We start from the raw sequence: 490,540 nt of genomic DNA on the forward strand, positions 1-490,540 counted from the left end.
TGGAGCAAAGAGTGAACACAGCAGATAAAGCCAGTTCTTACCCTGGGAAAATGGCATTTCTTGTTCTGCAGGATGTTTGGAAAATGGGATGAAAACCAAACAGGACCAAGTTCTGGAGGTAGCATGGAGAATATACATGCATTTCCTTCTATTTTGTACCTCCTGGTGGTGGAAGAAGGGAGAGATGCCTGTGGGATACCTGTGCAATGAGGACAGGGTGAATCTGTCAGGGGGCAAGTGAACGCAGCTTCTAAACCCCCTGGCCTTTTTGAGGTATATGGAAGAAGACAAGAAGGGATCAAACACCTGCAGTTTTCCACCCTTTTCTTTGTGAATCCCCAATATGCTACAATAAAAAGGCAAACCCAGAAAGCCCTCCCTATTGACCCTGCCTTTCTTGGGCATCTTGACCAAGATCCATAGAAAACCACAGGTCCCTGGGAATCTGCAGGTTGGAAACCTCTGGAGGACAGAGAAAGGGGGATGAAGGGAATCTTGTGGGGCAGATTGTGGAAGGAGAAGACTAGGTGTAAAAACAGGAGCAGCTGCAGCGCGTGTTAAGCTTTAGCAAAGCCTTTTTCCTTAATGGCTGATAGGAACTTAAATAAATCACCTGGAATGCTGGAAAGAAGCGGAACTAAGCTCTGCCTTGCTCAGAGCAGGAGAGATTCATGATGCACGGGCAGGTGAATGCTATTTACATGGTGGGTTAAGTGCTCTCCATCCCCTGACGCTGAGGAGATGCAGCTGGCAAATGGGAAGAGAATGGGGATTATGGCGAAGGTCCTTCGGTGTCAGCATCAGCAAGGAGGTAGAGGAGGAGGTTAGTGAGGGAGATCCTCAGCCCCTGCAAATGTGGGATAAGGAGTCACCATTCCAGCTTGCAGCATCCCTTGGTGTTTTCTATGTGCATGGGAGGGTTGTGCTCTTGAGTCAGGACCTCTTATAGCTGGAATCATGACCTGCTTATGTACAAGTGCCCAGCCTGGAGGGTTAGAGAAAGGTGATGAGGCACCATGCAGGGTTTCCTCTTACCATGCATTAAGCCATAGCAAAGCCCCTTTCCCAGTCGGGTGGCAGAATGGTCTTACTAAGCCATCCCTCTCACTCTGTCACAACCCCAGCTTTAGACTGCATGTAGGTCCTACCTTCACTGCCAGCACTCCTAAAGCTAGATTTAAGTGTGGCAAGGATGGTTATCTCCCTTAGGAAGTTGGGGAAGGTCAGGTGCCACCTTTGCCTGCTTCAGTCACCTCATCACCTGGACTTTACACTTCTTTTCCAGACGCTCAGACACCAATTCCTTCTTTGCTCCAGGTGGAAAGGCCAGAAAGCAAATCACACCCTTCATGCTGGCCCATTGCCATTCGTATTTTGCAGCAGCAGCTGTTGTCCAGCTTTACTGCACAAAGCTTTGCTTGCTTTCCTCTTCTCATTCACAAGACCCCCTCTCTGCTCCCCCTGCCCTTCCTCCTTCTCCTCCTCCTCTGGCCATTTGCCAGTACCAAGCCAGAAGCCTGACAGCCAAAGTGACATCCTTATTTTCTCCTTGGCAAGGGAACTGCAGGGGTCTGGGTTATGTGAGGACATGCACAGCAAGAAAGGGGAAGGAAGGATGGGATCTGCTTTGTAAAGCTGAGTTTTGTTTGCTGGGGAATGTGCTGGTTTGCTGTTCTCTCTGGGCTGGAAGGCAGCAGGTTTGGTGATGGATGCTCATCTCTGGGGGATCAGTATTGCCCCTGGATTTGCCATGTCCTCTGTTGGGATGCTGCAGCTGTGTTGCAGCCCCATGTGTGATCTCCATGGGCAGGTGGTTTGTGGGGTCTTGAGGGCCCTGCATGGGTGCTTTTACAGTGTGGGGATAAGAAACTGTCCTCTTGTCTGCAGCAGTGCAAAAGGGGATGCAGTGATTCACGCACTCTCCCTTTACCAGGCAGCCACTTGTTTGGGGCTGGAACCAGGGCTGTGGTGGCTCCTGGGGTGGTGTGAACCTCCTGTGCCCCATCACTCCCAGCCCATCTAGACAAAATCATCACAACCCTCCTCGGTGGGCTACCTTCTTCTCCATTTCCTGTGCATGATACTCACTCTCTGTTAATGTCCACCTTCAATAGCTCCCAGGGTGGCTCTACAATTCCAGTAACAGTGGAATCTCTATGTGTGAACAGGGGAAGACGGAGCAAATGTGTAATTGGGCTTAATCTTTCCACACTCAAGGAAGCAACAAAACATCTCTCTTGGTCTATTTAGTCCAAACACGGCAGCATCATTGCTCTGCTGCTCAAGAACAATAAAGATGCAAATAAAGTCAACATCTCCCAGGCTTTTGCCAGGACGGTTACTGGGGAGAATATTATTGTGTTGTGATTACTGTGTATGAAATCCGTTATCAGTGCTTGTGTGTGGCTTTGCTTCTTGAGGATGCTGAACTGAACCGGAATGAAAATGAGAGCCAGAAGCTCTGCTGCTTGGCCCCCATGCTCTGACTGGTGTTTTAGCTCTGGAGGCAGAGCTGGGTCTTTAGCAGTGCTGGAGGTAAAGAGGAGTGCAATGTCTGGTTTGTGTTCTGTGGCTTTTGCATGTGTGTTTGGGGGTAGAAGGGTGACGCATGTGATGGTGAATGGATGTATGATGTAGGCTGGAGGGAAAGCAGTTAATACTCAGTCTCCTTGGCTGCACTGTGATGAAGTTTAACATGTACTGTTCATAGGGTGACCTGGGATTGTTGCTTCATGCAGTCATAGAACCAACTAGGTTGGAAAAGACCTTCAAGACCATTGAGTCCAACTGTTACCCCAGTACTGCCAAGTTCACCACTTCATCCCCTTCCACTCAATTTCCTAGGGATGGGGAGTCTTTGAGATTAAAAGTAGATGGATCCTCTTCACCTCCTTACCATGACCTGGGGACATACCTAAGGCAGGTCTATGACATGGGTAAGGATAAGGTTTGTTCATTCCTGCATGCTGGAGGAGCTTAGCTGCAGCAGGAGGGAGAGAGGATGGGACCTTAGCCTGAAAAACAAGTAATGGAGCAAGCTATCAGCATTCCTGAGCTGCATCCAGGTTTTCCTTTCACTGGTGGGGTGGGAATTTCTGGGACCTAATTCTCCTTTTGGCAGTCCTTGAAACATGGTGCTTTGGGGATTGGTTTGGGAACAGTGGTCACTCTTCCGTGTGTAAGGCAGTTAAGCTTCCCTAGTGAGGTTTAGTGTGAGGTGATCCTGCCCATGGCAGGGGGGTTGGAACTAGATGATCTTAAGGTCCTTTCCAACCCTAACTATTCTATGATTCTTTGTATCTGTCCTATATATATATACATCTATGAAGAGATGCATATTTATACCTGTCCAATACAGAACTAGAGTGATGGGATAAACAACTTAGGCAGGGGAAGATGGGTTGTGTTGGATGGGGATGCATGAGGTGTCTGGGGTGGGAGGTCAGCAGGATGGAGCTGGAAGGTCAAAGGACCTTTAAACAAGAAAACCCAGAGCTTTTATAGACTCAGTGCTGAGTGAAGGAGTTTGGGGAAGGCAAAACACCACCGTGAGGGTGGTCTTAGTAAACCAAGTTGCATTGCCAGCTCCAGCATCAGTGTCTCCTACTGAAGCAAATGAGTTGTTGCATTCCAGGGAACAGTGTGTCGGTGGGTCTCAATGGCATCTTTGTCCTGGGAGGACCCAGGAGCTGGTGGTGTTTATATCAGCACAGTGACTGTCAGCTCCCTCCCCAAAAGCATTTGCTACCCATCAACAACAGCCATGAACTGCTCATCCCCTGTGATGCTGCGAGCTGCCTCGTATGACTTTAATTACTTCTGATAGGAGACAGTGACAGATATTTATCCCAAAAAAGAATCCATTGCTCCCGAATGAAATATTTAGCTGAGAAGTGACTGGCATCTCTGATAGGGGAGCTGAAAAATATCAAGAACAGAGGTAAAATGATGCATGGTAACCAGCTATCTGGTACATGCGTGAGGTTCATATTCTGATACCAGTGTGGGAGGTTTCCTCAGTGTTAGTGTGCTCCTCCAGCTGTGCACAAGGAATCATTTCCCAGTAGCACGGGCTCATTGATAAACTGGGGTCTCCAAACATTTTCTCCTCAGAGTAACAGATACAAAAGTAAAATTAAACTTTCAAAGGAAAACCTTGATGTTTTGCCAAAAAAAATGTAGAAACAAAACAAGACGCGCTCTTTGGTTGGGTTTGAGTTGGATTCTTCTGATCTTAATTGTTGCAAAGGGTTTTTGAGGGGAAAGTGAAAGGCAGAAGACTCGTATTTGAAATGCAAAAGAGTTTCCCTGGGTATTTCATTAATTCCCAGCACAAGAATAAGAAAAGATAAGATAGAAGATCTCTCCCCAGAAAACAAAGTTACAGCGAGACGTTCATTTCCAAACACTAATGCATTTGGATCTGAAACACTTTTTGGCTCCAACAGACAGATCCTGTGTCTGCTCCTTCCCCCACCTTGCTTCAGTTCATGTTTCTCTCTTCCCCTTTAGGGGCAGGAGCTGCATGATAAATGTTTTACTCGGTTATATCCCAAACCAATGAGCTCCAAAGGGACTGTTTGGTTTGATCGGGTTGTTTCCCTTCTGCACTGCAGGAGCTAAAGGTTGTGCTGTGGCTTGTGTTTGCACTGAAAGCCAGTGAAAAAGGTCTTTAAAATCTGAAGGAAAAAAACAATGTAATTGCCTACATCTCCTTTGAAAAGAGATTTTGGCTTCTTAGGTCATTTCTGTGTCTTGAACCCGCAGCCTTTTGCTGCCTACCTGTTATAAATCATGACGGCCCCATTGGTGCAGCCTGTCTCAGATGGTTTCTACCTCTGGCATTGCTTTCTTGCCTATTCCCTTACCAGTTCATGCTCCAGACTTTGTTTTCCTTCCTTTCCCTCACTCCCCAGCCCTTTACTTCAACCATTTATCTCTCAGATGAAACCTTTGAGATGCTCTTTGAGAGGAATCACAGTCTGAGAGAGTCATTTGCTTCCAATACCGCAGTAGAGATGTCTTCAAAGATGCTTGACAAATCACCTAAGTGAGACCTCTCTTTCCTGAGCTTGCACTGCTGTCTTTATTCAGGGCAGAGTTTGACCTGCCTTTTCCATTGTCCTCATGGCTTTCAATGCTGTTTAACTCACTGAATGCTATGGAGAAGTGTGAACTGAGAAGCGAAGGAGGTGGGTTATTGATTTCATTCTAAGCCTGATGTCCATCTCTGTAAGGAGCACAGAGACGGTTTGACAGTTTCCCACTGGCTCCAGGGTTACAAAACTCTCCAAGGACCAGGAGCCTATCTACCCTCTTCCCCATTCCTTACCTCCCTGTCACCCCCTGAGCCCCACAACACCTCTTCAGCCATTGATGCCTGACACTTCTTTCACTGACCTGAAGGAGGAACAGTCCACCACCCCTGGAGGTATTTAAAACACATACAGATGTAGCACTCAGGGACATGGTCTAGTGGTGGACTTGGCAGTGCTGAGCTAAGGTTGGACTCAATGATCTCAAAGGTCTTTTCCAACCTAAGTTGATCAATGATTCTAAAGTCTGCAGTGGGTACTCAGACCCTTGTATAACTACATGGAGGCATCTAAAGATGGGCATTGAGACTGGTGAATGAAATCCCACCTGCAGTGAGTGGGATGTGGTCTGTACTTGACCATCCACACTCCCATCCTGAGCTGTAACTTGGCAATGCTTTTGCTAGGCAGGAATTGAAGAAACACCCTCCCCATCATCTCCACCTTCCATTGCAGGCCATGATGACTAATGGAGCTGGGAGCTTTCCAGAAAGCTTGAACACATCAAGCTCTTGCAACATACTTGAAAACAATTGAGCAATTGTGATTTAATGGGGTACCACCCAGTAGGAACTGATCTCGCACACGTTAATGTGCTGGTTTCAGCTGCTGGGAGCAGTTGTGGTTTGCTGGCACTGAGTCATGATGGCCAGGCCTCTGTAACTATGAAAAACACCCTGGATTGTCTCAAGAGCCATTGGGGTGGAGAACTGGTTCCTTCAATCTCTGTGGAGCTTCCCAGCACAAAGCACTTTCGTTATTTAGGGAGTCACTTGAGTCCAGAGGGAAGGTGGATAGCTAAGCCTACATCGTCTCATATCATTCCAGGCAACGGGGGTCACTCTTGTAGATACCAAGGCAGGTTTAGGGATACCCAGCATCAGCTCCAAGTGACGAAGCAGGTGCCTGATGTTACTGGGTCTTAAATACATACTTCAGCTTATTCAGCGTGAGGGATGCTTCATAAGGGCCTGTAGGGACAGGCCAAGGGGAATGGCTTGAACCTGCCCAAGGGGAGACTGAGCTGAGCTCTTAGGCAGAAGCTCTTCCCTGTGAGGGTGCTGAGGCGCTGGCACAGGGTGCCCAGAGAAGCTGTGGCTGCCCCATCCCTGGCAGTGCTCAAGGCCAGGTTGGACACAGGGGCTTGGAGCAAGCTGCTCCAGTGGAAGGGGTCCCTGCCCGTGGCAGGGGTTGGAGCTGGAGGAGCTTTAAGCTCCCTTCAACACAAACCATTCCATGATTCCTAAATCCCTTACCACCCACAATTCCCTTTGTGCCTCTCCCTATCCATTGCTCCATCTCCCCTACCCTCGCACAGTCCCAGCAGGAATGCCCACACTGGCAATGGCTATTTGTCCTCCAGCAATACTTGAGCAAAACATCTTGAAATGGATGTTCTTATCTGGCGCCGGTTGTGTGCAGAAGGGAGCGGGTTCCTTGCCGCTAATTGCCAATGCTCTCTGCAATTTGTTGCACATTATTTCTTCTCCCTCCTCTAATTAACAATCGCTTTGTGTTCTCTCTGCTTGTTTTGCGCCTCTCACTCTCTTTCCCCAGCTCAGTCTCTTTGATGGGTTATTCCTCTGGTGCTTCTTCCTCCCCCTTCATCTTCCCCAGCATCATCTGTTTGCTCTCTTGGGGGCCTCTTTCCAGTTAAACTGCTGCTGTTCCCAGCACACCAAGTTTCTCTTTTCACATCTACTTCACTTTTGTTGTTGTTGTTGTCCTCTTGGTTGTTTTTTCCCCAACTGTTTCTTTAGCATTCCTTGTATTTCTGCTTCCAGAGTGCACAGAAATTGTCCAATCCACTCCACTTTGGACATTTCTAGAAATTGCCCTCAGTTTTCTGGGTTGTTTTATTCTTATAGAGGCTTCCAGCTGTGTTTCGGGTCATGGATGAGGTTGGCAAGTCCTAAGAGACCTTGGACATGTAATAGGAGTATCCAGAAGGTTGAATGTGCCATCCCTCTTCAAAGCTGTTGATATGACAACTTGAATATGGAGCCCTTGATTCAAAGAGCACATTGACCATTTGGAAAGCATTCAGAAAAGTGCCATGAGAAAGATCCAAGTTGTGGCAAATTTGCTGTCCAGGCAAAACCATGGGTTATGTGTCAGTGTGGATTTCACTCTGCTCGTTGTTGGACAACTGCAAGACAGCTCCGAGGCAGAAATCAAGTGGGTTTGGCAAGCACAATGGGTTTCTCAGGTTATTAAAGCTCAGCAGTGCTCAAGCTAAGCTGTGATTTGGGTCAGACCTTGCTTGGGCAGCTGTGCTGAGTATGGACACAGTGGGCTCAGCTATGCCTCAAGGGAAAAACCCTTCAGATCTGCCTATGGTGGCAGAGAGCCCTGGGCAGAGGACTCCCACCTCATCACCAAGCTGCCTTCCCCAGGCTGTGGGAGATGTGCTTCGATCCTCAGGAACAGCAGCCCTTCCACCCTATGGTTCTAGGATTCTATGTAGCTGGCCAACCAGCCATCTCTGACACATTCTGGTGTGGATGGGGAGGAGAGATACCCCATGGGTGACACTTTAACCTCTTATCATAGAGTCATAGAGTCATAGAATCATAGAATCATAGCATCATAGAATCATAATCATAGACTCATAGAATGGTTTGGGTTGGGAGGGACCTTAAAGCTTAAAGCATGGACATTGTGTCAGATCATGGCTGCTGACATCAAGGCAGTGATGTGATGGTTAAGGAGATCTACGCTTTCTGGGGGCTTTCTCTCTGCACAATGTCACCCCAGTTTCCCAGGGCACTACAGAAAAGGCTGTTTCTGCTGCTATACTATAACAGAAGTATGGTTTTGAACATTATTTTTCCCTTTTTCTTATGTCCAGAGTACCCCAGGAGAGATTCAGCTCCAGATTCACACCTCGTACTTGCAGGTGTCTCCTAGGAACAAGGCATGGGAGCTCATGCTGTGATTTGGTGGCAACAGTGAGTATAGTCCAAGGAGCTTGGAGAGCAGTTCTGCTCCCTCTGGAGCAGACAGAGGCTCAGCTGAATTTCTCTTCATGCTCAAATGTGTATTTATTAGGGGATTTGACTCAGTTTCTTAAAGACAGATTCTAATGCTATTTGGGATGTTCAGTGTTGTTTGAGATGTAGGGGTCTGCACAGAGTGTGTCCAGGGATGGTTGCATGAGGATTGTAGACCATGGAAGACTTCACAGAATGGTTTGGGTTGAAGGGACCTTAAAGCTCACTCAGCCCCAACCCTGCCACGGCCAGGGACCCCTTCCACTGGAGCAGCTTGCTCCAAGCCCCTGTGTCCAACCTGGCCTTGAACACTGCCAGGGATGGGGCAACCACAGCTTCTAAATCTCCCCTCTTCCAGTTTATCCTCTCACCTTCACAGCCTCACTACAAACCTGACTTTCTGTGGGGAGAAGCAAAGCTGTTTATTACCTGACCACCAACACGGTCTTTGAGCTGTGGCTTCTGCTCTGCACGCATTGATGGGGACCATTATGTACCCTGCCATGCTGTGGCAGTAATGAACTGCAGCAACCTAAACACTTCCCTGGGTTTATGTTTAGCATTCCCATCTGCTCCTTTAAAATAATGCAATTTACCCTAATTCTTGGTGTCAAGGCGCTTGGGTAGGGAAATCACATTCTGTCACCAGGGTGTCAACCTTGTCTGGCTTTTAATGAAGCGATGACACCATTTGCAAGACAATAAATTAGGAGTTCCCATGTTCAAGCCCTGCCTCAAACCAGTGATGTTTCCTGCAGTCCCAGAGTAAACACTAGGTGACAGTCCTGCAGGAGCAGAGCAAATTCCTTGTGACTAAGAGTCACTGCACATGGCTGGGAACAGTGGGATGCGAATAGCTCCGGTGTTGGCAGCAGGTCCCACTTGGATGGGTTTCTGGGAGTAAGTGGCTGGGATACTCGGGGAGGATTTATTCTTAACCCATGCAAGGGAAGAGGAAAAGAATAATTTAGGGATGTCTGAGCTAGGAGTGAATTCCCAAATCTTCAATGGGAGAAGACCTGGAAATGGCTAAAATCTTGGTTTCTAATGGCCATAGATAGAATGAAATGCCTTGGGAAGCCTAAGTGGAGTATTTAAGTAAGAACTCTTCTTTGGGCTTTAACATTCAGGTTCAAAATAAGTGGCTGGAATTCAGTCCCTGTCTTGTTGTAAGGACATCCTGAACCTGTGAAGTTGGAGCACATGGGCTTTCCATCCCTGGCCTTGGGAAGGAGAGCTCCTGCAAAGCCCCTGCTCAAATGGGGGAAGAATCATACTGTTTTTGTGAAGAGGGAAGGAATTTACTGCATCAACACTGCAGTGGAAATCACTGGCTCATATTTTGGCTGGCAACACAGTCCCAAACCTGGAGGAGAAAGCAAGCCCTGTCTGCAAAATATGGAGCTATATTGAGCCCAGGGGCTTAACCAGTCTTGTCCCCTCCATCACAGGACCAGACCCATTACTGAGCATGCTGCTCACATCCATCTGCTGCTCTCAATGATGCTTTTAATGCAGCTCCTTTTTCACAGAAAACAAACTGTGTCAAGAAGGAACATATGTTAAATAAAACCCTATCGCCCAAATGGAGATTTAATGCATGTTTGGATACAGGGCCAGCTCCCTGCTGGCCGTGAATTGGCATTGTCCCAATGGTTTTCTGCTGCTTTACACCAGAGGAGGATCTCACCCTTAATTACTCTTTGTTTTGGAGCTAATGGGCTTTGTATTGCAGAGTGGATGGACAGCACTTCCTATCAGGAACCCCCAGCCAACACTGAACTGATCCTTGGGATAGGGTTGGCTCCATGGCTGGGTGGTGAAGCAGGTTGATTGTGCTGGAGAGGGCTTTTTGGGTCCCCCCCATTTCAGGTTTGAGCCCTGAGCTTGCGTTGCACCCTTTCTATAGCCAAGGCTGCCTGCATTGCACTTGAACTCCTAAACCTTACCCACGACTACCAGTTTCATGGAAAAACCTGGAATTTCCACCCCAGAAAGTCCATTTCCTGCTGTTTGCTGTTGAGAAAGGATCCCATTTCCACCTCTCCTCCTCCCAGCTCTGTTTGAACCCTTCTTACCTCCAACCTATCACTCATATCACTGTTCAGCCTGGAGAAGAGAAGGCTGCGTGGAGACCTCAGAGCAGCTTCCAGTATCTGAAGGGGGCCTATAGGGGTGCTGGGGAGGGACTCTTCATTAGGGACTGTAGTGACAGGACAAGGGGTAATGGGTTCAAACTGAAACAGGGGAAGTTTAGATTGAATATAAGGAGTAAATTCTTTACTGTAAGGATGGTGAGGCACTGGAATGAGTTGTCCAGGGAGGCTGTGAATGCTCCATCCCTGGCAGTGTTCAAGGCCAGGTTGGACAGAGCCTTGGGTGCCATGGTTTAGTGTGAGGTGTCCCTGCCCATGACAGGGGGGTTGGAACTGGGTGATCTTAAGGTCCTTTCCAACCCTAACTATTCTATGGCTCTATGACTGTATAGCGGTATCAGTGCCCCCAGGGATCGTGAGAATTCAGAGAAAAACACAATGGAAAAGATTTCAGATGTCTCCAAGAAATAGCCCTGCAAATCACAGCAAGTATCTTCCTGCTTCTTTGGGTCTTTTCTTTTCCTTATGACTATCCTAATATGGAGCCCTTGAGGAAAAATGGAATAAAACATATGTACGTTACAGGGGCCTGGTGCATCGCCAGTGTTTAGCTTGCTCAATTAACTGGAAAATTCAGCATTCACATGCAATTTCACCATTGAGGGGGAAGAACCATCCCTGTCAAGAGAGTAATACTGGTTAATATGAGTGCTAAAATAAGGCTGGTAAACAAATAGGCAGCGCATCTGCAAGGGGCAGGGGGGCACTTCCTAGAGAGGGGAAATCTTCCATTACAAATGGCTCAGTTTCCAAAAGGAAAGGCATCCAGATGCAGAAGGGTTTCAGCTGGATGTGCATACATAAAAATCTCAACATTCAGATGAGATCTTTATTGCTGTTTTGTAACTGACCCCTGGTTTTCAGAATCCGAAATCCAGCTATCTTGAATATTTGCTCTGCTGAGCTGAGCCCACCTCTTTACTGCTTCTGAATTGAAAATGCAAACCTAATTCACAACGTGAAGGCTTTGGTTTGCAGCCACCGGGCTTCAGAGGCTGCTGTAAAGTCCTGTGTTAGATGCTTAGCTTTTATGCCACCCCTAGCTCCAAGAGTGAACACTGAATTTATCCCATCCCCAGCTCCAGAGTGGACAGTGCGAGGTCCCACAAACCTGTCAATCACTGGTGTCCTCCAAGCCACTGTATTCCAGATCTACCCTTCTGGGGGGGCTTTCTGCACAATGTACCCCAGGGCACTACAGAAAAGGCTGTTTCTGTTGCTGTCACAAAAGAAGTATGTTTCTAAGCATTATCTTTTCCTTGTTCTTATGCCAAAAGCCCTCCAGGAGAGATTCAGCTCCAGATTCCCACCCTGGCTTTAGCTCTGTACTTGCAGATGTCTCCTAGGAGCAAGGCATGGGAGCTCAGGCTGTGATTTGGTGGCAACAGTGAGTATAGTCCAAGGAGCTTGGAGAGCAGTTCTGCTCCCTCTGGAGCAGACAGAGGCTCAGCTGAATTTCTCTTCATGCTCAAATGTATATTTATTAGGGGCTTTGACTCGGTTTCTTAAAGACAGATTCTAATGCTATTTTGGATGTTTGGTGTTGTCTGAGATGTAGGGGTCTGCACAGAGTGTGTCCAGGGATGGTTGCATGAGGATTGTAGACCATGGAAGACTTCACAGAATGGTTTGGGTTGAAGGGACCTTAAAGCTCCTCCAGCTCCAACCCCTGTCACCGGCAGGGACCCCTTCCACTGGAGCAGCTTGCTCCAAGCCCCTGTGTCCAACCTGGCCTTGAACACTGCCAGGGATGGGGCAGCCACAGCTTCTCTGGGCACCCTGTGCCAGCGCCTCAGCACCCTCACAGGGAAGAGCTTCTGCCTAAGAGCTCAGCTCAGTCTCCCCTTGGGCAGGTTCAAGCCATTCCCCTTGGCCTGGCCCTACAGGCCCTTGTAAAACATATTCCATCTTTGTAGCATGGTGACCCTCTGGATAATCTACAGCATCCTTCATGCCATGTTCTATTCTATGATTCTATATGTTACATTCAGGCAGCTGAATCAAGCACCCAGATCATGCAGAGATGCACATAATTAGGTGCCTGAATCTGTGTATGCAGTCACCCCCTCCAACACGTTGTGGTGTATTTGCATGCACAGAGGTGCTGAGACCGTGGAACGATGAGAGAACTCTGCAGGGAATTCTCGCTGCTCTCTGGCATTTCCACCCGGTGCTTTTATTCAGATGAATGGGGGAAGACACCGAAGGACTGCAGGGCTCTGATGTGTAACAACCATAAGGGACCTTTTTGCATCACGGAGCAGCTGTGTGCAGCAGCTGTGTGGTGACAAAAGGCCATTTGAGTTCATAACTGTTCCCATCTAAATGCAAATGCTGTCATGTTCATGGGCTGGAGACGGGAGGGTGCCTCCCCTGGCTCAGTGCTTGGGGCATCCTGGATCACTGGTCCTTCCACACAGGTACATCCAGAATGAGTAAGTGGACCATGGGATATTAACACAGTTGTTACACAGCTATTCCCAACATCATATCGTCCATCATTTTTCTTCTCATTTGACCTCCTGCTTTGGGAAGATTTCCCTAACTTCAGTGCCAAGAGACTGGAAAATGCCAAGGGGGAAGTTGGCACTTAGACACACACCAAACCATAGGTGATTTGAGCCTTTAACTCTGGCCTCATCAGCATCCCATGTTACTGCTTGGATAGGCCAGCTTGGATGGGGCTTGGAGCAAGCTGCTCTAGTAGAAGGTGTCCCTGCCAGTGACAGGGGGGTGGAAGCAGATGATCTTAGGGTCCTTTCCAACCTGAATCATTCTATGACACACAGAGCACAGCCCGTTCAAGCATAGCAACATCAGTGACAGAATTGAGGTTGAGCAGAATACAGCCTGAAAAGCTTTCAACGTCCTTTGGAAAGACAAGAAAAGGAGCTGAATAGCTTTAACATTGATTTAGGGCCTTATGAAAAAACCCTCTGTAAAATATCCTTTCAGTTACTCACCCACAACATCCATTAAACAATTCCACTATGGTGAGCGCAGAGCAAGGCATTGCTCAGCAAAAAAGGTCTTTCCAATGGAAAGTGTTTGAATTCCCCTTGACTTGCTCATCCATGGAGGTGGAGCAGGGGATGCTCAGTCCTGGGCATTTCAAGCCTGTGTGGGAGCAGTCACTCAGCAACCGTGGGCTTTACCCTGTTGTTTTCCATGACTCTGCATGGATATCATACACTGCCAAATTAATCTTTAGCTCCTTCCCTACCCATCCTTGTGCTCCTGGTTGCTCTGGTTCTATCCACTCGTGGCTGCTTGTCTGTGGTCCAACAATTTCATTGTCCTTGAAGAACTGGAGCAGAAGAATGTAGTTGTATAAGCCTGCTGTTCTCAGGATAAAATGGTACTTGCTTTGGTCCCAAAGGCTCACCTACATGAGTCTTGCTCTGTGGATCCTTGATTCCCTTAGCGGTGTTATGGGACTACCAAGACCCTTGGCACCGGAGTTCATCACCCTTCTGGTGTTATGCTTCCTCACCAGTATGACATCTCTGACCTACATGTTCAAGGTTCCCTTGGTAAGGAGAAGAGCCAAAGGTGACAACTGATCTTTGGGGGAGCTGCTTTGTCTATCTTTGCTCTTGATTTATTTAAGGGGTGTCTTGTGTTTGAGCAGAGATGCCATTCTTTACACAACCCCTTTTCCCAGTTTGTCAAACCAGCTCAGCCTTTTAATCATTCCTCTATCCACATCCAGACCTTGGTGAGGAAGCTTTGAGTTATTTTCTTGCAACCAAGGAGACAAAGATAAGGCAGTCGTATATTTGGCTTGGTAAACACATGTTACCTCAGCAGGAAAATCAGCCCTGCAGACAGGACACAGGACTGCTCTAATAACCCATCGCTAATTCATCAGCATGGTTTCGCCTCCATAGGAATAATCAGCACACTCTGGAAAGGAGTTTATTAGTCAATCAGTCCCAGTGATTATATTTCTCTTTGGAGCACATGCACAGAGTTGCTTTTTAATAGGACCCTTTCGGCCCCTGCTGATAATGGATGAAAAAGAGGAAAGATTCTGTTGGCACAAAGATGCGACCAAGTTTAATGGGGTGGGATCAGGTCGATGGGGAGATGTTTTTGTATTAGTCTACTTGGGTCCATCATTCTCTTGATAACAACCTGATCCTCCACTAACCTTTGTGTTGGTTTATTATGGACCACCAGGATGAAGCATGGATGCTACCAAAAGAGCCCTTTCCTGGTGGATTCCTGCAGCTGAGCATCCTCTCTGCATGATTATGGAGCCTCAGCATTGATCCTTGGGCATCTTGGATGCTAGGTTTGCTTCAGCTGAGCCATTTAATGGGACTAAAAGGCTTTTCCTAATCATCTTGTGATCCAGTCATCAACTCCCAACTGTGTTGCTCAGTTAACCAAATGGTCCAGCATTGGCCTTGTAGGGCAGGGTATCTGTGGCCACAAAATGTGTGCGGGAAGGGATCTGGAATAAACCATCTAATAAAACAAAAGCTCTAAATGAGGAGTATCTCAGAGGAAAAGAATAGGTTGACAGTCTCAGATGATATCAGAAGTGTAACTATGCATGTTCCAAGAGTAACATCTACTGATAGAGCTGACGGTCTCTACTTGTCAGTATTGGTGTCATTATTGCTTGCTTTTAATTGCCTCTGACATTCAAGGTCCTTTTGAGGTGGCTGGCGTGGACCACTGGGAGAACAGGAGAATGTGATGCCTGTTCTGATGGGAAATGTCAGGCATAAAAGTTAACTTTTAAACACATGACGTGTTCTAATAGAACTGCAAGGGCTGGGACAGCATTGCATGTGGGCTTGCTGGGGCCAGGGTGGTTGGGAAAAGCTCAGAGATGAGCTTAGTTGAGTCCCATTCTGAGGAAGTGGAAGGAGGGGATGAGACAGTGCCATCAGGGAAGAAGATGTGTGTGGAAAACCCCCCTTTGGTAACTGGCACAATCTTTTAGCTCTCTGGGGCAGCTCATTTTCATAGTCCAGAATGCTTTTAAGATCCCTTTATAATCCGAAGCACATTCAGCCATATGTAGGTAGTGATGGGTGCTCTGTGCTAGGGGGAGAGAAGAGAAAGATCTCCCTGTCTTGCCCTCTTTTTTATGCCTTCTTCCTCAGCATTGTGTTGACCTGTGGTCAATGCACCAGGTGATGCTAGGTGGACCTTTATGGTGGCTAAGACCTTCTGTATGGTGGGCCTGGGCTCATCAGGCTTGTTTCCAGCTCAGAGCATGGAAGGATTAGGTTTATCTCTGTGTGTACCCAGACTTGTAGGCATACCCATAACTGGAGAGGGATTTAGCTGGGCTACTGGCCCCTCTGCTACTACTTCAGGCCACTGTGGAACTGATGGGGCTTGAAGATATCACAGCTCGAAAAATGGCAGCCCCTGGTCCCTATTATTGTCACCATTCCCATCAGTCACGGTTTTTACAAGTGACTGTACAGTCAAAGGACTTCCCATCCAAGTCAAGTGCAGGTATGATCATTTTGGATGGGATTCTTGCCTCCCCTAACCCTTTGCTTACCTAAAAGACTTCATGGGTTTACTCTGCCCTGACACCAGCTCAGAGTCCCATCCTTGCCCAAGCATACAGATAGCCTTGCTCTAAATTTAACTCATTCATAGAATCACAGAATGGTTTGGGTTGGAAGGGACCTTAAAGACCATCTATCATCATTGATAACTTTTAACCCTGAAAGCCTCATGGATCCTCTTTACAGCAGAAAAATATTAAATAAATAAAGAGCAACATCGAAAAGAACCCTCAAGAAAACAGAACAGAATATAACTATGCAAATAAATACCCTTTGCAATCTGGACGCTTTATGGTTTGGGAAATGTTCTGGATATATAATCCAAGCAGTTATATTGCCAAGGAAATGTCACATAAAACCAGAAGAATCATAGTTTAGATCAGGGAGATAAAAAAGGACAAGACAATCTAATCAGATGTGACAGATGCAGCCCAATTCAGCATAACAACCAGAGCCAATGGGGGTTTGCTTGCAGAATACACCCCTTGCTCCCTCCCAACCTTCTCCTTTTGTTCCAGTATTCAGACCAGTGTTCATTTGAAGGGAAAATAAGTTGCATTTAGAAAGCTTTTTGGAGGTGTCCTTACAAGAAGGTAAATCACTGTGATCTTGGGGGCTGGGGCTGGTCATCTAAAAATGAGCACTTGGAATTTGCTTTTTATTGGCCCAAAACCCAAGCAGGATTGGAGGAATCCCTGCTTGGGATTGCCCCTGGGGTCATGGCAAGCAGATAGGACCTGACTAATCACAGCTCTGTCAAAATTCATCATTACCATGTCCACTGTGAGGACCACCAGCACCTGCATGTGTAACTGGGGACAGGCTGTGAGTTGAGCAGTGGCTCTCACCATCTGTAGGTTGTTGTAAAAGCCGTTTCCAAGCCTTGGGGTTCAATTTATCTTGCCTAATCTTAATAGTCTACACGTGGATTTGAAGTAGGATTTCCCTCTAGGTTGCAGAATTGGACCGTAGAGAGTGACTGGCACCTCTGGTAAGTGATTTACCTGTTCTTAGACAAGTCCTGGCTTATTTCTTAGACAAACTCAGTGAAAACCATTCTGGATGGGAACTCTACCCACTGCAACCAGTTCCTTTATCCACTGCAGATGGTTTACTGGAGGCTTCTAGTTCTTCATTACTTTAGAAGTTGTGTCAGCACCTTTTTTCCTGGTAGTTCTGGTCTTCACCAGCAAGAAAGGAATAGAATCATAGGATGGGGTGGGACCCCACCAGCCTGAAGAGGTAGAAGGCATCTGAACAGCATCATTTTGCTAGATGCGTTGGAATGGAGCTAAACTTGGGTCAAGGAGCAATGCAAAAAAGATGGGTGGGCAAAGTCAGACACTGTCCTTTGTCCATGTCATAAGCCGGGTACCGATCTGGCTAAGCTGGGGAAGATAAAAACAGCAACACAGTCAGAAGAGCAATGGGAAAAAGGCTTTAATGCTTCAGTGGATCAATTATGTGAAGGCAAACAGGGCCGGTCCCCTGTGGCAGTGTTACTCAATGCCCTTGCAGAGAGCAAAGACCAGCCCTGGCCTCACCGACTTACTCCTGACCCAAGTAATTCACATCGGCAGCTCCTGAAACCCTCTCCAGGGTCTCTTCTTCATTGCATTCCCTGCAGAAAGAAACTAATATTTGGACCCAGCACTGGATCAGTTCATTTTGGGTTCATCCCTTTTCTCCCCACACTCTCGGAGGTAAAGGTGTTATTATCCCCAGTGGTACAGAGCAACAGGACTGGGAGCTTGTTTCAAGCCCAGACGTTTGATTTTTACCTTTATTTCCCCTCAGTTTGTTCCAATTAACTGTGTGAACCTCCTCTGAAAATGATCACCACCTATTTAATGGCTCATTGATTTTAGGGGCTGCTGTATTTTCTTTCCCTTTCTTTATATTTAACTGTACATGTTCATCACTGTTGTTACTCCAGTATCTAATCATAGACACAGGAGGATATGCTCTTCAGTGGGAAAGCACCTGGCAGCACAGGACGGGGACTTGGTGATTCCTCAGCATCTGCTCCTTGCAGACCCTGCTTCCCTTTGCTATGCTGAGGTCTATGGATTTTCTCTCTTTGCTCCACTTGTTAGAGAGAGAAGAAGCTGTTGGTGAGCTCTTCATCCTTGGAAAAGCACAACGGGATTCAGGAAAAGCCCTGAAAGGACAGAGAAGGAGACCCCCTGATGTTTCTCATAGGAATTGCAAGGTGAGAAGTGTTGCTTCCCTTCCCCTCTCTGGATTCCCAAGGTGGCATTGCTCACTGCTGAATTTGCCAATGCCCATGGGGACCGGGCAAGGGTTCCGAGCTCTTCTGCAGAACTGAGAAAGGATAAACTTGTGCACAGCAACCCAGCAGCTTGAGACAGGGTGCTCAGTGCATCTCCAGCCTGCAAAACAAGTGAAGGGACATTGGAAGTGTTCAAGGCCAGGCTCAATGGGGTTTGGAGCAAGCTGCTCTAGTGGAAGGTGTCCATGGCAGGGGTTGGAACTGGATGAGCTTTAAGGTCCCTTCCAATACAAACCACTCTGTGAGTCTACGATTCTATGACCCCGGGGAGCTGTTGCAATTTCATGCCTTTATGGTACTTCTGCAGCTCCCTCCATCCCTTTTTTGGGTTTAGTGGGTGCCCACATGCAGATTGTGGAGGTTTGTGTTAGGTGAGGAAGGCATCGTCTCCCATCCCACTTAATGGGATAAGAGTGGATTTAGGGGAAAGAACAAAACCCACCCAGGACAGGCTGTAAAGTCCTTCCCAGCACTGAGCAGTCCAGCATGGCTGATCCACTTCTATTTACCCTGCCCAGCAAAAGAGCAACCAGATGTAATTTCATGTTTGGTTGTTGTCCTGTTTCAACATGCAGCCTCAGGATCTTGTTATCTCTTTGTCTGACAGACAGACAAGTGATGCCAGACTTCTGCACTTAATGAGGGGCCTCACAGAGTGTGCTCCAGCCACCCCTTGGCCTTCTTCTTTCATAACAGAACAACTTGAATTGCCAGCTTGTCTCTGGTTAACTCAGACTTTCCACTTATTCAGCTCTTTCTGCTCTTGCTTTCAATGTAAATACCAGAACAAGATGCAGCGTCCCAGTTCCCCTACTGTTATATACAGATGTCATACTTTGCTCTCTCCTTGCAAAATCCCTGGTTTATGCACCCAAACCCCACACCATCTTCATCACCACACCATGAAGATGACGGGTGCTGAGGCACTAGAACAGGTTGCCCAAAGAAGTGGTGAATGCTCCATCCCTGGCAGTGTTGATGGCCCTGTTGGACAGAGCCTTGGGTGACATGGTCAAGTGGAAGGTGTCCATGGCAGGTGGGTTGGAACTGGATAATCTTAATGTCCTTTCCAACCCAAACCATTCTATGGTTCTATGAGCCTCTATACTGGTTATATTTTGGACAGTATTACCATGCTCATGTCCTTCTCATCTAGGCTGCCTTCTATCAGCAGTATATTCTGCCAGTTTTGTTTCATCTGTAGACTTCCTTGTCCTTAGGGCTTCTTTGTGGGTCACTGCTAGGTAGGATGAGGGTGCACTGATCCCTTGGGATCTTCCTTGAGAATGTTTCCCATCTGTTGGCACAAGATGAGGTCAGTCAAGGGCTTTGAGTCTCTTTAATACGTGCCATGTTCATTTTAGATCATCCTGCCTGTCCATCAAAGGGCTGTGGGGTAGAAAATCTGGTCTCTTGCAGGAGTATGTTAAATAAGCAGCATTGCTTTTAATAGCCACAGTGCTAATGGAGGCTTCCCTTTGAGTCTTACACAGAGAGCTGCCAAAAGAGATGTGTCTCCATCAATTGGGTTTAGTTTGTCTGCAGACTGCCTGAACACCCAGGCTGCTGCATGAAATCACCCAAACAGAGCATAATCTGGAGCAAAGCCTTTCTCAAACAGGTCTGTCGCTCCAATCCCTCCTCTCTCCTCCTTCTTCTTCTCCTTCATGTATCAGCCCAGCTGTGAGCTCTGCCAGCCTACCATAAAGTCTTTGACATCTCCTGCCATGAGCGTGCACAGCTTTTCCTGCCTTGGTTTGCTCCCTCTTGCTATCCAAAGGTTGATAACATCTTCAATAAGCAACCTGCAGCACCTCGCATCCCCTGCTGCACAACAGAACGTGTGTGTGTCAGGGTGGAGATGTGATGGGAAGGTATCTGATCTGATGCTATGAACCATGGCATGGCTGCGGCACCTGGTTTCTGCCAGGAGGATGATGGTAAAGTCCCCAGCTCCAGGATGCTCAGGGTGGTACAAAGCATCAGCTTTGATGGAAATTCCGGGGTGCCTGTGTTTTTCTGCAGCCCCATGTCCATCCATCCCTGGGATGAGCAGCCCATTTGGACTTCTGGACACCAGAATATTCACAATTTGATTTAGAACTATAATTAAACTGATATAAAATACAATTACATGAGTGAAACATGGTCTTCTGAGAGAAAGCATTGCATGAGCATTTCCCATTCGGGCAGGTACTAACCAAAGGTATGGGTGCCATAATGCACATGAAAAAGGTGAAGGCACTCTGGTAACGTACTGAAGTTGCATGTTTTAACTGAGACGATAAGTTTTTCATACTCAAGGACTTGTGACAAACCTATTTGCACATGGTCATGAGGCAGAGACCACCCACAGAAAAATGGGTGATCCAAAAGTTGTGCTGGACAGAAGTTTGTATTTGGACATAAGTTCTTTATGTCCAAAGTTTTACAACAGTCCCTCCATTGGCAACAATGCTTATCACAAATATTTCAGCAGTGGATGCACTTTTAAAGTCCCAGTTCCAGGAATTACATGATTAGGCTGTATTTTTTTTATTCCCTCTCTAAAACTAATCTGTAAAAACTCTTGTAATCACGAAGGAAAGCTGAAAAGTAGGACTTCAACACCATAAACAGGAGCAGGCTGATATGAAGGACATAATCTGGGTGGGTAACACAGAGCTTAACCTGATGCTGGTGATTTGGGAGAGGAAGTTGGGTCATGCTTGTTCTAGACTTAGAATCATAGAATTATGGAGTGGTTTGTGTTGGAAGGGACCTTAAATCCCATCCAGCTCCAACCCCTGCCACAGGCAGGGACCCCTTCCACTGGAGCAGCTTGCTCCAAGCCCCTGTGTCCAACCTGGCCTTGAGCACTGCCAGGGATGGGGCAGCCACAGCTTCTCTGGGCACCCTGTGCCAGCGCCTCAGCACCCTCACAGGGAAGAGCTTCCTCCTTGTATCTAACCTGAACTCCCCCTGTTTCAGTTTGAACCCACCCTACAGTCCCTGATGAAGAGTTCTTCTCCAGTATCCTTGAAGCCCTCTTCAGATACTGGAAGCTGCTCTGAGGTCACCTTATTCTTCTTTTGCTGCTGATGGCTCTCTCTTCCCCAGCACACAATCTGCTTGGGTCGTTTTTATTAAAAACCTCCTTTTTAGGACCTGAGTGCAGCTCTGCTTCCATTTATATAAATCAATTTAGAAACAGGGGGCTTGAAGCAGTATCCCATCTTGGTTATGCAGTTTGAAGAGGACATAAGCGATAATAGCTTGTTTCTGCAATTAGAGAAACACCTTAATAACAGCAGAAAGCAGTTACCATAAAACCCTGAAGAGCAATAATCCCTATGTCCTGTACAGCACCCACCATCAGTGATTTTAAGGAGCAATTCACAGTAAAAAGGAAAATGAAGCTGGAAAAGTTTTCTGAGCACTCTGTGATGCAAAAAGCCAGATGTTGCCCCTTGCTACCGTAATAGCATAGTGAGCACTAAGCTTTTAAGTACCCTTTCCAGAGCCCACTGTGCCCTCCCACAAAGCTTTTTGAAGCCCAGTGTGAAGACAGTTTAGGCCTTTATATAAGACCTGCCCACCAACGCAATTAAATCTGTGCTGGTCACTTTTCCGTTTCCATGGGCAGGAAAATGCCTGGAAATGTCACAGCAAAAAAGCATCAATTGGGTTTTTTTTTGGTCTTTTTTAGAGGGTAGTGGGAATAATGTGGTGTTTTTCCTGCCTGTTTGGCCAGGAACAACAGAGGTGAGAAGCCACAAGGTGTGAGAGGAGCTTTGCGATCCGGTTTGCTGTCGTTGTGGGAAAGGTGCATGGTGCAGAAGTCAATGGGATGGGGGAAAAACTTTCCCCTCCTGTGTTTAGTGTCCCCAGTCAATTGGGGTTGGTGCTGATGCCTCTCCTGCACATTTACCCATTGCTATGCAACAGAGGGGACCCCATACCCTGGGCTCTGGACTGGGACACCCCATGGCTGAGTGCCATACACACATTGAAAGGGTGGCCCACCTTCATCTCACATGGGTACAGGTGGGGCAGGATGCATGGGCTCTCCATTCAATGGCCTAGTGTGATGCTTGATGAATGCCTATAGGAGTTACAGGCCAGAATCAGTAAGATCAAACTGGTCTAGGTTTTCTCAGCTGTCACTGGCACATCTGATCTCTTACCAGCCAGGAGATAAATACAGCCATGACCATGTAGAGCAGTGGTCTCCAGGTGGACTCTGGAGCTTAGAAGAGCCCTTGAGTCTTTTGAGAACCATCCTCAGGCTATAGGATCCTAAAATCACAGCATGGGCTGGAAAGGCCCTTGAAGCTCATCCAGTTCCAACCCCTTGTCATAGGCAAGGACCCCTTCCACTGGAGCAGCTTGCTCCAAGCCTCTGTGTCCAACCTGGCCTTGAACACTGCAGGGATGGAGTATTTACCACTCCTTTGGGCAATCTGTACCAGGGCCTCACCCCCCCACAATAAAGAACTTCTTCCTTATATCTAACTTAAAGCTCCCCTTGTCATGAAGATTTAGTTTGGCTGAAATTACTCTATAAATGGGATGTTTTTGTACCCTACCTCCTGTAGCCTGTGGACATCAGACAGGACTCTCCTCTGGTGCTGCTTCCTGTCTATAATATCAATAGTGACAGCCCCACAAGATACCTAAACCCCCAAACTTAAACAGCTCCTACAGAACAGCACTCTCTGCTGGATGCATGCACTTACTCTGAGACACAAAGGGGAGACGGGTGAATTGCACCTGACAGAAGTTGTCACTTAGGGTGGGAATCATTTGTCCACATTTAGATGAATATGACCTACTTTCAGATGTCTACCTGCAGGAAGATGAATTGCAGCCCAGAAAGAGAGCTGAGACAAAGGGATATGTGTGTTGTAAATATCTGAAGTTATCAGAGCTGCGAGGCAGAAATGGAGGTGATAGAAGAACATGGACAGATCAGTGTTTCCTATCATATACGTGGAGAGGTTCGTTTGCACATCGGGAGCCATCCTATTTCCGTGTTTTCTTTGTGTCTCTATGGCCCCATGGATGTACCTGCATCCACCACCCTGCAACATAGATTTAGCTTTCTTCCAAGCCTTCCCTGACCCTGTTAATGCAATTTTTAGTGCCAAACTGGGTCCAGAAGACTCCTGGAGAGTTTTCCTGGCTTTCCACAACAAGCTTTACACTGGATCCGGAGCCTGGATGCTGCCTGCATTAGCAGATGCACCAGGGTGATGTGAGCGTGGTGATGTCTCACTTTCAGCCTCTTATCCTGCCACAAAAGCAAGACACTGGAGGACTATGGAGATAAAGGGCCCTCAGTCTGTGCTTTGTAAATGCTTCCAACACAGTAAAACTCCCCAGGAGCTGCAGCTTAGTCCTTTCAGCAGGTCTTGGGCTGCAGCTCAGAGCTGCTAACTCATGATGACAACAATTGTCAGCTCCTATTAAGATCAGGATAAAGGCTTTATCAGGCAAATCGGTGTGGATGCTGCTGTCCTAATGTTATTTTAAGTCACTCCATCTCCATTACAAGGAGATTTGTGAAAGACAAGGGGCTATCGGTCCAAAGCTGAGCTGCTGGGATTGGGACTCTGGCTGCTAATCCTCTTCTCACCAAGAAACCTCCCCTCTGTAGGAATCATGTCCTGATTCTCAACAGTCTGCATGATTACTCCAATTCCTTTCAGTGGAAAACATGTTTCAACACTTATTAAATTGCTGTTGCTCTCAGCAGGGGCTGGGAGCTTGTTCTATTGCATCCCAAGAAGCACAAATCTCCCCCTGCGTTGGTGATAGCTGGTATCTGATCAATAGCAATGCAATCTTCTCTGCTGTGTTGTAAAGGTGTTCAGTTGGGCTAAAAATCAGTCAAAGTCATTTGATTCCCTTGGAGGGATGCCCTCTTACACCACCTGAGGATCTGGTCTCCATATTCTCCTTCGTTTATACAATTCAGGCCTTTCAGACATTCATTTAATAGCAGCGAGAGCGCAGGAGTCTGAAATGGCTGGGTTGGGATGTCTTTTGTTATTGCTGGTTTTGCAAGTGCTCCATAGGAAAAAGCACCACTGAACCAGCTGTAATGTGTGATACTGTCTCGAATCCTGATTTAGAATCCTACCAACTACATCAATTTGTCACGAATGCTGATTTAGGATCCTGCTGACTGTACAGATTTGTTTCGGATGAGTGGTTTAGATCGCTTAGAGAATCACCGTCAGAGGTATTAGCAAAAGGCGTTTTAATATGATGTTGTAAAAGTGCTGAACAAAAGTTCCATGGTGAGATTCACTCTATTATTTACTACGTGGAGGAAAAGTACAGAAGAAAATCGAGTTAGAATTGAGACAGAATGATCTTTCCCTCTCTGATGCACTCTAGAGAGACCCCCCCTGCAGTCCTGTGTCCAGCTTTGGGGCAACATCACAAGAGGGGCTTGGGACAACGGCCTGAAGGGCCAGGCCAAGGGGAATGGCTTGAACCTGCCCGAGGGGAGACTGAGCTGAGCTCTTAGGCAGAAGCTCTTCCCTGTGAGGGTGCTGAGGCGCTGGCACAGGGTGCCCAGAGAAGCTGTGGCTGCCCCATCCCTGGCAGTGCTCAAGGCCAGGTTGGACACAGGGGCTTGGAGCAAGCTGCTCCAGTGGAAGGTGTCCCTGCCCGTGGCAGGGTTTGGAAGTGGATGGGCTTTAAGGTCCCTTCCAACCCAAACCAGGGTGGGATTCACACAGAGACCAAAGTCACAAAGGTGTAAGGGAGACCCTCTCATTGAGACAAGAGATTCTGAGCAGACTCACTTGTTTCCCAAACTCCTGAAGGAGCTTACGTTTGTCTAGATGCAATTTTAGTGTCAGACTTGGACAAATCTGTAATGGAATTGTCTATACAAAATTTGGAATAATTAACACTGAGTATTAATTTCATCAGTGTTAATTCAGCACTTCCTTATATTTAATCTAAACTTCCCCTGTTTCAGTTTGAACCCATTACCCCTTGTCCTATCACTACAGTCCCTAATGAAGAGTCCCTCCCCAGCATCCCTATAGGCCCCCTTCTGATACTGGAAGGCTGCTCTGAGGTCTCCACGCAGCCTTCTCTTCTCCAGGCTGAACAGCCCCAACTTTCTCAGCCTATCTCCATACAGGAGGTGCTCCAGTCCCTGATCATCCTCGTGGCCTCCTCTGGACTTGTTCCAACAGTTCCATGTCCTTTTTATGTTGAGGACACCAGAACTGCACACAATGCTCCAGGTGAGGTCTCACGAGAGCAGAATAAAGGGGCAGGATCACCTCCTTCGACCTGCTGGTCACGCTCCTTTGGATGCAGCCCAGGATACGGTTGCTTTCTGGGCTGCAAGCGCACACTGAAGCCAGCTCATGTTCATTTTCTCATTGCCCAGCACCCCCAAGTCCTTCTCCTTGGGCTGCTCTGAATCTCTTCTCTGCCCAGCCTGTAGCTGTGTCTGGGATTGCTCCAACCTAGGTGTAGGACCTTGCACTTGGCATGGTTAAACTTCATGAGGTTGGCATCAGCCCACCTCACAAGTGTGCCAAGGTTCTTAGTCCCAGATAAGGACTCTCAAGCCTTGAGAGGTGTCCTTGCCCGAGGGAGAGTCTCCTGGCATGCAGTTCAGGACTGATCCAAAGATCTGTCATTGGTAAAAGATCTCTATATCTAAAGGAGCAACCTTGAGAGGTGTTTTGGCTCAAGGGGAGATTGCTGCCATCAGGGAGAACTCAAAGGAGGCTCAATTAGGCTGTCACATTTATGGGATAAAGAGGTTGGCTTGTGGTCAAATTGCATACAATGGGAAAGGTATGCATTGAGACTCCTTGTACCCGGCAACTTTCTTTGTTCCTTGATAAATGAGTCTTGGAAAAGCCACCCCCTATTCATATGACTGGTGTGCCAAGCATCAGCGTTCACTGGGTCACTGTGTTCCTTTGTGGGTTTCCTGGAAGAGGCTGTAGCTCAATCCTTTACCTCCTTTGGAGCCTGTACCAAACTACTGCTGGTTTGGTTAAGGGGTCAAGTGCATCCATCACAGATGACAGGGAAAGAAAGCCTTATTCTAAATGGCATCCAACCATGTACCCAGGCCTGTAGAGCTGCACTTTAACAATGGTTCCTCTGCCAGTGGGTTGGTTGGGTGTTTCTGGTGCAAGAGAAGCTCAGTGCTGGCCTGTCTGGTGAGAACAAGTGTCCTGGCTTGTCCATAGCTTGTCTATCCACTGGATGAGCAAGATGGGTGCTCTGAAATGGCTTGCAGGACAGGGCCAGCATGAAGTGGTATTCCCCCAAAGGCTGTCCCAGCCTCCAGCAATTTGGAGGTTAGGGAATTAGCTGAGCTTGGTGATGTTCAAAGTGAAGACAGGCCAGATACTGTGAGAAATAAAAGTGGGCAATGCTTGCTAGAGATGGCTTTGACTTGTTCTGCCTCTGTCATCTGGGTGGCTCTCTGGGAGCTTGTCACTCCAGCAAAGAAGAAGGGATGGCAGATGCTGACATGTCTGCAACATCCTTCTTAAAGCTGTTTCAGCAGCTTGTGGGGATTTCATGCTCACATAGAGGACACAAACAAATGGGACTTTTCAGTGGCTGTGTAAGGAGCTGGGTAAACAGTGACTCAGACCCACGGATCCATCTCCCCTTGTCCACCACAAAGATTTGCCAGCTCCAAGCTGGTGTGGTGGGCACCTCCAGGGAGGGATAGAGTGTGATAAACTCCTTTTGGGAAGCAGAATGCACAACGGATCTGGGGTTTGAGGCCCATTAGGGACACAGGGTGGGTAGCCTGTGGATTCTTCTGGACCAAACATCTTCCCCTGCAGTCAACATGGCTTCACCAAGGGGAAGTCGTGCTTGACCAATCTTGTAGCCTTTTATGAGGAAATAACGCGGTGGATGGATGATGGTAGAGCGGTGGATGTGGTCTACCTCGACTTCAGCAAAGCGTTTGACGTCTCCCACAGCATCCTTGCGGCTAAATTGAGGAAGTGTGGTCTGGATGATCGGGTAGTGAGGTGGACTGTGAACTGGCTGAAGGAGAGAAGCCAGAGAGTTGTAGTCTATGGGGCGGAGTCTAGTTGGAGGCCTGTATCTATGGAGTGCCTCAAGGGTCGGTACTGGGACCAGTATTATTTAATATATTCATCAACGATTTAGATGAGGGAATTAGTGTACTATCAGCAAGTTTGCTGATGACACTAAGCTGGGAGGGGTGGCCGACACGCCAGAAGGCTGTGCTGCCATCCAGAGGGACCTGGACAGGCTGGAGAGCTGGGCGGGGAATAACTTGATGAAATATAACAAGGGAAAGTGTAGAGTCCTGCATCTGGGCAGGAACAACCCCAGGTTCCAGTATAGGCTGGGGAACGACCTGTTAGAGAGCAGTGTAGGGGAGAGGGACCTGGGGGTCCTGGTGGACGACAGGGTGACCATGAGCCGACACTGTGCCCTTGTGGCCAAGAAGGCCAATGGCATCCTGGGGTGTATTAGAAGGGGGGTGGTTAGTAGGTCGAGAGAGGTCCTCCTTCCCCTCTACTCTGCCCTGGTGAGACCTCATCTGGAATATTGTGTCCAGTTCTGGGCCCCTCAGTTTAAAAAGGACAGGGACCTGCTGGAGAGAGTCCAGCGCAGGGCAACTAAGATGATTAAGGGAGTGGAGCATCTCCCTTATGAGGAAAGACTGAGGGAGCTGGGTCTCTATAGTTTGGAGAAGAGGAGATTAGGGTGACCTTATTAGTGTATATAAATATATAAAGGGGGAGTGTCACGAGGATGGAGCCAGGCTCTTCTCAGTGGCAAACAATGAAAGACAACGGGTAATGGGTACAAATTGGAGCACAAGAGGTTCCACTTAAACCTGAGAAGAAACTTCTTCTCAGTGAGGGTGACGGAACACTGGAACAGGCTGCCCAGGGAGGTTGTGGAATCTCCTTCTTTGGAGACATTCAAGACCCGCCTGGACACGTTCCTGTGTAACCTTATCTAGGTGTTCCTGCTCCGGCAGGGGGATTGGACTAGATGATCTTTTGAGGTCCCTTCCAATCTCTAACCTACTGTGATACTGTGATACTGTGATTCCAGGTATTCACAGCTGAAAATCCATCATCTCATGCATCACTAACACTTCCTTTCCCCCGTATGCTGGTGTAGCAGTGGCATGGCACCTTTTCCTGCCTCTAATCCAGAGAGAGCCAGTTGCTCCAGAGCTACAATGGGTTAACCTGCATCTCCTTACACTGGGCTGTTCCTGCTGTCCTTTGCTGAGAGCTTTATCACTGCTGAGTTATATAGAGAACTACTAGTGGCAAGGCATCACCGATAACTTCATTCTAGGTGCCTACCTTCATTCTGCTGTTGAAGCTCTTACTATGCTGAAGATGGGAAGGGCAGCTGGATTGGTTCTGACAGGAGCAGTTTTTCCTCTCTGTTCCCATTACAAATACCCTATTTCTTGGCATTTGATCATCTCAAAGAGTGAGTCTGGCTTTCAGCCTCTGTGTGCTGAGTATTGGGCTGCCCGTGGTAGGGAGAGCTGGGCTGCTGAATAAGGCAGAGCTGGAAATCCTCATGCAGATGGATTAGAGGATGTTTCCATTAAAATCCGACCTGCCTCTCCACTCTGCAACATCAATAACACTGGTTTGAGTGGCAGGATACTGAGGGCTTAGGAGAAATGTTCAGTAGACCTTGGCAGAACTCCTACCCCTATTTATCAGAATGGGCAGCTGACGCACAAACCTGAAGTGGTGCATAAAGTTAGAATGGGTCAAAGAGGAGGGATTAGGGGCAGAAAACAAGCATCAGGCTTTCAAATCCATGCTTTTATATGCACAGAGCATGGAAGACCCCAAAGGAAGCTGGTGTTTAGGACCTGGCAGAAAAGGAAGGCAAAACACCATTAAAACAGCACTATGACAGTTTGACACGGGGACTGGAGGTGGGATAGAGCTGGTGCTGGCAGGCTCCTTGGGCAGAGAGGGGCAAGCAGTGATGCCAGCATGGACATCCACATCCTTCTTGGCTCAGGTTGATAATGCATATCCTGGCTTGCCATGAAAACCCATCCTGTGCTGCTGCCCAGCATGTGGTTGATACTTGGCTCCATGCACTGGGTAACTTTCTGACCCCAGCATGCTGCAAAGGAGCTAAAGCCAACAAGCAGTTTTAGACCTGATGAAACACAGTTTAACTCCTTTCGAGGTTGGAATTAGAGCAGTACCTGTAGACCGTGACAAAGGGTGGCTTGTAAGCATTACACAGGACTCCTTGTTTTCCCCTTCAACGCCTCTCCCAACAAAAATAAGGCCTGACATAACCACCAGCTATGGAAATAATGTTAAAATGTAAAGCATAAGGCAAAGAAATGCTGCCTGCAGGGCTGGCTGTGCAATCTGCCTCCCCCCTCCATTGTACACGGGATGCAAACCCTAATCTGGTCACACACTGCTTTTTCCATTTACTCCCTGTTGCAGAGTACCGTGGCAAGAGAATTTCCAGAACAAAAGCCTTACCACAAACTAATGAATACAGGAAAGCAGTAGATATTCCCTTAACCTTATACTGGGAAATAACTGAATGATTGCTGTAGATGAGGTGAATCTGGGGTAAAGCATCCTGTGTAGAAAATGTTAGACTAGCTGGATTCAGTTTTGCAGAGTTATAAGTTACTGCGAATAACCTCTTGTAATAGAAAGTGATAGGTGGCCTGAGCTAGAGGTTTATACACTTCTTCTGTGTATAAAATCCATGTTTATATGGCACAGATCAACTTCTGGAGCTCTCAACAGTTAATTATCAAAGCAGCTCTTCACTAGTGAAATCACAATCCATACTCAGGCTCTTGAAATGGTGGGTTTTGATTGCCTTCCATCAACTCCAAGCCTAGTTAAGTGAAGCCTTACAAGGCAGTTGTTTGCTTCCTGAGACAGGTCCTTTTCTCTTCCCATCCCGTTCGGTGAGAGAAACAGCCTTGAAGAGGGACTCTTCATCAGGGACTGTAGGCACAGGACAAGGGGTGATGGGTTCAAAGTGAAACAGGGCAAGTTCAGGGTAGAGATAAGGCAGGAGCTCTTCCCTGTGAGAGTGCTGAGGTGCTGGCACAGGGTGCCCAGAGAAGCTGTGGCTGCCCCATCCCTGGCAGTGTTCAAGGCCAGGTTGGACACAGGGGCTTGGAGCAAGCTGCTCCAGTGGAAGGGGTCCCTGCTCATGGCAGGGATTGGAGCTGGAGGAGCTTTAAGGTCCTTTCTAACCCCAATCCTTCTACGATTCTCTGACATGCTGTGGGATACCCTCTTGGTGGCCAAGGGGTGGTTTAGCATGCTCTGGATTCACCTAGCCCATGAGAGGCTTGCAACAGGCAAGACCAGTTCTTCACACTGCATTTCCTAATGCAGCAGGTCCTTCACTTTACATTCAGCGTGGTGTATGATAAAAGTTAACAGTGAAGGGAAGCTTGAGACATTGCTTGCGAAGGGATCCACTGAGAGTTGTTAAATTCATGGAAACTCTGCCTGGTTTGGGAAGCTGGCCACTGGGATTGCGCGCAGCAGAGGTTTTGTCATGGTACAGCCAAGTTCCTGCAGCAAGGAAAGATAAGACGCTGTGAGGAATGTTTCCTGCTCAGAGCAAAATCCTTTTGCCATCTCTATGAGGACTGTAACAGAGAAGAAGAAAATCACTCTGTCTCTCCAGCTAAACACCTTATCTGCCTGCCCTTCCTCCACTGAAATGCTACCATGGATGTTAGTGAGTTTGGCCTCAAAACACCTCGGTGACCTGAGGGAGCATTCTCCTTCTGGATGAAGAAAGAGAAGCCTGGATTTCCACCAGCCCTTTTGAAGGTCTGGCTCTTCATGTCACAGTGGGAGATGCCAGATGCCTGTGGTCAGGAACAAATCTGGCTCTTGCTCTGGAGGGGTTTCTAACAGGAGTTGAGCTCTTTGAAACCTCTGGCCTGAGCTCACTTGTTCAATAATCACATGGACAGCCTGAGGCAGAGCAGGATTGGAACCTCTGTCCCAAATCCAGTGACTGAAGGAGAGGAAAAGGAGGCTCCTTGGGAATACTGCTTTCCAAAGGCCAGACAGCCTCACCTGCAATAGGTGGGGAAATGGGTCCTGTCCGAGCAGTGGCTTGGGAAGTGGAACATGTAAGAGATTTCATCTGCTGGTGAAGGCACCTTATACCCAACCAGCAGGAAGAGCTTTAAAGGAGGCAGGCAGGATGCTTCCCAGACCCAACCTCATCTCATCCAGCCTGACCCATCTCTCCTGAAGGTGCTGATCTCCCTCCAATGACTAGAGGGAGTTTACACTGGTTTAAGCTGTATTCCTAACCTTTAGGTGGCAAAAGAAATTATCAGGTGAGCCCTCATTTTGGAGCTGATTTTCCTTTAAGTCTTGAAGCTGCTTGAAGGCAAGAGACCAATATTTTAAGGTGGTAAATAGATGGATTCTGGTAATGAGTACCATGGGTTAGTGGTGGCCTTGGCAGTCCTGGTAATGGTTTGACTTGGTGATCTTAAAGGTCTGTTCCAACCTGGTTGATTCCATGATTCTATGATGTGTCTGCTGGCTTGCCATTGATTCTGGACTGAGAAATAAGGAAAGAAGGATTGATACATGGATATACTCCACAACTTGTTAAAGTTGTAAAGTAGGTATGCTTTATTCGGTGCTGAGGCACATGGGGGTTAGCTCCTCCAAAGGCATGCGTGCCTCAGCGTTGTTTCCCCTTTGCATTTATCCTCTAAAGTTATACATATGCATGAGGTCACACAACACACCTATACATATTCATGTCCTATCCCTGCTCCATAGTAGAAACGAGCTAAAAGATCCTTGCCTCCTGGTGGTCGTGGGTGAGGGTCTCAAGATGAAGTAAACGAGTCTTCCTCGAGCCTCAACTTTTCACCCCTAGTCATTACACATGCTCCCTGGGGGCTTGGTCATCGTCCAGACCGCAGAGCCAACTTCAGCTGGCCTGGCCATCCAAAGGAGAGGAACCAAGTCACGGTCCCTACCTCTTAACAATAGCCATGTCCTTATACCGTGTTCTAGCACACACGGTGAGTACTGTAAGCATGAACGAGTAGTAACATTGTCAGGCAAGCGGCTTAACCCTAACCCCCCTGTACATCGGTTAACCTTTGCATCAGGATCACCAATTGGAAACTTGGGAGCTACCTCTGGATGTTACTATGTGCAAACACAGGCTGAGTGCTCTTTCTGCTCTCTGTTGGGTTTGAGTACATATTTTATGACCCATAGCCTGAAATCCAGACTTTTTACCAAACTAGTTCAGATAGCAAGTGATATTCCTGCATAGAAAAATCACTGCTCTCCTCTATCTACACCCATAGGGAATCTGAGAGCCACACTCCTGATGGCCTTTTGAAATATGAAGATAGCAAATGTGTACTGAGGATTTGAAACACTTGAACCCTTAGGGAATAACAAGATCTCTGGCACTGTTGCAGAAGAGGGTCTCATCTGGTGTGTGACAGCTGAATGGGAGCACTGTCACTGCCTGGTGATCCTGGCTTGGCAAGGAAGTGCAGCTTTGCAAGAGGTTTAACTCACTGCCTGCAGCGGTGCCAAGGACTGGGGTGGTGGGGCTGAGGGTGAAATAGGGAATAGGATCAATTGTGGCCAGTTCAGCTTGCTGGATAAGTGGAATTAGATGGTGGCTACTCTTATTCTGGCTTCTATATGGACTTCTATGAGGACATGCTTCTGTGTGGGACTCAGTGTACAAGTCTGCACAACACTGGCTTGAGCATCAGGACTGTGGTTTTCACTGCTGGTCTAGTATTCACAGAGTAAATCTGAATGTAGGACTCGTTTAGAAACACAGGAGCGCAGGACATCTTAAAACACTTCTGGGTCTGGGGAACCAGCTAAATGGCTCATCAGACATAGCCCATACAACACAGAGGGACCAGGCTCAGCAGAGCCACTCAATGCAAACTGACACACTGGGTGTTAGATGTACTGGGCATCTGGACAGGGTGCGAGCTCCAGCTCCTGGGATCTGTCCATACCTATGGGATGCAAAAGTGTTTTCCAAGAAGGAGAAGTTGCAAAAGACCTAATAAGTGAACAAGAGTTCTCTGCCTGGGGCTAAACAGGCTTGAGCCATCCTTGGCCTTACAGACAATAGGCGCTTTAGAAATTAAAAGGAGGCTGTATCACCTCTGCTTTTGGCAGAACTGCAGATGCTATAGGCTTCATCCAGACTGGGATCAAGGGTTGACTAGAGAGGGTTCAGGGAAGAGCCAGGAAAATGCTTAAAGGATTGGGAACCTGCTTACTGTGAGAAGCTCCTGGATATCACTGCGTTCAGCTTTACAACGAGAGGATTAAGGAGTGACTTTATGCCAGTCCATGAATGAAGAACAGAAATCAATGAGAGCTCCCTGCTAGTCCTGCACACAAAAGTGTAACAAGAATGAGTGGCTGCAAGTCCGAACTAGACAAATTAGACCAGAAGAAGATGCTGTTTTATTAGTGATGAGGGTAATTGATCACAGGAGCAGCAGACAAAAACCTGTGCTGCGTTTGCCATCACTGATGATAGCTGTACTGAGGCGGGCTGTGCTTCAAAAGGAGGGATTCTCATCTGATCACAGTTATTGGACCTGAGGTGGGAATTAGTGCACAAAGCTCATGGGCTGATCAGAGAAAATGATCCCAGTGGATATTTTCATGCTTTTCTAAATAATCTATGAAGTCCTAAATGCAGCTGAATTTGGTTTTTTTGAGGGGGGAAGGTAATAGGGAATTGAATCAGTTCTAAGCTGTTACAGATACTGCAGCAGAGCAGAATAAATCACCATAATCAAAACAGAGCTGCCTTACGACACTGAAAGCTGAACAATGAGCCTTCACATAAATCCACTCCACTTATTAGGCAGCAAAGCCCAGATAGTCAATATTCACATTAAACGCCCATCAAAAAAGCGCTTCACAGATTGCATTCCCATTTGGGAATTTCTCTATTCCATTGTCAGTTGAAGCCGTACAGCTGGTGATTGCTATGGGATAACACTACCTTCATGGGATGTAAAATCACCTGGGGAAGGGATGCTCGGATAGACGGGGGCATCTCTACTGATACACAGCAATTAGGAGGCTCAATTTGTGACCAAAGGTGTTACTGATCTGTAGGACTCCTGTTATGGCAGATGGTCCATACAAACAGGCAGACATGAGGAGGTTTCACTGCTGTATTTGTGGCATTTATCAGGAGGTGGCAGTCAGGCAGTAACACCTCTCCATGAAGTCTGCAAGGAGGAGAATTTTGGCTTCCAGGAACCAGGCTGCTGAGGAAACACATCAGGACCAACTGTGAGGAACAGTGGGAAGATCTGGAGATGATGGAGCTGATTGTCTTTTGTTGCTTAAGACCAATGGTCTATGAGGGGTGGTTGCCCCAGGCTACCCCGGTCTGGCATACATCCACCATGCTGGTCACTGTGCATGGAGTCAGGCTTCTCCTCTTCCCTTCTTTCTGCTGCATCAGGGAATACCTTCAGATACCAGTGATTTTAGATGACCAGTGGAGGTGTTTGACCCAGGGGTAAGGCAAGTTTTAATGTGAACAGTGAAGCACCTTATCACGAGTGAGAGCTGAGCATGTCACCCACAGATCACAGCTATGACCAGTGGTGGATAAGGATCAGCCAGGGCCTGCCATATCCCATGTGGCATAACATGGACCTCCAACATGAGAAGGACGTGGAGCTGTTGGGCTGAGTCCAGAGGAGGCCATGGAGATGCTGCGAGGGCTGGAGCAGCTCTGCTCTGGAGCCAGGCTGAGAGAGCTGGGCTGGGGCAGCCTGGAGAAGAGAAGGCTCCTGAAGGGGAGACCTTAGAGCAGCTCCAGTGCCTAAAGGGGCTGCAGGAAAGCTGGAGAGGGGCTTGGGACAAGGGCCTGTAGGGCCAGGCCAAGGGGAATGGCTTGAACCTGCCCGAGGGGAGACTGAGCTGAGCTCTTAGGCAGAAGCTCTTCCCTGTGAGGGTGCTGAGGCGCTGGCACAGGGTGCCCAGAGAAGCTGTGGCTGCCCCATCCCTGGCAGTGCTCAAGGCCAGGTTGGACACAGGGGCTTGGAGCAAGCTGCTCCAGTGGAAGGGGTCCCTGCCTGTGGCAGGGGTTGGAGCTGGAGGAGCTTTAAGGTCCCATCAACCCAAACCCTTTTATGATTTTATGATATGTTTCTATGTTTTAACACAAGCCCAAAGGCCACTAGTGCCATAAGGATGCAGGATGCAGGATGCAGGATGATATTTTTCTAAAAGACCTAATGCAGGCAAAGAGGTGAATGCAAAAAGGAGTCAGAAAGATAAATAGGAGAGTGGAGAAATGGGAAATACAATAATTGGTACCACAAAGAGGGGAAGTAGGCACTGCCTCCATTGTGCATCGCTTAGCACTATGATGGAGCAATAAGCATTCCTGGAAACTTCTGTTTTTAAGCTGCCTGAACCTCAATTCTCCATTTGTAACTAGGGATAATGTACTCAAAGGAAGCCAAGATTAGTTAATTAATGGGTTGTGACATACTCTGATGCTGTGATAATGAACTCTGCTAGGAAATCTGTGGTTAAGGTGCTGGTTCAGTGTATTTTATTTACATAGCTCACCTGGGGGATGGAATCAGGCCCTGAGGCCATCTGAGCTTCTATGTATGACAGAGGAATCCTGGTTCTATGTCCTGCACAAGGAGAGATCACAGAATCATTAGGGCTCAAAGGGACCTTTGGAGATCATTGAATTGGCTTAGGGAGCACCTTGGAAGCTTGATTACTCCAGGTGATGCACAGCTCTTGGGAAGGGATGGAAATGTCACATCATCCTATACGGGCGCTGTCTGTATCATGGCATACACAGCTGTACACATACAGGCAAAAGACATGCTGAACCCATGAAACCAGGCTGCAGGGCTGAGCCCTGGGGCTGAGAAAGACAAGGACAGCATACAAGGAGCCATAGCTCAACCACCAGTGGTACAGCAGAGGGTTGGGTGACTCTGAGCAAGGATCAGTTGTATCTAGCACTTTGCTTTGGGCAGCTGTTGAGTGAAATGAGATGAGACACATGAGAAATAGCAACAGGATGGTCCAAAGCATCCAGAAATCCTGAGTCTGATAGGAAAGAACCAGCAACCAAAGTCACAGCTCAATGCATGGACTGGGGTGGCGTGAGGGATGAAGGCTGAAGGCAGCATCCTTCCCAAGGGGCAGAGCAGGGCAGGAAGCCAGCATGCCCAAAGGCCCCCATGCGTCACCAGTGCCCTCAGAGAAGTCTCATGGGGAAAATGCCTCCTTGAAGCCTTTTGTGAGTCAGGCCTGCCACTGAGCTGATAATTGGGATGCTTTGAAGCAATGGAAGATGAAGGGAAGGGGAACAAATGTCCTTTCTGCATCCTCTTCACTGGCGGCCTCTTTCACAAGCTCCTTGCCCTGGAAATCATTCCAAGCTCCTCTTGTTATGTGAAATGACCTAGAACTTTCTCAGTTACCTCCTTTCTCTTCTATTCCTACCATGAGGGCATGTAGCACCCATGAATGGGGCTCTTCCCACCTTGCAGGGGATGCTTGAGCTGGGGTAGCTGAGCTCTTAGGGGCTTTGGTTCTTGTCTTGTCCTTTTAGGCTGCAGAAATATAGAGTGTTAAGGGGATGCCTCACCCCATAATCTTGCCCAGGGTTGGAGCAGGAGTCTGGGGCAGAGCCTCACTTCTGCACATAAAACTCCTCACCTCTGCTTCCTGTTCCCATTAACAGACCTCCCTTGGGTAATTCCTCCTTTGCACTGGGGTTGGTGGATCTTCCAGTCCTCACTTTACCGAAGCTTTTCTTTCATTGACCTTTTAAAGTCAAGTCACAATGGCTTGAAAGAAGATGAGTCAACCCTTAGAAGTCCAAGCAGCTCTTATCTCCTCTTTGGCACCAGCTGGGAGGTGGGAAAGAGGGAAGGGGAATAAGAACAAAGAAATAAATACATCTTTGATCTGGTTTTCCACAGCTCACCTGTTCTCTGTGCTCTCTTTACACTGCCTCTCAGCTGGGGAAGATAAGGTAATTTACTTGGTGGCAATACTTGTGCCCTTTTAGTCTATAAATGCTTGAATTCATTAGCAGAGGTGCAAACCAGTAGGATGGGAGTAGCTGGTTTTTGAGCATTTTAGGGTATAAGGAAGGAATCTTCCCCCCACTTTTTATGTATATTTTGCATATTTGTATTTGTATATTTTTCTGCAATAGATACAAATACACACCGTACAATCCAGTGTGAGGCTGGTCTACAAAATCATGATGCTCATGGGTAAGAGGGACCATTCAGAGTCTTCTCCAGGGTGAAAAATAGGATGCAACAAGTGATGGCATCCAAACAGACAGAGCAGCAGGTAATTGAGCTGATGACCCTTTTCTGCAGGATGTTGTGGGTGCCAAGAGGTTACTTGGGAGTAACTGAGGAAAAAAGTCATGGAGGAAAAGATGACAGATGTGGTAAATGAAATGAAGGCATCACTGTATGGAAAAGCTGAGATGTGAAGAGCAGGAAGAGTAATCTGGAAACTATCACTGTGTGCTGGCTGGTTTTCATGCTCTGCCTTTGGCAGCTGCTGCTGGCCACTGGGCCCAAGGTCTGGCTTGATTTTGCTGCTGTTGTACATCTTCCCTCATCCCCAGTGAAACCATGTTTTATCCTTTCCTGTTGTGTGGGACCTGGTGCTGTCACTACCCCAGTGCAGTCCTTGTCAGAGGGACACGAGTCATAGAATCACAGCCTGGTTTGGGCTGGAAAGGACCTTAAGATCATCCAGTTCCAACCCCCCTGCCATGGGCAGGAACACCTCACCCTAGACCAAAACTGTAGCTGTCAACTGCTTCCAGGTGGCTGGAAGGATGCTACCAGCTGCTTTACACCATCCATAGGGTGGAGCTGGCCTTAACTACAATGCAACCATCCTCAACAGGGAATGACAGGCTTAGATAAATGGACCAGAGCCCTGCTACCAAGCTTGGTTTGAACCTTACAAAGCTATGCTGTGGATGGTGCAACAAGAGGGACTTTGCAGGAATGCCCTCATCAGCCGCGCAATGATGCATGGTACAAGGATGTGGCAAGAAGCAGGGGAGGTGAAGGATGTGGAGGTGAAGTTTCAAGGCCAGCAGATGCTTGCAGGAGCACAAAGCGAAAAGGATGAAGGTATTGCTCGCCTGTATCTCAGAACATATTAGCCAATGCTATCATCCTTGGAAATGTTCAGGGCCAAGTTATATGGGGCTTAGAGTAACCTGCTCTAGTGGAAGGTGTCCCTGCAAATGGCAGGGGTTGGAACTGGATGTGCTTTAAGGTCCCTTCCAACCAAAGTTCATTAGGGGAAGCCCTGTCACAGAAGAGATGAAGTTTCTAGGTCTCATATACTGGCCCATCATGTTTTAATGTGCTGCAAGTAAGAAAGACATCAAATGCTTGATCAAGAGCATTGCTTGCTCCTGCCCTGCAACACGTTCTTCTGTGCCACCCTCACCAAGACAAAGCTCCTGGCACTCTATTGAACTGGTCTGCAAAGGCAGTGATTTTAGGGACTAGTGAAGAGGGGCTGTGCTTCAGGAGCTTGGGATCCAGCAGGCCTGGTGCATGGTCTGCTGATGGGCAGAGGACACTGGATGAGGAGTCTGTGTTAGCGAATCTGCAGGACCAAGGAGATGAAGGGAAGCTGATGGAGAGCAGGGGTGTGAAATGAAGTAAGTCCTGAGTCAGTAACCTGCTTTTTCCAGATGGTTTAGGTAAAGTCGGGGTTAGAGTTAAGTGTCATTTTGGAAAACCATGGGGCAAAACAACAAAGAAAAGTAAATAAGTGCAAATAATGCTCCCCACTGATCAGCCTTAACTACAGAAGCACCAGAATTGGCCTTTTAAAGGTCAATTGAAGTGAAAACCTTTGTAGAAAAAAATCACTTAAAGGCTTCAATCCCTCAATCGCTTTGCCTCAGGCCAGTGGTTTTGGGAACTGACCTTCCCTTCTGCCTGTGGAGAACACATCCCACTGATGCTCTGCAGGTGTCTACACCCATCCAACACAGCCCTTCATCCCCCTGGAGCAATCTTCCTCTAGAATGGTAGAGAATTATGTAGAGGGAGAGTGATGGTAGAGGCCCACATTTGGTACATTTTGGACCCATTTCCAGCTCCACCATAGACTTGCCTTTGGCCAGGAGGTAGGTTTCCAAAAGGATTTCCTTCTGGCTGCAATCTGCCCATGAAGGGAAAAATCAGTTTCTTCCACCCTCTGAACCATCTCAGAGCTGGATGACAGCCTGGGAGGATTGTGGCTCTTATTACATAGAGCATTCCTATAGAACCTCTCTGCCTTCCTGCCATCCTTGCTAGAAATTGCTGCTCCCTTCGAGTAAGACTTGGAGTGGGGTTTCACTGATTTATTTACAATAATGATGATGATAATACGATGATTGGGAAGGTGGATCTGCTGAAGGAAATGGGATGTTCAGGTTGGATATAATGCAGAAGCTCTTCCCTGTGAGGGTGCTGAGGAGCTGGCACAGGGTGCCCAGAGAAGCTGTGGCTGCCCCATCCCTGGCAGTGCTCAAGGCCAGGTTGGACACAGGGGCTTGGAGCAAGCTGCTCCAGTGGAAGGGGTCCCTGCCCGTGGCAGGGGTTGGAGCTGGATGAGCTTTAAGGTCAGTTCCAACACAAACCATTCTATGAAACATAAGCTGCTTTCCATTGTCTCTTGCTATATATCTTCGCTCGCGAAGCCAAGCCATCATCATCATCACCATATATATATATATATATATATATACTCTTTTACATATATATGTATAAATAAATGCTTTTATAGCATTTGGAGTTGGTGAGTTGTAGTGACATACCCCAGTGCTCCTCTGGCACAAATGCCCCAGCTGAAGATCAATGCTGGGTGCTCACACACGCTGTTCAAGTAGATACTGAAGCCTGTTGTGCATTTGTTTTGCTGGATAAAAAGACCTTGTTCACAGAAGCTGGAAACCAGAAGAGCTTCACCCTTCCCGAGCTCCAGCTGGGAGAGGCGAGCATCCTGGAGATGGCTGGAAAGCTGCATGGAGAGAAGCCAAGCATTCTATCAGAGGGTGGGATGTGCCCATGGGAATCACCATCCCTCTGTTTGCTGGCTGGGGATAGGTGTACAGTGACTCTGCAGATATTTATATGCAGGGAAATGTTTGCCCAATGAGCTGGAAGAGATGTGCTGATCCTGCAGGAGAAGGGGCTGGATGGTGCCTTTCCTGAGGAAGGCAGCAGGTCTTATTCCTGGGCACACAATGACCTCATGCCAACCTCTGTCACTGCTAAACTGCTGGGTCTTACCCTCTGAAGATGAACTGGACTCAGAACAGTGTGGAGCCAAGAAGTGATACCTCCATGTCTTCGTCATTAGGAATAGGACCTTATCCCTGAAGCCCATAGCCCATCCATAGGGATCCAAAGTAGGTGAGGAGTCCATGTCTGTGGCTGCAAGTCAGACTTGAGAAAACACCTCCTTTGCTTTTTTTCCATCAGAAACCATCCATGCATCCTGATGGTGACAGGAGGTACTTGGACACACAGAGGTGAAGAACTGGTGTGCTGGGAGCCAGGAGCTGCAAGGGCTGCACCCAGACTTCAGGTCAGCCCCATGGGATGCTGCTGCCTTTCCCCACTGACCAGGCATGGAATGTCTGGAAGATGACAGATGTTGTGGCCATGTCTTTAGTTGGCAGAGCCCAAATGGATTAACCCTTGGCAAACCCCTCCTTGCTTTCAGTCCATTGGCTTTAAGTTAATCCCAGCATCAATAAATCTGTTTGCTGGAAGGGTTTTGTGAATGCAGACATTTAATATGGGCTGACCAATACTTCATCTTACAGCCTTTGAGATGGACCAGGCTTCCTAACAGCTCCAGGAGAAATGGTGACATGTGTAGAGGTGCAAGACAAGCAGATAGTATTTGTCCTGGTGCTTTGGGAGTGAGAACAGACATAGTGACACTTGTCAATCACAGCCATCAGTGACCTGTCATTAGCAGTGGTTAAGAAGCAGTGGAAATGCTTTGGAGTGGCATCACATTTCCCTCCCCTCTCACTTTGGAGATGATCAGAGGAGGCGAAATGGAGAGGCCAGTCTGTTGCAGAGATTCCCCTTTCCCTGCCTCTCATTTCTCCCTCTTCTCCCAAGGGATTTATAAGGGCTGTGGTTTGAAATGGAAAGTAGCGTGTCTTAAATAAGCAGCGTTTGCTTCTAGCTGGGCTGCAGCTTAGCACACAAAAGGGAAAAAGGCAATTTGGGTGGCACATACTGTGTTGAAATGCTGGATTCTGGCTAGCAGGAGTCTGCAGGTGCTTGTGTAGGGAAAGCTGCCTCTGGCTTTGCCTCGTGGGCTGTGAAAAGAGCACAGTGCCTGGAGCACTGTTTGCTTTAGCTGTAATAGTGGATAGAGACTGGTCCAGGTTGGCATTGCAACCCCAGCTTGTGCTCCAACTTCCTTCCCAGCTAGGCAGGAATATGGCACATCCAAACCAGTCAGGGATTAGATAACTTCATGGACAGCAAGTCCATAAACAGAGTTATAAGAGGGGCAGGGATGTCCCCTTAACATCCCCAATACAACTAATGGAGATGCTGGAGGAGAAGTGGAGAAGAACTGACCAAAAGCATCCTGGTTCACACCGCTTCACTGAACTGTGTCTCTTACTGGTGCCATGGGAGGCAGCGCACTGAGCTAGATGAACTGCTGCTCTGACTCTCTAGAGTACAGACTGCTTTAAGCAGTGAAAGCTCCAATTGGCCAGGACTAGTTACTATTTGGGCTGTAATTCATGTGTTTAGGGCTCATTTCTGGTTCTCCTAGGGCCATCCAGCTTACAGCTTTGGCAAAGTCCTTTAATAGTACTGTATTTCTGGTTTGCATCTCTGTAAATGCAGAAGTATAATAAGGTCTTGCTCTCAGAAGGCATTCCTTTTTCAGGGGGTCTCAAAGGGCTTTAGAATGGAGGCTGCAATCTTTCCCTCCATGCAAAGGAACATCGGTGGCAGTTTCAGCCATGCCAAGGCATTGGCCAGGAGGGGGTTTGCTCAAACCAGCCAACACCATACCAGGAGCTGATCAGCCTGGAAGATGTTCTCATGGCTTCATCCTGGATAGAATAGAAGTCCATCAATGACTCGTATAGGCATAGCTGCAAGGGACAGGGTGGAACTGGAGGATGAAAGCTGAATAGAGTTTGGCACATTAATGCCAGTACTTTAAGAGCCTTGAGGTCAGATGAGCTTCAAGACCCCTTCCAACCCAAACCATTCTATGATCCTATGATACTTCATTTGTCAGCTTTACAGTGAGGAGCATGAGGCCTGGTGTGCACATCAGAGCAGCCTTTGGAGGACTCCAGCAAAGGCACCCAATAAAGGACTGAGGCATCCTGCCTCCTCTCCTCCCTTGGTTTCTGAAGGACACTGCTTGCAGGGTATCAGCTCTTAGGAGTGGCAGCTACACTGATGGCAGTGCAAACAGCATTGCTGCTATTCCCAAGGGAGCCTGGGGTGATCCGAAGTCCTTGCAGGCTATTTCAGGCTGTTTCAGTTGAAGGTGAAATGATGATTCTCTTCTGTCAACCGAAAGCCAGAGCTCTTTGCAATCATGGTGGAGAAAGGGACCCTTGGTGCTTTGAGGCCAAGCAGCTTCCAAAACATGCTCCTTAAGGAGCAGGCTGAGCCCTCCCTATGTCCTTGAGGGTTCGCACAGGAGGAGCTGGCCCAGCCTGCCAGATTGGATCAGCCATGGAGACCAACCCTGGCCCCCTTCTCCAGCACCACACAGGGAAGGAAACGTGCCTCTCACCTCAGCTGTCTGCAGCACATCACATCCCTGTGCTCCTCTCTCACCTAGGACTGATGTCTCCAGGCTGGGGACATACAGGACCACTTCCATTGCACTGGTTTCCAGTGAGAGCATTGGAGCTGCCTGGGAAAGCCTGAGCAGGGTCTAAGAGAAAGGAGAGGATGCTGTGGGCCTGCCTGTGCGTGTGCAGAGGTGGCACTCTTAAAGTCTAAAATAGCCATAATAGTTGTATGCCACAGGCTTGTCAGGTGGAAAATGCCCTGTTTGCATTAGATGCTTTGGCAAGGGCTGTGTTTATTGAGATTGGGTCTCACAACATAATAAGACTTGCAAATGAAGATGTGACTCATGCAGATTCTGGGCTGTTATTTCTTGTTGTCATCTCTGGGGTCAGCCCCAACATGAGAGCAAGCAGGCTTTAGAGCTGCTGAGCTGATGGAGCTCCTGGGAAGAACTCGGGGCTGGAGCAAAGGGAGGCTGCTGTGGCTCTGCACCATGCAGGGCAGAGCTTCCTCCTCCAGGTGCTGCTTGTCCCTGCTATAGACAGCCATGCATGGATAGGAAACCAGGATCTTGGGGAAGGAGCTGGAAGCAAAACAAGCAAGAGTGTGGTCTGGAGCCAAAAAACCACAGGCATGGTCCCCTTTGCACCCTGGGCTTTGAAGCGAGGATGCTGTGACAGTCTGGAGCCCAGCTCAGATCTTGGATCCAGGTCCTTTACAGGTGTGGGAGAAGCAGAAGGAGGTACCAGTGAGGCAGTTTGGCTGTGAGGACAGAGGGAAGCAGCAGACGGATGCCTAGAGGCCAGTTCCAACAGCTGTCTCTGGAAATGGATGCAATACCCATGGCCAGTCTCATGAATATGAAGGCCGAGAGGTCTGCCCAGGCCTCTGCAGAAAAGGCTTGCTGAAGTCCATGAAGATTTGCAGATGGTGTTTAACAGTGCTAAAGCAGTGCCCTCATGGAGGCATCTCCTGCTGTGCAGAGCTTTCAGGCCGAAAAGGCCACTTCACTGTCCATTGGGGCAGAGAAGCAGAAGCATCCCCAGCTGAATCGCCATCATAGAATCATAGAATAGTTAGGGTTGGAAAGGACCTTAAGATCATCCGATTCCAACCCCCCTGCCATGGGCAGGGACACCTCACACTAAACCATGGCACCCAAGGCTCTGTCCAACCTGGCCTTGAACACCACCAGGGATGGAGCATTCACAACCTCCCTGGGCAACCCATTCCAGTGCCTCACCACCCTCACAGTAAAGAACTTCTTCCTTATATCATCGAAGTTATGGAATGGAAGGATTTTGGGATGCTGAGGGTATGGGGACATGTTTGGGCTGTTTTGATGTGCTGAGGTACATGTTCCTGGGCCAATAGGAACTCAAGCAGAGCCAGCTTGATTCAGGGTGTCTTCACAGCTTGTTTTCCATAGGAAACAAGTGTTGGTGATTATCTTCTGTGTATGAGCATCCATCTCCCCCCACCCACATCTGCTTCTGAGCCAGTGAGGCAAAGCACTGGAGTAACAGACTTCATTTGCTGCTGTGTGGTGGGGTCCCACCTTGCTCTCCTTGCCCTATCAGCCCAGCTCTTTGCACATCTGTCCACAGCAGTGGCTAAAAGGAAGAACTTATCCTGCTTTAGGGAACTGGAAGCCATGCTGTATGTTCCTCTCCTTCCCATCACAGAATCAACCGGGTTGGAAAAGCCCTTTAAGCTCATCCAGTCCAACCCTTCCCACCACTGCCAAGGCCACCACTAACCCATGGCACTGAGGCCTCGTCTCCACGCTGTGTGAACACTTGCAGGGCCGGTGCCTGCAGCCCTGCCCTGGGCAGCCTGTTCCAATGCCTGAGCACCCTCTGGGGCAGGAATTGTTCCTCAGCTCCATCTAAACCTGCCCCGATGCAGCTTGAGGCCGGTTCCTCTTGTCCTGTCATCTCTCCCTGCTCCTGACACATTGCAGGAGCCCAAGCTCCCGCATGAACCGGGGATGTATGTATGTTTTCCCTGGTTCATGCACCCCTCACCTGATAGCCTTTGGAATGCCACTGGTTTGACAGGGTGCATTAGCCTTGCTTAGGTCTGCCATGGCTTCAAGTTTATCACTTCATCACATGGGTGAACCTGGTCTGTTCCATCACAGGCTGCTGCCATCAGTGACAGAGACAAGTGATGATGAAGAATAAGCTGGTGTTTAATCAATCTGTGTGAGTCTCTGCAGGTTCCTTGCAGAGACTGGCATGGGAACGGGGCAAGGCAGGATGACATAAGGGATTCATTGATCTTCACTTTACACTGCATTCCCTGCTTTGGTTTGCCCAAGAGCAGGCAGTGGTTGGAGCAAATGAAGGCTTTATAAAGAGCAGGAAGGGGTCCCATGCAGTGGAGGACAGCCAGCCTCTCCCAGGCACCAGCAACCAGTGTGCCAGGTCGCTGTGTGGTCAGCCTGGATCCATATGATGGCTTCATCCCTGTACTTCAATGATTCTGTGGGCCCTAAGAAATGAAATAGCCTTACAGAGTCAGTGTCTCTGACCAGCAGATGAATAAGGAGGAAGGTGAAAACAACCAGAGAATGATCTTTAGGATTGCTGCATGAAACATGGGGCATATTCAGAGACACCTCAGCTCCTGGTTGGGAAAGCACTACCCAGGACTGTCATAGCATCCTCATCCTCCTGTGTCAGGTAGTTCTGCAGCCCAGCTGGGTAACAAGTAAAGACTTTTCACCCTTGGTTGGTTTTGTACCTACTGGGGGATTTCTTCTCTGTCTCAGGAGGGAGATGCTTTGGATTCACAATGAGTTTGTGGAGCAGATGATCCTTGAGGTCCTTTCCAACCTGATATTCAATGATTCTATGGAGCCCAGGATACCACTGACTGGCCTTCTTGGCCCTAAGGGCACATTACTGGTCATTGTCCACCAGGACCCACAGGTATCTCTCCATAGAACTATTTTACAGCAGGTCAGCCCTCAGCCTATACTGGTGCATGGGGTTATTCCCTTGTAGGTGCAGGACTCTGCACTTGAAGATCTCTCTCTTTGGATGTGGGCTCTTCACATCCCTTTCCAGTGGTTTTGCTCAACAAAAATCCCCAGCACTTCACTGTAGCCATTTTGTTCCTTCAGCACCATTTGCAGTTTGGGGTCAGAGGAGAGAAGGCACCTCCTTGGATGTCACAAGTCAGGCAGGGACAAGGTAGCACATGGGAAGGCACATGGGGCGAGTCCTCGGCTTTGTCTGTTTTAGGGGCAAAGGATGCTTTGTTGCTAAGGAGGCCATCACAGTGGGCATCCTTGGAGTCCTAGATACACTCTTCAAAGGGAGGCTTTCCTGCCTTCCAGGCTCCCCACGGATGCAGTTCCTTTTGATTCCTGTTCCTCTCTGACCCACCTCAGGCGGTGGTGTCCCCATTCCCCTCTGTGACAGCGTGCTGCAGTTCAGTGGTGGTGACCAGGGCTTCCTGCAGCTCACTGTGCTCTGTGCAGAGCGGATGCTGTGGGTTTAGAACTGACCTGGTCAAGCACAAGTTGCTGCAAAGCAGGGTGAGGAGTGTGAAGGGTGAACCAAGCCATTCTCACCCACTAGGTCCTGTCATCTACAGGCTGGAGGTCCCGTGCAAGCTTCTGCAAGGAGCAAACTTAATGAAAAGAGAAGAAAACCCTGTTATTGCTCCCTTACAAACCTGAGCTAGTATGTATGTTTGCAGTCATGAGATGAGTTTTGGCTTGCTGACCTCTAAGTTCTTGTACTACGAGGGTGTGGGGCTGCTTCCAGTTGGCTATGGCAGTCTGCCCCTCATCTGTCTGTCCTTTGGGTCTTGCTGATTTATCCCTCAGGAACTCCAGGACTTTGGTGATGTTTAAATTCAAATGGATTTAAGCTGAAAGAGCGCAGATTTAGTTTCAATATACAGACAAAATTCTTCACTGAGGGTGCCGAGGCGCTGGCACAGGGTGCCCAGAGAAGCTGTGGCTGCCCCATCCCTCCAGTGCTCAAGGCCAGGTTGGACACAGGGGCTTTGGAGCAAGCTGCTCCAGTGGAAGGGGTCCCTGGAGCTGGATTGGAGCTGGAGGAGCTTTAAGGTCCCTTTCAACCCTAATCCTTCTGTGATTCCATGATTGCGTGATTTCTTCCTGTGCTGGGAATCCAGGCATAACCAATCAAAGGGAAACCTGAGTGTCTGCTGCGGGTGGGTTTTACAAGGAGGCGCAGGTAGGACTAAAGCTCGGGCTGTCACAGCATGCTATGGGTTCATCTCCGTTTCACGTATGGCAGAATGAGGTCTAAATGTGAGGATGTGGACCCCTGGGAGGGTTTCAAGCTTGCTGTCCACAGTCCATCCTCTACAAAGGTTATGCTAAGATACAGCGTTGGTCTCCCAGCCACTGGACTTGTGATGCCCCACTCACCAGACGTCCAGGCCTATGACTGAAGTGGGGAGACACCAGGTCTGATGGACACTTCTAACCCTAGGGAGTGATGAAAGGTGGATTCCTTCTTTCCAAACAGCCACTTTGACATGTTCCTGTCAGAGCATCAATGGAAATAGCAACAGCCATTGCAAAGAGCAAGCCTGGCGCCTGTGTGCCCTAGTGAAAGACAAACGCTAACTTCACTTGACAACTCCCCCTAAGAAAGACACAGGGAAATCTGTAATGCTGGCCAGAAAGGAAAAGGAACATGATGGAGCATTTCCTGGTACTTGACAGAGGTTTTAACCTTCTGATTTATTTTTCCCCTCCCTCTAATAAAAGTCAAGCAATTATAAATATTATTAACCAGATAAAGCCTGCTGGCTCAGACACAGCTTTCCCACACTCTGATTTCTAGATCCTTGTCACTTCAGCTTGCTCCAGCTGCCACAGAAACAGAGGAGCTGACTGATTCAGGATTAGAAACCCTTTGCCACCTTCTCTTTGCTGGAAGTGGTGAAAGCTTCTTTAGGAGATGTTAAAATAAAGGTGATCTTTTCCTTTTAAATCCCAATGTAGTGCAGGTTACAAAATTAGGAGGTCACCTTGAAGTCCTGCAGCACTGGGTAGCTTGTTCTAGAGCAGGGGTGGGTTTAGAAGCAGAGTAAGTGTGGCAGCAAATATCCTCAGCCATTAGGGGGATTAGATTAGAAGGCAGAAGCTTTTCCCTGTGAGGGTGCTGAGGCGCTGGCACAGGGTGCCCTGAGAAGCTGTGGCTGCCCCATCCCTGGCAGTGTTCAAGGCCAGGTTGGACACAGGGGCTTGGAGCAAGCTGCTCCAGTGGAAGGGGTCCCTGCCCGTGGCAGGGGTTGGAGCTGGAGGAGCCCCTTGGAAGGTCCCTTCCAACCCAAACCAGGCTGGGATTCTAAGTTCACACTTTGCTTTAGCTGCATTCTGAGCCTTTCCTCCTCTTCCAACACACCCCACAGATCTGCTCTGGGGCCAGACCCATGCATTTGGTGTGAGAAGAGCAGTGCAATAACAGCAAACCATTCACATACAGGAATGTTGTGAGCCAGCTCCCGAGCTGAACTTAGATCTGGCTGCAGAGCCCTTCCTGGCAGGCTGTTCTGACACCTACAGCGTCAAGCCGCTTCGACACCGAGTTCATGGGATGTGAGTGGTGGCATGTTTCCCTGCTAGCACCCTCCAAACAAGCAGCACCAGTAAGAGCTCTGGGAAGGGAATGAGCTGTGCAGGGGACAGGAGAAGGCTCTGGCTGAGTGGAGGCATTGCATTTGGAGGAGGACATGTAATAATGCACCATACGTGCTCTCTGAGAGGCCCATGAGGGGCAAATGTGTTTGCGATGGGGCCAGTGTTTGCAATGTGGGTTTGCAGATGGTGTGTTTGCAGCGGTATCTACAGTGTTTCTAGCCTGATTTTTAGGTATGGATCTGCAGAGATGCTCCCTTTAGCTCAGCTTGAAGGGCCTGGGCTGTACTATGGAGACGAATTTAGTATGTTCATAAAGCTTTACTGTCTTTCATGATCAGAGATCCTGGCTACGCTCTGCTGCTTCTCAGCCAGTTCAAAGACAGGCTGAAGGATGCCAAGGGCAGTGAAGCTTATGAAGTGGGTGTAGACCACTCCTGTTTTTCCCCTGCATCAGAAAAACACCTTCCTACCATCCCTGGGAGCTTTTACACATCTTTGCTTAGCACAAAGGTAGCACTGAGGTTTTGCTGAGGACCAGAGAATGCTGAACAGACTAGTTACTTTTGGGGGTGAAAAATCTTTGCGATCCATTTGGTTCCATTGCTCTGATGATGCGGTGACAGGACAAGGGGTGATGGGTTTAAACTTCAACTGGGGAAGTTCAGGTTAGATATAAGGAACAGTTCTTCCCTGTGAGGGTGCTGAGGCGCTGGCACAGGGTGCCCAGAGAAGCTGTGGCTGCCCCATCCCTGGCAGTGTTCAAGGCCAGGTTGGACACAGGGCCTTGGAGCAAGCTGATCCAGTGGAAGGGGTCCCTGCCCGTGGCAGGGATTGGAATGGGATGGTCTTCAGTTCCTTTCCAACCCAAACCATTCTGATTCTGTAAGAGGATGGGTGAGAATGGCTTGGGAAAAGTCTGGTGTTATTTGGGCTGTATTCCAGGTCTGTGTTCATAGAGGTTTTGCCTGGCTGCACTCTCCAAGCTAAGCAACACCCAACCACTTGCCCCTTGTCTGCTGTTCCATGGCTTTTTGCTTCACTGTGTGCTGCTCCTCACCCGCTGCCTTTGCCTCGAGCCCTGTGCTGCAGAAGCATTTCCTTGGTAGCAGATATTTCTTAAGTAATGACAGATTTCCAAACAGCAATTCCACTGATTTATTAAGGAGAAAGCTGTGCTCATTATGCTAACAGGCCATGCCAGGATAATTCCTGCTGCTGTTATTCCCCCCATAGCCAGTCACATCCCACTTCAGCCAACATCTCCAGCATGGCTGTGTTATCACAGGATGCAGCATTCCCCCCAAGTGAGCTGCAGCAGGGAACTAACAATGGATTGCACAAACCCAGCTTTTTCTGTCTTAGCATCCCTCCAAACTCTTATCTGTTGTCTGTGGATGGGCCCAGCTCAGTATGGGCACGGTGAGTCCCAGGGTCACAGTCACATGCGTCTGCTCCACTCCTTGGACTTGATGATCTTAAAGGACTTTTCCTTGTTGGTTCCATAATTCTATGTAAAAGAAAAAGTTTCTTTGCTTGTGTTTAGCCCAGATACTTGAGGATGTTGGGAAGAATCCCGTGCTCTCTGGCCCAGACAAGAAGATTAAGAGATGGATAGTCCATGTTGTTGGGGGACTGGTCTTGCTTCTGGACTGGGATGGAAGGATAGCACAGCAAACCTCCAGCTCTAATCTCTCACTGCTCTATGGCTGGGCCAGAGAGGCTGTGTTGGTAACATGGGCCCAGGTGCCCTGGATGGAAAGGACAGGAGGTCAGCACCCACCTGTGAGCTGTTGTTTGTCTCCCCAGGGTGATGAAGGGGAGAGCAGACATGGATGCACAGCTCTAGGCACATCCAGGGATACTCTTATGTCTTTTGCCCATTTGGCTCAGTCCTCTTCCACGGGGAATGAACATCTCATAGGGGAAAAAGCCATGGTAAACAAGACCAGGTAATACTGTGCCTTGGCTTGCAGACTAAGAACTCATGTTTCATCCTAACAAAGACAACTAGCACTGAGCACTTGTCACCTTGATATCCAAAAGGTGATAATGAAGCCAGCGTAGCATGAATGCCTGTGGACACATCATGGGTGAATTCAACCCTTCTGTGATTCTCTGCTTACAGCAAACAGGCTGGGACAACAGTACATCCTCATTGGCAATGTTCCCCTTAGAGCACAGTGCACATCTTTGGAGTTCCCTGAAGTATTTCTATGGGACAGGACAACAGTAGGGACTGTTGTGTCACCAACCATCTGCCACTACAGGAGAAACTCTGAACCTCACAGTCTGGGGTTTTCAGGCTTGGTCACAAATCCAAGGGCATTTCAGCTCCTTGGAATATTTGGGTGGTGGATGTTGGCTGTCCTGTAGGCTAAGGAATGGCAAACCATGCTCTGCAGGCATCTCCTTTAGCCTTAACAGGCCTTTACCTCTTCTGGAGATCAAGGCCATGTAAAAGCAAAGGCCTTGGGCAGACAATTCCCCACTGGGATTCCAGGCTTATGACCAAGTTTTCTTCTCCAGATGAGTGTTGGGGTTGGGGTAACGGGCAGTGCAGTTCAACCCAGGAGCCATGAGAGCTTTTATCACTGACAGATTAGATTATGAGCTGATTCGAGCTTTCTGGGAAACCAGCACACCTGCACATTACTGCTTGATGCCTTCTTTCAAGTCCCTGATAAAATAACCTCCCTCATCCTCCCTACTCCTCCAAAGACCTGGCCTCGCAGCTGTACAAGCAAATGACATCCCCTCCATTTATAACCATCAAAGGAAAAAGCAAAAAGGAGAGGAAAAAAACCCCAACCCTCGATGCTAAGAGCATGCATTAAAATGTTATTAAGTCTCTTGAATTTCATTTGCACAGCTGGAGCTGTCTTGGTCTCTTTGGAGAACCAGCGACAGGAAGAAAGGACACCCTTTCACCACTTGCTGTTTTCCAAGGCTATCAGGGCAGCATCTCAGCAGGATGCACGTGTCCCTGTGTGATACACGGCAGATTTCTTCTCCCCTCTTCAGACAGATGTATACATAAACTGAATGGATAATCGTGGTGTACCTGGGGAGTCGGTGATCCACCCGCAGCATCTCCCACAAAGAGCTGTGAGTGGAAAGCAAGGTGCATCGCTTACTCCGGGGGATAATGTCTCAGCTTCAGTGCCAAATTGAGATGGAGTTTACACCTCAAAACCCATCCACCCCACAGCTAAAGCAGCCTGGGAAGGCAGGAAAAGATGTCCAGCTTTCCCTAAACACATAGACAAAGGGGGACATTTTTGATCCCTGGAAACTTGGGGTGGCCCCTATGAAGTGTTACCCTGATTTCAATGTGTCATTGCAAGCCAAGAGGGGAAAGCCAGGAGCTGGAGGAAGTGCTGATGAACTTGTGGAAGAGATGTCTTGCAGTCACTCGGTCTTTTAAGCTTGCTCAGATCTCAGGATTTTCCTCATTCCTAGCTCACAGCCCACATGCAGTGGTGGCATTGCTATGGTGGCATTCACCATAGAAAGGGTCAGACCTTTGTTCCCTCTGCAAGGTTTGCTGTGATGGAGAAAGACGTGGTCCTGCCATCATGGGCATAGCTTCAGTCTTACTGCTGGCTTGTACAAACATTCACATGCACCTTTTCATCACAGACCCCACCTTCTCTTACCCTGCTTTTTCCTGTTCTGTGCTATTTATTCCTCTGGACATCAATGCTCATTGCTGGCTGCCATGGGGCTCTGCTCTCCCTGTGGATGCCTTCAGCCTCCCCTGCTGCTCTCTGCCCTCTCTGGTTTTGGCTGGTGTTTCCCACACAACCTGCTTTCCTGCCTGGATGGACCCTGAGAAGGAGGCTGATGGTCACTGTGAGATGAGGAAAAGCAATTCTGCTCCCTCACTGGAACACCCATTGCAGGTTCTTGGAGCGTAATAGGTCAGAAATGAGCACAGGTTGACATGAAGTTTGTGCTAGGAAACAGTATTTGATGACACTGCACAAGGGTAAAGGGATCAGCAGGAACTCTTCACCCTAAACCAAATAGCCCATGCATCAGACCCAAAAGCTGGGCTGGGCATGGGAAGGTGGAGGCAGCTCCAAACCCAAAAGCCCAATTTAGTAGCCCAGGTCTGCCAATGTAACCTCCCTGGGCATCCCAGTTCTTAAGATAGGAAGATGGATGGTGGCTTTGTGGAGTGCAATCACTGATTCATGCTGAGCAATGATGGGTTCCTAGAGAAATCAGTGCTATGCCTCAAGTGCCAATGTTCCAAAGCTCAGTCTCTGGGAAAAGATTGAAGATGTGCCATGATAACACTAAGTGATGTGAATTGTGGTGCCATCATACAAGTCCAAGGTAGATTTTGGAGCACAAATTCCCCCTCTGGAAGGTTTTGTCTCCATGGCTGTGCTGGGGATTTTCCACCGGGTAAGAGGTGACGGTGTCTGCAAGGAATAGCAGAGGGCACAAGGCAATGCCAGTCCTCCGGGTGCAGGATGCTTTGTGGATGGGCAGGTTTGTGGACACTAACATTGTAAAGGTCCAGTTGCTGTATCAGATCTCCAGGGATGTGGTGCCACCCCACCAAGCTGCAGGACCAGATGGTGAGAGCCACTCATGCCTCCATGCCCTGTGTACTGGATCCCCTGCAGCAAAACAGGGCTCACTCATCTGCCATTTCCTTGCAGCAGTGGCTGATGTGCAGGGAATAAAACCACCCTGTGTGGGCATCACCCCTGGGGAAATCCTGAGGACCGACCTGGCAGCATCAGCCTTCCCTACACGCCACCTCTTTGATTAAAGGGAATAGGAGTGGGAAAGGATGGAGGGGAAGCCCGCGGAGGAAACCAAATCGAAATTCATGACAGCTCTGCCTTTTATTTGATGATTTCAGGGCCCTTCATAAATTTACATATTTAATTAAATGCCACAAGCAAATGATTTTTCCATTAGGCTCCGTGTTCCTTATTACACTTCACAAGGCGCAAGCTCTCCTTCCTTGCGTGCAAGGCCAGATAACGTTCCCCTGGCATGCAGGGAAGCAGCAGGAGCACGTTTCCAGGGTTAACACTGTGTGGGTTTTGTCTCTTCCCCATCACTGCTTCTTTTCTGAACAGGCTTGAATATATATATAAAGAAGAGGGTCGTTTCCATGGGGTTATCCCCCCTCTCCCCCTCTTCTTCACCAAGGATGTCTTTGAGAGGATGACCTAGCAAAGAAGGAAGAAAGAGGGGACTCAAGCACTATGAGAAAGGAAAGGGAAGGAATACAAAAGACAAGTGAACTGTATCCTTCCAGGATGTTTTAAGAGCTCAGTGTTTACTACTTGAAGCTCCCTCCTGGCAAAGGACCTCCCAGGAAGAATCCCCTTTCCCTGTACATCACTTGTCCCCTTTCAAGGAAAATTAGCTGGGAAGCTGCAGGTGTGGGGCTGCATGGTGGAAATAAAGGTCACTGGGATGGAAAGTGCTCTTGCGCCCGTCTCTTGCTTTTACTGCTGCTCCCATTATTTCTCAGGACTGACTTTGTGGCTTGTTGTGAACTGAATTTGCTGCATTGAAGTGTTTTGGGACCACTGTGTTTGACTCCAGGTCATCCATCCTCTCCCTAAGAGCCTAGAAAGGAAAAACCTTCCCTTCCATCCTGTATTCACCCAGAGCCCTTTGCAACAACCCCTGCACATCCATAGCCAGGGGTTACATCAAAGATGTTTTGACATAGCAGTTTCCAGTGCCTAAAGGACTCAGCACTTATGCTTCTTATGGTCTCAAGACATCCAGGGGAGGATAATGCAGAAGAGCAATGAAAAACAACACAATGAATAAAGTCTGGTTCAGAAAGTCCTAAAACAGAAAGATTTTATGCCACAAAGGTATCATTCCACACCCACCCTCTTCTTGAAGCTCTCCCCTAAGCATCAGGGGATGCTAAGGACCTTCAGGGACAGACTTACCACTGGTTTGCTTCCCTCAACTCCCTTGGGAAGCACCAACATGGGGATGTGGAGTGGAGCCATGAGCTCTGTAAGAGGGCAGAGCACCCTCCTTTGCATGATGCTGTATTCAAGCTCATTAACCATGTCCTCTGTGGGGTTGTTACCTTGTGTGCAGTGCTTAAACATCATGGATCTGGCTGTCATGGTGACGTCTGGTGCTGCTGCCACCAGTAAAGACACTGAAGTGTCTGATAGTGAGTACAAAGGCTGCCACTGTCATTGCAGCCCATCATCCCCAACTGCAGGGTGACCAGAAATGGAATGGAATCAAATAGAACAACATAGAATGGTTTGGGTTGGAAAGGACCTTAAAGCTCATCCAGTTCCCATCCCCAGCCATGGCAGGGACCCCTTCCACTAGAGCAGCTTGCTCCAAGCCCCTGTGTCCAACCTGGCCTTGGACACTGCCAGGGATGGGGCAGCCATAGCTTCTCTGGGAAGCTTGTTCCAGTGTTTGGCCAAGCACAGTGCCTAGGTCAAGTCTCACTGTTATTCTTCCTGGTGACATTAAATCCTGTCTCTCAAGGAACAGATGCTGTGCCATTCATATTTAAAGGAAAAAACCCACAAAACATCCCCATAACAATAACAATGAAAAATATTCTGGGAGAAAGGCATGGTAAGGTTCCCTCCAGGCAACCATTCCCTTGCAGGAGCAATTGGCTCTCCCCCTTTAAGCCAAAGACTCTTTGCTTCTGCTGATGGAAGTCACTTGAGAAAGGTAAAATAAAAGCCTCATGTAATCCTTGCTGTAGCCAGCATGCTCAGGAGACTGTAGCCTCTTTTGTCACAAGGAAAATGAGCTATTCAGCCTTTATTCCTAAGAAAGGACCACAAAACCCGACTTATCTCCTCAGTGATGCTTGGATGCTTTGGCCCTTCTGTAAGGATTGGTTCCCTGAGTGCTAGTAAGCAAATGTTTACAGAAAAAACAACAATTGTGGCTGTGGAAGGATATTTAGAAGTTTTGTTCTTAATGTTGTTAGAGGGAGAGGGAGATACATAGCAAATTGGTTCTTAGGATGCATATGACACTACAGGGAGCTGGGTATAAGGCGGCAGTGTGATCATAAAACCTCTCGTCTCATCCTCATAAAGGAATTTGACCCTCTCTGGAATTTGTCTTCTGGGATGATGGATGATTTTTGTCATGTTTTTAATGGCTGCAGCCAGTGGTGGTCTTTCAGCTGCAGCCCGGGCTGAGTGATGCTCGTTTGGAGCTGCTCTCAGCCCAGCTCAGCAGGGGGGGAGATGAGGGTACAGAACATTTTGCCTTTGCTCACCTTCCTCTTCCTGCAAATAGTCTTACTTCCCTGCCAGGCAGGTAGGAAAGGAGCCAAAGGACTTTCCAAGGCTCTGCAGCATCTTCAGGAGGTGAGAAATAAGACCTCTATTATAGCAAAAGGGAAATAGAGGCATCTGGTTCCCACCACTTGCCAGGGTCAGACAGCAGGGGCCTGGCTGGACACTTACAATAATGCTTTACTACACTGTCACCTTCTCAGCTGCAGCACATCCATCCGTGGTTGAGATGAGGTCAGCTGCTGGATCTCAGCTGGTCCTGCCTCAAGGGTCACAACTTATTAAAATGTAATTGCCTTGTCAATGGAATGCATTGAACTATTGTCTGATCCCCATCCAAGTCTGCGACTGGGATGGTAGAGAATGTTAATGATCTGGTCTACAGACCCCAGGAACCAGAGGAAACTTTATCTGCAGCTATGTCCTGTTTTGCTGTTGGCTTGGTTCTAAAAGCAAGATCCTTACTCCTCCCTCAGCTGACATGTGGAGGTACCAACTCCACATGCTGTAAGCAGTGTAAAGGGTGTGTGTGTGTGTAAGAGATGCTGCAGTCTTCTGCAGTATATGAGTGAAGAAGAGCAAGTGTAATGAGAGGAAAATGAGAGGAAAACAAGCAAAACCAGGCTTGTCTTTCCCCGTTGTAGAGTGCAGAGCTATGGCGGTTGCTGGCACAGAGACTCAAACCAGGAGCACAGAAATGCTCCCAAATTAGTGATGCAACTAATATGCAGGATGGAGTTGGTCCAAGCACAACCCAAGCACCAAGATGATCCAGACAACACAGCACAGGCAGGCAAGGACCAGAGACTAGCAAGTAAGGAAAGTTAGGTTAAAAGGTGAAAATAAAAGCACATTGAGAAGACCACAACTTGTTGTGTCCGGTGATGGGGTTTAAACACTTCCCCACCTCCTACGTGAGCCCTCAAGTTCCTCCTCTATGGGGCTGGCCAGGAGAAAAGGCACTGGTGCTGGTGACCTGCTGCAGAGCAACATCAGGAGCTGCTCGGCTGTGGGTCCTTCATGGGGTTCAAGTGATGGAGATACTGACCCAGAGTATCCATCATTGCTCCTTCTCCCCCTTCAGCTCCAACTCCTCTCCCAGCAACATCCCCAGTCTCTCCGAAGCAAGGGAGAGCAGATGAGTGATTTCACTCCAGAGCTGTTTGCTGGAATTGAGTCCGTGCCATCTGCTGTGGCATATGCTGTTCACACGACATGCCGACTGCATTGATGAGCAGACAAAATTGGATCCGCGGGTAGACGAGCCCCATTAATGAAACGTCACCAGGATCTTTTGGATCCTGTGGAGCTGTGAACATGTCTGGCTCTAGGGAGGCTTCAGAGGGGTGCCAAAAAGCCATTTTGGGAGGGTTATGCAGACCGTGGCTCAGATTGTGTCAAAGGAGGGGGATGTTTAAGCGAGCAGACCTGAAACGCAGCGCATCACATGCAGAGGTAATAGAAAGATGGTGTTGAGCTTAGAGTCTCACTTTGATAATGACAGCAATTAGAATAGAGCTCCCATTAAAAGAAACACAATTCTGTTGTGTACACAGGCAGAGAAGAGTAAATACCCATTACTTTATCCATTTTATCTTCCTGAGTGTGGGCAATCAAAGGCTTCTGCTTGTTGGCAAATGAGCTCATTTACTGCATCGCAACCCCCCCACCTGCTCTGGGTGGGTGGATGGAGGTGAAATCTGCTCATACTACTTGAAGAGAAGCCCTATCCCTGCTTTGCAGCTGTGTCCCACCATCCCTGCCTCTGGGCTGCATCTCATCTCCTATCCGCTGGTCCATCAAGCATTCACTGCGCTCTCTGGTCCTTTTACAGGACAAATCCCTGTAGCCTCAGTTGTTCCATCCTTTCCTTGCAGGAAGGAGTGGATTGCATGGAAGGTCTCGGATGCTGCAGTGTAGTGGGTCATGGATGGGGCTAGCTGCGAGGTGAAGTGACCAAAGCACCAACCCTCTCTGCCTTGTGAGAGCATAAGCACACACAATGTGAGCTCAGAAAGATTTCCTGGAACCATGGGAGGCAAAGGCAAGCTCAGGGATGGTGGGGGGAATAAAACACACCGAAATCCATTGTCCCTGCAGGGTTCCTGGTTAACACGGAGAAACGTCTCCCATCCCATATGATAGTGCGAAATGAGCAGCAAATTGACCAATTCACAGCACATCCAGCTGGGCACGCTCTTTCTTAAAGCCTTTATATTGATACGTAGCAGATAGGACACGTCAGCATATGGGATGATGTTTGGTCAAATAGTTTATTATGCTGGGAAACATAGACTTGGCTTGAGCGAAGCTCTCGGTCCTTGTTTTCCGGTCATTTGATCGAAAGCCACTTATAGGATTTTTTGGGGGTTTGTTTTTAAGATGATTCTGCTGCAGAACAGTCACAACAGCCCCATTTAAATAATTCTGTCACATGAAATGTTTTGATTTTGCATTTGCCACTGCTGCCCTGTTGCAAAATGCAGCAAAATGCAGTGGTTCCTCTACAAGTAAAATAAGGGGAGGGAGCAACAAACTGAAACCTTTCCTTTGAGATAGGAAAAATATAATATCCCATCGCTGTGCATCCAGAAATGATTTTTTTCCCCCTCTGATTTGAAAGGGAGAGGAAGGGGTAATGCTGCATTCTTAATTTTACTCGATTCTTTGGGTTTTATTCCGGGTGGACCCAAAATGCATTTAAATACGTTATTGCTGCCATTGTCCCAATTAAAATGGAACAACTTATTTCCCACAGCATAGAAAAGGCTGCAAATGGAATCATGAGGAATTAGGAGAAGCGAGAGCTTTTCTTATGAAAACGTATTGGTTTCCAGGCTGATAACTGACTGCTGGTTTGCTCTGGGTACATTTGTTGGTTTGTTTGGTTTTTTTTTGTCTTTTCTTTCATCTTTAACTGATGCAGTGATGTTTCACCATGCAGAGAGAGGGCAACAGGCTGAGAGAGCTGGGCTGGGTCAGCCTGGAAAAGAGAAGGCTCCTGAAGGGGAGACCTTAGAGCAGCTCCAGTGCCTAAAGGGGCTGCAGGAAAGCTGGAGAGGGGCTTGGGACAAGGGCCTGTAGGGACAGGCCAAGGGGAATGGCTTGAACCTGCCCGAGGGGAGACGGAGATAGGACACAAAAAAGTTCTTCCCCATGAGGGTGCTGCGACATTGGAAGGTGTTGAATGGAGAAGCTGTGGCTGCCCCATCCCTGGCAGTGTTCAAGGGCAGGTTGGACACAGGGGCTTGGAGCAAGCTGCTCCAGTGGAAGGGGTCCCTTCCCCTGGCAGGGGTTGGGGCTGGAGGAGTTTTAAGCTCCCTTCCAACCCTGTGATTCTATGTATCTATGATTCTAATTCCCTTGCTGTGCAGGGGACAGCAAGCTGAGCATCACTTGAGCTTTACTGGGGAAAACTCCCAAATCTCTGTGTCAGACCGCAAAAACACTGCTGGCATCCTCCAGCCCTGGAAATGGGAAGAATGTTGGGCCACGTCTGTCCTAGCAGAATAAGTAGGAGAAGTAGAATGGAGCTGCTGCCCATGTGGATGAAGGCAACTAAGGAAGCAATGGGAGGCTGCCACCGTGGGAGGTGCCTGTCGCTTTTCATTTGAAACTCTTCTCTGCAGGGGTTGCTTTCACACCATGCACAAGAGCACCAGGGAGCATATTCCTCTTCTGTTCTGGAGAGAAACTTAGATCATCAATACTATTTGTTAAGTGTCTGTCCAGAGATAGGGAAGAGCTTTGAAATGCTGGGCTGAGATCCTGTGGGGAAGCAAAGGGGGGAAATTGTTCTGCTGAGTTCAAAAGGGAAATAAGAAGAAATCCAGATTAAAATGGAAGATAAAGAAGAGGTTCAGACTCAGGTATTAGTCTGAAGGACAGAATATAGAGAAAACCTCTTACTCTGATTTTCTGTATAGTCCAAAGCATCAGAGATGTCTTTGTCCCTTCCCTGTCATAGCAAAACAGCACAGATCCCATGAGGCCAACCCTGCAGCTTCTGCTTGGGTTCACGCAGGTCTCATGGCACCTTGAGGACAATGTAGGCTCATTACAGCATTAGTTTGGTGATGACAAGGAGGTGAGGGACACCTCTTTGCAGGGAATGGAAGTGAAGCCAGCTAAGTCCTTTCATATCGGTCACTCTGCAAGATCCCTGCATATCCACTCTTGATGGATCCAGATTCAGCCATACCCTGAATGATGTGACCCTTGCAATGCCCCAGAAAAGAGGGCATGGCACCAGACCCACCGTGGAAAAGGAGAATTGGGTCTATTTTTGGTGGAAACACTGTGCTTTTTAAAACTATAATGTAGGACCATGAATAGCGACTCAGGTTCAAGTCCCTCATAAGGGAAATAGAGTTTCCCCTTGTCCCCTTGATTGGCAAGGCACCTTGTCCCGAACTTCAGGTTGGCTGGGGTGGCTGCCCACAGGGAAGCTCAGGAAGGGGCTTTGAGATGTCCAAAGGAAGAACAAGAGGTGCAAAGCCTTGGAGTAAAAGGTCCTGTGTGCTCATACTGGGGTACTCATGATGGGGTAAGATAGGGAGCAGTGCGTATTCATGGTGGTAGGAGAGTGGAGAGGTAACCCCAAATCAAAGTGCAGGGCTCCATTGCAGGAGAAACCATGTCTGGACTGGAATGAGGTACCTATTCCAGCCTGGAGCCAGGAAGCAGGAGAGAAGTGTCTTGGGTGCATGCACGCTTAGATGACCTCTCCACAAGACCTGCTCCCACATATCTCCATGGCATGGATGAACAAACAGCCTACAATGCCTAACATAGTCTATAGGTCATGCTCTGGAATAGAAGCTACAAGACCTTGATCTATGTGTAAGACTCTGACCCATGCTAATACAGTAAACCTGTGACAAAACAGGGGTTTAAACACAAATATTCCCAAATCCAGATAAGAAGAACATCCCCCTTTGCCCTCATCCCCTATATGAGGCTGTTTCCAAGCTAAGTTTTCTCTTTTCCCATCCAGTTACTCTTTGGCAATGAAAACCCCTTACTGCAGGCATTCATGCAGTGTTAATTTTGACTGATAGCTGCTTTCCAGCCTCAGGAAAAACAGCTGCTGAATGTGTGAGGTTGGTACCATCCTTCTGTTGCTCCAGGGCTGGGGATGTGTTGGCTCTTCTGTTCAAAGCAGGGAGGATGCTCGGGGGAAGCTGTGCTTGTTTCCCTCTCAAACACTTCCAAGAAGTGAGGAATCATCCCTGTGTGACCCCTGCTTTGGGCAGGCTTCAAGTGCAATAGGAAAGATGGATCATCCCTTTGGTCTTGCTTTTCCCACTGTGGTCCCTATTGACATTGATGTCCCCTGGGGCAGGGCCACCAAACTGGCAAAGGGGCAGAGGATGGGTAGGAATTTTTCTAGGCAGAAAATGGGGAATCTCCAGCCCTGTGAGATGAGAGGACCACCCTCTCCATTCCACAAACAGGTAAGTATGATGCTGAGGGTTACAGACCGGATGATTGTCAAGAGGAACTGAATCGCCCAGCACTAAGGGCAGCCTTCACCTGCCTTGGACAAGGTCACCTAAGATCCTGTTAGGGTGGCGAGGCACTGGAATGGGTTGCCCAGGGAGGTAGTGAATGCTTCATCCCTGGCAGTGTTCAAGGCCAGGATGGACGAGGCCTTGGGTAATATGGTTTAGAGTGAGGTGTCCCTGCCCATGGCAGGGGGGTTGGAACTTGATGACCTTAAGGTCCTTTCCAACCATAACCATTCTGTGATTCTATGATTCTATGATAGCTATAGGGTGGCTGAGACACAAACACCCATCTCCTGAATCCTTAAGCAGATGCCCTGATCATCATTCCTGGTATGGAATACTCTTTCTAGCAGTGCTTTAAGGGCTGGCCACCACCTCCTCACTACAGTTGTAATTAGTTGTGACAATTGCTTTACCTGCAAGAATAAAACAAAGACATGTGAGTAGCTCTGTGACCACAGCAGCACAGCTCTCTGCTGTCAAGGCCTGGAAAAGCGTGATGCCTTCAGGCTCTGATGACAGTGACAGAATAGCCTGCTTTCCTTAATTCTAATTTTATTAGGATAGGTTTTTTGGGCAGGAGATAGCCCATTCAACTGCTGCTCTTCACTGTCCAAGGGTAGGTGAAATGGTGTTTTCACAGTGAGAGTTGCACAAGAAGGCAATGAACTTGTGGTTTAAGATGAAGAATTGCACAGAGGGCTTGAGGCTGGGTTTCAAAGAGTCATAGAACACCAGGTTGGAAGGGACCTCTTTATTTCCAAAGCAAAAGCCTGAAGATTCCCAGTTCCAGGCAGGAGGTGGTGAAATCACAAGCAAGATCTCCAAAGACAATGGAAGTCTATAATTCTGCTTTATTTTTTATATTATCATCAAAGAATTTCTAATTCTGCTGTTTTATATTCTCCTTATAAAGGGTCAAAGCTAGTGTGCAGACGGAGGGTATGTATGTGTGGGGAAAGAGAGGACAGCCACCTTCGTCCTCCACCCCAGCTCTCATCCTTCCCTTGCTAAACAACCCCACATCCCCACTTCTTGCTCTCCTTTCCTCATCCTCCTTCTTTGCCCCTCTTTTAACACGAGTTGTGTGATTTAGCTCATTGTCCAGTCTAAAAAGTGACAGCTGCAGCCATCAAAGCTGCTTAAAACACATCCCCTCTGCTCCTCCCTCGACACTGGGCTCTATTGTCCATAAAGCAAGCAAATTGTTGGGTGTTGCTCCTTTGCAGCTTGTTTCTGCAGCCCACAATAAGCTCTGTAATCCTCCCTTTGTGGATGGCAAAATGCTAATCTAACCAAATTGCATGGCCCTGCTCTGTCACCACTGCAGGCTAAAAATCAAAGCTGGTTTGACATAAATGGCATCAACCGGCACCATTATAACCTCCACACTACAGAGACCAGCTGTAAAGCCTGTGTGAGAAGGAATATCTCTCCACGTATTATCAGCTGATTTAAATACTAATGAGCCAATAACCACATTTGAGCAGAATAATGGGCATGATTATAGAAGCCATAAAATACAGAGGTACCTGCTATGTTCTCAGGCTCCTTTTCACCCAGGTATTAACCCTGTTAGTAGTTCTTGCAGGAAGAAGGAGGGAAAAGGATGTCCAACAGTGCTCAGATGCAGCTGTAGAAAGGACTTTAAGGGCACTGCAGCTGGAAGGAACTATGGACAGGTTTATTCTGCATTGTGGGCAGACATAAGAAGTCACCTGGGTCTGGGTCTCACTCCATTTGTGGGTGATGGCAAACATTTAGAGCAAGTCCAAAGGAGGCCACGAGGATGGTCAGGGGCTGGAGCACCTCCTGTATGGAGACAGACTGGGAAAATTGGGGCTGTTCAGCCTGGAGAAGAGAAGGCTGCGTGGAGACCTCAGAGCAGCTTCCAGTGTCTGAAGGGAGCCTATAGGGATGTTGGGGAAGGACTCTTCATCAGGGACTGTAGTGACAGGACAAGGGGTGATGGGTTCAAACTGAAACAGGAGAAGTTCAGGTTAGATATGGGGAAGAAGCTCTTCCTTGTGAGGGTGCTGAGGCGCTGGCACAGGGTGCCCAAAGAAATGGTAAATGCTCCATCCCTGGTGGTGTTCAAGGCCAGGTTGGACAGAGCCTTGGGTGCCATGGTTTAGTGTGAGGTGTCCCTGCCCATGGCAGGGGGGTTGGAACTGGATGATCTTAAGGTTCTTTCCAACCCTAACTATTCTATGATTCTTTCATTTCCATGCTGGAGGTTTGTGCCCTGACTTGTAGGGGACACTTGGTTTCTAAATGTCAGTGTAGATGTTTAGAAGGTGTTTAGAAGGAAGATGATGTATTGGAGAAGGACTGAGTGGCTGGAAGTCACCAGATCCTCTCCACTGCATGGGGCTCTATGGTAAGCCCTTGGTTTTCATTTCTTGAAGCAGACACTTGGACATTGGCCCAAATCTATCCCATCAGGTCTTGGAGGGTTTGACTATGCAATAGAGCTCAAGTGCCTAAAATCTGGAGGCTTTAATAGACTCCTCCAGAATCCAATGGAACTTGCTCATGTTTATGAACCTTTGGATCTGTCCATGGCACAGCATCATCTCTCAGTGATACCTAGTGTTGATGAACACTTATCTGTCTTCAGATGGCGACTTTTTAATCTTTAACCACTGTTATTATTATTACTATTATTATTGCCATTATTACTATTATTGCTATTATCACTATTTTAATTTTCCTTCTCAGACTTATGAAACCTGGCTGCAAGCAAGGGATTGGAAATGAGAAAATCCACTCCTGGGTTACATCAGAGAGCCAGAACAGCAAGAGAATAGGAAATGAAGAGCAGCAATAAAATGAGTTATTAAATAAACCCCCATTCCTATCCCCGACTTCGTTGGTCAATTAGTAAGACTGTAAGTTATTACAAAGGAAGAAGTGAATTAAAAAGTGAAACCAAGTGAGGAATAGGAATTAATTAGAGGGGAATATAAGCAACAGTAAATAAGTGAGAAAAGAGGAAAAGATGATCAGGAGGTGGGAAGAGAGATGTTTGCTTCTCTAGCCTTGCCAAGGTGTCAAAGGGACATGTGATATTCAGGGACATTCAAGAGGGTAAAAGGGACTGTGTAAAGGAGAAGCCAGTTTTGAGCTATGGGTAGCCCGTTGGAATATCTGCCCCATCACTAAGTAAATCTCTGATGATTCGTTCCTCAGAATCCTGCTGTATTATCAGAGCTTCCGAGGAGCCTTGGACTCACCAATTACCTACAGACCAGCCCCAAAACCTCAACCAAGCCTTGTCTGTGACAGAGTAGGTGCTGAGGAAAGAAAAGGACTGATTTCCCCAAGGTTTCCCAGCAAAGGAATGACAAAGGGAGCTTGGAATAGGTCCTAGGATTAGATCTGCTGCATTTATTTCTGGCTCTGAAGTACAGGCGCTGTTCAGGCTTTTAATTCATCTGAGAAAAACTGGATCGTGGTTATGCCAAGCCTGTGATGTGGAGGAAGAGACACATATTGTCCTTGCTGAGCAGGCACCGATGGTGCTACAAGGACTTAGGATCAGGGCAGGGGATTTGGTTTAATACCATAGCTGTCAGATCTATCCAGGTTCTGCTCCATGGTGATCCAGCATCCTCCAGCTGATGGAGCATCTAAAGCCTCGTGGACCTGTATCTACAGCAAGATCAAGAACTAAATGCTTCCAAAGAGTGAGCATTTAGAGTCCTTTGGCCCCAGAGATGCTCCCTGACAGCAGGAGATGAAGCACACTGCAAGCATGGGAAGGTGCCAGGGAAGGGCTCCAGCTTTCTGTCAGTCACTCTCACACCATATTTTGGTGACAAAAGCTTTAAGAACAAATGATTCATTTGACAGGAGCTGTGACATTCACCCTGCGGTGAAGGTCAGTTCAGAACTTGTGGTGCAGCATCATGCATGGCTGGGTAATGTAGGACCACGAGCAGCGTGTAGGAGTGAAGGGTGATAAGATGTGTGATGTGGAAGAAGCCCAGTGATGCCTCCAACAGCTTGTGTGTGTTATGGACTGAGTGTAGACCAGGTGATGTCCAACCAAACCAGTGAAGAGAGGAATTCTCCCCTTGCTGCATCCACAGAAATCTGGACAGACTGGCTACCAGCACGATGGAAATCTGCATCCCTTAAACAGAATTAGCCAGTGACACTGCATGAGAGTCTTTGTGCAGACAACTTGTCATCTTGTGAGTGTTGGTGAGATGGTTTCAGAGAGGAACACCCCTGCCAGGGTGGGTTTCCTACACTCCCAGCCAGCCTCATCCAAGGGTTGGAAGAAGGATGTGCAAGATGCGCTTGCGCTGAATTCAAACTGGTGTGTTGTTGGGTTGTTGTGTTTGGTGGTTTTGGTTTGGGGGGGGGTGTGGGGTGGTTTGTTGTTTTTGTGGGTTTTCACCAGACTGGCAAAAGGCCCCACTTACTCACCACCAGGCATGCTGCCGCTCTGGTACTCTGCTTTTAAGGTTTAACCTGCAGCAGAAAGCATCTCTGTGCCCAGGTAAGGTTTTCAGCTGCACAAACCTTGCAATTGGAAGATCTCAGACTGACACCCAACCCAGCTTGCAGTGGTCCTGAAACTGCACAGGGGACAATGAGTCAGTTCTTATGTCTCTGTGAAGAAGCACTTCCTGACATGGATAGGGGCTTCATGATGGCTTAATACACCTAAAGGCACAAAAGTTCTCCTGTGTGAAAAGTCTGATGTATGGGAAGAGAACATAACTGATTGAGCCATGGGGTCTGGGCCTGGTTGTGTCCTAGAGGGTTTCCAGCAATACAATAAGGAAAAGAGGGCATAATTCCATCACCCTTCCAACCACCACGTACACATGGTCCGTCTAGCACCAATGGTGTCAGAAGTGGTTTTGCCAACCTCCACTCTCCTGTGAGGGTGCTGGTGGATGCAGCTTTAGCAGTGGAGAGAGGCAGAAAAGGCTGTTCTCCCTTCGTGGAGCAATGGGTGAGCACCCTGTTCTGAACTGGGTGCAAGTAATGGTCTTGCTTACATCAATGATGTGCTCTGGGGGCTTTTCTAGGGCTTGGAAACCTGTTCTGTCATTTCTGGCTGGCACTGGGGTGCCCTGGGGACAGGAGTGGCAAGGAAGGGTAGGAGCCAGGCAGCAGGGTCTGGGCAGCAGATAAGGGTCTGCCTGAAGCTAGCTGTTTCCATCACACTGAGTAGCAAAGCATAGGCCACATGTTTTCAAAGCATTGCCCCCTTTGTACTGGTGCAAACCAGCTTCCTTCTTCCCAGGAAAAATGCGCTGGGAATCCCTATCCACATGGGAAGGATCACTGTTGCTATCAATTTATTGAATTTTTAACAACGTGAATATTCTCGAATCAGAGGTATCTGCCCTATTATCAGTGAAAGCTTCCCAAGACCACACAGGTCAGGCTGGATGCTCACTATGACAAAAATCTCAGGTTGAACTGTTCCAGTTTGGCAATGAATGCAGCCACTGGAAACAGGAGCATGGAAGAATGACTTCCAGGAAAGGTTTACTGCTGTCAGCAGCTGGACTGACCCACACTTGGTCTGTGGGACAGCAGAGATGACCCATACATGACACAGGTTGATGCTGAACCTGGAGTGGGGTACACACATACAAACCAGAGCATCATCAGGGCTGAGATACCTCTGCCTGAGAGCAGCAATGAACTAGCTGTATTTTATTTCACCAAACCTAGAAAACATGCCCAGGGAATCTTATTTGCCCCTGCAGTTGCTTCTGTGCCCAGTGCCTGGATGGAGGAGAAGGTGCATTATGATTACAGCAGATAACTTCATGCCTCACCAAAGAGACGAGCTGTTATCAGTGATTTCTGGAGCAGAGAGTGTCTTGGGCCCCATGGATTGTGCTTATCACAGAATAACATGTTGTTAAACTGTAATTCACCATGGGAAGTTTCTCTTTAAGCTGGTTTAAGTAAAGAACTGATAAGTTGATAGAAGGAACCCAGCTCGCTTATGGTGACCTTTAAAAGGAATATGACAGGGTTTCAGTGTCAAAGTTGTTTTGGCTGGACATGAGCCACAGGCATGCAGTTGCTATTGATTTCAAATCTGATTGCTGAGGTCCTGGGGAGAGCTGATGGGGAAACAAAGCTTTAGCACATTTCCCCTCTTGTCCACTTGGCACCCATCGAGCTGAGCTTGGACAGGAAAGTCCCAGCCCTCCAGTCTGCACCATTATCTTGTGGGGTTTTTTGCCTTTCAGGCTTTGCAGCCTGTGGTGTCTTGCCTGCAGGGATGGCAGGGCTACTCCAAGGTGGAAAAGGAGCAGGGCTGCTGGAGGCAGCAGGTTGTGTCCATCTGGGTGTGCAGAATTACTGCCACACAGTGTGGAGCAGCCATCAACAGCCACAGGAGCCATAGCCCGATCTGGGACCTTCCTGCAAGCCCAGTCTCAGCAGTGACCATACTTCCACGTGTATTGACCTCCCCTGCTCTAGGATGAATGTCAGCAGGGGAGTTACACCAGAAACCAACTCATGGAGCACCCAAAGGTTGCCATGGGAATGAGATGTGTTGGTTGCTTTTGCTGGGCAGCTACACAAGAGATTGACCTGGGGCTTCCCAGAGCTTTGTGGTCTTCATGGGCTGTTCTCATCCATGGTAGCCGGTGCCTTTCAGTGCAGAAGATCTCTGGGAGCCATGGTTAGTGCAGATCTCAGATGTTCCCTGAGGACCCCAGCAAGCTGCACGTAGCTCTCTTGTTCACTGGTGGAAGTTGGATGCCCTGTTCTGGATGCTTTGCTTTCCATTTGGATGCAGGGCTCATGGAAGCCCATGCACCATAGGAACAGCTTAGGTGGGGAGCTCCGCAGGTCAGAGATGTTGAAGAGGCACCTCCCAGTGAGCATCTATTTACCTGCAAAACCAGCTGGGCTGCAGGAGAGTGTCTGGGCAGGGACATGGCCCATGGGATTGAGAGCCCATGGATGGAAAGTGATCTGCAGCCTCCCACTGGGAAAGTGTTTTGCCAGTACTGGAAAAGTGCAGAGGGAGCAAAGGCTGGAGGCAGAGGAGCAACCCTATCTAACAGGCCTCCATCCCTGCCCATCTAGTGCTGCCAGGCCATCAAGGGGTGATGGAAACACATCCCCAAAGCCGATCACCTCTGCAAAGCTGAGCCCAAGGGTGTGCTTTCTCTCAGTTCCTGCATGTTGACTACAGATGAGAGACTTTTATACCAATGCCAGACTCCAAGTTGCTGTTTTCCACATCAGAACTTGAATATTTCTGCTTGCTAATGGAGATATACACATAAAAAACCAGACAAGCTCCCCTGGAGACCCCTATCATTTTAAACCTAGGCTGGGCAAGCCTAACTAGAAAACACAGTGGGGGACAAACCTTTGCTAGCAGTGAGGTAGATGAGCTGCGCTAATAAGATCTTTTCCCATCTCTAATTTCTATGAATCTAACTGCTCATGCAGAAAGCAGGCACTGAGAGATTTGGAAAGGTATTTGTGTGGGTAATTGACATTATTTCCTCTGCTAGGCACGATGCCCAACTTCCAGTGTTAATATAAACATTTTTTCAAATGATAGCTTGTGCGTTTTGTGGGCATAAAGCAGCATTTGTATTTACAGCCAAAAAGCATCGTACAAACACGCATACATCTGATAGAATATTTTAGCTCCCTGGAAAAGAAAAAAACCTATCTATTTAAGCTGACCAGAAATGCTGGCTCATTCTGGCTGGACTTAGCAAAACATTGCGGTTAAAATCACAAAACAAAGAATTTGGGATTTATTTTGATGTTCTGGAGGATGTTGGGTTTTGATGGCCAAATACAGCACAAAAATGCTTCCTTCTCGGAGGTTTGAAGTGATGCTTCAAAACTGACCTCTCTTAGCCTTTAGCTTTAGAAAAAGCAGAAACAAGGAAGCAAAGGGTTTATTCCAGATTTGGTTCAGCCCACAATTGAATGTCTTTTTTGGGGTTTTGCGTATTTTGTTTGTGGTTCAACTGTTTTTAAAAGCTTGAGCTAAACCACACTGCTTTCCTCCCGTCTCTTTCATAGGGAACTACAGTTGGAATCTGATTGTGGGGAAGGAAACGGCTTGAGGTTTGTCTTCCCCACTTCTCCACTGCCCACCCTTCCTTGCTCTATGCCTACACCCCAGATGCATTGGCAGAACATTTAGGGCCCTGTGCTCTACACCAGATGTATAAGATGATTTTCCATGTATATACAAATCAGTATTGAAAAAAGAAAAGGTAAGATTAGGTTGTTTCAACCACGTTCTGTCACTTTGCAGTATAACCTGGTCCTGTGCAGTGGGTTAATGGCAGTGCCCCTTTGCCCAAATCACACTAATACCACTTACCCTGTCTGCACCTTCCTCAGGTGGTTGTTGAGGACTGCTACTGCTGAACCCAGGACAGTGGTCCATGGAGGGATGATGGATTAGGGATCCCTGCCTTCCCTTTCCTGCTCTTTCCTTACACATGCCCTCCCTCTCCTGCTCTTGTCCTTATCGGTCTCCAAGGCAATGTGCTGAGCCAGATCTTTACTTGGACAGTTCAGCATGAGGCCCCCTGCAAAATACATTTGTAGGGTGGTGCAGAGCAGGATGGAGTAGCTAGGGCAGCAAAGCAAAGAAGTAGGCCAGCTCTGCTGTTAACAAATAGGCATGTGGAACCCTTCCTGATGTCCTGATGCTGCCAAACACATGTCTACCTCAAGATCTGGCTGTATTAGAACACTGGATGATGTGAACTCATAAATCCTTTTTGTGAAACGCCTCAGACCTTGTGTCTGTGGGGTGAGAAATCACCAGGGTGAGGGCCCTGGGCTCCCCTCCCTCCTGAGAGGGATGGAGCAAACACAACAGAAAAGGAAAGCCAGGTGGAAGTAGTATGGAAGTGACTGAAATATAATCTTCACCCTCTGGCTTGGACTTCCAACCTCACTAGTCGAAGGGGAAGAACAACCTCTGGAAAGCAGGAGGGAGCTCACATAGTGCACAACGGAGCTGAGATACATCAGCTCTGTAGTTAACATTTGCAATCCCCTCCTCTGAGTTCAAATTCCCACCCTGGTGCAGGGCAATATCCTGTTGATGGATTCATGTGACTTCACCTTCAAGATACCACAATTAATGACTGATTGCCACCTGGTCAATCTCAAACCAAAGAGCTGTGACCAAGGCAGAGTAAGCAATAGCTCATTGCAGGCAGGATCAGTGCCCTTCTCCTAGCAGGTAGGGAACTGGCACCCTAAAAGACATTTCAGCATGCAGCTGCTCTGTGTTTTTGGAAGAGGACAGCTCAGTTGCTGCCTTGGAAGGGGAAGAGTAGGGCCTTTGAGTAGAGAAAACCAGGTAGAACTGATTGAAATGGGACTGGAGAGCATTCCCACACTGTGACAGTAGCCAGATGTGAGTATGGGAAGAGGCAGCCCTGTCAGATCAGTGATGGGAGCCAAGATGAGTTGCCCAGTCAGAAATGGAGCACAACCAGCATCAGGAGGACCTCTCATCAACTAACACAAACCCAGCTTCATGCCATTTGCTATGGCTAGGATGCCACATAGTTCCTGTGGCCCTTTCATGCTGTAAAATCTTCATGGCTGAAATAATCCTTCCTGGGTTGGCCAAAAGAGAGGTTGAAGGTTGGCATGAAAGCATCCTTTTCTCTACAGTAAGAGTGAAACATTTAGAGCTGCTCAATAAATCTCTCTGTTTCATAGCTGAATACCATGAACTGGAAGGAGGGAGCTGGGCACCAGCAGCCTGTGTCACCTCCAGTGGCAGCTTGCATTAAAAAGGTTGATTTTGCCAGGGCAGGGATAGAAGCATTCATACATTTCCATCCCGGCACCTGCAGTGCAGGGACTACCATGTACCTTTACAGAAGGCAAAGTATAGATCAGCTTCCTCATTTAGAAAACGTCTGGGTTTTGGAAGTAAAAACCCTCAACCTTTGAACACCAAACCAGAGGACTTATTTTTAAAGTAGGAAACTCCTCAAGGTTAATTTCTTAGCCACTGATGGAGTCGAGCCTCTGAACCCTGGGAAAAAGGCTCTGTTGCTGAAAGAGTGCTCTAATGCTTCTCTTTTCCAGTTCTGCATCTAACCAATGTATGGCAGCAAAAGATGGGGAGATTGAGCCAAGACCATAGCACATACATCCGGACAGGCTTCTGTAGCCTTTCTGATAGGTGCAGTTTGGCTGTGGAAGACACTGGAGTTGGTTTTAAGAGGCATCAATGGGAGGTACAAAATGCACTGAGTCAAGTCCCTAGTCCCAGAATGGGAACAGGAATGACACACAGTCATGAACATCCACCCTCGCTGGCAAAGCACGAGTGAAGGGTGATGAACAAGCAGAAATCCAGTTGGCAAGGGAAAAAGGGAAGGGAAAAAAGCACCGTCACAAGGTGAAACTCAGACTCCCCCAGTGAAATGCAGTGGTGAATATATGAAGTGTAGAAAATCTTATTGTGCTTGCAGAGGGACCTCTGTGGTTGATGGCCCCATTCGGGGACCATCAGGTATGTATGAAATCACTGTTTTTGTCTGGGAAGGTTGCAGGTGAAGTCTGGATTTCATTATCTTCCTGCCCTCTAGCCTCAGAAACAAAGTCATGAGATAGTCTTTGGAGACAATATAGATTGGACACATGCATCAAGTCTCCAAGCAGCTGAATGCAGAAGGTAACTCTTGTCAAGCTGTCTGCTCACCTAAATAACCCTCCAAAGAGGGTGTGAGAGTCAAGTCCAACTGCTCATTAAGACTTTGTAACTGTAGACCTCTATGGGGAAGAGAAGTCAGTCCTCATGTGGGCAATGCTAGCCAAGCTATCTGCACAGGGGATACCTCCCTCTTCAGTCATGGCTTGATACTTACTTTGGAGTATCATTTGGGAAGTGCTGCCTGCTATGGGGTCTGTAACTCCTGCATCACTGGGCAGGAATCCAAGAAGCTGACATGTCTGATTAATACTATTAATTTTAATTCTTACTCTTGCTACTACTATTGAACTATGTTGGTGTTTTCCTTAGAAATTCAAACCCAAGCCAACCCAACCACAAAACCTCATCTGTGCTGGGATTCCCATTGGCCAAGCTTTGGTTCAAACCACAGAGACCACAAGCTCTTTTGGGGATTTTCCATGGTAGTAGGAAGGAAGAGACTGATCACTAATGGGGTGGTGCCCAGAGAGGGAACTTGTGATCATTTGTGAAATAAGGCAAGAGCTGAGATTTGTACAAAGACCTTTTAAATCAGCTTGTGATTATGAAAGCACCTTTTACTTATTATGTGATGGGTGTAGCTGTCCTAAGGTGTCCATCCAGGTACTGAAACTACCAAACTCCTTGGAGAAGAAAGGGATTTTCAGCATCACATCAGATCATTGTTCGTGCTACAGTTCTCTTCCATTAAAATAGAAATAAGACAGCAATGAAACAACACCATGAAACATTCCTTCCTTGCTTATTCCTCCCACCAAACATTTCCTATCAGCATTCAACAGGCTAATCTTCTCCTTTTGTCACTGAAACAAAAACACTTGCTCATTTTGTGTCATCTCCAAATACTGCAATAATAGAAGAATGCAGCCATTAATTATGGAAATTACAGTTACAAGAGAAAATTATAGTCATTAAACCCGAGGTGAAACTCATTTGTACTTTCCTCAACTTCTCCCTTTTAGATGTTTGTGGAGTCACCAACTTAATGGCTCCGGTAAAGACCCTGGAATGAAGCAAACAAAAAAGTCTGAGAGATGTGAGTGGCATATTGTCACTTCCAAGAGCACTTCTGCTTTACTGGTGCAGACGCTCGTTTTCTTTCTTTGAGCTGTGCTGTAATATGGGATCACATGGGAAAAGTGGCTTGGTCTTCCTTGTAACCCTATTTGCACAACCATGCCCCCACTTGACATGATGGAAGATGTGTCTTGAATGGTCTTCATCCAAGCAGCATCACCTCTGGTGATGCCTTCGCATGGTTGATGCCCCCACAGAGGGAGAGTCAGTGGTGACAAGCAGTCACTTGATGATGTTCTGATTGCTTTGGAAACTGTTGGGCTTTCTGTTTGCTTCCACTCCCCTTTCTGCTCTCTGGTGCTCTACTGCACCTACCCTGATGCTCCTGCCCCTGTGTCCTCCTGATTCAGCCAGCCAGACTGGACTTTGTCGTGTTGTCTCATTTGAAGATCCAGTCACTGTGAGACAGCACGATAGAAGTGGAAAAGAAATACAACACCCTGTAGGGCATTGGAAAAGTATCTGTTAAATCTCCCTGCTAGGAGGTAAGATTTGAATTTAGAATCATAGAATCATAGAACAGCTAGGGTTGGAAAGGACCTTAAGATCATCAAGTTCCAACCCCCCTGCCATGGGCAGGGACACCTCGCTCTAAACCATGGCACACAAGGCCTCACCCAAATTTAGGTCAAAGCCTAGATGAATTGGGAACATTATTTCTGCTGTGAGTTCCAACAGCCTGAAATTATACAAAGGGGTCATAGATCTGCAAGGTCAGTGGTTGTGGAGCAACTGAGGGTTAGAAAATGCAGCACAATGTATTTACATTTCCTGAGAGTTTCTTGACAACATGAGTTGACACTACTATTCAGAGAAGGGCTCGTGGAAGAGTGAAGACCCGTTGCCAGGTTTTCCTCCCTCCCATCCATCAGAACCGCTCGTGTTACCCTCCACCTCCTCAATGTGATGTTGCTGCAGCTCCGGAAAGGTCAGGATTGAAGTCTTTTGTACTGTCTGTCCATGAAAATGTGGGACGTGACCATGAAGCAGGGAAACACAGCACTGCTAGAAATACCATGGAGAAATATCAAAGCCTATTGGAATGAACACAAAAGCTGCTGCAGATGTAATTCAGCTCTGCAGCAGATCTGATGTGCATAAACTCCCATGCTGACACCATCTAGGAGTTTTGGGAAGGGCAAATGTTTTCCAGCCACTGGAGCGATGGAGGTGCTTTAGTGGCAGTCTCTGTGCCTGTCTTCCAGAAGTGTCAGTGGTTGGGCAAGATGGTCAAGGAGGAATTTGAGAGAAGACAAAATAGACATTACAGGATCTATTGACCCTTAGTGTGGTCTTTTTGTCCTTTCTCCCTGAACAAGGTACCTCCAAGGACAGCTGTATCCAACCTCAGAACTCTTTGTTCCATGAGAGCTGTAATGACACTAATCCAAATGGGAAGCTGAACATGCACAATCAACAGCACTGGGGAACACATGCTGATGTGCTAAATTTGGTTCCCATCATCTGACTTTGTTGATATCAGTGATGGTTAGTGGGAGTTAAGAGGAATCTGATTCATTGGTCTTATGCTGGATGCTTTATACACATAGATATAAACTGTATTGTCATTTTCCACAGACTTCAGCTATAGGCAGTGCTTGAGAAAAAGAAGAGCATGGCTGGTTCATGCTATCAAGATAAAGGTTAAACACCCAATTATTACGTTTGGTAACAAGGTTATGGGCCAGCACAATAAATGACTTTGTTAATATCTGCATGGAAACTCAATTCCACTCCAAGCCACAGACTTGGCCTTTCCCTGTACACTGTTGCTCAGCAGTAACATTCAAGGTGTGCTTCAGCAGGCATTTATTCAAAGCACCTTCCTTAGACTTAGGTTTAACTCTGAATTTTCATTCTTATTTCGTCACAGCAATCACTGAGTGCAGATAAAAAAGCAAGATTTTATGATTTCCTGCAAGGCTTTATGGCCAGTGACAAGCACCTCCTTAATCTCTGAATTTAGGTGACTTCTTTATGCCATTGCCTTGCTGTCAGCTATTTCACATCTGTGAGATGCCTTTTGATGAGTAAAGATGCACCTGAAATTCCAGGGCTTGCAGCTATTTTGTTTCTGGATGAAGCTGTATGAATGAAGGACAACCAACACATCACACAACCTGGTGTCTTGAAGTGGTTTGGCTTGTTTGGACCTTCCCCCTTAGAGCGATTAGCGAATGCTCTCATAATTGGGGAAATTCAGATTCAGACTGAAAGTCAGTTTGTCCAATTCTTTCCTCCCTTCTTTTCCTCTCTTATCATCCCTTCCTCTTTCTCTGCTTTCTTCCATCTGCCTGTCATCAAATACTGCTCTAAAAGACGTGCCCAAGGTTTTTCTTTTGGTTGGAGTATTTTGTCACCACCACTGGCATGAGCATGTGGTTGTCTAGTTCACAGGCTCCTTTTCAAACAGATGGCTAATTACTTGTGAGCAGCCACAAAAGTTAACTCTAAATACGTAAATTGGGAAAGAATAAAATACTCCTTAACCATTAGGCATTTACTATGGAAATTAAGTGTCATTAGATGCATGAAAGACTTGCCCAGCGTTCGTTCTTGTGGCGTTTCTCTTTAAGCCTTCATTAGCGGAGTGATCCTAATAAACAAAGAAATGGGCCACGGCGTCTAAATGAAACCAGAGCCATCCTGAAAATATGCCCAGAACTCAAACCCAAACATTTTTTACTTGTTTTGAGCTTTGGAGCTCTTCCATTGCTTTCATTTCCTTCCCCAGTTTGTGTTTGCTCTTTGCTTCTTCATTCAATCCAACAAAAGGAGTAAAAGCTCCAACATAACACCATCAGAAAAGCTATTCACATCAAGTTTTTGACTGAATTGGAGCCAGATATTACAGAATCTTGAAGCATTCTTGGCAAAGTGTTTAGAAAAAACACTGATTTATGGCTCTAGAGTAGGCAAAGTAGAGGGCTGGACCAAAATTCTTAGAGAGATTCTCTGGGAGCTGGAGATCAGATCAGACAAATATTTTTCCAAAGTGATATAGTTATGGATTATCCTCATTTTCCATGAGTCTGTGAAACCATCGTCATCATAAAGAAAGCCAAAGGGATGCTGGGTTACATCAATAAAGGCATCCCCAGGAGAGATAAAGATGTCGTTGTCCCACTCTGCTCAGTGCTGGTCAGGCCACCACTGGAATACTGTGTTCAGGTTTGGTCCCTGCTATACAAAAAAGCTGTGAATGGGCTGGAGAGGGTCCAGAGAAGGGCCACAAAGATGACCCAAAGGACTGGGAAACGTGAGAAGAAATGCTGAGAGAGCTGGGACTGTTCAGCCTGGAGAAAAGAAGGCTCAGGGAGACCTTGTCACCATGGTCCAGTAGTTAAAGGGTGGCTACAAAGAAGATGGAGACTTCCTTTGTACAGGGAGTCCCATGGAAAAGGCAAGGGGCGATTGGCACAAGTTACTGCTCGGGAAATCCCAGTTGAACACATTTATTCACAATGGAAACAATGAGCCACTGGAATAATCTCTCCAGGGAAGTGGTGACTCCCCGGTGCTGGGGAAGGTCTGGCAAACTGTTAAGGTTTGGCTGGACAGGGTGCTGGGTCATTTAGTCTAGGTCGTGCTTTGCCTAGAAAGGTTGGACCAGATGATCCTTGAAGTTCTTTCCAGTCTGGGAGTCCAGGGTTCCTTGGCTGATGTCTTTCTAGTCCAGCCTCCCATCACGCTCACTCAGCATCTTCTCTGTCAGCCCACTCCATCTACAATAGGCCATGACTGCAAATGGAGATTAACTCCTTTCCTCCACAGCCTTCCTTTACCTTAGAGGTAGTGTGACATGGAAACCCATATGTGGAAGCTCCCAGAGGCCTGGAACCATTTTCCGAAGGACTTGTTTAGAGATACACCAATGCGGTCCTCTTAGATCTGGCAGAGTCAATCTGCTCACCAGGTCACGAGTGCAGAAGAGTTATTGATAGCAAGAAGTTAATTGGAACTCATCTTCAGATAAGAAGATAATAACAAAAGGCTTGTGTGAATGATGGTGGGGCTTTGTAGATGTGAGCTCTCCATTGCTAAGGTCTAGGGGACTTGCTGCAGTGAGTGGACTGAGAAGGTGACACTTTTATCCCTCCACCCTCCATGCAAACCAGTCAATCATAGTCCATGTCAACTCCACCACTGCAATTCTACTTGCAGCCAAAAAATCATATGGAAAAGTGGAAATATTTTTTTCCCTGTAAATTTTCCATAAGCCAGGATTGATTTGTCAAAATGAAAGAAAAATAGACCAAGGAAAATCAGAAACTTGGGAAAACTGTGGTGAAAGCACATCAATTTCCGTCCTTACTCTTTTTGTAGCACCCACCTACACACAGTCAGCCTATTGACAACAGAAAACCTATGATAGAAAAACACCTCAAATATTGTCACAGAACTTTCTAGATTGCCCACTTTAAGGGATTTTGAGACACTTTATGAGCCAAAATCTGTCGATTAAAGGCTGTGGATACAAATACTGCACCACGCAGTGTCCATCTAAGTATTTTCAGTAGAAGTATATTCAGTTCAATGCATCTTTATCCCAAGTTCTTACTCTGTGTTTTCTAACTATTTGCTAGTAATTCCATGCTGGTTTGGAGAACAGCTGCCCCATTTTACAACAACTTGCATATCAGAGGAGAGCTTCCTTCTCTCCAAGGAACTGAAAGTCATAGTAAAAGCATCATGAAAGGTCCTGAACCTTCTGTTGTCCTCTTCACCACTTAGGTGAGAGGGCTGCAAGTTGCTCCTCCAGCCAAGACCTTCTCATGCAGTGATTTTAGCTCTCAGTTGCCTGTCTAAGAAAGATGTAAAGAAAATTGTTTGACTTGTCTAAACCAGTATTAGGCTGGTGGGTGTTTGGCTCTAAACTGGCCTATTCCTCAAGATGGGCTTGGAGAGGCTGTGTTTTGCTGGCTATTCACTGGGCTGGAAATCAGGATCTGCTCTGAGATGTGTTTTAACCTGTGTGACATGGGATAAACCACCAAGATGCTCTTTATCTCATGCCCACAACCATGAGAAAAACTCACAGAAATGCAATTTAAGTAATGCATCATGAAAAGATGCTCCATCATAATAGATGATATTTTCATTCTCTATGAAGAGAGATTTACCCCTTCCTGCTGCTGAAGGAAATCCAGCATGGCATGTGAGTACAGCTTAAAGGATAAAAGACTGGCAGTAAATGGGCTTTCTAGTTGCCTTTTGAAGTAACTTCTGGTGCCCTCAGAGAGTCTGGATGCCACAGGCAGCAAGCTATGACACAACATGAGTTGTAGGTAAAACATAACACCAGGATTGAAACCAGAAGCAACTGTCACTAGTGACAGTGAAGCCCTGTTGTTTGTAGGGTGCTTGCACTTTGAGGATATGCTTGCCCATCGCACCTGAGGTAAATGCCAAACTCTTATCACTCCAAACTCCATCACTCCAGACTCCATCAGCCATGGGGACCAGTGTTCTTTAGACCTTTGTCCATGAATCAACACAGCCAAGTAATTATAAACTGTTTGCCTTCCAGTCAAAGCTTTTCTACCCCTGAAGGTGTGATGGCTTTTGCATCAACCACAAGACAGCATTGTCATCTCCACTTTGTACCAGTGCTTGTGGGTTATAGAGGAACTTCTATGCCTCCTGCATCTCCCCAGAACTTCACATCTTGCAGCTCACTGGACCACGGCTTGAAACATGAACAGTGTATGACTGCATGCAGATGGCTGAAGACTTGGATCTGTTTTATTTATGCTTCTTGGAAAGATGTCATTCAACATGCTGATAGAGGTTTAAATGTTTGTTCTGAGCAATTCCCAGGCGAAATGTAACTAGCAGTCAATGGAAGAGCTTAATAAGGAGTGGGATGGAGGAAAGTCTTCTTCTGTGTCTGTAGACCATAAATCACAGATGTTGCAAGGGCCACAAGTCTTGGCTTTTCATGCCGTTTAATCTCAGTTCCCTGGCTGCTGATGAAGGTGATTTAAATTTAAATGAAGGAGGCTTTATGCTCCTAGGAGACATAGGTGTGTTGATTTGCTCATTCTTTAAAAAGCTGAAGGGCTGGTCAAGGCTTCTACAGGCACAACATTGTGTCCTAGAAAGTGGAAAGGTAGTTTCCACCAAACATGCTGAATAACACATGTGATTTTGGGCTGAACACCTGCAAACCAGAGAAAGCTCCCTTGGTCAGATCTGCCCTTGGTCTGACTTAACCAAATGAAACACATCTTGTTCTATGAATGTTAAGATAGTGCTAAGCTATTTTTGTAAATAACCAAGTATTTAGGTAAAAATATGTGCTTTAATCCTTGCTAAATCATGCCGAGGATCCACTCCCAATCATTGGGTTGCTCAAATGTCTGAAAGCAGAGCTGTCCTCTGGAAAGCTCCTTATCCAGAGTCCCCCAATAAAACAAGTTTGTGTTCCCTTTCCTAACTCCTGGGCACTTTCCAGAGCTTTTTTCCACCTCCTTGACCCTGGAAGCAAAAGGAGGGTTTAAAACTTTTTGCTTTCCTTTTGGGAGATGGTTGCAAACGCAGCCAATGCTTGAGGGCAGAAGAAAAGCTGCATTGGCCCCTGTCAGGCCTAAAAAACAAGTGACCTGGATAAACCAATGCGCAGTCCTGGAAGTCTGAAGTGTCTCTGCAGATTGGAAAAGCTCTGTTAACTTGTCAAGCCAGGGCACATAAACTGGAGCCCTGGTCCAGCTCTAGTGTCAGCCTTATTGATGTCAAAGACTTTCCTTGGTACCCACTGCACCTGAGATGCTGTGCTACCTCCTTCATCTAAAGCTGCATTCGATCCTTTGGAGAAGAGTGTTGTAACGATGCTGTGAGCACGGAGGAAAAGACCAGATGTCTTTGGCAAGCCTGAAGCATAAGCAACAATCCTTGCCAACAATAAATGCTGCTTTAAGGAAAACCCAGCCCTAGTGCTGTTTTTTTGCAGCCAGACTGAACTTCTCTTGTTTTACTTGCTTCTGTCTTGGATTTATCTGGAATAGCAGCTACAGCTCAGAGCTCTTTACTTTTACAGCCATGAAGGGTCCATGCAGGCATCAGGTCCTACAGTTACCTCCCCATCCCAGCATAGGAGGAGGTTGGAAACCGCTGCTTGGATGCACAAGGAAGGAAAGGTCCTCATCCCATGTGTCCTCCTCCATGGGACACCCCTGCCCTCATTTTGCAGCCACCCAAAGGGCCCAGGCACAGGAGGTGCAATATTTTCTAGCTGGTTTCTGCCAGGAGGCTTTGCTTCCATGTGTGTGTTGGTGGCATAAAGCATGGGCTTGTCATAGAGGGAGCTGAAATACCTGTTCAAACCCAGCTTTTCCCGGAGGCTTTTGTCATATGAGTACAGGGCTCAGAATTAACCAACACATAAATAAATGACCTCTAAACATCAAGGCTGGATGGTTTTTAAACCCAAGAAACCTCCAGGCAGGTGCTTAGGAAGTGATTTCATTTCCCAGGGGAAGAGTGATTTGTTTTCACACATGACATGAGGCTTTATTAAAGGACAGAGGCAGTTTGGTGCTGGTGTTTCCCTCTGGCTCAGTTTGGTTCCCTTCCCTTCCACACCAGCCATGGGACAGGAGGGTGAGAGAAGAGGCTTTTAAACCCTCTTGGTCTATGAAGCTGGCCAGATGTAAAAGGGTTGTGTGTTGTGACATGCATGTCCCAGGCTGGAAGGTTCCCCATTAATGGGGTTTTCTTGCCCTTCTGGCCCCAAACCCCTAGTTCCTTAGCTAAAACACCTGAACCCCTTCAGAAACGTGACCTTAAAACCATTTAGGTTTCCAGAGACAGTGGAGATGTGTGGACTGGCAAATAACACCATTCAATGACCCTTTGAGTGAGCTGGTGGTGCTTAGCAAAGCACCATCAGTAACACCATATAATAAACTTTCCTTATCCCACTCAGATTCAGGCAACTTTTCACCTGTCAGCCAACACATACCATTGGTTCCAGGAGAGGTCACTTCCCAGTATTGCCCTATGAAAAGCAAAGAGGCAGCTTTGGCAAAGGCAAATGTGATTGAGACCCTAGCAAAGGTGTTTCCTTTGCATGGAAGTGAGCACTGGTGATGAGCAAGGGTATGTCCTACTTCTGAGGCATGCCTAGCTTAGGAAAAACACTGTTGTCCTACAGTTAGCAAGACTAGGTGCACCTGCTTGAAGGGCAGTGAAGAAAAAAAGAGCATTTGAGCTTCTGCCAGGCAGATCAGCAACTTCCTCATGGGGAGCTTGGAGGGCTCCTTAGCAACTGAACATTTCCATTAGCAAATGATCAGGGCCCCAAGGTACAGGGGAAAAAGGCATCCACAGCCTGCAAGGTCCAAAACCATCTGCTCCCCAACTTCCTGCAGGTGAATCCAGCAGAACCAGAGGCTGAAAGAGCTGAAGTCCATCAGATGACAGGTCCTCATCTTTTATAAGCAACACTGTCCTTTCAGAGCACAATGTGAATGTGGAAGGAGGAGGCACCAATAGGTTAGACGGGGAAGAGGGGCATGCCTTAACCTCTCCCACTCCTCCTTCAGGATTTGGTTGGGCACTTTCAGTTAGCTGATGCCTTCTGCAGGGTGAAGAAGGATGCCTTCTGCACCCATTAAGCCCACAGTGCAATTACTTGCTGCATTGGCAGAGTAAGGGGTTACATGCCAACCAGCTTCTTGTATAGAAAGTTTCCTGTACAGGTCTCAGAGCAGGGCTTGTGTACATCTAGTAACTGTCCTGCACCTTACTGATGGTTGAGTGTTGCTCCTTTTGCTTAGAAGCCCTGCTGAAAAGTATCCCACCAAAATCCATCAACACAAATTAATGACCACCAGTCAGCAGAGACATCATCGGTGGATGCTCTTGTCCTAATGTAAACTGCATCCCAGTTTATTAGCTGTAACTCAATGATTAATGATAATGTCCACCTGTGTTTGTTCTCCTCACTGGTGCTCCATTCCCCATCTCTGCACCAAAGGAATTCAGGGGGTTCTCCATCAAACCAATGCACTGCATCAGTGCAAGAAGGATCAGTGCCTGGTGTCTCTGAGAAGTGGGAATGCTGAAAAGAGCTCTGATTGAAGAGAGTTGGAGCGAAGTGGTAAGTGAAGCAATAGCTCCCTTTCCATGATGCTGCCCTGTGTTTTGTAACCTGCCTCATGGTCACCAGATGATTAGGACCTTTCCTGAATGCATCATTTCCCTTACCCGGAATGTTTATGATGGCTGGATTCAATTATTTCTTTCCTTCACACTCTGTATTTCAACCTGCCTCTGATGAGCAATTCATCTCCTCTATCAAATGGCTTACCAAGATAGATTTCACGTACAAGGCAAATGCATTTTGCCTCCCTTCATAATTTCACCACACTGCTTTTTATAATTCTGCTTCCCTTGCCTTATTTCCAGCCAGCCTTTGCCCAGAGCAGAGGTTTTTATAGGTATAAAATGCCATCGGATAAGAAAAGCAACATGCACGCTATTTTGTCTTAACTCTTGTGCCACAGCATTTCCCATGTTACCTGACTTGATATATAGAACTGGGCCAGAAGAATGCTGGGGCCCTTGTGTAGGGCTGCAACAGCATCCAGCCATGAGCTTCACATTGATGTGTATGTTCAGAGTAATTGGTGTCAATGTAAAGTTGCATGTAGTTGTGTTTTACCTATGCATGTGCACTCACACATGACCATCAAGCACCAGCGATGCCACAAGGCTTGTGAAAAAGCTCCTTTCCCCACATATTTATCCTCTGTGATTAATTGATATCAATTTAATTAAGAATTATGAGAGAATTAAGGGAATTGGTGCATTTTTATGCATATGCATGTGGTTGCTCAGTCTTTATTTTCTTCTGCATTTAGCTAGCACGGATGGGACCCACAGAGGGTGGATGAATGAGTGATGATGGCTCGGAGGGTGATTCCTTAGGCATGGCATTGTGTGAGAGCCAAGGCTGGCGCAGACATTGCTATGGTTGAGATCTGTGTCAGCAAAAAGCACAACGAATATCCAGGCGAGGCTGAACGAGCACTCAGCAAAATTCATCTGCAGTTCATTGAGGCAACACATGGGGAGAGTTCATGGGGAGTTTATCATGGGAGCTGTTGAGGGTTAATGGCCAGCAGAGCAGGCTGAGCGGTGGGATTACCGAATAATGAACTTTTCTCTCCAATAAATTTGGCCCTGACTTATAAAAAATCAATAACAAGCTGCACTTCAGACAATTCCTTTTTCTTTTGGGGTGGGGAGGGGACGTGGGCTCAGAGCAATTTTTAACCTGCTCTTTCATATATATATATATATATATATTTTACCCTGACCATTTATACAAAAGCTCTGATGTGCCACATTTATTGCAACTTCATCACCTGGATAGATTTTTATGTGGGTGCCTGGCTATTGTTTTGTTTAATCATTCCTTCCTCTTCCCTCCCCAGCCCCTTCTCTCCTTCCCTTTCTCTGCTTTTTATGACTCTATCACCAGCGTATATCTACAGGAGGGTTTTCGTGTGATAAAGGATGTCAGAGAGGTCAGGTCAGCTGGGACAGAGCCAAAAATATTAGCATTTTCTAACCACTGAAGAGAGAAATTACAATAATCGTTGGCACTTACAAACTGGCAGATTTTCAACTGCAAGAAGAGCGAGGGCTTTTCCTTCCCTTTGGTTTTATTTTCTTTCTAAGGGGAGAGAAGATGGTTTCAGTTCCTGACTGTAGAACAGGCTTTCACTATAGTGTGGACTTGTGCTTGGGTTATGCTTGGGTTAGAAGTGGGCATTGGACTGCTCTTGGACCTTCATGCTTCCTGGGTTCTCCCCAGTCCTGCTTCCCTTTAGCTTTGTATGAAGGTAAGTCCCTCAAATGACCACGTACAGTGGGCTCCCTCACAACAGACATCCCCATCAATGCAGCTAAGTAATTGCTAGAACTAAATTTAAATTCTAGAGATGTATTCCCTGGATTTAATCCCTCTTATGTTGGGTAACTTTTAAATCCTGTCTGTTCTTCAAGGGGGCAAGGTACAGGACTGGGAATTGGACCCCAGGTAAAAGGTCCTGTTAAGCATTTGAACACCATGACCTTCAGCAAAGCTACTCAACTGCTTTGTGACATTTTTCTCTCTCACATAAAATGATAGGAAAAATCAAATCCAGATGCTTTGTGGTGCACAGAGGAGTCGTTTCATCACAAAGCGAAGGGCTTTGCCTCTTTGACAGATGTCATGAATAGGTATGGATGCAAGGTTGCTTAGTGTGTCTCTGTGTGTGCTCTGTTGCCCTACAATGGGGAAAGTTAGAATTACTTTGCTGTGTGCAAGTGTCTTCAAATCGTGTATGGTATCAGAGAAGTTTTCTCAATGGAAGGAGGAGGGATTTTACAATAAGGACAACTTGAGTGTCTACAGTTTTGTCGTTGTGTGCATACAGCATAGCAGAGGTGCACACAAATAGTTAAGATACCGAAATGTTCTTGACCATTGCCCCAGACTCTGAGAACCTGGAATCCACTGGGGATGGGCTGTGGGTGTATGTGAGATGGTAGCTACTGCTGGGGAATAGAAAGAGGATTCTTGCAGTAGCATCACTGCTGTCCTCACTCTTTTTCCTGGAAGCAGTGACAACCAGCTCTGATTTTCAGGGATCTCCTGGTCTCTTTGTTCTAACCATGAACTGTCAAACCTTGGTCAAATGATAACTCTTTCTCTTTCAGGAAAAGAAGCAGCCATAATCGATGCTGCTCTCAAGATGTGCTCAAGAAAGCCAGGACTGAGATACAAAAGATAGGATGCAAGGAACACTGCAAGAAGAGCATGGAGATGTGTTCCATCCCTATGTACCATATGCATCAGCAGGTCCACATGGCTCTGCCTCTATTCTGATGCCACAAGGCATCATGAGGATCTTCATGAAGGATGTCTTCCCAACAGGCCCACTGCAACCAGCCCTGGGCCAGCATTGCCTATAGACAAATAACACTTTGTCCCTGCCACTGTCTTAGATGACCAAGCATACTAAGAGCATGAAACCATTGTTCATGCTTCAACACTGGAAAACTGCTCTCAGCAATGCGATGGGAAGTAGCTAGGATGATGAACTCCATCATGAGAATGTCAAAAGCCAAGAGGATTTAGGCTTTGTAATTGAAGGTTGTTGGGTGGTTGGGAGTCAGTGGTGACCTTCAAGTTACTTACAACATAACATTCCCAAAGGACAAGCGGTTGGGCTGCTTATTTAAACCAAGGAGACCACTGGCTTGGCCTTCAACCCACTGTTGACTCTTCCGAAGGTCTTCTCTTATCTGTCTGCTCACAGGCAGGCTTCAGCAAGAAGGTTTCCAGTCCCGTGTCTGTGTGATTATGGAAGTCCTACAGAGCACAGGGAAAATCAAATCAATTAGACATTAAAATCAGTGTCTGTGGCTCCCTCTTTACCCTTTCCTTAGCACTGTGCCTATTTATGGTGACTTACAGACCTCCATAAATTCTCCAGAAGTTTACCCACACTTTTCTGACAGCCATTGGAGCTCAGCCGTCTCCTCTTGCTCCTAATTGAGGTTATTAACTTCTGGAGGGAGGAAGATTTATAGACATTATGAAATGGCCTAAATATGATTCTTTTCCTTCCAGTGTCATGTTGTCCTCGCTTATTTGGAAATCGTGATAAAAAGCAAACAGTTGGTGCTCATTAAAATGCCATCATGCAGGAATGCAGTGACATTTAGTGGAGGATGTTTTGGAGTAGTCTTTGACCTTTGCTCGGTGACAGAATTCAGGAGGTGCTTCCATGCCACAGCAACACTTCATTGAGCTAAGGAGCTTCCAGCATGATAGGGATTGACACTGCATAACAGCAAGGTTTGCTCTCAGTGTCTCTGTCCTCTATGTACCCTCCTGTCAGGTATTTATATGCATTACTAAGATCATTCTAAGCCTTCTCTTCTCCAGGCTGAACAGTCCCAGCTCTCTCAGCCCCTCCTCATAGCAGAGATGCTCCAGTCCCTTCATCATCTTCATGGCCCTTTGCTGGGTTCTCTCTCTCTGTCCACATTTCTCTTGTAATGCGGAGCCCAGCACAGGACCCAGTGTTCCAGGTGTGGTCTCCAGTTCTGAGTACAGATAAAGGATCCCCTCCCTCAAGTTACTGGCAATGCAACCCAGGATACCATTAGCCTTCTTTGTAGCGAGGAACTCGATGTCCACCAAGACTCCAAAGCCTTTTTTACCAAGCTATTTTCCAGCTGGGTGACCTCCATCATATATACTGGTGCATGGGATTGTTCCTTCCCCAGTGTAGGACTTTGTACTTCTCCTTGTTGAACTTCAGGAGGCTCCTTTTTGCCCATTTCTCCAGCCTTGTGAGGTCCTTCAGTACCTGGGACTGTGGGACCAGGGCACCATGACCCTCTTGCTTGTTTTACTTCCCCATTAAGGAAGAACTTAGTGAACCCTTATCACCTGAACCATCAAGTTAAAGCATTGTGGTTTGGAAAACATTAACAACAGAAGCCACCCACTGTCACCAAAGCCCGGAGTGCTTTGCAGGACCTGCCATAAAAGAACCAGCTCTCATCTGGTCTCTGGTGCTTCACTCTAACTCAGGCAAGGCCATTACACAGTGGGGGAAGAAGCCAACCTGAGAGAACCCGCAGCCATAGAGTAATAACTGCTAATTGACCAAGAGCTGCAGCTGCGGTGCCAACAAGAGAACAAGCAGCTGGTTTTGCCATCTGCGCCTCTTTAAATGCAGCTCAAAGAAACCCCTCTCCAGAGCTCCCAGCTGTGAGGAAAGGCAACAAATCCATGATAACATGGGGCTGCACGTTGGGTTTGTGGCTTTTATGCACTCAGACATGTCAAGCCATTCACACAAGATGTGCTACGCTTCCCAGCCTTGGCTTTGTAGGAGAGGGTGGTGATGGGCTCTGATGGACACAGTCCCTCACTCAGATGTGCAGATTGGACTTATTTCTAGCCCTGGTTGCAGTCCACAGTGAATAAAAGTCCAGGTGTTCAGAAATCACTCGGTGCATGAAGTACTTGCAGAGCTTTGCTGCCTCTTTCCATCTGGCTGGGCATAACGAGGACAGCTCTGCAATAGAATCATAGGATCATAGAATGGTTAGGGTTGAAAAGGACCAATGCTTCACCTAAGAGTTCTGGGATGGAAAAGGCCACCTATGAAATCTGTCTCCTATGGTCCCATAGGGCTCACAAATGTCCAGACAATAACCCCAAACCTGCCAAACAAATTAAAAGCATAGGAAGTTCTTTTCTTTTTTCCAAGGATTTTCACATGGTATGAGAGGAGACAGAGGGAATCCCCAGTGTGCTGGGATCCTGCTATGATGAGGAAAGCTGAAAGTCAGTTTCCAAATTGGGTATTTTGAAAGTCAGTATTCAAAATTCCATCAACTCCAAAGGGATCTCAGACACCAGGTTAGACTGGATGGTGGTCTCTCATCTGGTCGATTTTACCTGGGGTGCTTTGGGACATCTTGAGTTGTTCCTTCCCTCTCTCTAGACCATTTGTTATGTGTTTGGTGTCTTGTGTCTACACAAACTCAATTCCTTGTGGGTTTTGCCTGCCTGAGACCTGAGACAAGGCAGCAGGACCCACCTTTCTTTCTAGTATCTGGGGGAAGTGGTATAGAGTGAGATGTCCCTGCCCATGTCAGGGGGGCTGGAACTAGATGATCTTAAGGTCCTTTCCAGCCCTAACTATTCTATGATTCTATGATTCTATGAAGTGGTACTTGTTCTACCTTTTTCTGTGCTCACCTGGAACAATTCTGTGTTTGTTCCCTTTTGGCCATTGCTGTTTCCCTGATAAAGAACACACAGTCTTGACAGAGATGAGAAACTTTGAACTCATGATCTGGTGACTGTTCCAGGGAAGGAATTGCATTGCTGTTTTGTTTTATTCACACCGTCTGTGCCTCTTCCCATCTGGAAGTCCCTTGCAGCTCAGACGTCAGAGATGTGGCCTCACCAGTACCCAGTACAGGGAGACAATCCCTGCCCTGGCCCTGCTGCTGCACTGGTACTGATACAGACCACGATGCTGTTGACTTCTTGGCTGCCTGGGCACAAGCTGCTCATGCTGCACAAGCTCCATCAATCAGCACCCCCAAACATTTCCATGAACGGTTTCCAGCCAGCTTTCCCCAAGCCTGGAGCACTGCATGGGGTTGTTTGTGAGCCAAATGCAGGACCCAGCACTTTGCCTTGTTGAACCTTATACAACTGGCCTCAGGCCATTGATCCAGCCTGCCCAGATCCTTCTGCAGAGCCTTCCTACCACAAGCACATCAATACTCCCACCCATCTTGGTGTCATCTGCACGCTCACTGAGGGTGCACTTGATCCCCTCACCCAGATTGTTGATAAAGACATTGAACAGAACTGACTTCAACACTGAGCCCTGGGAAACACCAGTTGTGTCACCAGCTGGATACAACTTGCATCCAGTTTGCTTTATTCTGCCTGCAGCTGGTAGCACCCAGCATTGCAGGGGCATGTAGTCTTGGTGAGGGGAGCCCAGGCCTCCAAACAACAGTCCCAGAGAGCTGCTCAGGTCATCTTTGTAACATCTGGAAACCGCTGGGCTATGTGGCACTCATTCCTGGTCTCACATTGGCTGTTTCTGTGCAGGGGCTATCCACTTAACAGTGATCTGTGTTGAATAACTGAGAAGCAGATGCCTGGGAACAGCCAACTAGAGCATAGATACACAATAAAGCATCCTGTGAGGGATTAAGAAAAGCACTGCTTGCTGGGGATTATCCAAAATCAAGACAGTTTTATCTATTACTTTTTTACCTCACTGTGTCTCTGGAAGTTCACAAATCAAGTCTGTTTCTAGGTTCAATGTACTCTATGACAGACAACAGGCATAATTTGTAGGGGATGCAAGGTCTTAAGAAGGTGAAAAGGAAGCACTAATCTTTACTCTGCACTACATTTGCAGGACAGATTCCCACGAGCAATGGCTTTGGTAGTCTGATTCATAAGGAGATGACCATCTGGAGGCATCAGCCCTGAGAAAGGAGGGAAACAAAAGTAATTATGAGTTTGACTAATGCATCATGTCACAGTGTGCAGGAAGCTTGCTGCTCCTAGAGCTTCTGGTCCCATATAGCTCTCTTTCTATAATGTTAATTAGGGTCAGACTTAAGGCTGTCAAAGAAAGTCCTCCTCTTGGTTTTCCGTCTCATCCTGCAACTCCCCAGTTCTTGCAATGGTCTCATCTCTACTCCCTATGCATATCTCCAGACATTCTTTTTCCTACCATGAGGTTGAAAGTATGCTTGCATGCAGGTCTCAAACAGAGGCAGCTCACAACCCTAATTCCTCACTTCAACAACTCTCCTTCTGGTCTGGAGGTGAGGCTTCATATCCAACTCCTGCAAGGCATGGAGAAGGAGGCTGGAAAACACCTTGATATCACACACATGAAAGAAGATAACACAATGCAGTGGTGGGACATCTCACATGACTTTGATGTAAGTGGTAACAAAATTGACTACAGACATCACTGTAGTTACAGCTAAGCTGGCGCATGAGCATGACAAGAGAGGAACAAAGTGCTCTGTCTAGCAGGCATGCCCTGAAAGGACCGAAGCTCCCTGACATAATTAAATGGAAGTGTTTTTATTAGGAAGGGTTTTCCCAGAGACATTCTTCCTTTGGCATCTCTGGAGCTGCTCAGTTGTTTTTGCACTCTGTTGGATGTAGATGGGTAGAAATACAGACATGTAGTGCATGCTCTGCCCTAAGGCTTAGCCATTATTCTTTCTCATTTCTTTGATTCCCTATTTACAGTAAAGGTCACGCTACCTGAAAGCCCTGGGTGGCATTTGGGAGTTTCTTTTCCATGAGGCCAGAAAGAAAATAACTAAGGTTACACTGGATACAGTAAGCATTTCTCAGTATTTACTCTGCATTCACAGACCCGTGTTGAGGAAGGAAAGCACCCTTCAAGAGATGGAAGAAAAGCTGATAGCAGTAGCTTTCTTTGTATAATTCAGTCACCAACTATCTGTCACCAGAGCAAGGTAATTATCACAGTAAGATTTCCTGAACAAGAAAATATCATGGATTTTATAAGCCTTATTAACATGCGGTATGAATGCAAAACAACAAAAGGAGTCTTAAACCAAAATGTTGCGTTAAAATCAATATTGATTGCCAGTGATAAGTGTTATACGAGGCAGTAAAACTCCATAAAATTCCTCCCCCAAACGAGGCTGTACACAAAGCAAAGGAGAGTGAAGAGCTCTAAAGCAGCCTAATCGCTTTGCAGATTGGGGAAGGAGCATCCTGACACTGATGTGTTCCAACATCCTTCTTCCTCCTTTCATTCTTGTTCTCCTGCCCCCGTGCAACAAGCCCAGATAATAGCCCATTACTGAATGCACCATAATGGTGCCTTCAGGGATGGGATTAGAGTAAGTATCAATTTGGAAATTAGCAGCCTGGCTCAACGAGCAGCACACCAGCCCTGCAGCACCGGGGCGACATTTGAAATCCACACATGTGCTGCTGCTTTCATCATCCTCTTCCCTTCTCCTCCCTGCAAACTCCTACAGCCTCTTCAGGCAGACAGGCTCGCTCACACCGGCTCATTGGCAGCATCCCTCAGCACCGTGCTAAGGCAGAGACATTTGCCATAGTATCCTTGTGTGGTCCTAGAGTCATAGAATCATGGAATAATAGAATGGTTTTGATTGGAAGGGACTCCAAAACTCACCCAGTTCCAACCCTTGCCATGGGCAGGGACAACTTCCACTAGAGCATCTTGCTCCAAGCCCCTGTGTCCAACCTGGCCTTGAACACTGCCGGGGATGGGGCAGCCACAGCTTCTCTGGGCACCCTGTGCCAGTGCCTCAGCACCCTCACAGGGAAGAGCTTCCTCCTTATATCTAACCTAAATCTCTTTGAACCCATCACCCCTTGTCCTATCACCACAATCCCTGATGAGTTGTCCCTCTCAGGCATCTTCCAGCTGTTGGCTTCCCCTCCATCTATCACAAAACTGTATGTCCACAAGGCCCAGAGTAAGTGAACCCCTGCACTTGGGTGATGCTGTAGCAAGCTGAGGAACATGGTGGTGCTGAGCATCATTGTGTGCTGAGCTCCTGTCCTTGCAGCACCAGGCTGTTGGTCTTCAGCCTTGAGCTATCTATAGAGGTACATCCTGTCTCATGGTGTTTTGCAAACACCTCCAGACCTTGCTTTGGGGATCTAAGATTGCCAAAATGCCCCCATACACAACTCAACTGAGATTTGAGCCACAGAGCCCTGTCCAAGGACTGCAGCTTGTCTGCATCGTGCACTGAGTGGAGGGAAGGGAAGCTGTACTGTTCACTGCCAGCAACATTTCACTCTTGGGAACCTCAGCAGCAAAATGAACCTGGAATGACAGCCATGCACGGACACAGATCCTGGTCCTCCCACTATGATGGTTGTCATGCTTTGGAATGCAGAATTCTGGGAGCTGCTCTGCCAACCTTTTGCCTTGGTCTCATCCACTAAGTTCAGACAAGCACACATCTCTCTGCCGCTTTCAGTTCCTGGGCATCTCAGAAACATCTGGTGATGCCAGAAAGGACTTGCAGAACCTCCACAGATGCGCTCAGGATTGACTGATGGTTGTGTCAGTGCTCTCTGCAGTAGCTAAGGCCAAATGAATGCTTGGAGATAGAAGATATTTTATAGGGCAGCAGAGAGAGATGGGGCAAAGCTGCTACTCCACTCTGGAGAAGGCTGGTGCAATAGGAACAGGTTTAGAGTCCAGAACATGGATGGATGGGAAGGGGAGAAGGAAATGAGTGGCTTCTGAGGTCACCTGGGCCAGCCAGGAACTGGGCTTGGTGAGCTGAGGGTGCCCTGTTTGCACTGGGCTGTTATGAATAATCAGCCACATCTGCGGTCAGGGAGCTGGAAGTTCCTCAATGGAATAAAAAAGGACATAAGAATTTGTGGCTTGGTCTGAATTAACAAATAAGTGTGGTGAATGAGAGAGCTGCCAGCAATTCATTTCAGCGTGTAGATGCCCTGGAGGAAGAAAGATCATTGATACTCCAACAAGTGCTCAGAGACAAAGGTAAGCCAACACACCTCATTTACTCCCCAAAGGGTATTTCCTGTACCCTGTCTTCTACCTTCTTTCTCTGCCTATAATATCCCCTTTAGGAAAGGACACAAAATGACTCAAACTCTTAGTAACTTCTGATGTTTCAGATGTTTCAGACTGATGCTGTGCTGTCAGCCAGGGCTGGCAGCATTCTGGTGCCAGACAGGACATCTGGAAAGGAAATGAAGTCAAACCCACTCATTCTTGTTTATAAAGTAATTTTAGCTTGCAAAACCCCCCTTGTTTGCCTGGGATGGAATCAAAGGATGCCCTGGAATTGATCTGACCTGAACCTGAAAACCTACGGTTAAAGGTACATACAAGTAAAATACACCTGGCATCAGAGCAAAACCCATGTTCCCTGCTCTCCTTCACGCAGACACACACACACACGGGTCAGTCTGGGCCACTGACTGATTGCATTATAGGTAACATGAACTTAACCACAGGTAGACCTAAAAAAATGGGCTCTGGCTGAGAAACCCAGTCCTGGAACCATGATGGGCATACAAAAGAGGTGACATTTGTGGCACTTCCAATGAGCACAAAGCTTCAATTCTGACATGTCAGCTCTTTTTGTGTCCCTGGAGAGGCTGAAGTGAAACATCCTGTTATTTCTAGGAATAAAGAGAAGTAATCAAGAGTTCTGTCTCTTTTCTTAAAAATTATTAATTTTGTTAATACTTCAGGTTTGCATCTTGACTCAAACAGGGGCAAACAGGAAACACCAGAACTTCCTCCAGGACAGAAATTCCACTTTTTCCCACTGCTTTATTGTATCCTACCCTCTTCCACAAGACGTTCCACTCCATGATAGATGAACCTTCAAGGGAGTTTTTCCAGCTAGGCCCTTAATAACTACATCATCCTTAGGACGATTAGATCATCTTCCTCATCCTCACTCATTTGAGCCAACACATTGTTTAAATGCCTTAACCACCAGCTCTCATGCCTCTTTTCACCCCAGTAAATGCAATGATGCTCTTCAGACACTGTAGACCTCAGCACTGGCTTTGTTTGATTTAGGGCTACTTTGGCCCATCCTTGCTGGTTGGTAATGGTGTGAGGCTGTAAATATCATTACAGCTTCCTCATCTATGTTAATATGAAGAATTAATGCATGTTAAGTGTATACCAGATGTGTACAAGAACCAAAGGTTCTTGCTGGGGTTTTAGTTTTGTCCTTTTCTCATTGAAATTATGGTTTGTCTCTGACCAGCAGTGATATCCTAATGTGTAATTAGGGTCTCCTTCTGTAAATTGTTGTATTCTTTAACTTAAAATCACAATGCCTTTCTCTTTCCAGAATCAAGCAGATTTTATCTCCTTGAACAGGGAAAACACCAATGTGTGATAGAATTAGTACCCATTCCTTAGGATAAGCTAGGTATCACCCAACAGACTCTCTTATGCACATTGACCAGCCATGGGTGCTGTGAATTGTTCACCTCTGAGGAAGGCTGAAGGTAAAAGTAGGTGGTGGGCAAAGAGTGAACATTGCATTGGGTGTTGGAACAAGAGGTCCTGACTCTGTTGGAGGTGCTGCAGCCCTTTGGTACCCTGATGGCCCTGCTTGGCCATGGGTGTAACTACTGCTGAAACCAAATGAAGTAACAGCTCTCTGGAGTTTTAGTCCTACTCCAGGCACTAGGAATGGAGGTGGCGCTTGCAGAGCTGGTTGCTCTCCAGCCAGAGGAATTCCCACCTCTCACTGTGGATGCAATCACATGGATCAAGAAAGGATTGCCACAAAGACTAAAGAGAAAAGGAAAAGGGGGTCAGTGCTCATCTCAATCCTATTGTAATCCCTTTGAAACTCCCAGCAAAGCAGATCAAGGCTGTAAGCTTGACCAGGCACGGGGTGTTATCACTGTGTTTTGGCAAGTCAAATAACAACTGAACCCTGATCCTGACCTCAATGCCTCACAGGGGTACATTAAAATTACTAAAAAAGTAATGTTAGTGATAATATTAATGATGAGTTTTGCACTGCTAAATGGGAAGTTTTTATTAGCAGCAACATTATTCCCCTCTGTGACTGGCAGCTCATTTGTTTCAATGGATGCCTTCTGCAATGAATGCTGCAGTGATGCTGGGAATAGATGGATATTTCTCCAACCAAGCACTCTGGGTCAAATGCAGAATGATCTCATGCACTGTGTCAAATAGGTGGCCTGAAATGTCAAGTCCTGCACTGGGACAGAGGGGAGAGCAGGCCAGGTCACATCTGGTATTAAAAGGATGGTTTGTGCCATGCTCTGTCCAGTGCCTTGGATTGCGAGGGCCCAAACAATCCTTCCCTTCATTCTCCAACAGAGTGGTATTTTCAGGGAGACAGAGAGCAGTAACTTCCTCACATCTAATGATATTTTTTCTCTTTTAGTTTTGACACACACACTACTTGTGCAGTTGAAGGGAGGGATTCAAGTCTAGACTGATAACTGCATCAGAGACAACAGAATCCGTAGGTCATCTCTTTCTTCCCCACTGTCCTTCTAGCAAAGAGGATAGACACCTTGAGGTTTGCATTCACTAGTCCTGGGGTGCTGGGGACCTGCCAAGAGGAACAGACACACAGCAGAGATTTATCCATGTCACACATATCTCTTCTTCATCAGGACATCAATAAAGGAGCTGTACCCCATAAGGAAACCCCTACACAGAGTAAATGCTCTGGAGTGATCCAGATCCATGTACTGCTCATGTGCTCAACACTGTAATGACTGTAAGGAGCACCTCATGTCACCTGCTCCACAGCATTGCCAGACCTCTCTGTGCAAGGGAGGGAGGTGGTTAGAGCATGGAAGATCACCTGCCTTCAATGCCAGAAGTTATTTATATCCATAGGAAATAAGGAGCCAGCGCTTGCAGGATGGGTGCTTTACGCTGATTGCCTCCCTCTTGGCCTTGCACAGCATGGTACTCACAGCGACCTCTCCATCAGCAATATTCATCCTCAGCTCTCTTTATAGATGATGGCATTTCTATGGCATGATTCATCCCACCACCATTAGCCAAAGCAGATCACCCGCTGGGAGTGCAGATTTCTTGCTGCTGACTGCCAGGTCAGCCAAAACCGATTATCTCCAGTGGTGGCATTTGCAGCCTGCATGTCTCAGGTTAAAGGAGGTGAATCCTGCTCCCCACAAGGCACAAAAGGAGTTTGGATTCCTGAAAATGTTATAAACACCTCGTATAGGTCTGAACTCGGCCATAAGAACTTATCTGGTCTGGAGAGGAGGATGTTATCCCCCAGGGCATGGAGACATCTCTCCTGTGTTGGCCTGCCAGAGCACACTTAAGAGCAGGGATTTGCAGACAAACTTGTAGCATACTTGTCCCTGCCTCTTTGCTCATTGGAGACAACACTACGGCTCTTCTAGCCACCGTGTAATGATTACTTCTGAATATGTGTGTTTTCACACCAAAGGACCTAAACCAAAGCTATAGTTGCATTGTAGCCAGTTATTGGCTCTGAAGGTGTGTGTTGCTGCCTTGTGGTGCGGTAGCATAGGGGTAAAGGGAGTTCGGGCAGTCCAAATCTTGGTGTGATAATGATGAGGACTGGAGGTCTCTTGCTTTTAGGACATTCTTGCAGTTAAATATCCCCAGAACAGTGCTCAGGTTTAGTTCCAGAGATTTCTGACTCCTGAAGGGAGTTGAAAATGGATTAATGTGTGTATCATGTGGACCATCAAGGGAGCAAGCAGCAGAGGATTCACTCACTGGGCAATGCAGATTCAATGTAGAACCCAGACCCTCAAAAACCCCCAAGAGTTGAACACCTCAAAGCCTTTAAAGAATGGGGCAGCTGCTTCCTTAGCTTTGCAGGTAGGATTTCCTAAAAGGCTTAGCCACTTCTTAACCCTGCTCCCCTTAGCATCAGAAAGGGGAGGAGGGGGAAGAAGGAAATGACTGTTGTAAGATTCCAATAGATGCTTAGAGTATATTGAAATCATCCCTTCTTCTTCCATTCTGTGTTGCAAGGATGTGTCCAGCCAAACCCTCATGATTCATACTATAGAGGCATCAGATCCTGTCACCACTTCTGTGTTTCATTGTAAGAAAGACAGGTTATATTTCCTGCCTGTGACAAAAGACCAGAACCAGCAGTTTACAGACAATACCCCACTTAAGCACAACAGACAGTGTGTGTCATTAGCAACCAGACAAGTCCAAAGGCATGTGTACTCCCACCCAGGCACTCCAGTTGTTCTATTCAGGATTAGGAGAGCACTCTGTGTGCTTCTTGAGAGCTCTTCTCTGTCAGACCACTAATATAACAAACCTTCTGTGCATCTTTTGTACAGCAAGAAATGGGCTTGCAATTCTTCTTCAAAGGTTCACGTACTGAGGATGAAGTGGTGATGTACTTGGGACGCAACAACCTCCAGATGGTAGGGGAAGGTAAGAAGTATATTCAAGGAAAGACTTCCTTTCTTCCAACTGTCCAACCAGGGAGTGGGGATAGAAGTCTGTGGGTTTGCAACCTGCTGTAACTGCTAAACTGATGCTGGAGGGCTTCTGTCCCACTGCTTCTTCATCAGGGGCTGAGCAGCCAGGGCTGTCTGCTGTCTCAAGGAAGGATTCATACACATCGGTCGTCCCTATCTGTATGTGTTTGTTGTAGACATTCATCCATGCCTCAGATCTAACAGTCCAAGGCAATGAGTCCCACTAACTGACTACATCTTCGTCACATTTTGACTCCCAAACTGACAAAAACTAGCCTTAGACACCTAGAATGAGCCCTAAACATTTCAGAAACTCTTCTGTTAGCATTTATAGATTATGAAGGAGAACTTTGGCAAGGTATAGGAGGTTTTTCCCATAGGGACCACATCTTGTGTCATACCAACAGCACAACAGGGAAAGCCAGATGAAGAGCTCATAGTCTGACTGCAGGTGAGGCTCACGGGTTCTTTGCTAACCAATAACCAAACACGATTTCCAGTGAAACCTATCTTGAAAGCAGGGCACTGGACCGGAACCTCACCTCTGAGGTTGCTCATGGTTTTCAAGGAGATGCTGAACTCTATGTTTCACAGTATGTTCCCTGCTCTGAAGTTAACCAAGGGTAAGTTGCCCCTCATGCTTCAATAACAAGCTGGACTCGAGAACACATTTGCTGCCAGTTCCTATGGATGAGAAAGCACAATTTATGAGATGCATTGCACATAAAGGAGTCACACACCTTCAAGTTGTATGTAGCAGAGTGGCCACAGCTAGAGGTCAACAGGCCAGTACTTGACAGGGCAAGGCTAATCCTCACATGTCATTTTGACACCCCCCTGCAAGCAGAGAGCTGAGATTGTGGAATCAGCAGCATTGGTGACCCTTCCTTTCAGTGCTTAAATTATTTACTTTACTGTTTTCTCTTCTCCTGGCAGCTGATTTGTCAGAGCAAGTGAAGCAGCTCGAAGAAGAGTTGTGGCTGCAGCAGGAATATTACAGCAATTAGAAAGGGCCATAAACAGTTCCCTGCATATGAAACCACTCATTGAATTTGACAAGCAGCCTTTTCTTCTTCTCCCAGCCACCAAACACAATGCAGCCTCTTTCCCCTTCAGAAATGCCAGCACTTTCTTTCATTCCCACCAAGGGGCCCGTACACACGGACCGATGCACTCACAGACTGAAAGAGACCTTTCTCCTCACTCTGAATGTCTTGTGGATAGAATTAACACTGATGGAGTATGTCACAGTCCGACTGTAATTTAGAGACACATCATGAACCCATGCTGTCCTGGCAGAGGTCCAGCTGTCAGATGTGATAAGAAAGTAAAACAGCCTCATCTACCCCACCAGCACGCTGCTCTCTGGCAACCACTGATTTAAGCTTCCTACATGTTATGGTGTGTCATTGGGAGATGATGGATGAGGTACCAATGGATGTTGCTTGCCTGTTCCTGGTGAGTAGTAGGTATGTCAGAAGGACAGCTGGAAGGATTCTCTTGGGCTCATTTCCATGTTTGCCTGGACTAGAGAAAAAGAGAGAGGACATGGTACCAAAGTGGAATGTTATAAATAACTCCATGCTATATTGAATAGGGAAGAAACCTGTCAAGGTTTCTTCAGTCTTCATAGTCACAGGAGGAGACATCTATCTCTTTACACAGTTCCTTTCCATTTATGTATTTTCTAAGGGTTAAAATCTCATAACATCTCAGAAATAAGTCCTGCAGGGGATCTTCTAGACGACATGTCCTGCCATGAGGTAGAATCAGCTTTTCCCATCCCAGTGCTATCTAATTGCTACAAACTTGGGTCTTTGAGTCATTTTGGTTAATTTTTCCTTTGGAAACAGGCATCATGAATAATTAATGTGTTGAGGTATCCTTTTGGGGAGAGATTGGTGTGATTTGAAGAGGAACGCAGAGGGTTTTACACGAAACTGCATTGCAAATGTGATGACCAGCAGCATTCAGCAAATACGGGCTGCCAACAAGGAGCAGAGCAAACATCAGCCTTGCAACACCAGGGTGGACACATGGGGTTTTACATTTGTCTGGGTACCTGTGTGCCCTCTGTGTGTCTTTGTGTCCGTCAGTTTCTGTGAGGAAATTGGAGACAATTCCCTCAATTGTCTCCAGTTACACAGCATCCTTCTGGAGGATGTCTCCAACTAAACAGCATACCCCAGAAGGATGCTGTTTAGTTGGAGACGATTGAGGAAAGAGCCACAGGAGCAACTGGAGGCTTGGAGATGGGGGTGGCAGGAGCAGGGGGAGGACACACATCTAAGGATAGGAGGCTTATGCTGCCTGGTGTTATGGAGAAAAGGTTAAGGGGTAATTCATCATTGTCTCTAAGTACCTGCTTGGGAACAGTAATTTGAAACGAGAGAGCTCTTCAGTTTGCATCACAAAAGGATAACGGGAGCCACTGGTTCCGAACTGAAGCGGTGTATTTTCTGAGACAGAGGCATAACAAAAGGAGTGAGCGGAGGAAGGGCAACCCCCTGCAATGGATGCGCCAACCCTCCACCGCCAGTGGTTACAAACCTCTCTTTTCTTAACTGCACTTGCTCTCAAATGGCAAGGGTAATTTGAGCAGAACAGAAGGGAAAATTAATCCCCCTCCCCATGAAAATATCAACATTTTTTTGCAAAATGGGCCAAAATCATTGACACTCCAAAATTTTCTGCAGCCTTGTAATTCCAAGAGATCCAGACATGCCAGACTGTTTAGTTTCAGGGATTTTAACCCAAAGTGAACTTAAATAATCTCCCAAATCAATATGTTTGAGTTTGCTACCACATTCCTCGGTATTGAGCTGGAAGTCATGTCTTTGTTAATCAGTGTTTTCTCATTTTAACACGTTTCCTGTAATGTCATTTTGACCAATACCATTTGCATGCTATTGGCCTTGTTCCTTGGATGAACTACACCTCCCATGTCACAAATAACCCTTGATTCTCACAATCATGCAGCTCAGGCATTGAAGAGACTCCTTGTGCATTATGAGGGACACAGTCCTTCAGCAAAGTCAGCTCTGAATGCAGCTTGAAGTCTGGAGATCCCATTTTGCTAATGTAATGTCCTCAGGAAAGAAAAATGTCACCTGAGACCAAATTCACAATGAAGTCATTAATTCATAGTGAAAACATAATTAAGGCCAGACACAAAATGAGAGATCTCATCCTTGTGTCATGTAAATAAGAAGTCTTCCCACACCAAATTTAAATGGTGTGAAAAAGCCCTCCTGGGAAACCTGATGGATTGGAAGGTCCATGGCCAGTTTTGAGAACGATCCATTCAACATACACCTTGATGACTATTCCACTGGAAATCAGTTTTATCTGCTAGAGGGAATACAAAAGAAGCATCTCAGTTCAGCTTCAAACTCTGGGTCTATCTGTGGGTCTCTGTAGGAGCTTTGCCTTAAGACAGTTGGCGAGACCACATTTCTGCTTGCTAGAGAGAAGGACAGGAGTTTGCACCAGGTGGAAATTGTCCCAATATACTGTTCAGTGCTACATGTCCAGACTTTCTGGCTACCAAGCACTCAGATGGACAATACAATTTTCATCCAAGCACACTGCTCCTGAGCAGCTGGATGCAACAAGCTGGTTACAGCAAGTGCAGATCATGGGTAATATCTGGTGTGAGATGGGAATCTTCATTCTCCAGTTGTTTCATGGGTTATTTTAGGCTGTTTCTCCATAAATTGGAAGTGTAATCTTCGCCAAGGGCCCAGCTGTGTAATTGAGAGCTTTCCATGAGATATACAAAATAAGAAGAAATGATTATTCTATTTTCCTCTCTAACTGCCCACATCCATGATCCAGGAGCACAATGGTTTGCTTGACTCATAGCTGATTTCGTAGACTGCTTATGTTCTGGAACAACTTCATGTAGGAGGATTCACCTCTCTTGCCTTTAGTTGTGTAAAAACCATGTGTCTGTTTCAAAGCAGGTGTCTATGCTCTCTTTTTGACCACTGGATATAGATCAAGTGGGAAGAATAAGCCTCAGATTAGACAAAGGACCCGAAGTTAGAATAAATGTTTGCCATCATGTGCTATCTTTATGTTTGCTTCTATGCATGTCCAGAGTGGCCCAAGTCCTAAGCACCAGCCACTCTAAATGGCCTAGTGAAATACCCAAAACAGGCAGAGTTTTGTTTCAGAATGAGATCCCACCTTCTAAAACAGATTTTGCAGATACCATGGCTGGAGCAGGAGAGAGGACCTTCTTTCCTACCGCAATATGTTGGTGGCATCTCCCCAGCAAGAAACCGGTGATACCCACCTCCCTTGTCTGCAATCATGTGAGCCTTCTTGTCCCCCATGAATATCTAACAACATGGTAACAGGATACTCCAACACCAGGATCTCCTATGATGGTGGTGAAGCTACTCCATTTTGCCATGGAAGGTGAGTGATGAACATCACAGTATCACAGTATGTTAGAGATTGGAAGGGACTGCAAAAGATCATCTAGTCCAATCCCCCTGCCGGAGCAGGAACACCTAGATAAGGTTACACAGGAACGTGTCCAGGCGGGTTTTGAATGTCTCCAAAGAAGGAGACTCCACAACCTCCCTGGGTAGCCTGTTGCAGTGTTCTGTCACCCTCACTGAGAAGAAGTTTCTTCTCAAGTTTAAGTGGAACCTCTTGTGTTCCAGTTTGTATCCATTGCCCCTTCTCCTATCATTGTTTGCCACTGAGAAGAGCCTGGCTCCATCCTCGTGACACTCCCCCTTTATATATTTATATGCATTAATAAGGTCACCCCTCAATCTCCTCTTTTCCAAACTATAGAGACCCAGCTCCCTCAGTCTTTCCTCATAAGGGAGATGCTCCACTCCCTTCATCATCTCAGTTGCCCTGCGCTGGACTCTCTCCAGCAGGTCCCTGTCCTTCTTGAACTGAGGGGCCCAGAACTGGACACAATATTCCAGATGAGGTCTCACCAGGGCTGAGTAGAGGGGAAGGAGAACCTCTCTTGACCTACTAACCACCCCCCTTCTAATACACCCTAGGATGCCATTGGCCTTCTTGGCCACAAGGGCACAGTGTCGGCTCATGGTCACCCTGTCGTCCACCAGGACCCCCAGGTCCCTCTCCCCTACACTGCTCTCTAACAGGTCGTTCCCCAGCCTATACTGGAACCTGGGGTTGTTCCTGCCCAGATGCAGGACTCTACACTTTCCCTTGTTATATTTCATCAAGTTACTCCCTGCCCAACTCTCCAGCCTGTCCAGGTCTCTTTGGGGCAGTGACTATAGCTCACTTTCTTCATCCTCAGTGTTGTATCATGTAGTCCGGCACCTGCTCTGCCTCTCCAGCTGGCTAAGACTCTGCTTCTCAGCCCTAGCTTAAAGAAAAGTCAATCCAGATCCTGTCAGAGCCAAAGGGTGACTCCCAAACCCCAGCCTGGGAGGGCATTGGCTCTCTTCCTGAAATCCACATTGTTCGGGGACCTCCACAAGCAAGTCTGAACAGCTCTGTGGCCTTTAGCAGGGCAGCAGACAGGGAGATGGCCCAGCTGGGAAAAGGATTTATGCCCATACAGTGAGGATTTGTCATGGTGTGACATTATATTGTGTGCTGATGTGTTGTCATGAGTCCCGTGAGTCACCATGAAGGCTGATTTCCGTCTTCTCAATTCTCAGCTCCAATTTTGTCTACTGGGTTTGCTTCTACCAGGGATTTAGAGCTAATGAAATTAAGGTCTTTTGCTTCTGAATGAATTATGGCTCTAGTTCATGTCAGAGCATGAAGTCTGCAGGAGAAGGGGGTAACAGAAGCATCTGATGGGGCTGTGAGATCAAAGAATTAGAGGCAACCTTTTTTTGGTAACAGGCTTTGTAGTTGTTCTTTTGAAGTTAAATTTGTTCAGGAGAAACTGAACATGAACTGCAATGTACAGCTGAGGAGAGAGCTGTGCTAAAATATAAGTTACCTGTAAGAGGCACATTAAAATGGGTCTTCCTCATGGAAAGCATCAGATGGATAAGTTACAAGGTCCGTGTTAAGCTTTTTGACATAGTGGATTTAAGTATCCCAAGATTAGGAAAACCCATTTGTGGATGGCAGGTGATGAAGCAGCTTAGCCCACTGTGATCCCAGAGAAGGAAGCCCATGGTCAAGCAGAATCGCTTATGGATTTGGTATACAACTCTGGAAACAAATCTGAGGATGATCGTGATGGGAACAACAGTGCAGTAATAGAATGAAGATAGTTTGCAAAGTTGAGATGGTGGCAACCTTGCCTTGACCCTGTCCAGACCACTGGAATCTTCTGTCCAGGTCCTGGATTTCAGTCAGTCTCCTTCACCACTGTCAGTGTTGGAAGCTACTTCCTCATCTTGAATGAACCTCTTCTCAAGCATGGACACAGAAAAGTCCAAAGAAACTCAAATGCGCTCCATGAAGAGGCAATAAAAGAACCAGAGCATCACCATGGTCGTACCAGAAAGCCTTGATTTTTTTAGCAAGACCAAGTTTGTAGACAGAAGCATAAGCATATTTTGTTAGGACAATCTATCTGATGGAAAAGAGCAAAGTCCTCTGAGAGGATGACCTTTCTCCATGTTCAGATTGGAAATAAGGTGATAGACTCTGGGCCACCCTGCAGAAGGCAGCAAAAGGAATTACAACAAACCCTATGGGTTGGACAAGGGTTTGTGAACAAGAGGAAACTTCCTTCCTTATCCACCTCCAGGATTCAGTTTAAATGCCACCATTCTTAGCTGGGTGAAACCAATGCATCTTCATTAACCAGCAGACTCTGCCTTTCTGAAGATTTGATCTGCTAAAGATGTCTCTAGGTCCAGCTAGAGGTGGGTTACCCATCCATAGAAGTAGCCATGTGGAAGAAGGCTTAGAGACAAAGCTATCAGGCAATTGTTTTGTAGGAAAGCCTGTGCCAAAGCTCTCAGTGTTGGCATTGCTTTTAATCCTAACTCATAATAGCTTCACTATTATAACCCAGGAGCCAGCAGCCAGGCAGGAACCATGACTTCAGACAGTGTGAAAGTAGCTGCTGTGATTTCACATACGGATGTTTTATGAGTGGTGTGCATTGACCTGTAACTTGAAAAACAAAAAAGAGAATCAAATTAACATCTCTATTTTAAACACAAGTTCTGTTTGCAACAGACCCACAGGGGTAATTTACAATTATGCAGAGAGATGCTGTTTACAACCAGCAGAAAATTACTATGGATGCATGAAGAGTAAGATTAATACAGCCACTAACACACATAGTATTGTCTTCTGAAATGATCCTCTGGAAGCAGTCTGGTTTAGGAGGTTGTGGAACTTGTGCTTTCCTTGTTCAGAACTCCTATGTGATTGCATGGAACACATAGATCACCCAGATCTTGGGGAGTTCTAGATGCCTTTGCCAAGAGGCAGCAGAGGTGAACAACTTTCTCAATATGGGGCCACCCAGGCCATTTCCTTGTGTTTTCTGCATGTGCCTTCACGTGAGTAACTTCAGGGTGAGAAGTCTGTGTTTCCAGAGCACCAGCTTACTAGGGGGTGTTGAGAGTTCCTGAAGTATTGCCATGGGTTTTCAATTCACACCATGATGACTCTATGCCTGGCATTTCATTCTTACCACCATCACCCGCCTCGCTTCTAGCAATTCATTGAGCGTTCAGTTCTGCTGCTACAATGACCCAGAGGAAGAAACAGAATGGTTTTATTCCAGAATAAGAAGGAAACTCATAGTTCATTTGTCACCCAACTCTATTCTCTACAGATACCTTTCCACCTCACAGAGTGAAGGCCTCAAATATGCTCCCTGCTTAACCTAGCAAGCAGGGTTGTTCTCTCCATCTGTGGTCCGATTATGGCAGCTGTCTTGAATTTGAAAGGAGCTGGGGAGAAAAGGCAAGGGGACTCCACAGATACCACTCCCAAGGGCAAAAAGCAGAGAAGTTCCAGAGTCAGCCTCCAAACTGTGTCCGACTGGTGTGAGTAATGTCAGCAGTGATGGAGAACTAGATATTCCCTTCCTTTCATGAACATCATGACAGCCACTCATGGCCCCAGCTCCATCTCCTTGCATTCAAATCAAGGGAGCTCCAGGATATTTGCTGTTCTGATGGGAAAGTTGTCAGCTGTGCTCATTCCTGCAGTTGTTATCCAGAAAAGCAAGCCTGGCACCTTCCCTGTGTTAGCATAAATATGGAATCATAGAACCAAGGAATGTTTAAGGTTGGAAGGGACTTTAAAGATCATCAAGTTCCAGCCCCTTACCATGGGTAGGGAAAATTTGGAAAATAATGGGCCAATAATGGGGAAAAAGTGGACAGAACATGCAAGATGTGGTTTGCAATGGATTGCAACCATCTCAGAATGATGGCAAAAAGACCAGCAACTTGTAGGGCATGTCACTGGAGGCTAGCAAAGTACACCAACCTGTTATAACCTTCCTGAAGTCTCTTTGGAAGGCCAATTGCTGGCCATCAGCAAGCTATGTTACTGTCTAGCTGCAACTGGGCTAGACAAGGCTTTGGTCTGCACTGATGTGGCTGTTCTTGCTTTAATTCATCCTTCCAGCTTCCCCTGTTCTTGTCCCTTCCCAAGCTGTCCCGAAAAAGGAAAGCACTCAGGAGGGCACTACAAAAGAATATTAACTTCCCTATGAGGCTATATACAACCCTCAGGCCATGAGCAAACTGCTTTAGTGTATTCAGGAGATACATGCATCAAATGCAGCTTGAGTGGTCATATGTTACAGATAGACCATGCTTTCACCCCTCAAACACAGCCCTGATTTCTCATCGCTGAGCCCCCTCTTTGGAGCAACTGTAATTTATGAACAAGATGATAAAGAAACGAAAAAGGATCCTGTCAAGGTTCTCTGTGTGTGTTGTAAATTGTCCATATATCAAAGATATTGCCTGCATTCAGCATTTAATGCTATCAGTAAAAATATAATGTGAGAGAGGGAAGAAAGAAGTTGCTCACAAGGAAGAATGAATAATCGGTGTGAAATATGAAGGCTGTAAAACCAGCATTTCTCCTTTTGGCTGGAGTGCTGGTATTTCTTCCTATTTAATTTGCATAAATCAATGAGGAAAAAAGACGTAATAACAGAAATCAGATTCTGTAGCTGCAGGGAGCCAGGGTAATCTGAAGAAGGATTTGGGGGATTAAAGACGTGTTCCTCAGAGAGCAGCACTAAAACCACTGATTTTTCTCAACTTTTCTTGTTTTCCTTGCTCAGAGAAGTTTGCCTCTGCTGCTGCATGCCAGGGGTGAGGCGATGCCAAGAAAAACCAACAAAGTTGGCATTCTTAACTTTATACTTGTTGGTTCATTGATTGGATTTTCCATGAAATACTGACTTCTGGAATGGTGACCTCAACTATACCTGGCTAGTAAAAGAAATCAATAATAGAATCATAGAACCATAGAATCGTTTGGGTTGGAAAGGACCTTAAGATCATTGAGTTCCAACCCCCCTGCCATGGGCAGGGACACCTCATTCTAAACCATATCACCCAAGGCCTCGTCCAACCTGGCCTTGAACACTACCAGGGATGGAGCATTCACAACCTCCCTGGACAACCCATTCCAGTGCCTCACCACCCTCACAGTAAAGAACTTCTTCCTTATATCCAATCTAAACTTCCCCTGTTTAAGTTTTAACCCATTACCCCTTGTCCTATCACTACAGTTCCTAATGAAGAGTCCATCACCAGCATCCCTATAGCCCCCTTCAGATACTGGAAGGCTGCTCTGAGGTCTCCACGCAGCCTTCTCTTCTGCAGGCTGAACAGCCCCAACTTTCTCAGCTGATCTTCATATGGGAGGTGCTCCGGCCCCTGATCATTCTCGTGGCCTCCTCTGGACTTGTTCCAACAGATCCATGTCCTTTTGATGTTGAGGACACCAGAACTGCACACAATGCTCCAGGTGAGGTCTCACGAGAGCAGAATAGAGGGGCAGGATCATCTCCTTCGCCCTGCTGGTCACACTCCTTTGGATGCAGCCCAGGATACGGTTGCTTTCTGGGCTGCAAGCGCACACTGCTGGCTCATGTTCATTTTCTTATCTACCAGCACCCCCAAGTCCTTCTCATCCAAGGCTCTGTCCAACCTGGCCTTGAACACCACCAGAGGTGGAGCATTCACAACTTCCCTGGGAAACCTGTGCCAGCTCCTCAGCACTCTCATGGTAAAGAACTTCTTCTTTATATTTATAATAAAAGGTGATAGAAATATTCTGCATGATATTCCAATATTTACGAGAAATGTTGCTGGAAAGCAATCGAAAGGGACCAATGTTATCTTACTGTGGTCTCAGAACAAGAGAGGAGACACCTGAATATACAAGTAGCAGGAAAGGGATCTGGAATGAAGGTCAGGCTCCACCACCCTAAACATGCCTTAATGCCTCCCAATCTAAACCTTCTGGATTCACTGATGGAGCCGTGTAGGATTCAGTCTTGGCTTTCTTTATGGCTTATCTCAACATCAAGGAAGCTGATACAGGACAGGGATGGAGGGCAGTAGATCAGAGGGAGCTTTGTGGAACCTGCTGATGGATTCTGCCTTACTCTTGGCTACTGCTCCATGTGCAGTACTGGAAAATGAAAGTGGTTTGGTAAAGACCAGGAATCCAGCAAAGCCAATGGAGCACTTGTACAGGAAGCCAGAAAAAGGCTGGAACTGGGTTCTTCTAGGTGGAAAAAAGCATCCGTCTATTTTTTTCCTTCTTCCTTCCTTTGTTTTTTCTTCCTGTGCCCTGAAGAAGCTCTTGATTATAATTTCAGTGCAGTTTGAGATGCAAGCTTTATGGATCAGGCCTTTCTATTTCTGTGCTCTGAGCATTGTTGTATGAAATAACACAGATTATATTTTGTTGTTGATGCATTGAATATACTTGATATTTAAATCGAGCAGTGTTTACAGCAGGCTGAGGTTCTGTGCTGGGACTGGAGAGGCTTGAGGTTTGGTTGGCTTTCTTATTTGTTCTGTGGAGAGAGGGAGACTCTATCTTGTGGTTCTGTGGGCTTTGTTTTGCTTCTTTAACCAGGCAACATTAAAGCATAAACTGGAATGAAGACCAGTTCTATCCTCCTTACTCATAGCAAGCTCCATCTTAGAATCATAGAATACTTAGAGTTGGAAAGGGCCTTAAGATCATTCAGTTCCAACCCCCCTGCCATGGGCAGGGACACCTCACATTAAACCATATTACCCAAGGCCCTGCCCAACCTGGCCTTGAACACTGCCAGGGATGGAGCATTCACAGCTTCCCTGGGCAACCCATTCCAGTGCCTCACCACCCTCACAGTAAAGAACTTCTTCCTTATATCCAATTTAAACTTCTCCTGTTTCAGTTTTAACTTGATCCTTACTTGATCCTGCTGAAAATGATTGCTACCAGCTTCATGTTTTATGGTAAAGGTCTAAAGGCCCAGTGTTAATTCTCTAGTCATATTTCTTACTGATCCTTCTGGTGTGATATTTCTAGTCTTAGATTTCTCCTTTCCCATTGTGGTGTCCTAACAATTCAGTTCCCACTGTGTGCTGTTCTCCATTGTTAGACAGGCTTACACTGGTTAACCATGAGTATCACTGAGGCCAGGGACCAGCTGTGATGCTCTCTGAACTTCCGTTGTTAGAACCCAGCATGTGAGAAACTGCCTCATCCAGGAAGCCCTGAAACAGACTAAGAAGAGGTATAACAATGGGCTAAGAAGGGATATGAAATGGGCTAAGAAGAGATATAATGGACCCTAAGCCTATTGTTTGGAAAAAGCTCAATTTAAAGGGATGTGGTCCAAATTTACAGGGTGGTTCAGTTTCCTGAAGAGTTGGATTTGCAGAACAGGGCAGAAAAATGTCTATGTCGGGTTTAATTTGGTTATGAGAGTGTCCCTGCACTGTTTCTCCCCATTTCTTTGTGAGCATCTGGAGTGCATTCAGTGCCAAGGATGCTCTGCAGTTTCAGGGAGGTGACCCCTTCTTTTGCTGGATAATTGTTGGATGGTCCAGCTATTTTAGCTAGAAGGCAGAGGCAGGGTTGGTTTAGGACCCACTGAGACCCCTTTAGGTACTGGAAGGCTGCTCCACTAGAGCAGGCTACTCAAAGCCCCATCCAACCTGACCTTGAACACTGCCAGGGATGGGGCAGCCACAGCTTCTCTGGGCACCCTGTGCCAGCGCCTCAGCACCCTCACAGGGAAGAGCTTCTGCCTAAGAGCTCAGCTCAGTCTCCCCTCGGGCAGGTTCAAGCCATTCCCCTTGGCCTGTCCCTACAGGCCCTTGTCCCAAGCCCCTCTCCAGCTTTCCTGCAGCCCCTTTAGGCACTGGAGCTGCTCTAAGGTCTCCCCTTCAGGAGCCTTCTCTTCTCCAGGCTGCCCCAGCCCAGCTCTCTCAGCCTGGCTCCAGAGCAGAGCTGCTCCAGCCCTCGCAGCATCTCCATGACCTCCTCTGGCCTCGCTCCAACAGCTCCACATCCCTCTTGTGTTGGTATCCCCAGGACTGCAGGGTGTCTCCCCAGAACAGTGCAGACTGCAGCTGAAATGGCTTCAAACAACGTCCCTATTCGAGGCTCTGCACTGAAGAGGGTCAAGTGAATACAGACCAGTCTTGACAGCTTTATCTTACCTATTCATCAAACCTCACTGTGAGGGGGATGCTGTGCTCCCCCAGAAGCAAAGTGCATGGTTTCGCTATTGGGTAGTTAGAAGGTTTTCCCTATCATCCCTAACTCTTATTTTCACTTTTATTTTTAATATAAATGAAGCTGCCTTCCTTCTTGTCCTTCTCTCAGAGGACAAGACAACAGTTGATCTCGGTCCACTTTATAACAACCTTTTACTGTCGAAAGAGGGTTGCCATGCCAACCTTTTCTTCTGTTGCCAAGCAGAGGATGGAGTGATAGCTCCTCTTCCAATTCAGCACCAGGCATAAGATCTCAAGGGAAGCCATCTCCTCCACACTGAAACACAGCAGCAAATTCAGAGCACCCAATCTGTGAAATGTCTTTGACCTAACTGTATCACCCTCTCTGAGGTGAGTGCGCTTGAAGTTAACCCAAGTCAGATGCACCTTGTTTCTGTAACAGAGCTCTTTACTCTTTCATTCCCTGATATAGGCATGGATGGGACCACGTTGTCATGGCTTTTTCCACAAGAGGTTCAAGCAGAACAGAAAAGTTGGCTCTGAGGAGCTAAAGGAAATCTGTCCTTGAAATCATGTACCAAACCTCTGGGAATGCTTGTGGGAACCTTATATATGCTTGAAAAGAGCTGTGCTTGAATCAGATGAATCAGGGGAAGGGACCAGTGGCAGCATAGACTGCTTTAGAGCATCAGTCCTTGCACCCAGATATGAAGAAGCCTGTATTTGCTGCTGATGGCAGAAGCAATGAATCTGCCTTTTAAACAGAGCAAAGAAGAAGATGGAGCAAGATCAGAGATGAAGAAGAACCTTTTTGTCTCATACAGTTTCCCCAAGAGCAGTCGATACAGGGGAGAAACATGACAATGCTCAAGGCCAGGCTGGATGTGGCTTGGAGCAAGCTGCTCTAGTGGAAGGTGTCCCTGCCCATGGCAGGGGGGTTGGAACTGGATGATCTTAAGGTCCTTTCCAACCCAAACCAGTCTGGGATTCTATGATTCTATGACATTTGCAAGGTTGACCAGATTGTAAAACCAGAATTGATAAGTGTCAGTCATGCAAGGTTAAAGCTGCTTGCAGTGATGATGCCCTCAGCTGCCCAAATCAGCTAATGTCAGCAATGGGATCTCACTGCTAGTGGGTGGGCTTGTGTTAGTGCTGTACAGCACAGAGAGGAAACCCTGGGTACCACTCTCCATGACTGCAGCCTGTCTCTGTATCCCTTTTTCTCATCCTGATAAGTATCTGTACAACCTCAGCCAGCTTCTGCAGTGGATCCCACCATTGTTTTACCATCATCTCTGAGAGCTGATTGTCATCAAAGCCACAATCTGGCCAAAGGGAAAGAGAGCCCAAGATGATGGAGATTAACATCCATGCATTCACAGGATTGACGTTTCAGAAAGCTGCATCTAAATGGAGCTGTGGAGGAGAATAGGAACACAATGGCACTCTAAACCCATTGCTTTTTCCTTCTCCTTACAGCCAACATCAGCACAAGACAATCAGGGTTCATGTCTGGGTACAGATGAGCTGAGGATGTTACATGATGTTTTGTCATTAGCTTTCAATGAGACCATGTGTCAAGGGAAAGGGTTCTGCAGTTTGAAGAGGGGATGATTTACAGACCTGAGAAATAACGAGCCTTGTAAGGAACAAAGCTTGGAAATAAAACTGCATGCTCCACCTGAATTGCTACCTACCCGTGTGTGTACTCAGAGCTCATATTTAGTGCTTCTGGTGGCACATTGACAGACGGCTTAGTGAAAACAAATGTTAATGTTAATTAAGCTGGAAAACTTCCCAGATTTTGAGAATGAGAGTGTTTGCTTGGATAATAATTCAGATAGCCTGTGCCCCGCTTAGCACTTCCACTGGGGAATGTGATCACTCAGAAACAGGGGATCAAACAACAGGAGGTACTCACATAGATCTCAGATCTTCATAGGATGGAGGGGTGCTGGTCCTTACAACATCATTCCCAGCACTTTGAGCACAGCGAGTTTCACCGATACAAGTGATCAGACTTGTGAGAATACACTATGCTAACAGAGCTCACAGCAAGGAAACACTTCCTCACATGCTTCCTAAATCCTCCTTTATTTAATCTCACTCCAATGCTTCCAGATGATGATAATTAACCTCACTTGCTGCAGAGGATAGCAAATAACAAGAGCTTGGATGTAGGAGTAAGGACAGGTTGGGCTGGGTTTCTTATTCATATAGTCAGATCTCCCTGCTTAATCTAAATCATTTTAGTTCTGTTGACTTTGACTGGTCTTCACTGACTTGCACCAGCTAATGATGTGGCCCATTGATTTTAACTTCCCTGCTCCATCCTATTAATTCAAATCACGGTCACCAGTGCCAACCCAAGCCTTGCAAATACCAGAGAAGGGCTGTGGGCTAAATAGATGCTCCAGCTATTATCAGGGGGCTGGGAATGCTTATGTATTTATTTAGTTATTGCTGAAAGGACTGGGGATAAAAAATAATAATGAGGAAATGAGGGGATGCACACAAATAGCTTAGAAACCCCTGGTAGCACTTCTCCCTTTTTAGAAGGCCACATGATGGCTCAACACATTCCTATTTTCTGCTTCAGTGAGGTGACTTTCATATTGTGGATACAACATGCACTGAGTCCCAGCTGGCAGCTCCGCTAACCATTGGTATTGTAATTAAGCCTCCTTGGTGTTCAGTTGGGTTGATGTTCCCCAGAGGCCTCCAAAGGGACGGGAAAGCAGCACTCAGAGATGCTGTCAGAGCACGGTACAATGCAGGATGCTCTGCAGACCTCTCCCTGGAATGCAGAAGGCACACAGCTTATTTTCCTTTAACTGCCACTCTCTCAGAGATCTCCAAACTCTGTCATTTGGGTAGGAAGCATTTTCCACTTCTGCATTTCCCCTTTATGACCCTCATATATCCATCCTGGTTTGCATTGTGGCCAGTCTTGGAAGCTACAGCCAGGCTGTGGTGGATGTTGTGCTCACACTGACTAAGAATATATGTCCTGGGAAATGTGCCATTTCAGTGCACTTCCAGCAAAGCCATTTAATCTAGTGAAAATACTCACAGGCTCCTCCCTAAATCATAGGATTGATGAAGGCCACATTGCACGAGGTGCACCAGCTTTTGTTATGCTCCATGTGAGGCTCTTTTTTTTTATGGTGGCTCCTTTCCAAACACCAGTAAAAGTAAATAGAAGTGGGGGAAAAGGGTATTAAAATAAAGACCAGAGCATAAGGATTGGTTTGAGATGTGGTAAGTCACGTCTCAGTGAGCTGGCACTGAGTCCACAAGCAGTTACCGAGATGCCCACTGCTCTGCCTAAGGTATTTGATGTGACACCAAGAGCTCAGATGGGGGGGTCAGGGGAGGTGGTGACTTGGGAGCATTTGTACCTAATCACGGAAGCCTAAAAAGCCTACAAACAGCAAAACCCTCGAGTGCTGCGCTGCTGATGTCGCATCTTCAAGGCCAGAAAACATCACTGGTCATTTCATTTGACCTCTTATTTGTGATTGGATTTAACTCGTTAGCAGCATACTGAGAGCCTGAAGTTGAATGTGGTGCCTCTTTGAGGAAGATATTCAGGCTAGATTTGAAAGCCTGCAGCAGCAGAGAGATGCAGTGCTTGCCATGGTGCTTTGTTCAAATGGTCCATCACTCTGCTGAAAATTATTTCTATTTGAATATGCCACGATTCCACTTCCAGCCATAAATACACCTTTCTCCACAAGATTAAAGATCACTTTGCTAGCCACAATTTTCTCTCTATGAAGGTACTTACACCTTAATCAAATCAGTCACCTCTCCATCTTCTTTTTTATCTAAACTAAGCAGATTGCATTGAGGGAAGTCTCAGTACAATGAGCTTTCTCCTGCTCTCAAGTCATTTTTCTTGCACTTCCTTCTTTTGGACTCTCTTCAGACCTTTCCCCAAACTCCTTTATAAAGTTGGCAGCAGACAACCAGCTGTTCTACTCATCTCAGTCTCACTGGTGTCTCACATAGAAGCAGAAAGCATTTCTCCTCTCCTAATTACAGCTCCCTTCTTGTTTTCTCCAGGGTCTCTGTTGATCTCTTTGCTACAGCACCGTGGTGGGAATTTCTGGTGAGCTGCTTGCTTTCCAAGACCCCTTAACCTTATTCCCTAACACGGTCTGCATTCCTTAAACCTCTCTGGGTAACTTTGCAATTGTCTGTTTAAAAGCTTTCCTATCCCTGTCTTGACTGATAATATGTTTACTTTGAGGAAAAGCTCATGTTTAAGCAGTGCAGGGATTACTACGCGCCTGTGCAGATCTCTCAGCCAACATTTTAAGTGCATTATAATGACCTAACAAGTTTTAAACAAACACATTCCTAGTAGTTTCTTAGTATCTTCTTTGATAATTATTGCTAACCATATTCATGAAACACAAATAGTTCTTCCATATTCTTTTACAAAATGGGAGAGGAACGTGAGAACATCTTGAGGGATGGAGAACACTCTTTTGAGCTAGCAATGAGCTAAATATCATTGCTGTGATGCCTCGTGGTTATAACATGCACTACAGTTCTTTAAGCCTGAGACTTCCCTAATGTCTTCAGTTTTCCTAATAAACTGAATTTTATAGCTTTTTATCTCCGTTAATTACCATCTTCCATGTTCTATTTTTCCTCTCTTGTCTTTTTATTTCTAATTGTTGCCTTCCTTTCACCGCTAGGCCAAAATGGGATTTTAGGCCACGCTGTCCCTTTTCTCTGTCTGCAAATAATGGTTTTACATGGAAGTGTGACTTGTATCAATACTCTGTGATGCTGGAAAATGTATAAAGACAGAATGACAAATCAGCCCTTGCAACAGTGCTAGAGCTAATTATAAAGCAAGAGCAAACAGCGGATACAAGAAAACCAGTACACAAGAAAACACTAAGCCAAATATACCCAGTTGCACCTAGCTGAATAGTGTCTCATCCAGCTAAATTTGGTCATCTTCATGTCTCTGATCATTCACTCATGGAGGGATAGCAATCTCCAATACTTGTTATTCCACCGTTTCCCTCTACCTATTGCATTTCACTTATGAAGAGATCACAGACAAAAGAAGAGGGTGTTTTATTCCCAAAGATGATATCTGGGGGGCCTGAATAAAGACTTTTCAAAGGCAGAACACATCCAAGAGAAAAAAGGCTTGGAATAATTTTGCTGTCACATTGCTGTTGCCAAGCAAACCAGGTAAACCCAGACACCACAAAAAGAGAAGAGAAAAAAAGCCTTTCTGTTTTCAGGGTACAGAAATAGGATAATTTGATGTTTTCTAGCTAGTGACACTATGGCCAATATAAATTGTATAGAAGTGGCCCAAGAAGTTATATTGAAAGCTGCATCTGACTGAAAGCTTATGGCTAAAAGAGCATTATGGTCTTTGGGTAGCAAGTAGGAAGAATGGGGGTACTACCTGGACCAGAGCTCTGTCTAGCCCATTATCTTGCCTTTAAGAAAAGGCAAAAGGCAATAGAATAAATGATTACCAATAAAAGAACCAAAACCATGTGAAGATACATACCCAGAACAATAATTTGCGCTGTCTTTTGCTGTATGGGTGCTAATTTAGAGCCTCTCTTTATGCCTTTAGGAAAATGTGTGCACAAACAAGTTTTGGGGCCCCCAGTGGCTTTTCATACATTTCTGGATCCAAGCTGAGGTGGCTGCTGGCACCTGGAAGACTGTGAAAAATGCTTTTTATCAATATAACGTTCTCCTCCTGTGCCCAGCCGAGCTTCTCGAGCTCAGAAAAACATGAGTTTAGAACAGGCGTGTCAGGAAGGAAGTTTAAGTCAACAGTCCTTATGGGGTTTTTTGCAGCTTTTTGCTTGAATTGGGAGATCTGAACTTTATGTAGGTGGGAAAAAGAAGATATTTGTGTTTTCTACTTGCTTTGGGGTTTTGGAGAGCTCTGTGGAGTGAGCTCAGCAGCTTCCCTCTGGTCACAGCTTGTGGTTGGTTGGTGTTGCCAGAATTTAGTTCTCACTTTCAGGGTTCAAATGAACCTCAGATCTCACTCTTACTGCTCACAAAGCTTGGGGTTTCACGTGGCTTCATGAGGAAGCTGCAGAAAACAAAGGATGCCAGAGAGGGACTCTTCATCAGGGATTGTTGTGATAGGGAGGGAGGGAATGGGTTCAAACTGAATCAGGGGAAGTTCAGGTTCAATATAAGGAAGAAGTTCTTTATTGTGCGGGTAGTGATGGGCTGGCACAGGCTGCCCAAAGAAGTGGTAAATGCTCCATCCCTGGAAGTGTTCAAGGCCAAGTTGGATGGAGCCTTGGATGACACAGCCTAATGTGAGGCATCCCTGCCCATGGCAGGAGATTGCATCTGGATGATCTTAAGGTTCTTTCTAATCCAAACCTTTCTATGTTTCTATGATTTCAGAACAGGACTGTCCCACATTTGCTTCTGGACTAAAGTGCATTCAATTGAGCTGAGGTTCCAAGAGATACCTGCTCCCCTCAGCCATTTCAGGCAATTCCAGGGGTTTCTTGCAAGATAGAAAACCAGATTGATCCATCAATTAATTGATCCATGAATGAGTATCAGTGTTACCTGGGGGCATGGCAGAGACAAAAACCTGGAGTTATTAACCTAAACAGCAACTGTAGTGTGATTAGGGTTCATTTGTGAACATCCTCCTTTTACTGTCTCAGGACATATACCGTAAAGAGGCATTGTGCAAATAACCATGAACATTGTATATCCAGAGACTGTCAAAAAGCCAGATTAAGAACAAGGAAAATGGGCACACAGTGTTCAGTCGTAAAACCACTGGAAAAGATGCTCAACAATGAAGTGGAATTAAACGAAATTCTAGCCACTCAGAATACATTATCCCTGCAGCATGTCCATGAAATCACTCTCTGAATTGCGGAGTAATTTGCTCTTAGCCTATGAAGCCTTTCTGGGCTTTTTTTTTTTGCTTGCTTTATCCCCTCCTTCCCTTAATTTTTTCCTCCTTTTTTTTTTTTTGATAGCAATCATTTCAGAACTCATTTCTCCCTCATTTTGCTCCCGAAGGAAATATTCTACAAGGGAACAATAGTGATGTGTCATCATGACATTACGGGTCACTCATTCAGCAACAGTAATGTGCCCACTTCCCAATTGCTTTGCCTGTGTGCACTAAGCTGCTTCTGGAAGGGCTTTCATGTCCTTTAACTCTTTGCTGGATTACTGGCTCATCATTCCAGCAACTGTGAATTTGTCTTTCCAAAGGAGCAAGCTGCATAGACTGACCTGGCAAGGATCCACACCAAATACTTCTTTTAATGTAATCAGCAGCTCTGAGGGAAAATAAAGCTGTAAAGAGTCTTTTGCTGGTGCAGAAGTTAAAACTAGCTTGACCCAAAGCAGTAATGGACAAACTAATTGCCCTAAAGACCTCCTGTGCTGTAGATCCTAGGTATGATGAGCTCAATTATCATACCAAAGTATGATGATTGCTTGTACTTGCTGAGAGCCTTAGCGGAGGGGCTGGAGAGGATTGCATCATAAGATGTGAGGGCTGCTATGGCTCATGATGGTGTGACAGCAAGTCATGCCCCCTGTTCTCCAGTTTAGGAACTGACTGTGGCATTCATGAGCACAACTTATACAGGGCAGCATCATCCTGTTTTGGTCCTGGTTTCCTAAGGGATCGACTTATGCATCTGTGCTGCCTTCCTTCATCTGTGTGTCTGTCTGCACATCTACCCTTTGACAGTAACTTTTGACTCACTTGGATAATTTCAGCCAAGGGGGAGTGTCTTGAATACCTTAAACTGTGAATACATTAACCTTAATGAAAACAGACAGCTGGGCAGCAGAAAGGCTTTTTATTATCGAAGCTCATAGGATCAGCTAAGAAACCCTATTAGATACCAGAGAATCTATTCCAGCTCCACAAGTTCCTCCGTTCCCAGAACTACTTATTAACATAATTAAAAGCCCCGAGACACAGACTCATCTCTGGCTCACATTTCCTGTTGCCATTTGTACCGCTGGAGAAGAGGTTTGAAGAGCTATCGGATTTGAGTGGCTGAGATGCTAAGTTCACTTTGCCATGATGTGGATGATGACACAGAGGAGCCTCGAGCTCTGCGAGTTCTGTTTTGTGGGGCCTTTTTAGGTAAGAAAAAAAGAGGCAATCTGTTCATTTCACAGCTTCTCAGCAGCTCTTGAGGTATAATACAGGTGTGCACAGAAATAAATCTGCTTTGTTTACTATGTAGTAAAATTAGGTGGAAAAAACCCCAAAAGTATTGGAAGTTTTCTTTCTTCTCTTCTCTTCTCTTCTCTTCTCTTCTCTTCTCTTCTCTTCTCTTCTCTTCTCTTCTCTTCTCTTCACTTCTCTTCTTCTCTTCCTCTTTCCTTTCCTTTCCTTTCCTTTCCTTTCCTTTCCTCTTCACTTCTCTTCTTCTCTTCCTCTTTCCTTTCCTTTCCTTTCCTTTCCTTTCCTTTCCTTTCCTTTCCTTTCCTTTCCTTTCCTTTCCTTTCCTTTCCCTTTCCCTTTCCCTTTCCCTTTCCCTTTCCCTTTCCCTTTCCCTTTCCCTTTCCCTTTCCCTTTCCCTTTCCCTTTCCCTTTCCCTTTCCTTCCTTCCTTTCTTCCTTACTGTCAAAAATAAGACAAACAAAACAGTAAAGCCTCTTATTTGACAGGGGAGGAGGAATAAAAAAGTGTTGGAAGTTATTTTATAAAATGTATTTGTGTGCCTGAGCTCCTTTTACTAATTGAGTTTTCAGTCCTGCAAAGACACAAATGTGTTTAACTTGCAGCACCATTCATGGATTCAGTCTGCTCTCTCATGTGGAGATGTCAGTATCTTGATCTGGACACAAAAAATTAAGTTAAAAAAGTGTCTGGATTCTGTTCATTTTCCATATCGCAAGGTTTTGATCTGCCTTGGTGTCCTTGTGTCTCATTTCAATGACATTTATTCTATAGTATCTCTCCACGCATTTAGGTTGCCAATCCCAACTAAATTTGCTCGTGTCTGCTTACAGAAAACCTATGCAGACATCAAAAATTGATCTAGCAGAAGTCAATAAAAATGTGGGCATCAGGAAAGCATCACAAGATAATCCAGAAACATTCTTTTCACTTATTCCTGCTGGAAGAAGTAAATAAGAGGAACATAACTGCCATAGCTGGGTTCAGATGAGCACTCAATTTACCAGCATGACAGATGCATGTTTCTGGTGTAACTCAGTAGTGAAATAAGAAGCTGGGGATGGGATTTAGCCCAGGAAAGAGGCAAGTGAGATGACATAATAAAGTCTGGAAGTCAAGGTATGGATGTCACAGAAACTATAGAGAGGATTAATTCATTCTTGCCTTTTCCAGTGCAACAACTAAGGACCATTGAAGGAAGCTAATGACAGATGGGTTCAGAAAAACAGCGAACAGAAAAGGAGTTTTTTCTTTGCCACAATGTGAATAAGAGCAGAGTAACTTCTAGATGCAAGATGTTGTGGATAATAAGCATTCATACTTGTTTGAAGGGAGACAGGACAAGAACAAGCCATTCACTGAAGGCTCATCGAAACTAAGCCTTGTCCTGAAAGTCCTTTTGAATGATCGGAAGCTGGAAGATGCGAGTGTTTGTACTTAGACTTTTCACTTGGCATCTGCTTTTAGCCATGGTTACAGATGGTACTGGGCATATGGTTCGACCCAGTAGGGTCTTTCTTACATTATCATTCATCTGATGACACATCAGCCCTCAGAAAGTTTGGAGAGGAAGCTGAACTAGTCAAAAAGGCTTTTTCTCTAGTCTATGCAAGCTGATCAGCACTGCTAGGGAGGAATTAATTGCAGCCAAAAATAGATGCTAGTCCCTGTTGGCTAGAAACATGATGCTGATGCAGTGAACGTAACATCCTTCAAATAATTAATGGACAGGAAAGCCTTTGTACCTGCAGATGGGTAGAAGTGTGCATTAGAAATTATCCACTGGGACATGTCTGTACAATTAATAAGACAGGGCAAAGGAGCAATCTTTGGTTCAAAATCCAAATGATGCAGTGACTGATCTCCACCATACCTCTAGTGCATGTCTGAAGTACCAGAGCATCTAAAGGACTGGTGGTACTGGCACAGCCCAGCACTTTCCCCGGGTTTCCTCTGGTGCCATGCTTCTCTAAGACTCTTGATGCACTCATGGACTATACCTTAGATCACCCTGCAACCTACTGGAAAGTAGCTTTATAGCACTAAATGCTATAATTTTATGGTCCTTAACGTGGCTGAAGGCAGGGATGAAGGTGCAAAGCAAGTTGGGATAGTGTTGGAGGACTTTGTAGGGCAGAGGGAGCCAATGCCACCTTCTCCGTGTGCTTTACAAGTGCACGACCATATTATTAATAATATTGTGGTGCAAAAATCTCAACCAAGCACAGGATCTCCTTGAGCTCAGCACTGACAGACACAGAACAGAAGTCAGTATCTTATTTTAAGAGCTGTCATGCATTCTACAAGCGCTAGCAAAGCACTGGCTTCCCACCTCTAGATCGCATCAGGATGCAAGACCAGTCCAAAGGAAAAGTCATTTGCGTGAGTATTTTTGTTTTACTTACAATTGTCTCTCTGCACATTTTCTATTCCATGACCTGCCTTGAGAGTTTAATTCAAAAGCATTGCCCCTAGAGCAGGATGTGGTCCAAAACAGGCTGAAATCAAGGCTAGGTTGGATAAGGCTTTGAGCAACCTGATCTAGCAGAAGATGTCCCTGCCCACTCCAGGGGGATTGTAATTGGATGAGCTTTAAGGGCCCTCCGACCCAAACCATTGTATGATTCTATAATTCTATTAATTTTCTCATTGCCGGGTGGCTATCTTTCACAAGAGGGGTATGAGAAGAAGGGACTTGCATAGTCCCTTGTAACATGGGAAGGTGTAGTTGGATTACATCCTGCTGCTTTCTGATCCTCTTTGAGATGACCTCTTCAATACCACCAGAAATAGCCTGTAGTCTTTCCTCAAGCTATCTTTACCACTGATGTCATGCCTAGCACTGGGGTTGGGACCTCAGACGGGTTCACACACCATTAGAAACTCCAGGTCATTGCGTCATGGGCCTTGGGTCTTTCCAGGGAAATTTGAGGTGTCTTAATTTCAGAGCGAATCAATGACAACTTGGTGGTTTTCCCATTTCCATGAAGTTCTGACTAGATAAACAAGTTAAGATTGCTTGTTTAAAGTTCACTTGCACTTCAGGATTCATTTGGCAGCAAAACCCTGGAACTGGCAGAAACACTGATGATAAAATATTTCAGAAAGAGGAAAGGTTTTTTCAAGCAAAACATGTTGTTTTCTGGGAAAACATTTCCGATCATTTCTTTTCCAGACGCAAATAAACAAACCATTGAACCAGAAATCCCTTTTTTCTTCAAGCTTACACTACTTCCTCAATTTTATAGCATGATTATCCTCATATAAAAAGGAAAGAGCAGTGTGGGAGGCTGGGAAGTAGGGAAAGGTCTTAGAAAAATGAAAACAAAGAAAGGATTTTCATATTTACATACAGTAGTGAAGATGAGAGTGAGAAAACCCATTGAGGACTGTCTCTGTGTGTATGGAAAGGGACATTTACTTCACTCACACTTTCTCTCTGACCCAACCAAATTAGGGGTTGAATGTCAAACGCTGCCGATGTCCAACCTGGTTTAATCCTTGGAATGCAAACGAGTGATCTGGGAATTTCTGACCCCATAAACACATATCCTGTCTTCTCCTTGACCACCTAGCCACAATGTCAGCAGCAATGGAGATCCCTACGCAGAAGCGAGCCTGGTGCTGTGCCGCAGTCAACTCAGTTCCTCCTGCCCTCTCTCTGCAAACTCCCTTTCCTCTCACAGTGAAGATTTAAGGTAGAAATAACAGTGGGAGGTCATTAGGACATTTTAGTGTGTGTTTTATAGGACATCATGACTCACTGTTTCAGGGAAGAACTTTGCAGCTCCCTGCGAAATTGCCAGTTTCAATCAATCCTGCTGGTGGCTTCTCTAGGAATTTTATGAAGTGTAACTTATATATGTGTGTGCGGGTGCATATATATATGTATATTACAGAGGGTGCTGTATTTATTTTTGTTTCTGGAAGAAGCGGTTAAAAGGAAAAATGAAAACACTGTGATGGAAACCATGAAGTCTCAAAGTGCTGAAAGCAGCACAAGACTCTGTCAGGTCAGGAGAAGAGAATAGCTGTCATGAATAACCCTGGCAGGAAGGTCTCGGAGCTCAGTTGCTCAGAGTTAGCAGGGTCGTTGTCTTTGTTTTGCTTCTTTGTGAGATGGAGGCAGTCGCCACCTCCTATGCCTCTAAAACTCCTGGGACAGTGATTTTCTAAGCTTTGTGAGTCTTTCTGTCATGGATGAACGGGTCATAAATCAGCCTTCTGCTGCTGGTTCAAACATTCTCTGTGTTGTTTTCAGTCTGGCTGCTGCATAGAGAGGTCTGAGGTCTCTGAGGATGCAGAGAGCTTTGCTACTGCTGGTGTAAGGAACCTAAATACCCCAGGGCAGATACCTGTACACGGTCCGTGTGCCTCAGTATAAGAAACAACAACCCTATGCTTCCACCTCCATCTTTTCCTGAAGGGAAAATAGAGACCCTGGGGATAATGTTACTGAACGTATCTCCAGGTTGGACTTAGAGCAAATCCTGGGCAGTGATTAAGATGCTTGGAGGGAGCTGAGGCATTGAAGAAAGAGAGAGAAAAGGTCAAGGGAAATTAATTACTTTGATAGTGATTCATCAAAGGTTTCATTTTGGGTGGGGACAGGGACCCTGAATACTTCAAATGAGCTTGTGGGAAGCGTAAAAGAAGCATCTTTTCCCTCTTGGAGAGATGTGTTGGGCCTTTTCTTATGGGATTGCACAAGGCACCCAGCATGTCCACTTCTGATTTTGATGATGGCAGAGACATCTCCATCGTGAGTATGGAGGTGTCAGTACAGAGTTGTCAAGGAGAACATGAAGGCTGGAAGAAGAGGGAGAGCAGTTTGCTGTTGGCTCTTTGGGAAGATAAGGAGTCTTCCTGGCTCCTCCAAGGGGTTAATTTGAACTATAGCATCAAAGGAAAAGAATATGCAAGTGTTGCTAAAGGGATAAACTGAGGCAGAAGCTGCTTCCTTCAGAGAGGCCACTGGGGTCTGAGGCTATACTCTTGCAGGGGGTTTGTGAGTGAAAATGCTCAAAGCCCAAAAAAAGGGAGAGATTGGAGGTTATCTGTTGGAAGTGTATGGGCCACAATGGGCATGCAATAAGACAGACATACAGCAGAGAATCCCTGAACTTGTTATCTAAGAGCAGTTTCTTGGCAATGGAAGGGGAGCAAGTTCTTCCTGAAGATGAGGAATGAGTTATGTTATAAGGCAAAGCGTAGGAGAGCACTCAAGGAAGGAGTACAGCCTGCTTGTGGGCAGGCTTTAGGATATGACATAAATAGAAAGAGGCATCTCAGTGTGACTGCTTGGGGGTGACATCATGTTCAAGTGTGTGAATCCATGTGCACTTACTCAGTGTGCTCTCCTTTCTTTTCTCTTTTCTATAGAGAAGCCTTGCCCTCCTGAGATAGGGGATTGTACCTTCACCTGGGATCTTAGGTTTTCTCCAAATGGATCCTTTTTGCCTATAGTTCATTCATAACCAAACAGTCATAACTAAACTAAAGGCACTGGCTGCAATGAATTGAGAGTATCATCCTGTTCCCATCTAAAGTCACTAGCAAAAGTCTCACTGAGTCTTAAGGAGAGCAAGATCAAAACACAGGGAAGAACAGGACCATGAGTTCCACCATCTGACTTCCAAACTGGTCACTGTGTGTAACACTACTGTTGCTGCTCTCACAGGAAGGATTCCTGGGATTACATAGAGCTTTTTGGCACTCAGCTCTGATCCATCTGAGAACACCTTATTGCAGGGAGAGACTCACCTGGAGTGCTGGGTCCAGTGCTGGGCTCCCCAGTACAAGAGAGACATGGACAGACTGGAGAGAGCCCAGCAAAGGGCCACAAAGATGATCAAAGGACTGGAGCATCAGAATTTTCAGCTGGAGGAGGCTCAGGTGATCTTTGCAAGTGGTAAATGCTCCATCTCTGGATCATTCAAGGCCAGGTTGGACAGAGCCTTGGGCAACATGGTCTAGAATGAGGTGAACATGCTCAGGGCAGGGGGTTGGAACTGGATGATCTTAAGGCTGTTTCCAACACTAGCTGTTCTATGATTCTATGATCTTACTATGATCTGAGATGCTTGATGGAGTGAACCCTACACTGAACCTTCCATATATAAATACTTGAAGGGAGGCTGCAAAGAGGATGGAGCCAGGCTCATTTCAGTGGTGCCCAGTGACAGAACCAGAGTGCATTCAAGCCAAGTGCATTTCTTCATAAAGTTTGTAGAATTCATGGTCTTTGAGGCAGAAAAATTGTCTGAAGATTGGCGGTGGGTTCAGTATTTATGAAGGAGGACTAAGACAGACAAGCAGATATTTCAGTACATAAAGGGCTCATTTCCTTAGGAAGCCAGCCTGAAAAAATAATCACATCCTTCACAAAAAACTGATGTAGACAGATCCATCAGATCCGAGTCTGAACCCCGCACACATCCACAATTCTCCCTGGAGAGGAATCCTCCCACCCATACTGTCTCAACTCGAGATCGTGGCAGGAAGCTTTTATCCCATTTGAGATGTGTGTTGTCCCGCAGCCAAGACGAGACCTCAACACCTCCCAGGGTTTCAGTCCGCAGCTCTTGTTCTGCCTGGGGGTTTCAAACATACCTGCCAAAAATAACAAGCCCTATCAGTGACTTTCTAAGTTATAGCAGTAAATCTGATAGCAGAGGCCTTGGGACTCCTGACAACCTCAAAAGCAGTGGCAAGTGTCATTGACGCTGGACTCCCACATCCTCTGTCTTTACTGGATCTACACAAGGTGTTAAAAACAAGTGGTGCATGTTCTAAAGGTAATGAGGGGTCCTGCACCCAAGCAAGCTTCTGACTCTCCCCAGCAGTCTCAGTCAGGCCATTCTGCCTGGTTCTTGGCTCATTGGAAAATGGTGGGACAGAGAAAGAGCACAGGATGTGCTGCTGGTGAAAGATTCACTCTTAGCACGGTATCACTATGATATCAGTGAGAAACAGTGTCTTTATCTACCTCATGTTCTTTATTACTTAACAAGAAGAAATCCTGCTCTTTGCTCATATGTGGGCAGAGAAGAATGCACAGCATTGCAGCTTTTGGTGTCTATTACGTTGCAAATGAAGAATAACAAGACACTAACTAAAAACAGGGCTCATGGGTGCTGTTTTCTGTATTTCTAATACAGGGATCCATTGGCATTAGAGATGATCTACCTCCTCCAGACTCGAGCTGAACCCATGGATTTGGTGGGTTTCTTGTAGAAATTATAAGCCATTTTCCAGACTTTGGTGGTTGATAGCTTAGAATAGCATATGTTAGGGTATCACTAGACACCAAGTTCAGAATTGAGCTCTAGTCTTCCCATGTCACACTTAAAACCCTGTACAAGGTGTCCAAATATGAGATGTAGATTATGGCTCATATGATGATCAGTACAATGTGGTTAGTACAGTCAGTGGACAAGGTAGATCCTCCAGTTTGACATCGGTGTTAAACTGGAATAATGATGGACTGCACTCTTCAGTTTGCATTGACTAGCTGTCTATTGACTACAGTCACACTAGATGGCTAAATTGGAGGTAGACTCCCATGTTGTAGCTAATTCATCGAAAGGAATGGCCAGCACAGTGAGGCTGACACCTAAAAGCTTTATGGCCACTTCAGGGCTCTGTAAGGATGGGTCATGGGGTAAGCACAACCAGGAAAACAGCCCCAAAACCAGATTGACCATAGGGAAGACTAAAAGAGCAGTAGCTACATGCATTCACAGAATCATAGAAGTGTTTGAGGTGGGCTCTGAAGGTCTCTAGTCCAGCCTGTCACTTGAAGCAGGGTTGTCCCCCATTCTAGATCAAGTCAGCCATACCTCTTCATGCTGTGCAATGTGGAAATAGTTTCTTGCTATCTGTAGTGCTATTGTCTCCAGCCTTAAATATTTTCCTATGGCACAAACACCTGGGGTCCAGAGAGACTTTGGGTATGCAGGGTGCCCACCTTACCTGCATATTGCCTTGTGGCGAGTATAATATCAATTAGCACAGGACACAGGGATTTCATGGAAAACTTCTGCACTTCTAAGTAATGACCTAAGGCAGCTGCATTCACAGCCTGTGTATGTATGCATGTCTTCTTAAGCTCTTCTTCAGAGGGTGCTTAAGAGCATGAAAGAAATCACATCAAAAAGTTGTTTCAACAGTGTATCAAGTATCCATGGAGGCTGTGCCAGCTCCCATCACATAAAAGATTTGCACTGGTGTCAAAGACCATTTCAACTGCCTTCCCTAAAACCATGGGATGCGGTGGTAGAGGGGTGGTTGAACAGAGTCCTTAAAGAGCAGTGCCTGCCATGTACAGTAGCACTGTTTAATTGAGATGCTTCTCCTTGTGCTGGGCTGATGATGCCTCATTGGTGACAAAACTGTACCCAAGGTTAGGACAGTAAGCAGGGCTCATAAAGCACATGGGGTACATTTTGCTTGCCATATTATATTATTCTGTGCTACTCATGTGCTGCATTATATAGCAAATTCTCCGTGAGGATCTCAGTGCCATTAAGGAAATAACTAGTTTAAAAGCATAGCTTGGAGGTGTAGGTACTGGTGGCTTTATAGACTCAGAGGTCTGCAGGCCAAGGGAGTACATTTAGAGCACATAATCTAAGGAGATGTGGTTTAAAGGGAAGCTCTCACATCGTTTGGTCTGTGTAGGGACAGCACAGGCATCTTCCCACCCTCCAGCTCATGCTGCAGGGACACTGGGGTTGGGGTCTGTGGTCCTGCTATAAATGAGGAGGGACAGAGGAGGTTGGCCTCACACGAGTAATTTGTTTGTAGGTGAGACTCAGTGGCTGGAGCACTGATACTTGTTTTCTCATCTGTCACATACAGTTCACACTGCATTTCCCCTTATATTTTCTATTTTAAAGTAACAGAAGAAGCAGGGATTTCATTGCTTCCCTCCCACAAAGGCTAACTACTCAGCACAGGTAGAAGTGGCATCTTAATTTCCCTTTTACTGAGCAGGTTGATACCTGCTCTATCAGAAGGATGACATTCCTCTGAGAGCAGGCTACAAAACTCCAGTGAAATGATAAGCACAGTGAGTGGACAATCATAACTTGTTGATGATATTTAGAAATGAGAAATTATAACATCCTATTTCAGTGGAACAGGGGGTTGGGACTTACTTAAAAATGGAAAGAGAAAAAAAGTTCCCCTTTCCAGGAAGAGCACTTAACAATACGCAAGCAAAGTGGATAAAAGCAGCTCAGTAACAACCCCAATTGCACAGAGATTGTCTCCTGCATTCCTGCACATCTTTGCCTTTTTGACATTTAACTTTAATTTATAGCAATTTAGCTTGCTCTTAAAGGCTGCACTGTACGTTTGGGAAAGCAAAGTGATCTGTTAAATGTTTGTCTGAAATTCAAATCAGGCACAAAGTACCTTTGTCTTTCCCTCAAAAAGGGAAAAAACAGAGCACACTTTGCCCCCATCTGAATAGACTTATTTTGGCAGAGAGTTGAACTATTCTCCTATTAGAAGTTCATAAATAGATAAAAAGACAACTACAAATTAGTACGACCCATTGGTCAGGAGTTACAAAATGAGATGGCCATAGGCAGATTCCTAAATACAGAGTCAGGTTTGGAGTTAAGGTCCCAAATAAAGGAAAAACCATTCAGGTGTATGGTGCAGCTCATGGCCTGACCCTCACATGTGCCAGTCCCTGTGTTCACTCTGAGCTAGTACCTCATCACAACTCATTGGGAATTGAGTCTAAAGGGGCTTGAATCTGAGCTCAACCAAACTCTTGAGGTTTTTGGAGGCAGCTAAGAGTTATTCTGAACAGAGGAACTGTGCTCATGATCATTATCTGTGCTGGGACCCAGAGGTCTCATTGCTCTTTGCGTGTCTTCTTCAGTCCTACGTGCCTGGAATAACACAAGGACCATTCTGCCACGTGCTTGGCTTTATTGCACACCCTGATAGTGTTACTTGGGCAGTCAAAGCCTTCAGATCCTTGTTGGAGGATTATGTAGGTCAGAAGGAACCATCCTATCTGAGATGCTTGATGGAGTGAACCCTGTGCTGGACCTTACCCAGGCATTTTCCCACAGGTTGATATCCTGAGCTGCCAAAAACTAAGCCTGGGACAGCAACAGTGACAGGACACAATATTTGCTCCATAACATCCTTTTGTTTAGCAATGGAAATGTAACATCTGAAAGCCACTGAAGTTCACTAATCCTGCTTGAGACCAATAAAGGGCTAATCTGCCATGCTGAGGAGCCAGATCATGGTCAGAAGAGTCCATGAACACCACAGTCAGAGCAGAAGAACTACGTGGCCATGCACAAGTGTAAAGAGAAGAAATAAGGCAACACTTCATTGCCATCGGTGAACCATTTAGTTGGTATTATTGCTCACAGTGACAGCTTTCTACAGGTGTCTGCTGCTCAAACTCATTGGTTACTGAGATTTTTCTGTGCTGTGATGAACATCAATTCATTGCCTGAAAATATCATTTCCTTGTGTCCATTTTAACAAAGCTAAAGCAATGATATGTGTGTGGGAAACAGTTCATTCAAACTCTTATTTTCTGCCTCTTCCTGCTCATGAATTCTCTCGAGTTACCAATTATTCAGTGATGACCTTGTGAATATTCCTTTCTGTTACTTGTGGGGAGTCTGTGAGAGTGATAATGTGTGAGGTTCAGGAGCTCGTCTGGCCTCCAGGAGAGTTAGGTGGGACTATGCATCTCCAACTGAAGTCGCATCACTTAATGCCTCTGGGCTGCCAATTACACATCTGAGCTGAACCTTCCCTTCCATGGCAAGGACTGTTTGGATGATAATGGGGAAATTATTCATGTCTGCAAGGTGCTTCTGTGTTAATGTTAGTGGAGGGCCAAGGTGGAAGTATCCTGAGCTATTAATTCTGAGGGAAGACACAATAAAGGTTGTGCTTCTGGTCAAGTGAGAAACTTAAAATCGGGTTTCTTGGGCACTTTCATACTTTGAATGCAGGTTCCTAGAAACCATGTGCTAACTAAGTATGAGCTATTGCTCTCAGTGTGGGAGCAAGTGCCTGAAAGCTAATAGCCATTTGCATACAGGGCCTCTTTTAACCTCATAAATCAATTCAAAGCTTGATCCCCATGACCATTCTTGCATGCCTGCTGGGGGCAGCCAGTTTCTGTTGTTGTTGCCTCAATGATCTCAGTGCCAGGACTATTTGCAGAAAATGCACAGTCGAGAAAGAAGCACACATTTGAAGAGGTTTGGTTAAAATTTCCAGCAAAAGCTGATGGAAAAACCCTTCTCAGGTCTTACTGTGCCACTTGTTAGAAGTGGCGCAAAACCCCATTGACATGACATCAACCATGACTTTCTTCTTTTGTGGTAGTCATAGAATCACAGGATGGTTTGGGTTGGAAGAGACCTTAAAACTCACCTAGTTCCAACCTATGGGCATGGGCAAGGACACCCTCCACTAGACCAGATTGCTCCAAGCCTCATCCAACCTGGCATCTGACAATGGGGTGACAATACTGGTGACAATCTTTCTTTCAATCCCCTGCTTTTACCTCTTGCCTCCTGTGCTGTGTTTGCCAGCGAATGTCTCCTAAAACCATTCTGTACAAAGCCTCTGCTTTGCTGGATGGAGGGGAGAGCTCAGGAAGTGTGACAGCTTCAGCAGTGACATTTAAGGGAGGTAAAAGCCCACGGTAGATTTGAACGCTGACATCCGTGCTCACTTACTCGCATCGCTCCTTGGATTACCTGACAGCCGTGCACTGCGACCGTGCCCATCACAATGTGCAAGTGCCAGCTTCCCGAAGGCTTAAAGCAACTGGAAGATGTAGATCTTGGCCAGGACATTCATCATTAACACATGGCTGTGCATCATGTGTGTATCACTGTGTTTGCTTATCGCCATGGTGTCTATTCTGTTGCTTTGATGGAGATAATGTGGATATTAAGGACATCAGAGAGTTTCCTCTTCTGCATAATATTCCTTTTCCCTAGTAATTCCTGCTGAGAGAATTATTCTTCCATAGCACAGGCATGACAGCATTGAGCCCATAAAGTTGGAGCTGAACTGCAGCATATCTTTTAGTAAGAAATCCTATCTCACTTTAAACCCTGGAGCGATAAGGTATTTACCACTGGCTTTGCAAAGCTCTTGCAGTCATTACTTCTCTGTGCAGCTAAAAAAAAAGTCACCTTTCATTTCCAATGTAGTTTTAAACTTCAGTGTCCAAATATGTTATATCAGCATGTGTGTGGGGGGCTGAAACTCTAATGTGAGGTACAGATCCTCTAACACCATAGGTAAATGAAATCTTGCTGACTCAGGTATTTATTCCATGTTCATCATCACTGCGTGAACTACGTAGGAAACTGGAGCTGTTCACATAATTTTGATAGACTCAGCTTGTCTCCAAATGACCTTGATTTTTCCCTGCCCCATCCCTTTTGCCACATGAGACAGAGTGGCAAGCTTTTCTTTTTTCTTAAATGGCTTTTCTTTTTCACATAAAATGCCTCTTTTTCTGACATGTTCTGGTTTGACATCACTTCAGAGCATAAACCCATTACTGTTCAGCTGGGTTTCCTCTCCCCTTTACTCCTTAAATGCTGCTGTTATAAGTGATCAGGAAAATCATGGAGAGGACAGTTGAGGTGAAGCGTGACAGTGCCTTTGACACATGGGTCTGAAATCCCAACCTTCCTTCCAAAAAGTGTTGTGTTTCCATTGATGCAGCAGAGGGTTTCTGGCAGGTTCAGCCAACAAGGACAGGCATGAGCATCCTTACAGAATCATAGAATCATAGAATAGTTAGGGTTGGAAAGGACCTTAAGATCATCCAGTTCCAGCCCCAATGCCATAGGCAGGGATTCCTCACCCTAGACCATATCACCAAGACTCTGTGCAACCTGGCCTTGAACGCTATCAGGGATGGGGCATTTACCACTTCTTTAGGCAACCAATTTCAGTGCCTCACCACCCTCACAATACAGAAATTCTTCCTTATATCCAATCTAAACTTCCCCGTTTAAGTTTTAACCCGTTACCCCTTGTCCTGTCACTACAGTCCCTGATGAAGAGTCCTACCCCAGCATCCCTATAGCCCCCCTTCAGATATTGGAAGACTGCTATGAGATCTCCACACATCCTTGGTCCATAGAGCGAGACTGAGAAAGATGAGAACACCAGGCTGCTTACTATGGTGATGCCTTGCAGACAACTTTTTGCCTTGGCCAGTTCTGAAGATGTGGGTTTCCCCGATCAAGTCTTTCAACAAAAGGCAGATATATCTCAACTGTACAGGGCCCAAGAATGTGGCCACCCACTCTCACCAGAGTGGTAAAGAATAGTAAAATCCATTTAATTTTAAAGCCTCCTCTAGATTGTTAGATTGTCCCAGTGTGGATATGAGTTACTGGTGCCTGAGGAAAACTACATGACACCTCATCTAACAAATTAAATGTTTCCATGCAATTAAAATGAAGCACTCAGCCTTAGTGTAATAAACTTGAGGCTATTAGTATTCCTAGCGCTGTTGCCTTCATTGTGCTTTACAGTGCCATAAATACAGGCTCAGCATGATGGCTCAGCAGGCACTGGGCATGGAGAAAAATATCTTGTAATATTTGTTATTAAAACATTAAAAAGTCCTTTACTTGAGCACACACATTTTTAAAGTGTGTCTGACTTGGAGCCTCTGCTTTTAATCAGCCTATGTGCCCTGTGGCACTCCATCATGGCTTTTTGTTGGAGTGACAGGGAAAGATGCTGTTAAGTGCTGCATCCCCTCAGCTGCAGTGGGAAAAGCACCTGAAGAGTCATAAAGTCATGGAATGGTTTGGGTTTGAAGGGACCTTAAAGCTCATCCGCTTCCAACCAGTGCCACAGGCAGGGACAACTTCCACTAGAGCAACTTTCTCCAATCCCCATCCAACCTGGCCTTGAGTGCTTCTAGGAATGGGGCATCCACAACTTGTCTGGGCAACTGGTTTGAGGTGAAGACTAGGCCCAAAGGTGGTAGAAACCCCTTGGAGCCTGAGTTTTTCCAGGGACTTGAATGCTGGGTATGGAGAAGACTGTGCAGAGAAGGAAATGCTCACAACTGGAGAGTCAAAACACCTGAGTACAGCCTGGTGCCTTCAGGTCAATAATCCTGTAAAGCGAGGATCCATCTTCCCTGGCATTAGCTGTGGGATTCAGCTTGTGTATGGTGACACTGAAATTCAGATGCCTAAATATGAGGTGTCCAGGTCCTTGTTATAACTTGAAGAAGATGAGCCATCTAGAGAGAAATAAGCAGACTTTGGGTTCAGTTGCCCATGTAAAGTTGTCCCGTGCTGCTTGAGAAGCGATGGGGTATCTGAGACATCTGTGCAGTCCTAGACAACAGGACAGAGGATTCATAGGAGACTCAGGTTAGCTCCAGGAGGAGCTGACCCAGCTCATGGGGTAAAACATCCCAAAATAAAGCAGCATAAAGTGTAGTTGTCTCCATGTTCTCTAGGTGTGCAAACTGCATGGAAATGTTTTCAGTAAAGTCAGTGAAGATGATGGTGTGGTCCATCCAGCTGAATGAAGGCATCTTCTTCAACATGGGATAAATCATGTCCTCGACTCCACCAGCTACATCAGCAAGCTCTCCCCAAAGTGACGTGCTTGATGTGATGTCTCTAAAGAACAGCCAGGTGTAAGCAGACAAAGCTCATCTAAAGGCACTTGGAGGAGACACCTGAAAGCTCACATCCCACTCAGTAGCCTGTGGTCTGACTGGGAAGTAGCACAAGGAACAAAGCTGGATGATTCCTGCTCCAAAGCAATGCAGAGCTTGGCTCATGGGATTTCCTTGAGTTAAATCATGGAAATGTGACTCTACGCTGGGAAAGGTAAAGCTGGAAACATGATTAGGAGCTGAGAGTATAGAAGGAGAGAAAGCTTTCACTTGAAGGTTGGAGAGGAAACAGCAATGTCTCAGTTACTCTAGCAGGAGTTATCCAAAAGAACTGGATTCCTGTTTCCCTCTTTTCCCAGCAGCCTGGAATATCTTACTATGAGCAACTACTCTACCTCTGAAATCCATCTGAGTCATCTTTGTCATGTTTCCACCCATGCCCTCCTATTTACACCTCTTTAGCACCCCAGAGCAGTCCTGTGCCTCTGCAAGTCTCTATAGATGGTTAATACGTTTCACACCCCAGTTTCCTCCAGCACAGCCTGGCTAAGCAATGTGTGTTGGAATTAATTCGGAGAGCAGGGTTGCAAGGGTTTTAATAAAATCCAAATAGAAATTCTTTATCCACTAATAGTTTCAGCTAAAAATAGGCAACAAATTTCTATGCTGAGATTTACTCTTTATATACTCGGGCATATGCTTGCGGGTTTGAGCTTTTTTCCCCCCTCTCTTTATCCGCTCTGTAGGTACTGATTTCACTCAGCACTTGTTCTATTGGTTACACTTACAATTGCCAGAATTACTCTTCTTTCTAGTGAATGCATATTTGTTTTTCTTAGATTTGCTTTTGCATTTTTAGTTTTGCTTTAGAGTTTCTTTTCTTCCTTCATTTCCCTCAGTCTGTAAGGGGGTGTCACTTATGAAGCCATACCAAATTCCTAAGCTCAGCTGGGCTGTTCCCATACACCCCTGTGTCCATGGTACTGTATCTCTTACCACAGCTGTTGAAAGAGGATGAAGTGTCTTTCTAAATCACCTGAGCTTTCCAAAGCCAAAGCAGTGAGAAGTGAAACTCTTTCCTCAGTATTAGAACCTTCCTAGCACTGCCCCTCTCTCTTTAGAAGGGGACACATCGTTGACTCCACATTATTTCATCAATTCTTCAATTTCCAGTTTAAACATTTGTCAGTGGATTTTCTTAGCATCCTCTGCAGCGCAAAATTGGGCAGTTGATTTGTGCTGTGCCTGCTCACAGCTTCTGAGAATCCCCTTATTGCCTCTTTATCAATAGCCACCCTGCTTTTCCAGGCAGGCTCACAATTTGTCTTGGCTGTTACAGATGGGTTTAAAACAAGGAGTTTTATCTGTCAGCTATTTCTGGCTCAGTATCCCGATCACCTCTGCCATCATTCCCCCTCCTACTGAGATTCAGCCACCAGAGAATGAAGTGCATTTTGGAAACATCTTGTTTATGCCACGTAAAGGATGAACAGCCTGTCCCTTCAGCATCCTCATGCAGATACCTTCAATGAATCTTGAGCTCATTTCTTACAATATTAGAAAGCTGGAAATCCACTGTGTGAAGGCGTCACCCATACGAAACCTGCAATCATGGGTGCATGAAGGTTACCTACTGGGAGAGTTTGGAATGCAACAGCACGAGAGCTCCTATTAGCTCCCTGAATGCCTTTAAACTTTACAGACCGTCACAATATGGCCATCTGGATCCTGGGCACACGATCTAAAGAACAAAGCACTTGCCATTTACAGTACATAAATCTGGGGAGATTTCAGTGGAGGTGATCATAAAAATGGAGAAGCACTAGAGGTCAGAACGCTCGTACGACGGCAATAAAAGCAACCACAATGCAGAAAGCAAGTCCTTCTCACTCAAATCTCTAATATCCTTCACTATTAGAAGTGAAATGACACTCATACAAGGCAGCAGGAGAAGACAAACCAGGGTTATCCTAAATGCTGGAGGGAAGAAATCTAGTCATAAAAGCATGTGCTATTTAATCTGAGAGATTCCCTCTTATTGCTGGTGCTCCATAGGTTTTCCTGTTGCTCCACGGGAAATGCAAGTGTAAAGCATCCATTCAGATCTCCCTCTCCTCTGACTATGGGTACCTTGCTCAGTGTCTCATCAGGGGAATTTGGTATTTACCGTTTGAATAAGAGTTCCATCCTGAGAAAACATCCTGCTGGAACTCACCTGACCACAGATTCATCACACAGCTTTGTGCATGTGCAAGTGAAGAAGAAAAGAAGCCTGCTAAGCCTTGCATCCCTGTCCTTCCTCCCCCACTATGTGCACTCACCCTAGTGCCATCCAATTAGTGCTAATTGATGCTTTCAGCAGTGGGAGCTGAGCACGTCCCATTCTGTCTGTATTCCTAGAGAAGGTCATTCCCAGTCCCAGGCTGAGAGGGAGGTGTGGATGGATGCGCTTGCACATGCATGGGGGAGTGTGGTGGGGAGAAGGACTGGAGACCACCAGGTCTTGTATCAGAGATGTGCCTCCATCCTTCTCATTACGTGTCACCAGGGCTTTTAATGACCCTTTCTCTCTGACAATCAGAATTGCAGCTCCTCCAGGACTCGTTTGCTGGAGGTGGGAAATGGCATTATTAAAGTCTGCTATGTACCAAATGTCAGGGACTAGAGCTGTCACATCCCCAGCATTAGTGTGCCCAGCATCAAATCCTCACCTCCCAGTGCTCCCAGTAGGGATCCTCCTGGGAAAACTTTCCATCTGGGGCAGTGTGCGACATGTATCACTCAGTGCTCTATGGGAGAAGAAAACGAGAGGTCAGAGACCTCACCAGAAACATGCAGACATAGCAAATTAATCATATGGGCACCCACCAGCCCTTCCCAAGCTCCCCAGCATCACACCAGTATCATGCAGCAGGAACTGTAATTCTGCATTAGTGTCTGACCACTTCAGCATCCTCTTTCCATAGGTTTTTACACATGGATCAGTATGATTACACTGGTAAATGCAGAAAGGGGAAAGCTGTGTATGTGAGCCTGTATGACACAAACACATTTCTATCTGGTGCAGGATTAGACCTCGAATCCCTCCAGAGTCACCTCTTGATGGATCAGATACAAGCTGCTGCATCTGCTGGATTTTAGGGGGGGGCTCAAGGGTAAATGATAGCATTCAGAGGTTTCTTTGCTATCACTGAGACAGAGTTTGGGTGTTTTTCAAGAGCTTTACTTCATAGTTATCTAAGTAGCCACCATTTTTTGACAAGAACATTAAAAGGCAAAATGAGATTTGAAAGAGGAAAATAAGGGGAAATTTGAAGGGGAAAAAGAATGAAAACACTGCAAGGGTGAGAAAGAAAAAGGAGGACAGGAGTAGAGGAAGAGGATGAGAAGGGGTGTGAAGAAGAGCTCAACCATGGGATCACATGGCATTTGAAGAGTGTAGGGATCATCCTGGAGGGATGTGGTCAGGTAGGAAGCAGTGCATACTCACTCAAAGGGAATTCCAGCTCTGCACTATGCTTTCAGGCAGTAGACCCTGTATACTGTGCATACTGTTATGCACCATGGCTCCCATTGGTTTGAGTGCCCCATGCTTCAGGTGGGAATTTGCTGGTTCATCCCAGCTGTGAAACTCTTATGTTCAACCCAAAGTTGTTCAAGGATGGGCACAGCAAAGGTTGGAAGAAAGGAACTGAACAGCAATGCAGGGAAGATGACTCCTCTATTAGAGTGTCCACATCACACCGTACAGTATGAGGCTATAAACTGGAAGAGGAACTTTCCCATTGTCCCTCAAGGAGATATTACATGCAAGGGCGCACTCCTGGGCTTTGCAAGGAGCTCCTGCACTTGCATAGTGAAAGTCAGTACCAGAGTCAGAGGGTACCACTCAGTGGCATCCCCAGTGCAGGTGCACGGCAAGGATGCAGGGACAAGTCCTCCTGGAATGAATCCACAAAGAGTGAGCTGGCTGGTGAGGATCTAGTCCCTGGTCTAGAATAAAAGCTGGTCAGCAGAGCAAGCTGTGAAGTGACTAACGCGAGCAAGAGCTATTCTAAAATGCCTGTGAGCATGCTTTTAACCCTCTAATAATGTAACTTACCTAAACACTGTTCTACATACCCCAGAGCTGTTGCTTTTTCCAGCCCTGAAGCAATGCTGATGTGTCTGGAGGAAAAGTGCGATGGTGCCTACACTGATAATGATATGAGGGAGTCTGGGGGAGCTTTTAATAAAGCTCAGTCACGGGCACAAATTGCACCTTTCATAGTGGCTTTGGAGGCAGAATCATTTTCATCTGGGGACAGGTGCTTTCGGGGCTCTCTTTATTTAAACTAATCTCTCTGTTTCCAGGAGATGGCAGATTGCAATTAGAGCACAGCATGCTGGTCAGGGCTCGGTGTCCGCATTCCCATCCTCCAGTCCAACTGGGAAGGGAGGCATCTCCCCCAACAGAAGCAGCTGTTGGAAAGTGCAAAGCCAAAGCAGGAATGAGAAGGCAACACACAGCAGTGAGACTAATGAGTCTGCTGCTCAGCTCTTGGCTTATTTGAATTCATTTTGGGCTTAGGGAACTTTTCCTGCCTTTTCTTTATGGCTGTTCCTGTGTGGTTGAAGGACGTTTGTGCTGAAGGTAATTGGGTGGATTTAAAGCTTGTTTGAAATGCTCGGGAAGGAATTTCTCCCCCAAACAAAGCAAATTGTCTTTGGGTGAGATCCTCAGCTGCTGCAAAGTGATGGACATCCTGTGACCTCTGCTAAGGATTGGACATAAAGTGCTTTAAAAGGCTGTGTTTGTGTCCCTGTTGTTATTAATTTGTTAAAGGCTGAAACCTTCAAAAGGAGCCAAAGGAACAGAGGAGCCCGGCTCTTGCTGAATTGTGGCCAGGCTTATATGAATTTCTATAGGATACTGAATTCCCACAGCGCTCCTGGAACAATTCTGGCCGTTGGGCTGGTGATGTGATAAGCACTGTAACACACAAATAAAACGATTCCATCTGTGCCTCCTGAGCCTAAAGAGATTGACAGATTAAATTGAAAAGGTCCAAACAGGTCCTCTTTGGAGGTTTAGAAATGCCCTATCTTCAGCCCAGCTCACAGCTAGGATGGAGGCATATGAGATCTATCATGGCCTGGCAGAGGTTTCATTCTTACATCAATATAGGGTTATCCCATCCTTCTTCCCCAAGGCTAAAGACAGAGTAAACCAAGACAGACTGCCTGTGGGTGGCTTCAGCTGAGAGGGACATATCTCAAAGTGACTGTCCATGTAGGAGTCACATAAGGTTTTCTGGCTAAGGCTGACTAGGAAACTATGCTGGCCATCCATGTATGATCTCTTCTAGTTTACATACATGTGAGCCTACCCTGGAGCCGCCAAAGCATTGGAGTAAGAATATCTACTTGCAGTTTGTTTCTGAAGTGCAATTGCATGCAAGATTGAAGCCCCAGGGGTTCCCACCCCAAGCAGGAATGTGGTTTGAGGTTTGGTGAGTGAGGTACATTGTGCTGTTATAATGGGTGAGCCCATGCCCTAGCACAGAAGGTGAAAGATCATCCTCACTGTTAGGTCAACCTCTCTCCCATTTAAATCATTCATAGCAACACAACGGTAGGGCCATCTTTAAGCCCCATTGGACTGAGGCCATCTAATAAAGGCTCTTCAAAAGGATGGAGACACCCACCTTCTCAGAGGAAAACATTTCTTGAAGACAACAACCATCTGCCTTGTTCACGGTGCATCCCATTCTCATCCCACAGACCTACCCAAGGATCCCTATTGTTAAGCATGTCAGCCTTTTTCTGCAAGCATGGCTTAAGGTCTCCTGCAGACCAGGGATGGTTTCTATCAGGCAGTGGAGATAAGGCTGGTCTAGTCTGAGGGGAAGGGATAATCATATCCATATTGAGATGGAAGTTGGGCTGAGGGAGATGTGGCCTGAGGGATGATTAAGTTTTGCAAGGCCAAGATTCCTTATGTCTCTGGGCTGCTACCTCTTCTCTCTTCAAATGGGGACCATGAAGTGAAGTCCCTGCTTACCTGGCTCTGACTGCTGTGATTACAGATCCCTCTAGTTTGAAGTAAAGTTGTAAAGAGCATCTGCTGGTGGACTGGGTTTGATTTGCTTGACGTCAAGCAAAATCAACCAAGGTCAGCAGGCATCAAACGGGATGGGGATGTACTGCTGGGATTCCCTGGCCTAGAAGGGAGGGTCTGGGGTCAGGTACTGGAGCTCAAGCAGGGCTCCCTGGTGGAGCCCTTGTGATGAGGAAAGGCTGGATGAAGATCTTTCCAGCAGTGAACAAAGAGCTGGGGATGAGATCCAAAATGACGTGCATGGGGTCACACAGTCTGAGCAGCAGAGGCCAGCCCTGAACCCTGCTGCCTTCCAAACCAGCCCGGCATTCAGTGAGCATCCTGCTGCCTTCCGTGTGGAGTGATTGCCCTGTTTTAAAAAGCAAAGAGGATTGATTTGCTGAGTGTCCCTTTGCTTGTGCAGCTTGAAGCTGCTGCTCTGACTGTGATACAGGAGCTCCTCCTGAGACAGGAAAGGATGTCAGCTTAGGTTAAAAAAATATGAAAATAAGAGATGAAAACTGTTGTGCAAACTTAAGCAAAGGAATTTGCACCATTCTGGAGCTTAGTGACAAGAATCACTTCCAAAACACCTCCGTAATAATTAGTTCAGTTTAGATACAAGGCAGAAGCTCTTTACTGTGGAGGTGTTGAGGTGCTGGCACAGGCTGCTGAGAGAAGTGGTAAATGCTCCATTCTTATTAGTGTCCAAGGCCAGACTGGATGGAGTCTTGAATAACATGGTCTAGTGTGTGGTGTCCAAGCCCACGGCGGGGGGTTGGAATTGGGTGATCCTTTCCAACCCAGACTATTCTATGATTCACTAATCCAATGTTATAGTCTAGTTTCAAAGAACTAGCTGTGTCCTGATGTTGGATTTGTGCTACCCTGGGATTAAGGAACCAAACTGAGTTTGCAATATGTCATTTCCTTTGTATACAAGAGGCCTAAGGTGGGAATTTATGTTCAGATCGGGCTTTGGCCTCATTAACTCTTCCTAGCAGAGCAAGGAGGTGACCAGATCACCTTTGGGGAGGAAGCCAGGAGGAAAAGTTATTCAATGAGGGTTTCAAAATAGGAATCTTTAAACATTCCCCTTCTGAAACATTGCCCTGTTTTGACATTTGTTCTTCTCTTCAACAGAGCCAAGAAGAGCCAAACATTGAAAAGCATTTGGTTCAAGCAGGAAAAAGAATTGTCTCCAAGGTGGTCAGATTGAGCTCAGGCAATGAAAGAGAACATCAGATACCTATTGAGCTACTGTCCAGGCAAAAAGAGAAGCACATAAACCAAACCTGGGTCTAACAGCATTGGGAACTAACACTTCCATGAGTAACTGGCACACCTAGGGATGAATGAAATGTGAAATGAGGCAGCTTGTCTGGATTGTTCTCCATTGAAATTCTGTTAAAATCAATTTTCTCATCAATTTTTCTTAGTTCTGAATCATTGCGATTCCCAATGAGATGTAAAAGCTGCTTTTGGCCATCTGGGGTCACCGAACATATGAGATCTCTGCAGTTTTAAAGCACTGAAAATGCACACAGGCAATTTTATTTTGCATTGTAATTTCACTAAAGTGCTCCAATATCATGAACAACCCACACAGAATAAACAGCAGAATGTTTGCAATATTACACAAGAAATACAGGAAAACCAACCAGGTTTGCAATGCTCCAAGCCCATTTCCACTTGGGATAAATCGGAAGAGAGAAGTTTTTGCTCCTTCGACTTTGCCCTTGTTTTTTATTAAAACCTCCCTCAAAAGCGAGTAAAGGTGCAAAATTCTGTATCCGCCCAAAATTTGCTATTATATTGACTCACAAAGTAAAGCAGCAGCTTTGGGGTCCTCATTCCCACTTCTTTGAGTGCTTTCAGCTATGCTGGCTGTGATAGCGAAAAAGAAAAGCAACCCCAATCAGCATCTCCCACCAAACCACTGCTGTGTAACATCCATCCACAGGTCCCTCAAAGCAAAAGACAATAGATTGTGTTTTGGCTCAACGTACCTCCAACAGAGCAAGTAAAGCAGGTAAAAGCTCTTCCATCAGAAGCTAGAACTATATATAACTATATATAACTAGAAAGTTGTAGCTGTGGCTTGGGTCGGAGAAACGAAAAGAGCCACATGAGAAAGCACTAAGCCTATGCAGATTGTTTTGACTTCCTTTTGGTCCTGGTAATGCTACCGCAGCCACCCTGCCTTTTGGAGATCCACTCACTGAGAAGGTTGGGCTGTTGGATCAGTCATGTCCATGCAGCTGCAAGATGCAACTGAGATGCTTTTGTTCACACCATGGTTTTGTATTCATAACCCAAAGGGTCACATGTCATTCAAACTGAAAGGGACCTCAGGAGTTTCCCAGTCCAACCTCCTGCCCAAAGCAGGATCAGCTACAAGATCAGATCAGCTTAGTCAGGGCTTTGTCCAGTTTGGTCTTGAAAACCTTCATGAATGGAGTCTATGTTGATGTCTCAGCCTTTTCCAGGGCTGGAAGATGATTTCCTTGCTGCTAGATACACATGTATATTGGATGTGAAGGTGTTATTCCAAGGAATCTGTCCTAGGGAATAGTGAAATCCTCAAATGATCAGTCTGGGGCTACAATTGCAAATCCATGGAATAACTCAATGCTGCATTTCTGCCCTCATGTGTCAGGCTGTAAAATTCTCAGTTACAAAAAAAATGTTGGCTTTTCCTAAGTCCAAAGGGGAAAAAAGACCCCAGAACCTTGCATCACAGGCAAGGAAGAAGTGTCCTACAGCATAGCCCATTATCCTCCTCCTAAGAGCAGCCACAGCAGAAGGTGTGAGTAGAATACGAACAGGAGTACACACATTACACTACCCAATAATACTTCCCCAATCCACAGTAATTCATGCCTGTGTGTAATGAATAAACCTCACTAGATTTCCCACTGTGAATTCATCTCATTGACTTCCCAACCACTGTAAGTTTTCAGTGCACAGCGCATCCTACAGCAAGGACCACCACTGCTAACAATGCATGTGAAGAAGCACCTCCTTTTCTTCCTTTTAATCCTACCTCCTGCTGCTTTCCTTTGATGCCCTGGCACCCCTCAGTGAGAAGAAGCAGTGCTGTGCTGGCTAGGCACCCAAGGCTGGATTCTGCCTCTTGCTGTGAATAGTGGTTGGAAGCAGAGAGATGCTTTTATCCCCTGCTCCAAAGCAAGTGTGGACTTTTCAGGGTGTAACATAGAATCATAGCATGGTTTGGGTTGGAAGAGACCTTGAAGCTCATCCAGTTCCAACCCCCTGCTACAGACAGGGACACCTTGCACTAGAGCAGCTTGCTCCAAGCCCCTGTGTCCAACCTGGCCTTGAGCACTGCCAGGGATGGGGCAGCCACAGCTTCTCTGGGCACCCTGTGCCAGCGCCTCAGCACCCTCACAGTAAAGAACATCTTCCTTATCTCCAACCTGAACTTCACTTGTTTCAGTCTGCACCCACCAACCCTTGTCCTGTCACTACAGTCCCTGATGAAGAGTCCCTCTCTAGCACCCTTATAGCCTCCTTCAGACACTGGAAGCTGCTCTGAGGTCTCCATGCAGCTTCTCCAGGCTGAACAGCCCTGGTTTTCTCTTCCTGCCTTTGTATGGAGGTGCTCCAGCCTCTGATCATCCTCGTGGCCTCCTTTGGACTTGCTCCAACAGTTCAACCATCCAACAGCATTAATGACCTGTGTTGTTGGCCAACTATCCAACTGTGTTTGCGTTCCATAGCCAAGGGAATGTAGATTTGGGTACTAGTGAGTCCCCACGAAGGCTGCCATTCTTATAGTCTAGAGGATTATCCCAGGGATGAGAGTGAGGGCTTAGACTGCAGGAAAACTGTTTACTTATCTGTGTCTTAGCTTCTTCATTTATAAGCTGGGACAAGCTTTGCTTCAAAGAAGCCAGACCTCAGAGCAGCCTTCCAGTATCTGAAGGAGGCCTATAGGGATGCTGGGGAGGGACTCTTCATTAGGGACTGTAGTGATAGGACAAGGGATAACAGGTTCAAACTGAAACAGGGGAAGTTTAGATTGGATATAAGGAAGAAGTTCTTTACTGTGAGGGTGGTGAGGCACTGGAATGGGTTGCCCAGGGAAGTTGTGAACGCTCCCTCCCTGGCAGTGTTCAAGGCCAGGTTGGACGAAGCCTTGGGTGCCATGGTTTAGTGTGAGGTGTCCCTGCCCATGGCAGGGGGTTTGGAACTGGATGATCTTAAGGTCCTTTCCAACCCTAACTATTCTGTGACTCTATGATTCCATGATTCTAAGGCAAGGGATGAAGTTTGGCTTCTACAACACCTTTACCCTCAGGTGTACAACCCAAGTTTCATAGAAATTATGGAACTGGGTGAAACTCACCACCAGGAAAACGCATTTCCACCAGCAAATGAAACACTTCCCCAAGTCCTCTCCAGATGTAAAGGCACATCAGAGCTGTGGTTTAAAGCTCAGAGAGTGAGAAGCTCCTTCTGCCACCTGATGGTGAATGGAGGTAAGGAGTCACAGCGCTATGTCTGCTCGGTGCTTAGCCAGAATTACTGAGGACCAGGCAGGGCATCCGTTTTTGTCGCTCAGCTATTGGCAGGGACAGAGAAACACGGCCACAGGGAGAGTTTCAGCTCCAGATGTCCATCCTTAACCTCCTCCAGTGACATGTGCAGCAGTCACTGGAACAGAAGCCAAACTGACAGTCCAACATAGGGTGCAAGCTGAAACGGTCAGGAAGATGTGGGACTGTGTTTGGTGTTGTGGGAGAGAGGTGCGGGAGTGATCCTTGAACAACCTTTACATGCCTGGAAGCTCCTCATGGGTATTTTTCTTTCACTGAGAGGACTACGAGAAGACGCTTGTATTGTAGGGTTGCTCCCCTTTGACCAGCCCATAAACTAAAGTGACCCACAGCAAGAGGAAACAGCTAGCAGGACAGGGGAACGTTACTGGTGCAACCTTCCATCTGCCCCTTGGAGAGTCTCTTCCCTCTTATCACTGCCCCCAAACCTGACCGAGCTCATTGTCATTGCTGTGCCACCCATGTTCTTCCACTCCAAGCGTGGAGCTAATGGTCTCTCCTCTGTCCTTCACACTTCATACCTGCACCCAGTCTCTTCGGTCCCTGCACAAGCCGGTCATCCCAAGCATGGTGGTGCACGCATTCCCTGGCATGCTGTGACCCTGCTTTCTGACAGTCTAAATTCCTGCAGCCCTGCAAGGTCCCGGAGGGGCTGACAGGGCATTGAGGTCTCTGTCACTGCAGTTGGAGTGTGAGTAGTGACCGTGTAAGTCCCCAGGTCTGCAAAGTGAAAGGTAAATCACACATGTCAGTGCTGTTGGCTTGATGGAGGTTTGGGAGGGAAACAAACCCCAGCCATTGCCAGAATGGCAGTCTTTCAAACTGATAACAAGGGCTTGATTTTGCAGAGGGTGACATTCCTCACATTTTTCCTTGTGATTAATGCTTTCCTTGTATGTCCTTGCCACACTGAGAGCTCCTTCGTTGCACAATAACCCTTTGTGTGCTGCAGGACACATCCAGCAAACAGGAGTAAGGTCTCAAAGCTAGATCCATCATGGTGAAGAGACAGGGGACAGTCTGGGTACCATGACTAAGAGTGTGGGCTGTATTGGGTGGAGCAACCCTAGAAAACAAGACACTGGTGGGATCTGATAAAACCATTCTGATAGTGGAAAGATGCCTCCCCTACAACACTGCTGACTTTGAGGCTCTTGGCATCAGCATTGTGGCATAAATCATGTTTGAAATGGCTGAGCTGGCAGCAATGGTGCGTATCAGAGCTTTGGACCTTCTCAGGGCTGTGGAAACATCATCTGCAGGGCCATGCTTGGGGGACAGGCCTTGAGAAGGCAGTGTTTTCCTGCAGAAGCCTCTGTTGGCCCAGCTATGGGACTGAGTCTGGGCAAGGGTCATTTAGAAGCAACCCTAATCAATGGCAGAGAAGATCTGGACAGAACCCAGAAAATGTGGGAACAGGATGGAAACAGAGATAAACAGCCAAGGACCATCCTCTTTTGCAGTCTGCTACAGTCTGGGGTCATGCTGTAGAATCCATGTCCCCATGGAGGCTTTGGGATGGGCAAACCACTGCATTATTGCTGCCTGACTGCCCACTGCAAACTCAGGTTGATTTCCAAAGCTGAGTCATGAAGTAGGATGGTATGAAAAGGGCAGCATCCCTTACTCATGCATGACATATAAGAGTGTGGGAGGAACAGGGGAGCTCTTGGGTTCCCAAGGCCTTTTGTAGGTCTGAAACAAAAGCAGTAAACTTCAAATCATGACCAGGATGGAGAGGATTATTGCATGCTTTGATTGCTGATCAGTGAAACAACTGGAGCTGGTATCACTGGAGCAGAGATGTAACAAAAAGAGAGCTGGTACGGTTGTTAATTTTCCTTATGTGTCTTGTTTATGTTCACAGAGTGTGGTAGCAGCAGCAGCATTATTCATCTGAGACCTGGGTCCTTCACGGACATCAGACTTTCACAAGTAATCAGGTATGAGCTATTTTTTCCAGGGCACAAACAAATCCTGAGAGTGTATCATCACAGAATTGAATAGGGATGTGAAAGCAATGGAGAGTGCGTTTCACCATGCATCTGGTGCATTTTATTGTGTGAGCAGCGCATTCAAATCTCTCTCAAATCACTTCTGAGCCCCCTCTCTGGGGGCTGAACAAGACCCTCAGCATTTCTAACAGGTTCACATTCGTTGGTTCTCAGCTCAGCTTATTCCTTCTTCGTGCTTTACCATCATGTTGGGATTGAAGGGCACGTCCGTTCCTTCACAGCTTGCTTACAGCAGTGGCTTCAGTGTTTCCGTTCCCTGCATGAAAAGGAAGCCAAGAAACCAGTGCTAATTGTACAGTAATTAAAAGCCAAGTGTGAACACTCAGTCAAGGGTCAGCTTGGGTGAAGTCCCAGGCGCAGCAGCAGGGTGGCTGTTTCAGGAGTGGGACCGTGCCTCATGTCTGAGCTCTGAGCACTGCAGAGCTAATTGCTGAGCTGGGAGGGTTGCCCAGCTCTCAAGAGCTGAGCCAGGCTCTTCACTTGGAGCCATGTGGTAGCAACAGCTTGTCCACTTCTTAAACCCGGAGGTTGCAAGGCACCAGGGCAGGAGCTCAGGGATCAAGAGGCAAAGCTTCCTTCCTGAGAGGTTTCTGTCCTTGGGAGGTTCTGTTGGGAACTGTGACAAGAGAAGTGTACACATCCTCCTCCAGGATGAGGTCAGACAACAGAGGATGTACCTTTCTTCTCTTGGGACAGGTATGATAGGCACAGCTACACAGCACAGCTTTGTAGAATCGGGCTGGTCCTTCTGCTCCAAGGTGAAAATCATGAGTAGCTTCACAGGTGCCATGGAGGTACCCCACAGGCTTTTTGAAAGCTCCCAAAGGGTGAGGGTTCCTTGATTATTTCTCTTTTATTGGTCTCATTAGTATATGTTTTTGAAGGTTGTCACCTGGAGGCCATTTCCAGGGTCCCAGCTCTCCTGGGATTTGGTGGTTGAGAAACCCTCAATACTGGGCTCGGGTCCCCCTTTCTTTCCTTCCCTTTATTACCATTTTATTACTTTATTACTTTTCAAAATGTCTGAATCCATCCATGTGAAACTGGTGTGAGAACAGAACATGATGCAGTGGCATTTAGCTGCCTTTTCATCTGTCTTCCATCCTGATGTTATACACCAGAACCATCTTCTCTTTGAACCCTCATAGAGATGCTCTCCCACTGGCTTTCTCTGCAGCAGTGTTTACTCCACTTTACCTATATATCAGATCCAAGCTGTCCAGTCATCAGGTAGTCAAATGCCCTCCTGTGTAGCTGCCTATCTGGCAACAATACACTTGAATGGATGTTTTGAGACACACTCCTGCAGGAAACCTTCCTCTCCTCCATCCCACTGTGATAGCATTGTCCATGTGCCTCTGTAGCCGATTGTATAGCAACAAAAATGCCTCTCCTCTCCTATTTAGATGAATAAAGATTTACCAAAAACGCTCATTTTCTAAGAGGCCACAGGGAAAGTGTTTCAATAAGATGGAATCACAACAACTAGGTAAGAAAACTTTACATTGCTCGAGGCTACCGATGAGATCAATCTCAAGTGAAGGAGACATTCAGAGGCGCATTTTCTCCAATTGCTACTACTGGGTCCTGGGGAAGAGCTGCATCCTAATTTTTGAAGGTAACTGTAGCTCTTAAGGTTCTTTCAGAAGAGGTAAAGGATTTGTCTGCATTTCATGGCCAGTTTTGAATGAGGTGATCCCATTTTGCCTCCAGGGGAGGATGGACCTCCCAATAACTCCAGAGCACTTGTCCCTAAGTCTGTGCATTTACGTTATGATGCGATACAAAAAATGCACGTTGCCAAGTTTTCATATAGCTTCCACAGAAGAGAACAAGATGCAGTTTCTCTCTATTAAAGAGAGTGCAAGAGTATGTGATTTAGTAATACTAAGTCCAGCTCTGATGGATAGCTACATGCAAACCACTTGGGAAAGTGCCTCCCCAGAAATGCACCCAATGGGTGTCAAAGATTTCAGTGTCCTGTAATGGAAACAGGATGACTTTATGAACCAAGATGAGATGGATCCAAGTAGCAATGTCGAAGTAGCCACTATTAGAAGGTCTGGTTTTGTCTACATGCAAGCAAGTTATTTCCTGTCAGTCAAGCAAGAAAGAGCAGTGTTTCAGACATCTCCTTAATGGTTAATACAAGTCAATTTGGGCCATCAAATGCTGGATATAGACAATGCTACAGGCTATTGTAAACCTACATAATTGGTACTTAACCAGTAATAGTGGAATCAGTTACAGCCATAATTAAGAGTGTGAAGTTTCAGTGTTTATTACATTGGTGTAATGAGGACTGATCCTTTCTCAGTTTCAAGTGGAGTAACTGCCACCAGCCACCATCAGAAGGCCTCCAAACTTCACAAAGTACCCTAGCTTCCTGGATGGTGACAGCAGCTCTACGGTGGTGAGACACTAATATGCCATCAGCTGAGAATCAGCCTTTCCTCTGTGTGCTCCAACTCAGGCACAGCAGGGCTCAGCAAAGCCAAGTAGGAGCAAAGAAAACATCTTTGCTCCTGTTCCCATACTTCCGAGCCTCTTCCAGGAAAGGAGCAAGCAGTAGACGATAACAGCCCTTTGAGCTGACCTGGGGAGGGCAGGCCTGTGATTGAGATATAGGTCTCTGGAGACAGCAACAGTTGAAGTCTTTCCAATTAGCACTTTGGATTGGAGTCAAGAGCTGTCAGGGTTTTAATTTACTAACCTGTGTCCCTCTCCCTATATATCCATGTGACAGCTCATTCGTTTAGGCTTGATAGAGTGTGTGGTTGGCCTCTAACTGTTCTCCCATCCATCTCCCTCTCCAATTTACTTCCTCAAGAACATTTTCCAAAGTGGAATTTCCATGGCTTGTGGAGGCCCAGGCCAATTTATGCCAAATATTCCTGATGAAAAAGAAAAGTTCAAGTCTCTCTGAGTCCTTTTACGCCTGTGGGTATGTTGGTTGATGTCCACCACCATAGAGAGGAGACAATGTTTTTGTCAACAGCGTGTAAAGCTTTTATTGAGCTTGTTGGGCACCAGCAGAACATAGTAGCTCTATAGATCCTCTTTGTCCAAGGTCAAAATAAGGGCTAACAAAATTGCATCCTAGTCATTGCATCCGTGAGAGGCCCTGACTCTTTGGTCCAGAAGATAGACTTCCTGGAAGACAGGATATTGCATGCTCACCATCCATGTGCTTAGCTTATGGTAGGCTCTTACCTGCCTCCTATTAGCCAGCATCTCCAACCAGCATCAACACTGTATTACTGTTGGGATAAACGTGGACAATCTTCCTTATTATTTCTGAGCATGTATTAAATGCCACTAACTCCTGAGCCTGCTCAGAGCAGTAGATGCGGCCCAAGGTTCAAGAATGCACCCAGGTACATGTCCCAGTAATTTCCTCAGATCCTTTGGCAACTGAACAGCCAAAAGCAGCAAACCATTTGCAGATACGCTATAGAAACCCTTCTTTGGCATTTGCAATCTACCCTACATCCTCATTAAACCTCATGGTTTCCTACCCCCGCTGTCACTTTCTCTTTAGAGTGCAATAGATTTCCCAATGATATTAGGTATATAACTGAAAGGGTCTTATATCCAGAAAGGACCATTATTACTCTTCTTAAACACCCATAATCTAGACTATCAGGCTTCATCTGAGCTAGTGTTCACCCTAGAAACTCTGGTTCTCTTTGAATCTTCCTTAATATTATTCCTTCAGTCTACATGCCCACTTTTGAGCCAGTTGTCTACAGTGGTTCTTCTGGCCAAGTAGACAGGTCTGCAATGCACAAATCTCCATTGGAATTAGCCCCCTGGGATCCCTTTGTGGCCAATGGGGAGAAGCGGGTTACAATCCATCTGTTCTGCTGTAGAAATTTACTTAGGAGGCAATGAGTCATTCCTAGAAGTACCCATTTTGCTCCTTTGGTTACAGTGGAGGGTGTGCAGCTAATTTGGATGGAGATGTGTACACTGATTTAAAGTCTCAGAGATTTAAAGTTTAAGGGCTTCAAATGATGTGAATCCAAATGACCATAATTACAGCATAAAGAGGAAGGAAAGACACACTCCAGCATCATTATGATGCTCATGGAATAAGAAACAAGAGGGAAAATACAGAGCCAAGACCACATGTTCTGCTATTAAACAGGCATCACAGGTCAGCTTCTCAACTGGTGGGAACCTACTGCCTCTTCTAACATCCATACTCCTTGACCAAGGAACCTTATTACCAATAAGATGCTGGGGGTAGATAGAACCAGAGAAACACAAGGATTAGTTTGAGGATCAGTGTAAGATCTCACAGTTTCTCAGTGCTGGTGAGATTTCAAGGACACAAAGACACCTGTGCTTCAACAGAGACTGATAGGAAGCAAATCCCTCCCGGTCCTTTGTGCCTTCAGATCTTTCCTATTCAGCTGCATTACGATAAAAACTACTGTAAACTGCGAGCTAGGAGGGGCAGAAAGCAGTGAGCAAGATCAGTCTTGTTAGTTGTTAGACTGACAAGAATAATGGAAAGGAGGAGGAGAGGGCACGAGAAAATGCAGAAGCATTAGGCAGAAACTCAGTGAAGCTTACGCAACCTAAAACACAACGTGATTTGCGCGCAGCGCCGTTTAACCGCACGGCCCTGTGACTAATGAATTTTCAATGCTGGGGAATAGAGAAAAAACCAAAACACAACAAGGACAGCAATAAAATAAAAACCACAGCAACCACAATTAGCTGGCAAAGCAGCGAAAGGATGGTCTTTTCCCCAGCCTCCTTTGCAAAGCTCTCTCAGCGGTGTATCTTAGGGGGCATCAGTGGGAGACGGACAGGCTCAGCTCAGGACTTCAATTCTCAGGCATCGTCTGTCTGATAAAGGTTTTAATTGGAGTGTTTATGTTTCCAGTCCTCCAACAACACAGATCTGCTCTGATAATGTATTTTAAGGGACCAGAGGTAACGTTTGGAAGATGAATGTGGTGTCAGATGCCCACTGGGTTACACAGACATTATAGCCCACTGAGGATTCATTTTCCATTGTATTTTGAAGGCTTTTAATGAGTTTTCCAGGCATCTGCTTCTGGTTTTATGGAACTTTGCATTTCCCTCTGCTTTTAGGTATCATACTGATTGATCACCTGATGTAAATCAAGTCACTTTCCTCGACTGGCTTAGGTGGGTTGTCAGGTAGGATCTTAAACAGCAGAGTTACTCTGAAGACAAGACACTGGAGCTGCTGTTCTTATTACAGCCTAGGTCAGCAGTTTTCATAGGTAGGGGTGCTAACAACGTAAGGAAGAGAAGCAACTTCTCATTCTCATCTACGGATTACAGACCACATATACAAAGGAAAAGGAGACATGCTCTGCCTGACCTAATAGCCTATATGACCATCAGTATCTCTGAAACCGTGGATTAGAGGAAGGCAGATAGAAGACATTCATGGCTGCACTTCCATCACCCAATGGTGAGATCTAGCTTTGGTCCCTAGCCACCAGCAGTTCTTGTCTGGGGATAGGATTGCTTGGGCAGTGACCTGTGGATGTGGAGACATCCCTGAAGCACCCTACAGTGCTAATTCAGGGATGGCTGCAGGCATTCTGCTATGACTCCGGCCTTAGCAAGGGGCAGCGGTGTCATTCCTTCCCTAACATGCACAGGCAGCGACCCACACCATTTGTCTTCACTGCCTCCAGTGGCTTGATTAGCATGAGAAAGTCGGGCTGACACAGATTTATTTGTTTTAACTACATGTGGGACGCATTCCAAAGTGCCACATTGACAGCCTGGGAGAGCACAGTCCTGCATTTGCCCTGGAAAAAGGGAAAACAGCCATACAGGCTCCAGCTTTTCCGGCCACCATCTTTAATGAGGAGATATTAGAAAGATGGACCTCCAGGTAGAAGAATATTATCCCCTACCTCTTAAAGACAATTTGAAGCTGCCTCATAGCAGATTGCTGGGATATCCCCTTTTCAGACCTGAAATCGTTTCAGATGAGTGAGAAGCAACTTTGAGTCTTTACAGCTTGACTTCAGCAGCAACCTAAGAACAAACAGCACAGAAGCCCTCCGGTTTGTTCTCCTAAAAGACCACATTTATCTAAAAAGGAGAAAACCAAAAGGAATATGCTCCCTTCAGAGGGGATTTCCCCCCCTCCCCAAGATTCCTGGTTGTTCCCTTACAGCTTACAGAGCTGTCAGACTCATAGAGCTTGGGAACATGGAGACATGAAGTATTTAGAATTGGCACTGGCTTTATTTTCAGTCTTCCAAAGGCAGCCCAAAAGGAGAAAAGCAGCCTCTGAAGATTTATATGCTCTTTGAATAAGCAGCAAGCAGAGCTTTGAATCGATCCCAGTTCATTTGAAGTGGGAGCTGAGCAAGGCTGGGGCTGTTGTGGGGTCAGGACTCACAAAGATACACTTCCACATGCCCTTGGAAATCCCAGTCTTATCGGCAACATCCTCTGCTCCTAGAAAATTCTTCCTTCTAGCAATATACCTAAAATCCCTTAGAGATGGATATGCCGGGGCATGGCACATGAGAGTGCCTGGGGTAGATGTCGTGTACCACAAAACAATGTCTTCATCTCCTTGTGGCTGTGTGTAATGAATGTGCTGCCCTCTCTCTCTGATGCAACTATAGAGATGTGTGTAAGGAGCAGGAAAACCAGCAGAATCACATCCAGTCTGCAACAAGAGGAAGATTTCCTTTAACCCAAATGGTTATTCAATTGAAACTGTGAAATGCTGGATGAACGAGAATGCTAACAAGAGGATTCTCACATATAAACAAAGAGTTTCTCCTTTACAACCCACTCCTGAGACAGCCCCTGGGAGAATTCACTATCCTCTTCTTCCTTACAGTGGTTTGAACTGCATGGCAGTGTATTATAACTATGCAGAGTGCCGAGTATTGGGCTGTAATCACCAGCTCATGGCTGTCCTCATGTCCTCACCACTGCTGGATAACCAGCAAGCTCCAAAGCAAGAAAGCAGAAATTGAAAGCTGTTGACTGACTTGGACCCAACATTGTGTAGGGTCCAATGAGTCATTTCTCACAAGAACTGATTCAATTAAAAAGTGGAGGGATGGAGCCCGTGTGTTATTTGTGAATACTGGTTGAGTGCAGCTGATGGCTTCAGCTGAAAATAGAAACATGGGGATGATAGAAGGGAAATGTCCAAATGTTTCTTTTCAACCTGTCTGATGTCTCACATCAGAAACACCAAGGCAATTTCAGAGCAAAACCTTTCAGCTTCTATTTGTCATTTCAGAGTGGAGTTTCTCTCAGTGTGGACCTGTTTATTTTTAATAACTTAGAAATGAGACAAAGAAATTTAATTAGGTAATCAAGGGACATATTTTGGATTGACCCTAAATGATCTATTCCAGCTTCTTTTCCTTTCTCTGAAAATGAGAGGGGAAATGGTTGGGCTTGACTTACATCAGTTGTTTTTTATTGATTTTCCAGTAAAACCAGGAAAAAGAATGATTCCTGAGCTCTGAACCTTGCTCTGAACCATGCTGTATCTCACGCTAGTGTGGGTGAAGTACCTTTTCCTGATTATAAATAGTCTGTGCTTATAGAGAGTAGTTGAAAATATAAAGGATTAGGAAAAAAACAGAGAAGAATAAAAGCTGTTTGAATGTCTCACCAGCTTCCATCATGCTGACAGCGCTCAGCTCTGCTGGGGTTTTATCTGGAAGCACATCAGTCCTTAGAAGATGAACAGGGATGGAGACAGAGCTGGGGTAAGGTGCTGGATGTGGAAAGGGTAAAGAAATGACGAGGGAGCCTTGGGGTCACTGGAATGATTATGACATGGTGCCAAGCTTGTTCTCCTCCTGCAGCCAAAGCAGCAGGGGAGGAAAGAGCTCAGCTCTCTTTGGCTCCCTAAGGAGAGCATCTCTGCCCATAGCACTTCATCTGATCCCATTCCCCTATTTTTCTCCCCTGGGAATGAAGCAGTGAGCACAGAAAAGGAATAGAATTTGCCCCTTTAGGGTGTCTTGTGCTAACACAGTGCTCAGTGCCTCCCAGGATGTGCAGTCTCTGTTTAAACATGCTCACAAGAGTATGCTGATTTGTCTGTGCTTCCTACTGAGACCTGCAGGGTCTTCATTAGAATCAGGTGGGCATTCCACATCCCAAAAGCTGCTATGAAAAAGCAGGCCAAATGTCTGATTTCTGGTCCCATGCTCTCTGGAACATGCATCATCTTCCTTGTCCACTCCAGGCAGCCAGATTTACCCACAGCCTTTTCCTTAAAGAACTGGGGTTATTTCTGCCTGGTTTTAGGTCTTCCCTCCTCCTCACAACAAGTCTTGAATCCATTCATCCATTATCCATTTTCAAGCCCCTTCAAAGCAGGAGGGAGAGTTCTCCAAGCAAACAAAGTTTGGGAAAAGCAGCAAGGCTGGGGAGAAAGACTCAAAACCAGGGATTTATTTGCAGGCTCTATTCCCTTTTCTGGCCCTGGACTTTGCTTTATCCTTGCTCAGTATATCACAGCATGGGACAGATTTCGGTGCACAGCTCCACAAGACCTCGCTTAGTCTATTGTCAGGAGCTAAGGAGCTTGAGGATGTCCAAGATGTCCTGCTGACACCAGATGGGGTTTTCTATGGTAGTTTTCTAGAGGTGGACTAGGTCCAAAGCAGGATCTGGCATGCTGCCACTGAGAGATGATGGTATAAATGCTTCCCTCATCACACAAATGAGGAGCTGGTGGCTCTCAGCAGTGGCAGTGGGAAGGTGGAAAGAGAAGATTTCCAGCCATCCCAATGCAAATCTCCTTCCGTAAATCTCCCTTGAAGACTCTGACATATGTTGGGGCTGTTAACACTGAAATTCAAACAATCTGGGATTTCCTTTCCCAACACATTTGTATTCTCCTGAGAGAGGACCCTGCTCTGTGTCATGTCAACTCTGCGCTGAATCTCTGCTCAACACCTCTCCCTCTCTGCATGCACCATTTATACGTCTAAAAGGAGAAACTCAGAAGAGGAAAACAAAACAGAACAGAACAAAACAACCACCTAAGAAACACCAGCAAGAAAACAGCTGCTTCTGCAGCCCCAGAGGGAAAGCACAGCAAAAGAGCATCTTCGGAGGCTAGCAACCAGCTAAGCAGGCAGAAATCCTCCGCTCTGAGGCTGTGAGCTGCAGAGTTTCCCACCCTTGCTCTCAGCCTGATTTCTGGGCAGCTGCAGCACAAAAAAAACCCAAGCTTACAAATGAATCAAGCCATCCCTGATGCTGCTTCTGCAGAACCCGTTGGGGAAATTGCTCTTCAGTAATGTCTGTTGGGGTAAAAATGAAGGAGGAGAGAAACAAAGACATCATTTTACGTGTGTATTGTCTTCTATACAGCATTACAGAGAAGGTCAAAATGGACCAGGGAAAGCGGGCTGCTGCTCATCCCGAGTATATATTGACTCCAGTGGTGCTAGTGGATGTACATTCATTTCTGCTAGTTGAGAAACAAGGCCTAGGGTTCTTATTATACAGACAGCACTGAATCCTGATTTATTGTTCCCTACGGATGAAGAGAGGGAGATGGAGGGTCAGGCAGCATAAAACCCAGATGAATAGGGGCAGGGAGTGATCTGGGTTCAAGTGGTGCTGCTGAAGTTTCAGGACAAGCAACTACTTTACTGTAGGAAATACCCTTCCTTCAACACCATCATGAAGTAAAGGACTCCTCCTTTTTCAAGAGCATGGAACCTATGGTGGGGGTAAACCCAGGTTTTTAGAGGGGATGGGGAGTGCTCCCGCTCCATCTCCAGTGGAGCAAGGCAAGGAGATCAGTGTGGCTGGTGAGACTGTGAGAAGCCTGCCCAAGCTCTGGGAGTTGGTTGGGAAAGATCACACAAAACTGGTTGGAGTAAGTCCAGAGGAGGCTGTGGAGATGCTGCGAGGGCTGGAGCAGCTCTCTGGAGCCAGGCTGAGAGAGCTGGGCTGGGGCAGCCTGGAGAAGAGAAGGCTCCTGAAGGGGAGACCTTAGAGCAGCTCCAGTGCCTAAAGGAGCTGCAGGAAAGCTGGAGAGGGGCTTGGGACAAGGGCCTGTAGGGACAGGCCAAGGGGAATGGCTTGAACCTGCCCGAGGGGAGACTGAGCTGAGCTCTTAGGCAGAAGCTCTTCCCTGTGAGGGTGCTGAGGCGCTGGCACAGGGTGCCCAGAGAAGCTGTGGCTGCCCCATCCCTGGCAGTGTTCAAGGCCAGGTTGGACACAGGGGCTTGGAGCAAGCTGCTCCAGTGGAAGGGGTCCCTGCCCGTGGCACAGGGCTAGGACAGGATGGGCTTTAAGGTCCCTTCCAACCCTGCTACGATCTATGACTATGTCTGCACCTCTCTAAAGAGAAAAAATGGTTTTGAGATGAAATGCGCCCAGAGTTTCTCTGGGTTCTTTTCTTGAATCACACCCTCTTGGCATAGATGTCTCTTGGTACAGCTGTGGACTCACTCTGCAAATGCAGTAGCTCTGAGCTCAATGCTTGATCTTTGGGATGTAAAAGGACTGGCTAAACGTATGTGCTAATATTGCTCTGAAAGTTACAGGCTTCCTAGGAAAATTTAGGTGGGTTTCCCATTTTCTGGATAAAAGAGAGTACAAGGTAAAGAGATATTCCTCTATTCCCTATATGGAGAAGAAAAAGGCAAGAATAAAGTGGAAAATTTACTGTGACTATCTTCTCAGGCAGCAACATCTCATGACCATGATACATGTCCCTGTGGGGAATCAGATACTTCATTTGTGGAGCAAAGCTTGGAAAATGAATGCTGACACATAGCCCAAGGTGGAACATTAGGAAATACTGCCCTGGAACACGTGGGAATCATAAGCCGTCTCATAGAAGGGAGTAATCCTCACTATTGATGCAGGGATACCCATTTCAATCTATAGACCACATGGTTTAGCTGTCCAGGCACTATGGGTTGTGTCTGGGAAATGCTGGTATTGAACAGCTATATTATACAGGACAATGGGCTAGATGGACATAGGGCTACCTCCTGACTTTCCTATCATAGAATCATAGAATCATAGAACAGTTAGGGTTGGAAAGGACCCTAAGATCATCAAGTTCCAACCTCAGCACACACCTTGACAAGGCTGGAAAACCAATGGCAGAATCAAACAGAAGGAAGACCCTTGTCATGGGAACCAGAGATTTTGAAGAATATCATGGTTAGTCCAGAGATGGTGCTGCAGAATCAGGCTCTTTGGTAAGTGGTGCCACAGTAGGACCAGGAACTGAGTGCCTTTCCCTTTGAACCACAGGAGGATCTTTAGGAATACAAGGGAGGACAAATAACTCCACAGATCTCCTGCTGGCATCCTTCTCTGATTCTGTTTGGCTTCCTGGAGTAGGTAGAAAACTATCCTGGCTAATGAAATTCTGGGGTAGGAAACTGAGCTTCTGTGCTCTTATCGTCCAGCCCAGGAGTGAGATGAAATACAAGAGGATATGTTATAATTGTGATTGGAAGTAAAGAATACCCTCAAATGCTTCCCTGGGGGAAAATCATAATTGCATGTAATTTAAAAAGCTGTGAGAGATGCGGGAGAACACAGGCCTGGAAAACAAAGCTTTCCCTCAGTGTTGGAGTGGTTATGGGAAACACTGATCGGAGGGCGCAGGGTAAGATCTAGGATGCTGTGATGATTAAAGAAACCCAAACCACAAATAAGAAGAAACTGCCTAGTTAACGGCATGGAAGATTCCCCTCTAATAAACAGGAAAGCACTCTCTGAAGTAGTAATACAACAAGTCATCCTCCAGGAGGGGTTGCAAAGCATTTGACCAAGCAGACAGATGGGAAGCCAGCAAAGGAGCAATTACCTGGTCATTGGCTTTGCAGAAAGCCTGAAGTGCCAAAGGGAACAACCACAGTGTGTGGTGCTGTGAGCTACCTAAGTGTGAATGGAAGTGGCTCTGGCATCCATCAATCACTTGATTCAAGATGGAGATGTCTGGACAATGATTTAAGAAAAGCAGGATTTGTCAGGATTTCTCCTAGAAGGTGATTCAGCACATTAAAAAGTAACATTGCATCCAGCTCTTCAAATCTTGACAATTACACTCTTTTTAAGAGGGATTTGAGAGGCATGGAATAACTTTATTTTATTGTATTATTTTATTTTAGTTTATTTTGTTTTAGCTTAGTTTATTTTATTTCAGTTTAATTTATTTTGGTTTGGTTTATTTTATTTCATTTTTATGTTATTATTGAATTTACTTTCATTTATTTTTTGTGTGTGGAAAGTGTCTGCTTCCTTAGAAAGTGGTCCCATTTCTCATAGAAGACTCAGGGGAGCTTTTTGCCAAAACCTCACAAAACACTGGGGTTCAGTAGAAGGCTGATTTTTTCATCCTTGAAAGAACAGAAGCTTTCCTGTTCCATCTCTGGTTCTGGTTTGATTCGATCTCTGCTTTCCAGAAAGAACAAACCATCTTCCAGCCACATTCACCTTAAAGGTTGGTAAGGTCAAAGTCTTGGGATACCTTTGGAAGCTTGGAAGGGGTCTCAGAAGTCTCTGTTCAAACCTGCCTCTGGGCTGTAGCTACATCTTCTGAGATAACGAATCAATGAGTGATACAAAGATCAAGGACCTGAGGAGTTTTGAGGCTGGGACCAGAACAAGTGTCACACTTCAGAGAAAGCTTTGAAATCAGTGCCAGTTTCTGGCTCTGAATTCTCCAAATCATGGAGGCAGCTGTCAAGGGCAGATCCAAATTCCTCCCAATCCAAGACAAGACCTGAGTGCTTTGAAATGTACCTTGGTTTGAAGCCTGGATGTGAGTTCTGCTGGAATTCTCCCTCTCATCCAGCAATGCCTTCAGAAAGCATCGGGGACACCAGAAGATCCCATCAGGACAAACCCAGCTTGTGCAGGACTCTTTATTTAGATGTTATTCTTCATTTCTGGTGAGCAAAAGGGAGAAGAATCTGTGTGACAAGAGTAACATATACAAGACACAAGAAGGTGGTCTGGTGTGTGATGGTGTTGGTTTGCTTTAGCATCTGCCACAACCATTAGGATAGTCAATTACTGGGGGCCAGGCAGGGACCCGACCACAGCAAGCTCTTAGGTGCAGAAGATGATGCCTCCTAAATGCAAGTGAGGATGGAGGTTGGTTCCCTGCTGTTTTTCACCATCCCAACACTTTATTAAGCAGCAGATTAATCTCTCCCAAGCACAGAGTTGAGATGTGGTTGCAGTGCTCCTCACCCTGATGCTGGAGGCCTGTGGCCACAGGCAATGGTGGAAACAGGTCAACCAAGCTTCAAACCTCCACTGAATAGAGCTCTCTACAACACGTTTGCATTGTCAGTATGACATGCTGCAGGCCCCACAGGTTACAACTGTCCCATGTAAAGGATGTATTTGGGGCTGGTGTCCTCCACGGTTTTAGGGATCTTGGGTTCCAGCTTGAGAGCTTGCTCATCCAGATACCATCTCAAGGAGATGGAAGGGTGAATTCATTCTTGCACAACACATATAAGAGATTATTACACAAAAAACCCAAGAGATCCTTGGGCAGGGATATTGAAGAAAGCCAGGGGAAACCATGTATTCTTGGAGTTCCTGCAGGTATTTAAAAGACAGGGAGAGGTGGTGCTTATGGACACAGTTTAATGATGGGCTCGGCAGTGATCGACTAACTGGACTCAATGAGCTTATAGGTCTTTTCCAGCCTAGATGATTCTGTAGTTCTTGCAGTTAGGACTTCTCTGGTTTATCTGACCCTCCAGGTAAGCATAAAGCACCTTTTCAGCTTTAAATGCTATCCAGGGATGTGGTCACTCTAGTTCTTGCACCCCAGCTCTTTTCTACCCAGGGGTAACAGAGATTTGATCCTGTGACATGTTTCTCCATGGTCCAGCACAAGAGATGAAGGGTATCATCAAACAATGGCCAGTGCCTGAGTGCTTGGAGCAGATGAGTCCAGTGGATTCACCCCTTGTACAAAAGAGCTATGTACCCAGAGATTTGTTTGCCCGGTGAGGATGCCCCTGAAGACAGGGAAGGGATGGGATCATAACTGGATCAAACTCATAGAAGCCTCTGAGACAGCCACCGGTGCACTGAAATGCAGCATCTTGGCCTCATCCCTGTGCAACCCACCTGATGCTTTCTAAGGAGCAACTACTCACCTTCCACAGCTGAGCCTGTTCATGGGTTTATATGTGTCTGTGGGGTGAAGCTGTCTGGCTCCTTCCCCACACTTGCACACCATTCCATGCCCACCTCCCCTGTCAGCAGTAAGTCCAGCTCTTTTCTGGCCACTTAGTGCATTCCTAGCAATTGCCTGGCCCCAGGGTTAGATGAAAGGCGAGCGGTGACAGGAGAGCTCTGGAGATTTGCACTTCCTTTGCCAGCATCCTGAAAGACTGGTGCATTCACAGACACAACACTCCATTATTCATGCCTGAAAGATGAAAAATAGGGCACATTATGATATCAAAACCCGGCACCTAAAATCTCTCACTTTGCAGTCTGCAACTGAAAGCATATATCTGCCTGTATTAGGATGGAGAAGTTTCTTTTCTGCTGGCACAGAAATGTGTGCCCCTGCACTGTGGGGCACAGATTTCTGGCTGTGGCTGCTAGCTCTGAAGGCAGAACATCTGCCTGCATGCTCGGGGCAGCAAACTCCATCACCATCCAAGCATATCTTGATTTATATTGTGGCAACCCAGACAGCAATCTGGTCTGCTGTTTCTTGGGAGAGGGTGTCTGCACATATATATATAATATATATGTGTATATATATATTTATAGCATGTAAATCCATGCTATAAAGCAGCACCCATGGAGCTGTGGCTTTGCAAATTCACCTTCCTGTTGAAGCCACTGTCTTTCCCTGGGTCACACAACAGCATGTTTGCTCTTAACCTGGAGTTTTGAGGCTGAACAAGTGCCACACATCAGAAACAAACCTTGGAGTGGGACCTGCCTGGCAGAACAGGGACAAACAGCCCTGAACATCAAACGTATGTGTTGCTGCTGTCTTGTTATGTCAACTCACTGTGAAGTGGCATTCATTTGTTATAGAGGTTAGCTGCCATTACTAGACCCAGAGGGTGAGATTCATCTCATCAACCTCCAGATGTTTTCAGTGCAGGTACCTATTCACTGTTGCTCTTCAGGGTCAATGGTGTGAGAAGACATGGTTCACGTGTGCAGATGTAGATATGCAGCTTGAAACAAGATGAGTTGCACCCTAAACCCACCTGTTTTTCCTTCCTAACTCTAAGGGTAATCTCAGTGACTGTCTCCAGCAATCAGCCTGACACATATTTCAAGTTCCAGCCTTGCCTTTCATGTTTGCCAGGGAAGACGTTGCACCAGGCATACCTCTGGGACAAGCCAAGACAAGGCAGAGGCATGTGAGGAAGGAAGAGTCCTGGCAATGAGGCACTTTGCTGCCAATTGGCTCCCCATCTGCAGAGACTGCCAACATCTGCCTCTTTCACAAACATCTGGATGTGCTGACAGCAATGGCATGTCAAGGAAAGATCTCTGATGAATCCTGGGAAGCAAAAGAGTCCAAAACCAACAGAGCAGTTGTACAGACTATGTGTTTGTCTTTCTGTAAAAACCTATTTCATGTAATGTCTTCTTACCCTCAAATCATTCTCTGAAGCACTACTGCTTTATTATAGTCGGGGAAACTGAGGCAGGCTATGGTAGCACAAGTGATGGTTCCAAGATGGTTAGTCACTGTATGCCAAAGAAAAAGGTTGGACCTTAGGCCTGAATGCTTTGGTCAGTGCTCTGAGCGTTAGAAAATGTACCTTCCTGATTGTCATATTGCTCCCCCTTCAACTTGGGAGGGAGAATATTGGCTGCAGGTGTCCCTTAAGAGGAAAAGGGAAAAGAGAAAGATTAAAGGACAGAACCAAAAGCTGTTCCCTTGTGGCATCATTTCCCTTTACAAGGTCCCAAACATCCATTAAGGAAGCTTTTAGGACCAGCCCTTTTTTGTCTTACAAATGAAACCAGATGCCAAACCCCCAGAAGTGGCAGCAACAGTGAAACAAACCCAACCAACAGCTTCACCTCCTGAGCCAGGCGTCAGTGTGAGGCCACCTCAGCAAAGTCATCAGGGGACCATCCATCACCTCATCAAACTGCTGCTGCTCTAATTAAAGACAGACCATAAAGATTTTGGGGGTTTTATTCAATATTGGAAAGCAAAGGCACACACTGAAAAAGTGATTAAGATCTTCGTTGCTATTCATAAGGAGTTTCACTCAATAAGCATCTATGATGGATGATGGAGGGTTGTTCCTGCTCAGGAGCAAAGGGGCCTGATCCTGCATGGAGTGGAACATGGAAATGGTTTTATTTTCAGTAGCCTTTCTTCTAATTCAACAATGGCTTGTGGGAGGGGATGTTTGTGTCTTATCTATCTGGGGATGCTTGTTTCTTATCTATCTGGGGATGCTTGCTTCTTATCAATCTGGGGATGCTCGCTTCTTATCTAGCTGGAGATGCTTGCTTCTCATCTAGCTGTGATGTGAAATACACCCTAAATATGTCCTTTCTTGTGAAAAAAGGGTTCTGGGTTATATTTATTTGTTACCTTTTCCTCTGAACATCTCCATCTTCCAAATCCCTGTTTAGTGCTGCAGCAGCTCTGGGAGTGTGTTTCTCAAAACCAGACCTGAGCAAGGTCTCAGGCAATCCCATTACAAAGGGGTTGGGGTGAGCAATCATCTCCTTTCCAATGCCCCCCATCTCCTGACAAAGCACCTATTTAGGTTCTGATTTATGGAGGCTTTGGGCCACGGAGGAAATCACAGAATTAGAATGAGAAATGTGGGTTATTTTTGCCTTTTTACTGAGTAGGTTTTTCACCAGGCAAAAGATGACTGGGGGAAAAGTGTTCGCGTTTCATCATCAAAACATTCTTCACTCTTCACTGGCAACCTTTGCTGGCTTTTAACAAATCTTTTGAGGTGTGGAAGGGTTTTAGTACTTCCAGCAGTGTCAAGAAAAGATAGTACTTTCCCCTTTTATTCCTCCTTCTAATCACATCCTCCCCTGCCTGCCTTCCATCTCCCCTGAGCTGCCTGCACCCTGCTGCTTTCCCCATCCCAGCCTCTGTTTTCTTGCCCTGTTGGCATTTTTGCAATTTGCTTTTTTTCTTTTTTTTTCCCTTTTATTTCCTGCCATTTAGGAGTTTTGGTAGCTCCTTTCCAGTGAATTTTTAGCTTTGGCAAATGTGCAAAGCCTGCTCCTTTGGGAGAAGCCAAGGAAGCATTTCCATTTCACTGCTAGGGACTACAAGTTCCTGAATCCCAATGCCCTTGAAGCCATGTGCCTTCCTCTGATTTAATATCGAGCCTTTATATGAAGTTAAGGACAAATACCTTCCCTTACAGAACCACTCCCTGTGACAGCCTCCCTAATTAGTTGTTATTAACAGTGATAACAGAGCTATCAGATTTAATAGGCAGCAGATTATGGCAATTACAGTGGATTCACTGAGTATGGGAAGTCTGAGGTTTCGCTCCAGGGACGAACGGGCACATTCTCTCAGGCAGCACATGCAGGGCAGAGCTGCTGCATGGAAGGGTGCTCCTCAAGGACTGAAACCAAGGCTGGGAAGATGTACCAGACAGTGGGACCATAGGGTGAGGGAGGGTACATATCATACATGCAAAAAATGGAAAGAGCAGGTTTGGAAATGCCACTTTCTTGCTTTCCTTCTTGATTTCCCACTTGATTTCCTGTTTTCCTGCTTTCCTTCTTTCTTGCTTCCCTCATTTTCTGCTTCCCTCCCTTCTTGCTTCCCTTTTTTCCTGCTTCCCTTCTTTCTTGCTTCCCTCCCTTTTTGTTTCCCTCCTTTTCTGCTTCCCTTCTTTCTTGCTTCCCTTCCTTCTTGCTTCCCTCCTTGCCTGCTTCCTTCCCTTCTTTCTTCCCTTCCTTCTTGCTTCCCTCCTTTCCTGCTTCCCTTCCTGCTTGCTTCCCTTCTTTCTTGCTTCCCTCCTTTCCTGCTTCCCTTCCTTCTTGCTTCCCTCCTTTCTTGCTTCCCTCTTTGCCTGCTTCCCTTCTTTCTTGCTTCCCTTCTTTCTTGCTTCCCTTCCTTCTTGCTTCCCTCCTTGCCTGCTTCCCTTCCTTCTTGCTTCCCTCCTTTCTTGCTTCCCTCTTTGCCTGCTTCCCTTCTTTCTTGCTTCCCCTCTTTCTTGCTTCCCTTCCTTCTTGCTTCCCTCCTTGCCTGCTTCCCTCCTTGCCTGCTTCCCTCCTTGCCTGCTTCCCTTCTTTCTTGCTTCCCTCTTTGCCTGCTTCCCTTCTTTCTTGCTTCCCTCCTTTCCTGCTTCCCTTCCTTCTTGCTTCCCTCCTTTCCTGCTTCCCTTCCTTCTTGCTTCCCTCCTTGCCTGCTTCTCTTCCTTCTTGCTTCCTTTCCTTCTTGCTTCCCTTCTTGCTTTTACTTTTCTCTTGCACTTTTGCTCTTTGTCTCTCACTTTGTTCCTCTCTCCCCTCCCCTCTTCCAGGAGAAAACTGTGGGAAAGGGAAAGATGAGGAACATTCAGAACACATGAACACATAATTGCCTCTCACCGTCCCTGGCCAGGTGTCTCTGATGTGTGTGAGCTCGTTTTGCTCACTCCCTTGGATGATCATGGAGAGCAGGGGGCCAAGGACCAACTTGAGGCTGAATCATTCTATAAACAGTGGTAAAAAGGTGTTTAGGGTCCAAAGGCCACCTGGTTGGAGGAGTCGTGGTGTGGGAGAAACCCCAGAGGTCCCCACAGCTCAGTTCATGAGTGATTTCGTCAAGTCCACCTGCCTGGACCTGTCTCATCAACCATAAACATGGAAACACTGCTGAGGACCACCCCATCCTCCCTCCCCGCTGAGCCTGCAGCCCCTCCAGCAGCGCAGGCGTTTCCCTCTGCGCATGCATTCCCTTTTTCCCTGCTGAATTTCTCTTCATTAAATCAGCCTTTGGGAGCAAACCCAAACACAACATCCTGACACGGCAGCCCATCACTCCTCAGGAGCGCGCTTACCACAGGCAGCCCTGCCTGCTCTGTTATCCCCATTAACATCGAAGCTGCTGAAGACATCCTCCTCCAGTTTCTATAACATGCAAATCCCAGTCCCCCACTGCTCCATCCACTTCACTCACCCCTCAGGCAAAGAGCTTGGCTGGAAAAATGATCCAAGACACAGAGATCCTGGAGCACGGTTGCTGTGATAGCCCCCAAGGGACCACTCCTCTGCTCCTGAGCTGGACCCCCCATGCCTCATGTAGCATCTTAAGGAAGGAACCCCACACAAGTAATGGGGGAATGGCAAGAGGCTGGGGGAATGGAGATGTGAAACCCCCCATGCTTCCACTTTGCACTTGCTTTCTTAATCAAATTCCAGGGGTGTTTAGAGACCACCACTGAGATCAAAGCCTTGTTAGGCTGAAAAAATAGGTAGATCCTAGCCCCCCAAAAATGCTGAACTGAGCTGGGAAAAGGATAGGGGAAGGGGGCTTCAGGGACAAACTCTCTGGTCCTGCTTTTAAAGGCTGGGGTACAGCCAGAATTACATCTTCCATCCCTTCTTGTGAACCATCATCCCTGGTTTCTCCGAAGGCATGACTGAAATTTGCTGGCAAAATAGGAGATATCAGAAAGAGATTTAGAAGATGTAGTATGGAGAAACCGTATCTATTGCTCTTTATCTGCTGCTTGCCCCTGATGAGATTTTGCTGGATGCTTGCAAGGCTTGGGCTTGAATTGGTTGCTGTGTTTTAATGTGTGGAGCTGCGAGAGTCAATGTGTCAGACAGTGCTATAAGGAGAGCATCAGCTGCTAGCACAGTCACCAGGAAGGGTGGTAGGGCTGTGATGAATAGGTGACCTCCCCAGACATGAAACAGGCTGGAAAGTAGGTCTGATGGAAGCACAAACCTCCCAAAGTCTATTTTGTGCAGCATCCTGTGTTGTAACAGGCGTTTCCCAAGATGTTTTGTCTTCCCTGTAGATTTACAGTCCTTTTTTCTCCTCCTCCTTCTCCTATCTCAATGCTACTTTCTCATCACAGCCCTACTGAGATCCCAAAAGGAAACAGCTCAACTAGTAAACACTTGACCACTTGCCATGGGTTGGCTAATTCAGGCACAAAAAGCCTTTTTGGTATATCCAGAATGGGCCAGAACAGATATCTATGCATCATTTTGGTTCAGAGTGGTTAGAATAAAAGAGATGCAAATACTGATAAATGATTCACTTCATTTTTTCCTTCTCTCTCACAAAGAAGAAAATAAATGGCACAGACTCAATTTCTATAATATTCTGTTTTCATCTGTAAGAAGAAAATTTTCAAGCTTAGGTGCCAAAAGCAGGAAAATTAAATCTCTGTTTAGACAGTTAAATAAGAGGCTCAATTTTCAAAGGTACCAATACCCAGTATGCCTAATTGCTAGCAGAAGAGGCTGAAACCTTTACTTTTAAAAGGATATTTTCCAACTCCATAAAAAACCAAACTTCTTTATTTGCAAAGCAATTTCACAGAAAATGGCCATTAGGGAATGAGGGACAGAAGTCCACTGAGAAACAACATCCGTGTTGTTTCCTTTTAGAGTTCAGCTGCTGGTGCTAGGCAACTCAGATGGATTCAGTAGCAACAGAATTACAGTGGTAAAGGTCCCATGCTCAGCTCTTCTTCCATTCCTCTGAACTGAAGGGGTGAATCCAAACTACTGCCAGTTGAAATTATGGGATTCTCAATGTTGACCTCCTATGAGAAGATGACGTGCTGAGTGGATGAAGGAAACTTTATGGATGTTATCTACCTAGACACCATTTCCCACAGTATTCTCCTGGAGAAACTGGTTGCTTGTGGCTTGGATGGGTGTTCTCTGTGTAAAAACTGGCTGCCTGGTTGAGCTCAAAGAGCAATGGTGAATGGAGTTGTGTGAGTCCTCTTCTTGAGCTTAGTGCATCCCTACCTGCTCCATGTATTGAAAGCACAAATCCATTATTACACAGCCTTTGTTATACTGGTGATCGATTTAGCCCTCAGCACAGACAGGGAGCTCTCTAAGCAGATGGGAATGTCATTGAAGTAGGAGCTTCAGGATTTGACCTTGACCGAATCATGAGAGATCTTGGATTACATCAAGCAGTAAGAACTTCCTATCATTTCTCCTCAAAATGCCAAGACCCTAGATGGACACTGGTGGAAGATTAGATGCTCTTAGATAACTTAATGTGCTGTGGAATGGCTATGAGTGTCAGAAAACAAATAAAATACGACCCAAAAGTGTAATGAACTGAAAAACAGCCTAGTGCTGGAATGAAGAATAACAAGGTTTGGAGAAGAGCTGTCATCTAAAGATGGGTGAACTTTGTCCTTGTGTGCTTCTGAGAAAGCTCTGAGACATGCTAGCAAAGCCATGTGGGAAATGCAGTGTCAACCCTCCATGCCAGTGGATAAAGAGAGGACTTTGGTCCCCAAGGGCTGTCCATCAGCTTTGAGGCTATTCCACCAGATTTGCTCAAAGAAAAACAAGCTTGAAAGGCAAATGCATAGACTTCACAAGAAGGCCTCCAACCACAGGGAAGAGGATTCTTTGACCCAGGTTCTATTATGTTATATTTAGAATCACAGAATCAAAGAATAGTTAGGGTTGGAAAGGACCTTAAGGTCATCCAGTTTCAAACACCCTGCCATAGGCAGGGACACCTCACACTAAACCATGGCACCCAAGGCTCTGTCCAGCCTGGCCTTGAGCATTGCCAAGGATGGAGCATTCACAGCTTCCCTGGGCAACCCATTCCAGTGCCTCACCACCCTCACAGGAAAGAACTTCTTCCTTATATCCAATCTAAATTTCCCCTGTTTAAGTTTGAACCCGTTACCCCTTGTCCTATCACTACAGTCCCTAATGAAGAGTCCCTCCCCAGCATCCCTATAGCCCCCCTTCAGATACTGGAAGCTGCTCTGAGGTATCCACGCAGCCTTCTCTTCTTCAGGCTGAACAGCCCCAACTTTCTCAGCCTATCTTCATACAGGAGGTGCTCCAGCCCATGATCATCCTCGTGGCCTCCTCTGGACTTGCTCCAACAGTTCCATATCCTTTTTATGTTGAAGACACCAGAACTGCACACAATACTCCAAGTGAGGTTTGATGAAAGCAGAGTAGAGGGGCAGGATCATCTCCTTTGATCTGCTGGTCACGCTTATGCTGACTCTGAGTGGACACCCTCAATGTGTGTGATATCAGACACATGCTGAAGAAGAGAAATTCCTTTCTCCAAGAGGATGGGCAGCTAGATCAGGGCACCAAATCCACTTTGCAGGGTGAAAGTTATTCAGGCAGCTGCTGCTTCTGGACATGCAAACAAATTGGCATTGGTATATAGCTGGTTTCATAGCACTGTGGTTGCTCTCTAGTATCTGGTCCTTAATAACCTCATGGGATGAACCATGGGTCATTTGGCGCATTGAATATTGAAGGGACTAAGGTGGCATTCAGGACGTATGAATGATGTTTGCCTTCAAAGACCCTCTTGCATTACACAAGGCAGTGACAGCGTAGCTCAGTTATAAAACATGGTCACCTTGATAATGCATCAAGACACTGGCTATTAGAAGTTTAGCAACGAGCACAATATCCTCATGCTCTGAAGAAAAGGAGGAGGGGAGGAAAGCCTTTCAGCCATAAAAATGTCAATCTCTCGTTTACTTCAAAAAAACACTAGCAATGAGCTGAAAATGGGAAATCCAGAAAACTCCTTCAATAAATGTCAGTACTTTTAAATTAGGACAAAGGAATTAGAAAAATGGAGGCTTATGTTTAATTCACTTGAAAGCAAATTAAAGGGTTCGGCTTATGGATGAAAGAGAAAATTAGGTTATTTTTTCTCTCAGAGAGTTACCAAGGCTACTGCAGCCCAGAGAAAGCCACAGTTGAGCACACAGCTTTGGAGAGCTGCTATTGACAGGGCTGTTTGCACATCTTAAGTGGATTTAGGAGAAGTGGCTCCATCTCTGAAACTGGACCAGACACTGTGTCACATCCCAGCAGGGGCAGCACTCGGTTGGGTCTAACCCAGGGATTTTTCCCAATGTGGGGATGAAGCCTCCAGCAGCAGGCTGAGTTTTGAGATACTCATGTGCCGGTTAAAGTCACCTTCTGACCCATACTGTGGTACCTCCAGCATTTTCACATGGGCTAAATACCTGCTTCTAATCAAGTACCCCAAAATGTGCCCCTCGGTCTATATGTGTGTGCTCATTACCCATTTATACTGCCATGGCTCAAGCTGGGAGTGATTTAACAGAAGAAACAGGTTTATCAAGTGCTCTGTTTAAGGAAACCTTTATTTTCAGGTTCGGAGTTTACATTTTGCACTATTTCGTCCTGTTTCTGCTCATTCTCAAGGTCTTCCTTTATTCAGCTCCTCCTACATTTCAGGGAGGTTTCTTAGCTTTGTTCCACCAACAAGCTTCATTAGCACTTCTTTTCCACCTTAGGAGCCAAAATTGCTATAGGAAACCTTAAACAATTCAATTGCAAGAGAGACCCAGGAGATGCTCCACTACTAGATGAGCTTCCCAGACCAGCACTGTTCAATATCACTTCCCCATTAGCCACTACCTTACTTTTTGCCTGGTTCCCTCGTCAAAAGCTGTGTTTTCTTGCTAGAGTAACAAGGTTACCCCATGGCACTGCATCAATTTTCCGTTTAAAATCCAAAGAAAGGAGTTTTTTCTCATGTCCATTTTTTTGTTCCTAAACAAACGCATTTTATCCAGGAAAATACCAGGTTTGCATGCTGTGATCTCTTGGCCATTCCCCGTGTCTTCAGCTCCCCATTCCCCCCATATTGTTATAAAGCCCAGTGAAGCTTTGAGCAGAGATTTGCATCTCTGATAGCTCTTGGATTACTTCTGTCTTTCTGATATAAGCACTGCTTTTGCTGGTCCCCAGTCCAGAGGCTGTCCCTTGACTGGATAGTTTCTGGTTTGCATCCTTGCCTCCAAATCCAAGTTTGTATATGTTGATCTGCGGAGCTATGGTGATGGAGTGTATGCAGTCTTGATATAATGTTTTTGGGGATGGAGCTTCCCTGTAGCTCTCATTTCTCAGTGCATTTTCTTTCTCAGTTCACCTTGGTTTTGCCACCCTCTTCAACAATTCATCTTAACTGAAAGCAAAGGTGAAATACTTATTGTTTCCCAAGGGATACCCACATTATGACAAGAAATACAACTGGATATCAGCCATAACCTCACCTTTCATTTCACTGTATAATGTATGCCCATCTTCTGTGTTTTCAATGTATCCTATGAATGGATATATGAAGAGCACAGGGGGATTTGGGGTCACTCCAACACCCAGATCCCGTTTCCCCTTTGTTTACCTCCAAACAAGTACAAACCATGGAAGATTAACCCTGCTGTATCCCACCTAACGGGTGGCCGTGGTCCAGCAAAGTGAGGAGTGTGATTTGCTGCATTTATTGATGGCGTAACTCTGCAGGGTAACGTGGTCCTCCAACTGACCTGGCTGGGAGCTCAAGCTTCCCAAGAGCTCAGGCTTCCCAGGATTTCACCAAAGGAACACAAAACCTACAAGGATTCCCAAAGTCTTTGCATTTGCCTGCGAAGCCAAACCTACTGAACCAAGCAATGAATTTGGACACCCTACAGGTGCTGAGACACTCCGGAGTCCTTGGAAGAAGGAAGTTCTTCCTAGAAAGGTTTCACAGCAACCACAATTAATTGCTTTGGGTGGTTTTGTTTGCTCCTTACTTGCTCCTAAATGGTAGTGAGAAACTCTCCTTCCCTCATGGCAGCCTGATTTAATAGGTTTGTAAGACATTATCCCGGAAGTTCAGCAACCAGAGTCCATAACAACACATCTGCAAGCAACAAAGAGGAGCAAACCCCCTAAACTAACAAAACCCAGATGTTTCCAACTCACAGCCTTACAATCTCACAAACAGCTGATAAGCCAGAATCTAGATCCTCCCCCTGCCCTCTCCTTAAAGCCAGCACCAACAGCACCTGGTTAAGAAGGGGATGTAGAGAATGCAGGTTGGTGGTCAAGCACAGCAGGTAAGGATGAACATCACAGCAGCTCTTCCAGCTCAGGACAAGGTTATAGGATCACAGAATCATAGAATAGTTAGGGTTGGAAAGGACCTTCAGATCAAAAAGTCATGACTGTTTTCCAGCTTCCCTGAGTTACATGAATCCCTTAATTTCTCAGTCATCGCTTCACTATTCATAAATAGAGACAGCTACAGTTCTCTTGCCTTGTTTCTATGGGTATTTTTGGATGAGGAGACCATCTATTATCAAGGGAGTGTGCATGGCTGGGTCCTCCACAGCAGCTTTAAGGAAGACAAACCAACCTTGTGTTTCAGTTTCCATTGTAACCTGTTTCAGTCTCACAACTGGGTTTCTTTTAATCAGCATATTTCACGTGCCTTCCCTGCCCAGTGATTTCTCCATGGACCTACACAAACAATCCTTTCTTTCATTGCCTTTGCTGAATGTGTTGTCTGGAGCTCTGGGGAGCAGCTCATTGGGATAGGTCTAATAGGAGCAACAATACTATGATCAATACCTGGATTCATTTGTAAGGAAAGGTAGCAGGTAATTTCAGGAGAGGGGTGTGTATGTGTGTACAAGGAGTGGTTTTCTTCCTTAACTCTATTCATCTCAGCATCTACCCAGCAGTTAGGAGAAAGCCCAGATCTGATAAATAAAGCAGCAAGGAACAATGATCCCTCTTTCTTCATGGTATTTGCAGCATGTCTCTTCTGGGTGGCTTTTCCCAGTGCACGAGTCCTTCCTCTAAAGAAAAGGCAGGAAATGCCTCCCTGTTGGGATGGGTGGTAGGGGTTGTCTATGCCTGGACTTTTGCCATCTCCCAACCCCCTGCTATTGTCTATTTTCATCAAACTTAGGATGAAGTGTTGCTTTCATCGCACTGATTCACTGATGACTTCCCCTTGTATGGAGGGGGAGGTTGTAGCTTCTCCTCAGCCCAAGAGGGGACAGCAAGGCTGCTTTCACATTGCCTCCCCCAGCTCTACATGTGTGGGTGGAGGGGTTTGCTGCTGCTTCACTGATTGGACCAAAGGGAATGTTTTCCTGCAGCTCAGACCTCATCGGGGGACAAGACACAGTGCTAGGGAAAGAACCACAGAATCCCACATTGGTTTGGTTTGGAAGGAACCTAAAAGCTCCCCCAGCTCCAACCCCTGCCACGGGCAGGGACCCCTTCCACTGGAGCAGCTTGCTCCAAGCCCCTGTGTCCAACCTGGACTTGAACACTGCCAGGGATGGGGCAGCCACAGCTTCTCTGGGCACCCTGTGCCAGCGCCTCAGCACCCTCACAGGGAAGAGCTTCTGCCTAAGAGCTCAGCTCAGTCTCCCCTCGGGCAGGTTCAAGCCATTCCCCTTGGCCTGTCCCTACAGGCCCTTGTCCCAAGCCCCTCTCCAGCTTTCCTGCAGCCCCTTTAGGCACTGGAGCTGCTCTAAGGTCTCCCCTTCAGGAGCCTTCTCTTCTCCAGGCTGCCCCAGCCCAGCTCTCCCATCCCTGGTATCAGAACCCCTGTGGGAGGTGGGACACTGAGCCAAACCCATCCCTTCATTAATGAGTGGGGTGATGATGCTTAGGTCACCTGCTGTGGTCCAAGGGCATCAGAGCACCTCATTCCCGAGGGGAGGGCAAACATTTTCCAAGGAAAATATTTTTATTTGCTTGTTAAAAAGCCTACAAACCCTCCCATATGTTCCAGCACTATTCTTTTTCCTGGGCAAACAGCCCCTTCAAAAATAGAACACTAAAAAAGAATCTGCAAAATAATTAAAAATAATAATAAGCAGAAAAATCCAATAATTCCCCCGTTTCCCAGCTGGATGTTTCAATTGCATCTCATTGCCGTTTCAGTTGGAAATTTGCTTAAACACAATCGTACTCTTCCTTAAGAAGTCAAAAATACCCCAGCTCCACAGTGATGCTTTTTTACTCCGAATGAGGTTTTCTTAACACTTTCTTTTCCTCCACTGAATAGCTGAGGAAATGTTCCTTTGGGATGTGAATACAGTTGTTAAAGGCACTGATTTATTTACAGCTTTTCAATGCTGACAGAGGACTAGGAAACTTGCTAAAGGAGGAGCTCTAGCCTGGAGCATGGAAGAAGCTTTCCGAAGGAGAGGAATGCCAAGGATCACACTTTCTTTTCCAAGAGGAAAAGGAAAATCAAAAGGAAAATCTCATGTAGCGTTTTCTCCACTTCTTTATGCTTGACACAGACCATCTACATGTGGCCGTAGGAACGATTTCCCTTCTCTGCTTTGCTCATTGGAAACACAAATGCGCAATTCCTCCTTTTTTCCCTAGGAGAACTTGCAGGAGGATTGACGTGGTGATGCCACGAGGAAACCAAGTTAAGAACCCTGAACAGCTCCAGCACAAAAACCTTCCCGGGGCATTTAAATACCTGTTCAGCCGAAACCCCTGACCCAGCAGTTGGGAAAAGCTCTGGCTGCAGATGTTCAAAAGCATTGCCTGAGCTTTTGGCATGGGAAAAGTGCTCCAGTGCTGCTCTGAATCATTGGAGGAACGTCTGTGCTAGGGAGATGGACAGGGAGGAATGAGGGAAGGAAAGAGAGGAGGAAGGAAAAAGAAGGGATAGACATTGAGGAGGGAAGAGCAAGGAAAAGAAGGGAATGGAAGGGAAGAAAGAGAAAGGAAGGAGAAGAGAAAGAGGGAAAACAAAGGAGAAGGGAGGGAAAGGAAATGAGAAGAAAAGGAAAAGAGAAGAGATGAAGGAGGGAAAGGAAGGGAAAGATAAGACCTTTGGAAGGGCAAGCCTGCATTAGGAGGAGGAACAGAGGGGCTGTGTTTACAGTGTACTGCCTTGGGAATGAGGCTTCTTCCTCTGTCCGTCAGTTAATTACTGGGTGAACCTGAAGCCATCACTCCACATTTTGTGTCTTGGCTACTCCATGCATGAAATGGAGGTAGTGGAAAACGATGCTCACTCATCATAAAGATTAAGGAGCCAGGCTCTGCTGCTTGGCTTCCTCAGTGTGGGTCACATGCTGGGACATCGAGATGAGGGGGGGAGATGCTGGAGGGCTGAGAGAAGCACCAGGGGACCACAGTGAGGGGTCTCCAGGAACAGGATAGGGTCAGGGCACCGTGGAGAAGGAGGTGTGGGTACATGGATGGAGGTTTATGGACCTGTATTTACAGAGGTGTTTTCTTGGAGGAGATTTGGAATGTGATCGTGTTGTAGGGGATTAATGGAAGGTGTCATGGGAGAATGTGGCCCAAGACTTAAGGGCTGGGTCTCTGCTAGCAAACAGTGAAGACCAAGACACAGGTCCTAAGGGGCTGGGGCTGTCGGAGGCTGCAAAGTGATGAGGGTTTGGGGGTGTGAGGTGTGCTGGGACTCTCCAAGAGGTCACCAGGTGATGAAGAAGGCACTGCGGGGCTCGAAGGGACCATGCCCCGGGAGTACATGGGGGGCTCCAACACAGCTGGCTACGACCTGCTCTGTGTTGGAGGAGGCTCCACATCCCCCCCTCGCCCCGGGGAGGCGGGGAGGAACGGGGCCGGGCTGCCAGGCCCCTCCCCACGGGGCCGGGGAGAAGCGGTGGCGGTGGCGGCCCGGGGAAGGCGGCGAGGGCTGCGGACAGAAGTTTGCTGCTGAAAGAGAGGGGAGATTTAATTATTTAATACGAATAATATAATTGAACCTTCGGGGAAGCGCCCACCCCCTCCCCATCCTTCTTCATCCCTGCGGGGATGCGGCGGCGCTCGGCCGGCGGCAGCCCGCGGTACCCAGCCCGGCTGCGGGCATGACCCGGGTCCGGAGCGGGGCTGGGCCGGCCGAGGTGTGAGCGATCGCCCCGGGGGCCGGGCTGGGGCGGCGGGGACGCCTCTCGCCCTGCCCAGCCTCCGCGCATCCTCCGCGGTGCCGAGCCGAGCCGGGCCGGTCGGTCCGAGCCGTGCCGAGTCGGTGCTGATCCGAGCCGTGCCGAGCGGTAGGATGAGGGGCATCTTCTACTTCTGCACGCTGATCCTCCTGGGTGAGTAGCACGGAGGGGAGAACTTTCTGCTGGGGGTTGTTTGCGGGGTTGTTTCGGACACCCCCCGGCTGGGGGGGGTGGTCTTCCCTCTTCATCCCCCTTGGAGCAGTGTCAAGCCCCGGGGCAGCATCGCCCACCTCTCTGCTGTGGACCGAAGCGCTGGGATGTTGCATGCTGTCACTCCGGATAGTCCTGTTTGTCGTGGAAATGGATAAATGTAACCCGGGAATTGAGGCTGGGGCGAGAGGAACGCGGAGGGATTGTGTTGAGGGGCACGGACAGGGAATTTGCACAGCGCCGGGAGCCCCACGGTGATGATGGAGATGGAATATGTCGGGGTTTTGGGCTTTGGGTTACGGGGTTGGAAGCCCCTGCTCCGTGTTGCGCTGTGCAGCGCCGTGCACCGTGCCCCGGATCACCGATCTGACCCCAGCCTGTGTCTGTGTATGTGTGCTGTGGGGTTCCTGCTGCAGATTTTCTCTTGTCCTCCCACAAAAAAATGGGCTTTTTTGTTGCGAAGGAGCGAGGGGTTCAGGACCCCCGATGTCTCCCCTATTCCTTCAAGCGCTCCAAGGCAGCCTTCCTCCACTCTCGTGCCTGGGAGATGCTGTTCCCCGTGGGGTGCTGCCATATCCGAGAGAGGATGTGGTCTGCAGCACCCTTGCTTTGAGCATCCCGCTCGTATCCTGCTTCTCCCCGGCTCGGAGTGGATGGTTCTCCCGCTTGCAATTCCCAGGGCTTCCTTCCAGGTTTCCCGGTTAGCGGCTGCATCCCGGCTGGGAGCCGCCTGTTTTGCCTGGTTGTAACCCCGACACCTCCCTTAGGGTATTATTCGCCCCTTTCCCTGTGCTTCTTGGAGACAGCAAACCCAGAACGACTCTGTGCTGAAATAAACCAGGGAAAGCAGTGGGGAGGCAAAGGGGAGGATGCGTCCGTCCTCTTCGATGATAAGGTGTTGGGATGTATTGAAGCGGCTGGAACATCCCGGGTCGTCTCCTCCACCCCATGAACATCCCTGCTGGGAGCCCACCTCCTTGGGAAGACCCCGGGAAGATTCTTCCCTCGGTGGGGAAAGCTTTGTCAAGGCTCCAGGTAACCCCTCTTGCCGGCTCTGCCTGTCACTAGATGTCAGCATCAGCAACTCTTGCAAGTCCCAAAGGCGGGTGCTGTGTGTCTGTGTGTGTTGTGATTTCGATCCCTCAAGAGGGACCATCTCCAGCCAGGGAGCGCTTTGCTCCAGGATGCTTTTGCAGCCACCATGCCCCATGCTGGGATGGCTGACGCTTCGCCAGGTCGGGAACTGTGCCTTGGGCTGGGGAAGGTCTCAGCATCCCTCAGAGCTGGAGATTTTTCCTGCTCACAGGGCTTTTGGGTGGGAGCCCAGGTCTCTGCAGGACCCATTTCCAAGTGGTTCAGATTGACTGCCTCACTGATTGACTGCCTGATTGACTGACTGCTGCACTGATTGATTTTCTCTAGAGAAAGCGGACTTAAAGAGCAAATGGGCAGCTCTCCATTGTCAGTAATGCAATCGGGAATAGTGGGCAGGTGTTAAGGATACACTCATCACTAGAGCCAGAGTAAAGCCGTTAGCTGGTATTCACCATTTGGCCTTCCGATCCTTGGGTGTCCAAGAGGACCTTTTCATCTCTGAACTGGCATTTGATCCCCACAGGCTCAGCACCCTCCCAGCAGATGCCATTCAATGCCCTCAGCCTGCTCCCTGGGTATTTTCTAGATGTCTGTGTTATGGATGGGTGAGGGCTGCTCATTTAGATGTGCCTGAGGAGATCCCTTACAGGGACCGGGGGTGCTGGGCTGGAGACGACAACCTCTGCAGCCACAGGCATGGCAATTCCCAGCTTCTCCATCACTGGCTGCACACCAGAGTGAGAGCCTTGCTTTGTGTGTGTGTCCCTTGCCATTTTTGGGATGATCCTGGCTGGAGAAGGCAGGGCTTGGAGAAATTAGGGCTGTCCAAGATGAGATTAGGCAGAAACGCCATCATCCAGCCTGGATGGAGAGCTCCTGCTGCCACTTCATACCCAGCAAACTGGTGGCACAGGGTGACCCAGACCATGCAACTTCCACAGTTGAACACAACAACCACTTTTCATCTAGACCAGGTCCTTGGCTTGTCCCACCAGCAGCCACAGAGATGCCAGCAGCAAGGACAGAATAGAGTCCCACAGCTGAGCATAGGGACATGGCTTTGGGGAAGTTCATAGTAGTGTCCTGTGATATTTGCTTGCATGTGTGGTATTGGATAGAAATCCCACCCAGAGGATGGTGGTGAGGCATCCAAGAAGACTTGATGGAAAATCAGTGCTCTGGAAAGCACTTATACGATGAAATATAAAGAATATAATGAATTTTACAAGAACACTGTGTTCCACCTGCAACCAAAGCTTTGCCCATCCCTCATGCAGCTTTCAGAGGACACATCAGTCCCTGCACTAACATCATAATAATGAAAGGATGAGAATGAAAATCTGGGCTTGAGTTTAAGCATCAGTGAAAGTCCCCAGTGGGACCAAGAGTCATTTCTGGACCATTGCAATGGAGAGCAGGATCCCAAAATGACATCTGGGCTGTCTCCTGCTGACAACTGCTGCCTTTACCTGGCAGGTTTTACTGCGCTCTGTCGTTAGCATAATTCCTGGCATATGTTTCCCACAGGCTCTTCACAGATGCAATCAAACCCAAGGGATCGTCTGGCGGATTTTCACCTGGTTTTTGGGAACTCACATTCCAAGGGGGAGAGCAGGAAAAAAACCCCTCTTGAAAAACGCATCTGTGTGCATGAGAGAGGGAAACGCTCCCTAAATTAGCGCCTTTGTCAGTTCTGACAGGAGCAATCCGTTATTTGCATCAATAAGAGTGGGATATTTATGTCTCTCCGTATTGGTGTGGAGGAGAAATAAAACCTCTCCCTTAACAGGCTGCCCTCAAACGCTGTGCAAATCCCTCTGCAAGGATGTCGCTGCACCCAGAAAGTCATTTTTCCAGAGCTCTGGAGCCTTAAATAGTAATTACTGCTGGGTAAAAATTAGTACTAGTTAAGACGAGTCATTATGACGAATTACTGTGGATGGGGTTTTATTTTGCTTTTGGAGACACAAATGTCTTCTCTGCTCTCCCGGCAATTTTCACAGATGACTTCTATTGTGCCTGCAATTCCCCTCATCGTTTTCACACAAGACTTGTTCATTTTTATAACTTTCCACTCGGTCATTTTTAAACAGGGCTTTTAATGTCGCTCAAGTTTCCCACCTTCCAATCAAAATACGCTCCTACCCATGAGTTCTTTTTCCTTCCATTAGCCTTTATATTCCTTTGGCTTCCTTAGAATAAATGACCTCTTTCTTCTCAACCCCAAAGTGGGAAAGGACAGATTCAAAGGCAGTTCTCCTGCTAAAACAGTGTTTTCAGAAGGACGCAATTCACTGAAAAAAAGAAAAAGGAACCCAACTATAAAAAGCTTGTTCCTGTCAATCTTCGGTTCAGAACAGCTCCCTTGTTTCAAGTGCATCTGTCAAAGTCCCCTCTGGCAACACCTACTGGCAGTGACCTTCAAGCCTGGATGGACTGATGGTGGGAGCTTCGTGGTAGCGGGTGCAGGAGTAGGGCTGGGAAGGTTTCCATCACCTTGTGTGGTCTGCCCTCATCTCTTTGGGTATCACAGCTTTAAAGGTTCAAATATGGGCATGTTGGGGATGGAGTCCTGGTGAAAGCCGAGTGGAAAACAATGGTTGAGAGGATGGGTTTGAAGAGGTGGATGGGACATGGAGACTTGGACGGGAAGTGGAGCCATAGATGAGCATTAGATCCTGGAGATGGAAAAGGAGGAAGAAAAAAGTTGGGTGGGGAATCGTGTCCAAGAGGGTGTCATGGTGTTCAAGGTGATGGAGGACAAGGACCCGGGAGAGCAGGAAAGGTTTCCAGAAGGTGAAGCCACCATTTGTCCTGAGTAAGGAGAACCTGGGTCTACCATAGGGTAGAAAAATGGGTGTGCAGGAAGAATAAGTATCTTTTAAGTCCACATCACATTAAAATCACTCATAACTCCTCCAGGATTTGGGTCGAATAACAAGTGATGTCACAGCTGACTATTGCTGAGCTGTAGTGAGCTTGATAGGTGTTAGGAAAGGTTGAATATCCCCAGGCATCCCCCTGCACCTTACTGGAGCCAACGTGGTAAGTAGCTTTACCCCAGCTCAGATCTGCCTTGACAGACCCCCAGTGATAGAGACCAAATCTCTCTGGGATGCTGGTCCACTGCTTGACAGCCCTCATGGGGGGAAAACAAGAGCTTCCCTGTATCCCACTGGATGAGATATATATCCCCCAGCTCTAAAGTGCCCTGGCCATACCCTTGGATCTCATCACCTCCCTCCATGCAAATCTCTCTTCTTCCTTCACAGGTAGCTCCCCAGGGGTCATATTCCTCCTTCTGCCCAAAGCCATCTGGAAAGCAACTTTGCTTGAAAGATGCAGTAAAAAATAGTTGTGCTGTGGTTTTGATTTATTGAATCCAACTGGAAAACCTTGTCTGCAATACCTGCCCTTGCTGAGTGCTTTGACAGAGCTATTAGCAGCACTCCCCACTCTACTGCTGACATATGGGCTGGGGTGTTGTTTTCACACACACAAGTGCAGGCATCTGGCTTCAAGTTTACGGGTCCAGTTTATTGAGGAGAAAGGAATGGGGCAGCTTTTCTGGTGCTTCTTCCAAAAGCAGGATCAAATAGCTCATCTTTCAGACACCGCCAGGCTAAGCCATCAATTCTTTGTGCCCAAGGGATGGCAGTTCACTTTGGGATGGGAATTTAACCAGGTCCAGATGTTACAGGGCTGTGAGTTAAGACCTGAGAAACCAGTAAGTTTGCCTTTCCTCCTCTCTTCCTCTTACTTGTGCAGTGAAAATAAAGGCCAAGCACATAAGCTGAGTCAAGACTCATCTTTAATGTTCCTATCTGAACTGCAGGTCTTTAGAGATAAGTGATCCTTGCTGTCTGGATGGAGGCATCACACATGTGATTCAGATCTGATCTGGTGGAAGGAGTCCCTGCTCACTACAGGGGGGTTGGACTAGGTGACCTTTGAAGGTCCCTTCCAGCCCAGACTGTTCTATGATTCTATGATCTCTTCTGCCTTAAGGGAGTTTAGCCGCTAAACCCATCAGTAGTGGAGGTACCCATGAGAAGTGCTTGATTCTCCAGACAGGCAGCAACAGGAGTGTCTTTGGAAGTCTCTGTCTGTGTGATTTGATGTCTCTGGAGGCTCAGAGCTCAACTAGACCCAGCAAATGCTCAGGCCAGGTCTTGGGAGAGCTCCAGGGTGCCTTCAAAGATGGCAAGTTGAACATAATTTCTGCAAAATAACCAGGCTTCGCTTCAAGCCTTGCATCAAACGGGGCCGGCTGATGCCTCTGCAGCAGCCACCTGGGAAATCCCATCATTCTTGATTAATCAGAGCAAAGGAAACACAGGGCAGCTACAGCCTCGTGGGAAGGCAGCCTTCACTTGCATGACAGCTGTGCAGTTTCTGGAGCAAACCTGGTGTCTGGGCCACTCGTACAGGGTTCATGTGGTCCTGGCCGTGAGGATTTTTCATAAACACTCAAATCAATCATAAAGGGGTTTGCATTTCTCAATTCATCTTCTTTTACAGCCTTTATTGAATGCTTTGCTCTGTCGTTTTTAACTCCTGCTGCCCATACTGAACCCTCCTTAAGTATCAGCTCCGTCATGCTTATGGCTTGAATTTCTTCCTGTCCAGCGCTCATCTGCATCACCCATAACGAGTGTCCAGGACCTACAAACTGGATCCCAAGGTGTTGTCTGGAGATGCAATGATTTGGCTTGCAGCCGACCTGCCTCCTTCAGACTTTTCCCAAAGGAAAAGCCAGGAGAAAACTCACAGCTTCTCAGAGCTACCTGTCTCTGTGACTTTGGATAAACAAGCCTTAATAACACACTAGCTATTTCTTCTGAGATTATAACTGCCATGCATGTGAAGATAAATGCATCTCCCATGACAGCCTTCACAGCAATATCTCTTGGATATTGTACAACCGACTCGGTTACCTGCAGTCTGGAAATAGGGAGCAGATGTCTCCTGTAGCACCAGGCATTTTCCCCTTTGTTGCTGTCTGTGTTCTCTTTTGATGTTCAGCATGTACAGCAGAAGGCACCTTAAAAAGATGTCACAAGGCACAGGGCGACATAAATCCATGCACAGTGAATCTTCTGTAACACAGGCTGCAGGTTTGGATGGTGTGTTTGCTGTCTGCTAATGGAGAGGAGAGCAAACAAGCACACTGAATTATGAGACAGGGCTTGGAATTAATCAAAGCTATTTGACCTGTTTGTGTAAAGCCCCAGACAAGGCTGAGTGTCCTAAGTGTTTCCTCTGCATGGTGAGGCATTACACTCCTCCTTGCCAGGGTTAGTTGATTTGACACAAGAGTTAGAGCAATTTCATGTAGATCTCTTCTTTCTTCTTCCTTTTTTTGCTCCTTCCAATCTGTTTTGTTTCTTTCTCTTGCTAAGAGAGCATAACCCAGAGAGGCAGCTTGAGAGACAAACTGCACACCTTGGTGTGCCTTGGTCACAGCCACATCATCTTTCAGAGAAAGAGCATGGGCAGAGGCATCTCAGCTGAGCTTTCCTTCCAGTGTGGGGAAAAAAAGGGGTTCATGGTGCTCACAGCTTATAAATATACTCAAGGTAACGCAAGGGCACTGTTCTCCACCTCACAAAGAGCTGACGTGAGAAGGAACCTGAGCTGTGCATTAGGAATAAAAGCTTTGATTTCAACCAGGACAATATCTGATTACTAAAAGAAGGAAGAATAGCAGGTTTCCCTTTGGGAAGACGATGGGATCACCTGCGGGCTTGTCAGGGTTTTTAGGCTTTAGCATAACTTGAAGTCATAAGCTATGCTGCCCCAAGGAATTCCTGAATGGTGGTTGGGTGCCGTATTCCAGAGAATTTAATGAAATCATAAACAATTTGTGTTGGAAGGGACCTTAAAGCTCATCCTTCCAGTAGAACAGCTTGCTACAAGCCCTATTCAACCTGGCCTTGGTTTTCTCTATTCCATAATAATGGGCATGTCCTTTTTATGATGATTTAGGATGTTAATTGCAGGGGAAAATCTGAGACCCAGATGAGGAACTTCCTCTAGAATCCATCCTTAGGAATCTCTCCCTGCATTTTGGGAAAAAGATCAGGAGGTGCATTAAACTAGACTTCTCTGTCAGGGCCAGAAGGTATGGGAAGAGAATAGAAAGGAAGGTCTTAAGCTAATTCTGGTCTGGATATGGGAAGAAAAGGAGAGGCTGGATGGAAGATGCAGATGAAGCTTAATAGGTAATCCATGAGCAGGGAGTAGGAAAGTGTAGGATTGTGAAGGTCTCAGAGCCATACTGAAGCTTGGGGAAGCCCTAAGGGTTGGATTCCCCCATTTGCAAAAGGTGATGTGAGACTCCTCAGGCAGAGTGCATATGAAGTGAGAGCTCAGGGACCCATCCATCAGTGTGGAGGCACATGCTCCAGGTACAGCAGCTTCAGAGTTACCACCCTCCTGGGACTAATGCAAGGAAATTTATCTCCTTCTCCTGCTATTGCTTCATTCTTCCTCCCTACAGATGCAGCCAGACCAATCCTTAATGTGGGCTGGAAAGCCTGTTAGAAATTAAGTACTTGACTAGAGGGGAGCCAGATCTCTGGCTGAGTTTGTTATACGTTATCACATACCAATAAGTTTTAATTATAATCTGAAGGAGTAGAGCAAAAACCAAAATGAACAAATAAACCCTTAATTAACAAAAATATATCCCATGATCTCCCCCAAAAGTGCTTAATCTGCAGGTTGAAAGCTGTGCAAAGGTGAGGAATTAGGGCACCTCTTTCTGGGTGTCTCTCAGGTTGTGGAAAATGATGTACACTCACTACATCACACTGTAAAATGAGGCTATTTTTAAGGTAAGGAAATGATGGTGAGGCAGAACCAGGTGAGAGCGCAGAGTCTGGCCTGAGATATTCGTGTTTGTGGGAAGCAGCTAACTACAAGCTGGGATCAGAGTTTCTCATCAGCGCATCGGGAGCAATGTGAGTTTTAGCAGCACCCACTGTGCACGCAGTCTATTCAGCTCTTATTTTGCTGGGCAAGAAACTGAATTCAAGTGCAGTAGCTGACTAATCTGCTCTGAAAATCTCCCCATATCCCCAGCACGGGGATCAGGGATCCTGCTTTGCACCAGGATTAGTGCTGTGGGCTGCTAAAGAGAAAGGGTTGAATTCAGCAGTGTGGCACAGAGATGGGAACAGCCATGGGGTGCAGAAAAGAAAAGCCTCTGGTAGGAGAGGAGGCTGGAAAACAGAAACTCATTCTGCCAGAAAAATACTGGGCTTTTGGTACAATTTGGCTCCTGAACAACAGTGACAAATCAGGAATAGTAAATATTGCAATAAAAGATAGCGAGAGGGAAATAAAAGGCTCATTGAGGATAATTTCAGGGAAAGGAAAATGAGGACTAAAATAAAGCCCCAGATGGTTCTGTTCTGTTTTACCTGCTTTTATTAAGAAATCAGAAAACTGTCTTCTTGGAGGGAAGTGGGACAGGAAAAGAAATGGACACTGTTTCCTACTCCCCATACACTAGGCAGGTCCCAGCAGGCTGCAGGAGATGGATTTCACCCCACTTGGTTTTCCCATGGTATTCTGAACTTTAAATCAGAGAAGAGAGACTGACAGGTCCAGAGGGACATTTGCCCTCTCTACAGATTGCTGGCATCGCCAAGGACTCTGAAACAAATCAAGGTGGCAGTTTTAGGCCTTTCCTTCATTTTACTTGAAGCTCAATAAGATGAACCTGTCTAAGACACCAAGGTTTCTTGGCCTGCAAGAGAGCTGGTGATGGAAGGAGCAGTCAGGGAGACATCATTTCAATTTCAAACCCAATTAAAACTAAAAGAAACGTGAAGAATGTAGTATTAAAACATTACTTAATGCTTTGTTTTTTGACTTACAACTCCCAAATTTTCCCAGAGAAAGCATTTTCCCATGGTAAAAGGAGAAAGAAAGAAATCCAATGAGGAATTTCGAACTGTTTCACAGACCTGATGGCTCCAGTTGCAGTGAAGATTGGTAACACCTGGAGCTGATGACACTGTTGGGAGCCATGGGGGCCACTCATAAATCACACAGTGCCCAGGAGCCTTTGGAGGTGTTTGAATCTGGTGGCCACATCTATAAGAATCCCTGAACTGGTTTTGGCCGTGGCCAACTGAGTATCTTCTGGACACTGATCAGAAGATAGCCCAAGCCAAAGCCCATCCCCAGTTGTTTTGCAAGTGGTTGCTGTGTTTTGAAGGGGAGGAGAGTTTAATAGCATCAACGAGGCAGTTCTGGGTCATTGGGACCAGCACCTTGAGTTTCTTTAGTTAACTAAATATAAAAACCACCCTTTCCCTTTCAGACAACGTGCAGATGTTGTCGGAAAAAACATGTTTCATCTTAATCTCTTTCACCCCCCTGCATCCATCTTGCTCTTTTGCTGCTTCCAGCTCAGAAGGCAGAGCACGAACAATGACATGAGATAACACAAAATAACTGATAACACTGGCTAATTTGTTCAGGAAGAGATAAATCCCCCTGTTCCCAAAGCACTCAGGTGTGTGCAAGCCCCGTTTACGCAGACCCAGCAAGAGGCCAGGGATATGCACATGCAAAGTGAGTCCATCAGAAGTTTCTTGCAGAGCCTGTGTAGTGGCTGTATCAGCTCAGAAAGTGTCCCCTCCAACAGGCAAAGCCTTTCTTGCCTTGCCATCGCAGTTAGCATGACCTCGTGAAAGATAAGACACGTGAGAGAAGTCTGAGGGAGCTTGATTTATCTCGAGTTGAAAAGGGAAGAAAGACACAGGAGAAAAGACGATCACACTCTATAAATACCTTCAAGGTAAGAGTGCAAGGGAAGGAAGAGGATTAGTCATACTTCTGTAAGACAGGGAGGGGAGGAGAGAGAGCAACAGCATGAGGCAAAGAAAGAAAAAGTTCTAAGTCTTAGGAGCAAAATGTTCAAGCTATGTTTCTGTCTCATTTTTACTGGAAAAAAGGAACTGAAGGTCTTGGTTTGGGCTTGAGGCTTAATGAAATTCTTCTTCAGGAGAGTTGTGGGTCACAGGCATGAGGATTAAATGATGCACCCATGTGTAGGATCTGCAGGTCCTGGGTAAATCTGTGAGCTAAATAAGGGACCCATGTAGTCTCCACGGCAGCATCAGTGTCACAAGGGTTGCCACACTTCCTGGGGCACTTGGAGTTGAGGGTTGGCTAAAGTTGTTTCACTTCCCCCTTTTCCCTGGACTCCATATATCCCTCACTCATGTTGAAGATACCATGGAGAGATGGCGCTGCTCAACCAAGGCTCCTTATGGTAGAGCTGCGAGGTGACTCAATGATGGATGATGAGTCTGGGTCGGGCAAGAGGCTTGGCTGGCCCTGGGCTCTGCCTGTTGGTAATAGATGATGATGTTTCTCTTCTCTCTAGTAAAACAGCCTTGCACTTGGTGCCTTAGACCTCACCTCACCCTTTCCACCTCCCAGATCATAAACCCATACAACCATAGAATAGTTTGGGTTGGAAGGGACATTAAAGATCATCTAGTTCCAGCCCTGCTGCCATGGGCAGGGACATCTTCCACTAGACCAGGTTACACTCAAGACATGAGGCCTTCCTGCCCCCAGGCCTGGCCCCATCCTCCCTGGGAATAAGGTGAGGAAGGCAGGAGCTTTGATGCAGCCTCCCTGAGGGATTAGCTCCAAGTCAGGCTTGGACAATCATTGTTACTGTCACCTTCTATCATGCTGGGACTCAAAAGTAAACCTTTTCCCAAAACTGTGGGTAGCTGCTGCCAAGATGCAGCAAGTGCCAAGAACTCTTTCTTCTCATAACAAATCTACTATCCAAATATAGGTGTCCCTGGAGGAAACCCTTCAGGCTGGTAAGAGCGAATGTGTTGATTCAAGTAAAGGTAAACAAGCTGTTCTTCATCTGTGGTTTCCTGAGAAAATGGATCTCGTGTATGTGTGTCCGTCTTTTCAACCCGCATGACTTTTGAGTCCCCCAGCCAGGTTACATAGGTTTGATAGAAACCTTTGAAGATGTTTAGATCCCATAGGTTGATGTGAAATTGGCCGTGGAAAAGGGAAATAGCATTTAGTTTTGTTAAGACTTAGTGAAGTTCATTGCAGAAAAGATGCCTGTGGAAGGAGATGTAGAAATCCAGGCTTCTTTCACAGCTTTTTCCTACCTAAGCAGTAAAGCGTCTGATGCAGATCAGTGTAGAGCTAAAGAAGCATCTTCCTAGGACCACAAAGACAGTCCATGAACCTTGCAAGTCCAGGGAGAAAAGGTAAAGTGAGAACTTTATGTGGGTTCAGAACTGCTCTGAAGTATGGTACTGTAGATGTTAATCATTGCAATGTAGTATGGCTATGGACACTAATGCAATCTGCCACCTCTCAGGTGATGCCCGGGACATTGGTCCTGTGCCATCTGCACCTTCCAAAGAAGGCTACGTATTCCAGAGGGATGCATATTAGCATTGAAATCTGTAGGAACTTCCCAAGGTTGTTGTCACCTTGAACATGCCAAGGATGTAGGAAAATTGCTCACAGGGCATTGGAAAACTGATGGTGATGAAGGGAATTGGGTAAAGCATAGGCTGGCATTCAGAGGGTCCATAGGTCCAGAGCCTCCCAAGATGAAGTTCACGCTGTTGGACAAAGCATGGACAACAGGGAATGCCTGGTTATAGTAAGGCTTTCATCAGCTTCAGTGTCTGCTGCTTACACCTCCTCTGCTGCTTGGCTCAGACGTGACACACAGCTCTCTCCATCTCTGTCATCTGATGTGCTGGGTGGCAAAGGTTAATGGCATGGCACGCAATGGTCGATAGCTGTCGACTACAATGGATATTGTGACAGCTTCCAGTGAGGAAGAGACAGGGATTAAGCGAATTGGCTGGTGCTGTCTCTGCTTCTGTGCATACGATTTGTGTGTGCACCCATGTGAGCCTCACTGTTTGTTCTTGTTGTCTCATGTCCTGCTGCCCCACAAATTCAGGGGCTGGTCCAGAGGTGCAGAGCGTCAAATCTGTCCATAGCATATTATCAGAGGTAAAATCAGAAGGTAAAAGATGAGAAGGGAAAAAAGGTGGAAGAGAGGGAGGGGAGAAAATGTTCCTTCATGGTGCTTTTGTTTTCTAACAGTGTTGACATTATGTGGAGTAACCGAGTATAAAATCTGCCTATCGTTTGGGAGCTGGTGTGCAGAAAAGATGCTATTATCTGAGCCTTTTATGCCTCTTTACCCTGTCTGGATCAGAGGAGATAAATGCGCAGATAGGAGCTGAGGCTCCTATCTTTATATAAGCTGTCAGGTACTGCTATGTTATTTTATGCTGATTGTTATAGAAAGCCTCCACAAAGAGATATATGTTTCTATATTCCCCCCACGTTTCCTATTTTAATCTATAATTTAATAATAAAAGAGATGTATTTGCCTATATTATTTTTATTTGTAGTGTCAGTGCTTCTCTTTCACTCTTATTTTTTCATATAAACATTCACAGACACAAAGCACTTAAAATATGCACATAATCAATCTTCCCTGTTCTCATTTGGGCTCCCTTTTGACTATTATTGCGGTCCTACTTTAATTTACACACTAATGCAAAAACATCTTTGGTATAAAGCAGGTTCCCTGTGGGGATGGCAAACTCACACTGAGCACACACACACGAATGCATGGCCATAATTACATTCAAGCACGTTCCCACATCCACATGGCTCACAGGTCTAAAGTTAAGCACATATACACACAAAATGATGCAAAAGCAATACTACTGATGTTAAGTAGTCAATAGTGCTGGGAACAGAACAAGTTGGCCAGAGAGGTTTTAGGTGGCCCATCCCTGGCAGTGTTCAGGGCCATGTTGGATGGGGCTTGGAGCAACCTGGTCTAGTTGAAGATGTCCTTGCTTATTGCAAAAGATCTGGACTACATGAGCTTTGAAGATCCCCTCCATCCCAACCCTGTGATTCTATGATTCTGAGCATCCTTAAGCCTGTCCTATTGTTGTCCAACCTAGTTATCAATCATCTTACTGATACTGTTTTGGCTTCTCTTGACAAAACAGTATGTTGGCACACATAGGAGGTGTTGTAGACCCAGGATGAAGGTGTCTGTACTGGTGGAGGAAGGTTTAAGCATGTGGACACAGGCAAGCCAGAATGTCCCTTTTAACTCCAGGGTCAACGATTTTCTCCAGGCTTGTTTTACATGGCAGTACAGTTAAAACTCAAGATGCACTCAGAAGCATGGGGCTGACCTCAGTTTCCAAAGGAATGTTTCCCACCAGGAGTTAAGCATTTCTCAGCTATTCCTGAGTGCAATACAGATGCTTTAAGGCGAAGTTACAACTGGGTCAGCAGCCAACAAATGTGAATAGGAAATATATGGGGCACAGAGTTTTGCTAAAGTGAGTCCATGTTTGACCTCCTGCTTCTTCACAAGCACTGTCAAGGACTTTCTTTTCATCTAGCTGTACTGGTTTTACCTGTACATACCCCATGCAGTCAACTATCCAATAAGGCCAACAGTTGTAAAAGTGCCTGCTGGAAAAGCAAGTGATTGACATATCAAAGTATAGGGAGAACGCTGATGGCCAAGATAGAAATGTGAGAGCCAGGAGGGACAATGAAGATGCCATTGTGGGTAACTAACCAAAAGTTCTCAATTTCTAATCACAGAGCTTTCAGAGGTAAATCAATCACTTTGCTGTTACATCTGTTAACAGATCCTGGGGTTGACTTACCCATCAGGGCTTGGACAATATTGAGATGCCTTCATCATATTAGGATGTTGAGCTTCCCATAGGTTTTGGAGAGAGGTACCTTAGGAGGAGGTTATGTCATGAATGCTTATGGGTCTGGACCCAGCCATTTAGCATACATTTAGATCTTGGGTGAGTTTGCTTGAGTTGAGCTCATAACCAAGATTTCTCTGCAGTTTAGACTCTCTAAGACTTGTGACCTTACCTGCTTGAGACATCAATGTAGACAGCAGACAAATTGCTCCAGACAATGCTCTAGGAACCACTGATGGTTGAAGCAAGCAAAGGGTTTGTGAGCTGTCTTTCTCTTGAGTTTAACAGACATTTCACCTCACTTCTTCTTGTGCAGAAATAGTCTTTCAATCATCTGAAGTCATTTAGAATCATCTCTGTTTTGGGAGGAAGTATCTGCCTTCTGCTTTGGCTTTATTTTGAGGCTTAAAAGAAGGTAATAGCCCTTACTGTCATCAGAATTTCCAATGGGCAGTACTTGGGAGCATCAGTTTGATAGACTTGAGGCTGTAGCTGGGCTGGGCTGTCACCAGACTATACCTCCTAAGGTGCATGATGAGAGTCTGGTGTGCAACTGTCCTACTGGCGAGCCTGGACTATGGAGAGAAGGGCAACTAAAGCTGTTTGAACTATTCCCAAGCAGCAGCTTGGCAGCATTTCAGCTTTTCAAAGTGACACAATTACTGGAAGTAGTTTCAGTCTTGATTATTTCCCTCTTATGGCAGAAAAACAACCTGTGGAAAACTGGGACAGTTTCTTTCCAAGTGTGTTGAAATTGTATCCAAAGGGTAAATGAGGGAATCCCAATGTTGGCCCAACATCTTTTGCCACTACACATCTGAACCCTGTGCCATCTAGTAACCAATTCTGTCCAGCATCTCCTCATAGGCCTGTCTGTAGAACTACAGTACTATACAACTACAGTAGGAGTTACAAGAAAGGAATTACAAGCAGGAGCTTTACTCTATCTAGTTTAAACCCAGCCCCTAATATCCGAGCCATAGGATTTCTTTAGGAAAAAAGAACAGCTGTATAAAGGATTCCTTCTGCTCCCATTAAAAAACTTCCAAAAGAAAAAATTATATGACAAAGCAACCAGGAGTCACTAATACAGACATGTCTCTATTGTAGTGATGTCTTTTCATTTGGATTAATACGATAGTGTTTAAACCTCAGATCCCGCTGTCAGGTCATCAGAGCTGCAGGTTGTTTCTTGACCTCCATCACATCTCGCAGCACCAGTAGGAAGGCTGTTATTGGACATATAGAGAACTCTGGATTCACTGAGAGACCATGAGCACAAAGACTTTGATTCCTCTACACTGTGTTCAAAGCCAGGAGCAAAGTTTCTCTGCATCACCAAAGAGCCAAGTTGGAAAGGACCATTCTGACCTTTCCCTTCCAGTTCATAACTGGCCTTTAGATTGGAAAGATGCACAGCCTGTCTTTTCCAGCACATTTCCCAAGACCGAGGAAAACTGCAGTGCAAACTACTAACACATGTTCCCTGTGTCTCCTGACATGTGGTGACTGTTCCTGCACATGCTGTGCCACCCCTGGGATATGAGCTTGGCCTCATACACCTAACCATGCACTCTGATCCTCTGTGTCCTTCAAGGACACATCCATGATGCAAAGTGCAAGACAAGCTCAAGGACAGACTGAATCATCTCCCCCCCACTGGGGACCTTGCACCCATGTTGCCCACATTGCTGCCCAGAACCCAGTTTGGAACACAGCAATATCTACACAGTGTTTTGGAAGACCCTTTTTGAGAGCAGGAGGTCATCTTTTGTGGTCCTGGTCCATCCAGCCCACTGATGCTTCTGCCTTCCAGAGAGGTCTATGTGGGAGTTGTTACTGGGACTGGCAACATGGACAATGGGTAAGGACTGAAGAGTAGTCTTAGTCCTACCAATACCTGCTGAATTACGTGCATATTTATTTATGGTTTTCTTCCTACACGGACAGGGAGAATACATTCATTGTGGCTTCAGGTAGGAAATGAATCAAAAGCTTATGCAAAAGAATGACCCAGCTTGGTCCTACTACAAATCTTTGTCCTCCCCCAGCCCTGGCCACCTCCCTTGGCAGTTCATGACAACCAATTTCTACCTGTGGCCGTGTCACGGGCCATGAAAGGCTGCCCATCTCCCCAAAGCCTGCTACAGGAGCCTCAGAGATCTGGTTTAATCAGCAGGTTTGCAGAGAAAATGAGATTTGTTTTTCCTGGCTGACTTCCATCAGCAGCAGCTCCATCTCTCCAAGGCACATCTCAATTAATTAATACAGTCAAACCTTATTAGAGACAATCGCTGGCCAGAAATTACCCAGTCCTGAGGTCTCTTTGCTTTTCTCCTTGTTGTTTCTCGCTGTTGCTTTGCTCCCCAGTGCCTTTCTCAACAGCAAGGGGCAAAGACTGATGTAAAGTGAGAGCTTCTTCAGTGTGTAGTGGATGCTCAGCCCTTCTCTAGCCCAAAGCCCTGCTGCAGCTGAGGTTCCCAAGCAGATCTCAGCACAGCCTGGTGAGAAACCATGCAGCCAGCCCAGGCAGGTTACAGCAGTTGTGGTCCCAGGGACTCTTCTGTCACTGCAAACTTGATGTTGGTGGAAAAGCAGTGAGCTTCTTCTGTGAGACAAGTGAGAAAGTGACTCAGGAAGCCCCTGTGATGGAGGCTAAAATCCCTGCAGGCAGATTGAGGTTTGACCTGAGAACCTCTGAGTCTTCTAGACAAGAGAGGCTGGAAGGAAGGAAGGCTGGATAGATGATAGAAAGATGGAATGAAAGAAGGGAGGAAGGGAGAAGGAAGGAAAGACAAAAACTAAACCCAGCACATTCCAGACCGAAGCACACATCAGCACATGCAAAAGGTGTTTGGTTCTGTATCACCAGCCACAGCTGCTGCAGAATTCCTCACCTGATTATTTTGACACTTTGGTAAATACTAAAGTGCAAGGAGGACAAAGGATAGTCCTTGGAAGGAATACATGATGCTGAGGGAGGATGGGCTAAGGCAATGCCATCAAAATGAAGGTGGCAAGATCCCCTGCCTGCCTTGCCTGTGGTGAGAGCCTTCTTAAATGAAATCAAGTGCTGGGGCTGGGATTTGCTCCTCTACTTAGCAGGAAGGTTTTGGGATACCCTAAGATGGATGCCCCATCCCTGGCAGTGTTCAAGGCCAGGTTGGACACAGGGGCTTGGAGCAAGCTGCTCTAGTGGAAGGTGTCGCTGCCCATGGCAGGGGGTTGGAACTGGATGTGCTTTGAGGTCCCTTCCAACCCAAACCATCCCGGGATTCTATGAAGACCAGGAGGGTCCCTTTACCTCAGCTCCCACCCTACAGCTGCATGAGCCATGGTCATGAGTTAGTGGTGTAGCGATGTCCTGGCATGCAGCTTGCAAGAGCCTCTGAGCCTGGGAAGTGGAGTTCTAGGTGACAGAGACATGGTTTGGAGTGTGGCCTGGGTTCCACAGAACAGCCATGTCCAAAACCAGGCTGCTGTATTTCAAAACAGTGGTGACAGAGCAGCAGAGACTGCTTTGTGTCTGCGGGTAAATGAGAGGCATTGTCCAGGGCTGTCAGAGCAGCGCTTTTCATCAGCCTCAAATTATTATTATTATTACTTTCTTTTAACATGAATGCAAACACATCAACCTTTTTACATGGCTTCATTAAGCAGCCAGCACGTCACTCAGAGCCTCACAGCTCTTGTCAAGTACTGACGTCCCCGTCCCATGTTCATTGCAGGGTCTGAATTCCTCTAACTGCATCTCGTGATGGAAAACAGGCTCACGGTAGGATTGAAAACAAAGATAATAGCAATTGTTCTTCTTCCTTACAGTTGCTAAATAACAGGGTAGATACCTGACAGTCACTGACGCTTACATCCAGACTTACTCAGTGCTGTATCACAGTGATACAAGCAAAAACTGAGTCTCATCCTGGGTTTTACTAGATCTAAGTTGAAAAGCAGAGCAATGCCTCATCCTGTGTGTGTGTGTGAGGAAGAAATCTCTATCTATCTTCCTCATTTTGCTTCTTCCGATTGATTAAACAGGAGGGAAACAAGAAAAGTGCTGCAGGGTCGTTATTAAAGCTGATCAAACTTCAATTGACTAAAACCAGAGAAATCCTTTTATTATATAAAGGTCTTGATTTGCTTATTTTAATCAATGCATCAAGCTGTTTCTTTAAGCCTCAACACATGCCATTCCATTTCCCAGGAAATTTACCCACCTTTTTCCTCCAAACCTTGTCAAATAGAGGGTGTGCATCACTTTGCCATGTATCTCATGGTCAGAGACTGCTGCGAGCCTTACCTATGCCTGCTGCACTGTTTGTTGGGCTGCCCCAGTGTCTTGTTGTGTTCCTCCTTCTCAAGTCTGGCTTTGAGACTCAGCATTCTTCCGTCAAAGCTTCAGTTGCTAGAATCAGGTGCTTATAGGAGAATTTCATTTCTTTCCCCCGAACAGCTATTCATCATGCACAGAGAGAGATGTCAGAAAGCAAAACCTAGAAGGCTCTGTCCTCCCATTCCTTCTGGGATGCAAACAGCCCTTCCCTTGTGCTGATCCCTCCCAAGGCATGCCCAGGCTGACCCTGTTTCTCCCACTGCATCTCTGCTGTCCTGTAAGATCTTTCTCCTCTTAGCCACATACTATCAAGAGGTCTTTCCTTCAAAGCCCTCAGAACAAGGGACAGCTCAATATATCTCCTAAATAAATGAAGCATGGAGAGGTGGTTTCTACACCTCTTCTGAGGTTGGGGAGCTCTTCAATATACTGTAAGAAAACACAGTTGAAGAGGTAATTTGGAGGAAGGGAATATTGTGAATTCACCCCTGGTCCTGCTGCATTTCAAGATCAGTCAGTAAAAGCATGTGTAGAGGATTTCAACAGAAGGCACAACACATGGGTTGGCTCAAAGATGTTGAGAGAGGGTCAAAACCATTGCTTCAGATGTGAATGGAGAAGACTGTGTTGGCTGTTGTGCAGGAAGGCGATTTTAAGTATGTTTTAGCTGCAGTATGTCTAAAATGCTTGAGCTTTGATCCTCAGCTAGACAAAGAAAGGAGCTGCAGGCTCCAAAGTCTTTGAGACTTCGTTTTAATCAAGGATAGGTACTCCAAAAACTACAGGCTGAACTGGCATGAGAAATGAGGGAAGTCTGAGGCGCTAATTAAAACACCACAGTCACTGTTTGGTTACTCATAGAGCCGTGAAAGCTGTTAGAAAGCTCAAACCAAGCTTTACATTTGAGGATGCAGTGGTATTTTTGTAGCTGATGTAACTTTGGCTGCACTGGCTTATTATCAGCCTCTGCAGAACCATACCTGTGAACCCTCCTGGTCCCTGGAGAGACAGAGGGCCATTGCTGGTGACCCTTTTCAAATCAAAGGCGCTGTTGCACAGAGGAGGTATCAGGGTGTCTGAAAGCAAAGGCATCTTTGGAGAGGCGCAGGGTACATGTTTACAGATGAATTTCCTCAGTGCAGCAGTGGGGAGCAGGGGAATGTGATTGCCAGCCTTTGAAAAGCAAGGCTGGGAGCTGTAAAACCAGCTGTGTACAGAAAAGCAAGCAGAAGTCAAGGAGGAAGAAAGAGAAGTCTCCTGAGGTTAAACTCTTTCAACTTGAACCAGGGCAACATTCAATACTTGCAACTTTCAATACTTACAACTTTCAACACTTACAACTTTCAATACTTAAAGGGGCTTGTAAGAAAGATGGGGACAGGCTTTTTAGTAGGGCCTGTAGGGGAAAGGACAAGGATAATGGTTTTACATTGAAAGAGGGTAGAGTCAGACTAGATATAATGAAGACATTTTTTACAATGAGGATGCTGAGGCACTGGCACAGGGTGCCCATAGAGCTGGTAGATGCCCCATGCATTGAGGCAAGGTTGGATGAGGCTATGAGCAGTCTGATCTAGTGGCAGGTGTCCCTGCTCATGGCAGGGGAGTTTGGGCTCCATGAACTTTAACATCCTGTCCAACCCAAACCATTCTATGATTATAAGCATCCTTAAGCCCTTAGTGTTGCCTAATCTGGTTATCTCTCAGGTCACTGGCATAGTTTTGGCTCCTCCTGACCAAACAGTGCATCTATGATTCTATGTTTCTGTAACATCCATTTGATTGCACCAGGCTCTGGGGAAAACAACCCTACTTTGGGCTTTGAACTGGAGGAAAAATGGGCATTGAAAGGGCTTGGCCATCACTGTTGATGTGCCTGAGTGCAGAGGTGTTGACAGGGCTGGGGGGAGAAGCAGAGGAGGGTTTTACTGCTCCTCTCCAGTGCTCACACAGAGGTAAGAGCTCAGCCACAGTGTTTGCAGAAGCATTCAGCAAAGGTGATAACAGGATAGGAAGAGAGGAGGAACACAACCCAACACAAATTGGGGTGTTACAGAAAGTCTTCGATGTTCCCCAGCCCTCTTGCCATAAAATCCATGCACTGCTTGAAGAGAACCTACAAAACCTGCTCTGGGACACCAATGCTCACACTGTCTGCATAAGACCCTTCATTTTCATCAATCTGAAAGGAACCAAAGAATTTTTCCTTGTAGAACCATATTTGGTTTAAATTTATTAATACTGAGGAGTGCTTCTGCTGTCACTATCACACTAAAGATGAATTACTCCAAACCAATAAAAATGACTGTGTAGATCGTCAGCATAACATCTGATGAAGTCATAAGTTTTCCTTTAGAATACACAGCTCCTTCCCATCAAACAGCAGAGGAAACTCTGCACACTACTAGCTCACCTGATACAAACACCCATGTGTGTTTGTAGAACTGTATCTCTTAATGCAGGATCCAAGACAGGTGGCCTTTGGCTTTGTGGGTTTAGTTTAGACCTCAATGTGCAAAGACATCATTCTTTGGGTTTGGAATAGTATGCAATATTCCTTGTATGACCCCAGAATGCTTTACTTGAGAAATGCTGCCATGCAGAATTCCTTGCAAACTACTGCTAAAGGAGGTTTTTATCTGCTCTGTAAGCAAAGATAGGGACTTTGGTTAGTGGAGGCAATCCATGCAAAACCCAAGTGCTGTGTGTGCAAACTGAGTTATAATGATGGTTATAGTTATTCCAGGGCTGTAGTAGGAACAGCTACTCCCTCTGGGAGGTTTGGGTTTGAGCAGAGGAACAAACGAGTTGAAAGCAGGGATTTTAAGCTCAGCAACTAAACTAAGTTGAAAACCCAAGTCAAGCTAATACACAGCAGTTAAAGGGCAAAAATGGGCATGGGCTGCGTGGATGCATGTGGCTCTTGGGGGGACATCTCAGAGACCCCTCATCTTCCAACTATTTCTTAGCATCTGGGAAAGCATCACCCCCTTGGACTGAGAAAATGAACTCTTCACACTCCTTTAATAGCACATAAATGCTGGGGAGAAGCCAGTGTTTTCAAGGTTATACCCAGGGGGCCTGTCAGAGTGTATTTAATGCAGATTTTCTCAGCCATCCTGAGACTAGAAACTTAATGAAGTTTGAAAGGAAAAGGAACATCCCTAGGATTCAGCAAAAGGAAAACCCTTTTTAATACTGCTGGTCCCCTGCAGTGGGAGCAGGGCGGTGGAGTCAGCAGCCACTGGTACTTCTAACCTCAGTGAACGCAGTGTATGGGGTGGGATGGGTGAAGGACTCGCATGGTTCCACCTTTAACGGTCTGATGTTGATGTCTCTTGTGCCAGTGACTGCTCTCAGCTTTCTTTGGGGGTTGGGGATTGCTCTCCAGGTTGTTTTCTTGTCTGTTTGTCCTCAGGTGTCCACTCCTGATGGAAGCAGAGACTGCCCTGGGCCAGTCCCTCCTCAAATCTAAAAACCAATCAGCTAAAAAAACAATGTTTTTACATATTTGCGATGTATTCCCTCATATTTGCACTCTAATTTTCACTTCTTTTCATAGAATCATGGAGTGGTTTGGGTTAAAAGGACCTTAGAGCTGATCCAGTTCCACCCCCCTGCCACAGGCAGGGACACCTTCCACTGGAGCAGCTTGCTCCAAGCCCCTGTGTCCAACCTGGCCTTGAGCACTGCCAGGGATGGGGCAGCCACAGCTTCTCTGGGCACCCTGTGCCAGCACCTCAGCACCCTCACAGGGAAGAATAAGATCTGATCTTAGCATGGAGGGACTGATACTGAACATTTTACTCATGGTTACAGTCATGCTGTGGCCCAGGGCTGTTGTTACTTGGTCACTCCAAATCTCTTGGTTTTTTCTCCTCTAAGTGATTTTTTTCCAGGATTTTGCAGACAAGATCCAGTAGCCAAAGCCAAGCAATTAAATCATCCATCTCCTTTTCCCCCAACTTTTCCTCTTGCTTGCACTGGACAAGTTTGTTGGCATCACAAAATGTTATTTCCTTTTCCACGTTTTCCACCATTTTTTCCTTGTTTAAAATCTCATAAGGAGGCTTTTCTACTCTCCATCACACAGTGTTTCAAACACCCATCAGTGTCATATTTGTATTACTTAAGAAGTCAGGGGAACTTCCATCCTCCTGAACAGCCTTTCAATAGGGGCAGCCCTGAGGTTGGCCAGTTTTGAGTTTAGCTAACAGTGTGTTGTGTATCTGAAAGTGTCAGTGGTGTTGATGAGGCTGAGCACACTTTCTGGTCATATATTGCCCATATACACATATATATATACTGGTCATATTCATCATATACATACGTATTCTGATATAAAGTTCTGCTTTATACTTGTATTTTTCCATGTCATGCAACCATGTTTGCCCTCGTTGGAGTCTCCTAAAGACCTTACTTTCACCTAGAAGTGAAGGACACTACTAGAAGATACCTCAGATTGCAAATACCTCTGTAACACCTACAGAGAGAGGGGAAGAGGCTCTATCGATGGTCCTGCAACTGAAAACCCCTCTTTATTTAACTCATACCCAGGAATAAGGTTTGCAGGCTGGTAGGCATCCCTGTGGGTGGCATGGGACAGGCAAAAGAGGGACATGGCTGAAACCCTGCTGCAATAACAGCAATCCAGGGTGGAAGCTCCCTGCTGTGTATTTCAGTATAGAACATGGGTGAAAAGTGGGGATGGCATCCCCCCCCTGTGTGTTTAATTGATGCTGATCCTCTTCATTACTCTATGGAAGATCACTCTCTAAATGTTCTAAGGGTGCTGGCTCTTCTGGTACGGATGGTGTAATGTAGATATCAGGTAGACAACCCAAGGAATTTCTCATGGCAGAACATTGTGGATGTGTACATGGGTCTGTGGGGAAGCTGGAGAGGTTCCCCAAAGAGAAATAAGCTCAGAGTCAATGCATTGTGTAGAAACAAATTTTTTCTCAGGATGTCAGATACTGTGTAGATGAGGCCTTTAGTGATACGGCTTATTGGTGGTCCTGACAGTGCTGGGAACAGTTGGACATGATGACCTTGATGGTCTTTTTCAGCCTCGTTGATTCTACGTTTCTATGTCCACATGATGAAGGCTGGAAAGGTTTCAGGGGGTAGTATCATGTGCTGATCCCATTTTTGCAGTCTTCCCCAGGCATTTTCTGTCGGTCACTGCATCCAGGCCACCTGGAGCAGATGATGGAGAAGAGCAGCTCAGTGATGCTGACAGGATAGATGCCGTCTGAGCACAAACCTGGTCTTGTGCCGCAACCTTACAGCATCTTCCCAGCCCAGCAGGTAGGGAAAACAGATGGAGAGATGAATCCAGCAGGAGGAGAAAATGTTTTGAGAAGAAGGAGGAGGAAGGGAGAAGAAAAATACAAACAAGGGGGATGGTGTCAGCATATTAGAAGAAATCAGAGTTTGCCAGGATTTGTCCTTGGGAGTCTTCATGCCCAGGGTGCTTTCTGATGCTAATCAAGCAGGTGAGGGAAGGAGGATGATATAAGCCTCTCTCTGACGTTAAGAAGAGATGTGATATCTTTGTCAAGTGAGGAGGGAGAAAAAATCCTTCTATCTGAAGTCCAAGGCAGTGTTAGCAGCATGGAGGCCTGAGTCAATAACTCAGGGCAGGAGGAATGGAGGGGCAGGTTTTACAAAGCTCATTTATATACCTGGAGTAAAAATGCTACTTACTCATTCTGACAAAAGTTAAGGGAGAGCTTTTCACCCATCCCTCTGGGGCAAAGCTGATGACTTGTCTCTGAATCCATCAGCTCCACGCTGTTCCCCTTTCACCCCAGCCTACACCAAGGTGAACAGACTGGTCCTTGCTGGTCTGTCTCAGCTTTGTGCAAGGATGGAGGTCAAATGATGGAGGAGTCTGGCTTTGTGGCCATGCTGGAGCAGGAGATGACCCAGGACATTGTGATAGCACTGGGAAGGACTTCTAATGTGTGTGCAGGATGGATGCGATGGTGCTTGAGCAGCTGAGACTAGGGTGGATGCAAAGGGGTCTTGATGAGCTTCTGTAGAGTTATTTGCTCGGCACTGGTTTAAATTTGGTCCCAGAGTGTGCAAGATTAGTATTTAGTTCCCCCAAAAGAGCTTTGTTAACCCATCTCTGAAGCCTTCGAAACCCAACAGGGAGCAAGCTCATCATGTCCGGTTATCCCTGCTTTCTCCTCCAGTGTCCAAAGTAATTCCAAGTCTTGCAGGAGGTCAAAAGCACCAGCTCCTGCCCCCAAATAACTGATACTTTGTGGACCCAAACATCATCTGCATTTGCCAACTCAAACAGGGGAAATGGCAGCAGCTTCACAGGACTCCAGCTGTGCAAAGCTGCTTCATGTAGTGCTTTATGTTTGACAAGTTTTCCTTTAGTGATTGAATGTGAGGGGAAGTAACCCATCTCAGGGTGACACCATGGACCTCAAACAGGTCCCAAGGCTGAGACCTAGTTGTGAGATAACAGAATAAGGAAGGGTGAGAGGGAAAGCAGGCAAAGGAGGAGGTCTGGAAAGCCTAACTGAGCACAAAGAAGATAAATAAAGCTTAGATTTGTGAGTCTGGATTTTGTGCTTGTGCAAAGAGCAGTAGCGCAGGACCTACGCACCCTTGGCAAGGGTGGGAGAAGGAGTGTGTGCTGCCCTGGGATTAATTTAACTCCTAGGAATGTGTTCCCAAGCAACCAGTCGATTTCCAATGTCCAGGGGAAAAGAAAGGAAAAAAAGGGAAACAGTCCAAACCTCAAATACACCCACTAAAGAGAATTGCAGTGATACAGAATCATAGAATGATTTGGGTTGGAAAGCACCTTAAAATCATTTAGTTCTAACCCCCTGCCATATGTAACTAAACAGGCGTATCCACACCCAAACTCCCAGATTCCCAGCTAAATTCTTAGCCCTTCATCCCCCTATTTATGAAGGATCTCTGCTGATTTATGTCTGCTGAAGTTCTGGCTTGACACTTTTAAATGGCCAGCGTTCCTTTAGAACATAATCAGCACCTCCAAAGGCTTTTCTTCCTCCTTTCCACCTTCCCACCAGGATAAAAGATTCCCCTGCATAATAATTGGCCAGAATGGAAATTGCACACGTTTTTCCCTAAGGTATGCACAGCCGAGCATCTGCGGGCTCAGCTGGGAAGTTCGATTTTATTCAGCCATTCAGACCGGGTGCTCAATAAAAAATGCAAGTGTGACAACAACATAAAACCACCCAAATCAAAGGGCAAAGGAAGGTAATATTGCTGCCAGCTAAACGACTCCTTTTAATCTGGGCTCTGTCCCCCTCCTTCTGATGGGGGGAATGGTGTTGTTATTAAAGTCAGATGAGAGGGAGAGATGGGATCCTGGGTGTGCAGAGCTGGAGTGGTTTCAGGAGATAACATTTAATTTTCAGAGGCAGAAGCTGGAGCTTTGTTGTTGCAGAAGGTGTGTGGATGCGTCGGGGGAGGCTGTGGAGAGCAGATGATGTTTAAACTTCACTCAGTATCAGTGCAGAGCGGTACGGGGCTGGATGCGTGTGGTCGGCCAGAGGCAGAGCAAGTGGAGAAGAAGAGAACTATTTATGTGGTGATTTGGTCTGAAAGCTTCTTTTCCTTATTGGGATGAGGTGGGAGCTCCTAATGATACAGTTCCTACATCCTGGGCTGCATCCAAAGGAGCGTGACCAGCAGGTCGAAGGAGGTGATCCTGCCCCTCTACTCTGCTCTTGTCAGACCTCACCTGGAGCGTTGTGTGCAGTTCTGGTGTCCTCAACATAAAAAGGACATGGAACTGTTGGAACAAGTCCAGAGGAGGCCACGAGGATGATCAGGGGCTGGAGCAGCTCCTGTATGAAGACAGGCTGAGAAAGGTGGGGCTGTTCAGTCTGGAGAAAAGAAGGCTGCGTGGAGACCTCAGAGCAGCCTTCCAGTATCTGAAGAGGGCCTATAGGGATGCTGGGGATGGACTCTTCATTAGGGACTGTAGTGACAGGACAAGGGGTAATGGGTTCAAACTGAAACAGGGGAAGTTTAGATTGGATATAAGGAAGAAGTTGTTTACTGTGAGGGTGGTGAGGCACTGGAATGGGTTGCCCAGGGAAGCTGTGAATGCTCCATCCCTGGCAGTGTTCAAGGCCAGGTTGGACAGAGCCTTTGATGAGATGGTTTAGTGTGAGGTGTCCCTTCCCATGGCAGGGTGTTTGGAACTGGGTGGTCTTAAGGTCTTTTCCAACCCTAACTATTCTATGATTCTATGTTCCTTTGTGGCATCCCAAGGCATCCAAAGGGCATGGAGCCTTTCTGTATGGGTATGGGTATCCTGCCCAGTCTCTCCACTGGCTGCAATGGGAGCTGAGGAAGCTGCCAGCCACAATACTGTCTTATTGATCAACTTGATGACATGGAGCTCTGTGCTCTGGCCCCAATTTTGTTGAAGTCCCTTCTTGTTTGTGACACTAGGATTTCCCTCTCCTGGTCCCTGTGGCTGGTGGTAGCTGGAAGGACCTTCTGCCATAGGTTAAATGCTGAAGGATGTTTGGCCAGTTAGCCAGTTTTGGGTAACTGTTGGAGACATACAGTGCAATGCAATCCCAACTTTTCCAGGTGCAGCAGCCCAGATTGTACTCCTGGACACCAAATAATCAGCTAAACTTGGAGAGGTGCTGACCTTCCACCTTCAAGGCTTGTATTGAAAGCCAAGCTGGATGGGGTTTGGAGCAAGCTGCCCTAGTGGAAGGTGTCCCTGCCTGTGGCAGGGGTTGGAACTGGATGAGCTTTAAGGTCCCTTCCCACCCAAACCAGTCTGGGATTCTATGATCCTATGGTTTTGAAGGAATATGGACAATGTTTGGCACCTCTGACAGGCAGACCACTGTCTGTTGCAGGGCAGTAGTTTGCAGGCAGCCATGTTTAGGAAGCCAGATATCCTGGAGTTACAAGAGAACCTGTGTAGTTCCTTCATGGAGCTACAATGTCTGCTCAGAGCCTGCATTTTCCAGCCCATTCTGGGTAATTCTCCATTCTCATTACAGATACTGCTATGGCATTGCACAGAATCACTGAGGTTGGAAAGGACCTCTGGAGAACATCTGGTCCAACCCCTATTCTCAAGCATGGTCACATAGAGCCAGTTCCCCGGGACCGTGTCCAGTTGGGTTTTGAGTATCTCCATTCCTGTCACTGGGCACCAATGGGAAGAATCTGTGTCTGCCTTCCTTACTCCTCCCAGCAGGTATCTTTGTGAAGGCAGAGCTGCAGCCACAAAGCAGAGGCAGACTGGATCCAAGGCCAGGGCTCAGCTGAACTTCTCTGGTCAGGAGTATGTGAAAACTTGGAGCTGGGGCTCAGGGGACTCTGGGCTGTCCCTTTTCTGCCACTGACTTCTTGTGTTCCATGGGGAAGTCACCTCACTCTACCAGGTTTATGCTTTTTCTGCATTAAAACCCCACAGCAATGGATGAATAGCTTCTCCTTATAGTCTTAAAAAGGCTTTAGAGTACAACAACTACCCTCAGTGCAAAGAATTCCACTTTTTAGCACTGAAATGGACCAAAATGTCATCAATGACCTCATCTTGATGAGAACTGAGTGTTTTCCTGTGTTCCAAAAAGCCTATTTTTTGTCTCAAGGTGCTCGTGTGGTGCTGGGAAAAGAAACTGTATGGAATATGAATATGTAAGTGTGTGTACATCATGACTGCTGAGGAAGAAAGAGGAAAAGCATCAGTCAGGCATGGGTTTGCCACTGAGTCTGCTCTTGCACTCACAGCTTAAAGATCCAACAGGAGTAAGTTCAGGCCTTCCTTTTGTAACTCAACCCCATGCAGAATCAGGAACATGGTGGTTTGGGTTATGTCCATATAACCCCAACCCAAACCAGTTTAAAGAGCTACTCCAGATGCCTGTTGATGGTCAGAGAGAAGGAACCAACAATGTTAGTGAGGGCAGGTGGGGATGGACAGCTTGTTTGCTAGTGCTCAGCAGTCAGATGTTGGTAGAGCTGTTTTCCTACCCTCAGCTGTATTTTGGTTGGGATTGCTCTGGGATTGCTGTGTGATGGGCACCAGAAAAGTCCCGTGATCCCCTACTGTTGGCTGAGGGCAAGGATTAGGTGTGAGTGGTTTGCAATTCTGAACTGTGGCTCAGAACACCCATGTCTTAATCTCAGCTTTCAAATCATCCTTTTTTTCTCGGATCAGGGCTTTCTGCCTTGGTCTTGAAGACCTCTGTGGCAGAGACCATATGCTTTAGAGAGGTGGTGACATGCAGGGGGACTTCACAGTCTCCTGTGCTACAAAAATGGCCATGCCACCACTATTAGAGCCAGAGTGAAATAATAGAGAAGTAACTTGCCCTGAACTGTGCCAGGAGCTGTTCCGGGAGTGGGAACAACCCTGAGGGATTCCCAGTTGCCTTTGATGCTTATCAACATGCCAGCAGGCTTTTCAATGAGAAATTCAGCCTTAATCCTCACTATCTTGATGGACTTTTTGTGTGTGCGTTAATAGCTGCCAAACACTCAGGCAGGAAAGTGTCTCCCAGCTTTAAGGGAGTGAGACTAAACCCCCACGCTTTCACATGAAGGTAGGGATGTGAGCTCCCAGAGCAGCCATTGAGACAGTGAGAACCCTCTGGGTACCTGAGTGAGTAACATTCAGACATCCTCCTGCATTCATAAAATTGGGGTCAATAACACCATTACTGATTCTAACTATGGCAGCCCCATCTCCCAGAGTGTCAGCTGTAATAAAAGAGCTCCCCAAATGTCAGGCTGAACATAAAGGATATTAGAAGCCTAATGGAGCACATTCATACTCCTAATTGTGAGTAAAACATCAGCAAATGACTGAATACTTCGACAGGGTTGTTTAATAATTAGGCCAGGATGCAAGAGATGGCATTGAGCTTGCTGCTGAAAATGAGGCAGGGCTCATGATGAGGGGAATAAAGAAAGCCTTTTCCAAAGGCAAATTGAGACGAAATATTGCTGGAAGACGGCTGTAAAAAATGTCATGGGTATGGTCTCAGCATGCATAGTCAATGGGAGGGCGAGCTCACTTCACTGATTGCCCAGCGAGGAGACTGTCAGAGCTAGATGTGGGTGAATAAGCAAAGTTTAAAGAGCAACTTTGTTGTGTTTGCTTTCATTTGGGTTTTTATATCAAAGACCTCATTTATCCTCTCCTCCAAGCAAATGGCTACAAGAGGCAGAGCCATCCTGCTACCTGAGCAGTAATGAAAACCCAACGGCTTTGAGCTAGAAACATGAAAGACCTTCTTTGTGACCCTGCTTTGACTTTGACTCTGGAGGTCCTCCCATCCCTTGGTTACTGCACTTCTCTGACTGATGCCGTCCCTTCATGTAACTGCACTGAACTAGTGGGGAGATGTTTGGTGTTGAAGATATGGGAAGTATCTTCTCCTTTTCCTGCATGGGGATGTGGCACTTTGACCACCTCCTCTCACCTCTGTGTAGGAAAGACTGTTACCTTTGGTGACTCTTGTACGTCCATCAATGTCACCTTGATGGGAAGACTGTGGACAGAAACGGTACAGCAGATCTACTCAGGCCAAAGACGGTTGTGAAGACAGGTATGGGGAGTACAATGAACAAATTGGATACTGCTGTGATAGGGGTTGACTAATGCCTGTGACATATAGATAGGAGATCTTTGAGGAGACACCAGTAGATTTTAGGGTACAAGTTTCCAACCAGAGCAGTGCTGGCTGGATTTTGGGACAGGAGAACACATAGAATCATAGACTAGTTTGGGTTGGTAAGAACCTTAAGATCAACCAGTTCCAACACCTGCCACAGGCAGAGACACCTTCCACTAGAGCAGCTTGCTCCAAGCACCGTCCAATCTGGCCTTGAGCACTGCCAGGGATGGGGCATTCACAACTTCCTTGAGCATCCTGGTCCAGGGCCTCACCACCCTCACAGTGAAGAACAACCTTATATCCAACCTAAGCCTCCTCTGTTTAAGTCTGAACCCAGATGAAATGATCTTCTCTTGCCTCCACCAGCTGTGCTTTACAACTGCCATGGCATTTTCAGCACAATCAGCAGAGGGTGATCGCTGGCATCCCTGCCCTGCTCCAGCAGTAACAGCTATCTCTGCCTCCCTAAAACCCTCCTATCCTCTCAATTAGAAACAATTTTCTTTCTCACTTCATGACCCAAACAGTTGCCTCGATTAGTGGTGCAATGTTGATTAAACAAGCCAGTTCTATAGATGGTTATGAAGGAGTCCGTAGGGATTCAAGCACTGATGGAATGAACAGTATTAATAGAAATCAATTGAATTAATGGGTTAATTCCTTGCTAATACATAGTGCTGGAGGAGAAGTTAGGCTAATGAAAATGCATGTATTCCCTAAACCATTCCATTTGCATCAAATGATTCATCCACCAGTGCTTCTTTCAAACTGGTGAATTTATTTAATTATGAGATTAAAAGCACATTTACTAAGTGTGCATGACCAAGGGGGAAGGGAGCACAAAGTTGCTTTCAGCAAGCTCTGCCTTATCATATTCCCTGTGTAAGGTGCTCTCTCTTTAGCTATCGTTTTGCAGGTTAGATGGGGAGGAGAATCAGGGATGTGTTGTGAAAAGGGGGATTTTCCTTTGAAGCAAGCAGTTCTTCTCTAGTGATTGCAGGATAATTTGTCTAGATAGACATTAGACATGCCTTGGGCTAGCTAAAATGGTGGTTAAGAGTGAGAAACTGTAGCTATTCTGATGTCATACTAAACCCTGCCTTGTACTGGTTTTGTTTTGCTTGTGCTGGATAGACCCACCAAGCCCGAGCTCCTGGGTTTTTCCTTCTGCTGGTGCTGATTTGTGATTGGAAATGAGTCTCAGTGGGACGACTAAAATAGGGTAATAACTGCAAATATCTGGGTCTGCAAAAACAAATGCACATTTTCAATATTCTTGGACATCAGTGGGCACCAGCCCTTGTCAAAGGTTGAGAGAGCCTGGAGAAGGTATGCAAGGGGATATGGTGTTGAGCAGCAGAGGAGGTAATACATCTCTTTCATCCTTTTATAAGGGGCAAGAAGTCATGGGCTTAACATGAGGGAAGATCAGGAGTTAGAAAACACTTTCTGAGCACTGGCAGATAGAAACACTGGTGATGCAGACATCATGGATGTGTGTAAAACATAGAATCAGAGAATGGTTTGAGTGGGAAGGAGCATTAAAGCTCCTCCAGCTCCAGCCCCTGCCACGGGCAGGGACACCTTCCACTAGAGCAGCTTGCTCCAAGCCCTTGTGTTCAACCTGGCCTTGAACACTGCCAGGGATGGGGCAGCCACAGCTTCTCTGGGCACCCTGTGCCAGCGCCTCAGCACCCTCACAGGGAAGAGCTTCTGCCTTATCTCCAAACTAAATCTTCCCTATTTAAGTTTGAACTCATCACCTCTTGTCCTGTCTCTACAGTCCCTAATGAAGAGTCCCTCCCCAGCATCCCTATAGGCCCCCTTCAGACACTGGAAGCTGCTCTGTCTCCACGCAGCCTTCTCTTCTCCAGGCTGAACAGCCCCAACTTTCTCAGCCTGTTTCCATATGGGAGGTTCTCCAGCCCCTGATCATCCTCGTGGGTCATGCACAACCAAAGAGCATTTCAACCATGACTCTGTGTAGTCGGTGTGATAAAAGAGCCCTTTGTAGGCTTCATCCAAAGGCCACCCAGGCAGCTTATGACTCACTTCAAAACCAAGGCAGCAGCTTGCTGTGGGGCAACCCACCACTGGCCACGGGCAGCCTCAGCCTTAAAACAAACCCCACTGAGCAGGTAGTTATTCTAACCAAGCAGAGCAGGTTGCAAACCCTTTGGAGTTTATTTCCCTCTGTGGGAAGTATTGACAAAACCAGAGGCAAGAAAAATGATCCAGGCAGCCCCTGAAGTTCTGGCAAAAGAGAAGATGCTTTTGGCTGAAAAGTAGGTGATTTGGATCATATATCTGTACTGCATGCTGGCTGATGAACTCCAGCTGCACAACCCAGAGCAGAACTGAGCTAGACCGCGGGACTCACCATGGCCACAGTTCAGAGGCCACATTTGTCTTAGTTTGGGGACATTAGTTTCTTTGATTTAAAGGCAAAAAAGATCTATCATCTTCTCTTTGTCTCTCTGCTTTGGGTAGGTGAAAAGAAATATTTGATCCCACAGCAGTTTGGGAAACAGTGCTTGGAGAGACTGCTCCAAAGCTGGAAAAGGAATACATTTCAATTAGCCAGACAAAAAGCTTTGTGGCAAACAAGCAGCAACAGCCACTGACTTTCCCACGTTATAGCAAGGCTGATATGGAAACTGATGGTCATGCATGTCCCATCGCTGTTTCTGCATCTCCTGAGCTCAGGGACTCCCTCTGCCAAAATCCCTGTGCTGCTCTTGTGTTTGAGTTTGTGCAGTGAGGCTGGGCTGACAAAAGAATTCACCTTTTAAGTGACGGGTAGTCCTTGGTCCCCAGGAATGCTGGAGCTGGTTGTCCTTGGCATCCCACCATCCCCAATTTTCCATAAATAACCACCTGAAGAAGTCCTGTTATCTCCAGAGTACTTTCACTCTCCGTTAAAAGATGTCTCTTTTTTGGCCCTGGAATAACCCAATCCATGCTTAGGAAATAATTCAGTGGTCAGAGCTTCTGTCAATATGTGGATTAGCTTGGTTTAATGATAATAGATTTTATTTTAAACATTGCCATTTGGGACAACTTTAGGCCTTGCCCAAAATAAGATGTAGTGAAAAGGTTTCCTTATTTGGGGAGGAAAGGTTTAGCTAGATAATTTGAGGCAAAGCCTTTTTTGATTTAAACAGGGTTTCTAACCAATTCTGCTTTGTAGAGTGACTCCAAAGCTAAACTTGGGACTAACCCCCAAACTCACCGCTTGCTCTATGCCACAGAAAACAAGATTTCTCCTTCTAACGAGGGTGCTTTTATTGTCTCCGTGGGTAGCCATGAGACAGCGCCTTTCCCCAGCCATGCACGTACAATGTCAATACAATATTTTCCTTAATTTACCAAAAGTGGCATTGATTTCCCACTTGATCTATCAGTCTTCTGGACCTGAGCGCCGCTGTGATTTTCACATAATGAGCTCTGTATTCAAAAGCACTTACGTGATGTGGGAACCTCATTTCCAGAAGTGGTTTACAATTTTATGAGCATGTCCCCTGGATTACAAGAGCAGGAGAAATGTCTCATTCCTGTGCCCATTTGTGTGCCTTGGCCCTAGCCCAAGGGTTCAGCACGCATCAGGCTCTACTTTGACCTATTCTTTGATATCCATAGGAAAGAAACCTGGATGCACATCCTGGAAGGACTCAGGGAGCATGCAAGCCATGACTGCTCATCCCTGTGACTCTTCTCCTCTCTCAATGAAGTATGAGTTAGTTAGCAGTGTAGAAGCGTATGCGTCTGTGTTCATTCCCCAGTGAATTCCCCATACCTTTAGTGGTGGCTGCTGGGACTAGTCATGGGTGTGAGCAACCATGGTACAAATTCATTCCTGATGTGTGTGCACATCTGGAATTGTTCAAGCCCGGCTTGGACAGGGCTTGGAGCAAGCTGCTCTAGTGGAAGGTATCCCTGCCCATGGCAGGGGTTGGAGCTGGATGAGCCTTAAAGTCCCTTCCAACCTAAACCATTCTATGGTTCTATGGAAACCTCTCCAGTGTAAATGCTTGTATGGCCAGAAGAAGAAGCAGGGATAACCAGGCACATCAGCAAATTGTCCAGCTCATAAAACTTACCTTTAATCTCACACTTTCACACACCACTGACTTCACTGCAGAACTGACACCACCAAGAATAAGGCCAAGTCCTTTTCCTTGTTCACTAGAGGCACCTGTGATATTAGCAAAAACCCAGAGTCACCAGACTGAGCTCCATAGAATTACTGTGGCTTCAATGGTGTGTAACTGTGATTAAAACCTTGTCCATACATTAATTCATATTTCACAGGCCTTTTTGTGGATGTTCCACATTGTGAGTCCGCTGGGGAAATTCCAGCTGCCTGTTCTGGATTCATGATCTGCTTTATTTTGCCATCTATTCAGTTCTTGTCACTGTGGCTACTCAGTCAAAGGAGAGCGATATTGTTGTGGCTTTCCCCCTGGCTGGTGTAAATCAGCATAGCTTCAGTACAGTCATCTTAGTCAGCTGTGCCTCGGGTGTGCCAGCTCCTAATATCGTGAAATTGGGGATTTCTCCGTAGAGAATGGCATTGCAGTGAGCTGGGAATATGCAGAACGAGCGTAGTGCAAAATTCCCAGCTCGCAAAAGCACCCTGAAGAGGGACTGTCTGAAAAGGGGGTGGATGGGGAGGAATGGAGCTTGGTTCCTGACTTAGAGCCAGTAGACAACCGAGTCTGCAACCAGTATCACTAAGTTTGTGTAGTTCAATACCTGGGCCCAACCATCAACCCAGTCTCATAGGAGATATAGGAGGCTTGAGGGCATGCTTGATGGACCCAGATGAGCTCAACCCACCTCAAATCTGTTCCCATTATGTTTTTCCTTGCCAAGTACCTTACAAAAGCTGCAAAAAAACTGGAATTGGGTTAAGTATGAACGTAGAAAGGCCAAGCAGTGAAAAGACAGATCCAAGGCTGTCTGCAATTTAATTCCTTTCCCCTGGTGCACTTCCATTCTGATATGGTCTTTAATTGCATGATTAAAAATACTGATGCTGTTCTTGGACAAGATAACAATGTGTAGTGTGGAGGTACTGAGTAACTGAGGACACAAATCCTCATCATGGGTACATAAGTGAGGCAGATGCAATGAGCTTTTTCTTCGTCTGAATGCAGTGTCCAAGTTCACCAGGATGGGAGGGAAAACTCAATCCCTTATAACAGAATGATGATATTTTGGCAGGGAGAGGAGGTAGGGGCCATGGTGAACTGGCAATCCTGATGATCTGCTGAGAAAATGTGGTCTGTTGGACTCAAACCCTCCATGGACACAGAAACGAAAGCTCCATGCTGGAGCACAGCTGAGGTGGATGCCAGAACATTGGTGATGGGTCCCTTCCTATTGCCTGAAAGGTCAGATTTGGATCCATTGGATCAGTGGATGAAAGAACTGCAGGAATAATATGTGATTCTGCAAAGACTTTCCAGGGTCAGAGATTTTAAGGAATGCAGTTGTTGAGGAAGGGAAACGAGGGGTGCAGCGATTCTGTTAGCACAGTGTTTTCAGGAGGAGGAGAAATATTAAACCCCAAAGGGAAACCAGTAACAAGAAGCAGGGGAAGAAGTTGGGCCAGATACAACCCAAAGAGCCAAAAGAAGCACATTTTGGCAAGAAGGGTGATTAACTGATGGAGTAAACTACTGAGGGTGATAACAGATTTTTTCTCTCTTGAGGTCTTCTAATCAATGGGGGTTCTTCTCTGGAAAATACACTTGAGCCAAAGACAAATTATAAGGGCCGTTCCCACTGTAACTGGATGCAATCCTTTAGCCTGTGTAAAGGAGGAGGGCAGCTTTGACCCCCGGCCTCTGAACTTGTGAATCATCTAGTCTTTTTGCTTTCTGAAGGGCCCCTGCCTCGTTCACGCAGACAGCACTGAGGGATTTAATCAACTACTTGCTGACCACAGCAGAACGGTGATGCTCGCACATCCCGGCTGTAAATGCAGGTCACGGCAGAGGAACAGCCAAGTGCTTCAGACCTTTCCCCTCTTCCACCCATGGGTGGTTTTTGCTCTGAATAACCTTACACTGACCCACTTCTTGACTATGCATATTAGCTCTGTTCTGATCAACAACCACATCCACCCTCTGTTCATCCAACACAAACCCTTCATTCCTACAATCCCAACGCCTACCCTAATTTGCTGCCTCTCCTTGGATCTCATTTACTCCATAACTGCTGCTAACAACTCACTATGAGCCCACACAAGCAAGAGAGCTCGTACTCACACCAGCATCCAGGAAGTTCCCATCATCTGCCTTTCCTCCTCTGAGATGGTACCAACCTTCTTCAGTGGTCTGGTCTGAAGACAGGCTCATGCCCATTCCCTCCTGGCTGTCATTTCTCCCTTGTGGTTTCTGTAGTTTCAAATGGGTGTAGAAGTCTTCTTTTCCCAAGGGCACTGAGGTCTCTATCTCATTTGATGCTTCCCAACCTTCTTCTGCATTGGGTCCTTTCTGCTATAGCGCAGGGCACCATAGGGGAATAATGCAGGAGTTTAATTCTTCTTTGGGCACTGGGAAACTCGAGTTCATCACACAGCTGAAAAAACACTTTGAAGATGAAAAGCAGCCACTGCAGCCCTTTGCTTTATTGTTTATCCCTGCACACAGCCAGGAACGCTGGCCCCTGACTGCAAGAGCAATTGTGAACAGAAGTATGACTCTATAAGGTGAAAGGCAGCAGAGGAACTGGACTTGACTGGTAGTATTGTCCCTGGCCAGGTTCCGAGCAGCTCTGAATTACTTTTCATCATGTGATGGAGGAAGGGGGTCCTCACAGTCAGCTGCTGGCACAGTTCTGTGTTGACTGAGAGCAGCCTTAATGCACTGTGTGTGGGGGGAAGGGTTACTGAAATAACAAATGCCATTCAAGGAGGGCTGTGATTAGCTGGATTTTATACAGACAGTTAGGTGGAAAGCTCAACTTTATTGCTTCTGGCTTTTTCAGCTGCCTCTGGTCTATTTGAACTCCATGACACTTAATATCAGATTAAACATTAAACTCCTCTAAAGTGGGAAACCAAAGTCAACAGGGAGCAGGGAAGAGACCTAGCACACTGTTACCTACATTGATTAGATGATAGAAAATGTGATTTTTCTTTAAAGGTCCTGTCGATTTAAGTGTCTGAAATTTAGTGATGTGCAATAGAGTTTCTAATAGTCCACATGTTCCTGGTAAACCTTCATAATCAATTTCCTTTATGCTGCTTTCTCGTATTATCCATCATAATCATCTTCCCCCAGCTCTCCTCAGCAAGTAATTCTAAATTTCAGGCTTGTTTGCAACCTGGTGACCTCCCCCCCCGTCCCCAGTATGAAACCTATGAATAATCATTGGAAGTGTGTTATAAATAATTGCATGTGTGTTGCAGCCAGTAATTAAATATTAGGATTCTGCTCCTGCTCCTGTGTGGATTTTCTCTTTGCCAGGGTAAAACAAGCCTTTGAGCGAGGCACTAGACCTTTGTGCGGATTAAGTTGTCTTGGATTGCAAGGTCATTTCTTGCGGCAAAATTCTTCTTTGCTTATTTGAGCTGAGGCTGAAAACTGATTTCCAGGACAGAAAGAGGGAGGGCGCAAGGAGAAAGTTCAGCATGAATGTTCAAACCTCGCTGAATAACTCATTATTATTTAATTTCCCTCCATCTCCTGGGACCTCTCAGAGGGATGGAACACGTAATTGCCATAAATGCAGGTCTAACTCAGGTGAAGACACAATGACTTCAGGATGCTGTTTCCTTCCATCGTATTTCAGCAGTGCTGCTTTCCAGGGAACCTGGTGTTTACAGCTGATGACACCGCTGGCACTCTGCTCCTGCGTTGTGCTGTGAAAGCTCATCCCACCTTAAACAAGCCCTGGCTCCGGATGGTTTATTTAATCCCTGACACAAACCACAGGTCTTCTCTTTAATCAGCTCCCTGCTTTCCCTGACAATGAAGTTAATGATCCCTGCTGTGTCCACATTTGACACCAGGGGCTTACGTTTTCACTATCATCTCTCTTTGTTTCAGTGCACCTTCAGCAAACAGTTTGTTCCTATGTGACCAAGATTAAGCTCTAAGGGTTGTATCCCTCTAAATTAATACCAGTGTCTACCTGCAGCTCGGTTGGTTGCCCTGCCTAATGTTCTGCTTGGTTTCCAGCTGCTGCTGTGTATATGTGCAGACTGCCCACACGACTGTGTCACATCTGCAGTCCCGTTCATAACTCAAATACCCTAGAGCATCTGGAATGGCACCAAACACCTACAGATGGACAATCAGCTTCTCTAGTGATACAGAAATACCTAGCTCAGATGGGGTCAACTAAATGAATGCTGATGATTTCCCATCTCCCTCTGTTCAACCTTTCTGTGACAAATAATTAAATATTTACTTTTTATCCTGTATTTTTTAACACACTGCCCTCATCCTTCATTATCTGCCCATTTCTTCCTGCCTCCTGCCCAGCGCCTCAACTCAGCATCTCTAGGGGAAACCAATCTGTCATCATGGGTTTGGAACAGCCCCAAGACATGGTCAACTTTTCTTCTCTGTTTCTTTCTTTTTCCAGTGTGTTTTCCTGTTCTGTGGCCTCCACATTGGTTTTATGCCTTTTATTGCTAACAGTTAGCTGGATGAAATACCTCTTTCACTCTCTCTTTTATGACATGCATTTGGAAAGAGTTGCCAAGTCTGCTTAGATCTTGCAATGCTGCTTCTTACTGCCCTGTGTAGCACTCGAAATATTATACAAGGTACAAATATGAGGCTTACATCGCTTCTAAAGGCAGATACTTAACGTGAGTTTGGTGATTAAAATAGCACCTCTGGGTCTAACTTGCAGTCAGCCCCTGATGTTCTGGGCAATGTGGATACACATAATAAGAAACACTCCTGTGTGTAATGTTATATTGATGCATAGACTGGAGTTGTTTTATGATTGTGTTTGTATAGACTATGCCATCATGCTGGTTTGGGATGAGGAGGGGCGATTTCAGCTCCTTCTGTATTACTCATGGCGTGTCCCAGCTTGTGAATCCTTGCATTTACAACCTCAATGTCCTTTTAATGTGGGGTTTTGTTTATTTCAGTGTAACTTCTCATGGGTTTGTCTTTTTGCTCGTCCAACGCAGCCTGCCTTTTCCTTTCCATGACCTCCCACCCATGCCTATTATCTGCCTCCCCCCATCAGCCTTGTTGGCTATGGGGTTAATCACAGCTAAGTGAGGCTCCCTGCTGTCTCCTGTAGCTGCTGAAGGCATGAAATGTTTCCAGAGAGAAACTGAAAGCACTTGATTTAGCTTTCTCTTTGGATTGCATACCTCTTAATCAGCTCTATGTTGACTAACTCTCTGCAGTGACGCAATATATTTTACCTACATTTAAAATACATATATGTAAATACATATATATATACATACCTCAAATCCATCTGTCTTGCACCAGCGCTCATTTCTCATTGTCTTTTCTCTTCCTCTCTTCTTCAACTAGAACCTTCATAGTTTTTTCCAACTTGGCTTTCTCCTCTAATCTCAGTTTCTGCCTTATTCGTCCTCACTTACGCTTTAGGCTCTCAAACTCCAGTCTTCATATTTAATATCTAGTGTCAGAAGCAAACAGAGGTTGGCATGAGAAGAAGGGATGATAGATAGATGCAATGACCTGGGCTGGTACAGACATGTACACAAATTTGTCTTTGAACCCAAGGTTGCCTGGAAAAGTGCCACTGGAGAACATATATTGGAACCCTGTGGCTTGGTAAAGTCAGGAGAAGGATCTCTGTTCTTTGATTTTAATCATCATTCGTCTTCATAAAACTTCAGGGGGGTTTAGCTTTTGTTTGAATGAATTTTGTGACTTCCAGAGAAAACAGAGGCGGGGGAGTATAATTGAGAGCTTGTTTAGTGCCAAATTCATCTTAAAGCAAGGAATGCAAATTGCATAGCAAGTGTGGAATTATATATGATTAAAACTGCTTCAGCCCTTGCAAAGAAAAATAGAAAAGAACCTTTATATTCACCAGTTAATCATGTTCAAAAAAAAAAAAAAAAACAACAAACCAACCCTGGATGGAACAAAAATGAACTTAATCACAGAAGAAGGGGTCACAGGTCCTGCTTAACATATGGGCTCTCTATCGTAACAGTGCTGTGCAGAATGCAATGGCATTGAAGTGGTTTAAAGAGGTACATTAAGAAGAGAGCTCATTGATAAATGAACCTTTAAAACTGGGTGAGATTCTCTCTTTAGCAATGAATGCTTGAGGTCTGCACAGTTGTCTTGGACTGTCTTGCACGCTCTTGTGTTTTGCAGGCAGAGCTGGAAGGCTTTCAGTGCTTAGCTCTATGTAATGATGTATAGATAAGAGCACATTGAATCCACTGAAGGCATGATCCAAGTAGTGTCCATTTTCTGCTAGCAATTGCTAGCCTGGCAGTGGTTCAAACTCAGCACCTTTTGAGGTGGAATTTCCTGATCCACAGAGCGCCAGAGATCAAACAAAGAGAATGTAATTTTCTCCTTGCTTCTCTCCAGTGAGAATGGTAATCTGAAAATGAACTCCAGACCCTGCTGAACCAACGACGTTAGCATGCTCTCAGGACTGTTTGATGCAGTGGGCATCACAGCTGCCTCAGAGAGCTTGCTGAGCTTCATGTACTGAGTGGTCCGTCTTTGAAGGCATTGCACTTACCTTGCTATTGGCAGGAGTGGGCGAGGGGATGCTACGTGCTCTGCCTTATGATCAAGCACGCAGAGATGGTGTTGAGACAAAGGCGGGTGCGGAGTGAACAAATGGGTTCCTTCAGCTCTCTGGCAGGGATGGCAAAGGAGGACACAGACCTTCAGTGGGTGCTGAAAAGTGCTTAATCCCCGCCCTTCATCCACCTTTTTGCTGCTTTGGTAGCAGAGTTGTCAGCATTTGATGGTAGCCAGTGGATAGGTAAGGAGCTTCAGTAGCTGTGTTAGCGCCTGGTGAAACAAGGAAGAGCTATTTGAGGAGTGCTGGCCAGATCTATTTGCCGAACAAAGCAGAGGCATTCATGTATCTGAAAGTTAAATACAATGGGAAAACATCCTACCATCTTTCCTGGGAACTGGATGTCCCTTGGTCAACCTGCCCACTACTGGTCTCTCTAAAATCCCCAGCAGAGCCCCTGTTGAGCCAGTAGGCACCTACTTTCTCTATATTTCATTTCCAGGGTAATACAAATAGCTAAATTTCCCCATTACCATGCTCAGCACATGCCCAAATCTGTATTCAGTCTTAAACAGCTTGTCTTTTCTGGGTTAGTGTTGTGGTTGCAGCTCTTCCCTGATGGGAGGGATTCCAAACACATTGCCTTTGCTTCCCAAGAATGTCCCTAAACACCAGCCTGCATAATCATCCTAAGAGGCAGAAATGATGCTTCTTATTTTCACAACAGTCTTCCTTCTTCCCTGCTTTGTTTTTACACACCTTCTTGTTGAATACTTCAGTGAAGTCAGTGCTGATTAACACCAACTTAACTGTGAGATGCCTTCTTCTGGGAGAGCCAGACTTCACATGGACTTCATTCACTTTTCATTCGTGTCTGATTCCAGTGTAACTCCTTTGATTTTGTGACATTAACTCCCACTTTAGAAGTCCACACCAGCCACATGGTCTTCAGTGGACAGTGTCACATGTATGGAGAATGGAAAGGGACCGCATGGATAAAGCCCACTGTTCCAGCAGAGAAGGGAGGATGCAGGAGCTGTTTCTGACAGATGCTTCTGTAAATGATTCTACTGCTGGGGATTAAAGAGACCCTCTGGAATCTGTTCCACTTCTCAAATTCCATGCAACGTTTTACTTAATATCTAACTAAATCTCCCTTGCTGAGCATTTACTCAGAATTATTCTCATCTTACATCCCACAGTGGTGGAGGGTTATCTGTCACTGTCCTTCTGAGCTATCTTGTTTACGTATCCAATGCTCTGGTTTTGCTTCTTCACAGCCTTCATCCTAAACTACACAAACACTATTCTTTCAGCCTTTCCTCAGCAAAACCACTTATAAATTTAATAGCATTCCTCTGGGATGTTGCCTTCTTCTTTAACACATTTTTCCCCTCAACAAGTTGGACCCAAACTCCAGTTAAGTCCTCAGTGGAGCTGAGAACAGCAGGGTAATTGCTTCTTGTGATAAATATGGACCACTCATGTCCCAGAACCTTGTGTTTTCTGGTTTGCATCCTGTTGCTTTTTCTTGTTCAGCCCATGGTCATGTCTCCCATGCTATTGGCAAGCTACACATTCCCTAGGGTCTGCTTTTCCCTCCTGTACTTTTCCACTCACATCGCCCAGTGCCACTTTTGCTTCAGTGTCATCCTCCTGATTGCAGACACTGCCTTTAGCAGACTAAGATAACTTTGAATTCCAGCCTGGTCCTGCACATTGCTTGTGACCCCCTCCTCATCTTCTGTCAGCCACAAATTACAGGAACCTATTCTCTATTCCATCATCCAAGTCATTTTGTGAATACTGAACAGCACCAGACTCAGGACAGACTCCTGAAGACCTTCTTAGTCTGAAAATGTGCCTTTCCTACTCTTCTTGGAGCACAGTATTCATGAGCACACACTTTACCATGATTGCTCTGAGGCCATTCTTAAGGGCACATCATATGGAGCTGTGCCAAATAGCTTGCAAAAATCATACCATGTCACCCCTTGCTTTCCTGGCCAGCCTCATCCACACGAGTGGTCTATAATTCATTTGGTTCCTTCTTCTGCTTCTTTAAAAAGGGATTTCTTTTTTGCCTTTGTTCACTCCTTCGGGATCTTATTCTTGGTGGGGATTGGGAAGATAAAGACGTTACTTTCCTACCATTTCTTGTCATTGATGTTCACAGGTACCAGCAACCCCTAGGAGAACATATTTCTATATAAGTAGTTGTGTGGCATGAAGGGTGGTGGTGACTTAAAACAGTATTTGAAAGGGAAATCTCTTATTCTATGAATAATGTGACACAACATGGCAAGAAGCAGCCTGGATGTTGTTCTGAAGGTCTCGCCCAAAATGGTCCTCAAAGTGCTTGATCTTCTTGGAACTGCTGCTCCTCTCATCACCTGTCTAGCCTTGAACAACAGCAGAAATTCAGGGTCTTACATTTAATTTTCTCAGAGAAGGAAAAGCCCATGACATGCATACCAGATACATTTCTGTTCCTGATTTATGAGTATGTACCTGTCCATCAGTGGATCACCATCACTAACACCCATCTCTGCACCCTCAGCCTCACTCCATCAACTGCTTCTTGTTTAACAGCTCCCCCATAGGAACTGATTGCCATCAGAGACCAAAGCAGATGAAAAGCTTTCTCACTGCTTTCATTTTTTTCCCCAGTGTAAATCCTTTTTTAGGTTTACATCTTTAAAGAATCTGAAACACTGGATGGTATTGGGAGCAGGAAAGTGATACACAGCAAAGAAGTGTTGACCAGGAAAGACAAGTTCTGGGATTATTTAGGGTTAAGTTAAGCTAAATCTTACCAACTGAAAAAGAACATTCATCAGCAGTGTGGGTGGGTGGATCGCAGTCAAGAGATAGGCGAGGTTCTGACTTATCATAAAAGAAAAAATCTGGTTAAAAATAAGAAAAATAAAAGAAAGAATCTGGTTAAAAATAAGAAAACAGGGAAAATAAAATAGCGTTAAGATGTCTTTAACAGCACTGGTGAACAAGGCATAGGAATCTGTGCAGTCAGATCCAAATCACTCAGTGCTTCAGCCTCCAGAAATTCTTCTTTGTTCACGAGACACAAATTAAGGGAAGGATTTGGACCGTCTAGTAACATTGGAAATGACTTTGAAAAGTAGAAGCCACTGCAATGTGCCAGCCCCCAGGAACAGCAGGAAAGAAGGACAAGTCCCTCGGACTGAGATTAGATCCCAAAGAACTCAACAGGAATATCCAGAGACAATATTTTCCTTTGCCTGCCAAGGGAGATGTTTCCAATACAATGGCTGGAGATGTGTTTCCTTTTATGTTGTTAGCTGCCCCTCTTGTGTCCTTACAAATTGCCCTGAGATGACATTAGGAGTCTGCATTTTCAATCCCCCTGAAGGGAGATGCTCCTTGTACAGACTTCCCCTTAGGGCTTTAACTTGCTCCTAAGGCTTTTGACAGAAAAGTGCAAGAATTACTTAAAGGAAATGAGGGCATTGCAATACACATATATAATATCCTCAAAGATTGAGGTGGGAACAGCAAAAGAGGAAAAAGGCAACAAAAGGTTGCAGAAATAGGTCAGGAAATGGGGCATGGCAGGAGAAGTCTAATTTAAAATCAGAAGCATGATCTATATGGGAGAAAGCATAACTGAAGTGACATATACACAGACTCTGGCCAAAGCCGGGTGATTACAGAGATGCTGTTTTGACAGATAAGAAAGATTTGCAGAGGTTGGTTCCTGGAATAAAACAAGGTGGCAATTCTTCTTGAGGGGTTGTAATGCATAAGGACTCAAAATGAAACAGAACTGTCAACCTGGGCTGGGAGTTTTGAAAGTCAAAGAAAGTAAGCACTTGAGTTCTGGCAAGAAGTCACCCAAAAATGCACTTCCTGGCCAGCAACTCCCTCCGTAAATGATTTAGGACACTGTGACAGAACTCTTGCACAGTTTGCAAGCTGTTGGCATTGGTTTTCAGAGATAAGCTGGGAGAAACAGCATCTTAATGGCTTCTTGACGTCCCAGGGAAGTGGTGGAATCACCGTCCCTTGGAAGTGTTCAGAAATCACCACGTAGATGAGGCCCTTAGTGACATGGTTAAGTGGTGGACTTAGAATCATAGAACAGTTAGGGTTGGAAAGGACCTTAAGATCATCCAGTTCCAACCCTCGTGCCATGGGCAGGCACACCTCCCACTGAACCATCTCAGCGTCTCTTGGAGTAAGGGTTGAACTTGATGATCTTAAAGGTCTTTTCCAACCTTGTTGATCCTATGATGTGACAAATTAATGTACAGAGGGATGTCTTTGCTGCATGTTAAAAAAAAAAAAAAAAAACACGTAGGGAAGGTGAATTCCAACAAAAAAGTGGACCCTAAATTTCATGTTTCCAAAGCAAAAAGCTCATTCACCTGCCAGAAAGCAGGAGGGTGTTTAGCTTTCTATGAAGCTTGAGTAGTGAGCAAGGCAGGAAAATGAGAGCTGAGAGCAGGCACAGTCCCTAAAGTGTTTGAGGAGCCTGTTCTTGAAGACTATGTGGAGTACAACATAACACGTGCAAATCCGTGGGAAGAGATTTCTCTCACCTCAAACGCAGTAGGGAATAAACTTCTGGAGGCCACAGCCAAAGACAAGACATTGCAGAACGCTATTAACAGTGTCACTGAAAGAGGCAGTGTCCAATGCTTGGGACTTAGATGTCAATTCAGATCAGAGCCTTCTGTAATTGATAGGATAGCATACAGATGCCGAAAATTAGCAGTGCCAAAAATACGACAGCCCTGAGGTATTCCATAGAATCTGTGGGATCTTGAAGAATGTGTTGCAGTGGTCACAAATGGACACAGAGGAGAAGAAAAATGATAAATGGACATGCACATGGAATGTGTCAATGTTTCTACCTTAGAAAAGCCAGGGACGGTCAGATACGGTGGACCTGTTGGATTACCCAGGTACACTAAGAATGCATCATTAGAGACTCTTCTACTAAGGTATTTTGTAGGGAACAGTAAATCTTTATTTGGCAAATATAGGCTTCTAGAAATATCATTTTTTAGATCATTCCATGCTTAACTGACAGGACTTGGCAAGATTGTGAAGAGTTAGTGAACACCAGAATTATTCAGTCAAATGATTCAAAGTAGAAGTGAAGTTAAGGGAGTTAAGAACATTTCATATATATATTTTTATATCTGTATAAAACCATTACAGGCTCTGAAAAAGATCAGTATCTCGCTCTGCTGGACTTAAGGAAACTGCCTTTGAGGCATTGATTGTTGCTAGCTGGAACTTTGATCAGAAGGCTGAGAATTAGACTGTCTTGCTTAGTCAAATCTGGGCTGGGAAGCTGAGCTTATCTTGAGGCACAGATAGGTAGAGAGATATAGAAATAAACAGGCACAAAATAGAAAGATAAATGAGAAACTTGGTTTGTGTGAGGTGTCCCTGCCCATGGCAGGGGGGTTAGAACCAGGTGATCTTGAAGTCCTTTCCAACCCTAACTACTCTATGATTCTATGAGACTCAGTTACTGCAGGCTCAGTGGCTAATGACCCCTGAATGCTGTTTTAGTGACAGCTGGACATAAGCTGTGATGCAAGAAGAGCTTCTGCTTGCAAAACAGATGTAAAGGGATCACACTTAGGTTAATCTAGGAAACAGAGAGCAAGGAACATATTCTCCAATCTCTAGTCTCAGCATAGGCCTGAGAAGCATTTTTTTTAAATATAAATCTTCCTATTTATTCAATAAATTTCCTACATTTTCAATATAAAAATTCCTATATGGTGTGGATTGTTGAGGAACCCCAAACACCACAGCACTAAGCTCTTTGGGGATCTCACAGCTCAGTGACTATAGCTAAGGAGCATACACTTATTGCTGCTCTGCTTGAGAAGGGAAAATGTAGTCATTAGAAGCATTAGAGCCAGTACTAATAGTGGCAGGGGGCTGGAACTGGATGAGCTTTAAGGTCCCTTCCAACACAAACCATTCTATTATTCTATGATGTTTTTGAAAGCACTGGCTTCCCATTTAAAATTGCCCCTTTTCGCCACAATTTAGGCGGGCCACATGCTTAAAAGCATCCTTTTTCCCCTCCAGTGAGGGATGGACTTATAACTTTGGGGCTGCTATATCCAGATCTTGCTTAGAAAAAAGACCTCGTCAAGACTGCTGATTTCACCATTGCAATGGAGAGCTCTGATATGTCCCAATCTTCTCAAGAACATCAAAGAGGAAATGTCACAGCACTGGATGGCAAACAGAAGCCACCCATGTGTGAAGCATTACTGATGATTGCTCTCCTTTTCAGATTGCTCTCAGTTCACCCGAATGAGGCGCCAATTGAAGGGATAATGACTCCTCTTTCAATGGCAGCTTTCATTCCAAGTATTTTGATATGCCAGTAAGAGTTGCTTTAAAATGCTAGCAATAAATACACATTCAAAGCAATACATTCAGTGCCTCGGCTGTAAAGTCCATGTATGTTCCCATCAGCTGTATTTTTGATGGAATAAATGCTAGGCAGGAACAATACTCACTGCATTTTCCACAGCCCTTCCTCCACACACACACAGGGTCACTCGAACATGCACATGCACACACACATTCTCTCTTCCCTATTTTCTGGAGAGATCCCAATGAGGTTTTCCAGGAGATGCAGGTGACCTGTATGCTTCCCATTTTGCAGCCATGATGAGTTACACCACCTTGCTGTGCTATGCCTCTCCAAGAAAATGCATAATGGATTCCTCTCTTAGGGACAGGATGCCCACAGTGTCTTCTTAGGATCAGTCTAATAGGAATAGCAAAGATCATTCTGAATATAAGGAAACTTTGGTATTCTTACCAAGTCATCTTCCTTAGGATGTGCTTTCTGAAGTGTATGAAAGTCAAATACCAGACTTGAAGCCACAGGAAGGCATGCAATCAAAGCTCTAGCTCATCATCATCTTTTGGGTGAATAGGGCATGTCTGAGCCTTGTCCAACACATAAATTGATCTCTGGACTAGGAATATGAGATGTCAGAAAGAGGAAGAAGACAAGGTGGTATGATTGAATAGACCCAGTGAGAGTTAAACCCAAAAAGGAGACATCTTGGGTCTAAATTTGCTTTGCTGTGTCTCAGGAGAGAATATTTAAGTCTCTATCATGTGACCAGAACATTTTAAATTCAAACTTAATTGGAGTTCATGGTCTTGTATATATTCACTTGAAGTATTTAAAGATCTCCTCTAGCCCTTTAGACCTTACAGTCTTTAATGCAGTTGTCCTTACAGCTCCCTGATAAATGTGCTGTTATCTTCACAGACAAGGAGATTATATCCAAAGACCCTCAGTTATCCCATCAGGTACTCGTTTTTTGGCACCTATGTTAAGATCCTAGTGATCACACGCCTCCTTTACTCCCATCTCCTGTTGGTGGTATAATTGGTTAGCACTGGGATGGGGGAAGCACCTCTGTTATAGCAGAAATCACAGCTTGAAGCCCCCCAATACAAGATCAAGGTGTCCCCATATTTTGGCAAGCAATGAACATGACGTGGATCATGTTCACTGCCAAAACTTGTGTCTTGTTTTATGGTATGGGTTCAGAGTTCACATCTCAGAAGAGCATGTACCCAGTCTGAGACTTGATGGATGCTCAGAAATTTCAAGCTTTCTTTCTGATCAGATGGATTAATCTTACTTGGAATAGATACAGAACTATTTGCAACCAGATCATGCACTGAGTGTAATGGTCTGATTTGCATCTTCCTTTCTCATAAGGGTATTGTTGATAGCTGATTTTGGTGGTTGTTCCGGCTGAGTCAGTCCAGCAGGACAGGGCATTCCAGAGGCATCTTTAGAAAACAAAGGCTGAAGCCTTGTCAAAAAGGATGTGTTACTGCAGGAGAGTAATGATCTCTAGGGAGACTTCACCCCAAGTTATAGTGAGAGCTTTCATAAAGAATTCTTTTCTCCTTCAGGGTAATGGAGACACGATGTAACTTCACTTGACCACAGACACCCAGAAGGCTCTGCATTTTCTTCCAACTTGAAAGTTTGCAAACACAATCCAACAACTAATGCCTCAGCACATGGTTTTTAGTATTTTCTTCCAGTCAGGTTCTAGTCATTGACTTGGTGGGGGTCAAATAAATTGCTTCATCTATTTGGGCTTCGTCAGAGTCAGAGTGACACTTGCCTCCTTGGCAAATGGCTTAGAGAGAAGGGCTGCCAAAGACAAATGGGAGATTATTGAGTTCATCTCAGCAGATGTCGAAAACCCAGCTCACTGAGCCCTCTGACTTGCCTTTAACACTTACGGCCGTGACACTCCACTCTTCGCATTGTAAGTCCTCACAGGGCAGAGAACTGGGCATCATCTGACTTGCTCAGATCCATCATGCTGAAGGGCAGGTAGGATGGTTTGCCTAATAAAATTAGGCAGGGGTCTTGACCCACAGGACATCTCAGGTTTTCAGACTTCTCTGAAGACATCTAGGTGTCATGTATGGTAAGCAGAATTGCAGATCAGAGGTATGTGGCTTCTTCTGGTTCTGATTCTATGTGGATCAGCTATTAGAGAGAAGAAAACATGTAGTGAATGTTACTGTGTTTATCTGTATTTCCCCAGTGCCTGTGAAGTCCTGCTTGAAGGCACTGAGCAAATATAGACACAAGATTGCTTATAACCTGAGAGTAAGGGGAGAAAGGTCAGAGCTGTAGTTACAGTCAGGAAGCACATTTTCAATACCCACTCCAGACATGCAGTATGTTGTTGGCCTGAACTCTCTACTATTGCTTTGACACCCTCAGACATCACATTCCTGAGGTGTTCTCAGCAAAGTCCACCACCCCAGTGCTGGCTGGGGAGAATCACTGGCAAAAGGAGATGAGTTTGCACTGTGGGGTTTCATTATGTGTGTGTTATGTTTGTAAAACCATCTAAGTCCACAGAGGACTGCGGGCAGTGATAGCAGTGGGTGGTGTCATCCTCCTCGCATGAGCTGCTGGTCTAATCCAGCAGAACAGTGAGCCAGCCCTCAAAGTGTCTATGGTATTGGAGCACTGAGCATGCACTAAGCTCAGGGCAGGAAGGATGAAAGGGAAGGAAACCTTTCCTTGCCTAGAGAACAGCATCCCAAAGGGTATCAACCTGGTGTAGTGGAAGGTGGTAGGGGATTGGAACTGGATGAGCTTTAAGGTCCCTCCAACCCAAAGCAGGCTGGGATTCTGAGTCAGTTGCTGGGCACTCTGATATCGAGGTGATAACTATGAGCTCTGGACAAGGTGCATGGGATCCCCTGGGAGGGCTGTTCTCAAGCAGGTTTGGGGGAAGAGCCATTGATACAGCAAAGGTGTTCACTGCAGCTATGTCAACAGTAAATGGGAAACGAAGCTCGAGCTCTTTCCTTAGGTGAGCACTTGACTGTAAAATCATGACGTTAGAACCTAGTCTAAAAGAGGTTTAGCAGTGACCACCTGCAGTAGCCACCTGGCCCCATTCATGCATCACTGTCGGTTTATGGATAGTTGGGAAATACTAGGAATATTTCTTCCAGACTCTCTTTCCCATCATTTTTCACTCAGGACAACAGTGTGCAACAACTTGTTTCTGACAGCTCTGGGGAAGCTGAAAGGTTCTGGATATCAGGCAGTCGCCTATCAGCAAGCACCAGTATCTGTCCTGCAGGTTTAATGTGACCCAGGCTATTAGGGTTGCCTAATGATGGCTATTTCTCCCAGCTGAACACAAAGGCATGGTCTGGTGCCCACCTCAGGCTTAGACCCTGTTCCTATAGGTGTTTGTCACGTTAGTACAGGATACAAGTGCACTTTGCAATGTCCTCTCACATCCATTTACACGTACTGGCTGTGAGAGTGACTCTGGCATGAAGAGAGACATCCACCTTTGTAGGCAAAACAAGGCTTGTAGAGAGACAGCCCCTCACACACCATGACGTGTTGGATGTGGTATGTTTGGTCAGCAGAAGACCTCTGAAGTGGAGCAGGTACAGGAGGTGGCAGAGCAGAAGGAATCCCATACCATGGAGGATGCATGAGCACAGGAGATCCAGCCTGAGCACAAGGGCAGTGAAAGGCAGGAGCCTTCTGCATCACTCATTGTGCTAGATTTGATGGGCCTGATTTAGGATGAATTATGTAAAACGTGTCCAAATAACCTAAAGGGGTGATAAACCACTCCTGATGCTTTGTTGCAGATTTTGGGTGGTTATTTCCCTATTTGCAGCAAATACTATAAAAGCAAATACGAAATGTTCTGGAGTCAACAGCTTGCCATGGAAATAACAGTGTTCATCGCTCCCTAGGACTGTGTGTGAATCAGGGATGTCAAAGGCTTCACACCTAATACAGAACTGGAGGGGAGGGGGATGCATCCCAGAGCACCAGGTCGAACAGCACCACGAGAAACTGTGATTCCTCCTTAAACATCCAAAGCACAGGTGCTGGTTGGATCAGGAAGGCAAAGTGATGGGGACCTGTGCTGGTGCTCTCCAGGCATTTTATTCACTGTTTCCAGACCACATGGGGTCATCTTTACTGCGAGGGTGCTGAGGCGCTGGCACAGGGTGCCCAGAGAAGCTGTGGCTGCCCCATCCCTGGCAGTGTTCAAGGCCAGGTTGGACACAGGGGCTTGGAGCAAGCTGCTCCAGTCGAAGGGGTCCCTGCCCGTGGCAGGGGTTGGAACTGGATGAGCTTTGAGGTCCCTTCCAACCCAAACCATTCCTTGATTCTATGATTCTACCTTCATACTTCTGTACCCCAGATGCAGCCGCCTTCCCTTGGTGAAGGAAATGGTCTCCTTGGAGGAGAGTCAGACCTCTTCATTAAACAAAATGCGCTTTGAGATACCTCTAAGAACCAAGGGTCTGTTCAGGCAGTGGGAAGAGACAGATTTTTCTCTTACGCCTGTGCATTAGGAGTAACTTCATGCAAGTGTCACTGAGGTAAGCAAGAGCAGAAACAGATGTGGAGCACAGCTACAAACAGGATGTGAAAATAAGCTCATTACTCCATCTGCCCACCGTAAACAGCGTGAAATTAGCAGCAAGCGAGGAATAAAAATGCAGACAAATAGCCTTTTAAAGAGAGCAGAGGGAGCTGGAAGGTCTGCTATTAGAAAAGCAGAGGCATTGAAAGCCCTTAACTACTCACAACCCAGTGAGTACTCTGAGCCCCTGGTCAGTCAAGGGGTAAAGGTGGAGGAACATCCCTCAGCAAGGGATAAGGTGCTATATGTTTGGAGGCAAAACTGGAAAGAACACTCCACCTTTAGGAGAGAAGACCTGATTTTGCTTCTGTCCCTGCCTGTTAGGAAGCACCATCTCTTTCATAAGTCACAGAGATTTATTATCTTTTTCCCCCTAAGAGGCACTCTCTTAATGTTGCATAAAATTACTCTCCCAGGGGTAGTGTGCAGAGGAAAGCGTGGTGTTATGTTGTCTCAGTTGCAAAGACATCGCCAACAATAAAAGCCCTTGAATGATTTGGGTTTTAAGTGACGTGATTATTGAACGGGTCATTCGTGATGCTCCAAGTTGCTTCAAACACCTCTGGCACTAAGTCTGAATGGGGGCGTTTTATGCTTTGGGTTTAGGCTTAAAATATTCACCCCTCGCCTTTGTTTATGGGGCAAATCTCAGCTTGAGGATATATTTACTTAGAATTTCACAGGGAAATCTCTCAGATGGTCGATGTGCTTGATTTATTTAAAGTGGGATCCCGAAGTGGTTTACAGCTTTTACAGGCTGGCTGTGTTTATAACCATCCTGGGGAGTATCTTCCACAATTCATGTAGCAGAGAGGGGAAAGGAGGGTCATAATGTCTATTTCAACCTACTTTTCTAGCAACTGACGTGACAGTGGCAAAGTCATCTCTTCTAGAATTAAACTTGCTGTGTGTTATCCTTGTCCAGAGGAGATCCTTTGGAGAAAGACAGGGTAAAATAAGTCAAGGACTTGCTTTCTTTTCTCTATGGCTTCAGATCTGTGCATGGAACATTAGTGGTGTCTGAAAGCAGAGGCTGTGAGCAGCTCCGGTTCATTTTATGGATCTCAGTGAAATTGCAGAGACCAAATGATATTTCAAGGAAACTGGTTCCTTGTGTTCAGAGTTCTTCAAGATACGACAGCCCAAGGCAGAGTTTGTTATGCGTTGGAAATAATTTTTCTCTCCACATTTGGCAGATCCAAACAAGCCTTGAGTGCTAAATAAACCAGGTCTATGAATAAATCAGGGGTAGAAGAACTCAAATTGGAGGTGATGTGAGATTGAAAAAACTGAAAGCTCGATGTTGGCCACAAGGCACTTTGAAATAGTCTGGCGTTTGATGAAAGGTTTTGCATTTGAGATGCCATTGGGATATTTCAGGAGGAAACCTCCTGGTGGGTTCACCCAAAGTCTGTAATAAACGTAATTGAAATACCTGAACTCCAGCTGCTGCCTTCTATTCTAATCAAGAGCAATAGAAGTAGCTCCTTCTTAGCAAACATCCTGCGACTGTTGAGGGAAAGGGAATGGCCATACTGGACTCAACAAGCTCCAACTGGGAGGGCAGCAGAGGCAGATACAGAAATTAAGGACACAAGAGGTAGCAAGTGGAAATAGGGAAAAGGGACTTTATGGAAAAATCAATGGAGTCTTGGAGAGAACGGAGATCTCATGAACGCCCAGAAATGGAAATCAGGGCCCCTGATTTTCTAATATTGTCCAATTTGGGTCTCATGAGGAACACAACCTGGAAAGTCTCAGAAACCAGAAGATGCCCCCAGCTTGTATACCCCATGAAGGGTAAGGTATCCTTACCCTTCTGGTTCCTATCCAAAGGGAAGACAAGTTAAGCTAGAGACAAAGAGTTCCTTTGAGAAGTATTTGAGAAGTCCTCCTTCAAGGTCATGACAGCAGTTCCTGGTTTTATAGTACAGCAGGATCTGAAATTACATTATAGGCACAGGGACTGATTCTCCCCTTCCATAAACCAGGTTTCCTTCTTCATCACACCCCCAGGCCATGGTGCAGTCATGTCTGATCTATGTCAGCATGGTCCAGAGCATCGCACCAACTAGGAGCGTGATTTGCCTTGTTCTGGTCCTCATCTCCTCTGGGTGCCACCATGCTCTGCTGAGTACAGCTGAGCCCCTGGCATTGCCATTGCTGGGGTGGAACAATACAACCATGAGCCTCGGAATGAGAACATCCCCTGGAGTCAGTCTGGATGTGGCCAGCCTGCTTTAGAAAGGAAGCACATTTAATAGCATGGAATTGGTCTGCTCCAGGCCATGGGGACACAGCATCATTGAGCCCTGCTGAACTAATTTATTGGTGTATGAATAGCAATAATGTCTTCCTCCCATGCTTTCATCTCTCTTCTCAGTATGTGGAAGAGAGCACTTTGTGTTTTTATAATAAACTCTGAGGAGAACTTAGAGAAGCTTGGACAAAGCCAAGACAGAACAGTGGGAGCCCTGGGGAGGTGGTGACAGCAAGCATGGGCCAACTGCTGGGACACGTGTGAGCTGACTCCATGTCAAATCACCCCACACAGAGCCATCCATAGCTGCAGTGAGGTGGAGGGAGGGTTAAGCCATGTCTGAGGGGAAAAGGCTAGGATCTCCATAGCATTTGGGATGCTGTCAAATTTGGAGGGCAAAATGAGGGAGAGCTGGGGGAGCAATGGGTTTGGAAAGTTTTTTGTGCACCAAGAATGAGCAAGCACAGGAACTGGCCATGTTTCTGCCATATATAGTCTGGCTTCCAGGCTGACCTTGTCCAGGGTCTCTCTCTCAAATCAGGAAGAACCTGGTCTCCAGGTGAGAGGTGACCTCTCCTTCTGGGTCCTCAGCAGGATGCCACATTGCTACTGGTGGCTCATCAATATGAGAGACAGGGTTGGGTTGAGGTGTTGAGTCTCAGGTTGTGTCTTGTCCCCTTAACATCCTTTCTGCTTCCTTTTACCCACTCCTGTTCCTCTGCCATGCTGCTGCGCAGTGCTGCAACCAGTGCTCCCCATCACATGGGCAATCCCTATGTAGGATGGTAAGACTGAGCATTTAAAACCCCCAGTTGACCTGCTGGGGAGGGACTTGCCCACTTACAGATCTCAGAAGCAAGATCATTGCTTGTAGAGACAATGATGATTAGAGGTATTTCCATCTCTGCATATGAAGTTCTGCAAACCTCATAGCAGCATTCCAGTATCAAAAAGGTGCCCACAGGGATGCCGAAGAGGGACTCTTCATCAGAGACTGCAGTGACAGGACAAGGGATAATGAGTTTGAATTTAAACAGGGGAAGTGCAAGTTAGATATAAGGAGAAATTCTTCCCTGTGAGGGTGCTGAGGCGCTGGCACAGGGTGCCCAGAGAAGCTGTGGCTGCCCCATCCCTGGCAGTGCTCAAGGCCAGGTTGGACACAGGGGCTTGGAGCAAGCTGCTCCAGTGGAAGGTGTCCCTGCTCATGGCAGGGGTTGGAGCTGGATGAGCTTTAAGGTTCCTTCCAAACCAAATCATGTTATGATTCTAAGATGGACATCCCAGGCTGGTCCAACTCATGGGAGACACAGTTCATTTCCCACCTGAGGTTGCTCCGTCACCCTTAAACCACTTGTCTGATTTTCTTGCAGAAGGCATGGCGGAAGCTGTCAGCTCGAGCAGGGACTGCCTTCAAGCAGGCGAGTCCTGTACCAACGACCCCATCTGCAGTGCCAAATTCAGGACCCTCCGGCAATGCATTGCAGGCAATGGAGCCAACAAGCTGGGCCCTGATGCCAAGAACCAGTGCAGGAGCACTGTGACGGCCCTGCTCTCCAGCCAACTGTATGGCTGTAAGTGCAAGCGTGGCATGAAAAAGGAGAAGCACTGCTTGAGTGTCTACTGGAGCATCCACCACACGTTGATGGAAGGTCAGTCAAGCAGGGTGCTCATTTCTTGATGGTCTTCCTCAAAGGGAATTACTGCTAAAGCTTTCTACAGAGCTCCCCAGAAGTGGCCGCAAAGAAGGCCATCCCTGCAGCATCCCATTCCCTCTCATAACCTACTGATCCCTATTGCTTTTGGGGAAAGCAATCCTTCTTTCCTTTGTTTTTTTAACCTGGTCTCTTTTTTATGGCGTTCCCAGTACACCTTGATATCTTTTGCTGCAGAAATACATGCTATGTTTTCCATCACTTATGCTAGGCAAGACCATGAAAGCCATGGATATAGTACACAAAGCATGGGCCCTGAGCTAAAAAACAGCATGAACTTATAAAAATATCACTCTCTTGGAGGCTTGCAAATGCGTGGATGTCTTTGGGTTAGTGAAAATTTGGGGCTGGTGACATCAGTTGGAATTTAAAGTGTTCCCAGAGCCAGTATTTAATAAGTTTGGATTTTGATGGTTTTTAAGAGTCATCATAAAAGCACACCTCAGTGGCCATAACTCTTCCATGTCAGGCTGGTGAGTATTTTATGCACCATGAAAATTAAAATGGGGAATAAAACAGAACCTTCCACCCATGGGCTGCGATACAGATTAATAAAACACTGCTGGCTGAACACTGAAGGGAAAGGTGCAGGGTGATAACGTAGGCCAAAAGGCCAACCAAAACAAAGAGGATGGAGACTCTAACGCACAGGCTTTGCCAGAATGGAAACTGCTTGATCAAGTTCCCAGAAAGCTGCCAGGTGCCACAGCTTGGAGGAAGCAGAGCACAGGGCTATGAAGTGACTGGGGAAATAAGAAGCCTCAGCACCATCCAGGATCAAATCTTTCCCATAATTATATGCCAGATAGTTCTGTTTGTGTTGAAGAAAACTTTTACAAGGAACAGACCAAGGGGAATGGCTTGAACCTGCCCGAGGGGAGGCTGAGCTGAGCTCTTAGGCAGAAGCTCTTCCCTGTGAGGGTGCTGAGGCGCTGGCACAGGGTGCCCAGAGAAGCTGTGGCTGCCCCATCCCTTGCAGTGTTCAAGGCCAGGTTGGACACAGGGGCTTGGAGCAAGCTGCTCCAGTGGAAGGGGTCCCTGCCCGTGGCAGGGGTTGGAGCTGGAGGAGCTTTAAGCTCCCTTCCAACCCAAACCAGCCTGGGATGCTATCATTGTAGGAAATGAAGCCTAGGGAAGAGGTGGCCTCTCCATTCATCAGAACAGGCTGACCTTCATGTCCTGAATCTTTGGACACACCTCATCCGCACCATGGCTGTGCAGGACAGTGGTGCCAGGAGGACTTCCAGGTCCGGGACTACTCCTGGAAGAGCAGTGTGAGGACAGCAGGGAGTGTTGGGAGCAGGCAGGGGCCAGACGTGGCTCTGCAGATGCAGAGTAGGAGAGGGGTGCTGAATGGTCAGAATGGATGCATTTCCTGCCCAGCAGCCTGGGGTCTCCATCTAGAGAATGACTGTAAGAAAGCTGGTATCAGAGACTGCCATGACTCTGCCCTATGTGTCCTCTGCTGTCATGTCCTGAGCCCCACATCTTTTCAGGCTCAGAGTTCACTTGCAATGCAGATTCACGTTCCCAGCCCTTTGATTCCCTTACCTTAATTTCCCCAGGGAAATATACTTCATAACAGTCCCAGGTTTCAGAGTCCTTACGCATGTTTAATTGACTGAGAAAGGAAGCCAATCCACATGCTCCGTGTAGAGCTTTGTCTCTCAGTCCTCCATACCCACGAGGCTGTAAAAAGCTTCCTAGAAGCCCTCTTATAAAATCAATTGTGGAAGTGTGCGTTCAGGGAATTTGCAAAGCATACTATTTACTTAGCTTCTCTTGAGCGCGCCTGTGTTTAGCCACCTTCCCATTTGGAGACACAATAACACGATGACAACCCGATAACAATTCTCTGATAAGGTGCTATATCATCAGGACATAAAACTGCTACGCTGGAACATACAAATGGGCCCCTTTCCAGTCAGTAACGATGCAAGATATTTCAATGAAGGTGTAAAGCTGCCTTGTAAATGCACCTGTAGTAATTGCACAGGGCTCTGTACCCTGGGAGCTATTTCTTCCTGACCGCAGCTGGTGATCAGCATATGCCCGGAGCATGAGGTTTGATAGTCCTTTTATCCCAGCCAGTACATCTGCTGCTGCTGTCTATATCCATCTAAATGTCTAATAAAGGAAAAAATGATACTGAGCTGTTTGCCTCAATAATATTCTGTGGTATCCATCAGGGTGACGGGGCATTACAGAACATTGAGTGCAGGAAAGGGAAGCACCAAGTGAATAAAATCAGCTTCCCAACAACTTAAAAATGAAGTTTCTGCGGGAGCTGTGGATCATTAGCTCCATGCCAAGTAAGAAAAGTCTGCTGGCAAGGAGAAAGAAGAGGTGTAATAAATAGGAAGGCATGTGTTGCCGCACACACAACCCTGTCCAGGTGAGGACCATTGACCCAGGGAGAGACATATAGGGAATAGCAAGAATGGTGATGGAAACCCTATGTGTGCAGGGAGCTGGTGGTTTGAATCCTGCCCATGAGCCTGTACTACAATTTGGTGTCCTCAGTACCGAGCCCTATAAGGGGGCCCAAGACTTGAATTATAGAGAGCTGCAACCCAGCAGTTCCCTGAAAATCTTTCCAAAGCTGTAATGTACTTCTAAAAGCCAGTTATATCCTATTCTCTTCTCTAAGCATATGGCCACGCATCAGTTCCTGTGACTCTGAGTATCCATTTACTTATGGCCTTTTGGGCACATCCCCTTGGACCCATCAAGCAAACCTGCACTGCAGATGTTGAACATTGTACATCCCAGACATCCCTCAGGAGCCTCAGCTGCCTTCTCACCACCTTCTCTTTTCACCACAGGCATGAACGTACTGGAGAGTTCCCCTTACGAGCCATTCATCAGGGGCTTTGATTATGTCCGGCTGGCATCCATCACTGCAGGTAAGTAGTGGGAAGATGCTCTTATATTCACTGGTTCACACTGGGGGGAGCTGGCTGTGGGATCAAGTGCTACAAACAGGGTAATCCTTTGTGCTCTCTTATTGTCCATTCACACAGCATTGCGTGGTTCAGGACTAGCAATCACTTTTCCAAGGAGCCTCTTATGATTCCTGGGTTAAACTCTTACATGTCCTAGGAAAAACACTTGTGATTTTTGTAATTTGGCTTTTCCACGTCCATGCTGTGAATGGCTGGGATTGAGGAACATGGTAGGAAGATCTTTTCTAATGACACATGATGGGTGGGTTGATTCTCCATAGCAGGTGGATGACCTGTGTCATGCAGACACCCTGCTGGGGTATCATTAGGTATGAGAAGTTTGTGTTTCCACATCAGTCACAGATCAAACTCTGCAGGCAAAAAGGTCAATAACCTGACCTGTGGGTTGATCCCAGCCACAGCCTTTAAACCCATGCCCTGAGGGCAGCCTCAGGACTCAGACCCATGTTCTGCTCTGTGTCATGTAATCCACTTAATAATGTTAGCAGAGCTGCCCAACACCTTTTAACCCCCTTGAGGACACGAACCCCAGTTCAGCAGTTAAAAGGTCAGTGTGGTAGCTGTTAAGCCATCCATCACCAACATCACAGCTGCCACCACAATCACTGTTCGACTCTGCTTATGCACCACAGACATGGGGAAGCTTTACCAGCAGTGATTTTTCTTACCATATAACCAATATGGGAGCACATAATGTTCTCATGTGCCTCTGGCAGATGTACCAAAACATCAGCCCCGCTGCAGCTCATCCCAAATGTGCACCAGGGTGGCATCCACAGATGGAGCGCACACAAGCGAGTAAGGACCAGCAGGTCCCTGCAGCCGATGGATGGCTGCAGTCCCCGTGATGAAGGGCCACTTGTTAGGTGAAAATGTCCAGGAGCAAATTAACCCATCAGCCCTCAACAATATGAGCAGAGAGGGGAAAGGGGGTGCTCCTTGACCTCACGTCTTCTCATTGACTCCACTTGACTGAGAGTGGAAAGTGAAGCACGCACAAAGCTGTTTGCAGGGTCATGGCCTTCTTTACCAGAGTTTTTTCCCTTTTGCTGAAGTCCTGCAGGGCTCTTCCGAGCACGGGAGAATCTACGGATGGGGATTTTTATGCATGGTTAACACATTGCAGGTTTTTAAAGCAAACTGAAACCGGTTGGGCAGCGAAGCGAATGGGCCCAGAGCAGCAAGGGTATGTGCCAAAGGACTCAGCATCCATCTAGGGATGTGCAGTTTCTTGGTTTAACCTGTTTTTCCCCTACTTATACTCAACACCTTCAATAACATAATTTATGACCTACTAACCAGTGCCCAGGTCATACAGTCAGCTCTGTCAAAGAATCCTCTTTTAAACCTCCCAAATACAAAAATTCCCAAGAGCTTATTGAAGCATAAGACATCCTCATGACCACGTGTCAAGTCAGAGCAACAGATATTTTGAACCCAATTTTACATAAACAATATATATCAATTATTCAAACTGTGCAAATGGAATTCTACCTCTCTGCTCTAATTGCAAAACCTGTGCAAATGGAATTCTATCTCTGTGCTCTAATTGTAGCTGCGATTTAAAAAAGCACATCCTGTTATTGCGTGGGAAGAGGAGACAAACGAGTGTGTTCCTTGTGATTCATTAGCTGAATAAGTAATGAAACCCTTCCAAATAACTTTTTGCTGATAGCTCCCCTGTGTAAACTGGTTCTCTCACAATATTCACCCCTGGGCATATTAAAGGGAAGGACTTCTGTGGTGGGAAACACACTAAGCAAAAGTTTCACCATCATAAAGGAACTTCAAAACTTGGGATGTGACTTCCAGCTCATTATACACAGAGGGGACAACAGGAAGGGAAAAATAAGTGCTAGGATAAGGAGCATTTGTCAATGCCAGTGAAAATGAAGAAGGGCAGCCAGTTCACAGACTCGTTTGGGTTGGAAAGGACCTTAAAGTCCATCCAGTTCCAACCCCCTGCCATGGGCAGTGATACCTTCCACTAGAGCAGCTTGCTCCAAGCCCCTGTGTCCAACCTGGCCTTGAACACTGCCAGGGGTGGCGCATGTAAATATAGGAGCTTGGAGGAGCAGTCTCGTGGGTGTAAAGTTTGTTGTGTGTCCATGGAACATCTTGGGAAAGGTGAGTAGCGAAAATGAAATTGGTCCTGCCATTGCACAGTGAGCAAATGTGGACCTCACCCTGGTCACTGCTTTCCTGAGCAGGTGATGGTCTCACCAAGGTGGCCATGGATGAGAGCAGGATGGGGATGAAGGTATCTGCACAGGGTGGTGCTGCTGGGTGGGAAGATGAGCACAAAACCCCGTCTGCATCTCCCACAGGCTCTGAGAACGAAGTGACCCAGGTGAACCGGTGCCTGGATGCTGCCAAAGCCTGCAACGTGGACGAGATGTGCCAGCGGCTGCGGACAGAGTACGTGTCCTTATGCATCCGGCGCCTGGCACGGGCTGATACCTGCAACCGCTCCAAGTGCCACAAGGCTCTGCGCAAGTTCTTTGACCGCGTGCCGCCGGAGTACACCCATGAGCTGCTCTTCTGCCCCTGTGAAGACACAGCCTGCGCCGAGCGCCGGCGGCAGACCATCGTTCCTGCCTGCTCCTACGAGTCCAAGGAGAAGCCCAACTGCCTGGCGCCTCTGGACTCCTGCCGGGAAAACTATGTCTGCAGGTAAGGCTTGCATACACCGGGGTGGCCAACACAGAGAGCTGTGCCTTGGACAAGCATCCACTGGTGACAGCCCAGAGCCAATGCACTCATCTAAAGGATGATGACTGGAGGCACCATCCCACCACAACCCATTGACAGGCCATTGCCTGAGTGGCTCCTTCCCATGACCCGTGTCCTTGTCTTACATTTCTATACAGGAAGTGCTAACAGACAGAAGAAGATTTGAGATGTTCGTGTTGGAGTTTTTTAGATCTTTTCTATGGGTTTTTGGCTTTTGTCCTAAAAAAGACGTAGTGTAGTATACTGTAGCTTAGTGTAGTATATTGTAGTGTAGTGTAGTATGCTGTAGCTTAGTGTAGTATATTGTAGTGTAGTGTAGTATGGTATAGTAGTAGTACAGTATAAGTATATAGTATATAGTACATATACTATATATATACTGTTTCCAGGTCTACTATGCTATGCTAAGTTGCTATGCTGTGCTGCTATGCTATGCCATCCCATCCCATCCCATCCCGTTCCATCCAATACTAATACTATGCTACTATATAGTATATAGTACATACATAGCATAGCACAGTAGACCTAGAAGTAGTTCCAGGAAGGTGCAAGCTAGGCGGGGATGAGATATGGGGTGCTTGCAGCCACTTTCACCAATCTGTCTCCCCACTGCCTATCTCCCCTAGTCCAGAGCACACTACAGGAGCACCCCTGACTGTAGGACAGCCACAGGCACTTGTAGATACCTTAAAAATCCATTTTTCTTCTTTTTTTATTAGAAAACTTAACGATGTGTATAAAAGCACACCTTTCTGCTGCAAGGCTGGATGTGCTAGTGATTGTGATAGGGGTCTCAGCATCACGGTTGTCACTCCAGATCCACCATGTAGCATTTGGCCAGGGTAGTTTCCTTCTCTGTTTCCATTCAAACTGCATGCTTGCACACATACACAGACCCATCCCAATGTGCACACCCACAGGAATACCCTTTAAGTGTTTTTCCCTCAGCTCTATCATTTTCACCCCTCTATTTCTCCAAAGGTTTACCCATACAGCTCTCAGGAGCAGAGCCCATCTGTCAGTAGGGGATGTAAGACTATAACAGAAGCCTTACTGCACTATGGTGGTCCCAGCCCAGCATCTTGTGTGCAGCTGTGGCCAGGAGCAGACACCTGAGGAAGAGCACAAGAGCAAGTGTAGGACACATGTCCCACTATTGTCCTAGTCTCTAATTAGAGGTGGGGTTTGGGACTTCCTGAGCCGAGCTTCCAGCAGCCATCCACTATCAGCACATCATCTTTAAATATCTTTTCACAAAGGGAGGTGATAACAGCAGCATCCTCTTGGAAGGCTGGACTGGTGCTAATACTCTCAGCCCCAGGAATGTGGATGAAGAACAACTAAGCTATACATCTGAAGCTCATCCTGAAACATGCAAAGCCCCTGAGCCACACCAGCTTTCCCCAGCTACCCAGGCAGTCCAAAATGGATGGGTACTGCCCTCTCCCTAAGAAGACATCAGTCCCAGAGGGAACGAAGAGGTTTAAAGGGATTTCCAGGAGGGTGGGAACCATTTCCTGCAAGCAGCACAGCTGTTCATTATCTGGTTCCTTGCTCTCTGAATATATAATATATACCAACCTCTAGAGACGCAGCAGGAGCGCGGGGTTGGCGTGTGACCTGGTCAAAGCTAGCGATGCAGAAAGCACAAGGGAAGCCAGGCACAAATCATGGCACTTGAAAGGAAGAGAGTCAAATACCCCCGGGCTAACCCAGCCTGCACTGCTTAATCCTCCTGCAGCTCCTTCCCAGCTGTAACCAACCCCTTGCATGTCCCAGCTTGGAGAGATGGGGTCTAATAACATGAATGATATAAACCTGCAACCAGTACCTCCCTCCCCTAAGTAATGCAGCGCAAACTGGGGCAGGAAGGGTTTGCCTAGCCATGGCTTAGGGGAAAAGGGTTGGTGTGGGGTAAACATGGGAACAAAGAAGAGTTAAAAGGGAGGAAAGTAGGGGGGAAAGAAGCAGGCAGGAAAGTACAAGTTGGAGCGCTGACACTGACCAGGAGCACTGGCAAAATGTCTGGAAAAGAGAGGCTTTCTGAGGGATCAGTGTGATCAAATATCCTGAGATTCCCCATGAAGACCAAACGTTTGACATACTCGGTTCATAGTTCAGACCCTGCAGGTTGTCATCTAAAGGGCCCTATCTTCAAGTGCTGGCAATGCTATGTTTGCTCGGGTTTTCTAAGCAGCTCGAAATCCATGTGAGATGCCTTCTTCACTGGGCACAGAAAGCTTGTTTAGATGGATCTGAACCCTCAGCATGTTCTGTGTCCTACCTGAAAGCCGCATGTGAATGGCTTAGATATCCTACAATGTCAGGTTCAAACCATTCCCCTTGGCCTGTCCCTACAGGCCCTTGTCCCAAGCCCCTCTCCAGCTTTCCTGCAGCCCCTTTAGGCACTGGAGCTGCTCTAAGGTCTCCCCTTCAGGAGCCTTCTCTTCTCCAGGCTGCCCCAGCCCAGCTCTCTCAGCCTGGCTCCAGAGCAGAGCTGCTCCAGCCCTTGGAGCATCTTTGCAGCCCATTACTTGCAGCCCCACGGGGACCCTGCAAAACATTAACTACATTAACTACAATGTCTCATCTCAAAGGGATAAAACCTACTTCTGGGTTTGTTGGACTGAAGCAGGGCAGGAGAGTATAAAATGATATTCATTCAACCCAGTTTAGTAACACCTACAGCAGCAAAGGACTTTGCAAACGTGTTCCCTCCTGCAAACGCCACCAGTGTGCCACTATGTGCCCTTTTGCCCCGAATAGATGTGCTGATATGTCCCTTTTGCTCTCTTGCTCCATCAGGTCGCGCTACGCAGAGTTCCAGTTTAATTGCCAGCCATCACCGCAGACTGCGAGCGGCTGCCGGAGGGAGAGCTACGCTGCCTGTCTGCTGGCCTATACAGGGATCATAGGTAGGAGCTGTGTCCTACAGCTGGCTCCCTCTCTAGGTGGGAAATATCATAGAATCATGGCATGGTTTGGGTTGGAAGGGAGCTTAAAGCTCCTCCAGCTCCAACCCCTGCGACGAGAAGGGACCCCTTCCACTGGAGCAGCTTGCTCCAAGCCCCTGTGTCCAACCTGGCCTTGAGCACTGCCAGGGATGGGGCAGCCACAGCTTCTCTGGGCACCCTCAGCACCCTCACAGGGAAGAGCTTCTTCCCAATGTCTTACCTAAATCTCCCCTTTCAGCTTAAAGCCGTGAAAATGGGGCAATTTAGGATAGCTGCAGCATACAGAGAAAACCATGCTGCAAAATCCCAGCTTCTCTCTCAGGTGGAAACAGATGGGCCATCGCAGGGTGTCTGCTCTGCGAGGGGTTCCCTGATGCCATCACTAGTGATGCCACTGGAAATCACCATCCACTGCCATCTTGCTGTCTTCAGAGGCTGTCAGATTGGGTTTGCAGATACTGCAGAGACCCAGCTGGTAGCAGTTAGCACATACAGATTCCCAAAAGAAGCGCCAATGACCATTGGACTTGGTCCATCCTGACGGATGGGACAGATTGTCAGCTATTCAGGTCAAGATTTCATTCTGGTTTAATCCTTCTTTTGTTTTCCCTGACCATTCTGGAGATTGATTTTGGCTCTTCTATTGACAACATGGAAATCTTTATGCACATTCACATATGGGTTTTGAATGTTATGAAGGAACCTGAGATCCCAAGTGGTGCCCATTCCTTGGCCGATAGCGCTTTTTAATTGACTGAAGGCTCTGTTGGTGGTGGGGTGAACAGAAGGGTTGTGACTGACCCTTTTTCTCCTCTCGGGGACCTGAACAAAGCAGCAAGGAGGGAAATCATTGTCCCTTCTTGACGGACCAGCCTTGCCATAACACTTCTCCATCCTTCCTGGCAGGCAGCCCCATCACACCCAACTACATTGACAACTCCACTTCCAGCATAGCTCCCTGGTGCACGTGCAATGCCAGCGGCAACCGGCAGGAAGAGTGTGAGAGCTTCCTGCATCTCTTCACCGACAACATCTGTCTCCGTGAGTATCAGCCCTGCTACCCTGCTGCTCCTGCAGCATCCCCTGCAAGATGGTCAAGCTGCTTGTGATGAGAATATGGATGATAGAACCCCAGCCTGGTTTGGGTTGGAAGGGACCTTAAAGCTCCTCCAATTCCAAACCCTGCCAAGGGCAGGGACCCCTTCCACTGGAGCAGCTTGCTCCAAGCCCCTGTGTCCAACCTGGCCTTGAACACTGCCAGGGATGGGGCAGCCACAGCTTCTCTGGGCACCCTGTGCCAGTGCCTCAGCACCCTCACAGGGAAGAACTTCTGCCTTATATCTAACCTGAACTTCCCATTTCAGTTTGAACCCATCACTCCTTGTCCTATCACTACAGTCCCTAATGAATAGTCCATCCCCAGCATCCCTATAGGCTCCCTTCAGATGCTGGAATGCTGCTATGAGGTCTCCATGCAGCCTGTTCTTCTCCAGGCTGAACATCCCCAACCTTCTCAGCCTGTCTTCATATGGGAGATGCTCCAGCCCCTGATCATCCTCATGTCCTCCTCTCGACTCACTCCAATACTTCCATGTATTTTGTTGGGAAGGATGAAAATGCCTGGGTCCTCAAGTTGATAGGTGTTCAGCTCCCTGTTCTTTCAAAAAAGCAGCTCTTAAGACAAGGCATGCATTTGGGTGATACAGCCAGAGGAGGCTGGAGAAGGGATATGTGTGCTTCTCCTTGGAAACATTGCCCTGACAAGACTTTTCTCCTTCTTTTCCTCACACAAAGAAAATGCCATTCTGGCCTTTGGCAATGGGACCTACCTGAACGCAGCCATGGCCCCATCCATCCCCCCCACCACACAGATGTACAAACAGGAGCAAAATGCCAACAGAGCCGTGGCCACCCTCAGAGAGAACATCTTCGACCACCTCCAGCCCACCAAGGTAGGAGAGGGCATGGCCCTAAGACCTGCTTGGCTGTGTCTGTACCTCCTCCATGCCCTCCAGCCATCCTCAGCTCCATCTTCCACCTGTATCATATCAGTTATATACAGACATTCACCTCCTGAAGTCTTTGATTCACCCTCTTCTTCATACCCTCACATATTCTTCCCCAACGTCAAGCACAGGGCAACATGTTCATATCCCTGACTCTGCTCTCCTGCCTGTTGGTCACCTTCTCTTTTCTTTTATAGATGCTACAGAGAGATATACTGAGTTTTTCTTATAAGTACTGGGACATCCAGGGGCTTTTCAGGAGTGTGGAAGGGAGCCAGGACCACTCCACTCGTTTGGCTCCTCACCTTCCTGCAGGGCTTCAGACAAGCATCTCAGCTGCCTGGGACACAGGTTCCTCCCTTGTTAGATGAGGATCCTGGAGGTCATAATGCAGAGGTTTAACTGCCTGAGGCTTGCAGATGAAATATTCTGGCCATCAGCAAATTGTTAGTATCAAAATGATATGAAATTTACATCATTTCAAACCAAATGACAGATGAATTTACTGACGGTGGCAGCAGTAGGCATTAAATATCTCATTTCTAAATAAAATCACACCGACCTTGGTTTGTCACCACCTGAGTGATTTTCAGATTGCATTATTTCACTGTTGAATAATTAACAGTGACCCTGACTGGCTGAACATTCAGGTAACAGCAGCTGTCAGGCAACTAGACCCCAAGGGCTGAGCGTGGGCTTTACACTGGGCTTAGCGGATCCCTTCAGAGAGCTTCCACACACGGGGCTTTTGAATCCCCTTCCCTGTTTCTTTTGCTGGGAAATCACTCGATTCATGTCCCACCAGTCTGTTTTCATGGAGCAGCAGGATGGGAGTGTAGAAATGTGGCATCAGCTTCCTTCCTTTGCTGCTTTTCAGGGCATTGGTGGCCATGCGCAGCCCAGGCAGACTTTCACCAGGTTATACATGCACGCTATACAAATATTTCTCTTCCCCTTTCCTTGTTTCCCTTTCTTTCTCCTTCTCTTATTTTTCTTTTTCTTTTTCTTTTTCTTTTTCTTTTTCTTTTTCTTTTTCTTTTTCTTTTTCTTTTTCTTTTTCTTTTTCTTTTTCTTTTTCTTTTTCTTTTTCTTTTCCTTTTTCTTTCTCTTTTTCTTTTTCTTTTTCTCTTTCTTTCTTTCTTTCTTTCTTTCTTCCTTTCTTCCTTTCTTTCTTCCTTTCTTCCTTTCTTTCTTCCTTTCTTTCTTCCTTTCTTTCTTCCTTTCTTTCTTTCTTCCTTTCTTTTTCTTTCTCTTTCTCTTTCTCTCTCTCTCTTTCCTTCCTTCCTTCCTTCTTTCTTTCTTTCTCTTCATCTTCCTCTTCTCTTTTTCTTTCTCTTCATCTTTCTCTTTCTCTTCCTCTTTTCTTTCTCATTCTCTTTCACTTCCTCTTCTTTCTCTTCCTCTTCCACTTTTTCTTTCTCTTCCTCTTTCTCCTCCTCTTTCTCTTTCTCTGTCTCTTTTGCTTTCTTTCTCTTTCTCTTCTCTCTCTTTCTCTTTCTCTTTTCCCTTTCCTCCTTCTCTTCCTTCTCCTTCTCCTTCTCTTCCTCTTTCAGGTGGCCGGAGAGGAGAGGCTCCTGCGGGGCTCCACTCGTCTATCATCAGGGACCTCCAGCGCAGCAGCTCCCTCCCTCTGGGCAGCCTCTCCACTGCCGATGTGGCTTCTCCTGGCTCTTGCCGAGCTGAGCCTCTTTGCGATGTGAAGCAGGGTGGGCACAACCCAGGCACAGACTCACTTTGTGTTGGTTTCTTTACAAAACAACCAGAAACTCGTTTGGGGAGAGGGGGTGGGAGGAGGGAGGGGATGGGAAGGAGACGTGAGCGTGTGGGCATCCCTTCCTCCTCCTCATCTGTCTGCCGCTTGATTTGGTTTTATACAATCAGCATCGTCGACAACCAGCTCATGCTTGGTCCTGGCCACCTTTCCACCCCATGGCTTGGTGGTCTCTCCAGCTCTCTGTGGGTGGGGTTGGAGCCATGGACAATTAATTCCCTTGGAAAAGGAGAAGGAGAGAGTGGAGCCAAGAAACGAGATCTGCAAAGGAAATGCTTTTGCCTGCCCCAGCCAAGGGGGGAAGACTTTTGATGGATGAGCTGTCAGGAGGTTTCCTGAAGCCCTGACTCACACTGGGGGGCTCTTGACAGCACACGTCAAGCAATGTGGAGTTCAGACTGTCTCCAGGGTTGCTCAGGACACAAAGGGCATCCCAACTGGTTCAGACTGAAACCAGAGCACCAGTGAGAAGGTGGGTGGTTCTGTTGACCAGAGAGGATCCTGAAGCACCTTTGGGTTGGACCAAGAAACCACACCAAGAACTGGCTTGAAACCATGGCCAGAGTGCAACCAGCATGCACCTCCAAGCTGTCACCTACCCCTTGGGCCCTCCTTTTTAGAGAAACATGTGTCATGTATTGGTGGTGTTCAGGAAGAAACACGTGTGTTGCGTTGCGTTCGCGGCTGGCTTCCCTCATGCCCCAACCCTTGCATCGCTGCTCACTGGTCCTGTAAAGTGTCTGGGGGAGGTATTTTTCTGTCACATCCAAACAACCAGAGGCCAATGTTGTCCTACTCCAAGCTAATCTTTCTCCATGAGGGATGAATATGTGAGCCCATCGGCAGGACTCGATATGAGCCCAATGCAACCCATTCTCACGTGCTACCTGTGCATCCGCCAGTCCTGAAGAGACAGAGGTTCCTAAGTCAGGATTTCATTATTTCTTCCAGGAAGAGATAGGATGGAAAAGGTTTGCCAGATAGCACCCTGGGGATGTAAATACCCAGCCAGTTTGTGAAAAGGCCAAGTCATGAATCGTTACATGGGTAGAGAGTGGATTTCTATGGTTCCCCTCCTTTCATTGCTGGTAGAGGCAATCACTTGTATCCAGGTTATCAGGTGAAGGACATTGCCTCTAGACAAGTCCTATTTACTAAGCTGAGAGGTCATTTAAGCCAAGGTTGATGAAGTGGCCCATTCCACTGAGCTGCAACCAGAGCCCAGCTGGAGGGTGAGGACAAGCATCCCCCTGGTCTCTCAGGGCACAGGGAGGCAGATACATGATTTTGGGCTACCTGAGCACTGGGGTATTCTGTCCAGGAGGTGAGCTGAGGACCCCCAGTGCCTTCTTGCAGGGGTTAACCCCTCACTAGATCAAGCCAAGAAAGAAGATGGTAACTAAGGGTGAGGTTTCCCAGGATAAAAGCTTACCCAGGCTGACCATCATGGAAGGCACAGGAATAGCTTCAGATTTATCCAGAGTATTTGGGCCTGGGCTTTGAAGGAGCCTGTTTATTCCTTGGTTTGTGCTCCTCAAGGAACGTCATTGGTTCCTTAGCATTTGGATCCATAGAAAGGCTTAAGAGCAGCTGATGCAGCAAAGTCCAGCATTTCTTATTCCTATTTGCTGCAGAGCATCTTCCATCATTTATTGCTTCTGATTCTGCTGAGAAACTGCAGCAGCTTTCTTGGGTTTTGGTCACTTGGTTTTGAACACTTGTGGATGTGTGAAACATGTCCAGAAATCCTTCTGGCTGCATCCTATCCAAAGTTCTGCTCCTCAACGTCCTATGGGCTGTAGGACCCGGCTGTCTTAATCCAGGGCTGTGCAAAGGAACATCAGTTCCTAGATTCATGGAATTGTTTACGCAGGAAAAGACCTGAGCCCAACAGTTAACCTGCCAAGATCCAAGTCTTGTGTGCAGGGTGCCAAGTCTCACTCTGAACTGAAACTTGGATGTGAGATCTCTGCTGCCAAGAGGCTCACCCAGAGCAGAAAGGCAGGCAGGAGGTAGTGCTACAGGCAGGAGAGCCCCTCACCTCCCTTTCCGGTGCCATATCTGTGCTCTGAGTGTGAACATCTCCCTTTTATCCAGGATGTCAGTGTCCCCTGTCAGACCATGGAGCCATTTCTGCTCCAAGTGACACAACAACAAGCTGCAGCCCTGCAAAGTTGGTGTCCTCTGAGCCACAGGTGAGAAAGGGGTTAAACCCTGATGCTCAGCCCTTCAAAGGCAAGGAACTACCTCAACATCACGAGGTCATGCTGTGAATTGCCTTCTCCTGCCTCTTTCCTTCCAAGTCCTGTGCTCATGCCCTGCTCTTCTACACACCCATCTCCATCAGACTTGAATCTCTGTGTAGGATGGGCATGAAGTGTCAGCTGCTTTCCACTCACGGCTCCACTCCTGTGCCTCTCATAACTCACTGCTGGTGATGCTGAAATGACACTTGGCCATTTCCTTCTCTGACTGATTGACACCCAGCAGAGACAGTCTTCTTGTGGGTGGTCAGGATGACAACCCCACTTCACGGCTCCCTTAGGACTGTGAAAAATACATGTGGGGAATCATACTCCGAGACTAGAGAGGATGGAGGAGACCTCAGAGGTTACCTGGTCCGTTACCATGCCCCACATCAGGACCAATGGTCTGTTTACATTTTAAAGCAGATTTATCTTAAATGATTTTTAACAATTTCAATGAAACACATTACCATCATCATCATCTTCCCTGGGTTTATAACTTGCTTTAAAGACTCCTTAGGATATTAGTTCTCTCCAAGCATCACAGGCTAACGAGACCCTCAATTCCCACAGTGGTGTCTTCTCAAGCCCTCAGTTATGGAAGGATGGCAAACCAACAGCTAAAAGTGACAGCCAGCTGCCATGGATCATATCAGAGCCATTGCATGAGAAACTCAAACCCCACAGCAGTGATCTGCTGGGATCCCTGCACAAACTGCAGTGAGATAATGTTAATAGGTGCCTGTGAGAGGGGTTTCCTCCTTATGCCCTTGGTTGAGGGACCTCGAATCATCCGTAAAGATGAGGGTGCAGGTCTCAAAGTGTCCTCAGCCTTTGCCCTGTGATTTGGACACAGCATCCTTCAAGCACTGTCTTAGGCCAAGGCCTGCACACTGGGGTCTGGGGATGCTCTGAGGTGAAGTAGGGCTCAGTAGAGCCTCTCATCCAGCAAGAAGGAGCCAGGGGGTTGGGATGAGCACTCATATCACACACAGTTAAAGCCAGTAATAATCCCCAAACCTGCATGACTTTTTACCAATCATTTCACCCCTTTTGCCACCATTTAATGTCAATTCCCCCTCCAGGCCCATTCATGAATCACACTCTGTGAAAGAAGGATGGCTTTCGAGCAGTCCCGTTGGAGGAAGGAAACCCGAGTACATTCCTCCCCACCTACAGACACGTGTGTGCACGGGCCACTTCTTTTCCCTGGGGAAAAGTCAGTCATTTTCTGGGATGAAATTCCATCGCTGTTGAACTCTGTGAAGTGAACCACGGATCTTCATTTTGAAGTCTCCTGAGTCACCACCAAAGGCAGAGCAGCTGCTCGTAAAGGCAAAGGATTGGGAAAGCCAAAAGAGAGGAAAGGACACAATACTCTTAGGGATTACTCCTTATCTGGGGACTTCCATAAGCACAAAGAAGAGTCACGTGGGGCAAGTAATAAGAAAAAGAACCAAACCAAACCAGCCACCAAACTCTGTCTTTTTTGGCTGCTCAGCACCGTTCCCAATGGTTTGGCATCCTGAAAGCCCATGGAATGCTGTGTGTGTGTACAAATACCACATCATCATCAAAGCCAGAGCATGAGCAGGGAGGGAGACACCGTGGTGGGGAGCTGGTTTCGGAGCAATAACCCCATGGGTACCAGGGTGATGCTGAAGGCTCTGTGTGCGTGTGTGTATACACATGCACATAGGGAGGGTGGTTGATGTCTGCCTGTACTACTGGGGTAAAACTTGTACTTATCTCTTCTGTACATGTCAATATTCAAATATATCCATGAATAAAGCACACATGCATTTTCCTGAGCCTTTTGCTCCTGTCTGTGATACTGGGATGTCCCTGTATGCATGTCCTGGTCTCATGCTGTAAGGGTAGCTGGAAGGAATAAGGGGATATCCTGGGGGGGTAGCAGAGCTGTGGGATTCAAACACCCTGTGCTCGGCTAGAAACCCAGCTCTGACACAATGCCTCCCAGCACGAAGGGGCAGCGGGGGAAAAACCAACTGTTCTCAAATGGACAGACATCAGTGCCACGTAGGAATGGGACATGGACCCTTGTGAGCCCTGGGGGTGCTGGTGCTGCATGCAAGGGTGATGCACACCAAGATTTGAATACTCCATCCCTGGCAGTGTTCAAGGCCAGGTTGGACACAGGGGCTTGGAGCAAGCTGCTTCAGTGGAAGGGGTCCCTGCCCGTGGCAGGGGTTGGGACTGGGTGAGCTTTAAGGTCCCTTCCAACACAAACCAGTCTGGGGTTGTGTGTAGCAAGGATGTCAATAATTGCACCCACAATTAGGGGCACTTGAACCACTAATGCTGAGATACCATCATATACCCTGGGTGGGTAGCAATAACTGGGGTGGCTGGTGCTGCATCCTCCTGCAGGGTGCAGGAGGCGGGAGCTGAAGGAGGAGGGAGGTGATGGTTGGTGCCAGCTGGGGAGGCTTCTGTTCATGCCATGCACATCTGTGAGTTATTTTTGGTAACTTAGAAAAACCCCATAAAATCACAGGCAAATTGATTAGAGGCAAATTGAATGTTTTCCTGCCAATTTTGGGTGGGGGAAAAAAAAACCTAGAAAGCAAATGTATATAAAATTTATATTAAAAAAGCAGTTGAAATTCAAGTTGTTTCCTAAACACAAAGTGAGCTCAAGGTCAAAGCCAGAAACGTTGCAATTTTTGCTCCGCAAAACCATGTTTGTGTCTATACCTGCATGGAGCAGCCTGAGGGGAGCAAAGCCTGAGGGTTATGGCCAGCGTTGGGACTCTCGTCAAAGCCAGTTCTTTCCCCATGGTTCTTGGGCTGTTTCGGTGGATGTGGTTTTGCTGACACAATAGAGAATTCCCTGGGAAAGCTCCAGCTGGTTGGACCTGGAATGCGCTGTGGGAATACTGCAGGTCTGATGGGTTTTCCCTGCTTCCTGGCAGGCGGCTGCTCAACCACGGTCAGCACCTGGAAACTGCTGTGGGATGGTCCAGGGCCTGATGGAGAAGGGGTTGACAGCAGCTCATGGATTGCAGGGGAGAACCTGGCCTTGAAGGAGACCTTGGGACTCTCATGGTTGTAGAGCCTGTCCTGGCTCCTGCAGGCTTTGTGTGCTGGTTTGATGGATACAGGGCAAAGCCTGTGGCTGGTTACAGCATCCCTGCTCTGGGTCATAGCAACTGGCTTCGAGCAAGCCTGGGCATCACCCTAAAGATAGGGTGAAGAGATTTCGGACCAGGAGCACCACCAATAGCTAAAGGGTGCTTTGCCTGACCCCCCCTTCTATCACATCTCTGAGTGTGGTTTTGGAGGGCGCTGGCTGTGCCCACAAGAATACTGAGCCCCACTCCCTCCTCCAACCAGACATTGTACAGATGAGGCCCTCAGTGCCACGGGTCAGCAGTGGTGGCCTTGGCAGTGATGGCGTAGTAGTTGGGTTTGATGATCTTAAAGGTCTTTTCCAACCTGGTTGATTCTACGATTACCAGACAGGGACAAAGACTGAAGCAAGAGCAGGTGAAGTGATTTACCCTAATTCCCAGAGAAAACCCCCTACAACCTCTGTAGCCCCAAGGATGGAGAAGAGCCGGGGCTATCTGCAGACAGGACCTGATGGTGACCAACAACCCCCATCACACCACAACAGCAGACTTGGCACAAGCCAAACCCTGCAGCTGAGTTCAACTGCTGTGAGGGGACGTTCACAGCAGAAACAACAACTTCCCATCCGTTATCTCCATGCAAACGGTGCTCATGTGCTGATAGGGCTGGATGCACCTTGCTTTGGTTGTTAAAGCGTTGTCATTCCGTGCCAAGCACGGAAACAGTGGCTCTTTGCCAAAGGGAAGCGTTGCGGAATCAGCTCTGACATCAAAAATGTTCAAAGCACCTGGGGTTTTAATCTAAGGAGAAGTGGAAATGATTTCTGGTGGGAGCAGGGATCCCAGGGAACGTGACAATGGAATTCCTGCCAGGCCTGCTGCCGGAGGCACGGTGAGGCTGCAGACTGGAAAGCTGAACTGATAAAACCCTGAGGGAGCTGCCGGTGGTGGATGGGGAAATGTGGACACCAGAGTCACAGAATCATGGCATAGTTTGGGTTGGAAGGGAACTTCACAGCTCATCCTGTCCAATGCCCCTGCAATGAGCAGGAGCAACTTCAACTAAATCAGTTAGATCCATGCTCTCCTTCAAGACCCCATCCCAGTGTGATCTGTTGTCACGGTCCAAACATTCCCACTAAACCTCTGCTTTCATATTAAATTCAGGGGATAGTGTTAGGACAAGGAAGGACTAAATCCCCCCCTCTCATGGCATCACTGATCACCACTAATATGGGGTGAGACCAGAACCAGCCCCAGTCCTGCAGGCTATGGGCTTACGGAGCTGTGACCCTGGCTCCTTGCCAGCAGCAGGGATATAAAGAGGAGCAAGTTGTTATCCTCCCTGTTAGAGCCAGAGGGGCCACAGGTGCTTTTGGCAGTGTAATTTGGGCTAAATTCCCTGCAGATGTGGCTACTGCTCGGTGCACGAGGTCTGAGTGGGGACTTAGGAACACAGAAAAGGGGAAGGAAGGGTCTGATTGTACATCTTGAGGTGGTTTGAACCACTGGATGCTTGAACCATCAAGGCCAGGTTGGACAGGGCTTGGAGCAAGCTGCTCTAGTGGAAGGTGTCCCTGCCCATGGCAGGGGTTGGAACTGGGTGAGCTTTAAGGTCGCCTCCAACAGAAAGCATTCCATGATTCTATGGTCTTGCTTTTGCCTGGGGGAAGATCTTATCATCCAATAGTTATGTAAAACCCTACTTTGGGGTTCCTTGGGTAAACAGCACCCAGCCTCTGGTCCAGGCTTTCTGTAGAGTGGTTGAGTTAAATTGGTGGCTTGGTAAAAAGACTTAAAACTGACTCCCCTCTTCCCATAAATAACTGATGTTTAAGTCTTGTGGGAAGAAAAGCTGCATGGCAAATACTTTACTGGTTACTCACCCAATCACGTTCATCAGGGGTGGGATGACAGCAAAGAGCATCATCCTGGATGCACACAGAGCCTTGGAGAGCCTCCATGCAACCTTCCATTCCTTCCCTGCAAACCTCATTTCCTTTGCTGCAACACAAGGAGAAAACATCAGAGCAGAGATGGAACGTGTCCCCAAACCGCTGCATTTCATCCCGCTGTCCAAAATGAGTTTACATCGGCTGTAAAACCACTACCCCCTGCCCACCTCATTTCAAGTCTGGACACACCACGCTGTGCTTGCAGGCTGGCATGCTCCGCTCAGCTCGGCAGCAACTGGGCTTCTGCATCCAAGTTTAATGCCATGGGATGAAGCAGCACAACGGCCCTTGGAGACGGCGGTGACTGAAACCTTCATGGCTCATAAAAGCCAGGCCCAACCCTGCTTCATATCAGCGGTGCTTAATTCCAGAGCTGGAGAGAGCCATAAAAATAAATGGAGAACAACGGATTGCGTCTCACCAGGGATGCGCTGCGGGATGCCAGGGAGCGCTGCAGGCAGGGGTGGGAGAGCAGAGGGCACCTCTGGCATCGCTCTCCAGCTTTCCTGTGTGTCTCAAGCATCAGCTGGCACCAACATCATCAGGGAAGCTCTTTGCAGAGACAGGCTTCTGGGATGTCAGATTTCCCTCCTTTGGTTCAAAGGAAGGAGCAGTTTAGTGGGAAAATTAGTACCGAGCAAGCTGAGATTGTGCATTTTCATTGGGCTTATTTAAACACTGAATGCAGAAGCCCTGAGCGCTGGGGCAGTAACACAGTCACCAAACCAGATAAACACAGATTCATAGAATCATGGGTGGGAAGGGACCTTAAAGCTCCTCCAGCTCCAACGCCTGCCACAGGCAGGGACCCCTTCCACTGGAGCAGCTTGCTCCAAGCCCCTGTGTCCAACCTGGCCTTGAACACTGCCAGGGATGGGGCAGCCACAGCTTCTCTGGGCACCCTGTGCCAGCGCCTCAGCACCCTCACAGGGAAGAGCTTCTGCCTAAGAGCTCAGCTCAGTCTCCCCTCGGGCAGGTTCAAGCCATTCCCCTTGGCCTGTCCCTACAGGCCCTTGTCCCAAGCCCCTCTCCAGCTTTCCTGCAGCCCCTTTAGGCACTGGAGCTGCTCTAAGGTCTCCCCTTCAGGAGCCTTCTCTTCTCCAGGCTGCCCCAGCCCAGCTCTCTCAGCCTGGCTCCAGAGCAGAGCTGCTCCAGCCCTCGCAGCATCTCCATGGCCTCCTCTGGCCTCGCTCCAACAGCTCCACGTCCCTCTTGTGCTGTACCCTGACAGCAAGGATTCACAACCCCAGCGCTACAGAGGTCAGAGCATCCTTCGCTTTAAGAAAGAACAAGAAGACAAAAGCAGAGGAAACAAAAATTTAACCAGGTCATCTACTTTTTATTTCAGAGGAAAGATTTGCGTTATTTACTTTGATTTATGTACACGGACTTCACATTTTTCGTATTTAAAATGCACAGACCTCCCAGGAATTTCCTCCTTCCTGCTTTAAATCGGTTGTTATTTTACAATACAAAAAAATTATACCAAAACCTGCAGTCCTAAATGTGTGTCTGCATAACGCCCCCAATCCCCGGCCAGGAAATAGTTTACAATGCTTGCTCGTATTTACATGTGAATGCAAGAAACACTGAATTATACATATTAACAAACTAAGCTCAAGTTGGAACACAGATAAGAATTGTCAATAAGTACAGAACAAAGGGGATATAATCCGGAACACAATTAATTCAAGGATCTTGGTGTAAAGAACAGCTATTGTGCACAAATCCGAGTCATAGAAAACTCTGTTTTTTATTCTTTTTTTGTTGTTTTCTTAAAAAGAAAAGAAAAAAATAATGGGCTGACATCTGTTACACTCCACTATTCTTTATTTGTCTTCTTTCTTCTGCTGAGGTTTGTGGAATCAATGATAAATGGAGAGGAAATGCCTAAAGAACTATAGTACCTGGAAGACGCATGCAAATAGAGCGTGTGTAGTGTTAGAATGAAGGAATAAACTGAACAAACCTGCCCTGGTGCAGCAGCAGCAGAACCAGCCTCTGCACTGGTATCCTAGCAGGGGAAACTCATCCGATTTAAGCAGCCATCAACAGAAAAAGGGGGAATTTCAGTTAAATTGCTACTAAGATGCTCAAAACTGAGGCTCCGTCCCTTTGCTCCAGCATCCCTGAGTGCTTGCGCATCTTCCAGCGGCACCTTCCCATGTCAAACACGCACAATTCCCTCTCCCAACCTGCAGCTTAGCTCAGGAGGCTCCCAAATCCCACCCCTGTCCCTCCCCTGCCCCTGTGGCATTCCCAAATGAAGAGAAAAAGCAGGAAAAGAAGAGCCATCCGCAGGTGATGCACAGTTGGATGGATGAGGTTAAGAGTTGCTCCTGGCACGCAGGGTCTGTTCTTTGCTCACAAGCTCAGTGCTGGCAAATCCCTGTTTGCAGGGAAAGGGTTTTAGAGGTTCAGGGATGCAGCTGATGCTCCATCCCTAACTCGGGTTGCATGGAAAAGGGAATGCAGCTGCTGACATTGGGAGCAGTCAAGGATGGAGAATCAGCAGCATCTTTGCTGCACTGGGCTTTCTGGTGGGTTATGGGAGAAGCCTGAGGTTCAAGTGAAGGCATTTCATCAGAAGCTCTTTTCAGCTTATTTAGGGCCTAGCAAGCTGAGCTGCCATTTGAAAACCATACCATAAACCCAGTTTAATGATGTTTCTGAGCAATATTTACCATAGAAACTACCCCATAGGAAGCGTGTATCTGCCAACAGGGGCCATCATGCTTTTCTGGTACCGTACCATCACATTTTGGTACATTACACACTATAACTTAATGCTAACCACAGGCATTATCCCATCATGTAGAGCTTTATTTTGGCAATTCCAATACAGCGCATTTTAAACCCAGGGAAGGTGGCAATAACTCAAAAGTCGTGTCCCATAAATCTTGCATCCAACGTATTGACCCACAGTGGGGCAGAGCCACTGTCACTGATGCTACAACAGGCCAGAGGGAATTCTGGGCTAAAGAAAAGGGGAAATGGCGAACAACGATGAAATACGTGGTATTTGGAGCTTTCCACAAAAAAAGGGCTACAGTATTTCTGAGGTTTTATGGGTTTTCTTTTAAAGGCTACTTCCAATGAGTAGAACTGGAGGGTTGAGACCTTGAAGGCTGAATTTCAGGCAGTTATAAACGCTTGAGAAGAGTGATTCTGAATGGAAATCACTGGCACAATCTTAATGGTAGAGGCTCAAACTGCTGACTTAATCCTCCGAGTAATGACTCCTTTAAGTACATTTATTGCTTGTCTTCAAGTGTTGGGATTTTTTCTCCCCTTTTCAAGTGGAAGAGCTGTATTTTACTTCGCTTATACAGTTAAGTGAACTGCATTTGAATACATAAAAGTCAAGTTATGCCTCCCTGTTTTATACTGCAAGATAGCACGACTATAATTTGACGTTTCTTTAAAGCTCTGGGAAGTTATCTAATACTGATCAGATGAAGAAGTTATTAAGACAAACCTCATATATCATTTAAAATGCATCAAAAATACATTCAAAAGGTTTTCTTCTGGTTTATGTACATTTTAAATCTTCCAATGCTCTGCACGCTACTGTATACGTTATGTACAAGTGCAAAATCGGGGTGTTATTTGTCATCTATTTACAGATTCTCCCATGAAATAAGGTGGTTCTTTCCCCCAGCACCACCTCCAGAAGAACTGAACCCACAAATCCTTCACTTCTGATACTGGCCTGGTGATAAAGCACCAGCAGGTCTCTTCCCCCCATGCATTCCCACCTTTGTCTCTATTTTACCTTTCAAGTTGGGATGAAACCGTTTGCAGCAGACACATATGAGAGTTCTCTTTCCCCCTCATCAGTACGGAGAGGAGACGCTGAGCAGAGCTGCATCCTAAAGGAGCCGTTTCATTTCCTTTATACAAGTAAGTCTTGTTCCTCCATTTACATCACTTGGTTCTCCTAAACCAAAAAAGTTTGATCATTTTTTTTGCTTCTCTTCCCAGTATCTGTCACTTGGTGGCTACAGTTCTGGGCACATGCCAGCATTAAGACCCAGCTCTCCACGAGGGGGAAATCACCCACAAAACCCACCTTTAAGTCTTTTCGTAATGTAAGAATACATCACCCCTCTAGGCCCATTGATCTGAAAGCTGTTTCTGTCCAGCAAAACCCAAGCAATGACTTTAAGCACTTGTTTAAGTGCTGTTCTACCTATGGAGACTTAAGCACAAAAGCTTGGGGTGGCAGTTCTGCTCCCAAAGCAGCACTGGAGAAGCAAGAAGCCATCTCTGAACGTGAGGATGTGCATCACGACATGTAAAGGAATAACAGGTAAGGGATTTTAGTCCAGTATTATTTCTCTAGTTCAGGTTATCACTATACACATAGGGAGTTAGAAAATACTTTCAGGAGATGAATCTGTCTGAGGTAATCTGTGCATCAGTTAAAACTTCAATTGCCTAAACCCCTTCATCCTAAGAGACAAAGCTCACCCCTTTCCTTCCCATAAGTTCTTTTCCCCAGAGGGCATTTAAACTTCTGGTTTAGAAAAGGATGCATTTTATTTATATATATATATCTATACACACACACATATATATATATAAAAATGCATTTTTTCCACAATATCTTGTTTTTCTGCAGTCCTCTTGTATTTGTTAAATGACACATTAAATCAGAATTATAACCCACCACAGTCTTTAAACCAGCAGCCTTTGACCCCCATCACTGCCGCCTGGACACGCACAACCATTCACATCTTTATTGCGATGCCGCCGCGCTCCAAAGAGCTTCTTCAAAATACATGGTTAAATAACCCCCAAACAAAGCAAAAATGAGTGGCTGATATGTGATTGATCACCAAAACATGCACACAAAAAAAGATGCAGTTCCTTGGGTTTCATTTTGGGAAAGGATGCTACCTGGCCAGATTCGAGAGCACTTTCCTTCGCTCCTCTCCATGTGTTCTCTCTTCATTTCATAAATACCTCATTGGATACCATGACCTGAATGAAACCACATTTACTGCGAGTAAGCAATAATTACAACCCCTCATTTGGCATCTTCGCTTAACATCTTCCTACCGGCTTCAGCATCACAACCTTGTGTAAGCTGGCTCCAGCACTGCGCTACATTCCCGAGTCAAGGGAGACGTCGGACAGCAGCAGGCACAGACTGAGGTGTTAAGTCCAACCCTGAGCCTCAAAACACGAAACCCAACCCATCAGACTACTTCAGATGGTTTGATACATCCCCTCAAAGCTAAGCCTTCTCTTTGCTGTTTGTAAGTGCCTTCCTTTCACCAACAAGCCGCCTCCTTCAGCATCCTAGCGCTCAACCCCGATGGGGAGTATCAGTAACTGCCCATATCAGCAACTGACCTTGTAGAACTCACACCCGTGGCCAAACGAAGCTGCTCTGCTTACTTTATACTTAAAGTGCTTTTGAACTTCATCCTCAAATGATCTGGCACCCAGAGACTTGCTTTTTACACCCTATAAGGAGACAGAGCAAATCTTACTGTTGAGGAGCGATGCCTGAGCCCTGGCACAGCTCAGCTCTCATTCAGAAGAATGGCAGGAGGGCAGAGGGAGGGAAAGAAAGGAAATGGGCAGAGAAAATGAGAGGAACTATAATGTATCTGGCCTGGAACACAAACTGCTTCTATTAAAAGCACTGATGAAACCAGTTTTCTTATGAGATACAGAAACTCTCCTTTCCCTCCAGATATTTCCATCTGGTTGACTAGTTTGTTGGTCAGGAAAATGCCATTTTCCCCTGACTGCACGTGATGTATTACAGAGAATACAGATTGCCTTGGGTGACTGTATCTATGTGTGTACACATACATTTAAAAGGAATATAATGATGGCAAAAAGAAAGTTGTGTAGCAGTCTCCTCACTCCCTAGATCTGTTCAAGTCTAGGCACTTGTGTGTGGTGTACTCCAAGCAGGTTAAGACTATGTAAACACTGAGTCCTTCCAAAGTGACATTCAGCTTCTCCAGGTATTGCACGTGGTCTGAGCAACACGTGACATCAACCTTTAAACCATCCCAGCTTCTGCATTCCTCATGTTCTGGACCATGATGACTACAAAACCGCTGCATCTGGAAGAGAGTTCCACTTAAATAATGAGGGAACAGACATGTAATAGGAAATGAAAACAAAGGATGAAGATGCTTTGAAGATTAATAGTAGTGTTTATGTGTTGAGAGCTGACACCTGTAAACACTGCATCTTTTTCTTGTTGTACAGTTTGATAAATACAGGAACTACAAAGCACTTTCCATGTATAAACCTGAGTGTCATTCAGATTGGACTACTGTTCTATTTACACTGACCATGAATGGTGGCGACTGGATGTTACTGGACCTGCAATAAAATCATTTTACTTTAAACTGGAAGAAAACAAAGGAGCAATCTGAAGCCACGTGTCAGTAAAACTTAAGTGGAGCAGTTGTCAAATAAAGCCAACTATCACGTAGATGAGAGAAAAAGTTGGGTTCAAGGAAGTTGTGTTTCGTCTTCTAGTCTCTTGGGACACAACTTGGAAATCTTCCTCCTCCTAGGTATTACTTCTCCGTTTTGTTTAAAACCCTATGCAGTTTCTGATGTCCATGCATCAAATACAGGTTCCTGGCTGTGCAGGGGGCTGCTGTTTCCGATTTCGTATTGCACCCGATTTCTCTTTGTAGGCAATTGGCATCTGTTGTGAAATGTCCACCAGTGCACTGGCCACTGCAAGACCTGAGGCAACAAATGAAACAGGCACTGAATGAAACAGGCACAGGGATAAATCCTTCCACCACAGCCCAAGAAACCCCAAAGGCACAAAATTAATATCATTTTCTGAGTTCTTCTTAAAAATAGCAAACTAGAAAAGCATTTTGGCTTCAGAGATTAAACCTCTAAGCCAGGTTGATGGGGATGGGAGCAACCTGGTCTAGTGGAAGGTGTCCTGACTGTGGCAGGAATTTGGAACTGGATAAGCTCTAAGGCCTGTTTCAACCAAAACCATTCTGGGATTCTATTCTGAAATAAGTTTTTAAATACTGCATGTTTTATCCAAAGCAACTAGCAATAAGAAGTATGGGAATTAATGAAACCCATCATATGGAAGGGATGTCTCTGCCTCTGCACCAGTGGGTGTGCTGGAATAAATCCTGCAAGCACAAGTGCATGGAGGTTTCGCTGTGCTGCTGCGCATCCATCATCTCTACAAACTCCTCCCAGCAGATGCACTGCTGGCCACTGGGATTTAGCTCAATACAGTTCACAAACCAACCATCCCACTTCAAACCCAGCTGATGCTCTGCTCCAGTGTGCTCCCTGGGCATTGGAGAAACCCCAGTGAAACCACAAACTGCCCAGGAGATGATGACTCAGGGCTCTGACCTCAGGTTTGAGTGCAAAAGGGCTGAGGAAACCTTAAGCTAGAGGGACAAAACTTCTTTATCCAGGGCTGCTAAGAGAACAACATAGATGCTGTGAAAGGACTCAATGTCTCTCTACAGGTGATGGGTTTGTACTTAAACGGGGGAGATTTAAGTTGGATATAATGCAGAAGCTCTTCCCTGTGAGGGTGCTGAGGCGCTGGCACAGGGTGCCCAGAGAAGCTGTGGCTGCCCCATCCCTAGCAGTGTTCAAGGCCAGGTTGGACACAGGGGCTTGGAGCAAGCTGCTCCAGTGGAAGGGGTCCCTGCCCGTGGCATGGGTTGAAGCTGGAGAAGCTTTAAGGTCCCTTCCAACACAAACCATGCTGGGATTCTACAAATACCAAGGCAGCAGAGACAATGACATTGCTCACCTGACTGTCCTGGTGGTGGGATACCCCCAAGTCCTCGAGGCAACCTCACGAACACAGAGAGCACGGCTGCTTTGTTCCCGAAGCAGGGCTCCAGCGCGATTGGCTTTGGTACAGTCTGCAGCGAGGGAAGGGAGAGGAGGAAACAAATGTTATACAGCGTGTGACACCCTCCCTCTTCCCCCTGTGTTGTCTCTCTCAGATTGTACAAGCTTCGGGGCATGAACCATGTTTCTGTGCTTGGCAAATATCCAGCATGAAGCCTGCAAAGCTCAAAGCAGCGATAATAACAATCAGAACCCCAGTCATGGCAAAAATCACATTTACTTAACTATGAAAAAGTCAAGCACTGCACAGGGTTTGTATTTCTCCCTGAATTCAATAACAAGGGAGCAGCTTATGCAAAACAACAGGATGGAGGGTTATTTTCCTTGGAACCCATCAGCACATGTATCACAAATATATTCACGTCTGACCTCTGTAATTTGGCCATTCAACTCCTACTTCCAGACTTTAGCTTCATGTAACACCTTCACAGCACTGTACAAACCAACACAGAATGACAGAATAGTTTGGGTTGGAGAGGACCTTAAGAACATCCAGTTCCAACCCCCTGCCATGGGCAGGGACACCTCACACTAAACCACGGCACCCAAGGCTCTGTCCAACCTGGCCTTGAACACCGCCAGGGATGGAGCATTCACAGCTTCCCTGGGCAACCCATTCCAGTGCCTCACCACCCTCACAGGAAATAATTTCTTCCTTATATCCAATCTAAACTTCCCCTGTTTAAGTTTTAACCCATTACCCCTTGTCCTGTCACTACAGTCCCTAATGAAGAGTCCCTCCCCAGCATCCCTATAGGCCCCCTTCAGATACTGGAAGGCTGCTATGAGGTCTCCACGCAGCCTTCTCTTCTCCAGGCTGAACAGCCCCAACTTTCTCAGCCTGTCTCCATACAGGAGGTGCTCCAGCCTCTGATCATCCTCACGGCCTCCTCTGGACTTGTTCCAACAGTTCCATGTCCTTTTTATGTTGAGGACACCAGAACTGCACACAATACTCAATACCCAATACATTGTAAAGAACATTTACCCCTAAACACCCTATTTCACTGTTGTTTGCTTCAAGCCATGTTCCCTCAGCTTTGTCTTTCATTTATGATCTTTCCCAAGCAGTTGTATTCATTTTCCAGTGGTTTTCCATATCACTCTGGACTATAATCTGAGGTAGGTGGTTGCCCTATGAGCTGAAGTGCTTTAGGAAGCCTACTGGATTGTACTGCCCTTTTTAAACTGAAATCACTAGGGCAGAGGGTGGGTTTGTGATCCTGGCTCTGTATCTGGTTGCAGTGACCTAAGATGGACCACTCTTAACATGCTTTTCTGAAGCCTCTTTATCTTGAATACAAATATTTCACATTTACATTACAAACATGGACATGAAATAAAGTCTTCAGATACAACATTAACTGAATGGGGCTTGGAGCAAGCTGCTCTAGTGGAAGGTGTCCCTGCCATGGAACTGGATGAGCTTTAAGGTGCCTTTCAACCCAAACCAGTCTATGATTCTGTAAGATATAATGGGCACCCTTTCTCCCACCCTGGAGGAGCAAGAGACTGGCTCCCTTGCTGACCCTGAGTGTCTTTGAACATCACCCTCGCTCTGTATTCTTACAAGGATTTGATTTCTTTCATCAGCTAACCTCAGTATGTCATTAGAAAGACAAAATGCAACAGCAAAAGTCAAACTAGAATATGTTCTGTCTGAGCTGGGCCATGATCCCATACAGAATAACACATTCTTCTTGTATAGCACGAAACTAAGATGAAGATGCAAGACTATGCCTATGAGTACAGGTACAAGAAATGACTTCTTTTGTTCTACATAAGCAAAAAAAGCTGTGAAGCCCAATTTTAGATGATTCACTCAATACTTTCTGAGTCAGTAAATTCTACCCTGGTATTAATGAAATAATTATTGCTTTTTCCATTAAGCATAAAATTGTTCTTCTGTACTTAAATGTTCAACAGAAACTCAATAGAATTCAAAGCACAGAAAACAGGAGTCAAACAACGCTATTCAATTACTGCTGCTCTATAAAAGAGAAAGAAAGAGATGACAGCAAGCAAAATGAAACTTAAAACTGTTTTCATATCTCATATCTGCTGTAATGATTGCACCAACAATTTGTATGTCTGTGCAAGGTGGACAAATACGTATTGCACAGGCTGTAAGGATGTAAGCTGCTGTCTGCCTGCTTTATGACTGCAGCTGTCTTCACCTTCTCCCCAGCAAAGGGTTTAAACTCCAAACAATGCTTTGCCCACAAGGCACCCAAGCATAGCCTGGTGCTGTATCCCACAAGAGACTCAATAAGCAGAGGGAATAGGGAGAGCACAGGCAAGGCAACTGCAGAAGTACAGCCAAGGGACTCCTGGAGCAGGAGTGGAAGTGTGCATGAAGCACAATGTTTGTTTTCTTTTGGAGAGAGCCAAGTACTTTCCTTATGCCACTGTTGATAGAACATTATTGCTGCTGAATCCCTGAGTGCTTGAGTGTTACAGCGAGGACTTGTGCTCATCCTCAGTGTTGAGCAGAGCAAGTGGCAAGAACCAAGCAGAGGAAAAGTAGTGGGGGAGGAGGAGGATGAAGGAGCAGCTGAACAGGCCAAGAAGAATTTGCATTTTCTAAGACCTTTAAATGTATTCACTTTTAATTCCTATTGGATGAATGGCCACGGAGATGCTGCGAGGGCTGGAGCAGCTCTGCTCTGGAGCCAGGCTGAGAGCTGGGCTGGGGCAGCCTGGAGAAGAGAAGGCTCCTGAAGGGGAGACCTTAGAGCAGCTCCAGTGCCTAAAGGGGCTGCAGGAAAGCTGGAGAGGGGCTTGGGACAAGGGCCTGTAGGGACAGGCCAAGGGGAATGGCTTGAACCTGCCCGAGGGGAGACTGAGCTGAGCTCTTAGGCAGAAGCTCTTCCCTGTGAGGGTGCTGAGGCGCTGGCACAGGGTGCCCAGAGAAGCTGTGGCTGCCCCATCCCTGGCAGTGTTCAAGGCCAGGTTGGACACAGGGGCTTGGAGCAAGCTGCTCTAAGTGGAAGGTGTCCCTGCTCACTGCAGGAAGGTTGGAGTAGATGAGTGTCAAAGTCCTTTCCAACCCAAACCATTCTATGACTCTATGATTCTAAAACACTTCTGCAACTCTGTTCTTTCCCCAACATACGTTACTTATAGCAACTGTACTCCAGCATACTCTGTAATGGCCTGGGGATGCTCAGCAGTATGCTCATCATCTTCCAGCCACTATGCAGAGACAGAAGAATGGAAAACCCTTCTCATGGTCACTAAATCCAGCCCCTCACTTATGCAGGTGACCGTGCATACAAGTACAATGCTGTGCTTTAAAAGCAGTTCCACTTTCAGCCTGTGTCATCACCTCTATGAGACCTTTCCAAAGGCTCCTGGATCTCACAGCTCTGACACCAGAAACGTTCTTCTAACCTCTCTTCCTTCCCACATACATTTATTCATCCACCTGATTTCTTCTGTGCCTTCAGCCTGTCCCTGGGCTATACCCTACTGCCCATCTTGGCCTTCATATGGCTCATCTGAATAAGCAAACCTGCATTCCTTCTCTGAACACAATACTCCCTTCTCCAGCTCTCCCAACCACCCCTCCACACCTCATTTGCTCCTCTGCACTATGGTTGACCTAAGAAGTGTTTCAGGCTTTGACAAGGATGCTGTAACAGCATCAAACCCACCCTAATTCTCCTGCACATCATAAACCGGTAAGGAATGGAAGTAGTTCATTATACAGCTCTCAGTCACAGAGCTGAAAGGATTTTGAGGTAATTTACCTCATCCCTTAGCCCCAAGCTGGAACTTTCTCCTCCTCTGCCCTTTCCAACTAACAAACCCTGAGTGTGCAGCAGAAACTCTCATTAGAAGTCCTTATGGGCATGATCTTTCCTTTCCCATGTGATTTCTATTTCATTCCTCAAGTCTTCCTCCTCTCCGCTCTCCTGATCCCAATCTAAACCATAAGAAGCTTCTATGCAGGTGCCACTGGTGCTGGAAGACCCCCCAACCAGGCAGCCAAGTGCCACCCCCCCAGCAAAAGATGGAGACAGTGGCCACACCAATAGCTAAAATCCAGTGTTATTTCATGGGGATGAGTCTGACCCTCATGCTGCAGTGATTTTTTAATCCATCTGATATCCCATGGATAGCTGAGGGCAGAGGATGCACCTCTGAGCATCCTTCCTTCCCCTGTCAGAGAAGCTGAGTGTCAGTAACACGCTGTTCAGATCTCTCTGCATGGGATACTCTATTTCCCATGCCTAGCAAGGAAGTATTCTTCCTATAACCATGCATCCAAAATCAGGCAGTTACAAGCTGATATGGGAGGAATTAAGCACAAGATCATCTTCCTGCAGCTCCTCTTGACCTGAAATCTCAGAGGGGAAAAAGTGGTCCACTGTCCATCAATAGCAGCCGCCTTCCTGACACAAGCTGCAGTTCAGGGCAGCAAAACCCCAGCATAAAGAACCAAATCCTGCCAATTTGGTTTTGACAGCACCAGTTCAGGCACCTGCTTTTTGAACTGTGACTCATTCTGCATCTCGTCTCCAAAGCGTGCGCTCGCCGGGCCAAGAGACAAAGCGCAGCCTGATGAAATGACTCACATGCAGAGTGATGGGAATGATGAATTGGAGGCAAGCAAGAGGTCAGCCCGGAGTGAAGGGCACACTGTGAGCTCTGCGAGACACAAAGCGACCCAGAGGTGCAGCCCGGGGACTGTATTCTGTAGACAGGGAGGAAAACACATGGGTAATTCAACCAGCAACTGAATGGTGAGCACACTGAGCTATGTGGCAGGCTGGGGGCCAGGTTGGACAGGGCTTGGAGCAAGCTGCTCTAGTGGAAGGTGCCCCTGCCCATGGCAGGGGTTGGAAGTGGGTGAGCTTTACGGTCCCTTCCAACACAAACCAGTCTGGGACTGCAGATCTCACTCACTGCTGGCCTTGCTCTAAGCCTGCTTGTGTCTTTACATGACCCATGTAGATCCTACCATGGCACAAAGCAGCTAAGGAGAAGCTGGCTGACTACATCAAGTTGACATTTTCATGCGAAAGCCTCAGAAGAGCTTATGCCTCCTTTCCTTCCCCACCTCTGCAGTGTGCCTGCCTCTTGTGTGGTTTCTGAATGCTCTCGTTGAAAGAGATCCAAGCTGCTATTCTGCAAGAAGGTTTGGGATTGGACTTGGGAACCAAGATCAGGTCACTATAAATGCTTGCGCTTCAGCCAGACAGGTGGCTTTTAATGGCCCACTTAAGGAAAAAGAGAAAATTAAGTAGATTTCCAAACTTTGTAAGACCTTTCATGCGATGGTTAAACCAGCCTCTGCCATAGACTTCTATTTAGAGTGTTTTGATAAACCCATTGTTGAATGATAGAAGCAATTCCTTTTTATTGAAGGCTTCATGGCACAATAAAGCAGACATTATTCAAACCTATGCAAATAAGGTGCAGCCCTCAGACACTTGGCACACAGTGACTGCTTTGAGCAGTGCCTGAACAGCAGAGTCCCACACTGGGACTGGAGCACAGAGACGAAAGCAGAGCCCAGCTGCTGGAGCGATGGACAAAGAGCACAGTTAATGGGATAAGAGGATCTTGGCTTCAGTGGATTGGGTCAATCTGTATGAGCCAAACTGCCATCCAAGAGCCCATCGGAAAGGAGCCATGCCCTTCATAAAACACAGAGCACGCCTGCACCCGGCCAACTGCACAACAGCAGCAAGAAAAGTGGAGCCAGATCATCTCCCTGCTGGCTACAGCCAGGATGGAGGTCAGTGAAGGGGATGCTGCACTGCCCTGGTTGTATCTGTGCTATGAAAAGAGAACTGCAGCTGGTCTGCCCATGAGATACCACCCCTAAAGGCTCTTTTTGTTCTCACAGAAGTATTGTGAGTGTGCTGGACTGACAATTGAATGCAGCTCATCATAGAATCCCAGCCTGGTTTATGTTGGAAGGGCCTTAAAGCTCGTCTGATTCCAACCCCTGCCACAGGCAGGGACCCCTTCCACTGGAGCAGCTTGCCCCAAGCCCCTGTGTCCAACCTGGCCTTGAACACTGCCAGGGACGGGGCAGCCACAGCTTCTCTGGGCACCCTGTGCCAGCGCCTCAGCACCCTCACAGGGAAGAGCTTCTGCCTAAGAGCTCAGCTCAGTCTCCCCTCGGGCAGGTTCAAGCCATTCCCCTTGGCCTGTCCCTACAGGCCCTTGTCCCAAGCCCCTCTCCAGCTTTCCTGCAGCCCCTTTAGGCACTGGAGCTGCTCTAAGGTCTCCCCTTCAGGAGCCTTCTCTTCTCCAGGCTGCCCCAGCCCAGCTCTCTCAGCCTGGCTCCAGAGCAGAGCTGCTCCAGCCCTCGCAGCATCTCCATGGCCTCCTCTGGCCTCGCTCCAACAGCTCCACGTCCCTCTTGTGCTGCTGCCCCAGAGCTGGATCAGGGCCGCAGGGGGGGGTCTCCCCAGAGCACAGCAGAGAGGCAGGATCCCCTCCCTTGATCTGCTGCTCACAAACAGCCTCAACCTTCCTCCTGCAGTGGACGTGGATGGCTCCTTCACACCACCCATGCTATGATCAGTGGAAACAGCGTGAAAAACCCCAACAACTAAGACTCATAATAGTGTAAATTTCAAACAAAGACCCCCAAAAACCAGCAAAGACCTCTCAGTTCTCTTAGGTTATCTAGTCCAGCTTCTCCAGCAGGATTCCCCCCACACAGAGGGTATTTCCAGGACTTTAGGCTATTTCTAGGTGACCCAGGTGCAGGGTACACCACCAGCTCCCTTGGGAGACAATTTCACAGCCAAACGCTTTCCCCCATCAAGGTGAATTACGCGATGTTCAACCTCCCCATCTCCCTTTTCTTTCATCTCATTGTTTCTATTTGCACTGCTTATATTTGACAAATTCGAGAGGTTAATAACATGCCACATAAAAACTAATGGGCAGAACAATAAATATTCTGTGTCATTTCAAAAACACAGCATCAATTTTGGGTAGGTCCCGGAATGCGTTGCTGGAATATTGCTTTTCAACATGTATTAAGGAAGAAATACTGTAGAGAATATTTCTGTCCTTAACAAGAAAACATTATTTCTGTGGTTTGATCAAATAACCCGGACATGGTTTTCAATTTCCAGCAAGGAAATTAAAATAAAGGGAAAATCTTATGGTGGGAGAAGAGGAACATTATTGAAACAGTTCAACTTTATTATTTGACTCCACTTCTTTAGATGTTTTTTCACTCGGTAGCAAAAAGGGTCAAACTGCATTTGCAAGTTTCCAAATGGTGCCATTAAAAGCGGAGCGAACGTTTGTAAAATCAGTTACAAGCAATTTTCTATAAAGAAGAGAGTATTAAGCTTTAAAGAAATCATATTCTCAAGGTAATCTGTACGTCCTCCAGGATCGAGATGAATGAAATCTCAGCAATGATTTGCAGTAAATGAGTCCAGATTAGAAATGTACATTTACCTCGTCCCTGATAATAGCTACGATGGAAGTGACACAAGGGCTGGGGAATGAACTACTCACAACTCAGCCCCAAACCTGCATAGGAGGAACTGAATCAACTGAGTAAGAATCATATGCAATGATTTCTTCATCTTCAATGAATTCTAACAGGCTGAAATCAAAAATACACACCCAAGCATCCCGAGCTTCCAGTAACAGGGAGCACACACGCAAAGCAGCCTCCACAGGGCACCGAGTTTGCTCCCACTGCGTTTAACAACTGCTTTCTATTTTAAAGCACCCTTTGTCAACCCAGCAAAACAGAAATGCAAGCTCTGGGTGAAGGAAAAGATTTGTATTTCAAAACCAGTCACCCTGAAATGACAAAATCTCATGTCACAGCTTGGAGCATCGCTGCTCACGTAAACCAATGCTCGCCCTCCTTTTGCAAATCCCTGCTCAGGCCCTGGGGAGGGGATGGGATGGGATGGACAAGGCCATGGGTAGCAATATATATATATATATATATATGGCCAAGGGTGAGCTATTTATTTTGATTTTACATGGGTGAAGAGGCAGGATTTTTCTGGTTCTATTCAACCATTTGGCTGGCTGGGTTTTGCACATGAAAAAGTATAAGCTAAAACCGCTACAAACTAGGACGGTTGGATGAAGATGGCAAACACAAGACACACAAAACAACTACCTGGCATCAAGGAATGCAAACAGGTCTCTGATAACGTTCTGGAGAAGCTGCTGGTGTTATTAGTACTTCAATCAGAACAGACACTCGTTTGTACTAGAGGGAAAAAAGAGCTTAAAAAACCGTCTCCTATGGGAAGCTCTGCGCTCCATCCTCTCCCTCCAGCAAATTCCTTGTTATTGGCTAAAAAATCAGGGTCCTTCCTGCTGAAACAGTTACAATCCTCAAATCTACAGCCAGTTAAATCTCAATTATCAGCCAAATAGTGCCTAAATACAAGGTGGGTTTAACAGATGTCTCTGTTGATCTTGTGATAGCTCCCTCCCAAATATTTGTATTCCGTATTATATTATGGAAGTGGCAAAAGTTTCCCCCCTCCATGTCCTTAATTTTGCAACAGCAATCCAAACAAGATACCCAGCACCAGTTAACTGGAAATAATTCATTAGGTGAAGGGTTTATCAGGTGTTTTTGTTGCTGGTTTCTCAGCAGGGATCACAGCCAGGCTATGTGCAGTTGCAGCGCAGCTAATCCGTTCTGCACACTTCAGCTGCCCAGATAACACTCCCTTCTTACTATGTTACTCCCTCCTTATTCCATCCAGCATGGGGTTCCTTCAAAAAGGATCATACACTCTTCCGTGGATTAGAAAGTGGGCCAGTGTAAGGAGAATTAACGCCAAATGTAAAGTACAAGCTGGAATGCCCCATCCCTGGCAGTTGTCAAGGCCAGGTTGGACACAGGGGCTTGGAGCAAGATGCTCCAGTGGAAGGTGTCCCTGCCCATGCCAGGGGTTGGAACTGGAGGAGCTTTAAGGCCCCTTCTACCCCAAACCTGTGATTCTATGAGTCTTGTGCTCCCTCATCACCCTGATGCCACAGGAAGCCTCCTGCCTGCACTTGCACACACAAAGTCTAACAAGTGGAAAGGCTTTTGCTGAAGACAAGGAGACAGCTACACACTGACATGCTTTGAACACCTTCTGGAGAAGAGAAGGCTGCATGGAGACCTCAGAGCAACCTTCCAGTATCTGAATAGGGGCTATAGGGATGCTGGGAAGGGACTCTTCATTAAGGACTGTAGTGATAGGACAAGGGGTAACAGGTTCAAACTTAAACAGGGGAAGTTTAGATTGGTTATAAGGAAGAAGTTCTTTTCTGTTAGGGTGCTGAGGCACTGGAATGGGTTGCCCAGGGAGGTTGTGAATGCTCCATCCCTGGCGGTGTTCAAGGCCATGTTGGACAGAGCCTTGGATGCCATGGTTTAGTGGGAGGTGTCCCTGCCCATGGCAGGGGGGTTGGAACTGGATGACCCTAACTATTCTATGATTCTGTGTTAATGCAAGGAAAAGCTCCTAGAAGCAGCCAGTGCTAGAAACCCCAGAAATAATATATTAGAAATCAAATTGCATTCCAAAAGGCAAGCTAACAAACCCAGGCAGCCTGCTTCAGACAGGTCAGGCGAAACGAAACCAGCCTTTCTGGCCTCAGAGGCTACATGGGAACCATCTCCAGTAAGTGCCACATCACATTAAGTTTATTCAGTTTATGGTTTCCCTCCTCAAATTCATTCCCTTTCCTCCAACCATTACCCTTTTGAGGACAGTGAACGATTCTCCCTTTCAGCTTATTTATACCATCCTTAAAAACCCCTAATTTGCTCTCCACCCCCGTCTAACGCATCTTGATAGCCCGGGCATTTCTGCTTAAGACTACTTGTATATATCACAGCTCAACCCTGACAGCCTTTCAAACCTACCTGCTTGCATGAGGACCCCATGTCTCCCAGCTCAGTGACACAGTGACTATGAGCTCACCATGCTTCCCTAACCCAGCTCATTTTAAGTGAAGTGGGTTGGGAGGGGTGTCAGAGAAGCTGGCCCATCAGTGAACTGATGGACTAATAGCAGGTCAGTAACATGTGAAGAAAGGGGGGAAGTGAATCATCAGAAGTGACAACCAAAACAGGCTAAAAGCTGTAAAAAAATCAGTTCCTTGGCCCTTTGTTGTTCTTCACTGAACTTCTCTCATTAAGTGAAATAACCCAACACAGAGCTACACATAAACATGAAGTTGGGCTGTGGAAGCACTGGAACTAGATGATGCTTCATTTCAAATCACTCCTCACTGCAGTGGTACCCCAGAAGCTTCCCCAAACCCACTGCCCTATGGGACACACCTTTAACTACTCATTTGCTTCTGCCCACAGCAGGGGGGGTGGAACAGGATGGTCTGTAAAGTCCCTTTCAATCCAATCCAGGCTGATTCCTGTTCCTCTGCTGGTCACAATTTCATTGCAACATAAAAGGAATTTAATAAGGGCTCAGATGCAAAATACAAGTAAACTGCAAATACCAATCTGTGGTACCCCTTGCCCACTCCTAACTCAGCCCACCACTTCATCTCCATGCTTCTCGAACAGATGGGATCTTCTGGCACTCTTTAAACCACTCAACAGCACTTTCTTCCCTAACAAAGCAAACAATTACTGGAGTAAGATGCTATTTCCCATCATTTTTTCCCTGCTATTTTTAAGGAACCAGCCAGCCTGGTGAGCTGATGAAGGATTTGCAGTGCAGCTATTCTGCCCTCAGAAGCCTAACACAGCAGAATCTAACGCACGTTGGCACGAAGGTACAGAACATGCTAAATGAACTTCACGAGGAGTTTGCTCACTCAATCCTTCCCTCAAGAGCTGTGGACAGCCTGTCGATCACAGATGCAAAGATAATCACTTCTTAGCACTGGCTTCACAAGTTGGATCTCTAAACACAGGGAAGCAAAGGCTGCTCTATGCACCAGCTCTGCGAGGTGAACATCCACCTTTGTGGATGTTGTTTGTCAAATCCTATAAAGTCTTTCAAGGTATTTTTTTCCTAAGTTAAGCCTATTTTTTCTCTAATGCAACAATTTTCTTGTTAACCCTGCAGGTGTTTTGATCAAGCTAAGCATTTGCTGTGCTATATATGTGGTTCTCCTCAAGAATCTACAAGCATTGACTTTGTGCCAATACCAATATCTGGAAATCAATGTCAGAATTATAAACTCAGAATCATAGAATAGTTAGGGTTGGAAAGGACCTTAAGATCACCCAGTTCCAACCCCCCTGCCATGGGCAGGGACACCTCACATTAAACCATGGCACCCAAGACTCCATCCAATCTGGTCTTGAACACTGCCAGGGATGGGGCAGCCACAGCTTCCCTGGGCAACCGATTCCAGTGCCTCACCACCCTCACAGGAAAGAACTTATTCCTTATATCCAATCTAAACTTCCCCTATTTAAGTTTGAACCCATCACCCCTTGTCCTGTCACTACAGTCCCTGATGAAGAGTCCCTCTCCACCATCCTTAAAGCCCACTTCAGACACTAGGAGCTGCTCTGAGGTCTCCACTCAGCTTCTCTTCTCCAGGCTGAACAGCCCCAATGTTCTCAGCCTGTCCCTAGATTCTTTCTGGAAAGCTTCTTCTAAAAGTGGCTGCAGAGGACTACAGGACTCAGATTAAGCAGATAACAAGACCTAAAAAGGCCTGAGTTACATTAATACCAGTTCAGACACTCAGATGAGGTCCAGATACCCAGGGATGTCAAATACAGACCACTGCAATATGCAGCACCTCCAAAGAGACAAAAGCTGCAGAGAAAAGCCAATGGATTTTGTAATAACTAAGCAAATTTAGCAGTAGATTTGCAATCCAGTGGGTATTTGTTGAGTGGGAAATCAACCCAAGAAGGTAGTTACGTGTTGCCTAGCTGCAGTCTGTAATATGAATAGTCTCCCTGCAGGTAAATCACTTTCTATTACTCCTAAGTACCCCAGGAAAAATACTAATTGAAAACATGGTTCTAATACTGTCCAGCTGGAAAACATTAGCTTGGGATGAAACTAGTTTGACACTGGCTGCCAATTGGCCTTCCACAATGGAAAAGGAAATTAATCTCTTGCAGACAAGACGGCCCATTTTCCACTTCTCCTTTGTAGCCCTCAAATCAACCCATTATTAACCAACAGCTTTGATTCACATGAGGAAAGAAAAACACCAATGCAGTTATGACAACACAAGGCTGGATTTCTTGCTTTAAAATGAAGGTGCTCAGAGTTGGACACAGCGAATGGCAGAGGAACTGAAGAATAGCTTAGTCAGCAGTGCAGCACCACTTCTCTCTTTTCTTGGCTAATAACTGACAAAACACAAAGTAAAATGCACTTTTACAGTTCTGTCTCATCCCAGCCCATCTTTCTTCAGCCCCCTCCTGCTAAGACCCTTTTTCCCTATGCAGGTGCAAAAAGGATGAGGAGAAAAACGAAAGCTGATCCCATGGATGCTGAGACTGCTTTTTCACTTCAATTTAAATGTATTTAGATGCAGTATCCAAGAGGCCAGACTAAGAAGTGTCATTCCGCAAGTTGCTCACAACCCCCATACTTCCTGAGCCTCCTCTTCCTGTGATTTCAACTTTGCTGAAACATTCCAGACTTTTATTCATGCTTTTATCCCCTATCCAAGTTCTCCAAGATGGTAAAAAGCTATATAAAGCACCCCCAAAATGTAGTGATCCTCCCTGCCATGGAGAAGCATCCTTGTTCTGCACCCACATCTTCCAGCAGATGAAGGCACCTGCTGGCACAACAGCCCATGTCCATGTTCTGTATTTGGCTTCATGTAACTGCACAGGTTTTGTGCCATTTGCCTCAATCAGACCACCTCATCTATGCTTGAAGTTGACTGAGAAACATTCGTATGAGTTACCAGCACAGAGGGCAATCAGCAGTTGGTAACAGTTTCTGGGTTTAAAAGGGGACATATGTCCACAGTCTGACTTAGTATGCTTAACACCAGCTTCTCCATCCCTTCTTGAGTAACCCAAAGAGGTCAGAGAAGTGAGATATGGAAGATGACAGACATGGGAAAGCAAGGAAAGTGAGTGAAAGAGGAAATCCCGTCTGTGGTGCTGCCTATGGAAGCGCTTCAAAAGAGAAGAGTTCAACATTCCTATCATCACAAAAGTCATTGAGAAGATGACAAAACACAGAGAGGCATGGAGGAGAAATCAGACCATAGAGCCCAAATGAAAAGGGAAAAAGCACTGCCAGCTGAACTAGAGAAGAAATTACACACTGATCAGAAGGTAAGAGATCCCAGTTTACTATCTCCTCTGCAGCTCTGAGTGCTGACAAACTTGTCAGAGAGATCAAAAAGCTAGGGATGACTTTGTCCTATTCTGATCCTACTGAAGAGGTGCTCTTAGTTACCTTATTTCCAGAAAATGGGAAGAGGAGGAGGAAAGGGGCCCCAGACAGACAGACTGCAATCCAAAAACATCAGCAGCCAGGCTACAGCCTCACCAATCCACCTCCAGCCTGATGGGAACATCCATACACATCCCACAGCTTCTCCAATGAAGCAACCAAAAAAAGGCTCATCCTAATTTGCTGAGTGACAATCCTATTTTACACGCTTTTATGTCAAAGTCTTGGGGAGCTATTAATGGCTAATGACTTCCAGAGCCTACCAGCCTTGTAAGAGAAATTACAGCAACTCACAAAACCCGAGTGATCTGGAGTCAAATGAAAGTCAATGGGGAGTAGAACTACTCGGAATCTCCAACGAGAGGTCCCAGAGACAGGTGAGCTTAGCTGTCCAGCCACTGAGTATCCCAATATCCCAAATCACTGAGTACCTTTGTAAATGTAACTTCATTTCCACACTATGCTCCAAGTTTGACCTCTGCAAAACATGGGGCAATTGATCCCTGACTTCAGAGAAAGGTAAGGGGGAGCTCAGGAATTATTCAAGCTTGGGAATAAAGGTTTGGATGGAACACAGTAAATAACCAGAACAAATAATGAAATTAGGAGAATATATCAAAAAGCTTCGTTCTTTACTGTGAGGGTGGTGAGGCACTGGAATGGGTTGCCCAAGGAAGCTGTGAATGCTCCATCCCTGGCAGTGTTCAAGGCCAGGTTGGACAGAGCCTTGGGTACCATGGTTTAGTGTGAGGTGTCCCTGCCCATGGCAGGGGGGTTGGAACTGAATGAACTGAAGGTCCTTTCCAACCCAAACTATTCTATGATGTGCCTACCCAGAACATGGTTCAGAACATCAATCAGGTGAAAAAAATATTACAACTTCCCGTGAAACACTATATTCTCACATAAATTAAGGAAAAGCTAAAGCTATCCAGGCATCCTTAATTGTGGCATTTCCTGATACGAAGGCCAAGATTTAAATATCCCCACTCAGCAAACAGAAGTCCTGGGGTCAGGCTGTTTTCATGTGCTTTGCAATAATTAAAATACACATTTTTTTTAATAGAAAAACAGAACTTGCTCTCTTGTCCCAGTAACAGAACATGAGAAACTTAGTGCCTGGACTAATGACTTCCAAAATACCTTAAGTCTAAATAAAATAAGATAAAACAGCTGTGTTAGGAGAGAAAACAATCAGTGTTCTCAGGTTCTTAACTTTTTCCTTTTATATGCAAGTCTGCTAGTCAAAGCATCACATCAAAAAGATCTTTTAATTCATTAGTTTCCTTTTAAACAGGCTTTGCTTAAAACTATGTGCTCTAAGAACACGCCAGCCTGGTGCAAGACAGTGATTTCTCCCCGCTCCTATTTGCACATCACAAGATGTATTTGAACTTCAACATGATGTAATCGGAAATATGTTAGCTCTATTGTAGTACACAGACATGATTATATTCCTGTTTACTTTGAGATATCACAGAAAAATGGCTTTTATTTGCAGTATCTATGGCTATTTGTAGCCAAACTATTGAGTAAAGCTGCATCCTTCTTGATTACAAGGGATAATAAAACTTATAAGGCAAACAAATCCATGCCACAGACCCAGTATATCTTTAATCTAAACCAGCCTCCAAGTTGTAATCACATACCTGAAGGAATACAAGCAGATCAAAACAGTATTTACTGGCCTTCCCAAAGTTACTGCTTCTTGCAGGTATATAACAGAGGATTTGGGATTATCAAGTTAACTAGAGTTGAAAAGAAGCATCCATGATTAATTGTGAGGACCATCCTCAAGAACCAGCTCTCACCTTTATGCTTCCCCCAATGAGATCTGGCGGCTCTTCATCTGTTTCTAAGGCAACGTTGATGGAGGCGAAGGGGCGACTTGCCATCTGTTGCATCTCCCGGAGTAGTTGCTAATTTAATAAACAGAAAAATATTATTATCATCTTGTTCCAACACAGAGATGGAAAAAAAACACCACATGTATCTGAGGGGTTTTACCCCATATGAAGGGATACCAAGGAATATAAAGAAATAACTTCCTCGTGTTTTAACAGGCTTAAGGGTACAAAGAGAGCTGTAAATATTCACATTACTACAATGGAATAGTTTACTGCGAGTGAAGCCACACAGCCTGAGCCTGACCCATTTGTGATGGCAAATGCAGCAGCTTAACTGTCCACAAAGCAGTTATTTACATTTTAAGCTGTGATACCCTGGTTGTTTGTTGTCATCTGGCTGGGGCACGACAGGACTCCATAGGTATTAGTGGGAACCATTGGAAAATGCAACTAGCAGTAGCATGGAACTACTGTAAGACAGGATTTGATATTGTTTATAACAGCACTAGCAAAACGCTGTCAGGCTTCTATTGAATAATCATCTTTATTTTAGTGTTGGTTTCCTTCTGAATGCAGCAAATGTACCAAATGGAAAGAACACGTCCTTGTTGCACTGTGTTTTATTAAAATAGGAAACCTTTTCCTGGTAAATCTCTGCAGGCCTTTATGACACGAGGCATCTTTTCATTGTCCTCTTAAGCACTCTGAAGCATTATGATGCAGCTCCCATTCTTTAACACATACAAAAAAAAAGACATTTCCTACATGGCTGGGCTGCAAACAGCATTTCAGTTTTAGCTGAGCTGTGGCTATGCTGCTTTTTGGCTCTGGTGCCTAATCTCTAATACTAAGAGCAAGCTACACAACCCAGAAGTGGGTGCAGAAGCCATAACCCTAATTCCCAGAAGCAATGGCTCTGATGTGACTCAGTGCCCCTATTTAATAAGGGAAGAGGCATCCACTTTGTATAGGGTGGAAAAACCCAGCAGTCTTACCCTTAAGTGCAGCAAATGCCTACTGAATCACTTGCTGTACACAGCTTCACACACTTAGCATTCCTACTTAGCTGCAGCAGTACTAGCTATACTCTATTTTTAAGCTAGATTGAGGCACCATCAAATGTCCTCTGTACTTGCCACCATCACCACCCACATTTCCCCATTACTTCTGGACAATTTGACATTCAAGCCCTAACTGATCATTTAGAACACTCAAAAAGGGCTAAAGAAACACAACAAAATGAATTGTGTCCCAAATAACCCCCATCTAGAATGGCAGAAGAGGCCAGAGCACATGGGCAAAAGGAAGATGATGCTACAAGATGTTGCCTGTGCAGAGGAGCCCTGAGGAGATGGACTTGGGTGTGTTGGGTGAGGAGAAGCTCCCCATGACCCAGCTTCAGTGAGCGCTTGAGCCCAGAACCCCCCCGTGTGCTGGGTGCACCCCCAGAGCGTGAGCAGCAGCTCAGGGAGGGGATCCTGCCCCTCTGCTGTGCTCTGGGGAGACCCCCCCTGCAGCCCTGATCCAGCTCTGGGGCAGCAGCACAAGAGGGACGTGGAGCTGTTGGAGCGAGGCCAGAGGAGGCCATGGAGATGCTGCGAGGGCTGGAGCAGCTCTGCTCTGGAGCCAGGCTGAGAGAGCTGGGCTGGGGCAGCCTGGAGAAGAGAAGGCTCCTGAAGGGGAGACCTTAGAGCAGCTCCAGTGCCTAAAGGGGCTGCAGGAAAGCTGGAGAGGGGCTTGGGACAAGGGCCTGTAGGGACAGGCCAAGGGGAATGGCTTGAACCTGCCCAAGGGGAGACTGAGCTGAGCTCTTAGGCAGAAGCTCTTCCCTGTGAGGGTGCTGAGGCGCTGGCACAGGGTGCCCAGAGAAGCTGTGGCTGCCCCATCCCTGGCAGTGTTCAAGGCCAGGTTGGGCACAGGGGCTTGGAGCAAGCTGCTTCAGTGGAAGGGGTCCCTGCCCGTGGCATGGGTTGAAGCTGGAGAAGCTTTAAGGTCCCTTCCACCCCAAACCAGGCTGGGATTCTGTGATTCTATCCAGCCTGCAACTCGTTTGGACAATACGTATTACATCACCTTTTTCTTAAACTCATAAACCTTCTATGGCCTTTCCCCTGTGAAGCCACCCTTTGGTTTTGGAGTGGTTTTAGTGTAGAAAACAGGAATACTGTCTCTTTAAGAAGCTTGGGATTCAGGCACTGTGGCAGGCAGGCACGACAAGGTCAATACAACTAAGCTTTGGGCATATATAAGCCTCTATGCTTTTCATACGGATCTCACATTAATAAAATACAACAATTCATTGCCATAAAAGGCCCGTGGCAAAGTTTTCCTTCATTTCTGAAAGAAAAGAAAAAAAAAAAAAGGAAAACAGAAAATATTTAGGAGCAGATTGTAGATACTGTCACAAAGCAAAAAACCCAGCGCACTGACACCAACGGAGCCGTACTAAGCACTTGCAAGCAAACTTGTGGGTAACTCACACTTGGGTAAGAGAACACGAGGAGTTTTGGAATATTTAAAGCACACCAGCAGATTGCAGACGAAAGCAAGTGTGAAACAGATTGCTGGGTTGTTGTTTCTGCAATTGTCCCCTTCAGCTATCATAAAGCGCTTTGTTGAATGGCTATAAAATCAAAGAACAAGCTGTCCTGATGAAGATGTCCATGAGACTTCAGAGCTAAAAGCCATCAGCTCTTTGAAGGAAGCCTGGTTTACTCAAGGAAATGTGCAATTTGGCAACATGACTCCTACTGAAGTCAATAGTAGCTTCAAGATATAAAACCCAGAGCAGTGCTGTGAAGGCAGAGATGTGACACAACACGAGCAGTGGGAAAAGCAGTGCTGACAGCATCGTTACTGTCTTTGTGCTCTGAAGAGGCTGAGGAAAGGCTTTGCTTTTTGGGGCTGTCGCAGCTGAGCCTCAGTAAAACAGTGGCCAGACCAGGTAAGATGAAAGGTCCCAGCTACAATCAGAGCAGCAAATGCCTAAGGGAGCATCCTGTTCCTAACACCAGTTTGTGACGCAGCACAAATGATGCTACTGAATTGCAACCCCCTCAAAATTAAGAAGAAATTTGGGAAGTCACTGTCCTGTAACCAGAATGTCACTCTTTCCCCAGTGCATGCACTGTGCATGTTTAACCCTAGAATCCCAGCATGGTGTGGGTTGGAAGGGACCTTAAGGCTCCTCCAGCTCCAACCCCTGCCACGGGCAGGGACCCCTTCCACTGGAGCAGCTTGCTCCAAGCCCCTGTGTCCAACCTAGCCTTGAACACTGCCAGGGATGGGGCAGCCACAGCTTCTCTGGGCACCCTGTGCCAGCGCCTCAGCACCCTCACAGGAAACAGCTTCTTCCTTGTATCTAACCTAGCTCTCCCCTGTTTAAGTCTGAACCCGTAACCTGTGCACGTGTGTATCCTTCAGTGGTTTTCAGTATGTTAAAATTTTAATTAAAAGAAGTTATTGTGTTGTGAGGGAGAAACTGTGGCGTTTCCCTAGCCGAGACATCGAGCACAGCATTAGAAATCAGCAGCAGTTAACATCAAGATACCATGAAGCTGGCTCCCCCTCATTCCTAATGATTGGCTTTCTGAGATTTGACATAATGAACCCCAACGCTCTTTCAAGCAAAGCTTTGGTTTCTAGATCACACAATTAATAAGACAACCTGGGAATATTTTAAATCAGTTAGGTCTGAAGAGGATTTAAAAGGCAAAACGTTTGACAGGCTTACAATAAAAACACATCAAAAAGCAGGAATTGGAGCCCCTGGCCTTTAATATTTAAGTAACTGCAAACTGAGAACCTGCAACTTTCATTTGCATTGATTTCCTTTTTTTCCTCCCACTATCACTAGCAAAACTCTGTTCAAAAAGAATCACAAGTGAAAGCAATCGCAGAGTGGGAAGTGTTGAAACAAAGCCTGAAGGCTTTGGTGCAACCACACCAAAGGAACCTGACAATAAACAATCTCAACAGTCCACAGTGGAAGAGAGCAGCGAGGTGGGGAGACAACCGATGTCACCCATCTCATTGTGGCAGCACCAGAGGTGCAGCTGTGGGAGCAGACAGTGCAGAACTGCAATGTTTTATACCAGGGATTCTTTAAACTCATACCTGTTGAGTAATGGATAATCCAAAATGAAAAGTGTGCTGCTGATGGAGGGAAAACCACCGGAGGACTTGAGGAAAACCTCTTCATGCAATAGCACGTTAAAGAAAAACAGCTCTTCAGGTTACCAGGTTAATTGACTAATATAACCTATGCTGTGTTTCCTGACAAGAGAAGCCTGAACATTTTATTCATGCTAATAAAGCAGTCACCACTCTTTGTATAACCATGCTGCTACCATCCATCTCAGCAACTGCCCCCTGCAGAGGCTCTTTTATGAGCATGGTACCTTTGGGGCTGGGGGTCTGGTATCTTCAGCCATGAAAGGGTGATGATTCTTCCAGAAGAAAGCCACACGTTTTGGATTTCATTTGCTCCTTATAAAAGATGGCTTTAAAAAACTAAGCTAAGCAAAACAGCTATCTACAGCTTGTAATGAACACAAGAGTGTACATGAGTATTTCATCTCGGTTTTCAATGGAGATGAGAAGGAAAAAGACAGAAACTCAAGGAGGAAGAAAACACGGGTGTGCTAAGTGAACAACGGGCACGGTGAAGCTTTCATTTTAAGGCAGAGTAAATGCAAAGCAAGCAGGACCCCACGAGAAAGGGAGCAGTTATGTCCAGCAGACAGGAGGTACAGCAGGAATAATGCTGGAATGAGTCCAGAAGAGGCCATGGGGATGCTGCGAGGGGTGGAGCAGCTCTGCTCTGGAGCCAGGCTGAGAGAGCTGGGCTGGGGCAGCCTGGAGAAGAGAAGGCTCCTGAAGGGGAGACCTTAGAGCAGCTCCAGTGCCTAAAGGGGGTGCAGGAAAGCTGGAGAGGGGCTTGGGACAAGGGCCTGTAGGGACATGCCAAGGGGAATGGCTTGAACCTGCCTGAGGGGAGACTGAGCTGAGCTCTTAGGCAGAAGCTCTTCCCTGTGAGGGTGCTGAGGCGCTGGCACAGGGTGCCCAGAGAAGCTGTGGCTGCCCCATCCCTGGCAGTGCTCAAGGCCAGGTTGGACACAGGGGCTTGGAGCAAGCTGCTCCAGTGGAAGGGGTCCCTGCCTGTGGCAGGGGTTGGAGCTGGAGGAGCTTTAAGGTCCCTTCCAACCCAAACCAGGCTGGGATTCTGTGAAAAAAATCCAAGCTTCACTCTCTTATGAAGAAGCAAAATCCCTTCCTGTGTTCTCCATGCTCTCTACAGCCAGCTTTAAGAACCAGGAGACTCCTAAATCAGCTCTGTGTTTTGAGCCCCACTACCCTGTCTGTACTGCAAAGATAAAGTGGCCAAAATAGGCCAGTTTAATTGGCCAAAACCCAGGGACTTCACACTACAGTTCCAGTGTCATGAAAAGAGGAGAAAGATAGAAAGATGAAGAAGACAAGGAAAGGACCAACCAAACTACAAGACATTTAGGAAAAATGAAATATTTTGGGGCAGAACCAAATACTTTTGATTTTCCTATATCAAGCTGAAGTTTGTCCACACAGTGCTAAAGATTCTCCAACATGGATTCTGCAAGCCTGGTCATCCACTCCCTCCCAAGGTTAAACAGAGGGTGGTCCAGAAACCCGAGATGTTTCCTTCTTCCTGACCAGTCTTTTACATAGCATTAGTTCTGCAAAGTTAGTTAAAGAGTGTCAATCCTCTTACACGTTCCCTCCAAGGCACATAAAACACACAACCTAACTGAATACCTACAGGTCTCTCTGCGTTCACCAAGCAAAGGGTAACAGAATTCTCTCAGCAAAGCTTTTTAGCTCTGACTTGGCCATTTACTGATAGCAAGGATTAACAGGGATTTTGGCTGAGGTCAAAGGATGGAGAGCACTCCTATCCGTCCAAAACACACTATGCAGAGTGGTTGCACTGATAGGCAGGCAGTTTGAGCTTATTCCTGCACATCCTACGTTGCTTTAAAGGCTTCATTTGAATTCAGAAGGCGGCTCATCCCATTTGTGCACAAATACTTATCTGTGTATTCACATCAACTACCAACTACCTATCTGCAGGCATGACTTAAAGAACCTTGTCTGCAGAACTTGTCCCATAGCTCTCCTGTAATGACATCTGCCCAAGCAGCACCTGAGAGGCTGCAGATGGCCAGTGTGGAAGGGGCCATCACCTCCTGGGGCTCCAGGACTTTGGGGATGGTGCCCATCTTGGTGGCAGTGGCAACGGTGGGCAGATGGAGCTGTGTGCCTGGTGGGTGAGCAGGCATCACTGTGCATTAGTCTGAAGCAAAATACATATCCCAGAGTGGGAACCTTTGCTTTAGATTACAGTGACCTTAAGGGAAAGAGGAGAAAACAACAGAGCTTCCCAGAAAACACAAAGGGACATCAGCAAAGAAATAAATAGAGAAGCTATAAATATTGCACAAAGACGAGCCACATTGTCTCGGAAATCAGTGATTTAAAGCATTTAGCCACAATTACATTAACTGCCATGTAAGTCAACAAACAAACCATTTGCTCTGACGCTTCCATCATCACTGAAAGTGAAGTTTTTCAGCCCCTAGAGCCGTGCACATATTAACATCAGTTAATTAGTTCTGCAACTGACGTTGCAGGCTGTGTTGAAAGAGAGAGGTGGAGAGAATTAATGTTCAAATGCTTGTGAACAGGCATGTCCACACTTCAAAACCATAAGAAACCAGAAAGCAAAAGCTGCTGGGAAGCTGCCTCATGCTGAAATGACAGAAGAGATTTAATTCAGGGCTGATTAAGAGAAGTAAGTTATTCATCATAATCATGCCCAGTAGGAGGGCACAGAAAAACCTGACCTTTAGTAAGAAGAAGATATCATTTCTTTATAAAATGATCAGAAGTATATGGTCCATGCAGACTAAAATATATACCAATAGCAGATAATTACACAATAGCAGAGCACACCTTTGATTGACTAGAGCTCTTCTAGCCTGATTACACAACACTGCTTCTCTCCCTGATTTTCCCAAATGGCTAAATTAGATACCTCTACCACTGATTCCTATCATCAGAGAGGGATCTAGGAGTCTGAAACAACAGCATCAATATAGATACAGGTGTGCGGGTTATTAAATGAGATTCAACTCTGCTAAGGCTAGATTTGATGATAGCTGAGCTTCAGCATTGCAAATACTGGCCAACTGTTCAAGGCCAGGTTGGATGGGGCTCAGAGCAACCTGCTCTTGTGGAAGGTGTTGGAACTGGATGAGCTTTAAGATCCTTTCCAATTCACACCACTCTATAGTTTTTAGGATATACTAAACCCAACTTCATTCTCTAACAGCAGCACCACTGAAGACCATGTGAGAAGAGCTCAGCTGGGTACCCAACACTGCATATTAGATTGCCAACCTGATATGATGGGGTCCTACATGGACATATTAAAGCTACAAACGGTCAGCGGTAACTGCAAGTTCAACCAGAGATGAGCTCAGTTAGGCACAGATGTGACAGTAGCCATGTTCAAACAGAAATGGGCCATTGATTTCCTCCTAAGCTGGAATCTCTTGTCAACATTAATATTTTGGGAGGTTTTTCCTCTTCAGAGCATCTTATTTCTGCCACAATTTCCTCCACTCGGTGACCAAAGCCACACAGATCACTGCAGATGTTTCTTATTTGGATAAAGTCGCAGGTACTATGAGGTTGTTCCCATTCATGGATTTTAAATTTAGGGACAGCAGAAAGTTATGACTATTTGATCTGATCTCCTGCATAGTATGAGCCACTGAATTCCACCATGCAATTGAGCTAGGAAAGATCCTCCTAAGAGCAATCAAATTCTGAGAGCCATGTTCCTACAAAAACCTGTTGGCATTGCCACTCTTCCAATTAAGGAGAAAACCAGAACAACTTCTGATTTTCTATCCCCAGCTGCAGACACGGGATGTTCTGCCTCCGGCTGATCGGTTAGAAGAACCTCAACCCATCATGAATCTTGCATGGCTCCTCTTCACAGACATTAACTCACATCATCACATCTCTGCATGTCCTTCCTTGGATAAAATGAGTCACCTGTGATGCTTTAGTTTCTTGCTTACGTTCTAGACAGTGAATTAATCACAGCATGGTTTGTGTTGGAGGAGACCTTAAAGCTCCTCCAGCTTCAACCCCTGCCACAGGCAGGGACACCTTCCACTGGAGCAGCTTGCTCCAAGCCCCTGTGTCCAACCTGGCCTTGAACACTGCCAGGGATGGGGCAGCCACAGCTTCTCTGGGCACCCTGTGCCAGCGCCTCAGCACCCTCACAGGGAAGAGCTTCTGCCTAAGAGCTCAGCTCAGTCTCCCCTCGGGCAGGTTCAAGCCATTCCCCTTGGCCTGTCCCTCCAGGCCCTTGTCCCAAGCCCCTCTCCAGCTTTCCTGCAGCCCCTTTAGGCACTGGAGCTGCTCTAAGGTCTCCCCTTCAGGAGCCTTCTCTTCTCCAGGCTGCCCCAGCCCAGCTCTCTCAGCCTGGCTCCAGGGCAGAGCTGCTCCAGCTTTCAGATCATCCTTCAGAGCTCACTCTCTTGCAGTGTTGTTCTGCACCATCTGCAACACCCAAGATATCACTGAGACCAGAGAGACACAGTACTCCAGTAACTGGTTACTCATAACACTAACACTATGCTCTTTTATTATTACTCTACTTATAAATGCAGGAACTGGGAAATGACGTAGGGTTATCAAACCACCACTGACATTACTATTTCAGTCTGTTTTCCTGGAATAGGCATTCTGGGAAGTAAACTCACCTTAACTGCTTAAAAAATACATAAAGGCTTACGTTTCACCATGCAGTGCCACAACTGAGTACACTGACCATGTCATCTACCCCTCCTTCAAAGTTACCTGCTTGCCATGATTTCTCCCTCCTCCAATTCGTGTTTCCTCTACAAACTACACCACCACCAAGTTAATGTTCCCTTCTCCCTGCCAGACACTGAACAGCACTGTCAGCTTTATCAAACAACAAGGTCTACATGCCAAATGACTGCTGGGAGCTTGGGGAATACAGCAGCAAATTTCATCACCAGCATATCTCGTTTCATAAAAGCCCTTTGAAGCACCAGGGCTGCCTAAATCTAGGGATGTTTGTAGCCTGACCTCTTCATGTTCCTGCATAAAGCTGACACCAGATCCTTCCAAACCACCACTGTGGCCTCTAGAGAAAGAGGAAAATCCTGATTTACAGTTACAGTTGGAAAAAATTCCAATCCTGAATCCTTTGCTTTGACAAAGGATGCTCTAAATCACAGCCTAGGATAGAAGATTTGAGGTGAACGAAATACTAACAGGTGAGAGCAGGAAGGGGAAGAAAATGAAGGCAGGGCAATAACACAGCACACATCCCTTAGAAAGTCTTTGCTGTCAACTGAAGACAGCAATATGCCTCCCGAAATGGTATCCAATGCTCTTGGATGTTACAGAGGAGGATGCCAGTGGAAAAGAAGCACTGCTACAGTTTGAACCCACTTGGGAGGGAAAAAGGTTTCAGCAATGAGGTCAGGAAGGAGAAGGATAATCCCTGCAGTAAATCAATTCACAAACTCCATCCTGAATAAGCTGGGTAGTGCACAGAGTGAAAACGTTCAGTCCTGAATAGTCTTGGCAAGAAGGGAGGCAAAATGAAGACAACTTTAGTGTGTTAAAGGTGCAAATGAGGTCTGGACACCCAAATTTAGTTATTCCAGAATCCCAGACTGGTTTGGGTTGGAAAGGACCTTAAAGCTCCTCCAGCTCCAACCACTGCCATGGGCAGGGACCCCTTCCACTGGAGCAGCTTGCTCCAAGCCCCTGTGTCCAACCTGGCCTTGAACACTGCCAGGGATGGGGCAGCCACAGCTTCTCTGGGCACCCTGTGCCAGCGCCTCAGCACCCTCACAGGAAAGAGCTTCTGCCTAAGAGCTCAGCTCAGTCTCCCCTCGGGCAGGTTCAAGCCATTGCCCCTTTTCCTACCACTTTGCTCCCCACACATCCCAGTGGGGCACGGCCATTCCTCATGCAATTACACTGGGTTGGCCATCACTACCCATGCTCCATTTGCTGGAAATGTTAAGAGGAATTATTTCTTGCTCAAAGTGGAGGAGATGAAGCCAACTGAGGGTGAAGAGAACAGAAGTTGGATGCTGGAATAAAATAGGACAGAAAATTCACGACAGCAGATGAGCATATTAAATTTCTAATGCCACTCTCGTATTTTGTGCATTATTCTCTATTACCACCTCAATACATTTAACATGTCATTTTCTAGAGACAAGATAGAAAGGTTTCCTATCCCTATTTCCTAATGTCATTCACCTCTTCCTAAGCCTCCTATAAAAGCTGCCATTTGATTTCCATTTTCCCCTCTTTAAGATGTCTGAAGGTACTTAAACTTGGTGCTCAGTGGAGAGGGAATAAACACACAATTTACAATCCCATCTCCTCCATGCCTGAAATGACACAAATTGTTCCCATTTTTACTTAGGGTCAAGCTTTATACTCTGCAAGGCCTGAACTTTTGCCCAGTGCTCCAAACTCATTTTCCTACAACTAGACATTTGCTACACAGTGTTTGCACATCCAAAAGACCCTTTAGCCAGGAAGCTGGGGAGCATCAGCACTGATACGTGGTCAAAGAGGATTAGCTGCAGAAATGAAAATGGAAGGAAGAAAGGGAGAATCTTATGGACTCACAGAATGATTTGGGTTGGAAGGGACCTTAAATACATTGTACAAGATCCTGACATAGATTCTGGATTTAGCACACTGCTTTCTCAGTAAGGAGTAATGCAAATTCGCTTTGAACCAGATGATGCTGCTCTGTTCCATTAACCCAACACACCAAGCCCAGCTGTATGACTTCTCCCAGCAATACTGAATAATTCTGATTACCAGACCTTTCAACACGCTCCCTCTCAGATCTAGCTATCTACTTTTCACTCTGCACTGTGATAAGAAGTTAGGCACTGCAGTGCTTATATTGGAAGCAGACGTGATTGATAGCTGGGAATTACTCACAGATTGTGTTATATTTTACTTACTTTGGGGTTAAGATTAAAGAATGAGCACAGAATTACTACAGCACAGCCCATGGGAGACAGGCAACTGTAACATGACTACTTCTAAAAATACAGCCCAAGCCAGAGAAATACCTTCCTCCAGAGCTGTAGCATATATTCACTCAAAGGTTGATGCTGATGTCTGAATCCAGTGTCCTGCCACTGCCGCTTAATCCACCCAGAATCTAAACTGTAATGGGAGGAGGTGGATGAGGTGGTCTCCATCAAATGTGTCAGCAGTTTGTAGAGGAAAAGTTAGTGAATCAATGAATGGTTTGGGTTGGAAAGGACCGTAACATCATCCAGTTCCAACCCCTGCCATGGGCCCGGAAGCAAAATCTGTTGTTCCCAGTCAAGCAAAATGTGACTTAAGAGCTCTGTAAGTGTACTGGAGAAACCCAAAGAGAGAAGTCACTGCCAAAGGAAGGGAGAATGGCAGATCTGAAACAGACCCACGTCAGGAGCATCCTCAGAACACAGGGAAATCTTGGTACACCTCAAATTTCAATGCAGTAAATTGCTACTAATCACTGAGCAACCTCCTCTAGTGTAAGGTGTCCATGCCCATGGCAGGGGGCTGGAATTGGAGGAGCTTTAAGGTCCCTCCCAGTCTAAACCAGTCAGGGATTCTCTGATTAACTATGAATGTTTAAAGAGAGCCTTGCTAGAATTTACTGAGAGTTTGTATAAAATAAAAACCCTGCAAGCTATAAAATCATCTTAGATTATATTAAAAAGATGCAGAATTTTTGGGTGGACTTCTGTTTCTGGAGATAGACTTTATTAAAGCATCTAATAATGGAATGGCAGAGATTTAAAATGGTTTCATAGAATCCCACACTGGTTTAGATTGGAAAGGATCTCAAGATCCTCCAGTTCCAACCCCTGCCATGGGCAGGGACCCCTTCCACTGGAGCAGCTTGCTCCAAGCCCCTGTGTCCAACCTGGCCTTGAACACTGCCAGGGATGGGGCAGCCACAGCTTCTCTGGGCACCCTGTGCCAGCGCCTCAGCACCCTCACAGGGAAGAGCTTCTGCCTAAGAGCTCAGCTCAGTCTCCCCTCAGGCAGGTTCAAGCCATTCCCCTTGGCCTGTCCCTACAGGCCCTTGTCCCCAGCCCCTCTCCACTCCCTTGAGTTGGACAGGTATATCTCACAAAACAAGAATGGAACACGAGATCTATGACCTACAAGATTGAGATGGGAAGTAGGAGCAAGACAAATAGAAGGAAAAGACAAGAATTTGGCAGGAAAAGGACACACCAATGAACTGCTCATCAAACAGACAGAGGTGTAAATGGAGTTTAAACTCAAACATACCAAGACGCTATGAGCACTCCAGCTTTTTTCCTTTAAACACAGATCAGACTGAAAGGAACTTAATTTATCAAGACATTTTTCATTTAGGCCCCTGCTAAAGTATTTTAACTGAGCTCCAAAGCACTGTATTTACTTTTCAGTCTATATCCCTCATACGTTCCTAGATAACATTTAACCCCAAGAGCCAATAGGGAACACTACGCTGACTCCAGCTTACTTGCTTGCCAAGAAAAGTGAGAAGGAAAAAACCAGGCTCCCTAGTAAAAATTTATCTACCTTCAGAGAGTCCAGGAAACCTCAAAGACTTAAATTACTTCCAAGATGAAGGGTTATCTGCTTGAAAGCCACTGATTATACTATGCATTTGAGTTCACTAGTAAGAGCAAAAACATCCGAAGCAGAAAGAGGAAGAGTTATCAAGCATCGTCCTGCTTTATTAGAAGAAAGGAGATCCTCAGACTGAATACATTTATCCTATTCCCACTACTGCACTGGGAAGTACAATCAGAGACAGAGTTTGGAAGAGATGCATGAAATGGGCACTTGCACTGAATTTCAGCACTGTAAAAATTAATCTTCAGAACAGTCTTGATCAATTACTACATATGAATAAACTACCCTTGACTAGAACAGTTACAGGGCTGGGTGTCTGCAGCATCATTCCAGCAGGGCAGATAGGAGGAAAATCTATGGGAAGGGGCAGATTTCACCCTAAGGTCTAAAAGCAGGGTAGAAACACACCTCACTCCTTAGAGATATCTGGTCTTGGGGGATGACCTCCTGAGAAGAGAGGCTGGGAGAGCTGGCCTGGACAAGGGAAGGCTCCTTAAGCAGAGACCTTAGAGCAGCTCCAGTGCCTAAAGGGGCTGCAGGAAAGCTGGAGAGGGGCTTGGGACAAGGGCCTGTAGGGACAGGCCAAGGGGAATGGCTTGAACCTGCCGGAGGGGAGACTGAGCTGAGCTCTTAGGCAGAAGCTCTTCCCTGTGAGGGTGCTGAGGCGCTGGCACAGGGTGCCCAGAGAAGCTGTGGCTGCCCCATCCTTGGCAGTGTTCAAGGCCAGGTTGGACACAGGGGCTTGGAGCAAGCTGCTCCTGTGGAAGGGGTCCCTGCCCGTGGCAGGGGTTGGAGCTGGAGAAGCTTTAAGATCCCTTCCTATGCAAACCAGTCTGGGTTTCTTACTTAAATATGCGAGATATGGACACATTCTGTATACTATGGGGCAACAACATGTTGGCCATCCTATCTTGGTCAGCCCGAGTGCTTTAGGTCTAACATGCAATTAGCTTCAACTGATAAGCAGGAAAAAAAGAGCAGTGAAAAACCCCCACCAAATGCATCAGGGATAAACAAGGAGGAACCATATATGGGGGGTGTAAAGCACAGTTTTTTACATGCTGCGAACAGGAAGGAGTTGGGAAACTGGGATGGGATGAAGAGGAGAAATCTTTGGCACCAGAAGTCACCTTTTAAGTAGTACACAAAAGCTTTCCAAGTCCTGCGTGGCTTCTCCCACCTTTCTGTTCTGCTACTGTGCTCCACAGGCAAAAAAAAAACACCCCAAAACACCCACCCAAACCATTTAGATAGGCTTTTAATCTGAAAAGGGGAATCAGCCTCTTTAAACAGATTGAAGCAGGGGCTAATGTGGGTCAGAGGCTCAGCACAGAAACCTCCTCTTTCGACACAGATGTGAAGAATCTCCTAAATTATAGTGGGGTTATATTTCTGCTACAAATACATTTCAGTCTAGAATCTGAGTTCTTGGAACTCAGGACACTCACCCCTATTTTTGTTGTGCTTCACAGAAACTGCAGCATCAGGATACTAAAATAGCATCATTTGTCACTGAGACTGCAATCGAACATACACTATTATAAATCCCTAAACAGAAGCACTTATAGATTAGTGGAGCTTATCCTTAACTGAAGGTTAATGCTATGCATATGTGAATAAATACAACAGAGAACAACTATAAAAGAAGCCACTGAAAAGATAGCATTTGGTTTTATCATTTCAACCTCTCTTCGCCGCGACGCCCAGCAACTCTGCTTGATCTTCCAAACCACAGCTGCCACCAGGAGCAAAGACAGGAAACAACTGTAAAGGGAAAAGAGAGACAAAATATCTTATTGGCTTTGTTCAGAATGTGACAGCAGATGAAAAATCCTAGTAAATCAAAGAAACAGACTAAAAGTTCATAGCATGCTTAGAGGTACTTGGCTAGGCGATAACACAGCAGAGTGGTTTGCACATTTAGGTGCCTATGACACTGGGTGAGGCCCGATGCACATCTGTTTTATCAGGGAAGACTGTTGCTCTCAAGTCACCTATCTGACCTGCTTATAAGGACATCCACCAGTCTTCACCAGGAAATCAGACCAGTAAGGCGGAAAGATTTAATCAAACTGAAAAAGCCAGGATTTCCTATCTTGTTATTTAAAGTGAGAGAATAACCTCAAAAAGAAAAGCCTTGACAGAAGCAGAGAAAATTGGTTATTCTCCTCTACCCTAAGATAAAGTGTGTAGTAGTTGGTTTCTTTGTAACTGGCTGTTGCAGACTATAAGCATCCCCTGCTTTCCCCAACTATATGCCTTTCCTTAAATCTAAATAGAAGAAAAGGAGGAATAAATTCATCAACTTCTAAGGAAAGCCCAAATATTTAACAAAGGAGCAGATTTAACAAAAAGCAGTAATAATAATAACAATAATAAATAATAATAGCTGCTGACTCTATTGACAGATCTTATGCTGAATGGTTAATGAGCAACTTCAAGGCACACAAGCTTTCTAAGATCAAAATCTTTCCTTTTGGATATCTGGACCCAACGGAAAGCCTCTCAAGTATCACATTGGTGGGTAAGAGAAAATGTCTCCAAACCTCCCTGCCCACTCTCTAGGGTATATTTAAAGACAGTGCTTAAAAGAGGATGAAAATAGATAACTTATGTCCTAAGGTGCAGTATTTACAGTGACTGCTGGGTTCTGTATGCTACAACAGGGATTGCTCCTGAAGGGGGGACTGGCGAGCCCCTCTCCCTGCCTCTGGGCATGGCTTGGTTGTCCCCATTCTAGGGCTCCCAATTGAGACCACAGCCATGAAGGAAAGACTGTAGTGGAAGAAAGATCCTGACCACTCGGCACTCCCTGCCTTTGACACGAAACTCAGCTCTGCTTCCAAAACTCTGTCCCCCAAGCTCCTATTTCCAGAGAACACCGGGGTTTCCACTGGGCTCTCCCACCCTACTCATACAAATATCCACAACTACAACGATCACAGAATCCCAGCCTGGTTTGGGTTGGAAGGGATGTTAAGGCTTCTCCAGTTCCAACCCCTGCCACAGGCAGGGACCCCTTCCACTGGAGCAGCTTGCTCCAAGCCCCTGTGTCCAACCTGGCCTTGAACACTGCCAGGGATGGGGCAGCCACAGCTTCTCTGGGCACCCTGTGCCAGCGCCTCAGCACCCTCACAGGGAAGAGCTTCTGCCTAAGAGCTCAGCTCAATCTCCCCTCGGGCAGGTTCAAGCCATTCCCCTTGGCCTGGTCCTACAGGCCCTGATGAAGAGTCCCTCTCCAGCATCCTTGCAGCCCTTTTAGTTATTGGAGACTGCTTCTCAATAGACATGAAGCCACTGCTGCACTACTGACCAAAACCCCAGCTTATAATAATCAATACCATCAGTTCCCTGCTGGTCCCTCTCTTCCTAACATGTTGTTTGCCTTGCATGAGCTGCAAGGGCTGCACATTCTGGCCTTCAAGCACTACTTCAACAACTGGGAGTCCAACTCTACAACAGCAAATTCTGTAGCAGTGAGTAGTGCAAAGACTTGGAAATACGTATCATTAAAAACAAGACAGACAGCAGGAACCATGCCCTGAGATGCAAAAGGAGGAGAGCCCATTCCTCATTACATGTCATTATCCACAGCCTATATATTATGAAAGCTGCATGTGATCGGGCACTGAACACTCAAGGGGAACAGGACTGCAGTTCTCAGGCTTGGATATGCACAGAAATATGTTTTACTATCATACAGTGTATGAGATTAAAATATTGGCACTTGTGTCACTTCAGCATTAAAACGTCTGCACAGCTTTCAAAGACTCCTACAGTGCCTACTTCTTTATAAATCGAAGCAGGATCATGGTGAGATTTTTTGGGGGCCTTTCTCATTTCAAGACATATGTATTCCAATCACTTCCCCCACATTTTCTCGACATATTAAAATCTGACATTATTTCACTGTAAAAGCCAGGCCATTTTCCTGCAAGCAAAAATAGTTTAGACAAGCACTGTCAGTGGCTTTTATTTTCTTGTTTCATGGAATCATAGAACAGGCCAAATCTGCTCTCCAGGGCAGCGAACTTGATGTGCACCCTCCTCGCTGCACTAAGTATAGAATCATAGAATAGTTAGGGTTGGAAAGGACCTTAAGATCATCCAGTTCCAACACCCCTGCCATAGGCAGGGACACCTCGCACTAAACCATGGCACCCAAGGCCTCGTCCAACCTGGCCTTCAGCACCACCAAGGATGGAGCATTCACAACCTCCCTGGGCAACCCATTCCAGTGCCTCACCACCCTCACAGGAAAGAACTTCTTCCTTAGATCCAATCTAAACCTCCCCTGTTTAAGTTTTAACCCATTACCCCTTGTCCTGTCCCTACAGTCCCTAATGAAGAGTCCCTCCCCAGCATCCCTATAGGCCCCCTTCAGATACTGGAAAGCTGCTCTGAGGTCTCCAAGCAGCCTTCTCTTCTCCAGACTGAACAGACCCAACTTTCTCAGCCTATCTCCATACAGGAGCTGCTCCAGCCCCTGAGCATCCTCGTGGCCTCCTCTGGACTTGTTCCAACAGATCCATGTCCTTTTTATGTATCTTGAACATCGTTTCATAGTCACTGATGCCAAGGCTGCCCTTGAGCTTCACATTCTTCACCAGCCCCTTCCTGCTGGTGAGAACAAGGTCCACATAGCACCTCCACTCCTTGGCTCCTCTATCACTTGGAGAAGGAAGCTACCACCAACGCATTCTAGGAACCTCTTGGATTGCTCATGTATTGGTGCACACTTCAAGGTAGCTGAAGTCTCCCATAAGGACCAGACCTTGTGAACGCAAGACTGCACCTACCTGCCTATAGCCTCATTCACTTGGTATTCCTGGTCAGTCACCCTGCAGCAGACCCCATTATAATGTCCCCTGCCCTCCCTTTAATCCTGACTCTCAGTTGGCTCCTCATCCATCCCCATGCACTGCAGCTGGTCATTGACACAGAGGGTGACGCCTCCTGTCTCTTCAGCCTAGTCCTCCCTGAAGAGCCTGCATCCTTCCATTGCATTGCTCCAATCATAGGAGCCATCCCAGCACATCTCTGTGATACCAGTAAGAACACAGCCCTGCAGATGTGCACACAGTGTGCAAGGCCAAGCTGGACAGGGTCTTGAGCAACTTGGTCTAGGTGAATGTGTCTGTGCCCATGGCAGGAGGGTGGGAACTGGATGAGCTTTGAGGTTCTTTCCAACCCAAATCCTTCTATGATTTTATGATCTCTACCTCCTCTTATTTATTACCCACTCTACATACATTTGCATAGAGGCATTTAAGTTGGGTCCCAGTGAAGCCAGCTTTCTGGCTGGAGGGGCTGGAATTCCTTTGTGCTGCTCTTCAGGTGCTCCCCTGCTGACCTGTGATGCCTTTCCAGGCTTTACGCATCTCTTGCTGGCAATGGCACCAAACTCATGGGAATGAGATGGATTGAGGCTCCCCTCCCTGCAACACTTAGTACAAAGCCCTCCTCATCAGCCTGGCAAGCCTGTAACTGAAGATGCTCTTCCTCTTCTCTGCCAGATGGATCCCATCAGGCCAGGTTCCATGATCTAAGTAGTGAAACCCTGGCTGTGACACAAGTCCTGTAACCATTTACTGATTCACCAGATTCAACTGGCCTTTTGGACAGGAAGGCCTGATGAGAAAACTACCTGAACTCCACAGTCCCTCAAACACCAACTCCCAGGGCTCTGTAATCCTTCCTGATACTCCTCAAACTGCTCCTGGCTATGACACTGGTGCCCACATGAAACAACAGCAGTGGATAATGTATGAGGTTTGGTCTCTTGGTGACATCCCTCATATGACCCTCAGCTGGCAGCACGCCTCTCTCTAGAGTGCATCAGGTTGGGAAAGGTGCCACCAGTAACTAATAAAACATATACATTAAATCTTTAATTGCTATTTTGGTAACGAAGCTAGCATGCATTATTGATGACTGAGGATTTCATAGAATCCCAGCCTGGTCTGGGTTGGAAGGGACCTTAAAGCTCATCCAGTTCCAACCCCTGTCGAGGGCAGGGACACCTTCCAGTAGACCAGGTTGCTGAAAGTCCCGTCCATCCTGGCCATACCTGTTCACGCATTCAGCTTTCCCAAAGCTCTCTACTGCTGCATTAAGTATGATAGCAGACTGTACCACCTGGGAACAGTGTCTCTCCTGGACAAGGTCACGTCTGGACTAGATGGGTTTTCACTTATGCCACAGATGAGCAGGCACGAGTGAATGATGGACCAGCAAAATTCTGAGTGCCCACATTTGTCTTAGGACTCCTGTCAGCTCCCCATGGCAAGAATGCCACCACGCTTGCTCAGTGCCTTTGGTGAGCTTTTTGCCTCTTGTTTTAAGCTCCTTTTTCCTCCAAGAAACCTAAAGTCTAAGGTGCGATGTTTGATCTCTACCTGAGGCCAAAAGAGGATAATGCTCCCTGAAAAGCAGAAGTCCAAGATGTCTCCATGCAAAACCAGCAGAGCTAAGATCATAATGTAACTCTTTGGTCTGCTTTGGTTTCAGTATCATTTTAACATCATTATACAGATGGACGGTGGAAACAAATCAAAATCTTCAAAGCATCAGGGAAAAGCATTCCTGGCTCCTCATTCGACTGAATCATGAAAACAACAACATCCAAAACATGTGCAGGAGTCCCCAGGTTAGGCTCCCAAAGCTCAGTGCCTACAAGGCCACCATGCTCACCTCATGACTCCAGTGAGAGGATCTATCTCAGGATAAAGCATTTCACATGCAGCTTATGGGCAGCAGCTACTGCCATGGCTTATACAAGTCTGACTGTTCAATATCCCTTTATTTGGGGAAAGGAAATGGAGTCCAAAGAGATGGAGAGAAGCTTCAACAGTCTCCAGCACCTCTGTGTTATAAAGACTGAATTTACAGAGATTTGCCTTCAGGAGGAGTTTCTCAGGTGGTCAAGCATACAGCTGAATCTGCGCTGTCACATCTGTCATTGAGATCTCCCCCTTTCTGTAGGTGACCCTTATGAGATGTATGTGCTCCATTCACATCTATCTATCAGGCAGCACCAGCAACATACACACCAAACTGAGGATACACATCAAAACATGCTGAATTCTTATCAGGATGGCTCCTTTCTAGGACAAGTGTGACCTCAGTGAGGTGTCCATCCCTGTGAGGGTGCTGAGGCGCTGGCACAGGGTGCCCAGAGAAGCTGTGGCTGCCCCATCCCTGGCAGTGTTCAAGGCCAGGTTGGACACAGGGGCTTGGAGCAAGCTGCTCCAGTGGAAGGGGTCCCTGCCCGTGGCAGGGGTTGGAGCTGGAGGAGCTTTAAGGTCCCTTCCAACCCAGTCTGGGATTCTGTGGTTTGAATATGGTGTCTCCCTAAATATGCATTTACACTTAGTCCCCTGCAGAAGAAAGCTGGAGTGAAGAACTAAGAGCATCATCTTTATCCTTACATTAAATATATTTTATATATAAATATGTCTTTAATATAAATATTAAATATATTATATATCTTATATGAAATCCTCTTTCCAGAACGCAACATTGCACGAGATTGCACATGTCAGAACCTCACAGGTTTCTCTTTCCTGCCTCACTTCTGGCACCACAGCCAAGACTTCCTGAAGAAAGCACAGTCAGGAATTAACAATTAGGGACTAATAAAAACCCTCCTAAACCACAGGACCCTGTATTTCAGAGGAACAGCACCATACAGCTTTGTACCGTCACAAGGAGGCAGCAAATACCCACAAAAGCCATAAAATCTCTAAGGAAATACATCCCCCCCTGCACTACATCCCCTTGGCAGCAAAGGGAGGAGTAAAATGCAGCACCCGCTTGCTGGGCTTCAGTCCATCACCTACTGGAGGAGCCCTGGGGGTAGAGCGAAGTCAAGATCTATGTGCTGGGTTTACTCAGCCTAAACACTCCTGAAATAAGGTATGAAGACTTGTCCTCACATCAGAAGCTTTAAAGAAGCTTTTTCCCCACTTTCTCTTGGAAAGCAACTGTGAATATGGAGGCAGTGGAAAGAAACTGCTGCATGCAATGAGGGCTGCCTTGGAAAATGATGTGGAGTGAAGGCCTACGGTTGGCAGAGTCCTGGTCAAACACCATGCTCTGTCCTTAACTGCCTCAGCAATCTCTGTGCCAGCTATGAATATGCATCCATTTCCAAATGGCTTTACAAAGAAACCTGCACTGCAGGACTTGCTTTACCTTCTCCTTCTGTTCCTTGCTCTTCCAAAAATAACAGCCTACCAAGAGCCTCCTTCATTCCTGTTGGTTCAAGTCCTCTTTCTACACCTTCCTCTACCTCAAACATTGCCTCTCCTCACACGCCTCTCTGAAAAGGAGGTAAAGGAGATGGAAATATTCTTGGGATTGTAACATCCCAATACATTCCTGCGAGCATGTATGGGCAAAACAGCACATCCAGTACCTGTGCCTGAACGAACTATCAGCTGTTGTGTTCCCATGTTCCTAAGGCCAGTGGTGAGTCCCATTCGAGAGCAGTTCAATTTTTACAACAGAAAAAGAGGAAACCAGAAAACTCAGCCTTAAGAGAAGATGCATGGAGACCTCAGAGCAACCTTCCAGTACCCGAAGGGGGCTACAAGGATGCTGGAGAGGAGCTCTTCACCAGGGACTGTACTGATAAGACAAGGGGTGTGATGAGTCAAAACTGAAACAGGGGAGATTTAGGTTAGATATAAGGAAGAAGCTCTTCCCTGTGAGGGTGCTGAGGCACTGGAATGGGTTGCCCAGAGAAGCTGTGGCTGCCCCATCCCTGGAAGTGCTCAAGGCCAGGTTGGACATAGCTTGGAGCAACCTGGCCTGATGATCTTAAGGTCCCTTCCAACCCAAGCCATTCTGTGATTCTATGATTCAGTGAAACCAATTGGAAAGAAAAAGAGCTATCTGCAGTGATCTAACACCCCTGCAGAGCTTTTCATCCCTTTACTCATTTTTTGGGTAAAAAATAACTTTCATTGGTCCATACAATTTATAAAGACTTTTGCTTATGCAGCATAAATACTGTAATATAGGGAGAAGTTCCATTTACATTTTATGGACACTATTCTATCTGATAAATAGCCTAAGTAATTCTTAATTATTTCTTAGATATTTAAGTCCAGTCAACAAGCTGCATGCTCGTAAGTTATCTCCCTTCAGCTGGCCTCAACACGTCCATTAATCGCCTGTTGACAGACCTTCAGCTCTCTTTATACCACAAGGTATTCCCACCTTGGCCAAAATGCTGAACTTCACCACCCAGCCTGGTTTTATTCTATACTCAAAGCTCTTTTTCATAGCAGGGAAGGTATTTTCTCCACTCCAGGTATCCTTAGAGCTCTTCAAACAACTGCTTTCCATTTCTAAAAGGCTGGAAAACTTCATCAGCACTTTGAGATGATGTATTCTCAGGAGGAGAGAAGGAAATCCATCTGGCGTATTAGGGCCCAATTATTAACCTCTCCTACAATGTTTATCAACATCCAAATTGCTAGTAAAAAATGGCAGGTTTAAATGCCAAAATATACAGCAGCAGCAGTACTAATACGCTTTAACATATAGAGGTTACTTAATAATTTCAGAAAGCACTGCAATGATTACTAGAAACACATCCCAAATTATTTTGATGAATTGGGAGCTACTGAAGGGCTATTTTAAGGTAAATTTTAATCTGCTGGAGAGTTACAGGACACATTTTTAAGCACTTGATGCATTAAACCTCAAAATAATTGGTGTATGTACATAATGCACGAGAAGCACACATAGTTTGCCTTTACCAAACAGGTATCTGCAGCCAACAGCAAACCCACAGAACTGAGCTACGGATCTGACCTTATCCTACTGCTGAAGACAGCACCAAGGTTTAACAAGCCACAACCCACCTTATCTATAGCAGGGGATGCTATTTTTCATTGTGTCTGTTTTAAGAAGCTACTTCTTGGCTAGCACAAACCATCTGACACTATATAAAACAGTGGCAGCTTCCATAAACACGTCAGTCTAACCAGAGGTCTTTGGGGAAAGCAGGTATTAGTATATTTGTCTGGGCTTTCTTTGTTTGTTTGGGTATTTTAACTTGGGTTTTGTTTGCTTCTTAGGGTTCAGATTTGCACATCCCTCTTGGGCACAACATTAGATAAAGGGAAGACGTCATCTTGCAGGTCTAGAAGATGGAGCTTTAAGTAAACACACCAAAAATCATGGGACACGTGATGAAACTGGAATGGAAATCAGTGTTATTTTGACCTCTGCTTTGAAGGTTTCTCCCTATACTATTTTCAGGCAGGAAAACAAGCTCCTCCAAAGGCAGGGAAGTCTGAGCAGGCTGTAGCTATGAGTAGGACTCGGGACCAAGCACGGTGTTGGCCATGGTGATTCCTTCCATTCTCAGTTCTCTTCTGCAGTCTCTCCACTAACCTGGTCATCTTGACAACATAACTCATCAGAAACACCAACATGAATTAAGAGTCATTGGAGAGCGATGTGGCTCACCCTAAGTGGACGCTATGTCTGGTAACCAAACTGCTCTTTGGTGTCCATCAGCTGCACTGATTAGAACAGCTTCAACACAACACAGAGAAACCTAAATAGAATCATAGAATCATAGAATAGTTAGGGTTGGAAAGGACCTTAAGATCGTCCAGTTCCAACCCCCCTGCCATGGGAAGGGACACCTTGCTCTAAACTGTATCACCCAAGGCCTTGACCAACCTGGCCTTGAACACTGCCAGGGATGGAGCATTCACAACTTCCCTGGGCAACCCATTCCTCACCACCCTCACAGTAAAGAACTTCTTCCTTATATCCAATCGAAACTTGCTTTGTTTAAGTTTTAACCCATTACCCCTTGTCCTATCACTACAGTCCCTAATGAAGAGTCCCTCCCCAGCATCCCTATAGGCCCCCTTCAGATACGGGAAGGCTGCTCTGAGGTCTTCATGCAGCCTTCTCTTCTCCAGGCTAAATAAAGTGTGTCAAAGCTCTAAACTAAATTCCACCAAACAAAGGTTTAAAAACCCAAAGCGGTTTCATCACCCCCTAAACCATGATGTTGTCACAGGAGACTTTCAAGTCCAAAAGCATAAATAAGTGCCGACAACGTTGGGACTACGGAATGGAGGAGAGACCAAACGGCCTCAGTGCTCTGGCCTGCATGTGATCACTGTGGAGGACAAAGCAGCGAGTGATGGAAACAACATGGAACACAGGAGAGATGCTGAACTGTTAAACTTCCTTCTCGTTAGATATATGCTGGGGAGGGACTCTTCATTAGGGACTGTAGTGACAGGACAAGGGGTAATGGGTTCAAACTGAAACAGGGGAAGTTTAGATTGGATATAAAGGAAGAAGTTCTTTACTGTGAGGGTGGTGAGGCACTGGAATTGATTGCACAGGCAGGTTGTGAATGCTCCATCCCTTGGCAATGTTTAAGGCCAGGCTGGACAGAGCCTTGGGTGCCATGGTTTAGTGTGAGGTGTCCCTGCCCATGGCAGGGGGGTTGGAACTGGATGATCTTAAGGTCCTTTCCAACCCTAACTATTCTATGATTCTATAATGTGAAGATACTCCCAAGCTCTTCCTTTTCCTCCAGAAGGGCTTCAGACTGTATTTTAGACATCATGTAGTAATGCCATTTGTGCTGCAGTAAAAAAACCACTTAATAAGCAAAAAGAGTGAATAACATACCTGCAGCACAACTTCAGATTTGAATTATTGACACAGGTCATTCCTACTTATTGAAAACACCAGGTAAATGCTTACAGCCAGGAAAAACAATATACAGCACATTAAACCATCTGCCTGACTTGCACAGAGACCAATACTGCTCTCTCATAAGTCTTCTGAGGAACTAGTCCAACTATTTGCACCGAACTAAAATTACACTGTTCGATAATCAGACCTTAGGAGAGACACAAGATGTCTGATGTGATGAAAACACAAAACTGGCAACTTTTGTTCCATTCAGGAAATAGGCCCATTTCTCTAATAATCATTGTGAGACTAAGACGGAACTAGATAGAGTTAGCAATGAGCACCCTTAGAAGGATGCCTGAAGGGGAGATATGAAAAACAAGACATACACCAGTTGAAAAATGGGGTAGAACTATGCATGTGAGGACACAGAAGTGCAGCAGAAGACATCAGAACTCTGTAAATCAGTTTAATAAAGCTTAGAATAAAATTCTAGAAAAGACTCAGATCTCAGCCCGGCCTGGGTTGGAAGGGACCTTCCAAGGGGCTCCTCCAGCTCCAACTCCTGCCACCGGCAGGGTCCCCTTCCACTAGAACAGCTTGCTCCAAGCCCCTGTGTCCAACCTGGCCTTGAACACTGCCAGGGATGGGGCAGCCACAGCTTCTCTGGGCACCCTGTGCCAGTGCCTCAACACCCTCACAGGGAAGAGCTTCTGCCTAAGAGCTCAGCTCAGTCTCTCCTTTGGCAAGGTTAAAGCCATTCCTTGTTCTATCCTTGCATGCCCTTGTAAAAGACTTTGTTTAGTCCAGGACATTGCTGTAAATCAGTGCTGCTTGAGGAGAACATCCAGGATCATTTCAATCTCACATTCTGGAGACATCCCAAAAGCAGCTCTGCTGTTTCCTTGCCATGTAACCCTGAACTTCCTCCTCCCTGGCTAGATACAGTGATGGGAAAGGTAGAACCACAATAACATCATCCACTGTCAGAGTAATATCAGTACTTCCACATAAAAGACTGCGGATGTTTTTTAGGCATCCCAGAAGAAATAAGGGAACATGATTAATGAGGGGATATTGAAGAGTTTGAGTTGCTCCTTCCAGGTGTGGAGAAAATCCAGTAGAATATACTTGGAGACACATGAAATTCCATTGACCTTTTGGATGAAGATGAGAGTCCGTAGCTGGGGCATGAACGTCCTGTTTCCTAAAGCAAGAGCATGTTGGTGGCAAATGAGGCTCAGGCTCCCCTCTGGCAGGCTCAAGCCATTCCCCTTGGCCCGGCCCTATAGGCCCTGCTAAAAAGTCTCTTGCCATCTTTCTTACAGATAGGTGTGGCGGCATGCATAGATATTTTGGAAGATAAGGAAGCACAGGTACTTACTAGAGACTGTCAAAAGTGCTCAAACTATCTGCTGAAAGACAACAGCAAAGCTCCTCTCCAGAGAAATGACATAGAGGATCCAAGGGCTGGGAAGCCTTTTGAGGAAAGGCAGAGAGAGTTGGGACTGTTCAGCCTGGAGAAGAGAAGTCTCAGGGAGACCTTGTCACCATGCTCCAGTATTTAAAGGGTGGCTCAAAGAAGACAGAGACTCCCTTTGGACAAGGATTCCCATAGAAAACACGAGGGGTGATGGGCACAAGTTACTGCTGGGGAGATTCCCACTGGACCCAAGAGGAAAATATTTGCCAGTGACAGCAACCATCAGCATAATCTTCCCAGAAGTAGTGACTTCACAGTGCTGGACACTGTTAAGATTGGGCTGGACAGGGTGCTGGAACATCTGGTCCAGGTGATGCTTTGCCTGGAAAGGTTGGACCAAATGATCCTTGAGGTCCCTTCCAACCTGGGATTCTGGGAAGATCTGTTAACCCAGGACATGTGTAAAGTAAAGAGCTATGCTATGAAAAGCAAAGAGGAGGAAACAGAAAAACCCAGTTTGCCCGCAATTCATTCAGCTCTGCAAATGTTAACATCATTGCTCCTGCAGCTCCAATTACAATGCAGTATTAATGACCCCGTAACTGCACCGTTCTACCCAACCTTTATCCACTGACATTTTCACAGCTTGAAATAAAACACTAACGTGATGCAACGTAAGTACTGGTAACACACAGCCACATGCTCAGCTTTGTACTGAACGCTGACTCCAGAAGGAGCTCCACAAGTATAACAGCACCTTCAAATGTAAGGAACACGCCTCCTCTAACCCACAGTAGTCCGAACGCTTCATGACATGGAAATCGAATCCAGCAGACCTGTTTCATCCTGCCCCATACTGATGCTGTTTATTATACAGTCAGGTTTCTGGCTTCTCCATCAAATTAGGTGCCTCACCACGTCCAGCCAATGCCTGAGATACTCCATGAACTCAGCAGTGCTGGAGTGTGGCAATCCAGCTTGGTCTGCAGTGCTCACTGGAAGGCCTGACTTGACCTCAATCATCACCAATGTCAGCAATGACACTGAAAATCTAACCCTCATGCTTCACTACATGGTTCCCCATGCAGCTCAAAGCACAGCTGTTTCTTCCAGCAGCATGGTGGAAGAGCACATTTAAGATGAGGTTACAATGGAGGATGCGGCCTCTAGAAGATGCAGTGTGCCACAGCATCACCAGCACAGAAAAAATCCCCTGAACTACCTGCAGAATGGCAAAATGAAGCAAGAGCCTTGAACATGCCAATAGAAAGTCATTCTAAACATCCATTTTCCAGAACAAACTCTTTTTGTGTCCATTATGGTAAAGCATGGACCAGGTTGCCCAGAGCTTGTAGATGTGCCATCCCTGAAGGTATCCGAGGCCAGGCTGGATGTGGTTCTGTGCAACCTGATCTAGTTGAAGACATCTCTGCTCATTGCAGAGGGGTTGGACTAGATGACCTTTGAAGGTCCCTTCCAACCCAAACTATTCTATGGTTGTACTCCAAGTACTGATATGTACCTCAGTTTCCTAGTTAGAGGTGGCCTGTGTCCCAAAGGTGGTTTTACCAACTGTCTTTAGGCTTTGCAGGAAACATTTTCATTGCCTCTACTCCGTGTGCAAATGTTCAGCCAACTCCATCTCATTAACATCACAGGGGGCTATCAGATATTACTTATTTATGATCTAACTTGGATTCAAGTGTAATTACGAAAGGCACCCTGGAGCATTAAAAATGCCAGCGTTTCAATAGTTTCCCCTACAAATAGCAGAGATGGATCATGCTGTTCTAATATACTGCTTAATTAGTGAGTTGTAAAATGAAAGAGAGGAAAAGGAACTAAGCAGTAGCTACAGTTAAAGAATCAAAGCGCTTTTAACACATCATAAATGCTTCCTTGGAAAACACCAGTAAACTCTCTTCTCCCAAATACACATTTCTTACTCCTTTGGCATAGTAGGATCTTAATACTGCAACATTACTTCTCAAGGAGACCCATGATAGCAATGATGGAGGGAAGGAAAAGCACTGTTGACTATCTTCAGCCTCACTGACTGTTGGACATGTATTTTCAGCTGCATGTGCACATTGGGATACATAATTCACCTTTCTTCTGCTTCAAACTGTGATTATCTTCCAACAATAGAACTGGAGGAATCACTCTTACTGAAGAGCTTCAAACTCTCATAGGCAGGTGGATCTGGGTCTGGAAAGAACTATGGGAGTTTGCAATAGTGTGGATTGATCTTATGCCTTTAAAAAGGAATTAAGGAACCAACTGTTTCTCCATTTGTCCTCCTTATAAGCAATTATCTGCCAACAGGATTTTTAGGGAAGACCTTGACTGTGATGGATTCAGCAGAACAAATGCTTAAGTCTGATCCAGAAGTAAGCATTTACACACCGTATCAATGGAAGCAAAGTGGTGATCCCAGCCTGTTGTTCATCTGGGATTGTACTAAAACACTTTCAGCTCTGCAAGCGCTACATCCTAAAAACATAACACCGATTTAAACCACTTGTCTGAAGGACCCATCTGAAGCTCCTTGCTTTAACTAAACTTAGCATGGAATCCTTGGCAGTGTTCAAGGCCAGGCTGGATAGAGCCCTGGGTGAGATGGTTTAGTGTGAGGTGTCCCTGCCCATGACAGGGGTTTGGAAGTGGAGGATTTTAAGGTCCTTTCCAACCGAAACTGTTCCATGATTCTAAGATACTATTCCCACTGCTCATTTTTAAATGGGCATCATATTGCCTCCCTTAACCATGTTTTAAGATCTGAAGTACTGCTTACTCCATGTGTATCCCTTCAAGGGACTTCTTATTGATCAAGTATTGGTTTATATATGTGGAGTATTAACAGGTCCTAAAACAGAGGCTAACACAGTAGATTTTGAAGCCTTAGAGAAATGTTCTGCTATGCTTCAGGAGCTATTTAACCTCTTTGTTAGGGCTGTATTCTTTCTGAAGGCTGGAAGACAAAACAAGTATTGAAACTGAGTCTGTTGGTTCCAACTCCTGTGGAATCAACCATTTGCTTCACACCACAAATGAACTTCACCAAGCAGGTCTTGAAGGACAGGAGGGTGTTTAGCTTCAACGTTGAAATGTATGCGTGTATTTAACTTGACGTGCTTTCAGAGTCCAGCTGAAAACCAAAAGGTGCCACCTAAAGAGCCTGAAATCAACCCATGCTTAACTCTGCAAAATCACTTCCTTACTTCATGATTTGTGTCAAGTAAGGTACGAGCATCTGCAGCTTCTGTAAGTCACACGTTATTCGTATGGTAGTAACTCAGGAGGTGTCTTCTATAGCACTTTAGAAGTTCTCCATTTCAAAACGCCTTCCCCACCTCCAAACTCCCCTTCCCTGCATGCACAGCACAAGATGCACAGATGGGTATCCAATTTTCTCAGCATATTTCCTCATTAAATACTTTACACATAGTGGAGATTGCCATTTTCTGGGCTGTGATGCAAACAGGATGCTTAAGCAAAAAACCCATAACCACAGAACACCAACCACCCCACTCAAACCCAAAGAGCTTTCCTGAAGAAGAAACATAAAGGAGAAGTACCTGAAGAATGTCACAAAGAACTGTACCAGGTCCATAAAGTTGCTGTGCTGCGAGAATGCAATCTGCAAGAGAAAAACAAATGCTTTCAATTACTGAAAAGGAAATTCATATTTCAGCTGCCTTGTTGCTGGGCTGGAAAATGACAATAAAATACACCTTTACCTCAGGCAGTTAACGTTTTTGTTAATTTGGGAATAGCACTGAAATATTCCGAGGGAAAAGAGAGCAAACTGTAAATTCCCATCATTTTGAAACCATATATCCAAGAAATGAGCCTAAACAAGGAACATCTCTCCCTGCGATGTCCCAGGAATACCCTTCAGTGCACATTAACTACCATGGGGAAACTAGCTCAAAAAGTTAGAACACAGGAGTTTTATGAAGCTAGAAACAGAGCAGCTTTAATCAGGGTACACACAGCAACCCAAAGTACAGCATTACAAGTTCCACACACATGCTCCCATTCAAGCAATATTCATACATTGAAATCTCCTTGAATAAGGAACTTACACCGAGAGCAGCAAAGAGGCATGAAACACAGAAGATAATAGATACTGTAAAAACAGCTATGGCATTCATCTTAACTCACTTTCCTCCAATCCACTCCTGCTGCAAAGGAAAGTGGAAAACAACCGAGTATTTTGGATGGAAAACAGAGGGAAGAAAGCGAACAGGAAATTGGGAGGTGGTCGGAGGCAAAGGGAAAGATTAGGGAGCCTGGTTGAAAATCACAAAGCCGAGGGGAGGCAAGCCAACAGAAAGGCAACCTCTGCAATATTAGGAATCAGAAGTTCTTTCCAGGTACCTCCTATTTCCTCTGACTATCAATCTCAGCACACCAACAGGGCATTAACTCTTTCAGGAAGGAACTGAGCTGCTTTCAAAGTCAAACTGAAAGCTGCACTTCCCAAAGTTTTCGTGGGTATTGAACTCATTTAAGGCATCATTCTCTGTTCTTTATTTCCTTAATAAACTGCATTTCACGGTACCATTAGCATAAACACAAAACTCCCCTCCCAGCAAGAGTCACATTCCAAAACTGACAAATACATGCAGAAGGAGTTGTTGCTTGGATTTCTCTTGCTCTAGAACACCTTCTCTCATCGTACTTGCTTTAAATATCCACTGTCACTTGGCACAGAAGCTGCCCAAAACAATTTTCTTGTAAACATAATGAAATGCTCTAAAGCTTAAAAGCTTTTTACAGTGCATAACTTCGGTTTCGCTGGAAAGGGAGCTCCAAACCTGCGGACCAGATGCTTGGGACCTCAGTTACTGCAGCCTACAAAATCAAGAAAACACATAGCTTCTTGCTGATCTTTAGAAAGTGCTTCCCAATAGCTTTTCCAATTAGAAAAAGAGAGCATGATTTCACTGTGTGCTCTAAAACGCAGAGAGATGGTTTCATATTCACGGAGCGATTCTGGTACTTCTTTAAGGCAAAGAATTTCCTCCCTAAAATCACAGAATCATAAACTAATTTGGAAAAGACCTTCCCCATCATTAAGTCCAGCCTTTACCCAAGGACTGCCCAAGTCCACCAATATCACATCCAAAACCACAACCATATGCTCAGCATATAGAACTATGGCTTGAGAATAACTATGATGCTGACCGACTATAAAAGATGCATTTCAAAACAAGGACCTTATTATGTACCAACAGCTTATATTCAAAACTAAAAGCACAAAGACCTCATTAACAGGCCAGTCCTTTGAAGACAGATAGACCAGTTTCTGTGATGGAAACCAAAGCCTGCTCCAAATTAGAGGGAGAAGAAACAAGTATCTGCTCATTTGAAGAAAGGTTCTATGAAAGATTAATGAGGCTGAAATCTCATCTCTCAACTCACCAGAGAAGGGCTCCTCATTTTTTGATAATACAATTGTAGGAAACCAGTAAAACAGAGAAGGAAAATGTGGGTTTCTTCACACAGAAGCACTATAAATGCTTTACCCGTGCTGGTTCTTCTCCCTACCTGTTGGAGCTCTTCTCTTGCAAAGACCAACTGAGGATCTGTGCCTCATACGTGTGTTACAAAAGCAAGAGCCTAGGTTGGTTTCTGCAATTTACTTCTCACAAGCTGAAAACACTTTCTGCTATTAAACCTGACCAATCTGTGTCACAGGCAATTTAGTATCATAATTGTTAATGGTTTGCTTACTTAGAGCTTAATTTCCCCTAATATAATCTGTTCCTAGGACTTAATTAATTCAGTTACAGGGAAAGTTTGGTTAGAAATAGCTGTGAGAAGTAGAAGGTTCAGTCTGGATACAGGAAAAATATGGTACAAATTCCTTTGCAGTATGGATTTTTAATTACGTTTAAATGACAGTAGGAGATTCATTTAACCATTCCCCAAGCAACTCGTTTTGTACCAAAGGAATAAGCAGCGTAAAAAGCAGGAAAACACCGTGTATCTCGTGCTGGGGGCTGGGAGAGCCTCCACCAGGTACTGAGCAGAACTTCAGCTCAGTTGCAAAATCAAACTGCCACTTTCATAACATCCATGTCATAGAAGCATGGGATGCTTTGGGTTGGAAGGGACCTTAAAGCTCCTCCAGCTCCAACCCGTGCCATGGGCAGGGACCCCTTCCACTGGAGCAGCTTGCTCCAAGCCCCTGTGTCCAACCTGGCCTTGAACACTGCCACAGCTTCTCTGGGCACCCTGTGCCAGTGCCTCAGCACCTTCCTTCAAGGATGCTTTATACTACATTCTTAGGAATAAATGCAGCATCCTCAAGCAGGGGAGATGAAAAAACACCCCAAATTTAATTACATTAATTCCAGGGAATATTATAAAGCCGGTATTTATCTGATCTGAAGAAGTACCTGCAAAAGCAAACCAGCGGAGCACGCTTCTTTTAATGCCCCATCCTTTGAAGTACGGCAGAAATCTGGCTGCTTTCCAAATGAACAGAAATCGCTGGCTATAGAGCGGATAAAAGCATAAAGTTCTGAGCTTTGTTTTCTTCCTTATTTGATTAGCATAAAATATTAAGCCAAGGAAAAAATCTGGCTGCCTCTACACCTCAAAAGCGCCCTGGTTTTGTAATCAGCACGCACACATGTCAAAGGAGTTAACGGCCAAGTACTCGGCCACAAAATCTTCTGAGTAAAGGAAAAGCAATTTGAACCCAACTGATGTTCCAGTAACAGTTGGTATTTCAAACTCCAAAGGCTTCTGGAGTTAAAACTAAAGCCTATGACTACTATCGGTTTTGACAAACAAATTGGGACAATTAAAGCCCAAGAGCTAGTTTGCATTAGTACCTGGGTTTGTGCTTCAAGAGAAAGGAAACCTGAGAATCATTCCAAGAGCACAATTCTGTACCCAAAATGGGTCCAGCTGACTCACACTCAAGTTCTTATTTTGAAACAAGTTCCCTTGAAGCCTGGAAATGCAACCGTAATATTATTTAAGCCTCGGTTCTTTTGATTCCCACATGCTTTGAAGTCATTAAGAAGTACTTGAATTTCACATACCTCTAAGAAAAAAATACACCAACCCAATGAGAAATGCTGTAGGAATACAGTTTTTCATTAAATGAAGCAAGAAACAAATTTAAGTAACTCCTCTCACTTAGCTGTCATATATATTATTAATGATATATATATGTATGTGTGTATCTATCTATCTATCTATCTATATATCGCACCACGATATAACCCTTCCCACTCGTGCTGAAATCATAGAATAGTTAGGGTTGGAAAGGACCTTAAGATCATCCAGTTCCAACCCCTCTGCCATGGGCAGGGACACCTCATACTGAACCATCTCACCTGAGGCTCTGATCAACCTGCCTTGAACACTGCCAGGGATGAAGCATTCACAGCCTCCCTGGGCAACCCATTCCAGTGCCTCAGCACCCTTACAGTAAAGAACTTCCTCCTTATATCTAATCTAAACTTTCCCTGTTTAAGTTTTAACCTGTTACCCCTACAGTCCCTAATGAAGAGTCCCTCCCCAGCATCCCTATAGGCCTCCTTCAGATACTGAAAGCTGCTCTGAGGTCTCCATGCAGCCTTCTCTTCTCCAGGCTGAACAGCCCCAACTTTCTCAGCCTATCTCCATACAGGAGCTGCTCCAGCCCCTGATCATCCTCGTGGCCTCCTCTGGACTTGTTCCAACAGTTCCATGTCCTTTTTATGTTGAGGACATCAGAACTGCACACAATGCTCCAGGTGGGGTCTCACGAGAGCAGAATAAAGGGGCAGGATCACCTCCTTGGATCTGCTGGTCACACTCCTCTTGATGCAGCCCAGGATACGGTTGCTTTCTGGGCTGCAAGCGCACACTGAAGCCGGCTCATGTTCATTTTCTCATCGCCCAGCACCCCCAAGTCCTTCTCCTTGGACTGCTCTGAATCTCTTCTTTGCCCAGCCTGTAGCTGTGCCTGGGATTGCTCCGACCCAGGTGTAGGACCTTGCACTTGGCATGGTTAAACTTCATGAGGTTGGCATCAGCCCACCTTACAAACATGTTGAGGTCCCTCTGGATGGCATTCCTTCCCTCCAGCATACATATATGTAAATACTGCACCACAACATAACCTTTCTCACTTGTGCTGGAAGTTTCTGTTATTATGAAGAAATAAAAGCCGAACTAATAACCAGAGCAGGGATGGAGTAAATCTCTCCCCAAAACGAAATAATTTCTACTACTCTACATAATATTCTAATATTATACAAAATATCAGTACTCCTAACCTAAACTTCCTAACTGAAGAACTCCTAATGTACTCAAGAATGGCATTTTCCTAACATATTTTGGTACATTTTGGGGATCTAAATGCTTTAGACAACACAAATGAAGACAGAAAACACTGTTTTTACAACTTTTCTTTTCCCTGCTAACAATTCAGGGACATTTATATGCTGTATTTTTGCCTTTCTCAACTGCTGTATCAAGTGACTCAGTATCAGTGCTGCCTTTCTTCTCAAACCCTACTTTGCATTAGGGATGAGGAAAACAGAAATGGGAAATGATATTTTCAACAGGACACACTCTTAGAATAGAATTATGAAGAAGAGAAAACTGGAAGTCTAATTAAGGTATGAAAGCAGAGAAGCACAACAGAGAAAGCACAACGTGAAGCAGGCTACGGAGCTCGGTGCTTGCTGTGCATTCAGGAGATATCAAAAGGTCCCTCCTGTTACATCCATTAACCTCAGCTAGCAGGTGGGAGGATGCTACAACACTCGTGTTTTGAATGTCTACAGGACCACACAGCATGGAAAAGGACAGGAATTCAGGGATTTGAGACTGCTTTGCTTTTATATGAATACAGCCCCAATGACAAAGTTAATGAATGAAGAAGTAGCAGGTAATAGCGAAAGCCTGAGAGCTCCATGGGCTCCCAAAGAGACAAAGCCAAAAGTCGAACAAGCTGCAGGTGACATGTATGTACATCTTCCTCTATTTCTTCCTCAGCATCTCCATTGCCTCTTCTTTTTATCCATTTTTATGGTTAGAGGCAAGGATTCAATCTGACCTTGGAGAACACAGACAAGAGTAGCAGGATGCTGTGACCTGAATGCTGAGTGCCTGTTCTGCTGTCAAAGGACCTGCTGAAAAACAAATGGGTTTTAAGTATTCTTGAACGATGCCAAAGTCATCAAAACATTCATTCTGCCCTCTGTGACAGTGATGGAGGGAAAAACTGCTCTTCTGCTCAGGAGAAACGTTCCCTGCTTCAGTTCTCCTTTAAACACAAATACAACACGCTCTAGTAAAACACACAGCAGAGAACATGCGTTGTTCTTGGTGCTCACCACACAGCAGGACCAGGGAGTCAAGTCCAACAGCCTGGGTGATGGGATTTCAAGGCACACTGAGCCAAGCCAGCAATCCAGCTCTACCACCTAAAAGGTGGTATCAGCTCTGCCACATGCTGCTGCTGCTGTTTTATGTGTTCACCAATATGGCCAGGTTGGACACGGGCTTGGAGCAAGCTGCTCTAATGGAAGGTGTCCCTGCCCGTTGCAGGGGTTGGGACTGGATGAGCTTGAAGGCCCCTTCTAACCCAAACCATTCCTTGATTCTATGATTCTATGGGTTGTCCAGGGAGGTTGTGAATGCTCCATCCCTGGTGGTGTTCAAGGCCAGGTTGGACAGAGCCCTGGGTGCCACGGTTTAGTGTGAGGTGTCCCTGCCCATGGCAGGGGGGTTGGAACTGGGTGATTTTAAGGTCCTTTCCAACCCTAACTATTCCATGATTCAGAGGTGGGAGATCCTGGAGAGTTTCTAACACAAACCCACACCTGATGGTGCAGGTGTGGATGTCAGAAGGAGTTGTGATGCTCAATTGCAAGTTGACAAATGCGAGTAAGGGATAACCATTCATAGCTGCAACACCAGCTGATCTGACAGCTAGAGGACCAGGAGACTTGGGTCATAGAAAGCATTTAAGTCCCAGACATAAATCCAGATTGAGCTGTCACTGCTTGCATTAAAAGAATTACTCACTGCTCATCAGAAGCTTAAAACCCAATTTGCATCCAAGCACACTCAACAGATTGCTGCTTTACATTTTGCAGAAGATAAACTTCTGCCTACTTGGTGCTGCTGAAGGGGCTCACAGGCTCAGATTTACATTCTACAACAAGCCACAATAAAACCCCCACTAAAACTTGATTTTCACACCTACAGCTACAAGCCACGCTGCTCCTGCGCGAAGGACCAATGAAAGAGATAAACGACTTACTCCTCGCTTGCTGCAATATTAACTAAGCCATTGAGCTTTATGGCACAAACACTTGATCCTGTGCAAATAGAAAACTTGGTTCACTTCTGAACTTACATGAGACGGGAATCGATTTACATTCCAATACTGTGCTGCCTTTCTGCAGCAGTCACAAATCGTCCCTTTTCAGCTAATTGGTGCAGTTGGCAGTTGGCTCCGAAATGCCAATTATAAAAGCTTTGTCTCCCCATGCGAACCCTCAGGTTGCTCTGCAGAGCAAAGATGGGCATAGCTGTCTGTATATTACAAAGAGTGCTCGAGACTGAGTCCCCCATTTCTCTGCATCAAAAGAAACTGCTACACAAATATGACAAAGGGGAAGTATTTGTTCAATAAACAGCCAGGGGTTGAAGAGTGATGCTCATCTAAACCTAAAGTGCACTAGCAAACAATGTTCTGGAAAGTCCCGTAATTGGAACAGCAATCTCAGCTCAGACCCTGCACACCTACTCATTACAGTCACCCAGCATCAAATGCCACAGGAAACATAAGGTAGGGCTGGAAAAAAATCAGTTCTGAATGTCAGGCAAATACAGTAAAGCTGAAGACTGTTCGCTCCCATAGACCTCTGCAGCATCAAGGCCAGGCTGGATGGGGCTTGGAGCAACCTGGTCCAGTCGAATGTGTCTCTGCCTGTGGCAGGGGACTGGAACTGGATGAGCTTTGAGGTCCCTTCCAACACAAAGAGGCCTGGGATTATATGATGGGAAAGGCTGATAAGCCTTGCTGCAGTGGGTTAAGAGGTACTGTCCCAGCTCTTCTCTCAACCAGGAGGTAAGCGGCCTCCAAGGAGGGTTAGAGAAGGAATTCACACCTATAATTCTGCCTCAGAAGTGCAAAGTGCAACTTCTCAGACTGATCTACAAGATGGTGACTTTCTACCAGATCCCTGTGTTTTGTGTTGCAGCAACAAGTCCATCCTTGCAGGTGACTCCATAGACACAGCAGCCAAAGTGACACTGAAGATGTAGGTATCAACTTCTAAAGAGTACTTCAGCAAAACCCCCCATTGGCTTTGTAAAGCTTGAGACAACATTCAGTGAAGAGGCAGAGAATGAGAGCACTTGAGAGGATGAGGAATAGATCCAACAACCTGAGATGGCCAAGTTACCATGGAAAACTCCATGAGGTCCCAGAGAAGCTGTGGCTGCCCCATCCCTGGCAGTGTTCAAGGGCAGGTTGGACACAGGGGCTTGGAGCAAGCTGCTCTAGTGGAAGGTACTCCTGCCCATTGGAGAAGGCTGGAACTGGATGAACTTTAAGGTCCCTTCCATGGGGAAGATGACTTCTAAGGTGCACTTCAACGCCCCCAGGCTTTGGTTCCCCAAAGCAAAGAGCACAGTACTCAAAGGACTCTGCTTCATTTGTGTTCCTGCAAACAAGTGAACCAGTTACTCAGTTGTTTCAACTTGTTGTTGTTGAATCCTGGTGAATCTTCACATAATCACTCACGCTTACGCCTGAAGTTAAAAATAGTGCATTTCATGATAACGGCAATTAAGTTCAGACAAATTACTATCATCAACTGGAGACAGAAACTAACAACATTAATCATTTCTAGCAGTAAATAGCACCACAGATTTCAGTGTAGAAAGGAAAATCTCCTTTGGGAGTATTTAAGCCTTTGGGAACAGAATTGAATGGTCAAGACTCCCCTAACCTCATATACTGCTGGTAGAAGAAAATCTGTGCTTACCCTTGGCCTCCCCAAAACCCAAGCATTGGTGAGGTGCCCACAAGGATAACTTTGAGTGCAAAGTTGGTGCTTGAAATTCAGAAGGAAAAGGGTGTTATTGCCCCAGAGCTGGATCAGGACTGCAAGTGGGGGGATGTCTCCCCAGAGCATAGTAAAGGGAGAGAACCACTTCCATGCCCTGCTGCTCATGCTCTGGGGATGCAGCCCAGGATACAGTTATCACATGGCTTTTGCCCCTAAACAACTCACTTCCTAAGAGCCTCTTTTTGTCCAAGAAGGGAATTCCTATTGCTTACAAACTCGTGTCTGCACTTATCCATGAAGACTGACCCATAGGTGTGGTAGAAGTCACCTGAAAAGGGATTCTTGGACCAATCTACGCTGCCTTGTTTAGTTCTGCAACATCTAAGCAACGGTACCTTTGCAAGCACAGCACAGAAACTTCACGCCACTGCTACTATAAATGTTTAACTAGAGGGAAAAACCTCTTTGCTAAATGGTCTTGCATAGTAAATGAAGTGCAGGTACAGAATTCACTCCTTTAAGAGGAATTCAGCTGAGAAAAACCATGCAATAAAATAAATAAAAATGTACATTTTCCACTGCTTGGTTTAAAAGCAGCAGCCTCCAAAGGGAAAGACTCATTCCGAATGTGTATACAACATCACACCTTATATTAGATCTCAGATGCATTTCTGCTGTTTCAAGTCACCCTTATCTTGGCAGTAGGGACCCTGCACCCATGTGCTGTCCTGAGCAACGGGATGGCTGCAGGAGGCTTGCAAGGGTGCATTTACCCAGGATGGGGACCCCAACACAAGCCCCAGCAGCAAAGCTGGGCTCACTCATAAAGCACAAAGCACTCAGCTTACATTACAGAAAGAAGAAAAAGGTTATAATCTGCAGCTGAGGATAACATTTTGGTTACAGAGTGAGCTTTCTTGTCACTCTGAGAGTCTTTAAAGAGAAAAATGCTGATGTGTTCCTTATTTTAGAGGGATGTGGATTTATACATGACTGCAAAAATAATTCTGGAGACAAGGCAGTTCTGAGCTACTTTGAAAAATACTAGTACACATAAAAATGCCCAAACCAAACTAATGCCCTAACTAGACACAGCAAGTGAGCTGCGAGCATTAAAGCACACCACTCTTCCCAGATGCAAGTCCTCAAAGAAGAGGACAAAGAAGTCCCCCAGCACAACAGGGACGTGGAGCTGTTGGAGTGAGGCCAGAGGAGGCCATGGAGATGCTGTGAGGGCTGGAGCAGCTCTGCTCTGGAGCCAGGCTAAGAGAGCTGGGCTGGGTCAGCCTGGAGAAGAGAAGGCTCCTGAAGGGGAGACCTTAGAGCAGCTCCAGTGCCTAAAGGGGCTGCAGGAAAGCTGGAGAGGGGCTTGGGACAAGGGCCTGTAGGGACAGGCCAAGGGGAATGGCTTGAACCTGCCCGAGGGGAGACTGAGCTGAGCTCTTAGGCAGAAGCTCTTCCCTGTGAGGGTGCTGAGGCGCTGGCACAGGGTGCCCAGAGAAGCTGTGGCTGCCCCATCCCTGGCAGTGTTCAAGGCCAGGTTGGACACAGGGGCTTGGAGCAAACTGCTCCAGTGGAAGGGGTCCCTGCCTGTGGCAGGGGTTGGAACTGGATCAGCTTTAAGGTTGTTTCGAACACACACTGTTCTATGAAATACCTCCCTGAAGTATCAGATGTTGCTGTGTGGACGCATTTGTGAAGGATCCCGTCCCTTGGCTTCGTGCCGAGCAGAGCTCTGACACCATCTGCATGCAGGAGAAGTTACGTTCGTCAGCATACCAACAATTTCTGCAGAGCTTCCACATGGAAAACGTTAAAACCTCAGCACACAACAGCTCAAAGATTCCCTCAGAACCTGGAAGTCCAGCAAAAAGATGAGCTTTACAGCTTACAACTACTTGTGCGTCAAAAGCTGAAAAGGATTAAAAGTTGCTTCCCTAAAGAGCTTGCAATGGAAGTACACAAGAGGGAATCAAGAACAGAAAGGAAAGCAAAGCAACAAATCCATTCTTTTTAGGCTACAAACTAGCTGACAGATGGAAATGGGCCAAACCTTATGTCTTGCATCATTTCTGACCAGACATAACACTAGGAACATACGACAGACCGAGCTCAGTGCTGCAGGGGGTATTAGTGGAGAAAAGCTCTGCCTCCTTCGCCAAAGATGCTTTGATTTCTCAGGATCGTGTGTGATGACAGATTAAAAATGTTTATCAATCTGTATCACAAAAGGCTTTGCAATGCACCAGCTGCAGGAGGCTCTACAGCAACTCAAAGTACTTTATATCCTTAATAAAATCAAGTAGTAAAGTAAGTACGTATATTTATATTCACTGCATATACAAACTATATATACAGTTCAAGGTAAAATAAGTACAGATTTATATAAATTACCAAATAAAAATACCTTTTAGTGACAATATTTCTCACATTACTGAGCAATACAGAAGCCACACGCTATTTCCAACCCGGTGTTCCATTACTATGTGAAGTGATGTGACATTAATAAAAAGTAAAAACTAAAGCCAAAATCACCTTCCAACTACCTATTTGGAGGGAGAAAAAAAATAAGATAAAAGAAGCAAAGACAGGCACAATAATCTGAAGTTTAACTCATTTTAGCATTTTTTAAATGTGAATGCTCCAGGAAGACCTCAGAGCAGCTCCAGTGCCTAAAGGGGCTGCAGGAAAGCTGGAGAGGGGCTTGGGACAAGGGCCTAGAGGGCCAGGCCAAGGGGAATGGCTTGAACCTGCCCGAGGGGAGACTGAGCTGAGCTCTTAGGCAGAAGCTCTTCCCTGTGAGGGTGCTGAGGCGCTGGCACAGGGTGCCCAGAGAAGCTGTGGCTGCCCCATCCCTGGCAGTGTTCAAGGCCAGGTTGGACACAGGGGCTTGGAGCAAGCTGCTCCAGTGGAAGGGGTCCCTGCCCGTGGCAGGGGTTAGAACTGGAGGAGCTTTAAGGTCCCTTCCAACCCAAACCATTCCATGATTCTATGTACCAGCATTCTTATGAAATGAAGATGCTGAGAGCTTTAATGAACATCCACAATCAGCAGCACCAGGAGCTTGATCTGTGTTTCCATCATAATACCAGAGCAAAGCCATGAGGTTCTTTGAAAGGTAACCTGATGCTGTGGAGCACCGTGTCTGAGCTCACGCAAGGACTGATCAAAGGGCTGCCTCATTCTGCAGCCTCAGCTTTGAGAGAGCTGGGAAGTCAGAAATCACAGCCTGGGCTGTTTTACTCATCAAGGTTTTATTTGTTGAGAGCCGCAGCTATGAATTTATGCTAAGGAAACCTTAATATGAAAAACATAACACTGCTGGGTAGGGAAAAATGATCAATCTACATATATAAGCTCTCATGTTGGCATTAAAAAAGGAGAGGTAGTTACTATCTACCACTAAGGGCTTTCTAGAACATCTATTTCACCACTGTGTCCTGAGAAACTTCCCAGTAAAGAGCTGAACTGACAAATCAATCTATTCTGATGTATTTCAATCCCCATAGTCAAAATAGTCATGTAGTTTAAAGATAGTTTGGGGCCAGGTATAGGAACCAGGATGGTGCTAGTCCCGTACACAAAATACTGTTTTAAGAAATAACTATACATGACACTCACAATTAAGGGGGTAAAAGGAAAGAAGAAACCAATTCAGGGGAAAATAACCCACCAAAACCCCCAGGTCATCCCAGAGATTTATTACACAGGGCTGCGATTGCACTACAGCCCTGATCCCAGCTCTCCACGCTGGTTGCCAAGGCTGTGGCGAGCAAGATTTGCCAATATGGTTAAAGGAAACACCATGGAATAGTAGGAAGTCAGGAAAGTAAGGGAGAGAAAAAGGAGCTTTAGTGACATTCCAGGAATGGCTTGTTTTGAACAAGAGCAGACCCGCAGAGCCATCTGAGGGCTTGTATTCCAGCACTGGTGGCTCTGTCTTCATGTCTGTTAGTTAAACAAGCCTGAGGCTTTTTGGTTTTCTCACCCAGGATACATTCCCCCCTCCATGATTTACCCAGGCTTTACCTACTGCTGCATTTGAGCCCGCTGGTTTCTTCTCTTTTATTAGCAGCGTGCTTTTCTCCTCTTCATTAACTCTGCTTACTATTCTTTGACTCTTTAAATAAGCTTTGGTACAAAAGGAAATATATCCAGCCCTTCTGATAGCTATAAAAGCTTCCCAGCCATGGCCCACATGGCTCGTTTTCTGAACTACATCTGAACCTGAGCTTTACATTTACATTCAGCCAGTGGCACACTGTATTTCCAAGAGCTATACAGCACCGAAGGTGCAAGCAGCCAGCACACCATCACACCCGGCATCACCCAGGAGAAATTACCTGCCTAATGTGGACTTTGCTTCCATAGAACATTAATTTGGAAGTGTTTTGATAGCATGCTTCCCAGCCCTGCATCTTAAAAGGGCAGAAAAAATATCCTTAAAAATAGGACAATCCATACATATCTTATGCTCATATCTGAAAAAAACACACCCATCCTAAGAAATCCTCCTGGTATTATTAAATCTGGATCTCAGTATGTGTCTCTCTGTTCTCGTCTTCCTTGTCTTAGTTATGCAGCTGATGTTTTGCAACAGCCATGAGGAGACTTCCAAAGCCTGCATGAAGGTGTTATAGTATACCTGGCAAACAACGCTACGCGAGCTACTGCACTTCATCCATGTATAGCACAAGTTGTAGACATAAACCCCCAAGATTTCAATGGGTAAACGGATAAAAGACCAATGCAACAACACAACACCCCAGAACCGAGTCCAGAGGAGGCGATGGAGATGCTGCGAGGGCTGGAGCAACTCTGCTCTGGAGCCAGGCTGAGAGAGCTGGGCTGGGGCAGCCTGGAGAAGAGAAGGCTCCTGAAGGGGAGACCTTAGAGCAGCTCCAGTGCCTAAAGGGGCTGCAGGAAAGCTGGAGAGGGGCTTGGGACAAGGGCCTGTAGGGACAGGCCAAGGGGAATGGCTTGAACCTGCCCGAGGGGAGACTGAGCTGAGCTCTTAGGCAGAAGCTCTTCCCTGTGAGGGTGCTGAGGCGCTGGCACAGGGTGCCCAGAGAAGCTGTGGCTGCCCCATCCCTGGCAGTGTTCAAGGCCAGGTTGGACACAGGGGCTTGGAGCAAGCTGCTCTAGTGGAAGGGGTCCCTGCCCATGGCACGGGGATGAGTTGGAGGGGCTTTAAGGTCCCTTCCAACCCAAACCAGTTTGGGATTCTATGAAAGTTTAGTGTGAGCCATTTTTAAGACTGCTGAAGCCACCATCTCCGGTGAAAAGCCCTGAAGTTAACAACCCATCCTACAACGGGGCTAACTGCTTTTGGGAGAAACCCTTGGTTTTAAGGATTTTAAGAAGCTGCTTGCAAAAATACTACTTCTACATGAAAGGGAACAGCTTCTAAAAGGGGAAAAATGTCACCGGTTGATGCCAAAAATAAGGCGGTGGGAGCGGATAAAAGGAAGCAGCTGTTTCATGTTTTAAAGTACTATTTAACTGTTGTGTTTTAAATCTTTCCCTCCCTGGCAGAAGACGTCAGTTTGCCTGCTCTGAAAAAAAACCTGCATGTAATTGCATGTCTCCAAAAAAGTAATTACATCCAACAGCAAATTTCATCAGATGAACAAATTGATTTACGTTTCATTGTTGGGTTTCAAGCAAAGCTCTCCCCGCAGCGAGCGGGCTGCAGCGGAAGGGGCTCAAAAGCACCTGCAGTTATAGCTAAATAAAGGCAAGGGACATCATTAGCAAACAACTTTGGCATTCCACCGCTTTCCGAAGCAAAGGAAAAAGAACAGTTTTGGAACAGAAGGGTCCCAGAGAGCTAAGGATGATGTTATCTCTGCACCTACATCTATTCCTCATTAACAGTGCCTGAGGCACGCTGAGGACCTGGCAGGAATGCTAGCGGGATCACCAGCCTCAGTATGGTTTCAAGCCTACATAATTATTTTATCAAAGCAATCACTACCTATCTATATGTATTTTATTCTCTTTGGCCAACAACAAAGATACTTTTTCATTCCCTTTGCCCTTACTGAGAGCTTTCACTTGATTAACCCAGAGCTTTTGATTACAGAACGACATTAACTTAGAGGAAGGCTGGACACCTGCATGGGTTGTATCTGCTCCTTAGGGATATTTATGCCCTGTATCAAATACATAGTGCTTCCTCCAAAGACAAATCAGAGGATTAGAGTCAGTTACAGACCCTGCTTTTTAACTGAGGTTCTGTTTCTTCTCTCTATCTTATTATGTGCATTATCAAAGCCTTTTCATTAGGCTGTAAACCCCACTGAGGTAACCCTAGAGAGCAGCACTGCTGGTGCTATTCATGTCACCTTAAAGAGACTGAAAGCTGAATACAAAAGGAAGGTGGGAGCGTGGGATGTGACATTCCTCCAGGTCTGTTTCTGAGTCTTCCTTGCCTGGCAGGAGCCAAGGGTACCCCAACACCTTTCCTGGCTGTAGCAATGTGCCATCCATCATTTAACTGTGCAAGAAAACAAATGCTTCCTGAATCACATTAAACACTGAATGGCAAGTAAAATGAAAGCTTAATTGAAACTGGTATTAAGATTTGTGCTAATGGAGACCACCTGCTTTATGGGGTAACAGAGCCAATAAAAATAGAAGGATGGAGGAAAGAGTGTCAGCAGAAGAAATTCAATCCAAAGCTGCTTTAATGAAGGAGTTCTCCTTTGAAAAACGAGAACTTGGGAAGATGTCACTATTCGCACACCGCTGGACACATTAATCACGTAACATCAAGATAATGATGCTAAGGACTGAGAGCTTTGAGGATTGTGAAGTCTTTTCAGGAATGGAATTTGTGGCACTCGAGAAAATATTGGCTACTATTTCCCACTTAAAAAGCCACGTTCAGCATAAGAGAAAATGAACCTGCTTTAATCAGCCAGACAGCTATTCCTTAGAAGAGCCTAGCTTATAATTCATCTCCCCTTTGAAATCCAGCTGACACCAGCAGCATATGGCTCCACGTGAACGTTGCCTACATACTAACACAGGGAATATCTACTGGCTTCAGGAAAAGACACATTTACAATGTCACTGCCAGCTCTGCAAAGCCAAACAGATGCAAAGAGAATCTGCTCTCTTACATTCCTACGCAGACGTTCAGCGTACCATTGTAAACCACTGGGAACAGCAATACAGGTCAAAGGAGCCCATTAGAGAAAATAATACAGTCCTAGAGCAAACTCAAAATGAGAGGCAGAGGAGAAGTCTTGATGCATGGGAATAAACAGAGCTTAGGCTGTTCCCTTAATCTAACAACTAAGGAAAGAAGAAAAGGTCTTAAAACTGTATCAAAATTAGTAGTCACAGGCATAATATACAAAGCACTCCAAGCCAAGAAAGTGTCATTGCTGGGAGCTTTATCCAGAGCCGAGTTGCACTCCCACATCTATTTGAGATCTTATTAAATCACAGCAGTGCAGCTCTTAACTGGAGCACTAAAATGCACATTTCAGCTTCCCAGCTTGGATGGAGTCATCCTGGCAATGTCTGTTGCCAGAACAACAGCAACATAAGGCAGTGATGGGAGGGACCCAAAGGCAGGTAGCTTGTTATAGAGTACATCATCCAAGAGGTTTGCATTCAGTGGTTCCCATTGCATTCCTTACACATGGCACTGTGTGCACACACAGGATAGCGATGGTCACCCCGGAGCAACTCCAAAAGCATGGAAGGGTGATTTAAGGATGGAACAGTTGAGGTTCTCCTCAGTTTTCAGGTCACCCATTTGGTGCGGTTTCTGCGCTTGAACTTCTGGCAGCTCCTTGGAAGCAGCGATCAAGTTAAGGGAGATGGATTGCTTCCACCTTTCACTTCCCCATTCACAGTTTCAGCAGAGGAGCTAGGCAGCAATTCAATACCTGGGGTGGGATCATAAATATTTCCCTATGGCAGCAGACAGTCTATTTTGAAACATTGAGAGGAATGATGATAAGACATGTAGCTGCTCCATCCCTGGCAGTGTTCAAGGCCAGGTTGGACACAGGGGCTTGGAGCAAGCTGCTCCAGTGGAAGGGGTCCCTGCCCATGGCAGGGGGCTGGAAATGGAGGAGCTTTAAGGTCCCTTCCGACACAAACCAATCTGTAATTCTATGAATTAAACTATCCACAGTGCATTAGCTTCCTGTGTAGAAGGGAATTAAGCTTTAGAAGAGACTATACAGAACCACAGTCCTGAAATAAATCAACTGGAGGAACCCAGGAAATAGCTTCAGCAGCCCATGCAAAACTTTGGGAAACTACAAACCATAGACAGCAGAGGCAATTTTAGCTGTTTTTCTACTACAGCATTTATGAAATCAGAGTGGAAGGAAACAATTTAAGTGACTTGGAAATTTTCCACTGATTATCAAACCCTCAAGTCCTCCAACAGTGTAAGCTGCCTAATGGTGTTGCAGTGCTCCACCAAGCAGCATGTGCAGAGATGCTACGTAGTCATGGTGATGATACAAGGGCCTATAGAGAAAGGACAAGCAGGAATGGCTTAAATGGAAAGAGGGCAGACTGAGCTGAGCTCTTAGGCAGAAGCTCTTCCCTGTGAGGGTGCTGAAGCGCTGGCACAGGGTGCCCAGAGAAGCTGTGGCTGCCCCATCCCTGGCAGTGTTCAAGGCCAGGTTGGACACAGGGGCATGGAGCAAGCTGCTCCAGTGGAAGGGGTCCCTGCCCGTGGCAGGGGTTGGAGCTGGAGGAGCTTTAAGCTCCCTTCTAGTCCAAACCAGTCTGGGGTTCTATAATGAATTGTCAGGCAAAGAATATGTAGTGACTATTGGATGAGATTTTACAAATGGTGTCTTTTGTATGCAAGAGGCTGCAAAATCCATTTGCTTCTTTTTGTTCCTTGAAGCATTTGGCTCATAATTAAGGTTTAAGCACACTGAAATTAAAATACTTCAACCAACATGAGGGAAAGAGCGGAGGCAATTGACAGTTAATGATACAATTACAAACAGTGGTTTTCCCTTAATCAACTCCTAGGCGACTTCCAGACACTCAGAAAGGAGAGAACAATGCAAAAGGACTTCCTAGTGAGGGCTCTGGATCTGGGGGAAAGATCTAAAATCAAATGGGACAGAATGTTAATGCAAACAATAGTTTGGGAATGAAATGAGACAAGCACACAGGTTTATATTCAGTGAGTGGTAGAAAACACCATCAGCAGTAAGCTGTGATGGAGCAGAAAGCTTACAGGCATTAAAAGGGGTTGAAGTTTGCTATATTATCAACTCTGATTTTCACCCTGTGCGTTCAGGAGAGGGACTCACCCATTGGGAGCAGCTCCAGGTAAATACACGCCACTTTAAATGTTATTAAGAACTGCTGACATGTGCACCACTATTAAAGAGAGGTTAAAATTCTCACCATTAAACTACTTGTCAGCTTCAGAAGTGATGTTTCACCTCTGGGTGAGCTGATTTGTGTGGACTAAAATCCATGGAAATGAATCCTCTGGAAGTTGCTGCATTTAATTTCCTTGCTCTTGGTGTAGTATTGTAGAGCTGGTTATTTGTGTTCCATAGCTCCTTTGTAATCCCAGATATATTATGAAAGAATTACAGGGCAAACTTGCAATGAAGATTAAGAAAACAGAAAAAATAGTGGGGGAAATAGATCATACTAGATTTACATGACTACAGAAAAAACATCAACCATAACAGCATCCACTAATGTCCTTTTCTAACGGGTGCACTCGCAGCTGGGGAGCAGATGAGGAATATTTAGGGCAGTTCTTTCCAAGGAGAAGAGACGTAAGTGAAGAGCTGGAGCTTGCACGATGCTTATAAAGCCTCTGTGGCTGTTCCAGACCAATTCTGGCAGCAGGGAGGAGCTGCAAAGCAGAGAATGGAGATACTGAGATGCTCTCAACAAGACCTTACCTGGATTTTCACGAGAGCTTGGCAAGCAAAGGTTGCAAGGGAACTCCGCAGCACAACTTTCATCCCTTGAATCCACTCAGCCAGGAGGTGTTAGGAAGCAGATCGCTGTGTTTAAAGGCTTGCTGCATTTTGCAGCTTTAGTTCGTTTACAAAATCATCATTTCAAGTCATTAAAGGCGGCAGGGAAAGACATCTTAAACCAGTGCACTTAACAACACCCCAACTGAAGTGGTTTTGAAGAGAGGTGGAGCCAGAGGGGGGGGAAAAAAGCCAGCATTCAGCATTGGCAGGGACACAGCTATCTCTAACACAAAAGAGCATTTATACTCTCCAAGTCCGCACTTTAACAGGCAAGAAGAGAGGGAAAGAGAGACAGATTTCCATCAAGGACTTGAGAATTAAGTTCCTAACGTTTAAAATTACACAGTGTAGATTCAGCACTCTGCAGTAAAGCCTGCTCATTTCTGAAGTTCTCTGTCACAAGGTTTTGTGTAGACACAAATCCTTCCGTTCAGCTATACCTACTGTACCTAAACTGAAGACAACCCAGGGTAAGAGTGTGTAGGTACAATGACTGTTTATTATACTATTCAAGTAAAGAAACCCTCAAACTACCCACTGGACGTGCATAGGAACAGCCAAAGTACATGAGTAAGCTACAAGGTGATGCACAGACACACAGAGGGAGTATTTTCCAGCAGTCTGGCAGTAGCAGAGTTGCACTGACTTCATCCTATTTCTTATATTAAAACCACCCCTGTTTTCCAAAGGGAACTTGAAACATGCTGTGTAGCTGCAAAAAGTTTGATGGTGTAGCTGCAGTGAGCAAACCTGGACGAGACAGTTTCTGAGATGAGAAAAGCAGTTTGCATCCTGGCCACAGTGCAACATGGAGCTTTAATTAATGCCTCTGATTGCCCTGAGGGACTAAACCCAACTGCACTGGAACTTCTGTGCAGTGAAATAGGCGACAGTAACTTAGAAGAAGAGGGGACAAGGGGATGCTGCGAGGGCTGGAGCAGCTCTGCTCTGGAGCCAGGCTGAGAGAGCTGGGCTGGGGCAGCCTGGAGAAGAGAAGGCTCCTGAAAGGGAGACCTTAGAGCAGCTCCAGTGCCTAAAGGGGCTGCAGGAAAGCTGGAGAGGGGCTTGGGACAAGGGCCTGTAGGGACAGGCCAAGGGGAATGGCTTGAACCTGCCCGAGGGGAGACTGAGCTGAGCTCTTAGGCAGAAGCTCTCCCCTGTGAGGGTGCTGAGGCGCTGGCACAGGGTGCCCAGAGAAGCTGTGGCTGCCCCATCCCTGGCAGTGCTCAAGGCCAGGTTGGACACAGGGGCTTGGAGCAAGCTGCTCCAGTGGAAGGGGTCCCTACCTGTGGCAGGGGTCGGAGCTGGAGGAGCTTTAAGGTCCCTTCCACCACAAACCAGGCTGGGATTCCGTGAGTATGGAAAAGTTCTGAGTAAAAACTGTTCATGAGAAGAAAGAAGTAGTTTCACTGGTGTGGGATGAGTGCTGAAGGAGCCGCCATGGGAAGCAGAGAGGTCAAGAAGGAAGAAGTCACTTTATGGCTTTCTTTTAAATCTTGTGGTGAACCCCAGCCAAGGACTGATAGCTGGGAAATCTTTTTCCCCCAAAAATCCATACCATGATTTATCTTCTGTTTTATCTCATTAAAGATAAAACTTCTACAGAGAACCAGGACTTTACAAGAAAGGAAGAAAAAAATAGGGAAAGCCAATCGGAAGGAGGTACAGCAAGGAAAGGCAGGGACACAGATTGCAATTCAGGGCAATTGAGGGCAGCTCAATCCACCACAGAAGATTGCACAAAACCTGAAAGGACACAGCGAATCCTGGAGACAAATCATACCTTTTTATTGACTTTTCTCCAGTCCTTCCTCCCTGCAACCATTACTTTTCATAATCCATCTCCTGCTCACCAGCTGCTTTGAAAAACTGGTAAGGATGGTGAGGAGGGAGAAGAAACTGGAGTAAAGCAGAACGCCGGGGTGGTGTGAGAAGGGCAGTGTCAAACTGTATTCTACAGCATCTTGGCATCCAGTGTGGAAAAGCTTTCATGTGGCATCAAATCTGACAGTGCTGTTACACCCAATGGTGAATGGACTCAAAGTACAGTGTGATACCACTCAAAAGCAGATCAGCACTGGCAGTGCCACACCTGGAGCACTGGGTCCAGCTCTGTGCTCCCCAGTACAAGAGAGACATGGACAGAGAGAGCTTCCAACAAAGGGCCACAGAGATGATTCAGGGGCTGGAGCACCTCTGCTGTAAGGAAAGGCTGAGAGAGCTGGGACTGGTCCGTCTGGAGCAGAGGTGGCTCAGCATAGGTCTCAATGTGTATAAACCCCAAAAGGGAGGGAGCAAAAAGACCTTTCAGGCTCTTTCCAGGGGAGCCCAGTGAGAGGAAAAGGGGTGACGGCAACAAACTGAGCACAACAGAGGGTCTCTTTGACCATAAGAACACCTGTACAGTGACTGCTTCCATATGTGCCTATCCACAACAAGCATCTCAATGAAGATGACACTGCTCATTGCAAGGGGGTTGGACTAGATGATCTTTGGAGGTCCTTTCGAACCCAAACTATTCTATTATTCTATGAGAAAACACTTGTTTTACTACAGGCATGATCAAACACTGATGCAGGTTGCTCAGGGAGGTTGTGGAGCCTCCATCCTTGGAAATACTCAAAGCTGCGTGCTCATGGCTCTTGGCAACTTGCTTTGGTGGCCCTCAAACGAGCAGGAGTTTGAATTGGATGACCTCCAGAGGTCCCTTCCAATCTTAACCATGCTGGGATTCTAAGGAATGCAAAGTCATAGAACCACAGAACAGTTTGGGTTGGAAGGGACCTTCAAAGCTCATCTAGTCCAGCCCCCCTGCAATGAAGCAGGGAAACCTTCAGCCAGGTCAGAACCACTGGTTTTATCTCACACTCAGACACTGCTGGATTGCTGTGAGGAAGAAGGGATGAATGCTCTGTTGAGTGATGATGGTACATCCAGAGAAAGGAGGTACAGGTGGGATTCCTGGAGAAGGATAACAAAGCCATAGCAAAGTAACAAAGAACTGTTATTGCAAGCAGGATAAAGGACTGAGACAACACCAATCAGTATTTGTAGATAGATGACAGGAAAACATTAGTGCAAGGAAACAAGTTTCTTAGCTATGAAATGAAAAGCAAGCTACTAGAAATCAAAAGGAGCACATATTCCTGGATGCTGTATCACTGCCAGGCATCTTCGCTAAAAGGGTCTCAACCTGTAAGAACTGATGCTATTTTAGGCTGTGTTTTGGCAAGTAACAAGGGCATTAAGAAGAGCTGGTGCTACAAAATTACCTTGGATTGAGTGCACACAGGCACACTCATTAAATTAAGGATAAAATGAGGTAAGTGTTGTAAGAGAATCAAAGTTCACTCTTTAACTATGAGAAATTAAATACGACAGTAAAATCAAGTGGACTGAGGAGATAGGGAATAGGAAAGCAGCCATCTAAGTACTTCTCTCAGGTCAAAGATGCAAAACTATTTGAAAGCTGTTTTCTCAGAACTAACCTTAAAAAGGACATCAGGAACAACTGAAGAGTCTACTTATTATGGAGAGGAAAGGATTCATTAGCAATGCCTTAGAATCCAGCAAGTAGTACAGAGAGAAAATAAGAACGGCCAAATGTCAGACTGTGCTAGACCCCAGCAAAGGGTAAGCAAAACAGCATGAGATGTTTCAGGCACACAAGTAAAGGAGACCAGAAAGGGAAGGGGAAGAGAGCATGCTCTGAGGATAGGCAGGAGATTAAAATCAGTCAGCTGCATCCCTAAAGCTAATTTAGCACTTTCATTAAGGACAAGGACACTGGCAAAGCGCTGAATGGGAAGGAGGTTATAAGAAGACACAACCAAGGTGGAGACAGAACTTAGATGTTTCTATGTGTTTGAAGTCAGTGAAAGCAGACAGTGAGCATCCCAGCACTCCAAATGGCATGTGAAATAACACCTCTGATAGCAAGACTGTTAAAGGAACCTTCCAGCTGAGCATGGCCCTATGGAACACTTAAAGCTTGTATTTAGCGGAGAAAGGAGAATCTAGATATCCATGCTTCCAAGACCTCAACATTACATAAGGCTTCAGGGCAAGTTTTGAATAAAAGAACTGAGATAGTAGAAGAAAGACCAAAACCATCAAGCAATAGAACTGACAACAATGATCTGTGCCACACCAGCCCAGCATTTTCTGTCTGTAATAAGAATTAATTGTATAGACCTAAGCGGTACAGCTGAGTTACTCAAATTTCATTATAAATATCCATACACAGGGAATTCCTGGGCAAGATGAAGGTGGTGAAGATTATTTCAAGAATCATAGGACTTAAAAAGGATAGCAGTTAGTTTGTTTGGACAGCCCTTTGCTGATATATCCATTAAATACACAGACCCAAAAAGAAAGACTGCTAATATCACAATCTGCTGATGAAGTTGAAGGGGTCCATCAATAAAGATATGGAAAAGAACCGCAAGAAAGCACACCCAGATGATCTTCAGCTCTGCTGATACTGTCCAGTAACACCAGGGAGAAAACATTTTTCAATTTACCTCTGCTCTGGAGCCAGGCTGAGAGAGCTGGGCTGGGGCAGCCTGGAGAAAAGAAGGCTCCTGAAGGGGAGACCTTAGAGCAGCTCCAGTGCATAAAGGGGCTGCAGGAAAGCTGGAGAGGGGCTTGGGACAAGGGCCTGTAGGGTCAGGCCAAGGGGAATGGCTTGAACCTGCCCAAGGGGAGACTGAGCTGAGCTCTTATGCAGAAGCTCTTCCCTGTGAGGGTGCTGAGGCGCTGGCACAGGGTGCCCAGAGAAGCTGTGGCTGCCCCATCCCTGGCAGTGCTCAAGGCCAGGTTGGACACAGGGGCTTGGAGCAAGCTGCTCCAGTGGAAGGGGTCCCTGCCCGTGGCAGGGGTTGGAGCTGGAGGAGCTTTAGGGTCCCTTCCAACACAAAACAGTTTGGAATTCTATGATGCTATTAGGGACAGAGAGGAACGTTTGCTACCAAGACTGGAAGCTCATCATCTGGAAACAAAGGATGTGAAAGAACAAGGTGTATTAAGTCCATATGAAAATGAATAAGGACAATTAAATACTGCAGCCATGAGAATGAGCAAACTAAAATAGCTCTAGTACAGTACAAACTAGATCTAGTAAGGTCTGTAAGAACCCAGAGATACCACTGTGCAAAGCAGCAGCAAGACCCGATCTACACGGCCTTACACATGGCTGACCAAAGCTATACAAGAGAGATTAATGTGAGTGCAGTGGAAAAACAAATGAGGCAAGTGAACCTGAACATCCTGTTACACAGGATGAGATGAAGAGGGTTTGTCTTGCTCAAGCCAACAAATGCTAAAGGCTGAGAGAGGATATGACCTGTCCAAATTCATCCAGGGAAGCAGGAGACAAACAAGACGATGGAGAGGACATATAAGCTCAATGACAACACTGACACAGGAAAAGCTAGCAGAAATTAATTCTAAGTACAGGTGGGGTGGAGGCTGCAGTAAACACAGGAGAGCTTAAGGGACTTCAGGGACAGGAGGCAGCACTGCTCTTAAACACCTACAAAGTCCAAACACACTCTCTGCATCAAGAAATAGCAAACAGATAAATCAGGGGAAGGTACAGTACAGTACTGCTTATGGAAAGTAACCATCAGCCAACAGAACCTCTTAAGTTACATAAAATACGACTTTTTTCTGACCCCTGTGATTGCCAATTTGATGAAAGAGAAGCCTGACTATTTAAATAAACCATTAAGTGAATCATAGTGCTCAGCTTTGTACACAGAATGTTACTTTCTCTATTGGAAGCAGTACTTAAATGAAAACGATGAGGCATAATACTCACTGCTTGAGTATCCAGTGACATAAAGGTTTTTACCTCCAGCTCTTGCAAACTCCCCCACATGTAAAAATGAGGATTTGACAATGAACCAAGACTTTACCAATGTGCAAGTAAGAACTCTCCAGCTGGAAGATAACTGCCAATATTATAAGTGACATTCCAAAGCACCAAAATCCCGCCCTAAGTCAGCTTATCAAATGGACCAAGAAACAAGACAAAGTTTATCAGTACTTAAACCACAATGTGATGCAGCACAAGTATTCCTAAGAGTTTTCAAAAAGTTCAGGAAATACCTTGAAAAATATTATTACAAAGATCTTTTTTCCAGGCGGACCTCATTTCCTTGCTCAATATTACGATGTGAATGATCCTTGTTGGAAGTGACCCCTACGGTGAGACCGTGTGACTGATAGGTCTGAGATATCAAGGAAATTAATGTAAAGTTATCAACTTTTGTAGATTAATTGGTTGAAAAAGGGTGAAGTTGGAAGAATTTGGTCCCCATTTTTGACTAGGCTACTTAAAAAGGAAGAATCCAAATACACACAGTCTCACTTGAGCTGAGAAGTACTTCTGCCTTTCAAAGGGCTCCTGTATCACTGAGTACACTATGAGCTGACTCTTGAGTTAGCCCAGAGCAAGAAGGTGGCTGAGGTTGCTCTGAATTATTAGCTGCTGCAGCAGTTGCAGAGTCTCTGTGATTGCACTCTGTGATCTATGAGTGCTTTCATGATCAACCAAGCTTTATCAGCACTAGCCTTATCATCACAGTCAGTCTGACACCTCAGGCAATGTGTGTGTTAACAGACTGCACTGAATTAAGGGAAAGAATGAGCTTCATCTCATTCTTGCAGGTACCACCAGTCTTGGGCAGCAAAAGGAGAGAGGGGATGGCCCTTGAGCTGTGACTTTTGAGAGCAAGATGTTAAAAAGAGACAGTAAGAACATTTCCTCTCTTTCCTCATTCCAGGCTTGGGTTTTGGCTGCATGACTCTGTTGTCTCTAACATCAGTATCTACACATTTAAAGTCAGAGACCTTGTTAGAACATAGCCCTGTTAGTAAGTGAGCATCCTACTTCATTTCATTTAGAACTACTGGTGTTGCGTTTCAACCCCAGTTGCCAACCAAGCCCCATGCAGCCTCTCACTCATTCCCCCCGCTGGGATGAGGAGAAAATGGGAAGGTAAAAGGGAGAAAACCTGTGGGTTGAGGTAAAGACAATTTAACAGGTAAAGCAAAAGCTGTGCACAAGCAAAGCAGAACAAGGAGTTCATTCAGCACTTCCCATCACAGGCAGGTGTTCAGCCATACCCAGGACAGCAGGAATCCATCACAGGTAACAGAGACTTGCAAAGACAAATGCCATCACTCCAAATCATAGAATCATAGAATAGTTAGGGTTGGAAAGGACCTTATGATCATCCAGTTCCAACCCCCCAACCATGGGCAGGGACACCTCACACTAAACCATGGCACCCAAGGCTCTGTCAAACCTGGCCTTGAACACTGTCAGGGATGGAGCATTCACATCTTCCTTGGGCAACCCATTCCAGTGCCTCACCACCCTCACAGTAAAGAACTCCTTCCTTATATCCAATCTAAACTTCCCCTGTTTCAGTTTTAACCCATTACCCCTTGTCCTGTCACTACAGTCCCTAATGAAGAGTCCCTCCCCAACATCCCTATAGGCCCCCTTCAGATACTGGAAGGCTGCTATGAGGTCTCCACGCAGCCTTCTCTTCTCCAGGCTGAACAGCCCCAACCTTCTCAGCCTGTCTTCATATGGGTGGTGCTCCAGCCCCTGATCATCCTCGTGGCCTCCTCTGGACTTGTTCCAACAGTCCCATGTCCTTTTTATGTTGAGGACACCAGAACTGCACACAATACTCCAGCTGAGGTCAAATATGCTCCCTTCCTCCTTCTTCCAGCATTATACACTGAGAGTGATGCCATCCAGTTTAGAATATCCCTTGTGTCACAGCTGTGTCCCTCCCCAACTCCTCATGCCTCCCCCAGCCTCCTTAGTGGGGGGGGCGAGGAGCAGAAAAAGCCTTGACCCTGTGTAAGCACTGCTCAACAGTAACAAAACCATCCCCGAGTTAGCAACACTGATCCCAGCACAAATCCACAACACAGCCCTATTAACCAGCTACTACGAAGAAAACTAACACCCTCCTCCAGTGAAACACAGCCCAGTGGGGCTGAGGCAACATCAGAAGATGACGCAACATTAGGTGAGAACACAACATCAGAGGATGACAACGTTTTTGCTCTTCATCAGGAACATCAACCCTTTTGCCTGCTGCAGGCCTGTACTGAGAGCTTGGACCACAAAGAGCAGAGCAAACTGCCTGGAGAGAAACCAAAACGTACTTGCAAGTGATGATACACACAGCAACAGCTCCTACCTGGATTTTTATTGGCCAGGTGAAATTGCTGACGTAGACGAAGAAAGTGATGTTCGGATTGTTGCGGAAATCAAACTTCTCATTGGAGAAGCTGTCCTTGTATTCCTTTATATTGGTTCTTGACACAACTGGCATCTCCTCCCCAGCCTGCGTGCCAGCTGTTTCAAATGTTAGACAGCAAGAAAACATGTTTCAATGCGTATTTTAAATGACAAGCAAAAAGGCAAATCATCCCAGATTCTAATGGTATAAAATCAATTACTCATCTGAACATGCCTATTCTAAACTACTGTCATAGAACAGTTAAGGTTGGAAAGGACCTTAAGACCATCCAGTTCCAACCCCCCTGCCATGGGCAGGGACACTCACACTAAACCACGGCACCCAAAGCTCTGTCCAACCTGGCCTTGAACACCGCCAGGGATGGAGCATTCATAGCTTCCCAGGGCAACCCATTCCAGTGCCTCACCACCCTCACAGGAAAGAACTTCTTCCTTATATCCAATCTAAACTTCCCCTGTTTCAGTTTTAACCTGTTGCCCCTTGTCCTATCACTACAGTCCCTAATGAAGAGCCCCTCCCCAGCATCCTTATAGGCCCCCTTCAGATACAGGAAAGCTGCTGTGAGATCTCCACAACTGACACTGTACATGCCAACCTACTGCATTGCTAGAAATCAAATTGGCACCTGTGATGTTTCCAACATACACTATTAAGATGGAAAACACAGTTCTTGCTAACAGTCTACCTTTGCCTCCAGGCCTAACATTTAAGAACTAAACAAGTTCATAGGTTAGAAACCAAAACTGTTTCCCCAATTAAATCTGTGTTTCTCAGAAACTGATAACTGAAACAAGCTACCAAGCAACTAGGATCATGCTCATTTTACCTGCAAAACTCGTGGACCAAGTGATGTTGAGGTTGAAGTTTTTCGATGCATTGATAAACATGTCTAGGTCTCTGTTTTGCTAGGGAGGGAAGAAAAAGAAACCCCATTTTTAGGATAAGACATTTCACTGTTTCTTCACTAATCTTCAGTGAAAAATAAAATAATCTTGGAATTTGTTACTGACATGAGGAAAAGACATCAAGCAAAAAGCTATTTACATTTTCTGAAAGCAGTATTCTCCTCCCCAAGGAAAGCATAATAAAGGACAGAACAAGTCACATGCATAGAATATGAACTGAGACACAAAGTATGGGGTGAATAAGCAAAACTGGAGTAGCTCAGAGGTTCTAACAACTGTGAAGAATCAATTGTGGTTCCTTGTGAAATTCTACCTTGAAGATTTGAATCTGTATGGCCAAAAGGAGGTCAAAAGGTTCTTGCTTTGTGGAACTGGACACACATGCACATCACCAGACTAAAGCTGAAGACTCATAGAGCTGTAACGATTCGTCACCTCCGTGGCTAGGAGAGGGCAAGAATACACCCAAAGGATGAAGTTTAAAGGGAAAGTAGAGAATTTACCTCTTCAGGTGTTGCTACAAAGTTGATTGCTGTGTAATAGCGATCGTCCTCTTGAGAAAGGCTGAAGGTGAACTGATAGTCAATGAGGAGAGTATCTGTAAGGAAGGCATGGAGAGAATTATCCCGTGTCTTAGAATAAACCAAAGTACATTGCATCATGCAATGCAAGGCATGATGCTGCTGGAGTGCTTCATGCACTGAGAGCACAACCAGGAGTCACCACACTGCTACAAATGACTCCCAACACAAAAGGGACAAAGATTTAAGTTAAGCCTAGAGAGGTAAAAGAGGCAACTTCGATTTTCCAAGCAAGAGCCACCAGCCTCAACCTAAATGAACATTCACACCAGTACATTGTAAAAAGCATAAGCATGCCAAGACATTTACTATTTCCTTACTACAATACCTCTATGTTCTAAGGGAATACTACAACAATGAAACAGATGTGTAATCCCTGCTTGGAGGGAACAAAGTTCCACACATTAGATGTCTCTATACACCACTGGACTTCACAGGGGGGATTTCTACAGAGCAGCAGCTTGAAAATGGACCAAGCTATAATCCTACTCCAAATCACATCATCCTCAAGCATGCCAGGACCACTTTCTGGTCTATGCTCTCCTATACTTATGTCTGTCTCAGGCTGGGTTATCACCTCTCTGTCAACCAACAGTGCACAGCCAGTCTGGGGATACAGCCACCAGTCTCAGCATCCTTCTATTAAAACACACTTGTAGGACTCATATGTATTCCCAAAGCCTTGCAGAGATTCCAAGCAATAATACATACAAAGCTATACACTAGGTGTTATTTTTCTCTTATTGCCTCCTGGAGACCCCTTGTTGGATAGATACAAGCTGGATGGCCTTCTGACACACACCACATTCTACCTAAAACATCTGTGAACACTAAGGAATTTTCAAGGAAGAAAACCAAGTCAGGTTATAACACGAGGTTATCCCTGTAAGAGTTGTTATGCTCTGCCTGTTTCCCCCTTTTTGCCCACTTTATCCCCACTGGCAGCAATGAATTTGGTCATGGACAGAGTCTTGGGTGACATGGTCTAGCATGAGGCAACCCTGCCTGTGGCAAGGGGGTGGAACTGGATGATCTTAAGGTCCTTTCCAACCCAAACCATTCTATGACTCTATGGTTCCTCCAACAAGACTGTTGTGGGAAGCCATCAGAGCACTTGCTTGGCTGTGGAAGGGGAATTCAAACCTGCTAAAGAAAGCATGAGGATAACTTGCGTTGCACAAACCCACTATTTGAGACTTGCATCTTTAAGTCATATAAGATCTGTGCATGCCAGTGAGCTGATTGCTAATATTTGCAAATAGAAGCTGGAGAGTTTCCATTTAGTAATCTGAATCTTGGCAAAGGATCTTCTGGAGTTGCACAAGAATCCAACTGTTCATTTCAGAGGCAACGTGGCAAGTTTGAAACCTTACCCACGCTAACACGGACCAGGATGTTAAACAACACTATTTTGCACTGACAGAAGCTCTGAAGACGTGCTTTAGGTTGGAGTTCTTAGCTATGTATTTTAGTGTTATTCTCCAGAAGACCAGCTTTCATTTCAAAGCCGTGTGAAAAACATTCACAAGTTTGTTCTTACAGATCCAATCATCACACAAACCTTATCAAGAGAAGCACCTTCAGTCTCTTTAAACAATACTTTTGTGAAAACTGAAGTTTTCAATCCTCCCCTTAATCCCCTGTATTTTAAATAGGTGCAGAGGCAAACAAAACTAGTTTCAAGGAAGATATTTTAAACTTCAAACACACTTTATATCGGAGAAATAAAATCCCAAGAGTACTCACAGTAACACGTTCCTTTAAGTGGATTTCCCTGATATCTGTTTTCAACTTCACACCTAAAAAGAACAAGTATTTTTAATAAATGGATTTTTTTTCACTAATTCTATCTATTCCCAGCCACTACAAACCAGAAAACACCACCCAGATATATAACAGCATGCAATTAAAAGCAATAGATGCATTTCGGAGCTATACTGGACTGCTCCAGTTCATGGTCACGACCACAGTCCAGACCAGAAATTCCATGGTCACAACCAGTTATGCAGCAAGAATTAGATATAAAATCCTGGCTATTAACCTTTGCATCACTTGGAATGTATGTATGACGTGGTGTAGTGTGTGGTATGCCTGCCCATGGCACGGGGGTTGGAGCTAGATGATTTTAAGGTCCTTTCGAACCTAACCCATTCTATGATTCATGATTAGCTCTTCACAACGCACAGAACTGGATTAAAACACTCAGAACCTAAAGTCTCCATTTACATTTATGGCTATTCCAGGATCTAGTCCTATAAACATTTATTCATGAGAACAAGCCTTTAAAAATAAACCTGGCAATGAAATTATTTGGAATGAAATTATTTCCACTAACATTACACTAAAAGCATCTCTGTTCTGTTACAGGGAACCCTCCAGCACATTTGTTGCTCTCAAACTGCTCAATTAAAATGCTAGAACGTCAAATTCTTATTTCAGGTATATTTACACTCCCCCAGAACAGCATCAGAGTGCACAGACCATAAAAATCTAACAATTAGATGGATAAAGTGAAGTGAAGCGAGGCCAGAGGAGGCCATGGAGATGCTGCGAGGGCTGGAGCAGCTCTGCTCTGGAGCCAGGCTGGGAGAGCTGGGCTGGGGCAGCCTGGAGAAGAGAAGGCTCCTGAAGGGGAGACCTTAGAGCAGCTCCAGTGCCTAAAGGGGCTGCAGGAAACCTGGAGAGGGGCTTGGGACAAGGGCCTGTAGGGACAGGCCAAGGGGAATGGCTTGAACCTGCCCGAGGGGAGACTGAGCTGAGCTCTTAGGCAGAAGCTCTTCCCTGTGAGGGTGCTGAGGCGCTGGCACAGGGTGCCCAGAGAAGCTCCCATCCCTGGCAGTGTTCAAGGCCAGGTTGGACACAGGTTCTTGGAGCAAGCTGCTCTAATGGAAGGTTTTCTGCCCGTGGCAGGGGTTGGAGCTGAATGAGCTTTAAAGTCTCTTCCAGACCAAACCAGTCAGTCTATCATTCTGTGTCTGCAGGGGTGGTGGCATTATCTTTTCACCCCATCCCTTCTGCATGACATTCCTGGGTGAAATGTTCTTAAAAATGGAAATCTTCAGGAAATCATTTTGTTCACATCATGCCCCTGGGGGAAGCACGGCCTGCTGCACCATCAATGGAGTTAGTCAACTGTCAGCAGGAAGAGAGCAGCAGATACATCACAAATACAATGATTAAACAATGCAGGGATTCTATGCCAGTATGTGCACAGCCTTTTGATTTCAAATAAGAAAGTGAAATGAACTCACAGTTGACACTCATCTCCTTTTATTCCCTTTGTGGTGCAGAAACATTTCCCTGTATTTGTGTTGCAGACGGACGCGTGGCCATTGCACTTGCAAGCTGTTGAGCAAAGGGAGAAAAAGATGCAATATTGAGTGAAGCAAAAGACACTGATTCCATAGCAATTAAGTCCTTTAGTTGCCAAACTGAGAGACATCAACAACTGAAGTGGACATGAAAACCCATTTGGTGCTCTTTGGTTTCTTTGTGATGCAGAAGGCAGCTAGAAATAGAACCGTGCATCAAAACGAAGTGAGTGCGGGCTCCAGGACTGATGTTTTGCATGAAATCATGATCAGACTGTGTTTTTAGCCCCAGAATTTACCTAACTTCCTCTCTTGTTGTTAGATAGTGCAAAGTTCTGTTACAGTCCTGGTATCCTCAACATAAAAAGGACATGGAGCTATTGGAGCAAGTCCAGAGGAGGCCACGAGAATTATCAGGGGCTGGAGCACCTCCTGTATGAAGATAGGCTGAGAAAGTTGGGACTGTTCAGCCTGGAGAAGAGAAGGCTGCGTGGAGACCTCATAGCAGCGTTCCAGTATCTGAAGGGGGCCTATAGGGATGCTGGGGAGAGACTCTTCATTAGGGACTGTAGTGATAGGACAAGGGGTAATGGGTTAAAACTGAAACAGGGGAAGTTTAGATTGGATATAAGGAAGTTCTTTACTGTGAGGGTGGTGAGGCACTGGAATGGGTTGCCCAGGGAAGCTGTGAATGCTCCATCCCTGGCAGTGTTCAAGGCCAGGTTGGAGAGAGCCTTGGGTGCCATGGTTTAGTGTGAGGTGTCCCTGGCCATGGCAGGGGGATTGGAACTGGATGATCTTAAGGTCCTTTCCATCCCTAACTATTCTATGATTCTATAACTGGAAAGAAAAAGCCAGTATTTGAATAGTTTGGGGCTTGGTAACACATTTCAATCAAACTGAAAGCTCGAGAGGAGACTATTTTTGCAAATCAAGCAGAGCTCGTGGTGCTTTTAGGGACTTATCCAGAGACAAACAGGTCTTTTAGAAAATAATGGCTTTATCAACAACATCAATGTATCTGCAGTATAAAGTAGATGGTGCTAAGCAACAACGCTGTAAGTGGTTTGAGGCATATGCCCAGTGTGTCTGAGCTTTAGCCTGGTCTCACGAAATCAATGCCACTCAGTTGTGGTAGAAGCAAAGTAGCCCACCTGTAGACTACATCAGGTTTGTGTCCTGCCCGAAACAGACCAGCTCACATGCTCTGAGCCTGCTTGAGATGCAAACCAAGGTATGACAGTGGGATGTAAGGGAGATGTCCTTAAAAAGAACACTCTCGATTAACGTTAAGCTGCTAACATTGACACACTTTAAGACCTTTACTCATGAAGAAGTAGAGGAAATACATGCAAAAACACCTCAAAACCAAACCAACAACCAACAACAAAACCAATACAAGCAGTGGTCTTTGATCTAATGTTCACTGTAACTACAAGAACGGATATAACCCTTTTCCCAGAAGACAGATGCCTTTTAGACGTTGTTCTACCAACAGACTGGAAGATGCATTCATCTGAGCTCCACATGGGACAGCGTACAATGTAAGAAGGGAAAAAATACATGAAGAGAAGATCCTTCATTTGGTGTCCCTGAGCTTGCTGGAAATAGCATGCTTCAAAGGCTGCCAAACCTCCTTATTATGAAGACATATGCCTTCTCATTAAGAAGACACGAGCCACTCAATGTACCAGCACATTCTTAGACATGAAGTACCCATCCTGAATATCCTTGCCAACCTTGAAGCTTATTTTATGAACCCTTTTGATGTCTTCTTTATATTGGCATGTAATGGAAGCTCTATTGTATCAGGGACACTTAATTGTGCTTCTCAGATGTGGATGAGTGGTTTCCTAGCAGCAACACGGAGCAAAATAGGAAGAAGCATAAAGGCCTATTGTGGGCGCAAGCAGATTGAAGGGAGATTTGACAAAATAATTGTATTCTGTGAAGCAAACACAATTCTCATTAGTAGGACTTCAAAAAAGTAAGCCTTCATACTATTGAGGATGCTCTGTACTTCCTTCCTTACGCTCTGCAGAAGGTAAGCAAGGTGAAACCTGACCAATAGTCAACATTGACACACAGCACAACTGGGAGAAATCTTGAATTTCATGATGCTAGATGCAGATCACAGCATCTCGAGCACTAACATTAATGCTTCTTCACCCTGTGATAACCACACGCTTATCAAGGAGAATGAACACTCCAAGATCTCTACTTCACACAGAGTCTATTTATTCATGTATTTTCCTAGGAGTCCTGTAACTGGAGATCATTGACTAAAGGATGAGACAAAGAGGCACAAAATCACAAAATGGGATATAGAAACTTTTATAAGAAGTTTTAAGTAATGTTAAGTTTGATGGCTTTGTAACAGTAGCAATGGAAAATTACCGAGGTGCAGGATACATAGAGAAAAAAAAACAGAGTGCAACTAGAGAACATACTAAGAATTCTCACAAGATAAATCGTTATAGTTGGCCTAGTTTTAAGAAAAACAGTCTAGAAGAACAGGACACAGGGATAAGGAGTATCTGGGAATGGCAGGTGTCCAGGATGGGCTACAGTTAAACTAACTGATAAGTAGGAGGATAGGAGGATTATTATGTCTCTGGTGCTAACGAACCAATTAAACTGGTATGAGCATCTACTGCGCGTGCTTCAAAGGCTGCCAGAAGTGATGAAGATTGTTGGAAGAAGTAACCGACCCTCAGAGACCACTACCACAATTCTGTACGCATGCGGGGAACTCTCTGGAAAATGATGTAATCCATACGTAGCCTCATGAATATGTATGTATGCCCAGTGACTATATAAGGGTGGCTTGTATAGCAGTACGGGGACACACGTTAGGAGGATTTATCCCCCGTGTCTCCCGGCGCCGCAATAAAGAATACCTGCTTGTCAGCTTGAAAACTTTGTTGGCAAGTTTGTTCCTGGAGTTTTCTCCGAATCAAGGACCAGAATATGCCCAAAGAGAAATCTTCCCACGGCTTTTCAAACAACTATGGAGTTTGGAAACAAACTATGGACAAGAAGTATTAGACACTGGAGTCTACAAATGAGTATTTCTCTCCAGAGTTTAACACCAGAGCAGAAAGCCAAAATTACTGGAAACAGCTTTTTGACTGGCCTAGAAGGATGCTGGAGAGGGACCTTCGTTAGGCACTGCAGTGACAGGGCAAGGGGTGATGGGCTCAAATTGAAACAGGGGAAGTTCAGGTTAGATATAAGGAAGAAGTTCTTCTCTGTGAGGGTGCTGAGGGATTGGCGATAGGATGCCCTGAGAAGCTGCGGTTGCCCCATCCCTGGCAGTGTTCAAGGCCAGGCTGGACGGGTTTTGGATCAACCTGCTCTAGTGTGAGGTGTCCCTGCCCGTGGCAAGGGGTTGAAACTGGATGATCTTAAGGTCCTTTCCAACCCAAACTATTCTATGATCCTATAACTGTGAAGCACGGTCTGACAATGAACCACCTCACATTGAGTCTCTTTCCACCTTCTTCCCAAGCCATGGGTCAAGATCTCATTCCAAGACGTTCACAGGGATCGCTGCTCCTCTTCCTGCAGTTATAATGGTCTAGCTTCCTAAGAGCAACCACATCACCCACCTGACCAACCCTATTTGTTCACTCTAAGTGCTTTGACCATCCTCTAAGGCCAACCTGGCAGCAGGGAGCAGGCAGGACCACAGCACTATAGCTCATCACAGGCCACCAGCACACGCTCCACAGAGGCATTCAGAAGCGCTGCCACTGCAGCAATCTGATTTCAGGCATAATAGTGCCTTCCCTTCTCTTGCAAATAACTTCCTTATCTACCCCTAACATATTTTCCTGTGAAACTTTAATCAGAAGAATTCTAAATCCTGAATGCAGAGAAAGCCCCTTGCAGCTATTTTTACATTTGATGTGCTGCATTGCCTGCCCTTCCCGATTAACATTCCTCTACGTTGGATACTACCTAAAAGCAACTGCTGAGGAGTGATTTACCTCCCGTTTAGTTATTATCTGCCCAGCTCCGCAAACACCAATGCCCATGATGATATGCAACCAATTCCTTCAGAGAAGTAACTGCAGCTTATCAAAACGTTTTCAACACAAGGGATACAGCAGCATTTACCTGGTGGCACAGAGCAGAAGGAAAAAGCAACTTATTCCATCCACTCTTCTTATTCCTCCCCTGGCTTCCGAACCCCAGGACCGTTACTTCCAGCTCTGCATGGCCTAACCCATTGGAAGGGCGGCTGCCATCCTAACAGTGTCACTCAGACTCCTCATGGAATGGGGGATACCAAACACTAGCACTCTTCCCAGTGCTGGAAATGGATGCCATTTTGAGGCTATTATTCTTGAGGATGGGTTTTTTGAGGATTTTTAGGGCTGACCTACAAGAGAGCAGTTCAGCTGAGCACCTGGGAGTGTTGATGGATGACAATAACTATGAGCAGGAGTGTGCCCTCGAGCCAGGAGAGACAAGAGTATCCTGGGGTGCATGGGGAGGAGTGTGGCAGTAGGTCAAGGGAGGTGATTCCTCCCCCTCTACTCGACCCAGCTGAGGCCACATCTGGAATACTGTGTCCCAGTCTGGGCTCCTCAGTACGAGAAATACCATGAGCTACTAGAGAGGGCTCAGCGGAGGCCACAAGGATGAGCAAGGATCTGGATCTTCTTTATTATGAGGAGAGATTGTGGGAGCTGGGTCTGTTTAGTCTAGAAAAGAGCAGACTGAGAGGGCATCTCATTAATATAGATCAATATCTCAAAGGTGTGTGCCAGGAGAATGGTAACAGGCTCTTTTCAGCAGCACCCAGCAACACGACAAGGAGCAATGGCCATAAAACACAAGAAGTTTCACCTCAACAGGAGAAAGAACTATACACTGAAGGTGACAGAGCCCTGGCACAGGCTGCACGGGGGGTTGTGGAGTCTCCCTAACTGGAGACATTCAAACCCCACCATGGACATGTTCTATGTAGGCTGCTTTAGGTGGCCCTGCCTTGGCAGGGGGTTGGAGCAGGATGATCTCCAGAGGTTCCTTCCAACCCTAATGATGCTGTCATTCTGTGACATTTATGGTTCCCATGCTGCTGGGGCCATTGGACTGATGCTACAGATCTACACCCCAAAGCAGAAGGACTCATACAAGGCACTCAGCGTGCACACGGATGCTTGTGCATCAGGGTGGAGGGTACCAACAACCATCTCCAGTACAGATGCGACCACGGGCTCTAAAAAGAGCGCAACACACAACATTGGACATAGAATACACAAAAAGAGTGGAATCAGCACATCATTAATGGGAAAGGAAGGAGGGACCCATGGCTCGGAGGAGGGAAAAAGGTGGAGTTGGCTCTGCTGCCCATCAGCCATTCCTTATGTGAGGAGTTGTCCTTTGGAAACCTTCTCATCAAGGAAAATACGCAGCAGTGGCTCTGGCTGCATCAAGACAGATGGTTTCCTCTTGCTTTCCCTCTCCCAACCCACCTCAGTCTTTCTGCCCAGCTTCCTGTTTTCCTCACTCTTTCACCTTCACAGTAAATACCGTTAAATCACAGCAAATTAAAACCCCGGGCCCAAAGCACTTGAGAGCAAAGCACTTTTGACATGAGCGACTGGTTTCATCAGATAACAAATGAATGCTGTTCCACAGTCTCTCAACACATTTTCTAATTTCTCTTTCAGGCATCTGGATGACTTTAGTCTATCATTCATTATCTCTACAATAAACTGGTTTTGGACTATCCTCATGCGAAAGAGTCCAAAGGAACTTACTCTCAATTTCCATCCACATAGAAAAGCAACAAATATCAAAAGGCACGTTGAGATCCAGTGATTAAACCTGAATGCTTTGAGTAGAATTGTGTCTCTTCTCAGGCCAACTCAGCCTCAATTTATTCACTCCTGCACTTCACATTATCTTCACACAAAATGAGTTTACATATATCAGCGGTATTTAATCTTGCAGATAATGCTCTGGAATAAAGTGTCAGAGATGCACCTTCTCCTCTGCAGCCATGCTGTTGTGCTGCCTGCTGTAATTTCATATCCCAACCACTGCAACACCCTTTCCTCTAAGCAAAGCAGCCTCATACCTGCTGTGATCTTTTCATCACACCCCCCCCCCCCCCCCCCAAAATGTGTCCACGTGAAGGTTCTTCATTGCCTCATTTGCCACCAACATGCTCTTGCTTTAGGAAACAGGACGTTCATGCTCCAGCTACTGACTCTCATCTTCATCCAAAAGGTCAATGGAATTTCATGTGCCTCCAAGTATATTCTACTGGATTTTCTCCATACTTGGAAGGAGCAACTCAAACTCTTCAATGTCCCCTCATTAATCATGTTCCCTTATTTCTTCTGGGATGTCTAAAAAACATCCGCACTCTTTTATGTGGAAGTACTGATATTACTCTGACAGTGAACGATGTTATTGTGGTTCTACCTTTCCCATCACTGTATCTAGCCTGGGAGGAGGAAGCTGAGGGTTACATGGCAAGGAAGCAGCAGAGCTGCTTTTGGGATGTCTCCAGAATGTGAGATTGAAATGATCCTGGATGTCCTCCTCAAGCAGCACTGATTTACAGCAACGTCCTGGACTAAACAAAGTCTTTTACAAGGGCATGAAAGGATAGAACAAGGAATGGCTTTAACCTTGCCAAAGGGGAGACTGAGCTGAGCTCTTAGGCAGAAGCTCTTCCCTGTGAGGGTGCTGAGGCACTGGCACAGGGTGCCCAGAGAAGCTGTGGCTGCCCCATCCCTGGCAGTGTTCAAGGCCAGGTTGGACACAGGGGCTTGGAGAAAGCTGCTCTAGTGGAAGGGGTCCCTGCTCACTGCAGGAAGGTTGGACCTGGATGAGCTTTAAGCTCCCTTCAACCCAAACCAGGCTGGGATTCTATGAATTATATCACTCCACCTAACTGCAGTCCATTAAAGCTCTTCAGAGTAAGAGGCACCTTCCCATACATCTGTACATCACCTCTCACAGCTGGATTCTGGTTTACAACTCACCTCCCCATGCTACAGCTACAAAATTCACAGTAACTCAGAATAATGCTGCAAAGTTCAAGGGCAAAACTCCCAATCCCTCATGTTCATTTCATATTTACCTGTATTGCTCCCTCAGGAAAGACTTTTTCCCTGCTTCTTAACTGGATCTTGCACAATCACAAAAAGTTCTTCGTGCCAAAGAGCCCCAAAGCACTTGACAAACTTAAAATGCAATTTTAACAAGGGTTCACCTAATCCTCAACTGAAATCCAGCCAACTCCTCCGTGCAATATGGCAAGCCTTTTATGCAGAGACAATTACAGCAATAAGCACACAACACATTAACCAAATGTAATAGAAGGTGGAATTTAGATAAGCAGAAATTTGCTCAAGACATTGGGATTAATGGTGTTTCTTTTCCAAATGAGGCTGTCAACCACTAAAAATCACAGGTCTTTCACTGTGGTCATCTCAAGTTTACGAAGGACAGTAAAAAAACAGCTTTATCTCATGCAATGAAAGTCAAAGAGAATTTCATCAAGCAGTTTGCCTATCTTTCATTTGAAGAAATAAGGATTGTGCCTTGCCTGCAGGAAAGACATCACGTATTATCAGGGTATAATTTCAGTTAAGATAGCTGAGGAATGAGTAAAGAGAGGAAACACCAAAGACTTCAGTGCAGGAAGATTGAAGGCATCACTTACGCTGACATGTTCCTCCATTAGTAGGATCACCATAGTAGCCTGAGATACAAGTTTCACAGTGTTTGCCAGTCGTCAGATTTTCACACTTCTCACAGATGCTTTCATTGACACACTTACTGTGCCCGTTACACTGGCAGGCTGCAGGAGAGAGGAAAGGATGAGTATCTGTGCTCAAATATAGTGCTTTATTTAGATCCTCAGAGCTCTGTGTTCTGCAGAGCCTGAATGGAACCATTTCATGCACCTTTCAAAGAGATTCTTGCAGTCTTGCTAGAGACCCATGAACTCAGAAAGGTGTGTGTTGAAAACATGGAATTTAAAGCAATCCATGGAAAACTGAACTCCAAAACATTATGTGCATACTGTAAAGACACGACGGGAAGCAGCTGGTGGGACAGATTTACAAAGAGGAATGAGGAAGAAAGGTTTTAGCAGCAGTCCATGTAATTTCATTCCATAAGTTTGGTGTCAAAAGTGTTATTTCAGAATCTCCCTGAGCATTACTAACAGTTAAATTACCCTTCAGAGAGAGAACTGCCTTGTTTTCCAACAACCCTAAGCCAAACAAGCAAACTGAAGTTAAAACTCAGTAATGGTTTGCAGGGAAAGGGAACATTTCACTGCAGTAATGCATAGTCTTCATTCAGCTCCCCTGCAGACAGCCGCATAACTCCTTCCACCTCAAAATGTGTTATTTCTTCTGTCTTCCAAGCTCTTTTCATCCCTCCATGGACAGGAGGGAACACAGACAACACAACAGTCTGAAACAGCCTCTCCCCTCACATTTAACTGTTTCCATGGCTGAATTGTTTGAACAATTAAACATTGCTCATTTACCTGGACACTGAATAAAAGACCAATTATAGCTGTTCTCCACAGGACACATGCTGACATTGAGGACGGGCTCCAAACTATGTTTCCCTGTTGAGGATGGGGTTGGCATCTTCACCGGACCTCTATAGGAGCCTTCGATGCACTTCCCTTTGCCTGTGTTGCTTGGATCCGTGCACCAACCGCAGCCAGGCTGCTCCAGACAGTGAGCACACGTGCAGTAACCGGAACAGTTTTCAGCTATACAGACAAAATCAAACATCAAATTGTGGCATAAATCACCGCCCCAAAACACAGACAAGAATGGACACAGAAACCCTTTCATGTCCTTTCTGACCTTAAGCATTTATAACACCCAATCGGTAACCATTTGTTCTGGTACACACAGTAATACATATATCAGAACCATAAAACGGTTTGGGTTGGAAGGAACCTTGAAGATCATCCAGTTCTAGTGCTCTAGTTGAACACTGCCAGGGATGGGGCAGCCACAGCTTCTCTGGGCACCTTGTGCCAGCGCCTCAGCACCCTCACAGGAAAGAGCTTCTGCCTAAGGTCTATTCCAAATCTCCCCTCTGTCAGTTTAAGGCCATTCTCCCTTGTCTGAGCCTCACATGCCTGAATGAGTATATACAGATATACTCATATATATATATATACACACACTCATTGAATGAATATATATCTACATATATATTCATTCATATCATCATATTTGTCGTGGTTGCCCCGTCCCTGGCAGTGTTCAAGGCCAGGTTGGACACAGGGCATTGAAGCAAGCTGCTCTAGTGGAAGGAGTCCCTGCCCGTGGCAGGGGCTGGAACCGGATGCTATGAAAGAACACAATACACTCATAAAGGTTTTTTTCTAACCATTGCACACCATGCACTGAAACCAGAGGTTAATGTTCCCAGCTGCAAAAGATCTCTGATGTACAACACATCAGATGATAAAATCAGCCATCTGGAAGCAAAGGCTAAAAACCAGTCTGTTTGCTCGCTTTGAGTCTCTTCTTAGATATAGGCTTTAATATCCCATGCTGCTATTGAAAGTATTTATTGATCCAAAATGCACAGAATACAAATAGAAAACAAACAGAGAATCAAATCTGTCTTAGGATGCCCAGAGTGCCACATGCAGATCCCTGAGCCCAGCAATCAACTGTATCAAGGAAAAGCCACCCCCACCCTTTCACCATTCCCTTCTCAAATGGGATTGTATTTCAGTGGTGACAAACTTTTTCCACATAGAAAAGTTTCTCTATTCCTTTCCCCATCCCATCTTAGAAAAGGTATTTTAGATTCTTGGTGTTCCATCTTGATGTTTCATAGAATCATAGAATAGTTAGGGTTGGAAAGGACCTTAAGATCATTCGGTTCCAACCCCCTGCCATGGGCAGGGACACCTCACACTAAACCATCTCACCTGAGGCTCTGTCCAACTTGGCCTTGAACACCGCCAGGGATGGAGCATTCACAACTTCCCTGGCCAACCCATTCCAGTGCCTCAGCACGCTCACAGGAAATAACTTCTTCCTTATATCCAATCTAAACTTCCCCTGTTTCAGTTTTAACCCATTACCCCTTGTCCTGTCACTACAGTCCCTAATGAAGAGTACCTCCCCAGCATCCCTACAGGCCCCCTTCAGATACTGGAAGCTGCTCTGAGGTCTCCACGCAGCCTTCTCTTCTCCAGGCTGAACAGCCCCAACTTTCTCAGCCTATCTTTATACAGGAGCTGCTCCAGCCCCTGATCATCCTCGTGGCTTCCTCTGGACGTGTTCCAACAGTTCCATGTCCTTTTCATGTTGAGGACACCAGAACTGCACACAATGCTCCAGGTGAGGTCTCACGAGAGCAGAGTAGAGGGGCAGGATCACCTCCTTCGACCTGCTGGTCACGCTCCTTTGGATGCAGCCCAGGATACGGTTGCTTTCTGGGCTGTGAGCACACACTGCCAGCTAAATAAACAGTAATGTTTAAATAAACAGTATTTGTCTTTAAGACAAAAAGCAGTAGAAAACCATTGTTTTCCATTATTTCAGCCTACTGAAATAACACACCTCCTCCCCGATGCTTCCTCCAGCTCCTGACCTTTGGCAATATGGGAAGTTCCCACTCTCATGTGTGACTGTTACCTGAAACTAATTTCCTGGATTTGGCAACACTTTTGAACTTATTCTCATCAGCTTCCAAAAGTTCCTGGAGCAAATACAGCATCTCCAACTGCCCAGCTTCCCTCCTGGGGATCACACACACTCCTCTCCCTAGGCTATCTGGACACTCCTGGCTATCCCAACTCTCCTGCCACCACACAGCTCCTAAGGGTCTCAACATAAATAACTTCTAAAGCTGTTCATCAATTTCTAGGCTATTTCACCCAAGTATGAAACCAAAAACCATGCTCCAAAGCACCCTCAATCTCTGGCACTTTGCTCACATCAGCCTAAAGGGTAAAAAGGAAATGATTAATTTAAACCAAGTTTGAAATTCCTACTTTGGGCTGTATGTGGACAATACTTCAGAATAAATCAGTCCTGTAAACCCTAACCTGGATTTGACAGTCTAATTAAATTACATAGCTCCATATGTGAATAAAAGAGATGCAGAAGAGCTACAAAAGCAATTGATCACATGGAATTATGCAACAATTAATTTGAAGGATGGAAATTCAAATAATGACACAAGTACATCATGTAAAACAAAATGTGGAGGTTTCATCATCTCACATGAAAGCCTTCACTACGTGCCGTTTAGTTAAACTGACAGTTCCCGTCACTGGGACGTAATTCCATTTAATGCTTTACACAATGCAGGACTGAGGTGGACACACAGAGCTCTTGGGGTCAGGCACTTGTCACCTCTGTCCAGTGGATTTTCACTGTGACTTATGGGTGCTTTGATGACTTTTGCTACCTCCCTCAGCAGGTTTAATGACAACACCGAGCTGAGTGGTGCAGTCATCACACTGAAGGGAAGGGATGGAGTCAAGAAAGACCTGGACAGGCTGGAGAAGTGGGACTGAGCAAACCTCATGGAGCTCAACAAGGCCAAGTGCAAGGTACTACGTGAGGGCAATCCCAAGCACAACTCTAGGCTGGAAAAGAATGCATAGACAGAATCCATGAGGAGAAGGACTTGGGGGCATTGGGTGAGGAGAAGCTCCCCATGACCCAAGCTTTAGTGTATGCTTGAGCCCAGAACCCCCAGAGCATGAGCAGCAGATCAGGGGAGCAACAAGCCAAGGGGAATGGCTTGAACTTGCCTGAGGGGAGACTGAGCTGAGCTCTTAGGCAGAAGCTCTTCCCTGTGAGGGTGTTGAGGCGCTGGCACAGGGTGCCCAGAGAAGCTGTGGCTGCCCCATCCCTGGCAGTGCTCAAGGCCAGGTTGGACACAGGGGCTTGGAGCAAGCTGCTCCAGTGGAAGGGGTCCCTGCCTGTGGCAGGGGTTGGAGCTGGAGGAGCCTTAAGGCCCCTTCCAACACAAACCATTCTATGACATGCCAGCAGACACACGACCCCATCCCACCCATTGAGACACAGAAGCAATTACTCACGTGGACAACTGCTCATGGTGTACCACTCCATGCACTGCCCGTAGGGGAAGGAGGCCACGTAAGCGTTGGAGTCCACGCACTGTTTCATGTTGCTGCACCACATGCATTCGGAGCTGCCGCTCGTGCACTCCCCGCACATGGTCCGCAGGGCGCAGGGCGTGCGGCACTGCTTGGCGCTGTGGTTAGCTGCAGGAGATACACACACACACACAAGAGTCAGCTTTCCCCCCTGAAAGAAACAGGCAACAAGCCCCAAGATGGAAAGGCTGAAGGTAAAAAGCCTTCACTAATATTGGGGATGAAAAATAGTTCAGTATCATAGGTCTGAACCACTTCCTCTGGGATGCGGTGATGCTGGATGGAGCTGGAGATAGCTTTTCAACAGTGAATATTAGAAATGCACTATGTACTGTGACATATTTCCCTCTTTATGTGTCCTCCAAGTGTTAATACCTTTCTAAGGTGGGCAGGAAACAACTTAAATGGTGCATGAATGTGGTCTTAATCTGTCTGCAGGTGTGTAAATGGTCTCCTTAGCTATCCTCTCACCCAAAGCGCTGGGAAGGAATCCCACTTTTTATGTGAGCACACTGGGACGTGTTCTAAGTTATTTAATCAGTTCCACACGTAAATTGAGCACTGAAAGCAGCTCTAACACAGGAGTTTCTGCTGTGAGCCAATGCTTTATCAACCATTTCAAGTGGTTGTTCTCAGACCATAAAAAACAAGTTAAAGCTTAAACGAATTCACAGTGCTGCAAGTCAAAATATACAAGGCTTTGAGGTCAGGTTCCACATCCATGATCTGCATCCTGCTCTTCCACAGCGGATGATTTAAAGTGGTGGCTGATTACATGGAACTGTAGAAATTCCATGCAATCAGCCAGCTTTCTTAGAACTTAAAGAGGTATTCAGAAATAATCAGCTATGATGGAGAGGCAACAGACCAAGCCCTTGGGAAAAGGAGGTGGTTCCAATGACACTCGAAGGCTTCTCCCCAAAGCACAGGGGTTCTTTGTCAAAGTTCTCACATTTCCAAAGTGTTTTTCCCAGTTTGTTTCAACGTTTGGTAAAATCCTCCCCTGGCTACGAAGCAAGGGAGGGAAGAAGGGGGAGTTCAGCTGGAAAGTAGCTTTGATTTATTTCAGTTATAAATGGGAGATTGCTCCATGCTATAATTAACCTAAATGTCACATTCAGGTATGCAATTTAGATAAAAATAATTAAACTCTAATGTACGTGGAGCAGTTTACAGCTAACAGTGTAAAATTCAGATCTCCAATTCCTGCATGAAATACCTACACAAGACACTTTTCCAGAACCACTTTTCTTTGGCAATGTCATAGAAACAGAGAATCAGCCAAGTTGGAAAAAACCTTTAAGATGATCAAATACAACCATTCCCAGCACTGCCAAGGCCACCACTAACCCATGGCAATGAGGCCTCATCTCCATGCTGTGTGAACACTTGCAGGGCCGGTGCCTGCAGCCCTGCCCTGGGCAGCCTGTTCCAATGCCTGAGCACCCTCTGGGGCAGGAATTGTTCCTCAGCTCCATCTAAACCTGCCCTGGTGCAGCTTGAGGCCGGTTCCTCTTGTCCCATCCCTTGTTCCTTGGGAGCAGAGCCCAGCCCCTCCTGGCTCCATCCTCCTGTCAGGCAGTTGGAGGCAGCCATCAGGTCCCCCCTGAGCCTTCTCTTCTCCAGACTGAACCCCCCAGGTCCCTCAGCCCTTCCCCATCACACTTGGGCTCCAGGCCCTGCACCAGCTCCATTGCTTTTCTCTGGACCCATCATGATGCAGCCAGTCTTAAACTAATGAATGGGATCCTCTTTACTCCCTGCAGGACATATAAATTCTTATCAGCCCTCCTGCTTCCATGAGACACACGAGTTGGATCTCATCACCTGGCCTCTCACAGACACTGCCGTTGACCTCATTGATGCACGTTGCAGCCTTCAGGCCCTCATTGGAAAGCTCAGCTAAATAACCACAAAATCCAGCATCGCTTGGTTCACTGGGGAGCCACTTGAGGAGGCTGTTGGTGAAGGGGGACATGTCTTCCCAGCACCAATAAGACACGTTGATCTTCCTCAGGCCAACCCATGGAGTCAAAGTTTTGGGCTAGAAATAAAGGAAAACAGTAGAGTTAATGCTCAGTTTTATTACCTTGGGTATGAAAAGAAAATATACATCACCATATAACGCTCATAACAACTTTGCCAGGTTAGGTATTGCAAAAACAGATGAGGGAAGTAGTTGTTTCCCAGTGCTATCAGAATTAAATGCCAGAGACAGAGAAATCCTGCAGGAAACACCACTGGTTCACTTCCTAACTGAATTTCTTATTATCTGAACCAAGAGGAGAGCAAATCAAACCTTCACACTGACATTAACTGCAAGTTTCATTGCTCTTTATATGCCTGTGACTCCTATAAATGGCTAGAGATAGGAAAAGAAATTCAGGAGCTACAGTTTGACATGAGGAAGAAAACTAGCTATCCCCTGTACAATTTAAATGATACAATCTAGTTACTCTGCTGTGTGACTGGGAGACCTCTGCTTTTTAACAGCATGTATATATGGATGGGTGGAGAGACAGAGCAGGGCAAATCTGAATTTGTGTTGCTGGTAATAAAATTCTCCATATGAAGAACTCATAACACAGCTATTTCTACTGGCAATTTCTTTTTTAGCATGCTTATATTGAGGAAAGGCAGTTTAACTCTTTTGATATAGAATCCCAGACTGGTTTGGACTGGAAGGGACCTTAAAGCTCATCTGGTTCCAACCCCCTGCCACAGGCAGGGACCCCTTCCACTGGAGCAGCTTGCTCCAAGCCCCTGTGTCCAACCTGGCCTTGAGCACTGCCAGGGATGGGGCAGCCACAGCTTCTCTGGGCACCCTGTGCCAGCGCCTCAGCACCCTCACAGGGAAGAGCTTCTGCCTAAGAGCTCAGCTCAGTCTCCCCTTGGGCAGGTTCAAGCCATTCCCCTTGGCCTGTCCCTACAGGCCCTTGTCCCAAGCCCCTCTCCAGCTTTCCTGCAGCCCCTTTAGGTACTGGTGTTATTACCTACATTACAGATACTACTCCAAAACATCTATACACAGCTTATTTAAAGGAGCAACTGCAAACCACAGCCTCCCCTAGAACAGTCACAACATGCCAGTGAGTGGCACAAGTTCACGTACCAGACACAGGCTGGATTTTAGCAAAGGCATTTTCCCACATTACAAACATTCCTTACTGATACCCACTAAAAAGAACTTACAGTCTCTTTAGATTTCCAAGGCTCTCTTTTTAAAGGACACTATAGAAGAAAAAAAGCTGTAGATTACCAGCTTTTTTCTCCCCAGTGTACTGGTCCAAACGCTATTAGGTGAGGGTTGCCATGTGTCTCTAGGGATTTACACTACACTTCACAACTGGCATATCCAGAAACACCTGGAGCTGTTGGAACCACACACTTTTACTGCATCCCAGGTTTGACTTCCCCTCTTTACAAAAGATTTAACAAACAATCTTGCTTGAATTGAACCTTACTTTTTTATGGCTAAATGGAAACCCCTCTAAAACTCTGTAATTGTGGAAATGCCAATTTAAAATTACAAAGAGAATCAAAGCAGGGAATGTTTTCATTTCAACAGGGGAATATTGCTCTTTAGTATTCAAGTACATTCTGTGGAAAGCAGCAATGCTACTGCCTCCAGCCTCATTTTTCATTGGATCATAGAATCACAAATGATCTGGGCTTGGAAGGGACCTTAAAGCTCCTCCAGTTCCAACCCCCTGCCACAGGCAGGAACCCCTTCCACTGGAGCAGCTTGCTCCAAGCCCCTGTGTCCAGCCTGGCCTTGAGCACTGCCAGGGATGGGGCAGCCACAGCTCCTCTGTGCTCACCACTCTTGTAGTAAAGAATTCCTTCCTATTGCCCAATCTTTCCCAATATAAAGCTCTCCCTGTTTGCCAGCCCTGCCCACAGCATCCTCGGGACCCATGAGGAGTGAGCCTGATATGCTGTGAAGCCTCAGCAGCTCTGCAGCCTAACCTAGGCTTTCAGCAAAGCTGCCCAGCATCACTCCTTGTTAGGGCTTTAGCATCAGCTACACAACCTGCCCAGAAAACCTCCAAACTGGTTTAAACAGGTTAAAACTTAAACAGGGGAAGTTTAGATTGGATATAAGGAGGAAGTTCTTTACTGTTAGGGTGGTGAGGCACTGGAATGGGTTGCCCAGGGAGGCTGTGAATGCTCCATCCCTGGCAGTGTTCAAGGCCAGGTTGGACAGAGCCTTGGGTGCCATGGTTTAGTGTGAGGTGTCCCTGCCCATGGCATCCAGTTTGGAACTGGATGATCTTAAGGTCCTTTCCAACCCTAACTATTCTATGATTCTATAAACTTCTGTTGCGACCAGGAAATAAATAAGCATTTATTTTCTTGATGCATAAAGAGGAACAGATTCCAATTTGCTTCTCACCAGCTCCGACAGAAAAGCACCTGCCACTAAAACAAAGCTAACCAGCTCTAAAGAAGCCAACTTTTCACACAGCTCCTTTTCTAAGCAGAATAAACAACTTGAAATGCTTTACATGAAGCACCTCTGGTGCCCCAAAGGGACCTTTATTTATCAACTGTTGTGTACAAGTCACGAGAGGAGCCCTGCCGCAGTCGTGTTTCGCCACAAGAGACATGTGTATGTGATTCCACTGCAGATGCGATACCTTTGAGGCACAGTGTGTGTTTATATTTATCTTCCCCATTTACATTCCCTACAATATTGGTTCAAAAGCACCCAGAGGGGATGCTGAATTTCAAAAGAAAGAGCAGCCCTTTGCACTGAAGAGGCATGTCTGTTCCGCACCGAGCATACAATACCACAGCAAGGACTTCTCTGCAGTCAGAGCTTACTCAGGGAACAGAAAAGAGAAGCACTCACCGAAGACTGCATCTTCTGCAGCTCCTTGAGAACAAACTCCACCTTTTTCTGCGTCGTGAGTGAAGCCAGCAAAGCACCGTTGGATCTGCAGGACAGTTTGGCGTGATCATAGGTCTCCTTTGCGTTTGTGATTTTCAAGCAGGAGTTGCCAACCAAATGCCAGTTTGTTCCACAGATGTTTTCTAGAGGGGAGGATAAGAGATGCAAGTGAGCTTCTCTGCATATAAAGTAACCCTTCCACCACAATAAAACCTCCAGCCCCATCCCATGAGCATGACTTATTGGCATGCTCACAAGTATCTATGTAGGATAATCCCGGAGGAAAAGGAAAGCTGTTTAGGGGAGCTGAAGTGCGACATCAGCACTTAAGTTATTGGCAGTAGGTGGTCAAAGCACTCGTTTCAACATCAAATAGTAAAACCACTGTAGAAGAGCAAGCAGAGGAAAGCAAATGAGTATTTTGCTGATGGTTTAAAGCCACTTATTCAACCGAAGTTATTAGGATACCAAGCAACAGAAGAGGGTTGATGGGCTAATCCTGCCACAGCTTCCAACTTGCAGGATTAATCCCTGTTTCATATTGAGCACAGCCATCCCTGCTACTAAAGAACTCCTTATGCTTTGGGGTTAATTATTTCCCTTACAGAAAACCTGATGGACATATTCAGTGTGAATTTCTGCAGAGCTGATGTCTAGCTCCAACATCTTGGTTTAGATTTAACAGATTGAAAAGCTCTCAAGTGTCAGTTTCTCAGATGGGCTTTTTACACCTATGATCAAGTCACCCCTTTTTCTACAACAAATTAAACAGACCAAGCTCTTTGTCTCATTAAAAGATGGTTTTCTCACTCTCATGGCTCTCCTGATGAAGCAGCCCTGAGCAGCAGCACTTGGGGGTGCTGGGTGAGGAGAAGCTCCCCATGACCCACCTTCAGTGAGCGCTTGAGCCCAGAACTCCCCCGTGTGCTGGGTGCACCCCCAGAGTGTGAGCAGCAGCTCAGGGAGGGGATCCTGCCCCTCTGCTGTTCTCTGGGGAGACCCCCCCTGCAGCCCTGATCCAGCTCTGGGGCAGCAGCACAAGAGGGACGTGGAGCTGTTGGAGCGAGGCCAGAGGAGGCCATGGAGATGCTGCAAGGGCTGGAGCAGCTCTGCTCTGGAGCCAGGCTGAGAGAGCTGGGCTGGGGCAGCCTGGAGAAGAGAAGGCTCCTGAAGGGGAGACCTTAGAGCAGCTCCAGTGCCTAAAGGGGCTGCAGGAAAGCTGGAGAGGGGCTTGGGACAAGGGCCTGTAGGGACAGGCCAAGGGGAATGGCTTGAACCTGCCCAAGGGGAGACTGAGCTGAGCTCTTAGGCAGAAGCTCTTCCCTGTGAGGGTGCTGAGGCGCTGGCACAGGGTGCCCAGAGAAGCTGTGGCTGCCCCATCCCTGGCAGTGTTCAAGGCCAGGTTGGACACAGGGGCTTGGAGCAAGCTGCTCCAGTGGAAGGGGTCCCTGCCTGTGGCAGGGGTTGGGGCTGGAGGAGCTTTAAGGTCCCTTCCAACACAAACAAGGCTGGGATTCTGTGGTTCTCCAAAGTCTCTTCAGTTTTTCATTCTTCCAGACGTACCAGAGTTACTAGGGGAATCAGGCTTTCCATGCCCATTAAAAGGTCCTGTTTGGTTTGGGTTTTCCCCTTTCCCTATTCTTTATTAACTCCAAGTGTTAATCACTGAAGATGTTACATTTATTTCCCAGCTACTGGGGAAAGAAGAAAAAGACTTAGTACAGGGGGACTAATACCCTAACTCCTATGATCTCCCACTGGAAACACTCTAATAAGAGAACTTTCCTTATACACTTTAGCTATTACTCAGCTAATTCGTCCAGTATGTGCCATTACGCCTTTGCACAAGTCTACTTGCTAAAATTAAATAGCATGCATTATTAAATCTAATATCTTGCAGAAGCCTATTATATCAACAGTCCCACTTTCATCAAATGAAAAGAGAGAGATGAAATACAGCCTTATAATTATACAAATGATCACACTCCTCTTCAGACAACTGGGACTGAAAAGTATTCCATCAGGCTTGACTGGAAATAAAGTTTCATATTAAAGCTGGTATGATTGAACAACATTATTTACTCCTGCTTAGCACTAAATATTACACATTTGGGGGATAAAAACCCCAAAAATAAAAGTAAAAAGTCCCACAGCTTTTGGACTGGGTGAATTTAGGGTTTGTTATGCAAATACAATCAGTACCTACCTGGTAAAGCGATGCACTCCTGATTCCTAGGTTCCCACTGGCAGTTTTGATCCATGGCACAGCTTTTGCAACTTGTCTTTTTGTTACAGTAATAGGCAGGGTTATCCTTTGGACAACTGTCATAGACAGTAATAGGAACCTACAAGAAACAGCACAGATGAGGCTTTTTCCCATCCAAATAATGCCGGTTTATAACAGCCAACCTTATTACACTGAACTTCACAGTTCAGACCTACAAAGCAATCCATGTATTCAGAAGCTGTGACACTGGGCATAGCCTGTGCTCTGTATTCAAGGTATTCCCCCACACCACCATTATACATTATCCTTACCAGAGCTTCTACAAAAGGGTTAAGTTTTTCCTTAAGGAATACTGTACTAATAAGCAACCCCAACTAAGGTGCCTTAGTGATAAGCACACCTTCATGAAACCTCCACCTTTTCCCCTACCCATAGCCATCCTCCCAACATAAGGGGAAGAGTCCCACCAAAAGCCCTTGGACCAACTCAAAACCAGTTTAGAGCTAGAAATAACAACACAAGGGTCATAACACTGACAGATGGACATTTGCTGTTTCAAATTCATTTAAACTACAGAAGAATTAGAGACACTTTACCTGTTCCTCTGTGCAGTTGTTCTGTATTGAGACGCACTGGTCAGTGCACCATTGGCAGTTGTTTGTATTGGCTGTACAGCTATAGCAGTCTGTAATCTGATCACATTTTTCACTGTCTACAGCTATTAAAGAAAAAAACCTGCATGACCAAAAACAGGCATTTCCTGACAGAGCTCTAAGAACTTGATTACATACAGCACAAGATACAACCAAACAGTAGCGCCTGTGGATTTTCCGTTATCAGCTACTTGGTAAATCAGATGCTCTCATGTGATTGAACTGATAGAAAAGCACATTCATTTGCAGCATCAATCAGTTTTAGCGCCTGAGGAGCAGTAAAACACCATCACAAAATGCACCAAGGTATGTAAACATGTTCAGTCAATGCCTGTTCAAATGATGCCAGAAGACAATCCACAAGGAAAGTGAACATCTCCCACCATGCTGCAGCAAGCCTGGCCTTCGATTACATGCAAAACCTGAACTTTCCACTTCATCTTTCCAATGGCTTATTGCCTGTGTATTGTGAAAATTTACTGTACATTGAGAGCCCATCAAAGCAATGTCTCTTTACATCAATTTCTATTAAATAAGTAAAGGCTGCCATCTATTCCAGCATCAAGGTTCGTATAATTCAATTCGAAGCAATGAATGCACCAGGATAAAGCATTGAAAAGTTATCTAGAAATTATCATAAGGGAGAACACAGGAATTGGACCTTAAAACAAGCATTCTTTCTGTATGTCCTTATTCTTATAGTACCGTAGAAACAAAAATAAAGTATCTTTTTAAAACACGATTCCTGCTGTCTTGAAGAGCACAGGGTAACACTGCAGGACCCAGACCATCCTCCCTTGCCCCATGGTGCCCATCAGTGAATTGCTGCCTCTCACAAGGCCAGTTCTTGGAGCAAACATCTACAGAGCAATGGTCCAACCTTGATTCCTGACTGATGATGTCTGTTTAGGATGGGAAAGTAAGTACAAGCAGTATGGTAGGAAACAAACCCAATGAGCAAGCAGCTTCAGGAGGAGTGAGAGATGGAAACATATCCACATTGCTGCAGGCACTTGGTCAGAGGAAGGTCCCCCAGGGCATGCATGGAAGCACAACCCCATCATCTTACACTTGGTCTGATAACGGCATACAACTAATATTGTTGTAATTAGAAAAGGACCCTACATGCCTTTTGGAAAGAGAAACGTGGCACATACCTGGCTTGGGAGGACAGTCTTCAAAGACTTTTTGCTGCTGCTTTATGGATGCCATTTCCCAGGGGATGCAGTGAGGGGGGACTCTGACCCACACACATCTGACACCACGGCCTGTTCTCACACAGGCTGTTTCGTTGTCAAAAGCTTCACATTTCTCAGGTGTGTACTTCAGGATGTCACTCAGGAGGAGGCTGTTGAAGCCTCCAAACACATACATGGTGCTAGACAAAACAAAAGGGATAAAAAAAAAAAAAACCTCACATCTGTGTTCGGAGACCACGTGCTGCTCCCGGTCAATGTGATCCAAGGTGTGAACAAAGCGGTTTACAACACTCCAGAATGTATAAATCCAAATAAACAGCTCATGGTTAAGGAAAACACTAAATGAAAGGTCAGGCAAGTTCCACTGTTTCAGAGAACCCGCAAAGTCTCAACACAAGGGTGCTGCAACAGAGTCGAACCTATGCGAGGTCATGGACCAACGCTCCCCATCAGCCAAAGCTCTGAGTGGCACCTCCTCAAAGTGACTATACACGAAATGCTGCGGGAATGCAAGATCCTCCTGCAGAGAACAGTGGCAAGAGAGGGAGGAAGGCTAAAAAGGAGGGAGATGGTTTCACACCATTGAACCAGCGTGCAGAAACTGTGACAAAGCTACTCAGTGTTGCCGCATCTCCCTGCGCCACTGTGACAAAAGCAGTTATTTTCATGGCTCTTGGACACAGAGCAAAGAGTCACTGTGTCAACCAAAAGAAAAACCAGAACACCACCAAACCCCAAAACCAAATAGTACTTAGGGGAGGGGGAAGATGGGGTTTTTTTTCAAGCCTTCTTTAGTATCTCAAATGCTTCAGGCAAAACATCAAATTTCATTAGTTACACAAAAATGCCACCCAAAAAGCCTCTGTGCATCCATGTTTGTAAAACGCACATTTAAAACAGAGTGAAGAAGAGTCAGTGTAACTGAAAAGAAAGGGTTTGGTTGAATAATAAGTATTTATTAATATGATTTTCATCCTATTTTCGGATTAAAAGAACTGATGCAAAGGTTTAGCTGTCCTTCATGGAAGTAAATGCACGGCTGGTATTCAGTACACCAAAACAAGCAGGTAGTGAGTGAGTGTTCAGAAGCAAACAGAGTATCTAGAAGCAAGCCCTCTTTTCCAAGGCAGTGACAGTCATCTGCCTGGCTTAAACTGAGCTTTAAATAATGCTAGTGATTTACAGAAAGTATCCTCAAAGGATAAAGGAACCAGAACGAAAGACTCCTACGAAATATCACTCCTCAAGCCTGGTTCCACAGACTCAAACACAGTAACAGATGCTCAGCTGAAAGCACAGATATTATTACAGTGATGTAATGCTTAAGAACAGAAATCTCACCTATCATTTCACCTAAATACTGTACCTCACATGAATGTAAAGAAGAATCATACAGGCTAAGTTACATAAAGTGAAATAGGGACAGATTTAGAAAGCATGAGGGAAGATAAAAGTTGTCAGTGCAGCTAATATAGAAATAGGAAATAAATGAAAACAATTATAAATAAAATTATAAGATAAATAAGGAATAGAAATATGGAAAAAAAACACAGATTTTAGAAAGAACTGAGCTGGAACAATTTAGTCAATTGAAGAAGGGCAGACAGGAACAGGTAGGTACTAAAGGCATATGAGTGAAGATCTGGGAGCTTTGAGAGGTTTGCAACAGATCCAGTCTCAGTGTTACTGATTGACTTGCACACATTTAGTGTGGTATGAGAAATACCAACAGCTCACAGCTTGTTTGTGACCTTACCTGTTGTACAGCACAGCAGAGTGTCCAAACCTGTTCACGTCGTGATGGAGACCTGGGCGAGGAAGGACATGCCACCGGTCACATGCTAGGATGAAATAAAAGCTCATGTCAGAATAGTTTCTCAGTATAAGTCATGACTCAACTTATGTAGCACATTTCGTCCTGACAGATCCCGAAATACTTGGGAACTTCTGCACTTGGGTCACGACAACCCCATAGAACACTCCAGACTTGGGGAAGAGTGGCTGGAAAGCTGCTCACGGAAAAGGACCTGGGGGTGTTGGTCAACAGTGGCTGAATGTGAGCAGCTTGTGCCCAGGCAGCCAAGAAGCCCCCAGCATCGTGGCCTGAATCAGCACCAGTGCGGCAGCAGGGCCAGGGCAGTGACTGTGCCCCTCCACTGGGCACTGGTGAGGCTGCACACTGACGGAGACATTGAGGTGCTGGAGCGGGGCCAGAGAAGGGCAGAGGAGCTGGTGCAGGGCCTGGAGCCCAAGTGTGATGGGGAAGGGCTGAAGGACCTGGGGGGTTCAGTCTGGAGAAGAGAAGGCTCAGGGGGGACCTGATGGCTGCCTCCAACTGCCTGACAGGAGGATGGAGCCAGGAGGGGCTGGGCTCTGCTCCCAAGGAACAAGGGATGGGACAAGAGGAACCGGCCTCAAGCTGCACCAGGGCAGGGTTAGATGGAGCTGAGGAACAATTCCTGCCCCAGAGGGTGCTCAGGCATTGGAACAGGCTGCCCAGAGCAGGGCTGCAGGCACCAGCCCTGCAAGCGTTCACACAGCGTGGAGATGAGGCCTCAGTGCCATGGGTTAGTGGTGGCCTTGGCAGTGCTGGGGAGCGATTGGACTGGATGTGCTTAAAGGTCTTTTCCAACCAATGATTCTACATTTCTACTTAAATACCTATAGAGAAACCATCCCACCCACCACTAAAATGCAGATCTTGAGTGAATCAGTAGACAGAAGCTCTGAGTTATCTTCCTTCGCAAGGCAGAATGCTCAGTCCTCACCCCAGCTGCCACAGTGCGACAAAAAGGGATGGATGCAATGGCTCTGCTCCATCATCTAAAGCCCTCACTAAAGGGAAGTTCCAGGGCACTGTGTTGAAGGGGTTATTAGCTTTTTGGCAATCACGTGTAATCAAACAGCATTGGCTTGAGCTGCTTTTTCTTCATTACTAGTGGAATTTTTCACTGCGTAACAAGTTCAGGTTGTATCTGTTGCTATGTGATTTATTTGCAGTTTTGCCCCAAACCAGCATCACCGAGAACAGAGACTTATCTAGTTTATTTTTTTTCTTTTTCCATTGCAATTATGTTCCCAGAGGGCAGAGATCCATGTTTTTCAAAATATTCTTCACTCGTCATAGCTTTAGGATTTGTGGTTGTTTTTCTCTTTTAACATAATGTGAGATTATTCCACCCTTTTTCTATTAGCATAACATTTCTAAGCTCTGCTTCATTTTTGACTCGGTTTCTCAGGTAATTTCTTCCTTTAGGCAGCAAGGCAAAAGAAACAACCTAAGAAACATATAAGCCACTGAGCAATCAAAGGAACAAAAGCAGGAGAAGTCAGTCCAATTCCGATCACTTCAACTTTGGGCAGTGTATAGGATCACCTTGGCGGCCGGTACCCCAGAAGCACTGTATGCAATTTATGCAATTAAAACAGAAAAGTCAATCTTCTGTAAAGATCTGCAGAGCCCTCAAATACTCAAAAGATTCTTTAATAGAATCATGGAATCCCAGATTGGTTTGGGTTGGAAAGGACCTTAAGATCATCCAGTTCCAACCCCCCTGCAATGGGCAGGGATGCCTCACGCTAGACTGTGTCACCCAAGGCTCCATCCAACCTGGCCTTGAACACTGCCAGGGATGGAGCATTTACCACTGCTTCTGGCAACCCATTCCAGTGCCTCACCACCCTCACAGTAAAGAACTTCTTCCTTATATCTAACCTGAACTTCCCCTGTTTCAGTTTGAACCCTTATCCTATCACTGCAGTCCATGATGAAGAGATAAATACAAGATGAAACTGTTGTGCCATGGACCAAACCTCTAAAACAAAGAGCCCCCAAACCCAAACTAGTACACAGAAAGGGCAAAGAAAAACAGCCTCCTTTGGTTTTGTCCCAGTTTAATCAGGAAAACAACTGACCCCAACCCCTGATCCAGCAGAAACTTCTGTTCAAGAGGGCTGAGAAATAAAGACAACAGAACCCAGTTGGCTGGATTTAATACAAATGGTGATGTTGAACTTCATTTTTAGACGTCATTTGAGCCTTTCTCAAGGAGTTAAACTGGGCCCAGCATCACTCCTGAGACAAACATGCCTGGTTCCAATTCTTAACAAGAGACCTAAGCAAAATTGGACAGCAATTTGCAATTTTATATCCATCAAGTTGTGAGTTATGTGAGGCCAAGAAACATATTTTTCTGGATTAATAGAAGGCCTGGAATGTTTTGCTTTCTAAGCTTCTTCCCCATCTTTAACTAAAGCTCAAGCATTGGAAAAAATGAGTAAGTCTGAAAGCACAAAGAAATCCCTCCTTCCTGACTAAAGGGTTAAGCCAAGCCTAAACCTTACAATGCCCAGGATTTATTAAATATGCTGTTCAAACAGAACACATCTGCTATGGAAACATCCAGTTTGTCATCAAAACTGAATTTTTGATGGGGTAAATAGAAAAGTTTTAATTTCCCTCCTGTGGGGAGAACAGATCATTATACAAGTATGGCCACTACATGAATATTTCATGCTGAGGTCAAAAAAAGAAAACAACATAAAGCAAAAACTTGTTTAGAAATAAGAAAGAATGGTTATTTAACCCACAGAAACTGCATTTTGAAGTTACCTTAACATTCTGCCTGTGAAGTATAGAGTCACAGACTGGTTTGGGTTGGAAGGGACCTTAAAGCTCCTGTCCAGGCAGGGACCCCTTCCACTGGAGCAGCTTGCTCCAAGCCCCTGTGTCCAACCTAGCCTCGAACACTGCCAGGGATGGGGCAGCCACAGCTTCTCTGGGCACCCTGTGCCAGCGCCTCAGCACCCTCACAGGGAAGAGCTTCTGCCTAAGAGCTCAGCTCAGTCTCCCCTCGGGCAGGTTCAAGCCATTCCCCTTGGCCTGTCCCTACAGGCCCTTGTCCCAAGCCCCTCTCCAGCTTTCCTGCAGCCCCTTTAGGCACTGGAGCTGCTCTAAGGTCTCCCCTTCAGGAGCCTTCTCTTCTCCAGGCTGCCCCAGCCCAGCTCTCTCAGCCTGGCTCCAGAGCAGAGCTGCTCCAGCCCTCGCAGCATCTCCATGGCCTCCTCTGCACTCCCTCCAACAGCTCCACGTCCCTGCTCCAGAGCAGGACAGGATGCAGGACTGCAGCGCACACAGCTGGGGAAAGGGGAGCTTCTCTTCCACCTTCTTTTATATAATTTCATCTCTTTTCTTCTTCTTCTTCAATGCACCAAATTCACAAATAAATGCTGCCCTCTTCTGGCTTTTCAAACTCACTGAACCCAATCCAAATAAAAACTAATCGTTTGGCTTTATTGTTTAAGAGCACTTATGGGGGTATTTGTGCTTATAAAACAAATGGACATTACAAACCACACAGCCAAACAAGTCAGCCAGGCTGCAGTTAAAACGAGAGCGTGCACTGTACAAGTGGAGTTTCAGCTGGGTCCAGTGCTTGTAACTGTCCTAACAGCCTGCACTTTTGATAAATCATTGATTAAAACACACTTAAAGCATCAGGATAGCTTTATGGCTGAGATAGTAGAACAATATGCTTACCATTTAAGAAATAACTTTTAATGCCCAAGGTTGGGTTTGAACATTTGACCAAGTAACTGCTGCTGTATTTGCCTAGAAATCACTGCACCAGCTCATATGCTTGGTAATGTGTAGCGAGGTAAATGAGCCTCTCCTCATTACACATTCTTCTGCAGCACTCTTAGTAGCATTTGGTATAATCTACCCAGCATGGAAACGAGTCCATGACAGCTCTTTTTGTCTACCCAGGATGCTTTGTATTATGATGATCATTTTTGAGACAACTTACCAATATCATACGCCATAAAATCTGAAGAGAAGCACTTTGCACCGTGGCTCATGGAGGTGTCGTTGTGCGTGTTTCCTCCAAACACCAGCATGGTTCCACTCACTATCACAGCCGTGTGCAAGTAGCGGAAAAATCTGCTGTCCTTAAGAATAGTCCTTCAACAATAAAGAGTGTATGTATTAATAACACCGACTGGCAGCTGGAAAAGACAGGACCATCCATACCTCCAAGCTGAAGCAGGTTTAGGGGATCAAAATGAGTGTGAGGGTAGTATTTAACAACTTCGTTTCCATGCTGTTTAATTCCTCCTGTAATTTCATTCTCTCATCTTCCCACCCGCTTGGCCAATTTCTAGGAGAAATACATCGAGGAAAGCCTCTTTCCAAAGCTATGGAGCTGAAATTCATCAATACCTTCCCTAGGCATTGCCAAGTTTTCACACCAACTGGGGTTTTGAGCATGATCAGCTAAACCTGCTGATACAGGCACTGCCTGGGAACAGTCCAGTGGTTTCATAGCAAGCATGAAATACTCATAGTAAATAGTAAATAGTCATGCAAACGTCACAGTAATTCCTTTAGAGCAACCTAAAGAATCCTTTCAAACTGGGCATCATCTGCTGCTCAGAACTAAAATAAAGGATGTGGAAATGCTGGAACAAGTCTAGAGGAGGCTACGAGGATGTCAGGGACTGAAGCACCTCCTGTATGAAGACAGGCTGAGGAAGTTGGGTCTGTTCAGTCTGGAGAAGAGAAGGCTGCGTGGAGACCTCATAGCAGCCTTCCAGTATCTGAAGGGGGCCTTTAGGGATGTTGGGGAGGGACTCTTCATTAGGGACTGTAGCGACAGGACAAGGGGTAATGGGTTAAAACTGAAACAGGGGAAGTTTAGATTGGATATAAGGAAGAAGTTCTTTACTGTGAGGGTGGTGAGGCACTGGAATGGGTTGCCCAGGGAGGTTGTGAATGCTCCATCCCTGGCAGTGTTCAAGGTCAGGTTGGACAGAGCTTTGGGTGCCACGGTTTAGTGTGAGGTGTCCCTGTCAATGGCAGGGGGGTTGGAACTGGATGATCTTAAGGTCCCTTCCAACCCTGACTATTCTATGATTCTATGATTTTAAGGAAACCTGTGCAGTTGCTGACAAGCTTAATACCTGCAAAACTCAAGGCATCATCCATGCCTAAATCATGGGGAGCATTAGTCAAACTTGCTGCTCAACATCACCTTTAGTCAGCTTGATTAATGGCACTGAATACGGAGGGTCACCCTTTGTGGAATTCCCCTACTACCTTGAGTGGGTGGGATTGCAGGGAAATCCTGATGTGGGCACATCCATACCATCATAGAATCATAGAATAGTTGAGGTTGGAAGGGACCTTAAAGCTCCTCCATTTCCAACCCCTGCCACAGGCAGGGACCCCTTCCACTGGAGCAGCTTGCTCCAAGCCCCTGTGTCCAACCTGGCCTTGAGCACTGCCAGGGATGGGGCAGCCACAGCTTCTCTGGGCACCCTGTGCCAGCGCCTCAGCAGCCTCATGAGACTGACAAATAAAGGAAGTTGATGCTGCAGTGGTTTGGGAGAACACTGACACATTTGTGCTCATTTTCTGCCTATTCAGCCAGATTTGCCTGCTCATGGCTGAAGTAGAGGACTGAATGAACCACAAAAGGAAGCACGGCTATTACTGGATGTACAATGGAGCAGGAAGGAAGGGTTTTGGTAATTAGTCATTAGTTACTTTACTCATCGTATGGACTCCCAGTTGTTGCAGAAGTACAGGCTATTTTTAAGTCTCACAAAAGAGATACGGTCACTCTAATTTACATTTGTAAATGTTCAAAATACAGTTCCCATGCTCAAAATTCAGTCTCCTTTTTGTCAGGAGCATTGAAAAACAACTTTCCAAATGGAGGAAAATGTGTTTCACCTCCACAGCTCCAAGTTGTGAAGTTTTGCTGTGGGTTTTTAATAAAACTCACCTTTGGGCAGAAATAAATCACTGAGGATTTCAGCTTAAGAAATGAACATTTCGAGCAGTTACAGAGCCAGGAGAAAATGAGGTTATAATAGAAATTCTGTTGCAGATTTAACTGTGGAATGAATTATCACTCACTTGACTGCAGTAGCCACACTCATCTGCACAGTCAGTACTGCTGACAAGAAAATCCCAGCCAATGGTTTCCCTTTTCATCTTTAATACAACAATAGATTAAAATGGATTTCTCGGCTCATTCACAGCTTTGATTATATGTGATTACATGATTCCCTATTCATAAAGGGACATAACAATCACAGATAGAAGAGCACAGTATGTAGCTTGAACGCAGATAACTGTACTACTGCAACCTTATCCAACACCCCATCCTCTTGTCCATGACAAACACAGATGATGAGGGGTTTACAGGAAGGAGAACTACTTACCACATACGGGTATCAACTTCATATTTGTACAAGTCATCTGCTAGCCTGTATTTGTTGGCACTGAATGCTTTGTAACCTCCATGGATATAAATGGATCTCGTATGTGTGTCATAAACACTACTGTGACCATACCCTCCTTGCACCAAAGCTCCACTCGTCTGTAAAATGCTCCATGTATTTGTGGCTGAGAAACAAAAAAGGTGATAGAACATGGTTAATTCATCCCCATTAATAAGAACTTACCAACAAATCTCATGGTGGAACAAACTGGGTTTTCTCTTGACTCAGATCTAGACACTGTCTCTATCACTTCATACCCAGAAATATCCTCCTTCAAGGAGTTTGTTGTCAAGAACTATTGTCAAGTATCTTTAATTAGAGCAGAAATATCTCTTCTGCAGTCACTTATTACATTCTTTTCAGACAAGATAAGTAAAAATGAGAGGAAAAAATGCAGAAATAATACACTGCATTGCAATGACATGAAAATGGCTTGATTTGGAATAGCACCCAGGAGCACTTTCATTTTATATCTATATATACATAAAGCCAGGCAGCACTGAAGACAAGTATGACTGCAAAGAACACCGCAGTTAAAAACTAATATGTGATTAATGGTCCTATATCTCACTCACTAAAATAACATTGGTTTGAAGCACTCCAGACATAATATAACGGCAACTGGAACAAAAATGTCAAATTACACATCAAATCTCTGGAGCAAGTGCAGAATAAAAACCTCAAGCAGGCTTCCCAACTCCAGGGAAGATCAGGCACACAAAAAGCAAAGGAATTAGATAGTCTACAAGGTCACATATGGGAAAACCAAATCACTGCCCCACACACATCCTGGTTTTCTCAAGAGGAGGAGGACTCACTCAAGCAGACACCAGTGGACTCCAGTAGAACCTCTGGATCAGGATGACCAAAGGACAGAAATAACAGCTCCAATGGGCAGGTAGGGCCACTGTTTCTGGCAATAACCAATACATTCCTGTTGGGAACATCCTGTGCTTAACTATGTTCTCTTGCAAGCAGAGCAAGGGCCATGCCTCCAGAGTGACATTTCAGAGCAGCTAAGTTAGTTCATCTGGAGAGCTTCCTACACTTCTCTACTGGAAATATCAAAAACCTTTGGATCCTATAAAATCAGCGCCTCGGCACCCTCACAGGGAAGAGCTTTGCCTAAGATCTCATCTCAATCTCCCCTCTGTCAGTGTAAAGCCATTCCCCCTTGTCCTACACCAGTACGTGTCCCCTCTAGGTAAAATAATCTAAAAGTCTAAATCCTTCAGGCATAAACCACTGACCAAGTCAAGACTGGCTCCGGATTCAGCTGTACCTCTCTGAGAAGCTGTTTAAAACACAAGGGGATCCTTTCTGAACCTCATGACTCAACAGGAGTTGAGCTCCATATTTACTTCCCATTGAACCTTGTTAAGTCACTGTCGCACTTAACATCAAACTTGGTTAAATCACTGTTTTGTATCAATCAACATCTTGCTATTTCTCCCTTATGAGAGCAGAGAGACTCCCTCCATGACAGGGCCCCACTCACTCAGGTTGTACTCCTGGACGTTGCTGATATACCCATAAAGAGGGCAGTGCCCAAAGATGACGAGCATGACCGCGCTGTCGCCTGGCCCAGTGATGATGTGAGCTGAGTGGCCAACCACCGCGTACTGCTCCTTGGCTTGCGGTGTCACTTGAGCCCAGGTCTGGGTGGGAATGTGGAACACCCACAGCTGGCTGGTCACGTTCCCCGTCGCATCTATTTTTCCACCATACATGTAGATATCATCCTGAAAGAAAGTAGATTTCACACTGAAAACAACGGCAGTGAGTTTGGCATTAAGGGAACAGCTCAACTTGCTAATACACACATAATAATGTTGTGATACTTCATCGTCTCTCAGCATATGCTTTTTTCCTCTCTCAAAGAGAAACATACCTCCTTCACCAGTCACATTTTATATGAAAGCACCCACAACTGCCAGGGTTTGTACTCAAGTCTGTAATGTCAAAATACCTAAAACATACACAACTCACCCAATATCAAGGTATGGAGAGGAAAGGTGTGTGGGGCAGGACTGGCCTTCAGGTAACAGACAGAAAAGCAATGGTTGGAAAAGCCCTTTAAGCTCAGCCAGTCCAACCATTCCCAGCACTGCCAAGGCCACCACTGACCCATGGCACTGAGGCCTCGTCTCCACACTGTGTGAACACTTGCAGGGATGGTGCCTGCAGCCCTGCCCTGGGCAGCCTGTTCCAATGCCTGAGCACCCTCTGGGGCAGGAATTGTTCCTCAGCTCCATCTAAACCTGCCCTGGTGCAGCTTGAGGCCGGTTCCTCTTGTCCCATCCCTTGTTCCTTGGGAGCAGAGCCCAGCCCCTCCTGGCTCCATCCTCCTCTCAGGCACTTGGAGGCAGCCATCAGGTCCCCCCTGAGCCTTCTCTTCTCCATCTGAACCCCCCAGCTCCCTCAGCCCTTCCCCATCACACTTGGGCTCCAGGCCCTGCACCAGCTCCAGTGCCCTTCTCTGGCCCCGCTCCAGCACCTCAATGTCTTTCTTGTAGTGAGGGGCCCAGAGCTGAGCACAGAGTACAAGGTGCAGCCTTGCCAGTGCCCGGTGCAGGGGCACAATCCCTGCCCTGACCCTGCTGCCACACTGGTGCTATGATACAAGCTATGTAGTGGAGTCTGGAGTATAATTCAGCTATCAAAAGCAGGGAAGATGTACCTACTTCGGGGTGAGCTGACTTGCTCTTTGGATTTCACTACCTGTCCTGACTAGGTCTGTTTCCACTATAAATGGAACTTCAGAGGCTCCCAAAGGCACTTGAAGTTAGCACCTGAAGTCAGTCTGAAGCCCTCGACAGCTTGCCAATGCAAACAGCAGAAGACAGCTGGTAAGAAAGGCAGTTAGGATGGAAATGCCTGTGTATGTAACCTTAAGAGTACTTTGTCTTCCAAGTCCAAGTTAATACACTGACAAAAAATGAGCACCCTTTGCGAAGTAGGGAGCCAGGACAGTTAGCTTTTACAGATGCTTAATAAAACCCTAAGTTCCAAAACCTTATCCAGTTTCCTTCGCAAGGTTATCCAGGCATCTCAGAATCCACCACAAATCCACCAATGCATTTAGTGGACCATTGTCTCCCTATGGACAAGGTGGCAACCTTGGAAAAGGAAATTCTCTATTATGGCTAGTGTTTCTTGGGAAATTCCTGGGAACTACTGCCCATCATTGCTGATAAACCACTCGTCATACCCTACTTCTGAATAGTTATTGGGAGATTGTGCATTGAGCCCTTGCAGGTAGGGTTTTCCATCCTCCCAGGCTTCTCAAGTGTTCTGTTTGTGAGCAGTGCTGCCTGGAGTTGTTTCAAGTGTTTCTAATTATGCTCTACATAGGCTTGCAGTGTGATGAGCTGATTAACATCTCAAAACCAAAGGTCACTAAAGGATTAGCTCATTGCCTTCTCAAAGACCTTGCCATCCTGCTCTCACATGGCCTGCACCCATAGCAAGGCATGCAGGTGAGAAATGAGGTAGAGAAACAGGCAAACCCAAGTATTGTTTCAGATGCTGGAAGGACACATTCATAGGTCTAATGCAGAAGCAGAGCAGGCTCCAAAACTCAATTCACCAGCTCTGACTTGGTGCCTTGGATAAGGGAGATCACAAACACATTTATGTGGTCTACACAAAAAGGCAGATGTGTAGAACCAGATGAACTCCAGCAGACTCCAGCCATCAGGCATGCCTTGTAAGCACAGACAGCAAGGAAATAATGCACTCACTGACCTCAGGCAGCCTTAATATCTCTGAGCAAAGGGCAAAGAAGGAACACACAGCATAAGCACTACAGAATTCCACTGACACCAGCACAAGGATTCCCTGGAGTACAAGTACGCATAGAGCCAATCATGGACAAGCCTTTGAATAAGAAATGCTTCTCCCAAAGCAAAACTGATTAGTTCAAAGGGGTGGGCAGGAGAAGGGAAAAACCAGCTGGGAAGTGAGGCTGCAGCACTGAACTTACCTCATGTAATGCCAGGGAATGACCGTATCTCATCTCTACTGAGTTCACAGTGTTGGCCAGTGGGAGCCACTCTTCAGAAATCAGATCATACCTGCATAATACAAACTGAATTCATCTTCAGAGAAAATGACTGTTTGTGGGAATGCTAATGCATTGTCTATTAAGCTATGACTTAACTTACACCACATGGTCCACCCGGAACAGCAGAACAACTTTACACTAAGCTCAGATAAGTTCTAACTACTTGATTAAATAAAACCTGCCCCAGTTTAAAAGGCACTTTTTAATGATGCCTTTGTCATTCAAGTGTTATTTTTCCTGTGAACTTGAAACAAGATAAACCCCTCTGCCCTGAAAATGGCCTGTGGCTGTTGAGATAAAAGCATGAACTATGCTTGCCAGGCTGACAGCCTTAGAAGATAAAATCACCTCTGAGAGAGCATTCAATGAAGCCACAGGGTATATACTGAAAACTCAGGCATGACTTTGAAACAGTAAATTGTGGATGTAATCAGCAACTAAGAGTGCATTGTGCATGTAATTCTATAACTAAGGGTGCATTTTCAGCTCCTCTTTAAATTCCCTACAGGAACTATAATCTCTGGACCCAAGTACAGGACACAGAGCTCATGCTTAGGCCCATGGAAGTGAGGTGTGCAGGTGAACTTGATAAAGAAAACCCAGCTTTTGCCTAAATCTGCCCAAATCCCATCAAGCACAACAGAAAACTGAAATGTTTGGGTTGTGTTTTTTTTTTCTATTTGGGTTGCTTGCTTTTACATTTAATGAGGGATTTCCATTTGTTATCTTAGTCACTGTTAAATCTCTTAATTGCATAAATGTCATTATCCCAAATGTCACTCCCTGTTTGGCATCCCAACCATTACAGGTAAACATCCATAGCAATCAGTATGTTTTAATTAAGGAACCAAGCACTCTGAAGCCACACAGATATAATATAAAGAAGGGCTGATAACTGAAGCAGACCTACCCTCTTGGAATACAAGGCTAGATATAACTGAGGAGCCAGCCTAGAAATCCACAGTGAACAGTCAAATGCTGTCAGAAGCCGATGAATCACAGATTCACTGAACATCAGGAACCTCATACCTTTCCTTTTCCAAAATTAGCACCCTTCAGCAACGTTTTCCCAGACCTCAATCATGAATCCAAGCTTTTATTAGGGCTGTTTTCCCCTGGGGACGAAGCGCAGGCTAAAGCACAGCACGTCAGATGGCATCAGCTAAAAATAATCCTCATATCTGAGTTCCTCTACTTAGACTTTATTATCTGGGTTTATACTCACGCTAAAACCTTCTGAGAGTCAGAATGATTGAAGACATAGCCTCCAACAATCCACATTTTATTGTCGTGGATGACTGTTTTGTGGGATGCTCTAGGAAGTTTGGGAAGAGAATATTCCTCCCGGGTCCAAAAGGACTGGTTTGCAGGAACAGGGACTGAACAGCCAGGACCTGGGAAAATAAGGTTTTCAAATTAGGTTGATTCCTTTCCAAAGCCTGTGTTTAGCTAAAGGTCAATACCCTGCACCAGGGGTGACAAACAGGTAATCCAGCTCAGTTCTCCCCTCCTGTGATTTGAAGAAGCATGATGCACACCCCTTCCTCCTCCACACTAACTGGGTATCTTCAGCACTTTCCTACCTACCATGTGCCCACCACAAAAGCCCCAGTACAGCTTGCAAAAGCTTCGGAAGAGCTGCTCAGCAGCATGCTGTAAAAACCCAAGGGTCTATAACTATCATCCCCTCTTTTCATTCCTCTCCATCCTAGTCATGAATTGCTCACTTCTTTTTTTTTCCTGTATTTCTGCTGCTTCTAAAACCATCTTCCTCGCTACCAGGCAGTTCCCTGTGACCTGTCCATGCTGTCAGTGAACAACCAGACTCCAGAGAAGCATCAGGAGCCACTACACTGCATAAAAAGAAGGCCACCAGAAATGCTGCGAGGGCTGGAGCAGCTCTGCTCTGGAGCCAGGCTGAGAGAGCTGGGCTGGGGCAGCCTGGAGAAGAGAAGGCTCCTGAAGGGGAGACCTTAGAGCAGCTCCAGTGCCTAAAGGGGCTGCAGGAAAGCTGGAGAGGGGCTTGGGACAAGGGCCTGTAGGGACAGGCCAAGGGGAATGGCTTGAACCTGCCCGAGGGGAGACTGAGCTGAGCTCTTAGGCAGAAGCTCTTCCCTGTGAGGGTGCTGAGGCGCTGGCACAGGGTGCCCAGAGAAGCTGTGGCTGCCCCATCCCTGGCAGTGTTCAAGGCCAGGTTGGACACAGGGGCTTGGAGCAAGCTGCTCCAGTGGAAGGGGTCCCTGCCTATGGCAGGGGTTGGAGCTGGAGGAGCTTTAAGGTCCCTTCCAATACAAACCATCCTATGATCTTCCCACCACCTGCTCTTTTATAAAGCTCCATCTGATTCATCACATCCACATTTCTATCCTAAAGGATCTCACACTTACTATTCCCACTCATTTATTCCTTAACATTTCTGGATGCCTCTGGCTGTTTCTTCACACCCTTCCATGTTCTGTGATACCCTCCAGCCTTTTAGTTTTCCAGGGCTGGCAAAGAGATGAGCTCTAAGAACCCTTCCATCCCAAACTAGTCTGTGATTGTACGATAAGGGGATGTGGTCTTCCAGCTGAATACAAGCCCTGAAGTACACTTGGGGCTGGTTTTACATCCAAGAGGCAGATGTGCTAACCTCAATACTGGGTGCATTCTCTTCAGGATGCTCATTTTGGTAACCTGGATTCTTTCCACACTGCCTAACACACTGCCAGTTTCTGCTACACAGCTCAGTGGTGGTAGGAGGTGCTGCCAGTGCTGAAGCTGACTACATTTCATATAAGGCTAATTCATGCACATCAGTATCCTTGCAAAGGGAATATGCAAGTTTGGTCCAAACTGTTGCTAAGATAGGGCTGACCAGCACAGCTGAAATGAAAAGGCATTTCGTGTGTTCAAACAGGTTAAGGCTGGTATCAGGCTCAAATCTGCTTTAGGTACACAGGAACAAGATTTAAAGCTTTTATCCAATGCCTGCACACAACAGGTTGATACTTTTAAAAGTACCAACCTGTAACAGTTCCTTTTAAAAGCACCAACCTATAATAGTTGCTTTTAAAAGCATTTAATACAGATCAAGTATGATCTTTCAGTATAAAAGCAGAGATACTCTGCTTTTAGCTAAAATGCTAATATATGTCCAGCAGAACACTCAAACACTCCCAGTTAACCTGGAAGAGCATAGAAAAGGCATCAAACATTGATCAGGACACTCACCTTGCCAGCCTGCAGAGCACAGACATGCCTTGGTATCATTGAAGTTGCAGTGTCCTCTCTCGGGTGCCCCACAGTCATCTGTGCAGTAGGGAATATCACAGGCTTCTCCCTTCCAGTATTTGGCACATTCACATTCCAGAGCATTGCTGCTGGTATTGAGCTTGCACTCCCCTCGGCCCGAGCAATTATTGGGACACATATTGAAACTGCAAACATCAGGGAAAGCAGCTCTGTCAGTAATGAAACAGATTCCCAAGCTGTTCCTCTTACTAATGAATATAATATAGAAGTTACTACAGCTGCGTGTTAACATACAAACCCACACGAGCTCTTCATCTAGAACCTCAGGTCATGGACCTGCAGGGATTTGTTGCCCACCATCTATAGGGATACTCAATGGGTTAAACTTACAACCCCTCTGAACCAAGTATCAGTATTTCTAGCCATTGGTAATGCAAATGAATTGCCTTAAAACACCCAACAGTAAGTGAGGGGTTTAATCAGTGCATAAGGCGTTTGTGGTGTCTATGCAATTTATACTTAAACTACTCACAATTAGGTGCTATTCTGGGATCAGCTTAGCAAGGGAACACAGTTGAGATGAATCCCGAGCCAAAGATGGGCCTGGTTTGCATCATTTCTAATTATCCAGTATCTGTAATGTAGCTGGGCAACACCAGACACATCTTTGGGGAAAATCCAAACTCAGAGATCCTGTTCATTTCTAAATTCCAGGGTTTGACAGGGCATCAACCAGCATAACTGGCAATATCCTCACTGTCACGTGACAAGTGGAGTCACTGCCTCCAAGACCCTACTTTCGCTAGTGTTTGTTGAGTACCTATGCCCAGTACTAACTAGAAAGACTGTTAAACCTCAGGAAGTACAACAAGGCCAAGTACAAGGTCCTTCAAGTGCGTGGGGGCAATCCCAAGCACAAACACAGGCTGGGCAAAGAATGGATGGAGCAGCCCTGAGGAGAAGCACTTGGGGGTGCTGGGTGAGGAGAAGCTCCCCATGACCCAGCTTCAGTGAGCGCTTGAGCCCAGAACCCCCCGTGTGCTGGGTGCACCCCCAGAGTGAGCAGCAGCTCAGGGAGGGGATCCTGCCCCTCTGCTGTGCTCTGGGGAGACCCCCCCTGCAGCCCTGATCCAGCTCTGGGGCAGCAGCACAAGAGGGACGTGGAGCTGTTGGAGCGAGGCCAGAGGAGGCCATGGAGATGCTGCGAGGGCTGGAGCAGCTCTGCTCTGGAGCCAGGCTGAGAGAGCTGGGCTGGGGCAGCCTGGAGAAGAGAAGGCTCCTGAAGGGGAGACCTTAGAGCAGCTCCAGTGCCTAAAGGGGCTGCAGGAAAGCTGGAGAGGGGCTTGGGACAAGGGCCTGTAGGGCCAGGCCAAGGGGAATGGCTTGAACCTGCCCGAGGGGAGACTGAGCTGAGCTCTTAGGCAGAAGCTCTTCCCTGTGAGGGTGCTGAGGCGCTGGCACAGGGTGCCCAGAGAAGCTGTGGCTGCCCCATCCCTGGCAGTGCTCAAGGCCAGGTTGGACACAGGGGCTTGGAGCAAGCTGCTCCAGTGGAAGGGGTCCCTGCCCGTGGCAGGGGTTGGGGCTGGAGGAGCTTTAAGGTCCCTTCCTACCCAAACCAGCCTGTGACTCTGTGAAAGTGAAAATAAATAGATACACCTTTTTATCTACTGCCTGCAGAAATATCAGCAAACCTTATGACCAGAATACATAGGACATAACCCCCCCCAAAAGAAAACAAACAACCCAGTACTTGTGGATTATATGAAATAATCAATAAGGTGACGAGTTAACGAAATAAAAGAATATCTTAAAGGAACTTATAACCGGCACGTTATTCCCTAAGAGACTGTCTCTCTTGTACAGCAACGGTGCAATACAGACAACGGGCAGTAGATGGTGACATGGTTTACGGGATCAACCAGACTTCGCTACAGCTTCAGCGGCTGTTCCAAGTAACCTGTGCAGGCGCATTTCCTTCGGGAGCTCTCGAGGGGTGCTGGATACCCCACATTTTTCAAAGGCTAAGAATCCACCGTACATTTCTGTGCTTAAGAAGGATGAAAGCACCAAGACGGGTACTCAAAGCCCTCATCTGAAGGAGAACATGCAATTTTTGCACAATGTCCATTCTGACCAAGGATTTCTTTGTGAAATAGAGATGAGAACTTCTGCAATTTACACCCAAATTCACATCTCCCACAGCAGCACAAGCATGATTTGGGCTTCGATTATTTTCTTCCTACATATGGATGGATCCTCACCAGAAGCAGGACATTCTATCTCTATTAGTATGTCCACACTGGGATCATTTAATTCCAAACAAAACTTTTCCAAAAGCAGTTGATGAATTAGAGAATACTGTAGAATAATTTATAAAAACTTATCAATAAGCATTAAATACGTATCAGGAATCCATGTCTCCCTTGGAGGCATCGGTTCCCTGCCTATGGCAGGGGGGGTTGGAACTGGATGATCTTAAGGTCCTTTCCAACCCCAACTATTCTATGATTCTAAACAGGAGAATCTGCCTATAACATTTAATATATGAAGCAAAGACCATAGCAAAAAAAGAAGCTAGAGTAAGTGATTCAATCCAAGGGTTGAATTAAAAAGAGCATCCCAAAGAAAACTGCTTGAGCATCCTCAACAGCAGGCACAGTACAGTGGCTCAGAAAGCTGGGGCTGTTTTCAGCCTGGAGAAGAGAAGCTGCGTAGAGACCTCAGAGCAGCCTTCCAGTATCTGAAGGGGGGCTATAGGGATGCTGGGGAGGGACTCTTCAGTAGGGACTGTAGTGACAGGACAAGGGGTAACGGGTTAAAACTTAAACAGGGGAAGTTTAGATTGGATATAAGGAAGAAGTTCTTTCCTGTCAGGGTGGTGAGGCACTGGAATGGGTTGCCCAGGGAGGTTGTGAATGCTCCATCCCTGGCAGTGTTCAAGGCCAGGTTGGACAGAGCCTTGGATGCCCTGGTTTAGTGTGAGGTGTCCCTGCCCATGGCAGGGGGTTGGAACCGGATGATCTTAAGGTCCTTTCCAGCCCTAACTATTCTATGTTTCTAAGTGTAACATGTGCCTAGGCAGAGGTGTGTTTGTGCAGATGTATCTATGCAGAATGCATAAGAACACCCATGTGCACAATATACATCAATTCTGGTTGACTGAATACAACCAAACACAGCTAACAACACAAAATAAATAACATGATGCCTTTCAGAGCAAACATTTGCCCACGCTTAAAACTGACAACTGAAGGTAATGTTGAGCACATTACAGTTATTAGCTGCTGCAAGGCTATAATAAAGATACAAATATAAGCATAAATATCTACTCATAATGACATGTTTCACTGGCAATTGCTTTATTTCAGGACAGAACTGAGAAAAGAGGAACCCTCCTTTTACTCAACCTGCAGCATCACTTTGAAGCGGGACTACTTACTTATATGTGATGTTAAACCCTGTTAAATTATAAGCAGCATCACTGAAGAAGTGCAGAAGAGCATATCCAGAAGTAGCTACAACTTCTGGTACCGTTTCATTGCTCTCTTTCTCAGGAACAATAAGACCACTGCAAAAGAAGAAAAAGAAAACAACGTTAGAAGGGAGATAAAAGGGAGCAAAGCAACAACAGTAAATGCATCAGTATTAATAAACCAGTTTAAACTGAAGGTATTTATGTGCATTTGTAGTAAAATGAATCTGAGTAATCAGCATTTTCACAGAGCAGTGTTATCAGACTGTTATTCTGTAACAGAACTCCTTAAGTACTCCAATACCTGGCCAATGTGAACGTGGATAGCCAACCAACCCTCAGAACAACCCCAGTCTCAAAGGTATAAGAACCCTCAGGACCATCTCAAGAAGATAAAGCCACATTCTTTAGGGAGCAGTTTATTAAGCCCTCTTGCTTGGCTTAATTATCACCATGTCACTGACCAAGGAATGCAGACAAATGGGGATGTAGAGGCTATCAAGGCTTCTAGAAGGAGGAATGGCTGCAGAAAGAAATGTAAATACAAAACCCTGAAGTAATCAACATGGCTCTTCTGAAAGATAAATGTGGATTCAAAGTATTCCATCCCTGGAATTACTCAAGGCAAGGCCAGACAGGGCTTTAGCAACTGCTTCAGTGGAAGGTGTCCCTGCCCATAGCAGGGGGTTCGAACTGGATGAGCTTTAAGATCCCTTTCAAACCAACCCATGCTGTGATTCCATCATCTTCCCACCACCCCCTGTTTTATAAAGCTCCATCTGACTCACCACATCCATAATTCTTTCCTATCCTAAAGGCTCTCACACTCTATTCCCACCTCACTCATTGCTTCACACTTCTGGATGCCTCTGGCTGTTTCTTTACATCCCTCCATGTTCTGTGAGATCCTCCAGACTTTTAGTTCTCCAGGGCTGGCAGAGAGAAATGAGGATGCTGGGCAAGACTATTTACAGTATTTGAGACTGGACACAGTATAGACCTATGGAATGATCTGCCAAAAGAAGACTGAATGCCTCCTGCATAGAGTAACTACTACCTTATTCACCTATGGTAGCAATTAGTTTGTATATGAAAAGCAATGTTTATCCCTCTTAACAGAAGCCTGACAACAACAAAAGAAAGCAGTCCATTCTTCCCTCATACAAAAGAGGTAAGAGCAGGCATAAATTTGAAGTCTATTGAATATATATTCTCAAGAGCCTTTATCTAAGCAAAGAACGTTGTTTACCACCAACTAGTCATATCAGCTCTCATTCCCTCATACACAAGCATCTTTCCTCAGCCTTAGCACTACTTTCAGAGGCAAAGTTGAAGCTTTTTGACAAACAGGGGGGCCTTCAAATCCCAGAGAGGAGCATTTCATGCAGAGAACCAAAGGCAGCACCACAAAGGCTTGGGAAAGCTGCCAAGCCTGGGTTTGTGCCCTGTGACTTGTGAATATCCGAGGGTACCACTGACTAAAAACCAACGATGTAAAGAATTTCCCCCCCTTGAAAAGAACTTACTTTTCCTCTGCTTACATCTATTCAGAACCAAAAGCAAATGAAGTTGAGGACAGGATAAATGAGTTTCCATTCCCAAAGAAAACACTCACAGCTCTCCACAGCAGCCCATTCATATCGCCTGCAAAGTGCTCTTTTGTGACCTGAATTTTGCTGTTCAAATGCAATAGAAGAGAGTGCTGCACTCGAAGAATAACAGACACTCAGTGATCCTTTCTAAAAGCTTTTGCTATAGAAGTTAGAATCATAGAATGGATCACAGAATCACAGAATAGACCATAGAATCCCAGCCTGGTTTGGGTTGGAAGGTTTGGTTGGGAAGCTCCTCCAGTTCCAACACCCTCCACAGGCAGGGACCCCTTCCACTGGAGCAGCTTGCTCCAAGCCCCTGTGTCCAACCTGGCCTTGAGCACTGCCAGGGATGGGGCAACCACAGCTTCTCTGGGCACCCTGTGCCAGCGCCTCAGCACCCTCACAGTAAAGAACTTCCTTGTATCTAACCTGAACCTCCCCTGTTTCAGTTTGAACCCATCACCCCTTGTCCTATCGCTACAGTCCCTGATGAAAGGCTGAAGTTGGGGATGTTTGCACCAAGACTGACAGATGAAGGTGTTACCTACATCTGGATAGGGCTGCAAACAGCCCTTTCTGCACAACCAATCTTACTGCGGATAAGAAGAAATCCTTCATTTTACCAGCATGCCCTAAAAGCAGAGTAACTTGATCCCATGTTTTGGCCAAACAACTCCAGCACATTTGCTGACATGCAGCTCAATAAGCATTTCCTTGTGAGAAAGCCAGCTGTTTATTTCCTCTTGCAGATCTCAAGGATATGGGGTTAAGAGGTAAAATTCACTGCCTTTTGCTGCATGTGTAAGAGCCTATTCCATAGCCTTGTGATGCAAAGCTCCTCTCTCCCAAAAGACCATCTCCTGCAACACTAAAGAACAAAAGGGCTAAGAAACTTATTTTCTTTGCTATTAGGTTCATAGTCTCCCTTTGTAATGCAAACTGTAGATGTGTCTGCCACAGGAAAACAGACAACTGAACACAACTGAGGGTAAGGCAAAGTGCAGCTCGGGGATAGGAGAGAATTCCTTTGTTCTGGTTCATTCTTCTCCAGTCTTATTCTTGCAGCACTTATCACTGATATTACAGGGCAATCTAGGAAGGCCCTGGAGAGGGGAAAATAACAGCAAAGAACAAAAGTACAGAGAGAACAGCGGTAGTGAGAGAAGACAAAAATCCCTCCCAATAACCTTTCCTAATAAAGGGAATAGCACTGGACAGTTTGTTTTCTCTTACAGATCTTGATTTGGGATCTGTTTCAGATGAAGGCAGGTACCTCCATAGAAGATGCTCTCACCGCATCTCTCACTTGCTCCTTTCTTTCCGTCTTCTCCTGATGATACACAGGTAAATATGCTAAAGAGGATGTTATCCCACTGAAGAGGATGTTATCCCACCTCCACCAGTTCTAAACAGCCAGATAAAACTTACAGAGATTTCTTCTATCGGAGAAAGCCAGGAGGGAAGACAACACAACAACAATCAGGTCCTTGAACGGCTGAACCTTGAAACCCATGAATAAATCAGTGTGCACAAAGCAGCCTTTTAAATAAACCAGCACAAGCAGACTTTACGTGATCTGCCATGAAGAAAAGCCCAGACAGAATCAGAATGATCGAGGATTATGCAAAACTTCCTTTAATCTACAACCCAGAAGGTCTCGGAGCCTCGGCTGGCCAAGAGCAGCCTATTGCACAATGTTCTGCTTCTCTTTCTTTTCATGAGGTTTCCAAACATTTCACAATCATCACTACTCCAAAGCAAATAAATACTCCTACTCAGTTAAGCTGCCTAATGACGTTACTCCGTACACACTGAAAGGCAAGCCTCTGCTTTGCCCTGAAACAACTCCTGTTTAACGTGTGCTGGATTTGCAGTCAGTGGCACAGTGAGAAACAGCATCCAAGAGAACCAACCTCTCCATCACCATGCATATGCTGCTTACTTTGCTCTCTCCCCTACACCACAGAAAAATGGAGATTATTTAAAGCAAAGAGCATCCCCTCTATTATTTTTCCCTCATTTGCTATGCAAGCAGCATGGTGATGGTGTATTCATCGTTTTCTCCTGAGACACAACCTGCCAGAGTGGCAGAGATCAAAAGCATGAGAAGCTCTGCTGAGAAGAAAACAGCCACAAAGGAAGAAGATGCGAGCTGTGACAGGAAAGGATGAAAATACAGCGTACGGATCATAGAACAGGGTGGATTGGAAGGGACCTTCAAAGGTCACCTAGTCCAACCCCTCCGCAATAAGCAGGGATATCTTCAACTAGATCAGACGGCATGGATCATGGAGAAGTGAAAGGATAAAGGTGATACTGAAAAAACACTGTTTTCAACCTATCAAAATGCTATGTTAAGCAATGCTCTTCCCCTAATTTTTCAAGACTTTGATCCATCTGGCCACACACATAAGCCAAATGACACCATTTCTCCCTAATTAAAACAGCTCTTGCATCTCACCTAATAGACACAACGACAAGAGTGAAAATAAACAAGACAAAAAGAGGAATTACAAGAGATTATAAATAACTCAGTGCCAAAAAATCAAAAAGGGAGGGAGAAAATAAGGAGACCTCAAATCTATTCTCTTAAAGGAAAAGCTCCAATACTTGTGCAGCAAAATGACTCCCAGACTATAAGGAAACAAAGCAATCACCTCTGTACCTGCTAGCATCACAGAGCAGATCTTGCTGGAACATGTGCAATGGTCATGGACAATAAGGATGCGATTGGTGACAGCCAACATGGCTTCATGAAGGGTAAATCATGCCTGATAAATTTGGTGGCCTTTACAGTGGGGCTACATTGGTGGATAAGGTAAGAGTGATCGATATTTACCTGCACTTGGGCAAACCATTTGACTGTGCCCCAAACGACATCCTTGACATCCCAAACGTCTCTAAATGGAGAGGCAGGGTTTTGATGGATGGAGCACTCAGTGGATAAGGAATTAGTTGAATGGTGACACTCAAAGAGTTGCAGTCAAAGGCTCAATGCCCAAGATGAGACCAGTGACAAGTGGTGTTCCTCAGGGCTTGGTGTTGGGACCGGCGCTGTTCAACATCTTTGTCAGCAACATGGACAATGGGATCCAGACCCTCAGCAAGTCTGCCAACAACACAACACTGTGTGAGCTCCACAAGCTGGAAGGAAGGGATGGGATCCAGAGGGACCTGGACAGGCTGGAGAGGTGGGACTGTGAACATCATGTAGTTCAACCAGACCAAGTGCAAGGTCCTGTCCCTGGATGAAGCAGTCCCAATGAGGAAGATGTGGGGATGGTGGCTGACCTCGTGGAGGAGGCCAGAGGAGGCCATGGAGATGCTGCGAGGGCTGAAGCAGCTCTGCTCTGGAGCCAGGCTGAGAGAGCTGGGCTGGGGCAGCCTGGAGAAGAGAAGGCTCCTGAAGGGGAGACCTTAGAGCAGCTCCAGTGCCTAAAGGGGCTGCAGGAAAGCTGGAGAGGGGCTTGGGATAAGGGCCTGGAGGGCCAGGCCAAGGGGAATGGCTTGAACCTGCCCGAGGGGAGCCTGAGATGAGCTCTGAGGAAGCAGTTCTAGCACCTTTTTTGCCATTACAGTGAAGAAGTACTTTAAAAGTTAAAAAGTTATTTTAGTTCCTAGTGCTGGAGAGGCAGACCATGCTACCGGCAAGGGGGCAAATCTTTTTCCTTTATTAAACCTAAAAACTGTTCTCCTTCAGTACCCGTGCAGCTGGGTACAGGATACCTGAATTAAAGAAAACAAACTTCGAGTCTTCAGAAACAGCTTGAAAGAATCAAGCAAGTAAAGAACTGAAGAAACTTTCTGCTCTAAACTTCCTTGATGCGCCTTGATTTAACTCTGAGGATTTATCTTTTCAAACCCCTAAAATAGCATCTCTAGCGCTCCACCCCGTCAAATTGATTTGGTGGTTTTGAAGGGGATTACAGGTTTAGAGAACAAAAGCAAATCTGATACAGTGCATTTATATTTGTCTAAGAAATCTAGCTTTCTACCACAAAGACACTTTGATTAATCAATCCCCATGCAATCCAAGGATCAGCTGGCTTACAGAGTAAATGTGAACAAGGGAACGTCACCCGGCAGGTACATCTCTACCAAATCCCAAATGCATTTGCTCGTCACATTATACCAATCCCTTTTTCCTTCAATATTCTAGAAGTTATTTGGGATACAAAGAAAACAAATAGAGCAAAATAATAAATATGTAGAGGACAGGCTGCTCCATGAACTGTTTGATCATGATGACTGTATTGCAACATAGTCCAACACAGGGTTTTAATGTCATATAGAATCCCAGCCTGGTTTGGGTTGGAAGGGACCTTAAAGCTCCTCCAGTTCCAACCCCTGCCACAGGCAGGGACCCCTTCCACTGTAGCAGCTTGCTCCAAGCCCCTGTGTCCAACCTGGCCTTCAACACTGCCAGGGATGGGGCAGCCACAGCTTCTCCGGGCACCCTGTGCCAGCGCCTCAGCACCCTCACAGGGAAGAGCTTCTGCCTAAGAGCTCAGCTCAGTCTCCCCTCTTTCAGCTTGAAGCCTAACCAAGCAATCCAAACCATTCTATGATTATGAGGGTAGCCAAGCACTAGGTCACTGGCCCACAGTTTCAATGAGATCTCCATCCTTTAGAGAAATTCCCCACCTGACTGGGCAATCTTGAGCAAGGGCCTGACCCTACAATGAAGCTGACTTCAAATGAAGAATCAGACCAGGGTCCCTTCCAACTCAGACACCTTCTTCAGCTAGACTCAAATCTGGGTGGACTAGTGCCATGTTCACTTGTAACTAATGAAAGGAAGGTTAGTTGTTCCTTTTTTCTGAGGGTACAAGAGGCACCACAGCTCAGCAAGAAGCCGTGGGGCAGTCACTGCCATCCATCAGCACTGTCACCAGGACATCCATCTGCCAACCTGAACTGTCCATTTGGCAACCAGGCCCATCCATTTGGCCACCGGGCCCATCTATCTGGCATCGAACAGAAACCACGAGGTGCTCCCAAACGGCTTCACCCCCGGTGTCAAGGGACGAGCCACGGCCAAAGGTCTTGCACAAGAAGGAGTGGTTTTAAAGAGGAAAACACCCCCAACTGACCAGCACAAAGTGAAACTAAAGGTGCAAAAGCAGCTCCAGTCAATGTTTAACACGGAATCGGGTTAAAAACAAAAACACCAAAGTTCACAGATGATGAGTGCAGGTCATCTGCATCAGATTGCTTCATTCTGTGCAGAAGAACACGCTGAATTTTCCACTTCCCATTATTTTAGTGCATTTTTGAAGCAGCACATTTACCCACCCTCCTGTTGCCTTTAATCACAAATATAAAACAGCAAAGACTATTTTTAACCAAGCCTGATAGAAAACCCTTTAATAGCAAAAAAAGCCTCATGTACAGGCCCAGGCTGCCATGGGGGCACTCAGACTACCAGGGGTTTAGTAAACAGCTTATACAGACACTTGCACTGTGCAAATGCCTGCATTATGCAAAGATGTAGCACAGTCATAAACTGATAAAACCCATTTAAGGTTTCTCCATAGTCCAGTGCTGAGGAATTCCAAGATTACCCTGGAGTGAGGGTAAACACCATATTGTGAGCAAACACAAGCACGCATCAGAAGGTCAAGAATACAAGATGAGAGCAGGGAAGGAAGCGAGGGCTCAGGAAAGTGCTGTTGGAAGCCAGGGAGGTAACAAAAACTGAGCTTTAGAGGGAGGAATTTACAGTGTTTTTCAACAAATAAAGTGTCCAACTGTACAAAGCTCAGCCTTGCAAATCCCCTGGCACGGAGCATAAACAGGGAAGAGTGCAATGTGGACATGGTTAATACTAAAAACTATTATAAGCAAAGAAAATACCTAAAATATGAAGACAGCTCTTGAACAATTCTAGTGCATTTTTTTATCAGAGAAAGGTATTTTCAAACAGAGGCTTTTTTGCACTTCATCCCAATAAGAAGCTTTGCTATTACATAGAATGGTTTGGGTTGGAAAGGACCTTAAGATCATGCAGTTCCAAATCCCTGCCGTGGGCAGGGATGCCTCACACTTGACCATGTTGCTCAAGGCTCTGTTCCTGCACTTGGTTTACTGAAAAGTATCTTCCTATATGAAGACAGGCTGAGAAAGTTGGGGCTGTTCAACCTGGAGAAGAGAAGGCTGCATGGAGACCTCAGAGCAGCTTCCAGTATCTGAAGGGGGCCTATAGGGATCCTGGGGAGGGACTCTTCATTAGGGACTGTAGTGATAGGACAAGGGGTAATGGGTTAAAACTTAAACAGGGAAGTTTAGACTGGATATAAGGAGGAAATTCTTTCCTGTTAGGGTGGTGAGGCACTGGAATGGGTTGCCCAGGGAAGCTGTGAATGCTCCATCCCTGGCGATGTTCAAGGCCAGGCTGGACAGAGCCTTGGGTGCCATGGTTTAGTGTGAGGTGTCCCTGTCCATGGCAAGGGAGTTGGAACTGGATGATCTTGAGGTCCTTTCCAACCCTACCTATTCCATGATTCTATGAACAGCACAGCTCATAACTAATGAAGATGAAATTCTAATGTCACCTAAAGAAGCAAATAAACAAATAAGTGACATGCTTTCCTACCTCAAAAATATCACTGTATTAAGCTTGCCCTCAGGCACAGATTTCCTAACAATTTACTGATGACTTTAAAGCCTGAACCATAATTGCTAATACTGTGAACTACTTATAACCTCAGCTTCAAAAGCCTATTCATTTTTGGGAAACACACAAGAAACTACAGGCACAAATCACCAGTATTTCACCTTTTCAACAGCGTACTGAAAATGAGCTTTAGAAGAACAAAATGACAGTGACTCAAAAGATGACATTTCTTCCTCTTGCTGCATATCAATTCAGTGCACGACACCAGGAGGGTGCTTCCAGATTGTACTTCCAGGCTTTTGGAAGTTTTTAGCTGAAATAAGGTTTCCCCTTCTTCAGATGTGGTGAGAGTAAGATAACTCATTTGTGTGTCCTGTTTTGACTTCAGTTAGGTTGAAGGTTTACAGGAAGCATTCTCTCAAGACAAAACAACTCTGGATTTTCAGTTGAAGACAAGGAAAAACACATGGTGTTTTTCATATTTTCATCAACTTTTTGTTCCTTTGCTGATCTCTTCTCATAGGGATTACAAGGGGTTTTTAGAACAAACATTAACTATTTTTAGAACTTCATTTCATAAATGAAAGGAAGCACAGCAGAAGGTTAATTCTGGAAACAGTTACTCAGTTACTTGGAACAAGCAGAGTCCAAAGGGGAACATTAGTTTTTCCATACACAACTTGGGATTAGTTTCTCTAATTTCAGCTAAAACCAGAAAACATAAGAGGGTGATTGTCACTGCAAGACTGAAGTACATAAAGGCACAGGTACAAAGAGGATTCATCATATCAACCACTGACCAACATCCACAAATGGGCCTCTCACCACAGACAGACAAGCCAAATCCCAGGCATAAATCTTTTATAGTATCTTTTTAAACATATAGTACCTTCTATGTTTTTAGCAGGTTGACTGACCCATCACTGCTGTTTCTGAATATGTTCCAAACAGTTCAGAAAGGTAAAGTTTAAGGTACATAAGATGAAGCCAGGCTGAGAGAGACAGGCTTGGTCAACCTGGAGAAGAGAAGGCTCCTGAAGGGGAGACCTTAGAGCAGCTCCAGTGCCTAAAGGGGCTGCAGGAAGCCTGGAGACGGGCTTGGGACAAGGGCCTGTAGGGTCAGGCCAAGGGGAATGGCTTGAACCTGCCAGGGGAGACATATACATCTGCAACACTGATTAACTGGCTTTTTCCTTCTGTCAGCGTTGGCATACAATGAGTTAAACTTAAGTCATGTTCAAACCTGATAAACGGGGTAGCTTTCCACTTGAGAAGCAGCCTGCATATCAAAGCATCTCAAGCTGTACCAGATGACAATAATTTGTCTCTCAAATAATCAGGATTTGGAAATGAAAACATAATACTTTACATGCTACAGTGTAGTAACATGATTTATTCATTGTACAAGCAAAAACAACCCCTTAATTGTCGATGCTGATGACGACTGCACAAAAGGACACTTGCTCTATGTGCTGTCTTAGCAGTATTATATATATAGATTACTGGAACATATTTAGACTGCTGGAAGCCACATTTGTTTCAGGCTCCAAACTGAAGAAATATCATTGCATCAAGTCAGATTCTTACCAACAGGAACTTACCTAAAAGCTGCCAGTAAGGGAGCATAGATTGAATCTCCATCATACACATACAAGTGGTCCCAACTGCACTCTGTGGCAAAGTGATTGAATCGAAGCCTGAGGATTGTGTTTGGCCTGTAAGAACACAATAATGAACAAAAGGGTTGTAATTAACCTCTTGACACATGTGGCAAACTCCCTCCAATAAACTTCTCTGGTGTGAAGCTCTGCTTTAAACAAGACTAAAACCGAGTGACTTGGTGCAACTGTAGGTGCATCGGACATGTGGCTTCCCTCATTTGGGTGCATGCTCCCATGGGATTAACCAACATGTTCTTCACGGCCAGAAAAAACTGTGTCCTTAAACCTGCTCTTCAGTTCTGCTGGTGGGGACAAGCACTGCTCTTCACCAGTGCTGACTCTCTTAATGTCAAGGCTTTGCAGGGGCAAGGAAGGAAATCCTACATGTACATTACACATGAAGAATCACAGCCACCATCAGGGAACGCACCAGAGTTTAAAGCTCTTTTCTGCAGATTGATATGATTACAATGGCCTGAGATTATTATTTGCCCAGAAGCTGGAAGAAATCCTTTTTTTATTACTTGTACAGTACAACAGCTTTCCCGAGGGAAGCTCCTCCAAACTGAAACCAGAAACACGCCTCAGTGGATGCTAACTTAAGAAATTATCTGTCTTGCTCTCCATCATAGAATAACAGAATCATAGAATAGTTAGGGTTGGAAAGGACCTTAAGATCATCCAGTTCTAACCCCCTGCCATGGGCAGGGACACCTCATACTAAACCAGGGCACCCAAGGCTCTGTCCAACCTGGCCTTGAACACTGCCAGGGATGGAGCATTCACAACCTCCCTGGGCAACCCATTCCAGTGCCTCACCACCCTAACAGGAAAGAATTTCCTCCTTATATCCAATCTAAACTTCCCCTGTTTCAGTTTTAACCCATTACCCCGGTCTTATCACTACAATCCCTAATGAAGAGTCTCTCCCCAGCACCCCTATATGCCCCCTTCAGACACTGGAAGCTGCTCTGAGGTCTCCATGCAGCCTTCTCTTCTCCAGGCTGAACAGCCCCAACTTTCTCAGCCTATCTCCATACAGGAGGTGCTCCAGCCCCTGATCATCCTCGTCGTCTCCTCTGGACTTGTTCCAACAGTTCCATGTCCTTTTTATGTTGAGGACACCAGAACTGCAGACAATGCTCCAGGTGAGGTCTCACGAGAGAGAGTAAAGGGGCAGGATCACCTCCTCCGACCTGCTGGTCACACTCCTTTTGATGCAGCCCAGGATAGGGTTGGCTTTCTGGGATGCAAGCGCACACTGAAGCCGGTTCATGTTCATTTTCTCATCTTCTGGGAGCACAAATAAACAGAACAAAAGAATGCAGAGGAGACCCATCTTCCATAGGATGGATGGCCCTGGAGATCTAACTTAAGCCAAAAAGAAGGTTTTTGGTTGTTACGTGGACTGTCAACAGGCACTAACCACACACTGCCCGTCACTCTTGACAGATCTAATGTGGTGGCTTGGCTTTCTTCTGGAGACGAGTTACAAAAACTACCAGGACCAGTTGAAAACAGAATGAGTTCAAAGTCCTCGGAAAAGCCTTGCAGCCTTCCTGATGAATGCAGCTGGCCTAGCACACCCCAATGTTAACACCACCCTTCAAGAAGCATTTACAGGGCTTAGAGCACAATGCTCTAGTGGAAGATGTCCCTGCCCATGGCAGGGGGTTGGAACTGGATGAGCTTTAAGGTCCCTTCCAACACAAACCACGGTGTGATTTTATGATCTACTCTGTTGACTCACTAAGTCAAGAGAAGACCATCTGGATGCCTGATCTCCCAAGATGCATCAGCAGGAAAAAGGTTTTAATTCCTTGATCTGAGGATGAAAACACTAGTTCAGACACCAAAGCTTATCAGCATTTCTTCCACTCCACACATAAAGATATCCGCTAAGCCACAACCAAGTTTAGACACTATCAGTTTCATGGCTAATGAGCAAAGAAACATCTAAAGAGAATCACACAGAAGCCATGGCAGATACCTAATTTAGGGCTTAGCACAAGGAGGATGAAAAGAAGACTAGCACTGTGCTTGGACCCGAAGATAAAAGGAGAGTGACTATAGAGCCTTGCTTTTTCCTACCCACAGCTGGGGCTGTTGAAAGGACAGATGTGATTAGGAGCCCTTCAACAGCATTTGCCCTCAGGTTCAGCTGAAATCCTTGGTCATCCTAATCAAATAAATTAGTAATGTGTCAGCTTGCCATAGAGTCCCCCCCTTCCCACAGAAAGGGAATTCTTTAGGGAGTTATTCTGCAAAGGCACAATGATCTGTCCCAGACCTATGGAAAGAGAGCAGCAAGCATAACTCAAGGATAACATCTTGCTTAATGGAAAGCTATAAAGAGGACTCACCGTTTCAAAAGGGAGCAGCTATGAAATTGTAGGGGGGTTGCTGCTAATGTAATGCTTTGACAGTTGAAGAGCAGAAAGAAACACTGAATCAATAAAATCTTTAGGCCAAGAACAAAAAGAGAGTCTCTTTGCTACAGCTAACAACTCATTATCAGACAGCACTCATCTGCAGGACAGCAAGGTGCATGGCTGCAGGTTCTGCCTCAGAAGGCATCCTCAGGCTGGATGGATCTCACCTGCCTTAACTCATGCTGCTGGGGAAAAATGAAAAGGACATAGCACAGAAGAATCAAGAATGGAGCAAGAGTGAACACAGCAAGGAACACACGGCTTATTGCACATCTGGATTTATCCAGTATCTCCAGTGCATGGCTGGGTCATACCTTTACTTGCTAACCCCAAAAGCCCTCCAACATCCTGGCATGCTAGCAATGAGGTGAGGGCACCCAGCAGAATTGAACAGCTCTGCAGATGTTGTTTTCCAAGTCCAGATCTCTCTGGGAATTTCACTTTTGGCAGAGAGCTTGGGCTATTTTCCCAAGGGTGCATATTTCAGCTGCTTGAACCAGCCTGATTATCTCCTTTCTGTTTACCACCATCCTCTCACAGCAGGCAACAAACAATCAGGAAAAGGACACCGACTTAAATGCCTGGCTATGAAAGAAGGAGGAACGTTTCTGCCGCCTCTTCACAGCAAGTAAGATCTCACTTCAAAGCCCACAGAGTGATAGCTCTCTAGGAAGCTCCTCAGTAGAGCAAACAAAGGCTGAAGGAACAGTTATGGTGACATTATCGGGGACACATGAGCAGCACTTCACTTCTGATTAAAAATAGGAGTCATGTTATCCTTTAGAAGGAGAAGTTCTGAGAGTCAAGCTGACTGGACTGGAACTGCTGAGGCTGGCTTGTCTGTCACAGCATTCCTGCAAAACCTACTTTAATTACTTGTAATTCCAAACTAGTTGCAGATGTATTTTTATTACCTACAAAAATGAAGAGGTGTTGCATCTAACTTTTGATCTTAACCACATTAAAGAACTGACCTCCTTATTTGGTTAATAGCGAGTGGAAGGTGCCAGGTTTCAGTTTTCTAGATGGTGCTCTGGAACAGCTTAGCCCTTACCTTTGAGTATCTCGGGAGCTTAGGCATTTAACTTACTCATCCAAAATAAATGTCTGAAGCAGATGAAATGAATGCCAATTTCCTTTCACTCATCAAACCTCCCAAACACAAAGAGAAGACTGAGGAAAAGTGTACTCTGGGCTTTTAATAAGTTCTCATCCACCAAGATCAGATCCTCCAAGACTGAGAGAGCTGGGCTGGTTCAACCTGGACAAGAGAAGGCTCCTTAAACGGAGTACTCAGAGCAGCTCCAGTGCCTAAAGGGGCTGCAGGAAAGCTGGAGAGGGGCTTGGGACAAGGGCCTGTAGGGACAGGCCAAAGGGAATGGCTTGAACCTGCCCAAGGGGAGACTGAGCTGAGCTCTTAGGCAGAAGCTCTTCCCTGTGAGGGTGCTGAGGTGCTGGCACAGGGTGCCCAGAGAAGCTGTGGCTGCCCCATCCCTGGCAGTGCTCAAGGGCAGGTTGGACACAGGGGCTTGGAGCAAGCTGCTCCAGTGGAAGGGGTCCCTGCCCGTGGCAGGGGTTGGAGCTGGAGGAGCTTTAAGCTCCCTTCCAACCCAAGCCAGGCTGGGATTCTATGGTTTTCAGATGCCAAGAGACCTCAGCTCACAGGCATTCAATGCAAGTCCACGCTCTCACATGAGTCGTTCCGATCCACAAAGTGCTCTATTTACAGATTCAGGGAACAGCATGGAATGTAACTCAATGCACAGCTCTTATCACATAGCACCATAACTGATCGTGCAAAGTCTGAGAAACTAAACAAAGTGGTTTCACAGTCCTGGCATCAGACTGCACCCATGAAAAACGTATTTCAACAAGTCGGATGCTCTGAACTGCTGCATCATCAGAAGACAATCATAGAACCACAGAATAGTTTGGGTTGGAAAGGACCTCAAGATCATCCAGTTCCAACCCCCCTGCCATGGGCAGGGACAACTCACACTAAACCATGGCACCCAAGGCTCTGTCCAACCTGGCCTTGAACACTGCCAGGGATGGAGCCTTCACAGCTTCCCTGGGCAACCCATTCCAGTGCCTCACCACCCTCACAGGAAACAATTTCCTCCTTATATCCAATCTAAACTTCTCCTGTTTCAGTTTGAACCCGTTACCCCTTGTCCTGTCACTACAGCCCCTAAGGAAGAGTCCATCCCCAGCACCCTTGTGGCCCCCTTCAGACACTGGAAGGCTGCTATGAGGGTATGCACTAAATATGTTATTCCTAAAATTCTCTGCAAGAAATCACTGTAAGGAAGATAAGGATCAAACACAGGAAAGGAAGGAAATGAGGGGAAGAGGTCTGAGGGTCTTCTGTAATTTAGGAAGCCTTTGCAAAACAGGTCAGTGGTACCTCTGAAGTCCTCATGGCCCAGAGAATAAATAAGCATCTGAAGTGCATCATCCAGAAACTGATTCTCCATGAGTAAGAGGCTTTAGTTTGCTCTATTTTTTAACATACTGCCAAAAAGTCCCATTCATGTTGAAGCCCAAGATCTGAATGCCCTAACACAGTAACAGTTAAATGAATCATGTTTCTTCACTTATTTACACAAATGCCTGGATTTTCACGTTCCACATGGACTTCCAACTTGAGGGGTATTTTACACAGCAAATCTGTAATTCAGAAGTCACTTTGGTGGGCTCAGTTGCACAAAAAACCAACTTATTTACCAGGAATAACTAAATGCTCTTCTATTTAATTTTAGGGATAACAGAAAAGAATCGCGAGATCTAAAATTAGTCAGTGCAGATAAACCTCACCTAAAATTCACAATGAGCAACACTAAGCCCCAGGTTTTGTACACTCACCTTCCTTCAATGAGCCACGTGCATTTTGTTTTGTATTTGTAATTCCCAGGCCCATCCGTGACATACCCTGAAGGTCCAGTGAGTCTGCAACGAAAAACCAAAGACAAGCATTAGTCTCCAGCAGAACGAAGCATTCATAAAGGATTTCCTAAGTTCAGGAGATCCATCATAAGGGGTTTGGTTACTTCAGAGCCACTACAAACAAACCAACAGCACAACAAAACACAGTTGAGCAATTGGGGTTCTCCTGTTAAACTCTGTACAAGCTTTCTGATGACTGCCCTTGAAGAACAACTGTTGAGAGCAATGGCTTCTCCATCAGACCAATGGTATAGTTTCAAATCCAAATCTATGTAGACATCACATAACCAGAAAGTTGAATTCCCTACCAGAAAAGCTAAAATTATTCCTATATCATATATATTCCTTATTCCTTTATACAAACAACACGATTCTTGCATGAAGTTCAGATGAAGTCCATGATGCAACCTCTCACCCATTCGCTACTTGACTCTTCACAAAGTTCCTTGATGACCTCCTGACCAAAAGACTGATCCCCATAACCTTTTAGTGCAAATTAAGACCTTCATTCCTCAAGTACCAAGAGCTGCATCACTCAGGACATCAGAGCATGGCAGCTCCAGGCAGCCACCACCTTCAGAAGCATGTTCCCATCCCCATGTCATCCCACATTAAGTGACTGAAGTCCAAGAGCTGAGTGGTCCCCACTGCCAAGACAGTGCCAGGACAACCCTATGAATACCCCTTCCCCTCCGCACCTATAAATAGGTGGTGACAACTTGGACTACAGCAAAAGACTGTGGAGAAGGATGTAAAAGCAGAAAGTACAGTTGCTATCATTCATTTCAGGACACTCACTGACCTGCAATACTTAAAAACATTAAAAATTAATGTGCCACTGAAAGAGAGAAGGGAGCAAAGCCAACAAAGGACTCAGTTTTCTCAACATCTGCAAAACACTGTGCAAAAGTCCATGCAAAGTCTATACAACTGCACTGTCTGGCCACTGAATGCAGGGCTGTGCAAACAGAAGCAGCAAACCCATAGGTCAGAAGGGGGTTCTAATGAAGAGTTCCCAGCACATACCAGAACCATGCTCAACCCTTTGTTGTGGCACCAAGGAAATGGATATTCAGGCTCGGCACTTGGAATGCTCATCACTTGTAATGACCATGAATTAGGGACATAGGAAAGAGCGAGTGAAGCCACACAAAGAGTGAAGCCACACAAACTCTGCTTTCATGTTTCCATTGCTCCTGCTCTCCAAACGTGACAATCAAACACATCCACACCACTGAAGTTAACACTGCACTGGCTGCAGTTGCAGCTTCTCCTCTCCATAGATTTTAATGAGGTATATTTTCTGCAAAGGTCTCGAAAGGCCAGGCTGGACACAGGGGCTTGGAGCAAGCTGCTCCAGTGGAAGGGGTCCCTGCCCATGGCAGGGGTTGGAACTGGAGGAGCTTTAAGGTCCCTTCTAAGACAAACCAGGCTGGGATTCTATGCTCACAGACAACAGAGATGACAATCACACTTCATCAAGGCTGAAGGAGAAGGATCTAGCAGGAATCTGAAGTCCTGGATATATCACTTGGGCTCCAAAACAACAGGCACTAAGGTTCTGCATCTACTACCTTCACACAGAGACCGGCAGGAACATGCACGGGCAGAAGACAAAGCCAAGAGCCAGACCACTGAGATACACGTTCCCATCTCATACACAAGTCAAAATATTCCAGACTAGCCTCAACAAATAGCTGAAGTATGGCAGAACCAGTTGAAAATAAATTATCAGGGCAGAATGACCTCAAATGGAAGTGGTATTTGCAGATGCCCAACCACTATGGTCTGGCAGAGCCCATATTGGCACCTGAACCAGGACTGGCACCTGAACCTAGGGAGGTTATAAACTCCATCATCAGCACGTGGAAGGAGCACAACACAGACTCCTGGCAAACCTAGAACAGAATCATAGAATAGTTAGGGTTGGAAAGGACCTTAAGATCATCCAGTTCCAACCCCCTGCCATGGGCAGGGACACCTCACACTAAACCATGGCACCCAAGGCTCTGTCCAACCTGGCCTTGAACACTGCCAGGGATGGAGCATTCACACCTTCCTTGGGCAACCCATTCCAGTGCCTCACCATCCTCACAGTAAAGAACTTCTTCCTTATATCCAATCTAAACTTCCCCTGTTTCAGCTTTAACCTATTACCCCTTGTCCTGTCACTACAGTCCCCAATGAAGAGTCCCTCCCTGGCATCCCTATATCCCCCCTTCAGATACTGGAAGCTGCTCTGAGGTCTCCACGCAGCCTTCTCTTCTCCAGGCTGAACAGCCCCAACTTTCTCAGCCTATCTCCATACAGGAGGTGCTCCAGCCCCTGATCATCCTCGTGGCCTCCTCTGGACTTGTTCCAACAGTTCCATGTCCTTTTGATGTTGAGGACACCAGAACTGCACACAATGCTCCAGGCGAGGTCTCACGAGAACACAGTAGAGGGGCAGGATCACCTCCTTAACCTACATCAGTCCTACCTGCAACACACTTGTAGCAAAACAAAACCACTGCAAAATCATATTTGGCAGAAAAGGGAAGGAAACAAGATCAGAAATTTCCACACCCTGGATCTTGGAACCTTTTGCCGTGTCTTTTCCAAGTGATCTGCTAAAGTCATCATCTAATCTTTCTGAAATAGCTGAACTGAGTCAAAATGATTTTCCAGAACCTTTTCCATAAAGCACTTTGAAGGTTCATCTCACATCCAAATTAACAAAGCAAACCCCACAGATTTTGACAACCCCCTTCCCTTTCATATTTATTTACTGTAACACTTTTCAACCTCAGACATGCAGTGTAATATTTTCCAAAGGCAGGTACTGAATATATGGATATTTAAAGCTTTAAAATCCACATTCCTTCTTTCCTGAGCAGGAATTTGCAAATCAACACGCCAACTCTAAGCTGTACACAATAACATATGCACTTTTTTATCTATAAATTCACCCCTTGGATAATAATACCTGTGGAAAAGGAAGGAATTGATCTGTATCAACACTTTGGTACTGACAGCATAAAAAGACTCTCGAAACCTGAGGAAGTCTCACAAGCTCAAAATGAGCTTATACAGCCCTCACAGAGTCTCAGCTCAGAAAACCCTTGGAACAATCTTCTCTGGAAACTATTATTAAACCTTTCACCACAGGAATGCTATCAACAGTGATAGGAACAAAAAGTGCAGTCATCTTGTTAGTACTATAGCCCCAGCTACGACATATCTTGGGAAAAAAAGAAGTGTTTCAACATCAGCATAATTTAATCATATTTAGGAACTTTTACAAGGAACATAAGGACTTTGGAGAATGGCCTGTAGGGACAGGCCAAGGGGAATGGCTTGAACCTGCCCGAGGGGAGACTGAGCTGAGCTCTTAGGCAGAAGCTCTTCCCTGTGAGGGTGCTGAGGCGCTGGCACAGGGTGCCCAGAGAAGCTGTGGCTGCCCCATCCCTGGCAGTGCTCAAGGCCAGGTTGGACACAGGGGCTTGGAGCAAGCTGCTCCAGTGGAAGGGGTCCCTGCCTGTGGCAGGGCTTGGAGCTGGAGGAGCTTTAAGGTCCCTTCCAACCCAAACCAGTCTGGGATTCTATGAGTCTATGACAGCTCAGCTATATAAACATAAACCATGGGATTTAGCTTTAAAAAAATAACCAAACCCAAGTATTTGGCGAATACCATATCAAAAAAGTTCATCTGCAAATATCTCAAATTCTTTACTAAGCTTTAGAAGCTGCTGCCATTACGAACAAATAAAGAGTATTAAAACAGTAACAATAATAATCAGAGTTGACATCTCTGAAAGCAAAAGCAATAGGAACTAAGCTCTTACCCACATACTGCCTGGTATGAGGAGGGCATCAGCAGAACCATGTTACTCTATGAACAGCCTCCTACAGACATGCTCCAAGAAAGACAGCAATAAACACAAAGCACTAAAAGCAAACTGAAGCTTTTAGACAGAAGACACAATGTAGAAGGAATTCTGTCTTTACATACAATAGGGAAAGCTAAACTGATGTCCCAGCTGTAGTAAAAAGGCAAACAAACTCCTTGTTCTTTCCAGATCAGTCATGGTTGGGCTCTACAGGACACCAACACTGGTGGGCACTGATAACCAGGACACATCCTATACAATGTTTTGGCTTAGTCCATATTCAAAGGCTCAGGAAGGGAACAAACAAGTCATTCAAGGAGTGAAAACACTCCAAGAATGAAATACTTCAGCAGAGGACACTCTCCTAACATACGTGGGGCTATACATAAGTGAGACCTCACCTGGAGCATTGTGTGCAGTTCTGGTGTCCTCAACATAAAAAGGACATGGATCTGTTGGAACAAGTCCAGAGGAGGCCACGAGAACGATCAGGGGCTGGAGCACCTCCTGCATGAAGATAGGCTGAGAAAGTTGGGGCTGTTCAGCCTGGAGAAGAGAAGGCTGCGTGGAGACCTCATAGCAGCCTTCCAGTATCTGAAGGGGGCCTATAGGGATGGTGGGGAAGGACTCTTCATTAGGGACTGTAGTGACAGGACAAGGGGTAATGGGTTCAAACTGAAACAGGGGAAGTTTAGATTGGATATAAGGAAGAAGTTCTTTCCTGTGAGGGTGGTGAGGCACTGGAATGGGTTGCCCAGGGAGGCTGTGAGTGCTCCATCCCTGGTGGTGTTCAAGGCCAGGCTGGACAGAGCCTTGGGTGGCATGGTTAAGTGTGAGGTGTCCCTGCCCATGGCATCCAGTTTGGAACTGGATGAGCTTAAGGTCCTTTCCAACCCAAACTATTCTATGATTCTATAATACTCTCACAACACCCACTAGAAGACTCCTACCTCTAGGTAAGACGCCACGAACACCACCAGGCTCTGAAGTCTTTTGCCCTACTAAATGCCTTCGGCATATTTATTATATCATACAATCATGGAATGGTTTGGGTTAGAAAGGACCTTAAGATCATTCCATTCCAACCCCCCTACCACAGGCAGGGACACGTCACACTAAACCGTGGTACCCACGGCTGTCCAACCTGGCCTTGCACAGCACTAGGGATGGAGCATCCACAACTTCATCACTCAGATGCAAGAATTAGACACAAGGAAGTATGAAGAAATAGCAATTCCTATTTGTCTTTGCTAACTAGTTTGAGATGCTTCTCTACTAGAAGCACTTATGTACTACTTGGGTGTTCCAGTTCTTACCCTACAAGGTGCAGGTGCTACACCCTAAGAAAACAAAAAGCAAGGTCTTTTTAAGTGTTTCCTGTTGCATAAACACCCATACACACAGGTGGAAAAACCTACACAAAGCCTAAGGAATGCATTTAGCACCTACAAAGCCACAATATTAACTTTAAAACCTCCAGACGAAAAAACAATTGCAAGGATCTGGTTATAGAACTCCAGATTTAAAATCACACACATAGCCTCATGTGCATACACACACTACTTAAGGCTTGTTTCAAACTCTGCCAGGTGGAAACAGCGTTCTGTAGAGCTCATGTGAATTTTGCACTGATTTTCACAAGGGCTGCAATACTTAAAGGGGAGAAGAGGGACTTGAGAGATGAATTCTTGTTCAACATCTCTGTCACTGACATGGACAGTGGGATTGAGTGTGCCCTCAGCAAGTTTGCTGATGACACCAAGCTGTGTGGTTCGGTTGATACGCTGGAGGGAAGGAATGCCATCCAGAGGGTCCTTGACATGCTTGTGAGGTGGGCTGATGCCAACCTCATGGAGTTTAACCATGCCAAGTGCAAGGTCCTACACCTGGGTCAAAGCAATCCCAAACACAGCTACAGGCTGGGCAGAGAAGAGATTCAGAGCAGCCCTGCAGAGAAGGACTTGGGGTGCTGTTCGATGAGAAAATGAACATGAGCCAGCTTCAGTGTGCGCTTGCAGCCCAGAAAGCAACTGTATCATGGGCTGCATCAAAAGGAGCGTGACCAGCAGGTCAAAGGAGGGGATCCTGCCCCTTTATTCTGCTCTCGTGAGACCTCACCTGGAGCACTGTGTGCAGTTCTGGTGTCCTCAACATAAAAAGGACATGGATCTGTTGGAACAAGTCCAGAGGAGGCCACGAGAATGATCAGGGACTGGAGCACCTCCCATATGAAGACAGGCTGAGAAAGTTGGTGCTGTTCAGCCTGGAGATGAGAAGGCTGCGTGGAGACCTCAGAGCAGCTTCCAGTATCTGAAGGGGGCCTATAGGGATGCTGAGCAGGGACCCTTCATTAGGGACTGTAGTGGTAGGACAAGGGGTAATGGGTTAAAACTGAAACAGGGGAAGTTTAGATTGGATATAGGGAGGAAATTCTTTCCTGTTAGGGTGGTGAGGCACTGGAATGGGTTGCCCAGGAAGGTTGTGAATGCCCCATCCCTGGCTGTGTTCAAGGCCAGGTTGGACAGAGCCTTGGGTGCCATGGTTTAGTGTGAGGTGTCCCTGCCCATGGCAGGGGGGTTGGAACTGGATGATCTTAAGGTCCTTTCCAGCCCTAACTATTCTATGATTCTATGAATTCAAAGGGCTTCCACCTTGAGTGCCGCCTGGTTCAGTATCTTGTAAGAGAAAAGCAAAAGGGAAGCAAGGAAAAGGATGGAGATCACAAAAGAGAGCTTCAAAGAGAGACACAGTATGTAAAAGAGTGTTGTGCATTCAGCTACTCCTTGCTAGTTCCGGGAATCTCTGACAAGCACAACGTTAACACAAGAAAACAGCATACAAACAATGGCATCTCCTGGGTAAAAAGCCAGATGTGATACTGGAAAAGATCAGATAAATCCATGGTTTAATACAGCACAAGTAATAATCGAAACAAGCATTTCTCAAACACAAATTAACACACCGCAACAAGGTTCCTACAGAGACGTGAAATGCACAACTAGGCAAAGACTCAAAGCTGTTTTCTAATTACCATCTAATGAATCTAAAGTGATTCCTCTTGTTAACAGCCCAGTACAGAAAGTCACAAAGTTGAGAATAAATTATAACGTGGGATAAAATCATTCTGCAGCACAGCCTTCCAAAGCACTGCAACGGTGAAGGTACATGATGGCAACAGGGTGCTGCATAAATTCCTGTTCACTGGAGGAGATGGGATGGAGCAGCCCTGAGGAGGACTTGGGGGTACTGGGTGAGGAGAAGCTCCCCATGACTCAGCTTCAGTGAGCGCTTGAGCCCAGAACTCCCCCATGTGCTGGGTGCACCCCCAGAGCGTGAGCAGCAGCTCAGGGAGGGGATCCTGCCCCTCTGCTGTGCCCTGGGGAGACCCCCCCTGCAGCCCTGATTCAGCTCTGGGGCAGCAGCACAAGAGGGACGTGGAGCTGTTGGAGCGAGGCCAGAGGAGGCCATGGAGATGCTGCGAGGGCTGGAGCAGCTCTGCTCTGGAGCCGGGCTGAGAGAGCTGGGCTGGGGCAGCCTGGAGAAGAGAAGGCTCCTGAAGGGGAGACCTTAGAGCAGCTCCAGTGCCTAAAGGGGCTGCAGGAAAGCTGGAGAGGGGCTTGGGACAAGGGCCTGTAGGGACAGGCCAAGGGGAATGGCTTGAACCTGCCTGAGGGGAGACTGAGCTGAGCTCTTAGGCAGAAGCTCTTCCCTGTGAGGGTGCTGAGGCGCTGGCACAGGGTGCCCAGAGAAGCTGTGGCTGCCCCATCCCTGGCAGTGTTCAAGGCCAGGTTGGACACAGGGGCTTGGAGCAAGCTGCTCCAGTGGAAGGGGTCCCTGCCCGTGGCAGGGGTTGGAGCTGGAGGAGCCCCTTGGAAGGTCCTTTCCAACACAAACCAGGCTGGGATTCTGTGAAGATGTAAACCGCAGGCTGGTTTTTGTTCATTACCCAGAAAAGGCACACTGGCTTGTTTGGTTTACAGAATGCATTAAACCTCAACCTCTAAGAGGTCACCAATGGATCTCAGGATTGCTTTGCACTGCACTCACTACAACTGCAGTGACACAACAGCACAGAAGAATTATCAGCATATTGTCTGGAGAGCCTCAGCACAGCTTTTCCACCCATAAAAACCACACGAAAAAACAAACCCCAAACCCAGTTCTCATCCTAATTTTGAACTTGCTAAATCTAGACACTGAGGCAAACAATGAGCTTTCCCCCTCTCCCCCCTTTCTTTCCCAAGTGTTGCTTCGCTGCCTCAAGCACACCACAATTAAAAGCCATTGTTTCGGATAAATCTGAAGTTGAAGCCAATGAAGAAAGGGCTGTTACAGCCTATTACCAGAACAATGGCATTCCAGCCTCAACTGATTAACAATTTAGCTTTGTTCATTTGCTCTCTAAATGCCTGAGGTTGAAGGATAGATATATCCTTCTAGGGTTTGCTATAAGCAAATGCCCTCATTTATAGGCAGGGAAGGGTGCTCACCAACAATAGGGGATGAGAGTAGCAGATGAATATAATCTATGCAGCTACTTGATGAGTTTTGAATGTGTAACAGATAAATCCCCTCTTCTGCCACACCGTGGGCACACCAGGGGAGAGAAATTCATTATGTCCCAGGTCTCACACTGATGAAGGTAACGGTATTAGCCCAAAATCAAGTCCCATCAGGGTTTAACCTCTACAGCCATAGGTACCTAAGGATGAACAACTCTGGGTGTACATAGAGACTCCAAAGCCTGCAGCGCAGCTAAGACAAGAGAATCCTCAAGGGGAGTGAACTCATGCAAAACTCACTGCTCACCATAACCCCAGAGTGCCACATCTATTGGAGAATCACATCATAGAATCCCAGCCTGGTTCGTGTTGAAGGGACCTTAAAGCTCCTCCAGCTCCAACCCCTGCCACAGGCAGGGACCCCTTCCACTGGAGCAGCTTGCTGCAAGCCCCTGTGTCCAACCTGGCCTTGAACACTGCCAGGGATGGGGCAGCCACAGCTTCTCTGGGCACCCTGTGCCAGCGCCTCAGCACCCTCACAGGGAAGAGCTTCTGCCTAAGAGCTCAGCTCAGTCTCCCCTCGGGCAGGTTCAAGCCATTCCCCTTGGCCTGTCCCTACAGGCCCTTGTCCCAAGCCCCTCTCCAGCTTTCCTGCAGCCCCTTTAGGCACTGGAGCTGCTCTGAGGTCTCAGCCCTTACGAGCCTTCTCTTCTCTGAGCAACCCCAGGTCACTCAGTCTGTCTACAACGAAGGGTACAAAGTCACTTCTTCACCCTAAAGCTTTTTCAGTTACTCCTCCATGGTGCCATCACATCGGTTTCTGCATCACTTTAAAGAGAGCTCTACCCTGTGATTTCCAAAACTGGGGTAAGCCCTTCTGGATCGTGCACATCTCCATCTCCATCAAGCCCAGCTCATCTCCTCATACTGGCGTAATGGTGCCTTGACACAAGGTCTGAGGAAAGGTCCCAACTTCAATGGGAACACTCCTCAACAGCTCCAAAAAGCACTCAAGCACTTTGCAAGCTACAAGCAGATGAAGGTGACTCCACTAGTGAGCTACAACTGCAGCCCATCTAAACACACCAGTTGGCAAGCACGAGCTCAATATTCCCACAGCAGTGCCATACTCCTTAACAGAAAGGTACACAGCCACGAAATCCCTAGGAAGCCTGATGGCTTTGCAAGCAAAAAGCATCTTCAACCATTCTCACAGCAAGATGCTGCTGTTCCAGCGCTCACAAACCATCCTCTGCATTGCCTCCATCACGGTTTTCCTCCCAGAGAGGATCGCGTATCTCAAGGTCACTCCACACTTTGCCAGTCTCAACATGGCACAAGGTCAGAAAGGAGGTACAACCACTCCCTATGCTCACTAAGTGCTGTTTTCATCCGACTTCCCATGGTAGGGTTAAACTGATGCTATGGAGCTGTCTTGCTTTAAAAAACAACAGATGACTGACAGAGTTTTAAACGGGAAACACGAATTCTCCAAAGGAAGAGATTGGTTTGTCCTTCTGTGTGAGATATGTAAAAATATGGAAAGTGATTTCCTGGCTGCTGATCAGAGATAAGGGCAGAGCCTGGAAAACCCTTCCAGCTCTAACAAAGGATGCTGAGAGAAACTGCAGCAGGTAAAACACTGCAGCAGGTATCAACACAGCCTCTCCTGTCTGAGTCACAACCTGCAGCACTGGTGCTCACAAACCTGCTAAATCCCTCTTGGTCCCTGAAAGGCAGGCCTTAATCTGACAAGCTGCTGCACTCCAAAGAAGAATGAATGTCCATGGACAGGCTGAGAGAGAGCAGGAGGAACAAATGCAGCATTTGTTCCTACAGCCTTAAAAATCATAGAACCATGGAATGGTTTGCGTTGGGAAACACCTTAAAGCCCCTCCGGCTCCAACCCCTGCCACGGGCAGGGACCGCTTCCACTGGAGCAGCTTGCTCCAAGCCCCTGTGTCCAACCTGGCCTTGAACACTGCCAGGGATGGGGCAGCCACAGCTTCTCTGGGCACCCTGTGCCAGCGCCTCAGCACCCTCACAGGGAACAGCTTCTGCCTAAGAGCTCAGCTCAGTCTCCCCTCGGGCAGGTTCAAGCCATTCCCCTTGGCCTGTCCCTACAGGCCCTTGTCCCAAGCCCCTCTCCAGCTTTCCTGCAGCCCCTTCAGGCACTGGAGCTGCTCTAAGGTCTCCCCTTCAGGAGCCTTCTCTTCTCCAGGCTGCCCCAGCCCAGCTCTCTCAGCCTGGCTCCAGAGCAGAGCTGCTCCAGCCCTCGCAGCATCTCCATGGCCTCCTCTGGCCTCGCTCCAGCAGCTCCATGTCCCTCTTGTGCTGCTGCCCCAGAGCTGGATCAGGGCTGCAGGAGGGGGTCTCCCCAGAGCACAGCAGAGGGGCAGGATCCCCTCCCTAAGCTGCTGCTCACACTCTGGGGGTGCACCCAGCACACGGGGGGGTTCTGGGCTGTGAGTGCTCACTGATGGGTCACAGCTGGCTTTCAGTAACTAAACCACTAGTAAGTCAAAAGGCTAAACCCCATCATTTTCAAACACTGCTCCTCTCCAGTTGGCCACCAGTATCTCCATCATGCCCCCAGTCCTGACACACTGTCCAGGTCCTGCTCTTCTGCTATCACCATCAGTGAATGCCACCAAAGTCATCTCTTTGGTGATGCTCTGGCTGGTCCCTCTGTCATTATACCACCAGAGCTGCTAGTAGCTTTCAGCATCATTAACAGCACCAATCTTGAAATGCTTCCTTCACCTTGGCTTAAGTACCCTTGAGCCACACCTGAGCTCCTCCCAATTGTTTAGTTGTTCCTTTAACATCCTGCTTGCCCAACCAGCTCTTCTGCTGGGGAAGGAGAGGAATATAAAAGACATTTAATCCAAAACCACACTTCAAATGCTCTTTATGGAAGACGCTTGGTTTACCTTTTCCCCTGTACACCAGTGAATTATATCCAGGGCAAAATCATTTGACAAGGCACCGAATTAACCCAACCTCAATACTCAGACAACAGAAACAATGAAGGAAAAGCTGTTTTCCCTCCTCCAAAACCGTGCCCTCATGTCAGAGGACACAGAAACAACGAGAAACTACTGGATCCCCAAACCAAGGAGCATTTCACCCGTTTTACAACCACTAAAGACACTGCCTTGTAATAACACCCATGTCTGGACATGTCAGAAACGCACTGGAGCTCCACCTAATGCTCTTGCCGCTGAGATTCTCCACCTATTGTATCAAACTGGAAATGTGTATCTATGTCTAGCCTTCCATTTCTCTATTTCCAGCCCCATCTCTGAAGTAGCAAAGCAGCACTGTTCACCCCAGAACCTTAGCTTTTCCTCTGTCGAACCAGACATCCAAGCTGAAATGTAAATGTAGATTTCGGTGTACCTTGACTACTGCAAATTCTTCCCCCCAGTCACATTCATGGAGGAAAAAAAATAAGGAAAGATAGCATAAATATCCTTCCACTGCAGGAGCATCTTCACGCAACCTGTTTTCAAGTGCAGGTTTCAATGGCTTTGCTCTACTCTATTTCATTGCTCTGCATCCATACTGCAACAGCTTCACTCTTGATCACCAGCCTGTTTTTCTCTCCCAAACACCCTTCCCACCGCCACTATTATAAGCAGAAACGTTATCATGACAGAAGGCCACTTCGTGACGTCCCTTCGAAGCCCACCTTTACCCAACAACCATACAGGAGACAACGGCCATGCAGATGGTGCACGCTACAACAGTTGTCTGTTCAGCTGATCTAACAGTTGCACTCTGCTTTCCCCATCTGTTCACAAATCCCTTTAATGCATCTTGCCCTAGTTCTCTGAAATCAAGATAATTGAGCTGCAAGTGTTCGCAATGCCTGAAGGAACTCGACTTTCATCTTTCATTGGTGGTTCTGAATGCTCCTGGAGTTTACAGCAGTAAGCTGTGTGCTTCACGCCTGGCACAAGAAGACAACAGTGCAGAGCAGAAGCAAATAAAGCTCACATATGAATGAATACCAGACTGGTTTGTGTTGGGAGGGACCCTAAAGCAACTCCAGCTCCAACCCCTGCCACAGGCAGGGACCCCTTCCACTGGAGCAGCTTGCTCCAAGCCCCTGTGTCCAACCTGGCCTTGAACACTGCCAGGGATGGGGCAGCCACAGCTTCTCTGGGCACCCTGTGCCAGCGCCTCAGCACCCTCACAGGGAAGAGCTTCTGCCTAAGAGCTCAGCTCAGTCTCCCCTCGGGCAGGTTCAAGCCATTCCCCTTGGCCTACAGTCCAAGTGTCTCGCAGGCCCCCTTCAGGTAAACTTAAGGTCAGGTAATAACTTTGGCTGGGAGGTTACATCCCATTAAAACATTTAACTCTGCAGCAGAAAAAGGAATACAGCAAATCCTCTGCTTCGTGCACGCAATGAACCCTTATAACCTTTGCCCAGGAGCCTTTGCAAGCAGTCTTACACCATACACCCCACACAGCATCACCCAAAACCCAACACGCTGCAAGACTAAAATAAGGAGAAAGCAACTTATTGTGATCATCAAAGAAAATCATCAAGGACTTATGAACAAGGATCTACGGAACCAAACAGGTACCATCAAGGTGTACCACTGGGAGATTCATGGCATTAGATGATCCAGCCCAACTACAGGTAGCATGTAAGATACACACTGTATCTTTGACCAGAGAAGCTGTGGCTGCCCCATCCCTGGCAGTGTTCAAGGCCAGGTTGGACACAGGGCCTTGGAGCAAGCTGCTCCAGTGGAAGGGGTCCCTGCCCATGGCAGGGGTTGGAGCTGGAGGAGCTTTAAGGTCCCTTCCAACACAAACCAGGCTGGGATTCTGTTTCATGATGCACTTCTGATTCTATCAATTTGAATCCCTTTTTCCAGCAGTCAACATCATTCCATTTGTTATTCTGCCCTCCCTCCTGTTTCAGAAGTTAATTGTGATGCACCATTGGTTGCAAAGAGCCCACAAGGTTTGTTGGATGATTTTTCGGTGCTTTGTCAAAATTAGAAACATTCAATTAGTCAAAAACTTAAGTACATGCACGAGGATTTCAGTTGCAGTTCACCTCATCTGTGTACCTTGGAAATAAGGCATCGGAATTCCAACTTTAAAAGCACGCACACCCAGAATTGACAGACACGTCAATATTCTCCTCCAGCTGAAGAGCACTTTAGTCTGACAAGCTTTGAAGTCACCAGTCCTGCATTTAAACACAGGCAAAAGTGTTCACTGGTGGGACGTGCGTTGTATTGCGAATGAAACCACAACATCACAGAGGGGTTTGGGTTGGAAGGGACCTTAAAGCTCATCCACTTTCAACCCCTGCCACAGGTAAGGATACCTTCCACTAGAGCAGCTTGCTCCAAGCCCCATCCCATCTTGGGTACCCAACCTGGAAATGGGGCTAAGCTGTTGACTTAACCTTCCATCCAGCAGGAATCAGAAATAAATGGAATACAAGGCCAGCCCCATGGCGCAGATGACCGCTGTCCTGCTGCAGCTTGCCAAGACACGTACGAAAACACCAACTCCCTACCAGAAAAATCAATTCAGCAGCAGCAATCCCTTCCCCTTTCCAAAGCTTCCCAATCCTTCCTAACCCCTCCACCCCAAAATACTCAATGTAAACCCTCAAAAAGCATGTTGAAAGTCAGTGTTAACTGCACACATGCCCCCCTCCATCACTGCTGATTTCCAGGCCAGATGCAGAACACAGTACCTGGTAGTACAGTATACAGAAGAGCTCAAGCAAAGATCAGCCAGTTTTGCAGCAAGAAAAGGAAAATGAAAGTATTAAGACATCCTATAAATAAATACCACGGCCTGACCCACTTTCCTAACAGGGATAGAAATAATTCCTTTTATTTCCTGCCTGACATCCAAAAATTTTTAAGCTACTACAGATCCGTGTTACCTGCTGGGAAGATTGCTCCCTAAGAAAAACAGCTCGGCATGAAGGTTAACTTGCATTTGGTGCTGACCTGAAAAAATAGGATCCTGACGTAGATCCTCAGGTGTAGATCACTAAAATAGTAAAAGTACGTCCCAAGATGCAGACAGGGCTTTGTGAACCTACAGAATGACAATCTCAAATGGTTTAAAGCAGGTTTCTGGCTGAAGTGACACAGAGAAGGTCATGAAAAGAGCTGGGAATCGACAGTCAAATAGGAATCATAGAATCACAGAATCATAGGATAGTTTGGGTTGGAAAGGACCTTAAGATCATCCAGTTCCAACCCCCTGCCATGGGCAGGGACACCTCACACTAAACCATCTCACCCAAGGCTCTGTCCAACCTGGCCTTGAACACTGCCAGGGATGGAGCATTCACAACCTCCCTGGGCAACCCATTCCAGTGCCTCACCACCCTCACAGGAAAGAACTTCTTCCTTAGATCCAATCTAAACTTCCCCTGTTTCAGTTTGAACCCATTACCCCTTGTCCTGTCACTACAGTCCCTAATGAAGAGTCCCTCCCCAGCATCCCTATAGGCCCCCTTCAGATACTGGAAGCTGCTCTGAGGTCTCCACGCAGCCTTCTCTTCTCCAGGCTGAACAGCCCCAACTTTCTCAGCCTATCTCCATACAGGAGGTGCTCCAGCCCCTGATCATCCTCGTGGCCTCCTCTGGACTTGTTCCAACAGATCCATGTCCTTTTTATGTTGAGGACACCAGAACTGCACACAATGCTCCAGGTGAGGTCTCACGAGAGCAGAGTAGAGGGGCAGGATCACCTCCTTCGACCTCATGGAATTATAGAATGGTTTGGATTGAAGGGACCTTAAAGCTCACGCAGTTCCAACCCCCTGGCATGGGCAGGGACACCTTCCACTAGAGCAGCTTGTTCCAAGCCCCATCCAACCTTGAACACTGCCAGGGATGGAGCAGCCACTTAAGATTGCCAATATCCAGAAGCAAAAAAGATGGGAACAAAAAGCTTCTCATTTCCACACAAATACTGGAGTAAAATTGTAACCACCTTTCATAGACACAAAGGGTTTATGGAACACTCCCTTCATTGTGGTCCCCCTTACATTCTCCCTTTCCCTTACACTCCCATCCCTGGCAGTGTTCAAGGCCAGGCTGGACACAGGGGCTTGGAGCAAGCTGCTCCAGTGGAAGGGGTCCCTGCCTGTGGCAGGGGTTGGAACTGGATGAGCTTTAAGACCCCCTTCAACCCAAACCAGTCTGTGATTTTCCAGTTCAAACAGCTGTTCTATCCCAGGGCCTGTTGTGCTTAATTCTTCATCCCAAGGAGAAAAAAGAATGATTTGCAACCCCTTGAAGAAAAGCACAAGTGGTATTTTCCCCAAATGACTCATTTTTAATGAAAGCAATTTCACACCAAGTAGAAAAGAAGGAGCTAAATATTGAACACTTGAAGTATTTCATTAAGGCAGATGTACACAGCTTCCTTAAGAAGTCCCTTTTAAGTAGAACAAAACTCAAAGATAAAGGATAATTCAGATGACTCAAACTTAGGCAAGTCTCCATTTAGATACTAAAAGAGCAGATATTGTCCAGCTACATGTTCTCACTTCTCTGTGCTTCTGCTGCAGCTGTGTGCCGGGCTCATGACTCCATACACCACCAAACTCAGTCATACTGCTGCCAAATAGGTCACATACCAATGTGAAACACGCTGGTATTCAGACGATAAACAAGGGGGAAAGGGAAAGAAAGGCAGGAGTAGCTTGAATTTTAAGGCTCCTCAGGAATCAATCTGCTATCAAAATGCAACCCTAGCACATCTATAAGTTTACATTAAGCTCTGTGTTCAACTCAACACCAGAAATACTGATACTGAAGAAGATCAGCCTGATAAAGCTGTATGTCTGGGGAGCATAAAACCTCACTCTATACAAACCCCCCAGTGACTTTTATCAGTTAAATGGCTGGTTAAATTCACCTGAAAGAGTCAACAAATTTCACCAACCCCATGAATGCTCTACAGAGGCCTCATTTCATTACTGCTGTAAGGAAACACAGCTTTAGATGGGATGCTCTTCACAGCTATGAGGTGGCAAGCCATGTGTGCCGCTTTCCACCCAAACACGCAGCCAGTGTCCTGGCATAGCAAATGGAGAAAAGGACAGACTTAAATCCCAGCCTGGTTTGGGTTGGAAGAGAGCTTAAAGCTCCTTCAGCTCCAACCCCTGCCACGGGCAGGGACCCCTTCCACTGGAGCAGCTTGCTCCAATCCCCTGTGTCCAACCTGGCCTTGAACACTGCCAGGGATGGGGCAGCCACAGCTTCTCTGGGCACCCTGTGCCAGCGCCTCAGCACCCTCACAGGGAAGAGCTTCTGCCTAAGAGCTCAGCTCAGTCTCCCCTCGGGCAGGTTCAAGCCATTCCCCTTGGCCTGGCCCTACAGGCCCTTGTCCCAAGCCCCTCTCCAGCTTTCCTGCAGCCCCTTTAGGCACTGGAGCTGCTCTAAGGTCTCCCCTTCAGGAGCCTTCTCTTCTCCAGGCTGACCCAGCCCAGCTCTCTCAGCCTGGCTCCAGAGCAGAGCTGCTCCAGCCCTCGCAGCATCTCCATGGCCTCCTCTGCACTCGCTCCAACAGCTCCACATCCCTCTTGTGTTGGGGACACAGATTTAGTTAAATCATCTTAATCCCTTGAATGAAAACTTCCTATTGCTGGCACGGAGCCATTGAACCACACTCAGCTCACTCCACCGTCTCGCCTAAGCTTTTCCACCAGCTTTTCGCAAGCATGAAGTAAACCCACGCCACTCAAACCACCACAATGCTTATTTAAGAGCCTGAAAAATAAAGCCAATGTGAAAGCCATCCAGTGACAAGAGCTCTGAGCTCACAGAAGCAAAGATTTGGAGTGATTTTGAAATACCAGAGCACGTTTGTCTGACTTGCTGTGACCAGCAAGTGTAAATCCCTTAGGAAAAGCGGTGCTTTTAGCCACTATAAACTGCTCTGCTTTATTAAGCGCTTCTGCAAGATAAATTTTACAATGCAAGCAAGGTATTTCCTAGCCCACAGACACATTCTTTGCTGTTAGAACAGCAAGCCTCAATTCCTTACTGTGATGGAAGAGGCAGCAGGAAATCTGACTATCAAAACATAATTCTGGCAAAGAATAAACTTTTAAAGTGCATTTTAATCGAGCAAATACCATGAGAAACCATTAGATTTTCGGAATAAACATGGAAAATTTGGAAATAACAAACTCATTGGCACATAATACAGAATTTACGGGTTGTGTCAACACAGCCTTAGCAACAGACTCACTACAACATCTGTATAATCCAAGATCTTTTATATAATAAGTAGCTCTGGAGTGCTTGTCTATGAAACAGCTCAGCAGGGCAGGGAAGGTGACAACCTGCAGCCTACTGATTTCTCTGCTGTGGAGGTGGATGTGCATACATGGATTGGGTTTCTTATCCCTCTTCCCTTGTAGGGAGGCAGTGTCTTATATATAGCTCTCTTGATAACCACTCCAGAGCAAAGAAACCCTCCCTTAAATACAAACAACCAACATAAAACCCAAACTACAAACCAACAAATCCAACAGGCAAAGTACTGACTCAACAGTGGGTCCAATCCAGAACCTAACACCCCTATGGGCACCCTTCAAGCCACCCAACAAAGAGCCCAACTCCCCAAGGGAATGCGTAGCGGCAAAAATCACTGCTTCCAACTCCACATCTACCACATGCACCTTCCCTATTGCCTCTGAAATGACTTGGAAAGGAGTTATTCTTGGACAGCAGCAGGAAAAAATGAAATTCCATCTGCTCCCAACAGATTTATAACAAGAAAAACAAAGACAGTGGCTCAACACGACTTAGAGTTGTGAAGTAACCCCTCACTTCACTACCAAACTGAGCATGATTTACAGGCCCGCTCTCAACTAACAGTCTCGAAACAAACATCCCACCTGCCTATTTAGGATTCAGGCATCACAAGTTCTTTCCAGTAACATCCACAGGAAAAGCATCTTTGCACTGACAAGGAATTCTGCATAAAATGCCACTCTGTTCACATGAGTTTATTAAGAAAAATAAGAAAAGAAAAGAAAGGATTTTGCCTCATTCCAGTTTCCCAGTTACCTTCTTACAGCTTCATTTTATTATCTCTTTTTGTAACTGAGGTGTCTTAAAATGCCTTAACAAGAAAGTAGGAGAGGGGCTTTTGTCCTACAGGGACAGGCCAAGGGGAATGGCTTGAACCTGCCCGAGGGGAGACTGAGCTGAGCTCTTAGGCAGAAGCTCTTCCCTGTGAGGGTGCTGAGGCGCTGGCACAGGGTGCCCAGAGAAGCTGTGGCTGCCCCATCCCTGGCAGTGTTCAAGGCCAGGTTGGACACAGGGGCTTGGAGCAAGCTACTCCAGTGGAAGGGGTCCCTGCCCATGGCAGGGGTTGGAGCTGGAGGAGCTTTGAGGCCCCTTCCAACACAAACCAGGCTGGGATTCTATGGTTATTTATCAGAGAAACACCAAACACCCCCTGCAAACACCCTTAAGCCCTGCAAGAGAAGTTCATTCCTGCCTTAAAACTAATGAAACTGAGACAGGAGACTTCAATGTACCCTACCAGGAAGGATCAGAACCACTTAAGCGGAGTTCTCTAGTACAGAAAGCACCAACCCACTTCATATCGAGTGCTTCCCTCTGGCACTCGCAAACACTGTTGAATTGTCTGCCCAGACATGCTATGCCTCCATGGGTAGGATCTGAAGGTGATGTGCCTTGTGTATCTGTAAGGGTGTTTTCCTCTTCCCTGGCCCAAAGCAGCTCTCTGCCTTGCTGCTGGGCCAATGAATGCACCCAGACATAGCACTGAGGCGCCTTACTACTCATTTCTGCTATTTAACACAGTAAATACCAAACTTCAAGTTATTCAAAAGAGGAAATTCCAAGCTGAATGACTGCCAGACCTAACCACAGACATATCAATGCATCATAAGGTCTGTAACTTCCTCTCATCGCCTGTGCTTTAAATCAATCTGTCAGAGATGATTTACAGAACAAGGAGTGAGACGATCGTGGTAATAACTTCCTCTTTGACATATGAAAAACACAAAGGTACCAGTCACCGGGTAACAGTTTTGAGGAACCATATTGTTCTTAGGCTTAAATTACCTTTGTAAAGGTATAAAGAAAAATCCTATTTCAGTTTAAAGGCAGCTGGGTATGTTTAATAGAGTTGCAACCACTTCAGACACGGTGGAGAAGTTTCATAGTGGACAAGTTTCATTGTGGACTCTGCCCCCTGCTTTTAACTATGGGCTTCAAAAGTTTCACATACAGTGACTTCAAAGACCAAAAACACATAAAGATAAATCATAGAATAGTTAGGGTTGGAAAGGAACTTAACATCATCCAGTTCCAACCCCCCTCCTATGGGCAGGGACACCGCACACTAAACCATGGCACGCAAGGCTCTGTCCAACCTGGCCTTGAGCACTGCCAAGGATGGAGCATTCACAGCTTCCCTGGGCAACCCATTCCAGTGCCTCACCAACCTCACAGTAAAGAACTTCCTCCTTATATCCAATCTAAACTTCCCCTGTTTAAGTTTGAACCCATTACCCCTTGTCCTGTCACTGCAGTCCCTAATGAAGAGTCCCTCCCCAGCATCCCTATAGCCCCCCTTCAGATACTGGAAGGCTGCTATGAGGTCTCCACGCAGCCTTCTCTTCTCCAGGCTGAACAGCCCCAACTTTCTCAGCCTATGGCTGAGATGATGAAGATGATGGTTGCATAACGTTTCCTCAGAAAACTTACAACTAACACGTCCAACTCCAGAGGCATTCCAAGCACCCCAAGCATCAGGACCAAACAGCACTTGATTGGGTATGGATCCCATCGCCCAGATCATGGCTGATCCCTTTTATACTCAAATACACTGAGCTGAAATCTCAAAAGGCAAACACGATTCACAGGAAAGCAGAGGGAAAGGTGGAGCCCAGCTCCCAGGAGCTTTCTCAACTGGTATGAGCTCAAGGATGAAGGAAAGCCATCACAGCAGACCACCACAAGCCCAAGCAAGATGATGCTGAAGACCCAATTTGGTTTTCTGCTTCACCCTGGCTGCAGGAACAGATGTGTTCTGGCCCACAAGAGCTCTGCAGTGCTATTTTGAGCTTTTGCATCTCATTATTTAATTTATTTATTAAAGCCCCAGTTGGGAAAAGGGAGACGTATTTGCCCAAAGCATGTGGGTTTTATTTAGATTACGCCAGGCTGTTCAAACTGGCTCCTAGTCAAATTGTTCCACTAATTAGACCCCCTATTTTAGAGTGGAAGCTTTCAGATAGACGCCTTTAAGGTGACAGAGGGGAGACTGAGCTGAGCTCTTAGGCAGAAGCTCTTCCCTGTGAGGGTGCTGAGGCGCTGGCACAGGGTGCCCGGAGAAGCTGTGGCTGCCCCATCCCTGGCAGTGCTCAAGGCCAGGTTGGACACAGGGGCTTGGGGCAAGCTGCTCCAGTGGAAGGGGTCCCTGCCTGTGGCAGGGGTTGGAACTGGATGGGATTTAAGGTCCCTTCCAACCCAAACCAAGCTGGGATTGTATGTTAAAGACAGAAAAAGAACAAACTGATAAATACCGAATGCTCAGCATATTTAAGAGCTGGGCCATTCATTTATAAGCTTAACTTGAGCCATCCATGTTCTGCTACGCGTGGTCAACAGTTTTAACACCGAATTCAGAAGCGTTTCATGGACTGCAAACATGTGAAACCCTTGAAAGCAGACAGTGCTCTTTGGCCAGAGACAATTATTAAACTGACCCATCCAATGACAGCACCTTGCACAACAGCCCCTTTAACATCAGAGAGCAAACAGGACAGTTTGGCAGAGTTCATACAACATTTGCAAGTTAAATGTTGCTGCTGCTTCCAAACCCAAGTGTATTTAGCTAGCATTTGCATGACAGGTTTACTACCCCGGTGAGACAGGGGATTTCACACTGTTAATGTTGGCTGGCTTAATAATCAATAAATAATTGGCACATGGAGAGTGGGCAGAAGTCACAGCTGATGTATTCATTAGGCATTTGGCTCAGCACTGGCCTTTCGCTGTGATCCTCACCGCGCTGTATTGAGCTTAAATACAGGCACTTTCCCATGGCTCTTTGTCCTCTTCTCTCTGAAGGCACAATTATTTCTCCATGAGCAGCACTGTGACTTCCCAGCAAGCAAACACTGCTCTGCCAGCCAAGCCCTGATACACCAAAACCTCCTCCAGCCACTCACTTGCTGCAGAGCAGTTAGCATCCTGCCTGCCCTCATCACATCAGCTGCACCGGCACAGGGTGCTCAGAGAAGCTGTGGCTGCCCCATCCCTGGCAGTGTTCAAGGCCAGGTTGGACACAGGGGCTTGGAGCAAGCTGCTCTAGTGGAAGGGGTCCCTGCTCATGGCAGGGGTTGGAACTGGATGAGGTCCCTTCCAACACAAACCATGCTCTGACGCTATGGTTCTAGGCTTTACTGAAATACTACGTAAGAACTATAACACAGACCTGTTGTGCAATTTCCATCCTCCCTCACCAATAATGTAACATCCCACATCAGATTTTATTCGGATTTTCCAAATTGTTAAAAGCTAAAACGGCTGAAATTAATGTTCAACCCTATGGGGCACTTAAACACATCAACTTTATCACCTGAACAGTGACTACATGCACTATTGAATCCATCACAAAAGTGACAAAACCAGAGAGAAAATTTCCAGCAGAAAACCGGACACATAAAACCCTGACCTGAAATAAAAGCCCAAATATTGCAAGCAACTAAATGACTGCCTGAAAATTAGATTTCTACAGAGAAGGGCACTTGAGACCTGTTGTGAAGTCCCCATAAAGCTCAGCTCTCTCAAACAGTGGGTTTGGGGTTAACTTCGGCTGTGGATTGAAAGCACGGGGTGGGAACATGCAGCCTGTCAGAGGCTCACCATGGCGAACACTGCTGAGAGATAACACAAACACATTATTTGGCTTTAATTGTTCCCATTTGAGGCTGTTGTTCTATATTAAGAGTGTTACAAGTTTTTATATAACAACCCACACGGTTAAATTTTAATGTAGAAATACTTTTTCCATTTGGGAAAATCCTGACAATAGTAACAGGGAACAGAGAATCTGTATCTGTTCCATCTAAGCTGTGAGCTGGAGAGCAACATGTGGGGAAAATAAAGACTTACACAATAAGTTTTAAAAGAGAAGACTGCATGAGAAAATGCTCTGCAGTCACTGGCATCCATTTGTGACATGTCTGAGTGGATGTTGCTGGCTTGTACAGCCAGCGATGAGCAGGATCAGTGACTGGTGAAGTGATTCATAAACCCTCTGGATTAAACAACAGCACTTGTTTCAAAGAATACAAAAATCAATATTTGTTCCATTTTTCCAAGTCTCAGGACAAGTGACACATGTTTGGCAAAGTGCACCTTCAGTAACTCAAATAATAGTTTCTCTTTAGAATCCCAGCCTGGTTTGTGTTGGAAGGGACCATAAAGCCCCTCCAGCTCCAACCCCTGCCACGGGCAGGGACCCCTTCCACTGGAGCAGCTTGCTCCAAGCCCCTGTGTCCAACCTGGCCTTGAACACTGCCAGGGATGGGGCAGCCACAGCTTCTCTGGGCACCCTGTGCCAGCGCCTCAGCACCCTCACAGGGAAGAGCTTCTGCCTAAGAGCTCAGCTCAGTCTCCCCTCGGGCAGGTTCAAGCCATTCCCCTTGGCCTGGCCCTACAGGCCCTTGTCCCAAGCCCCTCTCCAGCTTTCCTGCAGCCCCTTTAGGCACTGGAGCTGCTCTAAGTCTCCCTACAGCCTTACAGCACTCATGAAGCATTGCTGAATGAACACTACCTATTTCTTATGCTCAAGCATTGCTGAGTGAACACCACTTATTTCTTATGCTGATAACAAATAGCTGCAGGCAAAAGCATTTGCTAATCAATAAAGAACTTAAGCATAAATTACAACCAGACCCCCTAAAAATAAGAGCAGAAGAATCCTCTTTGTTAACTGGTGATTAAAAGGAAATACATCTGATCAGCGGTTGATGATATTACCCAGGGGATGCTCTTCCCATTGCTTTGAACCATAACATCATTTTCCCTCCCCCTTCTCTCTGCCTTTTTATTGTGTCTTTGGAAATGCATCCTGCTGACAAATAACAACCATTCAAGGACCAATTACTGTTCCTGGGTCTTTTTGGTATAACTTCATTCTAACAGGTTTTCTGCAATCACTGCATCGCACAGCCCTGTTTCATGTCCATTCTGTCACTTTATTTACCCTAATTTTCCAGGCTGACTGTGATCACTCTATAAAGGCTCCCCTATGATGTCATAAATGATGTCATCAGTGCACATCTGTGTGCTCTACTCAGTTCATCAATAAAAATAGCAGATTCCAGCTTCAACTTCTTGCCATGAAATACTTCCCTTGTAAAGTCCAATCACAGAATCCTGGAATCCCAGGTCAGAAGCCACCTCAAGCACCAACTGGTCCAACCTTTCCAGGCAAAGCATCACCTACACTAAATGGCCCAGCACCCTGTCCAGCCCAGTCTTAACAGTGTCCAGCACTGGGGAGTCACCACTTCCCTGGGGAGATTATCCCAATGGCTGACTGTTCTCATTGGGGAACATTTTCCTAATGTGTCCCATTGGAATCTCCCCAGCAGTAACTTGTGCCCATCTCCCCTCACCTTCTCCATGGGACTCCTTGTCCAAAGGAAGTCTCCATCTTCTTTGTAGCCACCTTTCAAATACTGGACCATGGTGACAAGGTCTCCCTGAGCCTTCTCCAGACTGAACAGTCCCAACTCTCTCAGCCTTTCCTCTCATGCTTCCCATTGCTTAAATCATCTCTGTGGCCTTTCTCTGAACCCTCTCCAGCCCATCCATAGCTTTTTTGTACAGTGGGGACCAAAACTGAATCCAGCATTGCAGAGGTGTCCTGACCAGTGCTGAGCAGAGTAGGACAATGGCATCGTTATCCCTGCTGGTGATGGCCTTGTTGATGTTCCGCAGCACCCTGTTTGCTTTCTTTGCCACAGCCACACACTGGTCACTGCTGCTGAGCTGGCACCCAGGACTCACAGGTCCCTTTCCAGAACTGCTCCCAGCCAGGCAGATCCCAGCCTGTGCTGCACTTGTGCTTACCCAGGGTCAAGACCTGGACTTGTCCTTATTGACCGAGTATAATGTTTCTTCCACCTGTTTAACACCTTATCCACTGCTGCCCTTCAATATCTATCACTGCAGAAGGAGCCTGACTAATTTTACGTCAATAGAAATAGAAGATAAACTTGCTTATCAACTTATTCTATTTTTCCTGGCTGCCAGACCAAAGGGGAAAAGTTCTCCATACGTCACATAGTGTCATGCATTTCAATAATCCTCCAGGTGCCACTGAATCAAATGGGCTTTCAAAGTCCGGAGAGCATTTCTGTTACAGATGCCTTCAGTCTCAATGCTTAAAGAACATCACCCCACACATGTATCATTAGCACTCCTGCAAAAAACATATTTTGTTTAAAATAGCACAGACTCATAGAATGGTTTGGGTTGGAAAGGACCTTAAGATCATCCAGTTCCAACCCCCCTGCCATGGGCAGGGACACCTTCCACTACAGCAGATTGCTCCAAGCCCCATCCAACCTGGCCTTGAACACCACCAGGGATGGAGCATTCACAACCTCCCTGGGCAACCCATTCCAGTGCCTCACCACCCTCACAGTAAAAAACTTCTTCCTTATATCCAATCTAAACTTCCCCTGTTTCAGTTTTAACCCATTACCCCTCATCCTATCACTACAGTCCCTAATGAAGAGTTCCTACCCAGCATCCCTATAGGTCCCCTTCAAATACTGGAAGCTGCTCTGAGGTCTCCACGCAGCCTTCTCTTCTCCAGGCTGAACAGCCCCAACTTTCTCAGCCTATCTCCATACAGGAGCTGCTCCAACCCCTGATCATCCTCGTGGCCTCCTCTGGACTTGTTCCAACAGTTCCATGTCCTTTTTATGTTGAGGACACCAGAACTGCACACAATGCTGCAGGTGAGGTCTCACAAGAGCAGAGTAGAGGGTCAGGATCACCTCCTTTGACCTGCTGGTCACGCTCCTTTGGATGAGGCCCTTGCCAATTACCCAGTCATGTCTGTCCATCTCCAGTCACTCCTGCCTTTAACGTGCTTGAAAGCCTCATTTGCTCTCAAGGTCAGATTGACAGGTTTGCAGATACACAGATTACCCTTCCCGCAACTACTCCCTTCTATACAGACACCCCACATCACTACTCCGCAGTCCAAAGACTCAACTAATGCTACTTTTAATGATCAGCTCTTCGCCCCCACTGTTATTAAAACTGCTCTTAAAAGGCTATGAGTACCCAAAGGCACAATTCCACTATAATTACATGGCAGAAAGACGTTTTAAAGTGAATTAAGGACATAAAGGATGTAACACAACTTCAGAAAACCTAACCAAAGCATCAATATGAGTAGCAATGAAAAAGGCACAAAATCAGATTTGGACCAGAGAACGTGAATCCCGTCGGTACAAATAATCATAAAGGAAGTACAACATGGACTATTTTAGGGGGAACACAATCCAGTGTTATGACTAGGACTCCTACGTACTCCCTCCGTACAAATAAGTAATACGATATGTATCCATATGCACCACGTTCCCATTTCCAGCACTTGGGATGAGCTCTGCAGTTTAACAGTCAGAGTCTGCCTTCTCCACAACACTGGTATGGAAAACAGCTCTCAGACCAGCTTCAGATTGACATCTCAGACTCTGATTTGCATCAGAAGCCTGACAACAGCCCAGCCTCAGTCTACAAGGGCTGCAAAATACCTGCTTGTACTGAATCAATTAGGCATCAATGCAGTTAATCGGTTCATAAATCAATGTTGTAAATCGGCCTGCATTAATTCACTCGCAGAGGGAAGCGGGCCACAGTCACTGAAAACACAGGGAGGTCAAGGTACAAACCACGACTTGGGGAATAAAAAGATTAAAATGAAAATACATACCAGACTAAGCGATGCGCAGTGATTTCCCTTCCCCAGTTTCAATCCTGTTGCAACTTGCTGCCATGAGTTTCCACCCACTGGTTTCATACAGTCCCAGCCTGGTTTGGGTTGGAAGGGACCTCAAAGTTCCTCCAGCTCCAACCCCTGCCATGGGCAGGGACCCCTTCCACTGGAGCAGCTTGCTCCAAGCCCCTGTGTCCAACCTGGCCTTGAGCACTGCCAGGGATGGGGCAGCCACAGCTTCTCTGGGCACCCTGTGCCAGCGCCTCAGCACCCTCACAGGGAAGAGCTTCTGCCTAAGAGCTCAGCTCAGTCTCCCCTCGGGCAGGTTCAAGCCATTCCCCTTGGCCTGGCCCTACAGGCCCTTGTCCCAAGCCCCTCTCCAGCTTTCCTGCAGCCCCTTTAGGCACTGGAGCTGCTCCAAGGTCTCCACTGAAACCCGTGTTCCACCTGCACATGCTAAGCTCCCGCAGAAATATTCCTGCAGATGAAATAAGGCATACTGCCAACACCTAGCTTCAGTCACCTAAAATGCTCTGTGCCTCCCTTAGCAGGGTCACCTCCCATGCATTCCATGGACAGTGTTCCTCAAAAGGCAACTGAACAACATCTTACTTAATGTTGACATCCCAAACAAGGTTTAATTTCAAAACACAGAAGTGTGGGGTTAGTTCATGTGTATGTGCAAGTCTCCAACAACATCAGAGCCAGCAAGTGTGTCTTTAAGATACTTTATAATCAGTAAGACCTTTGCTAACAAGATGATAGGATGAGAAGACATATGATATACATCACATTATATACATATCAAAACCACTCTGGACAACTGCCTCATGCTGCTGACCTCCTCACCTCCTTAGCTCCTTCACTTAAACACAACACAATAGTAAATTTACAATAGTAAATATCATCAAGTGCCTGCACACTAAGTATTTTAATTCCATACCTAAGGAATACACAGCTTTACCTGTAAGTGCTTTACACGTAACAGGCACTGAGGGAACTGCCAAAGGAACATCCCAACAATTGAAATTAGGAACCTATGACTCCTGCATTTTCACTCCACACAGAACACAAAAGTAATCAGGGGCAAAATTGCCCAGGGTTTGTTTTTAAAGACTTTACCTATATATTACCTCACAGAAGCCTTCCAATATCTGAAGGGGGGCTATAGGGATGCTGGGGAGGGACTCTTCATTAGGGACTGCAGTGATAGGACAAGGGGTAATGGGTTCAAACTGAAACAGGGGAAGTTTAGATTGGATATAAGGAAGAAGTTCTTTACTGTGAGGGTGGTGAGACACTGGAATGCGTTGCCCAGGGAGGCTGTGAATGCTCCATCCCTGGCAGTGTTCAAGGCCAGGTTGGACAGAGCCTTGGGTGCCATGGTTTAGTGTGAGGTGTCCCTGCCCATGGCATCCAGTTTGGAACTGGATGATCTTAAGGTCCTTTCCAACCCTAACTATTCTATGATTTTATTACAGAGCCAATAATGAACATGCATGACCAAGGGGAAAAGTTTAGAAAAAGATCTTAAACTACAAAGTGATTCCCACTCGAAGCCATTAGCAAAAAGGAAAACCTCTGTCAGGATGCCAGGGAGTCACTGAAGAGAGAGATATATGCGTATGTGTGTATAGACTTAACCCCACTAAAATTATAGCTGTAAGGGTTTCTAGATTGCATTGGAGATGAAAGGGAAAGCATCTTGTGCCAAATCACAGTCCTGATCTGCTGTTAATCTTTAGCCGATCACAAGCCCATCAACACACCAGACTCCCACAGGCTCCCAGTACTCAGTCTGTTTGTTAGGCACAGTACCTTGTGCTACTCTTATCAGACGTGTGAATTAGGAGAACCTAAAAATTCAACACAAAACTTTTTAGCCTCAAAATGAGGGCTTTTTCTTATTCAGATATGACAAAGATACCAGAGGAACTTCACAGTAGTTTATATCCTCCAGGATCGATAGCGGCCTTCCACCAACCAGCTACTGAAGAGCTTTGGCCAAGGGCCTGTAGGGACAGGCCAAGGGGAATGGCTTGAACCTGCCCGAGGGGAGACTGAGCTGAGCTCTTAGGCAGAAGCTCTTCCCTGGGAGGGTGCTGAGGCGCTGGCACAGGGTGCCCAGAGAAGCTGTGGCTGCCCCATCCCTGGCAGTGCTCAAGGCCAGGTTGGACACAGGGGCTTGGAGCAAGCTGCTCCAGTGGAAGGGGTCCCTGCCCGTGGCAGGGGTTGGAGCTGGAGGAGCTTTATGGTCCCTTCCAACATAAACCAGGCTGGGATTCTATGATTCTACTCCCATTGTGTCTACAGCATCCTGTAATCTTCCTAAACCTGAGCAGTGAGATTTCCTTCCATGAATGACAGTCATTCACTTCTTTATTCACCTTGCTGCAGAAAAACATCACAGCCCAAAGAGGACCCCACAAAGCCATGCCATGAAGTACTCAAGCTTTTGCAAATTTGCTGATGTCCATGGCTCCATCATAACATTAAATTGATAGAAGATGTATAAGAAAATAAAGTGGAAACAGAAATCAATAGACACTTACATAGTTGTCTCCTACAGAATTACTTCTTCAAATCTACAAGTAAAAGCAAGGAATCGCTTTCAAGAGCCACCTTCTCCTGTTTTCCAGCCTCAACAGAGGGAAAAAATAAATCTCTTTTCAGTTAAAGATACAGAATCAGGGTCTACAGAGAAGGGAATCGCAGAATCACAGATGGTCTGGGTTGGAATGGACCTTAAAGCTCATCCAGTCCAAACCCCTGCCATGGGCAGGGACCCCTTCCACTGGAGCAGCTTGCTCCAAGCCCCTGTGTCCAACCTGGCCTTGAGCACTGCCAGGGATGAGGCAGCCACAGCTTCTCTGGGCACCCTGTGCCAGCGCCTCAGCACCCTCACAGGGTAGAGCTTCCGCCTTATATCCAACCTGAACTTCCCCTGTTCCAGTTTGAACCCATCACTCCTTGTTCTATTGCTGCAGTCCCTGACGAAGAGTCCCTCCCAGAGGGGGAAGCTCACTCCATACCACCATTTCCAAACCACAGTTTGGATCTGCAGAACAACAGGGGCAGAGCATCCTTCCCTCCTCCTCACACACAGTGTAAAGAGACAATCGCAAACCCTTCTTTAAGAGATTAGAGAAACGCAGCTCCTGACCCAAAGGCTGCATAAATCCTGCACATAGACGGCATCAGCAGCAGTGCACCTCCTGCAACACCTCAACAGCTTTGGTGAGCCTTATGGCAAAATACAGCTTCATGTACACAGTTTTTAGGGTAACGCACTATAATTTCCCATCTGCACTGATGTTTCATCATGTTTCTGTCCTAGCTGCCTTGCAATGCAGAAAGATCAGTGGGTTTTAGGAGGCTGGGAGTACTGCAAAAGGATGTGTTCTTCAGCACAATGTCTCATCTCATGCCTCCTCTCATACATACAAATCTTGTATTGAAAACAAGCAAACCTCAGGCTCTAAAGATACCTGATGCCTTGACCAGCTTTGATCAGATAACATGATTTGCTCCAAGAGACTTATTTTGCTTGTAATTCCACATGACAAATTCCTGGGAACACCGAAGGGGGGAATTAAGATCACATTTGAACTTCATCGCTTTTAATACACAGTATGCTTTTTCATAAGGCCCAGTGAGGATGATTGAGGCATATTTATAGTAACATTAATGATATTTCTTCTATAGGACAGTGGAATTCTCAGAACAGAGAAGCTGGATACCACTTGACATATGAAACTGCTTTTCTAAATGCTTTAAAACCTCAAAATTCCTACTAAAAGAGCATCATCAGCAAGACATCTTTAAAGCATCTAACCTGCCCTTATTTCATGTATGAGGAAACCAAACCATGAAGATTAGATGGTGAACCATACTTCTGTTTGATTCCTCAAGATATGGGGCCATTTACACTCAAGGGAATCATGCAGAATCAATCTGACAGCTTCACCCCAAACATCTTCAAAGTAAAACACAAATGAACTGATATGGTGTCCCTTGGAATCTGGCAGAAATGAGGACTGGTGGAAGCACCACTGGCTGTGATATCATCCTTGTCTTTCAGAGGAGATGCTCCCACAACTAACAGCAATATAATATCCAAGTATCTTTACTTGGAAAAGACTTTACCCAGGCACCCTGTGAGGGTGCTGAGGCGCTGGCACAGGGTGCTCAGAGAAGCTGTGGCTGCCCCATCCCTGGCAGTGTTCAAGGCCAGGTTGGACACACGGGCTTGAAGCAACCTGGTCTAGCAGAAGATGTCCCTGCCTGTGGAAGGGGGTTTGGAACTGGATGAGCTTTAAGGTCCCTACTGAAACAAACCATGCTGGGATTCTCTGTGATTCTGTGAAACATGGACAACGAAGAAAAGCTGCTCTCCATATTCAAGCTACCAGAACACATCACACCTCCTTCCCAGCTGGCATTACGTTAAGGGGAACCCACATTTTCTTCTCCAGAAGCCTACCCACAGCAACCAAAGCCCTGCAGAGATTTCGATTTGAGCAATCAAAAGGTCACAGAATCCCAGCCTGGTTTGGGTTGGAAGGGACCTTCCAAGGGGCTCCTCCAGCTCCAACCCCTGCCAGGGGCAAGGACCCCTTCCACTGGAGCACCTTGCTCCAAGCCCCTGTGTCCAACCTGGCCTTGAGCACTGCCAGGGATGGGGCAGCCACAGCTTCTCTGGGCACCCTGTGCCAGCGCCTCAGCACCCTCACAGGGAAGAGCTTCTGCCTAAGAGCTCAGCTCAGTCTCCCCTCGGGCAGGTTCAAGCCATTCCCCTTGGCCTGTCCCTACAGGCCCTTGTCCCAAGCCCCTCTCCAGATTAACAAAACCAACCAGTGTGCCAACATTGGGCAGTTCATTCATTCATTCATTCACTCCCTTCACCTTTTCAGGACTTACATCCTCTTACCCCCTTTTCTATTCTTCATCAGGTGCCATTGGAAGCATTACAGGCTATAAAGTCACATCCTTTTCAGCTGGATCACACATTCCACCAGCAATCCAACTCCCCATCTTTTCACATGCAAACACCAATCCTGCAGAGAAATGATCACACCATTTGCCTTAGGGAATCACGCAGGTATTGAGATATCTGCTGCTGCTGCAGAAATCATCAAGAGTTCACCTTACTGAGAATACCTGCAAATGATCCAAGAATTACTATTTTAATGTTGGTTTACAGAGCTCCAAGTTTTCTTTGGGCTCACCATAAAAATTTAACTAAAACCATCTTCTTTAAGGTCTTTTTCACCCTAAATGACTCCATGCTTCTAAGTTAATATCAGCAATATCTACTGGTAAAAATATATATATAGATAACTTCCGGCAACATTCTATGGATGTTTTAGGAAGCATGTGCATAGGCGGGAAGTCAAGTTCTGTTTCTGACTCTGAACCACTTCAACACCTCCTCAAAATGATTCATTCTCCCAAAGTTGAACAAGGGCACAGTTAAACACCCATGCCCATTCCCAAAATGAAAACCACTCACTTGAACGCATGGATGCAACCTGTGCTTGTGAGAAACAGAGAGCAAGTGACCCAGATTTAAAGATGTGCCTGTTACGTGTCTGAATGGAATAAATCAATCACTTAACAAAAGGGCACTAACATACTGTCAAGCAAGCAGGCAGTACCTATAAATAAATGCATATGCAAATAGAGAGTGTATCATAGCATCATAGAATCCTGTATTCCCAGGTTGGAGGGACCTCAAGCACCAGCTGGGCCAACTTTTCTAGGCAAAGCATCACCTACACTAGATGGCCCATCACCCTGTCCAGCCCAGTCTCAAGTGTCCAACATTGGGGAACCAACAGCTCCCTGGGGAGATTATTTCAGTGGCTGCTTGTTCTCACTGGGAAACATGTTCCTCTGGTGTTCATTTGGAATCTCCCCAGCAGTAACATGGGCCCCCTTGTCTTTCCCATGGGACTTCTTGGCAAAAAGGAGTCCCCATCTTCTTCACAGCCAGCTTTCAAGCACTGGACCATGGTGACAAGGTCTCCCTAAGCCTTCTCCAGGCTGAACAGTCCCAGCTCTCTCAGCCTTTCCTCACACACTTCCCAGCCCTTGGATCATCTTTGTGACTTCCTGAACCCTCTCCAGCCCATCCACAGCTTTTTGCACAGCTGGGACCAAAACTGAACAGAGTGCCTTGTACACCATTAACTTCAGTTCCAAATTTTTCAAGAAAACTAAAAGCAACTGCCCAAATATGCCTGTTCCTAATCTCCATTTTAAAAATAATGGAAGGATCACAGAACCATCAGTGCCCTCAAAAGTAATTATTTCCTAGCATATTATTTGGAATATAAAAGAGAAAGGGATCCTGCCCCTCTGCTGTGCTCTGGGGAGACCCCCCTGCAGCCCTGATCCAGCTCTGGGGCAGCAGCACAAGAGGGACGTGGAGCTGTTGGAGCGAGGCCAGAGGAGGCCATGGAGATGCTGCGAGGGCTGGAGCAGCTCTGCTCTGGAGCCAGGCTGAGAGAGCTGGGCTGGGGCAGCCTGGAGAAGAGAAGGCTCCTGAAGGGGAGACCTTAGAGCAGCTCCAGTGCCTAAAGGGGCTGCAGGAAAGCTGGAGAGGGGCTTGGGACAAGGGCCTGTAGGGACAGGCCAAGGGGAATGGCTTGAACCTGCCCGCGGGGAGACTGAGCTGAGCTCTTAGGCAGAAGCTCTTCCCTGTGAGGGTGCTGAGGCGCTGGCACAGGGTGCCCAGAGAAGCTGTGGCTGCCCCATCCCTGGCAGTGTTCAAGGCCAGGTTGGACACAGGGGCTTGGAGCAAGCTGCTCCAGTGGAAGGGGTCCCTGCCTGTGGCAGGGGTTGGAGCTGGAGGGGCTTTAAGGTCCCTTCCAAAACAAACCATGCTGGGATTCTACGGATCTAACACTTCTCTTCCAGCAGACCAGCATTCTCAGTGTCTCTCTCAGTTTGGATACAGTGGGGAAATAACGCCGAAGTTTTCCCTGATTTTACTCCTTTTACTGCAGACTTGCACAGTCAGCACTTCAGTCCTAGGCTACTCTGCATCTCAGGTCTTGCAATGGCTAGGAGTTTGATCTCTTGGCACGCCTTGGCTAATTCCGCACCAGATCAAAGCCTGTAACAAAGGCAACCATAGGAGATCCCAACCTCTGGCATCGCTATGAACTTCACATGACACTCTCCACTCTGCATTCATAAGGTATCAGTGGTGTAAATGACTCATTAAAGAGGTAGATGCTGCACACTGCTACAAAAAAAACCTTCTCAAAACCATGCTGAAAAGTTTATTTCAGAAGAACTCAACCACGTTCCCAATCGTAGCAAGCAATGAAATCCACAAACTGCACTCAGGGTGCACATCAATCATGGGGTTTTCTCCAGATAAAGCAATTACATGCAAAATATCTGGCAGCAGCGCCACAATAGCAACACTTTCAGCATTCTAACACGGTGAAAGGAGGAATATAATGACACATGCACAAAGAAATCGGGGGGGGGGGGGAACCCCACTCAATCCACAGCTCTACATTATACCAACAGCAACTCCAAGCTAAATCCACTGGAGGTGTAATTTTTCCCTCGTAGCAACACTAATGACTGCAAAACAGCAGGGATGGAAACTACTACAGCTTTAGAAGCAGAGTAATTGAGGACACAGTTATTCTTTGCCTTCACAATGCAAGAATATTCAATCCAAACTCCATTTTCTGAATGGCAAAAACAGTTTTCACCTTCTGCACACAAGTTCATGGAAGGTGTTTACAACAAGATGCTAATCCATCCCCTTATACCTCGAGTAGATAAGCACCACGCTGGAGATGGGTATGAGCTCTTCATGCAGGACAAACGTTGACTAATAAGAAGGTCTCCAAAAGGGTGTTTGCCTAAAGTAGCCTTCCTTATTTTGTGTCCTTTTGCATTATAGAAGCCAGCAAATTAAAAACACAGGATGGGAAATGGAAAGAGAACACAAATAATAGAAAAGCTGGGATTTTCACAGCTGCATTACACCCCCTGCAATAGTCTCTGCGGTGACACTGGCTAATGGTAAGAGATATGACAGCTAATTTTAACCCCAACAGGACATATAACACAAATCATCAACCCCTGTTTGAATGGTTTGGACATGCAACAAGCACACTCGAGATGTGTGGTGTACAGCAATGCTGTTTCTTCCGCAACCATGAGCTCAGCACACATGCCAGGGAAACAAAGGGAATTTACACATTGAAAAACCCTTGGTCCAAACACTCAGATGGCCTCCGATAGCATGATCACCCTTGAAGCAGCCTAATCCTGTTCCTGCACTGTCAGAGAACTGAGAATTCTCAATCTGACGCTGCTGCAAGAAACCTGTTTTACCAAACTAAGCCACAAGCAGTACCAGGAACCTTCACTAGATCCTGCAGTGTCCTGAGAGTGCTTCTTACAGTCTGATTTAGAGATCATTCTTTAGCATGAAAACTGCTCAGTCAATCAGTAACACATAAATTCTTCTCCCCCTGTGTTCTGCTGAGACCCCCCCTGCAGCCCTGATCCAGCTCTGGGGCAGCAGCACAAGAGGGACGTGGAGCTGTTGGAGAGAGGCCAGAGGCCATGGAGATGCTGCGAGGGCTGGAGCAGCTCTGCTCTGGAGCCAGGCTGAGAGAGCTGGGCTGGGGCAGCCTGGAGAAGAGAAGGCTCCTCAAGGGGAGACCTTAGAGCAGCTCCAGTGCCTAAAGGGGCTGCAGGAAAGCTGGAGAGGGGCTTGGGACAAGGGCCTGTAGGGACAGGCCAAGGGGAATGGCTTGAACCTGCCCGAGGGGAGACTGAGCTGAGCTCTTAGGCAGAAGCTCTTCCCTGTGAGGGTGCTGAGGCGCTGGCACAGGGTGCCCAGAGAAGCTGTGGCTGCCCCATCCCTGGCAGTGTTCAAGGCCAGGTTGGACACAGGGGCTTGGAGCAAGCTGCTCCAGTGGAAGGGGTCCCTGCCCGTGGCAGGGGTTGGAGTTGGAGGAGCCCCTTGGAAGGTCCCTTCCAACCCAAACCAGGCTGGGATTCTATGAGTCTTCACCATGCGAGATGCACCAAGGCCCTTATCAGCCCAAAACACTGAGTCCATGTTCTTTGACAGATTATTCTAAGAATTCCCCCACTGCTCCAATGTACCAGATTTAGCCTACCAGATTTGCACATGAAGGCTGCTCTATGTGCAATTACAATCTCTTACCAACCCTAATGATTGCACAACGCCATAATCAGGACAGGGCCCGTCTGTTTTGCGCATTCCAAGGATTTCAGGTTCCACAAACTAAATCCATGCTCTGCTATCACAGGCACATCCACTGAAACCCTCGCTGCAACCTGCATCTCTATCAAATAAATATTTATTGGAAGCAAAGGGAGGGAAGGGCATTATTGCAGCCTCAAGTAGACTCCAAAGGAACTCCATGTGCATCAGCCACAAACAAAGCAAGGGAACAAAAGCAGGAAACAAAAAGCAAACATCATTACTGCTCCACTCTTTCAGTGACTAAATGAGCCCTGGATTCAAAGCCATGCACACAGCAAATTACCATCTCTGCTCCATGCTGTAAAATTGATTATCAAATTTTCCAGCCCTGCTTTAAGGCTCTGCAGTGGTTACAGTGGCAGATGTTGGCATGTGGCTGTACAAGAACAAAGTACTGCAATGAAACTGCCACGGTCCTTCTTAGGGTGAATTCCAGCTTGTAGCAACTCAAAGTTCCACCAAAACCATTTCACCTCCCAAATCACATCATTCTCCATCCCATCGTCTGCATTTTTAGTCTATTTTGCACTACGCTTTAGAAGACGTGATTGAAGAGCTCCTAAAGAGCTACGTACTGGGCACATTTGGGTGCAGGAAGAAAAAGCAAAGCTCTCCCAGGTCAAGAAGCTAATTCCAAGCGCTGTGCTTGGAACTTCAAATGGGGGAAAAAATCCTTCAAGGAAACTGGCTGTTTAAGAAAAGGGCACCCAAGGGTATCATAAATTAATGCAATAATACAACAGCTTGGTCAGCAGCAGCATTATCTCAATATATAGAGGATTTTCAGCCTGCCTCTCCATAGACCCTTACGTTAGGCACAGTAAGCTCATGGTTTTAAATGCGATTGCTCATGAAGGCTTCAGAGAAACATGCCAGGAAAGTGAAATCTGTCACATGCATTCCAAATGTTATTTAACTTTATCAGGAAGCACGATAAAAGCATGGCTGGTCCGAGCTCTTTTGAATGCTTCTGACGGAAAAGCCAGCTCTGCGAGCACAGAGCTAACCTCAGTCCTTTCTTGATACCTGAATCAGAGTTATTTGTATTAAATGTAAATTGACTACGTTGGCAACAAACACCCAGCTGGACACGAGCTACGTGCTGGGCTGAAACCCCCAGAGCGTGAGCAGCAGCTCAGGGAGGGGATCCTGCCCCTCTGCTGTGCTCTGGGGAGACCCCCCCTGCAGCCCTGATCCAGCTCTGGGGCAGCAGCACAAGAGGGACGTGGAGCTGTTGGAGCGAGGCCAGAGGAGGCCATGGAGATGCTGCGAGGGCTGGAGCAGCTCTGCTCTGGAGCCAGGCTGAGAGAGCTGGGCTGGGGCAGCCTGGAGAAGAGAAGGCTCCTCAAGGGGAGACCTTAGAGCAGCTCCAGTGCCTAAAGGGGCTGCAGGAAAGCTGGAGAGGGGCTTGGGACAAGGGCCTGTAGGGACAGGCCAAGGGGAATGGCTTGAACCTGCCCGAGGGGAGACTGAGCTGAGCTCTTAGGCAGAAGCTCTTCCCTGTGAGGGTGCTGAGGCGCTGGCACAGGGTGCCCAGAGAAGCTGTGGCTGCCCCATCCCTGGCAGTGCTCAAGGCCAGGTTGGACACAGGGGCTTGGAGCAAGCTGCTCCAGTGGAAGGGGTCCCTGCCCATGGCAGGGGTTGGAGCTGGAGGAGCTTTAAGCTCCCTTCCAACCCAAACCAGGCTGGGATGCTATGATTATTTTAGATCCATAATGAAAGAAGCAACTGAGACTCTGAAATAAAGGAAAAATCTAGAGCAGTGTCTGACAACCTCTAAGCTGACTCAGTCAGCTGCTCCCCAGCATTCACACAGTCATAGAGAAACAAGACAGAAATCTCTTACATTGACCACTGCAGAAAAGGAGATGCCTACAATCAAGTCTAGGGCATTGGTCTGAGGCATTGCTGTGTTCCTGGAACTGTCAGGGTTATCCTCTACCTCCACTGCTCCTGGAGGTCCCAGTGCTCACCAGGAAGACAGCAGCTGGATGTTACTCACTCCTCTCCCCCACAGGTTAAAAGCATGAGTAGCTCATTAATTCCAATAACTAGTGCTCCAATGCTGAAGACATTTGATGTGCATGAAGCAGAGATGACAGGAAGGATCCAGCACTGCATTATCTTTCTGTACTGAGTTTACCACTATATACCACTCCTTGCTATAAAGCAGACTGAAAAAATCATGATAAGAAGTGAGCCTCTTCCAAATATCCACAAAGCCTCATGCAATTCAAATAGTGATGCTGGCTGTTCAGTGCAAGGCGAGAAGTGTCGAACAGAGCAGATATTTCAACAATGCTGAATTATTTCACAGGGATTTTTTTGTTCTTAAAATGGCCCTAATGAAATATCACTGTCCAATAAATCAGACAGAGAAACAATAAAACAGTGGGAACTCACAAGAAATATTAGCCATGAGTTTCTCTCTCAATGAACAGGCCATTTAAATACATATATAGATATCTAGAAACAGCGATGTCAGACAGATATAAAAGCACACACCTAGCAAGATTATAAATCCAGAGCTGGAATCAATGCTTCCAAGAACTAAATGAAAGCACATAAAAGGTTCCTTTTTTCCCCACCCAATGTATTGTTTTAAATTGATAATGCCTAAGTATTTCCTACTTGAATGGCTTATTATTTTAGTACCAGTGCACAACATTTGAGTGAGCCCTTTACACAGCAACATGGAAGAGAAAAATCATTTTAAAGCATGATAAAGTGCTAATGAAAAGAGAAATAGAATGGGGCATCAGGCACAAACGCAGCACTCAAATCTAATTTGAGCATCTAAACCGTTTTCGTTCAAACTGCCAACATCCTTAGGATATATTCTGTAGCTTCCTGGCTTCCCTAAAGCCTGAAACTGCCTCATGTAGCTTTGCAAAGACAAGGGGTTTGTATATACCACCCTTGGACCAAAAGCTCCCATTTACTGAAGAACTGCGACAGCTTCTTGCCAGCAACTCTCTCAAGTTCTGATTTACCCAAATCTTCCAGAGATAAAATTCCTCTTCACTGTAATATTCTTTGGCCAAGGACACTTTATTACCACCAACTCTTTACTAATGTTCAATCAGCAGCCCATAACTGCCTCCATTAAATTAATAAAAAGATAGTTGAAAAGACACACTCATCTTTTTTTTTCCTCCCCTTCCAACTGTCACGTTGCATTTTAAGCACTGCTTTGCATTTTCTAGCTCCCACCTCAAAAAACACTCACAAAAGTATTACCATGAAAGGAGAAGGAGTGCTGTTACACACAAGAAACAGCTCTCTGGAATCATTTGTGGTTTATTATCATAGAATCATAGAATGGGTTGGAAGGGATCATAAAGCTCACCCAGTTCCAACCCCTTGCCATGGGCAGGGACACCTTCCACTAGACCAGGTTGCTCCAAGCCCCATCCAAGCAGGCCTTGAACATGTTTTCAGCTACAGTCATATATCAAATTGCCATTTCTATGCCTAAATACCCAATCCACACACAATTAATGGTCCAGAAGCCAAGCACTAGCCTGCATTTGTGAATACAATCTCTGGCCAGTAAATCTGTAAAATAGTGGTCACTTCTTCAGCTGTGCTTTACCTCCCCCAATAGCCTTTGTCTGCCTGCAGATGAGGCAGCTGGCTGAAAGAATTCAATTCAAGCAGAACAAGAGGTTGTGTCACTGAGCTACAGAAAGCACTCCGAAGAGCCTGTGGTCTGCAGGCTTGCAGCACCCTTTTTGACTGCACAACACCCAACGCTGGCAAGCCCACTCTCCACTCTGGTGCTCCTGAGCTCTCGCTGCTTGGAAACGTTATCTCCAGTGTGCTGCTGCAGCTCTGTGGCTGGGAGATTTCTCACCCCTCCCAGCAGACAGCCTCGCAGCAGCAGTCCTCTCCTCTTCCAGCTTGAAGCCACTGACCTGCAGCAGACTCCAGCCTGCACAGAAGCCTGCTGGAGGTTTGTGCAGAAATAGGAAACACAAGCGCATCAGGCACGTCCCCTGTTTTCTACTTCAGCTTCCTTTAAAACCAAGATCTTCACCTTTAAAGAGCTCAGGTGGCTGGTTGCACACCTTAAACACAAGAAAATCACCTCGAGTCTTTCCTAACACAATCTTCCACCCTCTCAAGAGCATCACTGATCTGTGCAGAGGTCAATGCTTTCTCAGAAGCCATTCCTACCACCAAGAATGATCACGTGCAGGTACACTTCTGCTCTGCCCTTTCCTTTGTAAGAAGTCTCAGCACACCACATGAGCTTAAAAACACCTTACTTATCCACATAAGAAGAACACACGATCTCCCTTTTGTAGTTGGGATGAGCCAAGGAAGAAAACGGCCCACCCCAGGTTTGTTACCTATATCTCTGACTGCAGTCTAAATAAATAGACTTTCCCAATGGAGAAGGCAAGTAGAACATCAGTGGAGATACAATGATGTTAGTGGAGACACAGAGCTACGATGCTCATTCTTCACTGTTAACACTGGAAGAGGTGCAGGATTAGTAGGTCAGGGAAGCACAAGCTGTACCATCACAACCTCAGTGCTCAACGTAAAGAAAGTCAAGGCCACAAATTGAGTCATCATACACATCTAGATCAGGACAGGAAGATTACCATGCCATAACTTAATTACATCTCTCAGGCAAGCAGATAGGCATGTGGAACATACCACACTTCCTAAACAATTTTCACCTGCCCTTCTACTTCCCATTTGCATCTAATAACACTTAAAGCCAAGCTCTTTATAACCAAGCACCAAAAGAACAACCCTCCAGTGCTATTTTGACAAGAAACAGAATAAACTCGTGTGAAAGTTGTGGCTGCAGAGCTCTGAACATTGTTAAGCACACTTGTTTGCACTTCTGGCAGCTCCAAGTTTAAAAACAGCTCCCTAATAAATAAATAAACAGCTAAGTAAAACCCCTAGAGAGAAAAACATGCATTATGTTTTCAGTTACCATTTTAGACCATTATTATATGTGACAAACAAACAAGAAGCCTTAGAACAATAGATACGAAGCTAGAAAGAAAAGGCCTTTAGCAATACATATACACCAATTCTTTTACTCAGCAGCACCGGTTTTACCATTCAGACAAGCAATCTCTGCCTATATTCAAATCTAGTCTCTTTTAAATGCCCAACAGCCTAAACCACTTGAGGAATGTAACAGGTAAGTGGCTGTTTCACAATGCTCTCCATCAACTAGAAGCAAATTCTTACCATGACAGTGACAAAAAACACATTAAAACACATTCGACTTCCAGGGCTTGCTTAGCCTGGCATCATTTCCACACAGAACCCCTCTCAAATTAGCTGCTCACACACAAATCTACAGCCTGTCAAATAAATACTGATAAGTAAATAGAAACCTCAACTCCTAAAGCACACAAAGTGGTTTTCCTCCAGGAATTCGGCTTATACAGGCAGCATTCATTCCCCCAGATGTGCAGGGAGCATTGCTGAAGGGTGGCTGGTACTTTCCATAAGAAGGTCCCTAAGAAAGCAATCACTACCTAGAACACTCAGCCTTTTTCCATTTCCTTCTTTGCCAAGAACCAGCCCTGCACAGGGAATTCACCTAATGCACACAAACACACTGGCTCTCCGGCTGCCACAGCTGATAAAACCAAAGCAAGTAACCACCTTACAGAAACCCCTTCCACTGAAAACCTGAGCTTTCAGGGCATTTCCACAGCCTGTTCCCATGAGCATTTCCAGTGTCTCATCCTATGGGAGAGGCTTCAGGCACACAACCCAACCAAGCATCCCATCACCACCTAAACTGGCCTTGACACTGCAAGCAAGGAGCTTTCCAGGATCAGAGAGCCCAGAAATCCCCTTTCTCCAGTGCAAAGGGGCCTCACATCACCCTTGTCCTGTTTGATCCCCTCCAGCTGCCCAGCTCTGGCCTCGTCCTCCAGCAAACCAGGGACTTTCCTTCCACCAACCTGTTATTCCCAATGTCCCTGTCCAGGAGCCAGCACGCACTCCTCTCCCCACACGCCCTATGTCCTCTTTAAGATGCTGCTTCTCTCCCCACATCTACCTTTCCCAAAGTTGCCCTTACCCAAAACCAACACCTACTTAAGCTGTCTGCAAAGATGAGCTTGCTTAAACCCCCCTAACACTCCTTATTGCCTACACCCAGCCATAGCACCTGCTTGTATGCCCTTCCTCTCCCACCTCAACTGCTCCCTGACAGATCCAGCTCCCATCCCCACATCCTTCTCCCTTATCTGGCCCTACACCCACACTGTCCTCCACTGAGAGCACCCACTCCTCACTGCTCCCATCTGCATCCATCTCCATGCACAAAACCAGTTCTCACCCATAGGATGGTTTGGGTTGGAAGAGAACTTAAAGCTCCTCCAGCTTCAACCCCTGCCACGGGCAGGGACCCCTTCCACTGGAGCAGCTTGCTCCAAGCCCCTGTGTCCAACCTGGCCTTGAGCACTGCCAGGGATCCTTATCCCTTCATCCACTCCCCAAACCTAACCCTGCTGCCTCAAATACATCCCCTTACCTCATCCCCTCCTCTCCTATATTCTCTCCAGACCTACTGCAACACAAACCCAGTTACTTGCAATCGGAGCCCATCATCTCCAGGCTCAGCCCTGCACAGTCCATCACACCCAGATCCCCACCCACCCCATGCCTTACACCCACACCCCTTCTCCAACACAACCACAGCCCCTTGAACCCCCAGCTGCTCCCTGTTACCTCTCTGCAACCCCAGCACCCCAAACTGTCCCCTCGGAAATACCTCTTTCGGGTGCAAACACCCTGTACTCACCAGTGACACCCGCATCCCATTGCTCCTAGACCTGCCCCATGCAGCCCCATCCCCTGCCCACCCCAGACCCGACCTTGGGCACTCCCAGCCCATCACTCTCATGCTCCCATCACCCTCTGTCACCCCTCAAACCTGCCCCCTCACAGCCACATGCTCCCATTCCATACCCAAATCCCTGTTGTCTCCTCCTCAACGCTTTACACCCCTAATCCCCGGATCAGCCCCGCACACCCGCGCCCCTCTTTGCACTCAGACTTGCCCCTTGGCAGCCTCAAACAGGGACGTTTGCACCGCTGCTGTCCCCTCCATGCGCTCCCATCTGCATCTTCATCCTCACGGCGGGTTGCCCTCATACCCACGGCCCCGCTGCCCTCACAGGAGGGGCTCAAGCAGGACAAGGGGTGGCGCGTGGACCCCAAATCCACCTCCCCTTTCCCCCTAAGTGTCCCTCGGGGCAGCTGGAACCAGGGCCCCCAATCCCCTGCTCCTCCTACCCAGCCCCTAACACCCGCCCCCCCCAGTGCCCCCCTGCTCCCTTCCGTCGGACGCCCCATACTGGCCCCACACATCCCCGCGCCCCACAGCCGCGTCCCCACCGCCTCCAGGCCCCTCACCTGAAGCGTCCCCCGCAGTGCTGGCACTGGTCGCCCACCCAGCCGGGCTGGCACTCGCACTGCCCGCTGGCCGGCTGGCACCGCCCGCCGTTGGCGCACGGCTTGTCGCATTCCTTCGCCGCCGCCGCCACCTCCTCAGCGACGGCAGCGGCGGCGGCAGCAGCGGGCCCCAAGCCCGGCAGCGCCGGCATCACCACCAACAGCAGCAGCGCCAGCAGCCGCGGCGGCGGCCGCCTCCCGCGCCGCCAGCCCGGGCCCCGCCGCGCCATCTGCTGCCCCCGCCGCCGGCTCGGGAAGGGGCGGGCGGGGGGCGGCGGGACAACGCGGAGCATCCGCCGCGGAGCCTCCCGGGACGGTGGCCGGCGAGGGGGGCCCCGCCGCGCTACGGTGGCCGATAAGGGGAGGGGGGACGGGCCGCGGCGGGAGGAGCGTGCAGCAGCGTGCAGCAGCCAGGCGGCGCCGCCGGGCCGCGGCCGATGACGTCACTCGCACGCAGGCGGCTGGCGGCGGGGTTGCCGTTCGCCCCCGCTGTCACAACCAGCGAGTGGGGTGGAGAGAGCGGCCCCAGGGCAGGTCTGCGGTGGAGGGGCATAGAGATGGGGGCTCCCCCCACTGCGCCGGGGGTGTTCCCGCGTCCTTGGGCACCCCCTAGGACTGGCCCTGGCGGTGGTGAGCGGTCGGTGGTGGTGGCCCTCAGGGCTCGGGGTTAGCTACAGTGGTGTTTAATGGCTTTATTGATGGTGTGGATGAGGGGATCGAGTGCACCCTGAGTGGGTTTGGGGATGACTCTAACTAAGGCGGGAGTGCTGAAGGACAGGGAGGCCCTGCAGCGGGATGTGGGCAGGCTGGATCCATGGGGCGAGGTCAGCTGTATGAGGTGCAACAAGGCAAACAGCAGCCTGCACTTGGGACGCAACAGCCCTGTGCAATGCTCCAGGCGTGAGGAAAGGGGGCTGGAAACTGCTCATGGTAAAGGACTTAGATTGATGGAGCTGAACATGAGCAGCTTGTGCTCAGGCAGCCAAGAAGCCCGCAGCATTCTGGCCTGGATCAGCACCAGTGCGGCAGCAGGGCCAGGGCAGGGATTGTGTCCCTGTACTGGGCACTGGTGAGGCTGAACCTCGAATCTTGTGCTCAGCTCTGGGCCCCTCACTCCAAGAGAGACATTGAGGGGCTGGAGTGGGGCCAGGTTTACTACCAAATAACTAAAATAGAATCCGAGTGGTTTGCTTTGGAAGGGACCTTAAAGCTCCTCCAGCTCCAACCCCTGCCACGAGCAGGGACCCCTTCCACTGGAGCAGCTTGCTCCAAGCCCCTGTGTCCAACCTGGCCTTGGGCACTGCCAGGGATGGGGCAGCCACAGCTTCTCTGGGCACCCTGTGCCAGCGCCTCAGCACCCTCACAGGGAAGAGCTTCTGCCTTATCTCCAACCTGAACTTCCCCTGTTTCAGTTTAACACAATCAGAGCTGTGCAGTGGTTGATGGGTGTTTTTTATCAAGCAAACTTTAACTCTCTTAAATACGGAGTTTTGAAAGCTCATCCAGCAGGAAGGGAGAGTTCTCACACCGTGGCAAGCCAACAGGCAAGCTAATAGAGTATTCATCAGCTGCTGTGGCCAACCTCGAATACTTGAGAGAAGACTAACATCCGCGCGTGTTGCGCAATAGAAGAAATCTTACCCTGACCTTGTTAGTGAGCACACTGTGCCCTGTCGATGTCTGCATGAAACATTAACTGTGGGAGATCATTACTGTGAAATTAAGCTGAATCTGTTCAATTTTAACGTGCAAAGAATGTTCAAAAACACTTTGCTTCTTTTATTAGCAGGAAACTGCCTGACCTGACAATACGCTTTGGAAGGGGAGGAGTTAGGGTTAGCCCAGAGTGCAGGCCAGGCTATTTTTGTTTTAGAAAACAGAAATATTTCATAATAGATGTACTCCAATTGTTAGAACACCCTTTCCTGGCAAGAGGCACAACAGGACAATGCTGTTTTGCAAACCATACATAGCGAGGGGATTGCACTGAGGGATGGACTAGTCCTGGGTATCACAACTAAAGATGCAGTGTCATCAGAGCAGCACTCTTGAGATCAACAACTAACCAAGGAAGCATTTCCTTAGGCATGGATTTCAGACAAGAGGAAGTACCACCAGCTCTGAATCCTTTTTGGAGTGAGGAGCTACACTCACTCCTGTTCACTCTTCCTGCCAGACTTTTATGGCCCATCGTTGTACATGCAATTGAGTGCGTATTTACTCAGCACATATTTGCTCAGTATACAAGTCAAGTTACTACCCTCTTCATATGGGCAATGACAGGATAGCCAGAGATGCTAATTAACAAATTGGCCTCTGGGGTGAAATTATGTCCTCGTTAAGAAGACTCCCATTGGTATTAATAAGGTCAGAACATCATTGCTGATGGCTGAGTCACGGCTGAGCTGGATATCACTGAGCGTGTAAACGATGGAGCTGCTCTGGGAAGCTGGTTGCTTGGTCTCTTTATCTGTGCCATGCAAAATGGACCAAGATATGGCAATATCTGGGGTCAAAAACCACTTGAAGCCATAGCCATCAGGCTGCATTATACGTGTTTTTTACCTTCTGTTGGGATGTGCTGCTTCACAGTAGCCTCTAATTCTAAAAATAACACCCTTCCCAAGGGTCTGGAAGCAGCTATATCCAATTAGCTCATAACCCAGCATTGCCAGTTTTAATGTTCCTCACCCAACCTGCTGATTCCACCCACTGCAACCTCTGCCCACATTCCCAAATCCACAGATCTGCCAGATGATCCTAAGGTCCTTTCCAACCTGAAGTATTCTATGAGTCTGTGACTGTGTTGAATATCCTTCCAGCTGCCCTGCTTATATCCGGATGGCATGGGGCAAGCTGGCACCAGCAGTGTGTCCTTGCTGTCTATCCAAAACATCCTCCTTGCTGTCTACTCAAAACATCCTCCTTGCTCTACAACCAGCAGGAGAAAGGAGGATATCCTATTATCCACCACTGAAATAATCTCTCACCCCCCATGAGGAATTCTTCACCTTCCCAGGCTGAATAAAACAGCAAGTAAGGAACCCCTGCTACTGTAAAAAGCAGCTCACATGCATAGAACTAAAACCCTTCTTAAATGCAACTTCAAGCCAAGATGACTCGAAACAAAGCCCCATTTTCCCCACGGCTCCTCTTAGTGCTTCACCCCTGCAGTGCCAGCGAGTCTGAGCAGGATCAGGTCAGATCAAGGTATATTCACCTGAGATGCTTGTTTGCTGTCTGGGAGGTGTGCGAGCCAACCCTACACTTAACAACTGCACGTGATCCTCCTTCCAAACACTCCCTGGGTCATATGAAGGGCTGGTTTCTTGGTGGTTTTCCGCTCTCCAGAATTCAAGCTTCCTGAAAAACTCACCCTTGTTTTCCTTAGGTGTCTGTGCTCACGTCCCAGACCCCACATTGCCACAAGTCCTCCTTCTCTCATGCAAATCAGGAGCTTTTCCACCAGCTCTCCAGCTGATACAAGTGTAGAACAGCAGGAGTAAGCACAGAAACCCTCTATTTTCTATCCACCCACCTGGAAATCCTGCCGGGAGCGTGTTTGACAACACACATCCAATTATTAAGCACATTTAGGCTTACACTCAAAAGTTTGCTGAGGGTTTAATTTGACCTCTCTGTTTTCCTACATTTAGATACAGACGTAATGAGCAAAGGTCCTTCGAAAATGCACTTAATAAGGGATGAAATATAGTAACTGAAGTGCTGCCAGGAACAAAGGTCTGATAGATTTGCAGGCACGGTAATGATGAATAGCTGACAAATCCCTGCATCTGCACAGCTGCTTTAGATCTTTTGTTGTTAGGGTCAGGTGAAACTGATGATAAAACTTTATTGAACTGCAGAAAATAGGAGAAAAAAAGGAAGAACACTGCTCCCTTCCAAAGCTGTTGTGGAAGTGGAACAGTTAGTGATGGTTACAGTTAGCAATGGTTGTTGAGATGGTATCAACCCCATATGGATGTGGGTTGTATCACTTGTCTCTATGCAGAGCCCTCTAAGAGCTCTAGTGATTACAAATGTGAGGACCTTGGGTTTATATCTATTTCAAAAGAAGCAGCATTTCCTACTGTACAAGTCTGCAGCACCACAAAGGCTGCTGGATCAATGCAGGCTCAGCAAAAGCATCGCAGGAGCACGGTTACTTGCAGTGTATCTGCTTTGCTGCTGTTTTTTCTTGTAGGTTTTCTATTTTCAGGTGAAGTCTTCAAAGAGCTTTATGGAAAGACCTGACCCACATATCTCCGTCTGATTTCAGTGGGAAGATGTGCAGGCTCTGAAGACCAGCATCTGATTGCCTCAAGTTGGGTATCTATGAGAACAGAGCATGTTTGGGCAAACGTCAACTTGTACAGACTGGGGACTAAAATTAGGTCCAAACCTGGAAAGTATGGCTCCCAGCCTGCAGCCAGAATGCCTGTAAAGCCACTCCTCTGAAATCCTGGTGGATTTGGGATAACCTCCAGCTTCATAAAGAAAATCAAAGTATTGTGTAAAGTGTAAGGAGGGAAAAGGGGGGGAAAGCGTCAAAAGAATGTAAGTTGTGCTGCTTGGGAGGAGAAAAACCACTGCAGCATGCCATAGTGATGGATATTGTTTGAAGACCACCACAGAATGGTAAATTTGCTGCAGAACAAAAAGCCAACTGCACTTTTAAACTCTGATGTTTATAAAAATAAAGGCTTTGTTTGCAAGTGGAGCCTAATTGTCCAGTTCCAGCCTGCTCTTTGGGAAGAGTGTGTTGAATGCATCAGCCCTTTCTTTGTAAGAACAGAGCAAAGTCCCAAGCGTAGCAAGTAATTGAAAGATCATTGACCAACAATAGCAAGTGAGATGCAGTCTGGAGAGAGCCTAGATGCTATAAAAATAGCTCTGTCTTCCCTCCTTCCTCCCAAAACCGACCCCAGCAAGAGGATAACGAAAGGCATTCAGAGCCGCCACCAAAGCCCAGTCTAATGTCACGCTCTGCACTTCAGCTGGGGCAAAGGGGCTGAAAAGAGAAGAGCTGCTGTCATTGTGTGGGGTATTCTTGGGCGGAATAAAGGGAGGCAAGGGAGTTTTGTGTGTTCAAAACAAAAACCTGAATAAAACAGCAAAGACAGGCTGCGTATTGTGAGGGGCCATGCCAGACACGCCGTATTTCTCGCCAAGAAGCATCTCTGCTATATCTGACCTCGGTGACACTCTGTTGTGACATCAGGGCTTGCGGAGCAGCTGGTGACCGTAGTGGCTTGGTACAGTGAGAGCCATGGCAGCATTCATGGGTGCCAGACTGACACCCTGCTCGTAACACCATCCCAAGGGTGCATCTCAGACAAGCAGATGGTACGGGGTGTTTGGGGAGATCTTGCCTCGCATAGAGAGATCAGATTGGTGAGGAAGAGAGGAAGGGAAGGAGGTGATGCTGCATTCATGCCTCTCGATCCTTTCCTCTTTCCCAGTTCATTTCATAGACTCACAGAATCCCAGCCTGGTTTGTGTTGGAAAGGACCTTAAAGCTCATCCAGTTCCAACCCCTGCCACAGGCAGGGACCCCTTCCACTGGAGCAGCTTGCTCCAAGCCCCTGTGTCCAACCTGGCCTTGAGCACTGCCAGGGATGGGGCAGCCACAGCTTCTCTGGGCACCCTGTGCCAGCGCCTCAGCACCCTCACAGGGAAGAGCTTCTGCCTAAGAGCTCAGCTCAGTCTCCCCTCGGGCAGGTTCAAGCCATTCCCCTTGGCCTGTCCCTACAGGCCCTTGTCCCAAGCCCCTCTCCAGCTTTCCTGCAGCCCCTTTAGGCACTGGAGCTGCTCTAAGGTCTCCCCTTGAGGAGCCTTCTCTTCTCCAGGCTGCCCCAGCCCAGCTCTCTCAGCCTGGCTCCAGCCCTCGCAGCATCTCCATGGCCTCCTCTGGCCTCGCTCCAACAGCTCCACGTCCCTCTTGTGCTGCTGCCCCAGAGCTGGATCAGGGCTGCAGGGAGGGTCTCCCCAGAGTGCATCGAAGGAGGAGATTTGCAGTGGCTCTTACAAGCGCCATCACTTGCTTGACTTTGCCCTTTCTAGGAGTCAAGCAGTGCTGCCCGACCCTGGGTGGCACTGCTAAAAGGAAACGCAATCTCTACCCTTGACATGAAGCCTGGCTCTGGCTGACTCACGTACCCAGGATGGAAACACCTTCCCTAATCCGCCCCTGGCACCACCGTCTCCATGGCAGCTTTCACTGCCCATGAACTGGATTCACCCCAACAGAGGGATTACGGGGAGGGCAGGCACTGCTCCAGGGATGGAGGTGCCTTTCAGGCTGTGAGCAGACAGACCCTGTGCAGTATCCAACCTCTGCTGGGTGCAGTTCCACCAACGGGCAGTAATTAACTAGGGATTAAAGTATACCTGTAGACACCAGTTAGCTTTACTTCTGTCTCTTAGTTCTGATACCTCTTCTTTCTCTTTAACCCTCTGCATCGCGCATTACGTTGACTCCTTCCAGCTCTTGGGAAAGACAACTGAATCTTACTCACTGGGAAAATATTTAGAGTGGATATTAGGGAAAGTTCTTCCCTGTGAGGGTGCTGAGGTGCTGGCACAGGGTGCCCAGAGAAGCTGTGGCTGCCCCATCCCTGGCAGTGTTCAAGGCCAGGTTGGACACAGGGGCTTGGAGCAAGCTGCTCCAGTGGAAGGGGTCCCTGTCCATGGCAGGGGTTGGAGCTGGAGGAGCTTTAAGGTCCCTTCCAACCCAAACCAGGCTGGGATTCTGGGATTCTATGAAATTATGCTGGTTTAAATCAACTTAACAATTGTCTGGGGACTGTGTTTCACTGTTGTTCAGCCACCTCGGGCTAATTTGGTTTCATCAAGCAGAGTTCCTCTGGGATTCGGAGCCTTGCATTCACACCAAGTTTATTAAACTACAACTTTACCCAACCTTTTACACCTGGACTAGTAATTAAGAGGGTGAATGGTCGGGCTGACTTCCATGGGAGTGCCTGGATGTGCACTTAATCTTGTGCCTGCAGCTTAAGGAGAGTGAAACTTCCCCATGGGCTTGCTCATGCCCTGGTGAAACACCACAGAAGGAACTTGGCCTCCAGATTACATCAACACGTTTTGCTTCCTCCTATCATGACAGGCCAAACCAGTAAGGAGTTACGGGTTTTAAACTGGAACCAGTTCTCCCAATGCCTTCTGCACCTCAGTGCAAGATAGTTGTGCAAAGTATAATTGAGATAATAAAGCCCTGGATAATAACAGCATTTGAGCAGGTATTTTGCATGGACAGCACTAGGGAATAGGAAATGCCTGAAAGAAGGAGATGCATAATTACTTAAAGAGCACAGATACAGGGATAAATTTTCTTATGGATGAAGAAAGCAAATGTGGAAACACAGAAAGAATGTGTTGGAAGAGCTCTCTTTGTCCGACCCTCTCCCTTTCTTCCAAGCAGCTCAGACCACCTCGGATCCCTCTTTAGGGCCTGCAAAGAAATGGCTAGTCAACACCTCTGACCACTAAAGCAAGATTAATGGCTTCACGCTACTTAACTCCAGTACAGCCACAGATACCTACATATTGATTGGGCTTAGCAAAGAATTAAACCAAGTTTAGGAGCAAAAGGAACTTGGAAGGAGGGATGCTCGCTCCTCACGTGTTTAAATCAGTGTAACTCTGACCAGGGCATGGTTCTAGGGGAGGCATGGGGAGGAGGAGTAAACTGCTAGGAGTAGCCTTGACTCATCACAAAACCAAGGGTCTGAGGATAGAGGGGTCGTGTAGGAAGGTGGAAAGCAAACAGATGGGAGTGTAGGGGTCTGTTTTTGTGTAGGGTTTATGATGGTTCATGGAGATGGAGGCAAGGAGGGACCATTAGATCATCGCGGCTGGTTTCCTGCATCCACAGCTCTTTGCCTCCATCCTGTTGCCCCTGCCCAAGGTGTGAATTACATTCCCATTCCATCTGCAGCCCCAGAGGGTCTCCCAGCTCTGGGCTCCCCAGTGCTGCTGTAAGCTCAGCTCCGTGGCACAATTTGGGGTGATTATCACTGCAATTTGAGCCCTGTGCAGCTGCTCAAGGAAGTTTGGCTCAAGAAACACATTGTTATGGAATCCCTTGGGCTTCCTGGGAGGAAACAGGGTCTCATTATAATCCAGAAAGGTCTGGGGGGCTGGGTTTGGTTTCATTATTTTCCCCAGTTTAAATTAATAGAGCTAAAATGTAAAATGGGTTGTGGTTTATAACAAATATTAAAAGGCCTTTGGTCTTTTCTTCCACTGCTTTGAGTTCTTCTCATCATCTTTATTATGTGAGTGCTCAGCCTGAGCAAAGACAACAGAGGAGGAAAGATGGGGGGCAAGGAACGGGACAAAACTGCCCCCATTCAGCACATCACCTGTTGCACATCCCTGCACTGGGATGCTGCAGGGATGCTCCACCAGCAAAGGGAGCAGACTTGGAGGTAGATTATGGCCATTATGTTCTCCGTGCTGTGCAAGTGCGGGTTGAAGACTATTGGGAGGCAAAGAGAAAGCTGCCAAAATAGGGACTGTTGGTTTGGCAAGAGCAGAACCATCTTGTGCAGCAGCTGTTTGCTGAAAGGATTGACTCTGCACACACAAAGGTGGCTGCTGCTGTGGTTATGTTTGAGAGCGCAGATGGAAAACAGAGGGGGCTCTTCAGCAACAAGATTCTCCCAAGAGGTGTCTCTGTAGCGTTATTGTGTGCTTTTAGTAACACCACTGGATAGAGGCACTATCTGGGGACCTGTGAGTCAGCTTACGTTTGGTACTGGGAGATAAATGTGCTGCTTAAGCACACAGAATAATTCCCATCTCGAAGGAACAGCTTTGAGACTCAGGCAATCGATAGGACCAGCGCGTCTGCTAACGGCAGCGTGCAGAGGTCAGCGTTAAGAGCTCGTTGTGGTTAAGCCCTGAACAGTAAGGGAGAGCCAAGGAAATGCATTCCTTGGCTGAACGTTGTTCCAGGGATGAGTAGGCAGTGATGGCCTTTGTGAAGCCATGGCTACTCCAGCCCGCAAGTGCTGCATCAGCTCCAGGTTATTTGATAGCTTTTCAATAGCTCTGCCTCTGTCTCAAAGGCTTGGACTCACCTCAGCTGGCCTCAGACATTGACAGCGCAGACGCCTCCATCCGAGCTGGTCCCAGAGGTTTGCTCTGTAGCCAACAGGGAACTGGAGATGTTTCAGCGTGGGATTTGCTTGAGCTGCTTTGCAGGGATGTCTCCGTTGCAGCCCTGTGGCATGTACTGTCTCCTGGGACTGCCCAAACATGCCTGGATCCCTCTCACAGTATCTGCAGACTGAAGCATGGCAGAGTTTTGCTTTGATCATGAAGTCGTAGAATCCACTAGGTTGGAAAGAACTTTAAGATCATCAGTTCCAATGGAAAGACTCATTCCTATGTGAGGACAGCCTCTAATATCTGCCCCATGGCACAGCCTGAGCTCCAGAGCTCCTGGTTCAGGTCTCAGCACTGCAATGCCTCAGGCTGGTGGTAATGATTCTGTTCACTGGGGGACCATACTGTCTGAAGCAGACAGGGGCTTGGAGCAAGCTGCTCCAGTGGAAGGTATCCCTGCTTGTGGCAGGGGTTGGAGCTGGAGGAGCTTTAAACTCCCTTCTAACCCAAACCAGGCTGTGGTTCTATGAAAAGCTGTGATTTCAGCCTGTGCTTTGCAGACTCCAGCAAGAGGTGGCTTTCAGGGTGTTGGAGGGGAGTTCCACAGGCAAGACGGGGGGGAAGAGTTAAGGGAAAACCAGACAAAAATGTCCCAAGTGTACAGCTCCATGGAGGAGGGAGTTAAAACCGAGAAGGCTTGCACACCTATAGGGGGCTATAGGGATGCTGGGGATGGACTCTTCATTAGGGACTGTAGTGACAGGACAAGGGGTAATGGGTTAAAACTGAAACAGGGGAAGTTTAGATTGGATATAAGGAAGAAATTCTTTCCTGTGAGGGTGGTGAGGCACTGGAATGGGTTGCCCAGGGAAGCTGTGAATGCTCCATCCCTGGCAATGTTCAAGGCCAGGTTGGACAGAGCCTTGGGTGAGATGGTTTAGTGTGAGGTGTCCCTTCCCATGGCAGGGGGGTTGGAACTGGATGATCTTCAGGTCCTTTCCAACCCAAACTATTCTATGATTCTGTGACTCTAAGAAGGAGCTGTTGTGTTGTGCAAGCTCGAACAGTGAGGCTGTGGAAGGATGGAGTCACAAGGGCAGTGTATTTGAGTGATGAGCTGGGAAGATGAACCCAGCAGCGATGCTTTGTGGAGGAGTCCCAACATGCTCATGGAGGAGTGCTATAAATAACCCTGTCCCTCAGGCCAGCTTTCATCCGTTTGGCTTGCACAGAAACCTCATGACCATGTAAAGTGTCCCTTTCTCATAACAAGACCCATGAATTATGTTTTATTTTCTTTTCTACTCTCCCTTTGCTCAGAAATTAATGGATTTTGTTGGGGGCAAGAAGAGCAAAAAATAGATGTGTGCAGATCATCTATGGAGTGAGGAGCACAAGGGGGAGATAACTCAGCTGGAGTCAGGAGTGGGAACGAGGGGTTAAGAACAGGGATCTTTCTGATGGAGTAATTTTAACGACACCCAACAAGCCCCCTGCTATAATAAAGTGATGGAAAACAACAACCTGCCATTAAATGATGGCATTCTAATCTCACCAGTGAGCATGCAGCAGTCTCCATAATGGTGTCGGACCAGGATGCTCACTGGGGAATTCATGAGCAGTTCAGACACGAAGGCTCCTCACCAGAAGGTTATCTGCAGGAAATGCCTGCAAGCTCCATGGTTATTACTTAAACAAACAGCAAATAGCATTGTTGAATATAAAGATTTTACCTTGTCCTATAAAAATGACAGAATAGAGGTGAAGGGGAAGTACTTTACAGCAAATACCTGGATGCAAACCTCACTGGGGCTGTTCAGCCTGGAGAATAGAAGCTGCATGGAGACCTCAGAGCAGCTTCCAGTGTCTGAAGGGGGCTACAAGGATGCTGGAGAGGGGCTCTTCATCAGGGACTGCAGTGACAGGACAAGAGGTGATGGGTTCAGACTGAAACAGGGGAAGTTCAGGTTGGAGATAAGGAAGAAGTTCCCTACTGTGAGGGTGCTGAGGCACTGGCACAGGGTGCCCAGAGAAGCTGTGGCTGCCCCATCCCTGGCAGTGTTCAAGGCCAGGTTGGATACAGGGGCTTGGAGCAAGCTCCTCCAGTGGAAGGGGTCCCTGCCCATGGCAGGGGCTGGAACTGGATGATCTTAAGGTCCTTTCCAACCCAAAATATTCTATGATTCTATTTTGCCATAGCTTTAGCACCCCAGACTCCTCAATCTGCCTACATGTACTGTGCTATTGATCACTATGCTGTGATCAGTGCATGACTGGCATCATTTTAGGGAGCACTTCACCCTCGAGAACAGCAGGAAATGTCCTGTGAGCGATATTAATGTATTGTTCCCATATCTCTATTCTTTTTCTCATGGTGATAAAATGCCTTTTTCTTCTTCTTCATAAGCCCACAGAGTGCAATGAACCCCTGGTTGGTGGTCAGAAAAGATTCTGGGGAGCACCCAGTCCAAGAATTGGGACTTCTGGTGTTATTTTCCTCAGCCTGCTGTTTCACATTAAAGGCATAAGGATTAAAAAGGCTTAGGGATGGGAGCTGGTCTTGCCTTTGGATGAGCATCACTTTGGGGACAGCGATTAAATGCTCTGCTGTCTTTGTTTAGAGGATTTGCCTTGGGTGAGAGGATGCTGCAAAAGTCACCCGTCTACCTAGAAAGTGCTGATGGCTGATAAAGGGGCAAGGCAGGAGGCTGGGTGAGGGTGACTCAAAAGCAAGGTGTTCTCAAAGCAATTAACTCGCTTTGTAGACACTGAGATAATGAACTTTCATCTTTGTCAGCCAAGGCTTAGTTCTGTTACAGAACTCCACTTAGTGGACAAGGTCCCTGTGCTGAGAGTCCCTGGGGTTTCATGGATCATTGGCCACCTTTCGTCCCCAGAGAGAAGCAATCCTCCATGACCCATTCAACAGGTTAAACACAGGCTTAACTTGAAATGAATGAGGTTGGAGTTAGTCAGTGCAGGAGTATTTCCTAGGGCATGGTCAGCGTAACGAAGCTCTGATATCAGATGGGTGGAGAAGCCACCAGAGCAGTGTCACTGGAGATGACCGTCAGGGTTGGCAACTATTTGGTGGGAAGTCTCAAAGTATGGGCTGGGAAAGCTCTTCATGGTTCCAGGGGTTTTCCTCACTAGGTCTGCAAATCAGTGCTGGAGCAGAGGACCCTATGTGAGTCTTGAGGTCCTCAGCCTGGAGTGCCCTGACTTGTGTGTTTGCTACCTTAAGCCATTGTACACAGGCCATTGAGCTGGGATAGTTCAGCCCAGATACAGTTCAGGTCACCATCACTTCGGCCTGTCCCCACTACAGGGTGACAGAATCAGGACCAAGAACATAAAGAAATTAGCCTCTAAAGTTCTCTGTTTCCAGCTTCTTCACTGCTGAATTAAACCAAGCTACACATGAGCAGATACACAGAGAGCATCCCAGTGGCTCTGCCAGCACCCTGCATTCACAAGCAACACCCTGGTCTCTTCTGTGTCCCTCACATCTTCTGTAATCACCCATAGGACTCATCCATCCCACCAGCATTGCTCTGTTTCTGTACCAAGTGCCTGGGTCAATCCCACAAGGAACATTTCCAGGGATGCTGCAGCTGTCCTTTGCACAGAACATCACACATCCCAGTGCCATGTCTTCTCTTATGAATCTGCTTCTGGTTCTGTCTCTAAGATGAAAGAGGTCTTGAAGGGACAGGACAAAGCCCTGTGCTTTCCCATCTCCTCCTGATTACTCCTGATGTATCCCTCTGAAGCCAGCAGGATCACACTGAAATCCACTCCAGCTTGCACTTGGATGCCTACAGCCCCAGCAACCACCTCTCCTTTCCATCTTGCTCAAGCAAGGGTACAGCATCTCAGATAGCCAGAAATCCCTCATTCTGCACACAGAGACTCTGTGCTTTGCACTTAACCTTCCCTGGCTGATTCCAGCTGCAGACATGCTTAAGAGTTCCTCTTTGAAATCAGATGGAGGAAGGGTTTTCCATGCAGCATTTAAATCAAGTGCATCAGTAACTGGGAACAAAGCCTTTTGCAGCAGGAAATGCCCTGGAGAAGGCATCAGCTCCCACCAGCTTCACAGCCTCACAACATCTGGCAGAGCCCTTGTCTTCCCAAAGTGCAGATGAGCTGTGTCTAATGGGAGATGCTATGAGATGGCCAGGTGGGAATTTGTCCTATGGGATTTGGATCCCTGTTGGTATCGCCAGAAGGAAAGGGGTAAAGAAGGGAAATGAAAAGGAAGAGGAAATAAAAAGGAAAAGCTTATTGAAATCAGACTTTGCTTTCCAGAGCACAGCATCCTAGTACTCATTCTCTGCCCTGTTCTCACAGCATTCCCCTGGCTCTGGCCTTAGCTTTAGTTGAGGGTAGACATCTACCACACAGCCAGGACAACAAGCAAGAGACTTCAGGGCTTCAAATCTGGCTTTGAAGCTTTGCTATGTGCCCAGTGCAGTATTTTTGGTGCAGTGGCTCCTGCTCCATGCATGCACTGAGCATCACTGATTGCCTCCTCCAGGCTGGCTATTGCAAGGCAGGAGGACAGTGTATCTCCCCATAACAGCTGAAGTGGTCTGAGCTTTACAAAGCTAATCAGCCATGAAAATGCCCCTCCTTGCCATCAGGGAAGAATTGACTTTAATGATGAGAGACATTCTCTTTTGAGCCTGATCAAAAGGGTAGGAGGCCTTCCGGGGAGATTTCAGCTCTTCCTTCTGAGCATCCCATGTAGTCAGAGAGCGCAGGCCCGGCTCAGAGCTTTCTCTTAACCCTCTGCTACTCTGGAGTCAGGAACTGCCAAAGCTTAACTGCAGGATTAATACAAGTCCTGTGCACTTGGTTTCTTTAGTTCCTTCTTTCAGAGACCCTCATGTGTTTCTTCCAACCCTGAGTGTCTGCAAGTGCTGGTGGCTCCATCCTCCTCCCCATCCCCATCACCCGTGCCACCCTTGGCATCCTTGGCCATCAGGGTTGGGTGTATTTCATATGCATTTGGCCAAAGAAAACTGGTGGGAATGTCGTGGTTTTCTGGGGTATTTATCCCAATGACAGCACAGAGAGTCTTGTCCATAGGGTGTGTATCCTATTCCATAGAAGAGTATCTTCTCCACAATGTGTTCCAGTTCTTCTGGAAGCCTTGCAAGGGGCAGTGTCAAGTGGGGCCACCAGTGATGGCTGCGGTCTGAAATACCCCAGGGTGATGCAGTGTAGTGACCCGAGACCCATGTAGCAATGATGGCATCTCTGGCTTGCTGAGCTGTGCAGAAGAGAGCATCCTTGGTGTCTGAGAGCAAATATTGGTAGACCTTGCTAAGCACAAACCCCAGGCTTTTGGCTCGGAAGCAGATGCTGGCAGATGATACCAGGGATTGTCTTGATGAGGAACCTCCCACAACCTCTCATTGGAAATGTTATTGCACGTTGGGTTTAGCCCAACATCTTGGAACAGCTAAAAGGATGCAGGTCCTGGCTTCTCCCCTTGCATCCATGTCCCACATCCAGGCTCACATCCACACAGCCCACAGATGGGGATTTATCTCCAGCATGCACAAGGCTGTTATCTGTGCCTATGTGTAGACTGACAACGCCAGCAGGACCCTGTGCTGCAGACACCTCACCCACATCATTAGTTTCCCTCATTACTCGATATCTCTCCCAAGGCAGCAATTTTTCCTCTCGCTCCCTATCTCCAAGCCTTGTCTCCTAATAGCCCAGTGTCAGCCCTGGGGGCTCCGAAATGCGATAGAAATGATGGGATATTTATCCTGCCTCCCAGCTGAGCTGCGCAGGCTGTCAGGGCTGCAGCTGACGAGCCCAGATTTAGGACACTGCTGCAAAGAGTAACGGAGGTATCAGCGGCTGAGACTGTCGGGGGCTTGGTAAAGCCCCCCCTGTTAGTGAGGTGGGCAGAGGGGCCTGTCAGCATGAAAGTGAATGGTTGCAATTTACCCTAGAGGGGGATACCTACCCTGGAAGATGCTGTTTCCCTCTGTGAGAGCAGCTTAATCTCTTTTACTAGGCATGAGTAGTATTAACGCTAACTGGCTTTGCAGCAGCTATGACCAGAGGACAGGCTGCTCTGAGGGCCACCACCTCAAGCTTGGGTTGGAGATGGCTCAGTTTAGGATCAGCGCTTGCATAGTCCCAGTCCTTCTCTGTCTGATTGTCCATCAAAGGCATATCATGTATCCTGGGCAATAATATCTCAGGTAACTATGGAGAGCAGAGAGTAAGGGACTGATGTGCCTGCAGGCAGTGCAGGCGTATAAATCCTGATGCTGTCTCTCCTTTTTCCTCCCCGGTCTTCAGTTACAGCAATTAATGAAGTAATGGGAGTAAAATGATGGATTCAGCACGACCTGAAGACAAATCTTCCCAATTCCTCTGCAAGTTCTCCATGCCAGGCTGGCTCGAGGTAGAGGGTTGTGAATTTATGGCACATCTGAGCTCGCAGGGTTAGCACAGATTGCCATAGGCTGCTGTGCCTCAGCGCTCGTCTCCATGCCAAAACCCAGTCACCCCTTTGCTGTGGGTCAGGAGGGAATTTTCCCAGTGTAAATGAGTTTATTTTATATATAGATGAGTCCCTGAAGGACTCAGCAGCAGAACAAGTCTCTGGGTGAGCAGTTCGCCCCACACCTGACCTAACCTGGCTGTGCACCTTATGGAGAGGAGGGGTTTAGTCTCTATCACCAAATCCTCATGAGACAACAAGGAGACAACTCATCACTGAAACAGCCTGTCTAGGGAGGCCACACAAAGCTAATGGTCACCTGGTGGGAATGATGCTCAGTCACTGCTCAGCCATTGTGGATTCTGGTCCATTCTCAGCATTGGAGTGATTTATTTAAGCCTGTATCAGGCTTGCTCAAGAAGCCAAGTCCATCACTCCTGAGCCTGATCTTTTATCATAGGGCAATCCATCCTGCTGTGCCGGTATCTCTTTATCATGCAGCAATGCTGCTCAGAGCAGGTCACCACCTTATCCTTCATTCATGGGTCATCTGGTTTTGTTTGTCGTGCACTAAAAGGGAAGCATGTGTTTGGCCATTTAGGTTAATTAATAGATGATGATGCTCTTCAGGGAGCGAGGCAGGGAAAACGCATCCCAGGTTGGGAACTATCAGCCAGGCAAATGTGCAGTAACATGGGCTCATACGTTTATATCCCCAGGTGTCTCTGCCTGCAGGGTGGTGTTCTCAGCTCTCCCAGGCTTTAGCAGTTCAGCCAAGGAAGCTAAAGCCTGAGTTTAAACCAAATCCACTGTGCGAGTCCATGTGCTGGCAGAACGTTCATGCAGAGCAGGGGCAGCTACACATGCCTCTGCTCCAAGTGCTGCCTTTTCCATGTCTGAGCAACCCGGATACCCTTCCCTCAAAGAGAGAAACTCCTCCCTTTTCCCAGGAAAACCATCCCTGTCTGCAGAACTGGGATTTCAACAGAATGATTCATCTGCAGGGTCATCACAGAACCCCAGACTGGTTTGTGTTGGAAGGGAGCTTAAAGCCCATCCAGTCCCAACCCCTGCCACGGGCAGGGACCCCTTCCACTGGAGCAGCTTGCTCCAAGCCCCTGTGTCCAGCCTGGCCTTGAACACTGCCAGGGATGGGGCAGCCACAGCTTCTCTGGGCACCCTGTGCCAGCGCCTCAGCACCCTCACAGGGAAGAGCTCAATAGTAGAGCTTTCCTTTACTGAATATAATCAAAATTAATTCGACAGCAGATCTTCTCTTTGCAAGGCCTTCTGGCACCTCCCAGCACTGCCAGGTTCTTGGAGCCACAGCATCCTTCTGGTGCCATAGCTGAGAACCTTCATTTCAGGAGGTGCACACAGCAGTGATGCAGGGTGCCAAGTGCCTGTGTTGCAGTGGTGTAAACTGGGAGATGGACTTTGACTGGGAGATATCCAGGCACACAAGCAGCCTGGTCTGGCGGCATGCTTGGGGGCACCCACATCACAGTGGGTGCAGCAGGGTTATGAATCCTGTGCTCAGCTCTGGGCCCCTCACTACAGGAGAGACATTGAGGGGCTGGAGCAGGGCCAGAGAAGGGAACTGGAGCTGGTGCAGGGCCTGGAGCCCAAGTGTGATGGGGAAGGGCTGAGGGCCCTGGGGGTTTCAGTCTGGAGAAGAGAAGGCTCAGGGGGGACCTGATGGCTGCCTCCAACTGCCTGACAGGAGGATGGAGCCAGGAGGGGCTGGGCTCTGCTCCCAAGGAACAAGGGATGGGACAAGAGGAACCGGCCTCAAGCTGCACCAGGGCAGGTTTAGATGGAGCTGAGGAACAACTCCTGCCCCAGAGGGTGCTCAGGCATTGGAACAGGCTGCCCAGGGTAGGGTTGCAGTCACCATCCCTGGGGGTATTTAAGAGGTTTAGATGTGGCCCTCATTGCCATGGGTTTGTGGTGTTACATGGGGTTGGACTTGATGATTTTAAAGGTGTTTTCCAACCCAGTTGATTTTCACCTAGCTTGGTGAATCACTTGACAGAATTACACTGTGAAGAGCATTGCTGGGTGATGCCAACTGGGCTTTGAGGCTCCTGGGCTCCACAAGCAGTAAAGAAGCTTACAACAAGGACTCTACTGGCAAGGATGTTAGCAAAGGGACAGAGCTCTCTTCGTTCAAGCTCTCAGTGCTGCCACACTGACAGCAGAAAGGCCCTTGTGTGCTCCAGCACTCAGATGTGACTCGAAGACACAGGAGAAGGAGATCTGCTGGGAAAGAAGAAGCTATTTTCCTTTGGAGGTCACAAAATAGCGCTTGTGACCGCAGCCGCCTTCCAAACAGAGGCCCCTTATTGTTTGCAGAGACACCCTTGGCAACCTTTCTTAGCAGCCTGGGTATGAACCAAGAAGGGCTTTGTGAAGCCTTATAAAGGGGCATTATGAGCGGGGGGCCTCGCAGGAAGGAGGGATGTGCCGGGGTGGTTCTCCCTAGAGGGAGCTGCGGGAAGCAGGAATCTCCTTGTACTGGAGCTGGTGTGGACCCAGGCTCCCATGTGCTGGGGATGGGACTCCCTGCCCTGCTCCCATCTCCCTGCTCTGCACATCCTGCTGGTCAGTAGGGAAGCTGTTTGTGAAGCTGAGTGATTGGCATGGGTGATCCAACTTGAACAGCCTCAGTGAGACCCGCTGTAGTGTGACCATGTAGGGATTGAAATAGGGGTGAAGGAGTCTGGGTTTCACTGTAGAGCATTTGAGCAGCACTGAGCACATGTCCCATACCACAGAAATCCTGACTTCCTGGGAAAACGGTGAAATCCAGTCCTTGTTGCTTCATGGGATATAGTGATCGCATCCCAGCCCCAGATCAGGTCCTTGCCTCTGGAATTTCCTTATCTTTGGTCACTTTGCACCATGGGTAAGGTCTAATAGGCAAGAAATGCTGCTCTCTGGAGGAAGACATGAGTGTGTTATAGACAATGAAGTAAAGATGGCTTCATCCCAGACTTATACACATGGTCTCCCATTGCAGGAGGGTCTCTGACTGCTGGCTCTCTGTCGAGAGGTCCGTCTGCCTTGAGATGCTGACACAGGGCACTGCCCACCCAGCCATAGCTTTCTTCAGGAAGGGTGGTCTAAAGCTCAGGGCTGTTTCCCTGCCTCCATATCTCAGGGTGTCTCGTTGATCCAGGAGGTAGTGACATGGAAGCTCCCGCATCCTGCCTGTGTTCTTGTCACACCAGAAGGGCGCATCACCTCACCGATGGTGTGAGCAAACAGGCCTTTCGGGAGGAGGAGGAGGCTGGGCCATGGGGCAGCCTCCCTGGAGAGGGGCTTGGGACAAGGGCCTGTAGGGCCAGGCCAAGGGGAATGGCTTGAATCTGCCCGAGGGGAGACTGAGCTGAGCTCTTAGGCAGAAGCTCTTCCCTGTGAGGGTGCTGAGGTGCTGGCACAGGGTGCCCAGAGAAGCTGTGGCTGCCCCATCCCTGGCCAGGTTGGATACAGGGGCTTGGAGCAAGCTGCTCCAGTGGAAGGGGTCCCTGCCCATGGCAGGGGTTGGAGCTGGAGGAGCCTTAAGCTCCCTTCAACCCAAACCGTTCTGTGATGCCATGATCCCGCATTCAGACTGCTGGACCACAGACCCTGCAGGGTGAGGCCACACACCCCACAGGGGCTCTGAGGATGGTGCTCTTCCTCCTTCTGCCCTTGGTTTCGTGACAAGATCTGCCCCGATGCCAGCCCTCTTGTCACAAGGCGAGGTGGATGCGGCTGTAGAATGGTCACACAAACCTCTGCTTTGGCACAGGAGCATCTGTCCCGTTACTTGGTCATGAGGCTCAGCCCATGGTGTGTGCTTGCGGCACCATGCAAGGGGTTATGTGTGGGTCGTTTGATGCTTGTAACGATCAGGGGTGTTGAGACCAACAACAAGAAGCCATTGATGGCTCTTGGCTTGTGTCTGGGAGACCCTCTAGAAGATGGGGAGGTGGCATGAGCCATTCTGCATTATAGAAGGATGCCCGTGGATGCCTCTCTGCAGAGCACCCCAGCACCAGGCTGCGGGTCTCCGTCCACCGCTGTCTGTCGGGGCTGGCATCAGGCTCCATTCCCGGTGCCCTGTATGTGGGCTCCATCTCCTGGCTGCTCCGCAAACCCACTGCCCCCGGTCCTGCTGCAGTGCAGGCTCCCAGCAAGGACAGCACCAGCCTTCTCTGCTCCACCTGCACACTTCTCCATGCAGCCATGCTTCCTAGCATAGCCTGCTCCTAAAGAGCTGTGCAATCCATCCCAGTGGCCAGGGGTTTCCCCAGGATGTGCTCCTGTTGTAAACCGAATGGCTCCATCTCATCCCCCCCATCATCTTCCTTTTGGAGCTGGGTACCTTCATCCTATACTTCACCCATCAAGTTGGATCTGTAGCATCTTCCAGATGAGCTTTCCAGGGGATTTGGATGATGGCTCCAACCTCGCCGTGATGAGAAGCCCTCTCCCAAGCACTTGGTCTCCCATGCCACTGGGAAGAGGCTTTGCAATCATCATGACAGTGTTTGGAGAAGCCCAGCTTCCACAAGCCCTATTGTAGCCATGAGAAGCTTTCTCAGCAAGGTTAAAATTACCAAAATTAGGATCTCAGGCTATTGAAAAATCAAACCAAATTGGTTTTGGCAATCAAATCCCTGCAGAATCTGGGCAGAGAGGTTGAGGGTACCACTGGTGAAGCCCTGTTTTAGTGGTGAACCAGTGATGGCTGCACCAACCTGCCTCTGGGACTGGCCCTGGGGGTCTATAGGATGCCTTCAACCCCACGCTACAGTCTGAAGGAGCAGTCTTAGGGCCCCTACCATCCATGCAGCAGTGCTTAAATTGAAACCACGTCTCCCTTGCCATAAAACAAGGCTGGCTGGTGTCTTGACACGGATCAGTGCTCTCTTGAGGTCTGTCCTGATTGACCCATTCAACCAAGTATGAAGCACTCAAGTGTTTGCCAAGGTGATGCTGGGAACGGCTCTAGTGGATAATGCAGGGAATTCTCCCAGAAAGGAGAAAATCAAAGATTCCTTCTCTTTTCTCTTTCATTACTCACACAGAATTGCCCAGTATCAGCAGGGAGATGGAGAAGAGCATCCCTCAGCTCCAACTCTGTCTGGGAGCCGGGGATCTCCTTGGCTGGGGCTCTGGAGCAGAGCCCTGGTCTGTATCCCTCACTGTCCTATACTGCATAAGGAGTATAGGGGTCCCTGTGGTTTTATGTCAAGTGAAACATTCCCGACAAGCATAGAAATAAATGAAGACGCTGATTTTGGGGGGGTTGTGACAAGGAATAGAGAAACCAGAGCAATTTGCCCTTTGGCACTTGGGAAGCAGACAAGGGTTGCCAACAAGGAATCAGTGATTCAGGGTCGCACAGATGAGAGAGCTGGGAGGAATGTGATTAATGGAAGAAGGAGGAACAGGCTGCTGAGGAAGATGCGTTTTCTAACAGCTCTGCAAGAAAAGGATGAGGGTCCCAGCATGGGGAACTTGTCACTTCCAATAGGCGCAACCGTCCCATTGAGGATGGTTCCATCCCATGAATCGACGTTGGTGGGACCTGAGCTCGCCCCCTGCTTGCTGTCTGTGATTTCTTCCATTTTCACACCTTCTCCAGACGTGTAAGACCGGCTCGGGAAGTGATGAGTGGTTGCAAGATTAATTGCTTTGAAAGCACAAAAGGAACAGAAAACGCCTGAAGGCACCGGCACAGATAATATGTTGTATTCATAAAGGTTTTAATAATTCATTGCCGGCAGCTTTATAAAGTTATCCTGTCCCTTTCCACTGCTCCTCTTCAAGGACGACTCAAGGCAGCTTCATTCCTGCGCAAGGAGCGCAAATCAAAGGGTGCCTTGGAGCCCTCTAGGAGGAATCATGTTTTATTAACCAAAGAGGCTTGTTTGCTGGGAAGAAATTAAAAGTGCTTTACCCAGGTTCAGGGCTCATGAAGAATTCCAGGTGAATACTGTGAAAGTTGAAGGTGGTGCTTGCCTCGGGAAAGAAAACCTCAGGGGAAGGAATTAAGCATGGAAGCAAAGTACATACTTTAAAATGAAGCAGGTACCTACATGATTTGGTCAGACACAGCCCAAGTGCTGCGGTGCAGGACTCTCCTTTCCTACAGAGCCTCATGGCCTTCGGCACTGAAAAGGATGGACATCTGTTTGGGTTTACTCCTTTGGATGTCAGTGCCTATACAGGCAATTCCTGTAACAGGCTGTTTGGTTTCTTCAGTGTGATCCTGTTCACTTACAGCCATAAATGTGGTGATCAGGCAAAAAGATAAGAGCTTTCCTGGAGGGATGGAGGAGTAGAAAGAGAAGATACTGGGTTGAAAAGGTGGGGAGGAAAATAGAAGTGTCCTATGAGTAAGCCTGGAGCACCTTTCATTTGCGTTTTGTGGTTTATGATGTTTGGAGGCCTTTCCTTCAGAAATACTATCACAGAATCACAGCCTGGTTTGGGTTGGAAGGGACCTTAAAGATCATCCAGTTCCAACCCCTGCCATGGGCAGGGACACCTTCCACTAGAGCAGCTTGCTCCAAGTCCCTGTGTCCAACCTGGCCTTGAGCACTGCCAGGGATGTTGTAAAGAGGAGAGCAGGATACTGCTGTGAGGAAATGAACTTGTCCCTCGTGTGCCTGGGTAAGTGGTCATGCTGGCTTCGCTGGTAATGCTGCAACAGTGCTCATGATAAGAGGGACCTACAGATGGGGATTTTTTGTTGGGGCTCTGGTAGGTTGGTGAAGTCCTGTTTGACATCTGCTATTGCCCTCAGGAGAATCAGATGTAGGGAAATGGGGGCTTTCCCCCCTCTCTTTTTAGTAGAGAATTACTGGAATTGAAACTAATGAGAAGCAGGAAAGGGGTTGAAGGCCAAGAGCTCAGTGAATGCCCTGGGAGAAGACCAAGCTGAGCATTCCTGGAGATGGGAGCAGTTTCCGTGCTGACCTTCAGCTCCCACCTTCTCATTTTGTTCAGGTTGAGGGTTAAAGAGGTCCCCTGGCCTAGAGAGGCTGTGGAATGGACTAGCTGATCTTAAGGTCCTTTCCAACCCTAACCTATGATTCTGTGATTCTATAAGGGACATCCTGGAGGCAGTGGGGAGGGGGACGGTGGCTGGTACACACAAGGTGCACCAGGGATCCCTCACCATCAATAGGGTGGGATCTGGGGAGCCCATGGATGTGCTGGTGATTACTCAGAGAAGCAATAGAGCAGGCCTGGCCACAGAGTGAGGAGGAGACCACATCAGGCCTCAGGCAGGATGGACCCCTCCGATACAGGGTGGATGGGCTCATGAACAGGTCCAGGTTTGCAGCTGGGAGGAAGAACCTGTTTCCTCTGACCACCAGCTATACCTTAACCTAGATGTGATGACTTCTCCAAGGTCAAAGTCAAGACTGGTTTGCTTTTCCTAAAGGCTGTGCTCTTGAGGAGAGGCACACAGAAGAGGTAAGCAGCCATCACACTGTTGTGATGCAACAGTTTGGGGCCATCAAGTGAGATTATAGCTTGGCTGGGTTTGAACCAGCAGAGAGGAGGGTTAACCAGTGTGACTGGTTTCTGTAGGTAGATGTGGATGCCAACGCTTTCCATTGGTTGGAAAGCAGTCAGACAGCTCTGTCACACACAAGAGGAGCCCATTTGTCCCTGCCACCTGTTGAGCCATCGAGAGCTGCAAGCTGGGGATGTCCAGGGAAGGACCACTCTGCCCTTTGTTATTAGGGACAGCCAAGATCCAGGACTAAGAGAAGCTTTAGGTTGACCCCCGATGGCCACTGGTAGGATCTTCTTCTGAGACCTCCATGTTTGAACTGTAGGTTAATTCAGCCAAATCCTATGTCTGGAATTGTTCTGGGGGTCCAAATACACAAACACAATGGTCCCTTTCAGCCTAAAAACCTGTGAATGAAGCCAACAGGAATCATTCTGTTCTCTGTCGAAGATGTGGCCCACAGAGTGTAGTCACTGCTTTAAATGGAGACTGCTTCAGCTCAAAGAAGCCAGAAATTACATGAATAATATATGAAAGTAGACAGGACACAGGTGATTTGACAGTGGAACAGTCAAAGAACAAGGCTTCTCTTAAGGGAGGTTGATGTCTCTGTGAGGAGGGTCAGGTTCATTGGGAAGCTGGGCTTGGGCTGGATTGATTTGCCATGACTGCTCTTGCTGAGCTACAAGCGACTCATGAGCACATCTGACTGAGGGGAAAACAGATCTCTGGGTTAGATCAATGGGAAAAATGTTAATAACATCCCTTCCATGGGCAGAAACCTGTAGGAAAAGCAATCCTCAGGCTTTGCACCTGCATGTCAACCTGAGTCAGAATCATAGGATCACAGAGTGGTTTGAGTTGGAAAGGAACCTAAAGCACATCCAGCTCCAACCCCTGCCACGGGCAGGGACCCCTTCCACTGGAGCAGCTTGCTCCAAGCCCCTGTGTCCAACCTGGCCTTGAGCACTGCCAGGGATGGGGCAGCCACAGCTTCTCTGGGCACCCTGTGCCAGCGCCTCAGCACCCTCACAGGGAAGAGCTTCTGCCTTATCTCCAACCTGAACTTCCCCTGTTTCAGTTCGAACCCATCACCCCTTGTCCTATTGCTGCAGTCCTTGATGAAAAGTCCCTCTCCAGCATCCCTGTAGCCACTTTCAGGTTATCCCTTCCTTGGCTGCTCTACCTTCAGAGCCAGGAGGAACTTCCTTGGAGCCTCACACTGCCACTTACAGGTATTTTGAGAAGAAAAGAGGTCAAATGGCCATCGAGCATCCACTGGTGCCATTGAGCTGCCTATGGAGGTGTCTCCCCATGCCCCTTGGGGACAACCAGGCTCCCCGTGTCTTAGCACATCTCCTCTCCCCAACAAGGTGAGTGCTTGCCAGTAAAGCTGGGCTATGAAACTGCTCACTATTCCAATGGGCCACCTCATTTCCATGGAAATAACGTGTTCATCCCAAATGTTCTGTTACTGCTGCTCCTGGGCACCTCCCAAGGTGCTTCCTTGACCTCTCCAGGCCTTTTCTTTCTTGTGCTGCAATTAATGTCCTCATTCACATCCCCGTGGTCTTGGCAAGTTGGAAGGTGGTATAAAAGACCTTGGCATTAAATATTTCATTACCAGGCAGTGCAAGATATTAACAGGGACAGTTAATAGTAAATGTCTTCTTTGTGGAGGAAAATGAACTCATTTATGACACACTGCCTTGCTTGTTTCCACGAGGGAAGGGGGAAAGTCAGCCTGCATTCAAACAGCCATTAAAACCAAGGCTTAAATCCTAAAGAAGGGTTTGCCCAAGGAATTTGTGTATTCCTGGGTAAATAACCCTAGGCTGCTGTGTCGATAGGACAACAAGGGTTTTGGTCGGGTCTGAGCACATTTAGAATCCATGTGGCTGAACCAAGGCATGGGAGACTGAATTGAGCATCTTTCTATTGAGGGACGCACAATTTCCACTCTCTTTTCTCCTCTTCTTCCTTCACTGAGCCACGTTACCAGTTATCTTGCAGTCATTTAATTAATGTGATTAATTAGCCTGCTTCTGCAGCATTTCTGAAGCCTTTTTACTAAAATAGAGGTTGTTCCTGCTCAGCCTTTCTTTAAACCTCCCTCTTTGTGTCCTTAGCTGCAAACTCCCATAGCACTGACTGGTACATGAAGGGTAAACCCACCATTGCTTGCTTATTTTCATGGTTTTCCTGATTTTCCCCTCTTGACCCCCTCCAGTGCAGGCTGAAAACTGAGTCTTCCATCCAGCAAGGAGGTGAGGAGGATGCTGGAACATCTCAGAGTACTGGACATGGATGAAGCCCTCCTGGTCCACAGAAGGGAAGGGATGGAATGGGGCCAGGTCTCCATGTCCTCCCTGCTCCTCCATCCCCAATCCAGCATCAGGGACGCACCATCATCTGTGGCTCTGGATGTGGCTGAGGTGCCACATGGCACCCACATTGCATAGGGTGGCTTCCCCGCCATGTAGCAGCTTTATTGGCTTTGAAGTGATATAAACAGTGAGTCAGTGACAGATACTGCCGTTAGCATCCCACCTGGCTGCCAAATTCCCTCAAGGAGGAGAAAGGATGGAGCTTCATCTGTGCTGCCTTCATAGCGCCAGGCTGGTGCCTGAGTTAGAGATGAGCATCTCCGGTGGATCAGAGACCATGGGGTGAGCCTTGCCCCTGTGCTAAAGCAACCGTGCAGCCTGCAGACACCAAGGGCTGTAACAAGTGGTAAAACTCTCAGTATGCATTCACTTTACTGCATACAGTTCTGGTGTCCCCAGCATAAGGACACGGAGCTGTTGAAGAGAGTCCAAAGGAGGCCACGAGGATGATCAGGGGACTGGAGCACATCCTGTATGAAGATAGGCTGAGAAAGTTGGGGCTGTTCAGCCTGGAGAAGAGAAGCTGCGTGGAGACCTCAGAGAAGCTTCCAGTATCTGAAGTGGGGCTATAGGGATGCTGAGGATGGACTCTTCATCAGGGACTGTAGTGATAGGACAAGGAGTGATGGGTTCAAACTGAAACAGGGGAAGTTCGGGTTAGATATAAGGCAGAAGCTCTTCCCTGTGGGGGTGCTGAGGCACTGGCACAGGGTGCCCAGAGAAGCTGTGGCTGCCCCATCCCTGGCAGTGTTCAAGGCCAGGTTGGACACAGGGGCTTGGAGCAAGCTGTTCTAGTGGAAGGGGTCCCTGCCTGTGGCAGGGGTTGGAGCTGGAGGAGCTTTAAGGTCCCTTCCAGCCCAAACCAGTCTGGGATTCTACGATTCAACATACAGCCAAGCAGAAATGCACAGAGATCTTGAAAAAAGACTTGTTCCACCTGGTAATGCCCTCGTTCAGTGCGCAGGCAGGTTGCACAAGGGGGTCATGACAAAGATGGTTTCATTTCTGTCCTCTTGACTTTGCAGCCCAAGTCTGTTCCCTTGTATATGAGATCATTAGATCTTCATTAAATCTGCTTTATGGACTGCTGGCTGCAACCTTGGGCCCAGCTGCTGGAGCAGTGCCCAAATAGTCATAGCATTGATACCTTTTAAGTGTAGCATCGGTGATGCTGGTGATCCTGTGACAGTCCAGTGGGGAAAAGAGCAAGCCTCCAGGGATATGAGACATCTCTGTGTAAGCTACAACCAAGCTGGAGATGTTCTCATTTGATTACCTAGGTAAAAATATACCCCAAGCACTTAACAGGAACAAAAACCAGCTGGAAACCAGCAAGCCTGTGTCTTGAATTTATCTCTTCTGCTCTGTTCTCTCTGCAGGGGAGAGGTGTGGAGGATGAAGCTGAAATCACACGAGCCCTTTATTCTGTGTTAATTGAGAGGCATCACCCAGATAAATCGAAGACACACATCTCCTTTTTCCCTTCTCCTTTTTTGATGTCCCAGACCAATTTTCCTGTCTCTGAGACTGATGAAGTGATAATTGCTCCAGCTGCACCATGCAGCCCAACTCCTTGTCTTTAACGCAGGCAGGGATCAGGTGCATCTACATGTTGATGGATTCACAGCCCTTTCCTGCATGGGGGATGAAATAGCTGGTGGAGGGCTGAAGGAGAAAGAGGAATTTCATTGTCATGGATTTGGGAAGGCAGAATATTTAACACAGCAGCACAAGGAAGGTTGTTGTTGCTTTCTGGTTTGTTTTTTTCCCCTTTTTGAGCTAACAGGGCTGAAAACGGGAGATAAAAAATGCAGGGAATTGGTTCAAATTCCATTTCAATCCCTTTTTTCTCACCTAGCGAGTGTCTGTTGCTGTGGTTTTCACCCAAATATGTCACCCAGCACATCAGTTCTTTGCTTCTTTATCACTTCTGATATTGCTTCCTCATCTTTCAGGCCTCTTTGCTGCCTGTCACTCTCAGATCATTCCTCTTCCAGCCTCAGTCAACATGAATATTGTTTCAGGGCCCCCTCCATGTTAAACCTCATCCAAACACTGATGTCCATGGCTGAAATCCTTCTGGTAGCACCGAGGCAACGAGGCTCAAAAGCTCTTGTTCTTTTTGCTGTCCCCGCTGAACGTGCCAAGCAGCAGATGAGCAGCATCAATGGGAAGTAATTGAATTTTAATTCATATTGGTTGCAATCATCTCTGTAAGCAGGGCAAATTCGACCACAGATTTCGACTCAGCCGCTCTCTCCTGCGTGATGGAGATGAAGAGGTTGTGGAAATGCTCACTCTGCTCTAGTGCAGAAAGAAGGCCTTTTGCTTTGTCCATCCCTGCCCCTGCTGCAGGTCACAGCCCCCAGGTTTGTGGCCCCATAAAGAATCCCAGACTGGTTTGGGTTGGAAGGGACCCTAAAGCTCCTCCAGCTCCAACCCCTGCCATGGGCAGGGACCCCTTCCACTGGAGCAGCTTGCTCCAAGCCCCTGTGTCCAACCTGGCCTTGAACACTGCCAGGGATGGGGCAGCCACAGCTTCTCTGGGCACCCTGTGCCAGCGCCTCAGCACCCTCACAGGGAAGAATCCAACCTTATCTGCCTTATATCCTGCCTAAATCTCCCCTGTTTAAGTTTGATCTCCCCTATTCAAGTTTAAGTTTTCTCTCCTGGAGAACATGAGACACAAAACTGAAGCATGAGTGATGGGGGTGACTGCTCACATCATAGGTTTAGGTCTCTGCAAGCATGAGCTGCAGTCCTTCCTCATCAAGGATGCCAACAAGGTTGTCTTTTATCCAAAGGCCCTTTGATATCCATGCTTTCTCTGCTCTCTCTGCTTCTCTTTCTTGTTAACAACCACATAGAGATGCCAGCCACCTTTACAGCTGCTTTTCTTACCGCGACCTTTCTGTACGTTTATATTCACTGATCCAACGTGTGAGGAGGGAGGGAGGGAGGTGAAGGGGTTTTGTGGGTTGGTGTATATCGTATTGACGGGATTCTCTCCAGTGCTTTTGATACACTGACTGGAGCAGATCGATCTCACTGTCTCTATTTCTCCCCCCCGGAGCCTCCCTTCCAGCCACCAGTGTCTCAGGTTTGTTCTCCCATGCGGACTCTACTGATACTGACTGTGTGTGTGAGCATCCACAGGATTCATTTGCAGAACTGCAATGCAGGTAGCATTGAGAGTCTTCAAAACAGAAATGTCAGGGCTCTAGGGTTGTTTTTCTTTCCAGCTCAGTCTTATAAGAGGAAAATCCATAGGGACCAGGGAATGCATAGGGACTGCACCAAGGTCATGGGAGAGGGCTGGAGCAGCTCTGCTCTGGAGCCAGGCTGAGAGACCTGGGCTGGGGCAGCCTGGAGAAGAGAAGGATCCTGAAGGGGAGACCTTAGAGCAGCTCCAGTGCCTAAAGGGGCTGCAGGAAAGCTGGAGAGGGGCTTGGGACAAGGGCCTGTAGGGACAGGCCAAGGGGAATGGCTTGAACCTGCCCGAGGGGAGACTGAGCTGAGCTCTTAGGCAGAAGCTCTTCCCTGTGAGGGTGCTGAGGCGCTGGCACAGGGTGCCCAGAGAAGCTGTGGCTGCCCCATCCCTGGCAGTGCTCAAGGCCAGGTTGGACACAGGGGCTTGGAGCAAGCTGCTCCAGTGGAAGGGGTCCCTGCCCGTGGCAGGGGTTGGAGCTGGATGAGCTTTAAGGTCCCTTCCAACACAAACCAGGCTGTGAGTCTGTGACCATCTCATGGCAGCCAACACCCCTTGGAGCACATCAGTTGGAGAGAAGAGGGGAGGAAATCCATTGCCCCATTGACCCAGTACGGGATGCCAGGCTTTTTTTGCACTGCGTACCCTGATCTCATACAGATGCATTGCTTCAGTGCAGTGTTAGGGGATGCTGTGGGATGCACTGCTTTTGGATGAGGCTGAGAACTGGGCAGCTTGACAGCGCTAAAAGATGTCCACGTTATTTCCAAAAGCTGGCAATGAGAAGCCAAGTTTTCCAGCCCACTTCCCAGCCCATCATTGTCTCCATTAGATGAAAGATTCTTTGTTGCCTGCCCTAAGTGACAGGGTTGCGTTCCTCCCCTGCGTTTCGCTCCAGCCCAGTATGTAAATCCTCTGTACTCACCATGGGTTACAGCAAGGGCACAATTTGAGCATGAAAAGATGCCACACTTCCAAATCAGGTTCTTGCTCTGAGTCAGAGAAAACATCGCAGCCTCTCCTGGAGAGTCCCAATGAAAATCCCCCAAACCTTCTGGTCAATCAAACTGTTCTGTTCCTATTTTGACTGTTTTCTTTTTCAGCACCTAAGCCACTGAGATAAAAAAGCCCTTCTGAAATGAGAAACGCAGAGGCTTCGCTCTTGAATGTTAAAATGTTCTGGTTTGGTACCTTTAAAACACTTGTGAGCTGCTCAGATTTCTATTTCCAAGCTCTGTTTTAGTGAAATCTTTCCTCTCAGGGAGATTCACCTCTTTGATTTGCCTCGGCAAATATTCCAACCTGCCCCACTAAGAGCTAGGACCTGTTGAAAATATGGATCTGAAGGATTTGCCTTGTACCCTGCAGGTATAAGCTGCTTTTTCATTCCTCAAAATTGAGGTAAGGCCATTGCAGGAAAGAGTTTCTCTCTTCAAAGCCAACAAGAACAAAGCAAGCTCTGCTCCAGAGATGCTCTCATCTTGATGGAGCTTGGAAGTGATAGAATCCCAGACTGGTTTGTGTTGGAAGGGACCATTTCCAGCCCCTGCCACAAGCATGGACACCTCCAGTAGTGCAGGTTGCTCCCCATCCAACCTGGCCTTCAGCCTGCCTAAGTCTGGTGCATTCAGATCAAGGTTTGCTGCCTGCAGATATAAGGGGACAAGCAGAGCTGCATGCAAACAGCCACAGAGGAACAGCAGCTCTCAGTATCAGTCAGTTGGGAGCTGAAGCTTGTGGTCCGCTGGGCTATTTGATGTCTGCTTGTGGGAAACACCAGAGTCATGAAATCTGGGCTGCAGCCACTCTTTGGGTTCATAGAATCATAGAATAGTTTGGGTTGGAAAGGACCTTAAGATCATCCAGTTCCAACCCCCTGCCATGGGGAGGGACACCTCACACTAAACCATGGCACCCAAGGCTCTGTCCAACCTGGCCTTGAACACTGCCAGGGATGGAGCATTCACAGCTTCCCTGGGCAACCCATTCCAGTGCCTCAGCATCCTCACAGGAAAGAATTTCCTCCTTATATCCAATCTAAACTTCCCCTGGTTAATCCTTTCTTGGTGCAAACCCATCATGGAGGAGAAGCACGACCGGATCTCCAGCTAAACTGCACGTTTGCTTGTGAGTTACTATGAATTGCCCAGTTTGCCTTTTCAGAGTGAAACATCCCCTGAGTGATTTAAATACAATTGTTAAAGGGTCTGTGAAACAGGGGTTTTGTGCAGGGAAGGGTTTTGTACCATGCTGGAGGGTGTGTGCAGTTCTGGTGTCCTCAACATAAAAAGGACATGGAACTGTTGGAACAAGTCCAGAGGAGGCCACAAGGATGATCAGGGGCTGGAGCACCTCCTGTATGGAGATAGGCTGAGAAAGTTGGGGCTGTTCAGCCTGGAGAAGAGAAGGCTGCGTGGAGACCTCAGAGCAGCTTCCAGTATCTGAAGGGATAGGGATGCTGGGGAGGGACTCTTCATTAGGGACTGTAGTGACAGGACAAGGGGTAATGGGTTAAAACTGAAACAGGGGAAGTTTAGATTGGATATAAGGAAGAAGTTCTTTACTGTTAGGGTGGTGAGGCACTGGAATGGGTTGCCCAGGGAAGTTGTGAATGCTCCATCCCTGGCAGTGTTCAAGGCCAGGTTGGACAGAGCCTTGGGTGCCATGGTTTAGTGTGAGGTGTCCTTGCCCATGGCAGGGGGATGGGAACTGGATGATCTTAAGGTCCTTTCCAACCCTAACTATTCTATGGTTCTATGATTCTATGTTAAAGGTCACTTTCTGATAATATTTGCACAGACTGAACAAAGCAATTAGATTAAACCAGGCGGCTGCTATTGCCTCTCACAGGACACTGTCCCAGCAGCGGATGTAGCTTGTTCAGTGGGAAAGACTCCTTGGAAGTGTGTGTCTAATTGGCAGATGAGGCTCTGCCTAATTGGAGCCTCTGTTTGCCTTGAAGTTTGTGATGCAGTGAGAGCCAAGGGCTCTTTTGAGCCAGGTTTGCTCCATTGCATGTGCAGGCCCAGAGGGTTTGGGCACTTCCGTATGATGCTCAAGGCAAGAAGGTGCCTGCAGCCTTCATTTCTTAGCAGATTGGTGAGAAATGGAAAACCTCTCCCGTCTCAAGCTGTTTCTAACACTTATTCCCTTCACTGACACATCCTGAGGTGTGGTGGTCTATGAGCCAGGCAAATTGACCATCATGGTGCTGCTATCATAGACATCGGTACTCCGGCTGGATGACTGAGGGGGGGAAATGAGATTGCAAAGGTGCTCCCAGCCCCTTCGTGTGACAGATGAGACACAAGGGGTGAATCCTGGATGAGATGGAAATCAACAGTGAGACCCCATTACAGCAAGAGGGTTAAATCTTGCTCCTCCATCACTGGCAGTGTTCAAGGCCACGTTAGATGGGGTTGGAGCAACCTCATCTACTGTGAGGCATCCCTGCCTGTGGCAGGGGCTTGGAGCTGGATGAGCTTTAAGGTCCCTTCCAACCCAAGCCATTCTATGGTTCTATGATTCTCAGAGGAGCTGAGCAATTGCACAGAGAACTCCTCATTTAGCTGGATCAGAAACGTGCAGGAAGAAAACAGACTGGGAGTTGGCTGCCACAGTGAATTTGCCTCATGTTGCACTTCTCATGTGGTTGACATGATATGAATAATGATGTTTTATGATTTATTTATGAAGAAGTCTGGAGGTGACATCCAGCTGTAGACTTCTGAAGCTGCAATAATCACACAGACATCTGGGTATTGATATCTCAGAGAGCAAGGCATCTGTGGCACTGGCACCAAAGGGAGTTAGAAAGATGGGTTGATCTGTTGGAGGCGCGATTGAATGGGGAAGAAGGCTGAGGAGCTTTCATCATGATGGGCATGGGGAGGCACTTGCAAAATGGGGCCAAGGAGGTGGTTGGGGATCTCTGGTGCATAAAGGTCAAGGAAAGGAACTGAAGAAGATGTTGCTCCATGTAGACACAGAATATCAAAGGAACATGCAGTAAGGAATGACTGTGTTGAAAACAATGTGATAAAGACCTTAGTGCCTGAGGGTGGATATCTACAGGTGTTGCAGCAGAAGTGCCCACATCTTATGTGCACCTTTATGCCTCCCCCCTTGGAGGTCCTTGGAAGGCCCAGCTAAGGGCTCACCACCAAGCTCTGCTGGGACCAGTCCTCTCACTCCTTTCCTCCAGCATCCTTGGGGAAGCAGAAGGCAAATGGAGTAGAGCTCCACTATGAAAGGAAATTAGAGACTCAGCCAAAATCAATGGACCAGAAGGAAAACCCACCCCATTTTCCTTGAATTAACCTGAAACCCCAGAATTCCAGAGATTCCTGGTGTGTTTTATTTTTCCTGTGGCTCCCCATCAATATCACACTGCATTGGGAAGCCATCAAGATTTGTTTTCTGTAAGAGCCACCAGATTGCCTACAAGGGGTATCCCATTATTTACTCAGGATGGGGAACAGAAGCCATGGGGGTTGCAGACCTCACCCCAATACCTCCTGTCCATTCCCTACTTGCCCACATTGACCTTGCATCCAAATCTGCCTTAGACAATGACCAGGGTTGGCATCCAGTGGACCACAAGTCAATGTCCCCACCAGTCAGACCAGTCTCACTGGGTCTTTGGCTTGGTTGATGCTTACAGCACAGATCTCCCCCCTGCAGCACCCATGAGGTGGGTCAGCAGAGCTTCCTGCAGTTATTTATACAGCACATCATTACTTACATTCCCCTTATCTTACTACTGTCATCATCCAACTGCGTTTCAACATCACAAGCTGATGACGGTAGCTCTGTGATGGAGCTTTGCTTACACGTTCTTAACCAGACACAACTTTCTTTTGACATGTGCAAATGCAAATAAGAAACCCCCCAAACTGACTTTTATTTCAGTTTCTTCACTTGTGTGCTGTGCTTCATTCTCATTGCTGCAGCAGTGTTTGTTCTCTGCCATTTAGAAGGTTGCTTGCTGTTGAAGGCAGCAGCTCTCCTGAATCAGACTGGCTTGGGAGAAACCAGGCATTGCATGCTCAGATGGTGGTATGAAACCCTCTCATTTCTCCAAAGCTGGTGGGACAACCCAGAATGCATCATAGAATCATGGAATGGTTTGGGTTGGAAAGGACTTTAAAACTCATCTAGTTCCAACCCCTGCCATGGGCAGGGACACCTTCCACTGGAGCAGCTTGCTCCAAGCCCCTGTGTCCAACCTGGCCTTGAACACTGCCAGGGATGGGGCAGCCACAGTTTCTCTGGGCACCCTGTGCCAGCGCCTCAGCACCCTCACAATAAAGAACTTCTTCCTTATCTCCAACCTGAACTTCCCCTGTTTCAGTTTGAGCCCATCACCCCTTGTCCTATCACTACAGTCCCTAATGAGGAGCAAAGTGAACAGCATCGCCCTTGGCTCTCATGTGTAGAGTGTGGGGAGTGCGACATCTCCATCTCTCCCTCCTTTCAGTGAATTATTACCAAGCCAATTATTCTGTCACTTGAACATCTCAGCAGACGTCAATCGACCCAGATTCCACACTGGCATCGGTCCCTCCGTACCCAGCTGGAATTGGAGTTCTTTGTCCTTTTATGCTCTGTTATTAATGGGACAATAAAAAAAATGTATTTTTGCAGCTGCCAGCTACTGAAGAGGCGTAAAAAATAGGAAATGAAAGATTAAGGATGTTTATTTATGTAACATCACTTTATGTCTGTGGGTTATTTATCAAAACAGTAACTCTCCAAAACTACCCCCCTAAAAGATGCTCAGAGGTTTATTTAATCACTAACTTAAACTTCCAGATGTTTTGCTGATGTGCGCTTAAAACATCCACAAGAACACCATGTATTGCGGTGCTCCTATTCAAAGATGACAGCTTTCTAGTCAGTAGTGGTATCAGTAGGGCTGTTATGTAGGGCAGTTCATTATTTAATGCGCCTTTCAGATTGTTCCTTTTCCAGCAAAAACACACAGAATGACACATTCCAAATGCAACATAAAAGGACACAAATAGACCTGACTGGGGGGTGGATTTGTCTGCGTTTCGTAAGAGCCAGGAGAATGCTAAAGAGCTGGTCCTGCCTAAATCTGCCCATGGACAGCACACTCACTGCAACCTCTGTGGATGGCAGGGGACAAGATGCTGCAAATCCAGCAGAGCTGCATAGGGGCTTTGAGGGATGGGAGGAAGCAAAGAGGGGAAAAGGTGCTGAGGAGTTGGTTTTATTTTGAATTGATAAGAAATAACCCTGCAGGAGAGTGTGTGTCCTATGCAAGTGCTTTCTGCCCTTTCTGCTGTGCTCTGGGGAGACCCCCCCGCAGCCCTGATCCAGCTCTGAGGCAGCAGCACAAGAGGGACGTGGAGCTGTTGGAGCGAGGCCAGAGGAGGCCATGGAGATGCTGCGAGGGCTGGAGCAGCTCTGCTCTGGAGCCAGGCTGAGAGAGCTGGGCTGGGGCAGCCTGGAGAAGAGAAGGCTCCTGAAGGGGAGACCTTAGAGCAGCTCCAGTGCCTAAAGGGGCTGCAGGAAAGCTGGAGAGGGGCTTGGGACAAGGGCCTGTGGCAGGGGTTGGAGCTGGAGGAGCCCCTATGAATGTCCCTTCCAACCCAAACCAGGCTGTTGATTCGATAAGATTCTTTATTCTGTGCAACCTCAGTTCTGCACCATGCGCAGTCTCTGCTCAGCAATTCTAACTTGACTTACATCTTCGCACACGGTTAAAAAGGACTCCAGCTCTACAACTGCCTGTAGCCTGTTGGAACTGGATGAGCTTCAAGTTCCCTTCCAACCCATACTGTTCCATGATTCTATGATCCTTCAGGAAAGCAGTGTGCTGACCACCTCCAGTTGCTTTCCGTGCCTGGAAAAGCCCTTTTTCCTTTCCATTCCCCTTTCCAATCCCCCATTAGGACTGTGCCTGTCTCAGGTTACTTTTGCTCTGAAGCATAGGTGCTGGCTCTCAGCTGCTGCCCCACTTTACAGAGCTTCAGCCTCATGGGAGCAACCTGTCTCAAGCGTTACCAGCCCATCTTGCAAAGCAGTAGGCACTGGGATGCGAGGTGTGTGGTGGCTTAGGGTGGTGAGCTCAGATCCCAGATGGTCCTGGCGTGAGTCAGACCAAACAATGTGGTTTTCCCTTCCCCAAACAAGTTTTAGGAACTTCTCCATCCTCTCAGGGGGATTTCGTTCATTTTATTTCTTCTATGGCCCCGTGGTGCTTTGGGAAAAGAGGCAGCTCCTCCAAAAAGCCTTCCCTTGCCTGTGCTTCTCCTCCATCCCCTGGTAGATCAGATCTAACAGCTGTTCCCACTGGCAGTAACATAGAATCCATGAATCCCTGGTTGGAAGGGACCTCAAGCATCATCTGGTCCAACCTTCCTAGGCAAAGCATCACCTACACTGGATGGCCCAGTACCCTGTGCAGCCCAATCTTCACAGTGTCCAATGTTGGGGAGTCACCAATTCCCTGGGGAGATGATTCCAGTGGCTGACTGTTCTCATTGGGAAACATTTTCCTCTGGTGTTCATTTGGAATCTCCCCAGCAGTACCTTGTGCCCATCACCCCTTGTCTTTCCCATGGGACTGCTTGTCCAAAAGAAGTCTCCGTGTTCTTTGTAGCCACCCTTTAAACACTGGACCATGGTGACAAGGTATCCTTGAGCCACCTTTTCTCCAGGCTGAACAGTCCCACTCTCTCAGCCTTTCCTCTCATGCTTCCCATTCCTTGGATCATCTTTGTGGCCCTTCCCTGGACCCTCTCCAGCCCATCCACATCTTTTCTCTATAGTGGGAACCAAAACTGAACCCAGTATCCCAGCACCCGGGATGAGGAGCTGCATAAGATGTCTGCTGGCTTTGCAAAGCTTTTCTGAAGCAAAGCACCTTCTCAGGTCATTGCCTGCACTGGTCACACACTGCTGCACTGAGCCAGGCTGCTGGGATGTGGAGTGTGTTTTACAAGAGTTAGGCTTGAAAAGGGGGAAAGCCGGACCTGTGGGGTTCACCCACACACTTGTAGGGGATTCCAGCTTTCATTTTAGCCTTGATATGTGAATGTATTGTCACCTACATCAATATAATAGCTTCTGCGTAGTGGTTAAAGAGTATGGAACAGAGCTGTGTCCACCAGCTAACAGCTTACACTGCTGTCAGATGGGCATGGCTGGGAGAGACTGGTCGAGAGGAGAGGCAGATGGCAAGATGGGACTGACTGGTTACAGCTCAGATGTGAAGGGATGCGGGGCTGTCTCGTGAGGCTGCAGGTCCTAAGCTCTAATAGGGAAAATGAAAGCCTTAGGAGGGGGTTATGATGGAGTCCTGAGACTCAGGATGAAGTTAGGACTGCAGTGATAGGACGGGGACTGTAGTGATAGCAAAGGGGGAATGGGTTCAGATGTCAACAGGGGACACTCAGGTTGGAGATAAGGCAGAAGCTCTTCCCTGTGAGGGTGCTGAGGCGCTGGCACAGGGTGCCCAGAGAAGCTGTGGCTGCCCCATCCCTGGCAGTGTTCAAGGCCAGGTTGGACACAGGGGCTTGGAGCAAGCTGCTCCAGTGGAAGGGGTCCCTGCCCATGGCAGGGGCTGGAGCTGGATGAGCTTTAAGGTCCCTTCAACCCAAACCATTCTGTGTGATTCCAAGCTCCTGATGCTTTCAGATCCTCTGCAAACCTCTGGCTCAGTAAAGATCAGAGCATCAATGCTTAGGAAGCACTGGAAGGGTTAAACTCCATCACTATGCCTCTTCCTTCCTCCAAAATTATTAGCTCCCTATAGGCCTGATCTGTCGAATACCCCACATTTTACACTGGTGACCCTGGGCAGACCTTCCCAAAGTAGGCTTGTGTATACGTATGTGTGTGTATGTGTGCGTGCTTCCCTGACCAAGCGGTTTCATTATCTCTCCAGCTAATTAAGAGGCTGTTTGTGTCTGTTTGCATTCAGCCACAGCACATTCCCTGCTACCGTTATGGATCGATTTTCCCCTCCTTGTTGCTGTGGTTGGTGAACACAGCGCAGCTTTGCGCCGATCTAATCCATGCTCCACGTACCCAGAGAAGCTAATGAAATTACACTGCAGGTTGTAACCTGCCCAACATTAAATGTAGGCAATTGCAGCTCTTCCTGCTGGAGTGTTGAGCAAACAAGAAATTAAAGATATGAAATGGGCAGCACGTTTCTGCTTCCCCTACAGCCTATGAAGCCTGGTCCAAAGAGGAGGGTTGGAACTAGGTGATCTTCAGGTCCTTTCAAACCCAAACCATTCTATGATTCTGTGATAACCAGAAACAAACACAGCTGTCCCAGCTATACCTGCTTGTGCAAATAAATTAGGTCCTGCAGCATAACCCCTCCTCTGGCACATCAGCATCTCCGGATGTCTGTGTCCTCTTGGGTTGTGCCTGGCGCCCATCCTGTGCCTTCAGATAGGCGGTGTTCATGGATGTGTTGGGTTTCTTACAGAGAAGCAGTGATGGGAAAAGGATGCTGTGTTTGATGTGCAGGTGAGAGCATGACTGAAGCAGGTTTACTCTTCCAGTGCCTAAAGGGGCTGCAGGAAAGCTGGAGAGGGGCTTGGGACAAGGGCCTGTAGGGCCAGGCCAAGGGGAATGGCTTGAACCTGCCCGAGGGGAGACTGAGCTGAGCTCTTAGGCAGAAGCTCTTCCCTGTGAGGGTGCTGAGGCGCTGGCACAGGGTGCCCAGAGAAGCTGTGGCTGCCCCATCCCTGGCAGTGTTCAAGGCCAGGTTGGACACAGGGGCTTGGAGCAAGCTGCTCCAGTGGAAGGGGTCCCTGCCTGTGGCAGGGGTTGGAGCTGGATGGGATTTAAGCTCCCTTCCAACACAAACCAGTCTGGGATTCTGTGATTCCTGTTTCCTTGGCTTCAAATGAACCAAGTTAGCTTTATCTGGCAGACAATGGGGCCACATGTCAGTGCCTTGCTGCATGTCAAGCATGCTGAGGCTCTTCGGTGGCTGATACTAGCAGGGAATCTATTGCAGATTATTGCTTGATGTAGTTATTGGGCCTCAGAAATGTGGATAAACTCCTTTTCTTTTGCATGGCTGACCCCTTCACCTGCGCTCTGCCTGCTAATCCATCTCCACCAGGATTGCTTATTGTATTGCAGAGCTCTGGGCAGCTTCCAAGTGCTGCTATTGTAAGATATTAAATCTGGCAATGCAACTCTTCTTATTTCTCCTTTGGACAGGTGAGAGCAGAAGCCCTAAAAGACCAGGATTTCTTTTGTTTGGTGCTGGACTCCTCTGAGACAAGGACTTTGCAGAGCTCAGTGATTTGCAGTTTGCCATAGAGAGAAACAGTGGCTTTCTTCCCATGGGATCCCTGCGATCCAAGCAGCATAGGTGCGTGCAACACGTGCAGCCTCCGACTCAAATCAGGGTCACGATTTATGGGATCATGCAAGTCCCCTGATTTACAGAGCATCTGTTTGGGAGCTTGTTACAGAGCTTGCAGCTCAGGGCTGGCTTCCCTCTCTGTTGCCTTTACACAGGTTTACTAGGCTGGGGTGAGCTGACTCTAATAAAGGGATGGGGTCTTGAAATCACATCCAGGCATCATTTATATCTGGGTGGGTGGGTGGTTGGATGGATGGATGGATGGATGGATGGATGGATCATAGGATCGTAGAATAACAGAACCATAGAACCATAGAATCATAGACTAGTTTGGTTTGGAAGAGACCTTCAAAGCTCACCCAATCCATCCCCTTGCAATGAGCAGGGACACCTTCAACTAGATCAGGTTGCCCAGAACCACATCCAGCCTTGAATGTCTCCAGGGATGCTGCATCCATCACCTCTCTGGGCAACCTGGGCCAGGGTTTTTCCACAGCTTTATTCCTCACTTCCAGCCTGAATCTCTCTTCTTTTAGTTTAAAACCATCACACCTCATCCTATCGCAACAGGGTGATAGAAGGATAGATGAGTGTGTAATTCACTCACTGCCACCCTTGGACTTTGTGCTTACCCCAGACCCATGCCTTTAAGAGGAATGCTCAAACGATGTCTGTGTGTGGATACAATTAAAATCCGAGCATCACCACAATTATTTGAGACCTGTTTCTTCCAGGTTCCAAGCCCTACGAGTCCAGGCTGTAGAGAGCTCATGAGCTCTGAGCTTAAATGCTGGTTCCTGTATCATGAGATCCTGGCAGGTTATTATTCAGTTTAATGACTTGTGTTTTCCCAGAGGAAGAACACGTTGGGTTTGGCCCTTACAAACACTGCCTGCAGCAGCCTGGGTGTAATTGGTGCACACATCCTGGCAGCAGCAGGAGGGAAGTGCATGGACAGGTGGCAAAAGCCAAGTAGAGAAACTCTCTGAGCTTGGAGGAGGGAGCAGTGATGGTGAACCCGTTCTCTGCAGGTCCAGAGGACACCAAACCTTTCCTCAGGATCCAGACACAGCCATCAGAAGTTGAAGATAGAATAGTTCTGGTGTCCTCAACATAAAGAGGGCATGGAACTGTTGGAACAAGTCCAGAGGAGGTCACGAGGATGCTCAGGGGCTGGAGCACCTCCTGTATGAAGATAGGCTGAGAAAGTTGGGGCTGTTCAGCCTGGAGAAGAGAAGGCTGCGTGGAGACCTCATAGCAGCCTTCCAGTATCTGAAGGGGGCCTATAGGGATGCTGGGGATGGACTCTTCATTAGGGACTGTAGTGATAGGACAAGGGGTAATGGGCTAAAACTGAAACAGGGGAAGTTTAGATTAGAATCATAGAATAGTTAGGGTTGGAAAGGACCTTAAGATCATCAAGTTCCAACCCCCCTGCCATGGGCAGGGACAATTGGATATAAGATTGGATATAAGGATACAAGATTGGATACAAGGAGGAAATTCTTTCCTGTGAGGGTGGTAAGGCACTGGAATGGGTTGCCCAGGGAGGTTGTGAATGCTCCATCCCTGGCAGTTTTCAAGGCCAGGTTGGACAGAGCCTTGGGTAATATGGTTTAGAGCGAGGTGTCCCTGACCATGGCAGGGGGGTTGGAACTGGATGATCTTAAGGTCCTTTCCAACCCAAACTATTCTATGATTCTAAGATAACGACAGAGATTTCTTCACATCAGACTTCAAAGAGGGCATTTGCCAAGCACCCAGGTGCTGAGATAGGAATCAGAGATGCCTGAGGACTATACAAGAGGCAGCCTAGGTGGTTGTCTTCATTAGTGTGATGAGGCTAAAAGACCTGCAGGTTGGAACATGGACCTGACTCGTGGCGGTGTGAGATGGGATTGACACACATTGCGCTGTGCTGAGGGTGTGCTTGGTTCCTACCTCCAGGTATCCAAAAGGAAACTGAAGCACCCAGCCAGGCAGTGATGGGTTGTTTGCTGTTTGGGTGCTTGTGCTTCCTGGTTAAGTCTGGGTTAGTGCAGTCAGCAGAGACAGGAGCAGGTCTGAACCTCAGAAGCTCAAGTCTGAGCTTGTCCATTAAAGACAGAGATGCCTCTTCTCATCCCAACCTTTGCCATCAGCCCAGGGCTGTCTGTAGAGCCACTGTCATAGGGGGGAATGGCCATAAGCTGAAAGAGGGAAGACTGAGATTAGTTCTAAGGAAGAAGCTCTTCACACAGTATTCACAGTGGCTGTTGGGCATGATGAACCCTCTGCTTGGCTTCTGCAGCTGAACACCGACCCCTCAAAACTGAAATCCATGTCCATTCCTACAGCACAGGCTATTCTGTCCTGGAGCATTCCCACCTCCTCTGCACCCTGCAAACGGTCTGTGCCACTGCTTGTGATTCAAGGATGGGGGAAAGCTCTGATCCCAAGGGATTTGTAGCAGATGGATGCCAAAAGTGAGTTTCTGAGCCTTTCTGACGTGCTGTGCCCTGTGGCCTGTCAGACACGCACACAATTACTTTACCTTGCTGGATTTGTTTATCCTGTCACGCCAATGGAGAAGCTGCCCGTGTGTTGTTCTTGCTTCTTTTTCTTTCCTTCTCTCTGTTATTAACCTTGAATTTTGCAAGCATTAAAGGCTTCACATTGGCTGAGTAACTTGAAATTGGATTTTCAATCCCTACAAAGCTCCTGCAGAGGTACGGCTCCAGCACAGATGATTTCAGCCTCCAAGCAGTCCAGCAATGAAAGCTCAGTTCTCACCCAGCTGCATCAGGTCACTCAGCACTAATCCCTTAAAGCATTTGGGTACCAGATTTCTAAGGGAATCCATAAGAGACTGAAGCTTAAATAAACTTTGAACACCTTTGAACCAACTTTGCAGTACAAGGCCGGGTTGGATGGAGCCTTGGGTGCCATGGTTTAGTGTGAGGTGTCCTTGCCCATGGCAGGGGGGTTGGAACTGGATGATCTTAAGGTCCTTTCCAACCCAAACCATTCTGTGATTCATTACTCTATAATGGGAGCATCTCTGCCACATCTGTGTTGGGAAGACAAATCCAGGGCACTGCAAGGACCTCAGCAGTATTAGAAAGGGTCATAAATACAAGTTGCTCTTCAACTGTAGTTTTCATTTGTGCCTCCTGCAGTGATTTATTCCCATGGGGTGTTGAGCTTTGGAAATAAGGCTGAAGTATTAAAAATAAAAAGTAACGGGCCCGGAAGCTTAGGTGAATATTAACTTTATTTTTCCTAGATGCAATATCCAGCATCAAGATTAGGGCAATCCTCTTCAAGCAGTGTGTTACAGTACCTCCGCTTCCCTCCTCCCTCGCTGCACTATGGTTGCCATTCAGCACACTGAAATGAATAAGTTATAGGTGTATTTATTCAGCAGAGCATCTGTTTAGTCTGCAGATGATCTGCAACATTCATCAAGTTAGAGAAGTTTGTATTATCCTGTACTGACAAGGTGAATTACACAGAGGCAGAATTTGGGTAGAATCCTAAAGAGTTTGTGCATTTCCATCCCACTGAACCCCAGCCACGGGCTCGGCCCTTCCTGATGGGATCCCTCGAGCTCTTGGTTGGAAGGAGAATAATTTTCATGGGGAGGAAGAAATATAGGTTTATTCCTAATATAAATTAAGGGGGGAAATGGGGTTGGGTCCTCAGGGTTTTGCACGTGCTGCAGAGAGGTTGGGGATAGAGCAAACATCATTTCAATCCTGCTGTTTGCAGTTGGCATCACTCAAGGTCCACAGTGAGACCAATCAGTAAGTGGGGAAATAGCCAGTAAGTCACAGCACTGCTGGATAGTTCATTCTGTGCTTTGCTGAGTCGATAGCTTTAAGGTACCCCCCTAGAAAGAGATGGAGAAAGAGCTTGATGCTCTGCTCAGAGCAAACCTCTTGGCGCTTTGAACCGCAGCTACCCAGAGATCTCAGGTGTGTATTGGCTGTAAATGCTTCAGAGAGGCATCCCAGGAGCTTTGAGGGCCTCCTGCAGGACAAGAAAGGGGCAATTCAATGCCTTTTGGATCAGCAGTGATTTATTGAGACCTGCCTGTTGATACTAAAAGCTGTGTGAAGGAGCAGTCCCATGGGCCATGATGGAGCGATGGGGTCTTCTTACTAGAAACTGCACTTCAAGCTTCTCCTCCAGGTTTGTGGTTCTCCATTTTGGTGGGAGATGCTATTTCTCGTGCTGCTGGAGACCCCTGTCACAACGTGGTGATCACTTCCAGGGATCCCAGCCAATGCCTGGACCTGGAGCATGAGGGTTCACATTGCTGTACGGCTTCTGCTGAGTGGTCAGCCCTTCCAGGAGAGAAAGACTCCTTAAACAGGCACCTTAAAATGCATACAGGAACTGAACCTGGTGTAGCCACCTCCTTTGGTAAGACCTACAAGTAATAAATGAGGACTGAGAAGCTGTGTGAGGAAAGGCTGAGAGAGCTGGGACTGTTCAGCCTGGAGAAAAGAAGGCTCAGGGAGACATTGTCACCATGGTCCATATTTAAAGGGTGCCTACAAAGAAGATGGAGACTCTGTTTTTACAAGGAGTCATATGGGAAAGACAAAGGGTGATGGGTGCAAGTTACTGCTGGGGAGATTCCCAGTAGACACAAGAGGAAAATGCTTCCCAGAGAAAACAGCCAGACACTGGGATAATCTCCCCAGGGAAGTGGTGACTCCCGAGTGCTGGACACTATTAAGATTGGGCTGGACAGGGTGCTGGGCCATCTAATGTAGGTGATGCTTTGCCTAGAAGACTGGACCAGGTGATTCTTGAGGTCCTTTCTAACCTAGTATTCCATGACTATGATTCCTAGATTCCACTGATGGCTCAGACCAACCTGCTGTACCAGAATGTATATAGCTTCACAAGGAAAAAGCCTGCTGGTGTGAGTTCGTTCTGCTGTGGATGGGCATCCTCTTCTCCACAGCAATCACTTTAGGATCTTGTTTCACCATCTGGGTTGTACCCATCCTTTTGGCTTCCCACTATCACTGACTGATTCTTCAGCACAGGGAGGAGAAAGGGAAACAGCTTTTTGCATGCAGCAGAGAAAACAAATCACTGAGCAGTCACACTTTGCTATGAACCCCCGGTGTCACTGTCCTCCAGAAGTGACTATGTCTTGCCTTGACCATGTAACCATCACGGGAGGGTGATTTTGCCCCAGGGACCCGCTGCACCCATATTTTGTGGTCCATGGTGATACCTTTGCACAGACTCCTTATCCCTTACCTCAATCTGGGACCTTCTCGCCTGTGATTGCCCCCCTGGTGTTCTTGAGGATGGCATCAATATTTGCTCTTCAGCCAGTTCCCAATCACTGTCTCATGGGAGGCTTTGGAGAAAGGGCCCTTGGTGTGAGCCCATTGCAGAGATGGGCACTGTCTATTGGGATTGTCCCGGGTCCAGCACAGCTGTTCCTGCATTCCTAGGAGTAAATCACAGCCCCCATGTTACACCAAACAGGCAAATTTTAAGGCACTGGGTGACACAACAGCCGCTGTATTTTCTACCCCCAGAAGCCAGCCCTGTGTCCAAGCAGAAGCCAGGAGGGGCAATTACTTCCCTGCAGAGTTTCCAGCCCTGGCACCATGGCATGGGGCTGGTTCCAGGATCCGGCTGCACCTTGGGCTGTGGGTGGAAGCGATGTCAGGTCTTGCCTGGAGGTGAAGGAAAGGGGCCGTGTGAGCCAGCAAAACTGCAGACACAGAAGGGAGAAGCTGCTGCAATTACAATCAGGAGCATAGTGGTACGCTTTGCTACTTCCCCAGCTAAGCAATAGCGATCGGAGGCACAGGAATAGCGATGGGAGACAAAGCAACAAAGACAGGAGGCAAAGCAACAGCCAGGATGCATTTTCTCTTTGGCTTTGCACCTTTATTGTGTATCTGCTGCCTCCTGGTGCCTGTGAAGCAAGGAGCTGGAGCAGCACTTGGTGCAGGCAACACAGGCGGAAAGCACGAAGCAACCGGAGAGGTGGAAACATCACGACCCAATGCAAATCCAGCCCCCAGTGTTTTGTGCTGTTTGATAGCACATTTGGGCCAGCCTTCACTGTTGATGCGCTTAGAAACTGGGAGCTTATCAACCTATGCACGTAGAGGATGTGCTGACAAAGAAGGGGCTTATAATAAATTCACATAGTGGGAGGTAAAAGCCTTCCTGGTGCAGAGAATTTCCTACATGAGCAAAGTTTCCTCAGGCATGAGAGGTGTTATTTAAGTTACTAACAGTGGGATGTAGTTAACTGAATGTTAATTTCTGGAGCCTTTTGTAGCTGATCTAGGGAGAAAATAAACCCAGCTCCAGTGAGGGTTTTGCACATGCAGTAGGCACTGAAGTCTTACCCTATTGACTCGTTGTCTGCCTTTTCCTATGCTTTGGCTGAATCTTAGATCATAAGCGTGATCAAGAAATGACCAGTCGCCACCTTCAAAAGTGCTGATATTTGAAGGGCACATCCCCAGTGGCATGGGGTTTGGGCTTGACATTTATGTCTGCATGTGGCTCTGAGCACGGGCACTGACTTGTCCCATGGTATTGAAAGAGCCTTAACAGAGAAACTTAAAGCACTCACTGAAGAAGGGAAAACATAAATCCAGAGAGAATAGAACTCTTGTCTCCTGTTAAACAGTGGAGCAGCCAGCCCAGTGGAATCTGCTCCTGAGGCTTACCCCATCCTCTGCAACCACACTTGAATGCTCCATCGGGTTGTCCTCACTGCCATCATCCCCTCCCTGTGACCAGGAGATGGTTCATTGTTTTCTCTTGGGATGTATTCCTAAGAAACTCCTTGCACATATGACATGTATTTACCTCTTTATTTCTTTTTTAAACCCAAGGAGCATTTCCTAACTACTTTCACATACTGGGAAGCACTGGAGGATGCTCTTTGTGGCTGTTTGATTGCAGGAAGTTTCACAGTGCTACTGCAACGCTAACAGCAAGCCTTTGGATAGCTCTAACTCATCTCCATCAAGGGCTTTACAAAGGCTGATGCATTTTATGATGGGATAAGTGAGGTGTGGTGATTTAATTACTTTGTCCCTGAAATTAGGAGTTAGGAGTGAAATCCTGTCCCCTCAGCCCCGCTCCTCTGCATGAGCTCAGCAACAGCGGTGAGATGTCCCAATGTGAATCTAGGAGGAATAGATGTAAAGAAGCTCTTCCCTGTGAGGGTGCTGAGGCGCTGGCACAGGGTGCCCAGAGAAGCTGTGGCTGCCCCATCCCTGGCAGTGTTCAAGGCCAGGTTGGACACAGGGGCATGGAGCAAGCTGCTCCAGTGGAAGGGGTCCCTGCCCGTGGCAGGGGTTGGAGCTGGAGGAGCTTTAAGGTCCCTTCCAACCCAAAGCACTCTGTCAGTCTATGATGCTATGAAGGCCAGTTGCAATGACATGGTCGAATTAAAACCTGCTTGGCTCTAGTTGCCATAAGGAGATTTGTGATGACACATAGCTCACCCCTACTGCCGGAGGAGGTGCTGCAGAGCTAAGTGTAAGCTATCTGTTAAAAATGAGATTGATTTCATGGAACATCCTCTTTCCCAAGCTATTGCCTGAAGGTTCATGTTTCAGGCTGTGCTTTCATAGCAAGTTTCGAGCTGTTCAGCACAGAATTCCAAGGTGTTGCCATAGTTTTAATGGAAGGTCAAAACCACTGTGATTTGCACTGAAAGCAGACAGAAAGTCCTGATGGAGACAGGGCAGAGGCAGGTACCTGTGCACTGAATACCAAATACCACCTTCCTCACCCACAGGGCTATACACAGCTCCCTGATAATAAAAGCTATCTCCAATGCACCATCTGATCATAAAAACACCCCTTTTGACAAAGAATAGGATAATTGGTCTATGCAAGACTTTATATCCAAAGAGCTGAGCCTTGGGAGCATGTTTGCTAATGAGCTCAGTGGTTGGCTTTCATGTAATGGGCTGCCAGGAGGCCATGGAGTAAAAGCCCAACTCCTTTGTTTCCGATGCAGGCGACAGCTATAAATTGCCATTTAACTTGACAGCTACATTCCTATTGTTTCCTTTCTAAAGATGGAGCAAGGTAAAGCAGGAGCTGAAAAGCTGAGGCTAACACAAGGGGGAAGGCAGACAAGGTCAAAGTCAAGGTCAAAGATGGGAGATTCCCCATGCCCCTCTCTAGACAATAGGGCAATTTTATCTCTGTGCTCTCAGTGGAGAACACTGATTTAATCCTTATTTCAGCTTCCTTTTAGCTAGTAAATAAAACCAATTCCGTCCCCACAAACCCCACCTGCATTTTGCAGATACAATGCACAATCCTATTTCCTCACATCATTATTTGACAGTTAGGAAAACAAGAAGCAATAAAACCTCATTTTCTGTCACTGAACCTTAAGCCTTCCCTTGTTTTATTATATTTCCCACACAGCACAGAGGAGCATTATGCTGCTGGTGTGGGGAAAAGCACAGAGCATCAACACAAAGGGCTTTGCGGGTGTTTGTACGGATGCTATCACAGCCATCACCCCAAGAAGCTTCACCCCTCCTCTCTTTATGTCTTGCTTTTATGCAGTCCCTGCCTCTGCATAAAGCATTCCTCGACTCCAAATCTCTCCCAGCTGGTCGAGGAATAGTTTCTGATCATTGTCCCCAGATCTGTCATGCAAAGGCAGCATCTCTGTCGTGCCAGTGAGCAGCACGCTCCTTCTTCCTCTCGCCCAGTGCTCTCAGTATTCCAAAGGTGTTTTTAAGACAGTAATTTGGCCATTTTCCTGACACAGGGACAAGAATGGATCGTTTCTCACTATCTGTGATTGCATCTCAAGTGTCCCTTTTTGTGCAGGAAGACATCACATTTCCTTCATTTTTTTCTGTTTAGGAAAAAAGCTTTTCCTTTGTCTCCCATAGAACAAAGAAATGGGAACACGCTGTTTAAACAGGGAGGGCTAAGCCCATCCCAGGGGTAAAGGAGCTGCCTTAATGGTGTTACATGCCGAAGAAATTTGGCTTGGAGTATGTAATCACGGCTTGAATTAATGAAAAGAGGGCTTCTTTGGAAGAGGCTGAATAGCCCAGCTGCAGCAATTATCTCATCACTCACAATGATGACAAAATTAGTTCCAGATATAAAACCGGACAACGGAGGCCAGACACCTACCGGGTATTTATTCTCCCACTTAATGACACTTGAGGTTGCCTTTCGGTCCCCATATGTTTCGGGCAGCCTGTGCCGCACGCTTGCGGCTTGCAGCAAAGCACTGGGGGTTCATCTAAGGCGAGACAGGGACCTGGATGTTGGTTTGTGTGAATTCGGTCCTTTCTCAGGGATTTACCATGGCTCAAATCACTGCTCCGGTCCCCAGCTCCTGCTGTTACAAAAGAGATCCTGGCTGAGTCCCATTGTCATGCTCATTGCTGGGGATACAGGGAGCAGCATTGTCACACTGCCCGTGATGTGCATCCATCGAGGACCCACATCTTTCTTGTGCCTTCCAGGTGACATCGCAGTGCCAGTAACAGCCAAGATCATAAAATCATAGAACCCCAGAATGGTTTGGGTTGGAAGGGACCTTGAAGCTCATCTAATTCCAGCCCCCTGCAAATCTTCCACTAGACCAGGTTACTCCAAGCCCCATCCATATCTTCAGGAACTGAAGCTTTACATGAGGAAAGATTCTAATAGCTGCAGTTCAGTCCCTGTATTCTCTGTTGAAGGAGGCTCATAAGAAAAGCATGTGATTCTTATAAAGGGGTTTGTTGTTTTCCTCCTCTCCTGGTGGTCAGAAGCACGCAGAGCCTTTGCTTCAATGAGAGATGTGATTGCAGCTTTGCTTGTGTGCCCTGCATCCCTGCTCGAGGACTTACTAGAGACCATTTTGTGCCATTGTATTTCCAGGCAACAAGCAGAGCGACATAAATAACCCAGCTGCTGCTACCCGGTGTCACACGGGACTTCCAGGAAAGGGCTGATCAATGCCCCTTTCCCAAGGAAAGCTGGCAAGTGTGAACCGGAGCAATGGGAAAAGCCTTTGGGAACGGGCTGCCCAGCTGGCTCCGTGCTGCCTTTCTCAGGGAACGGGTAAACCAGCCGCCCATCAAAGCCACTGACCTTAGGTGACAGCAACGGGCGTATGGGCTCTGTGGGATTTAACCGCCCCTCTGGATCAAGGGCGAGGGGATGGATGCTGTCTTTGGGGTGGAATGCAAAAGGGCAGCACTGTGTGGTTAAAGAATTGGAGGCACCACTTCCCAGCAAGCCATTTGCCAGCTGACAGAGCTCTGGGAAACTCCCTGTGCTTGTGCACTGGGTATTTCAATCCCTATGCTGCTGTATTAGTGTTATTAGTACTGATGATAATGCATTAAAGCCTGTGGGATTCCCCATTGAGATACTGCTCCACTGCATTTCCCACTTTACCAACACCCACTGGGAAAGCTGTTCCTGCTCAAATCACTGCCACACCGGCTGGGACAGCCCTCAGCAGGGGTAGAAAGTTGTAACTCATGGGCTTGTGAAGGCTGGTGCTGGTTTAGTGCAAGGGATAAAGAGCCCACAAAGGCTTTTGTCGGGGTGACACAATTCCTGCCCGTGCCCAGGGTGAGGAATCAGGGCTGCTGTCCCTATTGAATCGGGATTTTCTTCTTGTGAAAGACATGGGTTTGATCTTTGAACTTGAGCCATGGGGGGTGGGACAACACGGTCAGGTTGGCAAAGGTGAAATAAGGTGAAATAATCATCAGCTCAAGTGCTTCACCTTGTCATAGAATCATGGCATGGTTTCGGTTGGAAAGGACCTTAAAGCCCATCCAGTTCCAACCTGTGCCACAGGCAGGGACCCCTTCCTCTAGAGCAGCTTGCTCCAAGCCCCTGTGTCCAACCTGGCCTTGAGCACTGCCAGGGATGGGGCAGCCACAGCTCCCCTGGGCAAATGGACCTGTCCTGCAGCATGGCCCAGAAACTGATGAAAGAGGCTGGGGTGATGCAAGACCTGAAGTTTCTTGAGTCATGAAGGAATTGGCTCCAGCAAATCCCAGCCCCTCCAACATTCAGCATACAGTCATGCAGCGCAGAGCAGCCAAAAAGCAGCTTTTTGGGCTGTTATTCCCTAAGACATGGGGCCAAACCAGTGCTTACAGGGAACCTCAGTGCTGTCTTCCCCATAAGCTCTTCAGAACTGGCTGTTACTTGTAGGTGCCTTCCTTTAAGCCTCTGGAGATCCTTTAGCTCATGAAACATGATAAAGGTTGCTTGCTAGTGTTGGAATAGAGTTTCTCTGCAGCCTGCCTGCCTGCCAGCTCTGCTTTTCAGTGCAGATCCCCCTCAGCATGTTAAGCAACTGGCTGCAGCGTTTCACTTTCCAGCTGTAGCTGTCCTAGAGGAAAGGAGAGAAGAGTTTATTAGGAAACCAAGATTTACGGCTGGTTTCGCCTGGGTGCTTTCCCAAGCTGTGTATTTCACAAGAATAATTGGGAATGGGGAAGCTCTCAGCAGCTTTCCATCCCAAGGCTGTGTTTTAGGCTCTGCTCATTGTTTCCTAAATGAGTGGTGGTGTTTCTGTTGCGTGCAGATGTGAAAACGACTCACGACGAAGGGCAGCGAATTGACCCAATACAACATTTTTTTCCCTGTGTGTTCCCTTCCAACTCTCTGTAATCATGTATTTAACTTGTAAAGGATCCGTTTGCTAGGATCTAAAGCAGACCTGAACAGAGCAAGCCATAAAATGAACTGTGTTCCTCTAATTTGTCTTGGTAACAGAGGGCTCGCGAGCTCTGAATGGTGCCATGCAGAGACGCTTGCTGAGCGCATCCCAGCTGCCTATGATAGAGCACCAGGATGCATGATGGACATCAAATCTGTGAATGAACAGCTCAGGGAGGGGACAATGCGTTACTCCCCATCCATCACTGAACAAAACCTGGGAGCTGAGCTCAGAGCAATGCATTGGCTGCTGGCTTTGTCCCACTCATGGGTCCATGCTGGTACCCAAGGCCCCTCCACCAAATGGGGTTGAATTGAGAGCTTTCTTGCTCTAGACTGAGAAAGGATGGGGGAGGATGGAGTGCTGCTGGTTCTAATTATCATCACCTTCGTTTTCACAGATGAGTGAAAATGGGTTTAATTTATCACAGACAGTGAAGGCAATCACTGCTCAGTGTTTGCTGATCAGACTCCTGGCTTTCCGCAGGACAAGCCAAAACAGAGCAAATAATAGCTTTCCAAATGATCTCATTGCTGTTTCCTTCCCCTGCATCCAGCAAGCAAAGTGGTCAGTGAGGTACTGCTTGTTTGGAGATCTGGGAAACCCTGGTCAGGAGCTGACTTTTGACATGAAAGAGGTTTAAAAGGAGATGCAAAGGCAGCAGCAACTCTGCAGGATGAAAATTAGTGGTGGAGTCTTGGACATAAGTATCCTTCTTTGATGAAAAAGGAGAACAAGGGGCTCAGAGGAATTAGGTCCCAATTCCCAATGCACTGTTGGTGTTTCCTCTTGCAAAGGATGTGGACAGCACTGGCCTGAACATAGTGGTACACGGGAAGTGTTGAAGATGTTGGCATCGTCAGCATCAATATCTCACTTAAATGAAATGCTGGCAAAATGAGATTAAAAGCTTAGGTGGATTTTCCCTTCCTGACATCCCTGGCCTTGTCAGCTCACAACCTTTTGAGCCAGAAACCATTGCAAGCTGGAAACAGGGAGTCCAAGAGTGCAAAACTCCGGATAAAGGGAAATTCTGGCTGTTTTCTGGGACAAATGGTGGCTTAAAGATGGAGGGAAATGGTCTCAGAGGGAGAGGAACAGCTTCTGGGAGTCTTTAGGAGAGGAAATCTGAGAGGAGAGCTGCACCAGTGCAGCATGGCTCATGCAGATCCTCATAGAGCAGTGTGAGTTTCCAGTGCAATGGAGTTAAAGTAAGTATAAGCTTGCTGGCAGATTTCCTTTCTTAGCCACCCTCTGCGGGTCCCTTAGGAGAAGCCCAGAGCTCTCCAGGACCACCGTGGAGAGGCTCAGAGATGCTCTTCACTTCCATATCCGGCCTTTGAAGGCATTGCATTGCCTGAAGTTGCAGCCTGATGGTCGAGGCCAACAGGTAGAGGCTTGAGAGTGAGCTGGAGAGCTCCAAAATCAGATGCTGTTGGCTCAGATCGTGTTTTAAGAAGTGTATCCCCAGGCAGCGTTGAGAGGAGGCTCCTGGAAGGGTGAAGCACAGTGAGGGGAGGGATTTGAGCCCTGGAGAAAGAGGGATGGGAGAGGTGGGAAGCTGTTTCTAGAGATAACAAGATGCAGGGGAGGCCACACAGCAAGTGCTGTAGGTCCTGGCTTCCTCTTCCATCTGAGGCTTAAACAACTGTACCAAAGGGAGGGGGAAAGATGGGTGTAAAGGTGGCCTTGAAGAGCTGGTGGCCTCCCAACAGGAGGCCAACCATGATGCTGGCGGTGGGTACGTGGTTGCCATGGGCAAGCACATGAAGAGGAGCAGATCCCAAGGAAACCACTGAGGTTTGGTGCATGGGGTCCAGCAGGCTGCGCTGTCTCCAACCCTGGAGTTTTTCAAGAGCAGACTGAGTCCAGCCCTTAGGGACCGACTTCATGGCTGATCCTGCTTCAAGCAGGAGGTTGAAGCAGACACTTCTTGAGGTCCCTTCCAACCTGAATTTCCCTATGATCCCATGATCCTAAGATAAACCCTGACTGTTTCCTCTTTCAGAGCATCCATGGTGTTAGAGAAGCTAGCACATCACTCCAGTTAATTATTCCCTGTGTTTTGACACAAAAATCCCACAGTGGTCAATCTGATATTGCCAAACGGCTTTAGGAAGTGCTGCCTTTAACCTCCATGGTCACACAGTGAGTGAGTAGATGAGATTTGAGGTTTATTGCATGGAGCCCGACAGAGTAAAGCTATGGGAAATAAGCTGGGAAGGATTCTAGAAACTAATCTTTACATTTTCATCAGGAGGTGTCTTACAATAGCGTCTGGAGGTGGCCCAGACCCTCTTGGGATTGAGAAGCTGGGACACTGAATTATTCTCAGGGATGGTGGTTCCCCCATCGGACAGCAAACACCTTTCTGCTCCAACGATCCTTGAAGAAGTCAACTTCAGCAATGACTACAAACAGCACCAAATGCCCACTTTGCATGGAGTTAGCTATTGCAAATGGAACATAGACTCATAGGATAAAACAGGCTGGAAAAGCCCCTTAAGCTCATCCAGTCCAACCATTCCCAGCACTGTCAAGGCCACCACTAACCCATGGCAATGAGGCCTCGTCTCCACCATGTGTGAACCCTTGCAGGGCCGGTGCCTGCAGCCCTGCCCTGGGCAGCCTGTTCCAATGCCTGAGCACCCTCTGGGGCAGGAATTGTTCCTCAGCTCCATCTAAACCTGCCCTGGTGCAGCTTGAGGCTGGTTCCTCTTGTCCCATCCCTTGTTCCTTGGGAGCAGGGACTGACCCCCACCTCATTACAACCCCCTAACACCTAACAAACCCCATGGTCCCCCTCAGCCTCATCTCTCTCTTGGCTAACCTCTCCATTTACAAAGAGTGGTGGCTGTAAGGATAAAAGCCTGGGTAACTCAGGGTCAGCACTGCTATTTCTGTAGTACATTTCCTGTGCTTACAGGACCTCAGTGTGTTGTGTCTCCATCACCTCCTGCATCTCCACCCTGTTCCATGGGTGCACGATGCCAGATTCATGGTGGTATAAACACGCAGACCTCAGCTTGCTGGAGAAGAAGCTTGCCTTTTTACTGTTTTGACTTGGGGGCTGCCTTTTGCAATGAGAATAAACCAATAAAGGAGGGGCAAAGGAAATCTTCATACCTCTCCTCCCAGCATAGCACTTGAGAAGGACTAAGCCCTTCCAGCCCGAAGAACTTGGATGAATGGAGTAGGAGTTCCCTTATTGCTATCATAATCTATTATTTAGTTCTCCTTCACAAGGTGAAAAGTGGGGAACTTTTGTTACCCTCTTATTTTATCCCTGCCTCGTGCTATTCATGATTCTTTCATGGAGAGCTCTGCAGGCAGCAAGTTTGTTCTCGGTACCAACATCCGCTGCTATTGGGACCCTGCCTGGAGGGTGGGCTCTGCTGAGGCATTTATGAGATCCTATAAATGCAACAGGATCCCATAAATCTGAGGAGAAGGCAGGAAAACCAATACTTATGGGGCGCAGCAGGGGACTACCTTGTTTGTTCACCATGCTTCATTTTTTCTGTTTCCTAGTGCTGTTGAAGTGGGAAAATGGCTCTTTGAATTAGTGATGCTAATATAGGGATAAGAGAAAGAGAATTGAAAGCCCCAAAAGATGGTCCTGCACCTGGGTCAGGGTAATCCCCAGCACAAACACAGGCTGGGGGACACTGGAAGGAGAAGCCTGAGGGGGACTTGGGGGTATTGGTTGACCTCACGGAGCAGGTCCAGAGGAGGCCATGGAGATGCTGCGAGGGCTGGAGCAGCTCTGCTCTGGAGCCAGGCTGAGAGAGCTGGGCTGGGGCAGCCTGGAGAAGAGAAGGCTCCTGAAGGGGAGACCTTAGAGCAGCTCCAGTGCCTAAAGGGGCTGCAGGAAACCTGGAGAGGGGCTTGGGACAAGGGCCTGTAGGGACAGGCCAAGGGGAATGGCTTGAACCTGCCTGAGGGGAGACTGAGCTGAGCTCTTAGGCAGAAGCTCTTCCCTGTGAGGGTGCTGAGGCGCTGGCACAGGGTGCCCAGAGAAGCTGTGGCTGCCCCATCCCTGGCAGTGCTCAAGGCCAGGTTGGACCCAGGGGCTTGGAGCAAGCTGCTCCAGTGGAAGGGGTCCCTGCCCATAGCAGGAGTTGGAGCTGGAGGAGCTTTAAGCTCCCTTCCATCACAAACCGTTCTATGGATCCTTGTCTCCTAGGCAGCTGGAAGCTGTCAGCAGGATTTGTATAAGCCATAGGGCTGTTCTGTTTGCTTTGTTTGTAGCTGTTGTGCTGTCACTGCCACTGGTTACCAGGTCCCTCTCAGCTGTGCCTGGCACAGGAGCAGGAACCCGGGCTGGAGCTGTAACCTCCCGGTTCATTTCTGGGGCTGCCCCGTTGAACACAAGGGATGGGGAAAGGTCTTCCTGCTGGCAAACTGGGGTTCCAGCATCCTGGGAAGTCCTCCTGGATGGCTCCTCGGCACACAGCAGGACACCAAAGCCTTCCTGCTGCTGACAAACCAACACCAATGCCTCCTGCAGGGAAGGGTTGGGTACATACCAGTAGCAAGGGGTGTATGCCTGAATTCCTTACTAAAACACAGCCTCCAGCCTGGGGTTGGCATTCCTCATCCATGAGGGAATGGAGGACAGCTCCAGGTGCACGGCTTGGGGCAAACAGCAGCTATTTTTGGCCTCTGCATCCAACATTGTTTTCCCCATTGCTGCAGCAGGGATGTGCTAAAAATAATCAGGTATGCATGGGAGAGGGGGCAAAGGCAGCTCTTTCCATAGGCAGATGCCAATGGGGAGGTATCCAAGCTGAAAGCACAGCAAGAGAGAGCCCCATGAGGTCAAGCGAATGGAGACTTAACCCAGATTTGGTGTTTACTGTTGGAGAAGATCTAGGTCAGGAGGATCCACCAAGAACACCAGCAGCAGCTTTCCCCCCTTTTCCAAAGCACTCTGCTTTCCTCTTCCTTCCTTTGGCAGTTGGTATGGATTTAATTCACTTGCAGCCCTCAAAAGGTGGTACAATGAAGCTCAGGATGCTGGGGAGTAGGAACAATAGGTGATGTTGTGTCCTTTCCCAGCCCTGCTGCAGGCATCCCTTCCCCTTCCATATCACTCCTCCAGGAAACCAGACCTCTCTGATGGGTGTTTTCCAGGCTGTTGATCTGCTTCTGCATTGCCCTGCAACCAAAGGAAAGGCAAGGCTTCAGGTGACAGCCTGGTGCCCTACATGAGGTGTGAAATGTCTCTTCCTGGCTGAAAGAAAAGCCTTGGGGGCAAAATTGCACCAACTCCTGTCCTGGGAAGATCCCTTTCCCTTCTCCTCTCACTGTGGGGTGGTTTTGGAGCTCTGCACACCCCTGGGCAGGCACATGAACACCCCTATGGTGGTGGATCATGGCCATCAGCATCTTGGTTGCATCCCAAAGAGAAGGTGGAAGGAGCCAACACAGCAACCAAATGTTAAGGATGGTGCTTGCTGCAGGGAAAGGACAACAAGGATGCACTGTTAGGACATGGGTGCTGGATGTGGAGGGAGCCTGGGAAAGCCTTTTGGAGAGTGGTGTCCATGGGGTAGGATGGGGCAAGCAGCAGGAGCTCTGCAGGAGACTGTCCCATGGAGCATCCAACAAGAGGGGCAGGGGGGATGAGCGTTAGGGGCTTTGTGGAGGGAGCTAAGAGGTGTCAGCAATGCTGTCAAGCACCAAAGGTGCTTTTCCTTGCAGTGCTTCAATCCCCACTGCTGATGCTGCCTTAGCAAGCTCATTCCAAAGCACATCCAGGGGCTCAGAAAACGGGGAGACCTCGAGATGGTGCCAGCTCCCTGTGAGCTCATGGGATGGCACTGGGCGCTGTAACCCATGTCTGTCCATCAAACCCATCTCAGTTTATCAGTGAGGACAGCTAAAATGCTTCCTGCTTGTCCCGGGGCAGCTGGGTCATGGCCTGGCGTATTTATCTTGTCTTCTGTGCGCTGCCACAGTGAGCAAAGTCCAATTTGTTTTGTAGGGATAAAAAGAAATGGGCATTTGGAGCGTGTTCTCACCTGCGCTGAGTTGGAAGCGAGGTGTACGTGAGAGCCCCTCATCTCCAAAGGCTGCACATTGAGGACTTGGTGCTGCTTTTGGCAAATACCAGGTCATTGAAACAAGATGCAGATGAGTGGTCTGATCTTGCTTTCCACCAGGGGTGAGGAGCCAGGGGAATTAATGGGGATGGAAATGGGTGTAGAAAGCTTGGCATTGCAGATTAACAGGGGGGTTTATGTGGGTAAAAAAGGCACAGCGTAAGGGGATGAATGGTAACAGCAAATTTGGTTTCCCTTAATGCTTCCTCAGCTGCTTGTGTGCCATAAAATCATAGAATCACAGAACGGTTTGGGTTGGAAGGGACCATAAGCTCATCCAGTTCCAACCCCTGCACGGGCAGGGATGCCATTGGGCATGTTTCCTTCCCCCGGGCTGTGATGGTGAGGATGGAGGATGCAGAAGGAGAAGGATGTGTTCCCTGTGATCAGTTGTTTTCAAGCCATGTGCCCCTGCAATGGTTCATTAAATCCCTGCTCCAGATCCTTCCCTGCATCCTGTTGACCTCAGTCCTTTAAGCACAGATACTCAGAGGTGTTTGTGTGTGGGACCTAAAGTCCCCGCTCCAGCATCATGGTGCTGGCAGCTGGGTGTGCTGGTGGGGGGGTGTTGGCAATGACATTGCAAGAGAGACATTGAGGGGATGGAGCAGGGCCAGAGCAGGGCAGCGGAGCTGGAGCAGGGCCTGGAGCCCAAGTGTGATGGGGAAGGGCTGAGGGAGCTGGTGGGTTCAGTCTGGAGAAGAGAAGGCTCAGGGGGGACCTGATGGCTGCCTCCAACTGCCTGACAGGAGGATGGAGCCAGGAGGGGCTGGGCTCTGCTCCCAAGGAACAAGGGATGGGACAAGAGGAACCGGCCTCAAGCTGCACCAGGGCAGGTTTAGATGGAGCTGAGGAACAATTCCTGCCCCAGAGGGTGCTCAGGCATTGGAACAGGCTGCCCAGGGCAGGGCTGCAGGCACCGTCCCTGCAAGTGTTCACACAGTGTGGAGATGAGGCCTCAGTGCCATGGGTTAGTGGTGGCCTTGGCAGTGCTGGGAATGGTTGGACTGGGTGAGTTTAAAGGGCTTTTCCAACCTGTTTTATTCTATGATGCATGCACAGGCCCAAGAGGATGGTGGAAAAAGGCTAAAACGAGTAAAATGGGAAAGACTGGGGAAGAGGTGATGAAACCCAGAGCCGGTGGCAGGGCTGGCACCTCTGAGTGGGACAGAATGGGGCAGGATGGGGGATGCTCTGCTCCTCTCACCCCCGGATTTCTGTTGTAAAGCAAATAAACGGTGTCTGGGCTGTGCAGGTACCAGGACATGGGGAGCAGAGAGGGGTGGCTCGTCCTGGTACCTGTGCATGAACCAACCATGCTGGTTGGAAACAGGGTATTTGGG

General features: G+C 46.7%; 2 protein-coding genes across 3 annotated transcripts; one reads left to right on the forward strand and one right to left on the reverse strand.

Moving 5' to 3' along the window:
* The first annotated feature begins 173,834 nt into the window (after positions 1 to 173,834).
* On the forward strand, positions 173,835 to 246,397 carry GFRA4 (GDNF family receptor alpha 4). Of its 2 annotated transcripts, XR_009725217.1 has the most exons (9): positions 173,835 to 174,280; positions 229,569 to 229,847; positions 232,736 to 232,816; positions 235,204 to 235,549; positions 238,415 to 238,524; positions 239,470 to 239,604; positions 240,358 to 240,515; positions 242,123 to 243,099; positions 243,161 to 246,397. XR_009725217.1 is itself a non-coding variant. In XM_061351963.1 (8 exons), exons 1-8 carry the CDS (start codon positions 174,241 to 174,243, stop codon positions 242,267 to 242,269), a joined length of 1,296 nt encoding a protein of 431 aa, XP_061207947.1. In that variant the 5' UTR covers positions 173,835 to 174,240; the 3' UTR covers positions 242,270 to 246,397. The 2 variants fall into 2 exon arrangements, 1 of the variants encoding a protein (XP_061207947.1); XM_061351963.1 differs by having other exon boundaries at positions 242,123 to 246,397.
* A 7,762-nt stretch (positions 246,398 to 254,159) lies between these two features.
* Positions 254,160 to 432,621, reverse strand: ATRN (attractin). Its single transcript, XM_061351927.1, has 29 exons — positions 432,258 to 432,621; positions 389,104 to 389,187; positions 383,747 to 383,860; positions 373,902 to 374,030; positions 370,442 to 370,647; positions 368,454 to 368,622; positions 367,148 to 367,238; positions 364,661 to 364,904; positions 363,103 to 363,286; positions 360,681 to 360,835; positions 356,630 to 356,714; positions 354,832 to 355,052; positions 353,618 to 353,739; positions 353,001 to 353,139; positions 350,756 to 350,937; positions 347,728 to 347,944; positions 345,823 to 346,008; positions 342,274 to 342,507; positions 341,437 to 341,574; positions 333,684 to 333,777; positions 332,179 to 332,231; positions 330,355 to 330,449; positions 329,773 to 329,851; positions 328,884 to 329,041; positions 302,192 to 302,253; positions 287,191 to 287,269; positions 272,714 to 272,821; positions 257,426 to 257,540; positions 254,160 to 256,365 (listed from the first exon to the last, which is right to left on the reverse strand). Exons 1-29 carry the CDS (start codon positions 432,587 to 432,589, stop codon positions 256,241 to 256,243), a joined length of 4,200 nt encoding a protein of 1,399 aa, XP_061207911.1. The 5' UTR covers positions 432,590 to 432,621; the 3' UTR covers positions 254,160 to 256,240.
* Between the last annotated feature and the right edge of the window lie 57,919 nt (positions 432,622 to 490,540).

This window comes from Neopsephotus bourkii, unplaced genomic scaffold, assembly GCF_033783945.1.
Source record: "Neopsephotus bourkii isolate Nb327-2 ecotype Australia unplaced genomic scaffold, CSIRO-AGI_Nbou_v1 NB_616, whole genome shotgun sequence".
NCBI classification, from domain to species: Eukaryota; Metazoa; Chordata; class Aves; order Psittaciformes; family Psittacidae; genus Neopsephotus; species Neopsephotus bourkii.

Coding starts and splice junctions, on each gene's coding strand:
- ATRN (XM_061351927.1), bottom strand. CDS start 432,589: ATGCTCCGCGTTGTCCCGCCGCCCCCCGCCCGCCCCTTCCCGAGCCGG. Junction 355,053..356,629: donor TCTGCTGTGCTGTACAACAG/GTAAGGTCACAA, acceptor TGTTTTGTCTAG/CACCATGTATGTGTTTGGAG. Junction 353,140..353,617: donor ACAACTGCACAGAGGAACAG/GTAAAGTGTCTC, acceptor TGTTTCTTGTAG/GTTCCTATTACTGTCTATGA.
- GFRA4 (XM_061351963.1), top strand. CDS start 174,241: ATGAGGGGCATCTTCTACTTCTGCACGCTGATCCTCCTGG. Junction 229,848..232,735: donor CCACCACACGTTGATGGAAG/GTCAGTCAAGCA, acceptor TTTTCACCACAG/GCATGAACGTACTGGAGAGT. Junction 238,525..239,469: donor GGCCTATACAGGGATCATAG/GTAGGAGCTGTG, acceptor CCTTCCTGGCAG/GCAGCCCCATCACACCCAAC.